Source organism: Schistocerca nitens, chromosome 5 (assembly GCF_023898315.1).
Source record: "Schistocerca nitens isolate TAMUIC-IGC-003100 chromosome 5, iqSchNite1.1, whole genome shotgun sequence".
NCBI lineage: Eukaryota > Metazoa > Arthropoda > Insecta > Orthoptera > Acrididae > Schistocerca > Schistocerca nitens.
Genome location: NC_064618.1, coordinates 541,430,372 through 542,007,087, shown reverse-complemented (window position 1 = coordinate 542,007,087; position 576,716 = coordinate 541,430,372). Strand labels below are relative to the sequence as shown.

At 42.7% G+C, this 576,716-nt stretch overlaps 1 protein-coding gene across 1 annotated transcript; it reads left to right on the top strand.

Moving 5' to 3' along the window:
- Positions 1-135,843: 135,843 nt before the first annotated feature.
- Positions 135,844-548,626, top strand: LOC126259553 (glutamate receptor 1-like). Its single transcript, XM_049956438.1, has 19 exons — positions 135,844-136,049; positions 349,370-349,519; positions 387,763-387,890; positions 397,167-397,296; positions 408,022-408,154; positions 426,671-426,791; positions 445,532-445,696; positions 456,012-456,218; positions 469,548-469,655; positions 476,423-476,536; positions 484,268-484,388; positions 492,879-492,973; positions 499,809-500,320; positions 515,985-516,183; positions 526,750-526,994; positions 534,918-535,026; positions 539,020-539,157; positions 540,898-540,972; positions 547,826-548,626. Exons 1-19 carry the CDS (start codon positions 135,953-135,955, stop codon positions 547,898-547,900), a joined length of 2,922 nt encoding a protein of 973 aa, XP_049812395.1. The 5' UTR covers positions 135,844-135,952; the 3' UTR covers positions 547,901-548,626.
- Positions 548,627-576,716: the final 28,090 nt, after the last annotated feature.

Below are 576,716 nucleotides of genomic sequence, written 5' to 3'. Positions count from 1 at the left end.
AAGCGAAATTAAAAAAATCATATGACCGAGTTTTTTGAACTCGATGTGAAAGCAAAAGTAGTCTACTATATGAGATCCGGGTTACTGAGATGCCTCCTCCGTCCAGTCCACGGTTTCGTCATGAGAGGTTATGTAGTTTTAAATCAGGAAACCCAACTTGGAAAGTAATATATGAATACGACATCACAAATGAAACTTCACACCAGACCAGAATTCGGACCCAGAATTTCTGCTAATCGAGAGCAGTCGCCTTAACCATTACGCTGTCGGAGCACGCCTTCAGACGAGGCTCAAGCTACCTGATATTTCACCGTGAAGTTGAAATAGTACGTTTCCATGAAAGTCATTCTGTAGAGCACGCCGCATCGCTTAGATAAGTCTCTTTACTGTGTGTGTGTTACCGAGCATTGCGCTCTCATTTAAAGATATGGCCGAAAGAGTCAGCCTACAGGAATTGTGAAACGAAGCCTGTCGTCCAGGACCGCGTGCCACAAAGGGCGCAGATTCACAACGAGATGGGGAAACTCACAGGCGCCTATTGTCTATTGAAGCCTAAGCGCTGTAGTATGCGAGTGAGACAGACGAGAGCCTACGTCATAGGGAAACCCAGTAGAAGGCATTTGCGGCTAGGGACACCTATCAGTGTTAAATATGGCGGACCTAAGTTCGGCCATAAAGGGAAACATTTGTGAAAAATATTTAATTCTGTAGTAATGCAAGGAATCAAGCCACAGTAATTTTAATCTACTGTCCTCCATAAATGTTCATGGTGATCCCAATAAAACATGAATATTGATAATATCTATAATAGTTTAGGATTTACTGTTAAAGTGAAATAACAAATTTTGTAACGAAGACCTTCATGCTAAAATCTGAAAGCTTTGGTCGATCTCAACGATCGACATTTCATATAGAAGTGCATCATTAAAACGACTGACGTTGTAAATGTCAACTCTGTAACTTTATTTGTTTAAAAGATATAGTAAATTTAAATTATCAGTATTTACAGTTAAGCATCAGATCATCATTTCCTCCACACAAAACACATTGAACGATGACAGCATGACACCTTATCGAATCATTAGGTAATTGAACATTTGTTGTTAAGTTAAGTGCATAATAGCTACTTTTGTTCTTTATTTATTTATCAGAAAGCACATTGGTGACCGTGACATTCAAAGTTAAGAACGAAAGTGTGGTAAGATCTTATGAGACCAAACTGCTTAGGTCATCGATCCCTAAGCGTATACACTAGTTAATCTAACTTAAACTAATTTACGCTATGGACAACACACACACCCATGCTCGAACCTCCGACGGGGTGAGCCGCGCGGACCGTGACAAGACGCCCCAAACCGCGCGTCTACCCTGCGCGGCGAGATTGCATTGGTTTTATGTGAAAGAATTTAACGTTTATTGTGTAATTGATATTATTGTCACTTTATTTACAACGTAAAAGTGGTCAAACTTTGATTATTTAAATATGTTAAAATGTAAAATAATGTAGAATAAGGAGTAGCCAGTCAGATGACTAGGGAACTGCCCTAGTCAGTTGAGCGAAGATGTTCGGCGCGCGGGAAATGCGATCGGAGATGGGCAGAGGGCAGTTCTGCTTGAGACACCAAAGGGGCAGTTCGGATTGAGAGGCGAAACAGGACAGTCGGTCTTAGGTAACTAGGAATTGAAACGACTTAGAAAATTTTGCGTTGTGTGGTATCCCGGGAACTAGACTCTGAGCGGTGAGCAGCTGCGCTCCTGTGGTGAACTCTAACATTGCGCCAAGTTAACGAGCTGAAAAAAAAATGGCTCTGAGCACTATGCGACTTAATTTCTGGGGTCATCAGTCGCCTAGAACTTAGAACTGCTTAAACCTAACTAACCCAAGGACATCACACACATCCATGCCCGAGGCAGGATTCGAAGCTGCGACCGTAGCAGTCGCTCTGTTCCAGACTGTAGTGCCTAGAACCGCAAGGCCACTCTGGCCGGCTAACGAGCTGAACTTGTAATTCGTGATGAGATTGTGAATGAGCGAACTGTGTCAAATGAATAAGCGCTCGAGTGTAACAGTAAATCTAAATACGACCACTTTCGCTATTATTATGCTTTCTGAATAAACATTATTCTAACCAAATCGCAACTGTCTGCCCTACATCATTTATCAGTCGTTAATTTAGTTCCCGATATTATTATTACTGTTATTATAATTATGTTACATTTGAAACGTCCCCTTAGAAAAATTACATGACTGTGCTTAAAGTGACACACAATATTTTTTTGCGCAACGCAATCTGACTTTCAATGATCCCTACAAGAGAATGGCCCTGACTAAATTAACTTATATGTTTCACAAATCACTTACCTCACAAAAATCTTCGTTACTCGAACTACTGCAATACAGCGAGCGCCACTACTGCCAGCTAAATAAAAGATTCTAACTACTGAAGGCACTAACTACTGATAGGCATAGTTAGCAAAAGAAAGAGTTTGATAGAGAACAAACAATGTATTTACCTTAATAGTGTTCAAAAGTCATAATATATATATATCAGTCCATGATATCCAATATTACAAATTTCCTCTTTCTGATGGACACACGTCCAGATCGTGCGCTCTTAAAATTCCGCCATCTCTCTCCCCACATCCACAACTGCTGGCGGCTCACCTCCAACTGCGCAACGCTACGCGCTGTTAACAGCCAACTGCCAAACACTACAATAGCAAATTCCAACAATGCCACGCAGCCACAGACTGCACACAGCACAGCCAGTGATTTTCATACAGAGCGCTACGTGGCGGTGGCGTTACCAATATAAGAACCTAAACAGCCTACTTACATATTAATTTTGTATTTCGCAAACTTGCCACCAGCCAGACAATTTAACCAAAGGGTCATAAGTATCTAATTTAGGGCGTGTAATGCGACACGTGCGGTTCAACCTCTAGACGATTTTGAGCCAAGAAATTTCGACGAAGAGGAACCGAATGTGAGCCCGAACATCTTTCGGATGTTAGTTCGCATGTGTTATCATTTCCGTTCTACAAAGCCATCATCAAGTCACAAAAAAGCTGACTCGAAGATACCTTCCTAAACGTGAGACAGAAGGGTCGTTATCGAAATCATGGTGAATTATTATCTGACAACATGCATATCAGTATTCAAAAACATTCCCTGAATCAGTTCCCTTACGCACATTAATTTTAGATCAAAGCAATGATTTTTAACACATTCTGACTGTATATCAAAAAAAGGAAAGGAATATGTTTAATGGGATTTAATGCTTACTTTGCAAAACGGAATGAATAACGACCATAAATGAATAAATAAATGTTATTTTCACCGTCACTTCTGGTATGTTCACAATTTTACTTCAAAAATGTGTTTATAACCCACCTTATAGGTGAGGAAAGTGCAGTGAGTATACGTTGCTCTGTTAACCTAATGCTTTCTATTACTTTCCACCTAGAAACCCGAAACCGAAAGATGAGCAGCAGTCACTTAGATCATATGTGCACAGTAATATGGAAACACGAAAAACACCCTTCTCTCCATATTAGATCACAAAGTCTCAGTAACATTGAGATATGGTGACCGTCGTGGCCAGGGCAGATGCGATAATTCATCCTCGTGGTCACAAAACCAGTCCTGGACGATGCAAGCTCTGTGAACAAGGACCTTGTCGTTTTGAAACACAGAATCACCACTGTGGAACAAACATTGTAAAGTGGGATATACCTGAGTAGCCAAAATGGTCACATAATTCTTGGCAGTAATGCAACTTCACTGAGTAACCTCGGGGTACATGGCATACTCTAATGTGGCTGCATAAATCATTACCGAGCCCCCGACATGTTTCACCCTTGAGGCTTACTCCTCGAAGTTGGAAAGAATGTGGAGCAAGACTCGTCTCACCAAATGACTTTCCACCATTGCTCCTCAGTTCACGTTCTATGACTTGGGCATGTGTTTTCCTGTTATGGGCATTTTAATAACCGACGAGTGGTTTTGAAATTCCAGCATGCCCTGTAATTGCATGATTTTTGCATGCTTCGTGTTGTTTTGGTTCTGACATGGTTCGCGGGTAAGACACTCAGTTCTGCAGTGACTTCTCTAGCTGCTGTCCTCATATTTTATTTCAAAATCCTCTTGAATACCGTCTCTCACGATCACTCAACACTAACTTTCGTCGGAGTTGTGACTTAGCGGATGATGTTTTTCCGCATTCCTCTATTCGGTATCCACTGATGAGCCAAAACTTTATGACCACTTTATGAACACCTGCTTAATAGCTTGTTCGTCTGTCTCTGGAACGAAGCACATCACTGATCCAGCAGCTTTTTGGTAGGTTTGTGGAGGTATATGGCGTTAGATGTCTCCGCACAGGGCATGTAATTCACGTAAATAACTGGCCGCTGATTTACTTATGCGGTGATGGCGCACGATAGCGATCCAGATGGATTCCATAGGATAACGTGAGGCGAATTTGGTCGCCGAAACATGAGTGTGAGTTCACTATAATGCATTCCAAACCACTCTAGCGAGGTTCTCGCTCCCAGATAGGGACAATTATGCTGCTGAAAGAAGGCGTCGCCGTCGGAGAAGACATCACGAAAGAAGGGATTGTAACTTTCTTTAATAAAATAAAAAAAAACTTTACGATTGCGTTGAATGAATGTCTGAACTGCGGAATGGGTACCAAACTCGAATTATCGTGTAGCGTGTTGTAAGTGCTAGTGGTGTGCTTACTCTGTATTATTGTTAGCAAAAACTTTATACGAACAGTTTGGGCAATGTAACTCCCAATACCTGAAAATAAATACAGTTACTGCAAACTACATTCAGCCCCTTAGGCACTGAACCCTCTGGCCCTGTCCAATACTGATAACTTTGGACCCTGTGCACATAACTAATAAATTAAACTGTCTTACCTCTAAAGCAGCAATGGTGGAACGCGATATCTTATGGTCCCTCTCAAAAAATATAAATATGCTAGATACAGGTTCAGCGGTGTGTAATGTTGGCTGTAGTATTTCGAAATGCACATGAAATTGTTTCGGCTGCTAAATGAAAACATTTTAAAAAAATCCAACTTCTTTGAAAACAATATGACCTAGACAGGGAGGTGGTAGTGATTGTCCGTCCTCTTTTAGAATACTGCTGCGCGGTGTGGTATCTTTACCAGATAGGGCTGACGGAGTACATCGAAAAAGTTCAAAAAAGGCAGCACGTTTTGTATTATCGCGAAATATGGGAGAGAGTGTCACAAATGAAACAGGATTGGGACTGGAAATCATTAAAAGAAAGGCGTTTTTCGTTGCGACGGAATCTTCTCACGAAATTCCAGTCACCAACTTTCTCCTACGAATGCGAAAATATTTTGTTGACGCCGACCTAGATAGGAAGGAACGATCACCACGATAAAATCAGGAAAATCAGAGCTCGTACGGAAAGACATAGGTGTTCATTCTTTCCGCGCGCTATACGAGAATGGAATAATAGAGATTTGTGAAGGTGGTTCGATGAACCCTCTACCAGGCACTTGAATGTGAATTGCAGAGTATCCATGTAGATGTAGAGGTAGATGTGATGGATTAGTAACAATGAGATTTTAGCAAAATTATATAGCAAGTTTAACTTGGCTTTTCAAAAACATTTGACAATTGAAGTTGGTCAGAGACATACATCATATTTACAAATTAATCCACAAACAATGATTTATACAGCAAGTTTATCTAACCTCATTAAACCAGTATAAATGCAAATCATCAAATTACATATATCTCTGTTAACAAATCTTAGAAACATTACAAAAGTGAGATTTCTAACTAGCCTTTATATCAAATCAGTTCACGTACAGTCATACACAAAAGTATCCGAACGACCTGAATTGCATTTCGCCTGATTCGCATGCAACCGGCATAACGCAGCTGTCTAGCAGGTCCTCTAATCGCCCATGGTACAGTCGTTTGACTATTGAAAATAGTCCCAACAAGACAGCACTAGAAAACACTGCTCTGTATCGCAGTAACTCAAGATGTAAAGTAATACCTCGATGCTACAAATATCAGGGAACACATTATCACACATAAGACTGTCCTTAAGGTTTGTAAGCTCACATTTATTACAATAAATGGCATACCTGAAATGTTACCACTCACATTATTACGTCAGGTAGGTAATGCACGTAGTAAGTTGGTCGTATTCATGATTTCCTCTTCAAAGTAACATACAGTGCTTATTTAACACAAAATGACATTAAAAATTTAAGTTATCCATGAACAGCTAGTTGAGAATATGTATGAACTACAAGTGACACGACGAACCGTCTCGTTCTGAGTATGGATTCAAACGCAGGTCAGACAAACTAAGCAAAGATTTCGAGACTGACGCCAACTAACAGTCATTCCTGATTAGGCATACAGAGAGTATTATACCTCGATTTTAAACAGTATCAGTTAGCAAATATCAACTTTAAATTACATAACGCAAACATTTTTAACGGACGCGAATTCCTCCCCAGCATACATTCGACTCTATTTTGTAAACACCGAAATAAAATCACGTAACTGCCACCTACACAGAACTGCCAACAGTGTAGGATGCAGAAATTTAAATAGGAAGTGTTCCTTTCCACTTGAGCTATTCTGTTGCGCTATCTGTTTGTAAAAAACGTCATGCAGCGCAACAGAAAAGCTGTAACTGTTTCTCTCAGAAGTCTAGACCCGGCCATTTGCATTATCTCGCAGCGCTGTGGTATGCAGACGTTCTGGAGGAATTGTTGTTCAGCTCTGGAGGTGTTTCAGCTATGTGTCAGCTAGCAGCGTAATGATAAGTGTGGTGCACCATGGACAAGATGACCCGAGTTCGAGTACATTTACTGCTAAAACAATTTAAAACGCAATTCTGCTGTCTACTGAAGTTCCCAATCTAATGGAACTTTGAACATAATTCCCTTCACTTCTCAACCCAAAATAGTCACATGTGGAAAAACGGCTAAATTCTGTGACATTTTGTTCTTTTCAGGTTTAATAGACAGCCAGGCAGCAGATGCATCTCGAAGCTTTTGTATTATGTATGGGGAGAGCGGATCGTGCCAAATACGTCAGAAAAGTATTTTCTACATTAGCTGTCGTATGGTAGTGGCATTTTTTTCTTCTTCAAACATTGTTTATCAGCTTTAACTCAGAACAAGTTTTCTACATGCATGTAATCGATAAACTGTATGTGCATTGTCAGACTGTTATAGATAACATCAGAGAATTCGCATATATCGTTGATGATTAATTTCGCTCTCATGTTTACTATTGTTTCAACAACACTAAAGGAAACCTTACGAAAATTGTGCACTGTATTATCAGAAAAGAAATAAAACTACCCACGATAACCTTCTGACGACAGTTTGTTTTAATAAAACTGAGTATCTGTACACAAACATGCCTCTATCGACACGAATTAGTAAAATACTACACACTTACATTTTGACTGGGTCTGTGTTTAATTGGTATGCTGTGTCATACTCAAGAGGTACGCAAATGTGGCATTTCATAAATATAGTTACGTATTTCTAGAAACCCAAAATTTGCTTGTCAGCAGCGGAAAGAGGCGTTACCTGTTGTGCAGCATTGTAAGTTTTTCACCATTGCACTATGAGCCGAAAGTATTTTCTTGCAATTTCCTTATCGATGTTTGATATGACTGCTTCTAGCTCTTTCACAGAAGGGGTATAAACGTTGAAGTCAGAGAGACTGGAACTGCGAACCACAACAGACAATCATAGGTCAGAACGTTACCACAGAGTTGGCGTAGAGGTATGTGTCTTACTTTCCTCTTACGAGGCCAATAGGCCTATAACTCATAAACCGCTATTTAAAGGACGAGATTAGTTGCGATTTCCACCTGCAACGACTTTCCTGGGCTGAAAACCGTCAGTTTTCAATCTTTTGTTACACCTCAAGCGATAATAACTGAGATTATTCAATGGAAATGACAGGTAAAATCAAGTGAACTTTGAGGCTTAATTCCGTGCACACAAGGAAGTAACTCGTCCATCACAGAGTTGCCAAACATACGTTGCCTTGTTGCCAAATCTCAGTTACAGTACCAGCAGGAAGAAGACGAACCGATGTGATCCTACAGCGGGCTGGGAAGTGACCATAGCTGGTGTCTCCAAGTCGCAGCTCCTACGGCCTGGAATACGTAATGCGTCTGATTGGCATTTCTGTAACTAGGTTTAGGGACTGGAGCGTAGTTACTAAAAGTACTCAGAATTGACTGTAAACTAAGCATCATAAATCAGTAACTCTCATAGTTGTTTTTATATTTCTTTCGTAAGTGTACTCAAAACTAAGAAACTTATTGACAGGCGTTTTCGTGCCTCACCGATAGTGGACCACAACAAACAAATAAAAATAAAAAAAGAATGTGTGTGTGTGTGTGTGTGTGTGTGTGTGTGTGTGTGTGTGTGTGTGGCAGAGAGTGAGACAGAGAGAGAGGGAGAGAAATAAAACAGAATGAGAGAGAGAGAGAGTGGGTAAAAATTTGTTGTAAAGAAATTGAATCATGGTATGTAAAGAAATCTTTCATCTAAAATGACACGTTCCACATCATTACGAAGTGTCGTATTCATGATCTATGGAACAAGAACTAACCTAATCTAATCTAATCACATCATATTGATGACTAGCCATGAAGAGTCATGAATTACCGAAATTTTTGCCAATACCGGTAACCAAATCTAAACTTGAAAATAAAAGACGACAATTTATGTTATAAACCTGGGCTCCTATCAAGACCCCTTCGTCCCTGTTAGCTAACCACGAAAGATGTCTGATATACCTCCATTCTGAAGTAACAAAGTGTGCATGCAATTAAAGATGAAGTGCATGATGTGAAGTTCTGTGACGGAGAAACGAACCCAACACGTAATCGACTTGTTAACTAAGAAAAATCAAATGTTACAAATCAGTTCTTCTTACTAGCTGCTAGGTGTTTGAATCTAAAATATGGATACAAACTTTTGTGCCTAAGCGACAATCGAACTGCACACCTACCGTGCATCCATGAATATAGCTTATGTTTCAGTTACTTATTCACCAACAGTAAGATGTGTGCGTGGTTGATCAGAAATAACGACAGCTATTGCGGTTGTTGTCAACACATCTACAGACATTAAAAACGCACGTTAATTTTCACTATCAGGTGGGTGTGCACTTGATAGGGCTTGAAATGAAATTATGAAGATTTTTGTACTGGATCCTTTGGAGGAGACCTAGAGAAGATTGCAGTCTTGGGAAAAGGAACGAAATGATTGAACTATACTGTTCTGAGAGATTCAGATCCTCGAAAGAGGAGATACGAATTCGAATCACAGTCCAGCACAAAATTTTTCAAATTCTCTTGTTCAATCAAGTACAAGTAAGATAAGAGACCTGTTCCTTTAAATGGCTATCGGTTCATCAAATAAAATAAAATTTTCTAATGTAATTAAGTTTACTGGTGACTGTATTTCTGTTTGCCATGACTTCCGCTATGTCATTTCACAATGTAAACCGGTTCTTCCCAGTTGGTAATGAAGGAACGTAATGTTTAATGCGGATTATGGATTATAACCTCTTTCTCTTGAGGCTACCAGAGGTAAAATAAATCTGTTTCTGCCTCTTAAAAGTAAATTCCTGAACCCACGCAGTGCACCTGTGATAATTCGTTCCACCAGACCATTATGGCCACATTTCCCAGCCTCAAGAGTGTGCTGAAACGGATGATGTGCTTAGCTTACAAAATTAGTCACGGTGGAAAAAAATGCCAGTCTATTAAATGGTTAAGTAGAAGCAAGCTTCTGACGCGGAGATTATGCTATCCTCATGTCATCAGGATGTAAAGACTCTTCTAGGCATCATAGGCTCGAAGTAAAGCCATTTTGAATTTTCACAAATTGAGCAAATTTCTTAGTTCGAGAAAATCCACTGTGAATTGTGAAGTTACTGGATAATTCGATTATTACCGTCATTATTACTATCATTTTATTCATGCCGCTCCAGGAACACACGTGCTTGAAGATCATTTAATGCCTCTTGGTCAATATAGAAGTAGTTTCCCAAGAACAGGTTCTTTCCCTGTCTACGGAATCCTTTTCATGTTAATACCAAACATCAACAATTACTCGTAGATTGCAATAAAACTAAAGTAATTGATGAAGACGTTACTTGATAACAAAAACGCGCTGCCGTTCTTCATTTACTTGCGCCTAGAAATGGCTATCGAGTACTGCTAAACCAAAAGGCAAGATATCTTACTGCCTCCCGATATACGTCGTTGTCAGTTCTTCCATACGGTTTGGTCGACATGATCTGTTTCAAGTTGTGTATGACAGACAATGTTTTAGAATTCAATTGTTTTCCTTTGAATGAAACAGAAAGATTTCCATTCTAAGCTATCCAAGTACAAAATTTTCGCAGTATTAATTCAAATTTAATATTCGCTTCTATAATGTAGGAAAGTATTTCACAGTTGCAAAACTCGCATCCGACTCATTGACCTTACACTTTGTCACTGACCTTAAGTTCTAGCTCAGAGTGACACCAGGTTAGGTTTTCAACCAATGATTCCCACATCAACAGGAACACTACTTGTGATACCTCTTAGACAAAATACTTAAGCAGTATTATCAGAAGAAAAGATCAACCTCCCACAAAGTGTGGGAAGTTTGTTTTACAATCTTCGTACCTGGATAATAAGCATTTTCAAACACCTAGCAGCTCGTAAGAAAAACCGATACGTAACATTTGATTTTTCTTAGTTAACAATCCGATTACGTGTTGGGTTCGTATCTCCGTCACAGAACTTCACATCATGCACTTCATCTTTAATTGCATGCACACTTTGTTACTTCAGAATGGAGGTATATCAGACATCTTTCGTGGTTAGCTAACAGGGACGAAGGGGTCTTGATAGGAGCCCAGGTTTATAACATAAATTGTCGTCTTTTATTTTCAAGTTTAGATTTGGTTACCGGTATTGGCAAAAATTTCGGTAATTCATGACTCTTCATGGCTAGTCATCAATATGATGTGATTAGATTAGATTAGGTTAGTTCTTGTTCCATAGATCATGAATACGACACTTCGTAATGATGTGGAACGTGTCATTTTAGATGAAAGATTTCTTTACATACCATGATTCAATTTCTTTACAACAAATTTTTACACACTCTCTCTCTCTCTCATTCTGTTTTATTTCTCTCTCTCTCTCTCTCTGTCTGACTCTCTGCCACACACACACACACACACACACACACACACACACACACTCACACACACACACACACATTCTTTTTTTATTTTTATTTGTTTGTTGTGGTCCACTATCGGTGAGGCACGAAAACGCCTGTCAATAAGTTTCTTAGTTTTGAGTACACTTACGAAAGAAATATAAAAACAACTACGAGAGTTACTGATTTATGATGTTTAGTTTGCAGTCATTTCTGAGTACTTTTAGTAACTACGCTCCAGTCCCTAAACCTAGTTACAGAAATGCCAATCAGACGCATTACGTATTCCAGGCCGTAGGAGCTGCGACTTGGAGACACCAGCTATGGTCACTTCCCAGCCCGCTGTAGGATCACATCGGTTCGTCTTCTTCCTGCTGGTACTGTAACTGAGGTTGGTTGGTTTTGGGGCAGGAGACCAGACAGCGAGGTCATCGGTCTCATCGGATTAGGGGCGGATGGGGAAGGAAGTCGGCCGTGCCCTTTGAAAGGAACCATCCCGGCATTTGCCTGGAGCGATTTAGGGAAATCACGGAAAACCTAAATCAGGATGGCCGCACGCGGGATTGAACCGTCGTCCTCCCGAATGCGAGTCCAGTGTGCTAACCACTGCGCCACCTCGCTCGGTGTACTGTAACTGAGATTTGGCAACAAGGCAACGTATGTTTGGCAACTCTGTGATAGACGAGTTACTTCCTTGTGTGCACGGAATTAAGCCTCAAAGTTCACTTGATTTTACCTGTCATTTCCATTGAATAATCTCAGTTATTATCGCTTGAGGTGTAACAAAAGATTGAAAACTGACGGTTTTCAGCCCAGGAAAGTCGTTGCAGGTGGAAATCGCAACTAATCTCGTCCTTTAAATAGCGGTTTATGAGTTATAGGCCTATTGGCCTCGTAAGAGGAAAGTAAGATACATACCTCTACGCCAACTCTGTGGTAACGTTCTGACCTATGATTGTCTGTTGTGGTTCGCAGTTCCAGTCTCTCTGACTTCAACGTTTATACCCCTTCTGTGAAAGAGCTAGAAGCAGTCATATCAAACATCGATAAGGAAATTGCAAGAAAATACTTTCGGCTCATAGTGCAATGGTGAAAAACTTACAATGCTGCACAACAGGTAACGCCTCTTTCCGCTGCTGACAAGCAAATTTTGGGTTTCTAGAAATACATAACTGTTGTTGTTGTTGTTGTGGTCTTCAGTCCTGAGACTGGTTTGATGCAGCTCTCCATGCTACTCTATCCTGTGCAAGCTTCTTCATCTCCCAGTACCCACTGCAACCTACATCCTTCTGAATCTGCTCAGTGTATTCATCTCTTGGTCTCCCCCTACGATTTTTACCTTCCACGCTGCCCTCCAATACTAAATTGGTGATCCCTTGATGCCTCAGAACATGTCCTACCAACCGATCCCTTCTTCTGGTCAAGTTGTGCCACAAACTCCTCTTCTCCCCAATCTTATTTCCATTGAATAATCTCAGTTATTATCGCTTGAGGTGTAACAAAAGATTGTAAACTGACGGTTTTCAGCCCAGGAAAGTCGTTGTAGGTGGAAATCGCAACTAATCTATACATACATAACTATATTTATGAAATGCCACATTTGCGTACCTCTTGAGTATGACACAGCATACCAATTAAACACAGACCCAGTCAAAATGTAAGTGTGTAGTATTTTACTAATTCGTGTCGATAGAGGCATGTTTGTGTACAGATACTCCGTTTCATTAAAACAAACTGTCGTCATAAGTTTATCGTGGGTAGTTTTATTTCATTTCTGATAATACAGTGCACAATTTTCGTAAGGTTTCCTTTAGTGTTGTTGAAACAATAGTAAACATGAGAGCGAAATTAATCATCAACGATATATGCGAATTCTCTGATGTTATCTATAACAGTCTGACAATGCACATACAGTTTATCGATTACATGCATGTAGAAAACTTGTTCTGAGTTAAAGCTGATAAACAATGTTTGAAGAAGAAAAAAATGCCACTACCATACGACAGCTAATGTAGAAAATACTTTTCTGACGTATTTGGCACGATCCGCTCTCCCCATACATAATACAAAAGCTTCGAGATGCATCTGCTGCCTGGCTGTCTATTAAACCTGAAAAGAACAAAATGTCACAGAAGTTAGCCGTTTTTCCACATGTGACTATTTTGGGTTGAGAAGTGAAGGGAATTATGTTCAAAGTTCCATTAGATTGGGAACTTCAGTAGACAGCAGAATTGCGTTTTAAATTATTTTAGCAGTAAATGTACTCGAACTCGGGTCATCTTGTCCATGGTGCACCACACTTATCATTACGCTGCTAGCTGACACATAGCTGAAACACCTCCAGAGCTGAACAACAATTCCTCCAGAACGTCTGCATACCACAGCGCTGCGAGATAATGCAAATGGCCGGGTCTAGACTTCTGAGAGAAACAGTTACAGCTTTTCTGTTGCGCTGCATGACGTTTTTTACAAACAGATAGCGCAACAGAATAGCTCAAGTGGAAAGGAACACTTCCTATTTAAATTTCTGCATCCTACACTGTTGGCAGTTCTGTGTAGGTGGCAGTTACGTGATTTTATTTCGGTGATTACAAAATAGAGTCGAATGTATGCACTGGGTAGCCAGGCATCTAGTTCCTGGTGATTCGGTCAACGAAGTAAATGAATTTACTGAACATGCTGCAATTTACTACAGAGAGCCTGTGTGTCAGAATTCTCATCCAGTGTGGCGCAACGGCGTTATGATGGAAAAATGAGTCACAGACAAGGGGGTTTGGTGGTCTGTTGGACTGATGGTAATTTCTTATACCTATGGTCTGGGTTTGATTCCCTTTTCTGTCAATTATTCTAGATAGGGAGAGAAAGATTGCATTCTCTTCTGACTACACGAAGTGAAGAAGATATAATGGCAGTGTGGCCTGAAATTCACATTAAAGATGATATTCCTTCTCTGCCAAGTAGACGTTAGGTTGAACCACAATAAAGTCTGGAGTGGCGACATGTAGAAACTCTATGACCAGCAACCTTTCTTATACTAATTATTTATTTCTAGTGACGAAACAAACGCTATGTAGGGTCACAGGACACTTATTCCATCTTTTATCTGAGCCTCTGTATGTCGATAAAATTGGTTCTGAACTGAGAATGCAACTCAGACCGCCCTTAACGCGGAATTTGATCTCTTCGTGACAATGCAGCTCGGCTACAATTTGTTGTTTGTTCAAAACTGCAGATTCCTCAACATCTCCACATATTACGCGTGAATGGGTTCGAATCCTGGCCCGGCACTAAAGATTTCATTATGTATTATCAAGCTCTAGCATGAGAACACCTATCTGCTGGTGGATAATAATTTTGATTTTTAATGTTTTGTCATTCGTTGTCAACACTAATGATATCTGACGTTTTTGACTCGCAGTGGGACACAGAACTATTTGCGAGATCACTGTAAGTTCAAGATGTTATTCTGAGCTGCTGGTGGAGAAAAATTCGGTAGCTGACGTCTCTTTGTGTGTAGTCAACAACGATATGTGCGGGGCTCTATTCCCAGTGAGCACTGAACTCTTCGACATATTATTTCTAGTTCAAACATCCTCACATGTCGCTGCTAGTGCAACAAACCCATATTTAACGTTCGTTTTCTCTAGAATATAACAGCGATAGGTGCTGGGTTGGAGTCCTGGAAAGGAAAAAATTAATGTTTCGTCTCGGCATTTCAGTTAAAACATCTAGCTACTGTTAAGGAAATCCAATATGTCACAGTTGATTGTGCTTCGATATCTATCCGATTAGGTTCTGGGTTCGAATCCCTGTCCAACACAAAGCTTTACCTCACTGCATTTCAAGTAAGTTTCCTGTTAAGAAGCAATATTTAACATCTCTCGTAGTTCGTTAACAGAGACAATAGGTGCTGGGTAGGAATTCGCGTCCGTTAAATATGTTTGCGTTATGTAATTTAAAGTTGATATTTGCTATCTGATACTGTCTAAAATCGAGGTATATCACTCTCTGTATGCCTAATCAGGAATGACTGTTAGCTTGCGTCTGTCTCGAGATCTTTGTTTAGTTTGCCTGACCTGGGTTTGAATCCATACTCAGAACGAGACGGTTCGTCGTGTCACTTGAAGTTCATACATATTCTCAACTAGCTGCTCGTGGATAACTTAAATTTTTAATGTCATTTTGTGTTAAATAAGCACTGTATGTTACTTTGAAGAGGAAATCATGAATACGACCAACTTACTACGTGCATTACCTACCTGACGTAATAATGAGAGTGGTAACATTTCAGGTATGCCATTTATTGTAATAAATGTGAGCTTACAAACCTTAAGGACAGTCTTATCTCTGATAAGGTGTTCCCTGATATTTGTAGCATCGTGGTATTACTTTATGTCCTGAGTTACTGCGATACAGAGCAGTGTTATCTAGTGGTGATATGTTGGAACCATTTTCAATAGTCAAACTACTGTACCAAGGAGCGATTAGAGGACCTGCTAGACAGCCGCGGTATGCCTGTTGCATGCGAATCAGGCGAAATGCAGTTCAGGTCGTTCGGATACTTTTGAGCACGACTGTACATTCTGTGGTTACTTAACAATTGACAATTATCAGCCAACTCATCCATACCAACGCGCTGGCAAAACCAAAATTCTAATTACTTAACATCTTTATCTTGCTTGCTTGAAGACTTCCGCTTACATGTTCTCGTAATTCCTACATTAATCTAACACTTGGTGACTTCACACAGCACACTCCAGAAACTTCCTACTCAATCTTCTTTCGCTCACAGACAGCTACCTACCACCGTGCGCCCATGCTCTCTTACTCCAACACTACAATCTCAGACCAGAAGCTGTATCTTCGTGCTCTGCGTTCGTGCACAGTCAGCGATCCGCATTATAAAGCCATTAAGAGGCATACATCGTTTATCATACAATAGTTTCATTTTAATTTACATTAATGACATATTAGGGTGCCACATACAAGTGTGCACCAGTAGACTCCTTTCAGGATGCAAGTGGTTCGCAGCTGTCAGCGCGTCCTCGATTACTACCATTGGTCCCATACAAGCTTAGGAGAATGTCTGCCGTAGCATGCTCACGACAGTACCAAGTGAACATTCGAGATGCTCGTTCACAGCCTCTGCGTAATTTTACTTGCGTAATAATAATCAGCCCTTTCTGAAGGTCACTTTTCTCGATAGTGTTCCCCATCTGCAGCCCATATCTTTGCTAGGGTGATCCCCCGTCCGCGTCTGTGCTGCTTACACGCTTTTGTTGCCACGTCACGTGCCCATTACGCCACCAGGCGGCATCCAACGTAGCGGTGGGCAGTGGTCATGATGTTTTGGCTGATCAGTGTAAATCTCCGATATGGTGCTTCTTAACGCACCAAACACTTGGGCTGCCTAGGCTGCGGAGCAACCCACCATACTAAACAAGTAATTTGCCAACATTCGACATCGGTTACGGCCATAATAATACACTCACAAAGAAACAGAAAACTGTTCCGAACACGACTGACGTTTGCAACCATATTGAGGACAATGCACAGGTGCCGTTAGTGGTCAAATACAACAGTGCTGCCTGCAGGCTGGACTAGCATCTGCCTTTACGTAAATGCAGTACTCCGTGTGTTGCCATATTTTAGTGCACCTCCTGCGATGTATTATGCGGCCAGATCTCTCGGAATACTCTCACTGTCCCTTACTTCTGACCTATAGGGCATGCAGGTACTGACAAAATTGAGTGCGGATTGCAATTCTTAAAATGTGTATACTGATTGCAGCAGTGTCTCATCTTGACTTGTGCTCCTGATGAACGCACAAAAGGTTGAATGATCTATGCTCTACTTGAGTGCTGATTACAATGTGCACGCAATACCACGTTGCAATAGAATCCTTAATCATGAATTTATCCGTTGGGCTAGAATATGAATAATCGAGGGAAGGTTTAGTTCAACTGGTAATTATTGCCTTAGAAGAGAGTCATACTTGAGCAAATCACAATTTTTATTTTTATTTCCCTGTTATGTTCCCACTAAATTTCAGCATTATCAGTGGGTTTCTTATTATCCTTCTATAAAAAAGGAAGAATGCTTTTTACTACTCTTGTACATATATAAATTTGAGTTCTTAAGACAATATTTACGTATCTGAGAAACAGACCAAGTTTTATATATATACCTCACCGCTGGCTTTTGATTTCCTGAAGTTTTATGCTATTTAATGCAGCTGTTTTCTTTCATTGTCTACTGCAATGATATAGAATATGTTATGGTTATGCCTACCATTAACTAATACTACGTGGAAGATTTTGTGTGTGTGTGTGTGTGTGTGTGTGTGTTGTACGCGTTTTTGCAATAGGTTTCACTTATTTTTTCGGTTTTCCCCATTATTTTCACTGAGAAGGCCTACCACTATATTTTGTCTGTTTACCAGATATGTAAATAACATACTAAAAACTCAAATTTATATGGTTAGAGCTAGAAAAAAGTGTTTTTGCTGTTTTGCAGAACGATAATAAAAAACCACTCATGATGCTGAAACTTCAGCGAAACATTTCTGAGAGATAAAAGTGAAAACTGTGTTTTGCTCAAGTTCAAACCTCTGTATATTTGTAAGCAAACACAGATAGAGGAGCTTCGAATTCAAGACGGCAATTACTGTGTCTAAAACAATAATTGATAGAGGAATTAATACAATCGTCTATACCTGAAACGTCTGGCAAAATGTACAGCCACAAAAGAAAAGCTTCTGGAATAAAAATTCCACATGCTTTGCAAAATGTTGGTAACAAGAAGGGTGATGATTTCAACAACACTATTATTGGAACTGACTAATGAAAACCTCACTTGATCACTGAATTAAGTAAACGAACATTAATGATCTGAAGCTGCTACAAACTTACGCCAAGCTGTGCGATCTGAGCCGAAATCTCGTCATGTATTTGTAACTCGTGGCCTGAGAATGACCAACAGAAAGCAGTTTCAAACCAAATTAACACATTAACCGTTCATAGCAGAGTCGCAGCACCCGGAACCGACGACAGGAAACCAAGACAAGGCTACACTGCTTCGTGCTGTTCAAAACAGCATATAGATAAACATGCGTCTGAGCTCGCTTTCCATTGGTAACCGCTACCACTCGCCGATGTGTGGCACTTTAGATATCTCTCCTCACCTCGTAAAAGACAATGACACCTTCCACAACAGATCGCTTTGTACATACCATGTTTGCAGTATGTTCGGGCTTAAGAATACGTGGCATAAAAATAATTCTGAAAGCTACCATTCGAACCTGGAGAGTGAAACTGGCAGCACAAGCAAGACATTCAATATCAGCTGTCACTGCGTTTTGTAACATGATTCTCATGAAATACGTTCCAGTTTTGTAAATATTTCGGCAGTAGTGCTAACAGCTTCTCAGCGTCAGACGGTTTCAATGGGTTTTCGAATGGTAACACACTGTGAAAGCTGGCAACCGAGTCACTCGCGAATCAGAGTTCGACATGCGTTGGCCCCATCTGGACGTGCGTGTGGAAGATGCTTTCCGTGAACAAAGTTATCCATCCAAATTGCGTGCATCAGATACCTGCTAAACTGTGAGTAAATCTGGCTTGAAACTGATACCAAAGACGTGCCCAGCTAATTCGTTACGATGTCTAAAGAAGCACGTGCAATCTCTTACCAAGCTACTGAGAGGGTACTCCAAACACAAAATTATTTAAGGTACAGTTAAGACTACACATTTATTATTTTCATCAGCATAAAGTTCAATTAAAAGAGATCACACAAAATCGATACTACGAGGAAGGATATTTAGCAGGGATATCGAATGTCACACGTACACATTGATACAACTGACATTTACGATATGTGGTTTACAGGACCATTATTTACATGGGTATAATTGATGGATACTAACAAGCTAATATACATTGTAAGAGTTAACGTCTATAATATGTGGCTGGCAAGAACATTCTCTAGATGGGTATAACTTATGGATGCTAAAATCCTAAATCGAGTGTCACACATACACATTGATACAATTAACCTTTATAATATGTGATTGTTAGGACTATTCTTTACATGGGTATAACTGATGGGCACATTGATACAATTAACATTTATAAGATGTGGCCGCTACGGTCGCAGGTTCGAATCCTACCTCGGGCATGGATGTGTGTGATGTCCTTAGGTTAGTTAGGTGTAAGTAGTTCTAAGTTCTAGGGGACTGATGACCTCAGAAGTTAAGTCTCATAGTGCTCAGAGCCATTTGAATAAGATGTGGTTGAGAGGACTATTCTTGACATTGATGGAATTAGCAGAACCATTCTTTAGATTGATATAACTGATTGATGCTAATATTATTTATAATATGTGGTTGGCAAGACAATTCTTCACACGAGTATAACTGGTGGATGCTATCTTGGTAAATACACTTGGCACAATAATACTCTATCATTAAATACTTTTAAGGAGCATGATTGTACAGTCTGACTGCGATTGTAGATCTGTCTCATGTACTATATCAATCCTTTGTTATACTTCAGCCTCATGAACAACTGCAAACAGAGAGAAGTGACACCTGGCGTATAACCTATGACCTAACCATTAACTTTAACTATAGTTTTGAGACCACATGCAACTGGTACATCTTACCATATGTGTGCTGGTACAGTGGTACTGCTGCCGCATAGTATGTGCTGCTGCCATCGGAAGTGCGTCAGACGCCCATGGTGCGATGGCATGTCGCCTAACCGTCCGGTTCAGCAGTCAGGCGGCACCGAAATCTTAGAAGTCCCTAACCACCACGAACTGGCATCCAGAAGAGCCAGATACTGAAGCGTTCTCACTTTTAAGAGAGCCTACGCAGGAATCCCAACTCAAGAGTCCTCTCATGCTCCACCGAAGTTCTGTTCCATACTTACTTTTTAAATCTTCACCTCCACCACTCAGAGAGACTGGCGCTCAAAATCACCAAACCTGCCATCCAGTATGACATACTATTAAAAGTCACCACTGCTGCCTACTAGGTATCCTCTGACTACCAATCACTGTCATTTCTGATATGGAGGAATCTTTCCTCTTCTCCACAGCACAAAAGCAATGGCACCTAGGGTAGCCAGGGTGGACCTGCAACTCAAACAGCTTTTCAAAAGACGTTATCACTAACTACCCTTGCAGCTTTATCTTCACTAAAGGCTTTCTTTCAGCGTAAGCGCCCCATGCTTTCGGCTGCACAGACCGATGCCCCTGAAAGACATTCACACATCAGTCAGAACATTATGACCACCCACTTAATCACCGGTATTCCACTCTGGCACGGATAACAGCTGCCATACATCGTGGCATGGAAGCAACGAGGCCTTGTTACGTCGCTGAATGGATGTGGCACCACATCTCCACACACAAGTAACCTAATATCCGTAAAGTCCGGGGACGGGGCCAGTGAGCTCTGACGCCACGTTCAATAGCACCACCAATGTGTTCGATCGTGTTCAGATCTGGTGAGCTGATTGGCCAGCACACCAATTGGAACTCACCACTGCTTTCCCTGAACGACTCCATCACACTTCTTGCCTAGTGACATGGCGCATTATTTTGTTGAAAAATTCCACCGCCATTGGGAAACATGATAGTCATGAAGGGGTGTGCGTGGTCCGCAACCAGTGCACGATACTTCTTGGCCGTCATGGCGGGTTGCACGAGCTACGCTGTACCCATGGATGCCTACACGAATGTTCCACAGAGCACAATTGAACCGCCGTCAGCTTGTCTCAGTCCCGCAGTAAAGGTATGAAACAGCTGTTCTCCTGGAAGACGACTGATTCGCGCCCTCCCATCGGTATGATGAAGTAGCTATCGGGATACGTCAGATCATGCAACGCTCTACCTCTACATGTCGTAGTTGCCGATGTCGTGATGGTAACATTGACATACGCATGGGATGCGGAGGCCCATCGTTAGGAGTGCTCGGTACACTGTGTGTTCAGACACACTTGTACTCTGCCAAGCATTAAAGTCTGATGTTAGTTCCGCCAAAGTTCACCGCCTGTCCTGCTTTATCAGTCTGTCCAGCCCACTTCGTCTGACATCTGTAATGAGGGGTGGGCAGCCAAGCCCACGACGTCTAGATCTGATTCCACCTTGACTTCTACGTGATTACTCTGCCGTTCACGATAAAGTGCCTCGCAGATGGTTCAATGAACCACCTTCAAGCTGTCTTTCTGCCGCTCCACACCCGGACGGCGCGCTTGAAAAACGAGCACTTAAATTTTTCTGTGCGAGACCTGACTTCTCTTATTTTATCGTGATGATCGTTTCTCCTTATGTAGGTGGGTACCAACAGATTGTTCTCGCAATCAGAGGAGAAAACTGTTGATTGAAATTTCATGAGAAGATTGCGTCACAACGAAAAACGTCTTTGTTTTAGTCATAGCCAGTCCACGTATCATGTATGTGGCACTATCTCCCCTACTTCGAGATAATACAAAATGAGCTGCCCTTCTTTGTACTTTTTCGATGTCATCCGTGAGTCCCATCTGATGTGGATCCCACACCGCACAGCAATACTCCAGAAGAGGGCGGACAAGCGTGGTGTAAGCAGTCTCTTTAGTATACCTGTTACACCTTCTAAGTGTTCTGCCAATGAATCGCAATCTTTGATTGGATCTACCCACAACACTATCTATGTGATCGTTCCAATTTAGGGTATGTGTAATTGTAATCCCTAAGTATTTAGTTAAATTTACAGCCTTCAGATTTGTGTGACTTAGCACGTAATCGAAACTTTGCGAATTTATTTTAGTACTCATGTGAAAAACTTCACACTTTTCTTTATTCAGGGTCAACTGCCACTTTTCTCACTATACAGATATCTTATCTAAATCATTTTGCAATTCGTTTTGGTCATCTGAAGTCTTTACAAGACGGTAAATGACAGCATCATCTGCAAACAATCTAAGACGGCTACCGTGATTGTCTGCTATCTCCTTAATATAGATCAGGAACAATAGAGGGCCTACAACACTTCCTTGGGGAACGTCGGATATTATTTCTGTTTTACTCGATGACTTTACGTGTATTACTACGAACTTTGACCTTTCTGACAGGAAATCATGAATCCAGTCGTACAACTGAGGCGATATTCCATAGGCACGCAGTTTGGTTAAAAGACACTTCGGAACATGTTGAAGACACTCGCCACAGCAGTCCTCCAACACGAGACAGTTCGTGCAGTTTGCAGAATGCTCGTGCCCAGCCTCAGGGCCATCACAACCTGCTCTCGTTCAAACTTACATAGCCGCGGACAGCTCGGTCACAGATACTACACGCACCGTGCTTGTGTCTCACTGGCAGTCATTCCCAGCCAGGTGACGCTGCTCTCGTCTGGACGGGTTTATACCGACAGTAGATCGGTGGCCATAATGTTCTGGCAGATCAGTATATAATGGCCGGCCAAGACACAAAGTATTGTACGGCTGTGCTTACTGTAGGGAGACATCCGAGGCGCGCGACAGAGAGGTGCCTTTCGGGTTGCACACTGGACTTTGCACCAGCGTAACAGAGGCTGCTTACGGGATCTGCCTTTCAGACGGGTAAACGCGCCTTCCCTTCCTACAACCAATGTTCTCCTTAGCTAAATCAGCATGCATTTGGTTTTATGAAAACATGCACAACAACAACGCAAGAGTGTATGAAAATAGGGAAGTGCAATGAAAGACAGCTGCTATACAATCATACAATCAGTCCTCGGTACTCGCGAATTAACTTTACCACATGAGCTTAAATGGATTAATTACTCCAATTATGATAAGTAAGCAAAAAGATGAATAAAACTGGGATGGGGCAGCAAGCCCGTGGCAGATACCTCGCAACTGTACATTCAGATATAGGACACACAGCTTTATCTTCATTACCTGTGTCAGACGGGAACAGTTTAAATGGCTGATGTTATCACGCTATTATATTTCGACTCACACGTAGCAGAAAAGAGAAAAACAAAACAATGTAATACGATACTGTTGCGAGACTGTACTTTTATCTCTAAAATTTGTAGTTCCGAATAATTACAACTGCAGTAGAGGATTTTTTCCATATCTGGCAACAGAAACAAATTTAAAAATTACGCTAACCTTGGTAGAAAAGTTTAAAACATCTGGCTGATCCATACCACTAACACTTCTATATGAGATAGAACTCTGAGTACGTGCATCACACATTTTATAAAAGTCACTACCAACACGTCATTCCATACTGTGTTTGCGAAGATTTAAATGATAGAAATTTCTTTGACTGTCTCCTACCAGGAATGATAAAGAAGAAAGAGTCGAATGGGTCACATCAGCTGGTCAAAAACATCTGGACACCTTTATGGTGGCTTGAAGTCTATTCGAAACACATTCAGTGAGATGTCTGAAGGTCTGCGGAGGAATGGCAGCCCTCTCTACCTTAAGAATCGATACTAGAGAGGCTACTGATGTTGCACGTTGGGTTCAGATCGGGCTCTGGGCAGGAATCTTATCATTCACAAGGCATTGCCGTACTCATACTGTTTTTATGACAGTGTGCATTATCATGGTGATAGAGTCATCGTCTCCGAACTATTTCCCTACTGTATGCAGTACACAGTGCTGTAACTTGAGTCTACATTTCCCTATTTAGTGTTTTCTTAGAAGCGGTACAGGGGCCATGTCCTAACTACGAAAATCTCGCCCATATCGTATCACTACCTCTAGCCGTACTTTTGCCACTAGGCATTATCCAGGCATTTTCCAATTCCAAACCCTTCCATCGGATTGTCAGATGCTATAGGATAAGTCATCACCCCAAATCAGTTGTTCCCCGTCGTTCATTGTACAGCGGTGACGCTCTTTACGCCACCTCAAGCGTCACTTAGCCTTAACTACATAAATGTGTGCTTTATAAGGAGCTGTTCGATTATAGTGCTCCATTGCCTTCAACTTGCTAGGTTTAGTGATTGAGCTAGGTGGACTACTGGTAGAACTTTGGCATGCTCGAATGATTTCACACGATTATCTACCACCACTCTCCGCAAGGCTCGATTCTTATTGTCCGTCAGTACATGTGGTCTGCCTTGTCTTCATTCAGCTCTGAGTTTTTCTTCGCGTTCTTCAATTTTAATCACATTTCAGAACCAATAAATTATGGTCAGAGTCGACATCTGCCCCAAGAAATGCCGTACAGTTCAAAAACTGGTTCAGAAATCTCTGTCTTCCAGTGTCTCCCAGTCTATTCCATATACACAACCTTCTTCCACGATTCTTAAACCAGATGTAGGTGATGATAACATTATCCCCTGTGCAAAATTCTACCAGGTTGCATCCTCTTTCATTCCTTTGGCCTAGTCCATATTATCCCACCATTATCCCTTCTCTTCCTCTTCTTACTACAGAATTACACACACACTCACCATGATTAAGTGTTCCTCTCCCTTACCTGACTGAATAATTTCCCTATATCATTGCAAATTTTTTCAATCTCTTCCTCATCTGCGGAGCTAGTTGGCGTATAAATTTGTATTAAGGTTGTGGATGTTGGCTTTGTGTCTATCTAGGTTACGATAATGCGCTGACTAGACTGCTCCTCGTAGCTTACCAGCATTCCCATTTTCTTATACATTACTAGACCTGCTTCTGCATTATCCCTATTTGCAACTCTACACTCACCAACCAGAGTTCTCGCTCGCCCTGCTGCGCACATCACAAAGTCACTATATAACTTCATCCTCTCCATTTTTCTTCATAATTTCTCTAACCTACCCACCTGATTAAAGGATCTAACTTTCTGCACTACGATGCGTCGAAAGTTATTTTTTGTTGTGTTGATAACATCATCCTCCTGAGTAGCTTTTTGCAGGGTGATCCGAATGGATGACCGTTTTACCTTCGAAATATTTTATTCAGATGGATGCCATAATCACCAAATCCATGCAGTTCAACTGCGTTCCATTGGGAATAATAAAATCTGTAGTTATCTCTTGCTTTTAGCCGTTCACAGCACAGCAAGGTCATGGTGACCAATGTTACAAGGCCAGATCGATCAATCATCCAGACCCATGCCCCTTCAACTACTGAAAAGGCTGCTGTCCCTCTTCAGGAACCACACATTGTCTGACCTCTCCACAGACAACCCTCCATTGTGTATGCACCTATTGTAAGGCTACCTGTATGGTTGAGGCACAATTCACTGATAGCCTAGGCATTGAGCACATGTAAGCTCACACACTCTCTCTCTCTCTCTCTCACTTTCACTCACACTCACACAAAGACACACACACACACACACACACACACACACGCACGCACACGCGCGCACACACACACACACACACACACACACACACACACACACACACACATATATATATATATATTCGTTGAGGAATGCAACTAAACATTTTAGTTGATGTTGCTTGTAGTCACCAACCACAAACACAAAAAAGCAAACTTTCACGAATTATCAAAAGTATACAGATATGTATTAGTGGACTTTAATATGAGAAGCGCCTACGCATTGCCTGTATGACAGTGAGAGCTCTGCTGAGGGCACTTTAGGTGAGGTGTCTTTTTTTTGGAATGGCAGCCCATTCTTCTTCAGGAGCCGACATTAGAGGAGGAAGAGATGTTGTACCCTGGGATCTGGAGCAGAGACACCGTTCTAATTCATCCCAAATGTGTTCCACAGGGTTAAGGTCCGGATCCTGGCCAGGACAGTCCAATTCAGGAATGTTACTGTCCACAAAACATTGTCTCCCAGATGCTGCTTCATTACTGGGTGCACTGTCACGCTGCTACAAGCAAACATGGTCTCCGAACTGTTCCCCTACTGTAAGCAGTGTACAGTGCTGTAAAATGTGTGCCGGCCGTAGTGGCCGTGCGGTTCTAGGCGTTACAGTCTGGAGCCGAGCGACAGCTACGGTCGCAGGTTCGCATCCTGCCTCGGGCATGGATGTGTGTGATGTCCTTAGGTTAGTTAGGTTTAATTAGTTCTAAGTTCTAGGCGACTGATGACCTCAGAATTTAAGTCGCATAGTGCTCAGAGCCGTTTCAACCACTGTTTTGTAAAATGTGTACATATCATTCCGCGATTAGCATTTTCTTAAGCGCTATAGGGGGACCACACCTTGCCACGAACAACACTTCGATGTCCATATCGCAACACAACTTCCTCCGTATTTCTCTGTTGGCACAATAGATGATGACAGGTAACGTTCATTGATCAAACCTAAACCCTTATACCGGATTGCCGCAGGGTATAGCGCGATTCGTCACTGCATATCATTTATTGCCAGTCATTCACAGCTCCGTGGCGACGCTGTTTACCCCAACGCAAGCATCCCATAGTACTGACAATACAAATGAGTGGCTTACGAGGAGTTGATCGGCCAATGTACCACATTATTTTTAAGTACCGACGCACAGTCACTGTGCTAAATGGATTCTGTGATCTCACGAGCGTTTCCTTCCGGTGATTTCATACAATTTTATAGAACCATCCTTCGCATTGCTCGAGGGTCCGTCAGTGCGTCAGGTCTGCCCTGTTCTGGTTTAGTTGTGGTCTTTTTCGCATTTCCACTTCACATTCACTACAGCAATTGTCGACTTGGAAGAAATTAGCTTTAAAATGTCCCTGACGTATCTGTTACTCACAAAGAGACAACGCCTACTCATGACCACCGATTTCGCTCTGCTACTACTGCTCCTGCCCACTTCCTTTTGTACTGGCCGGTCTGACTCTCGTTACATATGGCGGTGAATTCCGCGTTACGTAAGAGTGCTCTGGTACCCTTCATCAGACCAGTGTAAGTAGCAAAGAGTATTATGTTCCATATCATAAACATAAAATAATTCCAGTAGCCGCTGCCCGGGTTTACTGGAAAATATAATTCACAAGAAATAAAGAAACTAGGTAATGACAAGAGCGAGAGAGAGATCGTCAAACCATTATACAATAGCAGCAGAACATTTATCGTTACTTGAGCGGAAACATGGGTGACGTAGTGAGTTGGGTACTATCGTACTCACGAGCCGTCAATGCTAATATAGATAAACGCGTTATCATGACATGCGGTCAATAAGATGGTTAGGTGATTGCTCGTGACAGACTGATAACCTTGCATAAGCTTCAGAGGTTTCAGCACGCTGGTAAACTTCTACGACAGGTGCGTGTATTGCCGTATCATCATTTTAATAGGTCATGGTTGCAAAATACTAAGACGTAGTCGAAAAGTTTACAACAACTGTCAATTTACAAAGAAGTTTACGGCAATGTCGTCTGGAATTCATTCTTAAGAATTCTGTAGAATTGAGAGGTGAGAGGTTAATTGGGAGTTGTAGAGAAGGCAGTCTGTGTTATAAAATCGAAAGACATGAAAGGGCCATAGTTATGAAGAAGGGAGTGAGACGATGTTCTAGCCTAACCCCCTGAAACTCAGTCTGTAGTTCCCGCCACTAGCTGAGAAAACCAATGGGGAATTTTTAAAGGGGATAAAAGTTAGGGAAAAAGCAGTAAAATTTTGGGGTTTACTGATGTCACTATAATTCTGAGAGAGAGGGCAAAGAAGCTGCAAAATCATTTAAACGGAATTGGTAGCGCCTTGATAAAAGATTCTGAGATGAACATCAACGAAAATAAAGCAAGGCTAATGGAATGTCGTTGAATTAAATCACATGATGCAGAGGAACTTAGGCTAGGAAATAAGTCACTAAATGTAGTACGGTAGATGAGTTTCTTATTTCGGCAGCAACATAACTGATGATGTTTGAATAAAAAAGTTACAAATGCAGACTGTCAATAGCACGAAGCCTTTCCTGAAACACATGGATTTCTGAACGCATTTGACTGGAATGCAATGTTATATCGAGGTGAAATGTGGGCATAAACAGTACTGACCAGAAGACAATAGCATTTAAATTTTGTGCTACAGGTGAATTCTGATAATTAGATAGGCAACTTGAGTAACTAATAAAGAGGAGAAAAGAGCTCCATAGTTCAAGATGCTCAAAGAATTGTTAAGCTGATAAGACACATCTTGAAGCAAATCAGAATAGTTAATCTGATAGTGTAAAGAAGTGGTAGGGCATCAATGCATGACTATACAGGGTGTTTGGGATGGAAAGGTCAATAATTTACACAGTGATAGTATAAGTAATTCTGAACAAAAAATATTATATGAACATAGGTCTGCAAATGCTTCGTTAGGGAGGTATGGGTATTGAAAGGAACTTTAATTCTGCGAAGTTGATGTGTACAACGTGCAGGTATACGCAATACAACTGAACCGTAACGTGATTTTCTTGCAAACAATGCACTGGTACATGCCATGTTTTGAGCTAAGCAACCTACCACGTATTATAGTCACTTGACGTACGTAGTACAATCACCCGTTGTTTGCGCAGTTGTGCCGTGTAAGCCTCATTGTGTAGTGTACCGACGACGGATCAATGCCACACCTCTACAGTAATGAGGAATACGCAGATATCCGTCAAAGCGTGCACGTCCACAAACTTTGTAAGATCAGGAAGAAATTATCGCAAGTGCTGAGCCAAGTCCCGGTACGATCATACTAAGAATGCCCCTACGTATGAATGTCCCACAGACATGTGTATGGGAAACATTACAAGCGGAAAACCTGTATCCATTTCACATACAGCGTGTAAAAAATCTCCACGTTGGTGACAGTGCCCAACGACTTCAATTCTGTCAATGGGTAACTGAGAATAGTCATTTGCTTCCATACATACTATTCACTGACGAAGCCCAGTTTTCACGACATGGAAAACACAACACGTGCAATAATCATCGATGGTCACGGGAAAATACACACGCTTCAGTGGATACCAATTTCCAAGTTCGTTTTGCCACAAATGTTTGGTGCAGCATGTCGGTAACCTTTTGATAGGTCCATTTATTATCAATCAGCGATTGACTGGAGAGAGGTACCAGCATTTTTTGGAAAATTCATTTGTGGAACCATTGAAAGACGTTCCTTTAGCCAAGCGAATTGTAATGTACTTTCAACATGACGGTGCCCCTCCACATGTTACCTTACGTATGAAGAACCATCTCAACCGCACTACCCTAATCGTTGCTATTAACTGGCCTCCAAAATCACCTGACCTTACACCTTTAGATTTCTGTTAATGGGGTTGGATGAAATCAGAGGTGCACATAGTGAAGGTATATACACGATATGAACTGCTTCGTTGCATCATGTACGCTAATGAATTGATCAGAACAAACACAGGCAGTTGAGCAAGCAACACAACATGTTCTCAAATGTTCAAATGACGCGAAGCACTATGGGACTTAACATCTGAGGTCATCAGTCCCATAGAACTTAGAACTACTTAAACGTAACTAACGTAAGGACATCACACACATCCATGCCCGAGGCAGGATTCGAACCGGCGACCGTAGCAGCAGCGCAATTCCGAGCTGAAGCGCCTAGAACTACTCGGGTACAGCGGCCGGCCAACATGTTATCGCTAGAGCGCAAAAGAGCGTTGACGTCCATGGTGGGATATTCTAACCTGTTCTGTGAACTGTACAACATCTGTACGATAAGTGTTAAAGTCGTTTGTAAAAGACTTGGTACGTCCTCTTCAACTGATTACATGTGACATGCATGTTGTAAAGCGTTATGTACTAAATGCAAAGTAAATGAACATTAAGTAAAATGTGTAACATAACTGTACTGATCTGTAACATTGTTTTCAAGAAAACCACGTTACGGTCCAGTTGTGTTGCGTTTACGTTCACGTTGCGCACATCAGTTTTGTACGATTAAAGTTCCTATCAATACCCATACCTTCCAAACGAAGCATTTGCGGACTTACGTTCATGTAACATATTTTGTTCAGAATTACTTATATTATCACTGTGCAAATTGTTGACCTTTCCTCCCCAAACACACTGTATAGGAAGCACTTTCAGGCGGATGAAGGATGCAGTTGAATCAGCGATTGCAGAAATAAAGTAAGTTCGAAATTCTTGCTAACAGGTTTTGTTGCGTTAATTGGCTTGTCCAATTTCTGGCATAAAATATGAATATGTAGAAATGTAATTCAACGTGGTTCCTGATACAGGCGGTAGATGGCGTCTCAAGCCTGCGTTCTATTTGAACTGTCTTTGCGAAGTCCAAAGGAGCCAGTGACATTTGTTGCCCTTTGAAATATGTAAATGGATCTCTGCGTCCTACCGTAAAAAGACTTTACCTTTTCTTTGATTGTTATACTGGACAAAACCACGACCAAACAAGAATCGATTTTGTAAAGCTCCAATTGGGAGTGGGAGCTTCAATAAGAATAGTGCGTCTTACCCAGTTATGTTGCCCCCAGTCGTAAACCTCTTGTTCTGTGAATGTGAGCGCTAAATCTACCAATGACGTCCAGGAGTACATCACTGAACTCGCTTTCTGGAGGAACGGAGTTGAAACATCGTTCCGCCACGACATTTGCTTTTTCCGTGATGTTCCTAGTTAGATTCAGGTGAACAGCGGAATAGTTCATTCCCCATTCTCCAATCCTAACTTCCTCTCCATCTCCATGGAATTGGTTCGCACGTTCGCTGCCTTACCAGCAAGTTCCACAGTCAATGGATCACTGACATCTGAATACTGGATTCCTCGCAGTATCATCTTGAATTTGCGTTACTGTTTGTTTTCGTATTCGGTTACGAGTAACTTATAGTATGGGAAACTTTCACCTCCACTCAGATCTGTTATAGAAGTTTAATACATTTTCTTATTTCGTTCTCAATGACGGCACTCATTTTTTATATGCTGCAGTCGTATTCTGAAATTACAAAAATTACTACGTAACATCAAGGTTTTTCCTAATATGAAAACATGTTCCGACGCACAGTATGGTCATTCACCCAGTAACAAACACTGTACTGAAATTTAGAAACTTTGCAATCGAGAAAAACAAGTGAATATTGTACTTAATCGTCTATCTGTTACATTGTTACTCTATTACACACAAACAATCAGTAAGTGAAATCAAATCAAGCGGAAGTTATCATAAAACAGTTCATGATAAATGCAGTTGTGAAACAGAAGCTATTGGAAACTAAGGTTAATTTCCTTTTTCAAGATAGGTAAAATTATTAAGTCATTAAAGAAATTTAATTCATTTGCAAATATCACATGCTAATGTTAAGAGGCCTTCTTCTATTTCAAGACACAAGACAGTGCAAGACCGACGAAGTGTGGCTTAGCTGTCCAAATGATACATAAATAATTCAAAAAATATTCAGCATTTTGCTCAACGTAAAATTTTGTACCTGAAGAAATAACAGTTATAACAAATTGCTTTAATATATTACACAGCACTTACATGTGATGAACGCGAAATATTTATAAATACGACACAGAACACAGCCTCATGTATAATAACAAAAGTTGTAGAAAATAGCGGGAACAGCTTATGACGGTGTCTGAAGTGCATTCCATCATGTTGTTGTTGTGGTCTTCAGTCCTGAGACTGGTTTGATGCAGCTCTCCATGCTACTCTATCCTGTGCAAGCTTCTTCATCTCCCAGTACCTACTGCAACCTACATCCTTCTGAATCTGCTTATTGATCTCTTGGTCTCCCTCTACGATTTTTACCCTCCACGCTGCCCTCCAGTGCCAAATTTGTGATCCCTTGATGCCTCAAAACATGTCCTACCAACCGAACCCTTCTTCTAGTCAAGTTGTGCCACAAACTTCTCTTCTCCCCAATCCTATTCAATACTTCCTCATTAGTTATGTGATCTTCCCATCTAATCTTCAGCATTCTTCTGTAGCACCACATTTCAAAAGCTTCTATTCTCTTCTTGTCCAAACTATTTATCGTCCATGTTTCACTTCCATACATGGCTACACTCCATACAAATACTTTCAGAAACGACTTCCTGACACTTAAATCAATACTCGATGTTAACAAATTTCTCTTCTTCAGAAACGCTTTCCTTGCCATTGCCAGTCTACATTTTATATCCTCTCTACTTCGACCATCATCAGTTATTTTGCTCCCCAAATAGCAAAACTCATTTACTACTTTAAGTGTCTCATTTCCTAATCTAATACCCTCAGCATCACCCGATTTAATTCGACTACATTCCATTATCCTCGTTTTGCTTTTGATCATCTTATATCCTCCTTTCAAGACACTATCCATTCCGTTCAACTGCTCTTCCAAGACCTTTGCCGTCTCTGACAGAATTACGTCATCGGCGAACCTCAAAGTTTTTATTTCTTCTCCATGGATTTTAATACCTACTCCGAATTTTTCTTTTGTTTCCTTCACTGCTTGCTCAGTGTACAGATTGAATAACATCGGGGATAGGCTACAGCCCTGTCTCACTCCCTTCCCAACGACTGCTTCCCTTTCATGCCCCTCGATTCTTATAACTGCAATCTGGTTCCTGTACAAATTGTAAATAGCCTTTCGCTCCCTGTATTTTACCCCTGCCACCTTCAGAATTTGAAAGAGAATATTCCAGTCAACATTGTCAAAAGCTTTCTCTAAGTCTACAAATGCTAGATACGTAGGTTTGCCCTTCCCTAATCTAGCTTCTAAGATAAGTCGTAAGGTCAGTATTGCCTCACGTGTTCCAACATTTCTACGGAATCGAAACTGATCTTCCCCGAGGTCGGCTTCTACTAGTTTTTCCATTCTTCTGTAAAGAATTCGCGTTAGTATTTTGCAGCTGTGACTTATTAAACTGATAGTTCGGTAATTTTCACATTGTCAACACCCGCTTTCTCTGGGATGCGAATTATTATATTCTTCTTGAAGTCTGAGGGTATTTCGCCTGTTTCATACATCTTGCTCACCAGATGGTAGAGTTTTGTCAGGGACTGGCTCTCCCAAGGCCGTCAGTAGTTCCAATGGAATGTTGTCTACTCCGGGGGCCTTGTTTCGACTCAGGTCTTTCAGTGCTCTGTCAAACTCATCACGCAGTATCGTGTCTCCCATTTCATCTTCATCTACATCCTCTTCCATTTCCATAATATTATCCTCAAGTACATCGCCCTTGTATAGACCTTCTATATACTCCTTCCACCTTTCTGCTTTCCCTTCTTTGCTTAGAACTGGGTTTCCATCTGAGCTCTTGATGTTCATACAAGTGGTTCTCTTATCTCCAAAGGTCTCTTTAATCTTCCTGTAGGCAGTATATATCTTACCCCTAGTGAGATAAGCCTCTACATCCTTACATTTGTCCTCTAGCCATCCTTGCTTAGCCATTTTGCACTTCCTGTCGATCTCATTTGTGAGACGTTTGTATTCCTTTTTGCCTGCTTCATTTACTGCACTTTTATATTTTCTACTTTCATGAATTAAATTCAATATATCTTCTGTTACCCAAGGATTTTTACTAGCCCTCGTCTTTTTACCTACTTGGTCCTCTGCTGCCTTCACTACTTCATCCCTCAAAGCTACCCATTCTTCTTCTCCTGTATTTCTTTCCCACATTCCTGTCAATTGTTCCCTTATGCTCTCCCTGAAACTCTGTGCAACCTCTGGTTCTTTTAGTTTATCCAGGTCCCATCTCATTAAATTCCCACCTTTTTGCAGTTTCTTCAGTTTTAATCTACAGCTCATAACCAATAGATTGTGGTCAGAGTCCACATCTGCCCCTGGAAATGTCTTACAATTTAATACCTGGTTCCTAAATCTCTGTCTTACCATTAGATAATCTATCTGAAACCTGTCAGTATCTCCAGGCTTCTTCCATGTATACAGCCATTCCATCATGTGATTTTAAAATCAGTTAGTCGACTGAAGTACCCTTTTCCTTTACAGATATTGGCTGCTATGATTTCACGGTTTTGGGGACTCACATTCGTATGACTAGTGGTCATTTTCACTGTATGCAGTTACCTATGGAGCAACTTAATTGCTCCATCATTGGTAATGACTTGAAAACATCAAATATGATAAAGTGCTACGTTACGCTTATTGAAATGAATTTCTCATTTTATTTGGTTAGTTAACGAATGTGCACAGTCCCTTTCATAGTTGTTCTCTCTAATTTTATCTTATTTCTGTGACTAATTGAAGTAATAATAAAATCAAAATGTAAGCTTTTCTTTAAAAAAAGAATGGTCCTCATGGGAACAAATCCACACGTGTAAACCAAGGGTCACACATAATTTCAGTCTGTCAGCACCTCGCTCTTCTTTTCAAACTCCAGAACAGCTCTCTTGCGTTCCCTGTTGGTCTAGCACTTCTGAAATAAAGTGGCTGTTAGTCACTTACTCTGTGATGCATTGTATACTGTACTGAAACCTTCTGAATGCATAAAATTCTGTACTGCCTTAGGTTCAAATCTGGACCATTGCACCTGAACTGGAAGTTTAGTGAAATTTGTCATTAAAAATATATCACTTTTTCGAACCAACTGCTCAGTTCATTGAATCAATACTAGAAATAAGAAAAATCTTCAGAAGGGTTTAGAGTCACTTACTTTTGTAAAGAAAAGTTGATCATTCAGGAACACACATTTTCAATAACTTGCCAGCAGCCATAAAAAGCTTAACAACCAATGAAATTCAGCTTAAGAGAAGCCTGAAGCACTTATTGGTGGCCAACTCGTTATACTCCATCGATGAATTTCTCAGTATAACGAACTGATTTTGTGTGTGTGTGTGTGTGTGTGTGTGTGTGTGTGTGTGTGTGTGTGTGTGTGTAAAGATCAATCTAATTTCTGCACCATTTCAGTGCAGTAATTTGTTCATAGCAAATAGGTAATGAAGTCGTTCTGTTATATGTTTATTACCTTATAAATAATAAACATTTTTCAATTTTAAATTCAGTGCGTTAATGAGATCTTGGTAAATGAGTGTTGTAAAATGATCCTTTCATACAGTGTTCATAAAGAAAATGACGATCATTCCTCTTGGGACTTGTGAAAGGTACATTAACTTATTTGTTCTAGTTGTAAATATTTGTCATGCATTATTGTTTTCCTGACATGTTCTACGTCCTGAAGGATCTCCTCACTACGTATCAATTGAATGAAAGTAAATCTAATCTAATCTAAATTATTCTGCAGTCAACAAACATGCTCTCATTTAAGTACTTCCTACGACATCCTATTTGCAGGGTATGCTATTCCAGGGTGTTTGCGAGGAGCCTGTGTGAAACGCGAAACAGCGAAAGGATGGTAACGGCAGATCGAAACTCCGAATACTGCTCTGCGGCATGATTAGCTAGAGCCGTGATTGGGCACATAATTGTAGCTTAAACCGTTAAGACACTGTCCTCTCCACTGAAAAGAGTAGTTAATTTTGAAACATGAATTCCAGTACATATTTTATGCCAACCAAAGGAATTGCCTCAACGGTTACGTCACTAACCTCACTGCGTCACTGTAACGATGCAATCATAGACGCTGAGGAAAGATATGGTTTCCTTTGCAGGTATACATGAAGCCGGCACACTTCACGTACCGTTAATCACCTCTCCTCGCATTGCTTCTGAAGTGCCAACAGAGTCTTGAAAGTTGGCTACACTGCATCTTCTCGAAAGGTTGAGTGCAGCTGGGTGTTCGTGTATCAGTTGTTTTGAAAAGCTTGTATTATTGAGCTGTTACAGAAATGGGACAGTATGCAGTAAAACAGCGAATTAATACTGAGGGGTGTTACATAAAGACAGACTCAATCAAGAAATGTACAGAGATGTTTCAAGCGGTATATACTGGTAGGGAACTCCCCGCTACCAGTACTATTCAAGATCTGAACAACAAATGGAAGGCTGTATAATAAGTTCAGAATTTGCAGACGAATAAGCGACCGACAGTGGGGACCCCTGAAGCTATAGACAGAATTTCTATGGCCATTACGAGAAGTGTCCTCAAGTCGGTAAGGAGGTTATCGCAGCAGGTTGGTGTATCTCGTACATCGTGTAATTGTGCACTAAAAATGTTAAATTAAAAGCCTACCGTGTGAGTGCGGTACGAGAATTGAAATAATTGAATCAGGAAAAAAGCTTTCACTATTGCGACTGGCTGTTAACGTCAATTGCTAACTATCACTTGGACCCCTTCTTTTACTTCATGTCAGACGAGATCTGGTTTCATTTGTCGGGTAAATTAAACTGATAGCAGGAAAACCGCATATTCTGCATGAAGAACCTCTCCATTCAGAGAAGATAGGTGTTTGGTGTGCGTTGTTCGGCATGCGCATTACTGGCCCCACATTTTTCATTTACGCCTTAAGCAGTGCCAGATATCTAGAGTTATTTGACTCTTTTATGCACTATTAGCAAATGCAGAGAAGCTACAAACATTATTCCAGCAAGATGGAACAACTGCTCACACATCTAAGCAAAGTATGGCCCACATCACCATCGTTTTCCCTCTCGGCAGAAGCCTCTGGATTTAAAATCGTGTGATTTCTAGTTATGGGGCACACTAAAAAGCAAAGTGCATGGGGACAATCCTCGCACAGCTGACGCTCTTAGAGGGGACACTACTAGATAAATTAACAGCATCATGCCTGCAGAATTACACTGTGTTGCTGGTAGCGTTACGACACGAAGTCAGCGATCGCTGGACGCCCATGGCCACCGCTTTCAGCATCTCTTGTAAACAGGCAACTACATGTTTTTAACGTTATTATTATGTGTTCTTTTTTGGATAGTTCATTGTTACTTGAATCTCGAGCGTGAGGCGTACCGGTTTTATGTATGACAGTCTGTACTTCACGATAGTCGTTGTGTAACACAGATCACCAACAAATACAAATGATTACAATATATGTAATTAATATATGTGAATAAGCCTTTAAAACATACAAGTTAGTCTTCTACCATCCAGTATGCATCTTCGACTAAAACTTTCGTTGTTAAACTTTGGTACTAATATCAAGGACAGTACTGTTACAATAAACACCCATATTACATTACTCTACTGAGCTACAGACATCGGAATGTGACTTGTCACGCACATCGGCCTCAAACGCATCGGTTACTTTTATCCACTGTTAATATTCTTATATAACACTAACAGAAATTATGATTACATAATTCCCTTTCGCCTCATATCTCTCACAAGATCAATATTACATTTCTATGACAAACAGAACCAAAAATTCTTAACGTCTTCACTGTTACAATAGTAATCATTGTCCATTTGATCCTTGTGGCACAATAATGTTTTAAAGAACAAAAGAGATAAAATTTTCTGAAATACACAGTTCCTTTATTTCCTATCAGTGAACATATATGGAACTGGATCGTTGCCTGTTATGCATATACATCTTTACTTACCGTCACTGGTAAATAAAGTAAATATTCATGAATAATCCGGCTAACGCAACAGCTTTATAATTTCTCCATCTGTGCATAAGGGAAAAAAGCGGAAGTAACACCAAACACGTGAAACCATTTTCCTGCGTAAATGAGATTTCCGCGTCGAGCGCGAAAGAACATTCTTTCCAATCTGAAAAATAAACAGACGTTGCATACGCTGCAAGCAAAATACGTGAGAGAAATTTATTCACAGAATCAAATATTGCGCTGCGGAATAAATTAAGATATTAGAGCGAGTAATCTGTTTGTGTTTGCTTCGACATCAACTTATACCAAGTCGATGTGAATATTAATATCGTCTGTAAATAGTACGAATTTAATTTTTTTTTTCATTTTTATTTTCCAAAACTGAGGGCACATCTACGTCACGCTAAGGCTACGTCTCGGTTCGGAAAATTGAGAAGTTACAACGAAAGTACGAAACGTTCATTGATCTGTCTGCTGTTCCGCTGGAACAAGCTACATCACTTAAATCGTTTTTAATAGATATCATGGAGAGTGATTTCCGAGAAGTGGAAATGTAAGAAGATGAACATTTTATTTAAGTGCAGTAAAGTGAAATGATAAAGTATTAGCGAAAGATTACTGTATCACAATGCTAATTATCACTATGCAATAGTCTAATACATTTAAATAAGAGTTTCTGTACAGATACTCTTCATTGGAGCAGAGTGAGTTGCCCATGTTATACAGTGTACTGTGGAAGGTTGTTAAATATGTTTGCACCGATATACCTGTGGTATTTCTGTATTAATGATAGCCTTTGGAAGTTTTTATAAATGTGGGTTTTGGATATAAGACTGTACTCACAATTTTTACCGGTTTTTTAGAAGACGGAAATTTTAGTTTGAGACAAGCCATTGACTATGAGGGTGGTTTGGTAAGTCTAATAAATTTCCAAGAAAGAATGGAACATTTTTGTTGAACCTTAATGGTTGGTAAGCTTGATTATTACAAGGATCACATAGAGAATTTCAACAGTTGGTTGTTGGCAACGGTATCAATTGGTCAGTGTGAAAATGAAGATAATTGAGATTCGTGCTGTTACTAAACATTTTCGTTTGAAGGGTTGAACTGCGATGTGTAATCACAATTTGCAAGACTTTTTGCGCCGATTTGAGATTGTTGATGAAACCTGGCTGCATCATTACCCACCAGAATCGAAACGGCAGTCAGAACAATGGAAAAAGGCTGGTGAAAGTGCGCTGACAAAGGCAAAGACCATTTCTTCAGCTGGTAAGGTGAAGGCCACTGATTTTGGGAGTCCCATCGAATAATCCTGATAGATTACATGAAAAAAGGTAGAACCATAACTGGACCCCATTGTACTTCATTCTTAGAGGGCTTAAAACTTCGGTTGACTGGAAAGAGAGCAAGCTTGGCACTAAGTGACCTCTTCCTCTTACCAACTTGAAAGTTTGGCTTGCTGGGAAGAAATATTCGTCAAATGATAAAGTGATAGTTGCATTCAACGATTATTTTGCAGAATTTCACAGAACCTATTTTTTCCGATTCTAGTGAAACGGAGATAAGGAAGGATTGGCCTACCGGGACAGAACGGTATCGATGGTCTAATTTGGTTCAGAGGCTCGACAATATGCTTAGATTGCCAAGAGTTTACCAAACCAATGTCTGTTGTGGTTTAGTACGGTTCCAGCTGTTGTCGCGCGCCAGTCACATAGTCTGTCCTTATAGTCGTCGAATTCGCTGTTATAGATTTTTCTTCACGATTAACGTTTAGGCCCCCTAAATTTGTGTACAATGCAGTCGTAAAACAAATTGTTTACGGCGGTTACTGAATATTTTCTCAATAAATATGCGTTTGGGGCAGAATGGTCTACTGGTATAGTCCGTTCCTCTCCTGTTGCTTTTTATGCTTCATTTGACAAATTCTACAGCATTTTTGTCTTTCTCGTATGTAGACAGTACATCTTTATGTATGAAAAACGGAGTGAAAAAAGTGGTCCACCAATACCATGCATCCATCAACATTGCGCCAATCTTCCCTAATTTTAGTCCGGAAAATGTTACACCAATACTAAGAGTTACACCAGGGCAGAAACGTGTGACAACGAAAACCGCTATTCACGCATCAACTCTCTACGAGAATGAGCTACAAGAAGCGGCCAAAAAAATTCCTAGAAGCTAAGGAGAATAGAACAAATATCTCGTAGATAGCTCGAAAAAAGAAGAAGAAAAAAGAAAAAGAAATTGACTCTACAGAAAATGACGACGAAGATACGGGATATGTATGTTGCAAGGAATTATATTCTACTTCAACTGAGGATTGGACTGCATGTCAGAAGTGCACGCAGTGGGCTCATAACTCGTATGCTGGCAGGGACAGTGAGGACGATGCAGCCTAGCTTATATGTAAGATGTGTCATTGAAGAAATTGGAAAAAAATTAAATAAAAAGGCACTAAGTCCATTCCGCCCCGTGTATGGGGCGGAGCGTACTTAAAGACGCTTTCTTAGTTTGTTAGTAGAACAAACTAAATATATTACTTTACGTTATCTTCAGTTGCAGACTGTATTGAATAATGTTTGACTAAATGGATCCGAATTTTTCTAAAAATTCTTTTCATTACTGAGATCTCAAAAATTTGCTGCAAACTTTAGGCGGAACGACCTGTCCCAGTCTCCTGTAAGCAGGGTGTGCAAAAAATGTGTCAAGATCTTAAGGGATTTGTTCCTGATATCAAAATATTACAAAAGATTCAGACGAACATGAGAGTGAAAATCCTTCGTGACGGAGATATGAGAAGTTTTATCACTCATGCACAAATGTAATACATTAACCAAACACATTTACATTTACAAAGGCTGCTCTAAGTGACCACCTCCGGTTCCCGTGCATCAATTGAACCTGCGGTCCATACTTCGTTGTACGTTGAGGAATATTCCTAGTGTGTTTCGTATTTGGTCAAACACTTCTTGGATACGTTCCCTCGGAACATTGGCATTGGGCACGTGAGTCGAATACACCAAAGATTTTAAATGATCTAAAAGAAAAAAATCTGTTGTATTCAAATCGGACAGGACATGTAGTGGATGGCCTCGACCAGTCCACCTATTCGCAAACTGACTATCGAGATAGTGGGTAACTATCCAAGTATAGGGAGGTGGAGTGCCGTTGTACACAAACGTCGTCGTTGGATCACGTCTATAGATATATCAACAAGGAAATGAAGCAGCCCATGTCTAAAAAGCTGTAGATGTGTTTGTCCAGTAAGGTATTGCGGAAAGAAGTGGACGCCCTTCGTAATTATGAATTATTGCACCCCACACGCTGGACTGAAGCACTGGAGATGCCTATCTTGTCATACTCCGTCAAGATTTTCATGAGCCGAAACTTGATTGTTATTATAATTGAAGATCCCATCTTCATTCTTGCCCCCCTTTAAACGTGATACAGGTACAGAAGATTTTCATGCAAAATGTTCCAGGTCATCATGTGATTAAGGGCCGCGCGGGATTAGCGCTGCAGTTATGGACTGTGCGGCTGGTCTCGGCGGAGGTTCGAGTCCTCCTTCGGGCATGGGTGTGTGTTTGTCCTTAGGAGAACTTAGGTTAAGTAGTGTGTAAGCTTAGGGACTGATGACCTTAGAAGTTAAGTCCCATAAGATTTACCACACATTTGAATATATATATATATATATATATATATATATATATATATATATATATATATTGTGATTAATGCCTTCCTTTCTGGCTACTTTCCTTGTACTTATTGATGGAGTTTCTTCCGCAGTACGAAGAACGAGTTTTTCTTGGAGCTCAGACGTTCTTACATTTAATGGTCTCGCGCCATCTACAGTTTTCTTCTCAAATGTGCCTATCTGTCGCAAGCGTCGATGATGACGTACAAACTGCCTCCCAGGGTACCGACTGACGTGCTATGTCCGCATCCCCGTTTACTAGGTCATACACATACTGCACATCCGTCATTTCGCGTTGTTTTTTGATGGATGATACGTTAATACAGAACAAACTAAAATTACACAAAAAACTGTAAATACGAAAGAAAGTAAAAACGCACATTTGAGGTTAATTAAATTACAAGGGGTCACCACAGGGATTTGTTTTCATGACTCTCCGTAACGAAGCTCATACGAACAACACACAATGTCAAGAGTAAATCCATAAAGTTTCTGACACATGTTTTTACACTCCCAGTATTCTTTCCCCTGTTTCAGTCAATCGTTGCGTAACACTCAGTTGGAAGCTCTCAATTCTTGGTTCTATCAGTTTATCCAGTTTCCCCACCCTTAACTTCATAGCTTTCTCCAACTTCGTCAGTTTTAGTCTTCAATTTAAAGACAACAAATCATGTTCCAAGTCCACAACTGCTACTCGAAATATTTCCCACCTTAAAATCTGGTCTCTAAATCTCAGACATTCTGTTATACAGTCTGAAATCTTGGGGTGCCTCCAGGTCTCTTCTACCTATACACCCTTCTTTCAGTATTATTTAAACATGTATTACCACAAACCAACAACATTTATCTTTAGTTCTATGACTGGCATGAAAAAAGCTAATCTTTATGTTTCCGGGTGTGTTGATAACGAAAATGTTAATGGAGACGCAATATTAGCTCTTGTTTTGAAGTGGCCGGCCGTTGTGGCCGAGCGGTTCTAGGCACTTTAGTCCGGAACCGCGCTGCTGCTACGGTCGCCGGTTCGAATCCTGCCTCGGACATGGATGTGTGTGATGTCCTTAGGTTAGTTAGGTTTAAGTACTTCTAAGTATATGAGACTGATGACGTCAGATGTTAAGTCCCATAGTGCTCAAAGCCATTTTTTTGAAATGTTAACTTTATGTAATTGTAAATATAAGCTTACGCATGTATTTACCTTGATATTATCTCTCAGAGGTAGTTCAGTACAGGCGCAACAGCTTTGCCTGGCGTTCGTAGTTTTCTGCTGTTGATTCCGTGATTAGTGCCCAGCAGTAATCGGCTAACATTGGTGCACTCCGCTTTCTCTGGTATCTCGTTTTCATGTCCGAAATTTGCTGGTGGAAGAGTTCTCCATCCTCGTCGGGTAAAACACCACAGTTGTTGAGAAATAACTAGGAAATGTAACTTTAAGGACATGTCACTCCCCAGTCTGCGCTCTTATTTCCTATAGAGTTTGTTGACGCTAGAACAAAGATATCAAAAGCTAACTTTTTATCACCAGTCGGGATGGTGCTAAAATGTTCATCTTTTTACAGTTTTCGTATCTAAGGACCCACGAAACTCCCCTCTTTTATTTTCTCCTTACTAAGACGTGCAAATTTCTCGCGCTAACAGAGAAAGGCTTCCCCAGTCTTATCCATAGCCTCCATAGAATTGACGAATTTTTCTTTTTTTTTAGGCCCAAGTTTATACTAATGGAAGGGAGATTCCTGTTCATGGATTCCTCAAGTGCTTTTTGCATAACATTGTGAGATCCTGGTTCAAGCGATTGACGCTTAGGTCAATCTTTCTTTTTACAATGAAGTGCTTTGCCGCGGCTATCCCAGAGTCAGAGGAAGCAACATAACTGTGTGTAGCCTTGTTGTCGCCCAAGTAATAGGCCTATGACTTTCAGATCCTCAGAAATCTGCCACTTAAACTTGTTATAACTCAATGTAACAATTGTTTCATGATATAAGTTTCTTTCATGTAAAGTGCATACCCAATCGGAATCGAAGGTAACGCCTGGCTACTGTGCATCTGTGGAGCTGATAGGCATGTAAACTTGCACTACTTTGGTGGGCTTTGGCTCCTATCTCGGTTGGTATAATACTTTAACCGTGTTGTTGACATTAGCTTACCTGCATACTTGAGCTTTACTTTGGAGAAGTCGATGAACAACCTCTGTTGATCACTTTTGTAGTCAACACATATAGCTGCCATTAATCCCTATACATCATTACAAAATAAAGAGTTATTTTTAATTTCGAAAAATGGATAGAGTGCCATAAGGCGGTTGCGGAACGCAGTCACATTTACCGTCTCATCAAGACAATTACACTGTTATAGTCTTGACGTCAACAGTTCTGCTTTACCTCTCGGCAGTTTCAGATCTCCCACTAGGTCATTAAGTTCACACTGTGGTATTTTGTAAATCTCTGTATACTCATCATTGCACACAAAATCAGGATGTTTCGAAGACCTGGTTTTGAAGGTGACGGTGCAGCACTAGCTTCACTACCGCCATCGTCGCTACCGCAGGACATGAACAGGCAGTCCAGGCAGTAGGCCTCCGTGAAGCACTGGCGTCAATGGCCGACGGTATTTTGGGATACGCCAAGGAATACTTTTTGTTCTTAGAAACACTATGTGTTAATGGAGCTAGTACACAAAAAAACATATTTCACATGATTTTATGGTTCTCGCCAGATCATTGGTATAGCAAAGCCTATGGAAGATTTTCTACGAGTCTAACACGAATGGACTCAAAACACAAGGTATGCAACATACATAGGAACCCAGGGCTTTCCCTGGTTCCCGATTGTAAGGCCGAAGTACAGTCTGTACGCGTTGTTGGCCTCCTTCGAAATTTTGGTGTAACCTGTCCGCAAATGTAGCAAGAACTGTCAGCACTGTTTACGCATTCTCGTGGCATATTCAATCACGGGAATTATAATGACCACACGCACTGATTACACTTCAGTAACACGTTCTTCCAGATCACAAACAGAATACAGCTCTTAACAAACTGAAACTACGCTTAAATGAAACATTCTCCGTTCCTCCCTTCCTCCTCCCGTTCTCCCTGTCGCTAGGAACCCTGTCTAAGAATAGTGACAACATAAACGCAACTGTTGTTGCTTGAAACTTCATCACCCTATCATCAGTGGAATTTCGAAGACTCTACGGTAAGGGATTGACATGAAAGCTAATAATATATAATGATAATTAAACGTGATGACTGGGTGTTGTGTGCTGTCCTTAGGTTAGTTAGGTTTAAGTAGTTCTAAGTTCTAGGGGACTGATGACCATAGATGTTAAGTACCATAGTGCTCAGAGCCATTTGAACCATTTTTTGATAATTAAATGCACCCCCTTTAACTTGGAAACGAGAGTTAATTCGTGTTTCTCATTGTCGTTTTCGTTATCGGCGCTGTCGATATAGTTAACAAACATTTATTCCATCCCAGTTACATTTTCACTGTTGGTTTGTATGTTATGTGCGTAATTCTACCAGGCGGCTTCCTTTTCCCAGTCCATTTCCTTCTTTTCCTTGTCTTCCTTTTTCTACTACTGAATTCTACCACCCCATCACAATTAACGCCTTTTATCTCACCATACACTCTTTCAATCTCTTCACCATGTGCGGAGCAGACAGGCATGTAACTTGTACTACTTTGGTGGGTGTTGGCTTCTATCTTAGCAGCTATAATACATTCACTGTGCTGTTGATTGTAACTTAGATGTATCCCTATTTCCTTATTCACTGCCAGACCTACTCCTGCAGCATCCCTACTTTATTTTGTATTTATAACCCTCTAGTCAGCGACCAGAGGTCTTGTTCTTCCAGCTGTGAAATTCTCTAATTCCCTGCATAACTTCAACCTACCCCTCTTCCTTTGTAGTTTCTGTAATCTGCCTACCTGATTAACGGTTCTAACATTCCAAGCTCCGACCTGTAGAACGCTAATTTTGTTTCTCTTGGTAACATCCTCCTGAGTAGTCTCTGCACGGATATCTGAATGGAGGGCTCTCTTACCTCAGAAATTTTTGAGCCAAGTAGTAATCATCATTAAGCCATGCAATTCAACTGCATTCACTTGGGAAAAATAGTAGATATAGTTTACCGGTGATGCATGTGTACCAGAAAGAACAAAGGACAAAATATAGTGTCTTGTAGCACACCATATCTGATTATTTCAGATTCTGAATGTATATTATTTGCCTGAATGGAAATGAAAGGCTTCGTTATCTGACTGAAAAAAAATAATAATCTACTCTGCCTCCTGTTCCATGTCGCTTTGACTTTCTTACAAAGATATGGTACACAGAAACAAAAGTCTTCGCCAAGTTACAAAATAATCTGCGTAGAATCAAAAGTCTTGGGAAATCACAAAATGTTCTGAGTAGTATTTAAATCTGATTCATTGACTCTCCTGTATTATTTCACAAGGTAAATATAGCTTACGCAGCTGACAGCTCTGTTTGAAATCCTGCTGTTTCCTACTATGTTTTCTCGTACTAAGTGTTTATAAACGGCCTTAGCGCAGTGGTAACACCGGTTCCCGTTATATCGCCGAAGTTAAGCGCTGTCTGGCTGTGCTAGCACTTGCGCGCGTGACACTCCGGTCTGCCGAACGCCGTTGCCAAACGGTATGCACTCAGCCCTTGTGAGGCAAACTGAGAAGCCTACTGATTGAGAAGTAGCGGCTCCAGTCTGGTAAACTGACATACGGCTGGGAGAGCGGTGTGCTGACCACATGCCCCTCCGCACCCGCATCCAATGACGCCTCTGGGTAAGGAAGACAAGGCGGTCGGTCGATACCGTTGGGCCTTCATTTCTGTAAGTAACACTATTCACTCAAACCAAGTTGAAACTCGGCGTGATTTGTGAAGGGGGAGACAATTGGCTTGCGTGAACAGAACGTTATCTTCTCATATTTCTTTCTTTCTTTCTTAAAAAAGAAAATACTGTTAGTAACGACGTAGATCAGTACCAGTAATTCATTCCTAATCTTTGGTTCTTTTATGTGAAATAGCTTGACAATACGTTAAAATTTCTCCGGGAAAGTACCACTGCTAAATGATTCATTATGTAAGTAACTCAGTATATTACTAATTTTAGCTTAGCTTTACTTTATTATTTTACAAATTATTTCATCATAACTCCTTGGACAGTTATCAAGAGAGCAGACAACGTCAGAAAATTGTTATGGCGATCTAGGATAGCCGGCCAAAGTGGCCGTGCGGTTAAAGGCGCTGCAGTCTGGAACCGCGAGACCGCTACGGTCGCAGGTTCGAATCCTGCCTTGGGCATGGATGTTTGTGATGTCCTTAGGTTAGTTAGGTTTAACTAGTTCTAAGTTCTAGGGGACTAATGACTTCAGCAATTGAGTCCCATAGTGCTCAGAGCCATTTGAACCATTTTTTTTGATCTAGGATAAAGTGGAATTTGTCAAAATTAATTTGGATTGCTTTTCATACAGACTGTAAGCTATCTACGAAGGACATGTTCAAACCTACACTATCTACTACTGACAGAAGAAGGTTTTAAAACTTTTATGTTTACAGTTGTCTTTGATCGGTTTCCCATCTCTCTTTAAAGAAATCTCTTCGTTTTCCTTATTCATTTTTCTTGCTTCATTATTATACTATTTCCGAAACACTTCTTACATTGTTGATGGGGGAGTTTATTTTTTTTGAAAGTACATATGAAGACCTAGCATTGTAAACGTGCAAAGTACCAAAAATAATGCTCTGAGAGATAACAAAATAAAAGCAATATCGTATGGATTACGGTCCTAGCACGCACGTTTTTATAGTATTAAACATTTATTATCACCCAGGAAATGTAGACTATTGTTGATGGTGTTGAGATACCAACCAGCCAAAAATTTATTTTGAGTTCCTTTATTCAAAGGGTTCCATTACCGGGTTTAGAAATTTTATGATTCATCTTCAGACGGTTCATGCTTTCATTACAACTCTTTTTACAGATTGTCCTAAAATATAAATAATACATAATTATAAGTGCGCCACACAGATGGTTTCGTTACAGATTTTCATTGGATGCGACTTATGTGAAATGACGGTTTGTAGTGTTTGTTTTCATTATACGCGTCCAACAGATGTGAATACATTCCCACTGCATACTTCTGGTTGCACACATAGCAGGGAGGAAAAGAGCAGAATCCTTAACGAAACACCGTAAGTAACTTGCACACCAACTTTACAAACAAAACTCTGCTTTAACGTAAAACAAGCAAAAATGTACAAAAGTGTGCATCCAGTCTGCAGAATAACCTTAGCAACGGATCTTATTACCTGTATTGCTTTAATCGATAGGAAACGAATATTTTATTTTACAGATCACATTTAAGTATTCACTTAATATCCTTCTGTTCCACTAAACGCATTATTTCAGGCAAACGGATTCTCCCAAAAAATTGTTTTCCTAATTAAGAATGCTTTATGAACAATAACTGATGTCGTTCTTACTGGAAGCACCTGTGGCAGGTATTCACACTAATGTTGCAACTGCAAAAGTAACTCTGTCTATTAATCTTTCACGACTGAACTGATGAACCGATTTTGATGAAATTTGGTATGGAGATAGATTGAATGCCGAGAAAGAACATTAGCTGTTTTAGAGAGAGTGTAGCACGGCATATTCATTGATTTTAAGAATTTAACGCGAATTGAGGAAACACACTACTTACTCTATTGTTTATTTATTTATTCTTGAACATTTGAACTTACAATATTTCTGAAAAAGCTTTTGTTGGATGATACGTTCTACACACTCAGTACAATGCTTGTGAATTCCTCAACGTGTTTAATCCATACTTCCATACCAATATTATTAAATGCGAAAATAAATCTGTAACATTTTTACGATTAAGCTACTGAACCGTTTTCCCTGAAATTTAGTGTGGTGATAGCTTGAACGCAGAGGAGTAACATAGGCTAGAAAGTAGAAAACAATCAACCGCTAGGAAGGTGAAACAGGGATGGAACGTCAGTGAACATTAACCACATTCAAAAAGTATTAAGCTTGTTGTACAATGTAGATGTTGTGTAATGTATCTACTTCAGTACCTCATGCCCCCATGCGCCCATGCCCCACTGCCCCTATGCTCCACTGTACACACTGCTTGTGGTAGCGTCGTGCATTGGGGATGGGGCGAGCGCAGCCGCAGGCAACCTATATTTAATACTTTTCTGGCATACAGGCAAGCCGAGGAAGAGTTTGGGAGTTTTTCCCACCACCATTATTTTCGTCGCTCACATAGAATTCTTCTAAGTATCTACTGACTTCATCATCTAGGAGAGGCGAATCTTCTGCTCAGTCCTCAAATGTCGTCTTATTGTAATGTCCTGCACAAACGGCCTTGCCGCAGTGCTAACACAGGTTCCCGTCAGATCACCGAAGCTAAGCTCTGTCGGGCTCACTATCACTTGGATGAGTCACCATATGGGACGGCCGAGAGCTATTGTCAATAGTGGTGCACTCAGCCCATGTTAAACCAACTGAGTAGCTACTTGACTGAGAAGCAGCGGCTCCGGTAACGAAAACTGATAACGGCTGGGAGAACGACATGCTGACCACATGCCCCTCCATACCCCCATCATACCCCCATACGTGCCGGCCATTGCTACCGAGCGGTTCTAGGCGCTTCAGTCTGGAACCGTGCGACCGCTACGGTCGCAGGTTCGAATCCTGTCTCGGGCATGGATGTGTATGATATCCATAGGTTAGTTAGGTTTAAGTAGTTCTAAGTTCTAGGGGACTAATTACCTCCGATGTTAAGTCCCATAGTGCTCAGAGCCGTTTGAACCATTTGAAAAAAAATGGTTCTAATGGCTCTGAGCACTATGGGACTCAACTGCTGTGGTCATCAGTCCCCTAGAACTTAGAACTACTTAAACCTAACTAACCTAAGGACATCTCACACATCCATGCCCGAGGCAGGATTCGAACCTGCGACCATAGCAGTCGCACGGTTCCGGACTGCGCGCCTAGAACCGCGAGACCACCGCGGCCGGCATGAACCATTTGGACCAACATGCAGTGACGCCTATCGCTGAGAATGACAAGGCGGTCGGTCGGTGCCGTTGTGCCTTCGGATGGACTTTACTTTATAATGTCCTGCATTTGTTTCTTGGCTGCTGTGATTTGGGCACTCGCAGCGAAAATACATATTCTCAGTTTACTATTTTCAAAATAACGTTGGGATCCTACAATTATTTAACTCGCACACAACTAAAATAATTTCTAATGCCGTTAGAAACTTACATTCAGCACATTTCTGTCGAGCCGCTTGTCGAACACACATTTTTTTTCAACATAGGTTAGCTTCCTTAATATGTCTTATTTTAGCGCCACAAACGCTTCAATTTTATGCAACACACAGTTGTCCATTTTCTACACTGGGAATACACCGGAAGCTTGTTTCGGAGGTTTTAGGTACACAAAATACATTTATATCACCACTAAAAATTCAGACATACACTACTGGCCATTAAACTTTGCCACACCGAGAAGAAATGCAGATGATAAACTGGTATTCATTGGACAAATATATTATACTAGAAGTGACATGTGATTACATTTTCACGCAATTTTGGTGCATAGATCCTGAGAAATCAGTACCCAGAACAACTACCTCTGGCCGTAATAACGGCCTTCATACGCCTGGGCAATGAGTCAGACACAGCTTGGACAGGTACAGCTGCCCATCCAGCTTCAACACGATACCACAGTTCATGAAGAGTAGTGACTGGCGTATTGTGACGAGCCAGTTGCTCGACCACCATTGACCAGACGTTTTCAGTTGGTGAGAGATCTGGAGAATGAGCTGGCCAGGGCAGCAGCCGAACATTTTCTGTATCCAGAAAGTCCCGTACAGGACCTGCAACACGCGGTCGTGCATTATCCTGTTGAAATGTAGGGTTTCGCCAGGATAGAATGAGGGTTAGAGCCACGGGCCGTAACACATCTGAAATGTAACGTCCACTGTTCAGATTGCAGTCAATGCGAACAAGAGGTCACTGAGACGTGTAACCAATGGCACCCCATACCATCACGCCGTGTGATACGCCAGTATGGCGATGACGAATACACGCTTCCAATGTGCGTTCACCGCGATGTCGCCAAACTCGGATGCAACCATCATGATGCTGTAAACGGAATCTGGATTCATCCGAAAAAATGACGTTTTGCAATTCGTGCACCCAGGTTCTTCATTGAGTACACCACTGCAGCCGCTCCTGTCTGTGATGCGGCGTCAAGGGTAACAGCAGCCATGGTCTCCGAGCTGATAGTCCATGCTGCTGCAAACGTCGTCAAACTGTTCGTGCAGATGGTTGTTGTCTTGCAAACGTCCCCATCTGTTGACCCAGGGATCGAGACGCGGCTGCCCGATCCGTTACAGCCATGCGGATAAGATGCCTGTCATCTCGACTGCTAGTGATACAAGGTCGTTGGGATCCAGCATGGCGTTCCGTGTTACCCTCCTGAACCCACCGATTCCATATTCTGCTAACAGTCATTGGATCTCGACCAACGCGAGCAGCAATGTCGCGATACGATAAACCGCAATCGCGCGATAGGCTACAATCCGACTTTTATCAAAGTCTGAAACGTGATGGTACGCATTTCTCCTCCTTACACGAGGCATCACAACAACGTTTCACCAGGCAACGCCGGTCAGCTGCTATTTGTGTATGAGAAATCGTTTGGAAACTTTCCTCATGTCAGCATGTTGATAGTGTCGCCACCGGCGCCAACCTTGTGTGAATGTTCTGAAAAGGTTGTCATTTGCATATCACAGCATCTTCTACCTGTCGGTTAAATTTCGCGTCTGTATCACGTCATCCTCGTGGTGTACTATAACATTAAGATGAAATAAAAGTACATGCCTCTTCATTTTCATCCTGCAGAGAATCTAATGTTGGCCCATCGTCAATCTCTAGATCAACTATGGCTACGTTGAATGATTTAAGAAATGCTGAGAATCTGTCAATTGCGTCGTGGTCATAACCTAACATCAGGAAAGTGGGTGCACTGAGTGACCGTTATATAATTTATAAATGATAGAGCACAGCAATCAGTCGCCCTCTTTTTTTCTTTGTCTTTTTTTTTGCTAGTTTTCTTATGCAAATCCATATTTCGGCTAGTGGCTAGCCATTATCAATGCACAATTTTTTAAACTCGATGAATGTTAGTTGGGGCATCAGTCACAGTTTTTGAATACTCAGTGCTACAAGACACTAGCACCATTTGTATGTGGTATTTGTATATCGGTATTCTATGACTTTTGCTACTCACAGAGGTCCAGTGCGGCCTGTAATTATAATATGGCAACGAAACTATGTTAATGCGTTGATTTTTTTTTGCAGAACTTTACGCTGGAAAAAAAATTAGTTTCAGCTTTGGCCACCATGTACAAATCTGGCACTGTACGCTCCTCATCGACAATTGAACAAATTGTATAAGCATCAGTTAATACTAAAATCAACATAACGCTTTTCTCACTTGTTTGACCTGTTCTGCCCATGACCCATTCCTAAACCATTACATACCGAAACATTTCTATAACGTCTCTTTCGCATTCGCAGCGCCAGATTTCCACCTGCTGGCAAAATTGGAACTATTCCTTTCCAACGTAAATTTGTTTCGCATTAACCCATTAGAATGTGTACGAAGTTTTGTTGCCACACGATAATTACAGTCCACACTGGACGTCCGTGAGTAGCTGCATTTCAAATATAAGCATCTCTGGCCCATCTCACCAATACGAACAACGTCGTCCGCCATGCCTTTTCTTGGCCACGATAGGGCACTGCAGGCTTGTCTGCTGCTTCTAGCGCCGCAGCCGGGCAGGCCAGCAAGTGACGTCACTACCATTTAGTGCAGCTGCCTGGCTTCTACCGTATCGCGTCACGCCGTCTAAGCTTGCCCTTTGGCCAGACTATGAGTGCCAGAGTAAGGCTGCCACTGGAGGTATAGCAGGAAGGAAGGCAACCGTTCCCGAAGTTCAATTTCGCAGCACAACAGTAATTTAAATCTCTTAAGAATGCAATGAATAGGATATACAGGAAAGTTAAAGCGAAATGGCTGCTGGAAATATATGAAGAAATCGAAAAAGAAATGGTCGTCGGAAGGACAGATTCAGCGTATAGGAAAGTCAAAACAACCTTCGGTAGATAAAGAGCAAGAGCGCCAACATCAAGAGTACAATGTAAATTCCACCGTTAATCTTAAAGTTGAACAGAGCACATTGAAGGCTCCTACAAGGGAGATGGGTTGTCTGCTGGCGTGATTGAGGAGTAAGTGGGAATCAATAGTGGTGACACGGTGGATCCAGTATTAGAATTTAATAGCTCTTAGTAAGACTCGTAATCAAATAAGGTAAAAGGAATAGGCAACATTCCTTTGGAGAAAGTGGCAACCAAGCGACTGTTTAGGTTAATGTGCAGAATCTATGAGTCTATACATACCATCATGCTTTCCAAAAAGTATCAAACACCTAATCCCAATCACAGCAACAGCAGAGCGTGAAAACTATCATATAAAGAACTTAATGGCTAATGCATCGAAGTTGCTGACAAGAATAATGTGCTGAAGAATCGAAAATTGAGCTTCTGTTAGATGATAATCAGTTTGACTTTTGAAAAGGTAAGGCCGTTGTAGAGGCAGTTCTGATTTTGCGACTGGTATTGGAAGCTAGACTTACGAAAAATGAAGATGTTAAGAGGATTTGTCGCTCTGGAAAAAATGTTCGAAAAAAAGTAGGAATAACCAATAGCGAAGACGGAAAATAAACAAAATGTTGATAGTACTCTTGAAACTATTAATCGGAGAATCAATGACTGAAATAAAAGAAAGGTTCCACAATGGGATTATAATTCATGGTAAAAAGATATCATGGACTCGCCGATGACATTGCTACCCTGAATGAAGAGAGTTACAAGATGTGTTGGGGAACGATTGGGCATTTTAATGATTGCAGAATTTTGATGGAGAGTAAACCAAACAAAGACGAAAGTAATGAGGAGTATAAGAAATGGGATTAGTAACTCACTTAACATCAAAATTAGATACCACGACGTAGACAAAGTTAAGTAATTCTGCTGCCTTGAAAGTAATGCTTAATCACATGTGGCTAAAAAGCAAGACAGGTAAATTCTGAGTATAAAACATACGTGCAATGTAATTACTGAGTTAGAAATGTATACTGTTCTTAATCTGATTAGAAAGGGAATGCATTTTCTTTAAAAAACTTGGCAAACACACAACCGAATAATGATTATAATTAATTAGGTCCACTCTTTGAGTAAATCATAATGCGCCCTGAAATTCAATATTTCGAAGCTTGTAAGTTTTACAATGGCATCCAGATAAGTGAAGTCTACTGACATTTCAATTTGACGCTGCGTGTTTTTGAAAGTGTTTCACCACCAGCTTTGGGTTTTACTTATGAACTACAACAATATTTATCAGTCAGCATATTTACAGCCTGTACTTCCTAAAATCAACAACTAAACAGCATCAACATCAAAGAAAAGTATGCATTGTAAAACACCATATGTACACGTTCACGTACAGACACACACACACACACACACAAAACGAACATACAACAACAAAAACAAAAGAAAAAACACTTTCAGGAACGAAGAAAGACAGTGTTTTTATTGCTATGTTTCAGTGAAACTGGAGAATGTCAGCTTTATTTCGACACACAACACAACCAAAAATGGTTACAGAGAAGTAAAATTTCAAGAGAATATGACAGTCAACATCTCAAAAATAAAATGTTTGATAAAATTGTGTATCATTTATCAAGTACTAAAAACATATATTTGTTTTTTATAATACGCTAGTACAATTACAAATTTCGAAAATTCAGCTGTTGCATCAAAATATAATTGCAGAATTTACAGAACACACTTTGTAAAAATCTTCAAATTAAGTACTTCTACATATAAACTCTCTGTGTTATTTATTAAGATATACACAGCTCTCATCTTGGCATATCCAATTGTAATTACAATCTCTAAAGTTCAAACTCTGCACCAAAATAAAATGCACGGTACTACTGAAAAACACGAGGTCTGGCCCGTTGTTGATCTATTGAGTTGATTATGCGCTGAATATAGCGGCGATTGAGTTCTTCCACCTCAGTCACACTCAGTTTTCAGACTTTCAGTGGTGCTACATACGAATCTCTTTTCTTTCTTCCAACATCCTATCTACATCTTCATCTACATCTACAACTATACTCTTGAGGGAACTGTTAAGTGCATGGCAGTGCCACTTGTTAGGGCTTCTTCCTGTTCCACTCGCGTATAGAGTATATTCCGAGAGTTCTCACTTAAAGCTGGTTCCTGAAACTATGTAAGTAGGATTTCACGGGATAGTTTGCGTCCATCTTTACGAATATACACATACATATTTTTCAGTATCCCTGGGAAGGGTCAAACAAACCTATGACCGTCCATGCTTCCTTTTCTTTGTATGAGTTCAGTATCCCCTATTGCTCCTACTTAATATTTGTGTAGCATTTTTCAGACTAAAGGTCTCACGTTACTATTAATACTGCATGGCAGGTCACATGTACAGTTACAATATGACCTGTGAAGACCACAAAACACTTCCCTCAGGCAAATTTGTCGTTGCTTCTACATTTGTGAGTGACTCTGCCTCCAATATAACATGCTGCGTCCTACAAACCAAGAAAAAAGCAATCCAGAATCCCTCTGCATTGACCACTGCGACAGCACTCCCACTATTGACAAATAAATATTCCACAGTCTCACATATTCTGTGTTTAGCGACACCTGCTAAGAGCTCACCTTATGCTAAAAATATTGCGCTTGTGTTGCTGCTGATATTTCTTTTTCCAGTCACTGTCTGGATGTAATTAAACTGACTGTGTTCCAAATGTTTCAGTGCAGGCGGTATATATCGTAGACGCTGAAACATCGTATGTTCATTACTCAGTGCGCGTGTGAGCTAAGCTGCAAAAACATAAGAGTTCCACTTTCTGCCACCAGGTGTGAACACGGCGCTATAAGCAGTCATTATATGGTGTGGATGCTCGAAAAGAGCAGAAAATATCCAACGCATATAATGGTGGTTCTGCACTTTCATTAGGTTGTGGTCACATGTTACAACATGTGTTCCTGATCTATTCCCAACATGGGGTGTCCCGTTTCCCAAATATGCGTGGCTATAGCTGACTTTTCAAAATTATTAAGCCAGAAAGCATCGTTATGTTCTTTGTAACGTGCTTTAAAGGACCTACCAGTTTGGCCTACGTAGCTTGCCTGGTGCATGTTCCATTTTAGCGAGTTTTAACATGTTCTTTTACTTTATGTTATTCTGATGATGGAAGCTTGACTTCCGAAACGCGTCAATCTTAGTGTTTTACACTATAAACTAGTGGTTGAGCCGATATGTTTTCTAACATTGATTTTGCTTTCTATGCTTACTAGGACGTGCAGTATTGGTGACTGCTGCTATACACAGCTCAGAGTTCCCTGTGTCCATTTGTATCCTGTGCACTATTGAAAGGGAAATATTAATGAAAGTTACTTTAATAATTAATATTTAATTTTCCTAAGCATTTATTTCCCAATTCATGTGCCTAATTGGACTGGCGACCGTTCATTTTTTCATTTGTATTCGAAATTCACTATCTGCATTAAATCCCAAAGTTTAAAATTTGTTAAGTTTTTCTATTAATTGCACTATATTCAAAATTAGTCAGATACCTTCATTCATTAGGCACACACGCAGTCCGAATTTCCCAAATCCTCTCAGAGGGTAACATTAGCTTGTGTCATGGCAGGTTAGTGTTATACATGGCTTTTACCGTTACAGGGCTTAATGTTAGGTAGTTAGGGAAGAGTGACATTTAAGGAAGCTAGTGTTATAGCGTCCCTTTAGACCGTCGCCCCAGCCAAGGTTTCCACTGGCGCCACAGCAGGTAGTGCGACATTGTTCTGCTGGAGACCTGTCTGAAAGAGGTGCTGCCCTGTCTGCCCATTTCTATGAGCTAAGAATCATAAAAATCCCTCATGCTTTTAGCTCCCTACCAGGCTCCATCAATGTCTGCTCACGTCCTTAACTTTCTAGGGTCTCGCTCAAGGTGCGTCAGATTGTAACGAAATCTTTAATAATTTTCTGTATGCGAAAAATAGATGAGACAGTAACTTGTCCTCTCTCAAGCTGTCAGAAACAGTGCCAGGTGTCAGGGATTTCCTTAAACTGACTCGACCACAGAAGTGTCTTAGCAGTAAAGAATAAATGTTCTATCTTCATTCATGATGCGGCATTTCTTCACGCATCTCAGTGTATATGAAGTCACATCTCCTGAACCGTTTGTGGCACCATGATATAAGGTTGTGGGTGCGTGTATCTGCAGGTGTGGATAGTCTCTGTGAAATTTATTGAGACTGGAGATAGTAGCACTGAATTAATAAATTTTAACATCTTATATGTTATGTGGCAGTTTTTCACACATCTCAGTCTTTATGATTTCATATCTCTTGAACTATGGTTGGTAGGTTGTTCTTATCCAAACGGTGACAGTTGCCTGACAGTAAGTGATGAGTGTAACAGGTTTTGTTGAAATCGGTCCAGTGGTTTAGGTGGACATGCAGATACGAGATCGCGCGCGCACACACTCTCTCTCTCTCTCTCTCTCTCTCTCTCTCTCTCTCACACACACACACACACACACACACACACACACACACAGACACACACACACACATTTTTATAATATGTGTGGGTTGTATAAACATCAAGATATGTGCCTTTCTCATTTTTCGTAAGTGAACTCATTCTAGAAAATAATTTAAGGCTCAATGCCATTCGCCAAGCACTCATTTCCGTTTTTTTAATTTGCTCTTGCACATCTTCAAACAAGAGGTATGAAACTTTTTTTCACACTGCATTATCGCTTTTGGAAACGTAATACTAACGAGTGTGATAATTGCACGTATTTTTATTTTATATTGAAGAGAGGGGAACCTGATTTATTTCGTACATGACTTTTTCTATAAAATTTATATTGTATATGTGAATTTATTGTACGCAGAGAGTAGCAAATGATTCTAAAACACTATTCTAGGCATGATACGATATTGACAAGAAAATATTTCATTATCGTGAGATTTTGTTTAATACTACTCATTTGGTCAGTCAGTATGGTCATGTAATGAAAGGATGAATAACGTCAAAGAAGTGCATTTATAACGTTTCACAATGGACAGAAGAGATAAAAAGATATCTTTTATTGTATAACACATACAGTGGAATTCAGAGCTTCGGTTATTACAGTATCGTAGTCAATCCAATAACTGCGGAAAATATTATTGAGGTATTCGGTACCACGCACGTCAGCGTATGTAGCGACAGAGTTTTTTTCGAGCCATAATAATTCTGTTAATGTTGTAGAGGTTGTTGCTACGTAAAACGCCTAGTGTCTGAAGCTGTGAACACCACACTAGGCAACGTCCCATTGGAGGTCGTATGTTATAATGGGTCTACAGATTAATTCGGACTCCGATCCACGATGAAACTCTGTATTTTTCACATTGCTTGTTAGACCGCGTCATTGTAAAACACTAAAACAACTAATTGCCGACGTTTCGACCGACGTTGCAATGCTCCTCTTCGGGGCGATTAACTGCTGGATTCTGGACCATGATCCAGCAACTGATTGCCGACGTTTCAGTGCGGTTAGCTCCTGGATTCTGGTTCAGTATCAAGGAGTTAAACGTCCCGAATAGGACCGTTGCAAAGTCGCTCGAAACGCCAACAGTTAGTCCACTTACTGTTCTATAATGATGTAGCCTAGTACGAAACATTATTTTTGGTGCCAAGAATAGCGGTGTTATTCATAATGAATGAGATTTTCACTCTGCAGCGGAGTGTGCGCTGATATGAAACTTCCTGGCAGATTAAAACTGTGTGCCGGACCGAGACTCGAACTCGGGACCTTTGCCTTTCGTGGGCAAGGGCTCTACCAACTGAGCTACCCAAGCACGACTCACGCCCCGTCCTCACAGCTTTACTTCTGCCGGTATCTCGTCTCCTACCTTCCAAACTTTACAGAAGCTCTCCTGCGAACCTTGCAGAACTAGCACTCCTGAAAGAAAGGATATTGCGGAGACGTGGCTTAGCTACAGCCTGGGAGACGAGGTACTGGCAGAAGTAGAGCTGTGAGGACGGGGCGTGAGTCGTGCTTGGGTAGCTCAGTTGGTAGAGCACTTGCCCGCGAAAGGCAAAGGTCCCGAGTTCGAGTCTCGGTCCGGCACACAGTTTTAATCTGCCAGGAAGTTTCGGTGTTATTCATAGTTTAAATTGCTACTTAGCTATATTCACTTCACATCTGTTTGTTCCCATGTGAGCTATGTTTGCAACATATAATTTAATCAGGGGTTAATTAGCGGTCTTCATACACAATTCTACAGTAGCTTCTAATAAGAAGTTAGCAAATACAGTTTGAAATGTTAAAACCGTAAATTGCCCGAAACTGGATCTGATGTGATTAATTAGTGTACGAAATAGTTTGTAAAATATTTTTGTTCATCAAAATAGTAAACGATTTTACTGTTCCTTGTGTAAGTATCAGCGTAATATCCACCAACATCTTCATACTGCTGATATGTGAGGACGTCAAAACGTAAGTAGGAGTGGTTAGGGACTCGTGTTTCTGTCCCTTCTAATAGTAATGTTGTGTTTTGGAATATTTTATTAGGAAATTTTTACTTTTCTGTCAAATGAGAATATTGCACATTACGTTTTTGACACTATTTTAAATAGACGTATTCGTGTGCTCTAAATTTAATTCCGTGTAGACGTCAGTTCAACAAAGAAACAGTCGGCTCTCCCAAGTGGGCTCTGAAACAACACGAGAGGACTGGCGAATCTCGTCGACTAGCTGGAACCGCGCTCTTCGCCTGTCCGCGCCTGCCTGCTTGAGGCTCGGCCAGTTGGTGTAATTGAATTGAGGCAGAGCTCCAGCGCAGGAGTCGAGGGCGGCTGTTTGCCTGTCAGCCGCCAGACACGGAGCGGTGCAAAACAACACGCGGGGCCCCCACCTGCCAAATGAAAAGGGAAGGAAGGGCAGGGTTTGGAAGACTCGTATGCTCTTACACCCATCACTTTCAAACGTCTTATTACACTTCTATAGACTGAGGTAACAGAAGTCATGCAATAGAGATATGCGCAAATTTAAAATGGCGGTATTTTCGCGTACTTAGGGAATACAATTGTAGTGCAGATGTACTCAAGAGATTTATGTGTAAAGGTTTCTGACGTGATCATGGCTGCACGACGGGAATTAATAGACTTTGAACGCGGAGTGGCAGCTGAAGCTAGACGCATTGGGACACGTCATTTCGGAAATCGTTAGGGAATTCAATATTTCACGATCCACAGTGTCAAGAACGTGTGTAGAATACCAAATTTCAGCCATTAACACCCACGACAGAGAAGGCAGTGGCCGACGGCCTTCACTCAACCACCGAGAGCAGTGCCGTTTGGGTAGACTTGTCAGTGCTAACAGACAAGCAACACTGCGTGCAGTAAACGCAGAAATCAATGTTGGAGTACGATAAACGTATCCTTTAGGACAATATGGCGAAAGTTGGCGTTGATGGGCTGTGGAAGCAGTAGAACGACACTAGTGTCTTTGCTAACAGCACGATATCGCCTGCAGCACCTTTCCTGGGCTTGTGACCACATCGGTTGGACCACAGATGATGGGAAGACCGTGGCCTTTTAGATGAGTCCCCATATCAGTTGTTAATAGCTGATGGTAGGTAGGGCTCGACTGTGTCAAATGGTTCAAATGGCTCTGAGCACTATGGGACTTAACATCTGTGGTCATCAGTCCCCTAGAACTTAGAACTACTTAAACCTAACTAACCTAAGGACATCACACACATCCATGCCCGAGGCAGGATTCGAACCTTTGACCGTAGCGGTCACGCGGTTCCAGACTGAAACGCCTTTAACCGCACGGCCACACCGGCCGGCTCGACTGTGTCGCAGACCCCACTAAGTCATGGATCCAAGTCGTCAAGAAGGTACTGCATAAGCTGGTGGTTGCTCCATAGTGGTGTGGACTGTATTTACGTGGAATGTACTGGGTCTTCTGGTCCAAGAACAATTCGCACGAATAATTCGGTCACTAAGATCACCCGACACGAAACCAATCGAACCTTTTTGGGACATAAGCGTGAGGTCAGTTCGTGAAGAAAATCCTGCATTGGCAACCCTTTCGCAGTTATGGACGGCTGTAGAGGCAGCATGCCTCAATATTTCTGCAGGGGAGTTCCAACGACTTGTTGAATCCATGTAACGTCGAGTTGCTGCAATATGCCGGGCAAAATGAGGTGGGTGGTGGTAAGTTCCTATGTGTCCAAACTGCTGACGTTATCGGTCCCTAGGCTAAATCACTACTTAATATAAATTAAACTGACTTATTCTAAGGACAACACAGGCACCCATGCCCGGGGGAGGAGTCGAACCTCGGACGGGGGGCAGCCGCGCGAACCGTGGAAAGACGTCTGAGACTACGCGGCTACCCCGCGCGGCGCAAAAGGAGGTCCGACGCGATATTAGGAGTTATACCATTACTTTTGTTACCTCAGTATATATGGCTAACCTTGCATTTTTATGGTGTTACTGGATGGCTATAATTAAATTGACAATGTTCCACCGAGCGGTACTAGGCGCTACAGTCTCGAACCGCGCGACCGCTACGATCGCAGGTTCGAATCCCGTCTCATGTATGGATGTATGTGATGTCTTTAGGTTAGTCAGGTTTAAGTAGTTCTAAGTTCTATGGCACTGATGACCCCAGAAGTTAAGTCCCATAGTGCTCAGAGCCATTTGAACTTTTTTTTTTTTTTTTTTTTTTTTTTTTTTTTTTTTTTTTTTTTGAAAATGTTCCGATTGCTGCATTGCGAGATGTATACATCCCAGGATGCTGAGACATAGTAGGTCTGGTCACTAATCGGTGCGCTCGATGAATACGCTGAAAACAATTCCAGTTGCTGCCACCAAATGAAACTACGTCACTGTAAGCACTCAGGCTATGAAGTGTTACCCGTTTTGACGTCAGTGTGCTGTTCGTCGCTTAGTGACGCAAGTTGATTTCTTTTGGGATGTGACAGTTGATGTAAAGGGTTTAGAAGGTTGAAGTTTTCCGTATTAAATGCGGTGGCTATTGATAAGAAAGGCAGCAATAACAGCGCTGTATAGCGGGGATATAGTGACAGAAACTGCTGTTAGTAAATGGGGCAAAATAATACGACTAAAATATTTGAATAAATAGGTGAATAAGTTGGGCAGCAGGGAGCGGGAGGCGGCCCATTCCCATGGCAATTGTTGATGAAATTGCTGAAGTTATAGCCGGCAGTGCAGAACATGCCTCAAATTCAGGACTCCTCCGTCCTCTGGTCCAAGAACTATTTGCTCAAATAATTCGGCCACTCAGATCACACGACACGCCACCCATCGAACCTTTTTGGGACGTAAGTGTGTCGCGGGAATTCTCTCCCCTGGTCCACAGTTCAGAACATTTTGCGGAATATTTTGTACTGGTATCCCCACAAAATTCAAAACGTGCACAAATGAAGCCCCAAGTTAGGGCCGTGAATTTGCCCTTTGTTTTTTTCCACCCATGGCAGTGGATGATGTGTGAGTGGGGAATATCCTTTCGAATGACGAGACATGTTTTACTTTTCACTGTACCTTGAGTGCCACAGCTGTGGCATATTGGCTTCTATTCCGCCACATGTTGTGCAGGAACATCCACTGCACTCAACTTTAGTGGCTGTGTGGTGTGGTTTCACAAGCTCTTTATTTTCCGTCCGTTTTGCTTGGACAGGAAGGCAACTCGCGGGCCTGTAAGGTGTGCAGTGACGTCTGCACGTTATGAGGACGTCCTTGTGCAACACTTAATTCCAGCTTTGCAAGAACACAGCTATGTCCACACCATTATGTTCATGCGAGATGGGCGATATGACATGTCGCATGCCAGGTGAAAGGTTTTCTTCGAGAAGCCTTGGTGACGACCACATCATCACTAGGAAAGTTCAAGATGTGTGGGCTTACAGATCTTCCGACCTAAATGCATCTTATTTCTAATTGTGGAGTGATCTGAAAGGTCTTATCTATCAGGGTTGTATCAGGGCTCTTCCTGATCTGAAGGATTGCATACGACGACATAACGCTGTGGTTACAGCGGACATGCTGCGAGCTACTGTCAATTCCGTGGTGTATATGGAGCACCTCTTGTTTGAAGATGTGCAAGAGCAAATTAAAAAAACGGAAATGAGTGCTTGGCGAATGGCATTGAGCCTTAAATTATTTTCTAGAATGAGGTCACTTACGAAAAATGAGAAAGGCACATATCTTGATGTTTATACAATCCACACATATTATAAAAATGTGTGTGTGTGTGTGTGTGAGGGAGAGAGAGAGAGAGAGAGAGAGAGTGTGTGCGCGCGCGCGATCTCGTATCTGCATGTCCACCTAAACCACTGGACCGATTTCAACAAAACCTGGTACACTCATCACTTACTGTCAGGCAACTGTCGCTGTTGGGATAAGAACAACCTACCAACCATAGTTCAAGAGATATCATAAAGACTGAGATGTGTGAAAAACTGCCACATAACATATAAGATGTTAAAATTTATTAATTCAGTGCTACTATCTCCAGTCTCAAAAAATTTCACAGAGACTATCCACACCTGCAGATACACGCACCCACAACCTTATATCATGGTGCCACAAACGGTTCAGCAGATGTGACTTCATATACACTGAGATGCGTGAAGAAATGCCGCATCATGAATGAAGATTGAACATTTATTCTTTACTGCTAAGACATTTCTGTTGTCGAGTCAGCATAAGGAAATCCCTGACACCTGGCATTGTTTCTGACAGCTTGAGAGAGGACAAGTTACTGTCTCATCTATTTTTCGCATACAGAAAATTATTAAAGATTTCGTTACAATCTGACGCACCTTGAGCGAGACCCTAGAAAGTTAAGGACGTGAGCAGACATTGATGGAGCCTGGTAGGGCGCTAAAAGCATGAGGGAATTTTATGATTCTTAGCTCATAGAAATGGGCAGACAGGGCAGCACCTCTTTCAGACAGGTCTCCAGCAGAACAATGTCGCACTACCTGCTGTGGCGCCAGTGGAAACCTTGGCTGGGGCGACGGTCTAAAGGGACGCTATAACACTAGCTTCCTTAAATGTCACTCTTCCCTAACTAACTAACATTAAGCCCTGTAACGGGAAAAGCCATGTATAACACTAACCTGCCATGACACAAGCTCATGTTACCCTCTGAGAGGATTTGGGAAATTCGGACTGCGTGTGTGCCTAATGAATGAAGGTATCTAACTGTAATTTTGAATATAGTGCAATTAATAGAAAAACTTAACAAATTTTAAACTTTGGGATTTAATGTAGATAGTGAATTTCGAATACAAATGAAAAAATGAACGGTCGACAGTCCAATTAGGCACATGAATTGGGAAATATATGTTTAGGAAAATTAAATATTAATTATTAAAGTAACTTTCATTAATATTTCCCTTTCAATAGTGCACAGGATACAAATGGACACAGGGAACTCTGAGCTGTGTATAGCAGCAGTCCCCAATATTGCACGTCCTAGTAAGCATAGAAAGCAAAATCAATGTTAGAAAACATATCGGCTCAACCATTTGTTTATAGTGTAAAACACTAAGATTGACGCGTTTCGGAAGTCAAGCTTCCATCATCAGAATAACATAAAGTAAAAGAACATGTTAAAACTCGCTAAAACGGAACATGCACGAGGCAAGCTACGTAGGCCAAACTGGTAGGTCCTTTAAAGCACGTTACAAAGAACATAACGATGCTTTCTGGCTTAATAATTTTGAAAAGTCAGCTATAGCCACGCATATTTGGGAAACGGGACACCCCATGTTGGGAATAGATCAGGATCTCCTTATTTTACATAGACAGGACAAAGGCAAAAAGCTGGATCTACTAGAATAGCTGGAAATTGCGATACATAGCGTGGATAATCAGAACACATTGAATGAACAGCTAACTGGTGATATAAATAACTTTTTCAAACATTTCACTGGTTTCTTTTAGTAACTACATTTTTAGCAATTGGCAGGAGACCATCATTTCATGAGGTCCTTGGAACATGTATACGTTATCTGTTTGTATAGACATCGCTGTGACTTCCTTGTTTACTTGCGCGTGAGCTCACTCGCGTTTCAGTGTCGTGTTTGGCTATGTGGTGTATGGTATCAACGAAGACGCACGGGCGGCTTACGACGGTAGAGGAGAGAGACATGCGGTTAGGTGTTGAACACCATAGGCGACACCATTTTAGAGCTTTTTATATCTTGACGATTATGTGGAGATGCACCTTGGAAGACACGGCTGCAACAAGGGAAGTAGCCACGATGCTTTAATTTTATTATCAGTTTTATTGTGCCTGGTGCATGTTCCATTTTAGCGAGTTTTAACAGGTTCGTTTATTTTTTATTATTCTGATGATGGAAGTGTGACTTCCGAAACGCGTCAATCTTAGTGTTTTACACTATAAACAAGTGGTTGAGCAGATATATTTTCTAACATTGACATTCACAACCACGACCTCTCATCCAGTATGGATAAACTCAAAGCAATATCATACCAAATTCACACTAATAAGATCTACGCTTGAAATTGTTTCTTAGATCAGTACTGAACAGTTCCTGCAAGAGATGCAGAACTATAATTGGCCAGGAGGGGCTTCTGAATGGTTCATATGGCTCTGAGCACTATGGGACTCAACTGCTGTGGTCATAAGTCCCCTAGAACTTAGAACTACTTAAACCTAACTAACCTAAGGACATCACACACATCCATGCCCGAGGCAGGATTCGAACCTGCGACCGTAGCAGTCGCACGGTTCCGGACTGCGCGCCTAGAACCGCGAGACCACCGCGGCCGGCTGAGGGGCTTCTGACTTAACTGTCATACAAATACCACACTTAAAATATATAATACCACAATCACACTGTTTATACTTCCATTTATAGAAATATATTAGATTTCCTTAGTAGTAATAATAGTCCATTTATCTTTATAATATGAGAACAATATGGAGGGGACCAATAAACTGATACTGTATAACTGGTCAAACTCTATGATTATTTCAATAGCAAAATTCAATTCAACTAAATTTAATTCTTAGCTTCACTTGAAATAGTTTATTTTTACTTTTCAAGGCAAATTATCCAACACTGAGCTCAATTAACTTCAAAAAATCGTTAATGATAGTAATCAAGGCTAAATTATGTCTCAAAAACGTTTAACTTTTTAGGCAGTACATTTACACAGTCTTGCACTGAATTTTTGCAAAACGATACTTTGCAATAAACTGAGATCACTTTAGCAACATTCTAACTTCAACTCTTGCTAATCCTTGCACATTTGACAAACATAAATAAATCACTAGTTCATTTGAAAGTCCGCCCCCGGTAGCTGAGTGGTCAGCGTGACGAATTGCCCTCCTACGGGCCCGGGTTCGATTCCCGGCTGGGTCGGGGATTTTCTCCACTCAGGGACTGGGTGTTGTGTTGTCTTCATCATTTCATCCACATCCGGCACGCAGGTCGCCTAATGTGGTGTCGAATGTAATAAGACCTGCACCAAGGCGGCCGGACCTGCCCCGCAAGGGGCCTCCCGGCCAATGACGCCAAACGCTCATTTCGATTTCCATCCCCATCGACACGCTTATCGCCGAAGTGACGTCAACTCGAAAGACTTGAACCAGGCGAACGGTCTACCCGACGGGAGACCTTCGCCACACGACATTTCCATTTGAAACAGGATACTCGGTGTTTTGAACATTTAGGAGAGTATCCTGCATAGGTTCATGATCAGGATAAATGTTATGGTTCTAAACACAGGTTTGGATTATTATTAAAATCGCTCACACAAATCAGCTGGCCCATGCTCTGGTACATATCTGTATGCATGAAGTTGGTGGAGCAGTGGCGAAGTAGTGGTGGCAAGCGACGTGGCGGCTAACTGTACTGACGGCTCTTGATGTTTGAATGTTCTGTACAATTTCTTCTTGACGACAGGTTTTTAATGTATTAGAACCATTCCTTATCGCCGAGAGTACCATGCAACAGCCACATCCACATACAAGGTAAAATTCCTTGCAAAGCGGCTTCCAATTGTCTCCCTTGGCAGCGTCGATGTGTACCGTGGAGCGGCTAGCCGCTGACTGCCTCCTGTTCACACCAAGGAGCTGCCCAGTTCGACCACTAAAACCATATTTTACATCACGCCAAGCCACTTCTGTTGCGTAGGGACTTCCCTACAGATTTTACATTTTACAATACAAGTGCCCTAAGCATGAACCAGCTTCCAATATACAATATTTCTCTCCTAAATATACACATATCATAAAGTTTCATTATTTTAAACATCATTTAGCTTTTTCCATACATACATTACAATACTTTAAATTTCCAGTAACAAATCAATGACCTTAATCAACAAAGAATACACACTTCGTAATTACAGATACACAGTTACATAATATAAACCTACTTCTAATCGATATAAGTGTTACAACGCGTCTACACAGTGTAGTCGTAAACCGGGCATTGTGTGCAGAACCAAGCATAATAAAAATTCACAAGTTTTTGTGTGCGCCGATAGTGTAAATGGGCCAGTGAACCACTTTCCCCTCGGTTGTATAAGAAAAATTCGGTGTCTGAGAAACATTTGGAGACAGAATCTTTATCACGCCTCATAGCTAAGACTAACAAGCTCCAAGGCACAGAAGGTTTAGATAAAGATCTCTGAGATCGTATCTGTATTGTTGTTGCCGTGGGAAGAGACACGACTTCGGAAAAAATCATCTTCCCCCTCTGCGAAAACTTAAGAAAAAGCCAGTAATCGGCTGTTTCTTTTTCTCCAGAGGCGAAGGCTTCTTAACTCATGGCCTGGTTCGACATGAGTATGTGCTGTCTTGTGAGAGGGGAGATTCAGGGCCTCTAGAGGCCTGTGATTGGCTCAAGACGGCATGAAGGCGGTGTCGTTCGTGCACTTTGCGGGAATACGGAATTTTTTCCAGAGAGGTGCGAAGCACTCGGGTCCGGGACTTTGGTCTGGTAATCACTTCCGGTCAAAGCTCTGGCATGTGTGGTTATACTTGGGACTTGTCCTGAGACTGACTTCATTTGCGAGTATTTTAGACTGGGGAGCCTGTGGTGAAGTTTTTACTGTACCGACAGTGTGTCTTCAAACGTCTCGGACTACTCGTTTGCCGAGGGTACACTTATTCCTTTTTGGTTTACCAGCCTACCGTGATTTCAGAGCTCTGATAGAGAGTAAATTGCAATCCGTCTGCCTGATTGCTAGACCCTGAGATTTTTGCATTTCTTTCGTGGCCGCGATCGATTCACAGGTGCCGCTTCCACGTCTCACCTCCGCCGCACACATCTCGCCAGCTGCAAGTTACATCGCCGTACGAAGCAAACAGGGTAACTTACTGCCGCTCCGGCATTGTCAGAGCGTACAGATCTCAATCGCCACTTCTCTCAACTGCACCTATGTAGAGAAACTTCAGTAGATTTGATCAATCAAATTCTGCTCAGCACAGATTAGTTCAGAATGCGTTATCCACATTTTTAGGGCCAGAGTACTACACTCAGTCCACTAGTTAAACTCTCTCTGCTAGCCAGGATCCTTGTCCAGTGTAGTCTTAGATCACCTGTTAGCCCGCATCTCGTGGTCGTGCGGTAGCGTTCTCGCTTCCCACGCCCGGGTTCCCGGGTTCGATTCCCGGCGGAGTCAGGGATTTTCTCTGCCTCGTGATGGCTGGGTGTTGTGTGCTGTCCTTAGGTTAGTTAGGTTTAAGTAGTTCTAAGTTCTAGGGGACTGATGACCATAGATGTTAAGTCCCATAGTGCTCAGAGCCATTTGAACCATTTTTGAAGATCACCTGTTAGTTGTTTACGACATTCAATCAATAACTTGTTTAGCATAGTTCATGACTGGTTTTTCCGGGAAAATAAATGTTGTTTTACACTAACCCTTGCCTACATTCTCAACCATTTAAATAGTCCCACCAGGGTTACCTTTCATTGTGGCGTCCCATGCCAGGATCTCGGACTGATGGCACCTTCTGTGATCGTCAGTTCGCGTTGCCTATAGTAGTCATTCAATATGACGTGCCTTGCGCAGAATTTTGAATTGATGGCACCTTCTGTGACCGTCAGATCGTAGACAGTGTTGCCTAGTGAAGTTTCTGTTTCCCATGTTTAATGTGGTGGAGATGAATCACGTTGCTGGTGCCTAGACATGGTACTACTACTTAATTATTGTGTGTGTGTATTTTCAGATTGTGATTGTGACTTCTTTGACTCTTGATTGTTTGTTTCTGATGGTGAACGGCGTTGTGGTGTTTTGTTAGGGTGGACTCAGATTTTCGCTTGTGAGTATAGACAAGCGTGCTGTTATTTGAATTCGTTGTAAGGAACTAGGAATCAGGAGCTCACGGGAGCGTAATTAAGAGTAGAATCTGTGTGGCATAGGAATGTGTAGAGTTTAAATTCGTTTGGGTCAGAATTAGAGTGAATGCTTAAAGAAGCAAGGCACGTTTACTACAGAGTAGCGGAAGTAATTGTGTTTTCTTAACCATGGATCCACGTCAAATTATTAGCGGCGATCAGGCAGATATTAGACGGGATTCTCAGGTAAATGCAGTTGCAGAGCGGGCAGAAATGTGGAACGTAGAACCTGCAGAGTATGACGACATGCCTCAGTCATGTGAAGAAAGTAAACGGGAGAGCGCAGCAGAACGAAATGTAGGCGCTGCTAGTACGAGAGTCACCATCAGTGTGACTGTCAGAACAGAATCACGAACGAAACGTCACAGAGTGATGGAATCACGTTCATCTAGTCCTGGAGGTGTTAGCGGTAGATATCAGTTTAAGGCTTTCATGCAATTCATGCAAGAGGTACAAAGGAAGGGGCAAGAGGCAGAAAGGAAGAGACAAGAGGCAGATAAAAAGAGACGAGAGGAAGAGAAGACACAAATTCGTCATAAGAACGGTCACAGACGGTATAGATGCAGTCAAGAAAAAGATCGTTGGAAATCAAGAAGAACTAGAGAATGTCAAGAAAACGACAGCTGAAACGCGCGAGGTATCGGAACAGGCGAAGCGCGATGCCAAAACAGCGCGATTGGTAGCGCAAGTAGCACGAAAGGACGCATCGGTGGCCAAAGAACAAGTTAAACTGGCAAGAACTGAGGTGTGTAAGACAAAAAAGACACTTGCACATATCTCCAAAAGCAAGGCAAGAAAAAAAAATAGTTCAAGAAACACAAGAAAAAAGGAGTGAGGGGTCGAAGCTAATCGAACAGGCCGAAATCTCTGAAGTTAAAGATCAGCAACAAAACTAATTGGCTAAGGACGTTCGGCAGGCACATGAGCGGGTCGCGCAATTTCAAACACAATCTCGTCCGGTTGAACGTACACGTCTGCGGAGGTCAGAAACGTTATCACTTGAATCTGACAACACGAGGGGATACCATAACAGTGCAGGAGGATCCTTTGGGCACAGATACATGGAATCACATGCTGAAGGCCAGAGGAAAAATTTGTATAGCGGATATGTCGAACCTTTCGACCACAAACTTTTCTTGACCATACAGAATTTCCAAGTCTACAAGAAGGCAAACAACGCAATACATCTAGAGACCTGGATGGCAAAGTACGATCACGTGCTACCAGAGTCTTGACTACTGAAGTACAAGCTCCTGTTTATCTGCGGTTTCTTAGAAGGGTCGATTGTAGAACATACGCGGGGAGTTGCGGAGAGTTGACGCTCCTACCCAGAATTTAAGGACGCATTCCTTAGCACATACTGGTCGCAGGACACACAAAAAAGGATAAAACAGGGGATCATGTTAGGAAAGGACTTAAAAGCGTCAGGATTCCGCGGTCCTGTTAAATTCTTCTAATCCCTGGTCAAGAAGAACAGATTCTTGGATCAACCGTACGGTCCCAAGGAAATTATAAGGCACTGCTACATTAAATTACCTTTATGTTACCAGAAACTGTTCCTCGGTAGATGCAGCGATCCAATCGAAGCTTTCAAGAGTGTGCTGTGCGAACCCAACTATTTGAATGAAATTCACAAGTCACGGGAAAGAAGTAGAAATAATGACCGTAACTGGCCAGAATCAGGGATGACGATGAACGATACGGGGGAAAACATGGATCGAATCGAAACCAAAATTCAAACTTCAATGGGAATAACCAGCCATCATGGGAAAAACAAGAAAACGAGGAAATTATTATCATAACAACTACCGACGAAACGGAAACTGGGGAGAGCCACAGAACTCGAACCAGAGCCAAATTGATTCTAGAGACCAACCGCAAAGGAATAGCAGGAAATACAACGGTCAAGGTCAACAGAATGATCAACGTAGCGAATATGTGGAATTGAGGCCATCTAACCCATCGTGGGAGTCACGCAGAGAAAATTCAAACAGGCATTGACACACAGCCGCTGCGGACTCAGCCTAAAACAAGGCCGCAGAAACTATCGGAACGAGCGATATTAACCTGTTAGAGTGCGAAGATACAAGAGAAGGTGCAGTATGTAAATAGTCTCCATGGATGAATTGTTTAAAGTAATTTAATGTTGATACTGTGTTACTTAGCGTAATTTTCCATTTGTTCTATTTCGGTGTTATTTTGTTTGTTTGTCATTTCCATTAATTTTCAGCATGAGTCCTTGTTGAACGTGGTCAAATGAGTTGCGTGTTTGTGACATCTTCACGCCAACATTCACTGGCAGGTGACAAATTGAATTACAATTCTGTTGCAAGTTATATCTCATCAAACATCGGCACTTTTTGTGGCATACCAAACCAGGCACGTTGCAATACTGAGTACTCCAAACAACTAAGTACTGCTGTTATTTCTTTGGATCTCACAATTGCTGTCCGATTTCCGCTCCCAGGAGAGCAAGGAGATCTGTCGTAATTTGTCCGCAGTTGAGCATCGTACCCTGTAGTAGCATTCTCGTAGAAGATCCTCCACATGTATCACCATTGCCACTGAAATTGTTTCTGTTTACTTTCCGTGGTTTCTTGTACACTGCCCAAAGGACGGATGTTTTTCGTGGTGTCAAGACGGTAAATCGTGCCATAGAGCATGTGCGTCTCGATTTTCGGATGCGTTTCGTACAGTGTTAGCGGTCCACGCTTTGGGCGCTTGTCGATGGTAAGACTCGGTGTGTGTTACGAGCCATCGCCTGTCATGCGGTGTAGCCTATCTCGTGGTGGAATTTTGCCAGCACTACGTAGCGCCGTCGGCGAAATATTGTGTATGGGGAATTAGCACAGGCAAGCGCAAGTCACGGTAGAGTGGCAAATCCCAGATCTGGAGATGGATGAGACTTACATTAGAAAAAAATATATGTATATACATATATAATGCAGTATCCACGAACCTACTATGCTGTCATAGTAGGAAGAGAGGTGATACTCCTACGTGGCGCGTCCCAGGTGGCGGATATGGAAGTCCTCAGCGGTTTACCGGCGGACTTGAGTGAAATAAAATAGCTCTCGCGGACCAGACACACTCTCTGCGGCTAACAACCGAAGTTGTAAATCGGAGCTTGCTCCAACTAAGGTTGACAACCTTCGAAAGTCAAAAATGGAAAGGTCTTTTAGGAAATAAATTCCACCGTCCTGCTCAAAAAGGCAGGAAAAGGCTACATCGGATTCGGTGGGTAGTCAACTAGAAGACAGCAACGAATCGGAGCGTTCGCAACCATCAAAATACACAATAAAACACAAAAAGAAGATTAAACATGAGCAGATAAATTATATAGCAACACACAACATAAACTCACTACTTCAGACCGGAAAACTCAAGGAGCTCACAGATGAACTAAATAAACAAAAAATTTTATTAACAGGGATCCAAGAAATGAGAAACACCACAGAGGACCCATTCGAATCACAGGGATACAGAATTTATTATGGGAAACCAGAACCGAGGGCAGTGAAACAATGTCCCCAGTTTGGAACAGGGTTTTTAGTAAACATAAAAATAATAGATTCAGTAACGGATCTCCAAGCAGTATCACCAAGAATTGAGACTCTAAGCTTTAAAACAATGAATAAAACCTATACAATAATAAATGCTCATCTCCCAACAAATGAAAAAAATTGTCTTACAAAAACAAAGTAAGATATAGATAAATTTTGGGACCTTCTAGAACAAAGTGTGAACAGAGTAAATAAAAAGAATGTAAAAATCTTATTGCGAGATTTCAATGCTCAGTTGGGAAAAGAAAGGAAATGTAAAGATATAATTGGAAAATGGAGTCCACATAAATTTACGAACAGAAACGGTCAAAGACTTGTAGAACTCTGCAGAGAATACAGCCTTATATCTAAATCAACATACTTCAAGAGGAAGCCAAGTAAACTTAAAACATGGAAACATCCAGACTGGGGGAAGGGGAAGTGGCAGCTAGACCATGTCTGCATGGACAAAAATTTTCATAAGGAGATCCACAATGTTAAAGTACTGAGAGGCTCAGACCATTATATAGTTAAACTTAAAATCAAATTCACTCCGTTAAAGAAGAGGACCGGAAAAACTAATAAAATAAAAAGGAGATATGATCCACATCAGCTAATTAAAAATAATAAATACCAACAAATAACACAAACCATCAAATTAACAGATGATCTAGAACAATTAGTGCCTAATCTTAAAAAAGAAGCAGAGAATCTAGCTCTCTTGAACCCACGAAGGAAACATGCATGGTGGACATCAGAATGTGACAAATTCCATGAAGATAGACATTAAGTATGGTTAAAGTTTCAAACACATAAAACTGAAGAAAATGCCATCAACCTAAAAAATGAAAGAAAAAAATTCACACAAAATATTAGAAGAATCAAGAGAGGATTCCATAAAGATATTATAAACTCTATAGAAGGTAATTATCATGAAACCAACTCCAGGAACTACTATAAAATCTTTGGCTTTGGGAAACAACAACAACAATATGAGGCCCCTACACTATTACTGAAAGATGAAGATGGAAGAATGACACGCAGTAACAAGGAAAATGCAGAAATCATGGCAAAAGCATTTAACAAACTTCTGAACTGCGAGGAACCCAAAGAACCCTTACAAATCAACATAAATACCCCAATAAAAACCAAACCTAACAAACTAGACCCTCCATCTTTCCAAGAAGTAGAAAAAATTCTAAAAGAACAAAAAAATTATAAAGCATGTGGAGAAGATCAGGTTTTTGTTGAAATGTGGAAATATGCAAGTGACACAGTCAAGACCTCCTTACTCATGGCTCTAACAAAAATTTGGGTAACAGAACGATTACCTGAACTTTGGACCACAGCTATCATCCAACCACTACACAAAAAGAGAGATAAGAGCAACCCAGACAACTACAAAGGAATCTCTCTCCTAGATGGCACATACAAAATTCTATCCAAGATCCTATATGAAAGAATCAAGGAGCAATTAGAACAGGAGTTAGTGGAATATCAGGAAGGTTTCAGACCATGGAGAATCTGTGCAGAGCAGATAATTAGTTTAAAATTGATTATGGCATACTACAAGAAACGGAACAAACCTCTGGCAATAACATTTGTAGATTTTAAGAAGGCATATGACTGTCTCCACAGACCTTCAGTATTAAAAATTTTAAGAAATCTAGGACTCCATTCAAAACTAATTAAAATAATACAACTCACTCTAACCAACACCAAATCAAAAGTGAAGTTTAGAGGCGAAATTTCGGAACCATTCCTCATAAAAACAGGCTTAAGACAAGGTGACTGCCTATCACCATTACTGTTCAACTGAGAACTGGAATTCATAATGAGAGAATGGTACAAGGACAATCCAAAGATAATAAGAATTGGAAGTGCAGAAGGTGATATTAGCTTAAACTACTTGGGATTCGCTGATGATCTTGCTCTCCTAGCCAACACCGTTCAAGAAGCCACGCAACAAGTGAAATCACTACAAGAAATAGCAGAAAAAGTAGGCCTTAGAATATCATTTGAAAAAACGGAGATTATGCTAACTGATCCACCACTTGCAAACAAAATTACAATAGGAGAACAGGAAATCAAAACTGTTGATAAATTTAAATATTTAGGCGAAATAATAACATACAATCTAAGTGAGAAGCCATCATGGCAGATTAGAATAAAAAAACTGAACTACGCAAATTACATTACCAAAACTACATACAACAAAAGAAGCCTATCTATAGATGCAAAATTAAAACACTATAAAACAGTTACACCACCAGAAATAACGTATGCAGCTGAAACTATCTTCAAAACAACGAATACATCAGAAAATGACAGAATACTAAAAATAGAAAGAAGAATAATTAGGACAAGTATAAAAAACAGTATAAAATAAATGGACATTGGAGAATAGCATCAAATGAAACAGTATATAAGGAAATAGAACCAGTCATGAGCACGATCAGGAAGGAACGCATCTCATTCTTTGGACATCTGATGAGAACTCCAGGAAACAGTATTAGTAAAACAAATAATACAAAAATTGTGGAATAGCAAGAGCTACATTAAATGGATCACAGAAATTAAGGAAGATATAAAAGAACTCCAAATTACAGTAGATGACCTAAAAAACAAGACAGAGAAAACCAGAATACTGCAAGACCCGCAAATCAGACTACAAATGAAAATCAGTAAAAGGAGTACAGGAAGAGTGGTCTCAGATGAAGAAAGAAAGAAAATATCTGAAAGAATGAAGAAATATTGGGCAGACAGAACAGCAAAACATCTCCCATATAAGAATAGACTCTAATAATTATATTACCTAAATATCATATTAAGTTATTGTTGAGCCAAATTGTATCCCTCTGTAACAACTTGTTTACAACTTTGTATTTTTGACTAGAGTGGTCCAATGAAGGCCATAAAATAAATAATAATAATAATGCAGTATGCTTGTGCTTCATTCAAGCAGCATTAATCCTGACTGAGGAGACAGGAGGCATCCTTGTCTATGTAAAATTACGTGTACATAATCATAAATGCCACCACAAAGATTTCAGGCAAATCACCAGCACCTGAGTGAGTAGACGCACTTCCTGACCACTGCAGCATCAACAGTCAACACTGACAGACATCGAAAAACGAAAGATGAGTATACAGGGAATAAAATGCATGAAATTTCACTTTGGTAGAACTAGCAAAGGCATAGAGTAGTACAATAAGTTATTATTTAGTACTGGGAGAAGTCTGCACGTTTGGTGGAGGTATAGAGGTAGCGCCACCGTAAAATGAAGGTGCATGCCAGGAATAGAACTAACCAAAAACTAACAAAAACATGTGCACACACAAAGACACCTCACACCACTTAATATACGTCCATATAACATTAACAGGGCCCTGCAGTCACTAAATTTATTGGATTTACGTCCTTAGTAATAAAATAAATAAATAAATACATGAAGTAATTTTTTTTACTCATCATTATTTTCTTTTCTGTAAATTGATTGTATCAATGTAATGACATTTGTGAGAAAATATGGCACTTGACCACACTTGAGAGTTGGGCAGAGTTTGGAACCAACACGGCAGACTATACATCACAGCCAGCGAGGGGCGAATGGAGCGGCAACCGTAATGAGTCAGCTGTAGCAGCCCAGATGTGGGGGACCACCCGCTGCGGCAGAACTGGCCGCAGCCATCTTACACGCCTACGTCACTCAGCTCCATTGGAGGCTGCACGTCTCAAGCCAGTGTAGACGGTAGGATGCCACCTCCGCCGGAAACAACCTCCTAGTGGCCAACGACCCGCCAGGCCACTAATCGAGGGACAAGCGAGTTGTGTGGCACCTCAGTCGACGTGCGCGACAAGCCTAACCGACTCAGTGGGGTGCCGAGAGTAACGTGTCCCACTGACAAAAGGCGAGCTAATCCGATGTCCCGTGCCGGCAGGTGCACATTCCTGCGCAAAGGCGAATGGGTAGAGCAGGGCTGTCCCACGTCCTGCTAATACTGAACGGATTTCTACGCCAGGGGGCACGTTGCATGTCAAATGCAGCGCTGTCACAACAGTCGCCGACGGCTGACAGCTGCCCGACCAGGATGACGCCAAGGGTCCAGCTGCTGTCCAGAAGCTACCAAAGATTCCGGTTGCCGCCCAGTTGCCAGATGCTGCCAGAGATGAGGGGGAACACCAGAGATGTTCAAAATGGCTCTGAGCACTACGGGACTTAACACACCAGAGATGCCTGATTACCAGCAATTAAAATTGCGTCACCATGAAGGCGGTGTACAGCAAAAACTCAAAAGCGTATGAAGTTTTCTATACACTTAGATATGTAAATAATTAGATTTTCAGCGACACTGCAAAAAGCAGCTAAGGTTAATGTAGTATATATTCCATATATTTTAAGTAACGAGTTTTTCTTTCAGGAGAAAAGATCGTGTTACACCTCGCGTAAGAAGGAAAAACTCTTGCCCGCATAGTTCACGATTCGACAGCGAGGATCGTTACCCATCAAACCGCGGTCTATCTGTTATGACCAGACGCAACTACAATCGTTCAGCCATAATTGTGGTTTGTTTGATTGCTCTGTGAGAGGGCCCATTGGAACTACAAGAGACGAAATATTATTTCACTTTACTACATGAATAATAAAAATATTTACCTAACTTAACACAATTCTTTGCCAGAAGAGTGCTCTCATTGACTGTTAAAGCATCATCTGATGCATTAAGTAACCAACAGTTCTCTTAAAATACAATGATTTACAAAAGTACATTTTCATCTGAGATCTGAATACCTCTTTACTCCTACTCGATAATGTTGACTGCTTCCGTTTAGGCCACAAACTGCAGCACCGCGCTTCCATGCTCTACTCTAGATTGATATCTGTGAGAGGGCGCTGCTGTACTGAAGGAGAAGGCGTGTCTTCCTAAGCCTCTCCAATTAATCATTGCAGAGTGTACCGAGGCATCGCTAATGTTTCCGGTATCAAGGTGCGTTGCCGATTTTGGTGTGGCGCCGCGATCTTTGGATTGTAATACACTGTTGTGCCACTGTATTGCTGCTCGAGTTAGTCAGGTTCCCAAGAGTGTCTTCTGAACAGGTTCAGGAGGGCTATACTCAACGCCAAGCAAGCTCAATATGGCTCCCCAGCTACTAGCGCCGGGGAGGAGACACTTACTGTACTCACAGCTACAACACGTACCTACAGTCAGGCAATGGGCATTTTTCCAAAACGGCAAACATCTACACAGACAGAGCGATGACGACTTTAGCACCATGGATTGCCAGGACAGCTACCATTACCGCGACTTCCCTTGACTTGTGAGCAGAGAAAAGCGCGCCAACAGTGATTCGTCCAGCAACAACACGGCATATAGATATTAGGTCGTATTTTCAGATGAGTTTCAGTACAGCGGGCGTATTTGTGTTAGGAAACTCCGAGAAGAACAAACGTTACCAGATTACATTTGTCGTTGTCATACAGGCCTAGGACATAGCTTGATGGTATGAGGTACCATTGGGTACATATCTCTGGTAAGATCCGGTACTTTCCACAGCAGCCATTACATTTCTTACATGTGTTCTGTCTTCAAATTCTTCGTGAAACTAAATTTCAACAAGATAACGCAAGACCAAATGTTGCTCCCGGTTTTCTGATCTACCTCGCTACTGAGAGTGTTCGACTTTTGAGATTTCCAGAACTTCTCCAGGTCATTCACCACTGAAAACACTTGATTACGTCTTACCGGCAGACTGGCACTCCACGTCTCGCCAGCAAATGATATTGATCTCTGGCATAGAGTGCAAGCAAAGTGGACTTCTCCAACTTCAGTTCGACACGACAGGCAGCTTAGTGACGACAGCATTTCGGTTTCAATGCGCGTCTAGATTAAATAATGTAAGGTTCTGAAGTCAGTTTATAATTAAACTGATCGTTTCTTTGTACTGCAGTGAGGAATGTATACACCGCAGGATGCTGAAACATCGTAGGTATATTAATTGATCAGTGTACATGTGCGTGGAATATTCTGAAGAAATTTAAGTTCCACATTCTGTCACCGGATGAAAATATGGGGCGACAAGCGCCAGGATATGGTGTGGGAGCAGTAAAAGGGGAGAAACGATCAAAGAAACAATAATGGAGTTTCTGGCACGTTTACTGGGATATTGTCCAGCAAATGGTTCAAATGGCTCTGAGCACTATGGGACTTAACATCTGAGGTCATCAGTCCCCTTGAACGTAGAACTACTTAAACCTAACTAATCTAAGGACATCACACACATCCATGCTCGAGGCAGGATTCGAACCTGCGACCGTAGCGGTCACGCGGTTCTAGACTGAAGCGCCTAGAACCGATCGGCCACTGCCATGGTCCAGCAACATGCTGCATGTGTAACATGGCGTGGTCGATAGCTGATAGCTGCATATCCAGTGCAGTCAGAGCGATATCTCGTTGTAGGTTATCCTTCACATCAGGGAGAGTTTGAATGCAAACCATGATACACACAATCTTTTAGATGTCCCCACAACCAGAATTCACTTTGATTTAGATCGGGGGACCTGAAAGGCCATACATCTTGAAACTGTGGTCGTTATGGACGAAAAGCTTTCATCTGACAAGTGATATGTGGTGTCGCCCCATCTTGCATGAAACTAGTGGTATGGACACGGTTGCGCTCTCGCAAAACTGCAATCGCATGTTGCACGAGGAGGTACTTAAAAAGGGCAGATAACACTGTACATCTAACAGGACAGCGAGGCGTTCTCTCCTTAAAGAAAAACAGACCGAGAATGAAGGAGCTTGTGAAACTACACCACACAGTCACACAAGATGAGTGCAGCGGATGTTCCTGCACAATATGTGGCGGAGTGGAACCCCATATGCGACAGTACAGTCCGGCAGTGCATATTTTAACCTGGTGGCAGAAACTGGAACTGTTAATTTTTCAGTGTACTCCGCAAGCGCACAACGTAATGAACATACCTACGATGTTTCAGCGCCCTGTGATGTATACAGCCCGCACTGCAGCACTTGGAGTACCATCAGTTAGATTACAACCACCCAGCATTAATTATGACATTTGCTGTCTGTTGATATACTACCTATTCAAAAAAAGCCAACTGTGAAGAGCAGACTGAAACATTCAAACAAACGTTAAAAACGAGATATGACCAATAAGTCTAATTGGTGAGAGTTTGTAAAATTTTCTCTGGCGCATAACCAGGTAAATATTTCCTGAAAATCAGATATCATCATTTCAGATGATACATATACAGGGCGCCTGTAAAGTGTCACTACCATTTCCAAAAGTCATAACTTGTGGAGATAGAGAATCTTGTTTTGTTACAAAACGTTTGTGAGCTCTCAACATCCACCTCGATAGCTGAGTGGTCGCCGGCACGGTAGCTCAGTGTATTTGGTCAGATGGTCTGCTGCCCTGTTAACAAAAAACTGAGTGAATGGATCAATACTTGCACAAGCATCAGAAGAAAAAAAAGTGGTCAGCGTGAGGGAATGCCATGAAAAGGGGCCCAGGTTCGATTTCCGGCTGGGTTGGAGATTTTCTCCGCTCAGGGACTGGGTGTTGTGTTGTCTTAATCATCATCATATCATCCCATCGACACGCAAGTCGCCGAAGTGGCGTCAACTCAAAAGGCTTGTACCAGGCGACAGGTCTGCCTCGCGGGAGGCCCTAGACACACGACATTTCATTTCAGCTCTCAAAGATTTTCTCCTTGGCCCCATTTTGCAGATCTGTCTTGGAGGGCATCAAAATGGCGACTAGCCAAGAGAGAGTGCGATGTGTCATCTGGTGTGCAGAATTCAACTCTGTTAAAACGTATCTGCTTAATTATCGACATTAGTATGTGAAGACATCACTGGCAAAAACAAGTATAATTAGGTGGTTCAAAAACTTTAGAGAGACAGGCAGTGTCGAAAGATTTCCTCGCAGTGGACGTTCCCCTACAGCCAAACTCAAGTCCTCTGCGGTATGCATTCGTATGATCCGTGATAGTTCCATAGATGCTGAGAATGACTGACAGAAAAAGTGCCCGTTTTTAGATGAAGCAATGTTGCACATTTCTGGACATTTGAAACGCCACAGCATTAAGAAAACACACGTGGATATTTCCGTGACAGCCTGAAGATTAATGTTTGGTGACGCCTAACGTATGATAGTGATATAGCACCATTTTTCTTCACTGTGAAACAATAACCGTAAATGTTTACCTGGAGATGCCCGAATAGTTGCTGCTATCACAGACCAAAAAGCTGCAGTTGTGCGTCATATTCTAGCACGATGGTGCATTACACATTGGAGTTTAAACGTGATAAATATGTTTGATGACACATTTCCTGAGAGGTGGACGGATCGTGATGGTCGCATCGCATTGGGCCTCCGTGTTCCCCTGATGTCACGCCGTTAGACTTTTTGTGCAGTTACGTCAATGATTGCGTGTACACACCACCAATCAATGATATTGCTTCCCTTCATGTAAGAATCAGTTAAGGGGACATTGTACGTGAAATTCGTTGAATTTTGACACTCGCGAATATTGGAAAGCTGAATTTTCTGGCACCCTGCCTGAATTTACATATAAATATTTTCTTTCTTGGCAGTAATAGAGGCAATCAAACATATTGACAGAAATTTGACAAATCCTGAGCTATGGAAGAAGTGTTTACATGGGAAGACCCAGAATGTAAATGAGTTCTTCAATAATGTTGTGTGGTGTTGTGCAATTAAAAATGTATTTGTAGGCCTTATAAGACTTTAAAGTTAGCAGTGTCTGATGCTGTAATAACATTTAACGGTGGGACCTATGAAAGATTTAAGGTTCTGGAGAAGTTAGGGGTAAGATTTGGACAGAACAAAGCTAAAGGACTGCGGAAACTGGATGAGCTTCTTGTACATAAAGCGGAGTTAGCTGCTCAGCAAATGACAAAAGAAGCAAGAAAGAAAAGGAGGAGACAGGCTGTGGCTGTTGTGACACTGAAGAAGACACAGACTATGGGCCATGGCAATTCTAGTTCATAAAAGATGCATAAATGTAAGTCTGTATAAGGATTTGTAATAAAAAACATTTTAAACCTCAATATCTCGTAACTAAATTTTTTGTAATAAATGACCCGTTTTCTAAAAAAGTACTGATGGTAGAGACATGAAATTTTCACAGAATGCCAAGTGTGAGACTCAACACATATGGAACTAGAATAATTAAAATCTCCGAAGTATCCGTGTGGCTAGGGTCTCCCGTTGGGTTATACCGCTCGCCTGGTGCAAGTCTTTCGAGTTGACGCCACTTCGGTGACTTGTGTGTCAATGGGGATTTAATGATGATGATAAGGACAACACAACACCCAGTCCCTGAGTGGAGACAATCTCCGACCCAGCCGGGAATCGAACCCGGGCCGTTAGGTATGACATTCGGTCGCGCTGACCACCCAGCTACCAGGTGCGGACATATCTCCAGTTGTTTTCTTTTAATGTTCATTTATTCACAAAATTCTGTCAAAAAATTGAGTGTTTGAAAAAAAAGATAACATGTCCCACAATAAAATTTTAGTAATAATTCTACTTTAGTGTATCTAGAAAGGTGCATTCAATAACTACGGAAAATTGTAAGATGGTGTCTTAAAAAGTTTCAAAGATAATAGATGAGAAAATTCGATGATTTAACATTGGCGTCATAGGACATACAATGTCTCCTTAAGCAATGGGAAATGTTGATGCTGCAAAAGTGATTCCTACATGGACAGAAGTCGAATATCGACTTGATCTTCTGTCAGCGACGATTGGGAAAAAGAATGAAATTCTCGCATAAGAGAGAAAAATCTTTGAGAGGCGTTTTCCAACAAACCACGATGCTCCATCCTTAATAGTTCCAGTTTATGATTTTCTGAAATGATAGTAGGAATTCATGGACACCCTGTATTATTAATAGCAGTAGCAACCAGCACTGTTGCATGAAAGACTTTTGAATACAAGTTGAAACACGTAAAGAAAACAAACACATTTTTCTCAAAGTCGCAATGTTACCGGCTACACTGTATAATTGAAGAAGGGAAGAAAAGATATACAGAGAGAATTAAATGATGAACGGCAATGGAACGCAGAAATTTATATTAGCAAAAGAATTTTGTCCCCGTTCACTCTCTTTAACTACATACGGTACGAGGCTGGGTTCTTTTATATTCCTTCGTTGGGGCAGCAGTCAAGATATACGCGTTTCTCTGATGGAAGACATAATTTCCCTTGCTGAGTGCACTCCGTAGAGCGAGCTAAATGAAAACAGTTAATTGTTCTTTTCATGGGAGTGGACCCCAGCTATCGCCGCAGTATCCCATCAAGGTTAGTGCCTTAACCAGATAAAGTTAAGTGGGAAGCACCCATCTAATATGTCTCGTAAGTGCATTTCACCTTTCGCACAACATGCAGTTTATAGATGTAACAAAGTCTGTGTTACTATGTACAATATTTGCAGTATTTGTGTCGCCATCCCACACAGAAACATACTTTCAAGACAACCTCACCGCTGTGGCATTATCTGACGCTGATGAAGCATATTAATGTTAACACAACTGCACTATTCCTTAATGACGACCGTGTTCTTGTATAAGTTCCCCTTTACCTACACTGTGATTTACGTTACGTTACAGTAGCCAAAGGATCTTGCAGCCCAAACTTCCATCGATTTGTGAGCATTGTAAATACGTTCAGTACTATGCAGAACCAATATTACTGACGCAGGAACCCACTGCCATTTATGATTTACAGCGTTACTTTTTACACGTTGTCCTTGTTCAACGTCCAACCCTTTTCCCAGCCTTCTACTTTCACGTTACTCTTCTTCACAATTTACTTCTACATATCGAAATTCATAGTTCGCCGAAGTGTGTCAGTTCGCTTTGCTTTCCTCTGCCCACCTACACACGTACTTCAAGGTACCTTGGTAAACCTGATTTCATTTTCTACCAGCGTTAATAATGAGAGTTCAATTCTCTGGACCTACATGCATTTAAATGTTTCTCATTTTCTATCTTCAAACTTATTGTTGTTGACTATGGACAGATACATCGGCAGTTAGTATGTGGTAGTTTTGAGCAGAACCGTTGTAATGAAAACATATACAATAATGACCATGATAGCAGGTATTTACTGCTGATTACTATTTCTGTTATCTTTACCTAATGGCTTGGTTCAAATGGCTCTGAGCACTATGGGACTTAACATCTATGGTCATCAGTCCCCTAGAACTTAAAACTACTTAAACCTAACTAACCTAAGGACAGCACACAACACCCAGCCATCACGAGGCAGAGAAAATCCCTGACCCCGCCGGGAATCGAACCCGGGAACCGGGCGTGGGAATCGAGAACGCTACCGCACGACGACGAGATGCGGGCTTTACCTATGTTGGGAAACCAGTGCAACATGCTATGCTTCCAAGAAAACTCTTCAATTGTTAAAATAAGCTGATACCTGGCAGAATTAGGCCATTTCACATGGAGATCGTAAACTGTTTTGTAGAAATATAGTGTGCTGAAGAAGGATACTAATAATTCCCGTCACGTCATTAACTTTTCTACAGGTATATTTGTGCTAATATAGTTCTGGCAATTTATGAACCATTTAATTATCGTGAGTAGACATTGTAATGCAACTGATCAATGGCCCATTTTCGTTATGTTTTATATGTGTCAGTAAACGCAACCAACCAGAACATTCGATACGTAGAAATACTCAGAGTACCCTAAACACTAAAATAGAAAGATCATACAATACGGAGACACTTTTCTGAAAGCATATAAATTTGATCTTTTGAGTAAACAAATAGCAAAGTAATTCGTCAGACTTTCCCGGTAATCTGTTAACATCTTGTGGTGTTCGGCACTTTGCCGAATATCAACATCCTTCTTGCACATGATTTCGACAGTATGACTTGTTATCTTCATCAGGTGCCAGCTGAAACTCTCCGGTAGCACATGATGAAGATTACGAGTCATGTTGTCGAAATATGGTGCAAAAACGACACTGATATACAGAGAACACCCGATACCTCAGGATGTCAAATAGTAAAGTATTATTTTATTTATGTTAAATATAAAAATTTATAGACAGATATTGAGTACAAGATAAATATCATTACTTTAACAATTTTTAATATTTCACATTTAATTCAAACTCGTAATTACATTTGAAATTATTGTCATTATAGTTCTTTCTACAATTTATTCTGGGTAATCATTTGAAAACATCTGTAACAAAAATATTTAATAATATATATAATTTACCTGGATGTAAATATCGATATTCTGAAAGATCGCTGTGCTGCAAGTTTTTTTTTCTTTTTTTGCCTAAGATATTTTCGAGCCTCTTGAAAATAGACAGGAGTATGTTCTGCTCTAAGTTGGAGTATATATTTGGGGAGAGAGTGATGTGGTTGTTGTTGTCGCTCATTGTCATGTTGAACAGTCGTAATTTCATCGTTGTGGGAATATTAAAATATTGTATGCGAAATGAAGAAAATCAATCACTGGACATAATTTAATCACCTAGAATTCTTACCTGAAAGACAAAAACCTGGTTCATAGGTTCTAGCCGGGAATTATTCTTACAGCGAGACATGTTGTTCAGCGACCCATGTTTTCGGCGAGGAGTCACAAAAAACAGTTGAATGGAATCATTTAATAATACAAGATTTTCCACGTCATACATTTATTATCTGCATTATAATAGCTCTGCCATTGATAAAAAGGTGCACTTGCTTTGATGTTTTTCAAATTAGAAATCTTTAATGATTTTTCCCCTTAAGAGAGGATCGTCGCAACGTGAAGTATTACGTTAGAGCCGTGGCAATTCCATTGTTTCAGAGTCACTGCTGCTTAGCTCTGAACTTCTAGTGCCGTTTCTAACCAGAAGGGGATGGAACTACTGTAGTATGTTTTCTGCATGAATAATTTAACAGGACGGATGATACACCAAGTACTATAGAGATTGTTAAACAAGTTGAAACAGAAGAGGAACGTTGGAAGACCGTGTTTATGGTTTTTCCCATACAGTAGTGTGCTGTCTAGAACATTTTAACTCTAGAAAGGCGTTGAACTTTTCCCAGCCTGTAGGCACACGGCACCTACTTGACAGTGTCAAAGACAATCTCATGCGACTCAAGCGCGGAATATATCAAGCAGATTGCCAATGTTGAATAACGTATGTAGGGGAGACGATGGGCGCAGTTGCAGATTACCGCTGCAAGCACTAGTGAAGAGGTTAGCCATAAAGTTCCAGTTAACAGCTAGAAAAAATCTAGCTGACACATGGTACTTGGTCTTTGTCTTTCTCCACATGTAATAGTCATTTACCCCAACGACGGGTTCACGTTTTGCCCGAAACAAAGCCACTCCGCTTACACACCGACAACCAGCCCTAAGTATGGTTGCCAGATAGACCACGGAAGAAAGCCCCGTATGCTGCGCAAGTCTGCTCTCCGTTTCAACGTTAATCATATCACGGCTACGGATAACCGCGTGGCTAACGTTCTTATTCGACAGCTTCAACAAGAATCTGAGGAGGCGGGACACCAGGAAGGAGACGAAAGAGTGGCCTGTACGGGGAGATTCAGGGATTGTTCGAAGGAGTAGACAAGAAACAGGACACTGTGTCCCATATAAGAATTTATTTCTTTGAGATCACAAGGGTATGAAAGTCCTACACCTGTGTGATGGTGCGTTCTGGCTTTTAATATATCAACTGTTTGGTGCCAATAGTCTCGTAGTTCGGCGTCTAACGCACGAGATGTCGCTTAATTGTTTCAGTTGTGCATTGCGTGCCTTGTGTTTTGGAGGTTTTATACATTTTTTTTGTCTGCAATGCATAAGCTCGGTAAAGGCATTTATTGTTTTCCTTACATTATCTGCCATTGATAAAACATTTTTCAATTAGTTTAGTGATTCTGACTTAGAGCGAGTTTGTGTAGAGCATTTCTGTTTGTGTCTTTCGTACGTATTAGTGTCTAAATTTTTACATTTATATATTTTATTCGGTACTTTAATCTTTTCTTTATTTCCCTTGATTTGATATGAAATGGAAAACTTCACAGATTCCTGTTTATTTTTTGTGATGATTGCTTGCCTTCCACTTCTCTTTATATTTCTCCCAGTTGAAAGCTGCCCTACAAGAGCATGCTGAAAAGAAAGTTGGTCATATTTTCCTCCATTATTATAGTTCAACATAATGAATCTGTTTGCTACTGCAACGTCCAAAAGAAAAGAAAAAAGACGATGCCACCATTCGAGTGGCCTAAACCGATCATTCTCTCCGCCGGTAGAATCAATCTACAGCTCCCATTACAGCTGTGTCCTTCGCTACGTATGCTGCAAACATATAGCTGAGGTTGTAACATCTCTATTTTTTCTTGTGACGAATTTTATATTTTTTGGGTGGTGAGCAGTTGATAAAGCCGTAATTGGCTTATTATCTTGCCATTTTAGTGCAGATACCCATTTCTACGGATGATGATGTGCGCATGTATGCTTCTGGAAAGCCGGTCGGAGTGGCCGAGCGGTTCTAGGCGTTACAGTCTGGAACCGCGCACCCGCTACGGTCACAGGTTCGAATCCTGACTCGGGCATGGATGTGTGTACTGTCCTTAGGTTAGTTAGGTTTACGTAGTTCTAAGTTCTAGGGGACTGATGACCTCAGATGTTAAGTCCCATAGTGCTCAGAGCCATTTGAACCATTTTTTTGCTTCTGGAAAACATTTTTCCATCAAGCAGCACAAGTGGCTGGCTCTGAGCACTATGAGACTTAACATCTATGGTCATCAGTCCCCTAGAACTTAGAACTACTTAAACCTAACTAACCTAAGGACATCACACAACACCCAGTCATCACGAGGCAGAGAAAATCCCTGACCCCGCCGGGAATCGAACCCGGGAACCCGTTCGTGGGAAGCGAGACCGCACGACCACGAGCTGCGGACGCAGAACAAGTGAGCGATACAGAGAACGCAGTATGTGGAAGCAAGAGATTAGGACTAACTTCACATGTGGCTACTGGAAAGTACCACTATGTCTTCAGCCATATTTTGGAAAATTTCATAAAAATGTTAAGCTCTGAATAAACAAATTTGTGTGACTTACTACTGGTACTTACATTCTTCAATTTACGTATCCTAATTCCTAATCGAACAATTATTTTAAGTGGGGCGTATATGTACTGTTGGACTTGAGGAAGAATAAAGTTAGTGGATAATTAATTCCTCCTGGAGTCTAATGGGAGAAACAAGCCCCACCTAAAATAATTATAAAACTATAAACAAGAATAAAAATTTAGAAACTGGTCTGTTTCCAGTCTAAAGGCAAGAAACCAATTTTTACAGTTAATTCGCTCACGAAACGATTAAATGGCGACGTTCGTAAATCAGTGGGCCAGTGTGAGAAGTTCGTGAGTCTGAAACGCAACCACAGCCCCCTGGGGTACAAGCTTAGCTCTGATAGGGCGCAGCAAACTGTCGTCAAGGTGTTCACTGACTACGTAGGTCCCCTACCCCGCACACACAGGGCGCGCAAAATCTCGGACACCCTTGTGTTATGTCACTTGGCGGAAGCAGCGGCCAGTGCCCCTCGCGGCAGGTAGTGCCTAACAAAGGGACAAACCAGTCTGCCACCCTTCTTCAGGCTGCTCAGCGGAACGCGTCAGAGCTTTTAGCAGCTCACTGCAACATCCAGTCTTTACCTGCACATTACGAAGAACTTAGCCTCCTCTTCAACCAACTAAACTACCACGTAATCCTCTTATCCGAAACGTGGTTGAAACCACACATATCCTCTGCATCTATTCATCTCCCAGGGTACACATTTCTTAGGGCAGACAGATCAAAAAAGCGAGGTGGCGGCGTCGGCGCGTATATACGAACAGATCTCAAAGCGAAAGTCTTATGTACGTCAAATCCTGCTGAAGAAAAAGAGGCTGAATTCATGTTCATTGAAATAAATATACAAAGTCGGAAATTCTTGACTGGCGTCGTGTACAAGCCGCCAAAAATAAGCTCAATGAGTTCCTTCCAGTCGGAATTACATTCACTTCAGTGTCAATACGAACATGTCATCGTAATGGGTGACTTGAACATAGACCTGCTAAGAGACACTCCCTCCGCAATAAACCTAAGAAGACTGTTTAGTTGCAATAGCATGAACATTCTTCCATTACAACCTACACACCATACGGCGCACAGTCATACTCTTATAGACGTAATCGCAACGAAACAGACTGACAAAGTAAGAGATGTTGGTCAAACATCGGCCCCTGGCCTCTCAGCACATGATGTAATATTCCTGGCCTACTCTGTGCAGCCCCCAAGGATCAAATCGCGTTACATACCTTGTAGGAACATGAAACGTATTGACCTTGACGCTCTAACAGCCGATTGCTCAGAAATATCATGGCATCAAATAATCAGAAAACCCACAATCGACGGCAAAATTAATGAACTTGGTGATAAACTCACTGCCCTCTATGACAAACATGCACCTGTGCGCACAATCCGTGTAAGAAAATCTCCTGCTCCATGGCTGACAGCTGAATTACGTCAAATGATGACTAATAGGGATGCTGCCCACAGGCGTTTCAAGGCAGATCCGAAACCCAAGCGTTTCGAAGAATATAGAAACCTACAGAACAGAGTGAAACAATGCATTCGCAATGCTAAAATCAGGCACGCTCGCTCCCTTGTATGCAGCGATCTGACGCCCACGACTCTATGGAAGAATCTCCGTAGCTTGGGGGTCGGAAAGGCAAAATCGGAAACCACTTTTCATGTGTCAGCTAACGAATTAAATGAATTCTTCTCTGCACCTCTGAATACCAGCACAGCTGATAATTACCGTCCACAATAATCCCTAAACAGGATAACTAACAACGATACCTTCCATCAAAACATGTAACAACAAATACGGCAAGAAAAGCAATAATGAGAATCTCTTCTGATGCAATAGGCAACGACAGTATCGGTATAACCATGATTAAGAATGTTGCCGATATCTTAGTGCCTGTCTTAACTGACATATTTAATTTTTCCCTCGTGAACGGAATATATCCCACTGCATGGAAAAGAAGCCTAATTCGACCCATCCCTAAGATCAAAAACCCGCAACTGCCTAGTGATTACCGACCAATTAGCATACTGCCTGCTGTTTCCAAAGCACTTGAATATATTGTTCATGACCAAATCACTGAACACTTGCATGAATTCAGCCTATATGACAAATTTCAATCCGGTTTCCGTAAACATCACAGCACAAGCACTGCTCTAATTAAAGTAACTGATGACCTGAAATATGCCATCGACAATCGAAAGGCAACAATATTGACGCTACTGGACTTCAGCAAAGCTTTTGACACTGTTAACTTTGACATAATGCTCAGAAAAATGCAACAGCTTAATTTCTCTGAAAGTGCAATGAGATGGTTTGAAAGCTACTTAAAAGACAGACAGCAATGTGTTGTCTGCGTAAATGAAAAATCTTCCTGGAAACATGTTTCCTCGGGAGTGCCACAAGGATCAGTCTTAGGACCACTTTTGTTTTCTTTATATGTCAACGATATTTCATCGGTTCTGTCCTCCTGTAAATATCATTTCTATGCCGACGACCTCCAGCTCTACCTAAGCGTCAGACCTGAAGATGTAAACACTGCAATCGCTCAGATGAATGATGATCTGTCTTCAGTAGTGACATGGGCGAAAAACCTGGGGCTTAAACTAAATGCAAAAAAGACGCAAGTAATCTTAATAGCCCATCAGAAATTAATAAGTTCAGATTTCCGCGAACGGCTACCTCCTATTCTGCTCGACGGTACTCCAATACCATATCAGAAAACAGTGAAGAACTTGGGTGTAACTTTGGATGAGCATCTCAACTGGGCGGAGAATACAGTCGCTGTGTGCCGAAAGACGTCTGCTTGTCTCTATGCTCTCAAAAAGTTTCGGAACATATTTCCACAGGACTTGAAACGCCAGCTCGTGCAAGCACTCGTTCTACCGAACCTCCACTATTGTGATGTGATTCAACAAGGCATGAGCAGTGAAAACAAAAGACGGCTAGAGCTAACCATGAATGCCTGTGTGCGTTACACCTGCAACATTCGCCGATACGATCATGTTAGTGCTTCATACTCCCAGCTAGGGTGGCTGCGGCCGGACAAATTGCGCGACTACCACACTCTATGTCTACTCCACCGACTCCTCGAGGCGCAAACACCCCAGTACCTTGCTTCAGAGATTAAAAACCTGTCATGGCATCATAATCGAAACACGAGGTCACTCTTATTTGGTATCCTAGCTGTGCCCACTCACAAAACAAAAACTTTTGCAAACTCCTTCTCAGTTGCCGCTGTCCGCCTCTGGAACAAACTGCCCCTTACCTTGCGCAAAATTCAATCTCCTGCTGCTTTTAAGAAGAAGTTGAAGCATTTCCTACTATCATCCTCATAAAGTTCTCCACAAAATTAATGTACAAGGACAATCCCCTCATCTGTCAAATAGCAAAGCTAGCGTCTCCTATGTTGCTCCTGAGATGCCTTCCTCTTCATCTATCTCTATTAGCCACGCAATATTCTTTTCCTTTATATTTCCTTAATTATGTTTCATCATGTCTCTCTATTCTTCTCCTCCCTTCACCATGAGTCTCCATCATACTCCCTGCTGCCAGCACTCCTATCTCAAATCTGTCTGTTCAATAATGTCTAATTATAACAGTACTTGTGATCTAAGTATATAAACTTTATATGTATGTATTTTTCCAGGTGTACCTTTCAAATTGTTTATTTCACTTTTTGTACTAGATGTAGTTTAACATGCCTACTAAAACATATGAATGTAAAATAAGTAGAATGCCTGGTTAGATGTAAGAGAGGGCCTGATGGCCCTAATCTTGCCAGGTTAAATAAATCAAAATAAATAAAAAAAATAAATAAATTTTGAGTCCTGAGTCTTATGGTGGGTTTGATGCGGCCCATCACGGATTTCTCTCCTGTGCCTGTGCCGAGTCATGTCGTAACACATGTCCTGTTATCATGTCCCTTCTTCTTGTCTGTGTTTCCCACATATTCCCTACTTCACCGAATCTGCGGAGAACTTCCTCGTTTATTACCTTACCAGTCCGCCTAATCTTCATTATTCTTCTGTAGAAACACATCTCAAACGCTTCGATTCTTTTCTGTTCCAAGTTTCCAACAGCCCATATTTCACGATCATACAATGCTGTGCTCCAAATGTACATTCTCAGAAATTTCTTCCTCAAATTAAGGCCTATGTTCCATACTAGCCGACTACTCTCTGGCAGGAATGTCCTTTTTGACAGTGCTAGTCCACTTTTTATGTCATCCTCGCTCCGTCCGTCACAGGTTATTTTGCTTAACTTCATCTACTTCCAGTTTCCAAACTCTGATGTTAAGTTTCTTGCTGTTCTCATTTCTCTTTACTCTCATATTTCTTCGATTTTCTCTCAATCTATATTCTGTTCTCATTAGAATGTACATTCCATTCAACAGATCCTGTAATTCTTTTTCACTTTCATAGAGAACAGCCCTGTCATCGGCGATTCTTATCACTGATATACTTTCACCTTCAATTTGAATTCCACTCTTGATCCTTTCTTCTATTTCCACCATTGCTTCTTCGTATATAGGTTGTACGTAGGGGCGAAAGACTACATCCCTGTCTTACGCCCTTCTTAATCCTAACACTTCGTTCTTGTTTTCCAGTCTTATTGTTCCCCTTGCATGTTGTACATATTGTTTATTACTCAGCTTTCCCTACAGCTTTTTCCCTATTTTCTCAAAACATCGAACGTCTTGCACCATTACGTTGTACTAAAAAAGGTCATCGTGTCGGTGGTAGAGGACTCCTTCTCCAATTTTTCATGACTATAGCCGATTAGGGCAGATAGTACGATTAAAACAATTAAGCATCTTAGTCAAATCTTAGTCTCTATCTTTGGAACACTGAAACCTCTGATCAGCGACAATGCGCCAGCTTTTGTGACTATTGAATTTAAATAGTTCTCTGTTACCAGTGCTATTTCTTATGTAACCATCAGTCCCCACTAAGAACATCCCTCTTTGACGGAGCGTGGGACTTCATTCTTAAGTCAGCCTTGATCATCTCCCACGGAAATTCTCAGAGCAAGTGGGATGAGTCCATCGGATGGCCTAATTTTGCCTTTAACACGGCCGTGCATGAGACTCGAAACATCACCCGTCCAAACATACAATGTTCTCATTTAGTGTTAACTTGCCACTTTCCTGTCTGTGGCCTTTTGCACATCTGACGGAAGCTGGCTTATATAACAAGATGCGCCCACCCTCGCTATGGCCGCGAGACAGTATCTATTTGAAGAACTTTGGACGAAAAGCAAATGGGGACACAGATCTCTTTTAAGATACTGCCGCAGTTTGTGGGTACTTACGAAGTGATCCAAATCATGATCCCAGTGAGCTTCCCTACCCAGGACCTCTCCACTGGTAAATTAGACAGAGTTCATATCAACCAGCTGAAGGTCGCCACTGGGAATTACGTTGCTGCTCATGCCACACCGGTTCCAGCATAAAGGGGAGGGAGGAATACAATGAACTGTGTATGAAGCCCGACCAACGGGCTTTACAAGCATTGATCAAAAATGATAGTACATTGAGTTTCTAGCTGAAATCTAGATCTGCCAATAAAAAAAATCTCAAAAGGACGACTCATAGCTGAAATCTATTATTTACAAGTTAAATTCTTATCATCTCGTCGCTAAACCAACGCTTTCTGTTAGAGATTGCAAAATTTTCTTGATAGACAAACTTACTCTGTAATAATTGTAACATGAATTTAGAGGCAGGTTCAGTTGGGTTGCCAATACCCCTAATTATCGGACGTATCAGGTATCCAGGCATATGAGTCTTAATTTGGGCATTCTTAGTACAAGGCCAGGACATAAAACATAGGGGCAATCGCCTATACACCTTTCGAGCTCCTTCGCGTACATTCAGGTGGGATCATAATCTATTTGCTCAATGTTGTTCTCCTTAAAAAGTTGCTTTGTTTAGCGATATAATCTTTGCTGTAAACGATGTCCTATGTATTGCCCTCATCAGCCCGTACAATTAATGCTCCTTCTGACCTCAACTTCTTATTAACAGAATTTGGAACTACCTGATCTTGAGTGCTATATATTTTATTGGTAGCCTTTTCAATATTATTGTTGGCCTTAAACATAATTTTTAGGTTTTCTACCTTGTTGCATGTGGTCGCACCTAGCGCAATTTTTAAATCTGACACCAGAGACTTAATTGTCCTATCATGTAGCCGCGGTTGAATGTTATATTTAAACCCCTTATTTAATAAGTCCTGCTGTTGAGTATCGAAGTCTATTTCCGTCAGATTTACTACTCGCTCAGCAAAGGGAAAATGAGTATTCATGTCCTTGTCGCATCTGTAAACTGGACAACAGTAAACTTACCTTAATTTCTGCGATTTATTCCCATGTTTCTGAGCGATTAAGTGACTATTTTCCCAGACGACACCATTCGAAACTTTCAGCACATCATTAAACGATGCTCAGGAAAAGTTTTCACTACGGAGAAAATAAGCGTCAGATGGTAAAACATTGAGTCTATCTTTTTCTTTATAAATGGAACTAATTTCACTACTAATAAGAAAGAAAACTGAATTCGAGATTGAGAAGGCTTCTGTGAATATAAGTTCAATATAATATGTATCAATGAGAAACTCATCCCAGTGCATCTCCGTAAACATTTTAACGTACGAAGAAATCAGTACCCTAGTAAGGATGTACTGGAATTTGCAGGAACACTTCTTGTCAGTGAAATATTTTTGTATGCACACGCTGCACAAGCACTCTATAATTTAGTTATTTTTCTCCGCAAGACTGTTTCTAATGACATACGTTGACTTGCTTTTTTATGTCATCATTTTATCTAGTTATTTTGTATTATATAGGGGTAGCTTAAAGTACTTTTGGCTTCATGTGGTTGCTATGGTTTTCTTACATGTATCTGGGGACCTCTTGTTACACTAAACGCGATGTTTACAACTTGATCTGTCAATGTAGTATTTGTGTGCACGTAAAGGGTCATTGTGTTGCGTGCGGCTCACACCGCGTTTACTTTGTAAGCTTGGCCCTTTTTTGTACTACTGTGGCGATGCCAGCTGGTATGTTCAAAGTAGCAGGAGGTAGTGGGTGAAATTTTTCTGCCCCTTTTCTGTACCTTCCTGATGATATATCGGCGGTTTTCTTTTCTTTCAACTTCGTCCACCTTGCATTTAACTTATTTTTTAGGACGGATGAATTACATGTCCAGTTACTGTTGCGATAAATTCACATTTTATATAGCTATATGACGATTGGGTTGAATACCCAGCTACTTTTACGTAACTTTCTATGACTTTGAGTTCACTGTACCTGGAGACGCGCAAGATAGAACCATGTCCCTTACTCTGTTTGTTAAACTGGCTTCTTATTTTCGTAGACAATCTGATGATGTGCAAAAAGGGTGTAACGCTTCACTGACATTAAATAATTTCGCAATGAAGACTGTTTTTATTCAGTGAAGTCTTAAAATTTCGTTAAATTACTTATTTAATTTGATGCGGCATAGTCATTTCGATGAATAACGAAGTGAAATTCAGTCCTCTATCAACCGAAGATATCAGGGTGTAAGATGTGAAATAAATAAAAATTTTCTACCAAATAGTTCCTTAAAATCGGATGAGATGCATTTCTTAGCAGACTGCATATCCATTTCAGCTCTTTGCCAACAGTTCGCATAACACAGCTGGACGGCATACACAGGACAAAGTAACGACATCGCGTCAATCTGCATATTTTCGCGGTCCAAGGCATGCCACGTCCCCGTCAGATCGTTCACGAAGGACGGGATGCTAGGTGTGGATCATTCACGACTAAATGTGTCCAAAGGAACGGTACACTAAATTTAACAGTAGCACCGAGGAGCGACATGAATAGCCGTTGACTGTTTCCTTCAGGTCGGTCTTGCTCTTGCCTCGGGGGGCGTTTGGTTAGCCTCCTAATCTGTTTGGTCACTAATTCCTAGTTACTCGTTGTAGGTCTCCGGATCCTCGTGCCTGCCTCTATCTCGTTCAGTGAGTCTTGTCGTTTTTGGGGTTGTTACCCATTCCTCGTTCCATTCCCTCGAGTCCTCGTTTACACCACAGTTTCGCTCGATTGGTCTCGTTCTTTTCCTGGTAGTCACTCGCTCGTCGTTGGTGCCCCACCGTTGTTCGTTCTTTTAAATTCCTTTTTCTCTCTGCATGATCTTATTGAACAGAACTTTCTCGAAATCTAGATTGTTCTTTGCACACACCGTCGAGCGTTCATGACCAGCAATTTATAATTTTTTTTTCATTAGTATATAGTTAAATTAAAACAACAAATGCCGCTTCGTTGAATCTCTTCTTTATTTCTGATATTTCGTGTTCTTTTTGTTTTCGGATTTCAGCATCTGAGGCTCAACTGGTAATCCTTAGAAGAGCCTGAGGCAGGCGACAGGACGTCCATTGGAATATACGGGGTGAATCACCTAAAATATTCACTGCAAATATTGCGGAAATAAAAACTGATGTTGATGCCCGGTTTTCACAGAATGGATTGTTAGTCTATGGTTCGTATTTTTTGCGAATAAGCAGATTTTAATAATAATTATATAGTGTATTTTTAATAAACATACACTTTTTAAATGGAACAATACCCATTGACATTAATAGACTAAAAATGATGTAAATTAGAATGTCTGTGGTGTTTGTTCCAGGATTCCAGGATTGTAATGCACGTCGGTTACGAGAAATCATATTTTTTAAAGGTTTCTGCACTAACACTTGCTTGTGCAGTTCAGCCTGTGTAGTTGCTGGGTACACTGTTTGCTTATAGTGTGCTTGTGTGTTCCTTGAGTGCATTGCGTCTTGCTAGTCAGTTAGTGTGTGACAGTCCAAGGAGGAGGCCGTGAGTGGACGATGGGGTTTAGTAATGCAGAAATAGCAGACATACTCATCGTGTATCCACATCTAATCTACTTTGGTTCTCTGTAAATCACATTTAAGTGCCTGGCAGAGGGTTCATCGAACCACCTTCACAATTCTCTATTATTTCTATCGCGTATAGCGCGCGGAAAGAACGAACACCTATATCTCTCCGTGCGAGCTCTGATTTCCCTTATTTTATGGTGGTGATCGTTTCTCCCTATGTAGGTCAGTGTCACCAAAATATTTTTGCATTCGGAGGAGAAAGTTGGTGATTGGAATTTCGTGAGAAGATTCCGTCGCAACGAAAAACACCTTTCTTTTAACGATGTCCAGCCCAAATCCCGTGTCATTTCAGTAACACTCTCCCCCATATTTCTCGGTAATACAAAACGTGCTGTCCTTCTTTGAACTTTTTCAATGCACTCTGTCAGTCCTATCTGGTAGGGATCCCACACCGTGCAGAAATATTCCAAAAGGGGACGGACAAGCGTACTGTAGGCACTCTCCTAGGTAGGTGAGTTACAATTTCTAAGTTCCCTGGCAATAAAACGCAGTCTCTCGTTAGCCTCCCCCACAACATTTTCTATGTGTTCCTTCCAATTTAAGTTGTTTAAGTCTATTTAGTTGAATTTATGGCCTTTAGATTTGATTAATTTCTCGCGTAACCGAAGTTTAACGAATTCCTTTTAGCACTCATGTGGATGACCTCGCACTTTTCGTTATTTATGGTCAACTGCCAATTTTCGCACCATTCAGATATCTTTTCTAAATCGTTTTGCAATTTGTTTTGATCTTCTGATGACTTTATTAGTCGATTAACGACAGCGTCATCTGCAAACAACCCAAGACGGCCTCAGATTGTCTCCGAAATCGTTTACATAGATAAGGAAAAGCAAAGGGCCTATAACACTACCTTGGGGAACGCCAGAAATCATTTTTGTTTTACTCGATGACGTTCCGTCAATTAGTACGAACTGTGACCTCTCTGACAAGAAATCACAAATCCAGTCACATGACTGAGACGATATTCCATAAGCACGCAATTTCACTACAAACCGCTTGTGTGGTACAGTGTCAAAAGCCTTCCGGAAATCAAGAAATACGGAATCGATCTTAAATCCCATGTCAATAGCAGTCAACGCTTCATAGAATAAAGAGCTAGTTGTGTTTCACAAGAACAATGTTTTCTAAACCCATATGCACTGGGTGTGAATAGACTGTTCTTCTTTTCGAGGTAATTCATGATGTTGGAACACAATATGTGTTCCAGAATCCTGCTGCATATCGACGTTAATGATATGGGTCTGTAATTAAGTGGGTTACTCCTGATACTTTTCTTGAATATTGGTGTGTCCTGTGCAGCTTTACAGTCTTTGGGTACGGATCCTTCGTCAAGCGAACGGTTGTATATGATTGTTAAGAAGGAGTTAATGCATCAGCATACTCTGAAATGACCCTAATTGGTATACAGTCTGGACCAGAAGACTTGCTTTTATTTAGTGATTTAAGTTGCTTCACTACTTCGAGGATATTTACTTCTAGGTTACCCATTTTAGCAACTGTTCTCGATTAGAATTCTGGAATATTTACTTCGTCTTCTATTGTGAAGGCATTTCGGAAGGCTGTGTTTAGTAACTCTGCTTTGGGAGCACTGTCTTCGATAGTATCTCCATTGGTATCATTGATTGTTTCTTGCCGCTAATGTACTTCACATACGACCAGAATCTCCTTGGATTTTCTGCCAGTTTTCGAGACACCACCTCCAACAAATACTGCATGATCAGTGCTCTTATGTTCTACTGAGTCTACATTTTCTTTGAATGATTCTTCAGCCATTACTGTGACATCAGGTGCACGATAAAAATATCCGAAACTAGCAGAAGTTAAATTGAGTCCATGTAGGCTGCTTAGTCGCGTCCACATAACTTCACTATCAGACTCAATTCAATGTCGATTGCGCAACATATTTGTCGATTGCGATGAACACTTTCGGTTTCTAATCTGTCTTTCGATTTGCCTCATGAAATATTTCGGAGCTTTCCAATTTGGGTTTCCGGTTCCGAGTATAATTTGAACGTGACGTCTTTCCTGGAGAGTGGTAAATTTAAACCCCTTCTTTTAAGAAACCTTCATCAATTTAATGTTACAATTTTGAGATTCTAAGTATCTTTACTTTGGATGTGATCTGATTTTGTCCTCGGTGTATCGACCGGAGAGCACTCAATTAGCTAGCCTAAAAAAACGCCATGTACTCTCCATAAATACTCTAATACCTGAGTAGCTGCTCCCTGATCTATCGAGGTGTGCCCTACACTTCTTATCCCAACCGAAGGACGGTATGAATGACGGAAGGCAGGGAGGAGGATTAGGGTTTATCGCCATCGCCCCAGCCAAGACCGTCACAGAACTGACGGAGTCTCCGGTTGAGTTCCCCCACCATGCTCAGAACCGAAGGACCCAATCAATTTTGAGAATCATTTTAAAAACTGTGATCTCTGTTTACACGCTGCCAATGAGGCCAGAGGCCTTCATCACCTCCATACCGTACATTCGAATTCAGGATGGTCACATAACCTAAGCGACAGACATCATTGCTGCTGACATGAGCTACAACTTCAAGATGACTGCACCCGATTGCCACAAGGGGAGTCTACCTAAGGTAAGGAACGAAGAGAATGGCAGAATCGGCAAAGAAAGGACTAAGTGGAAACACTGACAAGAATAAGGGACAAGATGATAGGACATCTGTTAAGACTAAAAGGAATAATTCCATGGTATAAAGGGGAGCTAAAGAAGGGAAAGATCTGTAAACGGAGATTGGTGTACACTCCGCAAATAATTGAAGACTTAAGGCAAAAGTGCTGTTCTTAGATGAAACGGTTGGATCAGGAGACGAATTCGTGGCGGCGTGCAGAAATCCAGTCGAAGACTGATGACTCAAAAGAAGAACGTAGAGAAGGTTCAAATGGCTCTAAGCACTATGGGACTTAACATCTGAGGTCATCAGTCCCCTAGACTTAGAACTACTTAAACCTAACTAACCTAAGGACATCACACACATTCATGACCGAGGCAGGATTCGAAGCTGCGACCGTAGCAGCAGCATGGTTCCGGACTGAAGCGCTTAGAAACGCTCGGCCACAACGGCCGGCGCAGAGAAGGAACAACGAAAGTTTCACTATCGCAGCTGAATTTGAAGCATGCACATGCGATTTTAAAATACTGATCAGTGGCATTTTTAGGTTTTCTGAGTGCATCATATGTGTCCTTTACTGATTCATTGCTTGTAACTGATGTATACTTTCAGCTGCTTGTAAATTGCGAGTGACTGAAATTTGGTATCAAACAATAAAAATGTTTCCAGAATGAGATTTTCACTCTGCAGCGGAGTGTGCGCTGATATGAAACTTCCTGGCAGATTAAAACTGTGTGCCGGAACGAGACTCGAACTCGGGACCTTTGCCTTTCGCGGGCAAGTGTTCTACCAACTGAGCTACCCAAGTACGACTCTGTCGTGCTTGGGTAGCCAGGAAGTTTCATATCAGCGCACACTCCGCTGCAGAGTGAAATTCTCATTCTGGAAACATCCCCCAGGCTATGGCTAAGCCATGTCTCCACAATATCCCTTCTTTCAGGAGTGCTAGTTCTGCAAGGTTCGCAGGAGAACTTCTGTAAAGTTTGGAATGTAGGAGACGAGGTACTGACAGAAGTAAAGCTGTGAGGACGGGGCGTGAGTCGTGCTTGGGTAGCTCAGCTGGTAGAACACTTGCCCGCGAAAGGCAAATGTCTCGAGTTCGAGTCTCGGTCCGGCACACAGTTTTAAACTGCCAGGAAGTTTCAATAAAAATTTTGTTTGACACAAGCAGTAGTTAGTATGTTCAACATAGCAATCTGTTGTTTCCCTTGTTCGGTACACAGTTTTCCCAACCTGGTGTTTACTATCGTAATTGGAAAACCATGTTTCACCAGATTTGATTGGAATGGTGGTAAATTGCTTATCGGACACGATAATGCATTTGCATGTCAGGCTGGGGCCATTGAGACGGCAGCAATATGGTGCCCCCATCGATCCCCGCATTGTGGGGCGTCGCAGGAAACCACGCAGTAACGGCGAGGCCTGGCTATTAACGCGGCTGAGGCGGGGCTTGTGCGCCGTAATCGATAGCCACCTGCCTGCTGCGCTGCCGCTGCTGGTGGGCCACGCCGCCGCCGCCGCCGCTGCCTCTGCAGGAGTAAACAGCGCGCCGAGGACCACCTGCCGGCAAGGCGGGGCCGCCCGAGGCGAACCGGCACAGCACTGGGGAGGCTGGCCAGGCTGGTCTCCCTCAGTCAAGGGGGTTGCCAAGGCATGGCTCCGGTAAAGTACTCAAACAAAAAGAAAAAGCAGGTTTTGCATCATGCTCGTGTCTCTCAATGTACACTATGTGTTCAGAAGTATCCGGCCACCTGCCTGAAAATGACGTTGTCGCACTCCATCGGTAATGCTGGAATTCAGTATGGTGTTGGCCCACCCTCATCCTTGATGACAGCTTCCACTCTCACACGCATATGTTGGGCTGGAAGCTTTCTTGGGGTATGGCAGCCCATTCTTCATGTAGTGCTGCACTGAGGAGAGGTATCTATGTCGGTCGGTGAGGCCTGGCACGAATTCGGCGTCCCAAAATATCCCATAGCTGTTCTACAGGACTCAGGTCAGGTCTCTGTGCAGTCCAGTCAATTACAGGGCTGTTATTGTCGTGTAACCACCCCGCCACAGGCCGTGCTTTATGAACAGCTCCTCGATCGTGTTGAAAGATGCAATCGTCATCCCCGGATCGCTCTTCAACAGTGGGAAGCAAGATGTTGCTTAAAACATCAATTTAAGCCCGTACTGTGATAGCGCCACGCAAAACAACAAGGGGCGCAAACCCCCTCCTTGAAAAACACGACCACACCATAACACCACCGCCTCCGAATTTTACTCTTGGCCCTGCATACACTGGCAGATGACGTTCACCGGGCATTCGCCATACCCACACCCTGCAATCGGATCACCACGTTTGTACCATGATTCGTCACTAGACACAACTTGTTTCCACTGTTCAATCGTCCAATGTTTACGCTCGTTACACCAAGTGAGGCGTCGGTTGGCATTTTCCGGCGTGATGTGTGGCTTATGAGCAGCCGCTCGACCATGAAATCCACGTTTTCTCACTCCCGCCTGTCTTAGTACTTGCAGTGGATTCTGATGCAGTTTGGAATTCCTGTGTGATGGTCTGGATAGATGTCTGCCTATTACGTATTATGACCCTCCTCGGCTGTCGGCTTTCTTTGTAAGTCAACAGAAGAGGTCGGTCAGTACGCTTTTGTGCTGTACGTCTCCCTTCACTTTTCCACTTCACTATCACATCGGAAGCAGTGGACCTAGGGATATTTATGAGTGTGGAAATCTCGCGCACAGACGTATGACACCACTGACACCCAATCACCTGACCACGTTCGAAGTCTGTGAGTTCCGCAGAACGTCCCATTCTGGTCTCTCACGATGTCTAATGACTACTGAGGTCGCTGATATTGAGTACCTGGCGGCAGGTGGCACCATAATGCACCTTATATGAAAAACGTATATTTTTTGTGTTCAAATGGCTCTGAGCACTATGGGACTCAACTGCTGTGGTCATAAGTCCCCTAGAACTTAGAACTACTTAAACCTAACTAACCTAAGGACAGCACACAACACCCAGCCATCACGAGGCAGAGAAAATCCCTGACCCCGCCGGGAATCGAACCCGGGAACCCGGGCGTGGGAAGCGAGAACGCTACCGCACGACCACGAGAGGCGGGCTTTTTTTTTTGTTTTTTTTTTTTTTTTTGGTGTCTCCGGACGCTTTTGATCACATAATGTATGTGACCTTAGAATGCAGGAGACCAGGAAACATTAAACAAGCCTTATGGCACTAAAAAAACCAAGTGTAACAAATTATCGATTTAATAAAAAATTGGCCGGGTGCGAGTAGGTCTCTAACACTCAAGATCCCGTAGAAACTTAATTGTGTACTGAGACATTCATCCATTCCTGGAATCGAGTATCTCGACGATTTTTGCCTGTTACCAACAGTGATACTGGAAGATATCGGTCCCAAGGCTTTCGAGTATGTTTCGTTTCAAATTTTAAGTCCTATAAAAACTGACAAAACAAATGTTCTGATTATTTCCTGCATTTGTACTGTGAAATATTTCTTCTTGTTAAATTTCATGATCCTATATCAATAGCAAGTACCTTATAGGTTTTACTGAGTGAGATTATAAATATCAAAACATGTGGCATAAATATACACACATCAAAAAAAGTTTTGCATCACCTCGGTTCCAAGAGTTCCGGAACCTGTACAGAAATTTGGAATAAAAATCAACATAAACATCATTTCCGCCCTTTTTATTGCTCATGAAAACCACACATTGCATGTTCTATCACCATTCAGCGAGACCTTCTACATCTACATCTACATCTACATTTATACTCCGCAAGCCACCCAACGGTGTGTGGCGGAGGGCACGTTACGTGTCACTGTCATTACCTCCCTTTTCTGTTCCAGTCGCGTATGGTTCGCGGGAAGAACGACTGCCGGAAAGTCTCCGTGCGCGCTCGAATCTCTCTAATTTTACATTCGTGATCTCCTCGGGAGGTATAAGTAGGGGGAAGCAATATATTCGATACCTCATCCAGAAACGCACCCTCTCGAAACCTGGCGAGCAAGCTACACCGCGATGCAGAGCGCCTCTCTTGCAGAGTCTGCCACTTGAGTTTGCTAAACATCTCCGTAACGCTATCACGCTTACCAAATAACCCTGTGACCAAACGCGCCGCTCTTCTTTGGATCTACTCTATCTCTTCCGTCAACCCGACCTGGTACGGATCCAACACTGATGAGCAATACTCAAGTATAGGTGGAACGAGTGTTTTGTAAGCCACCTCCTTTGTTGATGGACTACATTTTCTAAGGACTCTCCCAATGAATCTCAACCTGGTACCCACCTTACCAACAATTAATTTTATATGATCATTCCACTTCAAATCGTTCCGCACGCATACTCCCAGATATTTTACAGAAGTAACTGCTACCAGTGTTTGTTCCGCTATCATATAATCATACAATAAAGGATCCTTCTTTCTATGTATTCGCAATACATTACATTTGTCTATGTTAAGCGTCAGTTGCCACTCCCTGCACCAGTGCCTATCCACTGCAGATCTTCCTGCATTTGGCTGCATTTTTCTAATGCTGCAACTTCTCTGTATACTACAGCATCATCCGCGAAAAGTTACGTTAAGTAGTGTGTAGGCTTAGGGACCGATGACCTCAGCAGTTTGGTCCTTTAAGAATTCACACACATTTGAACATTTTATTAGACGGAGGGGGTCCGACAGCCGATCAGTTCCAGTCATTCCACCAGGAAGGAGGTACACGGCTCGTGTTGTCTGTAGTTCAACCATACCTAGACGATCAATACTGCTGTTCGATCGCGTCCGCATTGTACTTTGTGCCAGGAAGGGCTCTCAACAAGGGAAGTGTCCAGGCGTCTCGGAGTGAACCAAAGCGATGTTGTTAGGAAATGGAGGAGATACAAAGACATAGGAACTGTCGATGACATGCTTCGCTCAGGCCGCCCAAGGGCTACTACTGTAGTGCATGACCGCTACCTACGGATTATGGCCCGGAGTCACCCTGACAGAAACGCCACCATGTAGAATAATGCTTTTCGTGCAGCCACAGGACATCGTGTTACGACTCAAACTGTGCGCCTGTGCGCAATAGACTGCATGATGCGCAGCTTCACTCCCTACGTCCATGCAGCGCGGTACAGATGGGCCCAATGACATGCCGAATGGACCGCTCAGGATTGGCATCACGTTCTCTTCACCGATGAGTGTCGCATATGTCTTCAACCAGACAATCGTCGGAGACGTGTTTGGAGCAACCGGTCAGGCTGAACGCCTTAGACACACTGTCCAGCGAGTGGTGTTTTGGGGTGACATTATGTGGGGCCGATGTTCGCCTCTGGTGTTCATGGAAGGCGCAGTAACAGCTATACGCTATATGAATGCCATCCTCCCTCCGATAGTGCAACCATATTGGCGAGTCATTCGTCTTCATGGACGACAGTTCGCCCCCACATCGTGTACATCTTGTGCAATCAAACTGTGCGCCTGTGCGCAATAGACTGTATGATGCGCAGCTTCACTCCTACGTCCATACAGCGCGGTTCCTTCAGGAAAACGATATCGCTCGACTAGAGTGGCCAGCATGTTCTCTGGACATGAGCCCTATCGAACATGCTTGGGATAGATTCAGAAAGGCTGTTTATGGACGATGTGACCTAGCAACCATTCTGTGGGACCTACGCCGAATCGCTCTTGAGGAGTGGGATAATCTAGACCAAGAGTGTCTTGATGAACTTTTGGGTAAGATGCCACGACGAATACAGGCATGCATCAATGCAAGAGAACGTGCTACTGGGTATAGGAGGTACCGGTGTGTACAGCAATCTGGAACACCACCTCTGAATCATTTATTCCGGAGTATAAATGTAGATGTAGAACTTCACTAACTTACGTTAGGGACAACACACCCATGTCCGAGGGCCCTCGGTCTAATAAGCGCTGCTCATGCATGGTTATTTAGATACTAGGTAGCGTTTAGTGACTTCTCTGAACAGTCAAAGGGACTGTGTCTGTGATACAATACCCACAGTCAACGTCTACCTTCAGGAGTTCTGGGAACCTGGGTGATGCAAAACCTTTTCTGATATGTGTAATATCTTTTAATTTCAGTCAAGTAGAAGCTTAATATTTATACAACACCAAATGGCTGTAGAGCTCAATATGTGACATAAATTTCAACTTGATATCTCTACTCATTCCTGAGAAAAGAAGGTCTCTACAGATGGCCATATGTTTCCACTGCATTGACTTGGTAACTGTGCCTAACAGTTACTGCTAGTGGAGTTGCTCTTCCGTACAGCAACCTACACGAGCAAACCAGCTGCGTCTTCACCTGCGGTTACGCATACTTCAGGTACTTCGTCTATGCACGGCTCCGTTTGAAAATAATGTGTAAGGGGGTTAGTCTGTATTGTTGCCCCGGATGATGATTACACGAATATTTTGTATGGATTTGTAAGCGGTGGGTCCTTGAGGTACGGCAATACGCGAACACGAGAAGTAAGTTTAAACAGTTTTATTAACCAAGGCGGATTATGAAACACGCACGCTACGCACACCCATCATCATTGTGTCTGACATCCTAACACTGGCTAATTACGGTCATATCGAAAGGCTCCATGGTGAGCTAAGAAAAGAGACATATTCGCGCCCGAGGCTGCGCTACTTAATACTGCCCGCTGCGGACGGCGGCCAGTCGCGTACTCCCTCTGCCTCGCACTGCGGCCGGACGCGCGTCTACTGACCAAGCAAATTGCAAGCACTCCAGATAGGACGGCTGGGGAGCGCGTGTCCGTACTGTACGGCTGCGTGCAACCCGTAGACCCTTACAAATGCTTTGATGTAGTCAGAGGGTCGAGACGCACACGTCTGCTTTCACGCCCCACAGCTAATCGCTCCAAGTGATAACCTGTAGCTCTGGTCCTGCAATCAAACAGTATGTGCATTGGCTAGGATTGCGAATTAACAAAACACACAGAAATATAAAATAAAAGATAAACGAATAACGTAATAAAACGGTTTTATCTAAGGTCTGTAACTGATGTAGTCGACAGAGTATTGAGGTAAAAAATGTTAATTCAAGAAAGGACACCTCAAATATATGTGAAGTGGTCCTACGGTAAACAAGTACAATACGGAAAGAAATATTCTTCTAAAGAGCAGTCACGTTATGTTGAGAGTACTACGTGAATGGTAGCAAAATCCCCAAACTAAGTAGTCATCAAAGACACATGAAAGCTGAGTCCATTTGGTATTCACATACATGAAAACGTATCATCATTCAATATGACGATTTACAAATTAACACACTCATTACAAACAATAGTAACTCATACTCTTTCTATCCTCAATTCCAGCATACCTATAGGAAAATCGTTAGAGTACGACTCTCGAGCATATTCAGACTTCTCGAAGTGTGCAGTTCCTTCATAAGTCAAAACACTGTAGCGGCCATTCACCACCCAGATTAAATAACCTGTATGACTGAGTCATGTACGCCACTTTAGGCAGTCCTCCTTTCTTCCAGCGCTCAGAATTGCTCTCTTGAGCTCTTCACTCGAAAACCCACTCTCCACTTGACACCCGTAGTGTTCTGCTGTCTACTTTTCTAAAACACATCATTCTTAAGCTCAAAATACATCATTTGACTTCAACATGACCACTTTACCACACTAAACTGATATATTACAAAAATATTCAAATAAAAGAAATTTTATAAACATTTGGTCATACTCATATCATTCATAATGACTGCAAATAAGGGTTTAATCATTTACATACAAGCCAGCATTCTCGAACAAGCGGGCTAATGCTAAACGTGAATAGATTGTCATTAAATATTGTTTAAGCAATTCTTTACACATGCTTGCCGGAAGAGTCTTTTGGCACTCTTATACAGAGGTGATAGCTAACATACACGACTGACCACTTCTTAAATTAGTATGATTTTGTATCATCAGTTGCCATTAACATGTAAATAATGTTACTAGAAAAATAGCAAACTGTCGCTTAAATAACTTATTAAGTACGACAAAATATGAGCTGTTCATGTTCTATTAATTTGCTGTGTAATTCTGGTGAATAAGATGTTCTTACTATATTTGCATGATAAGAAGGATATAAAAGATGTGATAAGTCAATATATAAAATGCCATCTTTCAGCTTGTCTGATACTTATCAATTTTTGGTGCATCTCCTGCACAAAAGTCATGCGAGCATCAGCCACCTACATTCCCACCTTTGGGATTTATCCATTCCCTTGTCTCTGCGTCTGAGCTCGCCTGGGGCGGCCGCATGCTTCCCTCGCCCAAGCGACTCGCACCCAGCCCAACGAGCAAATTCAGCGCTCCTCAGTCCCTGCTCTTGGTGGACGAATAACTAGCCAACATACTTGTAACGTTACAACTCAGAAATTTAAATTTTTACCACCACCAAGTGATTGTAGACCTTGATAGGTTTGTTTGCAAATAACTCATCTGCTACCAGTCACGATTTTCTTTATTTTATTTTTCTCACGACGCGTTTCGGGAAATGATTCCCATCTTCATGTGCGTTTTTTTGTGTTTGTTATGTGATTTTTAGTTGGTTGTCGATCTTCTTGTGAAGTTAGTGGCGAAACTTAGAAGAATTTGTACTTACAGTTTCCTTATGGTCCTATTGTACTGAGTCTCACTCACACTTAACAGCACACACAACTTGCTGTACTCTTTAAAACATTGTAAGTACCCTGTTTAGGTTTTCTTATTGGTAACGCCACGTAGCGCTCTGTATGAAAATCACTGGCTGTGCTGTGTGCAGTCTGTGGCTAGTTTGCATTGTCTGCCATTGTATTGTTGGGCAGTTGGATGTTAACAGCGCGTAGCGTTGCGCAGTTGGAGGTGAGCCGCTAGCAGTGGTGGATGTGGGGAGTGAAATGGCGGAGTTTTGAAAGCGGATGATCTGGACGTATGTCCGTCAGAGACAGTAAATGTGTAAGACTGGATGTCATGACCTGCTATATATATTATCACTTTTGAACACTATTGAGGTAAATACATTGTTTGTTCTCTATCAAAATCTTTCATTTGCTAACTATGCCTATCAGTAGTTAGTGCCTTCAGTAGTTTGAATCTTTTATTTAGCTGGCAGTAGTGGCGCTCGCTGTATTACAGTAGTTCGAGTAACGAAGATTTTTGTGAGGTGAGTGATTTGTGAAACGTATAGGTTAATGTTAGTCAGGGCCATTCTTTTGTAGGGATTTTTGAAAGTCAGATTGCGTTGCGCTAAAAATATTGTCTGTCAGTTTAGTGTTGATCAGAATAAGTAAAGAGAGTAATGTCTGAGTACGTTCAGTTTTGCTCAGCTGTTTGAAAAGCAAATAACGTAAGATGTTTATCAGCACAATCATTTATTAATTGTTCTATAGGGACGTTTAATATGTCGACCCTTAGCCGAGGATACCTCACTGGAATCTTCTGATTTTTTTTTGTAGTTTGTGTAATTAGTGTAGCTATTGTTTATTGCTAGCGCATAATTATAGAAATTTCCTTTGTAGTTGCAGTTTTTCATTGTTGTACAGTAAAACAGTTGTGGCATGCACGTAGATTTGCACCAAGTATTTCGCAGCTGCGCTTGCAATTAACTATATATTATTTTCAATGCTATATTAATGTGTTTTCTTATTTTGCTCTTCAAATTGTGCTTTTCTGTGTTATCGTGTGAAATATTGTGACAATAATAGCGGGTGAAAAACGTAATTCTAGGCTCCAAAGTAAACTGAGAAATGACAGTGAAGACGAAAGCAGTGCGTCAGCGCCACCGTGTAATGAATTAACTAATGTTCAAAGTAGTAATTTGGCCATTGTGCATAGGGAAATGAAGCGGGCTGCAAATAATGGTGTAGACAGGGAAACAATTAGTGAACAGGGAAGCATTATCGATCGATCGGTCGGCAACAGCTCGCCTCAGGAATCCGAAATGACAGGACACAATCTCGCAAATACTGTAGATTCAGGTTTCCGGTCCTCACCGTTTTCTCAAATAAGTCAAGACATATTTTCTGCTTTTCAAAATGTGAATATTTCCGGTTCAAATGCACTACAGAATAGCACTGAGGAACATCTTTCAGACAGCAGTGCATTGTTATCACAGTTAATGCAACAAATGGGACAAAGGCTACAAAAGTTAGAAACAACGCTTGAACAAAATCAGAAACAAATGGGATAAAATCATCAAAAGTTAGCCACAATGGAACAAAATCAGAGACAAACACAGCAAAAGCTTCAAACGTTAGACACAATGGAACAAAATCTTCGGAAGTTGGACACCACGCTTGAACAAACACGTGAAAATTTTACTACTGAGTTACATAACATTGAATTGAAATGTCAAAAAGTCTGTAATGACGTAAAAACACAAATTTGTGAGCACTTTCACCTTTTTTTATCGCGGCATAAAAATGCATTACAGAATCACGAAGCAGCCATAAAAGAACTGCAAACAATTGTTCATCAAAATCATGAGACCTTGCAAGCTAAAACTGACACAGTTGCATCTACCGATTCGGTTACGCAACTTGCAAAAACTCAGGAAAAATTAAAGGACACAGTAGATAAGATTTCAACACAAATGGACACTCTGAAACTTGGTTCAGAAAAACCCACAGAGGAAATAATTTCACTATCGGATAAAGTAGCCGAACTTTCAGATCAGTTCACTAACTTATCTACAAAGGTAGATGATGATCTGAATGACACAAGACCTGTAGCTTTCACTGACACTGAAGAGTATGAACAAATTAGAAAATTCAGACAAAATCAAAATCTAATCAATTCACAGTACAAAAACTCAGGAAAACTTAAAGGACACAGTAGATACTCTGAACATTGGTTCAGAAAGACACATGGAGGAAATTAGTTCATTATCAGAGAAAGTAGTTGAACTTTCGGATCAGCTAAATAATTTATCTACGAAGGTAGATGATAATCTGAATGACACAAAACCGGTAGTCTTTAATGACACAAAAGAGTGCGAACAAATTAGGAAATTCAAACAAAATCAGAATCAAATTAATACGCAACACCAAAGAGAAATCTGGGAAGTACAAGATCAACTGACACAGGTAATACAAGAATTACATATTTCAGAGGACACTCGCGCTCCAATACTGGAACAGGGACTTAGAAATACGGAACAGCCACAAAATAATAACACGGGGTACTTCGGAAATTATGAAAGAAATTGTCTAGGTACACCGAATTTTGAGATGGAACCGCCGAAACGAAGTAACAATGACCGATATGCGACTCGCCGACATGATGAATTTGACTATAAGTTGTTCGTTACTACACGTAAATTCAAAACATTTAAGAATTCTGGCAACGACATTCATCCACAAGCTTCATCAATTCATCAATTCTCTCATTGTTTTCCTCCCAACTGGTCATTAGAGCACAGATTAGAATTTATGTGTGGCTACTTAGAGAATGAACCAGCTGTAAGCGTGCGATCGGTCATTCACGATTGTCACAGTGAAGGAGAATTTTATCATGCCTTCCTCTCAGCATATTGGTCTCAAGCTACACAAGACCGAGTAAAACATAGCATCATAATGATGAAACATTTCGAACAATCTGAATTTTCCAGTCTTGTGAAATATTTTGAAGACATGTTGCACAAGAATCAATACCTGTCAAACCCTTACAGTCCCTCAGAACTCATCCGCGTTTGCTTAATCAAATTGCCTGAACATTTACGACACATTATTTTGGCTGGACGTTGCAAAGACGACATTGAAGCTTTTCAGGGACTCTTACAGGAATTATAAATTGACACTGACAATCGCAGAACGCGAAAACAGGAACACAACAATTACAGGTCACATCCGTCACAATTCCACGATGACAGAAATAATAAATGGACACGACAGGGCTATTCTCACAACACAAATCGTGACCAAAACAGACACCACCCATATGACAACCGTTGGCAGAGTAGTAATAATTACAGGGAAAGATCACCTCTCCGCAGTAGTGACTATCACAGAGACAATCAGAGAAACAGACAATATGGGAACCAAAATAATTATTATCAAGGTAGACAGAATAACTTTAGACGCAACGGTCCAGCGCGCAGTTACGATTCAGTGAGAAATTCTCCACCACGTGACCGACAAGAAAGAAACTATGGAATCTACCGACATGACGACAGACGATATGATCGTAACGACAGAGCTGAATTGCATCAGAACTGGTGGGATTCAAACAGGGCAGGGCCCTCTCGACAAGGTGAATTTGTAGCAGTTAGGTCTCCAAATCCCAATAACGACGCGCGCCGACAAAGAGACAATAGGCAATGACTCATACCGCTGGCAGCCACAAAACGTACTTATGAAACTGACGACGCAGCTGCCGTAACTAGTAATTACATAAAAATGGAAGACATTAGGGACATCTTACTCCAGGAACACGGCGTAAAACATAACAACATTGCATATCCTGTGATTCACATTACAGTAAATGACGTAAAATTTACGGCAGTACTTGACTCTGGCAGTCCCATTTCAGTAATTAGTGAAACAGCCTTTAGAAAATGCAACAAATCGAACGATTACCCCACACTTTCGTACGTAAGATTAAATTACAAGGTGCAATCTTTGGAAAAAGTGTAGATGTACGCCAACAAACCAACTTAGAATTCTTTTGTCAAAGCCACAGCTTCTCTATGAACTTTCTTATTGTTCCATTATTGTCGACGGAAATTATATTGGGAGTAGACTTTTTGAATGAATACAAAGCAATCTTAAACTTTCACGATGCTGAAATAAGTTTAGAGAAAGAAGGTAAGTCAATAGCTTTGAAATTTGAAGATTGGCTCTCAAACCATGACGAAGAAATTAATCGGCTTTACCTACTTGACACTAACAATCACTCTGCAAGTACTGACAGGGATGATATCGACGGCGCATTTGATACTAATGAGTTAATTCAGAATAAAATTCAAACAATTGAGAATTGTAATGACACTGATAGGCAGGACCTTTTTGAGATTTTACAAGCACATTCCACAGTTTTTACTCACAAAACAGGAACAATCAAGGGATTTCAATACCAATTTCGTGTTTGTGAGAATACTAAATTTTTTGTTAGACCCTACGTAATTTCCGGCACATTATAGTGACCGTGTTAGAACAGAAATACAATCTATGCTGGACGAGGGCATTATTGAGTCTGCAGTAAGCTCATACAACAATCTATTACATGTTGTTGAGAAGAAAAATGGATCGATCAGGCTTGTCTTAGATTCGAGACAAATCAATACTATCATAATTCCTGAAACAGACAGGCCGCAAACGATGGAAGAACTTCTTCAAAATTTTAATGCTGTAAAAGTGTTGTCTTCTATTGATCTCAAATATAGCTTTTATCAGATCGAACTTCATCCAGAATGTAGAAAATACACAGCTTTTCTTTGTTTCGGCGTTTGTTATCAATTTCGGAAACTTCCTTTTGGTTTGAACATTCCTTCGGCAGCAATCATTCGAGGGCTAAATTCCATATTACCTGAGTTCTTAAAATGTCACATCACCTTATATGTGGACGATATTCTAATAGCAGAAGCTTCATGGGAACAACATAATCGCATCCTCAACAGTTTGTTACGTATTTTTTGCAGAATCTGGAATTACAGTTAACTTGGAAAAGTCTGAATTCGGTAGGTCAAAGGTGAGTTTTTTGGGACATATTATTTCTTCTGAAGGCATTCAGCCGGATCCTGAAAAGTTAGAAGCAATATGAGCCATTCCAGTTCCATCCACAAAAAAACAAGTCCGCAGTTTTCTAGGTCTCGTAAATTTTTACCGACGTTTTCTGAATATGCAAATTTTAGTTACACCAAAACTTTGTTCTCTCACTGGAAAAATACTATTAGGAACTGGGACGAACAAGCACAGTCGGAATTCAATTCTTTGAAAGAATCGCTACTTAACGCGCCAATACTAGCTCATCCAGATCTGTCACAAGATTTCTGCCTTAGCACGGATTCTTCTAAAGTCGGTCTTGGTGCCCATTTATTTCAAGAAGCCACAGAAAATGACACTACTGTTCAGAAAACCATTGCTTTTGCTAGCCGAGTGCTAACAAAATCTGAAAAAAATTATTCCGTTACTGAATTAGAAGCTTTAGCTATCGTTTGGGCAGTTAACAAATGCCGTTTCTTTCTTTCTGGTAAGCACGTAAAAGTATACAGTGATCATCGTGCATTACAATTTCTTATGTCTTCAAAATTAAATCATGACAGGTTAAAACTTCGGGCATTGTTTCTGTAAGAATTCCACTTCACAATAGTCTACATTCCCGGCAAGGAGAACATTGTTGCGGACGCACTGTCATGCACACCAGCTGGGCTTGAGAAAAGTAACACAGAAGGCAACCTCGAGAAAAATTTCGGTATTCTTTACATTCAGAATGTCGCCTTTGAAAACTTCATCACCACATCTTTAAAGGACATTGCTCATGAACAAGATAAAGATCCAATTTGGAAAGACATCAAAAGTCAGTGGCATAAAATACACACACTCAGATTCGGCATTATTATCTGGTTAAAAACAAAATACTCTTCAAACGCTGCACTGTTGATGACAAGCTATGGGTATTTTGCATTCCAGACGATTTTGTTAATAAGCACATCTGGTACATTCATTTCAGCTACGCACATTTTGGTCCACGAAAATGTTATCATATTCTTCGAACGACTTGTTATTTCAACAATATGGAAAAGATAATTCGAAGAGTCTTGTCTATTTGTAAACTTTGTCAAAAGGCGAAACCATCTACTATCTCACATCGTGCTCCGTTGTTTCCTATCATTCCTTCTAAATTAAAAGAATTTGCTGCTGTTGATCTCTTGGGACCCCTTGTCAGACCATAGAATGGATTTTCGTACGTTCTAGTCACTGTTGAACTTACTTCAAAATTTGTTTCTTTCACTCCGTTACGTAAAGCCACTGGACGGTCTGTATCCAACGCCTTTGTTAAAAATTTCTTATGTGAAGTTGGCCACGTTGCTAAAGTCATTTCAGATAACGGACCGCAATTCAGATCTGCTGTTTGGTCACGCATGCTTCGGAGTCATTAAATCAAACTTGTTTTTATTTCATTGTACTCACCACATTGTAACCCGTCTGAACGGATTATGAAAGAAATCAATAAGCTTTGGAGACTTTATTGTCACAGAAAGCATCAGCATTGGGACAGATATTTACACTTATTTCAAAATGTGCTGAATGAAATGCCTCATGACTCCACTGCTTTACCACCTTCTCTTGTACTGAAGAATGAAGAACCACCGAACAGAATCAGAGAGCTTCTACCTTTCACGAATACACGTAAACTTCGACACAAAGACATAATTGATTTGGCTACTAAAGATATAAAATCAGCAACAGACAAAAGGAGAAAACTACATGGTAAAGCAAATGCAAAGAAATTATATATTGGTCAGAAAGTTCTCATTAAAGCTCACTCATTGTCACTTAAGAAGAAACACTTGAGTCACAAATTCTTTCTAGTTTACAGTGGACCTTACAGAATCCGACGCATACCACATGATAATTGCGTTGAAGTTGAAACTCTGCGTACTAGGAAGAGTAAAGGTTTACACCACATTTCACAAGTAAAACCGTTTATTGAAAGATAATCTGCTTTTTAACTTTGTCTTTGCCATAACACTTTTCACTTCACATTTTTAGTATGTTTTGTCAGACATAGAAACTGTTAATATGCAACAATGTTTGAAGTTAAATATCCAGTCAAGAACCAAGAGAACTTATTTAAACAGAAATTACGAATTCATTGTTATAGTGAACAGACGACACACTGTTGTTATTTTTACATTCTTGCTTGTTAGTTCCACGATTACGTAACGACTATCAGGCTTACATACTTAGAACATATAACAGTATTGCTAATGAGATTTTATTGCAACATTTTTGTTTACTTGAAAATCTATTATGGATTTAAAGTGCTTTCTGAGAGATACCAGATGACACAGTGGTTAGTTTATTTGACAGCTACATGACTATATCACGACGCTACTAATGTGTGACACAATTTACATTGTTGCTTTTGCACTGTATCTGTTTTACATCTGCACAGTTTTTATGTATTATTCTGAAAAGTAAAACATGTTTTAGTAGTAACTTTTGTGGTATAGCAACAATGAGACAGCTTTTTCCGTAGCACAACAATACGTTACAGTATAGTATTTTCTTGATCACGGTAATGTACGTAATAACTACGATATCTATACGCATAGCATTTCTCTTTTGTTTATAATGAGGTACGTACATTGACTTCTGCAGAACTTAGCTTTCGAAGGACGATAACCACGACATTTCCACAGAATTATCTTACAGCAAGACGCACATTTCGCGTTTAAGGACCCGTATTTGAGTGATTAAATTTGTACTTAAACCATTTATTTTTCAAGATTTTTGAATTACAAAGAAAGTTTTCCGTGATACATTTCATTCCATTGCTGTAATCTGTAACACCTGAGGGTATAATTACATTAATCCTCAGGGTGGTACACGCTTACTTTGTGTACCATGTGTTTGGCAAGCACAAGGAACCCTAGCTAATATGGTATTTGCTTATACATCGGTACCATATTTCTCTAACACAGAATTACACAGCTATCTGATTATTTAACAGAGAAACAAACATTTTTTTTACTATGCCAGTGACACATGTTTACGCAATTACACAGTTGGAACTTCACATTTATGAAATTGTATTTTGTCTGTACTTTGTGAACTGTTCATATTTTTTCGGAACCATTGTGATACTATGAGAGCTTTGAATGATATATTTGGTATGGGATCACGATTTTTAAAGTACGATTGAGGTAGATGACACTATTGAAATGAGCAGAGAATTTTTTTTAGGTTTTGAAATTATTGCAGAAAGCTACGACGTTTTTGAGATTTGGCTGAGTTTTTATGATGTTATTATTACGATGACAATGTGTATTATGCTGTTGAGGTATGTTTATGATCAATAAGCTGATGCTATATGAGCAATCTGATTATGCTACGTATTTATTATGATGAAATATTGAAGTGTCGACACAAGATTGACATATCGACGAATATGTATATGTGTAATAAGGTAAGGAATAATGAGTAGTGGTTAGGGACTCTGATTTGTGAAAAAGGATGTTGGAGACCAAGAATCGTACTTTAAGAGTTAAGAAATGTGTGTAAATGCGTGAATGTTTCACACTGCCGACGAATATTTTTTGGAAGATTATGTTTCTACACATTTGTAACGCAAATTCTCGACCTGTGAAATTTTTATATGAGACTGTCACTGTACTGCAAACTGGTGTCGTAAATATTTCGGTAATAAAGCCAAGTGACCTTGACGTAATGCGTCGTGAGCGGCCAGCTGTGCCAGCCGCCTGGAGAAACAGCCATTAGGTGGAGAAAAAACAGGCCATTAACCTCGCTATTGGCATTCCTTTGTAGAAAGCATCGCAAATACGACACGCTCAATACTTTGAAACATATGATTACTCGTATTTTGTGCTACTTACTGAAATGCTTATGAATTGATGGGAAATATTCGTACATCTGCACACCTGATTATGACAAGAGTCTTTGTACGAGAATTGAGAGAATTTCTACTAACTTATGAAATGCCTCATGAATACTGAATGATATTTTTATGCTTTACTTTGTACATAGTTGCTTATTTTATTTGATATCTGTTTTCCAGGTGTGTTGCATCATTGGTTTTACAAAATAAAATTAAATGCATTTGCTAATGTGAACACTTTTTGTCAACAGATCTGTTAGATAATAATTTTATGATCCACATTCTTCAAAAAAAAAGGAGCACTTGGAAAGGAAAGAACAATAAGAAGGGACTAGTAACAGTAACTGCATACATAATTTTCTTTTCAAGTACTTGGTAATTTTTATGGTAGAATAAGTTGTGGTACATCACTTTAATGACGTAGACATTAAAATGTGAATATACATTTTCCTTACCTGCATTGTTGTCTTTGGTGTACTATTTTTTCTGCTTGTGGGTTTGTCATGATTAGATATAAGTTATTGCATTTGCTGCTGGTGTTTGCCACACATAGTGCTACTGAATTTAACTTTGTATTACTCTTTTAAGCCAGTTTTGCTATCGATTTACTTTTTTCTTTTTGCTGCACATTGCCTTTTATTAGTTGTAATATTGCATTTGCTTTGCTAATTTATATATATTGCTGCTTGCTTTGCCAGTTTGCATTCATTGTCATTACTGTTTGTGTTAATTGTTTTGTGCTGCTGCATTGCCTCGTACCTTAGTTTATGCATCTGAGCTCAGTAGATTTAAGTTAGATTAAGAGGGGGTAGACTATAGAAGAGAATGAGTTGCGATGAATTGGAACAAATGCATTGAGAGGTCTTACGAAAAAAGTACAGAAAGCAGGTATAGATAGCACCTTTTGAAATAATGAAGAACGAAGGGAGATCCCCAAGAAGTAAAGAAAGCTTTGTTTACAAGATACTGCAGTACCAAATGTTACACTGAAAACAAACCCTGTCCTTTCCTCCTGTGTTATTCTGCTCTGTGTTTGTGTACTCTTGTGTATTTGTGTTTTTCCTGTCTTTATGTGTTTAGCTGATGAGAGTTATGTTGTAGAATCTTTCTAATACTATGTTATTTACTTTGTAAAGATGTTTAGACATTATTTATCTGTTCTGTTTTGTTACTCATGTCTGAAGTTGATGTTTCAAAAGTTATTCTGATCCTTTATGTATGTACTGATGTCATAATCCCTGTAACACTGATGTATATGTTATTTCGATTCTTTTGTAAAGCCCGTATTACTACAAATGTTATCTGTATTGTTATGTTCTTAATGATGTATTTTGTACCTTTGTTATTATATTCTCATGTTATACAATTGTAATTGACACCAGTTCATCAAGTTAAGTAACTTGTAAGCATTCATTTCACTGCGCATATTTCTGTTGCGCATAGTATATGCACAATATGTGGAAAAAAGAGGACTGTTAGTGTTTGGACGTGTGTTAATAATTCAGCAAGGGACTGGTTAACAGCATTGCTGGTTCTGACGACAATTCCAAAAACTTTGTGAGTTCACAAGTGGTGGTTTATGGACTTGCTATATTGTATGCAAGACTTCTAAGGACAATTCCAAAAACTTTGTGCGTGCACAAGTGGTGGTTTATGGACTTTCTATATTCTCCACAAGACTCTTCGATGGTGATTGTGCACCTGCACAGTCGCAACAGATGGCTGCTAACCGTCTCTACAAGGACTACAGTGGGTCTGCATCTTTGATGGCCCACCAATACCATTATTTCTACAAGGACTGCACTGGGTCTGCACCTCTGGTGGCCCACCAATACCGTAACCTCTACCAGGACTACAGTGGGTCTACTCTGTGATGACCTACCTACCAATATTCTTCGAAACTTCGACTGACTCTGCGGTGGGTTTGCTCTGTTGTGGCCCATTACCTGTCTGCATGTCAAGAGTCAGCACTGTCTTTCTGTTGGAAGGACAACACAACTTCTTCAAGACTGCAAGGAAATCCACTACTTCCATATGCATTTTCTTTTACTGCTCAGACTTTGAGAAAAACACTGCTATTTTACTGTGATGAACGATCAGGACTGTCTTTATGGACTGTGAGAAAATTTTATCTTTTGACCAACATTGTATCAATAAGTGTGTGCATCTGATGAACGATCAGAACTGTCTTTATGGACAGTGAGAAAATTTTATCTTTTGACCAACATTGTATCAATAAGTGTGTGCATTTGATTTCTTTGTTATTGTAATTGTGAAAAAATTTTAACAAATATGTATTGGCCAGTGCCCAAAACAATTTGTAAATTTTTTTTGTGGGGAGCAAGGGTGCTATTTAAGTAGGCTGTTTAGGTTTTCTTATTGGTAACGCCATGTAGCGCTCTGCATGAAAATCACTGGCTGTGCTGTGTGCAGTCTGTGGCTAGTTTGCATTATTGTCTGCCATTGTAGTGTTGGGCAGTTGGATGTTAACAGCGCGTAGCGTTGCGCAGTTGGAGGTGAGCCGCCAGCAGTGGTGGATGTGGGGACAGAAATGGCGGAGTTTTGAAAGTGCATGATCTAGACGTTTGTCCATCAGAGACAGTAAATGTGTAAGACTGGATGTCAGGAACTGCTATAAATATTATCACTTTTGAACACTATTGAGGTAAATACATTGTTTGTTCTCTATCAAAATCTTTCATTTGCTAACTATGCCTATCAGTGGTTAGTGCCTTCAGTAGTTTGAATATTTTATTTAGCTGGCAGTAGTGGCGCTCGCTGTATTACAGTAGTTCGAGAAACGAAGATTTTTGTGAGGTAAGTGGTTTGATAAAGGTATAGGTTAATGTTAGTCAGGGCCATTCTTTTGTAGGGATTTTTTGAAAGTCAGATTGCGTTGCGCTAAAAATATTGTGTGTCAGTTCAGTGTTGATCAGAATAAGTAAAGAGAGTAATGTCTGAGTACGTTCAGTTTTGCTCAGCTGTTTGAAAAGTAAATAACGTAAGATGTTTATCAGCACAATCATTCATTAATTTTTCTAAGGGGACGTTTCAACATCGAAAACATTTTACGTAAACAAAACAGTTGCACAGATGTTCCTACAAGTAGTCAACAGAGATGACGTTATAGGTCTTCCATAGAGTATGATATACTTTTGTGCAGAGGCTATTTACCTCTACAATTTCGATCGTAATTTACTTATATCTACTTTACAATTGTGGTTATTTCTATGTGTTACTATTTTTATTTAAACAAACTATCGGAACATCTGAAGAAATTCACTGATTCACTTTCCAGTTTATGGTTCAATATTTTATCTTCAAATTTTCTGTAATGTGAATATATCTCCAGTTCTTCTAGCAAATCCATTTTATGTCCTTTATTTAGTTGGTTGAGTACTTTGACATTTTGCTCTATTTTATTGTTCTGGTTATCAGTGACCTTTTCAAATCGTCGCTAAACAGGTGACCATTTATCTGCTCGTGCTTCGAAAGATTAACATCTTTTTATATCACTCGTTTATTTACGAGTTCATAACTTATTGTCTGATGCCAACCTGCATATCCAAACAATCGATGTTTAAAGTCATGAGACTGGCTCTGTTTAGGACCATATGGAACTGTTAGAGCTCTCGGAAATAAAATTACGAGTATTTATACTTATCAAACCCACAAGCAGCAATAAGTAATGCCCGAAATTTTTTTTAAAAAAGAAGACCTTAGTATACACAGACAAATGTCCTTATGGTGCTTCACATTTGATGTTTCCTCTGTGTGGAGTTTGAACCGTTCTGGCAGATGGCAGAGTCATAGTACAGCGTCAAAATGGTGCCTAAATACGACTCATGTTACAAGCAGCTTGCTGTTATTGAATTCGTGTGTGCAGAAAAAGAAACCGTGTTTAACATCCATAAACGTTTGTGTGCATGTATGGCGATGCGGCAGTTGATAGGAGTACACGTCCTGTCACAGACACTGCTCCAGATATGTTGAATCGTGTGGATGCCATTATTCGTGCCGACCGGCGCATCACAACTTGAAAATTGGATCTACAGTTGTCGGTCAGCATTGCAAGCGCATCTGCAATGATCTAGATCCTCGGATATTCAAAGAGGTGCTCACGATGGGGTCCACGAATGCTCACAGCAGATCACAAGACTCAAAGAAAGGCCATTTCATCTGAATTGTTGGAGCGTTTTGAGACCGACGGAGAGGCCTTTCTGTCACGGATCCGTACGGGGAACACACTTTGAAGATGACAAGAGTGTCACTGATGCAGTGAAAACATGGCTACGCCTACAGAACAAGAGCTTTTAGCATCAGGGAGTACATGCTCTTCTACAACGCTCGCGTACGGCCATGGAACGTGGTGGAGACTATGTAGAAAAATGGGACATGGACAAGACATGTTGATGTATATTGTCACCAAATTCTGACTCTTAACGATAAATATGTTCTGAGAAAAAAATGTGGGGCATTACTTACTGAGCGACCCTTGTAGATTTACTATAGGTAATATATTGTTATCTGGGGCGCTGGCCGTGTAATATATAGCCTTCGCCAACATGAAATATCCCGCGGTCAAAGGATCCACGGGCAAACTTGTAAATTTTGTTTAGTTTTCGACGATGGAATAAATCAATCTTGAGTTGGTGCATAAGGTCACAGCATTTTTCCATACGTTTAATAAACAGAAAACGTACACATAACAGCGACTTAAGTCATCAATAATATATTCTCCTTCAGTATTCAGAACCGTCTGACCACGCTAGGGTAACTTAACGATTCTGCGACTGTAGAAATCACGTAGTTTTGTGGCGAAGAACTCGTCGAGCCATATTCAAAGGGCATTTTTCTCCTGAAAGTAAGTTAGGCAGAGAGCTGAAAAGGTGGAATTCTGAGGCTGCACGATTGGATGAATAAGGTTGGTGCTGAATGACTTCCCAAATCAACTCCTGTATACTTTTTTTTTGTCAGTATAGCAGAATGTGTGCGGGAGTTATCGTGGAGCAGCATCACTTCATGCAGTCTTCCTAGTCGTTGTTCTCGGATTACGTCTGCAAGACGGCTCAGTTGTCGACAACAAATGTCAGCAGTGATGGTTACACCTCGGGGAAGCAGTTCGTCGCTGTTCCACCAGATGCACAATATAACCTTTCGTGGATGCCCGCAGATCTCTGTATGGGGAGTTGCTTCTTTGTTTGGGCTCAACCATTGCTTTCTTTTCCTTATTCAGTTACCACCAACGACACAGGATAGGAATGGTTGGTGTTGTTCTGCATACAGTTGCTGACGAGTAAGCAGAGATAAGCTGATTGTTTTGATTTTGACTTAGAGCACGCGGTACACATACACCAGATTTTTTAACCCGCCCCTTTGCATGCAGATGTCACACGATGGAGGAATGATCACAGTTCATCACATTTGCCAGTTCTCGAGTACAGTAACTTGGATTATTGTCTGTTAATGCATTAAAACGATCTTCATAAAACTCTGAAGGTCTTCCTCAACGTGAGGAGTCCCTAATGTCAAAATGATCCTCCTTAAAATGAGAAAACCATTTTCTTACTATGCTCTGACCAGTGCCATTATCCCCATACATAGCACAATTTTTTCAAGCTGCCACCGCTGCTGCCATCCCTCTACAGAACTCAAACAGAAGAAAATGTCAGAAATCAAATTACTCCACTTGGCACTCCAGTTTCTAGCTCCAATAGCTCCTCTCACTATCTTCAAATGACAAAATGATAATATGTGAACTCAAATAGTAACAGTGAACTACAAATAAAAGACGACAATCGATAAATAAACCCATAGGAACAGGAAAATCAACATACAAAACAAAAAACGCTCCGAACTTATGCACTAATTTAATTGTTTGAAGACGGCAATATACGTATAATTAGTGTACGTGCATACGAACACTGACAAGTGACTTGTTCTTGAGGTGGACCATAGAATAGGAACATCTAAAGAGTGGCCACAGTGTACTACTCATGTCGCAAACATCAAACCGAAATAGTCACGAGATGTTGATAAGACGCTGTTGCTTGCTTTAATGTTATATGTTTTTGACCTGTTTTCAGAGATTTATTTATTAATAACCTCAATATAGCTGAGTAATTCTTGTTATGGATGTCAAGTGGAATTCGTCGAGGGACAATAATTTACTTTTTCACAGATAAGTAAGACAAAGTTGTAGTAGTCATGTTAGTAAGAGGCTCTTTATTTGTTGAAAAATATCGTGACACAGTACAATAACGAGTTATTATCGTAGGGCTGTTTTATGGTCAGATACAGGGTGATTCAGCTGTCCTTACCAACGGGTTTCATGGAACCCACAACGCCTTGAAATACCAAACACAAGATTCTCAAATTGTGTCATGCGCTTCATAAAACTATTAGCCCTACTGAAGAAATGCACACGAATTTATGTAGGAAATTGAACGTAATTACATTTTGTACAGGGATACTTTTTCCTCTTTTCCGAATTATTCAAAAAAACATACTAAAGTAACCTTCAAACGCGTTTTTCGTGAAATATTCAAAACCATTGCCTCCACCGAAAACTTATACCAATATAAAATTTAATTGCATTAAATTCCCTACAGAAATGTCCTGTTCATTTTTTCGGTAGGACTAATAGTTTTGGCGCACCAAGTGTGAGCATATAAGAATATAGCGTGTGGATTTTGAAGGCATTGCGGGTTGCAGGTGAATCATTCTGTACTTATGAGGCAAGTGCGAGATAAATTTCGTAGTGTGTAGGTGCGCAGTTAGCTAATTCGTTGAATTTGTATTCTTTTCGACCAGTTTTCTCCTGCAGATTATATTTACGTACGATAATCAGAGGCATTACCTCTAGATTATACTCGTCTCCAAACGAATGTGCTTATTTTGAAGTATTCACAATAGGAAAGTGTAGCGCTAGTACCTGCGAGATGGCTAGTGGGTATGCAAGACAGATATAATTTTGCTTAGAGTGAAAGAAGATTAAACATATTGAATCAGAAAGTTAAAAACGGGAGAGTTTTATCGCTAAAAGTATTTCAGTGTTGAAAAATCACTAATTTAGTGCATGTCACAGCTAAAGTTTCGATCCTTTTCGAAATACTTACACTTCGTCATTCTAGCAAACTATTTCACACTGTTTAAGTTAAAGGGCTTTTTCTTTCTCTTGTTCAGCCAAAAGATTTGCAACCTTTTTTGTCACTGAAATCTATTACTGTACATGTTTTTTTGGGGCTTGGAAGGTACTGTATTTTTCTTCTGGGTTTTCATTAGCACAACAATCACCGTTCGAACCACAATTCATGGAATCGTCAGTTTTATTAACTAATGAATGACATATTTTATTAGGTCTTTAGGAGAAGTAGGTGATTTCGTTTGCATACGGTATTCTTCATATTTCATCTTTGCAAGGTTTAAAATTTTACTGAATTCCACATCACTGTGCAACTTTGGATCCTGCACAAAGACAGATGCCATTGGCAAGCATATACGAAGAAAACGCAAAGATAATTCAGTTCATCTCCACTGTAAACACTTAGCGATACCCCATAGGGAACTGCTAATTACTGTGGATATTAAATGAATGGCGAATTCTAGAGAATAGTAACTCTGAACGATCGTGACAGAGAAATCTCAAATTTTCTTTACAAATTAAGATCGCGTCGTGTCGTCTTGAGTGTTTACCGATGTGCCGACAACCAAGGAACCAAGGATATGCGCCTGCCGTGTTGGCATGCGTTGCCAGTTACAACTGCTATAGGGGTGAACATTCCTCCCATTGACTGGCGAGATAAGAATTTCCCAATTTTAAGCATTTTTTTTTACATACTTACATGTGTCTTAGCAGCTACAATTTTGACATTGTGTGTCTTTCGGTGTATTCTTCCTGTACAAAAAATTTCAGGGCAGGTTTTGACATGCCCGATGATTTCCTTGTGAGACCTCTGAAACTACACCATACATAAGAGAAACAACAAACAGGAGTTCACTACGTACAGGAAACCTACAATCACCAGCAAAATTATTCACAACCAAATCAATTGCCATGCAATCCATAAACAAGCCAGTTACAATTACTTATAACACAGACTATACACAACACGCATTAACATGACTAAATAGAACAACTAAACACAATAAAGGAAATTGCTCCGAAGAATGGCTATGTTGCAAAGACAATAGATAAAATACAGAACTAAATGCAAACACAACTAACACATTACCTGGAATCATGCCCACAAACAAATACAACATACAATAAATCAGAATACAGTAAGCAACAAATGGCATACGATGAAATATAACAACAACACACAGTTTGGGCGAGATATTAATGAGACAAGGATTCGACATAGCATACCAGACTAACAACAAAGTACAGAACTGGTACACAGAAGTCCACTTGTAATTGCTATCAATATACATAGGCCAAACATGTAGTAATTTTAGAACCCTATACGCAGAACATCTCAGAGCACTGAAAAGTAATAGCTCCTACTCAATATTTGCTGATCACCTAATAGCATCAGAACCACGACCAACGAATATAGAAACTGATTCAACAGTTCTTAAAACTAGTGACAGATTGTACTACAAATTAATAACAGAAAAAAACTATCATATTCAAAATTAAGAGCCTAAAGAAAGAGCATACGAAATGAATACACATCCCTGTACAACAAATTACTCTTTCCCACAACAGAAGAACCAAATAAAAACTCCACCTCCCAATAGAATACCATCATGTTTTAAATTGAATTCTCGTCCACTCCACTCACCCAGCCTGCCACCCCATACCCCCCGCCTCTCTCTCTCTCTCTCTCTCTCTCTCTCTCTCTCTCTCTCTTTCTCTCTCGCTCTCCCTCTCTCAAAAAAAAAAAAAAATGCACATAAAAGCTAAACAACAAACATCAAAAACATTTTGAAATCGCGTGCCACTATCCTAATACATACGCGAAAGGGAAAAATGAACACCGCATACCTTTAACAACACTTGACACGACGGCAGAAACCTTGCGCTTTGCTGACAGATTGTGCAAAATACACTCCTGGAAATGGAAAAAAGAACACATTGACACCGGTGTGTCAGACCCACCATACTTGCTCCGGACACTGCGAGAGGGCTGTACAAGCAATGATCACACGCACGGCACAGCGGACACACCAGGAACCGCGGTGTTGGCCGTCGAATGGCGCTAGCTGCGCAGCATTTGTGCACCGCCGCCGTCAGTGTCAGCCAGTTTGCCGTGGCATACGGAGCTTCATCGCAGTCTTTAACACTGGTAGCATGCCGCGACAGCGTGGACGTGAACCGTATGTGCAGTTGACGGACTTTGAGCGAGGGCGTATAGTGGGCATGCGGGAGGCCGGGTGGACGTACCGCCGAATTGCTCAACACGTGGGGCGTGAGGTCTCCGCAGTACATCGATGTTGTCGCCAGTGGTCGGCGGAAGGTGCACGTGCCCGTCGACCTGGGACCGGACCGCAGCGACGCACGGATGCACGCCAAGACCGTAGGATCCTACGCAGTGCCGTAGGGGACCGCACCGCCACTTCCCAGCAAATTAGGGACACTGTTGCTCCTGGGGTATCGGCGAGGACCATTCGCAACCGTCTCCATGAAGCTGGGCTACGGTCCCGCACACCGTTAGGCCGTCTTCCGCTCACGCCCCAACATCGTGCAGCCCGCCTCCAGTGGTGTCGCGACAGGCGTGAATGGAGGGACGAATGGAGACGTGTCGTCTTCAGCGATGAGAGTCGCTTCTGCCTTGGTGCCAATGATGGTCGTATGCGTGCAGGTGAGCGCCACAATCAGGACTGCATACGACCGAGGCACACAGGGCCAACACCCGGCATCATGGTGTGGGGAGCGATCTCCTACACTGGCCGTACACCACTGGTGATCGTCGAGGGGACACTGAATAGTGCACGGTACATCCAAACCGTCATCGAACCCATCGTTCTACCATTCCTAGACCGGCAAGGGAACTTGCTGTTCCAACAGGACAATGCACGTCCGCATGTATCCCGTGCCACCCAACGTGCTCTAGAAGGTGTAAGTCAACTACCCTGGCCAGCAAGATCTCCGAATCTGTCCCCCATTGAGCATGTTTGGGACTGGATGAAGCGTCGTCTCACGCGGTCTGCACGTCCAGCACGAACGCTGGTCCAACTGAGGCGCCAGGTGGAAATGGCATGGCAAGCCGTTCCACAGGACTACATCCAGCATCTCTACGATCGTCTCCGTGGGAGAATAGCAGCCTGCATTGCTGCGAAAGGTGGATGTACACTGTACTAGTGCCGACATTGTGCATGCTCTGTTGCCTGTGTCTATGTGCCTGTGGTTCTGTCAGTGTGATCATGTGGTGTATCTGACCCCAGGAATGTGTCAATAAAGTTTCCCCTTCCTGGGACAATGAATTCACGGTGTTCTTATTTCAATTTCTAGGAGTGTACATATGTAAAGGTTAGAGACGAAAAGAATGATAGAAATAAGTGCTGTAACACAACTCAAACAAGGGAAGCCAGATCGCAACAAGACTATCAAACGGCGTCCGGTATAAGGCGGAAATTTTTTCCAGTTTTCCCCCCCAACAGTTTTTGCACTTTATAGGTCCAATACCATAGAATTTATTACATAATGTCTGAATATTTCCTGTCATCCTGTGTTATCTTTCAGTCAACGTTTTGTGCATATTGTTGTCCTCATCTATTCCTTGGAGAACCTCATTCCTGTTCTTGTCCATTCAATTAATTTTGAACATCCTTCTATAATCCTACGTCTCAAATGTTTCGATTCTCTTCTTTTCTAGCTTTCTGAGGGTCCATGGCTCACCTCCATACAGTAAAAAACTGAAGTGGCAAAAGTCTGGGAATAATGATCTGCACATACATAGATGGCGGTAGCATAGCGTACATAACGTGTGGAAGGGCAGTGCATTGGCGGAGCTGTCATTCATACTCAGGTGATTCATGTGGGAAGGTATCCGACGTGATTAAGGCTGCACGACGTGAATTAATAGACTTTTAACGTGGAATGGCAGCCGTAGATAGACGCATGGGACATTTTATTTCAGAACTCGTTAAGGAATTCAATATTCCGAGATCCACAGTATCAAGAGTGTGCCGAGTATACCAAATTCTACGGACAACGGGTTGGCCGACGCCGTTCACTTAACGACCGAGAGCAGTGACGTTTGCATACAGTTGTCAGTGCTAACAGAAAAGAAACTTTGCGTGAAAAAACCACATGACGAATGTATTCGTTAAGGTAGTGCGGCGAAAATTGCCGTTAATGGGATTTGGCAGCAGGCGACTGACGTGAGTGCCATTGCTAACGGCACGACAGCGCCTCTCCTGGGCTCGTTGCCATATCATTTGGACCCTAATAGACGATTGGAAGACAGTAGTCTGGTCAGATGAGTCCCGATTTTAGCTGGTAAGGGCTGACGGTAGGGTCGGAGTGTGGCGCAGACGCACGAAGCCATGGACCCAAGTTGTCAAAAAGGCAGTGGTAGCACGAAATGGACTGGGCCCTGTGGTCCAATTGATCCGATCATTGACGGGAACCTGTTATGTTCGGCTAGTTGGAGACTATCTGCAACCATTCATGGACTTACTGTTTCAAAAGAACGATGGAACTTTTGTGGATAACAATGTTCCGTGTCACCGAGCCGCAACTGTTCGCGATTGGTCTGAAGAGCATTCTGGACAGTTCGAGGGAATTGTTTGGCCACCCAGATCTCGCGACATGAATGCCATCGAACATTTATGGGATTTAATCAAGAGGTCAGTTTGAGCACAAAATACTGCGCTGGCAATAGTTTCGCAACTATGGACGGCTTTAGAGGCAGAATGGCTCAATATTTATGCAGGAGACTTTCAACGACTTCTTGAGTCAAAGTCACGTCGAGTTGCTGCACCACGCCGGACAGAAGGATGTCTGACTCGATATTAGGAGGTATCCAATGACTTTCGTCACCTCAGTGTATGCTTCAGGACGAAATTTTTCAGAAATTCCTTCCTCAGACCAATGTTAGATACCAGTAGTCTTCTTTTAGTCAGGAATGCCCTCTTTGCCTGTGCTGGTCTGATTCTTATATCCCTCGTGCTTCGTCCGTTACGCATAATTTTTCTTCCAAGGTAGTAGAATTTCTCGACATCGCCTACTTTGTGTTCACTAATTTGGATCTCTTTTCTGCTACTGCTCTTTACTTTCATCTTTGTTTCATTTATTTTCAGTCCATATTCTATGCTAATTAGGTAGTTCAATTTATTCCAAAGTTTCTGAAATTCCTCATCACTTTCACTGAGGGTAGCAAATGCCATTAGTGATATCATTCATATCCTTTCACCCTGAATTTTAATCTAACTCCTTTCATTTCCTTCATTTCTTTGCTGATGTGTCGAATGAACAGTAGGGGGAAAGACTGCGTCCCTGAGATACACGATTTCTAATCCGTGCTCTTCATGGTTGGTCTTTCAATCCCGCGTGGTTTCCTTTTTCATTCTTCTGTATACTTCGATTAACAGTAAAACTGACAGTGCGATGGTTTTCTCTTTATCTGCTCTTGCTTCCTTCGGGGTTGTGTCAATGACACTATTCCAGTCGTTTGATGGTTTGTCTCCGTTCTCATAGATTTTAAACAGCAACTCGAATAGTCGTTTGCTTCCCACTTTCCACAACGATTTTAGTAATTCTGTACCTTCTGTCTTATTTGATAGCAAGTCAGTTTTTTTGCAGCTATTTAGCTTTAGTTTCTAGCACATTCTCCTGATTTCGTTTCTGTCTTACATTGCTATGTTCTTTTCTTTTCCTGGATATTTTTTGTATTTTTTACTTTCGTCCATCGGTTGAAGAATTTCTTCTGTTACCCAAGGTTTCTTAAAATGTAATGCCTACACTGGTATTAATTGTCACAAAATCTACAGCCTCTGAGAAATTCAAAAACGCACCTCATCAGTCCTCAATTCTTCATTGTCTCGCTTCCTTCAGCATCGATTCATCTGGATGATTCTCTTAAACTGAGCATACTCTTCGACATTACTAAATAAGCAGAGCAGAGAGGAATAGGAAAACATCATAGCGACATTATCGAACGCAGATACGAAACTTCTCTGAGATGAAAAAGGGTAGATTGTTATGGCTCTGAGGTTGGGAGCGAATATCTTGGAAACGGCTAAGCTACTCTGCTGTTCGTATGCCTCAGTCGTGAGCATCTATGGGAAGTAGGTAAAGGACGGTGAAACGACGATCAGGCGACAAATTGATGAACATCGACGCCACATTACAGAACGTTAAGGTAGGAGGCTTGTCTCCACTGTAAAGCAGAATATGCAGTGATCTATGTGTCGTATCCGACAGAGTATAATCTTGATGCTGGAACAAGTGTTTCGGAGCAAACCGTTCACTGGGCGTTGTAGAAAGATAGTCTTCGCAGCAGACTATGTGTTACACATTGACCAAGCAACATAGCCAATTATAACTGCAGTAGATACTAGATCAACTGTGTGGTTTTATTTTTTCGACGTGTTAAAAAACGTGTAACTGCATCCCGCACCTGTTACGTTACGTAAGGTAGAAAACAGATTTACGCGATTAGTAGCTTGAAACAAAGACAGCGCTACTTTTACTTCTTAGAGAGTCCTGTGGTCCACAACCTACAGTTATTCATAATTATTAAATTTCTCATACGCATTTTCACTCGCTCCCGTCATCTCTTTCCTTTTAATTAATTGTTACATAAATGTTTATTCAAATAGGTTGTAAGAGACGAGGAGCACCTTTTCATAACGTATGAATGAAACCAAGATAAAAATACAGCATGATTCGTTTCACCCCAGTTTTGGTGTGGTCTTTAACGCCGTTGAGTCAGATCGGGACATTTACTATTCGTTCCCATAGTAATTTAGTGCTGGAAAACATGAAACGGATCAAATCCTATTATGTGTAACGCTGCCGACAGTTCAAAACGTGTTATGTTCAGGACATATTTCCCAGGCTGAGTTATTAATCCGCTCTTTTGGTGGCTCTTCCCGCTATTTTCATTACGCAGCTCACAGTGTGGTGTTGACTGCATGACTCTACACTTCCGATCACCATGGATAGCTGTTTACCAGTGGGAGATAGATCGAAAAGAAGTAGAATGAAAATTAGAGCTGCTTAAACGGAAAGACAAAGTGAAGAAGTTGCTCGGTAAGTAATAACACCTAACGTATTTTACGAATGATTATTTTCAGAGAAATTTGTAAGACGGGAGCTTTGATGTGTTATTCGTGTGGAAAAGAATACATAAATGCATATTTTTATACTTTGATTGAACTTTATTATCTGTAGCTATGACGTGAGGCGACACATTTCACTTTAGGTACTTCAACCGAGATTCACGTTTAAGTAATTTTGAACCGCCATCTAATCACAAAAAAGGGAGACTAAAATGAGGAAACATCCCATTATTCTACCTCGTGAAAGTAAAAAATAAAGTTTACAGTGTTCCGTGAAAGTTGCGTCTCCAGAACTACAAAGAACTGAAAAGCATTTTACAGGAGACCGTAGAGAGACAGGTGATAAGGTACATTCGCTGCATTGCCTGTTCGCATGGCGTATTACATGTTCGTGATCGCCCTCCTATCTCTGCACCGCTTTCCACTTCAGCTAGACCGACCTCCTTATGTTACTGAGGCTTTCGCTGTTTTAGGATAATCTGAAAATGTGGCAATCGCAACAATGACTGTTTCTACTTTTGGAACATGTTAATAACTTTATTTTCTTACATGCCGGGCTGTGCCCAACATTAAAATCAACAAAAAAATCTACACCTACATCTACATCTACATTTATACTCCGCAAGCCACCCAACGGTGTGTGGCGCAGGGCGCTTTACGTGCCACTGTCATTACCTCCCTTTTCTGTTCCAGTCGCGTATGGTTCGCGCGAAGAACGACTGTCTGAAAGCCTCCGTGCGCGCTCGAATCTCTCTAATTTTACATTCGTGATCTCCTCGGGAGGTATAAGTAGGGGGAAGCAATATATTCGATACCTCATCCAGAAACGCACCCTCTCGAAACTACACCGCGATGCAGAGCGCCGCTCTTGCAGAGTCTGCCACTGGAGTTTGCTAAACATCTCCGTAACGCTATCACGGTTACCAAATAACCCTGTGATGAAACGCGCCGCTCTTTTTTGGATCTTCTCTATGTTTTGTAAGCCACCTCCTTTGTTGGTGGACTACATTTTATAAGCACTCTCCCAATGAATCTCAACCTGGTACCCGCCTTACTAACAATTAATTTTATATGATCATTCCACTTCAAATCGTTCCGCACGCATACTCTCAGGTATTTTACAGAAGTAACTGCTACCAGTGTTTGTTCCTCTATCATATAATCATACAATAAAAGATCCTTTTTTCTATGTATTCGCAATACATTACATTTGTCTATGTTAAGGGTTAGTTGCCACTCCCTGCACCAAGTTCCTATCCGCTGCAGATCTTCCCGCATTTCGCTACAATTTTCTAATGCTGCAACTTCTCTGTATACTACAGCATCATTCGCAAAAAGCCGCATGGAACTTCCGACACTATCTACTAGGTCATTTATATATATTGTGAAAAGCAATGGTCCCATAACACTCCCCTGTGGCACGCCAGAGGTTACTTTAACGTCTGTAGACGTCTCTCCATTGATAACAACATGCTGTGTTCTGTTTGCTAAAAACTCTTCAATCCAGCCACACAGCTGGTCTGATATTCCGTAGGTTCTTACTTTGTTTATCAGGCGACAGTGCGGAACTGCATCGAACGCCATCCGGAAGTCAAGGAAAATAGCATCTACCTTGGAGCCTGTACCTAATATTTTCTGGGTCTCATGAACAAATAAAGCGAGTTGGGTCTCACACGATCGCTGTTTCCGGAATCCATGTTGATTCCTACAGAGTAGATTCTGGGTTTCCAAAAACGACATGATACTCGAGCAAAAAACGTGTTCTAAAATTCTACAACAGATCGACGTCGGAGATATAGGTCTATAGTTTTGCGCATCTGCTCGACGACCTTTCTTGAAGACTGGGACTACATGTGCTCTTTTCCAATCATTTGGAACCTTCCGTTCCTCTAGAGATTTACGGTACACGGCTGTCAGAAGGGGGGCAAGTTCTTTCGCGTACTCTGTGTAGAAACGAATTGGTATCCCGTCAGGTCCAGTGGACTTTCCTCTGTTGAGTGATTCCAGTTGCTTTTCTATTCCTTGGACACTTATTTCGATGTCAGCCATTTTTTCGTTTGTGCGAGGATTTAGAGAAGGAACTGCAGTGCGGTCTGTGAAACAGCTTTGGAAAAAGGTGTTTAGTATTTCAGCTTTACGCGTGTCATCCTCTGTTTCAATGCCATCATCATCCCGGAGTGTCTGGATATGCTGTTTCGAGCCACTTACTGATTTAACGTAAGACCAGAACTTCCTAGGATTTTCTGTTAAGTCGGTACATAGAATTTTACTTTCGAATTCACTGAACGCTTCACGCATAGCCCTCCTTACGCTAACTTTAACATCGTTTAGTTTCTGTTTGTCTGAGAGGTTTTGGCTGCGTTTAAACTTGGAGTGAAGCTCTCTTTGCTTTCGCAGTAGCTTCCTAACTTTGTTGTTGAACCACGGTAGGTTTTTCCCGTCCCTCACAGTTTTACTCGGCACGTACCTGTCTAAAACGCATTTTACAATTGCCTTAAACTTTTTCCATAAACACTCAACATTGTCAGTGTCGGAACAGAAATTTTCGTTTTGATCTGTTAGGTAGTCTGAAATATGCCTTCTATTACTCTTGCTAAACAGATAAACCTTCCTCCCTTTTTTTATATTCCTATTAACTTCCATATTCATCGATGCTGCAACGGCCTTATGATCACCGATTCCCTGTTCTGCACTTACAGAATCGAAAAGTTCGGGTCTGTTTGTTATCAGTAGGTCCAAGATGTTATCTCCACGAGTCGGTTCTCTGTTTAATTGCTCGAGGTAATTTTCGGATAGTGCACTCAGTATAATGTCACTCGATGCTCTGTCCCTACCACCCGTCCTAAACATCTGAGTGTCCCAGTCTATATCTGGTAAATTGAAATCTCCACCTAAGACTATAATATGCTGAGAAAATTTATGTGCAATGTATTCCAAATTTTCTCTCAGTTGTTCTGCAACTAATGCTGCTGAGTCGGGAGGTCGGTAAAAGGAGCCAATTATTAACCTAGCTCGGTTTTTGAGTGTAACCTCCACCCATAATATTTCACAGGAACTATCCACTTCTACTACACTACAGGATAAACTACTACTAACAGCGACAAACACGCCACCACCGGTTGCATGCAATCTATCCTTTCTAAACACCGTCTGTGCCTTTGCAAAAATTTCGGCTGAATTTGTCTCTGGCTTCAGCCAGCTTTCTGTACCTATAACGATTTCAGCTTCGGTGCTTTCTATCAGCGCTTGAAGTTCCGGTACTTTACCAATGCAGCTTCGACAGTTTACAATTACAATACCGATTGCTGCTTGGTCCCCGCATGTCCGGACTTTGCCCCGCACCCTTTGAGGCTGTTGCCCTTTCTGTACTTGCCCGAGGCCATCTAATCTAAAAAACCGCTCAGTCCACGTCACACAACCCCTACTACCCGTGTAGCAGCTTGCTGCGTGTAGTGGACTCCTGACCTATCCAGCGGAACCCGAAACCCGACCACCCTACGGCGCAAGTCGAGGAATCTGCAGCCCACACGGTCGCAGAACCGTCTCAGCCTCGGACTCCCCCCGGTACGCACACGGAGTGCACATTTGTTTTCTTCCCCTCTCTTGCTGCCATATCCCTAATGGGCCCCATTACGCGCCTGACGTTGGAGCTCCCAACTACCAGTAAGCCCACCCTCTGCGACTGCCCGGATCTTGCAGACTGAGGGGCAACCTCTGGAACAGGACAAGCAGCCATCTCCGGCCGAACATCAGTATCAGCCGGAGGCAGAGCCTGAAACCGATTCGTCAGACAAACTGGAGAGGCCTTCCGTTCAGTCCTCCGGAATGTCTTTCGCCCCTGCCACACCTCGAGATGACCTCCCACTTTACCACAGGTGAGGGATCAACCTCAATGTTAGCAGTATCCCGGGCAGCCACAGTCGTAGTCCGATCGGGGGATGCGTGCGCGTGGTAGCCATGCGGTCTACGGGCACCTTGCCATGGTTCAGGCGGCTACCCCCGTCGGTGGTTCTAGTCCTCCCTCGGGCATGGGTGTGTGTGTTGTCCTTAGCTTAAAAAGTTCAAGTTAGATTAAGTAGTGTGTAAGCCTAGGGACCGATGACCTTAACCGTTTGGTCCCATAGGAACTTACAACAAATTTTTTCTACAAACAATTTGAAACGAAACTTTAAAATCATATTATATGAAAACATAATTGCAGCAAAATGTGTTTTGTTCAGTGAACTTGTCCAAAACGTATTAAGCGCAGTTTAAAAATTAATATGGCGGCTTCATGAGTTGGGAAACGATTTCAGTCATGAATAATTTTGGAACATAATCTAAAGATATACGTCCTGATGTCTAGAATTTTTGACTTGCTTCATTGGTTAGAAAAGGAAACTTTTTTCCGCTTCCTGTAAGATGTGATCTGTACGCTTCATACGATTTAAAACGAAGCTCCTCAGAAATAGCCTATATCTGTGACGGTAAATATCTGAATAAATGAATAGGGAAATAAAATCTCTGAATACGGAAACCCATGAGGATAATGGAAGAGAGAGTGTGGACAGCGAGATAAATCCTTCAAACGTTCGTATTTTATACCGCTCATTCAGATTTGCGATACGAATTAATCTGCTGTCGCACGGGAGCCACAAGAAACGACACTTTACGCACGTGCTGGCCTTGCTGTTGTCAGAACGATAACTCTCGTAAAGCGCAGGTGAAATCAAAATTATGGCTCTGTGCTCGAGATATCGTGCGTAGACGGCACCTGTCGCGTCCGCTCGGCCGCCCTCGGCTGCGCTCGGCTGCGAGCGGCCGGCCTCGCCGGCTGGTCCAGCGCCGGGCGCAGAGTGCTGCGGGCGCGTGGATGCTGCGCTCCCGGCCGTGACGTCACACGGCGCTGCGTTGCGAGCTCGGTGAGTGCTCCGGCCTGCACGTCCGCAACCTCGCTACGTACGCGGAAGCCCAGGGGGGTGCGCAGCCATGAGGGGCGTGCGGGTGAGGACTTCCAGCCTGGCGGCCACACTGGTGTGCGTGACGCTGCTCTCCGGACACGCCCCTGCCGAGAAGATACCCATTGGTGAGTGAAAGATTTACCGGCATGCAGGTGCAGTGCGATGACCTGCAGTGTCTCTTTGTTCTTGACGTGCGTGGTTGCCTGTGCGATTTGAACTCAAATTAGATTCCGATTTATTACAAAATTGAAAATTAATCAGTATGACCTTGAAATAGTCAAATTTTCTCGACCCATATAACAAGTAACTGAATTAATATGATTGTTAGTAAGTTTGTGTGTGTGTGTGTGTGTGTGTGTGTGTGTGATAGAGAGAGAGAGAGAGAGAGAGAGAGAGAGAGTTCGCGAGTGCCGTGTACTAAGTCAGCAATCTGATTCTGTGCGTCACATTTAAATTCTGAAATTGCAGCTGACACATCAAGAATGCAGCACTAAACCACGATATTCGAAATCTGATATTTTCCAAGAATTTTCTACTGCATCTTCAGTTTCTTAGCTGCTCTTCTGTTTTGTCACCATGTACGATGGAGTGCGCTTAATTGTATAATGTGTCAGTTAATTTACGAAACTAATTCACTTTCGTAGTAAATACATAGTGGCTACATGCGTACTATTTATATGGGTTGTTTTCAGTTGTACTCTTCTAATACTGAATTACATTTAACTTTGTAACTGAAATACACACACACACACGCGCGCGCACACACACACACACACACACACACACACACACACACACACACACACACAGTTTTTAATATACTACTGTGGTCTTGAAGGTAATGTGAGATATAAGAATTTTAATTTATTTTTAAGATTGATTTACGGTCTATAGCGGTCTTAATTGTCCTGAGAGGCGCTCCATCATAATTGTAGATAGACTAAAGAAACATAAGTCATGGTTAGTGGGTGTGATGTTAAATTCTGGCGCTAATATTTTCTAGAAGTCTGAAGATCTGTTAACCACAAAGCGAGTGTAAAAAGTACAGAAACGGAAAATAGAAAACCTTAATCCATCCTACGTGATTCGGTGTGTTTGAAGGGTTAAGGAAAAGTACTAAAATATTACGAAGAAAGTGCTGTGTCATTTACCGCCACTAGTTACAGTTTTAGAAAGTCGTTCACATAATAAACCTGACAACCGATAAAAAAAATTGCTTTTATCAGTAAATTCTGGCCGTAACGTACGCGACTGTATTTCGACCTTGAAATGTATCAGAAAGAGGTTTTAAAGATATAGAGAAGTAAATGTAATCATACGGGAATGCCAGTGGAAGAGTCTCCCCTATTCTCTAATTACCACACGATAACTGCCGAGATACCTGTAGCTATAAGCTAAGGAAAGCGTTTTCAGAATATGACTAATAAGGATTCAAAATAAACACATGTAAAATTAGAGTATATGATCGTAGGTAGCGACGAAAAACAACCACTCTGAGCCTGCGAATCTTAGCCTTATTTTTTTAACATCTACTTATAACTATACCTGGTAAAGGAAAAAATGCAAAACATTTTAAAATTAAAACATGTCAAGGTAGTAAACTTATTCGACAGTTAAACTCAATCATTTGGAATAATAAGATGACAAATAAAACTAAAATGGTCCTATACAAAATACTAGAAAGCATATCTATTAGAAGTTTGAAAATATAAAGAAGGGAGAGAGAGAGAGAGAGAGAGAGAGAGAGAGCAATTTGTATAAATGAAAATGGCAGTACTGGAGGCAAAACTGCTGGAGTTTCACGACTAAATCACATTGTAACCTCCCACTCACTTATCGACCTTAATGACAGTGAAAAATTAAACTGCATGTACCTAATGGAAATTTGGGAAAAGCAATCGTCACCGAAGTTTATCTGTCGGTAAAGAGGGAGGAAAGGGTTACATCTAAATGAAAGAAAAAATGCCAATGAAACTGGTGGAAATTAATTTTGAAAAGGGTAAAGTTAATAAAGAAAGTAAATGTGCGGCCGTTACGTTAACATTCAACTAGCGGTAATTAGATATTTGAGATTTGGGGGAAATTACGGTCGCCAGTCCTATGGACAATTACTATAGTAACTGAAAAAGAAAGGTTATTACACATATAATTAGCACTAGAAGCGTGGCAACTGAAGGTTGACACGTGTAGTGTGAAAACTGAAAGTTTGTCAGAAGTAATAAATTTCGCTACACTCTGACTTAATTTAGCAAAAGAATTAATAAAACCAGAAAATTGAAAGTTAATTTAGTGACTGAAATTAATAGTGAACTTTGTTTCTGAAGCATATCGAAATTCAGTAAGATACGGTTAGTCTTGGACTACCTCAACAATCATTTCAAAAGCTTCTTGAATCTACGCAATTTAGAAATAAGAGATTTAACTTTGAACTTGAATTAAATGATTCTGAACAATTAACAATAGTAAAATTTAGTACGTACCAAGCTGAGCTGCAGTCACAGGTAGCTAAAATATGGTAACAAAACTCACACTCATAATTTGTGCTTGTGTAATCTAAATATTGTAGCCAGCTATGAATACTTTAACTGAACTTTGAAATTAAAGCAGTGAAATAGAATAATATTGCTTTAATGCTGGCGTTTGAATTTCAACGACACTTGGGTTCATTCCGGAAAAGGAAGGGACCCTGCTTTGTAATGCAATTGGGACAATGAGCAACAAAGGTTCATGCTACGTTGTTGTAATTTTGTGATTTGAACAGTTTTAAAAGCTGAGGTCTGCCATACAGTTCTGAAACTTCACGTGCTTCCAGTCTTCCTTGTTGGTTGATTGAAGGTTTGAAGCCGTTGATCGAAGATATGGCGACAGTCACTCATTGTCGGTCGTCGCTGTTGCAGAAGCTGGATGTTGGCGCGCCTTCTTCTCGACACGGTCACCAGGCGAAACGGGCTCTAGATGTGCGCCAGCTAATGCTTCCCGTCCGCGACACCGTGTCAGAAACTAACATAGCAAGTCGAGCGCAATTACATGCTGCCAAACCCCGAACGCGCGGCAACTCGCGGGAGCTTCACACAACACACTTGTTCCACTGCACTACCCCAGCCAGACTCCCTCTCTGCTCAGCCCGCGCTCCACGCGGCAGAGTTAACACTACCAAAGATCCTAAACACTTTCGTTCTCCACACGACCTATCGATGTATTCGTTCGATAGTATAGTTTTCCCTAGGCAAGACCCAGCGTAAAATACAAATAATATTTACAAAACAAACCAATTATACATCGACATAAATGCATATATATACAAATAGTAAAACAATTACAATATACAAAGACACAGAAATGTTATATCTTCAGGTAACAAAATAAGGAAAAAAATTTGCAGTGCAATAGATGGAAATTGAAGGATATGTATTTCCGGCGTTACAACATCAGAACTGAAGATATCAGATAATTATGGAAACCGAAAGGAACATCGTGGAAGCTGCACGGCCATTTAGAACAAATACATGATAGAATCAAAGAAGTTATGCAGGTGGACCCCAGAGGAAAACAGGAGTCGTTGCCGCCTAAGAGACAGATGATAGAAGTAAAGGAAGATATGGGCTCTATAGCTCTGAAAAAAAACTCGAAAGACTATAAATTGGGGATCATGAGAAGTGATAAGTGAGCTTTAAGTAACCCGCATTTTATGTATATCATAATTAATAGCTGCAATTATGATTGGGGAATATACACTGAGGTAACAAAACTCTTGGGGTACCTTGTAATATTGTGTCGGACCTCCTTTTGCCCAGTGTAGTGTAGCAACTCGTCGTCGCATGGACTCAACAATTCGTTGGCAGTCCCGTGCAGAAATATTGAGCCATGCTGTCTCTATAGCCAACCTGCCTCTATAGCCTAGCTGCGAAACTGTTGCCTGTGCAAGATCTTGTGCACGAACCGACCTCTCAATCATGTCGCATAAATGTGCAATGGAATTTATGTCGGGCGATTTGGGTGACGAAACCGTACGCTCGAATCGCTGCATAGTCACATTCGTTCGAACTGTTCTCCAAACCAAGCACGAACAATTATGGCTCTGTGACATGGCACATTGTCGTCCATAAAAATTCCATCTTTCTTTGGAAGCACGAAGTCCATGAAGAACTGAACGCGGTCTCCAAGTAGCTGAACATAACCATTTCTAGTCAATGATCGGTTCAGTTGAACCAGAGGACCCAGTTAAACACAGCCAACACCATTGTGGAGTCACCAGAAGCCTATACAGTGCCTTATTGACAACTTAGATCCATGGCTTCGTGAGATCTGCGCCACACTCGAACCCTACCATCAGTCCTTAATAGCTGAAAACGAGACTCTCGTGACCAGGCCACGGTAATTGTCTAGGGTACAAATGTGGTCACGAGTACAGAAGAGGTGTTAAAGGTAACGTCGTGCTGTTAGCAAAGGCAATCGCGGCGATCGCCTGCTGCCACAGCTCATTAACGCCAAATTTCGACGCACTGTCCTAACGGATACGCTCATCGTCCGTCTCACGTTGATTTCTGCTGCTAATTCACGTGGTATTTATGATTTTGTTCCAAGCAATGTTACTTGTCTGTTAGCACTGACAGTTCTGTGCAGACACCGCTGCTCTCAGTCGTTAATTGAAAGCTTTCCGCCTCTGCGTTGTCCATGGTGAGTGGTAATGCCCCAAATTTGGTATTCCCGGCACATTCTTTACACTGTGGATTTCGGAATACTGAATTATCTGACGATTTCCAAATGGAATGTCCCATGCGTCTAGCACCAACTACATTTCGCATTCAAAATCAGTTAACTCCCGTGGCGCGGATATGGTTACGTATAAAACCTTTTCACATGAGTCACCTGAGTACAAATGACAGCTCAGTCAAATCACTGCCCTTTTATATCTTGTGTACGTAATACTACCGCCATCTGTATTTGTGCACATCGGTATCCCATGACTTCTGTCACAGCGTGAGGTGGCGCATTCGGGAGGAAGACTGTTCAAACCGGCATTCATCCATTCTGATTTACGTTTCCCGTGATTTCCCTAAATCGATTCGGGCAAATTCTCGGATGGTTCCTTCGACCGGGAAAGACCGATATCCTTCCCCATCCTTCCCTAATCCGATGGGACCGATGACCTCGCTGTTTGGCCCCTCCCCCTAATCAATCAACCAACCATGACTTCTGTCACTTTAGTGAATACGATAATGAACGTCAAAACATTCTCGTAAACACCGTACCGCAACGAGTAGTTTGAGATATAATTGCCAATCTGTGGCCGTAAGCTGCTAATGACTTCGATTTGAAATCAATGTATTTTAATTGTAAACTCTGCGAATAAGTCCCCATCTACCTCGGCTCAAATTTAAGCCATTGTACGGGGTTTGGGAATATGTTAGACGCATAATCCGGCACTGGCGGATTTTGCTGCTCAACAAAATGACATGTAAAGCCCCGAAGTGTTCCATTTCGAATAGGTACGGCATCAATAGGCCGAGTAGCGTTGGAATCTTGATCTGCAGGATCCTCTTGATCCTTTAGATTTTTTTCTGTCTGGGGTCATCTCAAAAATGAAATGTTCAGCACTCCCGTTAATACGAAGAAATGCAGCAGCAAGTCATTATTTACGAACCGTTACGAGGGTGTCTGACAAAATTCTTTTACTAGCAGCAGAGACGATTACAGTATTGTATCCATATGCGAGGGCGACACGTAGGATGACACTTAACAGAGCGTAGAGTAAATTGTAACACGTAACGTTCAGAGGTTGTATTGTATTTCATGTTAAGTTGGGCTGCGGGAGAAATTGGTGCCCAGTTACATGATGACTTAAGTTGAAAGTTTACATTTCAGATCATTTGTAGTAAATGGGACAATACTTTATAATGAAGTAAGTGGCAGATTGTGACCACAAGTTTGCAGTTAGCTCGCAAAAGGTTCGCTATGGGCCCATGTTTAATGAAAGGTTTCTGTTTCTACACTTCCTGACAAAAGAAAGACGCACATAGAAGTGGAGGCGGAAACGAGATGAAACTTCCAGGGTTCGGAGGGTATGTCATGTTGTTTCAGTGAGTACTAAATCGAGTCACGTTTACAATGAGTTTGTCGGCCGGGGTGGCCGAGCGGTTCTAGGCGATACAGTCTGGAACCGAGCGACCGCTATGGTCGCAGGTTCGAATCCTGCCTCGGGTATCTATGTGTGTGATGCCCTTAGGTTAGTTAGGTTTAAGTAGTTTTAAGTTCTATGGGACTGATGACCTCAGAAGTTAAGTCCTATAGTCCTCAGAGCAATTTGAACAAGGAGTTTGGCAGTATATGCCCACTTATCAGTACGGCGTTGCATGCCATATGTGGACGAACATTTTCGTGTTGAATAATGGCACCAGTATACTGTCGTGTGAGTGAAAGCACATGAGGACGCGGGCTGTCGGTGACGTGCCGTCGTGTTGTCAGAGATTCCTGAGTGACTACTAGCCGTGACCTTAAGTCATATCCGATGCATCGCCACGACAGGGTGCCAGAAGTAACAGCGTTGTGCCTTTCCAAACTATGGAAAGGATGGGATATCTTCCCAGGTTGCTGCAGTACTCGCCGCAATGATAATCCGGCGTAGAACAGGACGTCGATTCACCGCTGGACAAAATGCGACGCCTTTTATCAGCCATCCGTGCTTGCCAGTCCAAATTCAGCGTCTTTTTTTAGCGGCAGCGTACGTATGGAACAGTAGTTTGTTCTCCGGGTGTTGCTAGTCTCCGAACAATCGAGCAGGTAACATAGAATGTAGAAAGGAATCCGTTACCTCTTCTCGGACGAGAGTACGGTGGTAACTACACTGGACTCGCCTTCGGAAGGACGACAGTTAAAATCCTTGTCCGCCTATCCAGATTTAGGTTTTCCGTGATTTCCCTAAGTCGCTCCAGACAAAAGCCGGGATGGGTTCTCTGAAAAGGGCACGGCCGATCTCTCCCCATCCTTTCGCAATTCGGACTTGTGCTCCTTCACTAATTACCGCGCTGCCGATTGAACGCTTTACTCCATCTTCCTTACTCCTTCCTTCCAACTGCAGGAGCAGTTGTGAAAGGGTTACGACGTGACTGGAGCACAATACGGCGTTGCTTCCTATTAGTAGTCAAACGTGGCCGACTGGAACCTAGACGACAGTAATGTCTTCTCTCACGCTCCCATACATCCAATACTGGGCCACTATCACATCCTAAAGACCCACAAATCTAGATATTGTACGATTTGACAAGCCGGCCAAATGAAGACCCACAATGAGGCCACTTTGAAACCTCTGTCAAGTGCTGAAAAGACTGCCTCACACGAGCACGAGGCACATCAGTGTTCTTCGCAGTGAACACTCAACATCTGACACTGTTCGCGCCTATCACTTACCCAAGCAGCCGTGATAACAACACTAAACACGAGAAACCTAATGCACTCTCCTTGCCGTTCTACCTGTCACAGAGAACTTGAACTCTGATTATTTACGTAGCCACAGATGAAGTTTCGTTGGCATCTGATGATGTCTCCTGGGTGCTTCATCTTTCTTCTCATGAGCATAGTATCGTATGCTTCTACCGTAGTCAGTTTTCACTGTTAATTACCTGACACCTGGCATAAATTCCTGCCGGCCGCGGTGGCTGTGCGGTTCTGGCGCTGCAGTCCGGAACCGCGGGACTGCTACGGTCGCAGGTTCGAATCCTGCCTCGGGCATGGGTGTGTGTGATGTCCTTAGGTTAGTTAGGTTTAAGTAGTTCTAAGTTGTAGGGGACTTGTGATCTAAGATGTTGAGTCCCATAGTGCTCAGAGCCATTTGAACCATTTTTTGTTTTTAACCATAAATTCCTCCCTACCAGATGAAAAGTTCAGCTCGCTATGTCAGTGACAAATGGCGAGCATTTTACTACAAATTTGAATTTTCACTGGGTGTAAAACGTCACACACAAGTTTAGACACCAGAAAACGAGACTGTGCTGCGAGTTTGTTCATTCAACAAATATTTTGAGTTATCGGTGGTCGCCTTCTGCATAGGTCCCAACTGAATCTACACGAGACCGCAATCTTTTCTTCGACTCCTGGTAAAAATTTTGCACGTAGTTCCTCCTAGTGAGTATAGAATCTCCACCATTTTTGTCCTCCGTCCAAGCACGGAAAGAAACAGTTCGTTCTTTGGAACTTAAGTGAAGTGATCGAGTAAGTTGAAACTTGAAACCCGCAGGACACAGTTAAAGATTGAGAAATGTTCACCTGCTAATGTCCAGCTACAAATGTAATGTGTCAAGTTCCTCTTTGTCATTTTTAATTACATGCAGAGATTTGATAACTATAATGCGACATTAATGGCAGTGACTTGTGCTACGCTGAAGAAACGTGTGCCGTGTTTTGGATCGGCATGTGAGGTGGCGCGGTGGTTTAGGATTCGGGGTTCAATCCTTCGCCCAGCAATTCAGATTTTGTTCCTCTTTGATTCCCTAAAACACTTCAGGCCAGGGCCGCTGTGTGGAGCTGTTACGGAAAGCGTACTAGGCAGTGGGAAACAGAGAACGGCAGGATGAACAGTGGGCGACGCGTCCGCCGGTTTCAGATGCATGTGGTTTATGACACAGTGGAAGTAGCGAGTAACACTTTCGACAGGCCCTCTCTCTTAATGCTGGTTGACAAGGTAGCACCTTGATGGTTCTGTAAAATATTTGTGTCCTAAGATACTAAATTACATCAGCAAATCCAATTTTCTGAGGTATTAACTAGTAAGTCACGAGACGTAGCAGATCAATGCGTCGATGATTCCCGTAAGGCGGAATGCCTTGACCTAAATGTCAGTTCACACTTACATTCATTCCACTTTTTTCATTAAATGTTGAGCACGTTGGTCAGTATTTCCAGTATTTTCCTATGCGCTAACTTCTTGCCAAAACATCAACTGGTTCCGTAGAATACCCATACTAATATTATAAATATGGAAGTGTGTTTACCTGTTACCACTTCATGACTAAACAGCTGAACCGATTTTGATGAAATCTATGATGGATATAGCTTGAAGTGTATAGTACAAGATATTTACTTAGTTGAGGATATAACACAAATTATAAAAACACGTTTACTCATTGAAAGAGCTTTTTACTCTTTGACGTTTGAACTTTATTGTGCTTGTGAAAATTCTTTTGTTGATTGATATGTTCTACTGTACGTAACACGATGCAACGTAGTGAGTATAACGCTTACGCAATCCTCAAAGAGTTTAACCTATACTTCCATAATAACATCATGAATGCGAAAGTAAGTGTGTCTGTAACGTTTACGCGTCCAAGCCGGTGAAAAAATTTCAGTGGAATCTGGTATGTATGGAGATAAACTGGACCCTGAAGAAGAACGTAAGTTACCGCTCAGAGGGCGAAGTGAGGAATGAAACATCTTTTTAGTACATCAACGGGGGGAAAACATGTGAAAAATCGTTAAATTTCTTGCGTAATATACACGTTGTATAATGTACAGCTTACTTCAGTAGTATGATGCATAGATGCCCGCTCGTGCCCACTTCCTTACGCACGCACCGCTCGGCAGCAATACCGCATGTGCCTTCATAGCGTAACTTGCGGCAGTCACACCACGAACTCTGCTGAGCCAAACAGATAGATACATGAGTGCTGCTGACGTTATTGCATGTACAGCAGCGTAAGTTCTCACCATCACTCATCATAGCAAAACTACTGATATGCGAGCGCAGTGGTGTGTAACAGCTGTTTCATTAGTAATTAAACAGAAGCTGCTGTCTTCAATTTACGACACCACTTTCATGCATAAAGTGATAATGGAATCACTATGCGTCACAGTATACATCCTCGTAATTCTACGACCCAGCTGTCACAGCTTGATCCATCTTCTATCAGTAAACACTCCCGCTCTCATAGCCCAGATGGGCGGAGGTAGAGGAAATATTTGGCTACTCGCTTGGGCGGTACTGTGGAGAGATCTGTTTTACGAGTATGAAGACACGGCGCCTCAAATAAATCCTCGCCCGGTATCTTTCATCTCCGGCCTCTAACGACCACTTTTCATTCACTTTTATTCCTATTTCGAATCACCCTTGAGTCCAATATAAAACAGTCATTTGATGACGAGTGCCTTTTATAAAGTTTCTATTCACGAATGATAAATCTGGATAATGCCCTATGCGGGAACCCTAACAACGAACCGATAATTTTTATTTATTTTCTGGAATGGTAGTCTTCGTAGAATTATAAAGCTGACGTACAGCTACGGTATAAGAAAAACACATTGATCTGTACAGCCACGACTGATACTCTTCACATGTCCTATATGATAGCCGCGCGGGGTAGCCGCGCGGGGTAGCCGCGCGGTCTTAGGCGCCTTGTCACGGTCTCCCCGTCGGACGTTCGAGTCCTTCCTCAGGCATGGGTGTGGGTGTGTTGTCCACAGCGTAAGTTAGTTTAAGTTACATTAAGTAGTGTGTAGGCTTAGGGACCGATGACCTCAGCAGTTTGGTCCCATAAGAGCTTACCGCAACATTTTCCTAAATAATAAAACGACATCTACATATACAGGGCATTAAACAACTATGTATACAAAATTTTAGAGTTTTTAGAGACGATAAAAATGAATGTTTTGATGCCGGTGATATACAGACACAGTGTTCTAACTGCCGCGTGGCGAATACTGTTTTAGCGATGTTGGGTGCTGAGAATAACGTCCATTTATACTGTCAAACAGGCAAGCAGCTCTTTTGGATTGTCCAGTGGTGTCTCGAACACCATCGCTTCAGTTCCATGCGCGAAATTAAAGTCATGGGAGGCCTCACAACACATAGCCAGTGATATAAAGGAACATTTAGTCAATGTTTTCGCTAACTGTTCGACTGGGAGGACACCTGTCCTCAACGGTACGAACAGTTTGAGTGGTGTATGCAGCACCACAGTCAGATGAAGTTTCATAAACAGTGAGCTGGCGTAGCCACAGATCATCTTTAACAGAACTCAAAAGTGACAGGAGACACATTGCAGAGTATTTCAGTTATTATTATAAAATATTCTGCTCTGAAGAAGGAGATGCGGAGCACATAAGGGTGAAACTGAAAAGCGTAGTAAATTATGCCTTAGACAAATATGCGTCGAGCAAGGTTATGAGAGATGGGAAAGACCCACCGTGGTTCATCAGCTATGTTAGAACATTGCTGTGAAAGCAAAGAGAGCTTCATGTTCGATGTAACCGAAGTCAAAGCGCGGTCAGCTAACACAAGGTAAATGAAGCTAAAAGGTGCGTAAGGAGAGCGATTCAAGACGCATTCAATGAATTAAAAACAAGAGTTGTGCCGAAGGATCTAACTAAAAATCCTAAGAAGTATTGGTCTTCAGTAAAGTCAGTAAGCGGTCGAAATCATATATTCAATCACACAATGACTATAAGTAACTGAAACGGAGGACGACAAAGAGCAGACCAAAATTCTGAATTCGGTCTTCCGAAATTGTCACCTTGGGAGATCGCAATGCAACCCGCTTCTCAATCATCCTACGACTGCCGATATGCCAGATGTTTAGACAAACTACGCAGAATAGAAAATCAGCTGAATTGCTTAACACTGGAAAGGCAACTTGACCAGATGAAGTACGTGTGAGGTTCTACAGAGATTATTCTACAGAACTTCCTCCCCTTCTCGCAGAAGTTTCTCGTAATTCACTGGAGCTATGAAGGACACCTATGGACTGGAAAAAAGCACAGGTCATTGCCGATTTCAAGAGGGGTTGTACGTGAGATTCACGTAATTATAGCCCTATATTGCTGACATCAAGCTGTTGTAGAATTGTGGAATATGTTTCACGCTCAAGTGTTATGACGGTTTTGGAGAAAGAAAATCTCTTCTATAAAATTTACGATTAATTCCGCAAACAGAGATCTTGCCAAACTCGGGTTGCCCTGTTCTTCCATGACTTATCCACAGCGCCGTATACATCAGAGTTATTGTTGATGCTGTCTTCCTAGACTTCGGGAAGGCATTCGACACTCCTTAGGAGTGTCATTTAGTGAAAATAAAAGTACGAGCTTACCAATTTTGGACCAGATTTCACACTGAATTCAAAACTTCCTTGCATATAGAACTCAATACTTAACAACACATATTCGACAGGTTCAAAAATGTTCAAATGTGTGTGAAATCTTTTGGGACTTAACTGCTAAGGTCATCAGTCCCTAAGCTTACACACTGCTTAACCTAAATTATCCTACGGACAAACACATACACCCATGCCCGAGGGAGGACTCGAACCTCCGCGGGGACCAGCCGCATAGTCCATGACTGCAGCGCCTTAGACCGCTCGGCTAATCTCTCGCGGCTATTCGACAGGTGTAAAGGTAATTTCAGGAATGGCCCACACAACCATGGTAGGTCCATTACTTCTTAAAAATATAGAAGAAATCTAGTGGATGACAGAAGAATTTTATTAGTCACCATCTTGCATGAAAACAGTGGTTTCCACACAGTTGCGCTCAACCAATTCAGGAGCCACATGCTGTACTCTAGAAGGTCTTCATAATGTGAATAAGTCGCGGTATACCTAACAGGCTCTCTGGGGGTAATCTCTTCAAAGAAGAACGGACCGAGAATAAAGGTGCTTGTGAATCCACACCACAGAGTCACATATAGCGAATGCAGTGGCTCCTCGTGTGTAACACACAGTTTAACAGTACCCCAAATTGGGCAGTTCTATGTATTCCCTGCACCCTGTACAGTAAAACGTCCTTCGTCACTCTACAGAAAATTTCCCAACCACATGTCATTAACTTCGATCCGTGTCAGGAACCGAAGAGCAAATTCAGAACATTGCTGACAATCATGAGGTTTCAGTCGCTGTACCGTCCGAATCTTGTACGGATACTACTGCAATTTAGACATCAAAATTTTCCGTACTTTTTGCCATGGGGCGGAGAACTCTCGTGACACTACACGAGTACTAACACTAGCCTGGGCACGTGCTACACCGTCAGCTGCAACAATGCCAATTTCTCCAATAACTGCCAACGACATACAATGCCCTCCTCCTCCAGGTGCCACACCAAGTTCACCCGTATTTTCGAACTGCGTTATCATCTTCCTTAAACCATTTAATGACATCAGGCCTCTCCTCAGACTTTTCAGTCGACGATACTCTCAATGTAGCACTGTAATTGTTGTCTTTCACATAAAGCAGCTTCACCAACAGCGCGCGGTCTCTCTCCTCCAAAGCCATCCTGTTCACTCACCTTACGACTTGTCAAATGACAGCGTGTATGTCATATCGTCAAACAAAGAGCCAGATTTGCACCTGAAACCAGTTTTTTACCAGTGTAAATCAGTTCGGTGTTGGCATAGCTACCAATATTCGCTGCCATACGAGAATTGCAGCCCACACTCGACTTCAGACACTAGCTGCACTAGTAAAGATCACCATCTACGAATTTAAGAGACATCATTAATAGCGTACTTTAGTCGAATGACTACTTAAAACAAACTTTAAGAAAAGCACAGGCTAGAGTAAGATTCATTGAGAGAATCTTACTAAAATGTAATTTATCCACGAAAGAAGTGATTTACAAACTCCTTCGACCAATTCTCGAATATATCTCATCGGTCTGGGAGCCTTACCAAATAGTATTAATAGAAGTGACAGAGAAGATCTAACGAAGAGTAACGCTTTTCGTCACGGAATCGTTTACTCGACGAGGGACGTTATGGAGATGCTCAACGAACTCTAGTGGCAGACGCTAAAACAGAGGCGCAGTGCATCGCGGAAAGGTCTACTCTTGCCGCTTCCAGAACTTATGTTCAAAGAAGAGTTGAACGGCATGTTAATTTGTCCTACAAGCAACTCCGGAAAGAGTCACGACGAGAAAATAGAAAAACTTCACGTCACTCGGAGCTTTACCGACTCATGGAACAGAATAGGGAGGAATAGACAGTGGCCCATAAGTACCCTCTACACTCACCGTAAGATGACTTGCGAATTACAGATGTAGATGTAGAAAAGACTGGAGAAAGATGCTAATATTTCTTCTCCTTTTATTTCATACTTTCCAAGCAGGTAGTAGAAACGTAATTGATGCAGTGGCGACACTGTACTTCCGGTTATGGTCCGAAGCATGACGTATCTGCGTCTCACAGGTGTTCAGATTCCTGTTGTAAGCTTTCCACATCAGATGAGATACACAATCTTCAGACCAAAGCTCTAAGGATCCCAGTGCTTTGGGATCGTGGGTGACACTAAGTCGCATCCAAATGCCGGTCAGCGCTTAATGTTACGCCCCAAACTGCCGTCATTACATTTGTGGATGACAATATCCAAAAACGATAGCCTTCCACCAATCTCAGCTCCATTGTAAACTTTGTGCTGTAATGAATGTTACAGGAAAGGGCATTAACTCCAAGTGGCTCTCTACAATGGTGGTGCTGCTAGTAATATTCGCAGCTCTCTGAATACTCTCTGTTGCGTTACGTAGGGGCAGCAGCTCCAAAGTAATTATAGTTCGACAACACTTAGCAACATGCCTACGTGAATCTCGAAATATTGCGTCAACGTAATGTCATGGCTGCAAATCCAAGCAGAGTATCACACATACGGATCTTACTGGTGCCACATTGCTTATTAGTTGTCAACATTACAGCAAGCAACGTCCTGAAGGACAGTTCTACATGTGGGCGCCAAAACGGTTCTTCATTCATTGGGCCGTTCTGAAAGTAAGTCTGATGAATGCAATAATGTGTTTCAATAGCGGTGTTATTAGCAAGACTAAAGATAAATCATTTAGGCATCCACTCACGAGATAATGGCTGCCTAATAGTCCTAGCCGCTATCCACTGTCGGCGAGTAGCCAGCCACACTAGGAAGAGATGCAAAAGCAGCTGCCGAGGAGTCCAGAATGAAGAAGCGACTCTTCAGAGTGCGGAGACGTGACAGCTCTACTGAAGTATGTAACTGAAATGTACTGACAAACATATGCTGAGTTGAAGTTCCACCGAAATTTCGTCTTTGATTAACCAGAAACTAAATATTCCACATTTTGAGAGGTAGCAATGTGGACCAAAACAAAGAAAAAATTATCAATCACATGGACCCTGAAATGCATGTTCCCTGAAGAGAAAAAGAAACTGGTGCACCTGTCTAATAACGTGTAGGGCCCCCCGGGCACGCGGATGTGACGCAACACGACTAATGTCTGAAGTAGTGCTGACGGGAACTGGCACCATAAATCCCGCAGGACAGTCCATAAACCCGTAAGAGTACGAGGGAGTGGAGATCTCTTCTAAACAGTTTGTTGCAAGGCATCCCATATACACTCTATAATGTTCATGTGTCGGGAGCTTTTTGGCCATCGGAAGTGTTTAAACTCAGCAGAGTGTTCCTGGAGACACTCTGTAGAAATTCTGGACGTGTGGGGTGTCGCACTGACCTGCTGGAATTGCCCAAGCCCGTCGGAACGCCCAATGGACATAAATGGGAGCAGGTTGGTTCAAATGGCTCTGATCACTATGGGACTTAACAGAGGAGGTCATCAGTCCCCTAGAACTTAGAACTGCTTAAACCTAACTAACCCAAGGACATCACACACATCCATGCCCGAGGCAGGATTCGAACCTGCGACCGTAGCGGTCGCGCGGTTCCAGACTGAAGTGCCTAGAACCGCTAGGCCACTCAGGCCGGCAATGGAAGCAGGTGATGAGACAAAATGCTTACGTACGTCTCACCTGACAGAGTCGTATCTAGACGTATCAGGCGTCCCATATCACTCCAACAGCACACGCTCCTCACCATTACAAAGTCCCCATCAGCTTGAACATTCCCCTGCTGATATGCAGGGTCCATGGATTCGTGAGGTTGTCTCCATACCCGTACACGTCCATCTGCTCCTTACATTTTGAAACGAGAGTCGTCTTGATCAGAAAATGTGCTTCCAGTCAACAACAATGTCGGAGTTAACGGACCTAGGCGAGGCGTAAAGCTTTGTGTCGTCGAGTCATCAAGGGTGCACGAGTGGGACTTTGGCTCCAAAAACCCATATCGATGATGTTTCGTTGAATGATTCGCACTCTGACGCTTGTCGATAGCCCAGCATTGAAATCTGCATCAATTTGCGGAAGAGTTGCACTTCTGTCGCGTTGAACGACTCTTTTCAGTCGCCGTTGGTTCCGTTCACGCAGGATCTTTTTCCGGCCCCAGCGAAGTCGGAGATGTGATGTTTTACCGGATTCCTGATATTCACGATACATTCGTGAAATGGTCGTACGGTAAAATCCCCACTTCATCGCTATATCGGAGATGCTGTGTCCCATCGCTCGGGCGCCGACTATAGAAACCACGTTCAAACTCACTTAAACCTTGATAAGCTGCCATTGTAGCACCAGTAACCAACCAGCAACTGCACCAGACACTTGTTGCCTTATATAGGCGTTGCCGAACCCAGCGCCGTATTCTGGCTGTTTACATATATCTGTATTTGAGTATGCATGCCTGAATCGGTTTCTTTGGCGCTTTAACGTATATTAAGAACTTTCAGTGCTTTTTCATCTTCGCTGCAGTGAAGCACATCAATTCCACCGTAACACGTTGCTATTAAAAGCGCCCTACAGAATACAGTGAACAAATGAGACCACAATACTCTGTTATTATCCTGAATACGCTATGCAGTAAACACCTATTAGTGTTGTTACTGTAAAACGTATTCAAAGTTAAGGGTAAATACAGCACATACATTTATACTAATTCAACCAGTTCGTATTTTGATAAATTTGTGAGATGCTTTTGCATTTATTTTTATCTTGTAGTTACTAGCGTAATCAAAGTATATTATTCTACAAGGGAAATGGCAGAGATTATTTTGTGTTATGGTCTAGCAAGTGGAAGCAAGCGATACTTAAAAAATATCCAGAACGTGAGGTACCATCTGCACGGTTATCCAGGCGCCTTTTCCAACGACTAGCAAGCTCTGGCTCCATAGCCTCAACAGTGGTGGATCGTGGCAGACCTCGTACCATTCGTATTCCTGTTGTGGAGGAGCGGATTTTTCAAAGAGTGGAATGAGATCCTGGAACTAGTGTATGTAGGATTTCAGCAGAAGTCAGTCATCCTCTAGTCTGGGTGATCATGCGTGAACGGTTGCTCTACTCACATCATAAATAGCGTGTCCATACCCTTCGTCCACAAGATCAGTCTGCCAGAATCCAGTTGTCCAACGCACATTTCAAAGATGTGGTTGTTTGGCAACACAAATGCTGTTTACAGACGAGCCTGGTTTCACACCAGATGAAATTGTCAGTTCTCACGATCAGTTCGTGCGGACTGGTAAAATCCACAAGCAGTTGACAAACAAAGGCATCAGCGCCGATTTCCAAGTAATGTATGGGCAGGAATTATTGGCGATACCCCAATGCACTTCACATACTACCAAACGAATTGACTGGTGCACAGTATCGCCATTTTCTTTCAAACGGCTTGCTTGATATGCTGGAGGAGGCACCGTCCAACAACGGATGGACATGTGGTTCATGCGTGACGGAGTACAAGCTCATTTTCTCCGAAATATCCAGCAACACAGGCACTTGATGTAAATGGATTAGTCAAGGGGGTCCAGCCCCATTTATGATGTACAAACACCACAGGAACACACCGTCAATCCATGCCAGCCCATCAGTGATCAACCTGGAGTTTTTCAGAGACTGCGTGTTTCCCTAAGACGTCGGACAGAAGGATGCTTTACTATGCGTGGACACGACATTTGTCACCTCCGTTGCCTATGTCTTACAAGTGCGGACCGTATGTAATGAGAAGCAGATTACATTATAAGCTCTTCTGTTTAATACTAACAGAATAATATGCTCTCATTTGGTTAGTGCATTCTGTTCATCGTTCGTAATAGCAAAGAGCTTGCAGTACAACAAACTTCTTTCACAGTACCGAAGATCAGCAAGTGCTCTTAGCTCTTAAGGTTGCATCTTAGAACCCATGTTGACTGGACATCTCTTTCTTAGTTTATGAAGATGGTACCTGTTCTTTCGGACATGCCCGAAAGAACGGATACCATCTTCATATAGCTAAGGCTAACCGGCCATTGACCTTCTTCTTCTGTGCTGGATGCACATGCATTGTCCGAACTCTTACAGAACTCAGCAAGATTGTCTGCCGCGAGTAATGAGCGTAATGGGCTTGGGCACAACGAATGTAGTGTGTGGACATTAAGTTGGGAAGGTGAGTCTCACGGAGCATGCAAGGGATAAATCCCTGCACTCGCACTATCCTCTGTGTCCTCGGTGGCTCAGATGGATAGGGCGTCTGCCATGTAAGCAGCAGATCCTGGGTTCGAGTTCCGGTCGAGGCACACATTTTTAACTGTCCCGTTGATGTATATCAACACCTGTCGATAGCTTAGGGTCTTGATTTAACTATCATTCCTTTCGTGGTTTGGTCCGTACTACTACCTCTCACAACACGGGATACTTTTTTCAGTACCCTGTACATTATCACAATGGTTTCAGCTGTGTTCATGCATAACATTTTTTTGGAACATGCCAGTGCAGGTTCTGCATGTATACTACTTGATGGTACTTTTTAAACAAACAAGTGATTAGGTTAAACAGATTTTTGTGATTTCGTCCGATACGCTTCAAACTATAAAAAGGTATAACATACTTCGGTAAGCGTTGAGAACAAACTGTCTGTATGTCATTCCACGAAATATGATGTAACATCTCACACCTAACCCGTCTGTCACATGACTCAGTTTGTTTAGTTTCGTCGTTGTAATGTATGTATTTTTCTTATCATGTTTCAGTTCATATTTTGTTTTTCAGTCAATTAGGTGCTCAGTTGAGCAAACGTATCTTTACCGTTAACTAATAGAGAGGCGCTGAGGTGTGTTGTGTCTGACGTTGCTCAATGTATTGGTAATTTCATTAAAAAATTATGTTGCCATTATTTCAAGATCAGTCTTTCAATGTCATTTACGTTTCACGTTCGTCCAGATTGTATAAGCGAAGTCTGGAGAGCAAATTGCTGACCTGAAAAGGAATATGAGAAACAAGAAATAGATTTTTCTTAAGTATACTATAGTGCACGAGAAAACGGTACTGAAAACGGCCCTGCTTTGAAATTGTTGCAAAAATTAAACTATCCTATATAAAAATGTAATACTGCTTTAGATACTTTTTGGTACAAAATTCCAACTTTCTAAGAACTACATCTATATGACTACTATGCAATTCACTCTTAAATGTCTGGTAGAGGGATCATAGACCCACCTTAAGACCATTTCTCTACCGTTCCACTCTCGAACAGCACGCGGGAAAACGAATGTTTAAATATTTCCATGCGAAATCACTTCTCACTGTATAGATGGGTGTCAACAAAATACTTACGCTTCGGAGGACAAAATTGGTGATGAAATTTCGTGGAAAGATCTCGCCGCACCAAAAAAACGCTTTTGTTCTAACGACTTGCATCCCAACACTTGTATGATATGAATTCTCTACTCTTTTCGCAATAAGCACCCCATACCGCACAGCAGTACTCCAGAAGTGGACGAATAAGAGAAGTGTAGGGACTCTCTTTACTAGATCTGGCACCTTTTCTTAGTGTTCTGCCAATAAAACGCAGTCTTTGGTTCGCCTTCCCCACAACATCTTTTTATGTGATTGATCGAATTTAAGTTGTTCGTAATTGTAATCCGTTAGTATTTAGTTGAATTGACAGCCTTAGATTTGTGTGAGTTACACTGTAATCGAAGTATAGCAGATTTAGAGTCAGTGGCCTCACACTTCTTAATAATTAGAGTCAGCTGCTGCTTCTCACATCATACACACATATCTTGTCTAAATCATTTCGCAGTTGGTTTTGATCATCTGATGACTTTACTAAACGCTAAACGACAGCGTCATTTGCAAACATTCTAAGATAGTCGCTCAGATTCTCTCAGAAATCGTTTCTACAGATCAGGAAAAGCAGACGGCTTATGAAACTTCCTTAGGGAAGCGCTTGGTACCTGGTCGTGCGAATGTAGAGGGCGATTCTGATAAATGGGTACAAACAGCAGGAAAACATTCTTCAGAGTGTAAGGAGCGAAAAAGATCAAATGGCAGGTACACCCATTTGAAGCTAAAGATAACAGATACTTGACAGTGTAGGTTTCAGTGATGTAAAGTACACATGAGAACATACCAGGCAAGTGGAAATTTTGTGCCCGTATTATTGATTTTGTTCCACACTCAAGAGGGCATCGAACTGGAGCACCGTCACGTAGTATTCACATCAGCAGTCGTACAACCAAAGGCACGTCTTCCAGCAGGGAGGTGTAGTCACCCACAGGAAGTGTAAACGTGCCTCGCCTGTGAGGCATCATAGAAGCATGGCTGGATCCAACCGGTGGTGGCCAATAATACCCGACCACACACTGAGGGTGAACCGATGCTAACGATTAGCTGCCATCATGCAGTGGGGATTCTCCGTAGCTAACAGGTGGGAGTTGTGAAGGCTGACGATGCCGCCTGCGTAAAAGTACCCTCATCCGTAAATGGGATGGGTGACAGAAATCCCGGCACCGTGGTCGCCTGCGCGATGAACCAGTGACTGCAGAGTAACTTAGAAGTAGATATCCTCGTTGTGGTGAAGCAACTTAAATCAACAAAAGCGAGGCCTGTGGTCCACACTGTATAACAGTCGGGTTCCTTTCTGAATACGCTGGAACAATAACTCCCTCCTTAGATATCGTATACAAACACTCGCTCGTCGTAAGATTCATACCCAAAGATTGGAAAGTTGCACAAGTCATACCAGTGCCCAAGGAAGAAAACAGGAGTGATCCGATGAATTACAGACCCATGTCGCTAACGTCGATTTGCAATTTTATTTTGGAGGAATCACCAAGAAGAAAACGATCTATTGAAAAATAGTCAACACGTATTCAGAAAATATCCTTCTTGTGAAACACAACTAGCTCTTTACTCTCGCAATGAGTTCTATCGACATGAGAGGTCAAACAGAAGCTTTCGACACCGTTCCTCATGAGCGACGTCTAATTAAATTGCGTGTGTATGGAGTATCGTCTCAATTGTGCGAATGGACTCCTGATTTCTTGTCGGATACGTCAGAGTTCGTAATAACTGGCGGAAAGTTGTCGAATAAAACAGAAGTAATACGAGTACAAGGCGTTCCCCAAGTAAGTGTTATAAGTTTCCTGCTGTCCCTGATCTACATAAACGAGTTAGGAGATAATCTGCGCAGCCCTATTAGATCATTTGCGGATGGTGCTGTCATTTTCAGTCTTGTAAAGTCAGATCAACAAAACAAATTGTAAAATGATTTAGACAAGATATCTGTACGGCGCTAAAAGTGGAATTGAATCCAAATAATGAAAACTGTAAAGTCATCCACATGAGTACTAAAAGGAATCCGCTAAATGTCAGGCTGCATATTCAAATAAATGCTTAGGGATCGTGGTGACGAATAACTTAAGCCGAAACAATCACATGGATAATTTTGTGCGGAAAGAAAACCAAAGACCGATTTATTGGCGGAACACTTAGAAAATACGACACATATACTAAGAGACTGCTTAACACCAAGCTTGTCGGCACTCTTCTGAAGTATTGCTGTGGGCTGTGGGATCCACATCAAATAGAATTGACAGAAAAAGTTTATAGAAGGACAGCTCGTTTTGTGCATTATCGCGAAACAGAGGAAAGAGTTCTACGGATGTGATACACGAATTCGAGTGGCAATCATTAAATCAAAGACGTTTATCGTTGCGGCAGGACCTTCTCAAGAAATTTCTATCACCGAATTTCTCCTCAGAGTGTGAAAATATTTTGTTGGCATCCACCTACATAGGAACCAATGAGCATCATAATAAAATCAGAGAAATTGGTGCTCGCACGTAAGATTTAAGTTCTCGTTTTTCCCACGCTGTTCGAGAATTGGACGGTAGAGAAATAGCTGAATGTAGGAGCTGCCAGGAATTTAACTTCGAATTGCAGAGTAGTCATGTAGATGTATGTGTAGATATAGATGTAGATGTAGAGGCGAGGTAATAAGGTTTTCCTGCGCCTTAAGTGTTACGGATAGTGACATCTGTCGCTGAGAACATTCCACACGGTTGTCTTGCTTACCCCATCCTGCTGAGCCACCTGTATGAAGCTCATGCTGGAGTTATTGTCAAGTCTTTTACCTCCACCTTCAAGTTAGTGTATCTCTCTTTGAATTGATTTCCGCCCATACGTGCATTATGCCTTTTTGCACCTGAAACTGTAAGAAATTTTTCCTTAGAGAATGTCAACGCTCATCAAGATCACTATGTAGAGATTGTTATGCATCTGAACCTGGTACTTTCAGAATTTACAAAAAAAATGAAATTTAATTTTTCATTTACTGTTGTGTTTATCAGACAAAGGTTCCCCTGTACTCTATTTCCTGTCGCACACTAGATAACTCTGGTAGATTATATTTTTACCGTTGCCAATAATGCAGGAAAGGGCTAGAAACTGTAGTTTTGCCTCGATGTAAGTGCGTAGAATACCGCGTCATGACATACTGACCCAACACCACGAACTATCATAGATGTATCGTCTGCTTAGGACTCTTTCATGACTTTCAGAACTACACAGGAGAAAAAAATCACCATGTTGCATATAAATCAGAACAGACTGTTTAGAACAGTAGACTGATAAGCCAAAACATTATGACCACTGCCCACAGCGACGTTGGATGTCGCCTGGTGGCACTGCGGGTACGTTTCGCGTTAACAAAAGTATGTAAATGGAGAAGACAAAGACAAGCGATCACCCTAGCGAAAAATGGGCTGGAAATGGGAAATCCATTTAGATATACGACTTTGACAAAAGGCAGATTATTATTACGCAGAGCCTGTGAACGAGCATCCCGAAAACGGCGAAGCTGGTCGAATGCTCACACGCTACTGTCATGAGCGTCTACGAAAAGAGGTAGAAGGACAGTGAAACTAGCACTAGACGCTAAATGGTTGGACGTCCATGAGTCTTCACAGAGGGTGGGGTTCGGAGGCTTGTCTGCTCTGTAAAGTAGATTAGGTGGTGCTTTGTGCCATCTCTGGCAAAAGAACACAGTGCTGGTGTCTGCCCAAGTGTTTCGGAGCACACCGATCATCGTACAGTGTTGAACATGGAGCAGCAGACCACCGATAAGTGTTGACCAACGACATCGTCAATTACAATTGCAGTTCGCAGGGGACTATCCGGATTCGACCGTCGATCAATGGAAAGGTGTTGGCTCTTCGGATGAATCACGTTTTTGCTACACTAGGTCGCTGGTCGTCTTCGTAAACGTCATTGTCAAGGTGAATGGCCCCTCGAAATGTGCAATGCGCCACGGACGCACGCTGGTGGGAACAGTATTAGGCTATGGAAGACATTCTCCTGAGCTCGCATGCGACCTGTGCTAATAATCGAAGACAGGCTGACAGCTGTGAACCACCTCCACCCGTTCATGTTTGATTTCTTCCATGACGGCAATGTCATCTTTCAGCAGTATAATTGTCCTTGTCTCACAGCCAGAACCGTGCTACAGTGGTTTGAGGATCATTACAGTGAACTGATGATGATGTCTCGGCGACCAAATTCGCCTGACATTAAGACTATGAAACGCATCTGGGTCGCTATACGGTGCTATCATCGAGTACTCAAATCATCGGCCTGTTACTTACTGGAATTTCATTACCTGTGCCTACACATCTAATGCCACATACCTGCACAAACCCACCAACAAACTGCCGGAACCCTGATAAGCAGTATCAGTGACATTCCAAAGACGGACGACAAGCTATTAAGTAAGTGGTCATAATTTTTGGCTCTTCGGTGTCTACACATCCCAGTCTGCCAAAGCGCTTTAGTTAGTAGCTGTATCACAATATATCATTCTCTAGGAGACATTCAGATTCTATGCAGTTTTTCGACAGTCGGTAGGTGTCTACTTTGCTTTCTGTGGTTGTTATTATTACGATAGATACTCCTTAATATCGGATTACGGGTAAATGTGGCAGCCACATCCGTCAGAACCAAACTACAGCTTTCACTGAGCTCGATCAGTGAATCCAAATGTTAATTTTCGATTTACTTCTGTCCTTTATTTACACTAGGTAACTTCATATTTGGAAGTGAAACATGGACGATAAATAGTTTATACAAGAAGAGAATAGAAGCAATCGAAACGTGGTGCTACACAAGAGTGCTGAAGATTAGGTGGTTGGATCACGTGGCTAATGAAGAGATACTGAATATTATTGGGGAGAAGAGAAGTTTGTGGCACAACTTCACTAGGAGAAGGGATCTTTTGGTAGGACACGTTCTGAGGAATCAAGGGATCACCAATTTAGTATTTGTGGGAAGCGTGGAGGGTAAAAATCGTAGAGGGAGACCAAGAGATGAATACACTAAGCATATTCAGAAGGATGTAGATTGCAGTAGTTACACGGAGATGAAGAGGCTTGCACAGGATAGAGTAGCATAGAGAGCTGCATCAAACCAGTCTCTGGACTGAAGAGCACAACAACAACAATCTGTTATTAATCAAGACCAACTTAAATTGAAATGTGTACTATCAGACACCGAGAAACCAAAATAAATACTTCAAAGGTTTCCTTATTTCTTCGACCGAAAGTTGGTTACTGGAAGTACTGTAGGTGATGCAGCGAAGAGGTTCGTTGCGGTTAAAACGCCAGAACGCAGATTACATTATGACAGGTAATGCAATAAAAACAAACCAATCAATAATTAACAATGATTTTATTTAGCCAACGTTCTTATGGACTTGTACCTCATCTACGTTGGTGTAAATAGTTTATTTTACATTAATACAGACTTTGAGAAGCACAGTTGTAGAGCAACCTGCTTGGATAATGGAGCATACAGGGTTTACGAAGTATTGTTAAGATTAATTTTTGTCTACAGTGGACACTCAACAACAGACGTACACTCTATCCACAGAACAACATTAAGTTCTTTTTTTTTTAAATTATTTTTGATCAGTAATTGCTTCCTCCTATTATTGAACTACCTGTTACAAAAGTCCACCTATACGTTTAGTATACAATAACGACAGTGTAGTCGGTGTTCTGTAGCTCCTTTCTCCTCATTTACGTAGCGTGGACTACACATATTGAGGTTGGTCTTCTCTCCTAACATTGGAGCGCGTTTTGCTAAGGGCTTTCGAAGTCCCAGATTTTCTATTTATCCCAGCCACCACTGATTGATGTTCTAAGCCCTAGCTCACCAGTTTTCGACTCAACCTTGCTACGATGTTTTTGGTAATCTTCGAAAAATGATCCTGGCTCTGAGGTGATCAAATGCTGGCTGGTACCCCAACAGAGGATGGACCGGATATTTTGGTGTCTTGGTTGTTTCTCAATCGCCTACTATTTTCTCTACGGATATCAATATTTATTTGCCAAATGAGAAAAGCAGTTCCTTCTGTGTAGCAGGATGCAGGCGGCATGGATAACACAACACGCCGCGTTAAGAGCCACGTCCATTCACGGCAGAACGTCACCCACAATGGGCATGCATATTTAATGCAGATTAACACAGAACAAGGACAGACATCTTCACTGCGGAAAGTTGTGATCCCCGAGTTGTAACTTTAACATTCTCAGTGTGTTGTTTCTAGAACAGCGTAGACCTTAAAGTTTGTAAAGTACTTTCTGAAATTCACGGTGTTGTCGGCATTGTAGAATGTTACCCTTTCGTTAGTTTTCTAGCTTTCTTGTCATTATTGGCCTCCTATAAATTACCGGAAGTTTGCCAGAACGAGAGGCAAAGCACGTAGAATGCTATTCATACCTCTCTTCACATTAATAACTGGACTGCTACACCGTCGGCACACTAGCTGTGCTTTCTAGCGTCAACACTGAGCGTGCCGAGTTCAACGTGTTGTTGAAGGTTCTAAAACGATGCGACTTTTGTATACAATACGTGTGCCTCAACGTTGTATACGCGATCACAGGGCGCTCCAGTGGCAGTTATCGGCTGTATCTGGTTCTCAAATAACACATTCTACGAAATGGACTGGAGTAAAACTCGTACGTTGGCTCTTTTACAACGCACATTTTTTTCCCTCGGCCGGACACTAGTCACGTTATGTCTGTAATATACTGGCATAACAACTTCAATACACAGGAAAATGTTATAAGACAAACAGAAAAGTTCCATGCCCAGTCAGTGACATCGGCTTGTAAAAGTTCCATTACAAATAGAGCAACACAAATTTCTGTAGTTCTCCACACAAGATAAAAATTATCTCAGCATTCCCACTTTTTAGTAAAACTCTAGGGTCATTCTTACTTGATAATTTTCCCATTCGGTAGCAGAATTTTTACAACATGAGGAATACGAAACTTAAGAAAGTGAAAACATCTTACTGTAAGCAATACAAGCAGTCATAGATTAAAAGCCAGTCGAACAAACTCACCCCTCAGAAAAAGCGCACTTATATTTACATGACATCGAATATTATAGAATATACGTTCATGAAACTAGTAAAAAAGTAGCAGTACATATCAGAAATCGCAAAGGTTATTAATAATATGGTTAGAGCTAGTGAGACACGAACCAGCAAGCCATCACATGATAACGTCCAATTCTGCGACTCTGCTCGTTACCTTACAACGACCAGGATTGATTTACGACCATACTTTGCATCTTACCATCTCCTGAAAAGTTTAATCGGAGATATTTTGCTGACATTTAATTATCATAGCAAGAATAATGTATTTTTGATGGATCTGCAATGTGCCGTTGCCTTGAGACGGCATACATAATAACGCGCAACCTACAATAATTCTTTAACCACCAGTGTGACGTTTCCCGTCATTTACAACAAATTTTAAAATTAATGATGGGTCTTCGAGAGATCCTCAATTTGCCGATGCTTAGAAATGTCATATATGCGTATGGACTTCAACTGAAAGCCAGTATGGCGTCTCGCGACTCTGTACTGAAGAGAGATGGCATGTACAGTGTGTCCAGAAAAGGGCTCCCTGATTTCAAAATTAAATATCTCGAAAACAAAGATCGATAGAGGAATGCAGTAAACGGTATGTTTATTGTGAAAGCTGGAAGAAGTTTATACAGCAGTTTGAAATAATAGTTACAAAAGCTGTTAACAGATGGCGCTTATATAAGTGAAATAATCGTATGAAAATAATCTTTGCAAACAATCACATCACAATGTTTTCAAAATGTTCACCATTGGCACTACAGAGGTGGCGCAAACGAAGAATGAAATTCGCCATCACATTTCGTAGTGTCTCAACCGAAATGGATTCACATGCTACAGAGATCGCCGATTCAAGCTCGTCCAGCGTGGCGGGATGCTTCGGGTAGACCATGTCTTTCACTGTGCCCCACAAAAAAAAAGTCACAGGGAGTCAAATCCGGCGAATATGGGGGCCAATCCATGCCGGCACCAGTAAATTTGGGATATTCCAAACCAATGACTCGATTCCCGAAGTATTCCTCAAGAAAACGAAACACTTGTTCGGTCCGATGTGGTCGGGCTCCATCTTGCATAAACCATTCAGTACCTGGTCGATCCTCTAACGCTTGCTGTGTGGCGACAAATTGTTCCAAAATTGCAATGTAACATGCACCAGTGACCGTTTCTCGAATGAAAAAAGGGCCAATAATGCCTCTGCTGCGTACTGCAGCCCACACAGTAACTTTAGGAGAATACAGGGGTTTCGCTACACACCAATATGACTTTTCGGAACCCCAAAATCGCCAGTTCTGCTTATTCACGTATCCATTCAGGTGGAAGTGTGTTTCATCTGTAAACCAGATGCAGCCAACATCAAATCCTTCACTATCAATCATTGTGAGCATCTGATTAGCAAAGGCAACCCTTTCTTGCACAGATCGTAGGGGTATGGCCTGGTGCGTTTGAATTTTGAATGGAAACATGTGTAGGCTCTTTCTCAGTATTTTCTGCGTGCTGGAACGCTTCAAAGCAGTCTCAGATGCAATTCTACGGACGGGTGACATTGGATTTCGCTGAATAATTCCAGAAACTGTGGCGATATTTTCAGGCGTAACTGCGGTTTGCTTGCGGCCAACATGCCCCACTAGATCATCAGTTACGCTGCCTGTTCGTTGAAATTTTGCGAAGAGCGTACAAATGGTTTTCGCATCGGGTCCTTTTGGAACATTAAATCGTGCCTGAAATCTTCGCCTTGTTGCCGTAGGACTCTCTTCTAACCTGTGGTACTCTAGCACCAGAAAAACGCGTTGTTCAATGGAGTATATGGTTTTAATCTCTTCCTTCGGTACGCTAACCTCCTTTCACGTGTCAATAGTGGAACTGATCGCTCTGGGCATCGGATCACTTTTTATACTAGGCATTACGCATGGCGATTGCAGCGCCATATGTTAGCAGCTTTTGTAACTATTATTTCAAACTGCTGTATAAACTTCTTACAGCTTTCATAATAAACTTACCGTTTACTGCATTCCTCTATCGATCTTTGTTTTCGAGATATTTAATTTTGAAATCAGGGAACCCTTTTCTGGACACCCTGTATGTGACGTAGGTGCGGTTCTTCCATTTCATTGGTCTTTGCTCTAAGGCACGTTTGGAATATACAGCATGCTATACGTATATTGCTCTGCACCTTCGAAAAGATTCCCCAACATGCTTTTACAAGGCTATGACGTCAGGATCACGGTACGCTCAACGCTCAACGTCCGAATGCATGGTCCGTGTGCTGATGGCTTAAAGTTTGTGGACTTGAATTCCTAACGTAACTCCTTAGAGCCCAGAGAAAAAACAGAACCGTCGAAGGTAAATCTGTGGCATCGCGTATTGTAGCCCCAGTCAATGTTCGGAGTTGTGGAACACTTTGAAGCCTTTCAAGCGCATTCACAAGAGTTAATTGCACCGTGTTCTTTCTCAAAGTTACAATGAAAGGTGTTGGATGGGTCTGTCGTTCGGTTTCGTCACATATCGGATTTGTCTGGAGCACTTCATGTCAACTCCTCTGTTTTTCATTTCTGTCAACGCCAGCGACCTAGCAGCCGTAGTGTCGAAATTGCGTGGTGAAGCCAAACGTTGCAGTTTCTGTTGGTAGCGCTGAGCGCGAGGTCCACGAGAAAGACAGGCCACGGAGCGGATATGACGAAGGTAAGCCTGAACTAGCTGCCTCGCTCAGCTCAGCAGACAAACTGCGTTTCTACAAGTGTTAACGGGTAACTAGGTGTGAAAGTACAAACGAGAATCTACATCCGAAATTCAATATTACGAAGTCTTACGGTTTGTTATTCCTGCAACGATCGCAAGCCCATGGACCTACTAATCATTTGTTATGGCTGTACCGGGAATAATAAAATTAAACTCATACCAAAACCTTTATTGTTTGCAAGAGGCACCACGTCTTGTGTAGAATGAGGAGTATTAAGCGGGAAAGACCAAATGCAATAAACAAATCGCTATTCTGGCGCTACGAAAGACTGTTGACGAACTCTGTAAACAGCAGAGAGGAAATTAAACAAAAATTGCTTCGAGAGATTGCTAGAGAATTTCATGCATATTCACAACAATGAACATGCTTTCGCTCATGTTTCCTTCTTCTGACTCTCCGTGCTCGCGCGAGCGCTTCAGTATGTGTGTGTGTGTGTGTGTGTGTGTGTGTGTGTGTGTGTGTGGTTGAGTTGTTGCGGGTGGGTGAGAGGGCGGGTGAGAGTAGCTGCATGCAGCAAGCACCTAGAGAAGAGGAAGCCGAGGTCAGGCCGGCTCGTAGCGGCCGGCTATAGACAATTTCCGCCCCGAGTTTGCCTCACATGAACGCCACACAACAGGCTGCCGAGGCACACAATGGCTCGAGCTCAGCACAAAGGTGCCTTCATGCATCATAGGGCAGCGAGAACACGCAGCAGTGCTCGGCACTCTCACCGCCAGACGCAGCAGGCGAAATTTCATCTGCAAGACATCGTGCAGCGATATTTTGTGTCTTTTAAGGCCACAGAACTTCACTGACAATCTCATCGTACGAATTTCCCCCCACCGAGTGTGTGTGTGTTGGGGTTTATGGGCGCTCAACATCGAGGCCCCCCACCGATTTGATTCATATTGACAGGGTGTGTATTACGGCTGCTATTCGAACATTGATGTATCGATATATCTATATATCGGCGATGCTTTTTACGCCGATGTATCGTTATATCGATATCAGAGTGGAAACATTAAGTTGTTCTTTTGAAATTGTAGTAGAACATAATCCTACTTTCACTGGGTGAAGGAGTCTAACTTCTTTAGAGCTTTCATCACGTCCAGTCTGTATGAATTAAGTGGGTGTCACAAAAGAAGAAGTCTAATTGCACGGGGGGGGGGGGGGGGGATGTGAATGGAATAACAAGATTTCCGATGTGAAGAAATAGCACACCAGTTGCTTTAAAAAAAAATTAACGCAACTCGTGTGCTAGTTCTTCACATTGGCATTCTTCAAAAACAGTTGCTGAAGATCAGGAACAAAAATCTGAATAATAAGACTACTTTTTGCTGTAGGCGGAGGCGTGTGAGGGGAAATGCTGACGTACGGGCGCGAGGCGCACGAGAAATACAGGCCGAGGCGCGTACTTAACGAACGTAGGCCTGAGCTAGCTCGCTCGCTCAGCTCAGCAGACGAAATGCGTTTCTAAGCCATAAGTCGGTAGTGGGTGTTAACGTAATAACGAGAATTATACCTTCTACTGGAACTGCCATTGTGGAATCTTGCTGATTATTATTAGTACTGCAACAAAATAAACAACTTAGCAGTATGATGTAATTTAAGATCTATGCTCAACATAAATAGTTATAACGATTTGTTTATTGCATTTGGTCTTTCCCGCTTAATACTCCTCATTCTACACAAGACGTGGTGCCTCTTGCAAACGATAATGGTTTTGGTATGAGTTTAATGTTATTATTCCCGGTACAGCCATAACAAATGATTAGTAGGTCCATGGGCTTGCGATCGTTGCAGGAATAACAAACCGTAAGACTTGGTAATATTGAATTCCGGAAGTAGATTCTCGTTTGTACTTTCACGCCTAGTTACCCGTTAACAGTTGTAGAAACGCAGTTTGTCTGCTGAGCTCAGCTGAGCCAGCTAGTTCAGGCTTACCTTCGTCATATCCGCTCCGTGGCCTCTCTTTCTCGTGGACCTCGCGCTCAGCGCTACCAACAGAAACTGCAACGTTTGGCTTCATCACGCAATTTCGACACTACGGCTGCTAGGTCGCTGGCGTTGGCAGAAATGAAAGAAACAGAGAAGTTGACATGAAGTGCTCCAGACAAATCCGATATGTGACGAAACCGAACGACGGACCCATCCAACACCTTTTATTGTGCCACTTACATGCAGTGACCTTTGCTTGCAAAGAGGTTATCGCTAAGCGTGAATGTGCATCGTTTCCCATTTCAATTCCTGTTCTAAGGGAGACAGGCTGGCTGCTAGCTTGTTGATGTACAGCAGTGTTTTTCAACCTGTGGGTCGCGATCCCCTGGGGGTTCGCAAAGCCTTGCTCAGCGGGTCGCGGTCGCAGGGGAAAGCAGCTGCAGCATGGCTAGTAACGTGTGGTTCACGACGATCATCTGCTACGGTAGATTTCATACAGAAGTGGCAAGGTTTTTTGAAAGCACCTTGCAAATTCGCTCACGTTCAGATCTAGTACTTTTATGGTTCTACGGGTCGCCAGAAAATTTTTACTAGGAAAGGGATCGCATATTCAAAAAGGTTGAAAAACACTGATATACAGAATATCTAGAACATATAATAATAAGAATATATAACATAAATATACGGCTCTAAAACAGGCAGTATATTTACAATGTGCAGCCGATATTTTTATATGTATGTACGTCGTTATTTCTCCCGTCGATATATCGATATAGCTTCTCGATTAATCGAGAGCCGATGACGATACCTTTTTAAAATCGTTCTCTCGGATTCCCGATATTTTTAAAAAATATCAACTGTCCTAATTTGTAGGGCACGATATAACTTTTCCTTTAGGAGAATGGGGAAATAAAATTTTCTTTAAATGGCGTTTGTACTTCAGATATGGGAGAGCGGAAACGTCATAATTAACAGTCCCTTTACATAAGTTCAAAGTACCAAATTTGATTTCAGTTAGACACAGTACTGCTAAAATTTACAATAATTCCTCAACTGATAATTTTCATTGAAAACTCTGTATAATTTTTATTCAGCTATGTCTGCCCGAGCGTAAAAATACATCGTTAACAATACGTCAATAATTGACTACGCGTTGGAAGTTTAAGCAGACGTGCTGTATGAACATTAACTTAGAAAAGATCTATAAAAGAAAATGTAGTTTTAGAACAAGATTTATACTTTAAGTAGAGTTGATCTGTGACTGTTGGTGTCTGACCTAATATTGTAGTCAACGTAATGCTACCAAATACTGATGAGCTGCAAAGAGATATTTGTTAATATTTATCAGTAGGAGACAATGTCATATTCCCTGGAATAAAACAAGTTATTATTTCACTTAATTATTATTCAACCAATGAAATTACGCTTGTGGATTAAAGCAGATGCTTACATGCTTGGGTCAGGATACCGAAAGGAAGACAGCAATAGGCGGTAATCGCTTTTTATCGTTTATCAAAGGTAGTGCAGAGTTCACTGATACTAGATTAATCACATCCTTCCTTTGATTTTCATAGAATTAAAACTCAAATTTAGGAGAAATGATAAAACTAATAATTATCACTGTCCAAAGCGGTATTCATAAATCATTATTTTTGTTGAGAAATTTGTATATCGATTTGGAGGCATTAGAACGGCTAAGACTTCAACATATGTAGACAGGAAAACGCAACTCTCAACCATTTTCAAGGAGACCGAGTTTCAAAATGTAGGGCGTCTTCATATAGGGTGAACATTAATAAAACCGACAAATTCTAATGAATTACAATGAAATGAATACCCTTAGGTGCATACAGGCGTTGATATGAGTCAGCGGAGACAGCTGAAAATGGGATAGTGCGACTGCAGGGACTTATCTCTGGCACGCCTCCCGTGAGACCCACATTCGCAACGTATTGTCCCACACTATATTCATAGTGACCCTGCCCATGATACTCATTACTTGTTGCTCTACTGCCGATTCCCGTAAGAGTTCGGGCAATGTTTGTGCATCCGCACAGAAGAAGAAGAGGTCAAATGGCCGGTGAGCCTTTTATATATATATATATATATATATATATATATATATATATATATATATATATATATGAAGATACCATCTTCATATATAAACTATAAGAACATAATCCTGACTCAAAATGGGGGAAAATAGGTTCTATGAACATGTGTCCGGAAATGTACGGTGTGCTTGCGACGACAACAAATCGTCCCGGAACACAGTACAGAGCTGCTTCACATCCACGTCACAACAGATGTTCAAAATGGTCTCCATGGGATGCAATGCACGCTTTCACATATACCCGTCTTACAGGATACAAATAATCGTACTTTGGCCTACACCATGTTGGCGTGCCACTTTCCAAGAGCTTTTACCAAGGTTCGTCTCAATATCCCGTAGAACCCGGTCCTCCAAATTCGGTGTACTCACAGTCCGCCACCTTCCTGCACTTTCGTCTCTCCGAAGGGACCCATGATCACACAGACACCCAAAAGGGTTTGAAATGTTGTGCGATGTGGTAATTGTTTTGGTACAGGCGTACTGCCTCTCAACAGTTTCTGTCTGCTTGACGGTATACAAATATCATCTCAGCTTGTTCCCGAGATGAATATCGGACCATTCTTCTGTTTACATTACTCTTCGTCAATCAGACGGCCTGCAACACACAAGGAACACACAGCCCGTGGTCAGAGGAACTGTCATTCGTCAGCGCCATCTACTGTGGCAACCACTGATTTCCGGACACATGCTCATAGGACCTTTTTCCCTCCATTTCAGTCAGCAACGCGTTCCTGCACTTTGTCGGTATCATTAATGTTCACACTATATATTTTGTATGGCCGCAAATATTCAAGCAGTCCACACCCAAGCCTGTCAGCGAGAAGCTTCATGAGGGTGGGGCCTATGTATTGAACTTTACTGCTGGTAGCTTTATTTTTTTCATTCCCAAGTAATTCCTAAAATAGATTTATTGTGACTGTGCAGATTATCAGAAATTAATGATTCACTTAAAATATTTACACTGAATAAAGGAGAAAAAAATTTTTGTAAGGAGACTGGAAATAAAAAATTAGTACACGAGGACTTCCAATCAAATCAGTATAGTCATTTCATTAAAACTATTGAATATCCATTTTTGACAAGCATAATGCGTAACCTGTGGAGCACTGCAGGAGTCAGGATGACACAGACGATATAACTTGCAAAACAGTAATCATTACGACATACAGCACGTTTGAGGAATGCCGCGTTTTTGCATGTGCATGTTTTTCCCGTATGTCTATTGCAAACCAGTCTGGGTTTAATTCACAAATGGTTCTCATTGATCATACACATTAGCGGCTTACCATGGATGTCGAAGCATTTCACCGCATTCTGATAAAGACGACTGAAGGTGTACACTTAATTAAATTCTTGTGCAATCTTCTCTAAAAGTTATAATTCTGTTCGATGATGTGCGTGCGATTTCATATCCGTTTTATAAGGCTCTCCGCCACATGTAAAAATAAATCCGTGCCAACGGAATATATTTGGGAGGGATTTCGTTTATACTGCATGTTGACAAAATAACATGCGAATAAAATCAGAAAAAGTACCGGTAGCCAGATACGATCCAGGGACCTCACGCATATGAAACTAACTGCTTACGGCAGTATAGAAGACATTTTCCAACTCCTACTTTCCATTCATTTCTGGCTACGTCTTAATCCTCACAGAAGTTCTCTGACAGACTTTGTGAGACGAGCACTCACGGGAGAAAGCGTATTGTGGGGAAGTAAAGTTCGGAAAACAAGAGAAGTGTAGTTGCAGAACTGAAACTGTGACGGCAGGTCGTCAATCGCGTCTTTGTAGCTCAGTGGTCAAGAGGTGTTCTTCGCGAAAGGCGAGCTTTCTGCACCGGCACACAGTTTCAATGTGCCAGGAATCTACAAAACGTCGCGTACTCCGCTGCATAGGGAAATACCCGTTCTGGATACAGACAATTACTTCGAAATTTCAAAATACTTTTTGTCCATGTGCCTAAATATGAAAACATTGAGCTTGGGACAAAATTCAACTGAACAATGAAAAGATGTAAGGTGTGCCTGTGTATGTGGATGTTAGAAAACTGAATTACTCTATTGACTTAACTTAAGAACACTGCTCTTTTAACCGAAGTCGTTACCAGCAGCAAAATGTACTGAGTCCGCTTACAGTACAAATACAATATAGTTACTTACTTCTAGCTGACATGGAGTCTATTGTCGATGGCTAATTGTAAAAAGACAAATGAAAAATAGCGTACTGTGAGCTTCGATTCTATCGAACCCACCACTGTACTCTCGCAGACCACATCGTAGGCTAATTTCCCGTGTTAACTTATCGTTAGGAAAATCATTCAGGGCAGCCACGTCTGCGGAATATCACGCCCTCGTAGGAGACCCGCTTTCAGCGACACTCACATTGATTTTAGCGAAGAAAGCACTCGCTGCAATTGAACCTCTTCGATTTTAAACAGTTTAAAACAGCATATGACCAACACAAACTATTTTGCCAATGAAACAGTGTAACTCTCCTAATATATCCTCCTACGACCTGGCGGCAATTGTCATGAACTTTTTAAAGATATTTTAGATTTTCTTTAAAAATTCGTCATTTTTTAGGAGTATCTTCTACAATCGACACTGCGTCTTCGTGATGTATGAGTAAGCATTAGGAAGAAAGCGAAAAATGTAAAAAAGTATTTTATTGGTAGTTTACTTAACAAAATACAGCATTATTAGGCAGATATCACTTGTATCACACACTCATCACGAATTTTAAAAAGGAAAAAATATGAAAACTTTATTGTTGATGACACTCAGAGAAACAGAGATTCTGTGATGTTAGTTTTGTCAATCCTGTACTGAATCCAGCCGTTTGAAATCCCCACATCTAGGACGTGAAAACTATTTTTCACAGTCCCTTGTCCTTTTCCTCTTTACTGACTTCAAGTTCTCAAATGGTTCCACTGAAAAGAGGAACTAAAATTTTTTCCAAACTGAGCTTGATCTATATCCTTTAAGAAAATGCTCGTGTTAACATAGTATCTACTTTTATTACAAAAACATACTATTGTATTAGATAATGACATTTATCAACAATCACAAGAACAAATGTTTTGAAAATTAGGGAAGATAATCACCACTGATGCCTAGGAACCAGTGTTAGAAAATGTGGCACCAAATCCCAGCATCTACTACAGGAGAAATTTTTTGTGCGGATAATTGAACATGAAGGACTACCAAAACTTGACAGCCAGCAAATCCATAAAAATAACACTTATAGATATTGTCTACAATATATTCAGGAAATAAGCTCAGAAAATTACACAGTAATGAGGAAGTACTCATCTGCCAAGTTAAGACGTCTGAAACAAAGCTGCTACTTGACTCCAAGTGACTGCACTCGTCGTTTCTCCCCACAGATAGTTGCTACAAGCTGTCTATTCAACTGGACCGCAGCTATTACAACAGAAAATGCAGAATCTTTGACATAATTAATAAAATTTTCCGAGCTATTATACCGTGGTCGAATGGATTTCACCTTGAAACCCAACGTTCCGTGCCCATCTCAAGAGGATATTTCCAAGGGGCTCGTAGTTTCTTTGAATGTCCAATTCACACCCTGGTTCGCTACTGACTACAGTAAGTTTCCGCTTCCGTGTGCTTTCTCGCTGTGGAGTGACGTCACATGTTTTGAATGCGCGAGCAAAGTTGGCCTTTGCCGACTACCGTAGTTCGCTGTTGCCATCATCCCATGGTGGAAGACTGGTACACATCTTCTTCAGCTCCGGAATCCAAATGTTATTCAGTTTCACGCCCTCCTCCTTTCTATTGAAATTCCTGTGGTGTTATACAATCTCTGTGGCCTCTCTATACAATCTTGCATGGTATCCACTTGTCACTGCCGGTATTTGAGTCCTATCAGAATGAGTATCGTGGTCTCATAGCTGCAAAGCACGTTCCGCAAGAGCTGATCTGTCAATCTCTCCTCTTTCGTTTTTTGACCGTTCTTTTTCTAGTACCCACACAAACCTCCTCACAATTACATGGAATCCTATAAATTCTCTTGAGCAGTGAAAGTAAAGCCTTGAACAGCTATGCTATGCAGAAAATATCAATCTTTATGCCCAAGAAAGCAATTTGTAAACGCAGTCTTACCTCTTACATTTAACAGAGTAAATAGACACAGACACACACACACACACACGCATTCATTCTTACATAAGCTAACAGCAACGAAAATGGATTTGCAACAGATTCTATTCAAACATTAAGTGATGAATGATTCATCTACAAACTGATTAAGGATTGAATAAAGTGTTTGGCTTCGGCCTACAGGTTGCAGCAGTGCAGATGAGGAGTCTCCTCAGGTATGTGATCATTGACTCTAAGCATAAGGAAACAAATGAATAATTCAGAACAGCACACGAGATATGACTGTCATTCCCACCTAATATGTCAGTAAAGTACCAGATCACTCCACAGTATACGGAGAAGGCAGAGCTCATCCGTAACGGCAGACATCGACTTTCCTTTCTACAATTGGAACCTAACTTCATCAAAAGAGAAAATATTTATTACTGAAGTTTTTAAATTAAGTAGATTGGCTCTCATGCAGCAGAATATTCACGTGCCGTAGTTGGCATAAACTAATCAGCGCAATGATTCTTTTACAATTCAGAGCATGACAACTTTGAATATACAGCACCGCCAATTGAAAAGATACTATCTGCTCCCATAATCATCTCCCATTTAATAGAAATAGATCGTCCAATGAGGTTTCATTTTGCCATGCGGTTCGATTGCCCCAAGACCGAGCGCGGAATAATCGCGAAAAGACTGTGCAAAACTTTAGAATTCACTGCCGGAATACCCTAACCAGTCGCTTAACATTTACAACGGCAAAAAACGAGAATGACATCAAAATGGCTCTGAGCACTATGGGACTGAACTTCTAAGGTCATCAGTTCCCTAGAACTTAGAACTACTTAAACCTAACTAACCTAACGACATCACACAATCCATGCCCGAGGCAGGATTCGGACCTGCGACCGTAGAGGTCGCGCGGTTCCAGACTGTAGCGCCTAGAACCGCTCGGCCACCCCGGCCGGCGAGAATGACATCACCCGATACCATCGCTATCGCGGAAATTCTGATGCATTTCGCACCAACGGAAGCAGCTCTTCGTCCCAAATCAAGAAAAACCGGAACAGAACACGAAATGGTGCAATAACATTCAGACACGGAATACCACGTGACGAGAGCTTCCTGTTGTCTGAGAGCTAAAACGACCTGCTACATGTGTGTAAAACTTCAGTCGACATATAAAGAGTTTGCTCTATAAGCTGATTTCGATCAGTCAGACCAGAGTTTAGCAGCGACATAACAAAGATGATGCCATGAATTAAGAAAAACGAAAATATGATGACTAAAAACGAAACTGCCAAACGAACAGGTAACTTTCAAAAGGTGCAATTTTTTTAAACAACCTGTTGATAAAAAATGATGTTTTGAGTTGAAATTATTACGTGGCTATACCCTTTTCCCCGTGCCAGTTATCGTGGTGACATAATTACGGGTTAAACTACATCTTATGAACTACCAACTGCTTTTCATCTATGTCGTCTATGTCCCTTTATGAATTACCAGATTGCCTGTCTGGGTTTCTCTGCGGCTTCTGAAACAGACCCCAAGTTATCTCCGACAAGAGCGGGGAAGTCTCATTACGTAGCACATCACAATTTTATTTTTCTAACTGAATGTGACCTGCAGGCAGAAGTAGGATCACATCAGTATCTTCATAAAAGAACAAAACACATCCCTCAACAGCCTCGACGAGGGTAGCAAGCTTTATGCTCGTAATTATCAGAATTCTTCAGCGTAGTGCATTGCGATCGCGTCTTCATCACTTCAATATATACAAGTAAATGTATTGCGATTTTATTTAAAATGTAAGAAGCAAACTATTTTTTCCTGCTCTTCTTCCACGGATAGTTTATCACTGCCTACACAAAAGTGTTTAATCTCTAGAATTTTACTTCCCGCGACAATGTCTGTTACCTATTACAGAAATTATTACCTGTTGTTTCACACTATGTTGATCTTCTACTTTGGTTTCCACATTCATCAGTGAAAATCAGTAATGCCACCTGGGGAAAACTACATTGCCGTTACTGGCACCGCGGACCCCTGAATTAAATTGCTGGGTAACTAATCATCTAACACCGGGACTGTGATGAGTAATTACATAGTGTGGTTGTTTTTATGTAAGTAATCAACACGTGCAACGCTTCATGTCCTCCTTCCTCTCTGTCCGATTTGTGCTTTTCTGCTACATGCGGTATCGTCTCCCTTCTGGTTTGCGTATTTTCGTCAATGTCCTACCCCATCATTTTTCTTCAGTAATTTTATACAACGTTAACAAGTCCTGGACCCTATAACCCATGTCGACTTAACGCAAGGATCTCCTTAGCGTACTGTCCTCGTCTACTGTTTTAAATCTACTTCATTTCATTCTTTATGTGTTCACTTAGTTTGTACAAAAATGAGTTTCATATTTTTTCAGTTTCTTCTTCTACAGATTTCCATTTGTAGACGTTTCACTCCAACACGATTCTGTAAGTCGCACGCGAACTTTCAGGATATTCATTCTAAATTTCATGTTAGTATTTCACAGCAGGTGGGCTCCTTTCTGGTGTACAGCTTTCTAGTCGTGCACCCTCTGATCATTCGTTTATCCTGATAAGCTCAGTAAGACATTCATTTATCTCCTACTATTAAGTTTCATCACTACCTTCTCAGCGTGTTTTTCCTTATCCTAACCTTTACGCTAATTCAACCAAATCATCCTCAATTTGGTGAGGAGCGCCACGTCATATCCAAATTGTAATATTAGTACCTTTCTCTCTTCCAGTATTTATTCTTCATTGAAGAGTTCGTTTTCTTTCCTATTTCATTTCAGGTCAAACAATGGTGGCTATAAGATGTTTCCCTTTCCATAGATTTTATTAGTATTACGTACGTTTGGTATCTTTAGTAGGACCCTCGTCTCTCTCTGCACATATTTCTCATTCATTTGTTTTAAAGTACGATCTGAAAATCTATGCTGCGACATAGAAGTTTCTCCTTACATAGCACCATACATGACAAACATCACTGTGCTATTCCACGGATAGTTTATCGTTGCCTACACAAAAGTGTTTAATCTCTAGAATTTTACTTCCCGCGACGAGCCTCTTCATTTCCCCCTTCCCCAAGCTATAAACATCAAAAGTTTCGTTTTTTGAAAATGTGTGATAAAACTTCAGTGAGAAATAATGCTACTCGATTGTTGATACTGAAAACAACATCACGCCCCTGGCCATTGCATCACGACGGTCACCCATTGTCTACATTTACATCTACATTTATACACCGCAAGCCACCCAACGGTGTGTGGCGGAGGGCACTTTATGTGCCACTGTCATTACCTCCCTTTTCTGTTCCAGTCGCGTATGGTTCGCGGGAAGAACGACTGTCTGAAAGCCTCCGTGCACGCTCGAATCTCTCTAATTTTACATTCGTGATCTCCTCGGGAGGTATACGTAGGGGGAAGCAATATATTCGATACCTCATCCAGAAACGCACCCTCTCGAAACCTGGCGAGCAAGCTACACCGCGATGCAGAGCGCCTCTCTTGCAGAGTCTGCCACTTGAGTTTGCTAAACATCTCCGTAACGCTATCACGCTTACCAAATAACTCTGTGACGAAACGTGCCGCTCTTCTTTGGATCTTCTCTATCTCCTTCGTCAACCCGATCTGGTACGGATCCCACACTGTTGAGCAATACTCAAGTATAGGTCGAACGAGTGTTTTGTAAGCCACCTCCTTTGTTGATGCACTACATTTTCTAAGAACTCTCCCAATGATTCTCAACCTGGTACCCGCCTTACTAACAATTAATTTTATATGATCATTGCACTTCAAATCGTTCCGCACGCATACTCCCAGATATTTTACAGAAGTAACTGCTACCAGTGTTTGTTCCGCTATCATATAATCATACAATAAAGGATCCTTCTTTCTATGTATTCGCAATACATTACATTTGTCTATGTTAAGGTTCAGTTGCCACTCCCTGCACCAAGTGCCTATCCGCTGCAGATCTTCCTGCATTTCGCTACAATTTTCTAATGCTGCAACTTCTCTGTATACTACAGCATCATCCGCGAAAAGCCGCATGGAACTTCCGATACTATCTACTAGGTCATTTACATATATTGTGAAAAGCAATGGTCCCATAACACTCCCCTATGGCACGCCAGAGGTTACTTTAACGTCTGTAGACTTCTCTCCATTGATAACAACATGCTGTGTTCTGTTTGCTAAAAACTCTTCAATCCAGCCACACAGCTGGTCTGATATTCCGTAGGCTCTTACTTTGTTTATCAGGCGACAGTGCGGAACTGTATCGAACGCCTTCCGGAAGTCAAGGAAAATAGCATCTACCTGGGAGCCTGTATCTAATATGAACAAATAAAGCGAGTTGGGTCTCACACGATCGCTGTTTCCGGAATCCATGTTGATTCCTACATAGTAGATTCTGGGTTTCCAAAAACGACATGATACTCGAGCAAAAAACATGTTCTAAAATTCTACAACAGATCGACGTCAGAGATATAGGTCTATAGTTTTGCGCATCTTCTCGACGACCCTTCTTGAAGACTGGGACTACCTGTGCTCTTTTCCAATCATTTGGAAACCTCCGTTCCTCTACAGACTTGCGGTACACGGCTGTTAGAAGGGGGGCAAGTTCTTTCGCGTACTCTGTGTAGAATCTAATTGGTATCCCGTCAGGTCCAGTGGACTTTCCTCTGTTGAGTGATTCCAGTTGCTTTTCTGTTCCTTGGACACTTATTTCGATGTCAGCCATTTTTTTCGTTCACAGTCGCCTGCGCAGCGGCAAATTGGAGTCAGGTTGCATTTTAACACAGTTGTGCTATTTTAAAGCTCCGGTGCCGACTTATTTCAGTGAGTAAAGAAAGCTCCCGGGAGATGGTGGAAAGCCATTCGAAATAAAGCCCTACTTCACATTTTTTTCACTTCGTCAACATCGAGAACAAGTTGAAAACTGACAATTATTGTTTGTCCTCAGTAGATACTGTTGGGAGAGATCAGGGTTAACACATGATGTTGACGCACGTTTAGTCAGTTCGAAACCGCTGTTCACAAACCACTCATACCCTCGAGGTCCACTTTTGTTGATGATTTCACGAAGACTCAAATCCCTGTCTCGCAATCCAACGCAACTGTGCGATCTAGCCATCTGTGTTACTACAGAGAATGATGACGCATAAATTCAGCATGTTCGAACTCTTTTTCGTAATTCGAGGTGAACCTCTGATTACTAACTTTGATGGCACAATGAACAAGGTAAATCTGAAGTCAAAACTCAAGTGTGATCTAGTGCTGATTCCCGTTACAAATATCACGATGACGAAAATCGTAGGAATGATATTGATGGCGTAGACCTGAAATCAGCGTACTCCCTGTTGTCAACTGTTTCAGTTTATAACTCCCACGGGTGCAATCGAAAACTCGAGTTCAAATAAAATCCCGTTACAACGGAGCTCCGTCTCTTATTGCTACTGTCACCCTACCATTGAGGAACTATCGTTTCTGTGTTTGAAGCTAAAACTTTTTGGAAGGTTAATAATGAACAAAATAGGGGGATCTACTGACAGCTGTCTAGCTGAAGAACAGTCTGGCTTCCTCCCAGCCGCGCGGTCTAGGGCGTCTTGTCACGGTCCGCGCGGATCCCCCTGTAAGCTTACGGAGCGATGACCTCAGCAGTTTGGTCCCATACGACCTAACCACAAATTTCCAAATTTTGCCTTCGCCCAGGGAAATCTTGCACAAGTCAGGCTCTCAACCTGACTCTATTTACGCTTTTTGAGAGCGGGCTCCCAGTAGGAGTAGTGTTCATTCACCTAACTGCAGCATACGGCGCTGTAACATTGGGAACTTTCATTTCTAAAGTACATCGGATAGAAAACAATGTTTCGGAGAAATTCTTAGCAAACTGCAGTTTAAAATAAGATTCTTACTCAAAATCCAACAAAAGAGAAACACATATGTTCTTCACCATCTCCTCCCTGTAAAGGTGGAATTATCACAGCGTGATCCGGCGGCAAACCCGTGAAGACTATTTACAAAAGAGAAACAGATGGAGAAATCAAGAAATCAGATGAATGAGTTGCCACAAGGTAGTGTGCTGCCGGCACTGCTGTTTAACATACACTGATCGAAAGAAATCGCAATACTAAAAAATAAATTATGTACAATAATGAAATTTCGGGAATACGTTTGTCTAGGTAACTTATTTAAGTGATTAACATTTCAAGATCACAGGTTAATGTAAGCACGAGATAAGCCATTGCAAATGTGAAGTCTGGTACATTAATAATCGGCGCAACCGCCAGAATGTTGAAAGCGACCATGCAAATGTGCATGCCTTGTGTTGTACCGGTGTCGGATGTCAGTTTGTGCCATGGAGTTCCATGCCTGTTACACTTGATCGGTCAATACACGAACGATTAAAGCTGTCTGTGAATGACGTTGGAGTTGTCGTCCATTGATGTCTCATATCTGCTCGACACTCTGTTGAGCATGTTGGATTACAGCGCGGCATGAGGGCGAGCGTTATCCTGTTGGAAAACACCCATGGAATGCTTTTCATAAATGGCAACAAAACAGGTCGAACCACCAGAAAGACGTAAAATTTAGCAATCAGGGTGCGTAGAATAAACCCAGAGAGTGCTCCTACTGCCATATGAAATCGCACGTCAAACCATAACTCGAAGTGTAGGTCCGGTATGTCTAGCACGCAGAAAGGTTGATTGTAGGTCCTCACCTGGTCTCTTTCTACCAACACATGGCCATTGCAGGCACCGAGGCACAACCATATTTCATCAAAAAGCACAAAAACTTCCACCTGACCTCCAGTGAGCTCTCGCTTAGCACCACTGAAGTCGCAAATGATGGTGGTTTGGGATGGGATCAGTGGAATTCACGCTACAGGGTTCAAATGGTTCAAATGGCTCTGAGCCCTATGGGACTTCACTTCTGAGGTCATCAGTCCCCTAGAACTTAGAACCACTTAAACCTAACTAACCTAAGGACATCAAACACCCATGCCCGAGACAGGATTCGAACCTGCGACCGTAGAGGTCGCGTGGTTCCAGACTGTAGCGCCTAGAACCGCTCGGCCACCCTGGCCGGCCACGCTACAGGGCGTCTGGCTCGGAGCTGTCCTTGAAGTAAGCGGTTTCTAACAGTTCTGTGTGTCAGTGTGGTGCCGGTCTTCTTGCGATCGTACATTCTCCTGACGACCGCTGGCAGCCATCATGTAGAATGGTTACATTCGTGACATGCCTTTCTGCAGTATCGCAGAAGGAACATCCAGCTTCTCGTAGCCCTATTACACGACCTCGTACAAACTCAGTGAGATCTTGATAATAGCGTCTTTGCCGCCTTAAAGGTGTTTTTGACTAACATCACCACGTCCACTGCCAAACGTAACTATCGCTAACACGTTACGGCGTGTACTTAAAGCAAATCTGATTTGCATCATCATAGTGGCGCTACTGGTGAGACTCTCATGCGACTGGAGTGGAATTTCGATAGACATCATGTTTCAGATGTAGAAACACGCCTATTAACTTTCTTTTACGTCGCACAATTCGTTCTTGGTGTTGTGATTTTTACCGTCAGAGTCTATATTAATGACTGTCCTATCGGCGAAAAAACCAAATCTTTCATTTAGGCAGATGATAAGGGAACTGCATACCAAGAAAAATCTTATAATGAAGCTGAATATGGCCTCACAACTCTCAAAAAATACCATAGACGTAATCGTCTAAAATCAAAACGCAGTAAAACGCAGGTGTACCTTCTTCGTGTTAGCAACCGAGTTGCAGGAGAGGAGTTTCTGAAATGGTACGCGCTTGAACAACTGCCCAATCTATCCTTTGTGGGGATTTACTTTCGACAGAACCTTAACATATAAGAAACAAACCGAGACAAAAGGTAGAATACATACGGTTGTGGCATCCTGAACAAACTGGCATCTGCAAAGTGGGGAGCCAGTGCGAACGCACTCAGTTCCACAGCAGTCGCTATCGCCTTTTGAGCAGGTGAGTACAGATGCCAGTTTTGGGAAATATCTCACCACGCTAGAAAAATAGAAAAATAGACACGGTGCTAAACGACACCTGCAGGAAGATAGCTGACTGCCTGAGACCTACTAAGGTGGGCAATTTATATTCATTACCGGGGTATTGTCCCACCAAATATCAGATCACCAATCATGAGCTAGAAAGGAAGGAACAAACATTGAATGACCAGCGTCGTCCGCTACACAACCATCGTGCAGTGTTAAAAATGCTTACATCCAGACGAAGTTTCATATATTCAGTGCAACTAAATGTAACTTCCATGGCAAGAAGGATATTCAGAAGTCTTTACTGCGGATGAAGCTCTACCTCAGGGCTCCCACCTAGACCGGCGACACATAAAAACATTGAACCAACTTCAATAGCACGGGGCGATCAAAACAACTTATGAAAAGATGGGGCTCACAGGAACTGGGAAGTGTGAGTGTGATGAAACACAAACAATGGAACAGCTTTTAAAGTGGCTATTAAGGATAAGCGCAGAGAGTACACTCAAAAAGAGCTCCTGAATTTTATCGAGACTGCTGCAGGTTACAACGGATTCTGGATGAGCGGAATATTATACATCTTATCTTTTTGATTACGTATTTCTGTATTTAACTAGTATGTTTTTATACAAAAATACCTATTTTGCATTTTAAATTACGTACTTGGCCATTATTCAGTTGCTATATATATTATGATGTAGTTCGTACAAGAATAAAAGAATGATCAAATGTGTGTGAAATCTTATGGGACTTAACTGCTAAGGTCATCAGTTCCTAAGTTTACACACTACTTAACCAAAATTATCCTACGGACAAACACACACACCCATGCCCGAGGGAGGACTCGAACCTCCGCCGGGACCAGCCGTACAGTCCATGACTGCAGCGCCTAGAGCGCTCGGCTAATCCCGCGCGGCCAAGAATAAAAGAAACTGCGTCACCGAACATGGAGAAAACGACCTACATAGATCTGTAACAAGAGGAATTAACATTCGCTGGAAGAAGTTAATAAAATCTTTCGAAATGTTACTTTCACAGGAAAAAAACGATCAAATTTATATGAATGAAATACTATCGAGAACTGTACATAGTAATACAAACACACTGAAACGAAATTTACCTTAAAAGTGACTACATACAGTTCAGTGATGATCTGACGAAACTCGGTACAGACACAGGAACAGCCTCCTGACAATCACATAGTTGCCTACCAGGCGAAATGTACACGTCACAACTTTTGTTAATGATGAGGTTCTTCACCTGTCCCTCCATCTGTCCTTTCAGACGTTAAGTGGCTTCTCTTACCAGTAGTGTTCCACGTTTACTCAAGCGATATAGTCAGTTCTTGAAAATTTTATTAGAAAATACTTCGGACCTTCCCCCATCTTTAGCAGCGCATGTGTCCATTTATAAGAAGTAGCAGAATGCGACGTCGCTACTCTGTGTTGTCGTGCTGAGAAGTTTTTATAAAATCACTTGTTCGTCACATAATTATTTTCGTACTTTTTTTTGTTTAGTATCAGATATCTTTCTATGCAGGAAGTGTTTGTACCAACAATGTATGTCTCAGAAGTAAATGTGATACCGGCAGACACTAAACCTCTGCCGGCCGCGGTGGTCTTGCGGTTCTAGTCGCTGCAGTCCGGAACCGTGGGACTGCTACGGTCGCAGGTTCGAATCCTGCCTCGGGCATGGATGTGTGTGATGTCCTTAGGTTAGTTAGGTTTAAGTAGTTCTAAGTTCTAGGGGACTGATGACCTAAGATGTTAAGTCCCATAGTGCTCAGAGCCACTAAACCTCTCCGGCAGCCACTAAACCTGTCTACAAATTTCCTAAGATAGAAGGAAAATGAGTCGTTTGCTTACGGATAATATTCGTTAATAATCTACACCATATGTCATGTTATATTGCGCGTAAAACAAAACACAGATTGTGTCCGAACTCTAGCAGAACTCTTTCGAACGGTAAACGCAAATGTTACAGAGTGTTTCTGTATAAGGAACGCTTGGACCCAGTAGCTCATTGTAGAGTAATTCCATTTGTTAACCGAATTTCATTTTGTAACTGTGTTATGCAGAGAATATTTATTCCCACAAGAAATTTGAAGTATTGAATGCTTTTCTTGGCTCTGAGTACTGTGGGACTTAACTTCTGAGGTCATCAGTCCCCTAGAACTTAGAACTACTTAAACCTAACTAACCTAAGGACATCACACACATCCATGCCCGAGGCAGGATTCGAACCTGCGACCGTAGCGGTCGCGCGGTTCCCGACTGTAGCGCCTAGAACCGCTCGGCCACTCCGGCCGGCGAATGCTTTTCTTGTTTGTAAACGTTTCTAATGGCTTATACTATTAACTCTATCCGCAGAGGAAGTCCTCTTGCATCAATCCCTAAGGGTGAAATTTAACAACTAGACGGCATATTAAAACGTGAAGGAACAGAAGAAACGACATGCCATCACAGCTTCTGCCAGTCAAATGGAAACTACGAAACTTGTTCACTTCTGTTGAGTTGAGTGCAAAAGAAATTCACGAGCGCAATTCTATTATCGTAACAAGGCCAGTAATCTCATTCTAAAATGTAACAAAATCAAATGAGGATCAGAAGCGTGTAGCGTCAGAAGGAGGCTAGACTTAGGGAACCAGTTCTCGAGCGCAGTATGCAACATACAATTGCTTTGGTCATACCGCTTGCAGAGATCGTGAGAATACGGCAAGAGAGATTAGCGCTTAAACAGAGACATAAAAACGTTTTCCTCACCCTGCATGTTAATGGAATACGAAATGGAGTGGCTACTATTGATGTGAATATTTTCTTGCATGATAGTTCGCGGTATATATATGAAAATATCTACCGTGTAGATAAGGTAAGTGAGAAAGAACACCGTTACTTTTCAGAGACCCAAAGAGAATTTACCAAAACTACTCTTACGTTTACAAGTTTTCGGTTCTGATACTTGCAGATACAATTTAACAGAACTTCACAGCGTTTTTATTGCGGATAGATTTTTATTAGTGTTACTGAGAAAGACAATGAACCTAGAACTTTTCTTGTACTGATGTGGCTCATAATAATGCTGTTTGGTTATTTCCGCTATTCTGTAGCTCCACTGACACAAACCCAGTCTACGGAACAGATGACCAACCGAGCAACGCCACATGTAGATGTTAGACAGTAGACACATCTTCAAAACAAGATTCTGACTGTCTGAAAGCGCACAGTAAGTACAGATTGGTTTTATTCGTGTAGACAGACTGGAGTTCGGTCACTCGGCTATACAGCTAACTGATTAATAATGCAAGCGCCTCGGTTATCATTTCAATGAAAACATTAATCTGAGCTGTTTCGAAGTTTCACAATTTTGGTTTTCACCATCACACGTCCTTTCGAATCCTACAAATATGAAACGCACAGGCACATTACGGCACGATTGCCGGCCCGTGTGGCCGAGCGGTTCTAGGCGCTACAGTCTGGAGCCGAGCGACTGCTACGGTCGCAGGTTCGAATCCTGCCTCGGGCATGGATGTGTGTGATGTCCTTAGGTTAGTTAGGTTTAAGTAGTTCTAAGTTCTAGGAGACTGATGACCTCAGATGTTAAGTCCCATAGTGCTGAGAGCCATTTGAACCATTTTTTGAACGGCACGATTGAACCCCACAGCCAAACCCCTGTCAGGATCAGAACTCGCACCGACTACGGTCTAATTTTCATATTGTTGTGCCCAGGATTTCATACCCGATTGAGCGGCTTGTCTGTTAATATTTTCCTACAAAAATATCAGCTCCAGAGTTTCAGGTTGCAACATGACATCTCTAAAAATAATTTTTAAAGGAAAAAAAGAAGTATCACCGTGACAGTATACTGCGCCGTGCGTTTCATGTCTCCTTTCTTTATCATTGTGCTTCAGACAGTCGGCTGCTATCTGAACTGTTCTGTCAACGGGCTGGAAACGTACCGGACCATTACTTAAGTTAAAGGATTCAAGTTCCCATACTTATGGAATCGAAAGCAAATAAGAGTATTGACAGGTTTTTGGTAGCTCGACACAGTCCCGCGAAGAGAAAAAGTTTCAGTGCGCTAGTAGCGGGAGAGATTGACAGTTTTAATTTCCGATTATTTTGCGACCTGTCTACCCACGGACAGCTGTAGGTGGCATGGGACTTTATCCACGCAATGTTTATTTTGCGTCACATTTCGAGCTGTGCTGCTCTGTTTTCATTCAGGTTCGCAGATCTGAATCTAATATTCTGACGTTGTTTCACTACGTCTAATTACTTTTCAAATTGTTAAATTCCCTTATTTATTATTACTGTTGAATCATTACAAGTGCTGTGCACTGTGTATTTTTGTCTTAAAATCCAGAGTTCCTATCGGGTTTTATGAAATGCAACAGTCGTTCAGATGTTCTTACGGTGCGATGGCCATGCAAAATTGAATATTTCAAACATGAATATCTCCAGTAACGCAAAACTCAAATTTTATTTAGGTGTGATAGAGTACAGTGATGGAGAATCTATAAGTGTCGCATCTTTATGGCTCTGTTAAAAGAAAATGAAATCAGCTCGAAACATTTATATCCATAAAATTGCATGTTCAGTACTTGAGAGTTACATTACCCTCTGTGTCTCATACTCAAGAGTGGCACGGTCTCAACAACCTTCTGGCCACCCAAATTTTGGTTTTTCGAGGATAATCCACCGATTACACTGACTGATGCTATGGTTGCTATGAAACAGACAAGGCCGATTCCCTCCCTCCTCAGTAGAGCCTAATGGAGTCCTGCTGACCACATTTGGAGTACCACAAAAAGTAAACTAGACCCAGCATAAAAGCGCGAAAATAATATAGGAGAGAACTTAACAAACTTTGGTTTTACGTAAATACTGTTGTGGCTCTGCGATATGCATTAGTATTAGTTCTTTCTTTGAAAAGCAATCGTGTCACGGTGTATAGATTAGATAGTAACAGAAGCTTTAGAAATTTCCTAGTCTGAGAAAAATAAGTAGTCCGTACCAATGTATTATACAGTCAGCACAGATTTCGCACAGTGTACAACTACCGATGTGAGCATCTGTCATTTTGAACTGCATCACACCAAATAAAGGCACACACAACCACCCACCCATACACACACACAATTACAGTTGTGAATACCGCTTTAAGAACACTGATCAAATGGCTCTGAGCACTATGGGACTCAACTGCTGAGGTCATTAGTCCCCTAGAACTTAGAACTAGTTAAACCTAACTAACCTAAGGACATCACAAACATCCATGCCCGAGGCAGGATTCGAACCTGAGACCGTAGCGGTCTTGCGGTTCCAGACTGCAGCGCCTTTAACCGCACGGCCACTTCGGCAGGCAAGAACACTGTTTTAATAAGCCAACCATGTAACCCTCTACAGAAACTCAGGACTCGCAGTACTATTTTAAGTTGGTAATTTGGAATAACATTTATCTAGTAAATTATTTTTTACTGAATTTCGAGTACCATTGTACTTAGGTACTAAGTCCATTTATAATTAAGACAGGACGGAATTAATGACACTTAGCTGCTAGAGGATATCGATTTACATCAATGAGGAAGTTGAAAATTTGTGACAGACCGTGATTCGAACTCGGGTTACCTGCTTACTAGGCAGATTCTCTAACCACTAAACCATCCGGACAGAGTGGTCATCGCAACTTCACCGACTGCTCTAGCACGCCTCCCGTCAGACCCAAATTCTCAACCTGTGCCACACACCACCGACGTAGTGCCCCTGCCAGTTATTCTCATTACTAACCCCATTTCACCGGTTCAAAATGGTTCAAATGGCTCTGAGCACTATGGGACTCAACTGCTGAGGTCATTAGTCCCCTAGAACTTAGAACTAGTTAAACCTAACTAACCTAAGGACATCACAAACTTCCATGCCAGAGGCAGGATTCGAACCTGCGACCGTAGCGGTCTTGCGGTTCCAGACTGCAGCGCCTTTAACCGCACGGCCACTTCGGCCGGCCCATTTCACCGGTTCTCGTAAGAGTTCGAACGCAGTTTGTATGTGCACTGGAGAGATCATTAGCCAGCCTCGCCTTAATTGTACTATACGTGGCGTCTGTTTCTTCGGACACGCCCAAGAGAACAAAAAATGGTTCAAATGGTTCTGAGCACTATGGGACTTAACATCTGTGGTCATCAGTCTCCTAGAACTTAGAACTACTTAAACCTAACTAACCTAAGGACATCACACACATCCATGCCCGAGGCAGGATTCGAACCTGCGACCGTAGAAGTCCCGCGGTTCCGGACTGAGCGCCTAGAACCGCTAGACCACCGCGGCCGGCGTCCCAAGAGAACAGACACAACGTAAATACCAGTCATAATTATTAGAATATGAAATGATTTAACAGTTGTATCGTAATTATTATCAAAGTTACAACTTCTGTTGAATAAAAAATCATATACAGTAGAATAATCTCTAGTAAAACAAAATACAAAAATGCTGAATTAACTTCAGAACACCGCTCTTTTAACAGAAGTTGTTATTGGCAGCAAAATGTACTGAGTCCGCTTAAATACAACATAGCTACTTATCTGTAGTTTGCAAGGAGTCTATTACCGATAGCTAAATGTAAAAAGACAAATAAAAATTAACGTACTGTGAGCTTCGTTTCTTTCAAACCCACCAGTGTACTCTGGCAGACCACATCGTAGACTAAGTTCCCGCGTGAACTTATCATTAGGCAAATCATACAGGACAGCCGAGTCTGCGGTGTATCACGCCCTCACAACACACCCGGTCTCAGCGTCACTCACATCGATTCGAGCCACGAAGTCCTTGCTCCCATTCGTGCACTCGCTGCAATGGAACCTCTTGGCTCTCAAACAGCATACGACGAACACAAGCTGTTTTGTGAATAAAACCGTGCAATTCACTTAAAATATTCTCCTGAGACCTGGCGGCAATCGTCATGGACTTCTTTTTAAACAGCTTTTACGCACCAGCTAAATCATTTTAGTATTTTTTAGGAAAGTCGTGATTTTCAGGAGTGTCTTTTACAATCAGCACAGGCTTTTGGTGGTGTATAAGTAGACATCTGAAAGAAAGTAAAAAATATAAAAATACTTTATTGGTAGTTTACTTAACAAAATACAGTCTTATTAGGCAGATATAACTTGTTTCATAGACTCATTATGAATTTAAAAAAAATACATATATATGAAAATTTTACTTCTGATGTAACTCAGAGAAACGGTGGTTTTGTGACATTAGTTTTGTTAGTCCTGTACTGAATCAAGCTATTTGCGGTTCCCAGATCCAGAAAGTGAAATTTTTTTTACAGTCCACCATCCTTTATGTCTTCACTTACCTCAAGTTCCGAAATGGTTCCACGGAAAAGGAGACCTAAAATTTCTTAAAAACTGAGATTTCACCCGTATCCTTTAAGAAAGTTGGATTAACATAGCAGCTACTTTACTCACAAAAATAATAATACTGCATCAGATAATGACATTTAGCAACAATCACAAGAAGAAATGTCTTAAAAAATATCAAAAATAATCACCACTGCTGCCTAGGAATCAGTGTTACAAAATGTGGCCAAAAATATCAGCGTTCATTATAGTGGAAATCACCATTTTGTAATGATAATTAAACATGCCAAAATGTGTTGAGAAGGAAATCCATATAAACAACGCTTATAGATATTTTCTACAAAATATACATATTTTCATAAAAAACGTGTAGAAAAATAAACAATCGTGAAGGAGTACGCATCTGCCATAACACGTCGGAAACAAACTGCGCAAGTGATGGTACTGGTCGTTTTTCACGCCAGATAGTTGCTACAGGCTGTCCCTTCAAATGGACCACAGCTACTACAACAGAAAACGCACAATCTTTGATAGCAGAGAAGAAAACTCTGTATTTACTATAATGGACGTCAGGTCTCAGGAAAATATATCTATATTTACAGCTTCGTCTCGCTATTGCCATTACCACTTCGAAACTTTGAACAACCCAATTTCAACAAAACCTACGAGGGACTTAGACCTAGGTTTTACTGATACGGACATTGAACATTGTTCAAAATGTTCAGATGTGTGTGAAATCTTAAGGGCCTTAACTGCTAAGGTCCTCAGTCCCTAAGCTTACACACTACTTAACCTAAATCATCCAAAGGACAAACACACACACACCCATGCCCCAGGGAGGGCTCGAACCTCCGCCGTGACCAGCGTCCCAGGTATTGAACATTGATGTAAAAGTTCCAAGGGTGGGTGTGCTGATGGCAGAAGCCGAAACGACGCTGTAAATAAATGAATATATAAAGCAAACTAGACGATTTAATTCTCAAAATATCCACAACTATTACAGACTCACTCAGGAAATTTATTTGCTTCATTAATGAACACAACCGTTTCTCAAACCATTCTCCAATTTATTTTTTTTTTTTTTTTTACATTTAGCCTGTAAATTTTACTGGGAAAGTATGACAAAAACATAATAAAAATAAACATAATGAACAATAATATTAATAACATTTACAAATACATAAATATAGGCTCAACTGTGAATACTACGTACACAAACTTGTACTAACGTTGGCGCTGTACAGCTTTCTGAAACCACGCACTTCTTGCATTAAAAAATATTTTAGGTGATTCTTTTTACGTCAGTTGGAAAACGAAGAAGTTCCACAGAAACAGATACAGTAATACAATGCGTAGTTTCAAGTTTCCTATTTAAAATTACAATCAAACCACTACAACAAGCATAGCGTTATCTGTTCACACATTGCGAAAACGTACGACGATCACCACCGGAACACGGAGCGTAGGGGAAACAGGACCGAAAAAATCTGATTTGTAAAAAAAGTGTATTATTGATGGGCAGTGTAAGTTACGTGACAGGATTTATTACAAGACCAATATTTTCAAGAAATAATAAACTCTATGTAGAACTCTTATCAGTCAACTTCCCATTATGTTGAGTGGAAGACGTGAAAATTTGCATTCTAGACATAGATTGGCGAGGACGTTGAAGGCAGCATATATACGCCGACGCAATGATTAAGACATTGTGGCAAGGAACAGAGGATGCAGCGAAACCATCGGAATAATGAGGACTTTAAATGTAGCTGGAAGACAAAGCAAATTATTTGTGAGGGATAAATCCTTACGTAAAATTTTATTAGTCTTCTTCAACATACGGGTGATGCTACAAAGGGCTCATGTATACAAGCAACACAGTAAAGATTAGCAAGCGTTCTTATTTTCTGGATGAGATCAAGTTTAAATTTAACGAAAAGATCAGGCATAGTCGACTGCCACATTTCAAATATCAATAAAACGCAAACTATTAAAGACAGGAGAGACTTTTTATTTTTGTAAAGCACATTTTTAAAGGTTATGTGATCCATGTTCTACAAACGACATCGGCCAAATGATATGCATAATAGTTCTTGGTATGTCTCTGGAGGTATGTCACACCAGATATCTATGCACACATCAAGCAATTCCGGTAAATTACGGACTGGTTATTTGCGAGCGCGGAACTGGCGACTGGTAACCTCCCAGGTTTCACATTAGACGTATTTTGTGAAAATATCAATGTGAATTCACTATCAAGCTCTTCAGACCACTGTGACATAACTGTGGCCTTGTGATGCGAACAGTTATGCCGATGGAAAATACTATTGCCGCCGGGAAAAACATTAAACATAATGGGTCCATGAATGGGAATAATAAGAAACGCCACAAGTCAATTTCTTGACAAAATTGAGTTACCTATGAATTTGTACTTCAAGCAAAAGACAAATTGTTCAAATGGCTCTAAGCACTATGGGGCTTAACATCTGAGGTCATCAGGCCCCTAGATTTAGAACTACTTAAACCTAACTAACCTAAGAACATCACACACATCATGCCCGAGGCAGGATTCGAACCTACGAATGTAGCGGTCGCGCGGTTCCAGACTGAAGCGCCTAGAACCGCTCGGTCACAGCGGCCGGCAAACAAAAGACACAAAGGCCGCTCATGATATAGAGAAGCCCCACACGTTTTCGCAGTTTTTGTTTGCTACGCTGTCATTGTATCACATAAACAGGAAAGAACCTCTTCCCCCCTCCCCCCCCCCCCACACACACACACCACACATACAAAAGCTATGGGCTTCCCCAATATTTTACGTTATCAGTCAGGACTGTTTTAGACAGAGGGAACATATCGTATGGGCCTATAAATGACCAAAAAAAATGAATGCACAAAGGTGATTTCTACCAAAACAAGAAATCATCCAGGACTTCTACACGGACATGTAAAACTGGCCAACATGTTTTAAAGAATGGACCATGTGTAGATCATAATTCCAAAGAGAATGAAAAACAGGCATAATTTGTTTGATTTTTGTCCATGTTTTCAATAAAGTATGAGTTAAGTAATGATTTATTCTTAATTGTTACAAAATACCGAAAAAGCCCACGTCAAGAAAACGTATCCCTATGGTCTACAGTCAATTGACATTCATCCTTCTACATTCAATTTAAAGCTTGAGTTAAGTAATGATTTATTCTTATTTATTAAAAATTCCGAAGAAGCTCACATGTTCACTAAATAAATTTTAGCTTAACGTCAAGAAAACGTATCTCTATGATCTACAGTCCATTGACATTCGTCCTTCTACATTCAATTTAACGACAAATGAGAAGAACCCGGAATTTCAACATAATTTTAAGACCTGTAATGTTTTTTTTTTTCATCCCCTGGAAAGTATAGTATTTTGAAGGTATGCAGGGTTTCTCAGTATTCCCATTCATGTTGTTGTCAATAGTGCTCACGTAGTCCACAGCTGACATGGCGCCTTCGATTATTGCCCCATGTCCCACAGATGCACTAGTGAATGTTCCCCATAGCATTATACCGCTCCCTCCGAACTGCGTCTGTGGCGTGGTGCACGTTTCAAGCAGCCATTCACCCGGGTGCCGGCATATCTGAAAACGACCATCGACCTGGCGTAACAAGAGATTCATCCGACGAGGCATCACATTTCCGTTGTTCCACGACCCAAATTTCATGATTCCGAACCACCTGCAAATCGTAACGGATCGTGATGTTGGGTGAAAATGTGAACACGTAGAGGTCGTCTACTGCAAAGCCCTATTGTTCAAAAATATACGCTGACGGTGTGTTCCGAAGCACTTGGGCCTGCACCAGCATTATCTCTTGTTGTCAGATGTGTCACAGTCACCGATTACCTTGGATCTCAGAGCGGAGGCGTGGACGTCCAACTCCTTGTCGCCTACTCGTGTTTTCACTTCGACTATTTTCCGTAGTTGCTCACGACAGTAGCGTGCGAACAGCCGGCCAGCTTCGCCGTTTCCGAGATTCTCGTTCCCAGGTGCCGAGCAACTGTAATCTGCCCTTCGTCAGAGTCTTTTAGGTTAGAGGTTTTCCACAGTGGGCCGTGTCGTCGCCAGAATGATTCCTTATTCATCTCTGCTCCGCCTCACGCATCACGTGCCCGCAGCACCGCGACATTCAGTCTCGCAGTATCCAGTAGTCATAATTTTTTCCTCATCAGTGTTTATTTATCTGCAATTTTTCGCAGTATCCATTTTTCTTCAGTTGAACTACTTTCTGGGGTATTCTTTGTCGCAATATATAGTCTCAGAGCACTTCACGCGCACTTCATCATTCCTCAGTACTTCTGTTGTGGATTCCTGGTATCACAGGAAAATGACCTCTAAAGTCGAATCTTACTAGTTCAAGAGTAATAAATAATTGTCAAACTTTAATTAAAACTTACGGTCCAGGGGAAACCGTTGTTTTAATCTTCAACAGCTACACTTATTCGTTGGTGAATGGACGAGCTGCGGTAATGCCCAGAGGCACAAACTTGAAATACTGTTGTGTGCGATTAGTTGGGGAAGCGAACTGCCACACTGCCAGACCTGAGCTATTCCTGATCTCCGCACTGTTCCTTCACAGGCTTGGGGTCGACTGCCATTGCAGGGTGTTACTCACTTCAAAAAAAATCACTGAGCAAGGTCACGAAATGGTGAAAGACTGAGTAAGCATTCAGTACGTGAGGGTTCAAATCCCCGTCCAGCCAGCCAGATTTTTTTTGTGGTTTCCCAAAATTGCTTAAGGGGCTCCGGAAAGGCTCAAAATCATGAAAAGTTCAATTTTTACTTTTTTGCGTTTTCTGAATCTGCAGACTATTACCTTTTAATAGATATATAATTTATTCAATTCCGAAAACTCCAACTATTTTTAAATTTTTTTTGAAATGTGTTCTACATGGGCGTGACCCATTGTGGCGCTGTTAAACTGCTGTCAAATGGTGTTATTATTAACGTCCGTGTTCATCAGGTACATTTTAGTGATGTGAGATAAAGTATGTGTTGTGGCTAACCTGTCATGGTTCAATATATATCGCTGGTGTGATTGTCGATTGTTTCATGTTTATTTACTCTGTCGCTATCTCGAAAATATTCGTAATTAATTCTGTTTCTTGAGTCTCTGTTTTGTTGAAGTATAATAATGAGTAAAAGTAAAGTTATTAGAAATCCTCTGAAGGCTTTTAAGAAAAGGAGAAATGTTGGAAAGCCAAAGGTATGTGTTATTACTGTAAACAATAAAGACGATGAAAATCCCCAACATAGCTTGTGTCCCAAAGAAGAAGACAGTTGGTGTAAATATAACAAAGGATTGCTAACTGGTGAAGTGTACACTCATAAGCATAGTCTGCCTCATGCAATAATGGAGGTGATAAAACCTATTTTCAGAGACTTAGCAGCACCTGAACTGTTGAAAAAGTGTATTCACGGAAAAACTCAAAACCCCAATGAAAGTGTAAATAGTGTTATATGGTCAAGAATCCGCAAGACTGTATTTGTTGGAATAGAAATACTTTACTTTGGTGTGTATGATGCTGTTGCGACTATCAATGATGGCAACATTGTAAGGTGCAAGGTATTTAGAAAAATGGGAATGAAGATAGGTTCTAACATGGTACGAGCGTTGCTTGCTTTAGACAAGGAACGCCTTCGGGCTGCAGACAGGGCTGTAAAGAGTCTAGAAATACAAGCAAGAGTAAACAGGAGGAGGAACAAGAGGAAGCTGGAGGAGGAGTTTGCAGAGGATGAAGATAATCCATCCTATGGACCTGGAATGCACTAAAAAGTTAATCCAATCTTTGTCGCTCGATTCCCAAAACTTTTATTTTCTCATACTAATTACATGTTTTCTAAGGATCTTCCAAACATATTTGTTTCAAACTTTCAGTAAATGTTACACAGTACCTTCTGCATAATTTAACACAGCCTTTTTCCAAAAAACTGTATATTTTTGAATATATAAATAAAAAATTGCAAAAAAATGTTGTGAATTTTCATTACAATTGAAAAAAAATCATCTTTAATAACTGAACTAAAATTTTGTAAACTCCTTGTGTTAAGTTGTAGCCCATATTCCAATAAATAATCTGTAAAAAGTTCAACTTCCTACCTCAAATACTTTGTGAGGAAAGATGTAATTTATAAGCGTTATTTTAACATTGCAAGTATAGGGCGTTCCGGAGCCCCTTAAGGCAATTGCTCCGATGGTTTGTTGAAGACATGGCCAATTTCCGTCTGTATCCTTTCCCTAATCCGAGCTTGTGTACCTTCTGTGATGCCTACGTCGCCAACTGAACGTCTAACCGTTTTCATAAAAAGCATGACACGCAGCAATTATCCCCCAGCTAACTATTCCGATGAAATGATAGCCATTTTCCATTTTTTATCCTTTTTCAAGCATAGCATAGACAAGAAATCAGAGATAATATCCAGAAGAGACTAAAGTCGCTCTGATGTTTCGAGGGGACCAGCGAACTTTAAAACACAATGAACTGTAGAACTGACAGAATTGTCTGTTCGACACCTCTACGCTGTAGGTAGACGTCGTGCGAGGACGTGCAGTGTTTACGTCCTAGTAGTGCAGCGGTAGTCGGGCGAGAAAAACGCACCACTGGAGAGTAATGAGGCCTCGTGTTCCAACAGCAGCAGCTGCAACTAAGCGCAACTGTGGAATGTATATGCTGAAGACCCAAAGAAACTGGTACACCTCCCTAATATCATGTAGGGCCACCACGAGCACGTAGAAGTGCCGCAACACGACGTGACAGGGACTCGACTAATGTCCCAAGTAGTGCTGGAGGTAACTGATACCATCAATCCTGCAGGGCTGCCCATAAGTCCGTAAGAGGCTCAGGGGTGCAGATCTCTTCCGAACAGCATGTTGCAAGGCATCCCAGATATGCTCAATAATGTTCATGTTTGGGATGTTTGGTGGCCAGCAGAAGTGTTTCAACTCAGAAGAGTGTTCCTGGAGCCGCTCTGTAGCATTTCTGGACGTATGGGGCGTCGTATTGTCCTGCTGAAATTGCCCAAATCCGTCGGAATGCAAATGTACATGAATGGAAACAGGTAATTAGACAGGATGCTTACGTACCTGTCACCTGTCAAAGTCGTATCTAGACGTATCACAGCTCCCACATCATTCCAACCGCACACGCTGTAATTTTTCCTCCTATCTATGTAATTATGTAGTTATGTAGTTCTCGATTCATTCGAGCAATCAATCATTCATAATAGGAAACACAGTCATAACTCAGTCACTCAAAATGATTCAGAAATTTTACTTGTTAGAATGAAATCAGGCGATGATTCTTCTTCTCTGCAGGCTCGTGCTTTGCGGCAGTCTGATAATCTGTACAAATAAATGCCTCGCATTTTTGGAAGCGTTGTATAATCTGTCGGGAAACCTCAGATCAAGCGGATATTTGGGTTTGATAAAGTTTAACCTTCCGAAGAAGTAATGGAGCTCTTGGATTATTAAATGCAGGTTCGTATCCAGTCTTTCGGAAGTTCCCTTCTGATTAACAATTACGCAATATATCGATGAATATCATTAATTCTCAAATGTCATATAATGTAAATTGTTACACACCTTTTGTATGAAGGAACAATATATATATATATATATATATATATATATATATATATATATATATATATATATATTACTCCTGGAAATGGAAAAAAGAACACATTGACACCGGTGTGTCAGACCCACCATACTTGCTCCGGACACTGCGAGAGGGCTGTACAAGCAATGATCACACGCACAGCACAGCGGACACACCAGAAACCGCGGTGTTGGCCGTCGAATGGCGCTAGCTGCGCAGCATTTGTGCACCGCTGCCGTCAGTGTCAGCCAGTTTTCCGTGGCATACGGAGCTCCATCGCAGTCTTTAACACTGGTAGCATGCCGCGACAGCGTGGACGTGAACCGTATGTGCAGTTGACGGACTTTGAGCGAGGGCGTATAGTGGGCGTGCGAGAGGCCGGGTGGACGTACTGCCGAATTGCTCAACACGTGGGGCGTGAGGTCTCCACAGTACATCGATGTTGTCGCCAGTGGTCGGCGGAAGGTGCACGTGCCCGTCGACCTGGGACCGGACCGCAGCGACGCACGGATGCACGCCGAGACCGTAGGATCCTACGCAGTGCCGTAGGGGACCGCACCGCCACTTCCCAGAAAATTAGGGACACTGTTGCTCCTGGGGTATCGGCGAGGACCATTCCCTGGGCTACGGGCTACGGTCTCGCACACCGTTAGGCCGTCTTCCGCTCAAGCCCCAACATCGTGCAGCCCGCCTCCAGTGGTGTCGCGACAGGCGTGAATGGAGGGACGAATGGAGACGTGTCGTCTTCAGCGATGAGAGTCGCTTCTGCCTTGGTGCCAATGATGGTCATATGCGTGTTTGGCGCCGTGCAGGTGAGCGCCACAATCAGGACTGCATACGACCGAGGCACACAGGGCCAACACCCGGCATCATGGTGTGGGGAGTGATCTCTTACACTGGCCGTACACCACTGGTGATCGTCGTGGGGACACTGAATAGTGCACGGTACATCCAGACCGTCATCGAACCCATCGTTCTACCATTCCTAGACCGGCAAGGGAACTTGCTGTTCCAACAGGACAATGCACGTCCGCATGTATCCCGTGCCACCCAACGTGCTCTAGAAGGTGTAAGTCAACTACCCTGGCCAGCAAGATCTCCGGATCTGTCCCCCATTGCGCATGTTTGGGACTGGATGAAGCGTCGTCTCACGCGGTCTGCACGTCCAGCACGAACGCTGGTCCAACTGAGGCGCCAGGTGGAAATGGCATGGCAAGCCGTTCCACAGGACTACATCCAGCATCTCTACGATCGTCCCCATGGGAGAATAGCAGCCAGCATTGCTGCGAAAGGTGGATATACACTGTACTAGTGCCGACATTGTGCATGCTCTGTTGCCTGTGTCTATGTGCCTGTGGTTCTGTCAGTGTGATCATGTGATGTATCTGACCCCAGGAATGTGTCAATAAAGTTTCCCCTTCCTGGGACAATGAATTCACGGTGTTCTTATTTCAATTTCCAGGAGTGTGTATATATATATATATCCCTTTTAATCGTACAATTTCGTATCAATTATCTTTTCTCAATATTCAGATTACAGTTCTTTAAACAATGCTCAGGGTAATCGGCACGAAGACCATCTCGGAGGCTTTTTTCTAACAACCACCAGAGAGAGTACTACAAAGAATAATTATGCGCTCATGGCATAGCTATTGTATGAAACTACTTTGCGCATGGATTCTGCGAGAATCAAGATAGAAAATTAGTAAACGTCATTGAAGGATAGAATTGTATCAGAATAATTCATCGAATATAAAGAGATATTACAGCGCCCCACACCATTAGAGAGCCCCCACCAGCTTTAACAGTCCCCTGCTGACATGCAGGGTCCATGGATTCGTAAAGTTGTATCCATACCAATATGAGTCCACCCGCTCCATAAAATTTGAAACGAGACTCGCCAACACGTTTCCACTCATCAACAGTCCAATGTCTACGGGTCCACGGAAGCCGTAAAGCTTTGTGTCGTGCAGTCATCGAGGGTACACGAGTGGGCCTTCGGCTGCGAAAGCGCACATCGATGATGTTTCGTTGAATGATTCGCACTCTGACACTTGTTGATGGCCCAGCATTGAAATCTGCAGCAGTTTGCGGAAGGATTGCACTTCTGCCACGTTGAACGATTCTCTTCCGTCGTCGTTAGTCCCGTTCTTGCAGGATCTTTTACAGCCGCAGCAATGTCGCGGATTTGACGTTTTACCGGATTCCTGATATTCACGATACAGTCTTGAAATGATCTTACGTGAAAATCCCCACCTCGTCGCTACCTCGGAGACTCTGTGTCCCATCGCTCGTTCGCCGACTACATCACCATGTTCAAACTCGTTTAAATCTAGATAATCTGCTATTGTAGCAGCAGAAACCGATGTAACAAATGCGCCGGACGTTTGTTCTCTTGTATAGGTGTTCCTGACAGCGGTGCCGTGTTCTGCCTGTTTACATATCTCTGTGTTTGAATGCTCATGCCTACACCAGTTTCTTTGGAACTTAAGTGTAATTAACATGGAAGAAATTCGGAAGAAAGGAGTCAAATTTATCATTCCACACGGTTGCTCCAAACTGCGAATAGCCGACATTGATGACTAATATATTGTGAAACAAGGTTTACCTTTTATAGTATACAGGGCGAATCATCTAAAACTTACAATGCAAATGTTGCTGAAATAGAAAGTGCTATTGATCGGTTTTAACAGAACGGATTGATATCAGGGGCTCGTATTATTAGCCAAGAAACAGATTGTAATGATACCTAGAATGCATATGTTTTGAAAACATACACTTCTTTAAATGGAACAATGACTATTGTCATTAACAAACTAAACGTAGGCTGAATTAGAATGTCAGTGGTGTTTATTGCAGGATTCTAGTGCAAGTCATTCACGAGATATCGTATTCTACAAAGTTTCCACCCTGAAATTGGTTGTGCCATTCAACCTGTGTAGTTGGTAGGTACGATGTTATATTTGCTGATAGTGTGCTTGTGTGTTGCTAGACATTTAGCGTGTGACAGCCCAAGCAATAGATCGTGAGTGGACGATGGGGTATGCCAATGCAGAAAAAGCCTACATGCTCATGGTGTCTGTAGAGTATAGGCAGAATGCAGTTCGTTCTTGTACGGTGTATGCGGCAAGATACCCAATAGAAGTCAAGCATAACGGCTGTTATTTATCAACCTCTTCCACCACTGATGTTAAAGTGGTAGTGTAACACCTCGACAACGTAACGGAAGAATGCAAGTGACGACAGAAGTTATGTTATTGCTACTGTTCCAGCTGATCCGCACGTTAGCTGTCGCGCAATCGCACGAGGAAGTGGCATGATTCAGGTAAGTCTCCTACGAGTTCTCCATCGACATAGATTCCATTCCTATCCCATCTCTCTCTATCAAGAGCTGCATGGGAACGATTATGAGAATCATGTAATCTTCTGTACCTAGTCATCAAAGTAGGATACTCCAGATGTATCATGTATCTTGTTAAATGCTGCACGGTCAAGTAAACCGCCGAAACATGCACTATTAGTCTGCTGACAATCACCATTGGCTTCATCAGGTGGAACGTCAGCGTCCATGGAGTGTAAATGTGATGTGTGGGATAGTGAGCCATCGGCTCATAGGCCTGTGTTTCATAGGCGGGACAGTGAATGTGCACAAGTATCGCAGCCTCCACCAGACCATCTTCTTCGGACGCTTGGAGACTTTTTGCAGATTAGGAGGAACCTGTAGTACCAACATGATGGATGTTCAGCCATTAGTGCACGGAGTACTACAGCCTGTCTTCCCGAATTGTTTCCATATCGTTGGGCCAGAGGTAGACGACCTGTACTTGGGATGGCCCGCTTTCCCAGATTTGACTCCTGTAGACTTTTTTCTGTGGGGAAAGCTTGAAGAGCTTGGCTACAATGACATACCAACAACACACGAATCTATGCAACGATATACTACTGCAGCCTGCTCGGACATCTCCGCTGAAATGCTACCATATGCGCAGTAATAACCGTGTATTGCCGCTGGCCGGCCGCGGTGGTCTCGCGGTTATAGGCGCGCAGACCGGAGCCGTGCGACTGCTACGGTCGCAGTTTCGAATCCTGCCTCGGGCATGGATGTGTGTGATGTCCTTAGGTTAGTTAGGTTTAAGTAGTTCTAAGTTCTAGGGGACTGATAACCACAGCAGTTGAGTCCCATAGTGCTCAGAGCCATTTGAACCACTTTTGTATTGCCGCTGTCCATTTTTAATACAGCCTGTCATGGTCAGTTCCCTCGTCACTGGTCAGAATCCACATAGCTGGTGTATGAACTTGTTTAGTGTGTGCTACCACAGGAATTCTACAAGCGTTGGAGGGAAATATTCAAAATATCGTACCTCGTAAACGACTCGCACTAGAATCCTGCCACGAACACCACTGACATTCTAATCTACCCTACTTTAGTTTGTTAATGGCAATAGGCATTGCTCCATTTAAAAATGTACACTACTGGCCATTAAAATTACTACACCATGAAGATGACGTCCTACAGACGCGAAATTTAACCGACAGGAAGAAGATGCTGTGATATGCAAATGATTAGCTTTTCAGAGCATTCACACAAGGTTAGCCCCGGTGGCGACACCTACAACATGCTGACATTAGGAAAGTTTCCAACCGATTTCTCATACACAAACAGCAGTTGACCGGCGTTGCCTGGTGAAACGTTGTTGTGATACATCGTGTAAGGAGGAGAAATGCGTACCATCACGTTTCCGACTTTGATAAAGGTCGGATTGTAGCCAATAGCGATTGCGGTTTATCGTATCGCGACATTGCTGCTCGCGTTGGTCGAGATCCAATGACTGTTAGCAGAATATGAAATCGGTGGGTTCAGGGGGGTAGTACGGAACGCCGTGCTGGATCTAAACGGCCTCGTATCACTAGCAGTAGAGATGACAGGCATCTTACCCGCATGGCTGTAACGGATCGTGCAGCCACGCCTCGATCCCTGAGTCAGCAGATGGGGACGTTTGCAAGACACCAATCATCTGCACGAACAGTTCGACGACGTTTGCAGCAGCATGGACTATCAGCTCCGAGACCATGGCTGCTGTTACCCTTGACGCTGCATCACAGACAGGAGCGCCTGCGATGGTGTACTCAACGACGAACCTGGGTGCAACAATGGCAAAACGTTATTTTTTCGGATGAATACAGATTCTGGCCCGTATCTCGTGGTCGTGCGGTAGCGTTCTCGCTTCCCACGCCCGGGTTCCCGGGTTCGATTCCCGGCGGGGTCAGGGATTTTCTCTGCCTCGTGATGGCTGGGTGTTGTGTGATGTCCTTAGGTTAGTTAGGTTTAAGTAGTTCTAAGTTCTAGGGGACTGATGACCATAGCTGTTAAGTCCCATAGTGCTCAGAGCCATTTGAACCATTTGAATACAGATTCTGTTTACAGCATCATGATGGTCGCATCCGTGTTTGGTGACATCGCGGTGAACGCACATTGGAAGCGTGTATTCGTCACCGCCATACTGGCGTATCACCCGGCGTGATGGTATGGGGTGCCATTGGTTACACGTCTCGGTCACCTCTTGTTCGCATTGACGACACTTTGAACAGTAGACGTTACATTTCAGATCTGTTACGACCCGTGGCTCTACCCTTCATTCGATCCCTGCGAAACCCTACATTTCAGCAGGATAATGCACAATCGCATGTTGCAGGTTCTGTATCCGCCTTTCTGGATACAGAAAATGTTCGACTGCTGCCCTGGCCAACACATTCTCCAGATCTCTCACCAACTGAAAAGTCTGGTCAATGGTGGCCGAGCAACTGGCTCGTCACAATACGCCAGTCACTACTCTTGATGAACTGTGATATCGTGTTGAAGCTGGATGGGCAGCTGTACCTGTACACGCCATCCAAGCTCTGTTTGACTCAATGCCCAGGCGCATCAAGGCCGTTATTACGTCCAGAGGTGGTTGTTCTGGGTACTGATTTCTCAGGATCTACGCACCCAAATTGCGTGAAAATGTAATCACATGTCAGTTCCAGTATATTATCCTTGTCCAATGAATACCCGTTTATCATCTGCATTTCTTTTTGGTGTAGCAATTTTATTGCACAAAAAATAATTTTTCTACGTATTATTACATTCTGTTTATTAGCTAACAATAGGAGCCCCTGGCTACCAATCCAATCTGTGAACACTGCACATCAGCAGCACGTTCCGTTTCCGCAATAATTACAAGTTTTAGGTGACTCATCCTGTTAAAGGATTTCAGTTTTATTTACTCCAGAACGCAGTTTTTATTAAAGTCAACTCAGAACTAACATGCCTAAGTGTCATGGACAATACTAAAGAGGGGGCTCATTTTGTGACTACCTCAGGAGAAATCCTCAAGGTACGAGGGTAGTTCGAAACGTTCTTGGAATGGAATAGAAAGAAACTACTAACCTCATCGAAACTTTTCTATTTACCCCACTGTCTTCCCGTAAACTATGAAATTGCTCTAGCAATGTTCCAATGACTTGATCCCATCTCAGAAATTAGATTCCTCCAAGCCTGCAATTATGCGTCAACTTTGGCTGCAAGTACTTCATTTGAAGAGAATCTCCGTGCAGCGAGAAAAATTTTGAGTTTGAAGAAGAGGTAGAAATCTGATGGAACCAAATTACGTGTCTTTCCAATGGCTAAGACGCATGTGTGGGCACTCTTTGTATTGACAAAAGGACTTCTTTTCGCATATTTTGTTGTAGTTGGTCCAGGAGGTAGACGTTGCCTTTTTTCGTAACTGTGTGACCAGTGGGAAGATAATCTATCAGCAGAATTGTTTTCACATTCCAGAAAACGGACGCCATGAACTCTCCATCCGACACTACTGCACTTGGCTGCTAGGGCGGTGGTGGACCAACATGTTTCTGTTACTTTGACTGTTGTTTTATCTCTGGGGTATAGCAGTGGTATCAAACCGGCGCAAAAAGTCTTGTTGGTAGTTCTGCAAAATGTTTAAAAATTGGTCGGACATTCAATTTTTACGCGTTTCTGATCCCGCGTTAAGAGTGGCGGCACAAACCTTGCAGATAATTTTCTCATTGTAATTCCACTGTAAGAATGTAATATGCCCTTTCCGATGAAATCCCTGAAGCTTCAGTAATTTCTCGCACTTTCGGCCGCCTGTTCTTCATAACCCTTTTATGTACTTTCGCAATGATTTCTGGGGTAGTCGAACATCCTGGCTCATCGTTTCTTCATATAATCTGTCCCGGCCAAAATTAAACTAGTTTGTCCACTTGGCAACAGTTGAATGTGAAGGAGCAGTCTTTCAGTGCGTTCTCAAAATCGGCATTAATATATTTTGTTTTCATACCTTCCTTTATTAATTACTTAATCACTTTTCGAATCTCGAGCATGCAATTAGAGAATATAAGTTAGCCAAACAACAACCCATCGCCACCTTCGTGGATCCACAGGGCCAAGTTCATAATATAGAAAGGGAGCCGCGTAATCCTGTATTACCAATAACCCTACACAAGTGCAGTTGCCCATGCTACACAAGATCCAATGTGGCTTGCTCGAACCCCTGACCATATGCATAGGTCGTAGGACCCAAACTCCAAACTTTCTCAACCATTCGACCCGGAAGAACTAACGCAAATCTTACAACAGGCTCCAGCTAATAAGGCGTTTGGAGCACACAGCATTCCTACTACCTTTTATGAGAGGTTTTGGCACTTACTGGGATCACAACTCCTCCATTAAATTGTATACTATTACCGGAGATTTTCAATGACGGAATCACGACCTTCTAGCCTTGTTACATCATTATCGATGCATCACGTGTCTTAAAGCCGCTTTCATCTACATCTACATCTACGTGGTTACTCTGCTGGTCACAATAAAGTGCCTGGCAGAGGGTTCGATGAACTACCTCAAGCTGTCTCTCTGCCGTACCACTCTCGAACTGTGCATGGAAAAAATGAGCACTTAAATTTTTCTGTGCGAGCCCTGATTTCTCTTATTTTATCGTGATGATCATTTCTCCCTATGCGGATGAATTCCAACAGAATGTTTTCGCAATCGGAGGAGAAAACTGGTGTTTGAAATTTCATGAAAAGATCCCGTACCAACGACAAACGCCTTTGTTTTAAAAATTGCCACTCCAATTCACGTATAATGTAGTGGCACTATTTCCCCTATTTCGCGATACTACAAAACGAGCTGCTCTTCTTTGTACTTTTTCGATGACATCCGTCAGTACTACCTGATGCCGATTCAACACCGCACAGCAGTAATCGAGATAGGGCGGACAAGCGTAGTGTAAGCAGTCTCTTCAGTAGATCTGTTGTACCTTCTAAGTGTTCTGCCAATGAATCGCAGTCTTTAGTTTACTCTACCCACGACATTATCTATGTGATCGTTCCAGTTTAGCTTATTTGCAATTATAATCCCTAAGTATTTACTTGAATTTACAGCCTTAAGATTTCTGTGACTTATCGCGTAATCGAAATTTAGCGGATTTCTTTTAGTACTCATGTGAATAACTTCACACTTTTCTTTATTCAGGGTCACTTGCCACTTTTCGCACCACATAGATATCTTATCTAAATAATTTAGCAATTCGTTTCCAGCTGTGTGTCTGGGCACTCAGTGCACGGTCACCCCCCGCCCCTAAACTGGGGATGTATTAGTCTAGACCGGTACCAGGTCGATCCGCAGGAGACGTTCTTGCACTATACAGAGACGTAGTTTGAGCGGCGCAGTATGGCGAACACTACCTGTTCTTCGCGTTCTTAGACGTTAAAAATGCCAATGATTCTAACGAGTGACAGTTCCTACTGACTTAAGGCTTTGGGTCCCACTTCGTTCAGACTATAATGGGATGCACCCTGCACTCCAAAACCAGGTCAGTCTGTCTCACACATCTTACATAATCTCCCATCTGAGAGATGGATGGCCACTATCGGCGAGGTCAGTACGTTAGCTATTGAACCACTTCTGCGACGCGACCATTCGAATCCCGAGGGCTTCACGTTACCTGAAAATATATATGGAGTTCTGGCATATGGAAATGACGCGAGCGTCATTCTTGCTCACGAAGCAGATCTTGCTCCCAAGCAACAGTTTATAGAGGAATATGAAAGGATAGCGCCATTCTCACGAGGCAAAAATCAGCCCTGCTACAAGTGCGCCGTGAGCAAGCCATGCACCAAAAGCTGTTGCTCCCAAATGACACGCTCCGTAAGCAATGTGGTTTAATGATGATAAAATCTTCTCGGGTTGACAGTCGAGTCAATGCATTGTTCTCCGGCAACGTTTCAGCAAGTTTCTTACTTGCCATCATCATGTAAAGATAGTAACGCATTCACTCGGCTTGTCAACCCGAGAAGGTTTTATCATCAAGATTCGCCGAGAAAGCCTGAATTCTCTCAGAATTTGGTTTAACATTTAAGTCAGTTCCAAGTATATGTCGGACATGGATGAACAAAATGCAATCGTTTTACATAACCTAACGAGAGCATCGACTGCGACGTTTTGAAATACTGCAAATAGCCCATTTCGTTAATACCTATGTGTCATCGAAGCGAGTCAGTTTTCCCTGTCCCAGTCCAGTCTGCACTTACAAAATCAGGAAGTTACCCTTTCAACTATTTCAAATTCTACAGCTAAAATCTTTTCCATCGTATCTAGGCCAGTTGACTAGTCTCTGCCAATATTCGCGTCTGGAACAAAACGAAACTCTCCCCCCTTCCCCCCGTTGCGTTATTTACGGTCCTATTTTTCATTCTGGCTAGTTGCCCGCACCTCGTGGTCTAGTGGCTAGCGTTGCTGCCTCTGGATCACAGGGCCTCGGATTCGATTCCCGGAAAAGGTTGGGGATTTTCTCCGCTCGCGGATTGGGTGTTTGTGTTGTCCTCATCATTTCATCATCATCATCATCATCATTTGTGACTGTGGAAAAAAATTGGACTGTGTAAAAATTGGGACCTTGTAAAGGCGCTGATGACCGAGCAGTTGAGCCCCCCACGACCAAACATCACCATCTCCAGTCTCGCAAGTTACACAGTGAAGGAATTGCTCCATCCTTCAAGAGCTTTTTTATATCAAAAAGCGTTTTAGTACTCATCAGTACCCTCACCTTACAGGAGATACCCATCGACAGCCTGGAGCAAGGTTTGACGAAATGTTTATTAAATATTCCTACCGTGGATGACTTGGTTGGATGTTAGCTAAGGGAAGAGTCCAACTAGAGAGATGCCTAACAACAAATCATCTCTGCAGAAAGTGTCAGTAATAGGATACCCTATCACAGAGATTCATTTGCTGACATCAAAATGCAATTTGGTTGTGGACAACAAAGAAATTGGCGTTACTTAGCAGAACAAGCCCTACAATAATAAACCTGAATGTCTTTTTTCAACCAAACTGGTACATGTTCCCAGGGACAAAACACCTGTCGTATACTTGGTACAAGGGTCATTTCACTTACTGTTCGATAACTATACCTACCCCGCACATATTGGACTTTCAGTTCTATCTGCTACCGTATCATTGGATCGAGTGACAAAGGTGCAGCAGGAAACAAGTTCATCTCCCTTGGTTTGCAATGACGCGGAATACAAGTTGGGATTAAACGACGGGCGACAACGCTCTTGGAGTGCAAATGGTCTTTACTTGGCCAGAAAGAATATCGTAATTCCTAAGTAGGGACACTATTTTCTTTTTCCAGAAATTAAGATGATAAAAAGAAAAAGAACAGGAGAATAAATGGAAAAATGTGGTGCAGCGATAAAGCACGGGCTTGGATACTGAGAGGTCGCGTGATGGAATACCGGTCGGACCACGGAGATTTTCGGCCTGTATTTCATCTAGACTTCACTTACCAAGCAAGTGACGGGCCACCAGGAACGACATGCTGTTCGTATTCCACGTTAAACCGTAGGTCCCCGATCCCCGATTGGGTAACTAGGGTGAATTACGAGACACGCAAGTCGCTTACTTGGCGTCCAATTGAAACACTTGCACCCGACCGTTGAACCACACGAAATTATGTCCAAACTCATTCAAGACTTCATCTTAGTTTACTTTCAACATATAGAAATTTTAAAAGTTTGATGTTCATTTCTTTTCGAAATCATTTGTCTTTTTAGACAAGTTGAAGATTTTTATAACAGTATAACAACATGGTTCGATTCAAGTACGACCATTTCCGAGTGCAAAATTGCTATGATGTATAGGTACTATCAAAATCAACTGAAGATGGGAAAGTTTGACGCTTTAAGTCACTTTGCGTTCTGCGTCAGCAAAACGACTTTAATTTCTCTTCTAATGTCATATATCTTTCGATTCTTTTGCCACTATGATCCCTTTCATCCTGGCCTGCATCAATCCCATCGTCCTTGCACATCTGCTACAGGCAGCCTCCAAGGCGGAGTGTAGAACACATTGTAACATTAGTCTTCCGTCAAACTTTTCTGTTTCAAAACACATTTTACTGCCAGATCAAACAGTTCTTCGTGTGTTCTCAAATATCCTTCTAAAAATGCCTGTCATCGTGGCTGTTTCGCTAGAGCATATATTTCTGTAAAACATCTTTTTATTTACAGAATAAGTAAGACGCACGGAAGGACATTATTTAAGGCAATTAAACCGAAGAGGCTAGAGATTAACTGGAAAAAATATATGACAGTAGACTTAAAAAGCGTGAATAAGACATGACACAAATTCATACAGCCTTTTAAACCCGGCAACGAAATACTAAAATATCGAGAAACTTAAAAATAAAATTGGCCGAAGAACTCGCAAAAAGATATTGGCAGAATACGTCGATAATAATTGTAAGATCCAATTACAATTTTGAATGCATCCTTTAAACGAGTGAAGTAGAAAAATACAACACACCTAAAAATATTGAAGAGCATCCAAGTTAAATAGATACTTTGGTGTGACTATCAATGTAAGTACGTATGTACTCTGAAAGCTATGCTCTCCTGAAAAGTCATATCAAACATGTAACGTAGTGTTCATATAGTGAATGATACCAATTGTGGCGAGGATTCCGTAAAAAATGCCGTAAATATGCTTAATGAGCAGACAAAACTGACCGATTAATCCGTTTTAAAGATGTCCACACATTTGTCTCTCGTATTATAAAAAATGAGCACTATCACCAGCACGTATGTCTACAGACATATGGGTCACAAGTTCAACACCAATAAAAATTTTAAATTACAAGATAGAATATCTTATGATAAAATGTATATCATAAGCATTATTGGCTAAAACCTTCACTAAGTTATTCAAAACGTACCTTCAAGTAAATCATTAAAATCAGAATTAAACGGAAGTTTATGCATTCCGTAGTTTTACTCGTACAATAATTAAGTCACGCTGGTAAGAAGAATGTATACATTTATTATTAATTATTAATAAATTCCATCAGAATATACATGAATAGAATGGTCATGGTACGGAAATATATCTCAAAAACATTTATGTTTGTTTTTACTATTCAGTTGTAGTGTTGTGGTCACTGACAGTAACATGTCGATATTCTTGTCAGGCTGTGCCTAACAACATACGCAAAAACGGAATTCTCTATTTGGTAGCTTCACTTTGTTCCAAGAGTTGTGTTACAGCACCGATATTTCGTTTGAACATAGCTATGCGCATGAGCAATCTAAAGTTATAAAATTTAGCTGGCGATGACCGCCAGGCTGTCAGGGGAAATGTGGTACCAAGATGTCGATATCATCCGGATGATATGCCGGAGAAAAGTGTCGATATTGTCAATACATCGGCAGCATAATATCTACTTTATATCAGCAAAATATTGATATTTGCGAAATACTGACGTATCGCCATCTCTGCTTATGCATGTTAGAGTTCGTCCAGCTTTAGTCGGTCAGCACCCACTTGAATCACCGTTTGAATCTATAATGCAGATTCTGTTTTCGCATCAGGTTCCTAATATTATTACTGACCATGATGGGCCCTTGAAATCCATTACGATCAACCATGTCGTTCATGTCGTAAATACATAATGGACCACGGCCTATGCTCGACGTCAGTGTGAAATAACCACTCACAGAAGCAGGTGGCAGCACTAGCAGTCGTCGTAATACAGATACAGAGCGATTTTTCTACGTCCTAAAGGACATAATCATTGATTGGATTGCGGGTCAAAGGTGGAAGCGTTTCCGAAACTACTTGGCTTGTAGACTAGTCGCATGACACAGTGGTTAAAGAATACCGTGTGCTAAGAGCGGCGTCGAGGTAACTGTGGTCCACCACGGTCAACAGATGAAAAGGGTGAATGTTGGCTGCAGAGATGGCTATGGGCGAATAAACAAGTAACTGTTGAGTAATTGACGGCCCAGATGAACCTAGGCACTACCAAAATTGTATCCTCAACGATCGTTCAGCGAACGTTGCTGCGTGTGGGCCTCCATAGCAGGCGCCTTGTTCATGCACCAGTGCAGACTGTTGTTCAACAGAGATGGAGACTAGAATTTGCCGAAAACACCGGAGCTGGACGTCCACTGAGTGGCAACAGATGGTCTTTTCAGATCACGTTTTACGCTCCATTGGATAGTTGACCATTGGCGTGTACGGTCTGGAAGCAAAAGTCCTGCAACAGCCTTCGGAAGGGTCCAGGCTGGTGAAGGGAGCGCTATGGTCTGAGGAATGTTTCCACGGCATTCCCTGAGTAATCTCGTCATTCTGAAAGGCACAATTGATCTAGAGAGTTATCATTCTTCTTGGGAACAGCGTCCACCCCTACATGCCGTTTGTTTTTCCTCGGATCGGTAGCATGTACCACCTGGACAATGGTATGTGTCGCACTTCTCGCAATATACTTGCGTGGTTCGAAGAGAACGAGGATAAGTTTACCGTATTCCCCATGTTACCAAACTCCCCGGATTTAAACCCTACCGAGAATCTGTGGGACCATTGATCCTCAACCGAGGAACTTAATGCTGCTGGCTACGGTACTGGAGTCAGCATGGCTCCATAACCCTGCTGGTACACTTCCTGCAAGTGTCGCAGAGGTCTGCACTGTAGAATGTTTTTGGCAGGTGATCACATTAAATTGAAAGTATATTCTATAGTACATTCGTCTGATAATAACCATTTTGTCATCGACCTTTAAATGCAAATACAAGCAAATGATTTAAATACGTTAACGGTTTCGTGGCTGGAAAATGTTTCACAACTTATTCTGTCATACAGCCATGCTACCCTCCGCAATCTATTGATAAACCTGTTGTCGTATTCTTCAGCACGTGCTGTGGCCGAGCGGTTCTAGGCGCTTCAGTCTGTAGCCATGCGACCGCTACGGTCGCAGGTTCGTATCCTGCCTCAGGCATGGATGTGTGTGATGACCTTAGGTTAGTTCGGTTTAAGTATTTCTAAGTCTAGGGGTTGATGACCTCCGATGTTAAGTCCCATAGTGCTTAGAGCCATTTGAACCAATCTTCACCACGGCCACTTGTTTTATATAGCACTCCACGCTAGGGTACTGTGTGAGGTCCCTTCAGTCTCAATTCAGTTACTGCAATGTGCATCTGTTTGAATCTGCTTAATGTGTTCAAGCCTTAGTATTCCTTCAGAAATTTTTATTTTTCATATTTCCCTCAGTTTAAATACTCCTTAATGACATATTCACTCCGCAGCGGAGTATGCGCTGATATGAAACATCCTGGCAGATTAAAACTGTTTGCCGGACCGAGACTCGAACTGGAGACCTTTGCCTTTCGCGGGCAAGTGCTCTCATCTGACCTACTCCTTCATAACTCAGGATGTGTGCTGTGAATCACTTCCTTGTTTTAGTCAAAATGTGCCATAAAGCTCTCCCCTCTGCCCCCTATTCGAAACAGTACCTCTTCATTAGCTACTCGCTCTATCCATATAATTACAAAAAGGTTTTATTTCCTATCCTTGAACTTTAATCTCTTATCAAATTTCTTTTTGGTTTCGTTGCTGCTTACTCTGTAGACTGAATAACTCCAGGGATAGGCCATACACTTTCCTCATCCCCTTCTCGACTTCTACTTCCCTTTCCTGTCTGCCGACTACAATAACTGCAGTTTGACCTCCGTGCAAGTTGTAATAACCTTCCACTTCCTGTATTTTATGCCCGCTATTTCCAGAATTTCTAAGTATATTTTAGCCACCATTATCCAAAGCTGTATCTCATTCTGAAAACGCTACGAATGGCGTTCAATAAGTAATGTAACGTATTTTTTTTTTTTTTTTTGAAAGCTGTTTGGCCTTAGAACACAATACACCATTTTACTCATCACTTGGCTAAAGAACCCTTTTTCCAGTATAATCTCCGTTCAACGCGATGGCCTTACGCCACCTTTCTGGAAGGACCTGTATGCATCACGGTACCACTCTACAGGTCGAAGTCTGAGCCGACGTCTTGCTGCATCAATAACGTCCACATCATCCACCTACTGCAAAATCTTCAAATGTGTGTGAAATCTTATGGGAGTTAACTGATAAGTTCATCAGTCCCTAAGCTTACACATTACTTAACCTACATTACCCTAAGGACTAACACACACACCCATGCCCGAAGGAGGATTCGAACCTCCGCCGGGACCAGCCGCACAGTCCATGACTGCAGCGCCTGAGACCGCTCGGCTAATCCCGCGTGGCCCACCTACTGCTTCCCACAGAGTGCATCCCTCACTGGGCTAAACAGACGTAAGTCGGAAGATGTGAGAGCCGGGCTGTCGGGCTGATGAGAAAGAACAGCCCAATGAAGTTTTGTGAGCTTCTCTCGGGTGTGCTGACCTGTGTGGGGCAGTGGGTTGTCAAGGAGAAGGGGAAGTTAATTTTCATTTTTGTGACGACGAACACGGTAAGTCGTGTATTCAGTTTCCTTAGGGTAGCGCAATACACGTCAGAACTGATCTAACACCATGGGGGAGGACATTAAACAGCGAAACCCCTTCAGAGTCCCAGAAGACCGTCGCCGTGACTTTACCGGCTGACGGTGTGGCTTTGAACTTTTTCTTCGGAGGAGGAATGATGTGGCGCCACACCCTGGATTGCTGATTTGTTTCCGGTTCGAAGTGAGGAACCCATGTTTCAACGTCTTTGATGATTTTCGATAGAAATTGTTACTATCAGCCCCTTAACGCGCATGCAGTTCGGCGTAGATGGTCCTTCCTTGCTCTTTATGGTCTTGTGTTAGGCGACGAGGAACCTAGCAGCCGCAAACCATTCAGTACTCCAAATGGTGGCCGAGTGTGTCCTATCAACACTGACGTGCAGTTGCGCAGGGAGGTGTTTTATTGTGATTGGTAGATCACCTTGAAGGACAGTGTCTGCACGTTCCAACACCGCAGGAGTCACAACTGTGTGCGGCCGGCCAGCACGCGGGAGACGCGACATATGTGCGCAGGGAGGTGTTTTATTGTGATTGGTAGATCACCTTGAAGGAGAGTGTCTGCACGTTCCAACACCGCAGGAGTCACAACTGTGTGCGGCCGGCCAGCACGCGGGAGACGCGACATTTGTGCGCAGGGAGGTGTTTTATTGTGAGTGGTAGATCACCTTGAAGGAGAGTGTCTGCACGTTCCAACACCGCAGGAGTCACAACTGTGTGCGGCCGGCCAGCACGCGGGAGACGCGACATATGTGCGCAGGGAGGTGTTTTATTGTGAGTGGTAGATCACCTTGAAGGAGAGTGTCTGCACGTTCCAACACCGCAGGAGTCACAACTGTGTGCGGCCGGCCAGCACGCGGGAGACGCGACATATGTGCGCAGGGAGGTGTTTTATTGTGAGTGGTAGATCACCTTGAAGGACAGTGTCTGCACGTTCCAACACCGCAGGAGTCACAACTGTGTGCGGCCGGCCAGCACGCGGGAGACGCGACATATGTGCGCAGGGAGGTGTTTTATTGTGATTGGTAGATCACCTTGAAGGAGAGTGTCTGCACGTTCCAACACCGCAGGAGTCACAACTGTGTGCGGCCGGCCAGCACGCGGGAGACGCGACATTTGTGCGCAGGGAGGTGTTTTATTGTGAGTGGTAGATCACCTTGAAGGAGAGTGTCTGCACGTTCCAACACCGCAGGAGTCACAACTGTGTGCGGCCGGCCAGCACGCGGGAGACGCGACATATGTGCGCAGGGAGGTGTTTTATTGTGAGTGGTAGATCACCTTGAAGGACAGTGTCTGCACGTTCCAACACCGCAGGAGTCACAACTGTGTGCGGCCGGCCAGCACGCGGGAGACGCGACATATGTGCGCAACCTTTTTGCGATGATGACAGACACCTCGCCCAACGACTCGCGGTGCTTTCGTTCACTGCCTTGTCTCCGTAGACATTCAGCAAGCGTCTATGAATATCTGCGATTCTCTGGTTGTCCGCCAAAATAAACTCAGTGACAGCTCTCAGCTTCAAACGCACCTCCGTCACAGACGCCGTTTTGAAGGCTACGTATGGCACCACCACCTATCGGTACTTCAAGAAACAAATTCCGCATTTTTTCAACCAAAATTGGCTGATAAAATAAATATGTTGCATTTCTTATTAAAGACCTCTCATATTAAGTGCGCCTTACATCACACTATTCTCTGGTTCAGTGTCAGCGTTTCCTCGTGCGTTCCTGCATTTTCCAAGCTCAGCTTCTCCCCCGTCGGCGTGTACCATTCGTTGAAATTTTCGATAGATATTTAGTATTAGTACTTTACTAACTAAGCTGCTGTTTCGATAAAACACGTGACAGCGTCTGCGTTCTGTATATTTGATATTTTTCCATTATTTAAGTCTGAAGGCACTTCGCGTGTCTCATATAACCTGGATATCAGCTGCAGCAGTTTTTTCGTGTTCAGTTCTCACAAGGATCTTAATAATTCTGAGGGAGTATCTCTACTCCTCGTGCCTTGTTACGACTTACAACTCTACGTACTATGCAAAATTTTTCTCGCAGTATTCTGTTTCCCACCTCGTCTTCCTCTGTTTCCACTTCCCTTTCCCATATACAATGCAGAGCAAAACGCTATGACCACTGCCCTCCACGAGATTGAATAGCGCCTGCTGGCGCTGCAGGTAAGTGACCCGGTAAAAAAGTTATATTAATTTGAGTAGAGACGTAATCGACGACATCATGGCAGGTGAGGAGTACGTGAACATAATATTTGCCACCGGTATTCCTTCACGCTTAATATCTTTCTCGATGGCGACGGCGTCTTCCAGCAGGATCACCCGCCGTAACTTGAGACCAAGATAGAACTACAGTGCTCTGAGAAGTATAACAGTGAAATCGCATTGATCTCTTGGTCATCAGGGTTGCCTAATCTGAACTTGATGGAACGCATCTGGGGTACTATCGGACGCCAGCTCTGCACTCACAAATCACCGGCCAGTAATTTACGAGAACTACTTGACTTGTGCGTAGGCATCTGGTGCCACAGGTCTCCCAGAAAACTGTCAACGACTTGTCTAATCCATAACACACACAATCGCTGCTGTAAGGCGCTCCAGAGGTGGATCTAGACGATATCAAATAGATGGTCACAATATTTTGGTTCATAAGTGTCTAGTCTTAAGCCGCATCAATGGGACGAGACAGGGACGTTGATGTGGGCGCCGACGGGACATCTGACGTCACGAGAGACAGCGCCGTCGGCGCACGGGACAAGCTGGTGAACGTGATTTGCACACTCAGCGATCTCCAGCGGCCATTGTCTGCTTTGTTTTGCGCGCAAGCCACACAGTTTATTTACGAAAATATTCACGCAAAAAATAGCTGCATTGACAGCTTTAGCTACTGTCAGAGAAAAGCAGAGAAATTCGTGGGGAAGATTTAGCACTCGTCAATGGCTTGAACAGCGAATTGTTGGTAGAAAAACACTACATTTTGACGTAGACCAATCTGAGATACATACTAGCGTAAATTATTCTTTAACTAAACTGATTTTTATCCCATTTTCGAGTTTAAATTCAATATAGTTAAGGCATACAGTCTAATATCAGTTTGCACATGCATTATATCCGTATTCTGGGTCTTGGATTGAAAAAAAGGAAATCATCACACAATTTCAAGATCGAGATTCGTTTCGTGCTTTTACTCGAATGAAAGAGGGGATTTTTTCGAAGCTGCTCGCCATATTACCTGCAAGATAAGACATGAGCCAGTCCATAAACCCAAAGATAAGTGAATAGGGTGATTCAAAAAAGCATTTACAAGCAGACATGCCACATAGAGCGTGCAAGATCTGTAACCACATAGGAACCGGGGGTCGCAAACGTCACGAGATAGCGCAGCAGTCACGAGAGGCCGTTGCGTTTAATTGAGCAGTACATTCTCGCGGACCAACTTCATGGTCGCACGTATTTCGTATTCCTGCGAGAATTTCTGTCGGATATACTGAATGAACTTCCCACGCCTGTTCATCGCCGAATTCGATTTCAGCACAACGGAGCCCTCGCGCATTTCAGCAGGCAGGTGAGGTCACAGCTACAGGCAACCTTTCCCGACCGCTCGATTGGCCACGGTGGACCTGTCGGGTGGCCACCAAGACGACCCAATCTGCCACCGATCGACTTTTTCCTGTGGGGGTATCTGAAGGGCCTTGTTTTCAAAACACCCGCTACATCGCCGTAGGATCTAGCGGGCAGGACTGTTGTGGCAGCAGGTCTTCGAAATACACACGGTATCATTTACAGGATGTGCCATTCAATGCAGCATCGATGTCAGGCATGTGTCAATTCATCTGGGCAAAACTTGGAGCAACTCCTGCAGTGGGCTTCCATTTTTGTCATCTGACGAAACAGCTGCAACTCCGTTTAGTAGCAACCCCCGGTTCCCAAGGGGTTACTGATACTTGTTGTAAGCCCGATGTGCCATGTCAATTTGTAAACGCTTTTTCTTATCACACTGTGTATACTACAGAAAGCTACATAATACTAAAACCCTCTAGCGTAACTTGTGTTTAATTTCATACACAGACCGGGAGACAAAGATTTCTGGCCATTGGGGCAACATTCCACTCGTCGTACGTTGTAACAAGAATTACAGTAAATACATTATTTATAATAAATAACATAGACTTTTGAGACAATACGTCAGTTACAAGAATAGAAAGACCCAGAAGTTCTTAGAAAACAGAAGGTGTAAAAGTTTGGGTAAAGATGGACGTGAACCTAACTTTTTTTATATTTCCATACCTCAGTCAGTGAAAATGGAAACCTACTAGCATCAATTTGTTTGTTTGTCTATCTGTCTGTCCGAATGTTTAAAACCCTTTTCCTCAGGAACGGCTAGGCATATAAAGTTAAAATTTATGTCACATATTGAAGTCTACGGTACGTTGGTGTTGCAGAAATCTTAAGCTCCTAAGTCGACGCACTCGGGAGTTACAACAATTTATGTCATGTATTTTGATACTCGCAAACTCACTCATCACACCCTATAGGGAACTTCCCATTGGTCTAGAATCTAGAAAAGTGGCATTTGGTTAGAATCAAGGTTTCACGCGGTAGGCAAATGAAAAATTCAGAAAAATATTAATTAGTAATTATACAGGGTGAGTCACCTAACATTACCGCTGGATATATTTCGTAAACCACATCACATACTGACGAACCGATTCCACAGACCGAACGTGAGGAGAGGGGCTAGTGTAACTGTTTAACACAAACCATACAAAAATGCACGGAAGTATGTTTTTTAACACAAACCTACGTTTTTTTAAATGGAACTACGTTAGTTTTGTTAGCACATCTGAACATATAAACAAATACGTAATCAGTGCCGTTTGTTGCATTGTAAAATGTTAATTACATCCGGAGATATTGTAACCTAAAGTTGACAGTTGAGTACCACTCCTCCGCTGTTCGATCGTGTGTATCGGAGAGCACTGCAACATACATCGCTTTTCTACAGAATGATCTGCCAACGTTGCTCGAAAATGTTCCACTGGAAACGCGTCGACGTATGTGGTAGCAGCATGATGGTGCACCTGCACATTCCGCAATTAAAACTAGGCTGACCCTTGACAGGATGTTCGACGGGCGTTTCATAGGACGTGGAGGACGCATAAATTGGCCAGACCGTTCTCCTGATCTTACACCTCTGGACTTCTTTCTATGGGGTACGTTAAAGGCGAATGTGTACCGTGATGTGCCTACAACCCCAGAGGATATGAAACAACGTACTGTAGCAGCCTGCGGCGACATTACACCAGATGTACTGCGGCGTGTACGACATTCATTACGCCAGAGATTGAAATTCTGTGCAGCAAATGATGGCCACCACATTGAACGTCTATTGGCCTGACATGTCGTGACACACTCTATTCCACTCCGTAATTGAAAACGGAAACCACGTGTGTACGTGTACCTCACTCCTCATGGTAATGTACATGTGCGTCAGTGAAAAAGACCAATAAAAAGGTGTTAGCATGTGGACGTAATGTGCTGTTCCAGTCTCTTCTGTACCTAAGGTCCATCACCGTTCCCTTTGGATCCCTACGTAACTCGGAGCTCTCCGATACACACGATCGAACAGCGGAGTGGTACTCAAGCGAACTTTCGGTTACAATATATCCGGACGTAATTAACATTTTACAATGCAACAAACGTCCGCATCTCGTGGTCTTGCGGTAGCGTTCTCGCTTCCAGCGCACGGGGTCCCGGGTTCGATTCCCGGCGGGGCCAGGGATTTTCTCTGCCTCGTGATGACTGGGTGTTGTGTGTCTTTCATCATCATTTCATCCCCATCGACACGCAAGTCGCCGAAGTGGCGTCAACTCGAAAGACTTGCATCAGGCGAACGGTCTACCCGACGGGAGGCCCTAGCCACACGGCATTTCCAATGCAACAAACGGCACTGATTACGTATTTGTTTATATGTTCAGATGTGCTAACAAAACTAACGGGGTTCCATTTAAAAAAACGTAGGTTTGTGTTAGAAAACATACTTCCGTGCATTTTTTTATGGTTTGTATTAACCAATTACACTAGCCCCTCTCCTCACGTTCGGTCTGTGGAATCGGTTCGTCAGTATTTCATTTGGTTTACGAAATATATCCAGCGGTAACGTTAGGTGGCTCACCCTGTATAATACAACAAAACATTCCTTTTCATTTTTTATCTTATTTCAAACTTGAAACATTTCCCTGAAGTCTTGGAATTCCCAGAAGAGGTGTCTTGCGACTAACAACGTTGATAACGGGCCAAAATGTGCGATTCTCGATTCCTAGGATGGGTGAACTGACCATATACGTATTGTAATGAAGTTTGTACGGAACCTTCAGAGCTTGACACCTGGCCGATAACACTAGCGACAATTTTCAGCGAGTATGTGGCTTACACTACGTAAAGACCGTATCTACAAACGCCATTATTTGATACGTATGTAATATGCAAATTACACCAAAATGACGCGCTTTTAATATCATCATTGTGCCGTAGCACCGACGCGGTACGCGAGTATTTTCGTAGTACACAACTTATAACGCTAAAAACATCAACTAGAGGAAGCTTTTACCCACCGGTACGTAGTTTCCTGTCATTTTATTATAAAAAATAGCAGTTAAAACGACGGTTTTTCGAGAGATTCGAGAAATGCTCAATCTGCTGATGCTTTGCTTTGAAACAGGCTATTTTCGTATCACGTACTCTACGGGAAAGGAAAGCCACCAAGCACGATGTTTAACCAATACCAAAGCATTTTTCATAATGCGGAATGCTGGGGGAGGGGGGGTCTTTATGCCCACCACCAAAAAAGCTCTGCAAAAAATTTCGTTAAATGTCTTTCACTTTCATTGACAACATACTTTAAAATTACTACTGATGTGTAAATAGGATACAGAAATGGGAATACTTTTAGCACGATCTTAGCAACGCCAATGTATTTTCCGTAGTGTTTGCACCGAGTGGAGGAGAATATTACGATGACCACAAAAATTTTAAAAATACCGGTATATAAATTTCTTTAATTGTCTTTGATTTTCCGAAAATATGACTATGACATTTTTTGCTAAAAATAGCATTAACTACTAAGACTTAAATTTTTGGGTTACGTTTTACTGAAAAATTTAAAACAGTTACGGAATGTTATATAATATATCATTAAAAACAAGAAATACTTATGTTTTCATAATTTTAAAATATGGAGTACCAGACTAGGTTACAGTAATTTCAAAATGTGGGTAATACTCACCCGTCTCCTTGGTATTGCAAGGGTTAAGGCCATACAATATGGCGGCTCTGTGTTCTGCTTGTGACGTTAACGAATGTCGTGCCTCATTGGCCACGTTTCTCTCCACGAGGCAGAACTCAGACATGCCAGATTCTTTACTTCACTCTCTTCAATGTAGTGAAACGTGTAATTCCATGCTGTGACATCACCAGTTCCTCGCCCATGTGCATTTTGACGTCCCGTGATTGGATGTCCTTACAGATTGCTTACACCTTTCGAGCTTCCTTTCTTGGCCTAGTACCAGCTTTTCCATTTCAGCTCTTGCTGGTTATACACCTGCTTTTCTTTCTCAGAATGTTTCCTTCAGTTTTGTATGAGCAACATGCGCCCGCTCTTGAGCCGTGCTCACTTCGGTAGCGCCCGCGCTGCTCAGCTCGGTGTCGGGCGGCGCCACGTGGTGCCGCAGCTTCTGCCTGCCTGGCCGGCCGGCCGGCCGCCGCTGCCGCGCAATCCGCGCCGCTGGCCGCACAGTGGTCCCCACGCAGAGCGCACGCCGCGCATCGACCGTCCCGCTGTCATCTGTCCGCCGGCCGTGTCCACGTTTTGTTCCGCGTACCATTCTGTCCGTCCCGTCCACAATTCCGCCATCTGCCTGCCGCACAGACAGAGCAACTACGCGCCAACTGGAAGCATCCAGCGCTGCACCACACACACACACACGTGCGCTGTCGAGTCACGTTACTTTTACCATTACTCAACAACTATAAGTTTCTGTCGGAGTATGTACGACGGCGCTCGATTCGGAGATTCGCATTCTGGTGGTGGAAGAAATTTTCAGCGCCACTATCTGGCTAGCAAGAGGAGGAGAATTGACGTTGTAAAGTTCTTGACCATAATAGCCTGCACCAAATTCGTGGAGTAAATACCAAAACTCTCCGTATTGGCTCATGAACTGAGGGCACGTTGATGGTGATCCGTCCACAATATGTTGAACTCGGCAGTTTTCTTGGTGCTATTGTCCTGGCACCAGGTGCTGTGATCGGTTGCCACAAATTAATTGGCTTCTAAGCAGGTGGTAAACGGTATGATTATTTTACGCCTAAAATGTAATATCTGAAAGATATTTACAGTAAAATGAACAATTATCATTTTTACACGACGTCTTCTTTGCTATGACTATGAGTCAGAGTGTAGGTACATGTGTATACATCGACAGACTCAATATAACATTTGTGGTGAAATATACTCTTACGTCTGCCACAGACGGTCCCTGCCAGCCAGACTACACTCAAGACACCCCTGTGTACCATATAACATACACAAGCAGTTGCAGGCTCAACCAAGAGGAAAACAATTCTTCAAAATAAACAGAACTTACTAGAGACTAATGCGAACCTTTTTCTGCAGAGGTCGCCTCACAGACACAGTTAGAGTTGGAGTACTCCGCCGACCTCCGCCGGCTATATAAAGCCAGCGCAGCAGCAGTACAGCCAGTTCCTCGCCAAGCTAGGACCAGTTCCGACGGACCTCACCGGCGCTCTTAATGAATAGTCGCCTACTTGTTATTTGTTTTCTTTGTGTGTATATAGTGATTGTTCGAGGAGTGAAGTTCAGTTTCAATAAACGACGTTATACTGAGTGTTCTACAATACTGAGTATACTTCATATGCTGACGTTGGTAACACATCTCGAAGCACTGTTGAATAGAAACATTTTTTCGTGGCACTGTGCAAAGACAAAGGTCACAAAAAATATGCAAGGACTTGCAAATTAACAATTACAGTCTAAGTGATTAATTCTGTTCTTTCGAGACACGGTAATCATCTCATTGATTGCTGTGGACTAGGTGTTGATCGGAACATAGGTTGGCGTAGAACTGACCTCGTGTCCGAGTGTCGCTCTATTTTACGACAAGCAGCCAGCGTTGGCGCGGAGAACTTGCTGCTTCCGTTTCATTGGTGTGGCCTGCGGTGCTCCAGTAGCAAGAAGCATCTTTGTGGTATCGATAACAGGCGCCCTTGCGAAACCTATCGGCAGCACATCAGGTGTACAGTCTCCTTACTCTCATGACAGTAATATCGAACACTGTGAGAAAAATGCCCATTGGTCGCGGTTAAGGAAAAGCCGTTTTCAATTAGCCGGCTGAATTTACGTACGTACAAGAGTAATTCCAAATCTAAGGTCCGCTATATTTTTATATGCATCGACAGAAATGGTGATTACGTCGAAAAATAGCTAAATGTTCAAGTTGTAAACTGATGTAAACCATTGTAGAAATGAACAAGTCTACGTACTTATAAAAATATAGCAGACCTTACTTTTGGGATTGCCCTCGTAAAAACACTGCCTGATCAAAAGCATCCGGACCCTTATTAGTGAACACTGGTCACCATCCTTCGCCTTCTTGACGAACTGAACTCTGCCTGGAATACTCCAGTGGGGTCTCTGAATGTCTTTGGAGGAATGGCAGCCCATTCTTTCTCAAGAGCCGAAAGCAAAGAAAGTAGTGGCGTTGGACGGTGGGATCTGGAGCGAAATCGACGTTCTGACTCACGCCGAAGGTCTTTCATTGAGTTCAGGTCGGGACTCAGGACAAGCCAGTCCATCTCAGGAATTAACTCACAGATGTTGCTTTATTATAGGGCACATTGTCATGCTGACACAAGCAATCATCGTCAACGAACTGTTTTCTACGCAATACACAGTGCTGTAAAATTCCCTCGTATCCTTCCACATTTAGCGGTTTCTTACGCACAAGAAGAAGACTACATACTACTCACGAAAGACACCTTCTACCGCAATTTCTCAGTACTTCACTGTTGGCAGTACATGCGTAACAATGCCCAGTTATTCGCCAGCACGGGTTTGGGCCCATTGTCACAGATTGTGCGGCGCCTCTCGCCGGAGGTTCAAGTCCTCCCTCGGGCGTGTGTGTGTGTGTGTGTGTGTGTGTGTGTGTGTGTGTGTGTGTGTGTGTGTGTGTGTGTGTGTGTGTGTGTTGTTCTTAGCGTAAGTTAGGCTAAGTAGTATGTAAGTCTAGGGACCCATGACTTCAGCAGTTTGGCCCCTTAGGAATTCACACACGTTCGTATAGCGTGATTCATCACCCCAAATCACTCGTTTCCCGTCATTCCCTGTCCAGCGGGGTCGCTCTTTGCACGACTTAAAGTGTCGCTTATCACTGGGCAGAAATGTGTGTCGTATGACGACCTGCTCGGCAATTGCACCTCATTCTCTTCAACTCTCGACGTGCCTGCAGCGATGGTGTTAGCTGGACTGCTGGCAGCACTTGAAATGGGATGTGGAACATTGGCAAACATATTTATCAACCACATAGACAATGCAGTCTTGTACACAATAATCACAAAGAAAGGATACAAAATTGTTTAGTGGAACAGATTTATAGAAGATAAATCTCTATGATAAACGAGGCATTACAGAAAATAAATCAACTTCATGCAGATATAAACAGTATACATAAAAATATCCAGCTCATCACAAAAACCAACATTAAAAACAAATCCACTCCTTGGATATAACATTCAATAGAAATGGCAATGATCACAAATTTGATGTTTACAACAAGCCGACAGCAACAGATACAATCATACGTGCTACATCGAATCACCCAAAACACTACAGACTATCAGCTTTCCATTGTATGTTAGACAGACTGAACAAAATCCCACACAGCAATAAAACTATGAAGAAGTGTTGGACATAATACAACTTATAGCCCCAAACAATGGTAATAACACCCACATAAACAAAAACTCGATTCAAAAACTGAAACAAAACTGAAGAAAAATTGTAATAAACACAGGACACAAACTACACAGAACTTAACAAGCAATACAGACATTGTAGTACACACAAACACAAAGACGAGGAACACTCATGAAATGAGTAGCAAAACGAAATGGTGTAACGTAATATACAAATACAAATCAGCACACAGAATAGTAAATATACTGAAGAAACAAGAATTACGTATAGCACGTTGAAAGAGAAACACAATACAATAATATTTACAAACATCATCAGAAAAACCTGAGATATACCAAGATTTGGTGTACACTGATGTGAAACAGTCATAGGATACCTCCTAATAGCGTGTCAAACCTCGTAGTGCAGCAACTCGATGTGGAATGTGCTCAACAAGTCGTTTAAATTCTCCTGCACTGATACTGAGTCATTCTGCCTCCACAGCCGTCCATAATTCCGGAAGTGTTGCCGGTGCAGGATGTTGTGCTCGCACTGACCTCTTGATTATGTTTCATAAATATTGGATGGTATTCATGTCGGTTGATCTGGGTCGCAAAGTCATTCGCTACAATTGTTCTTCAACCCAACTGAGAACAATTGTGACCTGTGAAAAGCCGCATTGGCGTCTACAAAAATTCCGTCGTTGTTTGGGAACCGGGAGTCCATGAACGGCTGAAAATTTTCCAGAAGCAGCCGAACGTAACTTTTCCAGTCGATTATGAGTTCATTTGGAAAGGGCTCGTCCCGTTTCGTGTAAACACAGCCCACACCGTTACGGAGACACCACCAGCTTGCACAGTGCTCCCTTTACATCTTGGCTCCATGGGTTCCCTGGGTGTGCGTCACACTCGGACCCTACCATCAACTGGTATCAACTGAAATCAGGACTCATCTGATCGCCCACGGTTTTCCAGTCGTCTTGGGTCCAACCGAAATGGTTACGAGGTCAGAAGAGGCACTGTAGGCGTTGTTGTGCTGTTTTGAAAGACACTCACGCCGATCGTCTGCTACCATAACTTATTAACGGCAAGGACGCCGTCGGCCATTGTGTCGTCAGCGGCGAGAGGTAATGCCTGAAATTCGGTATTCTCGGCATACTCCTGACACTGTGTATCTCGGAATGTATTGTCTTAGCATTTCCGATACAGAGTGTCCCATGCCTCTAGCTCCAACTACCATTCTGCGTTCAAAGTATATTAACTCCCATCGAGCGGTCATAGTCACGTCGGATACATTTTTATATGGATCACCTGAGTGTGACAGCTCAGCGATTTCACTGCCATTTTATGTCTTGTGTACGCTATACTACTGCCAACTGTGTATGTGCATACTGCTATCCGATGATTTCTGTCACCTCAATGGTTCAAATGGCTCTGAGCACTATGGGACTTAACTTCTGAGGTCATCAGTCCCCTAGAATTTAGAACTACTTAAACCTAACTAACCTAAGGACATCACACACATCCATGCCCGAGGCAGGATTCGAACCTGCGACCGTATCGGTCGCGCGGTTCCAGACTGTAGCGCCTAGAACCGCTCGGCCACTTCGGGCGGCTCACCTCAGTGTGTACCAGTTACAAGGCAAGACTCCAAATCAGTATACCTAAGCATGAGAGACAGAAATTCAAAAACAAGATATAACGAAAACATAAGAAGCTGTAATCATGAAAATTGTCCTTCTGGACACACAAATTGCTAAGATGAATCATTGCAACAGAAAATTTCGAACATTACAGATAAACTTTCACACAAAAAAACCTTCCATTGAACAAGAAAGCAACAAATGATCCAATCAATACTAACAACAACTCGTTTAACATGTTGGCCACTAAAACAATAACAAACAGAGCTGTCATCTTGGGTTGTCGGGTGTTCTGCCAGATATCAGCGTCGTACTTGCACGATATTTCGGTCACGTAGCTCGTAACCTTCATCAGGTGCGACCTGAGACTGTCTCAGGTCGCACCTGATGAAGGTTACGAGCTACGTGACCGAAATATCGTGCAAGTACGACGCTGATATCCGGCAGAACACCCGACAACCCAAGATGACATTATATAGCCGGGAAAGCCTGAAGAGTTACAACCAACAGAGCTGTCTACCATTCCTAGACAAAAGAAAATGCGCATATACCCAGACACAAAGGCACGCTCGAGCGCGTACACCCGCACACCCACCCACCCACCCACACTCACACACACACACACACACACACACACACACACACACACACACCTCCTTCTCTCCCCCTCTTTTCCCAAGTCAACAAGCTCCCCTCTCTGCTTCTTATCCCTTCAGTGTCTTTTAAACATGTAACTAATATGTGTACCACATTTGACTCAAATCGTTCCACTGGTTTAGGATGAGCTTTTTACCCGTGTTTTACCCGCATACGAACATGTCAAATACATTTCACGTACATTTTACATATTTCAGACGTATTTGTACACAGATTTCAACTGTCTCTCTAGCAAATTTCGCCCAGCACATCTACACTCCTGGAAATGGAAAAAAGAACACATTGACACCGGTGTGTCAGACCCACCATACTTGCTCCGGACACTGCGAGAGGGCTGTACAAGCAATGATCACACGCACGGCACAGCGGACACACCAGGAACCGCGGTGTTGGCCGTCGAATGGCGCTAGCTGCGCAGCATTTGTGCACCGCCGCCGTCAGTGTCAGCCAGTTTGCCGTGGCATACGGAGCTCCATCGCAGTCTTTAACACTGGTAGCATGCCGCGACAGCGTGGACGTGAACCGTATGTGCAGTTGACGGACTTTGAGCGAGGGCGTATAGTGGGCATGCGGGAGGCCGGGTGGACGTACCGCCGAATTGCTCAACACGTGGGGCGTGAGGTCTCCACAGTACATCGATGTTGTCGCCAGTGGTCGGCGGAAGTTGCACGTGCCCGTCGACCTGGGACCGGACCGCAGCGACGCACGGATGCACGCCAAGACCGTAGGATCCTACGCAGTGCCGTAGGCGACCGCACCGCCACTTCCCAGCAAATTAGGGACACTGTTGCTCCTGGGGTATCGGCGAGGACCATTCGCAACCGTCTCCATGAAGCTGGGCTACGGTCCCGCACACCGTTAGGCCGTCTTCCGCTCACGCCCCAACATCGTGCAGCCCGCCTCCATTGGTGTCGCGACAGGCGTGAATGGAGGGACGAATGGAGACGTGTCGTCTTCAGCGATGAGAGTCGCTTCTGCCTTGGTGCCAATGATGGTCGTATGCGTGTTTGGCGCCGTGCAGGTGAGCGCCACAATCAGGACTGCATACGACCGAGGCACACAGGGCCAACACCCGGCATCATGGTGTGGGGAGCGATCTCCTACACTGGCCGTACACCACTGGTGATCGTCGAGGGGACACTGAATAGTGCACGGTACATCCAAACCGTCATCGAACCCATCGTTCTACCATTCCTAGACCGGCAAGGGAACTTGCTGTTCCAACAGGACAACGCACGTCCGCATGTATCCCGTGCCACCCAACGTGCTCTAGAAGGTGTAAGTCAACTACCCTGGCCAGCAAGATCTCCGGATCTGTCCCCCATTGAGCATGTTTGGGACTGGATGAAGCGTCGTCTCACGCGGTCTGCACGTCCAGCACGAACGCTGGTCCAACTGAGGCGCCAGGTGGAAATGGCACGGCAAGCCGTTCCACAGGACTACATCCAGCATCTCTACGATCGTCTCCATGGGAGAATAGCAGCCTGCATTGCTGCGAAAGGTGGATATACACTGTACTAGTGCCGACATTGTGCATGCTCTGTTGCCTGTGTCTATGTGCCTGTGGTTCTGTCAGTGTGATCATGTGATGTATCTGACCCCAGGAATGTGTCAATAAAGTTTCCCCTTCCTGGGACAATGAATTCACTGTGTTCTTATTTCAATTTCCAGGAGTGTATTTTGACGCAGCTCAATGTTTATGTCGTCATTTTCCCTGTACGATGCAATGTACAATGATATAGTTTTAGGTACATCCAGTGTTATACACTGATCAGCTAGAACATTATGACCATCTACCTGATAGCTGGTTTGTTCACCTTTGGTACGGGTAACAGCGGCGACGTGCCGTGGCACGAAAGCAATGAGGCCTTGGTAGGCCGCTGCAAAGGGTTAGCACCACATCCACTCACACAACTCACTTAATTCCCGTAAATTCTGGGAAGAGAGGCGACGAGCTCTGATTCCACGTTCAGTCACATCCCAGTTGTGTTCAATCGTGTTCACATTGGACGACTTCCGGGGACAGAACATCAGATGGTATTTGCCACTGCGTTCCTCGAACCACTTTATCATACTTCTGGCCTTCTGAAATGGAGCATTATCTTGTAGGAAAGGTCACTGACGTAGGGAAACATGATCGTCATGAAGTGGTGTACGTGGTCTGCAGCCAGTATTCGCTACTCCTTGGCCATCATGGTGCCTTGCACGAGCTACACTGCACCCGTGGAGACCCACGTGGATGTTCCCCAGAACATAATGGAGCGGCCGCCAGCTTGTCTCCGTCCTGCAGTTCAGGTGTCAAGGAGCTGTTCGCCTGGAAGACGACGGATTCGCGCCCTCCCATCGGCATTTTACCACTAATTTAACTGACCCTTAACATAGACAAATGTAATGTATTGCGAATACATAGAAAGAAGGATCTTTTATTGTATGATTATATGAAAGCGGAACAAACACTGATAGCAGTTACTTCTATAAAATATCTGGGAGTATGCGTACGGAACGATCTGAAGTGGAATGATCATATAAAATTATTGTTGGTAAGGCGGGTGCCAGGTTGAGATTCATTGGGAGAGTCCTTAGAGAATGTAGTCCATCAACAAAGGAAGTGGCTTACAAAACACTCGTTCGACCTATACTTGAGTATTGCTCATCAGTGTGGGATCCGTACCAGGTCAGGTTGACAGAGGAGATAGAGGAGACCCAAAGAAGAGCGGCGCGTTTCGTCACGGGGTTATTTGGTAAGCGTGATAGCTTTACGGAGATGTTTAGCAAACTCAAGTGGCAGACTCTGCCGAGAGGCGCTCTGCATCGCGGTGTAGCTTGCTGTCCACGTTTCGAGAGGGTGCGTTTCTGGACGAGGTATCGAATATATTGTTTCCCCTACTTATACCTCCCGAGGAGATCACGAATGTAAAATTAGAGAGATTCACGAGCGCATGGAGGCTTTCCGGCAGTCGTTCTTTCCGCGAACCATTCGCGACTGGAACAGGAAAGGTAGGTTAAGACAGTGGCACGTAAAGTGCCCTCCACCACACACCGTTCGGTGGCTTGCGGAGTATAAATGTAGATGTAGATGTAGAATTGTATTCACAACACAATACACTGACAGTTGCCGGCTGATTAGCCAGAATATTAAAACCACAGACCCACTCTCGATATAAACCCGTCCAAGCGACAGCCGTGTCACCTGGCGAGGATTGACTGTTAGTCAGACACATGCACGGTGTATGTAGTATCATTGAATGTGTTGTCCGTGTGCATAATGGGGAAGGCGAGCAATCTGTCTCAGTTTTTATCGGGGGCGAGTATTGATGGCCCGGACTCGGCACGGCCATTTCGGAAGCCGCATTACTTGTCGGGTTTTCGACGAGTGCTGTTGTGAGTGCCTTCAACACGCGGTGAAACCAAGGCGAAACCACGTCCAGACGTCGTGGAGTTCGGCTGCCACCACTCGTTACAACTGGCGAACATCGTAGGCTGGACAGACTGGTGAAACAGGACAGGCGGCGAACTGTGGCGGAAATGAAATCGGACTTCAATGCTGGGCAGAGTACAAGTGTGCACCCAGTGCACCCAGCACTCCTGACGATGGACCTCCGCAACAGACGACCCATGTGTGTGCCAATGTTAGCATCACGACGTCGGCAACTACTGAAATGGGCACGTGACCATCGGCAATGGACGTTGGCGTAGTGGCTGAGCGTTACATGCTATGATGTTGAATCCGGACACTTTCATCACGCAGATGGGAGGACGCGAACCCGTCTTATTGCAGGGGAACAGCTCCATGACACCTGTATTGCGGTACAAACCGGCGAAGGCTTCATTATGCTCCGGGGAACATTCACGTGGGAATCCATAGATCCAGTACCGATCGTGCGGGGCCATGGAGTATCGTACACTGGTTGCAGACCAACGTACACCCCTTCATCGTTATCGATTCAGAATAGGGACAGATAATAAACCGAAGATAGGCGAAAGTAATGGGAAATAGCAGAAATGAGAATATCCAGAAATTTAAAATCGAACCTGGTGATCACGAAGATCATTAAGTTAAGGAATCTGCTGCCGTGGAAGCAAAATTACCCGTGACAGCCGAAGCAAGTAGGACATAAAAAGCAGACTAGCACAGACAAAACGCGGATTCCTACCCAAGAAAAGTCTGCTGGTATCAAAAATTTGTCTTAATTTGACGAAGACATTTCTGAGACTACACATTCGGAGTACAACTTTGTATGGTAGTGAATCATGGATGGTGGGAAAACCGGAACGGAAGAAAATCGAAGCATTTGATACGTGGTGCTGCAGGAGAATGCTGAAAATTAGACTGACTGATTAGATTAGGAAATCTTCCACGTAGAATCGTCGTCGAAAGGAACGTAAGGGAAACACTGGAAACAAGAAGGGAAAGGATGCCAGTACATCTATTAAGAAAAAAATGGCTCTAAGCACTACGGGACTTCTGAGGTCATCAGTCCCCTAGACTTAGAACTACTTAAACCTAACTAACCTAAAGACATCACACACATCCATGCCCCAGGCAGGATTCGAACCTGCGATCGTAGCAGAAGCGCGGTTCCGGACTGAAGCGCCTAGAACTGTTCGTCCACAGCGGCCGGCATCTGTTAAGACTTCAGGGAATAACTTCGATGGTTCTGCAGGGAGCTGTAGAGGACAAAGACTTTAGGGAAAGACAGAGAGTGTAATGCATCCAAAAGTAACTGAGGACTTGAGGGCAAGTTGGTTGTGAAATGAAGATTTTGGCACAGGGGAAGAATTCGTGGCGGTCCGCACAAAACTAATCAGAAGACTAATGGCCCAAAAAGTAAAAGTTAAATGGCCTATGAAACAATAATTTTGTTGCTATAATGTTTCCTGTTAAGAATGGTCAGTTGACTCTCAGTATACATAAACGTAAAGTACTGTGCAAAAACATGCATAAATACCCACTAATGTATGATTACACGATTTCTGAATAATCATTTGAAGCATTCACATATAATATCTAAGATTCTGCGTACGGAGCGATTGAAGTTGCAACGACCAGGTAAAACGGATTGCAGGTAAGCCAAATGTCAGACATAGATTCATTGGAATAACTCTCAGGAAGTGTAGTCTATCCACGAAGTAGCTTACAGTACCCTCGTTTGATCAGCATTTGATCACACACATCCGTAACAGTTAGCATTGATAGAGGAAATAGAAAGATCATTTAGCAAGTGGAGCACGACAAAATTAGATACTTTGAAGGTCACGCTGATTCTAACCATCAATCCTGCTACCATACGCTCTCTGTTACTACACGTCATGTCTGGATATAACAATACGTGCACAGCACTACCGTAGGGCGAATGGACCAAGTTTCTAAGTGTACCACTGTCACTTCATCCTTTTACTGTTTCAATCATGAATGTTTATGCCATAAGGTGGCTTGCGAGTGCAGTTGTACATGTAAAAATAAAGTGTACATTATACTGAGCAGCTAAAGTCGGTTCACTTATATTAATATCGAACGTGTTCAGGCTTCATTGCGCCTCTTGTACAAAACATTGAAAACAAGATTTTCAGCAAGGCGTTAAAGAGAGGGTTGTTTCCCGCCTGCCTTTGCCCCGCGTACCACAGTGAGCTGCGCCATTAGGATGGGAGAATGACTGACAAGCGAAGGAATGACGAGCTCCATAATTCAATATCGTATTTCTCTCGCGATAAAACTAAATCCCTATAAATTTAACTTCACTGTTTTTTGAGAAGTGATTAATAAGTATGTCAGATGGACCGACTGCATTTTCGATGAGCCCCTGTTGCGCTACAGGCCCCGTGGGATAAAAAAAATTCCTCTCTTTCGCTCTCTCCCCGACACCCTGCCCCTCCACCCGCACCCAGCGAGGTAGCGCAGTGGTTAGCACACTGGATTCGCATTCGGGAGAACGACGGTTCAATCCCGCGTCCGGCTATACTGAGTTAGGATTTCCATGATTTCCCTAAATCGCTCCAGGCAAATGCCGGGATGGTTCCTTTGAAAGGGCACGGCCGATTTTCTTCCCCATCCTTCCCTAATCCGATGAGACCGATGACCTCGCTGTTTGGTCTCTTTCCCCAAAACAACGCCCACCCTCCCTCCACCCGCCATCCTCTCGTCGAGCCACCATACGAAGAGAAAAAACACTGTGTTTTTTCTTGCTTGCTAGGCAGAAATACTGACCATTACAGTGCCACAGCACGACGGCCAATATTACTGCATGAACTACCTAAGCTGAGTGCCCTCCCCAACACAAACTTCACTTCATTTTTCCCTTACATACTGTCACTACTGCCAGGGCTCTCCGATATTGGAAAACACCCCAGCATTGGACGTAATGAGTAGTTCGTGCAGTAATCTTAACCATCGTGCTGTGGCAGTGTAATGGTCAGCATTTCTGCCTAGCAAGCAAAAAAGACCCGGGTTCGAGTCCCGGCCGCAGCACAAATTTTAATTCATTTCATCTGCTTCGATCAACAATTTATTGTTTATAAAAGTATTGTACGAGCGACATCCAATGAGAAATGCAACATATATATTTATCTCGGCTAGTTTCTGTTGCAAAAATGTGGAATTAGTTTGGGACATAGAGGAATATTCCCCCTTCAGCCCCTATAGATTCGTAAGTTCAGATAGGTGGAGGCGCTATATGTAGCCTTCAAAATTGAGACTGTAAAGAAGGTGTATTCCAGGCAGAGAGTTTCTTTTGGTGGAAAACCGCATCATCGCAGGTATTCAACGTCTATGGAGACCTGACGGTTGACTCAAGCGCGGTGAGTCCCCCGGGCGAGGCGTTTGTTATCATCACAAGGTCGCGCTAACCTGTCCAATCTCCCACATGCTGGCCAGCCGCACATAGCTGTGACACCTGAAATGGAACGTGCGGACACTCTCATTTGAGGTGTTTCACGGTTCAAAATCAGACACCTTGCTGCACAACTGCACGCCTCTGTTGCTAGCGCTAACACACTGAAACGACTTCAGCGTGTTCGTCGCCATAAAAATGCAGACGAATTTCTCCTTCTCCATGACAAAACAAGGTGTCACACACGTCTCCTAGATGAGAGGAGCCGACAAAGTATCATTGGACCGTTACTCCTGACCCACCCTACTGTCCGAATCTCGCACCCCCAGCCCTCCATCTATTTGGCCCAACGATGGATGCACTCTGCGGGGATATTACTGGGGCAGCAAGATTCTGGATCCCACATCAACCAGTAGAGTGATATCTTGCGGGTATACAGGCCCTCCCAACTAAGGTGGAGTGAGGCTGTCGCACTGAAAGATTATGTTGAAAAATAGGGTTGTGCAGCCAAAAGAGTGGGGAATAATACGGTGTACTGGAATCCTGAATAAAAGTAACTTGATTTCATAAAAAAAGGTGTTGCTTTACTTAATGAACGTCCTTCGCACATAAACAAGCTTTTAAGTAAGCAAATATTACAAGCTTTTATTTTATAATATGTATACTGTGTTTATACTTTTAGAAACATACAAAACAACCAAGTTTGTTTTTACGCTGTAGATAAAATTTCACTCTTTTTACCATTAGCTCGCACTTGCAATAAATAAATAACTCCAAGCAATCAGCTAGTTATAGGTACACGCTGCTACAGTATCAGATATAACAGTTATCTCCTAATTCTCATGACGGAAAAAACCGTTGAAGGTTCTCAGTGAGGACCGACGTGGCAAAAAAAATCCCAAGAAACTTATCGAAAAATGTCATCGCGATAAAGTGTTCCCACATTTAACTGTATACGCTTCAACAAGCCAACTATGTCAAATTTTCTTCCTAAAATAAAGTAAACACGGAAAGAAAACTGAAACGTAAAAGCGATAACCACTGTCGAACTCTTCCGCGATACAGAGCGCTAGCTAGAGTGTTGACAAAGCGCATCGCCGCTTAGAGACGTTGGGACTACGTTTCACAGCAATCAGTGTATCAGAGATCTGCTGGAATCCACTGGATAAGCTGCATGGCCTTCCCCAGTGGCAGGTGAACACGATGCTGATTGCCGGCGCGCGCGCGCGTACACCAGAGAGACCGGCCGGTCGATAGCGACATACAGACACTACACCTGCTGTACGTGTATTCACTGCACGAGTGCAAATCGGCGATAAACGACAATTTGCCAGACTGTGGCAAATATCTCAAATCTCAGCCGAGCCACGTATCAGTGCGTCGGTCAGAACTGCAGGTTACCAACAATTTTCTGATTACCCCAAAAGGAATGCCTTTTAAGAATGGCTTCTACACGTGGTGTTCTGCACCCTGAAAACATTTCACATTAACATACTGACACCGACTTAAGTAGTAGCGTGTGCATACTGTTTTTTCATTTTATTTCTACATCTTTATCCACAGCCAAGCTCCACAACTCACCAAACGGTGTCTGGTGGAGGGTACTTTCTGTACCATTGTCACTTTCCCTTTTTTCTGTTCCACTCACGAATGGATCGCTGGAAGAACAAGCCTGCGTGTGAGCTCAAATTTCTCTAATATTGCGTTTATCTTGCTTCGAGTTTACTAAATGAACCTGTAACGAAACGCGCTACACTTCTTTGGATCGTCTCTATTTTCTCTATAACCCATATCCGGTAAGGGATACCACACTAGACGAACAGAGTCCAGTATTGGTCGAACAATGATTCCTTTGTGAGTGGACTAATCTTTCTGAGGATTCCTGGCAGATGCCTTCCTTGTGTTTGCTTTAAATCGTTGTGTACGCGTTTCCTAGAGGTTTTATGGATGTGACTGCTTTTAGTGCATGTTCTTCTATCGTGTGCCCGTACAGTAACGGGCCTTCCTCTATACGTTACATTTGTCTATACTGATGGTCAACTGCCAGTCCCTGCACCAAGCGTCGATCTCCTTCAGGTCTTCCTGCATTTCGCTACAATTTTCTATCGTTGCCCCTGTTCTGTATAAAACAGCAAAATCCGCTAGTCATTTACAGATTGTGAAAACTAAGGTCACTCACACTCGCTTGCGTACGCCCGAAGATACTTTCAAGGCTGAAGATTTCTCTTCGTTGAGAACGACAGCTTGTGTTCTGTTTGCAAGAACTTCTTCAGTTTCGTCACACAGCTGGTTTGATATTCCGCACGCTCGTACTTTGTTCATTAGGCGAAAGTGTCGATCAGCGTCGAACGACTTCAGGAAGTAGGGAACTCGGTATCAAGGTGGGCATAGGTATCTATTTCTTTCTGCGTCTCGTGGACGAACAGAGTAGGTCGGGTTTAACGCGATAATATTTCCAGAATCCCTGTTGATTGCTGTAGAGTTCAATCTAATATTAGGCACGTATCCTCATCCAGTGACAACTACGTTACAGATGACAAGACATAACGCATGGTGCAGTATATTTACTAATGTGCCTGCTGCCTTCTCATACGTCAAAAATTTGCTTAGATATGTATACATATTAGCAAAGCTGAAGTCATTTCCTAGATACATTCTCGCAACCTTTCACTCCTCTGTCTGTGATAATCAGCATATAAGTTTTTCATGTTGTGCAGTCGGTCAGGGAAATGGGCTTTACACCTAAAGATTATGATGTGTGGTATCATATGCTTTGTATTTTTCTTATTGACTTGTTTGTTACTCCATGTTAAGGGAATATGTAAGCGAGAGAAATGTATAAGGAGTGCTCAAATGTAAAGTTATGAAGTAATGTAACAACCAAATCGGTTGTCACAAAATGTATAATAGTCAAGTTAAAATGAGAGCAGCTTGAACATCGGCCCTATATCCCGGACAAGTCACCCTGCAACTTCACTGTGTTTGATCCGCTAAAAAGACATCTCACATGGAAACGCTTCAACTCGGACGACGACCACAGGAATTTTGGGAAGAGAGAAGCCTTCGGCTCGTGAAACAGTGGAACAGTGTAGTCAGGTCTCTTGTGATTACTTTTGAATAAAGACTTCTGTTATACCCACAGTGTTGATTCGTACCTTTTCTTTTGAACACCCCTCGTACTTAAAACATTCGCAAGAATATTGGTAGTTATAGAAAGACGCAGCCTGTGATATAGCACAATCTATCACCCTTACACACTGCTGATAAGAACAGCTTGCAAAATATTTTGGACGAAACAGAAATGTCCACACACTGTTATACTGCTAAACATCCTAACATTAGAATGAGGAGTGCTAGTTCTGCAAGGTTCGCAGGAGAGCTTCTGTAAAGTTTGGAAGGTAGGAGACGAGGTACTGGCAGAAGTAAAGCTGTGAGTACCGGGCGTGAGTCGTGCTTCGGTAGCTCAGGTGGTAGAGCACTTGCCCGCGAAAGGCAAAGGTCCCGAGTTCGAGTCTCGGTCGGGCACACAGTTTTAACCTGCCAGGAAGTTTTCATCCTAACATTATTTTGAACGAAGAGGCCGACCTAAGAAAGCAAACAAATTCATCAAAAAGTTCACCAGTATTATGAAATTATAATCAATACGTACAGTCCCTCGCTCGGTGCTCCGATAACATAAAAGAAACAAATCAAGAACGAAATTATATAATATACAGCATAAATTATTGATAAACTATGTATGTAAAGCCTATTTCCTTCGAAAGTTGCGCAACATGTACCATTCTAGTATAACTGAAAGATTACAACAATGTTATTACATAATGCCTTTGGCAGGCGCTGAAAGTATGTAAGTAAATAGAGCAATTAAAATTGTGACGCGTGAAAAGATAGCAGTCATTTTAGTTACCATACGAAACTATATGCTAGAGATTAACGTACTGTGCAATGTATTTTGTCTTCTCTACTGCAGATACAGTTGTTGACATGTGTGAAAATAGCCGAATTATCAGTTTAATAAGCGATAGTTGCAAAATACTAACACGAATTCTTTACAGAAGAATGGAAAAAGTGACAGAAGCCGACCTCGGGGAAGATCAGTTTGGGTATCAGGGAAATGTAGCGACAAGCCAGGAGATACTGACCCTGAGATTTATCTTAGAAAATAGGTTATGAAAAGGCAAACCTACGTTTGTAGCATTTGTAGACTTACAGAAAGCCTTTGACAATGTTGACTTGAAAAGCCTTTTTGAAATTCTCAAGGTTCGTTGGTTGGTTGGTTGGTTGATTTGGAGGGAGAGGACAACACAGAGAGGTCTTCGGTCCCATCGGATTAGGGAAGGATGGGGAAGGAAGTCGGCCGCGCCCTTTCGAAGGGACCATCCCGTCATTTGCCTAAAGCGATTTAGATAAATCGCGGGTAACCTAAATGAGGGCGGCCGGATCCGGGTTTGAACCGAATGCTAGTGCAGTATGATAATCACTGAACAACCTCGCTCGGTGAAATTCTCAACGTAGCAGGGGTAAAATACAGGAATCATAAGGCTGTTTACAACTTGTACAGCAACCAGAGTCGATGGGCATCAAAGGGAATCACTTGTAGAGAAAGGTGTAAGATAGAGTTGTAACCTATCCCCGATGTTATTCAGTCTGTATATTGAGTAAGCGGTAAAGTAAATAAAAGAAATATTTGGAGTAGGAATTAAAGTTCAGGAAGAAGAAATAAAAACCTTGAGGTTTACCAGTGACATCGTAGAACTGTCAGAGACGGCAAAGAACTTGAGAGAGCAATTGAACGGAATGGACAGTGTCTTGAAAGGAGGATATAATAAGAACACCATTAACATCAAAACAAGGATAATGGAATATAGTCTAATTAAATCAGGTGATGCTGAGGGAATTAGAATAGTAAATGAGACATTTAAAGTAGGAGATGAGTTTTGCTGTTTGGGCAGAAAAATATCTGATGATTGTCATAGTAGGGAGGATATAAAATGGGAGACTGGTAATGGCAAGAAAGACGTTTCTGTAGAAAACAAGTTTCTTAACATAGAGCCTAGATTTAAGTGTGAAGAAGTCTTTTCTGAAAGTATTTGTATGGAGTGTAGCCCTGTATGGATGTGAAAAGTGGACGATAAACAGTTTAGACAAGAAGAGACTAGAAGCTTTCGAAATGTGGTGCCCTATTGTGATAAGCCGACTGCATATCGAGTGGAATTTATTACAGAACTATGAAAAACGTAAGTGTTGCATCTCACACATCGTATGAATGCCACTTTCAAACAAGTACATTTGAATTTTTATAATGATAGCGGAAAACGCACTTTATTAACGTTTAAAAATGGCCTTCCAGATATAATTTCTGACGCAAACCATGCGTATTTAAACATATGTTGGTAATAGGTACGCATACAGGAGCGGTCAGCCGACGCGGTACCATGTCATCACGAGATCATATTTCCGACTGGCCCCGCAGCAGTGTTGACGCTTGTAGAAGAAGCTTCAAGAAACTCTTGAATTAGCTATAAAATCTGTTAATCGCAAGGCAGTCACAACGGGGTCACAACTTCTGATTATATATCGCCATAAATGTACCACTTCGATTATTATTACAATACTGCACATGTATCAAATGAGACTGCTATGATGGATTTCGCGTTCTATCACTAGTCGGACGCTTCTCGAGCATCTAGGACTCAGAGACTTACCAGCGTACAATTCGTGCAGATCCAAGGAAAGTGACCGTTTCTATTTGGCAGATGGATATTTTTTCAGTGATTTTCCAGCTACCTGCTGAGATCTTTGGCGCTCCTCCCAGTGTGTCAAGAACCAGTGGTATCACTGGTTTGCGCAAGAGTCGTTGTAGTTCGACTTTCAAGTTCACGTATTTGTAAGTTTTTTTTTTTTTTTTTTTTTTTTCAAACTGTTTCTCGTAAATTCAGCTACCACCTTTGTCAGTGATGCGCACTTTCTTTTTTACACTGTTGTGATGTATGGTGTACTGCGTTCTAACATTCGATTTGTCGGAAGTCTAAAGTCACACAATAACTGATATGTTCGTTTGCGACAACTTTTTCTGTCTTGTGATCCCACCAGTTCCGTGTCACCAGAAAATCGTAATTTCACGTATAAGTACAAGTGGATCGTTCGTGACACTACATAGTGCCCATGAGATCAGTCTGAGCTAATTTTTGCAATAGATCAAGATATCGTAAATGGTTCGTCAGCTTCTGAGACTTCTATTGATTTCTAGCCTCTGGCTTTAATGACGTTAGTTCAGGTGGCTCGTTCCTGTGCAGCAAAAATAAGTCGTTTTGGTTTCTTCCTTCGTATTTTTGCTAGATATACAAGGAAATATATCCTCCGTATTCATTTTGTCGTTGATATTCCCGATGGACTGCCCAAACAGCGCTTTTCTGCACAGGCTGACAGACCAGCATCTGAATGCTTGTTTTCTGGTTGGTTCAAATGGCTCTGAGCACTGTCTTCTGGAGTCATCAATCCCCTAGAACTTAGAAATACTTAAATCCAATTTACCTAAGGACATCACACACATCCATGCCCGAGACAGATTCGAACCTGCGACCGTAGAGATCGCGCGGTTCCAGACTGTAGTGCCTAGAACCGCTCAGCCATCGCGGCCGGCCTATTGATTTTTTGTTTGCTGTTGTTGACTTCAATCAGAGTTGTTTCTTGCTACCTCTCTCATCGTCTGGCATCTTCTCCATCTGCCAGACTTTCAAGAGTCGTCCGGCGCTATCTTTTTGGGGCAAGTATAGCCTATCGATGGCACTGCTCGTTCATAGATAATTGTCATCAGTTTCCTTACTTACCCGCCCAGGTATCCAGCTCTCCTTGGATCCATTTCAGAATGCCTGCAGTGTGTCTGATGGATATGGCTTGGAAACTGGTTGCTTCAGTAGCACTTTTGTCATTCAGTTTGCTGCTCAAACTTTTCTCGCCATTTGGGTGAACTCTTTCCTAACCTTACATGCCCATCTTTGATGTTGTAGCGATACAAGTGTTTCGTGGAAGCTTTAAAGGGGAAGAAAACGGTCCAGAGTGGAACATAATACCATACCAGCACACTCGTGTTGTGAAGCTTTACTCGGTTTTGTGGAAGCCGCTGCTCGATTATTGGTGCCCTCGTGAAGCATTCAAGAGCCTCGTTAAACATTGGTACTAGATTTCTCGAAAATGCTTGGGTATCGCGTAGTAAATTTAAGTATAAACCACAGTCGTGCGGAAGGCGAGAAAAATGGTTGATTCGTTAGGTGTATGCTTCTCCTGAAAGAAAAAAGAAATTGATCGAGGAGGATTGCTGCCCAACAGGGAAGCCGTGCTTGCGCGCCTACGGGGTTGCGCTACTCTGCGTCGGCCATCTGCGTGGAGGGTTGCCGCGACGGCAGGCGCTGGCTGTGGAGCGCAGCGGCGGGGTGGCTGGCGTGCCCGGCATCGACCCGGCGTGCCCGCCGCGCCCGCCCGACCCAGAATCTCGCCTCCTAAGCTCTACGGCAGACTTCCGCGATTCTTGCACCCAGCCCTCGTTAACTTTTCGCCCCAATCAGCAAGTCGTAAAGGAAACTAAGGAGAAATTGGGAAAAGGTAATTAACGTTCAGGCTGAAGAGATAAATCAAACATTCTGTTGGCACCCATCTACATAGGGAGAAATGATCATCACGATAAAATAAGAGAAATCAGTGCTCGCACAGAAAAAATTTAAGTGCTCCTTTTTCCCGCTTGCCATTCGAGAGTGAAACGGCAGGGAGCCAGCTTGAAGGTGGTTCATTGAACTCTCTGCCAGGCACTTTATTGTGAATAGAACAGTAATCACGTAGATGTAGATGCTGATCTAGATGAAACATTGAGGTTCTTATGTCAACCCCTGAGTGCTGGTGTACATACGGCCTATGTATGAGTGACTGCCTAATGTTGCGTCCGCAATGGAAATATGACGCCTATAAACGAATTAAAAAAGCCCTGCCATTGACAACCTACACCTAGAGGTATACATTAGTTGAGGTATCTAACCATTACGATATTTTACTCTAGCTTAATTAGGAAACCGATGATGTTGAATAGCTATCCTACTGGAACGAACACAACTAGACACTGTAATTTTTTTTGTTTTCAAACAACAGGAAAATGCAAAATGTATATAGTCAATACGGAATGTTAAATCCTACTCTTAACCTAGCTTTGAGCTTCAGAGAACATCTGTGGCTTTCCTCAAAATCGCGCTCCCATTTATTAGATGGGCACATTAAGTTGGCTGATACTGATTAGTCCTGAGAAACAGAAGACCTACACCCTGACTGGCACGGACAGTAAAGAGCTCAGAGAGCAAGCAAATGGGTCTCAACACATTTACTGTGATTGTTTCCCTATCTGCCGATAACAATATTGCGAAACGTGGTACTGCAGCGTCAATCTGCTCTGTGTCATTGGTCGCCGTACAGAGGATGTACAGTCGTGGACAAAATGAGCGAGACCCCTCGCCTTTTCGTTATGCTGATCCGCACGGCTTTAAAATCTTCTACACAGCATAACAGGCAAGGCGACGAAGTGCTACCAACATACTATGCACAGGCGTGAAACTGACAAACTATCTGAACTTTTTTAGGCTGTTTTCAATCAGTTGTAAGTATATTAATGCTGATTAGTGTGTTAAATACAACACGTAAATGTAAGACAGAACTGAAAGAAGAAACGCTAATTGGTATGAACTGTACCAAAAAAAATGCATTTCAACTTATCGAGATAACATAACTGTTTTAGTAAGACAAAGAACCCCAGATCGTTACGAATTAGCAAAATATTATCCGCATTCGGCCGCGAAACGGTCTGTGTCAACGTTCAGACCAGTCATACTGGATTACCGTTGCTGACCTACCATGAAACTGTGCAAATTTAGCAATGTTATGAGAGAGTAAATTTAGTAGGATAATTCTGCACCACCCCAGGAAATAAACGGCTACATAGCTGCCAACGGTATTATACACTGTTTCGAATTCTCCACTAGACTCGCCACAGCCAGAAAACGTTCATTATCCGAACTGTTTCTTAAGCTAGCTAGCAATGGGAATGTTCGCACTTCTAAAACGCTGTGGCATTAATACTGGGATGTGAATTACCACATGTATAGGCAAATGGATTCTATTCGCTTTCCTGTAAACGTGATTTGGATCGAAAGCGTAGCTACGATTAATATGCTGATGTATCGACTGCAACTAGCACATTTCGGATAAAGAGTAGGGGGTGTTATTTATGCGGCCTTCATCTTCAGTAGCTGTCGTAGCTGTTTTCGTTGTTAGGGTTTCGTCACCTAAACCGATAAAAACGGAACCCTACTAGTCTCACTTTCTTGACCGTCTATCGGTCTACCCAACCCTTAAAACCCGTTTACCTCCAGAACGGGTAGACATAATAAGCGGAAATGTAACGCACTTCTTGCGGTACCCGGTCCCTTGGTGGTGTAAAAAAGTGAGCTTCTATGTCAACGCAATCTAAAGATACGGCCGTTTATGTAAAGAAAATTTACGCGAAAGGTTAAAAAATGGCTTCAAGAACTATGCAGCCAAACTGCTTATGTCATCAGCCCCTAGACCTAGAACTATTTAAACCTAGCTAGCCTAAGGACATCACAGACATCTATGCCCGAGGTAGGATTCCAACCTGCGACTGAAACAGCCGTGCGGTTCGGGACCGAAGCGCCTGGAACCGCTCGGCCACCGCACCCGGCGAAACCCTATTCATCTCATGTGTAATGATAATATATACTGTCTAGTGAGGATAAACTGTATTCGCCAGCAACTCAGATCGTTTGATCACGGAACATTTACGAAGCTACATTCAAACTTTGTTCTAAGTCGTCTGCAACATCCATTTATAAACACCCTAGGAACGTCGTATGCGATATCCACTTCTGAAGGCGCTGGTAGATACTGCAGTACCATAACAAGTAGGCAAGAATTTATTGTTATTGGTCCATGCATGACACTTTATTTCAATATCAATTTAACGCGCCTAGGTGTTCGTATATGGCTGAAACTAATGAACAAAAAGTAAATAAACAGCAAACAACTTCGATGTTCAAATCAAATGAAAGTCACATGTCGCAATTACAACATAATTTCGTTTCCAGAATGAGATAACATAATTTCGTTGTTACATCTACATGACTACATCAACAGGACTTCTTTGCAATCCAGACTTACATGGTTGGTTCAGAAATGGCTATGAGCACTATGCGACTTATCTTCTGAGGTCATCAGTCGCCTAGAACTTAGAACTAATTAAACCTAACTAACCTAAGAACATCACACACATCCATGCCCGAGGCAGGATTCGAACCCGTGACCGTAGCGGTCGCTCGGGTCCAGACTGTAGCGTCTACAAGCGCACGGCCGTGCTTGGCAGAAGGTTCGGACTATTTCTCTACCGTCCCACTCATTAACAGTGTGCGGGAAAAAGGACCACTTAAATCTTTTCTTGTGAGCCTTGAATTACATTATTACTATGGTTTCTTCCTGCGTAAGGTCCCGAGGAAATAATGTTTTGGCATTCAGAACAGATGTTGGTGATTGAAATTTCGTATAAAGATCTCGTGGCAACGAAAAACGCTTTTGTTTTCATGAATGTTACCCCAACTCGATTATTAAACCTGGGACCCTCTCTCCCCTATTTCGTGAAATTACAAATCGTGCTACCGTTCCTTGGACGTTTTTGCGTGCACAGTCAATCACGTCTGTCAAGGATATTATAGCAGTGGACGGACAAACGTAGTGTAGGCAGTGTTTTCAGTTGGCATGTTGCGTATTCTTAGTGTGCGGCCAATAAAACGCAGTCATTCGTTTGCCTTCCCCACAAAAGTATGTTTTCTATCGTTCCAGTTTAAGTTTTACTGGGTACTGAGATGAACTGACAGTGCTTCGACTTGTGTTTTGTCATGTAACCGAAAGTTAATTATTGTTATTGGACGCAGCTTTCGTGTTTAATGTATTCCTCATTCAACAGAATACACTCTTCGTGCACCACATATAACTGTTTCAAAGTATTAAATTGTTACAGATGTTACCAAGTTGCAGTGGTCATCTTTACTTGCCGTTTTGAAACAAAGGAAAATATTATAGCGAAATGTAGCAACTAAGAAGCGGATTATTCAAATAAACAAACATTTCCGGTTTAAGTAGTTGCAGTAGATCTACTACACAGTAACGTAAATTAGGAGCAAAATCCATTAGTAGATCGTTATCAGGAAAACCAGCCCTCATAATGCAATGTGCCACTGCAAGAAAGAAAGTTTCCCAACATGTCAATGAGTAGTCGAGGAAAGTGAACACATTCTGTCTACTGAATCCCAACGCACGCCACTTACGAGGGGACACGCCAAGTGTCATACCCCGATCTTGCTGAAACGTCGCTCAGTGAAAGAGGGGACAAAATAAGCGAACACGTGTCTCGGCTTATCTGCTTACACTCTACCGCTTCTGAGAAAACGACGGTCAAAGTTTTCAATGCGCTGTTGCTACAGTGTAGATACCTCTTAGCGGGTAAGGATTCAACTGGAGCCGTGGCTCTGCGGCTACCATAGCGACTTCGGAACTTTGCGCTGCGAGTTTGAAACCCGGTTTTTCCTTCCCCCCCCCCCTCCCCCCCCTCCCCGCCCTCTCACTCTCTGAATTATCTACGAATGTCTATTCCAATTTATGTTGAAACAATGTTGTCGTTATTCGTCAGTTAATTTACTGTGTACAGAAATAAGTTAAAAAGGGAACACTTAGTGCGCAGTGGGGCGATCACTCTGTTGTAGAAATAATTCAGAAGCCAAGATCGCTTAAATACTGTTTACTGGATAACCGGTTTCAACGTATGCCATCATCGAATCTGAAGGGAGATTAACATTTATAAACCATTTGGATATAACAATACATGAGGCAGACCAGATGATTTTAGATCAGCTTGTCTCATTCGTTTATTATTTTTTTAATTCATTAATTACACATAAAGTTAATTGGCGAATAATGACAACATTATTTCAACATAAATTAGAAAAAAACATTCGTAGATAAATCTGATAGAGAGGCAGGAAAAAATAATAATAAAAATACCCAATATGGTCTCGAACACGGGAATCAAAGTTAAGCAGGAACGACGGTAGCCACTGAGCCACCGCTTCAATTGCGTTCTCGGCTGCAGAAGGTATCTACACTACAGCAACAGCGCGTTGATAACTTTGACCGTCGTTTTCTCGGAAACGGTCGAGTGTCTGCAGATAAGTCGAAACACATGTTCTCTTATTTTGTCCTCTCCTTCACTGAGCAAAGTTTCCGGACAATCAGCCTATGACACCTGGCGAGTTCCCCTCGTTAGTCGAGTCGCTTCTTACGCCCGGCGAGAATTATGTAGGCCTCAGAGTAAACTGCGCCACTTGGAAACACGGCGAGCGGGGATAAACACGTTTTCCTTCTTATAAGGCAATCTTCTACAGCTAAAATTCACGAAGTGTCCTTCAGGTTGCCTAAGATATTTCAGAAATGTTTCTTGCGTTACGCCTGCCGGATATGCAAAACGTAAAACTTTCATTTTATGTAATATTTATCAGGATAAGACATGACAAGAGTGGACCAGTCCCTTCTGAGCAAATTACAGATTCTAAGTTGCTCCACTATGTAATGACACGGGTAGGGGCTTGCGATGTCTCGTTTATGCCATCGATTTCCGTGTTATACATACTTGGCCACTGCGTTGTGGCTGCCATCGTGGAGGAGGCAGTCTGTTTCCTGCTAGCGCCGTTTCCGCAGCAGATATTAACCGCGACGAATCATTCAGTCAACGCTAAATTGCCCATCTGGCTGAGGCAGACAAGGGCGCTATAATAGCACTCCATGCAGAGGGATCTTCAAATGGCTGTATAGCAAGAACTATGGGTCTTCACAAGTCGACGGTAGCCAGGTGGATCAGACGAAAGGAAGAGAGTGGTAACCTGAATGGGAGGCCTCATGGCCGTCGCCGCAAAACAACAGCAGCTCAGGATGTGCAGATACGCCGTTTCAGTGAGAACCACCTATTTGTCAACGCACGACAAATTCAGCAAACTTTGGGTCTCAATGTTAGCAGTAAGACCGTCACTCGTCGTCTAAGGGAAGGTGGACTGAGGGCAAGAAGCGCTGCTGTGAAAGAGACATTGACTGTTTCCCACAGAGGAGCTCGCCTTTCTTTTGCTGCTGAAAATGTCTACAAACCTCTCCAATTTTGGAGGCGAGTGATTTTCACGGACGAATAAGTTTTCTCTATGGCATCAACCGGAAAAGTACTTGTTTACCGGCCTAAAGGTGCTAGGTATAATCGAAAATATATTTACAGTTGCCGAAGGAGTGGCAGGGAGTCGGTAACGGTATGGGTATGGATATCGGCCGAAGGGTGTGCGCTCCTGTGGGAAGTGGAAGGAAGATTCGATGCGCGCAATTACATCTCAATTCTGGAGAACGTGATGTTGCCTTCTGTGACAGCAAGATTTGGCGATGATCAGATCATGTTCCAACAAGATCGCTCGCCTATTCATATGGCACTTGTGGTTAAAAGGTCGTTCGACGACCATAGTAATATTGCTGTAATGGAATGGCCACCTAAAGGAGCTGACATGAATCCCGTTGAGAATATTTGGGCAGAAATGGTCAGAGTAATACGAGAAAAGGGGCAGTCACCGTCGACTCGCCGACAGCTTTCTGATGTGATTCATGACGCTTGGAATGAGTTACTTGAATATCCTAGTTATGTGGCTGGAGTTGTGGGCTCAATGCCCGACAGACTTCGAGCTGTTGTGGAAGCCGAAGGAGGCCATACGCGATACTAAGCAGCATCAGCAGAGGTGTTTTTTTTTTTTCAGCTCTTCACCAATCAGCTGCAACAGCTGTTTCAAGTTTTTTTTTCAGACGTGTATTTTATATAATTTCAAGGAAACGCAGTAAGTGGAATGTGGACAAACAAATTAATTCACAGCAAGATATGTAATATTTAATTTGATAAGAGAAGAAATACTCACCTTATATATTCATGCAGTCTCTAAAAAATACATGACACACGTGTATATGCAAGAAGGGTACAAAACAATTCAGCACAAATGAAAAATATTGAGGAGAAGCTCGCCGATGAAGGTGTAATTGGAGAACAAAGGTTGGGCTAGAAGAAGAGGTAAGGAGGCCCGAAAAAGCAGAGAAAAATCAGATACCCAATAGACTTTGAGTCGTTGTCGCAGCAGAGGGCGCTTGGTATATGCGATTCGGAGCAACAGTAGAAGAATTATTCACTGATTTTTGAGGCTTTATTTTGTGACGGCTAAATAGTGCTGCATCATGAGCCCTACTATTTGTCCACATGTGGCTAAACATCAGAGGTGTAAAAAATTTTGAGAGGTGCCGAAGTTCTCTGGAAGAGTAACGTGTTTTAGACAAGAAGATGATTTTTAGTTCATTTCATTTTAACCATTCACACTATGCTTTGACATTGTAATCTTTGATTTCATTTTATTATTATGTATCTTTTCTTCGGTGAATGTCAACGGTAGTAAGTTTCAAGATATGAAGAATAACTGGAAGTTTTTAATTTGTGGAATAGCGTATTTAACAGTTAATATTTTCAACAAATCTGTAGTTATAGGACATATTAAGAAGCAAGTCAAAAATGGCATTGTGGAAAGATCAGGTTGGTCTCTAAAGGGTAACGACGGTAAAATAGCAAATACGAAACTATGGGTAACAACTATTGTTGATGGTGAGGAGCCATAATCGATATGCCACTATTCTGTAATTGTATTTCTGAAGTTTATCGTCAATCCTAGGACTGAAACCGATACTCTATTTTACGTAAAGAATATAACCTTCAAAATTTATTTAGCAGCGCAGAATATTAAATCATAGTTTATAGATCAGGAACCTAATCCAACTGCCTTTAATTTTATTCTCACGGATGACATTGAGACAGTAAATAACAAGAGAAATAACAAAACTCTCAGAATCAATATAGAGAATTCAAGTATCCAGTGGATTCAAAAGTTTGCTATAATAGTGAGAAATTGCTTTTACTGACTCCTTAATGCCTACGTTTTCTGTCAGGCAATGTTTGAAACTAGGTAAACAATTTTTCCACAAATTGTCAAATTGGAAGTCGGAGAGCCAGTTAAATAAATTATGATGACAACAAACGTTTTTCAAGTAAACTGATCACAGGAGGCATCCAACGCATTTATTGTGTGTTACACGCACAGTATCTAAACTGGCAACGCCACCAACACACAATACCACTAACAAGGGAACATTCCCATCGCACCCCCCTCAGATTTAGATATAAGTTGGCACAGTGGATAGGCCTTGAAAATCCGAACACAGATCAATCGAGAAAACAGGAAGAAGTTGTGTGGAACTATGAAAAAAATAAGCAAAATATACAAACTGATTAGTCCATGCGCAAGACAGGCGACACAAGGATAAAGTGAGCTCAGGAGCGCCGTGATCCCGTGGTTAGCGTGAGCAGCTGCGGAACGAGAGGTCCTTAGTTCAAGTCTTCCGTCGAGTGAAAAGTTTAATTTTTTATTTTCAGGCAATTATTATCTGCCCGTCCGTCCGTTCGATGCGAGGTAACTGCGCTATAGTATGATGACGCTACACCTAAACAAACATCGAAACACATGACGTCAGTCAACTACAGCGCACGGAAGAGAGAGTATTCCTGCTAACGAGGCTCCCTGGCTGGCAGTTGACTGTTCGATACTTTGGACGAGAGTGCATTAAATACGTGAGATGCATTCCGTGGGCAATATGAATCCAGCAACTATAGCTCGCGACTTCAATAACAATGTCAATGAATATTTTCCGAACTGTAAGGCATCGGAAAGTTCCTTAAGGGATCGAATGATTGTCGAACATTTGTATGATTACTTCCTACATTTGTTGATAAACAGTACGTTTGGTGATGATTGTCTGAAAATAAAAAATTTAACGACTCACTCGAGGGAAGATCTGAAACAATGACCTCTAGTTCGGCAGCTGCTCACGCTAACCAGGCGACCACGGCGCCCCCGAGCTCACACCCTCCTTGATGTTGCTTATCTTGTGCATGGACTACTCAGTTTGTATATTTTGCTTATTTTTTTCATAGTTCAACACAACTTCTTCCTGTTTTCTCGATTGATCTGTGTTCAGTTTTTTAAGGCCTATCCACTGTGCCAACTTATAAATAAATCTGAGGAGGGTGCGATGGGGAGGTTCCCTTATTAGCTATGAAACAACTGTAGCAAAACGGAGCATCCCCGATATCCATGTGATGGATAAGACGACTAATTCGAAACATAAATGTCAATATAAGCATCAATTTCTGTTGGAACGTGTTTCCTGGACCAAATTACATACATTCCCTACGTCTTCAATGCGAATCATGCAGCAAATGTAATTTAAAGGACATAAAAATATCGAGTGAATTTACTAACATAATTATGAATCACTCACGAAGATAAATCGATGGTCACATTGTTGTCAAAAGTATTCTACAGTATTGCCATTGTCCATTAGACGGGCAGCAGGAAGAAAACGTTCGCTCAGCTGTGCTGAGATATCTTGCACTGACAAAGCTCGTGATTCGAAGACGCCACAGCATCGTCTGCCACCATTTCATGGGAAACGAAATATCTCAAGTGTACGGTCTTAGACATAAAAACTGCCCGCCGGCCGGCCGCCACAGAGACGAAGTCCTAGTCATTCACTTAACGTGGCCAATAAAACTGACCGCCCCGGCCATCTGCACAATCTGGCAACACTGTTATATGCGGAAGTGTTAGGAGGAAGTGATGTCCACTTCCGAGATGTTCTCGGATTGTGTGAGCCTGTGCTCTAGTAGCCGGCACGGTAACTCAGCGTGTTCGGTCACAGGGTTAGATACCCTCTGTAATAAAAAAATTGAGTTAATGGATCAACGACGAACTGAAACGGGTGTCTCGCGACGTCCGCACCGAGCAGATTCAACGAACAAAAACGAGACAAAAAAATGGAAGTGGTAATCTTCGTGCATTCTAAACTTATGGTCGCCTGTTCGCGTCCAACTGTTTTCTTTTCTTTTTTTTAACCACATTTCGGTCTAAAGTTATGAGTCTGATTGAGCATCGAAGATAATTCGCTTAACATTCTACCCAGCAGCAATAACAAGTATTCCAGAAACAACTCCGCAGGACAGCTCGTGGCTGCGTCGCGATCATAACAGCTTACGTTCGAGCGTTTCCTCGCGCTGCAGCGGCTACCGGCCACCGGCCAGACGCCACCCGCCGCCTGAAATTCGGCGCCGCCCATGTGAACGCGGCGCCACGCTGTCAGTGTATGTATCAACTGTCATTTTCGAATTTGAAGTTCTAGTTATCATCTTGCAGTTAAGCATTGGATTTTGCATACTTGAAAATCATGAACTACAGTTAAGCATTGCAAAATTGAGTCGCAAGTGGAAAAAGGTGTAACATCTGCAACACAGTGTTTACTTTTGGTATAACAGAGGGGTGAATGCAGAGGAGGCAGCTAGAAAGATTTGAATTGTGTTTGGAGCGAGTGCTTTTGGGAAAAATACGCCAGAAAAAGATATTCGTGTTTCAACAAAGATCGTTCTGCCATGAATGATTTTCCACATTAAGGAAGTTTCGCCTACTGATATATGTGATAGATTACCATTTTACCATCATGCGACATTTGCATCCAACAGGCAAAGTTCAGAAGTCTGGTGTAGGAGTACTGCATGCTCTAATTCGAAACAACAAAAATCAACGGAGTGACTATTATTGAACGTCATCAGATAACTCATCGAGCATTCCTATGCAGTACTATTACTGGTGACGCGTTATGATGCCTTTATCGATAACTTCCTAAGAAGAAATGAAAGGCTGAGCCCCACCAAAAGTCGTAAACTCGAGGAAAGAGTAGTGTGAACATAATATTTTACATCTGATAGCTCCAAAAGTGTGTTTTGGGCTACGAATTCTGCCCCCAGGGTGTGTGCAACACAGCTGGAATTTGTTGCCAACAACTAAGACACCTTTTGGTCGCAGTGTAAGGAAATCGAACAACAAAACTACATCACCTGTGCTACTGCATAACAACGCACTATATTGCTTTGAGAAACAAAACTATCCAGGAGATTGATAGGAAAGTCGTCTCTCAGGAAATTGTATTGATAGGGAAGACCTCTCTCACTCAAGCACTTGTCCCTCTCGTCATATATTTGTAAAATTTTACCTTTCCCGCTCTTGATCGATTAACCGTCAAGGCAATTCATTTCTAGACGAAAATGCTCTTAAAACTACTCTGGTTTAATGACATCGTTAGAACCAGTAGGTTTCAACAGGCGTAGAATTTGTAAACAACTTTAGCATTGTCAGATCGTTTTAGATATCGTGAAAGAAAATTCTGCTGATGATTAATTTCTCTTCGATAATTACTGTTGCGTTTAGTAAACTAATGGAAAATGCAATTAAAATATTCACTGTACTAATATAAATTAAATTCAGCTTACTACAGAAACATCACGACGGCAGTCTACCTTATTAAAGCAATAAGTGTCTGTGAGACGAGTGAGCCTATTTTAACACGAATTAGTAGTATATTACCGACTTTTGACATCGAAAAGATCTGTATTTATTTCATTTCCTGTTCCATTCGTAAGTATGAAAATGTGACATTTCATAGATAAAATCATGTATTCATAACAACAAAAAATACGTCGGCAGAAAACAAAAGTGGCATTATGAATTTGGAAGTACCGTAAGGTTTTCGCTCTGACACTAAGGTTTACTGAAAGTAGCAAGACGAATTTTGCTCGAGCGTTGTCTTACGATTCCCTTATTGAGTTTTTATCTGCCTGCTTGTAGCTGTGCAACAAAGGAATTAAAAATCTGGCTTTCAGCGAGTCTCGAAAGGCGAACGAAAGCAGCTTGCACCTGGTAGCTAAGCATGTTACCTGGGAACTGGTTATTTCCTAAAGTGGGAAGACATCCTTTTGTGGTTGAATTGTTGGCAAATGTCAGTCAGACGCGTGCCTTTGGTCTAAGCGTTTCGGTGTGTTGAATTTGTACGAATGATTTTTCTACAGGCTTTTTCTGTCCCAAATAGAGAGTTGAAGTCTCCGATTAGTATTTTCACGTCATCTTGGTGAGTTTTGCTCATAGTATTTTCTAGTGTGTTCCAGAATTTTTCGACGTTTTCGGTGTTTTTCTTATTTTCGATGTTGGTGGGGACACGTGCATTGATGAGTGTATATTTTTTACTGGGGCTCTGAATGAGCATAGTCATAAGTCGCTTGTTGATGGGCCGGCCGCGGTGGCCGAGCGGTTCTAGGCGCTTCAGCCGAAACCTCGCGACTGCTACGGTCGCAGGTTCGAATCCAGCCTCGGGCATGGATGTGTGCGATGTCCTTACGTTAGTTAGGTTTAAGTAGTTCTAAGTTCTAGGGGACTGATGACCTCCGCTGTTAAGTCCCATAGTGCTCAGAGCCATTTGAACCTTTTGATTGTTGATGGGTGTGATTTCTTTGACAGAGTTGATGATACATCTGTGTTCGAGAAATGCAATGCCGAAGATTGGTACGCCTTTCGCTACCTTTTGTTGTATTTTACCCTTGAAGATGCAATGGTTTCCATAATGCAAGATTTCATTGTCAGTTAGTCGTGGTTCTTGAAGAGCATGGATGAGAATTTTTTGCCGGTCGATTTCTTTTGTGGGATTGTTTAGTTTTCGTGTTTGGATCAATGTATTGATGTTTACTTTTAAATGCATGTTAATTGCTTGTAGGGAAATTTACCAGAGATCTTCGATATTCTCTGCCGTGCTAACCTGGACTCCCCAGAATCCGAAAATCCAACTGCCGCCTGTCGACAGCCGGGTTGTGTACCACCTGGAGTAAAGTTGACTTTGCTTGCATAGGTCATGTTTGCTTGTGTTTCATTGGTTTTGCTTGGGTGATACCAGGACCGGACAGGACCAGAGTGTGTTGAAGCCTTTGAAAGCAAATATTTTCAGCCAAGCTCATTGAGCTAACAGACGGTGATCAGAGTAGCGGTGATTTTCACTCAGGCGTGTCTGGATTTTGGTTCAATGGATTGAGTAGCCGTTCAGCATAGTGTTAGTATTTGGTTCACCCCTAGTATTTGATTTCCTCGGTACCACCCATATGGGGGAGGGTTTCCCCTATCCACCACACGCGATTATTATTATTACTATTATTATTATTATTGTCATTATATCATCAGCAAATCCGATATGGTGTATCTTCCCACCACTGAAATAGATGTGTATTGTTCGATTCAGCATTTCCATCACATAAATGTGGTTTATAATTACGTTACATTGCTGCTAGTAGACATATTTCTCACTTTTTCTTAGACAGTTGCTACCTGTTACTCCATCATAGGAATTTATGTGCGCAGCATTGTTGCAATACAGACGTTCAAATTATCCGATTTCTGTAATTCCATTTCGATACCAGATCGGTCTAATCGGATTCAGCCAGGCAGTCTTAATGTGGATATCTGACTGCGACTCTCATCATATGATAGACTGGGTAAACCACATTCTTAATCGGACTGTTGAATATAGATCACTTATACATGACAGGGCCTGAATTCTTAAACACTGTGGAAAATAATAATCCAATGTGCTTATTACAAATACGTTATTTAAATATAAATACATGAACTAACGAGATAACAGTTTATTTACAGGAGCGGAGCACCATCCATCATAGCAGAGCAGTGCGAGATTGGTTTCAGGGCAAGAGAGGATAAAGCTGTTGCCGTTTGTTCCACGATCACCAAACATCAACCAGATACAGAATATGTGGGCAGAGGTAACAAGGCCATTGCCACGTGGATATACTAAAGGTTGGTTGGTTTGTGGGATTAAAGGGACCAGTATCTACAAAAGCAAGCGACCTTTGGACATATATAGTAAACATATGTTGGGAAGTAAACCATCACGCTACACTGTCTACGACTTAATGAAATCAATTCCCCTACGCATTCGAGAAATCTTAAGTAATGATCGTGGGTGGGTTGGTTACTAAAAGCATAAAAATATGTTCAAATATGTGTAAAATCTTATGGGACTTAACTGCTAAGGTCATCAGTACCTGAGCTTACACACTACTTAACCTAAATTATCCTAAGGACAAACACACACACTCATGCCCGAGGGAGGACTCGAACCTCCGCCGGGATCAGCCACGCAGCCCATGACTGCAGCGCGCCAGACCGCTCGGCTAATACCCCGCGGTTACTAGAAGTATACTCGTCCACAAAACCCATGTGGACAATTATCTGATAATCGGTCAAGCTTTGTTTGTCTCAGCTTTTAGCATACATTCACTTTCAGTCTCCTCCTTACAATTATTGCAATGCAAGGTAATTGAAAAAACTCATCCACTCGACGCCAACTGGGCAACTGACGGGTGCATGTGTTGTTCAACAAACCGTAGTTGTCACCCTCACTGGATTCAATGACTGTGTGTGTGTGTGTGTGTGTGTGTGTGTGTGTGTATTCGTGTGCATGCGCAATCTGAATCAATACTATTAACATCAGAGAGACAACCAACAATAAATATTGCATCAAATATGACTGTAAAGTATTTTAATGCTATGGGAAGTTACAGACTGAATTTTCACCCAACCCGCGTCCTGCATATTACGTTAAGTAAGATGTATTAACTCCATAGTATCGTTATCAGAGACAGTGCGCTCTTGTTGTCGAGACTCGCGACAAGCGCAGCGATCAGCAGTGCCCAATGCCGCCGCGATTTGTTTATGTTGGCTGATTGTGGACACTGCAGCAGACGCTTCGTCATAAACAGAAAGAAATCACCTTGGCTCTGACTGCAGTGAGCGGATATCACTGCCTGCGTGTTCTTATAGTAACCAACGTGGGACTTTACTCACAGGTGCCATGGAGCAATTGCAACGGGTATCATGTCATTAGTCATCAGAATATTAACCAGTGATGAAATGTCCACTCTATTTGAATCCCAAGAAAATAGGAACCTTCTCACAAAGGTATGTGAGGTGATGTCAAAATTTATCCAACATACAAAAATTAACTGCAGGGCTTTCATGTATGCAGTAGTAGCACACAAGGAAATATTATGTCTTGGAAGCGCATATTTCATGTCCTCTTACAATTAACGACCTTGTTTTAGTATGAAGTGGGAAAATAATCACGAAAAACTTAAGTTCCTGAGAAGCATATAAGTTATTTCCTCTTCTCACATCATAACTTTTGTTTCAGTATGAGGTAAAAAAATAAACAGTTTAGGGTTCTGAAACATAATATGACACCAGATTCTTATCGTAGGCGCTATCGGAAACGCAAAAATCAGGGAGCTATCCATTCATTTGTCCAAAAGTCTGTTTCTTTCATGCATTACTCACGCTAGGAGATTCTTATTTAAGGACTTGTGGGCATCAATTTCTTCAGCAGAACACGCCTTATGTTATTGTGCTAATTACGGCATGGAAAAAATGCAACAAAGACGAGTTCCCCTAGAGCAGTGAGGATATTTGCAAATGTCTGTATTCATCAATGACTGCCAGCCGCCACAACACTCCACAGAATCCATGCGGCAGGCAACACAACTGTGCGTGCACTTCAGACTTCATTCAGTAAGACGTCAGGAGATGGATGGAAACGTCAAATTAACGTTGCTTTCCGAGTCGTATTCAATCCAGAATGAGGTGTTATTAAGGTAGTTGAACGTTCTAGCAATTACACTTCTATAATTCCCATATGAGTATTCCGACAGCCAAAAGAACCCGTTAGTGTGAAACCATCTGGAACTGCATTAACACCAAAGTGCGAGAACTTGAGACAATACGTGGACTATTCTCTTCGCTAGGTGGCCTATTATTGATATTTAGGATTCTCTCCGTCCTAGGCGTAATGGAAATGGAACTTCAGAGGCGCTTTCCGCTATTCTTGACAAACATGAGAAACTTGCAATCACTGCGAGTTACAACTGCGTGATGATAATGGTTCATGTTGTCAGTAGTTGTGGTGGTGTTATGCTGTAAAACTGCTTACAGCAACGTTAATGGTGGCGCACATAATTTAGCGCTGACTACCTACTTAAGTAAAGATAGTGTTGTGGCGTCGTCGCTTGTCTTTATTTGGCCTCAGCTTGAGTAATCCGATGTAACGAACAGAGTACTACTTTCGCGGGCATCTAATGATACAGTATGACTACAGAGATCATCGTGTGGGTATTACATTAATTCTGCAATGAATTGTTTAAAAAATGTTACCCTCAGCTATGCAGCGGGAATGACTCATTACACAGGTACTCTATGTTGCATTTGGTTAAGCGCTCAGTTCGCTGCAATCCTGTTTCTACTGTTTGTAAATACTTGCATACTTCAAAAATGGTTCAAATGGCTGTGAGCGCTATAGGACTTAACGTATGAGGTCATCAGTCCGCTAGAAGTTAGAACTACTTAAACCTAACTAACCTAAGGACATCATACACATCAATGCCCGAGATTGGAGTCGAACCTGAGACAGAAGCTGTCGCGCGGTTCCAGACTGTAGCGCCTAGAACCGGCGACTTTGCAGAGGCAAAACAGAGGACTTGGAATTAAAGACGTGCCTTTAAACTAATACATGCTACTTCTAGCGGAGTGATGACCTCACACGTTAAGTAACATAGCGCTCACAGCCATTTGAACCATTTTTGAAGTATGCAAGTATTTACAAACAGTAGAAACAGGATTGCAGCGAACTGAGCGCTTAACCAAATGCAACATAGAGTACCTGTGTAATGAGTCATTCCCGCTGCATAGCTGAGGGTAACATTTTTTAAACAATTCATTGCAGAATTAATGTAATACCCACACGATGATCTCTGTAGTCATACTGTATCATTAGATGCCCGCGAAAGTAGTACTCTGTTCGTTACATCGGATTACTCAAGCTGAGGCCAAATAAAGACAAGCGACGACGCCACAACACTATCTTTACTTAAGTAGGTAGTCAGCGCTAAATTATGTGCGCCACCATTAACGTTGCTGTAAGCAGTTTTACAGCATAACACCACCACAACTACTGACAACATGAACCATTATCATCACGCAGTTGTAACTCGCAGTGATTGCAAGTTTCTCATGTTTGTCAAGAATATCGGAAAGCGCCTCTGAAGTTCCATTTCCATTACGCCTAGGACGGAGAGAATCCTAAATATCAATAATAGGCCACCTAGCGAAGAGAATAGTCCACGTATTGTCTCAAGTTCTCGCACTTTGGTGTTAATGCAGTTCCAGATGGTTTCACACTAACGGGTTCTTTTGGCTGTCGGAATACTCATATGGGAATTATAGAAGTGTAATTGCTAGAACGTTCAACTACCTTAATAACACCTCATTCTGGATTGAATACGACTCGGAAAGCAACGTTAATTTGACGTTTCCATCCATCTCCTGACGTCTTACTGAATGAAGTCTGAAGTGCACGCACAGTTGTGTTGCCTGCCGCATGGATTCTGTGAAGTGTTGTGGCGGCTGGCAGTCATTGATGAATACAGACATTTGCAAATATCCTCACTGCTCTAGGGGAACTCGTCTTTGTTGCATTTTTTCCATGCCGTAATTAGCACAATAACATAAGGCGTGTTCTGCTGAAGAACTTGATGCCCACAAGTCCTTAAATAAGAATCTCCTAGCGTGAGTAATGCATGAAAGAAACAGACTTTTGGACAAATGAATGGATAGCTCCCTGATTTTTGCGTTTCCGATAGCGCCTACGATAAGAATCTGGTGTCATATTATGTTTCAGAACCCTAAACTGTTTATTTTTTTACCTCATACTGAAACAAAAGTTATGATGTGAGAAGAGGAAATAACTTATATGCTTCTCAGGAACTTAAGTTTTTCGTGATTATTTTCCCACTTCATACTAAAACAAGGTCGTTAATTGTAAGAGGACATGAAATATGCGCTTCCAAGACATAATATTTCCTTGTGTGCTACTACTGCATACATGAAAGCCCTGCAGTTAATTTTTGTATGTTGGATAAATTTTGACATCACCTCACATACCTTTGTGAGAAGGTTCCTATTTTCTTGGGATTCAAATAGAGTGGACATTTCATCACTGGTTAATATTCTGATGACTAATGACATGATACCCGTTGCAATTGCTCCATGGCACCTGTGAGTAAAGTCCCACGTTGGTTACTATAAGAACACGCAGGCAGTGATATCCGCTCACTGCAGTCAGAGCCAAGGTGATTTCTTTCTGTTTATGACGAAGCGTCTGCTGCAGTGTCCACAATCAGCCAACATAAACAAATCGCGGCGGCATTGGGCACTGCTGATCGCTGCGCTTGTCGCGAGTCTCGACAACAAGAGCGCACTGTCTCTGATAACGATACTATGGAGTTAATACATCTTACTTAACGTAATATGCAGGACGCGGGTTGGGTGAAAATTCAGTCTGTAACTTCCCATAGCATTAAAATACTTTACAGTCATATTTGATGCAATATTTATTGTTGGTTGTCTCTCTGATGTTAATAGTATTGATTCAGATTGCGCATGCACACGAATACACACACACACACACACACACACACACACACACAGTCATTGAATCCAGTGAGGGTGACAACTACGGTTTGTTGAACAACACATGCACCCGTCAGTTGCCCAGTTGGCGTCGAGTGGATGAGTTTTTTCAATTACCTTGCATTGCAATAATTGTAAGGAGGAGACTGAAAGTGAATGTATGCTAAAAGCTGAGACAAACAAAGCTTGACCGATTATCAGATAATTGTCCACATGGGTTTTGTGGACGAGTATACTTCTAGTAACCGCGGGGTATTAGCCGAGCGGTCTGGCGCGCTGCAGTCATGGGCTGCGTGGCTGATCCCGGCGGAGGTTCGAGTCCTCCCTCGGGCATGAGTGTGTGTGTTTGTCCTTAGGATAATTTAGGTTAAGTAGTGTGTAAGCTCAGGTACTGATGACCTTAGCAGTTAAGTCCCATAAGATTTTACACATATTTGAACATATTTTTATGCTTTTAGTAACCAACCCACCCACGATCATTACTTAAGATTTCTCGAATGCGTAGGGGAATTGATTTCATTAAGTCGTAGACAGTGTAGCGTGATGGTTTACTTCCCAACATATGTTTACTATATATGTCCAAAGGTCGCTTGCTTTTGTAGATACTGGTCCCTTTAATCCCACAAACCAACCAACCTTTAGTATATCCACGTGGCAATGGCCTTGTTACCTCTGCCCACATATTCTGTATCTGGTTGATGTTTGGTGATCGTGGAACAAACGGCAACAGCTTTATCCTCTCTTGCCCTGAAACCAATCTCGCACTGCTCTGCTATGATGGATGGTGCTCCGCTCCTGTAAATAAACTGTTATCTCGTTAGTTCATGTATTTATATTTAAATAACGTATTTGTAATAAGCACATTGGATTATTATTTTCCACAGTGTTTAAGAATTCAGGCCCTGTCATGTATAAGTGATCTATATTCAACAGTCCGATTAAGAATGTGGTTTACCCAGTCTATCATATGATGAGAGTCGCAGTCAGATATCCACATTAAGACTGCCTGGCTGAATCCGATTAGACCGATCTGGTATCGAAATGGAATTACAGAAATCGGATAATTTGAACGTCTGTATTGCAACAATGCTGCGCACATAAATTCCTATGATGGAGTAACAGGTAGCAACTGTCTAAGAAAAAGTGAGAAATATGTCTACTAGCAGCAATGTAACGTAATTATAAACCACATTTATGTGATGGAAATGCTGAATCGAACAATACACATCTATTTCAGTGGTGGGAAGATACACCATATCGGATTTGCTGATGATATAATGACAATAATAATAATAATAGTAATAATAATAATCGCGTGTGGTGGATAGGGGAAACCCTCCCCCATATGGGTGTACCGAGGAAATCAAATACTAGGGGTGAACCAAATACTAACACTATGCTGAACGGCTACTCAATCCATTGAACCAAAATCCAGACACGCCTGAGTGAAAATCACCGCTACTCTGATCACCGTCTGTTAGCTCAATGAGCTTGGCTGAAAATATTTGCTTTCAAAGGCTTCAACACACTCTGGTCCTGTCTGGTCCTGGTATCACCCAAGCAAAACCAATGAAACACAAGCAAACATGACCTATGCAAGCAAAGTCAACTTTACTCCAGGTGGTACACAACCCGGCTGTCGACAGGCGGCAGTTGGATTTTAGGATTCTGGGGAGTCCAGGTTAGCACGGCAGAGAATATCGAAGATCTCTGGTAAATTTCCCTACAAGCAATTAACATGCATTTAAAAGTAAACATCAATACATTGATCCAAACACGAAAACTAAACAATCCCACAAAAGAAATCGACCGGCAAAAAATTCTCATCCATGCTCTTCAAGAACCACGACTAACTGACAATGAAATCTTGCATTATGGAAACCATTGCATCTTCAAGGGTAAAATACAACAAAAGGTAGCGAAAGGCGTACCAATCTTCGGCATTGCATTTCTCGAACACAGATGTATCATCAACTCTGTCAAAGAAATCACACCCATCAACAATCAAAAGGTTCAAATGGCTCTGAGCACTATGGGACTTAACAGCGGAGGTCATCAGTCCCCTAGAACTTAGAACTACTTAAACCTAACTAACGTAAGGACATCGCACACATCCATGCCCGAGGCTGGATTCGAACCTGCGACCGTAGCAGTCGCGAGGTTTCGGCTGAAGCGCCTAGAACCGCTCGGCCACCGCGGCCGGCCCATCAACAAGCGACTTATGACTATGCTCATTCAGAGCCCCAGTAAAAAATATACACTCATCAATGCACGTGTCCCCACCAACATCGAAAATAAGAAAAACACCGAAAACGTCGAAAAATTCTGGAACACACTAGAAAATACTATGAGCAAAACTCACCAAGATGACGTGAAAATACTAATCGGAGACTTCAACTCTCTATTTGGGACAGAAAAAGCCTGTAGAAAAATCATTCGTACAAATTCAACACACCGAAACGCTTAGACCAAAGGCACGCGTCTGACTGACATTTGCCAACAATTCAACCACAAAAGGATGTCTTCCCACTTTAGGAAATAACCAGTTCCCAGGTAACATGCTTAGCTACCAGGTGCAAGCTGCTTTCGTTCGCTTATCGAGACTCGCTGAAAGCCAGATTTTTAATTCCTTTGTTGCACAGCTACAAGCAGGCAGATAAAAACTCAATAAGGGAATCGTAAGACAACGCTCGAGCAAAATTCGTCTTGCTACTTTCAGTAACCCTTAGTGTCAGAGCGAAAACCTTACGGTACTTCCAAATTCATAATGCCACTTTTGTTTCCTGCCGACGCATTTTTTGTTGTTGTGAATACATGATTTTATCTATGAAATGTCACATTTTCATAATACTTACGAATGGAACAGGAAATGAAATAAATACAGATCTTTTCGATGTCAAAAGTCGGTAATATACTACTAATTCGTGTTAAAATAGGCTCACTCGTCTCACAGACACTTAATGCTTTATTAAGATAGACTGCCGTCGTGATGTTTCTGTAGTAAGCTGAATTTAATTTATATTAGTGCAGTGAATATTTTAATTGCATTTTCCATTAGTTTACTAAACGCAACAGTAATTATCGAAGAGAAATTAATCATCAGCAGAATTTTCTTTCACGATATCTAAAACGATCTGACAATGCTAAAGTTGTTTACAAATTCTACGCCTGTTGAAACCTACTGGTTCTAACGATGTCATTAAACCAGAGTAGTTTTAAGAGCATTTTCGTCTAGAAATGAATTGCCTTGATGGTTAATCGATCAAGAGCGGGAAAGTTAAAATTTTACAAATATATGACGAATTATCTTCAATGCTCAATCAGTCTCGTAACTTTAGACCCAAATGTGGTTAAGAAAAAGAAAAGAAAACAGTTGGACGCGAACAGGCGACCATAAGTTTAGAATGCACGAAGATTACCACTTCCATTTTTTTGTCTCGTTTTTGTTCGTTGAATCTGCTCGGTGCGGACGTCGCAAGACACCCGTTTCAGTTCGTCGTTGATCCATTAACTCAATTTTTTTATTACAGAGGGTATTTAACCCTCTGACCGAACACGCTGAGTTACTGTGCCGGCTACTAGACCACAGGCTCACACAATCCGAGAACATCTCGGAAGTGGACAACACTTCCTCCTAACACTTCTGCATCTAACAATGTTGCCAGATTGCCGGGGCGGTCAGTTTTATTGGCCACGTTAAGTGAACGATTCGGACTTAGTCTCTGTGGCGGCCGGCCGGCGGTCAGTTTTTATGTCTAAAACTGTACGCCAGTGTGGCGCTAAAGTGTGGTTATGGATAATACGTATGCACAGATTGCGAATCTAACATCAGCAATAAGGAGAGAGAAATGAATTAGGCTTCCTTCGTCTTCAGTAACATCAAATATATTTTAGTTATTGTATCTTAAATGAACTGCGCAAAAAGTCATTCACCAGAATTAAATAACTTGTTAGCAACATCAGATGATATTAACAGCTTGCCGGCGCGGGTTAGCCGTGCTTTCAACGGCGTCATACCGCAGATCGCAGGGCTGCTTGCGCCGTCCGTTCGAATCCTTCCCCGGGCATCTGTGTGTGTTAGGTTACGTTGGTTTAAGTAGTTTGAGGTCTAGGGGCTGATGACATAAGCAGTTTGGTCGCATAGTTCTTGGAGCCATTTTTTGACCTTTCACGTAAATTTTCTTTACATAAACGGCCATATCTTTAGATTGCGTTGACATAGAAGCTCACTTTTTTACACCACCAAGGGAGCGGGTACCGCAAGAAGTGCGTTACATTTCCGCTTATTATGTCTACGCGTTCTGGAGGTTAACGGGTTTTAAGGGTTGGTTAAACCGATAGACGGTCAAGAAAGTGAGACTAGTAGGGTTCCGTTTTTACCGGTTTAGGTGACGAAATCCTATCAACGAAAACAGCTACGACAGCTACTGAAGATGAAGGCCGCATAAATAACACCCCCTACCCTTTATCCGAAATGTGCTAGTTGCAGTCGATACATCAGCATATTAATCGTAGCTACGCTTTCGATCCAAATCATGTTTACAGGAATGCAAATAGTATCCATTTGCCTATATACGTGGTAATTCACATCCCAGTATTAATGCCACCGCGTTTTAGAAGTGCGAACATTCCCATTACTAGCTAACTTATGAAACAGTTCGGCTAATGAACGTGTTCTGGCTGTGGCGAGTCTAGTGGAGAATTCGAAACAGTGTATAATACCGTTTGCAGCTATGTAGCCATTTATTTCCTGGGGTGGTGCAGAATTATCCTACTAAATTTACTCTCTCATAACAGTATTTTGTTATTTCGAAAAACATCCCGAATGATTGTCACATAAGCGGTGACATAAAGGAAGAAAATTCATGTTTTGGAGTCCAGAAAGGTCTATGCAACAGAAACTGCAGATGATTTTGCCATTTTCATTGCGAAATTGCCGGCTTATTCATGTCTGGGTTAATAATAGAGGGCTGTTTGCCTTGGTTGTCTGCTGGCGTAGTTGAAGGAAGGTCTGGTTTGTTTCAGGTTCTAATCTCGATGGCAGCGTATAGAATATCAGTAAAGCAATTTTAAGAAATTCTCGCGCCCCCAATACCTTTTATCGCTACCTTTATTCTGTACTGGCGCCCTGTAGATGTCAATATGACACTCTTGTAAAATTTCATACATGTTACTGCCTACCTTTTCCGCTTCTGTCAATAATGGAATTGACTTAATTGTGGCACTTAATGATTTTTAACTGAATTTCGTTATGAATCTTCACGCATTGCTAAATTTGCACAGTTCCATGGTAGGTCAGCAATGGTAATCCAGTATGACTGGTCTGAACGTTGACACAGACCGTTTCGCGGCCGAATGCGGATAATATTTTGCTAATTCGTAACGATTTGGGGTTCTTTGTCTTACTAAAACAGTTATGTTATCTCGATAAGTTGAAATGCATTTTTTTTGGTACAGTTCATACCAATTAGCGTTTCTTCCTTCAGTTCTGTCTTATATTTACGTGTTGTATTTAACACACTAATCAGCATTAATATAGTCTTACAAATGATTGAAAACAGCCTAAAAAAGTTCAGATAGTTTTTCAATTTCACGCCTGTGCATAGTATGTTGGTAGCACTTCGTCGCCTTGCGTGTTATGCTGTGTAGCAGACTTTAAAGCCGTGCGGATCAGCATAACGAAAAGGCGAGGGGTCTCGCTCGTTTTGTCCACGACTATACATTGCGTACCTACAAATTCTGTCTACACAGTGGACGTAATAGGCCATCCGCAAACTTCTAGAGATAAAACTGCTTCTCTACAATACAGTACACGAGTCGACAATTCTATGTGCTCGTAAGTCAGTAACAGAAACTCAACTCAAGTATTTGTTTGCAAAGAAGCACTTCAGTATGCTTCAGCCTTCACAGAGAAGCAAAGAATCGTCACTCTGCTTACAGAGAAACGACTTAACTCGCTCCCAGTGACGAATTCGACACTTTGCGAATTCTAACAGTGAGACTTTTCACTGACACTCTTGTCGGTAAAGTCTCTAAGTTGCCCATCGGAGGGTATGTCCTCTTTTGACACCCGCGGGGAATCCCCATTACACGCCGTATGTCGATTTCAGCAAGCCTCGAGGTGTCTGCGTGTGCATTTCCTGCAGTAAATCCCTGCCCCTATTACAAAAACAGTGCCTCCCACTCGTTGTGTCACGAAGCTGTCAGCCGATAGCCTGCAGTTTCCAATCGCATGCAGTCCATACTTTGTCTAGAAGACTAACATTCTACAACTCCTCGTACAACTAAGGACTCCTTCAATTAAATTCACGTCTCTGCTTTTTAGTGGAAAAAGTGGCCCGCTGTCTCCCATGAGGAGATCTGGCAAAGGGGAACTGGCGTCTGCCGTTCATGAGCCCGCATAGTAGTCGACCCTAGCACATTAGTCGAAATAATTCATATGATGCTGAGGGAATTAAAGTAGGAAATGAGACGCTAATAGTAGTAGATAAACTTCGCTATTCGGGCAAGAAAAAAGCTGAAGATTACAGTTGAAGATAACATAAGTTTTAGAAATGATATGCTACAGAAGAATGCTGAAGATCAAATACGTAGATCGAATAGCTAATGAGGAAGCACTGAAGTGACTGAAGGAAAAGGGGGGGGGGGGGAGAGAAAGTGCATTTGTGGCACAGCTGGACTAAATGAAAGAAGCGATTGACAGAACACGTCCTGAACCATCAAGAAATAGTCATTTCACCAAAGGAAAGAAGATTGGAGGGTAAAAACTATAGAGGGAGACCAATGCTTAAATATAATAAGCAGTTTCATGCGCATATAGGTTGCGGTAGGTATGCAGAGATGAAGAGGCTCACACAGAATAGACTAGCGAGGAGAACTGCATGAAACCGGTCTCAGAACTTCAGACTACAACATCAACATCATCCACTATCGATAAGAAGTATGGGAGAAAAAAGAGTTAGGCAGACGAAGAAAGATTAAAAGCGGCTTAAGGCTGCAATCTTTGAGAGTGGAGACACAGCACTGGACTGTCGGAAGAGTATCGACCACACAATCTTCGAGAGAGCATGGGCATGTAAATGCAAAATCTTCCGTATAATCAGCTTAATAACTCATATATCAAAGCTCTACATCTACACCTACACTCCGCAAGCCACCTTGCAGTTTGAGACGGAAGGTACTTTGTTACTGACACAGGTCTTATTTCCTGTTCCAGTAAGAAGTGATGCGCAGGAATAAAGATTGCTGGTAAGCTCGAATCTCTCCAATTTAAACTTCATGGTCTTTTCGTGACTTATATATCGGAGGAAGCAATATATTGGTTGACTCACCTAGGAAAGTATCCTTCACAAGTTTTTGTGTTCGACGATACTGCAAATAGGCCTGTGAACCACTTCCATCGGCCACCTCAGTTGGATAAGAAACTCTTGCAGCTGATAAACGTTTACAGATAGAATCTTTATGATACCTCATAGCTAGGACTAACATGCTCCAAGCCACAGGCGATTTAGATAAAGATCTTTAAGATTGTATCTGTTCGCTTGTTGCTACGGGAAGCGATGTGACTTCAGAGAAAAATATTTTCTCCCTCTGCAAAAACTTAATAAGGTCAATAATAGGCTGCTTTTCTTTTTCCAGAGATGCGGGTTTCTTAACTCTTGCGTTGGTTTGTCATGAGTTTGTGCTGACTTGTAGGATGGAAGATTTAGCGTCTCTGAAGCCCTGTGATTAACTCAAGATGGGTTGAAAGCGGTGTTGTTCATGCACTTTGTGGGAAAACGGATTTTTTATCTGGAGAAGTGCAAGGCTCTCAGGTTCTAGACTTCGGTCTGGAAGCATCTTCTGGTCTAAGCTCTGGCATGTGTGGTTGGTACTTGGGACCTGTCCTAAGACTGACTTCACTTGTTAGTAGTTAGACTGGGAAGCCTGTGGTGAAGTTCTTACTGTATCTACAGTGTGACGTCAAACATCTCGTCTGGCGAAGGCACACTTATTCGTTTTTAGTTTACCAGTCTTGACTTTTGGTATCCTTGTGCGTTCCGTCATATAAGTGAGCCAAACTGGTCCTCGGTATGACCAGCGAACGGGTGTGTCACACACTGAAAGCTACTATGATTTCATGGGTCTGGTAGAGAGTAAATTGCGATCCGTCTGCCTGATCGCTAGACTGAGATTTTGTATTTATTTCGTGGCCGCGATCGATTCACAGGTGCCACGTTACGCCTCGCCTCCGCCGCACATATCTCGCCAGCTACAAGTTACATTGCTGCACGAAGCAAACGGGGTAACGTACTGCTGCTCTGGCCTTGTCACCTTGTACAAATCTCAATCGCCATTTGCTTTCAGCCACACCAATATATAGACTTCTGTAGATTACCCATCAAACTCTGCTCAGCGTCAGATCAATTCAGATTGCGTTATCCACATTTTTAGGGCAAGAGTACTTGACTCACTTCTGCCACCCAATAGACTTGTCCAGTGTGGTCTCAAACCACCTGTTAGTTGTTGACGATATTCAACCATAACTTGTTTAGCATAAACTATGTTTATCTTTGTTTTTGGGAAAGTAAATGTTGTCAGTAAACTAGATTTTGCAAACATTCTCAATTTTTATACAGTTAACTTTCATAGTTACTTATGGGTACCCAACTGAACAGGAATGATGTTCAGACTGTGGGCTGCAGGATTTGCTTTGTTAGTAGAGTTGTGTCATAACTTGCCGTTAGGAGCCTCTATTGGTACGATGATGTAGGTCTGAAACTTCCGGGTAGCTCAGTGTGCATTACAATTGCAGACAGTCAACAGTTTTATCAAAATAACAGCAGTAGTGCTGCTGCTTTTAGCAAGTACCGACGCATTGAAGCAATATAGAGACGTCCACTTTCTACACCGGGGTTAAAGAACATGATCGAAAGTTTGAGAGACAGACGGCCAATTGTGCCACTAACAGTTGAAGAAGTTACTATTGAACGTGGCTGAGACTGCTAGAAGCGATGTGCCATCTTCAAGCAGTCCACAACCTGTGTCACGACAGCTGAACATTTCATGGTCCACCGTTGGAAAAGTGTTGCGAAGAATTGTGAAACGGTATTCATAAAGTCTTCAAGGATGATGTAGATACAACTACGATTGTAAGCTGGAACGAAAATATACTACGCAATTAATAAATGTTAACCTCTCATATGGAAATTGATATGTGTATCTTTCAAAGGATTTTTCGTTGTTTCTCTTTCGCATATCCTTACAAATGCTTCCACAAATTTTCGTTGTTCTATAATTACTCGTTTTTCATTGGGAACATCACAGGCAGCGAAAGTTTAATTGTAACCACCTAGCATATCTTTCATTCCTGGGGACCTCACATCTTTGAATGACTTTAAAAAAAAAAAAATAGTTACTAATGCTGCTGATACTTTAGGTCCTCCGCACTTTAATAATTCCATTACTGTACCTCCAGGACCGGCAGCCTTTCCATATTTTGATTTTAAAGGGCCTGAAAACCTCTTTGTCAGCCAACTTTTCCACAGGACAAATCTATATTTCATTCTGCTGTTCTCGATACTCTTCGCTATCGTCTGTTACTCGTAGTAGAACTGCAAAATGTTTGTTTAATTCAGAAATGACTTTCATTCTAGTTCCTCTTCTAATTTTAGCAGGAGTTCTCACTTGACGTACAAACCGCTAGGCTTCCACTGCCCTGTTGTATCCAACTAAATATTCTACGTTGGCACATTTCTTCAGTACATTTCTTCTGCATTTTCTTCTCCAACGGCTCCTCTTGAGCTCGGATAACTGCCCTTTTACTTCTCTCATAACAGTTTTGTAGTGGTCTGTATCTTCTTGCCTTTTAGAGCTTAATCATTGTTGGGAGACAATCTTCTTTTCTTCACTCCTTTCTCTTAAGATCTGAGTCATCCACTCGGCACCCCACCACCTTCTCTTCCAAGAGCCTCCTCAGCAGCTCCCATGAAACATGTAGCAACGTAGTAGTTCCGTCCTCACCCAGTGTCAGTATCTGCTCAACTTGTCTCACACCCTGCAGAAACCCTTCATTTAGTCGTGGCGTTTCAAAACAGAATTCATCTTCCGGTTCCCTCTCTAAATCTTTCGATCTTAGAGGGATTATGACTCTTCCCAGACCATATGGTGATCCGTACCACATTCTGGCCCTCGAAACGCTCTCATATCTTGAACTATCTTCTATCCTGCTTGACAATTCCTAAATATATAACTGACCTTACATTCCTAGTTAACTGAATGCGTGTATTCTTATGGATATTTTTATGTTGGAAAAACCCACTCATAATTTCACATTGCGTCTGGTCGCAAACATCATTTAATCTTCTCCTAATGTTGTTCATCGTTTCGTTACCAAATTTCTCAACTACGCTATCATTTAAACGAGACCCAGCTCTACTGTTTAAGTCCAACGATACAGTTCTTGATCTGGAAAAGTTGTCTCAATAATATCCTGAGGCAATCTAAATGCTCCCGCAGTAGCTCAAAAAAACGCGACTCGCATGCTACTCTTTAAGACTTTTTTTATTTCACTTGTGCACCTACAGGCGTTTCGTCTTATTAGCAGGATATCTTCAGTGAGTGTCTCATCAACATCTAATTCATTATCTGTGAGTCAGACAGCTTTCTCTCATGCGACAAACTGGCTGAAAGATTGCAGCTTTCCTTGTGGTCACTGTTTTTGAAATACAGCAAAGACACTGCCATTAGACTCAAGTCATTTTCCAGGAGGTATATTGTTTCACACTGGTTCGAATTTTTGGCCTAATTTACGTCCCAAGAGTGAAACATGACGGGATGTCGTTGATGTTTTGGGCAGCCTTACCGTGTTATTCTAAGGGCCCCACAGTTACTCTGCGAGATCGTATTACTGCGAAGGATTATGTGACCATTTTGGTAAATCATGTCCATCCCATGGTACAAAATCTGCTCCCTAGTGGTGATGTTGTTTTCCAAGACGACTGGTCCCCTACCTACTCGGCTCGCGTCCAAGACTGGATTTGTGAGGACGAAGATGAGCTTTCGCATATCCCTTGCCCATCACAGTCACTGTATCTCAATATTATTGAACCTTTGTGGTCTACTTTGGAGAGAAGTATGCGTAATCACTAACCAACTCCATAAGCGTTACCTGAACTTGTCGTTTTGAGTGGTATAATTTGCCCTTGTAAACATTCAGGGTAAAGATAACGTTCCGAGACGACTGGAAGCATTTTTGAATGCCAACAGTTTCCCCCTACCGTGTTATGCATTGTAATATGTTGTGTTTTCGGTGCTTCCATATTTTTGTTCATCTCCTGTATAGTGCAACAGATTATAACGGTGAAAGACGTTTGCTACTCAGAAACTTATGTTGCGGCGTCAACTTCAGGCAGACCTTGACAACCAGCCAACGAATATTCTGTCCAGCCACCAACGTAATTATGCAGTTGGACGGCGAAACAGTCCTGGCTCGAACCCTGCGAAGCACCGTTCAACTGTCAGCGACGGACTGTATTGCTACATGCTGCAGCGAAACACGGGGTTTCCACAGCCGACAACGTGAAGGGAGGCTACCTCCTGCGACGAGACACAGTGCCGTTGCGAGTATAAAAGATCCCAGCTCAGCCGGTAGCGAGATTCCTTCAATGATGTGTATACCACTGGCACAGGTTCCCAACCAGTCTTCGATAGAATGTGCGACCGAGCTGCTACAGCTACATCGAGCAGCGTCACCAACCATGTGAAGCCGCTATCTGCGAGAGGCGTTCAACACTTTCTTTATTCAGGATTCTAGTACACCATATTACTCCCCACTATTTTTGCTACAATACCGCCAATATAATCTCCTTCAATGCGACGGCCTTACGACATCTTTCTGGGAGGTCCTGTATGCCCGCATGCTACCACGCTGCTGGTCGACGTCGGAGCCAACGTCTCGCTGCATCAGTAGCCTCCTCATCATCCACTGATTCTTCTCACGGAGAGCATCTTCATTGTGCCAGACTGGAGGAAATCAGAAGGTGCGAGATCCGCGTTGTAGAGGGAGAAAAGTCCAATACAGTACTGTGAGCTCTTCGCAGGTGGCCAGACTTGAGCGAGGCCTTGCGTTGTCATGGAAAAGAAGAAGTTCGTTTGCAGTTTTGTGGCGACCGACACACTGAAGTCGATTCTTCAGTTTCTTGAGGGTAGGACGATACACTTCAGAGTTAATCGTTGCACTGTGAGGAAGGACATCAAGCAGAATAACCCCTTCAGAATCCCACTAGACCATCCTCATGACTTTACCAGCTGAGGGTGTGGCGTTTTGAACTTTTTCTTCCGAGGAGAGGTGGTCTAGCACCACTCCATGAATCGTCGTTTAGTTTCCCGTTCGAATTGATGTACCTATGTTTCATCTCCCGCGGCGATGTTCGACAAAAATTTGTCACGATCAGCTTCGTAACAGCAAGTAATTCCGTACAGACTGTCCTTTGTTGCTCTTTATGGTCTCCTGTTAGGCAGCGAGGAACCCAACGAAAACACAGTTTTAGTGCCCCAGCTGCTAGACGACTGCGTCAGCAGCACCAACAAGGACGTCCTGTTGAGCAGCGAAGTATTTGATTGTGATTCGTCGACCGTGAGAGTGTCCGCACGTTCCAACATCACAGGAGTCAGAGCTGTGTGCGGCTCGCCGGCACGCGAGAGATCTGACAGATTTGTGCATCCTTGTTGCGATGAAGACAAACGCCTCCCCGAACGACTCCAGCTGCTTTTGTTCACTGTCAGGTCTCAGTGCCTTTGAGTATCTGCACTGCTCTGGTTTTGCGCAAAAAGAAACTCAATGACAGCTCTCTGCTTGGAATGCACGTCCGTTGCAGATGCCATTTTGAAGTCTATGTAATCGCCGCCATCTGTCAGAACTTCATGAAACTAAAGAGGTTGACGCGGGAATATTCCACGATGGCTCACAACAAATCCCGTATTGTTTCGACCAAAATTAGCCTAGGTAACAGGATGTGTTGCATTAATTATTGAACACCCCTCGTACAAATGGTCAGCTAGTCCTCACGTTTCTGGGCTTCAAACTAGATCCACCGACGGGAGGTCTCCTCGTGGGTGCCAACACCTGACACTCTAGTCAGTTTCCGAGGGTTCTGGGTTCAACTCGGCGCGTCCGCACGTTGCTACCGGCCGCCTGAGCCAAACTAGGGAAAACATCAAATCAGATTAGCACAAAGGAAGAAAGCCTTCTGCAAGAAACTGTCTTAACTGGAACTCGACATGAAGCTGATTGATACATTTGAAGAATAACGTGCCCGTATGGCATCTTTCTGCAGCGTAAATGTTGAGCATGGAAAGAGAGCTTTAGAGATACCTGGAAGAAAGATTTGGCTGTGTAGAAGAAAATAAAATTCTGAGTGGTGAGCATCCTGTAGAAAAAAAAGCCAAAAAAGGCACGAGTTACTGAGTCATCTCCTAATGCGTCGCGAATCAGTAACGGCACTACAACGTTCAACGACTACGCCAAATTATAGACACAGAAAGAGATTAGCATTTGTAAAGAGATTAAAAAGGACATTTGCGCGTGATTTGTGCATAGGGAAATCTTAGCACAACACAGGAGCAGGTGAAGTAAAGGATCAAAGCAGGCGAAAAACTGATGGCTGAAATAAAAATTAAAACTACTTTTAAAAAGTTTCTTTTCAAACGAAGCAATATTAGCGTTTTTCTCCATTCAGTTAAAACTATTCACTTTTTTATAGAAACCGAAGTTTTGTCAAAAGAAGACGGGGGAAGGAAAGAGTTTTGGACACTCTCTTGCCTCTCTGGGGAAGATCTGAACCTAAAGAGAGAAGAATAAACGACTATCGTGAGCATGAGGACACAGAAGAGAACGGATAGCACTGCATTAGAGACGCAAAAAGTGTATATACATGTTACAAAGTTTCTGAAATACCCTCTTAAATTACTTTCTCCATAATAAAAATTCAAGATATAAATAAGTCTAATATTGATCATGAAAAGAAAGCTTACAGCCAACGTTCTATAGACTAAGACAGCTGTACGAAAACTGGGGAGCCTGGGAAGAGAATTGTTAAGGGTACAGTTGGACTTAGCAAGCTCAGTCAGAGTGAAATAGAAAAAATATCTGAGGCTTCTGGTCAGATGCTTGCAGGATAATCACAGTAGGATCATTGAATAGTGTCATCAGCAAACAGTTTTTATTTCTTCTCCATCAGCCTTAATACCCTTTTAGGATTTCTCCCTGATTTCCTTCTCAGCTTGGCCGATATACAGACAATTGCTACAAACCTGTTCACGCCTTCTGAACTACTGTACTCAGATTCTTACAGCTCCAACAGGGTTTCTATATAAGTTGTAAATTACCTTTCATACAACGAAAGTATCATCTACGTAACGCCTAAAAAACCGTTGTATGGCATCATGGCAGACAAGAACTGGAAAAATTCCTTTGTCATTTAAACTCTTAACATAAAAAAATCAAGTGTATTTTGGAGATTGAGAAAGATGGGACTTTACCCTTTTTAGACGTGTCAGTACGCCGTAAGAATGATGGATCTTTGGGACATTCTGTGTACAGAAAACCCAGACATACAGATCTACATCTTCAGGCGTCCAGCTGCCATCACCTCGAGCAAACCGCCGGTGTTCTCGGTACTTTAATTCATCGGGGGCATGCAATATCGGATTCTGATAGCCTTCACGAAGAATTAATGCATCTGGAGAAGGTTTTTAAAGAGAATGGCTATACTTCGCTTCAAATACGGAAGGCCACGCACAATTATAGTAACATGAAGCAAAGCTCTGAGGAGACTGATGACTATAAGTCAACTGCGTTCCTTCCGTATGCCGGGACGTATCTTCTAAAATAGGCAGATTGCTTAGGAAGAATAACATCACTGTCATTTTACGTCCACCAGCAAAGAGCAAGGCCTTAATCGGATCCGTTAAAGACGATTTACAATTGAGGAAGGAGTGTGTTTATAAAATTCCCTGTGAGTGTGGCGCTGCATATACAGGTCAGACGACACAAACGGTCCAGGAACGCTGTGTAGAACACGAAAGACACACCCGTCTTCGGCAAACCTTAAAATCAGCAGTGGCAGAAGATTGCATTTCCGTGGGACATTCAATGGAATAGAATAACACCAAAATTTTAGCACCGGTTTCCAGCTTCTGGGAGTCTGTAATTAAAGAATCCGTGGAAATACGTCTTGCTGACCATTTAATGAATCGTCATAATGGCTTTCAGCTGGATAATAATTGGACTCCAGTTATTAAAATTATGAGGCCCCGGCGAAATCGACATATTCAGTCGATAATCAGCGATTAGACTGTTCTTACATCACCACTGAGGGCAGCACACACTACTTGGCTGCCTCGCGCACGTCAACTCCTAACGCATGCGTCGTAACCCGCCAGTACGATTCGCATGCGCATAATTCGCTATAAACACCATGACTGCATCAGGTCTCTTCAGTACTTCGTCTACTCACCTGAGAATGGCCGGACGTTTCTGGGTTGAAATACCGTGGCAGAATGTTGATGGAATCCGGCTGCAAACCCGAGAATTACTGGAAGAAGATTAACCATATCTTCGGGGAAATTCTTCCTCTGGGGTCTGATAGACGCATACCTTGGTTAAAAATGTGTAGGGACTCAGAACTCGTTGGATAAGTTACACAGGATCACAGTGGAAATCGCCGCACCGAGAGGTGCGATTAATAAACATTGTGGTTGAAACGGATTTAAATACTTTTCCATACGACTGTGGTGCTTCAACATTTAGTAATAAGGCAACCTGATTTACTGTAGTGTTGATGCAATGCCAAGTCACTCCTGTTGACATACGACGGCTATTCGGAAAGTAAGGTACGGTAGGTCGCGAAATGGAAACGACATTGGAAATCCGACGAAGCCTTTCACAGATGTGTTGAGTAGTGCCTTTTGTATGCCTATGTATAGCGTCACGTTGCTCTTTTCAGAAATGAGCATACAGTGAGCACATGAAGAAGCCTAGAACAACAGTGTCTCCCGCCAAGTATAGGTACCCGCTGCAAGGTTTCGCCTGATTTCGTGCAAACCTCACGTAACGTACCTGTCATGCATTTCCATCTTCATGGCAATTCTCGAGCGCACACTGCAGGGGCAGTGAGGAGGGCCCTGGAGCGTTTCCGATGGGAAGTGTTTGATGACTCTCCTTACAGCCCGGACTTGGCTCTCTCTCATGTTCGTCTCTGTTCACATGAACCGCTGTCTATGACGTCAACGTTTTGGCACAGACAAGAACTGCATACCAGCGTAGAGAAGTGGCGGAAAGCACTGGCGGCTGCCTTCTATGACGATGGTGTTGGAAAGTTGGTACAATGCTACGACAGATCTCTAATTCCGAGCGACGATTATGTAGAGAAGTAGATGGAATGTATAGCGAACTGTCGCAAATAAAACGTTTTTGATTTTCACTGTGGTTTCCATTTCGCGACCGATCGGGTCTTTCTTTCCAAATAGGCCTATTACATTATTATTGAGGTCTTTTCTGTGATACACACACACCTCAGAACGATTTTGTAAGGAACAATTACCTTATTCCAGATTACCAAACGCTGCTGCTAATGACTGTTTTTCGTTTTTGTTGTGTCAGGATTTCCATTATCTAATTTGATCCTGCTTGTGAATGTAAGTTTGTATTTGTCGTGAGCAAAATACGGACTGTAAGTGAGTTACTTCAATAACATCAGTATTTTATATTATGACGCAAAAGTACGCCCGGCAGATTTTTAATGGAACTGACACCGTCCGGCAGTATACGTTTCTTTGATTTCGGTTCTGGTGTTTTACTCGTTACGAACTCAGTCATTCTTCGCCCGAAACTACGGAACTTTTAGCAACTTCCTCTTGCCATGAATGCGAATATTGCTATTAATTATTTTAGATTTTATACGTTCTAGAACTCTCTCTAGCTGATTTATGGCGCATTTACTTTCAGAATCCAATAGATTAAAACTGTCTCATTCCTGGATCTAGACATGATTCGTAACGCAGTGTTACAATATATTTCACTTCAGTGCAAGAGATATCATTAACAAACTACCATAATACGAAGTGGAAAGTTCCTTCAGCTTTGTGGCAGGGGTGGCGAACTCAGCTGTGGAAGCCTCCCTCGCTTACGGATGATTATTTAATTTGTCCCCGGGTTTCCTCGCTGTTGCTTCCTCGTTACCGCTGGTAATTTAATTCCAGAGCGTTAAATAATAATTCCGTCACCCTCGTAATAGCACCTCGGTAGAAAATTGTTACTGTCCTCATAAAGATGAGAAGGGAACCATTAGCGGTTGCCATAAGTTTCGTTCGTGAGACAAAATATATGCCCCGTTTGCAGCTTGACTGTTGCTAGCTTCAAGAACGAAAGACGGTCTTTAGCTTACAGACAGAACAACTGTATAGGCTTTTCTCGAATAAGTTATCAAATAAGATATTCTCAATGATGCTACCAGATCTATACTTCAATACGTCGTTTTATCTCACCAGTGAAATTTACATTCCTTCTAGCTTTTTTCAGTTGATTGTTCCTTTTATTTTTGACAACGTGCCTTAGAATCGCCCTTTCTAGTATTTTCTAACCTTATAACACGATTATTCAATTTGAAGAGGTCATTAATTCATTTACACCTTTAGTTTCACTCCCTCTATTCTGCCGTGAATAGGTATCGATCTTTAGCTGTATCATATTTCATATCTTGTATAGCTTCAGTCTTACAGAATTTTTAACTTATTGTAATTTTGTTTCAAAGTAAACATTCGGTGTATTAAGCGACCCGCGAATTACAAAGGAGGCTGTGTACCTATGAAAGATATTGTTATGACAAAATATCTTAATATTCTCTTTCGTACCATGATTTACCGCACTCGACATTTTAATACATTTTTTTAAATTTTTCTCATGACTTTCCTCAAGAGCAAATGCTGGCAATCGTTTCACAGTCACGAGTACATTTTCGTTCGTACATCGTGTACAGAATGAAGGATTAAAATTGAGTCATAACCTAATACACCATGATTACACTGTTAAACTATTTCAGAGTTTTTCATGCCTTTATGATAATTGTAGAAGGTAATATGTTGCGTCCTGTTTACCATATTATCACCCCATGGTTTCAAACTTTATGGTACAGATGCAATTCAGTAGGATCTGTTTTCATATAATGAGGTCACAGCGGACCCTATCCTCTACATCTGCAGCCAGCAAAGAAGGCGCCGAATCCAACCGACTGTGCAACTATGTACTTTCAATCGGTTTCGCACCCTGACTTACATCCAGTTGGTACAGGAAATCAGATCTGTTCTAAATTACAGTCTCAGATAAATTCAGTTGATATCCTTAAGTCCAACCAGGAGAAAGAACAGCCACTATTACACAACCTATGCACAATGCACGTTCTGCAGTTAAGAGTACGGAACGAAGCACCGACCTCTATACGGATCGCACAGCCTACTGATGCCAGTCAATCACGATCTGAGGCGTAATTCAGGTGAGAGCAGACTACATACAAAAGCTAGAATTATCCTTAAACCCGTAGAGAATATGACCTAACCCCCTCTAAAATCCAGCTACGGATCTCGAGATAAAAAGATTTTACGCAAAACAAATCTGTGAAACCAGCAGATGTAACAACAAAACTATGGCAGTAACTCATGAAAGCACAGAAACAAGCCGGGTATTTACCAACCGCAGTAGACGGCATACTAACAAGGAACCAGCATAGAGATCAGCTGTTAATAAAAAGAAGACAGCGCCTAAAACTGTTTGAGCTCATTGGAGAAAATTTCACAGTGCCTCTGCAGATGTGCTGTTGCACACCTTTGCAATATTTGTTTGGCCTAGCCTAGAATATGCTGCCAAAACATAACGTACAGGCAGAAGGCAAAATATTGAGGGTAGCCATCAGGAAATTAACCATACGTGGAAATGGCTCCTCTATTAATTACCACACACAAAATCACTTCTTCAGTGTTCACTGTATCGTGGGCTAACGCCTACTCTGCCAGCAACACACATTACATCCAAGTTACGTAGGGAGCCAGCATCCCAGCAGACGATGCTCGAGGGCTGCCATACTACCTGTGGCCACCAGACGGCAACCTCAGAGCTGGCAGAGATCGCTGGCTTATATACCTCTTTCTTACACTGGCCATGTAATAAGAAGCAAGACAGACTTTATCCTCGAACCGAGAGCTGTACTTAGGCTGGCACATGGGCTCTGAGACGCCAGTTCACTCCTAAGAAGCTTCCTGGGTAGGCGCCGAATGCATTCGCTTTTCATCTGTCAGGATCTCACCTGGAGACAGCGCAACGCCGTCAGCGCTGACGATGCCAGTCTCTGCACCATGGAACCTCCGATGTAGCCTTTCCGGCAGAAGACGTGGACACCACTGCCATGACCGGCCGTTGGGCTCCATAATATTTTCTCTTGCTAGCTACTGACATCACGCCGGACTTCGGCTTTTGCCATACCCTCTGAACATTAACTGTGACTAATACTAACAAGCTCTTAACCAAGGATACTTTTGCTACAGACTGCGACTGTGTGATATTCGTATGTAACAATACGTGATGTGACTCTGCAGTTGTTGGAAGTTACACTGATCAGTCAGAACATTATAGCCGGAATGTCCACCAATCCCGTGTTGCAGCTTTTATAATGTTGCGTGGAAGATTAGTCCAGAACCCGTAACATTTAAATACAGTTTTCCATTACTTTTACAGTTCACAATGCACTGAAAACTGTCCATATGTCCACAGTTAAACACACGCCATCCTTTTCCATGCACCAGTCTACAACCAACTTCCCTAGCTGCCGTCTTCTCGTATAGATAGCAAAACTCCCTGTCTGTCGATACAACTCTAAACTATTACTCTCGCAGAGTATTATTAGAAATAAGTCTTATCACATGGTGTCAGTTTAAATGAGAAAGAAGTGCTACTTGCTGTAGCATGTAAAACTCACAACTGTGATCTCTTACTAATCCAAGAGACCCACATTGGCCCCACAAATAGAAGACCAAAGATCCACGGAATGAAATTAGTAATTGAAAGACCACACGAGCAATATGGCAGCGCAGTCTTCGCCAAAATGGGCTTAGGTATTATATCTGCAGAACTGACATCTCAAGAAGACATCGAAATCTTGACTGTAGAGTCACAGTCCTGCACTGTGACGTCTATATATAAGCCACCGAGCAGGGAGTTCAGATTCAGTGAGCCAACCAACTTCAACTCACAACCAACGAAAATAGTAATGGGCGACTTCAACTGTCATGGATCAGCCTGGGGGTACAGGCACACAGACAAAAGTGGGGACGACCTAGAAACCTGGGCAGACTCAACTGGCCTTAAATTAATACACGACCCCAAACTTCCATATTCCTTCAACAGCAGCAGGTGGAACCGTGGATATAATCCAGATAACATCTTTGTCAGCGAAAACGTAGCACATCAAACCAGGCAGGATGTGGGAGAACCCTTCCCACCGAGCAATATTATGTCTGGTTGAAGCAGTTGTTAAACCAGCAACCACCCATTTCCAAAGACGTTTTAATTTTAAACGTGCCCTATGGGACAAATTCTCTGAAGAACTTGTCAAAGAGGTGCAGAACCTTGATGCTAGCCCGGAAAAATATGACACTTTCATTGAATTAGTTAAAACTGTCTCCCGAAGAAATATCCCCCGAGGCTGCAGAACTAGTTATATCCCTGGACTTGACGGAAACTCAAAGGTTCTTCTGGAACATTACCAACAGCTCTTCGAGGAAAACCCTTTTTCAGAGGAAACAACTATGGCGGGAGAAGAACTCCTCCAGGCCATATCAGCCTCAAGAACAATGAAATGGTGTAGTCTAATCACAAACCTAGACATGAAACAGAATAGCCGAAAGGCCTGGAAACTTCTTAAAAACATCAATAATGACCCCTCATCTAATACACAAAATTTGTATAAGGTCACACCAAATCAAATAGCAAATGAACTTCTACTTAATGGTAAAACCAACAGGAAGCACCCAAGAAAGAAACTACAGAGAGGCACTCAAGAAAGAGACCACCTAGGCACGCCCTTTACTCTGAAAGAATTAGAAGATTCCATCTCCATAGTCAAAATTAATAAAGCCGCTGGCCTAGATTATCTACGCCCAGAACAAATAAAAATGTTCGGACCTGTTACCAGACGGTGGTTACTAGATATTATGAACAAATGTGTTCTTGAAATGAAAATCCCCAAGACTTGGCAGAAGGCCAATATAGTAGCTATACCAAAACCTGGAAAAAACCCCACAGACCCTAAAAATTTTCGGCCTATCTCCCTGCTTTGTAAGCTCTATAAAGTCTTAAAAAGAATGATCCTTAACCGCATCTCAGAACATGTAGACAAGAATATAATTAAAGAGCAAGCAGGATTCCGCCCAGGAAGGTCATGCTGTGGACAAATCCTCAACCTTACACAGTACATAGAAGATGGATACGAGCGGAAACAAATTACAGGTGCAGCCTTTATCGACCTTACAGCAGCTTACGACACCATAAACCACAGTAAGTTAATATCAAAAATATATAACACCACAAAAGACTACCGACTGGCGCAATTCATCCAGTGCCTGTTGCAGAATAGACGGTATTTTGTCACGCTGCAGTCGAAGAAGAGCCGATGGCGGACCCAGAAAAACGGCCTACCCCAAGGTAGCGTCCTCGCCCCATTGCTGTATAATATTTATACCAATGACCAACCGATCAGCATGGACGCTCGCTCCTTCATCTATGCAGACGATACAGTCGTTGCCACCCAGGGAAAAACCTTTGAAGAGGTAGAAAGTAAATTAACTTTAGCGATTGGAAAGCTAGGTGACTATTATGATAATAACCACCTCAAGCCAAACCCAGCAAAAACCCAGGTCTGTGCTTTTCACCTACGTAATAAGGAAGCAAGGAGGAAACTCAACTTAAGCTGGAAGGGACAACATCTATCTCACTGCGACACACCAAAATATCTTGGGATTAAACTTGACCGTGCTCTCACCTACAAGGAACACTGTTTGGCCACAAAGATGAAAGTGAGTGCCAGGAACAACATTATCCGCAAGCTAACAAATAGCAGATGGGGAGCGCAACCTACAGTTCTCCGCACGTCAGCTTTAGCTTTATGTTTCTCCACTGCGGAGTACTCGGCACCCGTTTGGCAAAATTCCACCCACGCTGAACAAGTAAATATAGCACTGAATGAGATTGGACGCATCGTGACAGGATGCCTACGCCCGACTCCCACAAAGCAGCTGTACCACCTCATGGGCATAGCCCCGCCAGACATCAGAAGAAGGACTGCCGCAGAAATCGAGAAACATAAACAGGAGACAGATCCCAGGCATCCAATGTTCGGATACAATCTTCAACCTCGCCGACTTAAATCAAGGAAGAGTTTCCTACAAACAACTGAAGCAACTCTTTTATCACCTAGAGCACGACGAGAAGAGCTGTGGTACAATGTGGACCCAGGAAGACCAGGGAATAGCCCCAGGGAAGAACCCACAGCTGGCTCTGAACTCTCATATACGACCTGGAAAGCCCTGAATAGACTACGGACAGGCGTATCAAGATGCAGAGCAAACTTGGAAAAATGGGGCTACATCAGTGCAGACGAGCCCTGCGAGTGTGGAGAACAGCAAGACCCACAACACTTACTGGTGTGCAGGAAACTAAACAACCCGTGTTCGACTCAAGACATATTTGAAGGAAATGACAAGGCTATTCAAGCTGCAGTGTATTGGGCTTCACGTGGGTTATGAAAATCGCTCTGTTTCGCATCCTTAGCGCTTATCATTATATGTTACATACTTTTCTATATTATTGTAGTTAATTTACCTTATAACGATGCATTATTGTATTATAACTGCTTCTCTTGCATTGTAATATAATTTTTTTTTTTGTAAAATGGTGATGTCTTGGATACGATAAAAAAAGTTTAAATGTATGCAAATGATTTTAAGGGTAAAAAAATTGTTAAATAAAAAACAGTAAATACAGCAAAATAAAGTTTCTCACAGTAAGAGAGGATACACCAACTGTGATACATTACATTATATAAAGACATTAGTATGCGAATTAAATATATATAGACATTTGGATTTATTGTGCTGTCTTAAAACTTAACTAGGTATAGTGGATACATTTCAGTTACTTAACTTGATGATTATCGAAGGTATAACTACACTACGTATCTTAGTTTTAATCCAGTTCCTTCAATTAAAATATCGTCTGGGTTCAGTTTTATGTTCAAATGGTTCAAATGGCTCTGAGCACTATGGGAGTTAACTTCTTAGATCATCAGTCCCCTAGAACTTAGAACTACTTAAACCTAACTAACCTAAGGATATCACACACATCCATGCCCGAGGCAGGATTCGAACCTGTGACCGTAGCGGTCACACGGTTCCAGACTGTAGCGCCTAGAACCGCTCGGCCACCCCGGCCGGCTCAATTTTATGTAATGACAGGAAATCTGTAATGAGGTCACTAAAAAACAAGGTAGTCGAAACGCACAAAACGCTTTTAATATATGTTTATTGCATCATAACCCAGATAAAGACTGACGGTAAAACTGAGGCAATGACAACTATATACTGATTCCTGCGTTACTAACGCAATTCTAACTCCAGTCGGCGACTGCCGTTGCTGCTTATATACGCTGATCAGTGAGAACATTATGACCGCCGTCCAAGCGATAGCAGCGTCACGTCAAGGAACGACTGCTAGTCAGACACACGCACGGTGCATGTAGTATCGATGAGCATTCTGTCCGTGTGTAGAATGAGGAAGGCGCGCGATCTATCCTAGTTTGGCCGAGGGCAGACTGTGATGACCCGGAGGCTCGGCACGAGCGTTTCGGAAACTGCACGTCTTGTCGGGTGTTCGAGGAATGCCGTGGTGAGTGTCTTCAATGTGTGGCGAAACCGAGGTGAAACTACGTCCAAAAGTCGTGGGGTTGGACGGCCATCACTCATTACAGATGTCGGACGTCGCAGGCTGGCAGACTGCTACAACAGGAAAACCTGTGAATTGTAGTGAAACTAACATCAGACTTCAATGTGGGCAGAGTACAGGTGTGTCTGAACACGAATACTCCTAAAGATGGGCCTCAGCAGCCGACGGCCCATACATGTGTCAATTTTAACACCACGACATCAACAAATACGAATGTAACGAACGCGTGACCATCGGCACTGGACATTGGTGCATTGGCAGAGCGTTGGGTGGGGTGATGAATCCCGTCACCTTCTCTATCATGACGACGAGAGGGCGCGAATCCGTCATCTTCCAGGTGAACAGCTCCATGAGACGTGTACTGCGGGACGGAGAAAAGGTGGCGGCGCCTCCATTATGTTCTCGGGAACATTGACGTAGGTACCCATGAATCCACTGGAGTTCGTGCACGGCACCATGACGGCCAAGGAGTTTCGTACAATGGTTGCTTACCACGTACACCCCTTCATGACGATCATGTTTCACGACGGCAGCGACATTTTTCTACAAGACGCTACGCCCTGTCACAGGCAGAGTAATAAAGGGGTTCGAGGAATGCAGTGGCGAGTACCAGTTGATGTGCTGGCCTCTCTAATTGGCCAGATCTGAAAGCGATCGAACACATCTGGGACGCGACTAAACGTGGCGTCAGAGCTCATTGCGGCCCTCTCCTCTTAACGGAATTCAGTGGAATTAGGTAATTTGAGTGTGCAGATATTGTACCAACGCCCTCTAGCGACCTACCAAGACCTCATTGCTTCCATACCACCTGGTGTCGTAGCTGTTATCTGTGCCAAAGGAGGACATACCGGCTATAATGTTCTGACTGATCAGTGTGTGTTCCAACAACTGCAAAGTCACGTCACGTATTGTTTAAGCTGAACATATTTGAATTTACAACTAATACTTGGTGTTATTGTTGTTATGCTCTTCAGTTAGAAGCCTGATTTCGTGCACCTCTGCATGCTACTCTATCCTTGCAAGCCTCTTCGTCTCTGAATAACTATCATAACTTACATCCTACTGAATTTGCTTACTGCACTCATCTCTCGGTCTCTCTCTACAATTTCTACCCCCTCCCCCTCCCCACACTCACACACACGCACTCACACACTTCCCTCCATTACTAAATTGATGATGCCTTTGATGTCCCAGCTTGTGTCCTATAAACCGATCCCTTCTTCTAGTTAGTTTGTACCACAAATTTCTTTTCTCCCCAATTCTATTCAGTACCTCCTCATTAGTTACATGGTCTACCCACTTAATCTTCAGCATTCCTCTGAAGCACCACATTTCAAAAGCCCCTGTTCTGTTCTTGTCCAAACGTTTATCGTGCAATATTTGTATGATTCCATGAAGCTGGTTGTGGATTTTAGCCTTACAAATCGTGACAATAATTTGGAAACAGAGTACACTTCGAAATATGACAGTTTTAATATTAGAATATCACGTAACATACGTCAATAACTATGAACTAATAATTTCTGTTAATTGCTTTGCAATTGCAGTATAACTTTTCTTCCTGACATGAATCCTGTGTCTTTACAGTAGGCTACATCGTAATTATTATTCTTCTTCTATGTATCTATTCCACAAATGAAAATTTGGTTTATGTTTACATTATGTCTGATATAATTTTGATTTCTAATACAATATCTCCATAAACTTATCGGAATTATTTTAATTTCATCTTAAGTCAACTAGTTTTCAATAATACGGTAAACTAGCAAGTTACAGTCTAAACTTCTGCAAGTAAATAACTTCTCATAAACATCGCGTTATAGTATCGTAATCTCCTATATGTGTGGAATCCAACTCTTCGCTTAGTACTGTCACATTCTGCTACATTACAATATTCGCATCATGCAGTAGAGGTTTTTGGGAGCAGCGTGATGGACATGTTGGATAGTTTTTATAAAAGGAATTTCAATACATTGGTAGTTACACTTAAAATAATATGCTTTTACGGCTGGAAGAATTAAAACACCTTTTCCATCAAGTTCTGTAGGCATATTATGAAGAGGCAATGATGAAATACATAAACTGATTTGCTGTACAAACAATGAACATTTAGGTCTCCGTCTCTAACAGTTCACTTGAAAATATTCCGTATATGACAAAGAAACTCAATTCGAAGATTCAGCAACAGTTTAATCATGTCCTGGACAATAGTAATGCGTGTGATTCCTCTTGATCGCACTGTTGATGAGTGACGTATTACATTACGTATTTTCCAAAGCACACGACAATAGGATTGCCTTTGTTTCGTGTGGCAACAGCATTACTGAATGCAAAGAGTAGGCTATAATGTGCTGTGTCTACAGATATTGAATTGTTAAATGGGCTATGCATAAAGGAATCAGAACTTGGTGCAAATACTATAGAAGTCAAAGATCGGAATGTATTTACACCCATAAACACTGTCTGCCAACGCCTGTTACGGAAATTATAAAGTCAGTTTCCAGGGATATGACTGGTACTCAGCTAAGAAATGTATTCATGGTCGTCCACAGAGAGTGCGAACAATGTGGTAAGAACCAGGATTCTGGACCAAAGATCCCCGAAGCTTCTATTCATTCGAGGTTGGAACTGAAGTCTCCTCAAACCGTTACTAATGCTAGTAGCCGGCCGAAGTGGCCGTGCGGTTAAAGGCGCTGCAGTCTGGAACCGCAAGACCGCTACGGTCGCAGGTTCGAATCCTGCCTCGGGCATGGATGTTTGTGATGTCCTTAGGTTAGTTAGGTTTAACTAGTTCTAAGTTCTAGGGGACTAATGACCTCAGCAGTTGAGACCCATAGTGCTCAGAGCCATTTGAACCATTTGAACTAATGCTAGTAGCATCGTCATAAGGAAGTGTCGTTAGTGTTACTAGCGTTACGGCAAGTTGAAAAAGATAGAGAGAGAGAGAGAGAGCGGGATGTATATACGCGTATGATAAACCCCTTCCCTCGAAAATTTCTTTCTTTCATATCTCCTCTGTGTTAACACAGATGACATGTCACTGATCTCATTTGTACTAAGACTGCACTATACGCGATGTGCCTATTTGATTCCACCGCCCTGGGTAGAATGCATAATTTCTAATCAATGTTCATCAATCTGCGGTCCCTGCTGTTGTCCCTGCGCAAAAAATAGCATGTAGATCGTGCATTCGTTACCTTGAGGCTGTAAGAAACTCTTAGCGAGGAACTGATATTTTAAAAATAATTAAATTTCCAATTAGTTTGTTTATACGGGATGCCACTCGCTTTTTACTAGCACAACACGAGAAACTGCACAATTATATTCCACTTTAGAGTCACAAATAATTTCGATTCTTCAATAAAATAATGAACTGCGTATTTCGTTATTTACTATCATACTGTTCTCAGCTATATGTCCGTCCTCCGAGGCTACCCAACCACCTCTGATCTTATAGCCGTATCACTTCGACCGCCATGCAATTTAGCCGCGATCCGATGATCTCCAAAGTACTTCGTCTGCCTTTTCGTTAAGCAGTTGTATATTATTCTGCTGGTTAATAATACTTGTGAAATAATGGAATGATAGCACGCTACATCCTTAATTTGAAATGCAAGTAAATACGCTGTTTAGTTTGTCTAATATTAATAACAGAAGATTATCATTTTTGCGCGCAGCTTCCGAACGCAGCACCCAATCGCGTAGGACCACAATTTAGGCGGTGTTTCTCATCATACCTTTACCGAACAAACCATATGTCATCAGTACCTCGCACCACATTACGTAATCTTGCTACATCTCTCTTTTCAACTGCTCTAAGAAGAGGATCTTGTACCTGAAATGATGGCTGAAAAGCCAGAAATATTACAGTGTATTAGTTGTGTACCTTCCTGGGGTTTTTAAATACTTGATAGCTAAACTGGGCCACGTTTGAGCTGGCCTAACAAATATTTCACAAAGCAAGAACAAAGATATACTTTTTTTATTAATTCAGTTTTGGCTGCTAACAAACATACATCACAAATTAGGTTACTATTAGGACTCACCATCTAAAACTGAAACAGCTGACTGCAGTACCATGTTAGAAACTACAGGAACATGTTCTACGGGTAAATTATCTATGGCATTACTGATAATTTGAGTGCCAGTGGTTTTCTTTTTTTTTTTCAGATAACATATCGTGACACATCTTTGTCGCAAATAAAAGTATGTAGAATTAAGCTAAAAACAAAATGTACGTGTCATTGTATAGTGCAGGGGTTCCCAAACTTTTCCTCTGGTGGAACAGTTTGACAAACTTCGATAAACACCTTGTTTACTTCTAAAGTTAATTTTTTTTTAAATAAAATAAGGTTTTCTTCAGTGATTACTTCAGTTCTAAAACATAACTAACAAGACATAAATCGTAATAAAATTTTAAAAGCTAATTAGTATCGTCAAAATGTCGTAAAAAACGTCGTGTTATTAATTGTTTCTCGCGAAGCACTTATTCACTTCCTACGGAACACAGTTTGAGAAATCCTGTTATAGAGGGATTTCTCTACTATTTTGGCAAACAAAAAAAAACATGGAACACTGTTTCCGTTATTTTCTGGCTCCAGCTCGCTCGAAGCACCTTCATGTTGACAACCAAATATGTCATAAGAGAATACGTACTGTACATTACCGAGTGAGTATCAGATATTCAGGACTGTTAAACAGACATCTACATGAATTACGAGGCACAGAACGGTTCGTTACTGACCTAAATTTATTCTTCATGACTGAGGTGTTCCACCATCAGCGATACTCTAAGCACCCGTTGCAATATACTCCTAATACAATGTTTACCGACAAAATCAACAGTAAAGAACACGGCAATAACCTCGAGGCGTAATAAACGATTTGTGCGCACCGACACATTTGCATTTATTCACAAACTTCGGCGGAGAGACAGCCCTGCAGTAGCTGAATGAAGGAGTCCCGAGCGCTAATGGAGAATTTTTTGCCGGCGCAGCTCTTTGAATTAATTACAGATTTTGCCCGCAGGGGCTCGCAGAAACAATTGGGCGCGGGACTGGTGAGCGATCCGCAGCGCAGGCTGCCGGGCTGCTAACTAACTGTGGCCCAGCGAGCCGCCTATTGTGCCAGCAGCCAGCAACGAACTGCAATTAGGCAAATGGCGCCGTCTCAGTCGCTCGCATCTCCCGGCTCTGACTGTTAATGAGGCCCTTCGAGGACCGCCTGACTCCGCACCTGTGCTAGAGGGGCCGCAGTCAGCACACACGCGCGCCGCAGATGCGTACTCTCTGACGGCATAACAAGTCAGTTTGTTTTGCAGAAAGAAAATTCTCTGCCTCCAATGAATAAAAACTGTGCCACGTCACTTTCACTGACCTACCACTGTAACCGTACTCTCGCCCGACCATATCTATTTTAATGTGTTTTTATTATGTCGCATGTCTGTCTGTTCGGTATCAATTTTGCAACTGATTTTAAAGCAAGTCGCCAATGAGCTTGAGACTTGAAATTCTAAATGTAGGTCAGAACTGGATGACAATGCAATATTAATTCCGTTCCTTGTCGGACTGTTCGATAAGGGAAGGGGTGGGAGTGAAAAAAAAGTGGTAATGCCTCATATCTAGGCTGCTCTGCATGGCTGGCATTTTGTGTGAGTACTAATGGAAATGCGGTTCAGGGGTTACAAGTTCGGACAGGTATGGCTCAGGAGAGAGATTCGGGAGGAGGAGATCGATAGTGAGATAGGGAGGGGGAAATGGACAGAGAGGTGGGGGATGAAGAGATGGACAGAGAGAGGGTGGGGAAGGAGACGAGAAGAGGAGATGGACAGAGAGAGGGAAGAGGGGGAGATGGTCAAACAGAGGGCTAGAGGTGGCGATGGACAGAGAAAGAGAGAGAGAGATAGAGGTGAGGAGCTGATGGGCAAAGAGGAGAAAATTGACAGAGAATGAGACTCGGTGAGTAGTCGATGGGCAAAGATAAGAGGAAAAAACGGACAGAGAGTGAGGGAGAAGAAGATGGACAGAGGGGGTAGAAGAAGATGTACAGAGAGAGAGGGGGAGGGGGGAGATGTGTGGAATATATAGTGTGGAATATATAGTGAGATAGGGTGTACAAGGGAGGAGCTATGCGTATAAAGCTAGTACCGAAATAAAAATCACAAAAAATGATATAAACTCAATCTTGCTTGCTCCTTGGAAGATTTAAATGTGTGGTGCATGTTACGCATAACTGAGACATGAATAGTTCACCACCTAACTATTATCTATTTTATGTGCCCCTGTTTCTCGTTTTAAATCTTACAAGTATTTTCATAGCTAGTAAAAATTCACAATCATAAATTTTCAGAACAATCTGTATGAGGTTAGTAATACCTATGGGGCTAGGAACGTCGATTGAAACCTGAAAAGAGTTTGAAGCAGAATATCATATAGATGTCTCTTACATGTCAACGACATATGACCCTGGAGTGACTGTGATTACCACTCCGATGTTTTGTGTTGGTCACATGCAGCATCCTACAACTACTTTTGTGTGATACATTTAGCCAAATGTAATTCTTGTGTGTTTAGCTATATTGATTACTGATATATTTCTTGCATATTCCGATCAGCTGCAACTTTTTTGCTGTTTACATGTGGAATGTGTTACCGATTTCAGAGCTCTACAGGGTGAGTCAGAAGGAAAGGTACATGCTTTGAGGGGTGATAGTATTAATGATTCTGAACAAAGAACTTCATATGGACGAATGCCCTATTCCAAATGGTTTCCGAGATAAAACACATTTAATATCACTTTAGTACGTTTTTCTTGAATAACTCGAAAACCGGACCCACCAGCAAAAACGTGTCGCAGTACAAAATTAAACTATATTAAATTTCCTATAAAAAAAGTCCTATTCATTTTTTCTCTACAACTGTTTGTGCGAAGAGAGAGCGAGAATGTTGAAAAACTCGCTCGACGCGCATTCGCTTACGCAGTTATTGTAGGTCAATTTGAGGTAGTTTCCGGACCTGATAGACCACAAGTGTCCCGTATCAAACTGTTTATCTCAACTTGCTACCTCAAAATGCTGCCTCAAATTGGCCTACAAAAACTATGTAAGCTACAGATCATGCGCGTCGAGCGAGGTTTTCAAAATTCTCGCTCTCTCTTCGCACAAATTATTAGTTCTAGAGAAAGAAATGAATAGGACCTTTTTTGTAGGAAATTTAGAATAGTTTAATTTTGTACTGCGACACGTTTTCCTTGGATGGTGCGGTTTCCGAGTTACTCAAGAAAAACGTACAAAAATGATATTAAATATGTGCTATCTCGGAAACCATTCGGAACAGGGCATATGTCCATATGCAGTTTTTTGTTCAGAATCACTAATACTATCACCCCTCAAAGCATGTACCGTTCCTCCTGACTCACACTGTATAACTCCATCTTTGTCATCTAAATGACTGTTCTATCAGTCGACTATGAAATACAGCGATCAATGCAGTCTGCACGTAGAAGATGTAATGAAGATGTGCTGTGGAAGCCTACTTGAGCACCCAAGCAGATGTCCTACGGTAAGGTTGGTATGAAAGAATACATCGTCCCATCGCCTGTGACAAATTCTCTGCGTGTGCTAATCAATGGACTAATAGGCCATTCAGGGATCCCTGAATTCATCAAGGCGATTGTGGTGTAATCTGCAGAGTGTGTTCTTGCATTATCCTGAATGAATGTCATATGGTACCGTAACCACGAAGGATGTGACAACAGGGATTACGACTCTTGCCGCATACTGGCGAGCGTTCAGCCTCATTTCTACAATTACCAAACCACTTATGTTATCACTTTTGTAGTGCATATGTCCTACGTTACGTACTGCTCATACTGAAAGATCTGTGCATCGAGTAAGACAATGCTGGACGAGTCCTTAACCAGGAATAATTCCTTAAATCTTTGTTTACCCCGTAAACCCTTCTTACGTTTCACCATCCGTGTGATATTCTTGATCTAACGGCGGTTCCTCTATTTTCGAAAAATCGTTTATAAAACTGAGTTTTAAACAAAATATCAAAACAGATTCTAGCCTGAGCTAACCACCGTCTGGGATAGTTCGCCTTCCTAGTGCTAATGTTTCTATGGAACGCTATGTCGGCGACCTACGCCACGAGAAGATGAAATAACAATACGAGGAGAACACAAATGCACAATCCTCGAGCGGAGAAAATATCCGACCAGGCCGGGAACTGAAAGCGGAAACCCAGGCTCTAGAATCAGCAACGCTAATCACCATACCACGAGTTGCGTATCACTGCACGATAGTTCAGATACATGAAAAATCTCGTTGTGGGACCCACATAACGTAAGCTATTCTCCAGCTCTGGTCACTGTCGTAACATCCACAAACTGGGCCTTCATATTTTTGTTTGGGACATTTGCCGTTACAAATAATTCCCACCCTCCGGTTCAGACCAAGTTTTTCGGAACATTTTCCTTGGTTGTTACCTTCCCAAAATATTGTCACCACCAAGTTGATTGGGATTTGACGAAACATTACTGAGCTCTTCAGTGAGCCAGATCAGAAACGATCCACCCTGTGATTCAGAGTAGTGAATGAAATGTACGAGGGCTATTCCGAAAGTAAGGTCCGATAGGTCGCGAAATGGAAACCACGGTAAAAATCAAAAATGTTTTATTTGCAACAGTTAGATACACCTTGCAGCTACTTATCTCCATAGTCGCCGACCCGACTTAGACGTGTATCGTAGCGTTGTACCAACTTTCCCATACCCTCGCTATAGAAGGCAGCCGCCAGTGCTCTCCGCCAATTCTCTACGCTGGCCTACGGCTCGTTGTCTTGTGCCGAAATGTTGTCTTCATAACCAGCGGTTCATGTGACCTGAGCTGAAACTCAGAGGGAGACAATTACGGGCTGTATTGTGGGTAATCTCACATTTCCATTTGAAAACGATGCAGGAGCATCTTCATTGCCCCTGCAGAATGCGGCTGAGAATTGTCTTGAAGACGAAACAGCACGACAGTTATGTAATGTTAGCTGCATAGCTTCAGGGGAAATTTCTCACCAGGCCCCCGTACTTGGCGGCAGACACTATTTTCTAGACATCTTTACGCACTCACTGCGAGCTCAGAAATGAGAAGAGCGACGTGATGCTAACTGGGGTTATACTAGAGACACTACCCAACACATCTGTGCAAAGCTTTATCGGATTTTCATAGTCGTTTCCATTTCGTGACCGATCGGACCTTACTTTCGGAATAGCCCTCGTATTTTAAGAAATCGTAATTGAAGTCATTGTGGTTTGTAGCAACATATAATGTGGACACAGCGATCGCGCTTGTGGTTATTAAGCCGGCCGCAGTGGTCTAGCGGTTCTAGGCGCTCAGTCCGGAACTGCGCGACTGCTACGGTCGCAGGTTCGAATCCTGCCTCGGGCATGGATGTGTGTGATGTCCTTAGGTTAGTTAGGTTTAAGTAGTTCTAAGTTCTAGGGGACTGATGACCACAGATGTTAAGTCCCATAGTGCTCAGAGCCATTTGAACCATTTTGTGGTTATTAACAGCCGCTTTTTATTAAGCCACTTTATGCTGCATTCAGGTTGCTACAGCTCATCCGGTAATTCACAGAGGAATCCTAATGACTGTAAACTACTGCAGGAATGTATAACTCGCTTTCTCCTGTGTTGAGGTTTATACATAACACGCGGTAATTCACAGACAAGTTCGAATGGCTGTAATTACTGCAGGCACGTAATCAGAAAATCAGAAATGTTCGAACGCGGTTTTCTTCATAGGGACTCAATGGCCCACTAAATGTATAGACCCATGTCGATGAAGTAGACTTCAAATAGCTAATAATTCGAACCTACTCCGCCAGAAATGTCTCACAAATAAGAGACAAGGAAAAATAACAGCCTCAGGTATTCACCGGAAACAAAACCCTCTTACTCGTGACACTACCGGCTTTCTTAAACGTATGAAGGCGTGGAAAGTATTTTTGCCTGCTCTGTTTTCCACTTTTATTGTTTCATTTAAGTTACAACGGTCGCTGTCATTGTTTTTATACTATGATTCAGTCCTCTAATAAGAATAAAAACACAAAAGTGTGGCTTAGGTCTCTCTAAAGAATTTTGTATACTTTCCTTTTAGGGCTGCAGGTTAGAAGGCATGTTGTTGCTGTTGTCTAACTCAGACAGAATAAATTTAGTGAAAGAAACTAATCGTTAACAATAGTTTTATGTGTACAATTGTTTCACAGAAGTTCTGTCTTCCGTTAGGCATGACTACCCGTTAAACATTTCACTTTTCTGATTCTCTTCTGGTCCTTGAAGAACAGTAGTTGAGACATTAGTTCCTTATTGTGCTCGGTTTGCTAGTAGTTGGAACGTGGGCTAGCCACCTTTTTATATTTCGCCTTTTGTACACTGCAATGCAGATTCCAATGACTTCTTAGTAAGTGGCAATTACACATTACCTCTTCACAACCCTCTTTCGAAATTTCAGCAAACTCTAGATTTCCGTCCTTTGAATATCACTTCTTCTTGAATGTTTGCGCTTTAATGAAAATAAATAAATAAAACAAATAATAAATAAAACATTAATTTTCGTGTCAAGTTTTCTTTTCTTGGTTTAATGCAAACGCTACTAACAAATGCACTTCAACACATTGCACTTTCTCACTTTTCAAATTTTCACAGTATACACAGAGCCTCTTCCTTTTATTCTTCATTCGTTTGACGGACCTCCGTGGACAACTGTCAATGATGGATTAGAGGAAAATCACAAGTCTGTCATCGTTTCGTTTTATAACATGAAACTGCCCACGTCACACAACTTACGGAAATGCAGCCAGATGACATCTTCGACAACCGCCTATATTTCAACAGGTGCATCGCTGTCTTTTTTATGGCACAAATGCAACGATAGACCGCTGTACAAGGATATTTAAAACATTGGTATCCAAAGTATGTGCAGGATATATGCCGACAGGCAGCTCCCGCACACCATAACACTAACGCCAGCACAAAACCAAAGACCAAAAACGACCACCGTCAGACGTTATGCGAATATTAATTACCAACCGGTGAGGTAGTATTACCCCTGCTCCCCCCCCTCCCCCCGGCCCTTGTTATTTGTCCAGGGAAAGAGCAGGATTCCAAGGAGAATTCAGGCAGAAACATCACTCTCTGTTTTTAAAGTCACTTCCTAATTTAATCTCAATTGCTTCCCAATAATACTATCCCAAAGCAGAAAGTATATGCAACATCCTCCATGATATTATGTTCTAAAGTATGACCGCTGCCAAAGCAAAGTTCTGCAATAGCAAAGTTGCTCAGCTGTTGTAAGTGTGTATGACGCTTTGCTCAGTACACCAGTGCACAACGGTCTTGATGTTGTGACCAAAGTAGGACATGCCACAACAGCAAGGGATAGTGTAGACATCAGCCGTACGCTCACCACGATCGTTCTTCATAGATCCTAAAAGGGATAGTCGAAAACAAATTCCACTTCATGTTTCCGCAGAATACGACCATTGTTGGAAATGTTACAAGTGTAAGGAAAGAAGGGCGTATTTTCATCACTTACTCGACTCAGAGTTGCTCGATAGCGTAACGCATCTGATTTGTCTTTCACTACAAGGTCTCTTCGAGGTGGCATAACTCAAATGACAAACTTGCAGGGCCTGAGATGACGTGGGCCCCATAAATCAAGGACAGAAGTACCCCTTCACGCTGAGCCGGGTTCTGACAACTATCAGCCAGAAGATGCAAATCAGTGTGAGTTGGCTTCCTATAAACGACATGTCCCAAAGTACCACGAATTTTCCTCCTGACCAAAACATCAAGGAACGGAAGCCGGCCATGCTTTCTCAAGTCCATCATGTAGCGAATATTCGAGCAGGTGGATTCAGATTTAGAACGTCTTACTTCCATGAGACCAAACTACAAATGTATCATCTAAGAATCTGAAAAAAGTGCTGTTTTCAATGTTGCTGATTTCAGGGGACGTTGCTCGAAATTTCCCATAAACAGATTGACACTAAAAACTGCGTGTTTTCTCAGATGTATGCTTTTTGCAGGTATACAATGCATGTGGCAGTGACGTAAAGTTCCTAATCAGCAGACTTTGTGCCAATGTTGTAGATTAAATACGAAAACCTCTTCGCATGTTTCACGTAGTGGGTGTATGTGAAATTGTTGATTCTGATCCATCCTTCTGAATGATACGTTAAGTTCGTCGGCGCCCTTCATGCTTTTTAAAAGCGATATGCTGTGAGCCGGCATTCTTCTTTCTTCATCACACAACACACACATGACGGCACATTATGCGCACGCCAGTCAGTCACATACTCTAAACAGATATACACAAGACACGACTACCACTCACCGCCGGGAAAGTCGTAACTGTGCGTGGAGGAAGGAAAATGGATTGATGAGAACGGAAATTTATGCCGGACCGGGCCTCGAACCCGGATTTCCCGCTTCCGCTAACCGTGCACGAATCACGGCCAGAACCGAACTTCCATATTTTGTCGTCCACGAGTCACATCCTGCACTCGTACGTTACGTATCTTCCCGTTCAGAAAGGACATATTTATTGGCAGCCGAGAGCCTGCTATTGGCGAGTGAATACGAAATATCAATGCCTGTATTAGTAAAAAGTAGGAGCATCTCCGAAAGAATATTGCATCGTCACTTAAAATTTCTGGGCTAATAGGCCGTGGTCGATGTGTGAAGGTCCGGTCACACATGTGCGGGCCACGTCCATGCAGAAACACGTCCGAGTGTAGTCCGTCACCCAGAGGATGAAATACACCATTAAAATATATGTAGCGGTCCAGATAACACGGGGGCCGTACTTGAAGAACTTCAGCTAGCCGAGAGCGTGCCGAGCGGAATTTGTTGTTCTGTTTCATTTTTCACTTGACGGACTGTGTATGCTTTGGGTACCAAAAAATGGATGTGGGAAGACTAATAGAAGAAGTTCGTACGTATTTCGTTACTTTATATTTGGTTACATTCTGTTTACTGTTTTTTGAACGCACCTTAAAAAACAGCCAGGAGGTCTCTGGGTGAAACTGATAGCCTCCGGGAAGTGACGCATTTTCTCATTTATGGTTCCTGTTTGTTTCAATGTACTGCAATATCTTAAAATATTCATATTGTTTTGTCTCATCAGGAAGAAATAATATTCGAAACTCTCCCTGTACTGATCTGGTTTTTCAGGCAGTGTGGATCCACATATATCTTCTTTTTTTTTAACTTTGCTTCTCTTTCTTCCTCCTCTAAAGCAAGTGCTGTAAATCCTGGTTCACTCTCACGAAAATTAGCGAACATAGTTACAACTTTCACAAATAGAAACACTGACCATCACTTCCTATGGTTCAAATGGCTCTGAGCACTGTGGGACTTAACTTCTGAGGGCATCAGTCGCCTAGAACTTAGAACTACTTAAACCTAACTAACCTAAGGACATCACACACATCCATGCCCGAGGCAGGATTCGAACCTGCGACCGTACCGGTCGCTCGGTTCCAGACTGTAGCGACTAGAACCGCACGGCCACTCCGGCCGGCATCACTTCCTAGTCTCTACGAAGAACAACTGGAACGCGGACGAGCCTCGGTTATGTGTGGTTCCTAGAGGAACGGGCCGGAGCATGGACGTCACTCGACCGAGTCTCAGGCCTGACACGGGCAGGATATGTATGACCGGACCTTAAAACTCTCTCCTAACGTATCCTCTCCGACAGCGGGAAACGTCTTTAGAGGTAAGCGGTGAACTGAAACCAGAACTCTTTCTTTTTTTTTTTATTGTATTTCAATTCCCCATCGGGGCGGGATGGCAGCAGCATATGCGCTGCTCCTCAGCCGAAAGACATAGAACAAAAACAAGAGAAGACATTTAAAAACAGCAAATGAGAGAATAAGGTGAACATAGATATAAAAAAGGCGGAACATCATGGAAGGCAATAGACAAAAAACGGGGTGACTGTAAAATGGAGATAAAAAAGTGTTTAAAAGTAGCACACACAAAAAGCCACACACTGCGACGATTAAAAGAACACAAGGCACAGTATGACTGGAGCATAAAGGTATCGACGGATGGCATAGCACATAACGTAACACCGACGGCGAACCTCAAGGCAGGACACAATTAAAAGCACACCTCTTGACGCACAGGAGAAACAGCACTAAACACAACACTGATGTGGCACACTGATGATGATCAATACAGAGGATCTGCCAGGCGCTAGGAGATGAGGGAGACCTGAAGAAGGGAGGGAGGGGAAGAGATGGGGGAGATGAGCGGGGAGCGCGCTGAAGAGGGCCAGGTAGGGAGGGATGTAGGAAGGAAAGAGGCAAGTATGGGGTGCAGGGTCTCATGGGAGGGGGGGATGGAGGAAAATCCGCTCTGGGAGAAGGAGGGAAGAGGAAAAAGGGGGCCCTGGGGAGGGGGGGGGGGAACAAGGCCAGGTTATAGTTGGAAGGAATGGTAGATGTCACGACGAAGTTCATCATTCGGGAGGGGGAGGCGTTGGAAATTGCCCTGATGAAGGAGATGGAGGGTGTGGAGGTGGAGAGAGGGAAGGATACAGCGATAGAGGCGCGGCAACGGGCAGGGGGTGGAGAGGAAGGAGGAAACCAGAGGGGGGGGGGGATCAAGCCTGCGGACAATGTAAAGGATGTGGAGATGTTGGAGGAACAGGAGGAGGTGGGGGAAGGGGATCAGTTCATACAGGAGTCATGTGGGGGAAGGAAGGCGGATACGGAAGGCAAGGTGGAGCGCATGGCGTTCAAGGATTTGGAGGGCCTTGTAAAAGCGGGTGGGGGCAGAGATCCAGGCAACGCTGGCGTAACAGAGGATAGGACGGATGAGGGATTTGTAGGTGTGGAGGATGATAGAAGGATGCAATCCCCATGTCCGGCCAGACAGGAGTTTCAGAAGGCGGGAATGGGCTTTCTGCTGGATGGTCTGGAGATGAGGGGTCCAGGTGAGGTGTCGGTCAAGGGTGAGGCCAAGGTATTTTAGGGTGGGGGTGTGCTGGATAGGACGACCATAAAGGGTGAGGTAGAAATCATGGAGGCGAAAGGAGCGAGTGGTGCGGCCTATGATGATTGCCTGGGTTTTGGAGGGGTTGAGACGGAGGAACCACTGGTTACACCAAGTGGTGAACTGGTTAAGGTGGGTTTGGAGGGTATGTTGAGACCGTTGAAAGGTAGGATAGAGAGCCAGGAAGGCGGTGTCATCAGCATACTGGAGAAGGTGGACTGGTGGGGGTGGCTTGGGCATATCAGCTGTACACAAGAGATAAAGGAGAGGGGAGAGGACAGAACCCTGTGGGACGCCAGCCGTGGGATAAAAGATATGGGAGTTGGTGTTGTGGAGGGTGACATAGGAAGGACGGTGCGAGAGGAAGGAAGCGACCAGACGGACAAAATTGATAGGCAGGGCGTAGGTTTGGAGTTTAAAGAGGAGACCGGGATGCCGTACACGGTCATAGGCATTTTGGAGGTCAAGGGAAACAAAAATGGCGGAGCGACGGGAGTTGAGCTGGAGGGACAGTAGGTGAACAAGGTTGAGGAATAAGAGGATGCGGGAGGTCTTCCACAGGTCAGGGTAGAAGCCAGTAGAGAGGACTACATTATAGAGATGGGCGAGGACAGTCAGGAAGGAATAGGGGCTTTCTCGAAGGTGACGGTAGGTGACACAGTCGTGACCAGGGGCCGTGTTGCATTTGGACTGGAGGATAAGTTTAATGTCTTGTGCTGTGATGGGAGTGTTTACGTCGGAGGGGGGCAACTGCCCCAAGTAGTGGAGACTATGAGCAAGTGGAGCGACCGAGGTATCGGCATGTTCCATGACGGTGGGGAAAAGAGAATAATCAAAGTGGGGATCATCGGAGACGGAGAAGACCTCGGAAAGGTGGGAAGCGAAGTGGTTGGCCTTACTGAGGTTGTCAGGAAGAGGGCGATCGTTATGGAGAAGGGGGTAGTGGGGAGCGGAAAGGGAACCAGTAAGACGATGGAAGGCGGACCAGTACTTGGAGGAGTTGATAGGGAGGGTGGCGTTGAGACGTGTGCAGGTCTGGCGCCAGTCTCGGCGTTTCGTTGCTGTAATAAGGTTCCGTACATGTCGCTGTATTTGCTGGTGGCGTTGGAGTGTATCCCTGTCACGAGTGCGCAGGAAGGAGCGATAGAGGCGGCGGGATTCACGGAGGAGGAGGACAGCCCGTGGAGGGAGAATGGGACGGTGTGGGTGGATGGTTTTAGTAGGAACATGGGCCTCCACGGCGTCAGTAATTACCTTCTGAAGAAAGGACGAGGCGTGGATGATGTCGTCAGGATGGCGATACGTAAGAGGGTGGCTTTCGACCTGAGTGGAGATGGAGTCCCGGTAAGCATCCCAGTTGGCACGGCGATAGTCATGGACGACCTTGGGAGGGGTGCTGGGTGCGGAGCCGGGGTGGGGGGGGGGGGCGGTGAGCAGACGTTATGGTGAGAAGGACAGGGAGGTGATCGCTACCTGTGGGGTCAAGGACGGCGACAGTGATATGCCCAAAGAGGTTGGCAGAGGCAATGACAACATCGGGGGTGGTGTCACTTTCAGGTCGGGTGTGCTAGGGAAGGGGAATAAGGTCACCTTGGATTGTGGAGAGGAACTGATGCCACCGCCAAAGGGCAGCAGGAGTGCGGCTATGGATGTTGAGGTCAGCGGCAATCACATAGGTGGAGAAGGTGTGGTCAATGTGTGAGATGAAGTCATAAGGAAGAGGAGCAGTGGAGCGGACATAGATGGTAGCACAGGTAGTGGTGAGGGAGGGGAAGAAGACACTAAGGATAAGGTGTTCAGTGGGGTCATTGAGGAGATGTTGTGGCTGGACGGGGATATGCTTAAGGTTGCCAATCGCGACTCCACCCTGCGCACGAGGCCCAGGAGCGTCAGTGCGGTGGAGGATATAGGGGGAGGTGCGGATAGAATGGTGGGGCTGGAGAAAGGTTTCGTTCAAGAGGAAGGTGTCGACCTGGTGGGGGGAGAGGATGTGCATGAGGAGGTATTCGTTGGAGCGGAAGGAGCGAATGTTCTGGAAGAGGATGCAAGACTCATGCCGCGCCATGACAGGAAGGAGGGGGGGAAGAGAGGGAAGGGAAGAGACTTAAACTAGGGTGTCGAGGCGGGTGAAGGTGAAGTGGGCTTGGTTGTGGGAGTAAGTGGCGAAGGAGTTCAGGTGGAAAACAGAGCGTGCAGCAAGGGAGATTTGTTGGAAGGTGTGCGGGCGCTGAAAAGGGTGAATGTTTTGGAGTACAACGGTCATGAACCGGGTGATGTCCTCGGCTGTGGGGCATGGACAGAGGGAATTGTTGGGATGGACAGGGGGATCGACGGGATGAACTGGGACTGTAAGTTGAGGGGTGGCTGGAGGGGGTTTAGCTTTACACTTGTGGAAGTATGTGGGATGGGGGCCATTGCAGGTATTACAGGAAGGAGGAGCAGCGAGGTTGGGGCAGTTCTTAAGAAAGTGGGAGGCCTTGCAATGGGGACAGGTGGGGGGGGGGGGGAGGGTTGCAGTTGGGAGTCAGGTGGTCATTGTACATCAGGCACCGCTGGCAACGGTAGGATTGGAGAGGGGATTTGTAGGATTCAACAGGGTGGCGACGGTTGTATATCAGGGCACCCTGGGTGAGGAGATGGTCTATGGGTGGGACGGATTCAGAGAATACCCGCATGAGGTAGGTGGGACCAGAGGCATTGTGGATACGGCGGGCAGAGCGGATTTCCAAGTCCGGGTGGGAGTTCAGTTCTACCAACACTTCATCCTCTGTGATCACCGGGCTGAGCTTGGTGATCACAGCGGTGTGGGTGGGGGGGGGGGGGGGCGACGGGGAGGCTGGGGTTGACGAGGAGTGGAAGTGGAAAGGAAGGGTGTCAGAGAGGCGTGGGGGCAAAACATAACTCGTGGGAGTTTTCGCAGGAGGTCTGTGTGAAAGGAAGGGGACGGGGACTTGATAAGGACTGAGTCCCTGCGGGCAATGAGTTGGGAGATGGGAGCACCAGGTAAGTACTTTCGTATTTCCTTGGTGAGGGTACGAGCGTCGAGGAACTGAGAATCGAGAGTTGACAGGACAAAGGTTTGGAGGGTGGGGGCCAAGGTATGGGTGGCAGGAAGAGAGGTGGTTTCCATGGTGACGGCAGGGGGAGGGGGAGGTGGTGTCGATTTTTTGTGGGAAGTGGCGGGAGCAGAGTCGGTAAGGACGCGCTTTTGGGGTTTTTTGGAGACTGGAGGCTGTGAGGAGGGGAGAGGTACGGGGAGGAGAGGAAGGTGGCAGGTGGCAGATCCCTGTGGCGTAGTGGAGGCACCGGGAGAAGCAGCTGGTTCAGTGGTGGCGATGGTGGCTCGGCGCGACGTGATGCGTGCGGGAGATGCAGATGACGAAGCAACGGGGTCGGTGAGAGAGGGGAAGCCAACCACCTGAGGGGCGGCAGCAGAGGCGGCAACAGAGGCGTACGTGAGGGTGGGGGTAGTAGTGGGAGCTGTTGAGGGTGTGGAGGCTGGAGGAAGGGTCTAGAGGTGCAGGTATACAGCAGGGGAGGAGATAGGGGGATGGGTAAGTGGGGGAAGGGAAGGGGAGATGGAAGGAGGGAGGCCAGGGGCGGCACTCCAGGAAGTGACTGTGGGAGAGGGGGAGGGGGAGGTGTAGATGACGGTGGAGGTGGGAGTACTCATTTCAGACGAACGGCGACGGACAGACGGACGTGCAGCAGCAGGCGGCGGCGGCGGCGGCGGCGGCGGCGGTGGCGTCGGCGATGGTCGGCGGCGAACAGACGGACGAACAGCAGGCGGCGGCAGCAACAGCGGCGGCGGCGGCGGCAGCGGTTACGACGACGGCGATGGACAGCGAGCAGGCAGGCGGACGGACGAACAGCGACAGCAGCAAGCGGCGGGCAGACAGACAGACAGTCACACAGACAAACACAATCTTCGAAGACGGAGATTCCACCCTGAGAGTAGCCCAGGCTTTGCAATCTGACGCTTTCGAAGGAGGGGATCCAACCCTCGAGATGAACCAGAACTCGACGGAGCGCCGAATATATGGGCAGTGCAAAGGTCATCACAGTCAATTATGTGAAATTGGCTACGAGATTATCTCTGGTAATGCCAACACTCTCGACTGAAAGTAATCGATCGTCATTCTTACAGTGCAACATTGACATCCAGTGTCAAGTGGATGGAGTATGGTGCCGTGTGCACTGATCATACAGTGTCAACATTAATAAAACCGAAAAACTGAAGGGACGGATTCCTGGAAATGGAGGTAAAAAGTTCCTTTGAACGTGTGTTCGGAAATGCATCATTGCCACCAAAGATGGCACTGACGAATGAAAATTCCGGTGACCACGAGCCGTGTCTGCAGCCCACACATGACGATTATGCATATTGGTAATACCAATTCTGCTAAAAGTTGCGTCGTTAAAGAGGACTGATAACAGAAATTCCGTTATTGTGATGGCCTGGTGCAAAAACAATCGACAAAATCCTTCCCGTAGAGGGAAATCGGCTGCTGATAATCCTTGCAGATGACAGGAATAATAGCGGTTGTTCGCACAAACGACCAAAGGAGCTAGAAATAATGTGTAACGGGGGTGGAGTATGTGAGGATACTTGTTTGGGTACAGTCTCTAACATTCTGCGTGGTGTCTGTTTGTTCTAGGTCGTGTCTCCCTACCAATTTTGCGCAACGACGCTCTGAGCGTGTTTTTTAGGGAACTGACTAGTTTGAACCTGGGACCTGTTGCTGGTAAGGAGACGCCAGACCACACATGACATGCAGAGCTCAGATGAGTTCAGTGAGACTAGCGATGAAATAACCAAATACTTAATGATTTCAGCGTCAGCTCCACTGCACTCCCTGTAAAAGAATCTTAATACCAACTAAATTTAGTGGAAGGGGTTCAAGGCTTTCCTATTTTTAGTTAGCTGGTAAAATAACGTCGAATAAGCAGTTAACTTTACCATTGGAAATTTTATTCTACTCATAAAACATTGTTTATAAATTGCACTATTGATAAAAGGAAATGTTTTAATACAGGATGATAAAAACCAACTGCGTTCAACAAAAATTTGAACGAATATTCCCTGAATGAGTTTCCAAGTTCTACAATGGATCGAAGGATGACCTATGCCATATCACATCTATAATCTAGGTTTAAATTAAGTTTCACAAAAGAGAAAACTATCAAAATGGTCTACAGTGACCCTCAATTATCTTTAATTACTTATCTAACTTTTCGTAAATTACAGTGGCTGATGTGGCTTCTCAATAACTATATAACAGAAAAATCATCGCGTTTCAGATTTTTACTTCAAGTGGCAAATGTGAACACCATGAGCTTTAATTGACGATTGACACTAGTATTACGCAAAAAGGGGTGTAACAGATGAGACTTCTGCAGTTCTGAGTGAAGCTTTATGCGCTGTTATGTGGCATCGCGTGCGTTCATTACCTTGTCGGTGTTCGTCAGGGGGCGGCGGACAGCACAGCTCCGCTCACCTCGCCGTCTCGGAAGCAACTCTGTTGACCTAACTTCTCCTTACTACAATCTACCAAAGTTGGTTTAAAAAAACTATCTGGCTGTGTTTTCACCTGACCAATCAGGGTCTCAATCTTAACCTTAAGCTCCGCCTACAAAAATTCTGTCTATACAATGAGAAACGTTATACTTTTCGTGGTGGGGCAATGCTTTTAACGTTTGCGACGTAAGAGACACGAAAAAGTCTCACGCTACAACTTGCAGCTGGTGTGGCCCTTTTAGTGTTATCGTAAGATCTATACTGTTCTTCTGGAGGGCTCTATCTTTTAACATGGGCTGGGGGGGAGCGGTGGTCCTGGCGGTCGGTTGGCGACGTGGGTGTCCGTCCCTTATCGTAAGGCCTTCTAGCTTAACACGGTTCTGCTCTCGGCTTCTGTTCTCGTTTCTCCCCTCGGAACTGCGTCTGTTTCACGGTGGGAAGGTATGATATGCATTTAGGTATTCTTGTGTTAGTCTGTGGTATTCCATTTGCTCACTCGTTAATCGTATTACTTTGGTTAATTTAATGTCACGAATTATTCGGAGCTATGTGACATACTGCTGGATTTGCTTATCATGTCAGGGATTTCATGGAAGGTGTTGGATTTGCCTGACACCTTACAAATCGTGCTACCTGTCGACCATTTCCATCAGCACACAAATACCGTCTCGACTTGTTCCCGACATGAATACCGGACAAATCTGCTGCTTACATTACGCTGCGTCAATCACACAGCCTGCAACACGCAAGGAACACATGGTACTTGGTCGGAGGAACTTTCATTCGTCAGCAACATCTTCCGTGGCAACTATGCTTTTCCTGACACATATTCGTAGGACCTTTTCTCCCCCATTTCCAGTCAAAAATCCGTCCCTGCACTTCAAGGGTTTTATTAATGTTCACTCTTTATAACTGTGCCCTTCTTCGAGTATTGGTTGCAGTTCGCCGTTCTACCTCTGGAGATGTCTCCTGCAGTCGGAGAGGAAACATTAGGAGAAACTTTTATACATCAATCACAGCCTATTAGCCCGGAAGATTTAAGTGATGTCAGCACTGGCAGTGAAAGCTTACGTTGTATGTTCGAACTTCTTAATACCAACGGCACTGCCACTTCGTACTTTCCGATTAGACGGCTCAATCTATCCTTTCCCAGACAACAACGACATAGCAACTTCTTCTTTCTTATAGATAAAGCTGCACGCACAGAGGGGGAGCCGTTGCGGCTCGCGTCTCTTGTCACAACCTCTTAATCTCACAGTAGCACTTGCAATCTACGGCCGGCCGAAGTGGCCGTGCGGTTAAAGGCGCTGCAGTCTGGAACCGCAAGGCCGCTACGGTCGCAGGTTCGAATCCTGCCTCGGGCATGGATGTTTGTGATGTCCTTAGGTTAGTTAGGTTTAACTAGTTCTAAGTTCTAGGGGACTAATGACCTCAGCAGTTGACTCCCATAGTGCTCAGAGCCATTTGAACCATTTGCAATCTACGCCCTCAATTATTTGATGGATGTATTTCAATCTCTGTCTTCCTTTACATTTTTTGCCCTCTACTGCTCCCTCCAGTACCATAAGAAGTCATTCCCTGATGTCTTAACGGATGTCCTATCTACCCTACCGCAAAATAAATAGCCGTAAACATTGAAAGTATTTAATCCTTTAAATACAACCATATATTTTGAACCAGATCCTTGAATGAAAATGAACACACGGAAATCACACATCAAAATGCTCGAAGGCGACACATTTATGTTTTCGGGACAGCTGAACCAAACATACCTTGAGATCGTAGTGAAATGCGTCACCCAACATTTGGGCGGACTCGTTTCGTTGGATGAATTATTAATCCTCAAACTTTTTCTGAAATAGTTTGTATAGACATAAGAAAGAACCGATACATGCTATTAGATGGCATGTTTATCCTGTCCTTTTCTGTCCTTAAGAAGTAGCAGTTGCATGACAATCACGTAACAGCCTCCAAGATCCTGCCACTTTGCGCCGGCCTTAAGGAAAAATGGAGATGTTTGGTTCTGTTGGTGGAAAGATAGATCGATGGCTAGAGAAGTCAAACGTACTATGCTGAACAGCAAAGGTTCTTAGGATTAAGAATGATATTTGAGAGTTTTGGAGAGCTGTTGAAGTGGGTTCGCCGGACGTTACGAAAAAACACAGACACTCTCCCTTGAGGTCCAGTTCGAGACAGACGTACGTTAATAAGATTCAGCAGCGCTGTGAATTCAGGATGTGAGCCTAAACAGGTGCAGTTAATGTTATCCTAGTCTCCTCCGAGTGAGGATTGTTCAAGCAGTGTAATTTGGTTTTTTTTCCACTTTGCGATTTTAATTTGTTGAATTATACAATTACTCTTCGCTATAGTAACCATGTGCGGTTAGGTGGGTTTTTTCGATACCTCGCAGTATCATTCAGACTCGTACGGTGTTTTTCTTTCAGTATATTTATTTGAGTAATATGGTTCCCGATCTTGATTACTGCATTTTTCACCAACCTTCTTTTGTTGATTGTTTCCACATTGTGCATCTCGTGACTTGAAACAACCCACCGTACTTCCTGTTTCCTATAAATAATTGCACAGAAATTCTTTAACGTAACGATGAGTCGCTAACATAATTTTTTATAATTAACTGATTCTTCCTTGTGACTAAAATCACGTGCCATCACACAGTGTCTCATGTCGCTCGCATGGTACCCAGTAGATTCTCCACAATCTTCTCTGATTAATTAAATTGGTTCAAGCCGCGGTCTAGATTGCTTCCCACTCTTGTTATACGTTATTTCTAAACCTCTATGGAGTTTATGCTGTTAACCTACCCAAGTTGAGGAGGGTAGTCTGTTGCATGCAGCGTAGCGTGTGGATAGTGGCTTATGGTGTTCACTTTAGTTATTAATTTTGTAGCGATTGGAAATACATATAATTTGCTGTTTTTCTCGTGGAGTTCCTTTTGGGTGGCAAACCACGTGAGGATGTACGCAAGCTGTTCGGTTACCTGTAGCGAATCATGGTTTCTCCTGCACTTCACCTTTTTCCACTCAGTACGTTCAGAGCAGTCTTTTTTTTTTTTTTTTTAATTCGTCAAACGATTGAGTCATGCAACTATCATGCCATACTTTCCTCTCCCACACGTAAGTGTTTAATCGAAGCAATGTAATAAATGGAAAGTTTCACTGTATAGTAATTATAGATTCTATGAACTGTAATATTGTTAACAAGTTTAGTATTCATGCCAATCCTTCGAATACATATGACATTAATTTCATCTCCAATGTTTCATTGAGAAACTGAGCAGATTGATGAATACCGATGAACATAGTGAGTATACATAGTTTATATTTCACATTAACGGTATTTTATTAGTTCCGCGGACCGCTTGCAGCTATATTCAAGCCCAAAATATTCGCAGTTCGATACGTGGAACACGCCTTAATGTAACATATGTGTATTCTTAGTAGCCGGCCGTTGTGGCCCAGCGGTTCTATGCGCTCCAGTCGGAACCACACTGCTGCTACGGTCGCAGGTTCGAATTCTGCCTCGGGCATGGATGTGTGCCATGTCCTTAGGTTAGTTAGGTTTAAGTAGTTCTATGTCTAGGAGACTGATGACCTCAGATGTTAAGCCCCTTTGTGCTTAGAGCCATTTGAACCATTTTTATTCTTAGTAAAAAGAATAATAGGGAGGAAGTCACCACAAGTACACTGCCGGAAAAGAAAATTAGTACACCTGCAAAGACGACGTCGATTTTGATCCGATGTCGGCATATGCCACCTGGGAGACAGTACATGTACTGACACTTGTTTCAGCGTCAAACGACAACAGATAGCGTGGTAGCATAGCTACCAGGGCGCCATCTGTGTCTATCCCATTAACAGGGTATGCTTACAGCCAGAAGGCTCACTGTGGTGCAAACGTGTGAAGCAAATATGTAACCATGCCATGGAGACGCACTCGTGCTTCCTACAGCCAACTGAGCGAGTTTGAAAGGGGTCAAGTAGTGCCCTTTCGAGTGGCGGGAGAATTTACACCCAGGTTGGGCGTGCTGCTTCAATGGGCAACGATGCTGCTGTCAGTGGTCATGAGCGCATTCTCGCACCCATAGACGAGGTTCTGAACGTCCGCGCAGCACAGACCCCCACCAGGAGCATCATACTGTACGGGCAGCAGTGATAAATTGTACAGTTACCACAGCATAAATAAAAGGACTTGCGAGCCCAGACGTATCAACACTAACTGTTGGGAACCGGTTATTAGCAGTGGGGCTGTGGGCAGGCACGCCTCTAGGCCTTCTTCCACTCACACTACTGCATCGACGTGCCGTCAGAAGATCATTTGGAAGATGGAATGGCACGCCATGGTCTTCAAAGATGAAAGCAAATTATGCCTGCACGCAAGTAATGGTATTTTGTATTTCCGACGTAGATATGGTGAGCGCTGTCTCCTAGAGCGCATTCGTCCAGGACACACTGGTCCCATCCTAGGCCTCGTGGTATAGCGTGCGATAGCTACAAATCTCGCTCACTTTCCGTGTGTCTTATTGGAGGCGACTGTAACCAGTGCTCGGTACGTACAGAATGTTGTCAGACTCGTTCTTTTGCCGTTCTTGCAGTAGGAAGATGATGTGTTGCTCGAACAGAATAATGCTCGCCCACACACTGCCCGTGAAACTCAACCTGCTCTGCAAGACGTGTAGGAACTTCCCTGGCCAGCACGATCTTCCTACTTGTCTCCAATCGAGCACGTGTGGGCTGTGACTTGGCCAGAAGGGCCTCGTTCGTCTCGTCAACCACCAGTCTTACAGAACTACGTGAAAAGGTCGAGCAGGTGTAGCATAACGTATTCCAGGACAGTATTCCCCACCAGCATGATCGACCAGATGCCAGAGTCAGCACCTGCGTTGCTGTCCGTGGAGACTACACCAAGTACTAACATCGGTGTTCAAGCATAGATCGATACCTGGTACCTCAGAACCGGTTGTATTATTAATCTGTAAATATAATCATTTCATTTACTCCATATGCACTGTTGAAACAATAAATCTTGAGTGACTGGAAACCTCTCAAAGGGTGTACTAATTTTTTTTTTCGACAGTGTACCTCTGTCTCTAAATGCAGAAAAATTATTGATACACCACTTCTCTATGCAATTTCAACTCAGGCATAACGTTTGTATTAATCATTTTTTGTGCAACGTAGTGTCAAAGTGAGCCGGCCGTTGTGGCAGAGCGGTTCTAGGCGCTTCAGTCCGGAACTTCGATGCTACTACTGTCGCAGGTTCGAATCCTGCCTCGGGTATGTATTTGTGTGATGTCCTTACGTTAGTTAGGTTTAAGTAGTTCTAAGTCTAGGGGAATGATGACCTCAGATGTTAAGTCCCATAGAGCTTAGAGCCATTTTTTCTCAAAGAGAAATCCTATAACCATCCTACAGCAGCATTCGCCACGTTGGAACATGTTATCCGGGTAATCTACAAGTCGTTAAATCATGTATTTATTTAAGTCATCATACAGCTCACCACTGATTCCAGTCCTCTGCTATCCTCTTCATCTCACACTAGCTGTTGCAGCATGCGTCCTCAATTATTTGCTGATGCACTCCAATCTCTGTCTTGCTCTACAGTTTCTCTGCCCCTCCAGCTCTCTCTAGCACGACGAGAGTCATTCCCCGATACCTTAACACATGTCCCACCAGCCTGTAACTCCTTATTGTCAGTTTTTTCAATGTGTCCCTTTCGTCTCCGAATCTGCGGAGTACCTCCTCATTCCTTGCCAAACAGTTCATCTAATTTTCAACATTCCTCTGTTGCACTACATCTGAAACGTTTCGATTCTCTTCTGTTCCGGCTTTCCCACAGTCCACGATTCACTACCGTACAATACTGACGCCACCGTACATTCTCAGAAATTTCTTCCTCAAATTACAACCTATGTGTGATACTTCTCTTGCCCAGGAACGCCTTCTTTTCCCGTGCGTGTCTCCTTTTTATGTCCTTCTAGCTTCGTTCGTTATGGGTTATTTTGCTTCCACGGTAGCAGGATTCTTTAACTTAATTTACTTCATGATCACCAATTTTGATTTTAAGTTTCGTGCTATTCTCATTTCTGCTACTTCTCAAGACTTTCGTCTTTTTTGGATTAGTCTCAGTCCACATTCTGTTCTCATTTGACTGTTCATACCATTCAACATATTTTGTAATTCTTATTCATTTTCACTGAAGATAGTAATGGCATTGTCAAATCTTATCGTTAGTATTCTTTTAGTAATGTGTCATGAAATGTAGCTACATGTTATCTGACATTCTTTAATACTGGAGAAATAAGTATCACCGCTTTTCTGTCGGCCGGCTTATGAAAATCAGAATTAACGCGGAGTTGTCAGAGTTACAGGCATCACACTCTGAATTATAGCCCAACAGCAGAACTCAGACCTAATTAACGGGGATCCGTGAGAAATACCATCCATTACTGCGTCAAGAGGCAGAGCGAAGCGACATAATGACAGCTCTGGATAACGAGCTCTTGTGTAAGAACCTGACCGCTGGAAGCTTTTGCTTCTCTGCGTCTTCTTCAGCCTGTGACAGACCTCTTCGGAACAGCTGGAAGTACATCCCTCGATAGTTTCTTTCTGCTCTCCAAAGTCAAGAAATGTTGGCCTTTGTTCAAGATTCTTTCTGATCTTATTAATGGCGCGCCAGTGTTGGTAGCGTATCAAATGTTGTTTTTACAGGAAAATTAAATATTAAATGTAAAACTCTATTGACGGACTCCTTTGTACGTCTATCTGTCTAATCCGTCGCCCTACGATTGATCTCTTGAGATTTCCGAACGCTGTACGATTTTTTGCACGCCAGTGTTAATAAAGTTTAATAAGGCAAAGAGAGTAAGAGTTCATGAGCTCCGTAACGCTAAATCCAGAACAACATTTAGATCGAAAGTAACTTTCCGGATTTATCCATGCAAACATTTTCCCCAAAATTGATATTTTATGCAGGCAAGGGTATGTGTGAATCTCTCAATCAAAAACGCAAAATTATTGCTCGCTTCAGGAATTCAAAAAGTCCCATGATTGGGATGATTGGTTTTCTTTAACTTGTGATAAAACGCAGTCAACAGTTTGAATGTCTATTATTAACATCACTGTGTGTATACCAACAAAAGCGTAAATCAGTTATTTAGATAGAAATTTGTGGAAGTGATTGTACCAGCGATTCATTCTACTAGTAACTTAATTACGTATCCGGTGAGAGATTTTTCTTGAGAAATGTTGCGTTGTAGACTCAGATAGAATATGTACATACGTCCGATAAAATTATACATAAAATTCTGCTCACTTACTTTTTGTCAAGAGCTTATTGACGAATTAGTGTCGCAGAAGCACAAATGGCACGGTATCAGATATATTTATGACATGTATCGAAAATGGTTCAAATGGCTCTGAGCACTATGGGACTCAACTGCTGTGGTCATAAGTCCCCTAGAACTTAGAACTACTTAAACCTAACTAACCTAAGGACAGCACACAACACCCAGCCATCACGAGGCAGAGAAAATCCCTGACCCCGCCGAGAATCGAACCCGGGAACCCGGGCGTGGGAAGCGAGAACACTACCGCACGACCACGAGATGCGGGCTGACATGTATCGTGTACCCACAGCATAAAGCGGTGTCGGAATGTGTATTATGTCATCGTCGCTTGTCTAGTAGAAAGCTACGCCACTTAAAATTGATGAATTTACGGACTGCGATAGCGGTTGGTAAGATAGATAAACGTGTTTCCAGAAACTCCCGTTGGCGTCAGCCAGATGTCAGAGAAGAGAGAACGAACTTAGAAGAGATCATGATCTGAAATTAAGTAAGCCAACATTGCGTTCTGTCGCCTTTACTTCTCAGTATTTAGATGAGACGTTTTAGGTCGTCCTCAGACAACGTTGTCTAACGGACTTGATTTCTTCTGTTAGCTACCCATGAAGGGGTAATTTCGTTCCATAACAGCTTAAGTTTTCATTAACTGAATTAACTGAGTGGATATTCCATACTCACGATGGCAAACGCTTCTTCAAATTTTAGTGAAGCAAATATACATTTAACTTTGGCACCTTTTGCAACTGTTGTCACACCTACTCTGTCGCTTATCTTTCGTAGCTGCTTCTTTCCCTGCGTTGTACGATTTTGTTATTCTGCTCATTAACAATTACGGATTTTGGAGCGCTAATGAGCTGCTTCCTGGACTCCGATAGGCGCGCCGGCCCCGGATCGAATACACCAGGCGGATTAACGACGAGGGCCGGTATGCCGGGCAGCCTGGATGTGGTTTTTATGTGCTTTTCCACATCCTGCTAGGTGAATAACGGGCTGGTCCCCACGTCCAGCCTCAGTTGCACGACTCGCAGACGTCTGAACACCTTCGCGCTATTTCATGGCTTACACTAGACGCAGGCAGTTGGGGTACACTGATTGCATCCTGGGGGTTCTGGATGGCGACAGGAAGGGCATCCGGCCACCATCTGCAACTAACACCACCAAATCCGTAGTAACAAGGCCGACCCCGCGTTGAAGTGGGACAAAGGTCCAAAGAAAATGATGATGAGTTGTTTCTTGTGTTAATTTCTGTTTCCTTTCGTTTAAATATCTATTGTAGCTACCTTCTTATTCATTGGTAAACATTTTCATTACTAGGATGACCTCATGGACAAAATTTCGGAAGTTATTTGTTTAGTATTTTCATATCGAGAACCTGTGGTCCCCAGCAGCTCTTTACAGAATAATTGTTTTTGTTTCGTTACTTGTCCTCTTTTTTTTCGTATCTGTATTATACTGAAAATACCTGCCAAAAAATGCAAATGTCTGCGATAGGTGCTGTGCATCTTGGAATTATTCCATTCACACACGTTACTTGCCGTTGACAACAGTGATTCCCACTTCATAGAACAGAGCAGTACTGAGGCTTGAGGATAAACAGAACATTTAAGTGGGCATTTCTGTTGTCAGTATGAAGTATCGTGAATAAAGGTATACATTTGTTTCCAAGCATGACACATACCGCATACTGTCGACACTTGCACTGTTCTGCAGTTATTTTCAATACAAATTACGAGCATGTAGATAAATAGAGTGTGAGAAATCTCACGAATCGCAGCTTCTCAGCAACGCAGTACGGATCAGCAGAATCTGCGGGTCCCTTGTACCAAAATATTCAGAAAATATCCCTGAACAATCTATGTAACTTTTTCTGTTGAATTCGGTCGACTTGAGAGATTCAGCAACTGTTTAGAAAATCTAATTAAAACGTGCAACTGACACGGAAAAATAAATGAGAATTTTCTTAACCTCCGGATTCACGCTGTATATATTTTTGAGTATTGTTCCCATGATTGCTTTGTTTTATCTCGATTTCAGGGGGCGGAAATTCTGCTAGAGTAATAAATTATTGCTGAGCGACGCCGTGACGCGGGCACAGTGATGAAAGAGTCAGCGAGGGGAAGGAAGCAGCAGTGATTTGACGCACAAACCCTCCTAGCACTCGTGTGATTAATGAGAGGCCACGAAAAACTGAGACATTTTCCTGGCGCTGGAGTCGAACATTTATAACGTCACCACAGCGGTTCTTACCACTAGTCCTCAAGCAACATTCTTGTTACTTTCCTTCTGGATCTACGACTTAATAACAGCGAACTTCAACCGCGAATGATTTTCGTTACCAGTTAACAAACATCCTCCAAATTGATCAACCGTCATAAGAAATCTTAGTAGATAAGGTTTCGAGTACATAATTTTATTGTAAGCTAATGGACCTGAACGCGACGTTTCAATTTTGCGACTCATCCATCAAGTTAATAATTTATCGCCACAAATGTTTTTCACAGGTTTTGCTAATAAATACTTCCTTTTCTAATTAATTTATGCTTTTGATTATCTGATTTCTTTATGTACGGCAGCCAAATTTCAGCGCTTTCGTCCTCTCTTCAAGCCTCGGGCATGATGTGTGTGACGTCCTTCGGTTGGTTAGGTTTAAGTAATTCTAAGTTCTAGGGGACTGATGACCTCAGATGTTAAGTCCCATAGTGCTCAGAGCCATTTGATCCATTTTTTCCTCTCTTCAAAACCAACTTCCATGGCACTCAATGATGGAGGAATTCGCATGGTTTCTGGGAGAAACGGAGATACATTTAAGACGTCATAAGGGAATATACGGAAAAATGTGTTCTCCTACAGCAATGAAGATTACACTCTTATCCGTGTTAAATACTTAAAAATGTATATGTCACAGAAAGGAGCACGACACTTGTAGGTAAGGATTATTACGCCGATATTACTGTTTTCGCTTTTCTGGATGTAAATAAAACTCCGTCCGAACAGCCCTCAAAAGACCCTAACGGTACTGACCGACCGCCGCGCCATCCTCAGGCTAGTGGCATCAGTGTATGCGGATATGGAGTGGCGTGTGGTCAGCACACCGCTCTCTCGGCCGTTGTCAGTTTTCGTGACCGGAGCCGCTACTTCTCAATGAAGTAGCTTCTCAATTTGCCTCAGAAATTGTGCGTGCACCCTGCTTGCTAACAGCGCTCGGCAGACCGAACGGTCGCCCATCCAGGTGCTAGCCAAACCAAACAGCGTGCAGCTTCGGTGGGCTGACGTGAACCGGTGTTACCACTGCGGTAAGGCCGTTGACCTGGAGGTAAATGGTTGGAGCAATTTACCTGTCTAACTGGTGTTCCTTTTATGATGTAGCGAGTATTTATACGTATAATGAACTATCTGGTCAAAAGTACTGGTGGACATTAGTAAGTGATAAGCCGGCTGCGGTGGCCGAGTGGTTCTAGGCGCTTCAGTCTGGAACCGCGCGACTGCTACGGTCGCAGCTTCGAATCCTGCCTCGGGCATGGATGTGTGTGATGTCCTTAGGTTAGTTAGGTTTAAGTAGTTCTAAGTTCTAGGGGACTGATGACCTCAGATGTTAAATCCCATAGTACTCAGAGCCATTTGAACCAATAAGTGATGTGTCCTCCCTGCGCCTTTATAACAGCTTGAATGTTAATGAGATTTTCAATAAGGTGTCTGAAAGTTTGTGGTGGAATGGCAACCCATTCTTCCGCACGAGCCGAAACCAGACAAGGTAGTGACAGTGGACGCTAGGGTCTGGAGCAAAAAGTCGACGTTTCCAACATTCTCAAGGTGTTCGATTGGGTTAAGTTCTGGACTCTAGGCAGGGCGGTACATTTCAGTAATCATAATTGTCCACAGTCTATTGCCTCACAGATGCTACTTTATGACAGAGTCCTTCTCACAGTGATACAGTCATCGTCTCCGAACTGTTCCTCTACTGTGCGCAGTTCACAATGCTGATAAATGTATTTATATCTTTCCGCATTTAGCTTTTTCCTCAGCGCAATTAGGAGGATCATATTCTAACAACAAAAAAGCACTATGACACCATAACACTACAAATGACGGCAGGTAACGTTTTACAGGCACCAACCAAACCCATACCCTTCGATCGGATTTCGAGAGGGTATAGCGTAATTCATCACTCCAGATCACTCGTTTCCAGACATCCAGTGTCCAGTGTCGTCGTTCTTTATGTCACATCAAGCGTCACTTAGCACTGACTACATAAAGGTATGGTTTTTGAGGAGCTGCTCGACCGTTGTAAACAATTTCTTTTAATTGCCTTTGCTCACTCACTGTGCTAGCTGGACCGCTGGTAGCACCTTGGAACCCACCACCAACTCCAGCTGCCGATTTCATTCTGTTTTATACAACGACCATCAGCAATGCTCGATGGTCCCCGTCCTTCAGGACAAGAGGTCTGCCTGGTCTTATTTTAGCTGCGATTTTTCCTTTTTGTTTCCACTTGACAGTCACATCACTAACAATCATCTTGGCTGCTTCAGAGTGGTTGAAACGTCCCTGATGGATATGTTAATCAGGTGACATCCAATCACTAGACCACGTTCCAAGTCACTGAACTCTCCTCACCAACCCATTCTGCCGTTGCTGGTTCGCTTCTGACAACACAGTAATTCCCACCTCCTTATTCTGGCGGGATCGACACTCCTGACATCAGGTGGTCGATTCAGCATTACGTAGGGGTACACATCTACTTTTGATCAGGAAGTGTATAAGTCGAAAACATGTCAATGCGAAAAGTGAGGCACTTTGTTCGACAGTTCGTGACAGTTTCTTGAATGAGAAATACTTTGTAGAATACTGGTTCCGAAGATGTTCGACACCCTGTGTAGATGTGGCCCTAGGCTTAGTGTCGAAACGATAGCATGATATACACTGAAACTGCAATGAAACTGGTACAGACATGCGAATTCAAATATAGAGATATGTAAACAGCCAGAATACGGCGGTCGGCAACGCCTGTATAAGACAACAAATGTCTGGCGCAGTTTTTAGATTGGTTACTGCTGCTTCAATCGCAGAGTTTGAAGGCAGTGTTAAAGTCGGCACACGAGCGGTGGGATACAGCATCTCCGAGATACCGATGAAATGGGTATTTTCCCGTACAAACATTTCACGAGTGTACCGTGAATTTCAGGAATCCGATAAAAGATCAAATCTCCGACATCGCTGCGACCGGAAAAAGATACTGCAAGAACGGGTCCAACGACGACTGAAGACAATCGTACAATGTGACAGAAGTGCAACACCTCCCCATATTTCTGCAGATTTCAGTGTTGGGCCATCAACAAGAGTCAGTGTGCGAACGATTCAGCGATAGATAATCGATATGGGTTTTCTGAGACGAAGTGCCACTCGTGTACCCTTGATGACCGCACCGCACAAAGCTTTTCGCCTCGCCTGGGCCAGTGTCCAGTGTCGTCGTTCTTTATGTCACATCAAGCGTCACTTAGCACTGACTACATAAAAGTATAGTTTTTGAGGAGCTGCTCGACCGTTTTAATCAATTTCTTTTAATTGCCTTTGCTCACTCACTGTGCTAGCTGGACCGCTGGTAGCACCTTGGAACCCACCACCAACTCCAGCTGCCGATTTCATTGGGCTGTTGATGACTGGAAACATGCTGCCTGGTCGGACGAGTCTCGTTTCAAACTCTATCGAGTGGATGGACGTGTATGGGTATGGAGACATCCTCATGAATCGATGGACCTTGCATGTCAGCAGGGGACTGTTTAAGGTAATGGAGGCTCTGTAATTTGGTGGGGTGTGAGCAGCTGGAGTGATATGGGACCCCTGATACGTCTAGATACAACTCTGACAGGTGACACGTACATAAGCATCCTGTCTGATCACCTGCAACCATTCATGTAAATTGTGCATTTCAACGAATTTGGCCAATTCCAGCAGGACAATGCGACACGCCACACAACCCGAATTGCTACACACTGGCTCCAGGAACAATCTTCTGAGCTTCCGCCAGCCACCAAACCCCCCAGAAATGAACATTATTGAGCATATCTTGGATGCCTTGAAACGTGCTGTTCAGAAGAGATCTCCAACTCCTCGTACTCTTACGAATTTATGGAATGCCCTGCACGATTCACGGTGTCAGTTCCCTCCAGCACTACTTCAGACGGTAGTCGAGCCCATGTCACGTCGTGGTGCTGCACTTCTGCGAGCTCATGGGGGCCCTACACGATATTAAGCAGGTGTACCAGTTTCTTTGGGTCTTCAGTGTAGTACAAATGTGTGTACAATGTTCCTCGTGCATCTGTAAAGAACCCAGTGACTTACTGCAGAAGAATTCAAGTAGAAGTGAGATTGACTGTCGCAGATTCGTCAACCACGAAATCTTCAAGACTCGTTATCCCGGTAAGTGTCAAACGCGACACAAGTATGTGGCGTTTGTGCGGTTTTATCATTAAATATTTCAATCATTCCGTGTAAGTGTGACGGAGATGTTCATTAAACGCCAATTACAAGTGATACAATAGACATTGTCTGTCACAGAGACATTTGTTGTTAAAAGTACGAGAACGAGAGTTACAAGAAGATCTAAACAGTATAACTCTTCCCCCTTCCAGATGTATCGCGGAATACCATGACGAAAAACTCGGAGAATGTCCACTTCATGCGGACACTTGCTGATACCTACTCACACCCCGCACCATTCGCCAATGCAATAGGAAAGGGCGAAGAAGTACTCTCTGTTACGCATTGCAAATTAGATTGTGGAGGTGTAACTATAGAAGTAATGGAGGAGAGTATCTGCAATTATTACAGAACTTGTTGCCAGAATGCTTTGAGGATCGTTCTTTGACATCAGGTACGGAATATGCTTACGACAGGGTAAGGCCCCTCCCATTACTAGGGCCTGTAACCTGACTCCCCATTTGTTGTTTGCTCATGCTTCACTTTAGTAGTTTACTTTGCGGTCATACGGCTTAGGTGAACGATGGTTAACACAAATAGCAGATTTTGTTGCAAAATCTTACAGTGTTGCTAAATAATTACCAAAAAGCGTCAGTTTCATTTTACTGGTATTAACATGGCTGAAATTTATGTGGTGAAATGTTGCTTTGAAATGATAACGGTACATACTATTTATACTTCGTTTATTGATTTCGTCAGCAGCACACATCCTAACAATGCCTAGACCCAACCATGGTCACGTTAACAACTAAATTTACTCCACTTCCACACTGTGGAGTTTCTCTTTTTGAATAAGGTTAAGTGGAAACTTGCATCTCTCTGACAGCTGCCCCAGCCTCTCGTTCCTGAACGTTTGAATAAATATAAAGTTCCGACTCTTGTGAAACGTCCATCAAATATGGGCCTCGTATTCAACCTCCTCGCTTATGTGCAACGGATGTTTGACTAAACTGTCTTTAATACAAAGCTTTTCGACAAGCAAAAATATTAAAGTTCCGTGATCTATATTAACCTCTGACAACAAAAATCCTTCTCAGTTCACGTAACATTTTTCATTTCAATATAAATCGTGCATTGCATCTAATAAATTGAGAATCCACACGATCATTCATATTTTCTCAAAATATCAATTACTGGAATAACACACTCCACTCTTTAAAATAAACATTGCAGCACTGGCACTGTGCCTTGTAAATCTGTGGCGAATTCTTAAACATTTCCGTCAATATTCACAACAAGTCAATTCAGTTATACTGGCCTGCCTCAAACAAGTGTCATTAAATCAGTCCAATGCAAACTCTGACTCATACATAGCTAAAATCACATCTTCATTAAATGGTATTGGCCTCTGGACACTCTTTGCCTTAGACCAGAGATGGGCAAGATTTCTGCACATGTGTAGCGCTCTTGCATGCGTGGGGAGTCCTCTCGCATGTCACCACACTTTCCCTATGGACACGCCGCGCTATCTGAGGGGAAATGTAATCGTGACTTATTTAGGTTCACAATCCAGAAATGTCTTTCAGATACACACACACACACATGTGTTGATCGAAATATTATATCACGTTAGCTACCTCTATATCGTGACGAGGCAGCTCTCTACCTGAGGAAATAACGTAGAACTCCTGGACAGTTTTAAAGTAAAAAATGTGTTTTAAACGGGAATTAAACTGCAGATCAACCAGTTGGACTGCTCATGCACAGGTGCACCTTCATCTGAAACGATAAAGTGTAAAAAAACAGCTCAAAACGAGTTGTAAATTGTCAGTCCTCAAAACGTTTTGAAAACTGCCTTTCTAATTCTTTCAAGATCACCATGAATTCTTCACAACTCCCGTTTTCTGAACACCAGTAAACTTATGGAAATTGCCAATGATTTTTTTTCAGAATCTGTCCGTTCCACAAAGCGATTTTTTTTTAAATAAATGCGTGTCAAATCAGAAATAAGTTATTCCTCACCTTGCAATGTCTTACAATGGACAGTGTGCAGTCTAGTGCACTCAAAATGTGCGATCTGCATTCCACTCCGGATGTTCTAATTGTAGTTCCTGCTTTCCTTTTTCCTTCAGAAATTCAACAACAGCGGGTTTTACACCGAACAGTCGTTCCAGCCATCCCTCTTCCCTCAACCAACGTACTCTGAAAAAATATATAAACATTTCACACTCCTCGTTCCACTCCATCGAATACCGTTGCAGCTGACAGAGTAATAATGCATGCGACTTCAGAAAACTTACTATTCATACCATCAATTCTTCATGTGCTCCGTGCCTGCAAATTTAACACAAAGTGCTTCCTGATGTACAGAACAATGAATCTTGCAAAAATCGTTATCCGATCGGTGCTATTTTTTGCTCTTTCAACGTCAGTTAAATCTTTAAAATCTCTCTGCCTGCTGGTGTAACGGTGTTTCAGAGCAAAATTGCGGTACCTGTGGATTTTGTGACTGCATAATAGATACTGAGAATCCTCATCCTTGTCTTCTGTGATTCCAGTTCATTTTTAAGGGCTTATGACGATGTAGCGCCAGATTGTCACTTTTTGCATAAACAGCCACTGCTCCTGTGGACTTCCATTTTACCACGAACAGACAGAGAAGGTTAAACAGCACTGGCGCCACAATTCTGCCGAATTGTCGTGCCTACCAGAAAACCAGCACTTCCGAGAAGGACAGAGCAAAGCCGAGACAGGCCGAGACACGGACCGCACGAGACCAGCATCTCCTGGATGCGTGCAGTTTATACGACGTGGCCGATCGTGCACTAGACTCACTGTCAAGCTGTCACTACGTGCATCGTTACAGTCAGGCTATTGTTTCTGCAGCGAATCTAATTACCGCGTTGTAGCAAGATACTCTTTTCAAAAATATTGCCGCGCGTGATTAGCCGAGCGGTCCGGGGCGCTGCAGTCATGGACTGTGCGGCTGGTCCCGGCGGAGGTTCGAGTCCTCCCTCGGGCATGGGTGTGTGTGTTTGTCCTTAGGATAATTTAGGTTAAGTAGTGTGTAACCTTAGGGAACTTAGCAGTTAAGCCCCATAAGATTTCACATACATTTACAGTTTTTTTTTTATGCAAAAATATTAATACAAGGTTTATCTACCACTTAATACTGTCTTTCATTGACATGTGTTTTTCACATCGGACAAGCCATATTATGTACCAGGAGGAAATACCGCCAACGTATCTGGGCCGTTACAAAGCTGAACTGTGATACTCCTGTATTGTTTTTCCAAATTAATCTTTCATTCTATGACAGTCTATGGTAGTCTTATAACTGTCTAAATAATAATAAAGAGTGTATCAAAAAGAATCATCTGATTTTAAGAAAATCATAAGTATAATGAAATTTGATAATGTGGTGAACAACGTACTGTGAAAATAGCAAACTCAAGTTTTACATGGTTCCCGCTAGGAAGCAGCAGTGTGCGCCCACTTAAGTTCTAGTAAAAATGGTGTCGGGACAACAGAAACCGTTTTGTGTTCTACGTTTTGCGCACTGGGGTCAGTTATAACTGTTCAGTGTGACTTTCGTATTAGGTATTTATGGTGTGGATCCTCCTACAGCACAGAGCGTTAGATGATGGCATGAACAGTTCCGAGAAATAGGTTATTTGTGTAGGGGAAATCGCCGGGCCGTGGCCGAGTGTCTGAGACAGTCGTCGAAGGTGTCCGCCATAGTTTCACAAGGAGTCTCCACAAATCCGTTCGCCGTGCAGCTCGACAGCTCAACCTGCCCCCGATGTCCGTCTGGCATGTGTTGCGTCGACGTTTACACATGAAACCGTACAAAATCCAACTACTGCAAACACTTCGTTAAGGTGACAAACAACAACGTAATTCTGTTCTTACAAGGTTCTTGAGTTCTGTAATTTCGTTCTTGGCAAGATGGGGGATGACAGTTTTCTTCCACGCTTAGTGTTTAGTGACGAGGCAACATTGCATTTAAATGGAAAGGTGAACCGTCATAATTTGGGAATGTGGGGTAAGGAACAGCAACATGAAGTCGTGCAACATAAGAGGGACTCTCCAAAAGTTAATGTGTTTTGTGCAGTTTTTTTTACGGGAAAAGGTTAGGGCCCATTTTTCTCTGCCGAGAACAATGTTGCAGGAAGCATGTATCTCGAGATGCTTGAGAACTTTCATTTCCCGCGGTTGGAAATTGATTCGAAAGACTTCATTTACCAACATAATGGGCACCACCACACTGGCATCTGGAAGTGCGGGAATTTTTAAATCAAAATATTACTGAAAAATGAATTGGTCGCACTGGACTAAATGATTCAGCCTTACATTACTGGCCTCCAGGATCAGCAGACCTGACTGTATGTGATTATTTCTTGTGAGGGTTTATAAAAGACTCTGCTCATGTGCCTCCGTAACCAACAACAATGAATGAACTGAGACATCGCATAAGAGCAGCTGTGGAAGCTGTACCTCAGGCCATGCTCGCTGCAGTTTGGGAACAATCTGAATATCGCATTGACATATGCCGTGCATCTCAAGAGGGGCGTACTGAACACCTGTGAAAAGGAATGAAAAAAACTTTTTGAGTTTTCTGTTCATCAAAAAACAAAGTTCAATATATTTGTTTATTATTTTCAGTAATATAGACGTGCCAAATCTCATATCGGATGATTCTTTTTAATACACCCTGTATATCGCGCCAAGTGAGGCTACCGTCTAAGAATAGCGATTCAAACTTCTCCACTGATTTGGTTTGAAATTAAGCTCAATCCCAGGGAATAAATCGAATAATCAGTCACAGTTGGCTAACCAATCGACGAAACAACTTACAATCCATATTTCATCACATATGCAAATTTTTCGTACAATTTCGGTGCGACTCAGCTGCAGTCTACCGTTCCGCCCGAAAACCTCCTCGCATTCTGGCGAATGACTGCTAGCGTCTTGGTAACGTAGAACAAAAACAGAAAATTCGGAAATTTGTGGTAAGGTCTTATGGGACCAAACTGCTGAGGTCATCGGTCCCTAAGTTTACACACCACTTAATCTTACTTAAACTTACGCTAAGGACAACACACACACACCCATGTCCGAGGGAGGACTCTTACCTGCGACGGAAGAAGCAGTGCGGACCGTGACAAGACGCCCTAGACCGCTCGGCTACCCCGTGCGGCGGAACAAAAACAGAAAGACAGAACCCGTTCAGGAAAGAAACGTGCTCAGCTCAGAAAGTTCCAGGGAACCGGCGATGGGTAATGGGTACGATTCACTGCGTAATACCACTATCGATGTTAGTACCTCTTACAAACCCAATTGTACAATACCTCAACGAAATTTATTCGGTTTCTTGGTAACAGTGTTGTTTCTTGATAAGGAACATCAGACAAATTTTTAAACGTGACTTTTGGTAGGGTAAGACAAATACTGCAACTAAGAATTGAATTGTTCATCCACGTTATAAAAGTACTCTCGGACTCGTTAAGACATGTGACCTGCAGCTTAACAATATCGCATCTTTCTATATGATCTGTGTAATCAATTACAATTGATTGCGAAACTTTTGAATGCGTGTTGTATAGAAACTTCACAATGTCAACGAGTCATAATTTGTTGTCGCGTCCGTTACACCCACTCCTGACAGAATTATCTCCAAAAGTTTTGAGAACAGAACTTACATAACAACTATGTTTCCACATAATCTTTTAAATTGCATCTCTTTCCTCCTGAAGCACCCTACGGTCCACTTCAGAGACACTCCATCTCTGAGAATTTTCCGTAGTTGCACAACAGCGCGTTGCTCTCGTAATTTCCTCCGGACAAAGATCAACAAAGGAATTTTGATAACCCATTTTCAAAGTTGACAGGTAGTTGAGTATTATGTACATTAATACACGTAATCGCTGCTTCAAGCTAGTGTGTTAATCAGATCATGTTGCTGTTGCGCAAAACAACGTACATATTTATTTGACGTAATTCAATGAAAGTTACGAATTTATGCTGTAATGCAATAATATGCGACTCCAAAAATAAAACAGATTCTATAGTTAGCTAGGTTTTCTCAAATTCTCACAAGATTGTTATGTCTATAAATACAATATCCATCACAGGTTTAATGCGTTCCTTTTGAAATCCTGCTTCTGTCATATCACATCAGTTTATTTTATTACCATACACAGTTTTTATCACATTATACCACTAGCGCGTATTTGTTTCCTTTCATAACATGGCACCTCATATCATTTTGACAACTGACACGAAAAGAAACGATAGTTAAACTTTTTGGACATTGCAACAAATATAATATTTACATGTACATCTATGCAAACACCCTGACAGTGTGTGGCAGAAAATAAGCAACACCTATTTTCAGTATATAGGAAACCCACAGCAAGAGTCCTAACCACATCACAGCACATAAACAGCTAAGTCTGAAACATCTGCTGCACTGATTGAACACCCCTAATATATAAAGAACTGATAACAGCAAATTAAAGCAGGAAATTGCTGAAAGCCCGAAATAAAAGACAAAGTAGGCTGCCGGACGAAGTGGCCGAGCAGTTCTAGGCGCTACAGTCTGGCACCGCGAGACCGCTACGGTCGCAGGTTCGAATCCTGCCTCGGGCATGGATGTGTGTGTTGTCCTTAGGTTAGTTAGGTTTAAGTAGTTCTAAGTTCTGGGGGACTTATGACCTCAGAAGTTAAGTCCCATAGTGCTCAGAACCATTTTTTTAACCAAAGTAAGCTGTGAAATAAGAACACAGCAAAGACGATAAACTCAAATTTGGGGACAAGACTTTTTTGCGTCTTGATTTTATAAGGAGAGAATATTTTTCGCTTTTTCAAGCATCTTGAGGCTCCCTTGACTTCAACAGAGGCACTGGGGCACAAATATGTGAGCAGAAAAATGTATTATTTGTCGGTAGATGAGAAAGAGAGCATACACACATTGTGTACAGAATTTTCTGATTTGTTGATAGATGGACAGGAGCTCTTTCACAGATACAGGACGAGGAGTGATGCACGCCTCAAAGTGACCCTGTACTGCCGCCGATATTTTTGGTGCCGACGGTGTCTGGATGATCGAGACCAGTCGTCGATTATGGGAAGTTCGATGAACAGATTATCCTCAGATCAGTTCCCTTGTCCAACTTACATTCGTGTTTGTTTGGTTCAGTGGTGCAAGAATTTTCACCACTTTATATTTATATTTATACCAAAATCGACTCGCAGAGGAATTGAAACCTCTCACAGCTTTCATGAGAGACTGAAAACTTAATAGGGTGCCGTTCGAGCTGGTTACATGAGCAGCTGCTATAAATTGTTCGATTTTATTTCCTCTCACATGAAGCTCAGAGACCTCTATCTGTATCTCAACGACTCAGTAAATTTCAGTCAGGACTCTGAAGAGCACATTTTACGTCTTAAGAAATTATTTACAAGGCTGAGGAAGGTACGATTGGCAGTAAAACACGCCAAGGTTAAAACTAGCTTTCCCCTGTGGCACTTATGGTCATGTCGTATCCACAGCAGAAATCAGCGTGGATCCCGGTCATATTCAAGTGACAGCAGATTGCTCTCCCACCCAAGAATGCTAAGGAGGCGGCCAATATTTTTAGGGAGTTTATCTAAGATGTTGTTCAAGATGCAACGTCAGTGAACAACCTGCCTAAAAAGGGACAGAAATTTGAATGAGGACTCTCTCAGCCCGCAGCTCGTGGTTGTGCGGTAGCGTTCTCGCTTCCCGCGCCCGGGTTCCCGGGTTCGATTCCCGGCGGGGTCAGGGATTTTCTCTGCCTCGTGAAGACTGGGTGTTGTGTGATGTCCTTAGGTTTAAGTAGTTCTAAGTTCTAGGGGACTGATGACCATAGATGTTAAGTCCCATAGTGCTCAGAGCCATTTGGACTCTCTCAGGAATCATCCTTTGGGGGCTTAAACAGATACTGATTAGCTTCCTGTCCTTGACAGTCGTCATTTCAATAAGGAATTTATTGTGCAAACTGATGCCTCAAACATAATAATAGAACAGCTGTCCCATTTCCAGTATCTAGGATCTGACCTAACGTTTGAAGAACAGAAAGACAATAAACAAGAAAAATGATGTATATCAATCAACATATATGCGGAACGATAAGGAGAACATTGAAAGGTAAAACGAGAAGAGAAACCCAAATGAAATTTTATAAAATCATGGCACTAACCTCAGTTTTACATGGAGCAGAAAGTTGGGCATTAAGATCCAAATACCTAAGCCAACTTGAATGATAAGAAATGAAATTCCATAGGTAAGTGAAACGTTCCGCAGGAGAAGACGAAATAAGAAATACGAAAAGCTCTAGGGATACAGGCGCCACCTGAAAATGTAATGGACTCTGAACACTATGGGACTTAACATCTGTGGTCATCAGTCCCCTAGAACTTAGAACTACTTAAACCTAACTAGCCTAAGGACATCACACACATCCATGCCCGAGGCAGGATTCGAACCTGCGACCGTAGCAGTCGCGCGGTTCCGGACTGCGCGCCTAGAACCGCTAGACACCGCGGCCGGCCTGAAAATGTAATGTAATCCAATGAAATGAAAACATACGCTATAATAGCGTATGTCACCTCAGAGAATCCCTCGACAAGTGATTAAATACGATCCTACTGGGAGAAGAAGAATGGAAAGGCCGAGGAAGGGAGGGAAAGGTCTGAACAGGGCAAATGGTCTAATCCTGGATTAGTAGCAGAAGAAGACTAATTACCCATTGTAGGCATTAACCATGTATTCGGTCTAGAAAGTTCGAATTTTAACTCGAGCCTACGCCATTCCTATTTGAAACCGATGACTAAGCCCTCATTTTAGATTTGGGGCGTCTTAGGTGGACGTTGTGTATAACCCGTTGTGAAATGCACATATCTGTATTTCACTCTACCGTAGTTTATTAATTTATTTATTTCTCAAGTAAAGACCTAGTGCCTGTTGTTATAGAGCAAGTCGTACATTGCGTGATTTTTACATATTATATCACAAAAATTCAGATTTATTACTGGTACTTTTTGAGAATTTTAAAATAGGATAAAATAAAAAATTTTGCGTAACACGTATTACAGGTACCGAAAATGTTGATGCCAGTGGACTTATCAGAAAGTTTAGGTGAAGAAGAACGTACTGATGGCAGTGAAGGAGAGAGAGACGTCAAACTGATTAGATCAACCCTGTTTTGGAGGATTTTCCCTCGTTTTTAAAGATATATAAATCTAACAAGAGGAAGATGAGAATCTTAAAGCTCTAACAGATAAATGAAAAAGAAGGGGAACAAATTAAGCCTTATTCCTTGAACGGAGAGATCCTGTAGTGTACTGTTAAAGGGGACATTAAAACGAAACCACGCTTCCAACTGTTAAGACATATAGGTGACTGAAATAGGGAAACTAATGGATGTCAAAAGACGAACCATGGGCAGCGCGTGTAAGATGTGGGCAGTCAGTAAATACCCTCAGAATACTAAATAGGGTTTCGATCTCCTGCCCGGTGGGACGATATACGCAACGAGGGCCCATGCGCCTACCGGCTACCGGCGAAGCTGGTGCTGCTAGCATACAGGTGCTACATCAGCGGGGGGGGGGGGGGGGGGGGGGGGCGAGTGGGCGAGTGACAACATGATAGCCTGCTACGTTTGCTGTGTGGTCTCTGTAGGCTTCCAAGAGATGGAGTTCCTCGCGGTGCGAAAGCACCACGGAGTTTCACTGACGGAGAACAGCAAGCACAGATATAATTTGTAGGTACATTGTAAGTCAGCATGAACACAAGTTATCTCCTACTGTTAACTGTGCTGCTAGTTAGTTCAGCCTTTGTTCGGAGAAGTGAAATGTGAAATCACAGGTTAAATTCATTATTGTTCCCTTAAGGTAGGCGAGATATCTAAAACTGAATTATTTGTTTTATTTGTAGATGTATACAGGCACTTCTGACACCAATTGTAAACGTTTAGGATCCCTGACACCAATATTAATGTTTATGTCTCACTTCTGGTCACCAATTGTAAATTTATACAGTTTTGGGAAAGGGAAGAGGCGGTTGTTACATATACCTCGCGACGACAGGGTGCAGGAGGTCGAGCGGTCAGGATTAGAGAGTGGGCATCCAGGGCTGCCGTTGAATGTCAAAACAGGGAATTAAGTACAATAAATATGATATATTTCAATATACGGCAAAAGGCGCGCCTAGGGTCGGAAGTTAGCAGGTTTAGACCAGTCTAGGAGGTCGAAAAATGAAATGAATTGGGCAACGGAAGGGGAAGCGATTCATGTTGACTTACGTTGGTGGTCGGTCGTGATGAGTAGAGCCAGAGGCTCTGTCTTCCAAGAAGACGTCTGTTCTGCTAGAAGTCTGGATTACAAGAGAAAGAAGCAACTGTGTTCTGCACCGCAGAAGACTCCAGTGTCCACATGCGTGATCGGTATCCCGCGCACAGTATTGGCTAAAACCAATGGCGTGAATTCGCTAGCAGGTTCAGCAGAGGGTGCAAGGCGTCTCTTGTCAGCAGCTTTAACTAGACAGAATTGCCTCGTTTTTGAAAGGCAAGCAACTTGTGTCACGTAGGCACGGCTTAAGTTACTCGGGGAGAACACTTGCAAAGATTTGACTGGGCCTTTGAAGTAAATCTTCTAAACCAATTCCCCAAAATATTCCTTGACTGGCTGCTGTCCTGTAAATTCCTTCCCCCTTCCAGAGAAGTGGTGACAAACATTGTTTACAAAAAGGCGTCGGTCACTCCCCCGAAAGACGGTTTGCCATAGTCCTTAATACTATGGGGGATGTGTTACAATTGTTTTCACCAGTGTTAACCCTTTCCCCCTTTTTATCTGTGCATCGCCCCTTCCGGAAGCCCCCGCTTACACACTCCGGCGAAAGTTGCAGTGCCTCACAGCGCGCCGCTGCCCGCCGCGGTCAGCGACCTCCGCCACTGCCACCGCCAACAGCTGATCGCCTCAACCCGCGCTGCCACTCGCAGCGTCCCACACCACTGCCACACCATCCGCCATCGTCCAAATTTTGTCAAGCAAGCATCCATCACCCAGTTATTGTCATTTTTAATACAAATCTAACACGAAAGCACAAATAATCAAAATGTATTGTTAAAGTTATGTAAGGCCGTCCTTCGCAGGAGCCCCTCTAGTAACTGTCAATTTACCACCACCCCATGCTTCGATCCTGCGGAGGGGAGGAGGGTGTACAGTGGGGGCCGTTACTGAATGGATTTATTAGTATAAAAATTTGATTTTTATTTTTCACTTGATGTTCGTCAGAGCCTTCTGCCTGGCGGCTAGGTGCAACGTCTCAGTCTCGTTGCCCATAACCGGATAGAACCACTCTGAAACTCACATGTTGAACCATCAGCAGCTAAATCCACGTGTTGCTGACGAGGTAACGCTATCGAACTGTGCGTCTTACGATCTGGCCGACCAATAGGGAGGCTTGGAGGTGTTCAAGTTGCGGTGGAACCACGGCCAGCTGCTGGGAGCGGACTCGCTGTTCTCTCTTTTCTGTTGGCAGCTTCCGAGATTAGATTAGATTAGATTAGATTAATACTTGTTCCATAGATCATGAATACGACACTTCGTAATGATGTGGAACGTGTCAGGTTAATAAAAGATGTCTGTACAAGATATTACATAACACAAAATATTGCATGAGACTAATGTTTAAGTTGGTTTTTTTTTTCAGATAAGACGCCCTCCTTCCTGCTCTCTTGGGCGGTAGCCCATTCAGTCTCGGCGGCTTCTCTAGGCCTGCCTTTCCATTTTAAGGCACTAAAACTTCATACAGTTAAAACTATGTTTGATTTTTCACCTCAGCGGGTGCCTACTGCTTTCCCCTCCTGGCCAATCCTGACGCATTAACATATTGCTCTTAACTGAGAGGGCTTACAGCAGAACTTTGTCTTTATTTTATAGTGTAGCATTTCTGTGCGTAGCCTGCACGCAAACTAGTTTCTGCTCAGCTTTGGTAAAAGTTATGGCAAATGATATTTCTTAAATTATACACATTGTATTATGGAACCAGTTGGTATCTAAGTATTTCTACTGATTACAAGTGCAAGTCAGTTTTTTCTTAAAGAGAAAGTTGTAAATTTTTCTGGGTTTTGTATCTTGAAGTTTTTCCGGGTGGATCGAATATTCTATCGTTCTTCGCGAGTGCATCAGCGATATTATAAACTCTTCTATCGGTATTTCGGTTAACAATCTTTCAGCCGTTACCTGACTCTGCACTTCCTTTTTTTACTCTTAGAGAAGTACAGTTTTATCTATGACTGACGCTCTTGTTATCAACAGTGTTATCTTCGAAGTATGAGCGTTTACTACATAGTATAAAGTGCTATAACAGTCTTGCAAGCGACTCACTTTAAGAATGGCTGAATGGTTGTCGGCAGAAGTATCTGTACAAGGGTTATTAATATCCAGGATGCACTCCAGAAAAATGATCGAATAATGTATATAGTTTTCTCATAATTTCTGTACTACTAGTACAGTTTGCCAGTAACACAATAAAAGTAGTTTTTTATCTTAGTTATAAGGGCCAGTAAACACACATCGAGACGCACCAGTCATTCCACTCCACAGTGACACCACTGTCCATCTATTATATTGGCAGCAAAGTATGATTTAATTTTTATGTATGATTGCTAATTTTGTTAGATGTTTCAGTTAACACCTCACAAACGTAACAGTCATGAAGTAGAAATAAACAACCCACACCGCGCGACCGCTACGGTCGCAGGCTCCAATCCTGCCTCGGGCATGGATGTGTGTGATGTCCTTAGGTTAGTTAGGTTTAAGTAGTTCTAAGTTCTAGGGGACTGATGACCTGAGAAGTTAAGTCCCATAGTGCTCAGAGCCATTTGAACCAAACAACCCACATGATAAGAAAACTAATACTAATAGAAAAATATCCCACTCTCTCGTATTTACCATCCAGTCAACCAACAGAATTGAAACTAAAAATAAATGAAAAATGCCAGTAGCTTACAGAACATAACGTTGTATTAAAGGGATTAAAACACATAATACAGACAGCAGTAAATCACGAAAACATGTCTGTAATGACTAATCCGCACTCATCCTAAATCACTGTACGTGCGGCAAACGCGTGGACCTAAAATTTACAGAATGTCTGATTGTAAATTATCACCACCAAAGCGAACACACACACACACACACATATATATATATATATATATATATATATATATATATATATATATATATATATATATATATACAAGCAATCTCCCCTCCCTCCTAGACTGCAAACCTCAAAGTAGTCACAGAAATTTCAGTGTATTGGTCTTGGAAACCGTGTTGTCAAATGAGTAGCGCATGCAAAAGGTGAACAAGGATGATGAGAATGTAACTGCACAGCTTTACAATAATATTCAAAAATAACAAATTACGTAGAACTGTTTCTCTCAATGAGCTAAAAGTAGGTAATTTACTGGATTGAACTGATAACCTACTAAAATGCAAAAGCTACAATAAACCATTGGAAGGGGATATAATAAGCAATATTTACGAACACAGAGCACGTACGCTGCAGTTTATTGCATCAATATATGCCTTTTTCTGATTTTAATCGTTAGACCTAATTTTTCCGACAAAGGTTTATTCTGGAGGGTCCAGTGTTGCAGATGTCACGTTTATTGTAGATCTGTGCTGAAATAGACAAGCAACGGTAAAGTACATAAAATGTGTTATAAATTTATATGCACTCTGAGAAGAAGAAAGAAACACGCACTATGAAGGAATTATCAGAATGGGACGGAAATAGGTAGATGTGATGTACATCTGCAGACAAACAAAGTACAAATTATTACCCTTTCTGAAAAAGTGGATGATTTATTCGAGAGAAAGATATTCACAAATTGAGCGAATCAGTAACGCGTTCGTCCACCTCTGGCCTGGAATCTCATTGACTGCAGTAGAACTGTCATCAGTGATGAGGCCGCTTCTAATTGAGCTCCTATCACCAACTAACGTTAAGACTTGTCTGCAGACGCCGCCGAAAGTAGTGTTACTTAAACAAAGATAGTTGACACATTCGATATTATTGATAGTATTTTTAAAAACCAAATATATGTCGATTAACTGTTTTGGACAGGTATTTCAAATGAAAAATATATTTTTAAGATTTTTTTTTTGCTTAAAATACAACGATACAAGATACGCAAATTTTGTTTAATAACAAGTAAGGTAAATTCACCTTGTCTGTTATTTAAAATACAACATTAAAACATACACGTAAAGTGTTTAAATTCTTCTACTTTAGTCTGTTGCCTTTTTAAGTAATTATTTATACTGACTTGGAGAAAACCGTCTCCGCAGGAACTGAAGTCGCTGGACACCAAACAAATTTAATAGCCATTGCACGCAACATGCTATTAGATTTTGAACAATTATCTAACACAGAAGCATGCTTGTCTGTTACAGGTTTTTCAAAATGCTGATGTAGGTCAATTACGGAATCACCGACTGGTGTAACGACATCGACGTTACTCTGCTCTTAGATGGGCAAGAAAACTACATCATCTTATTTCAAACTATTAGACGTATCATTAGACGTATTAGCAGTGCTCATGGATGGTTCCGTTTCAGGGAATATTCTTGTAGTCGATACGATGATGGCAGCATACTCTTCCTAAAGTACTTGTGCAGCGTTCTCTGCCTCTTGAAATACCTTGAAAAAAGTTTTTTAAACCTAGGAGCTAATAAAGTCACACGCATATTAACAGTTTATGTGTTAAATAGTTTCATTATTTCATTGACTGATTTAATCAAGAAATCCAGAACACTTGGTTCTTCATTAGTTGTTAAGGTGCTTTACAAGTCTGAAGACTTCGCAGCAGTACCTCGCATAAAAGGTATAATTAAGAAAAAAGTGATGTATGACTCCCCTGTGATTGTTGTTCTTGCTCCTCCAAAAGGCTCAAGAAGATCTATTATCTCTTGAATAGCTAAGTAATTTTCTGCTGTGAGAGTAGGCAGTGCTTTTGAACTTTCATCGATTGCAGTCTCAAGCTCACTTCGCACTTCCAAAATTCTTTTAAGCGTGTGTCATGAACTGTTACATCGGGTCTGCACCTCTTGTATCAGTCCCAGTTCTTTTTTGTTTGCTCCTTTTTGTCACTGGTTAGTGTAGAGTTGTGAAGGAAAGTCGCAGCAGTCTTTGTTTGCAATAAAATTTTGGAAAATGTTTCTGTTTTGAAACAATCTTGTACTGTTAAGTTGATGCAGCGAGCAAAACAGGATGCATGTCGAATCCTTAAGATTTCGGCAGCTTTTTTGTAACCGCAGCGTTGTCCGTAACCACTACTCATGTCTTATCATTGATATTGTATTCTAGTAAGATTTTACTGATTACCTGAAAAAATGTAATGTTAATGTAACCTGCTAATGTGTCCGAAATTTTAATAATATTGTCAAACAATTTCTTTCTTTCAACGTCTTTTTATTTGAAAAAATACTTTCATATATAAAAAAATAATTATCGCAAAAATATATTACTTGTCGATGATGCGTTGAGCTTTAGCGTCTTAGGAAGAGGAAGAAGAAGAAGAGGAACGTCACCATAAGGAATAGCTATGCTAGAGAGGAAGTGGTTACTGCTCTGCCACGCAATGTGCACCTTAGGTGTGCATGCAGCAAATGCAGTATAAACTGCACATGGCAGTAACAATATTAAAACTGCTATGAAGCGATCAAGGGTGGCTTCTTTACTCATTATACTTTTCCTCAGTTGAGTTGACACTCAGTACAAAACAGAAGCGTCATCACTCTAATGCAGCGCTACAGCTGCTACATCTCTGAGATCGGCAGCACTTGTGATCTTAGTGCAGTCGACCCAAAGTGTGTAGCTTACAGTAGTTTTGTTGGGTGTTTCGCAATACGGAATTAATTAAGGACAAGAAAAGGTGCAGCGAGAGAGAGCTGTGCAGGCGCCTTCACCCATCATACCCATGTATTCCTACAATCTACATCCACGCCGCTCAAAGTCTGCACTTGACAGAATCTGATGGATAGCGTTTCGTCGGCTTCACTGTAGTGTTAATACACAATAGCTGAGAGTTTTCCATTAGCAATGGAAAGTTCCGAGTCAGTTAGTAAGGCCTATATTTACAACTTCCTATGGTTAATTCTTTTTGGCAAATATATGCATTAATATTGGCGCTTTTTATAAGCACCGAAAGTTTTAATTCTGTTCCTGATTCGGTAACACAATGGAAGCACTTCCGCATAAATCGCCACAAATGCAAATTGTTTATGAACTCGGAAGACAGCAAGACAGTAATTGTAACGCGACTGCCACCTGATTTTGCTGTGCTGTATTAATTTTGGTTGGGACGGTGTTGGGATTCGCGTTAGTCTGCTATCGCACAAACTCTCAAGTGAAGACTGTGGTCGCGGAAGTAAAAATGTTTTGAGAAACCGCATTATAGAGACATATATGTTCAAATGCGTTGCTTACTTGTAGTAATGAATAAGAAAATATATTAAGCCTAGAATGAAATTTTCACTCTACAGTGGAATATGCGCTGTTATGAAACTTCCTGGTAGATTAAAACTGTGTTCCGGACCGAGACTCGAACTCGGGACCTTTGTCTTTCGCAGGCAAATGCTCTACCAACCGAGTTACCCAAGCACGACTAACGCCCCGTCCTCGCAGGAGAGCTTCTCTGAAGTTTGGAAGATAGGAGACGAGGTACTGGCGGAACTAAAGCTGTGAGAACGGGTCGTCAGTCGTGCTTGGTAGCTCAGTTGGTAGAGCACTTGCCCGCGAAAGACAGAGGTCCCGAGTTCGCTTCGGTCCGGCACACAGTTTTAATCTGCCAGGAAGTTTTGTATTAAGCCTGTTGTAACGCAATTATTCAATGATTTGTTATGCCTGGCAGTGTCCGTAAACAGAACACAAATGACACAACGGCTACAGATTTTTACCAACAAGAGGGGTGAGGGGGAGTGGGGGCGGGGAGGAGAGGGATGAAACAGCTAAGAAATATCTTACAAGTTACGCCGACTTGACTAACATGTACGGATCACAAGAATGAAACGAAACTCAGCATGGCATTGACGAGTTAAAAAAAATAATCATTTTAAAAAATGTTAGTTACATGTGCATGGATTCTGCGTTGTGATGTTATGCCGTTTTGTCACTTTTAATGTGGGTGAAAATAATGTTTCGTCTATAATAAAGTAGCAAGTCAATGGCAGGACGGCTCCATTCGTGTTGCTTTTCCACATGTCCGTTGTAACACTAAAAAAAATTACGTTTTGTAAGGGCTTTCTCTAATTTATTTTTTATCTCTTGCTATAGTTCTGAGGTCAATAAACATTTAAGTGTGGTTTTATCTGGCAACTAATGTCTGCTGTCTAAGGCGTAAACAATTTTTTTTCAAATCTTGATGGTCGAATATTCTGTAAGGCAGCATATCGATAGCAATAATTTGCACATAAAGAGAATCAAGTTCTTATTTTACTTTTAAATTGTGATCGTGCAAGGGACTTCTGCTAAAATAATTTTTTATAGACCTGCTCGATTCTCTAGGTTACCCCTCTTGCACTCGATCGAGCTCACAAGTTGATCCCTCACCTTTCAATTCTATTACTAATTCGTGGTTCCTAGTTTGTCACAATATTTTCTTTTTAGTAGTTTCTTAAATTAGTCTTACTAGTCTTATTCCCCGATCGTGTTTATAGTATTTAATGCAGATGGTACACTTTATCCACTGACTATTATCCCCCATTTTCTTGGAACAATTCCACACAGATGATTGATTTTTGGGGTTCATTTTCAAAACAATAATAAAGAACTCTATTTACGCACCTCTTACATAAACAAAATAACAATGGAAGCGCGAAATTTCCTCAGCAAACAGAGATTATCGGTATCGTGCGAAAAGTACCGATCGTTTCACGTCGGCACCATTCGGAACACTTCTTCGCTACTGTGCTCTTTGACTCACTGCTGCCAACGACAGCCATTCAACACTTGAGGCACTATAGTTGCGAGATGAAGAATAGTACTCTTGAAGTGTAGCGTTTAAATAACGAAATGAGAGACGAACAAGCAACTGTTGGCACATTGAGGTCACCTCCTACGACACCCCGTAGAGCTAGAAGCTTTAGAGTCAGAATTCTTCCTCGTGACACTCGAAAAAATATTACTCAGGTTGCAGAATGATGTAAACTAGAAAAAATGAAAAAAATAATAATGGTGAGTTTATTAAACCACTGCACAAGTTTCAAACAAGGGGTTTCAGCACTAATGAGCAAGAGATTATTAAATGTCTACAGGATTTGGAGTTTTGTTAAAACATTCTTGGACATTCACAGTCAACTCATGGCAAGAAGAGATTAGTTTTGTCTCACATCCACTGAAACTTTCACATTTCGCCCGAATTACTTATGAACATGCACTGCAATACTGTGAAAGCAGATAGAATGTAAATACAGTTGTATATTTTAATGATTATGTCCAGCCACCATACAAATAAAAAAAATCTTGACACTCGACGGGTTGTGCTTTTATTATATTCAGTTTTGCGGGAGCTGGTGTGTCCTTGAAGGAACAAGTTCCGCTAATCAACCAACATATGAATGACATCTGTACTTCTGCAAAAGCAGAAGTGACGCAGGCGCATTACGATTGCGTCAATGTTTTGTCTTTTCGAATCACTTTACGCATTAAGATGTACAACTGAAAACATTTGTATGTACAATGAGGACTCAGAAACGGAAGAGGACAGTAGCAAATATGTATAATTAATAATGACAATAATTGTACTCTTTTTAAAATGCATTATACAGTACAATCACAAGCACTTAACAAATCTTTACAATGTCATTTTTTCCTCTACTAACGGCGTTGTATTACAACAGCCTTATTTACATTTGTGTTCCTTGACACAAGTAAGTAAACTCACACATTTGAAGATGAAAATCAGTATAACGCACATTCACGAATCCATGATATTTACGTGTGCAGTTTGTACCATAAGCATCTGATTGGTACGAGATGCGCACGACTGTGAGTTGTCATCACTGAAACACAAACAAGAAAATTCCCTCTTTCAGGACCCCTTCCCACAGCGACCAATCTATTAACAACATAGTTTATAAACAACTTAGACCGGCTAAGGCGCCACTATATTTGTTTTTGATTACATACCTCTACACAGTCTACTTTCCCTCTCATCTCCCAAAGCCTTGGAGCTAACAGGAGCCGCGCGGGATTAGCCGAGCGGTCTCAGGCGCTGCACTCGTGGACTGTGCGGCTGATCCCGGTGGAGGTTCGAGTCCTCCCTCGGGCATGGGTGTGTGTGTCTGTCCTTACGATAATTTAGGTTAAGTAGTGTGTAAGCTTAGGGACTGATGACCTTAGCAGTTAAGTCCTATAAGATTTCAAACACACACACACACACAGCTAACAGGAACCAACAATTTTTCAGGCGCAAATTCTAAACGAATCACATTAAAACGATAGGTCTATCGATAGTTAAACCAGACTACCGATAGTGTCGATAGTGCAGATACTATCGACTAATCGATAGTTTATCCAAGTTTAAGTAACACTATCCGACAACGGTGGGATATCGACCTGACTGTCACCTGCCATACGACCCGACAACTAGGAGTTGTAGTCTGTAGTGCCATTTCCTTTCATAGCAGGACCGCTTTGGTTGGCACCCTTATAGCACATACGTCGACGATATTCTACGCCCCGTTTTGTTCTTCTTTATGGCAAGCCATCCTGGGCTCACATTTCAGCAAGCTAATGCCCACCTGCACTCAGCGAGAGTTTCTACTGCTTGTCTTTGTACTTGCCAAACCCTACCTTACCGAGCGAGGTGCCGCCAAGGTCAGCACACTGAACTCGCATTCGGAAGTACGTCGGTTCAAACCCGCGTCCAGCTATCCTGATTTCCCTAAATTGCTTTAGGCAAATGTCGAGATGGTTCCTCTAGTATTGCAAGACCGACTTCGCTCCCCATCCTTCCCTAATCCGGTGGGACCGATGACGTCGCTGTTTGCTCCCCTCCCCGAAATCCACTAGCCAACCAAAACAACCTATCTTGGCCAGCAAGGTCGCCGATCGCTCCCGAATTAGCAACACCTGTTGTCTTATGGGCAGGGCTCTCCAAACAGCTCGGGATTTTGACGATCTAACGCGCCAATTGGATATAACTTGGCACGAGGTCCTACAACAGAACACCCAACAAATCTAAAAATCAATGCCAAGCCAAATAATTGCTCGCGTAAAGCCGTTATTGACTTGTTCAATTTGTGAAGCTCTTTCTCTTGAATAAATCATTCCGAGCGAGGTGGCGGAGTGGTTAGCACACTGGACCCGCATTCCGCAGGACTACTGTCCAAACCCGCGTCCGGCCGTCTTACGTGATTTCCCTAAATGTCGGGATGGTTCCATTGAAAGGGCCCGGTAGATTTCCTTCCCCATCCTTCCCTAATCCAGCCTTATTCTCCGTCTCTAATGACCTCGTTGTCGACGGCACGTTTAACACTAATCTCCTCCTCCTTGAATGAATCATCCAATTTTTCTGAAAATGTAATCAGTTGTTTGCGTGTACAGGTACGTGACATCTACCGATTTCCATCCCATTCGGATAATTCCTTCTTGGTGCATTGTTTTCCTCTTTTTAGAGTGTACCAGAGACATAAGCATAATGTAAAGAATAGTGGTAACAATAGATTTCAAATTAACGAACATATCGTAGCAAGGTGGACAATGTTAATAATACTTTCTGAACGCTAAGTAACTTAGCTTACATTCCTGGTTGACAATAGTACTCTGCGTAATCATAGACTTTCCTACCGAAGGCGTCAGAACACAATACTCAAAATATAATTTATCTGGCCATTCAAAGTAAAGAGTTTCACAGAATGAGATTTTCACTCTGCAGCGGAGTGTGCGCTGAAATGAAACTTCCTGGCAGATTAAAACTGTGTGCCCGACCGAGACTCGAACTCGGGACCTTTGCCTTTCGCGGGCAAGTGCTCTACCATCTGAGTTACCGAAGCACGACTCACGTCCGGTACTCACAGCTTTACTTCTGCCAGTATCTCGTGTCCTACCTTCCAAACTTTACAGAAGCTCTCCTGCGAAACTTGCAGAACTTCATAAAGAGTTTCAGTTGAAACCAATACCGTAAAGCAGTTAAATCAATTTTAGTGTACTACAATACGTACAACACGGAAATCGTGTTACGTCAAGATCATTGGAGAAGATTAGCCAATTGACACAGAGTTACTGGGGAAAAACTAAGATGTAATCTGATTATATGCGATAATCTGCATTACCTTTTTCCGTCACTAGTGTCAATAACACTATTGGAACGGAGAGTATTTGTTCCCGCTCGTGGAGGTTGGAGAAAGACGTCCTGAAAAGAGTCGTGAGATGGCGGGCTGGTGTCATCAGAGTTTGCACCACCGTTGTTGGCTGAATTCCAGAGCGCTTCGCAGTGGTCTACGAACTGAGGGACTACAACTGTTGATAGTGATCCGACCCCTGGACGGGAACGTGAAGTTCGGTGAACTCCTCATCGCTTTCCGATACGATCTGGCGCTGTGCCCGCAACGAATTACAACTTCCAGCCACCGTCCATTCCATTCTGTGACACACACCCCCATTTACAGCTAAACTTACAACTGTAACAGTACTATTAACGCTAGGACACTAAAGGGGCGGATGTCACATTGTTCCTAAACCATCGTAAATTTTACTACTCCATATTTCATTCAAAGGAAGTAACAGTTTACAGTTTATCCCCTAGTTAATTGTAACGTCTCCAATGGTACGTCACATAAAAAGTAAGTACAAATGGCCCTGTTTTACACCCTACACTAACAGTACTATACTGATGGGGACTGTGAATTGGTATCAATTGCATTCGTAAATTTTACGTGGTGCAGTCATGTACAATTGATTAAAAAAATAATTTTAGCGCTTAAGGATACGACAGGAGGAGTCTGTACATTTGATTAAATGTTTAGCTGTTGTAGTTGGCACTTCGTCTTGGGTGTGCGAGAGATTGGGGTTGTCATGCAAACTATGGAACTAAACGCGGACTGACGTGTCACTCACACACACACACACACAAATATTCTGAACGAAGGTCTGTGGTCCACAGTTCCGCCTCGATGGTCGTAGCCGTCGGTCACGCGGTATCTACTTGTGTGCGCTGCAGCCAGCGTTTACCGGTTACGCGCATTTTACGCTGTCTCGCCTAGCATCCATAACACAATCCGTTACGCAAAAATGAGACAGTCATTACATTTTCCTAACCGTGTCAAAAGGTATTAACAACGCTGGAAACCGTGAAGAATACTGTGAAAGTGGCATTTGCCACGGACAACAAGCGGCCATCATCTCCCGAGATTCAGAAGTGGGTAACTACCCACATTAAAGCCGGCCCGGTTAGCAGTGCAGTCCAATGCATTGCTTCCGGGTGGGAAGGCGTGCCGGTCTCCGGCACGAATCCGCCCGGCGGAATAGTGTCGAGGTCCGGTGTGCCGGCCAGTCTGTGGATGGTTTTTAAGGCGGTTTTCCATCTGCCTCGGCGAATGCGGGCTGGCTCCCCTTATTCCGCCTCAGTTACACAATCTCGGCTATTGCTGCGCAAACACTGTCTCCACGTACGCTTATGCCATAATTACTCTACCATGGAAACATTTGCGGTTACTCGCCTGGTCCTGGTGTGAGACGTTCCCGGGGGGAGGGGGGGGGGGTGATCCACTGGGGGCCGAACCGAACCGCACAATAACCATGGGTTCGGTGTGGGGCGGCGGTGGGATCAGTGGACTGCTGTAGCCTGTTGTGGGGTTGTGAACCACTGAGGGCTACGGCGGGGGCGAAGCCTCTCCGTCGTTTCTAGGTCCCCAGTTCCATGCAATACAATACCCACATGAAACTAGCAACAGATCAGGTAAACAGTGTGTAGCCTAGTATTTACGAGTCAATCTACTATTTTAAACTTTGCTGTAACTTAGCAGACGAACGAGTAATTCGTGAGTGTACTGATAACATTATTAGCAGGATCTATCTATAAGTTTACCGTTGGTTCAGTCTAAGGCAACTTGACGAATGTGCATGTCTTTAACATCTCCATGGAAGTTCAAACGAAGCAGTAAAACTAAAATTGCAGACTTATGAAAATTTCGTGCAATTCGGAACGAGGTTTTGGCCGATTCCGTATTGAGGGCTATCAAGTATACATTATATATATGGGGCAACCACAAAGATGTTTCATACGTAATAAAACAGATCGTGTTAAACAAGACTATCCCAGACATGTATGTTTCTTTTCTGTGTTCGTAGCACGAATAGGTAGAGTACCAGTAACAGATAGTGCCACATGAGCTGAAATGAATTTTGTTGCAGAGGCTGTGGACAGTACGTCTGAACACAGTAGTGAAATTCAAAATGTTTGAAACGAACGCACTTTTCAGCCTTTATGCGTAAATTAGGAGATTGGGAGTGATTTAGGAACGAGTAATATTGACCCATTACCTGACACTCAATTCTAGACTACTCTTGGTAGTACCGGGAGCTCGTGATGACTGGGTGTTGTGTGCTGTCCTTAGGTTAGTTAGGTTTAAATACTTCTAAGTTCTAGGGAACTGATGACCATAGATGTTAAGTCCCATAGTGCTCAGAGCCAGTACCGGGATGATATACTTAAAGTACAACAGAGGTCCAGTGTGGGTTCTAATAATCGTTAGGCAGCGGGGCTTAGTAGATATGCTGATGTGTTCAAAGCGGAACGGATTTGCGCTGGAAAAAATAGTTCCAATTTTGGCCACCAGGTGCACATCTGGCGCTGTGAATGCAAAAAAGAAGTATAAAAAGCCCGCATCTCGTGGTCGTGGGGTAGCGTTCTCGCTTCCCACGCCCGGGTTCCCGGGTTCGATTCCCGGCGGGGTCAGGGATTTTCTCTGCCTCGTGATGGCTGGGTGTTGTGTGCTGTCCTTAGGTTAGTTAGGTTTAAGTAGTTCTAAGTTCTAGGGGACTGATGACCTCCGATGTTAAGTCCCATAGTGCTCAGAGCCATTTGAACCATTTTGAAGTATAAAATGTTTCCAGATGGAATGGATTAAGAACTGGACATGGGCAGAAAAGGCGAAACAAGTGGTAAAGGCATCATATTGATTTTATTGTTAACAGTAATGGCTTGTCAAATGACAGTGCGGATATCACAACGTCATACAAACAGTGTAGAACGCGAGGTTTGCACCTGGTGGTCAAAATTGGAACTAATTTTTTCCCAGTATAAATAGGTTCTGCATTAACGCATTAGCAAATTTAGCAAGTTTCACTGTCATAACATAATTACAGCACACAATGGATGATCGTGAGGAGCTGCACTTTAATTATATACACGAGGTATAACTATAGATGATGGGACAGCTAATACAAGCAATGTACAGGCAACAAACCCTAATCAATACGAATATCACAGAGACATTGCAACCGCGATCGCGCAGTTTACAACAGACAAGTCATAAATGTGCGCGATGGAGGTCATTCAGGGTGACGTGGCGATCGGAACTCCGGAGCCAAGTGTTGGAGCTCCATCGATGGTACATCTGTGGATTCACCATCTGAAGCAGTAGGACAACATCAGACGGACGCAACTGAATCTGCTGGATCACGAAACCCAAGTCAAGGTTCGACTGAAAAGACTAAGAGGAAAATTTTTGCAGATAGTAACGAAGGGGGAGAAAACGATGTAAAAAAAAGAGCCCTCAATAACTTCCAAAAGTGATCTACGGGGAACCCAGACTGATGCTACAACAGCTTCTGATTCGGAAGTGATCTCCCACGAGGACAACCGTAAAGCAGGAAAAAGTACAGAAGCTGGAGACTGTAGGGTCATGTAGTGTCAGAAGGAAATAGAGGAAAAGAGAGGCGAAGCCTAATCTCAAACCAAAATTATAAAACCTGTTCTTTAAATATCAACAGAATATCAACTAAGCTAAGACGGACGTGTCCACGCCGATTCTTATATGCTGAGGAAACTAGTACATAATTAGTGCAGGCCCGGCCGATGTGGCCGTTCCGTTCTAGGCGCTTCAGTCTGGAACCGCGTGACCGCTAAAGTCGCAGGTTCGAATCCTGCCTCGGGCATGGATGTGTGTGATGTCCTTAGGTTAGTTAGGTTTAAGTAGTTCTAAGTTCTAGGGTACTGATGACCACAGATGTTAAGTCCCATAGTGCTCAGAGCCATTTGAACTATTTAATTAGTGCAGGCAGTCCAAACTAACAGTCTAAATGAAACTGCAGGATACAACGTAGTTGTCAATAGCCCTGAAAGTGCAGATACGGTGATATTAACAAAAAATAGTATTCAACAGCAGTTAGTGGGACAATCATAAGCGTTAAGGAATGTCTGCAAAAACAGAGGATTCAACACTTGTAAATGTGTATGTTCCGCCTGGAAGCAGTCATAGAGAGGTGAATACCGAGTTTTTCATACAGGAAATTATGTATGTTTCACTACCGACTTGGAACAAATCGTATAAGGTAGTGATTTTAACTCTATTATTAACAAAAAAAGACCAAGAGTCAAATTTTATGTGGGAGGCAACAAACGCAGACTCATTAATGAACAGCTACGCCACTGGTCATTCAGCGAGCAGAGTAGACCGGATGTACATCTCTATAGACTTAGTGCGTAACGTCATTATATCAGAAATCTGGCATGTAAATTTTTCTCATAATTGTGCAAATATTGCCAGAATCAATTTAAAGAATCAAGCGACTTTCCATGAAAGAATACTGGAGATTAAATAATACCCATAGTAATAGATGAAGAATTAATAAATATGGTGCTGGAAACTCGGAAGATATTCCTTATTAACGGAAAGAAATACGACAGCAGACCAAATTGGGGGTGGAGCACGCGAAACACAAACTAAGGAGGCTGCTTCGATTATGTCGCTGCAACAAAAGGGAATGAAAGAAACGTAGAGAAGAATTCTATTAAATACCGATGAAAGAGTGGTTCGGTTGAAAAAGTACACTGAAACTCTCTACGAGTGGGGAGAAAAATCATGACGACATGTCAGAAGAAGAATCTATAGGGGATTTAGTATAAGAGACAGAATTTAATAGAGATTTGGAAGACTTGAGATAAAGTAAGGCGAGAAGTAGCGAAAGCATTCGTTCGAAATTTCTAAAAACGTTGGGAGAAACGTCAAGTTTGTGTGAAGAATATATGAAACTGGAAATATACCATGAGACATTCCGATAAATGTCATAAAAACAATGCTGGTGTATCAAGGGTAGATAAGAGCGAAAAGTGTTGTATAATTAGCAGACAATAATAACATACAGGAGAATGGAAAAGAAAACCGAAGATCTGTAAGATGAAAATCAGTTTGATTTTATGGAAGTTAAAGGCACCAGAGTGGCAGTTCTGATGTTTGATTGATATAGAGGCATACTAAAAGAAAAATCAGAAGGCGTTCGTAGGATTTGTCGACCTAGCAAAGACGTTTAACGATATAAAATGGTGCAAGTTATTCGAAATTCTGAGGAAAATTAGTAGGGAAACAGGATTAATATATTGTTTCCACAAGGCCCAATATGGAACGCTAATAATGGAAAACAGAACGAAGTGCTCGGATTTCGTGGCAACTGTTCAATTTCAACGTCGAAGAAGCAATGACGGAAGTAAAAGAAAGGTTCAAGAGTGGAATTAAAATTCAGGATGACAGGAGATGAGTGGCAAAATTCGCTGATGAACTTGCTACCCTCAATATAGGGGAAAAGAATCACAGGACCTGTTGACTGGGACGAACACTCTACTGAGCACAGAACAGTGGTTGAGAGTAAGCAGAAAAAAGACGAAAGTATTGAGGAGTAGAAGAAATGAGGTTAGTGAGAAACTTAACATCCAAATAGGGGACAACAAAGTAGATTAAGTGAAGGACTTATGCTTCCACGGGAGCAAATATATATGAGAGGTGAAGCAACGAGGGCATAAAAAACAGATTAGCAGAGGCGAAAAATCCTGGAAAAAAGAACTCTACTAGTGTCATACACCAATTTTAATTTGAGGACAAAATTTCTGAGAATGTAAGCACAACATTGTATGGAAGTGAATCATGGACTGTGTGAAATCCAGAAAAGAAAAGAATCGAAGTGTTTGAGATGTGGCAGACTAGAAGAATGTTGCAAATTAGGTGGACTGATAAAATATGAAATAAGGGGATACCCCACAGAATCATCAAGAAAAGGAACATATGGAGAAAAATGACAAGAAGAAAAGACACGATGATAGAGCCCCTGTTAACACATCAGTGATTAACTTCCATTATCGTAGAAAGAGTTGTAGAGGGTAAAAAATAATGTATATATGACAAGACAACGATTGAAATACACTCCTGGAAATGGAAAAAAGAACACATTGACACCGGTGTGTCAGACCCACCATACTTGCTCCGGACACTGCGAGAGGGCTGTACAAGCAATGATCACACGCACGGCACAGCGGACACACCAGGAACCGCGGTGTTGGCCGTCGAATGGCGCTAGCTGCGCAGCATTTGTGCACCGCCGCCGTCAGTGTCAGCCAGTTTGCCGTGGCATACGGAGCTCCATCGCAGTCTTTAACACTGGTAGCATGCCGCGACAGCGTGGACGTGAACCGTATGTGCAGTTGACGGACTTTGAGCGAGGGCGTATAGTGGGCATGCGGGAGGCCGGGTGGACGTACCGCCGAATTGCTCAACACGTGGGGCGTGAGGTCTCCACAGTACATCGATGTTGTCGCCAGTGATCGGCTAAGGTGCACGTGCCCGTCGACCTGGGACCGGACCGCAGCGACGCACGGATGCACGCCAAGACCGTAGGATCCTACGCAGTGCCGTAGGGGACCGCACCGCCACTTCCCAGCAAATTAGGGACACTGTTGCTCCTGGGGTATCGGCGAGGACCATTCGCAACCGTCTCCATGAAGCTGGCCTACGGTCCCGCACACCGTTAGGCCGTCTTCCGCTCACGCCCCAACATCGTGCAGCCCGCCTCCAGTGGTGTCGCGACAGGCGTGAATGGAGGGACGAATGGAGACGTGTCGTCTTCAGCGATGAGAGTCGCTTCTGCCTTGGTGCCAATGATGGTCGTATGCGTGTTTGGCGCCGTGCAGGTGAGCGCCACAATCAGGACTGCATACGACCGAGGCACACAGGGCCAACACCCGGCATCATGGTGTGGGGAGCGATCTCCTACACTGGCCGTACACCACTGGTGATCGTCGAGGGGACACTGAATAGTGCACGGTACATCCAAACCGTCATCGAACCCATCGTTCTACCATTCCTAGACCGGCAAGGGAACTTGCTGTTCCAACAGGACAATGCACGTCCGCATGTATCCCGTGCCACCCAACGTGCTCTAGAAGGTGTAAGTCAACTACCCTGGCCAGCAAGATCTCCGGATCTGTCCCCCATTGAGCATGTTTGGGACTGGATGAAGCGTCGTCTCACGCGGTCTGCACGTCCAGCACGAACGCTGGTCCAACTGAGGCGCCAGGTGGAAATGGCATGGCAAGCCGTTCCACAGGACTACATCCAGCATCTCTACGATCGTCTCCATGGGAGAATAGCAGCCTGCATTGCTGCGAAAGGTGGATATACACTGTACTAGTGCCGACATTGTGCATGCTCTGTTACCTGTGTCTATGTGCCTGTGGTTCTGTCAGTGTGATCATGTGATGTATCTGACCCCAGGAATGTGTCAATAAAGTTTCCCCTTCCTGGGACAATGAATTCACGGTGTTCTTATTTCAATTTCCAGGAGTGTACATCCAACATGATGTGCTACTCTCAAATCAAAAGGATTGTACAGGGCAGGAATCGTGGCGGGCTGCATCAAACCAGTCACAAGAGTGATTACTGCAAAAGCAAAAAATATTTTTCCCAAAAACATAACAGGCACTGCTTCTAATCTGCTACAAAATCTGATTCAGACTGATACAAATTTGCATCACAAGTGTATTTTTTCATATGGGGTGCCACAAAAGTCAATTTTCTAACTTCATTGTATTCAGGTTGTTTCCTTCGAGTCTACTACGACATACTTTGTGTACACACGTACATGTTGATTGTGTAAAATTATGAGGACATGAGTAAGCACTTGAAAATGGCATTCCACCGAATTCAGTTGAGCGCGTAAAATAAATTGTTGTTGTCATAACAAACGCAGTCAACGTGGAAAATGGAATTTTATCTCACAGCTGCTTCGCACTGCCATACATCTGATGCACAAAATGATCCGGCACTGGCCCTTACATAACCGAATAAACGAATAACAATCAAGCGTATTACATTCATTATTGCTATTAATAAATTTACATATTTATAATAAAAAATTAAATATTCATGAAGTTATAAGTGCATCAACAAGTTCCAGATAAACAGAGGAAACATGTGAAATAACTTGTTTTGTTGGATATTGAGCCATTGCATTCAATAATTCGTGAAATTTTGTTTTCGAGCAACTGCCTTTGAAATACGCAAATCGTAACTAAACTATTTATGTATTTCAGTTCTCTTCTTTTCAAACATTTCGTTGCTGGAATATTATTAATTAAAATATTAAGATGTTTTAGAAATCACGCTAAAGGTGAAAAGGTTAGAAATGTTTACATTTTGAATGATCGCTACTGTTGTTTTGCTTGATTTTATGGAGATTTCTGTAGTGTAGAGTTGCCAGTTTTTTTTTCAAAAACTGTGTTACGAACACGAATATATTTCTTCCTAGACTTGAAATTACTAACTGGACTGAAATATGCACATAGGAAATTTCCATCCATATAACATCGTAATTTTGCGTATGAAATGCGATGGTGAACTTTGCCGTCTGCAGGTCATTAAATTACTTTAAAGATATTAATTAACGATTAATCTGTATGACAAGAAGGAACATAATACTGAATGTAGGCCAGTATAATAAAAATGCACCGTATCAAATACACTAGTAAACATAGGTATCAAATAATTCAATTGAGAGTTGTATCGTCTAATCTTATATGAATCTGGTATCAGGTCTTTCATTAGGTAGCACTTTTAAAATGTCAATTATATCTCAGTACTTACGCTTTAGGACCTAGGGCAACACTTAACATTTATATTGTAATGTACAGTGTGACACAACAGATCAGCGGGACAAGAGTAAAAATCATTTCCATTAAAATCACATCAAGAAAGCAACGCGAGTTATCTGCATTGGTCCCTAAGCCCGTTCTAAAGTATGGGATTTTTCATTTGTTTCATGAACGTGTAGTGGGCAATATAGATAGTGGAGGAGCAGCACATCGCGCTGTCGACCAAAGATAAACGACGAAATTAGTTAATTCTTTTGGGATGGTCTACACTAGATTTATTCTGTCGAGATGTCCTACGGGTCACAGAATGCCTAAATTAATTAAACTAAATGACGATTCTGATTCTGAACTTTGCGATTACTCAGTCTACCATTTGCCACAGTTATATACTGTTCTTTACATTTGTATTCATGTTATTTGAGAAACTAATCATTAATATGGCATTTCAGTGCTTTAGGCTACAGGTTCACATTATTGCCCTTCTTAGATGTTGGTCAGGAAGAAAATTTCGTTCTCCAACTGTAATCGTGTGTAAGCTAGTCCACAGTTCTCAGTCAGAGTACAAATGTCGTGCACAACCAAATGAAGGTATCCCACTGGCAGAGAAGCGTTACTAAATATACCTTACGTCATAAAAGTTTTCTTGATAGCTTGTGACATTACTTTAACGTACAGCTAAGCGATGTTGTTTTAATTGTTCTGCCGTTTTTTGTGCTGGACATATTTGCTATGGAGGAAAGCATTGTGATTTTCTCGCTGTGAGTGTGCGATCCCGGTGTGGTCTCAGGTTCCTGTTTGTTGGCAGAAGGCCGTGAGTAAATCTCATTAGAAGAGGAGAGCCACCCCAGGGAGATGGGCAGTGTTCACAGAAGTCGAGTTGTTGACCACTCCGAGCTTTTGTGGGTGGAGCTGGTGCCTGTTCTCGCTGAGGGCAGAGGACGCCGTGTCCGCCATCGTACAACCGAGCATGATGTTTTTACCTTTTCTGTGCGAACGTCAAAGGATGAGATGCCGCGGCGTAGCCAGGCCTCTGCGAGAAAGTCGGTTGCTTTTGCTCCAAAAATTCTGTAGTATCCAACCAAACGAGTCACCCTCACCACCTTACGTGGCACACAGAAGCCGATCAACTAGAGAGACACTGCTCCAGGGCGGTGCCAACCTAGTGTTTGTAAATGGGCGTCTCGTACGCCAAAAGTGGGAAGTTTGTGTGTATTCGTGTGTAAGCGATATTCTCGTCTGACACATTGGCAGAAGCCCTGATTCGTCACTTCCATCTAAAGTTTTTTTGGAAATTAGAGACTTGAGGAGAGAGAACTAAGTGTCATGGCTATTCGTCTTCTGGCTTCTGTCTGGACTGATCGGCAAACACTTAACTGATTTTGGGAAAATATAAGGGTGTCAACTTGCAGAAACTACTTGCTTCTTCTGGTATCCAACTTGAGTTGCTGATTTGACTTTTAATTTGTGGTTTTGTCTCATTAAGTCTAAATTTGAAAGCTTCCCAGAACAGGATACATTTTTGCGTTTTCTCCATTTAGTCTTCCACACGATTTGGTACCTCCCACAGCATTAACGTCATTTGGTGTTAATTCACTCTAGATTTTAGAGGAAATTGCTCTCTGTCAACCTCCTTTGAATTGTGTTCATCAATCAGAGCAAATAAAAAGCTTTTATGCACATACTTTGACTTAAATTTCAAAATCGCTTTACTGTGCTACATATTTTTCACCGTTAGCAGACCCACTAATAAACAGAATCTGTTGTACACCTAGCTTTGTAAGTCTGACTGTGATGGTTTTATCGTTGTGCACAGTGATCAAAGTCAGCGGTGAGCTACTTACAATTCAGTGAGCGTAACGACCATTGAACTCGCTCATCTTGTACGATATTAGATTTGTTTACTGACTGTAGAGAGTTGTGTTGACTTTCCCTGGTGTTATAACTTTGCTGTGTGTTGTTTCATGATAATTTTGCAAAGACGTCGTAGTATGCAGATGTAAAAAGAACCAATATACTTACAGCAATGTCATATCATAACGTCAGTCGAGAGCACACTGCGCTTCGAGCAGAGACGACAGTCAACTTTCTAACTATAACAACAGGAGACAAGGAAGATCACCCGTATTTGATACAATTAGATAGCTAAAGTTACATTTTTTGCCTGTTTTGAGGCTCCTCTTTGCCGCTTCTGGAGAACACCGCCTCATTTGAGAACCCGTATTGATACAGATGTCGAACACAACATGACAGCTCTCTTATGTCCTAGGGTCAGGAAACTAGTCTCTGCACCGGTTATATGATAAGCGTGCTACTGTTGTCGTGCAATGAGAAGATCAAAGCAACTTTTTTTATGGTTCACCTCACATGTTCCTACAGCGTTGAGCACACAATGGCTGTAAACTAACATCATTATGCTGTAGAGAACTGCAAAGGTGTAAATAGAGCATCAGCTGAAAATATGTTTCCTTATATTGTTGGTTTTATCGTGTCGAACCGGGGTCTGCATGGTAACACAAGCTTCTATAATACAAAAAGTATCCAGAACGGAAGCGTGTACTCCTCCCTGTTGTGCCACTGCGACTGACCTAGAATTATCGGCATCGGTTGACTAAAAAAACGTAGATGTTACTAGTTGTCAGTGTTACACTTGTAAACAATGATTAAATGAAGTTCCCGTGGCAAAGACAGATAACGGAAAAGCTTCTTTCCTTTTTTCGCATAAGCTCGTTTCGCGTTAATGTAGATTATTTGTTTCTTTTGTGAAGGACTGAATGCGGTTCCTAGCGCTCGGCGAAACAAACAACGTCCTTCCAGGTGTAGCCTTATCGCGTATGTCTTTTCTTCTGTGTTTCAGGAGCCATTTTCGAGCAGGGCACAGACGAGGTCCAGGCGGCTTTCAAGTTCGCCATGCTGAACCACAACCAGAAGGATGGCAAGCGTTTCGAGCTGCAGGCTTTTGTCGACGTCATCAACACTGCAGACGCCTTCAAACTGTCCAGGCTCAGTGAGTAAAGGATGAGAGTCGCAGTTGTATATGACACATACGGTGTCCAACACATTTAACGCTTAATTTCACCTTATTCATAGGCGATGTCTCAGGACGAGTTACGCATAATTTAAGATGTGATAGGCAAAGAAAACATCACGTAAGATGTGTTCTCAACGATTTGTGAAATGCAACAATACAAAATTTTCAGAAATAAGAATACGGATGATTAATAGATTCTTAATTTTTGTGTTTTATTTAAATTTTCCCTTTAGAACTTTCGTTAAAAAATGACACTGGGATCTTCATTCACAACTGGGACTCATGTAGGCGCATGTTGTACTTCTGATAATAGCAACTGTATTTCGCAACTTTTCACGATTTGTGTGTGCTAAATTTTTCCAACCAGAAATGTCGACATTAAATTATGAAACTGGTGTTTATAAGACATGACTGTTACAAATGGACATCTGTTTTAAGGATTGAACATTTTAAGAATTTCATTAGGTATTGCTATTGTGCAGTGAAAAGCTGACTAGCTTTCCGTGGCCTGAGGATGTTCAGATTCATGGCCAAAATCAATCGTCTTTAATAAAAATAAAGAAGTTATACGATGCAATTTTTAAATTATGACACTGGTTACTTTACATAGGAAACACAACAATAGCAGAACAACGACGCCTACATTGAAATACGATCAACCAAGGCATGGAAAACATGGCACGGAATGTGAAAACGTATTTTTCGAAGTAACATAATTACTTTTTGGGTAACATCTGTAAAATTGCCGCATTACACAAGTTTTATAAAATTACCTTCATGGAACTACTAATGTACAGTGTCGCCATTGTTGGGTAACATGTTGTTTCACGTGAGTACTACAACTAATTCTTGGCAAGAACTTTCAATCATATTTTCTTGTTTTTTAGAACTTATTTCAAAAATATATACTTTCCAATAACAAGAAACAGGACTTTGATTTTGTAAATGATGTATCAGATAAACGACTTATTCGAACTGACCAATATCTGTTATTCAACGCACTTTGAGAAGTAAACTCTGAAAACACCTGTTATGAAACTCTTCAATAGTTTGGGTAGGATTTTTGTGAGTCTGTGGCGACCGACGGAGTCGGCTACAGCATACGGCGATTTTGACATACGCGACCAAGAGGCACTGAACCCGTTAAGAGAATTGTCTCTCTAGCTCTTTGTTGCATATCGCAAGACATCTGGCTCGAGTACATAATCTGCCATTACACACGCTACCAATACACAGACTATAGTCAAAAGCTGGCAAAAAAAAATCTAAAAGACTGAATAGGGACTCACTTCCTTCTCGAGCTCGTTGCAAAAATGTTCTGTATCTACATCTATATCTACATCTAAGTGGATACTCTGCAAATCACATTTAAGTGCCTGGCAGTGGGTTCTAAAAACCACCTCCACAATTCTCGTATAGCGCGCGGAAAGAACGAACACCTGTACCTTTCCGTACGATCTCTGATTTCCCTTATTTTATCGTGGTAATCGTTTTCCCTATGTAGGTCGGTGTCAACCAAATATTTTCGCATTCGGGGGAGAAAGTTGGTGATTGGAATTTCGTGAGAAGATTCCGTCGCAACGAAAAGCGCCTTTCTTTTAATGATGTCCAGCCCAAATTCTGTATGATTTCTCTCCCATACAATACAAAACGTGCTGCCTTCTTTGAACGCTTTCAATGTACTCCGTCAGTCCTATCTGTTAAGGATCCCACACCGTGCAGCAGTATTCTAAAAGAGGAGGGACAAGCTTAGTGTAGGCAGTCTCCTTAGTAAATCTGTTACGTTTTCTAAGTGTTCTGCCAGTAAAACGCAGTCTTTGGTTAGCCTTCACCACAACATTTTCTGTGTGTACCTTCCAATTTAAGTTGTTCCTAATAGTAATTCCTAGGTATGTAGTTCAATTTACGGCCTTTAGATTTGACTGATTTATCGTGTAACCGAACGATGGTCTAAAATACAGTGCCTAGGAAAAAAAATGCTCGGCCACATATGGCAGGTGCTTCTGTGAACTGCGTGGCCACTAAGATCGCCAGACCTGTCCCCAATAGTACATGTGTGGGACCAACACGGACAACCCCATCCAAGTGCCAGAATATAATGTTGGACCTTTTACAACAGTTGTGGTCCAGCCTGCCACAGCAGAGAATACAATGGCTTTATGACACCCTGCCTGCGGAATAAGTTCATGTATCTGGGCCAGATGAGTGATGAAGTATCAAGACACAGACGCAAAGAAGTTTAGGCAAACGATCTACGTACGTATTAATAAACGAAGGCATATCCTTTAGGTTGGAATTTTATTTAAAATTTGCCTTCTTTGTCCTAAGAAAGCAAAGGCAGAAAAACTGTGACATAACGATAGTGAACTTTGATGAATCATTTCCCAGCGAAATGAGGTTGTAGTACACAAAGCCCTATCACTTAAAATCGGCCAAAATGTGTGAATACTTCTTTTAAAATCCCTAGGAAGAGATTCTGTAAAGGCAATCTGTGTTGACTCAGTAGTGATTCGTTTCCCTGAAAGATGCCTCATCTAACTGTAAGATGCCTTACCTTGTTGTTGCACAAGCGTGTTTCATTTTTGTCAGTTTGTGAACTGATTTTGTCACTTGAAGTGCTACTGAAGAATTAATGAGATTGTTGTATGAAAACCTGTTTACGTGTTTTTGAATTCAAATGTGGTAATTTATAGAGGACAGATGGACATACTCGAAGTACATTGCTCGATCAAAGAGTTTAATCTTGTGATGTCCAGTGTAGGAATTTAAATGTTTTATCTATTCATTTGGAGCTCTGTCACAGTTCTGTCTTAGACCATTACCGCACTTCCCTCCTCCCCTCCCCCACCGTCCAACAAACTCCCCTCCCCCACATTATTACCAACATTAGCACCTAATTAAACTATAGGATGAAATACTTTTCTTGGAACACTTTTATTTTTAAAATGGTGAAAGATAAATGTTATTTAGTTTGGTTGTGTGTGAGTGTGTGTGTGTGTGTGTGTTTTTGTGTGTGTGTGTGTCTGTGAGTGAGTGTTAAAATGCATGGCGAAGGAGTTCGGGATGTATCTCAAGTGTTACTCACAGCTGCTTCTCAGATAAGGAAGCTAACTATCCACAGTTAGGGAACACACTTGTTACAAAACATACTCCCCTTGCATAACTCCTCTCCATTGCGGCACGTGCTTGCCCTACACACTGCAGCCCCATTTACAATCAACCAAGATAAAATGCGCTATAATTACTGTTCGTAAATCACTTGACTGCTGCAATCGCTACTTATGAACTGGCGGAAATTGGAAGACTTCAGGCTGTTATTGCTTTGTGTCTGACCATAGCCACCAATAGTAATAATAATAATAATAATAATAATAATAATAATAATAGCAGTAAAATACTATGTACGGCGCTATAGTAACTGTTCTGTACTTACTGCAGTGTCGTGTTGTCAATTCATTCATCTGCTTCGAAGCGAGTAACGAAACAATTCCTGGAATAGAGCAGGGACTATCTACAACGTGGATAAGAAATTTTCTTGAGTTATTTAGTATTTGTTACGTACATGTCTCACTTTTATCATCAGCAATGTACAGGACAAAGCACAATATATGTGTGTATGGGTTATCTATACAAGGAACCTGTAACCTCCATCGCATTAATGCTACTAACTGAGGAAAAATATTTGTTGGTTACTTATGTTATAATTTATACCGAATCGCCAAAGGGACTGGTATAGGTATGCGTATTCAAATACAGAGGTATGTAAACAGGCAGAATACGGCGCTACGGTCGGAGACGCCAATATACGATGACATGCGTCCGGCGCAGTTGTTACATCGGGTTGGCCGGTGTGGCCGTGCGGTTCTAGGCGCTGTAGTCTGGAACCGCGTGACCGCTACGGTCGCAGGTTCGAACGTTGCCTCGGGCATGGATGTGTGTGATGTCCTTAGGATAGTTAGGTTTAAGTAGTTCTAAGTTCTAGGGGACTGATGACCTCAGATGTTAAGTCCCATAGTGCTCAGAGCCATTTGAACCATTTTGTTAGATCGGTTACTGCTGATACAGTGCCAGGTATCAAGATTTAAGTGAGCTTGAACGTGGTGTTATAGTCGGCACACAAGTGATGGGAGACAGCATCTCCGAGATAAAGATGGGGATTATCCCGTACGACCATATGACAAGTGTACTGTGAATATCAGGAAATGTCCGACATCGCTGCCACCGGAAAAAGATCCTGCAAGAACGTGACCAACGGCGACTGAAGAGAATCGTTCAACGCGACAGAAGTGCAACCCTTCCGCAAATTGCTACAGATTTCAATGCTGGACTATCAACAAGTGTCAGCGTGCGAACCACTCAACGAAACATCCTCGATATGGGCTTTCGGAAACGAAGGCCCAATCGTGTATCTCTGACGACTGCACGACCCAAAGTTTTACGCCTCGCCTAGGACCGTAAACATCGACATTGGAATGCTGATGATTAGAAACATGTTGCCTGGTCGGACGAGTCTCGTTTCAAATTGTATTGAGTGGATGGACGTGTACGGGTATGGAGACAACGTCATGAATTCATGGACTCTGCATGTCAGCAGGGAACTGTTCAAGCTGGTGGAGGCTCTGTAATGGTGTGGGGCGTATGCAGTCGGAGTGATATGGAACCCCTGATACATCTAGATACGACTCTGACAGGTGAAACGTATGTAAGCATCCTGTCTCATCACGTACTTCCATTCATGTCCATTCTGCATTCCGATGGACTTGGGCAATTCCTGCAGGAAACCCACACGTCCAGCGACACACCACACTGCAATAATTGCTACACAGTGGCTCCAGGAATACTCTTCTGAGTTTAAACACTTCCGCTGCCCATCAGACTCCCCGGACATGAAAATTACTGAACACATCTGGAATGCCTTGCAACGTGCTGTTCAGAGAAGATCTCCACCCCCTTTTACTCTTACCGATTTATGAACAACCCTGTAGGATTCGTTGTGTCAGTTCCTCCAGCACTACTTCAGACATTAGTCGAGTGCACGCCACATCGTGTTGCGGCTCTAGTGCGTGCTCGCTGGGGCCCTACACGATATTAGGCAGGTTTACCAGCTTCTTTGACTATTCAGTGTATATTGTGATAATAGTAATGATATGTCGGAAAAAGTTTAGTTTCGTGACCGAAACAGAATCGAACCATTAGTTTTCCCCCCTCAGGGAATTTCATTTTACGCCCAAGGGTGTAATTACCCGCAGGTTTGGAACCACTTGTGTAGGGGAATACGATCGTGTACGAAGCGTTTGTTGTAGGTTGCATACATTACAAATCTAGGCGCCACTGTCACGTCAGTGCTATACTGGCTTGCTTCCTTCCCGCTGTAGTTTTGCGGGTATCGAGTCGGAGAACAGGGAGTACTGTGGTCACTTCCTGCTCGTCGGCTAGTTTGTTCTTATTGAAGACTGCAGGAGCGCAAAGCAGTCATGCAGAGAAGTGAGTGCCCTGTCTTGCTGCTGTAGTGTGGCACTGCAGAGCTGTCGTTAACGTTACTAAACTAACCTTTCCTGTGACGGTTAGGAGAGGAAAAATCTTTTTAACACGTTACGCAAAAGCTAATTACACTTCTAATTCTTTCTAAACTTAGTCTTTACGAGCGCACTAGCCTCATCGCAAGAATTCCTGAAAAATCAAACTTTTCAATTGCTAATTTTACGCTGTTAAAATTCACAAAATTGTGAGGTAAAATTACCACAAACGTCAATTTTACAATATGTAAATGTACCACGAAGCCGGTGGAGTAACAGAGTGAGAACATATTACAAATGTTGTGCGGCGCACGTGTGCTTTATCTTCGGTACCTTTTGTAGGCCATTTTGAGGTTCTTTCCTGGCTTAATTGGCCACAAGTATCTGATGAGGCGCGATCAGAAAGTTACGGTTCGAAGCCGTAATGTCCAAAAGCTGTACGCCATCAGGCAAAATCTTCGTGAGCATTGTGACATCTCACTGACGCACCAAGTTGAAGATATCCGTTTGGTGAAACACCGTGTCTTCCAACGTCAATTAGTCCGTAACTGCCTGCTAAACATTTTCGTCTGACAGGAATCAACCGCCCCTCAACGCCTTTTCTGGGTACCGAAGGGGTGGTAATACCATGAGAAGAAATTACGACTGCAGGGCATGTGCTCGATTGTCTCCCTCTTGAGTTGGAGTGACTTCTGCGTTTCACGTTTGCGATGTGGAGACGTGCATTATCACGAAACAGCATCGTCCCTTGTGGTGCACCATTCGACTACGGTGGTTTCCGACAGACATACTACCCCATACACACTTCTCTATTACCCGATGGATGCCTACCGGTGTTTGCCTTCGGGAGCCAAGAATAATAGGACGTTGGTACTGGTTGGATGCGTTTAGTAATAACGTCGGAATATGTATGTGGGATGATTATAATTAAAGTTCCAGTTTCTAAACGCTGTAATAAAACGTTACGGAAACAAGAAGAAAATTTTACCACTGGATGCAGCTGTAAGTGGCAGAACATGTAAAATAAAAGAAGCAGTGCACGCGGCTGTTCCTCAGTTTGTGCCTGACACTCTCGAAACGACTGTCTCAATGCAGAAGCGAGCGGTGCTGGTAAAGCTATTTTACAAGAATAGTGACTTTGCACCACTAGCTCTGCAGAAATTTGGAAATTTGTGGTAAGTTCCTATGGGACCAAACTGCTGAGGCCATCGGTCTCTAGGCTTACACACTACTTAATCTAACTTGTGCGTCGGCCTGGCGCCGAGCTAAGTCGGGCGGGTTGCGTCACCGACTCGCTAGGCGCTAAGCGGGCAGTGCGGCACTATGTTTTCGAATTTTTTCAAACTGTTGCATCCTTGAGCCCCCGGTTCGCGATGTACGATCCCCGGTTACTAGGGTCACTGATCACACTATATTAATAATTATAGTACAACATAATGTCTCCAGTTACAGTTACATTTTCTGCAACTACACCAAGTCCTTTCATCCATACATGTATTTTTTCTTCATTACTAACTTTTCTACAAGAGCGTGTATACAATGTAAATGGAATATGAGAAAAACTCCCGCCTGCCGGTGCCTACGGAGGCTAAGTCCGTTATCAGCGCGTTACGTAACCAAGGTCGCGCTTTGCCTATATAAGCGGGGAGTGCACGCCAGCGGAACCATTCCGCTGTGAGGTCTATCTCCAACAGCATTGAAGCACTATGCCTCGTCGACGTGTGTATCCTCAACGGCGCCACCGCTTACCTGTCTACAAACACATTATCAGCCTCTTACGCTAAGGCCAACACATACACCAATGCCCGGAGGAGGACTCGAACGTCCGACGGGGAGCGGTGCGGGGGGGGGGGGGGGGGGGGGGTGCTCTGCAGAATGCAGAATCTCCAGGCACCAAATGGTACGAAAACAGGCGATGGTCCGAAGTCTTCAAGAATCTGGAGCAAATGAGTACTAAATTCAAAAAGGCGAGTTCTCTTGAAGTGCACTGTGGCAGAGGGAGAAAAACATGAACCGACGTCAATTTAAGATGTGGCCACAGCACTGCAGAAGGGATCGAGCGGTGGTGTGCCAATATGCAGTGCTTTTGGAATTGCCCGAACTCTGAACATGCTTGTGAGCATGGTACATAAAATTCTACGAAATATACTGCACTGCTATTCGTACAAAATTACCCATGTTCAGGAGTTGCTTCAGACTGACCTCTTAGTAAGACAAATCTTTGCTCTCATATTTCTTGCCCGCATTGAAGTGCACAGTGAATGATCACGGAACGTTCTGTGGAAAGATTAAGCCCATTTGCATCTCCAAGGTCATGTCAACACGCAGAACTGCAGAATATAGGCAACGGAAAATCAGCACGCACATCAACCGTTACCGCTTCATTCTACATAGTGCAGGTTGATGACAGTCTTTACTGTAGGGCCGTATTTTTTCGAGGAGAGGGGACCTGCGGGTAATGTTACCTGAACCGCCACTGCAGAACGCTGTGGGAGTCTTTTGTACGTCAGCATCGTTTCAACCCTTTGTGTGTATTACCATTTTTATACAAGAAGATGTTCGTCTGCACAGCCAGAGAAGCTACTGCTGCTGCATAGCCTCTTGGAACAGCTAGATTCATCAGCCGTCTCACGACAAGCAGAAATCGATTTCATTGTTACTTTTAATGCTCTTTTTGACCCCCGATCAATTAAAAACTGATGCAATTGTTGCTTTTTATAGGGATTTTGGGAATCGCGAAAATTAAAAACCGATGTCGTTGTTGCTTTTTATGCAGTTTTTGGCCTCAACACAATTAAAGCCAATGTCATTGTTGCTTTGTGTACGGTTTATAGTTTCAGGACAAACACCGACTCTTCCCATCCGATTTGGTATGACCTTGCAATGGTGGATAAGATTAATTAGCGAACAGTGCCACAACTGTTGAATAGCAAATATGTGCAGTAACGTAAGTTGCACATTTACGAGTTAATTAGTCTTGAACTTAGCCAGTCAAGCCGTTGCGAGCGCAAAGAGAGGGCGACGTCAAATCTGTTCTTAGTTTGGTTTCCTAAACAGAATAAGAGAGCACTACAAAATTTGGACATGGGACGGTAGAAGGACCGAACCTGAGCAAAAGGCTCAGCAGTCTCATGCGCTATCATCTACTTTATGAGGAAACTGGCACCAATTGTATCTGCCGGGCCACTTGAATTAGCGCGAGCAATGGCTTGATTTCTAACTTCAGTACCATTTAAATCGGAAATAGCACACGTATCGATGATTTTTCTGAACATACTGAGCACAGCCTACCCTGCAACACCGTCACACGGTTTTCAGACTGTATCTGACCGAGAGCTTGTTCTTACACACACACACACACACACACACAGCGTGTTAGCAGTGTAGGTACAGATTCTGTAATGATTGGTACCTTAACATGTACTCACTTCAGTCAGTTAGTTGTTCCTTCTCTGCATCTAACTGTCTTCCCGCAAACATGTCGCATAATCTACTGCCTGATGTTTTCTGCTCGGTCGACTATCAGTATAGACTACCTGTTTTGCGACCATATGTCCTCACTGCAATACCTGACCTGCTGCCCTGGTTCGCGCCGGTGGCGACCGTACAACGTGCTGACATGAGGAAAATTTCCAACCGATTTCTCATACACAAACAGCAGTGGAGCGGCGTTGCCTGGTGAAACGTTGTTGTGATGCCTCGTGTAAGGAGGAGAAATGCGTATCATCACGTTTGCGACTTTGATAATGGTCGCATTGTAGCCTATCGCGATAGCGGTTTATCGTATCACCACACTGCTGCTCGAGTTGGTCGAGATCCAATGACTGTTAGCAGAATATGGAAACGGTGGGTTCAGGAGGGTAATACGGAACGACGTGCTGGATCCCAACGGCCTCGCATCACTAGCAGTCGAGATGACAGGCATCTTATCTGCATAGCTGTAACGGATCATGCAGCCACGTCTCGATCCCCGAGTCAACAGATGGGACGTTTGCAAGACAACAACCATCTGCACGAACAGTTCGACGACGTTTGCACCAGCATGGACTATCGGCTCGGAGACCATGTCTGCGGTTACCCTTGACGCTTCACGACAGACAGGAGCGCCTGCGATGGTGTACTCAGCGACGAACCTGCGTGGACGAATGGCAAAACATTATTTTTTCTAACACATCCAGGTTATGTGTACAGCATCATGATGGTCGCATCAGTATTTGGCGACATCGCGGTGAACGCACATTGGAAGCGTGTATTCGTCATCGCTATACTGGCGTATCATCCGGCGTGATGGTATGGGATGCCATTGGTTACATGTCTCGGTCATCTCTTGTTTGCATTGAAGGCACTTTGAACAGTGGACGTTACATTTCAGATGTGTTACGACCCGTGACTCTACCCTTCATTCGATCCCTGCAAAACCCTAGATTTCAGCACGATAATGCACGACCTCATGTTGCAGGTCCTGTACGGGCCTTTCTGGATACAGAAAATGTCCGACTGCTGCCCTGGCCAGCACATTCTCCAGATCTCTCACCAATTGAAAACATCTGGTCAATGGGGGCCGAGTAACTGACTCGTCACAATACGCCAGTCACTATTCTTGATGAATTGTGGTATCGTGTTGTAGCTGCATGGGTAGCTGTACCTGTGCATGCCATCCAAGCTCTGTTTGACTCAGTGCCCAGGCGTATCAAGGTCGTTATTGCGGCCAGAGGTGGTTCTTCTGGGTACTGATTTCTCAGGATCTATGCACCCAAATTGCGTGGAAATGTAATCACATGTCAGTTCTAGTATAATATATTTGTCGAATGAATACCCGTTTATCATCTGTATTTCTTCTTGGTGTAGCAATTTTAATGGCCAGTAGTGAATATTGCCGGTTTGGCAGTGAAGTCGGTAAGGAGGTAGTTGCATAGTCTGTATCTGCAACGACTGAAATAATTAGTAGTCGTTGGTAAAACATAATATATATTGTACTTAACTTGTGTTACAGGCTTCTTCATATGCTGCACACATATATTTAAAAACATATCTAGATAGGCATTACTTATGCCATATTTGACTACGCGCCTTGTTAGAGGTTGTTTCCTATCAGTTGAAGGCTATGCTACATTCCTAGTTGACATCCCGAGCAAGAGTGGACGAGAACTCGCTAGATACTTGTCACAAGCCGCGGAGCGGGGCTAGTCGCGACTCGCGGGTCCAGCGATATCTATTACGGACCGCGGTCGATATCTGCAACCCCTAACAAGTGCGGTATCGAACGTTGATACAACAACTAACACCGAACAAAATCTCCAGGAACGCTTTCCTGCATGTAACAACACAATACAATGGCGCTCTATAGAAAACGTGGGCTGCCAAGGTCAGTCAAAAGCCTGTCCTCTAGTTCCAATGTTCATTGCATGATGGCACCACCTACTTGACAGAAATACATGACTTACCTAAGCTGAGGAACCTCCCAAGGTAAGGGACTTTCCCCTACCTGGTGAAATGGGTGAAACCGCCTCTCCTGCAGTTCGAAGTACCTTCCGTCATGCACGTTACAGTATGCAGAGGTAATTAAGTGGAACACTGAAATGAGTAGGCGACACATTCCACGAGGTTTTTGAGAAATTGCGGCCCATTAGCTGTGTGAGGTTGCAGCAGCTGGTGTGTGGCAGCGGGATGTGCGGACTAAGCAGGGCGGCGGCGGAGAGGCCGTCACGTCGCGTAGCGACTGCGAGGGGCCGCTGGAGGCAAGTGGCGCCGCGCTGGAGGGCCCTCCAGCCCGTCAGCGGCGCGTCTCTGCCTAATGAGCCATCCTGCTGTGCTGCTGCCGCTTCTCCTCCTCCTCCTCCTCCTTCTCGCTGTCCTCGCCCTTGCGTCGTAACGGTTTTTACGCTGAACGTGCTGCTTTAGAGTGTTACAGCTTTAAAGCATACGAGGAAAGAAATTACGCGGTGATCGCTCACTACTGTATTTGTCCATCTTTCGCTGATCACTGGGTTCAGAAGCACTCGAAGACTGTAGTAGGCGGATCTAGTTCTTTGAGCTACTGTCAACGGTACAGATATGACATTATTGACAATGTATGTAGAATTACAGTAGTTACTGTAGGTAGCGAAACGCCTGTTGCACTCCGTGGATTTACCTGCAATGTAAATATTGATAAATCGAAACAAGTCTTCACATCTCACGATTTGTTTCGCAATCAACTTGTAGCGCTTGGGTTGGTTCAAATGGCTCTGAGCACTATGCGACTTAACTTCTGAGGTCATCAGTCGCCTAGAACTTAGAACTAATTAAACCTAACTAACCTAAGGACATCACACATATCCATGACCGAGGCAGGATTCGAACATGCGACCGTAGCAATCGCGCGGTTCCTGGCTGAAGCGCCTAGAACCGCACTGCCACGCCGGTCGGCTGTAGCGCTTGGGATTTTGGTGGGAGTAACTGTAGCATATTAGCGATGGAGCTGAGGCTGGTAATGCACATTAATTAAACGAGGAATGCTAAAATTATCTTGCCCCCTCTAACCGATGGTCTTCTACGTAGACAATAACTCAGTAGTGTCTGTGGACTTGGGAAAATTAATTTAGTGGTATTAACTGGTGAATTGTTAATTAATTATTCGGTTGGTCGGAGTTGGTACGAGTTTACTCGAAATTTTATATGGAGTTCGAATCTGTGTTCAGAATTAAAGAAATAATTTTATTTCTCTCTCTTCTTTCGTGGAGAGGACTTCTCTGGTAGATGCTGTGATCTTGTCACGTGCTTGTCAAAGTCATTGCGTGACAAACTCATAAAAGACGCTCATAGCTGACACTAGACATGTTTATGCATTGTTGCCATTCAACGTTCGGCTAGCTTTGACAACGACTTGAAAATATTGCAGTTCTTTGGGACCTTCCACAATGTCAACTCACGCTTAACTGACGCTTGGGGTCTCTCAAAAACGTATTTAAAGACATCCTTGCCCACACCAGTGTAAGTGATGAAATCTCATTAACCAAAGAATAAAAATAAAATAATAGAATTCAAATGCTCGAAGACTAGCACAAATTTAATTTACACAAAGCATCCAGGAGTTGATGAAACGAACTGAATATTCACGGCTTCAGAGGAAATGTATGTTGATGCAGTGATTACATCAAGTTAAATTTACGAAGAAATTATCAGTATGAGGCCACCTATCAGTATGACGTATTGAAAGATTACTTTATCGGGAAGTAATCCATATAAGGTCATTAACGTTGTATCAGTTTTTTATTGGCTTACTTTCTTCAGAGCAATAAGATACATATGAGTTTAATGGATGCGTGTATACTGTGGTTTTACGTTTGTGTTGTGTGATAAAAATGAGAGAAGAAAGAGGATGAAACAATGCACTGCACATAGTCTACTCTTATCGAACAGCACCAAGGAGGCCGCCGAGTTTGAAATCCTCATCCGATGGACGGATCACTATCAGCAGTGTCACATGCCCTCAATTCGTGAGACATGGCGAAGGTTTGGAACTGAATAGAGGACATCGGTGCAAAGACTGGCGATCAGAAACTTTACGTCACTGTCTCTCCTCCCCTTACCGACTAAACGCTGGCAGAGAAAATTTCATCTGTCACCATAATTCGTACCGTCTTACCTCCGAGTCTAGCGCTAAGGCACAGAAAAGCGTTTGTGACCTCAGCTACTTTTTTATTTTTTTGTGGGCCTCCCATCTCCCTTATAGCCCATCCTATCTCTCTCCAAAATGTTTTCCTTGCTTAGCCTCTCACGCTATATTCTTTTCCCTTTTCCTCCTCTTCTTTCCCTTTCTCCAACCTTAATTCTCGAAATTAAAGTTCTTCATGTTGAAGTGGAAAAAAGAAAAAAATACGCCTTCTCGGGATTACGATATTCTTTATGGTGAACGAAAGCCCATAAAGAGCGTCGTCGGTCCTCGTTGAATTCCAACTTGTATCTCTAGTCAATGCAATCCGAGAGAGATGATTAAAAACTTTGAGGACCACTCAACGTATTTTCTGCCGTACCTTCGTCACATTATCTACTGTTGCTGTTGGAGATAAGATGGGAAGATCAATAAGTCCGGAATAGCTGTGGTTTTGAGTAATGAGTGAAATCAGCCATATACCAAGTATATGACCGATGTTTTGTCCCCTGGCAACATATGCCAGGTCGGAAAATGACAATCAAGTCGATGCTGGTAGTTCTTGTTCTGATAATTACACCCAATCTCTTTCTTGCGGAGGCGGGCATAAATCAAATACACGAAGATTGTCGATGGCATTCGATTTCTAGGGGCGAGATGATAATTCAGCATATGTATTGATGCGCAGAAGACGGAGAAAATTAAGAGTGGATAAAGCTTAAGGGGGGAATAGTAACTTAAAAGGATCACAGAAAGGAGGCATTAGTAAGTGGGAAAAGCGGCAGAAGAATAAGTGAAATATACAGTCTTAACAAAAAAAAAAAAAAAAGATGAATCATCCGAAATCCTAAATCGCTAAATATAATGTACAGACAAACAGATTATTACATTTTTAGAAAAACTGGGTGCTTTATTCGACAGAAATAGCGACACAAAATGAGGGAGTCAGTAACGCGTTGGTACACCTCTGGCCCTTGTGCAAGCAGTTGTTTGGTTTGGCATTGATTGACAGAGTTTTTAGAGGTGCTCGTGCCAAATTCTGTCCAGTTTGAGCATTAGATCGTCAAAATGCCGACATGGTTGGAGGTCCCCGCCGATAATGCCCCAAACTTCTCATTTCTGGAGAGATCCGGCGACCTTTCTGGCCAAGATAGGGTTTGACAAGCACGAAGACAAGCAGTAGAAAGTCTAGCCCTGTGTGGGTAGGTGTTATCTTCCTGAAAAATATGCCCAGAATGGCTTTCCATGAAGTACAACAAAACGGGGCGTAGAATGTCGTTAACGTAACGCTGTGCTGTAGGGCTTCCGCGGGTGGCAATCAAAGGGATCCTGCTTTGAAATGACATGGAACCTCAAACCATCAGTCCTGGTTGTCGGGCGGTATGACGGGCGACTGTCAGGCTACTACCCAGGGAGTCTCCAGGCACTTCTTCACTGGTGATCAAGGCTCAGTTCAGAGCGAGACTCGTTACTGAAGACAGTTCTACTCCGTTCAATGAGATTTTAGGACGAACGTGTTCGACACGTGTGCAAACGGGCATGTTGATGTACAGAGGTCAATAGCAGTCGGCGCAGCGAGTGCCCTGAGCTCAGGCCCCTTTCTGTGAGCCGCCTGTTAACAGTCCTTGTGGTTTCTGAGGCACCAGTTGCCTGTCGGATCGATGATAACGATGAATCCAAGGCCCTGAGTGCTAGTTCGACGATTGCTCGGTCCTCTCGTTCCGTCGTCTCTCTAGGTCGACCGCTTCCTTCTAGACGCCGTGTTCGGCCACGGTTTACCAGTTCCTACCAACATCTTCGAATAGTAGCATCGCACCTATTCAAACACAGATCAATTTGCTGATGACTTCCACCGGCTTCTTTGCGCCCAACTACGAGTCGTCTGACATCTGGGTATACTGCTTACTCAGCTATCTGCGAGGCATAGTTACTGTACACCTGAGTACACGGAATGAAACTCGCTAAGACTTTGTAACCTGATAACGGCAAGTCCTCTGTTTACAATCCTTGCCAGCTGCGCGGTGAATCTGCGCTGCACGTCACACATTCGTCCATCGGCCAGCAATGTTATAATTTTGTATTTTCCGTCGACAACCGTCTGAATATCATTTTTTGACCAATTTTCATAGCTCCTTCGTGATGCGTCGTTCTTTTTTCTTTTCATTTTTCTTTTCCTTATTTTTCTTTTCTTAGAGGGTATTTCATTTCCTGAAGTAAAAAAAGGGGCCCAGGTACTAAACTGAAAAACGTATACGCTGAAAGAAAGATAAATGACGCTATTAGTATCGCAATTGGAAAGCTCAAGTTATTTTCAGTTTATGTAAGAGCAGCCACATGAAATGAACGAATAGCTCAGACTGCCACAACCCCGTTATAGAATAAGTTTCCTTTAATTTACGTCCATGATCACAAACTTTTTGCCGGCCGCGGTGGTCTCGCGGTTCTAGGCGCGCAGTCCGGAACCGTGCGACTGGTACGGTCGCAGGTTCGAATCCTGCCTCGGGCATGGATGTGTGTAATGTCCTTAGGTTAGTTAGGTTTAAGTAGTTCTAAGTTCTAGGGGACTGATGACCACAGCAGTTGAGTCCCATAGTGCTCAGAGCCATTAGAACCATTTTTTAACAAACTTTTTGTTAACAGATTACCGGTTTCGGTCTATAATGACCATCAGATCTGCAGCAAAAATGGGAAAAACAAAAATACACTCGCAGATTGTCTACAGCTGCCGACCGGGTTGGTCGAGCGGTTGTAGGCGCTCTACTCTGGAACCGCGCGACCGCTACGGTCGCAGATTCGAATCCTGCCTCGGGCATGGTTGTGTGTCATGTCCTTAGGTTAGTTAGGTTTAAGTCGTTCTAAGTTCTAGGGGACTGATGACCTCAGTGCTCAGAGCCATCTGAACCAATTTGTCTACAGCTTAAAAACAGTGATTATACCATAATGAAAAGTACTACTGAGATATATATATCTGTGCGCTTTAAGTATGAAGAGGCATACCTGTTTTATACAAACCAAGTCCTAATGTACTGCAGCCATAGTGGCGTCGTCACGTATTAAATGCAAAATCAGCATCAGCTTCGTCAAATATATATATAAATAACAGCATATGCAGAGTCATGTTGTCAGTAGCACTACTGTTCAAAACAAGCTGCCATACAGTAGCCACAAGAGGTTTGTGTTGTAAGTTCACCAGATGTCGCTAATGTAGGCATACACTGATTTCAATGATTAATTGAACAGCATAAAATGAAGGGGGAAAGTCTGTAATGAGCTTATTATGTACAAAAGTTATTACAGAACTTTCTGCAAGCCTTCTTTGAACACTGATTTGCAGCAGTTTACCAGGTATTTAAATGTTGTTATTGTGGTCTTTAGTCCGCAGCCTGCTTTGATGCAGTTCTTCACACCACTTATCCTGAGCAAACGTCTTAATCTCTGTTTGTAGCTACTGCATCCTACATCTATCTGAACCTGCTTACTGCATATCATGCTTAGGTCACCTTCCACAATTTTAACCCCCCCCCCCCCCCCCCTGGCCTCTAACACTTCTATCTATTACCAAACTGAGTATTTCTCGAGGTCGCAGAATTTTTCCTGTCAACCGATGATGTTGTGCCATAAACTTCGTTCTCCTCTTATTTGATTCAGTACGTCAACATTAGTTATTAGCTCATATCGATATACCCACAAATATATTCTTAGAACATCGGAGTGTACACTGTCAGTTCTGTACGCCACAATCGTTCTTTAAAAGAAAAAGCTCTTTATTATCAGAGAAACTGCTCTGAGAGATTCTCTTTGAGTTCGGGTAAACAGACCTGGCCAGCGCTGGTGCTCGGTGCCGGTGGGACGGCGCTGCTCGCTTTATTCTCCACAGCAGAGAGGCGCCGTCATCTTTCTCCCCGTGGAGTTGGCACTGCTCTTTCACCGCGTACATCTCCCATGTGTCTGACCTCCCTCTGCCAGACACTTTTTCATTTTCAGCTGTTGATTCCCGCAACGCACCGACAGCGCAATTTCTAACGAACGCCTCGCGAGAGTGCAAAGTAATTTGCTGGAGGAACGCAAATTTATTTCGTAGACGGCGTCGTTCCGTCGCTGCTTGGTAAACAGCTTTATGTTTATCTACGAAGTGTTTAATTCCTACAGTACTTTTTGATTTTGTGACTATTTACGGCTAACGAGACCTTAGCCAATATAATTGACCGTTTTGATCGCCATTCGTGTATGAAAACTGACAATTACATTGACCAGTGATAATGATCGCGTACTCGTACAATAATTTTATGTCATTTATAGACATAACAGAGTCTTAGTCAGAAAACTGCTGTCGTCGTCAAAGGCATTCGCAAGTTGGTGAATAACGTTGCAAAACATATTACGTACCGTATGCATGAGTTCTCAAAGACGCTAAAATTCGTCATTGACAGAAGAGTAAAAACGTAACAGGAAAACTAATCATTGGATACTTAAAGCGTTGTAAACGCTTTCAACAGCATGAGGCAGATCATAGACTGACGCAAAAAATCCCAACACCAAGAAATAGTAAACGTAGAGTAATGACATTTCAGGAATATATTTTTCTAAGTAACATTTTTAAGTGAATAATGTCGCAAGTGGATAGCTTAATCTAAGAGCGAGAAAAGCCACTGCAAAATGGCTCTGAGTACTATGGGACTTAACTGCTGACGTCATCAGTCCCCTAGAACTGAGAACTACTTAAACCTAACAAACCTAAGGACATCGCACACATCCATGCCCGAGGCAGGTTTCGAACCTGCGACCATAGCGATCCCGCGGTTCCAGACTGTAGCGCCCACAACCGCACGGCCACACCGGCCGGCAAAACCACTGCAAATCGGTAATTCTGGTACATCAATAATCGGTGTAGGAGCCACAATGCCATACGCAATCGTACAAACATGCTTGCATTGTGTCATATATGTGTCGGATGTCAGTTTGTGGCACCGAGTTCTGTGCCTGTTGCGTGTGGTCGGTCAATACAGAGACGGTTAATGTTGATTGCTGATGACGCTGGAGTTGTCTTCCGATGATACGCCTTTTGTTCTCGACAGAGACAGATCAGGTGCCGGGATGGTTCCTTTCAAAGGGCACGGCCGACTTCCTTCCCCGTCCTTCTCAAATCCGATGAGACCGATGACCTCGCTGTCTGGTCTCCTTCCCCAAAACAACCAATCAACAGATCAGGTGATCGAGTAGGTCAACGCTATATGTTGAGTCACAGCAGCGGCATGCGCGCGAGTGTTATCCTACTGGAAATCATCCTTATAATGCTGCTCATGAACGGCAGCACAACGGGTCGAATCACCAGATCGACGTATAACTTTGCAGTCAGGGTGCGTGGGACAACCACGAGACTCCTCCTGCTGTGATACGAAATCGCACCCCAGACCTCATCCCCAGATGTACGTCCAGTGTGTCTAGGCCGCAGACAGGTTGGTTGCAGGCCCTGACCTAGCCATCCTGTACCCAACACACGGCCATCGCTGACACAGAGATAGAACCGACTTTTTTCATCAGAGACAACATATCTCCACCATACCCTTCCAATGGGCTATCGCTTGATCACCACTGAGGTCGCCAACGGCGCTGGTGTGGGATCAGTGAAATACACGCTACAGGGCGCCTGGCTTAGATCCGTCCTTGAAGTAAGCGATTAGTAACAGTTTGTTGTGTCACTGTAGTGTCAACCGCTGCTCGAATTGCTGCTACAGGCGCAGTACGATGACTCATAAGCCATACGCCGAACATGACGGTCTTCCCTCTCGGTAGTGCCACGTGTCCATCCGGAGATTGGGTTTCTTGCAACAGATCTTCCTGTGACCACTGCTATTAACGGTCAGTTACAGTGGCTACATTCCTGCCAAGATGAAGGAACATCTAGCTTCTCGTAGTCCTATAACACCACCACCTTCGAACTCAGTAAGCTGTTGATAATGGCATATTCGTCGTCTTAAAGAGATTCTCGACCAACATCAACTCACTGGCTCCAATCTCAAAGGCAACTAACGTTCACGACTGTTACAGCGCGTATTTAAAGCAAAAGCATCGTCATTGTGGCACTACTAGCGCCACTTGTAAGCTGACGTGTATAGAAACATGCCTATCAACTTTCGTTTATCTCGCACAGGTCCTTCTTGGAGAGAGACTTTTTTCCCTCAGTGTAAATTAGGTTCAAATAATATTACAACTGAATCGACAATTTCCAACTCTTTGGCTAAAAAATCCTATTTTTCAACATAATCTCCGTTCAATGCGACGGTCCTATGGCACCTTACTGAGAGGGCCTATATACCCGCATGGTACCACCCTACTGATGACGTCGAAATTAACGTGTTGCTGCGTCAATAACCTTCCTATCACCCACGTACTGCTTCCTGCGGAGTGGACGCTTTATTGGACCAAAAAGGTCGAAGTCGAAAGATGCGAGATCCGGGCTGTAGAGACGATGAGGAAGAAAAGTCCATTGACGTTTAGTGAGGTCGTCTTGGGTGCGAAGGCTTGTGTGAGGTCTTGAGTGAGGCGGACTTGTGTGAGGCCTTGAGCTGGCGTAGTTTGATGGCACAGCAGTGCCATTGGAGGCAGGATGGAAAGGTGGGCGTGGATTAATGCACTGCACAGAAGGCGGAAAATTCATAGGAAGTAAACTAAGGCCCATTGTTAGTGACAATAAATTCAGGGAAGCCCCCAGGGACGAAAATTTGGGTAGACCCAAATGCTGTGGGAATAGGAAGCAGAGGACACACGGGCCATGAACGGAAAACCAGAGCCAGTGTCCACCATGATAAGCCACATAGAGCCAAGGAAGGGGCTGGCAAAGTTCAGATGGAGGTGGGACCAACGAACTGAGGTGGATGGCCAGTAGGCAGTCTAGCAACTCTAGCAGGTGGTGCAGATAGCGACCAAATCTGTGACAGCAGAATCCATGTCCCACCAGTAGACATGAAGGCGAGCCAGCTGTTTGGTGAGAAGGCTCCCTCATCATCCTTCACAGAGCAACTGGAGGATGTAGTTGCAGAGAGCCATTGGATTGGCTTGAGTGCGGTGTTCTTGCCCTGGATCACGATGATGCTATCCCACGAAGAGAGGTCCTGGCAAAGAACCCCAGACTACCTGAAGTTCCGGCCAAAGCCTTCAGGTTGGGCAGCCAGACATGCCAGATGTGCTGGAGGACGACGCGGATAGTCAGGTTGTCTGTAGTGTGGTGTTGGACATCCATGACAGCCATGCAATGGCATCAGCAGAGGAGGAGGTGAGATGGCAGCACACTTCCGGGTCAGCATCAAATGCTGGATCCTGTTCTAGTGGAAGCTTGGAAAGGAGATCAGCAGCGGTATGGTGAATGGTGACGCGAGAAACTATCTTCTAGGAATAGGTGGAGAGGAACAGGGCGCAGTACTGACAGCAGTACGCTTTTTTTGTGTGTGGACAGGTGACAAAGTCCAGTAGAGGGGCAGCAGCGGCTTGTGATCTGTATAGGACGTAAAAATGTGCCCATGGATCTAATTGTGAAATATTTTAGCCAAAAAACTATGGAAAAAGTTCCTTTTTCAATTTGTCTGTAGTTGCAATGCGCAGAATTAAGAGTTTTAGACTCAAAGATAATCGGCTGCTCAACTCCACCCAACTCATGTGAGAGAACAACTCCCACACCATAATCGGAGAAGCAATAAGGACGTGGCCTACATATTCCACTTGTCGCACAACCAGTTCATACTTAGGTTACAACAGAGGCCCACATGATCAAAGACTACCAACAAAATGTCCGGAATGTGGGCAAGGTCTTCAACAGAAGTACCAGCAACCAGACTATTGTGCAAGTAGTTGGTAGAATGGGGAACATCCTGCAACAATTGTTCAAGATACCACTGGAAAATTGCTGGTGCACTGGCATGCAGATTGGGAGCCACCTGTATTGAAAAAGACCAAACAGAATACAGATAACCAAAACGTCCCCATATGCTGTGTGTAAAGAGAATTAGAGACATGCATCACAAAGATCAATTTTTGCGAAAATATTTCAGTCACACAATTTAGACAAAATCTCCTCAAATTTGGGGATAGGGTAAGAGTCTACCACATACTGGACTTTGAACATGGCACTGACATCACCACAGATGCTTAAGACACCATTGGACTTCTCGACAATAGTAACTGGTGCAGCCCAGTAACTGTTGGAGGTGGGAGTGAAGACACCAGTTTCCTGTAAACGATATCGTTCTGCCATAGACAGCCTCAGAGTGAAAATGGAATGTGCTTTGTGAAACATAGGAAGGGCCATCAGGAGAAGTGTGATGTTGGCCTCTAAGTCCTTGACAACGGAAGAAGGTGCAGAAAATACTGTGGGGTATTGGGAAACAATTCCGAGGCATGGAACTGGCCACCACCCAACTGACAGGAGTAGTGGCAACGTGAATCTTCAGCTCTATTCTACTGAAATGTTCCAAGCTGAGAAGATTATAGATGCCTAGGAAACCAACAACTAGGACAGGTGTGCACCCGGGATGACATGTGTGACCCCATACTGAATACAGGCAAGGAGGGTGCCCTTGATGGCGATAAAGAGGTTGTTGCTAAAACTGCATAGCTCGGTGTGGAGGGGCTGAAGAGCGAGATCCCAGGGCCTTATATGTCGACCAGTCGATGATGGTGGCAGAGGACCTGGTACTGATTGGGAGAGAAATGGGCATACCTTCAAGCAGGACAGGGAGAGATATGGATTTGCCGGAGGAAGGGAGCATTGTGCAGATAAAAACGACAGACAGTGGAGCATTTCAGTACCCAGAGACGTCCAGTAGATTGACATTGCCGAGGAACAACAGTCGAAGTGACGCTGCCGGGCCGGGCTCTGCTGCGTGCAGGGAGTACGCAGTGCTGGGTGTGGCGGCGGGCCGAGAGCGAGAGAGGCTGCCGCCATTTAGGCCTCCTTCTCTGTCTTCTTTGATTGTAGGGTGGTGACCCCCGACAGCAGCTTGTTGAGCTTCTCGTTGTAGAGGATTGCGAGCTGCTAGTGGCGCGGGATGATGCGCGTCTTCTTGCTGTTACGGGCCGCAGTTTCCGTAAATTTGAGCACCTCAGCTGCCAGGTACTCCACGACGGCGCCGAAATAGATTGGCGCTCCAGCGCCGACGTGCTCGGAACAGATTCCGCTGCGCAGAAGGCGGTGGATTCTGCCGAACGGGAGCGGGGTCCAGCCCCGCTTGAGCGGGACTTTGATTTTCCCTTGACTTTGCCTTCCTTTTCGCGACCGGACATTTCGACTGGCGGAGTGTGAGTGACATAGACGAGCGAGCGACGAAGTGACATGGAGCGAGTCGAGCACCAGACTGTTGACCTGACTTTCCACAAAAACACAGCAGAAACGACGTCGCTGTCACTGATGGCTAATAAATAAAACATTGACCATGTGTGAGGAGCACAGGTGATGCTCACTCTGCTAGCGTGTATCGTGGTGGAGGGGGGGGGGGGGTAGGGAAAGGGGGGAACGCTTCAAGGTTGCTTATAGGCAATGACCAAGCTGCTGTATCCTGCAGGAACCCTGAGGAACAATGAAGCTGATTGTACACCCGAATAATGGGGAGGCAAAATTCAAGGGAAGGATCCTTAAGCTTGAGCAAATCATGACAGAGAGCCTCAACTGGGGAGCGCACTAAAACCATGTGATGCACCTGGGAGGAAGTATACGAATGTTTACATTGCTCAGTAGCACACTGGAAGCGACAGAGAATCCCTAGGGTCGCATAATCCACTCCTGATTGGATTCACGAGAAAGTCTGTGACAACTAAAAATACGATGGTGAGTCACGCCGACATGAACGTTGGAATCAAAGCTGTTAGTGTGGCTGGATTCAGCAGTTCATAGGAAACAGAGTCCATATCAAGCCTCATGGTGCAGCTGTTGGATGAGGTGGTCCTCAAAGGAGTCTGCCTTGTCTCGAAGGTAAGCGCGCCACTGGGTGCCATCTGTCCACTGATGGACCAGAAAATGTTACTCCATCTGCGCTATGTTGCACGATAACGATTCCACTTTGCGGTCGAGCGAACAGAAGGGAGGCAGCGGCTGTTGGAGCCCCAGGCAGCGGTGGGAGTTGATTTCCCACGATCCGAAACCTTCGGGGCTCAGTGCGCCAGATCCATGGGCTTCACCAGACGAGTCGCATTGGCCCGCTGCATCTGTTGTAGCATAAGAATGATCGGATGAGTAAGGTCCACAGGAACGCCGGCCGACGCCATGGCGACACTAACACAGGAGCACTATCTGTAACAGTCAAACGAAACTTTTGAAACACCTTGTCACCAACTGAAATGACCTAAATTTGGACATTTTCACACCAAGTCAGTTGATTACACTCAGAAATCAATTTATTGACACAATAAGTTTATGCTCACAAGTATAAGTTCTGCAATCCGTTAGCAGTTGAAAACAAATAAGAAAAGTCCTTCTTGAAAATAAAGGAATGACTTCTCTGACAACTTGGAAAGCAACGCACGTAAATCCCTGCGTGGGACTACCTTCTGAAAAAGTTCTCTTGCGAAAGAAACAGACTATCGTCTTAGACATCAACAGTAGGCATCTCACTGTTTATGACATCAATCTCCTGAACTATGTGTCTTACGATGGTATAATATTGTAAGTACTTTCAACGGCATATGTTATGAGGCAATTTTTCACACATATCATTGTTTGTGTTGTTGTATCTCCTGACCTATGTGTCATATAATGATACAATTGTACAGTTATATTGAATACTGTACATACATGCTGTCTGCAAAATGTGTGCCCGCATCTCGTGGTCGTGCGGTAGCGTTCTCGCTTCCCACGCCCGGGTTCCCGGGTTCGATTACCGGCGGGGTCAGGGATTTTCTCTGCCTCGTGATGGCTGGGTGTTGTGTGATGTCCTTAGGTTAGTTAGGTTTAAGTAGTTCTAAGTTCTAGGGGACTGATGACCATAGCTGTTAAGTCCCATAGTGCTCAGAGCCATTTGAACCTTTTTTGCAAAACGTGTCGTGAATGCAGATAGTAATGAAGAAGTAATAAATTATGACGTCGTACAGTACTTGTACTGCAAGAACAGCATGAAAAGCAGAAAGTAGTAAGCGATGAACTTTTTTCCTGTCCTCATTTTGTAGGAGTTGTCAGCGAGAAAAAAATCCGTAAAGGTTTGAAATTATGTGTAAAGTCTGTCGTAAGTCGCTAGTGCTCTCATTGTCAAATACTGACTGAATAAAATCTGAAAATTCACAGGCCTTGCCATCCATTCACAGGTAGGTGATTCTTATCCACCGGCCACTGTGGTCGAGCGGTTCTAGGCGCTTCAGTCCGGAACCATGCTGCTGCTACGGTCGCAGGTTCGAATCCTGCCTCAGACATGGCTGTGTGTGATATCCTTAGGGTAGTTAGGTTTAAGTAGCTTTAAGTCTAGGGTACTGATGCCCTCAGACGTTAAGTCCCATGGTGCTTAGAGCCATTTGAACCATTTTTTTTATTCTTATCCCACGCCGATTGTTGCCAGACAGTAAGGTTCAAGTGTACCATGTTTGGTTGAAATTGGTCCATTGGTTTGGGAGGAGATGTGAAACATACACACACACAAATTTTTATAGTATGGGTGGATCTTGTTGCTACCCAGTACAGGATGGCACCCAGTTGACTGAGGACTTCCGCTGTTATGGGTATTGTTAATGCCTAGGATTGCTGACGGAGTGCAGCATGGGCCAGCCATCACCGTGAAGCAAACTCCTCTGCCAGTCGCGCTTCTCCGTACTAATGTCTTCTACAACGCTTCCATGCTGGGGCGGCAGCTGCTCTTCCCGCTCCCCACATTGTTGGAAGGCAGCGGACCAGTGACATAGCAGGCAGTGATCCACTGCCTACGTGCTGGTGGTCAGCGAGCTGCTACACTGAGCCAGAGTTGGCCTGGTATAGTGGCGGCTCCAGGACATAACAACTTCAGTGAGGGCTGCCCCAGCATACATGCGAACTGCAGTCCTCGATCAGCACCCCATATGGTGGCCAGGCGACACAGCCATGATGATGATAAAGCTGTCATTGAAAGTCTCTTCGGGTTTGCTGCCGGGTCCTAAAATCAACTTGACCCGATATTTCGGCGATCCAACTGGTCGCCATCTTCAGGAAAATGCTGCTTCTGCTGATGAGTCCCGCTGAGAACTGCGGGGGAGGGAGGGGGGATCTGGCAGCAAACCCGAAGAGACTTTCAAGACTTACTACGCCGGGAAAGCCTACGTAATCATAAAGCTGTCATGCTCACAGAAGTGATTTTAGTATAAATGACTTGGGTGTATATAGTCTCCCGAACTGCACGATTGGCCAGCGGAGAGCATTTTGGCATGTGCACTAGCTGCTGCTGGCGTTGCAAGGGTTGTGACGCCTTGCTGCTTGAGTACTTCTACATTAACTATTTCCACATAGTAACAGGCTGGTCCACCTCACAACATTGCGACTGTTATTTTACTTATCAGAGAACACAATATCCGTGCTCTCTTTTGGCTGGTGCTATGAGGACAGGTCATGAATTCTGCTTGGGTAGCTCAGTTGGTAGAACACATACCGGTGAAAGGCAAAGGTCCCGAGTTCGAGTCTCGGTCTGGTACACACCTTTAATCTTCCAGGAAGCTTCATATCAGTGCACACTCCGCTGCAGAGTAAAAACTCCCACAAAATTCCGAGTAAATCCTGTACTTCATCTGGCGACAAATTTCCTATTTCAGATTCACCAGAGACGACATCTGCCCCATACACGACTGAGCACCTGGAATGCTTGCATAACATAAACCTGAGTGACGGTCGAATCCCAAAATAAAACTTCCACCCAGAATAATCTAAAATTAACCGTGTCGTTTTTACGAAAACACACCCCACCAAAAGATCTGTGCTCAAACCCTCCGCCACGAACCCATCAATAGGCCTAGAAAATCCTTTAATCTTACAAAACACTCTCAACAATCCCAGCAAGGAAAGCACTTGACCGTTCATTGTTCGACAGGTCTTAGACACAGGTTTGATATTGCGGAATTTATGGGTATGTCGGTGCCGAGAATACCACTCGCAGCTTAACAAGAAAGCTACTGCCAGAATCCAACAGGACGCCTAGGATCTCATGACTGATGCTTACATAGACGTGGGGGTGCGAATCACCGGTCATCACCCTCACCCTATTGTACATATATGGCAAGACGAACACTAGGCGCCCAGCCTTCCTTCTCTGGCGTCAAATGTCCGAACGTTTCTTCCGGGAAGAACGGTACTGAAGGGCTAAATGACCTGGCAACCCACAACAACAACGACTTGTCTTAGCGGTACCAATGTTTCTGACGGAACACTTACTTTCGTTGGACCGGTCCAGTGCTTGCACCTCGCGCTCTCGCCTTTGATCAGCCTGTTCGACCCCTTCCCCCTGCTGACCAACTGCTCTAAATCCCTATAATTACGAGGCTTCTCTGAGAACAAAACACGGCAACGATCGGCCGGCTTTATCCCTTGTAAGATGTTGGAAACCGTCTCAGATTCGGGCAAATTCAAGTCAAATGCAATTGTCGCCTTACATATGTCGCTGACATACTCAATGAACGACTCTTGTGCATGTTGTGGGCATCGCTGCTCCACCAGAGTGACTCTCACCACCTCGGCCGAGGAATAGCGACACGACGGATATAAAAGTCGCAAAATCCTGAGGCATCTCAAACACTGTGACCTGCCTTTCCACGTCTAACAGTAAACCGAATAAATTTCGTTAGCTGTTGCAAAGTGTCAATAACAAGGAACTCTGCTCTGTCAAATACAGTGAAAAGAGGGTTAGATAATTTAGCAAAGTAGGACAACACATTATCCGAATAGCTACTAATATTTTCTGTCCAGAAAGCTTCCCTCCCCACTCAACCCTGGCCTATCACCCCACTCTGAGACAAATAACCTAAGCTGCATCTGCATCACAAGCACTCGCAGTTCACTTACAGTCGACTTCACTTTCCAATCAGACACTATGAAATCCATATCCTCGATACGGGCAAACCAGTGAGCAGGTGAACTTGAGCTCGATAGACCTGCATGGGGTGGACTACTATCTTCCAGGAAGCCTACATTTTTCTCTAAATTGGAGAGGGAAGTGACACCAAATTCAACAGCAGCTCTCACCTGGACAATTTGGGCCGCTGTCATCTGTACCGGACTTAACGCTGCTCTGCACATTTGCGAGGAGAATTCGGCGACATCCCCCTCCTCGGACTGCCCACGAATACAAATTTCGTAGCGTAGCTGTTCCATCTTGATGCAACGCACTACCAATATCCCTCGAACCCCCATAATATGAGAGAGCACACCTGAAAGTATACAACAAAGATATATTCTGGCAAAATACAAAAATAAAAAACACTGTTATAACTGTTCTGGGAGAAAATTTATTATCGACCTTCAAGTCGCAAATGATGCTCAATTCAAAAGTTAATAGATCCCACCTCCAAAGGCAACCACGCTCTGCCTTCCATTTTGGTACACGGCTTCCGTGCCTGGTTGCCTATAGATCAGAAGGTCTGGCACAATAGAGTCTTGAACATCATTCGTGATCCAACCAGTTTTTAATTGCTTTTATTAACCACTGTATTCAGACAAGTTAATACAAAACATTGATCTTTCTTTTGATACAACTAACTCTATTTGTGATCAAATATCAAAGAGTCACACAAATGGCTGCTTTACGGTAAATTACAACAATATTTACCCTTGATTTAAAATAAATTATTTAAAGACGTTACTTGTCTGAGCAGATTATAAAATTTCAATGCTTGCTTTAAGATATGTTACTAGAAAGTATTAATTCTGGTTTTAGAACAAATTGTTCAGAGACATCAGGACTTATCTAAACGAAATATTAAATACCAGGACTTGGATTAGAGAAAATTAGCAGTAAAGGGACATATTAACAGGAGGGAAAACATTCACACATACAATAAACTCTGCTTATGAACAGGCCACTCAGTGGGTGATAACATGCTACCAAGCCTCCAGAAAATTCGGGACGTCACACAGACAGCCCCCCCCCCCCCCCCCTAGTACACACACTCCGCCTCCCCAGAACATAGACACAAACAGATCTTCACACACGAACATTTACTGACACTGCGGGTCCCGTCGAAAGATCCAGTCACCTTTAAGTGATTAAAGAGTTTCCTTTAAATTTCAGGTCAGAACAAACAGTTAACCTGGTGCTCATCCAAAGCTATGCAGAACCACGCAATAAGCCCACTGGTGTAACAGCTCCCGAAAGTGCAGAGCAAGTGGGAATTACTTCACTGACCAAACGAAAAGTGCTAAGTTATTTTACGACAAGGGAGCTACTTCGGTAAATCACTACAGCAGTCCGTAATTCCAGAGTTAGCGCCACATCCTTTCACACAACAAGGCAACACATTGTTATAATTACCTTAAAACAGCAGGAAGGTTCAGTAAACTTTTCTAAACTTAACAAAGCGAAACGTAGTAAATAAATGGCAGGTATTAAACATGGATGAATACCCCTCTCATAAAAAAATTGGAACAACATGCAGCCAAATAACAAGATCATACAGAGGTGATTGCTTTAAACGAAGGGGAAGCTCAGTGGTGTTGGTAAACTTAAACACGCCGATAAACACTCTAGAGAAAGAAACGATTGTTAATTCCTAATAGAATTTAAAAACACGGATGCTGGCATAATAGCTGATTAACCGATAAGACAACACAGTGGACTGGTTCACTCAAGCACCTTCGAAGAGCCCAATATATACTCCGTATAGAACAGGTGAAGACAATATTTAGGGCCTCCAGCGTGATTAAATAGAACTGGTGCAGCCACACGCAGCGCACAGTCAGGATATAAACGCGTTTACGTATCTGATCATCGCCAAAACAATAAACTAGCAGCAAAATTTCTTCAGGAGCTAAAGCATTAAGGAAACACATTTTAAAATACTTGCGCAGAAAAATACACAATCCGCACAGCAGTGGTGCTGAAAAAAAAGGAACACTAAAATTAAACACACGATATAAATGTACACATTAATGGCAGTCCGAGAGAGGAAGGCAGAACAGTAGTCGATATTCGACCGTTAAATATTTTACTATCAAATCCTCGAAATAATACGGGCTTGGAAGTAGGAATGACAGATAAGACTAACTGAGTTATGGAATAAATTTCAATCAGTAACAGCAAATACACTGTTAAAATGTCCCATGAGGAGGAGGTACACTTGAAAACGGCCTGGAGACATGGGAAGATCCCAGCTGGAATACATCACAGTCAGACAATGATTCCAAACTCAGTATTAGTTTGTTAGGCGCATTGAGGAGCAAGGATAGACTCGGAGCACAACGCTGAGCACAGACTTAAGTTCAAGAGAATCTTCCGAAACAGTCAACGTGGAGTGGAGTGAGGTACTACAGTACGTGGGAATGATGAGGTTCGTTCGAAATTCTCTGAGGTTGTAGGTACTACAACAATGAATACCAGAAGAGGCCATTGAGTTTAAGAGGAATGCAAATCTCTAAAAGGGGCACACACAGAAGTTGGTCAGATAAACATAGATACAATGGAGATACCAGCAAAGAAACCTTCGGTAACAGAAGAAATACATCAATCGATCGACACCCACATGTTGCGAAGTTTGGTTCAACTACGATGCAGTTGCTTCTTTCCCACAGAATTTCCATATTTTTGTGCCCTGAAAAAGGAAATTCGTGGCTGTCGATTTGTTTCAGACGAAGACGTGCACCCCTGGGTATAATTTTTTGATCCGTAGGCAACCACAAACATGTTTCCATGAAAGCATTCATCCTATTGTTTTCCAGTGGAGAAAAATATTACCAGTTACGGCGATTACTCTTGAAGAAATAAACAGTTCACTTTTTCCCATCTCTCTGTCTTTCATTTGACTGCCCCTTATATATTTCTTTAAATTTTCGTGTTTCCAGGACCAACAAAAATCTGAGACTCCCTTTCACCCCCGTAGATGCTTCATTCCGTAAAATCGTTTGTAAGTTACAGTCTACCTTAATACGCCTTTTACTAACGGTTAAGCTTAACAGAATTATTTCTCTATGGCAGACGACAATAAATAATGAACATTACCATCAATTTTCATGTACACTTTGTGATCAAAAGTATACGTACACCTGGCTGAAAATGACTTACAAGTTCGTGGCGCCCTCCTTCGGTAATGCTGGAATTCAGTATGGTGTTGGCCCACCCTTCACCTTGATCACAGCTTCCACTCTCGTAGGCGTACGTTCAGTCAGGTGCTGGAAGGTTTCTTGAGGAATGTCAGCCCATTCTTCACGGAGTGCTGCACTGAGGAGAGGTATCGAAGTCGGTCGGTGAGGCCTGGCACGAAGTCGGCGTTCCAAAACATCCCAAAGGTGTTCTATACGATTGAGGTCAGGATTCTGTGCAGGCCAGTCCCTTACAGGGACGTCATTGTCGTGTAATCACTCCGCCATAGGCCGTGCATTATGAACAGGTGCTCCATCGTGCTGAAAAATGCAATCGCCATCCTCGAATTGCTCTTCAACAGTGAGAAGCAAGAACGTGCTTAAAACATTAATGTCGGCCTGTGCTGTCATAGTGCTAAGGAAAACAACGAGGGATGCATGCCCCCTCCACGAAAAACACAACCTCACCATAACACCACCGCCTCCGAAGTTTACTGTTGGCCCTACACACGCTGACATATGAAGTTCACCCTGTATTCGCCACACCCACACCCTGCCTTTGGATCGCCACATTGTGTAGCGTGATTCGTCACTCCACACAACGTTTTTCCACTGTTCAATCGTCCAATGTTTACGCTCCTAACACCAAGCAAGGTGTCGTTTGCCCTTTACCAGCGTGATGTGCGACTTATGAGCAGCCGCTCGACCATGAAATCGAAGTTTTCTCACCTGCTCCCTAAATGGCATAGTACTTGCAGTAGATCCTGATGCAATTTGGAATGCCTGTGTGATGATCTCGATAGATGTCTGCCTACTACATTATGGCTCTCTTCAACTGCCGGCGGTCTCTGTCAGTCAACAGACGAGGTCGGCCTGTACGCGTTTGTGCTGTACGTGTCCCTTCACGTTTCCACTTCACTATCACATCGGTAACAGTGGACCTAGGGATGTTTAGGAGTGTGGAAATCTCGCGTACGGACATATGACACAAGTAACACCTAATCACCTGACTACTTTCGAAGTCCGTGAGTTCCGCGGAGCGCCCCATTCTACTCTCTCACGATATCTAATGACTACTAAGGTCGCTGATATGGAGTACCTGGCAGTAGGCGGCAGCACAATGCACCTAATATGAAAAAAGTGTGGTTTTGGGGGTGTCCGGATATTTCTGATCGCATAGTGTAGGTAGACCCGTGGCACAGGCTGGGCGTCGACTTGGCAAAAATCTTTGAACAATTTAACTGCTCTCCTCCTACGCCGTCTCCATTTCCTCCCTCCTCAGAGGCTGAATTTTGAAAAATCATTTCTTAGTGGACACCCACGTAAGACAACAGTTGTTTCCTCCAAACGTCATTTCTCTAGGATTAGTGGCTTAGGCTGTGCATTGTTTTATCAATCAATTAGTTTTTCCTTTAGCATACATTGGTAACCATAAGTAAGGACTAAGTATGTACGATGGTAAACCAATTAACAACACACACATCAAATATCGAATTTTTTAAAGTAATCCATGTTCAGTTTATAGAGCAAAGGAAAGACCAAATGTTTTCCGGGAGAAACCGATTACAGACAAAATTTTACGAACTTTCATAGCTGTAACTATTATTGAAGGTGCAATCAGTCGATACTTAGACCTCGATTCCGTAGACCCATAATCGCTTATGCTAGTAAAGTGTAATAGTTTTTCTGTAGCTGCTAACTTTTATGTACAAACAATTGGAAATAGCTTCTTAGTGGCAACATAGATAACAATAAACTCATGTAATGTGAAGTGCATTTGCATCTGAAGTGAAATCTGCCACGTTGAAAATGGGTGGACATTGTTCCTGTAAATATATTCACTAGTTGTTACCGACTTAGTCATAGTCAAGCTTTAAATTGTGGTATGCCACCGGCGCACCCTCTGTTTGCAGGCGGATGTAACACAGTGGGTGCTGGAAGGGCCCTGCAATGCAATTTGCTTCTTATTTTGTTTCTTGTCCGTCATTTTTTTGTACTTACGCATTTTATAATGTGTGTGGACAACTGTGAGACTTTGATTGACCTGTTACGCTAGTGTCTCACAGTTTATTTGAAGAGATTTACCGGTATTTGCTTTTAAAATTCTGGTATAACGTTCTAACGTCATAATTAGGTGTTTCCGAAAACTAGAATGATTTACCCACTGAAAGAAGATAACAAAAAGAATCAGGCGAGTTAAACAAGTCTCCTGGCGTTGGCTGTGGGATTCTAACTTACAGTTCGTTTTTTTTCGTTTTGATTTCTACAAACTATGTACAGTGTGAGTGATTGGTACGCTTCTGCTTGTGGTTCAATGAAGATAACCACGCGACACATCCCAGAGGACATATCCGACTAACCCTGCAGTCCAGAACTGCAGCATTATCCGTCGTCCCTCGCAGAAGACTGGCTCACTCCTAGCAAGTGCGGCCACTCGTTGATCTTCTTGTGATCTTGCCTGAGGGAGGAGTAACACCTCGTGATCTGAAGAGTCCCTAATTTAAGGGTTATCTTACAATTATACTTCAGTTTGGAGCAGATGAGATTATAGGTCCTATCTGACAGTTTCTCAGTCCACAACATTTCCCATCTGTCACTTAAGCCTCCAAGAGTGCAAGCAAAAATCCTAGGTTCACCGCAATGTGCCACCTTCACTGAAGAACTAGTTGAAGCGGAAAAGCCACACTTTGTCAACTGTACTTCAGTACTGGCGTTCAAGTGCCCATTGCAGACTTAAGATTTCTGGACAAAGGTAGCCGATCAAACGGTATCTGTGCTAGAAGTCCAGGGTTCAGTAGACGGCGTCATACCACTGACGCACAAAGGAGCCGAACCGTTTATTTGTCCAGCTTTTCGGCCGTCACATTATCAAAGTGGCGCTTGTCCCACTTTGTAACCAAAGAGCGTGATTCGGTAATCGCTTGCTGCAGAGTACAGCCAACTTGGACTTGCTGATGTTGCAATGGCAACACTGTAGTAGCAGCTTGCCCTTGATCAGCCCACAGAGCGGGATGATGCTGTGACTGCATTACGCCTATACTGTTTATCATGGGCATAGTACTTTCAACAAACATTACTTAACTTTTCTACCATTTAGAAAATTTCAAACTAAAAATTGTTGAACACTTCGAATCAATGGAAAGATGTAGGAGCTACTCCGAATCAGCGTGTATCTAGATGATTAGGATTTCTACTATCTGCAACTTCTGTAATAGCCACCACTGTGCATTCGTGTTGTTACCATGTGATCTCGTTATTTGGTCTTACAAGGTATATAACGTGAGTGCAGTTACTAAACACTACACTGAGGTCACAAAAAGCCATGGCATACCTCCTAATATCGTGTCGCACTTCTTTTTCCCGACGTTGTGCAGCAACTGGACGTGGCACGGACTCAACAAGGCGTTGGAAGTTCCCTGATGAAATAATGAGCCATGCTGCCTCTGTATCCAACCATAAATTTGAAAGGGTTGCCGGTGCTGGATTTTGTGCACAAACTGAGCTCTAGAACACATGTTCGATGGGATTCATGTCGAGCAATCTGGATGGCCATATTCTTCCCTCGAATTGTCCAGAATGTTTTTCAGCAGCCTGGAATAGCCGCGTGGTCTAGGGGCCTCTTGTCACGGTTCGCGCGGCTCCCCCGTCGGAGGTTCGAGTCCTCCTTTGGGCATAGTTGTGTGTGTTGTCCTTAGCGTAAGTTACATTAAGTAATGTGTAAACCTAGTGCAAGCCTAGGGTCCCATTGGACCTTACCACAAATTTCCAATTTTCCAAATGTTCTTCAAAACAATGGGGAACAGTTGCGGCCCGGTGACATAACGCATCGTTTTTTGGGATCGTTAAGACCATGAATGGTTAAAAATTGTCTACAGTAGTCTGCTGCCATAGCCCATTAATGCCAAATGTCACCGCACTGTCGGAGCGGATACAGTCATTATACGTCCCACATGGATTTCCGCGGTTATTTCACGCAGCGTTGCTTGTCTGTTAGCACTGACCACTCTACGCAAACGTAGCAGCTTTCGATACTTAAGTGAAGGCCGTCGGCCACTGTGTCGTTCGTGGTGAGAGGTGCCTGAAATATGGTATTCTCGGTACACTGTGGATCTCGGGATATTGATTTCCGAAACGGAATGCCCCATGCGCCTAGCTTCAGTTACCATTTCGCGTACAAATTCTGTTGACTCTCTTACTGCGGCCATAGTCACGTCGGAAACCTTTTCACATGAAGCATCCGAGTATAAATGACAGCCCTTTATACCTTATGTACGTGATACTACCGCCATCTGTATATGTGCATATCGCTATCCCATTACGTAATCTCAGAGTCTGTAGGACCATGCTGAATGTCGAGTGTTTGCGTGCTTCGCTTGACAAACACTGAAACATGGTCAGGTGTATCTGCACGGTTGACTGAACTGTGCAACATCCAGGCAAGAGGTGAATTTGATTGTAACATTCGCCCAATTTTGCACAATTGGACTATGAGGGAAATCATAATCGCCGTAAAGGTTCTGGTCGAGCTTATCTGACCACAACAAGGAAAGACTGCACTAGCGGACACCAAGAACGTCGTGACCTTTTCACATCTGCACTTGTCGTCCGGGCATAGGTACTGGACTCATTACAACAACCTGCGCCATCGGTTGGACACTGACAGACGCCGCGATTGTTAATTGAATAACTTAACGTAACATTACAACACAAACGGCTGCCTTTGGAGTGGTGTTAGACTAGGAAAGCATGGACTGCTGATGACTAGAGCCACATCGTTTTTAGAAAGGGATCTCGGTTCGGCAGTAACGCAAATGAACGTCATCCGCAATTATGACTGTACCGAGAAGAAAGGACACATTCTGTTAGTGTTTGGAGAGACATACTGTCCAGTGTTATCAGTAGACCCATCGAATTTGACTTCATGTTACGTCCGATAGCTATACAGACATCCTCACAGCATAGCATTACGTCAAAGAAGTGCTGTGTCTCCATTTGTTGTCTCTCATGATGCAGTATGCTAGTACCATTTTTCAACAAGACAACACTCGTTCTCACATGGTGATTGTCTGAACTTATTTCGTGGCGATTAGTTAGTGCACTGGCCAGCAAGATTCCTCAGTCTGTCGCCAATACAGCTTGCACGAGAGACACTCGGTCGTCAACGCCATCACAGTGCCAGTATCGACAGCCAGTTACAACTGTTGTGAGCCAATTTATGCTAGACGAGGAGCAAATGTCTGCATGCTGTCTTCTCAGATCAAAAAATTTGCGCACACATTCAGGCAAGGTACCAACAGTGTGCCTATAGAACCCATTTCGTCATTTAATTTAGTTTTGTAGTCACATAACTTCTCAATACGCAAAGTTTCGTTTCAGTTGCTCCCTGCACGTGATAAAACAATTGGTGACGAACAGTTTTGTCAAAATGCTGATTATTCAAGGGTTTCGTGCCTCGAACGGCAAAAACGGAACCGTTTTAAGATGACTTCGTTGTCTGTCTCTCCGTCTGTCTGTCTGTCCAAGTGTTCAGAACCCTTTTTCTGAAGAATGGGTAGACATAAGAAGTTGAAAATTATGTCACGTATTGCGGTCTACAGTCCTCGGCAATGGAAAAAAGATATGCTTCTCCGTCAATGCAATCAAGAGATACGGCCATTTATGTCACATATTTTGATACTCGCAAACTCATCATCAAAACCTACAAGGTACTTCCTGTTGACCTAGGATCATGAAATTTTGCAATAAGCAACTTTTTACAACTACAAACAAAAGGGCAAATCTAAAAGTATTAATTTCTAACTGTATCAAACAAAAAAATAATTTTTCGTCATTTGTTATCAGACTACCTGTCTGTCCGTCCGTGAGTCAAGACCCGTTTTTCTCAGGAACTATTTGTTATATCAAGTTGAAATTTGTGTCACCTGCTGAGGTCTATAATCCTTTGGCGGTGTGAAAATATTAAGCTTCTAACACAATGCAATCAAAAGATACAGCCGCGTATGACGTACGCTTTCATACTCGCAAACTCACTCATCAAACCTTCAGTATGACGAAATAACATGTAGTTCCGGGAGAAGAAAGGTTTCATTGTACAAATAGGGAAGAAAAATCAGAAAATCGTTAATTAGAAATTATATCACACACAAAAATATTTCTTTTGTCTTTTGTTATCCGACTTGAAATTGAAACGTTCTCGAATCGCCGGGACCGATATTTTGCCAGCATTAGTGTCGATAAAAGGAAAGAGTAGTCGACATTCCCAATTCCTGTAATTCATGAACTGCTTGTATGCAAAATTAAGTTGGTACGGAAGCCTCAGTGCGTGAGTCCTACACTCTCCTGGCCAGTTTGCTTTTTCTAAAGAACGATAGGCAGTGTTTTTGTCTTTTCCTTTCTGTTGGCGTAAAGCACCCCTCAGTATAAGAACAAAATGAGACGTGTGGTGGCTTTTGGCTAAATCCGGATATGGCCTCCACAACGAAGGGTGGCTGGCAAGAGACTGACCCAGTGACGTGTGTGACGGGCTGGCCTGCCTCTCCGTTAGAAACTCGGAGTGCCCCACAGTGGCTCTTGTCTGCTGCTGCCTCCGGCGGGTGATTGGCGGCGTCCAGTGGAGGCGGATGGGAAGGGACCACCCACTCTTGATGCTCCACCCTCTGCATTCGTGCGTCACTGCTTGTCCCCTGTACACCGTCTCGAAATAATTCCTCGAAAAATAAACCGATGAGGTCGATGGCAGCGCGAGACATTAAAAATGATGGCGAAGAAAGACTACACTCTATCCACTCAGGCCAACAGCGCAGTCACGAGCTTGCGACACAGACTTTCCCTTTTTCTTACAGTAAAAGACATATACAAGGTGTTTTTTCCACGGTGTACAAACTCTAGGCGTTGATAGATGAGAGGATACGAAACAAAAAGGTCTAATGAATTTACGTCCGGAAATGCATGGTTTCGATGCTAAAACCACTTATTCAATCATGCTTTTTTACAAAGACTGCCCTCAGTACAATGCAGTCACAGTTACAGTACGCGCATTGTTTCCTAGTAGAGGGTGGCACTGTTCCTCATACGTTCTCATACGGAATGTGTGGGCCGGGATTATTGGCGACTGTATTTTGGGACCAGTTTTCTTCCCACGTTGCCTAACAGTCCGGAACTAGCGGCGTTTCTTGCAGGTGATTTTGCCTCCGCTGCTGGAAGAGGCGCCAGTGATTATTAGAAGGGTTTTATGGCTTCTATATGACCGTGCTCAAACTCACTTCGCCGTTAACCTCCAGGCGCATCTCAATCGTATCTTCCCTAGTCAATGGATCGTACGAGGGGTCCAGTTGCATGGCCTGATTTTCCGCCGGATGGCCGTGAAATTTCTTGTTATGAAGCCAACTCAAAAGTATCGAGTATGGCGGAGCCCATTCCAGATGTGGAGACACTGGAGCAGCGTATTCGTCCTGCCTTTGAACTGTTCGGATGCAGTCTGACCGATGTGAACGTGTCAGACAGAACATGCTACGGCGCGTACACGCATGCCTTCAGGCACATGGAAACCATATTCAGCACATGCTGTAACTGTAGCTGCATGGTACAGCGCGTATTAGACCGTAGTCTCTGTAACAACGTATGATTGAATAAATGGTCTCTAGCATGGAAAACATGCATTTCCGGATATTAGACCTTTTTTGTTCTGCATCGTTTCATCGATCGATCCCTAGAGTTTGTACACGATCGAGAAAATCATCCTGTAATTTATGACTGATGCAGAATTACGTATTTTCATTCTAATTCGTAGTCGCAGCCCTCAAAATAGAATCCTTAATAAGCATAACATGTAAATATTCTCGTGTTGCAGTCTGCAGCCAGTTCTCGAGGGGAGTGTTCGCGCTGCTGGGAGCCGTCAGCCCGGACTCCTTCGACACGCTGCACTCCTACAGCAACACCTTCCAGATGCCTTTCGTCACTCCGTGGTTTCCTGAGAACGTAAGTTTAAGATATTCCACCTTTAAAAAGTACCAAGCATCGGCTTTACCTTCTGTTTCCAAGCTCTAAAAGACCTTTAATTTAATGCTAAAATCATAATAGTAATTTACACTGCTCAAAAGAATGAGGGGTACATGGTTTTGAGTGTCTGCCATACTTCAGTGAGCAATAACTGAAGAGTGGTCATGTTACCAAATAAAACCTTTATCTTTCACAAATGAAGTACGCAACAACACATCATTACAACCTCGTTTACATAAAAAGAGCTGAAAAGTCCGACAGGTGCCGAAAACGAAGTGGAAATAATCATTCATCCCGTCATCCTGGGTACTTTTCATTGGATTTTGAGAGCTGCAATAACGTGCAGCCCCTCTGTGACCGTTTATCACTCCCTAAAAGTCTACACACGTTACGTAGTGGCATCCGTTCCCATTCTCCAATGAGATCCCATGTAAGTTTTTGGACAATCTGTGGTGGAACAGAGCGACCACGAACAAGTGTGTCAAGCATCTCCCACTTACGCGCAAACGGGTTTAGGCCGAGACTCACAGCCGGCCATTCCATTACTTCAATGTCCAGGCTTCGCAAGATACCGCTGTTGACGCCCGCCACACAGGCCCTGGTATTAGAAGGAATTCAGAGCCACTGCCTTACGCAGCAGCCACCACATGGTCCAACACGATCTGTTCGATGTACTGCGTGGCGGAAAGGCGAATGTGGACAACGACAAAGGTGTTATGGCCGTCAACACTGAAGCCTCCCCACTACGTCACACAACCTTGGAAAGCTGTCGATTTCCTGGACAGAATTTGGCAGACACCACTCATCACGGGTCTCTGCACACGAACATGGCCATTACCTTGCGTCAGAGGACATCTGGACTCGTCTGTGAATTGTACGTTTCGACAGTGACGAAGTTGTCGGTTGACATGGGAATGCAGAACTGAAGGCGAGCTGTAAAATGGTGATGTGTCAAGCGGCGCACTCGAACAGGACGTCTAGGTCATAAAGTCCTTTCTCTTACTTGTTCAATGCAATCTGATCAAACACAGCGGCTCCAGTGGCCCGTCTGAGGTCGTCCTACAGTGCTCTGACGGTACCCGTACGACGCAGCAAGGCAGAGATTGTCAGATATTGATCTTCAAGTAGGGTTGTAATGCGTCTGCGACCTTGTCCATCTCGCCTTCTGTATTGATCTGTCTCCCTGTAAGGTGTCCATAACGCATGGATGACACATGACAGGCACTGGAATCTGCAGCAACATGACCGAAAGCCCATCCTTCTTAGATCAAACAGTCCCCCCTTGTAACTATCATTGCATTAATATCTCGCATTGCTTGTGCTTGGTTGCGTACAACGTCCACAATAGGCAACTGCCATCTGGTCATCTCACTAGAAAACACCGGGACACCGGTACTCACTTCCTTCTGAAGGTTCAGCTCACGCCGTAATGGACAACATTTCCCGATGAATGGCGAATGATTTTAATTGTTGCCTATATTCACAGAGAACATCTCATGTAATGTAGTAGAACCTTAGGTACGGCACCTATCAAAATAGATTTAACGTACCGAATTTGCCGGTCGTTGTGGCCGAGCGGTTCTAGGCGCTTCAGTCTGGAACCGCGTGACCACTACGATCGCAGGTTCGAATCATGCCTCGGGCATGGATGTGTATGATGTCCTTAGGTTAGTTAGGTTTAAGTAGTACTAACTTCTAGGGGACTGGTGACCTCAGATGTTAACTCCCATAGTGCTCAGAGCCGTTAGAACCATTTTGTACCGAATTTCGATACACATGTTCCCCTAATTCTTTCAGCAGTGTACATAAACCGTGGGCTACAATGAATACAAATAATACCCAAAAGAAGGGTAAACTTACATCATCTTACCTTGTATAGAATGCCACACGAACCGAAGTCGACTCACTGACTCATTTTTTAGCCTCTTTCAGTGTTTGCTGTCTCTGGTCATGTTCTCATAAGGTCCCAGTGAGTCCAGATCGTTTCTGACTCCATCCTGCCACCTCAGCTTTGGTCTATCAAAGAGTCTCCTTCCTCCCTTGTGCATTTACTTCTTTGAAACACTGACGCTACTTTTCCTCGTTTCATTGCTTAGGATAAATTGCTATTTTGTGATGAAGCGCAAGATTATCTGCGTCTGACAACCAATAGCACAGAATTCGCGTCCACCTGCGCGGTGATATGGGGAGGGCGACAGCAACTCCTCTCGGCTATTCTTTGGAGCGGTGGTCAACCACGTCCCTCCCGGCGACACTTTGAAAACTGCCAATTTCGCCTTAACATTTGTCTTGAATCTTTGCTGCTGGGAGGTCGCAGATTTAGATGGAGCCGCGTGCTGCTTTCGTTGGTGAGATCGCACAATACTCTTGCCTAGGAAGCGCTTTGCTGTTATAAATTTCTGCTTTACCCTCATTCTGTTTCCGATACTTCTTTACAAACGGTAAAACAGCGCAGTCAGCTGTAGAAGATAAAAACTGTATGGGAAGACAAAAGATGCAATACAGGCAGTAGATATTTGACAACGTTGGGAGCAAGTGCTGTTCTGAAATGAAGAGGTTGACACAGGATATGAGGTCGTGGCGGGCCGCACGAAATTAGTCAGAAGACTCGTCAAAAAAACCACGCGTTTCACTTACGTCTCGTGTAAACCAGAGTTAGGTTTTTTGCGAATGTGTTTGAAACTCTTGCCAAAGCTCACAAGAATATTCATATTTTATAATTCGACCTCACATAACCCTTTCGTAAATACAGTGAAACTAAAACAGATCTCGTCCCTTCTTGAATAATTTTCCTGAGGTTTATTTCCATTTTTCTCGCTTGCTTTTCACCCAGACTTCCATATCTATATCAACCAGAGTTATGCATATGGACCTTTTTACTGTAATTTACTTTGGAAAACCACTACTGGCCATTAAAATTGCTACACCACGAAGATGACGTGCTACAGATGCGAAATTTAACCGACAGGGAGAAGATGCTGTGATATGCAAATGATTAGCTTTTCAGAGCATTCACACAAGGTTGGCGCCGGTGGCGACAACTGCAACGTGCTGACATGAGGAAAGTTTACAACCGATTTCGCATACACAAACAGGAGTTGATCGGCGTTGCCTGGTGAAATGTTGTTGTGATGCCTCGCGTAAGGAGGAGAAATTCTTACCATCACGTTTCCAACGTTGATAAAAGTCGGATTGTAGCCTATCGCGATTGCGGTTTATCGTATCGCGATTGCGGTTTATCGTATCGCGACATTGCTGCTCGCGTTGGTCGAGAACCAATGACTGTTAGCACATTATGGAATCGGTGGGTTCAGGAGGGTAATACGGAACGCCGTACTGGATCCCAACGGCCTCGTATCACTAGCAGTCGAGATGACAGGCATCTTATCCGCATGGCTGTAACGGATCGTGCGGCCACGTCTCGATCCCTGAGTCAGCAGATGGGGACGTTTGGAAGACAACAACCATCTGCACGAACAGATCGACGACGTTTGCAGCAGCATGGTCTACCAGCTCGGAGACCATGGCTGCAGTTACCCTTGACGCTGCATCACAGACAGGAGCGCCTGCGATGGTGTACTCAACGACGAACCTGGGTGAACGAATGGCAAAACGTCATTTCTTCGGATGAATCCAGGTTCTGTTTACAGCATCATAATGGTCGCATCCGTGTTTGGCGACATCGCGGTGAACGCACATTGGAAGCGTGTATTCGTCATGGCCATACTGGCATATCACCCGGCTTGATGGTATGGGGTGCCATTGGTTACACGTCTCGATCACCTCTTGTTCGCATTGACGGCACTTTGAACAGTGGACGTTACATCCCAAATGTGTTACGACCCGTGGCTCTACCCTTCATTCGATCGCTGCGAAACCCTACATTTCAGCAGGATAATGCACGACCTCATGTTGCAGTCCTCTCCGGGCCTTTCTGGATACAGAAAATGCTCGACTGCTGCTCTGACCAGCACATTCTCCAGATCTCTCAGCAACTGAAAACGTCTGATCAATGGTGGCCGAGCAACTGGCTCGTCACATTACGCCAGTCACTACTCTTGATGAACTGTGGTATCGTGTTGAAGCTGCATGGGCAGCTGTACCTGTACACGCCATTCAAGCTCTGTTTAACTCACTGCCCAGGAGTATCAAGCCCGTTATTACGGCCAGAGGTGGTTGTTCTGGTTACTGATTTCTCAGGCTCTATGCACCAAAATTACTCGAAAATGTAATCACATGTCAGTTCTAGTATAATATATTTGTCCAATGAATACCCATTTATCATCTGCATTTCTTCTTGGTGTCGCAATTTTAATGGCCAGTAGTGTATTTAAAAAAATTTTTTAAAATTTTTAATCGGACATAGATACATGTTTTATGTTATATTGAGGAGTCATAACGATACATAATAATGTGGATGGCTTACAGTTACCTCCACACAAGGTAAAACCAAAATATAAGAGTTGCGGAAATTCATTGTCTCACAACAAAAGAGGAACAATGACCAATTACGTATAAGGAATTGAGCAGCGTATAAACTAAAAACACAGTAGTTAAAAAAGGTGACCGAACAAATGGAGAAGTGTAATAATCAGTTACAGACATGACGCAGAAAGTATGACAGTAAAGTTTCAAAAATGGCTCTGAGCACTATGGGACTCAACTGTTGAGGTCATAAGTCCCCTAGAACTTAGAACTACTTAAACCTAACTAACCTAAGGACAGCACACAACACCCAGCCATCACGAGGCAGAGAAAATCCCTGACCCCGCCGGGAATCGAACCCCGGAACCCGGGCGTGGGAAGCGAGAACGCTACCGCACGACCACGAGATGCGGGCGACAGTAAAGTTTCACTTTGGATGAGGCATCATTCATGGAACCAGTTTGAATGAGGCACCATTCATGGAACGTTGAAGGTGAAACTGTTCATCGTTCTAGTAGATTTGCAGCTAATTTTTGTTCATAGTGAGTTTGTTAAAATATACAGTCGAATTATTTTCGATTTTTAGTTAATGGCATCTAAGTGGGTACTTATAAACTGAATATACATGAGGGAATTAAGAATAGTTCACATGAACGTATGAAACACGTGGTTGTCATGCAGGAAGTTTAGGACGTTAAACAAGATTGATAAAATCTTCTTGGGTGATCAGCCGAGACGTGGTGTCGTTTTGTTTCGATGAGTTTCGTACTTATCATCTTCAGGCGAAGTTTCGCCGTGCCATGTTCTGCCTATCTACCTAGGCAATGGACCACTTACCACTTCCATGGGCGGGCCGATGACGTACCTCCGTATATGGTGCAGCGCCAGTGGTAGGGGAGTGTGGTGCGGGGGAAGGGGAAAGCTTAGAGTTCCGGTATCAGTCCATTCTGTCCGCGGACGCTGCCGCCATCAGAACAAAGTGTTTCTGTCCCACGCTCTGATGAGTTGAAATCCGCTGTGCCGATTTATTAAACTATTGTGCAAACGCGTTAGCACAGCGTGGAAGACGGTCTTTGTTGGGTGCTTGTCCATTGTTCTTGTGATCTTGAATGTCAGCGGCCCTGCTTACGGCAGGAACGCCACACGTTTGGTTTCCTCTTCTTCTGACTTGTCCTCCCTCCTCTTACCAGTCTGTAATGCGCGTCTTATTTGCGTCTCGTTGCAACCGTTTTTGCGTAACGTGTTCTTCAGGTGCTGTAACTCATTCGGCAAGCTCTTCCTGTCGCAGATGGACATGGCTCTATATACTAATGTGGTTAGCACCGAGTTGCGGTGCGTTGGATGATGGCAGTTCCAGGCGTTAAGGTACAGGTCCGTACTCGTCTTCTTTCTGTAGGTCGAGTGTCCCAACGGCTCGTCCGGATTTCTCTGGATTAAAATGTCCAAGAAGGGTAGGCTCACGTTCTCTTCTACCTCCACGATACACTTGATGCTGTCATGTCTGCGGCTGCGATGGCGTGGAAGCCCCTGCACATTTTCTCTGCCATGTGGCCACACCACAAAAGTGTCATCTGCGTACCTGTAGAACGCGTTTGATTTTAAGTGGGAATCGCTCCACGTATAGATCAGCAATAGCCGGCGCTAAGGTACAACCCACGGCAACCCCATCTACTTGCTCATAGAATTTCCCATCAAATTTGAAATAGATCATGGATGGTACGTGTGGAAAGAGTTGTACTGTGTCGTCATTGAAGTATCCCTTGAGTGGTCACATCATAACTGAAAAATACGTTCATCTCGTCTAAGTGAAACCCAAGGAGTACCTTCACAAATTCTGTCTAGTTCTTAACGTGGCGTGGACAGTGTGCCACGAGAGGTTTTAGCAGTTGAGCTAAATGTTTGGCTAACCTGTACATCGGCGAGTTTCCAGTGTTCAAAAGAAGTCACTTAAGCTGTCGAGTAGAGCGGCGGTCTTGCGTATCACAGATGTTGTCGCGTCTTTCCCTAGTTGTTTGTATGCTTCCAGTAAAGTGTCGATCTTCTACCAGTAATCTTCTGACTTCAGTAGCACTTCAATATTGCCTTTAGCTGCATCTTAGGCCACTATATCCTTTGTCGAGATTCCAAGGCTCTCATGCAAATATGGGGCCTATTGCTTCATAAGTGCCACATTCAGCACTATGGAGGACCTCAACAGGCTCAAGCGACTAGCGCCTGTGAGGACAGCCATACTGTGCACTTGACCGTTCAGGATCGTACAGCACGTTACGTATTTTGAGTCAGGTACAGTTAGCCACAGGAGAACTACCCACACGGGTAACGTCGGGGGCACCACGGACTGCCAGTATTGCAACGATTTTTGCAGGTTCCCTCGATACGACAGCAAGGAGATACGAGCCGATACTGATGGAACCAACGACAACATCAGACACAGGTGAGGCAGCACGTCGTCTTTTCGGACGTCTTGGAGGCTGTGAGGGGGTTGTCAAATTACATTCATTGTTTGGGCCCAGGCATGATCACTTCTGGTTCTCATAGCGAGTAATTTGGACAGCTACCTTTATATGGTGTGGCCGGTGGCTGTGCCCTATCGTAGAGGTGTCCATGATGCTACCTTTCAACAAGGTAACATAAGACCGCATGTTTCTCAATCTACATCTACATCTACATACATACTCCGCAAGCCACCTGACGGTGTGTGGCGGAGGGTACCCTGAGTACCTCTATCGGTTCTCCCTTCTATTCCAGTCTCGTATTGTTCGTGGAAAGAAGGATTGTCGGTATGCTTCTGTGTGGGCTCTAATCTCTCTGAATTTATCCTCATGGTCTCTTCGCGAGATATACGTAGGAGGGAGCAATATACTGCTTGACTCTTCGGTGAAGGTATGTTCTCGAAACTTCAACAAAAGCCCATACCGAGCTACTGAGCGTCTCTCCTGCAGAGTCTTCCACTGGAGTTTATCTATCATCTCCGTAACGCTTTCGCGATTACTAAATGATCCTGTAACGAAGCGCGCTGCTCTCCGTTGGATCTTCTCTATCTCTTCTATCAACCCTATCTGGTACGGATCCCACATTGCTGAGCAGTATTCAAGCAGTGGGTGAACAAGCGTACTGTAACCTACTTCCTTTGTTTTCGGATTGCATTTCCTTAGGATTCTTCCAATGAATCTCAGTCTGGCATCTGCTTTACCGATGATCAACTTTATATGATCATTCCATTTTAAATCACACCTAATGCGTACTCCCAGATAATTTATGGAATTAACTGCTTCCAGTTGCTGACCTGCTATTTTGTAGCTAAATGATAAGGGATCTATCTTTCTATGTATTCGCAGCACATTACACTTGTCCACACTGAGATTCAATTGCCATTCCCTGCACCATGCGTCAATTCGCTGCAGATCCTCCTGCATTTCAGTACAATTTTCCATTGTTACAACCTCTCGATACACCACAGCATCATCTGCAAAAAGCCTAAGTGAACTTCCGATGTCATCCACAAGGTCATTTATGTATATTGTGAATAGCAACGGTCCTACGACACTCCCCTGCGGCACACCTGAAATCACTCTTACTTCGGAAGACTTCTCTCCATTGAGAATGACATGCTGCGTTCTGTTATCTAGGAACTCTTCAATCCAATCACACAATTGGTCTGATAGTCCATATGCTCTTTCTTACTTTGTTCATTAAACGACTGTGGGGAACTGTATCGAACGCCTTGCGGAAGTCAAGAAACACGGCATCTACCTGTGAACCCGTGTCTATGGCCCTCTGAGTCTCGTGGACGAATAGCGCGAGCTGGGTTTCACACGACCATCTTTTTCGAAACCCATGCTGATTCCTACAGAGTAGATTGCTAGTCTCCAGAAAAGTCATTATACTCGAACATAATACGTGTTCCAAAATTCTACAACTGATCGACGTTAGAGATATAGGTCTATAGTTCTGCACATCTGTTCGACGTCCCTTCTTGTAAACGGGGATGACCTGTGCCCTTTTCCAATCCTTTGGAACGCTACGCTCTTCTAGAGTCCTACGGTACACCGCTGCAAGAAGGGGGGCAAGTTCCTTCGCGTACTCTGTGTAAAATCGAACTGGTATCCCATCAGGTCTGCGGCCTTTCCTCTTTTGAGCGATTTTAATTGTTTCTCTATCCCTCTGTCGTCTATTTCGATATCTACCATTTTGTCATCTGTGCGACAATCTAGAGAAGGAACTACAGTGCAGTCTTCCTCTGTGAAACAGAGTGCTTTCCCAACCTACCTCGATAAAGAGAGTGTGCGAGTGTTGCCCTAAGCAGCACTTTCTGCAAGTGTTTCCCTCATTTAAAACATCTGTTCGTAGACTGATGAGAGTCTGGTACAACACTACTGTGCTAGCCACTATGTGTGATGAACTCTGGTGTAAAGATGAAGTAGCATCCTAGCTCAAATAAACCTGATACCTAATAGGGTAATAGCTGTTGCTGCCAGATGTGTTAGCTCTGTGTGTTGAATTTCACACCCCGTGCATACGTCCAAATCACCTGACAATATAACCAAATACTCTTTCTGCAATATTGTATACGAAATGTAGATAAATTTTTGTTATTTACTTTGCTTACTCGTTTTGCAATTCAAATATCCACAGCGTAGGTATTTATCATCAGTGAAGTATACAGAGTTACCTCAGTAGCATTTTCAGTATGCGAGGCTCTTCTGCACACTAATTTTGTACCGTAGAAGTGACGCAACGCAGCAATGAAATCTCGCTTTGGGCGCTGGTGCGTCTCGCCACCTGCAGCGGCAGCTTAACACACTGGGCCCTCTGCTCTTTGCGCAACAGGTCCTGGCACCCTCGTCGGGGCTGCTGGACTACGCCATCAGTATGCGCCCCGACTACCACAAGGCCATTATCGACGTGGTGCGACACTACGGCTGGAAGAGCGTCATCTACATGTACGACTCCAACGACGGTGAGTAGACGCCTCCGCAACCATGTCGAGTGATAGAATGCCGTATCACACCTGTTAAGTACTCCCCGACTATTGCGATTTTTTCATAGCTTTCAGGCAAAGCCCATGTCACCGGACAGAACAACGTCGCATAGTGATACAAACCGGACATTCCTCTGACTTCATTACAAAATACACGAGGGTAAGTCAATTATTATCCGCAAAGTAGTCATTACATTTTATTGTAATCAAATAGGAAACTTACAAGAACAAAATTTTTCGACATAGTCTCCTTTCGTTTCAACGCACTTGTTCCATCACTGTATAAGCTTCCTGATGCCCTCATAAAAGAAGGTTCTCGGTTGAGCTGCGAGCCAGGAATGCACCGCTTCTTTCACTGCTTCGTCGAAGACAAATCGACAGCCACTTAATGCTTGTTTGAATGGACCAAACAAGTAATAATCAGAATGGGCAACATCATAACTATATGGAGGATGATCCAGTACTTCAAATTTGAGTTTCTGGAGCGTTTCAGCAGTGTGGGCAGCAGTATGCGAACGGCAATCCTAGGCGTTTCCTCCGCATCACAGGCTTTAGCCTGTCAGTAAGCATCTCACTGTAACGTACACTGTTTATTGTTGTGCCGCTTTCCCCATAATGTCCCAGTGCTGGACCTTGTGCGTCCCAAAAAACCGTAATCATCAGTTTTCCTGCGGACGGTTGGGTCTTGAACTTTTTCTTGCACGGCGAATTTTGATGTTTCCATTCCATACTTTGCCGTTCACTCTCCGGCTCATAACGATGGATCCATGTTCCGTCACCAGTAATGATCCTGACTAAGAAGTTGTCCCCTTCGTTACCATAGCTATCCAAATGTTCTTTGCAGATGTCCCAGCGCGTTTGTTTATGCAACTATGTGATTTGTTTTGGGACCCATCTTTCACAGCCTTTATGAAAGACAAATCTGTTGTGGATGATTTCGTAGGCAGAAACGTGACTAATTTGCAGACGATGTGCCACTTCGTCAATAGTTAATCGTCTGTCTAAGAGAATCATTTCACGTGAACACTCAATGGTTTCTTCATTTGTGGCGGTAAACGGTCGTCCGGCTCCTTCATCATACGTAACACTTGTGCAACCATTTCGGAATTTTTCAATCCATTAGTAGACACTCTGTTGTGGCAAACCACTGCTCCCGTACTTTACCGAAAGTATTCGATAAATTTCGGCCCTTGATACACCTTCCGACCAAAAAAAACTGATCACTGAACATTGCTCTTCTTTAGTGCTAAAAGACAGCAGAGCAGCCGTGATTAACAGCCCGACAGCGATAACGAAACTAACCGAGCAGCTGGAAAATTGCAAAGATATAACAACAAACAAACAAAGCATGCGTCATCAACGTAAAACGACAGGATTACCAAATTAAACAAAAATATAACTAAATTGCGGATAATAATTGACTTACCCTCGTAAAACAATGTGTTACTTAGATCAGATTATAAAAGAATAAGTGAATAATTATATGAGATAATTTGACTAAAAGTACGATATTCTGACTACAAAATTACAATAAAAGGCACAATTTTAATACAAAAATTATTTTTATATATACTAGAAAGAGACAGAGAGAGAGAGAGAGAGAGAGAGAGAGAGAGAGAGAGAGAGAGAGATGAATAGATAATGACACTTATGAAACTCTCATCAAATTTAGCGTTACCGTTCACAAGTAGTGTTGAAATAGAAAATATATTTGGTACCGGACTCTAGGGTCGCAACGAGGAGGAGCTGATGCTGGAACAAGCGATCAAAGTTAGAAGCTCTCAGGGTTGCACGACCGGTGTAATTTTGGAAAAAGTAATTTTTGGTACTGGGCTGCGTCATTGTAGCTACTAAGCAGCTAAACTGCCGACGTTTCGATCAACATGCTGCGGTCCTCTTCTGAGCGGTTCATTGCTGCAGTGAGCTGCCCTGAAGAGGACCGCAAGAAGTCGGTGGAAAAGTCGGCAATTTAGCTGTTTAGTAGCTACAATTACGCGGCCCAGGACCCAAAATTATTTTATCCGAAAGTATGCGAAGAATTGGAACTGCTGAAGGCATACACCACGTACTTCCGTGATCAATTCTTCACCAGCAATTATTTCACCCATATCACGTACAGCATGTGCAAGCTGTCAGGCTGCGAGTTCACCATACCAGATTATAATTCTTCCAAAGAATTCCGAAATGGAGCGTTGGAGATCCTCAGTTCACAAATTGCATTTTACTTACGAATCAGGTGCGATTCACACAAAGATCCATAGTAAATCACTACATTTACCACCTGCACGCAGATTTCAATCCTCGAACGATCTTGGAAGCGAGGAATGTTGTTCGCTTTAATGTCGTTTTGTGGGCTGAGACTGTAGATGACAGAATCATAGAGCCGTTCATTTTAAAGGAGTGATTGCATTATAGGCAGTGCTCCATTCTCCATACCTCGAATGACTGTACCGAACACGAAGTTTAATGAATGGTTCGAATGGCTCTGAGCACTATGGGACTCAACATCTGAGGTCATCAGTCCCCTAGAACTTAGAACTACATAAACCCAACTAACCTAAGGACATAACACACATCCATGCCCGAGGCAGGATTCGAACCTGCAACCGTAGCAGTCGCGCGGTTCGAGACTGAAGCGCCTAGAACTACTCGGCCACCCCGGCCGGCAAGTTTAATGAGTGATAGGTTCCAGTAGCATCAGCTCCTCATTAAACAGACCTTAATCCTTAGATTTGCTGGGAAATTTAATAGCACTGGAAAATAGAGCACCCATTGACAACGTCCATAAATTACTCGAGCCTGTCCTCTAAGCAAGTGAAGATACCCGAGACAGGTGTGCTCGCACATGTTAGTTCTTTGAGGAGGCCTGAAGTATGTGCATCACATTGAACACTACTGCAGAATTGACAAAAGAATGACTGCCATATTTCAGAATGGACCATGTCTCAACAAATATTCCCTCGTGAATGGCCAGAATGAACATTTAGGGGCTTACGACGTCTTCAATCAGTAACCTGAATGGAGCACGCACAATAAACTGCTTATGTCTCTGCACTGACACTAGTGGTGCTAACTTTAAAAACAGTACACTATCAGATGTGCCGTGTCCACTTCAGGTATCTTCCTATGGGGTTTCATGAAGCTGTAGTTGTATAAAGGCCTAGTAGAAACTTAAGGAGGCTCGCCGTACATCATACAATAGCAATGTGCATCATATTCTTTTGGGTTGTAGAGGGCGGCACACTGTAAAATAATACACAGCTCGCGCACAATTACGTGTCATCGGCATAAAATTATGTTCTCGCTGCACTAGGCCATCCGGTTGTTCTGCAGGGTTCAAATGGTTCAAATGGCTCTGAGCACTATGGGACTTAACAGTGGAGGTCATCAGTCCTCTAGAACTTAGAACTACTTAAACCTAACTAACCTATGGACATCACACATTTCCATGCCCGAGGCAGGATTCGAACCTGCGACCGTAGCAGTCGCACGGTTCCGGACTGTAGCGCCTAGAACCGCTCGGCCACGGCGGCAGGTGTTCTACAGGGGCGGCGGCCTCAGTTGACTGCCGCCTGCCAGTCTACGCACTTCACCATTCTCGTAACTATCTTTACTAGGTAGTAGAGCACCGCAGTTTTCACGCATCACGAGTTCAGGGAAAGTTCTGTATAATCATTAACGTGCGATAATGTGCAGTATCTTAATCTTTTGTTGGTAGACGCAAACGAGGAAGCAAATATGTCATTAAAAACTGTGCTTAAGAGGGCTCTAGAAGCTGCTAGCTGTTCCAGTCGCTCAGTAACGAGAGTAAAGGCATTTTGGGCCTTCATTAGTTTTGAAAGATGTGGAAGAAAGAGAAGAAAATTTTATCTTTATGTAATATTGGCGAATTGGTCGTCAGGGGTCTGACACTTGAGTTCCACATGACGCAAGTGCTTTATTTCAAATGTCGGTAGTACAGTAAGCAATGTTGTTCGCTATGCAAGATTTTTCCTGCCTTTTTGTTTTATAAGATTTCTTTCTGGAAGCGCACGATCGATGTGCTTTTGTTTTGGTTGATCCTTAGGTCGATCCCCTCCCCAGCTGTTCTGATGCGCAGCTATGGTGCAAAGTTATTTTGTGGGCACTCTACAAAATCTTCGGCCAAAATATAACGTGGTCCACAACTCAGGGCTACTTTCATGAAATTTGGCTTCAAAATCCTTCGAACTAACAAACAGCAGCGATATTGGAGATAACGCGGCATTTTTTAGGCGGTATTATAATGCAATTATTTTGAATGCTTTTAGTTCTTGTTGCTATAAGATGTGGTGTTTGTGGCATTAATAATTTGAATGTTCCTTACTGACTGCATGTTCAGTGTTACAGCACTGCCATCTGTATAAATTTAATCCAAGGGTTTGGAAAACCCGGCTTATCTCAGCATACGCCCAGCACAGCAACTTTGTATTGAGGGCTGGCCAGAGTGGCCGAGCGGTTCTAGGCGCTCCAGTCTCGAACCGCGCGACCGTTACGGTCGCTGGTTCTAATCCTGCCTCGGGCATGGATGTGTGTGACGTCCTTAGGTTAGTTAGGTTTCAGTAGTACTACGTTCTAGGGGATTGATGACCTCCGCTGTTAAGTCCCATAGTGCTCAGAGCCACTTGAACCATTTTTTGTATTGAGGACTCAGCTACTTATGCGATGCCGATAACAGCTATTTTACATCAGTTAAATAGTTTGATTTCTGTCCCATTAGCTGATTCTACTGACTCAGGGTTATTCAAGAAAAAGCAACGACTCGACCTGAAATCAGATTCGCTGATCAAAACGCTCGTGTTTCTGTAGAGTCTGATGAGAAAATCTGTCGCCTCTTTTTGCAGTTTTGTATTTCTTTCTTGACGGCGCCCTCTTTGGCTTGTGAGGTGTCCCAACTCTAACAGTGTCGTTTAGGTGACTATGGGGAGCGCGTTTATTATTTAGTGTTTCAATTGTTGTTGATGATGAAGGGGATGTAGTGGAACCTGGTGCCAGTAGATAAGCTACCCTTTTTGTTTAGCATCAATGGACCACCGAGCTGACCGTCCCAGTGCTACGAATGAATCACCATTGACCGTATCAAATGGCCTTACTCAAAGAGGCTCTATGGATAGTTTTAAAATGGAACCCATGACTTTGTTGCAACATACAGATATGTCCATCAGAAACTTTACACGACCACCAAGTCTCCCAACCACATACAACGAAGTGTGTAAGAAGTATAATACGTATCAACGCCTTTACCATCTCTTGTAGACGGTTCTTGAAACAGGTAGGTACATTGACAACACCTTACAGTACATTCAGCTCCTTGCGATATTAGTTGTAACCAGTCACAGTTCGAAAACAACAGAAACATTCATGAACACATTACCCCACAGGTGTGCAAAGTACTATGTTACTTGACAATGACACACATCATGCAAAAGTTACTTCCGTCGTTAAGTTTCGCACATCAGCGTGTTAACGGAAGAGATTAACGCTTTTCCTCATTCGCCCTTATTAGCGTGATGCAGAGTGGAGTGAGGTCATAAGAAACTTTTACCGCTTATGCAGTGATGTGAAGAACGGATAGTAAAATTAGTTTCATACACAAACTGAAATCAGAACTGCTTGACATCCACCTCTACTCCACAGAATTCCTGAACGCGTAATTCTTTTATTCCGCTGATGTTCGCATAGTTCGATAGTTTCCTTAAACAACATGAGGCGCATACTCTTATACAAGTACATACGGCTATCTGCACTACATGTCATAAAGACTTGTCATGTGATTCAGAGGAATTTACACATGTACCTCTGAAGTTGGGCATGTGGCAGTTTTGTACGAGTTTCAGAGCAACTTTTGCATGACACAGTAACTCTATTGTATATATATATATATATATATATATATATATATATATATATATATATATGTGTGTGTGTGTGTGTGTGTGTGTGTGTGTGTGTGTGTGTCTGTCTGTCTGTCTGTCTGTCTGTGTGTCTGTGTGCGTGTCCGTGTCAGATGCAAGACACAATGTGAAGCGAGTGAAACAGGTTTGCAGCCTATCGCCGATGTTTTCAATCTGTACATTGAGCAAGCAATAAAGGAAACGAAAGAAACATCTTAAGTGTGAATTAAAGTGCAGGGAGACGAAATAAAATCTTTGAGGTTTGTCGATGACATTTTAATTCTGTCAGAAACTTGAACGGAATAGACAGTATCATGAAAGGAGGTTATACGATGAACATCAATAAAAGAAAACCAAGGATACTGGAATATACTCGAATTAAATCAGGTAATTCTGAGGGAATTAGGTTAAGAAACGAGACTCTTAAAACAGAAGATGAGTTTTGTTCTTTGGGCGACCAAATAAATGATGATGGGCGAAGTAGGGAGCACACAAGATGTAGACTGGCAGTGACAAAGAGAAGCATTTCTGAAGAAAAGAAGTGCGTTAAAATAGAATATAGATTGAAGTGTTAGCAAGTTTTTTTATGAAAGTATTTGTATGGAATATAACCATATTTACAAGTGAAATATGGACGGTAAACAGTTTAGACAAGAAGAGAATAGAGGCTTTTGAAATGTCGTGCTACAGAAGAATGCTGAAGATTAGATAGATAGAACTCGTAACTGATGAGGAGGTGCTGATCAGAATTGGGGAGACCGATTGATAGGATACATTTCAGACATACAAGGGATCACCAGTTTTTATATTAGAGCGAAGTGTAGGGGTAAAAATTGTAGAAGGAGGCCAAGAGATGATTACAGTAAGCAGGTAAGGACGTAAGTTGCAATAGTTACTCGGAGATGGAGAGGCTTGCCCAGGATGGAGTAGCATGGAGAGCTGGTCAAACCAGTCTTCGGACTGAAGACCTCACCACCTCCATGACCAACAACAACAACAACAATGAAATGGTGTTCGAGGGAATCTTATACCAATCTTCCTGCAAAAGAGTGGCAAGTTCGAACAACGATGATGGAGGTGGATAACGGTCACGAACCCTTCCCTCCAAAGTAGACCACAGAGACTCAATAATATTGAGAGCTGGTGACCATTGTGGCCAGAGGAGGCACACCATTTCATCCACGTGCTCACAGAAGTGGCCAAAATGGGCACATAATCCTTGACAGTAATGTAATCTTGTAGAGTAATCATGGAGTCCATGGAACACCATAATAAGGCTGCCCAAAGCATCCCTAAATTCTCCTTATGTTTCACTCTTGGGATATAAACTTGGTCAGAATTTGTTAACAGTGTGCAATAAGACTTACCCGATCGAATTACTTCCTTCCATTGCTCCACACTCCAGGTTTTATTGTTTCGGCAACTCGTTTTTTTGTTATGGGCATTTGCATCGCTGATGGGTGGTTTTGGAATTCCAGATCGCCCTGCAGTTCTCTGGTTCTGGCTCACCCTTCGTGTTGCTTTGGTACTGATGGGTTCGCGATGCGACATTCAGTTCCGTAGTACCTTTTGCAGCTGTCATCCTGTTACTTTTCGTCACGATCCTCTTCAATGACCGTCCGTCACTATCACTCAACACACACTTTCTTATGCGTTGCTATATGGCGGATGATGTCTCTCCGCTTTCCCTGTAAGCTGTATAAATCTTCGATACGGTGTTTCTTGAAACACCATACACCTCGGCTTTCATTGATACGGAATCATCCACCATACAAGCAGCAACAGCTTGCTCACGTTCGGACTCACTTACCTCCGATACAATGCACTGATAACTACACAGAACGCTGTCCTCACCACGATTGAAACTTGCAACGAATTGCGGACACTGCATAAGTGCTGTTCCCGGTCAAAAATAACAGTGCAGTCTGCAGGCTTGGTTACCAACTGCATTAATGTTCAAGCACACATTTCTCGTGGTTTTTCCACATTTTTGCCAAACCCCTATATTTCACAAAGAGCAACTCTATGATAGTGTCGTTTGATTATTGGCGTCTATGAATATTCTGCTAACTGCGTATTTTCAGATACCCGTCGAAGGACATTGTGAACAGGATAACTACTAATATTTTGTCCATGTGGTGCACCTGAGCTGTTAAATACTTGGAAAGAAACAAATTTCAGAAACCCCAAGAGCTCCTGATTAAATAACTTTTATTAACTACCCGTCTCGATCAACCTATCATCATGTAGTGTAGTAAAGTTGTTCAGGTCAGCCTGTATGCAACATAATTGTCTTTTGTAGTCCGCCTGCTTAGCTAGGTGGTAACGTGCTCGCCTCCCACGTAAGCCGGCCCGGGTTCGATTCCCAGTCGGGTTGCAGATTTTCTCCGCTCGGGGACTGGGTGTTGTTATTGTCATCATCATTTCATCCTCATCACTGGCGCGCAAGTCACCCAATGTGACGTCGAATGAAATGAGACTTGCACTTGGCGGCCAAATTTCCCCGAATAGGGGCCTCCCGGCGAACGATGTCATACGTTCATTTCAAAGTTTTGTATGCTTTTACTTTCATAAGTATTGAAAAAAATGGGGAAAGCGCACACGCGTCGTCTCACACACGCATACAAACATGCACACACGCATAAAAACATGCACACACGAGTTAAACATCTCATATATCAACTGCACTTTGAAAACATGCAAGACTCTTCGAACAAACGAAACAAATAGCTACAGTAACAAGCGAAATGGTGGCAGAAACACCTTGTTCTTCTGTGTAACAGTTAATAAAGGCACTACCAAAGGAAATAAGTGTATTAACCAGTCTAAAACGAGGGAAGCAAGACCGTGGCATCACGAGCTGTATGTAACATGCAAAAAAGGCAATATAATATAGCGATATTCAGTCTGAATTCGACGAAAAACAAAAGAAAAATAATTTTTTTGTTGTCTGCCGATAATAAGATGTAGAATGCTTTGCAGATATAAAAATACCAACATAAATAACTTATAGCGTCATGTGAGGTAAAATATATGACTATATTATTTCCAAATAAGGGATTTAGGTACAATTTTCAGCATACGACAAGCGTACAACATTTCATGTCTCAACACTGCCACAATGTAAAATCGAGCGCCCGCTTGTCTCTCTTTTGGTATATGTAAAAACTTTTTTTTTGTATAACATCCACAAGATGTTAATATGTCTTAATAATTTTCAGAAAGAATGAGAAATAAAACCCAATGAAAGATATTATTCGCAGCTGCGAATATGTACATCAGCAGTTGTATAATGGAAAGACGACAGTGAAAATTTGTACGATTCTAGAGTGCCTATGCAATTCCGAATTACGATACAATGTTCCTTTGGACATGCATGCATGTCCGAAGGAACAGGCACTGCGGGGACTACAGATGTTATGAAATTCATTAAATATATTCGCAGTTGCGAATATGGACAACCATCAGCTGTATAATCAAATGACGACAATGAAAACTTGTCCTGGACCTGGACTCGAACTCGGATTTCACGCTCACCGAGAGCACGCTTCACTGCCAGACCCAAACTCCCATATGCCGTCAACATGGTTAACGACCCAAACTTCCATACGTTTCCAACATGCTTTATCAAGGTTTGGTCTTGCCGTGAAGCGTGCTCGGATAGCCAAATTCTAAGACGACCGCTCCAGATAAACGGGAAATCTTGATTCGAGGCCCGGTTCGGTACAAATTTTCATTGTCGTCGTTCCATTATACAGCTGATGGTTGTCCATATTCGCAGCTGTGTATACATTTCATGTTTTTCATATCGGCTGAGGTCGCCGTTGTGCCTGATTCATGTATGTTCGAAGGAACATTGCACTGTGTTTCTGAGCAACACAGGCACTGCAATAACGTATCGTATCGTGAAAAGCAATGAAGACAGGACAGTAAGTGATGAACAACGTTTCAGTAGAACAAAATTAGTCAAACAATGTTTAGCAGAAGGCGAAAGTTCTCTCCAGTCCGTATGTCTGTGCCGGCCGGAGTGGCCGAGCGGTTCTAGGCGCTACAGTCTGGAGCTGCGCGACCGCTACGGTCGCAGGTTCGAGTCATGCCTCGGGCATGGATGTGTGTGATGTCCTTAGGTTAGTTAGGTTTAAGTAGTTCTAAGTTCTAGGGAACTGATGACCTCGGAAGTTAAGTCACATAGTGCTCAGAGCCATTTGAACCATTTGAACCGTACGTCAGTGTTCTCACTGTGGTTCAAAATGGCTCTGAGCACTATGAGACTTAACTTCTGAGGTCATCAGTTTCCTAGAACTTAGAACTACTTAAACCTAACTAACCCAAGGACATCACACACATCCATGCCCGACGCAGGATTCGAACCTGCGTCCGTAGCGATCGCGCGGTTCCAGACTGTAGCTCCTAGAACCGCGTTCTTACTGTGGCACCAAAAATAAATTAAATATTTATGTTTGCGTCATTACAGTTGCCGGCATTAGACTCTCGGGTCTCCAGCCGGGTGGTAGCATTGATATCTCGCGAGATATGAATGCTACCACCCGGCTGGAGGCCCGAGAAACCTTCATGAATAGTTTACGCCGGGAAAGCCTACAGCCTTATATTGTTTGATTTATATTACACTAAGACTATTTCCGTACTGCTTGATGTAGATGATTATATGGTGATGATCGATTGACTGAAATCTGAATGTTTGCACGGAGTACATGAGCTTGAGCACACTGGTGTAGGACAGTGGCGAGCTTTACAAAGCAACTGCAGCAGTGGCTGGTGGCTGCGTGCGCAGGTCTGCTGCGGCTGCAGAGCATCTACCAGAGCCTGCGGCCCGGCGGCGACTCCCTGCAGGTGGCGGCCGTCAAGCGCGTCCACAACGCCTCGGAGGCCATCGACTACCTGCACAGCCTGGAAGAGGTCAGCAGGTAAGACAAGCCACCAGGCCAACACTGCCGACCTGTCTTTGTGGACTTCAGTCAGAAAGCTGTACGATGCAGCTCTACATGCTAGTCTGTCTTGTGCAGGTTTCTTTATCTCTGTATAACAGTTGTAATCTGCATCCACTTCAACCTGCTCATAGCAGTCAAGACTTGGCCTCCCTCTACAATTTTTACCCTCGAAACGTCCCTCCATTACTTAACTGACAATTCCTTGATGCTTCAGAATAGATCCTATCAAATGATCCCTTCTTTTAGGCAAGTTCTACCAATTTTTACTTTCTCCCCAATTGGATTCAGCACCTCTTCATCAGTTACTCTACCAATCTACTCTTCGACATTTTTCTGTGGCGTCACAAAAGTTTCTATTTTATTCTTGTATGGGCTTTTCATTCTCCATGTTTCACTTCCGACCAGGGCTCCACTCCCGACAAATACCTTCAGAAAAGTTTTTCTAACAATTAAAGTCATGTTCCGCACCAACATTCTTTTCTTCTTTTTCAGAAAATATTTTCTTCCTATCACAAGTCCACGTTTCCTGTCCTCTCTACTTATCCCATCATCAGTTATTTTGCTGCCCAAATACCTTCAGTTCATCATTTCGTAATCAAACTCTTTCATCGTCACCTGATTTTATTCGACTACATACCATCATCCTCGTTTTAATTTGCTTGATGGTCACCTTTATCAAGTCACTAACCATTTTGTTTTACTGATATTACAAGTCCTTTGTCGTCTCAGATGGAACAGAATGTGATCGGTAAACTTCAAAACGTTCATATCTTCCCCCTGGAATTTAATTCCTTTTGTAAACTTTCTAGGAAATTTAACCGTATTTTTTATTTATTCATTCTATTTTATGGTCTACATTGGACCACTTTAGTCAATATTATCAGTTAGGTTCTTCTGTTTTTCGTTGCCCCAATACTTTTTCATTCTTTCCGATCGTGTCCTTCTCCCCTCATCCTAAATCACCCTTCCCAGTCTCTGTTTCTTGGTAGTGTGATATTTTTGTCCTGAAGCATCTTGAGCGCGTCTGTCTTGCCTTTCAAATCCTCCGTCGTAATATGTTATTTTATCATGTCCTCCTTGATCTCTGCTATCCATCTAATACCGCTCGTACTATTCCATAACTTCTCAATTATTCTCCTGCTAATTCTGTTTTCTGTTGTCCTAAGAAAGAGATCCGTTTGTTTTTCGTTATACTTGTCCATGGTTCAATTTCTTTACAGACTGTTTCATTTGAAGCTATTCTCCACACTCCGTCTTTTTCGTACTTTTTATTGATACATGTTCTGACTATACTTCTTTCTGTTTTGAGTAATCTGTCTACTGCTACAGTGTTGATTGTTTTAAATACAGTTATATGCATATGTTATTTGCGACTGTGCGACTTTTTTGTAGTGTTTCATTTTTGTGGCTATTGTGAGGCATTTTTGTAATTGTGTTCTTGGTAACACGATGATTTGTAATCAATTTGTTTATTCTACTCTGCTATGAAGATTCTCATTCAGGTTGTGTGTTATTATTTCTTCCAAATATTTAAACTTTTCAGCAACTTTGATGTCGTGTTCTTCAATTCTAATTTTGTTAGCCAGTGGCGGTTCTGTTAGCATTATATCTATTTTTTAATATACAGAATGGTTCCTTAAAAACAAATTCTTCTCTTATAACGTATGCTTTGGATATCGTATAATGGAAAGGGATTTTCTGTCCACTCTGTACATCTCTCAATATTTTATTTTGCATATTTTTATGAAACCTAACTGAAGCAGCTAATCTTGGCAGATTAGCTACTTAATCAGAGCACTAAAAGGGGGGAAATATTACACAGTTACTAAACCATGGTAAATTTTATCACTACAAATTCTATCCAAAGGAAGTCAGAGTTTATATGTTGTGCGGTAGTTGATTACAATTATTAAATCTCCAATGACATATTATGCACAAAAACAAGTAGAAAATGTTCTATTTTGTACCCTACATGACATTTAACTGCTCAAAAACTTGTCGGAAAAGAAGTCATAATTTATGTTATGCACTAATTACAAATGTATAGAGAGTCTTCTGCTGTCATGTACGGTTACTTAGGCGTTCTTCTTCCGTTTCCTCGTTTTCCCCATTTGGCGCTTCAAAACCTGTTCTACATCAGTCATCCGTAAACACAGCATCTTCATCAAGAAAATTTTCCTCTTCAATAAATTCTCGATCGTCTTTGCCTTTATTAACTTCTTCAAGCAAATCACCCAGCATCTTAGTGTCAAACTCAGTACCAGCTAATTTCAGTAGCAAAAGACGATATTAGCACTGAATAGGGCCAGTGTGACATAAACTAACATTGCTTGGTGTTTCTCCTATCATGCCACACTAAGACGGAAGAAATAGGCCGATTATTAGAAAACAGGGTACACCAATACTAAACATTCGTTACATTTACGACAAATGTACCAGTGTTAGCAAACCGCTAGATTTAGGTAATAAAGAATTCAGCCATTGTTAACAACAACCTTTACCATAAAGATACTCAAGAGCACGTGTCGCTGATTGTCCAGTTTGGCGGCAACGGCAAAGACGTACCAACTAAAATCGAAAGTAGATGAGAGTTCTGTAATTTAGGGTTAAAATTGCATTGAACCAATTTTATTACATAAAATCTTCTCTTCTCCAAGGAACTATTATTTAAATTTTCACCGTCACATGCTGCATATAATTCCCTCACGTATTAAATAAGAACCTGATAACTTCCGAGCATTTTGTTAAGGGCGGTGATTAACGAAACAAATTGGCACATGCAGTCTGTGCTGTTTTGCAACATAGAACTCGGGAATTTCGGTCTGAATCGCGCCCCCACGATTTACAGCCCGTGGGGCAGAGGAGACGGGAACCGCTGCCGCAGTCTCGCCCCCTCGGTGTCCTCTTGTCGGCTGGTTTAGTACCGCGGACGGCAGGGACACTCCAGGCCTGTACCTGCCGTCGCAGAGCTACGCAGCCACCACTGTGCCGTCTTCGCCGCCTGCCTTACTGCGGCCGTAACTCAGCAGCACACTACAGTTAATGTCGAACGTGGCGTCGTGGCTGGGCCCGAGGCACTAACGCGCAGTAATCAACTGCCGTGTGCTGGAGGCCGGCTTCCGTTGTCTCGGAGTAGCGTCGCTGCCTCGCAAGCGGGAATGGCGGGCTCGAGGTCCGCCTCGTGCATTTCGGTATTAGGCTCAAATATACCATAGCTGTTAATTATAGAATTCTCTCTACCGAGGACGCATCGTTAGTCACCCACGACATTTCTGCAAATAGACTCGTTACCAAACTTCCTGGCAGATTAAAACTGTGTGCCGGACCGAGATTCGAACTCGAGACCTTTGCCTTTCGCAGGCAAGTGCTCTACCAACTGGGCTACCCAAGCACGACTCACGACCCGTCTTCACAGTTTTGCTTCCGCCAGTACCTCATTTCCTACCTTCCAAACTTCACAGAAGTTCTCCTGCGAAACTTGCAGGACTAGCACTACTGGAAGAAAGGATATTGCGGAGACATGACTCAGCCACAGCCGGGGCATGTTTCCAGACACATTACCGTCTTCAGGAGGGTCCCGACGTCTGCTGCTCTTCTGGGATCGGTGTCCCGTGTTAACTGTCCGTTATCTCCTCCATTCCTCCGCTCCTGTCGCTGTCCGTGCAGGTGACGGCGATTGGGGTGGGGGGGGGGGGGTGTTGAGACGTCCGGTTGCCAACTGTCGTATTTTGTGTCCGAGCTGTCGCCGCCGAGTACGGACGTCAGTGCACCAGAACGCTTTGCTCTTTATGAGCTCTGTGCAGGTTCCACGCCTGACTCAGTTGTAGGCCACTAACTTATTTAATTACACCGTCCTGGATCCAAAGTACCTGATGTCTTTAATCAAACAATCCCATAAGGTAGAATACTGCCTAATTGTCTTAGTTTTGTTGTAATCTATGTTATGGCAGGCTGATTCGGTTGTCTTGCGTAATACAGTGTGGAATCTCTCTTTTACAGTCTACACAGTTTCCCTAAAGTGTATCTTCCCGCATTGGAAGAGTATTCGGTAGAACTCGGTTTGCGAAGGGCTAAGTCATGGTTTACTGAACCTGGTAGTATCAACTCCTTAGGGGATGGACGGAAAACACATTTGACATTGTGTCGCTCCAAGATTGTGAGGCCAAGACTGCGTTACAACTGAGCTGGAACACTTGGAGACAACATTCCTAAGCAATTGTTACAGCATTAAGAACATTAGGCGTGCTTTTAAACTGGTTGTACCTAGACAACATCAGGAAGCAAAACAGGAACACAAATCACTGCAATGTCTCCAGAAAATCCACTATACCACAGTTCGCCGCTCCCACCAAGGCCACCACACGCAACGATGCATGCACAGGTAGGGACTAGATCGGTGTGATGGGTGGGAAGGGGGGGGGGGTGGAGGGAGGGGGTGTAACGGCCGACTCCAACTACAGCACAGCTCATCAGGAGCCACCCGAAGATGGCAACACGTCTGTTGGTGGAAATATCGTGGAGAACGAATGACGTGACCCGGTCGGGGACCCGAAAATTCTAGAAGCTACAAAAACACCGGGAAAGCATCACATCACGTAGCATTAACATTTTTATGTCTCTTCAACACTGATGGGATCGTCTATACGATTGGAGTTCACCCCTCGGCGTCACTTAATGCCTGAAGATGGAGTACTGATTGTGAGTCACCGAAAGTCGTTGCTATATAATAAATAACATCTGAAGGACGGTTGCAGGTGTTTCATTTTATTACAAAATTAATTATGTACGTAGATAGTTCATACAACCCGTAAATCGAGAATTATGGCGGTTTTTCCCTGTCTTCGGTATCGATACTGGCAAGGTATCAAAATATTTGACATAAACAGCCGTATCCTTTATTGCGTTGACGTAGAAATTTACAGCACGAATGCCGTAGATCTTAGTGCATGACAAAGTACAGCTTCATACGTCTACCTACTCCTGTGAAAAGGGATCTTGGCACACGGACAGACAGACGGACGGACAACAAATCACAAATAGATATTGTTTCCGCATCATATAATTACAAATTAACAATTTTTGGATATTTTTCCCCTTACTTGCACTGTCGATCCTTTCCTTCTCGCCAGCATTCATGATTCTAGATCAACCATAACATTTTAAGTTTTGGTGAGTAACTTCGCGAGTATCAAAATATGTGGCGTAACTGGCCGTATCTTTCGATTGCATTGACATAGATGCTTAAACTTTGTACACAGCGAATAGACCGTAGTATCTGACATAAATCTGAATCTGATACGTCTACCGATTACTGAGAAAAATGGGGCTTAACAACCGGACAAACAAACAGACAGACGGATAAAAAAATGACAAAAAAATTTTTCGTGTTATGTTATTTCTAGTTAACAATTTTCTGATTTTTTTTCCTTTTTTTGTACTGTGAAACCTTACTTCTTATCAAATTTAATGATTCTACGTCAACGGAAAGGACACTGTAGGCTTTGATGGGTTAGTTTTCGAGTATGAAAATATGTGAAATAATTGGCCGTATCTTTTGATAGCACTAGCTTACAAACTTACCATTTTTACACCACCAAGGGAGTAGATATTTTAGTAAGTGACATAAATTTGAACTTGATACGCCAAACTGTTCCCAAGACAAATGGTCTTAACAGCCCGACAGATAAACAGACAGATGGATAAAAAAATGACAAATCCTTTTTCTGTGTTATAAAATTACTACTTAACAATTTTCTGATTTTTTTTTTCCTTTACTTGTACTGCGAAACCTAGCCTCTTGCCAAATTTCATAAATCTATGTCACAGGGAAGCGCCCTAAAGGTTTTGTTGAGAATGTTTTCGAGTATCAAAATATGTGACATAAATGGCCGTGTCTTTTAACTGAAGTGACTTAGTGGCGTAAAACGTATGCACTTCCACCGAATCAAGGACCTCAATACGCGACGTAAATCTGAACTTGATACGTCTATCCGTTCCTGAGAAAGGTGGCTTTTAACAGTCGGACAGACAGACGGACAACAAAGTGTACATACAAGAGCTCTATTTTACAAATTAAGGCATGGAACCCTAAAAAGAATGACAGTTGCGATGTTGCTACCCATAAAGAAGGTAACACATGTGATAAAGCTTTATAAAATATTTTAGAAGTCTTAAGAAACTATGAAGAATAAAATTATGACTCACTGCTGTACAGCTTCTACTTCGAGGATAGCAGCAAGAATGACCAATTTCACTTTTTTTTGTGTTATTTTCTGTGTTCAAAGACTCTGGTCGTAGATGTACACACCGCGTTTATGGAATTCATGGTTGTCTAGTTTGTCCCCTTTTACATTCCAGTAGCGAACAAACAAATACAGTCTTCTACTTACAACTTCGGAACTGAAGCGAAACAATATTGTTTTACAGCTCGATTACTTGACGTGGAACTGCAGTGTAGTCGGCGTGAGGAAGAGGAAGCACAGCTGAGAGTGAGGGGAATACGTTTGGACACAAGGACAGAGATAGACATGCCCTGCAATACGGCAACGCCACGGCAATACCTCGGCAGCTACCTGCAACTGCCTGATCTCTCAGCAGTATTGCCCGGTCGTCCTGCAACTTTACCGTGTACTGAAGCCACATTGTAGTAATGTTGGAAGACAACATAATTGCAGCCACACATTCACATAAAATAAGGCCCATGTAAACACACCATCAATCGGCTACATAGTCAAAACGATAACCTAAGTGGCTTCGTAACCATTCTATACAGGATGTACCAGAACTCCACATCAAATTTTCAAAGTTTTTTCGGGGTTACTTTCTGAGTATTTTGGTGTAAGGGACCCACGATCTCGGGAGACTTGTTACAGACTAATAATGTTTGTCACCGCAGTCAGCCTTGTTTCCGCGAAAGTACCTTGAGGGCAGTGTACAAGCCTGTAACATGCAATAACCAAAAAGTGCAAGACACAATACAAAGTAATGCAAAAATTGTCAGGCATATACAAAAGTACTGTGAAGTGGTTGCCGTCACGGGAACACGTCATCATAGCACGATTTGCAGTGTCTTGTTGAGAACAACAATGCAATGTTCCTTCGGACTTTCATGCATTTCGGAAAGAAACAGGAGCTGCGGTGATTGCAGTCGTTATAAAATACATGAAATGTGTTCGCAGTTGAGAATACGAACAACCATCAGTTGTATGAGGCAACGACGACAATGAAAATTTGCGCCGCACAGGGACACGAACCCAGATTTCCCGCTTCATGGGAGCGGTCGCCTGAACCGCTTTGGATATCCGTGCACAACCCACGGCCAGACCCAGACTTCCTTACGTCGTCGTTCTAGCGTCACAACCTGTACACGTACACACATTATGTATGAGGTTCATTCAAATGAAACCTGGTCAAGGCGTCTACCATTGCCTTACACGTAAGGTGGCACCACGTAACAGCGGGTATGATGGCGCCAACTATTGGTAGAGAGACTGACGCGCGCGAACCGTTTGATGTTACATAGCGCCAGTGCTGTTTCACGCCGAAGAGAAGGTGGTCACATAAGTTATCGTCCACTACCGAACGTGCAGGCGTGTAAGCAGGAACAACGAGGAGTGATTCGATTTTTGGCGGCGGAGGGAGTTGGAGGCTGTGAAATGTATCGACGGATGAAGGCTGTGTACGGTGAGTACAGTGTGAGTCGTTCAAGTGTTGTGGAATGGCGCAAACGCTTCCTTGAGGGACGCGAGTCACTGGAAGACGACGCTCGTTCTGGACAGGTTCATCGTGTCATCACACCGGAAATAGTTGCGGAAGTCAATACTTTAGTCTTGGACAGCCGCAGAGTCACCGTGGACGAGATCCATAGGTTACTGGATATTAACGTCGGCACCACCTACACAGCCGGCTGGTGTGGCCGTGCGGTCTGGGCGCTTCAGTCTGGAACCGCGTGACCGCTCCGGTCGCAGGTTCGAATCCTGCCTCGGGCATGGATGTGTGTGATGTCCTTAGGTTAGTTACGTTTAAGTAGTTCTAAGTTCTAGGGGACTGATGACCACAGAAGTTAAGTCGCATAGTGCTCAGAGCCATTTGAACCACCTACACAATAATGCATCAACACTTGAACTTTGGGAAGATCTGTGCACAGTGGGTTCCCCAGCAATTGACCACCAAACAGCGCAGTACTCGAATGGTGCTGTCTTTGAGTCATCTGCAACGTTATTATGAGGAGGAATACGGCTTCCTGTCGCTTATTGTCATAGGTGACGAAACATGGTGCCACCATTTTGAACCGGAAAGCAAGCGTCAAAGCAAGAAATGGAAACATGCGACTTCACCACCTCCAAAGAAATCAAAGGCCGTGCACACCAATTCTGGTAAGCTCATGATGTCCTTCCTTTTTTACCACAAGGGCCCGCTATTGTCGAGTTCGTGGAACGGGGAACCACCATCAATACCTAGCTTTATCAAGCCACTTTGTGGAACTTTAGACGAGCCATCAAGTCGAGACGCCGTGGCATGTTGTCCAACGCCGTTACTCTCCTGCATGGTAATGCCCGCCCACCCACGGCCAACGCGGTGAAGATGACTTTGCAGCTGTTTCGGTGGGGAACGCTGAAACATCCACCGCACAGTCCCGACCTTTCACCGTGAGACTTTCATGTGATTTGTCCTGTAAAAGAAGCTATTCGCGGACACCGATTGGCAACGGATGACAACGTGTGTGACTGGGTCCAGGTCAGGATCCGACAGCAGCCTACTAGCTTCTTCAAGGATGAAATCGACCGGCAACGGGATAAATCTGCGAACAGTTTGAGTACTTGTACTGTATATAACTACATTCTTGAGTTAATAAAATTTTTACTGTTACTTTACACTAGTGACCGGGTCTCATTTGAATGCCCCTTCTAGCTCTACAAGGGAGAAAAGCGATGTAAGGATGCATGTCCAAAGGAACATTGCGTCATTCTTCTTAACAACACGGGCACTGCAGTATCGTATTTATCCGCCAAAACCAAGTAGCGACTTTCAATTAAAATGTCCACTCCTGTGCAGGAATTTCATAATGTGTGTAAGAGTACAACCCTGGTTCGTGTTCCGGTCCGGCACAAAATTTTCACTGTCGCCAATCTCCTATACAGCTGATGATCCTTTGTATTAGCAACTTCGAATTCGTTTCATGTACCTCAGCAAAGCGTTGTTGTGCCGCTCTTCCACGGCATCCGGTGAACCAATACACGAGTTGCATACCGGCTGACTCTTCATCAGTAGATCTATCCGTAGAACTTCTGTGCGTCGCTGTTAACGCAGGACGAACATTACCAGAAAACAAAATTTTACCCAGAATCGAGGAGTACCGAACGCAAACTTGAGGGTAATGTGGTAAGGAGGACATTACGGTTCCCAGCAGCATATATTGTGAGCAAGTGGAAACAAGACACACCGTCGACATCTGTACACTGTTTTCAGTGCGAGACAGATACAAAGCTAATTGGTGAAAGAAACCAACCGAAATGCAATAACTCTGTAACGCGCCACGGGACACCGTCCGTTACAAGTATCCGTAATGTATCCCTGAACAACCTGTGACAATTTATCAGTGGAGTTGTGGTTCGACCTGTAGAGGTAGCATTCGTGCAAATTACGGGTAGTTCTGAGCTGTCTAGATTTAAACATAAGAAAACTTCCCTTTCCTTCCTAGTACTTCTCTTTCTTATTGCTCTCATCACTTAATACAACGTTTACACCATTCAGGACCCGGCTCGCATCTTTCGCAACACCATCTGTTCACCCTTGCTCGTTACCCAGCTACCAGCATACATTCTCTTGCTGGGTTGTAAAATTACTTGCAAAAATTGTAATATTACTTGTAAAGATGCTACCCAACTTGCTCTGACACTTTATGATTCTGTTACTATGTCAGCTTTCGCTTCATACGTTCTTACGTGCATGCGCCCATTTTCCTTATTGGCTTCTACAAATGCACAGAGGTGCTTTCAACTAAGTGGTCTGAAAAACTGCTCTAAAACAGATATAAGATTGAAAGTGACCTCAAAACCTTTATAAAAATATCCAAGTAATTCTTACAAGACCACAATAAATTCTTCAGACTTCAGATTTTTTTAACGCCATTGAGCTTAGGGAACTGGACTGTCTTTGTCAGCTTGTGTCCCTTCTACAACAAGATTTTTTTTTAAACGCATCTCCATCAAATCAGAAAGAAGTGACTTTGCAATGTCTTACTGTGAGCAGTTTGGAGTCAAGTCCACTTAAATGTGAAGTCTTAAAATCCACTCCGGATGCTCTAATTTTCGTTACTCCTCTCCTTTTTCCGTCGTAAATTCAACAACAGCTAGTTTTAAAGTGAAAAATTGATCCATGCATACCCCTTGACGTAACCAACATACTTTCCAGTAATATTTGAAGCCGCCATATTCTTCATTCAGTTGCATTTAAAATTGCTGCAACTGACAATAGGATAAAGCGTGGGACTTCAGGAATTTTACTGTTCGTTCCACCAATTTGTTCACGTGCCCCCAGCCTCCAAATTTAGTACAGAGGGCTTCTTCATGTACAGAACAACGAATCCCGCCAGTCGATTTTCCAGTTTTTTGCTATTTCACTGTCAACTTAATCTTTAAATTCTTTCTGCGTGGGAATGTAATGACGTTTAATGGCAAATAATCAGTACCCGTCACTTACGCGAATTGAGAATTCTCATCCCTCTCTTCTGTCGCTCCCATTCGTTTTAAAGGATTGTAATGACAGATCGCTAGACTACCACTTTTTGTGCAAACAGCCACTGGACCTTTGAATTACGAACAAATAGTAAAGAATGTACAGCGTTGACACCACGATTCTGCCTAACTGAAGGAATTGTCACGACCGAAAAATTCCATATCGCATTGCTAAATGAAATTTCGCGCTGTATCGGGTACTTCCGCGAAAGACCAAACAAAGCCGAGTGACAGAGACAGTGGTCTAGTCATATGAGTCCGGAGTCAGTTGGTACGAGCTGATAGAGTGCGGCGCATAACCCACGAAGCCATGGACCCAAGTAGTCAACAAGGCACTGAAAAAGTTCCTCGCATTGTCATTACGATGATACGCCTTTGGTATATGTATATAATATTTTAGTTTTCCCACTACCCAGTCCTTTTATCTGGATGATGTTCAATTTTGTAAGCAGCATTTTCTCTAGACTTGACCTTCGTTACCTATAATAAATCATACATGCTCTGCTTTATAAGATTTCTTTTCTCTTACCAGTGTGAACGTAGCTTTCATCGCCTACACACATAATTTCTTCAATTTGGTTTACCACTTTATAATTATTATACATTTCCTATATCAGGATGATGTACCATGCACTCTACCATATTTGAAATTGGACTACCGACATCTCGACGTTGAATATTTTCATCACAATTGGACAAAGAATGTTGGGTCATCTATAAGCTATCGCTTAAATTATGAAATAAATGTAAGTATATAATTTTCATGTACTGTTCCATGTACACTGAGGTCATGGGATAGCGATACGCCAATATACAGATAAATGTAGTATGACGTAAACGATATATAAAAGGACATTGGCGGAGCTGTCGTTCGTACTAAGGTGCTTCATGAGAAAAGGTTCCCGACGTGTTTATGGCCGCACGATGGGAATTGAAGACTTTGAACGCGGAATATTAGTTCTAGTTAGACACATGGGACATTCCATTTCGGAAATAATTACGGAATTCCGTATTCCGAGATCCACAATGTCAATAGTGTGCCTAGAATACCAAATTTCAGGCACTGCCTCTCACCATGGGCAACACAGTGGCCGACGGCCTTCACTTAACGACCGAGAGCAGGAGCATTTGCGTAGAGCTGTCAGTGCTAACAGGCGAGGAACATTGCGCGAAATAACCGCAGAAATCAATGTGGGACGTACGACTAACGTATCTGCTACGGCAGTGCGGCGACATTTGGCGTTAGTAGACTGTGGCAGCAGACGACTGAAGCAAGTGCTTTTGCTAACAGCACGGCATCGCCTGCAGCACTTCTCCTGGGTTCGTGACCCTAGACGACCGGAAAACCGTGGCTTGGCCATATGAAAAAAATGTTTGGGAAATGTTATGGGACTTAACTGCTAATGTCATCAGTCCCTAAGCTTACACACTACTTAACCTAAATTATCCTGAGGACAAACACACACACACACATGCCCGAGGGAGGACTCGAATCTCCGCCAGGACCCGCCGCACAGTCCATGACTGCAGCTTGGCCATATGAGTCATGAATCAGTTGGTATGAGCTGATCTTAGGCTTCGAGTGCGACAGAGAATCCACGAAGCCATGGACCCAAGTAGTCAACAAGACGGTGTGAAAGCTGGTGGTGGCTCCTTAATGGGCTGGGTTGTGTTTACATGGAGTGGAATGGATCATCTGGTCCAATTGAACCGATCATTGACTGTAAATAGTTATGTTCGGCTACTTGAAGACCATTTGCAACGATTTCCGATGTAATTTTCAAGGATGACAACGCGCCATGTCACCGGGCCGTTCGTGATTGTTTGAAGAACTTTCTGGACAATTCAAGCGAATAGACTGGCCACCCAGATCGCCCGACATGAATCCCTTCGAACGTTTATGGGATGTAATTCAGAGGTCAGTTCGTGCACAAAATCCTGCACCGGCAACATTTCGCGATAATGAAAGACTACAGATGCAGCATGGCTCAATATTTCTGCAGTGGACTTCCAACGATTTGTTGAGTCCATTCCACGTCGAGCTGCTACACTAAGCCAGGCAAAAGGGGATCCGGCACGATACTATGAGGTATCTCATGACTTCTGGCACTTCAGTGTATAGTTCAACTTCGTTTGACCGAAACTGGATCTTTATACGTTTTGTTCTTGTTCATATATATATATATATATATATATATATATATATATATATATATATATATATATATATATATATATATATATCCCTGGAGGTGTGGCTCTAACGCCGCGAAACTAACTGGATCATCATACAGCTGAAGCGGTCTATTTCATCGTGATAAAAATCTACATCTGTGATAGCACACAATACAAAGTTTTCTCGTATATTACTATGATATATTATGTTTTTGGTATCATTTCCTTTTATTTTAATTAACATGTTCCTGATGAAGTTACACAGCTCTTGTTCTTGATATTTTCTCAATTTTTCCAGAATTATCTTTTTTTACATTTATAGTGTGAAAGAATTTATTTGATGTTAATCAATTCAGTTCAAGAACAGAAGCTTCCTGCACAATCCCATTTTGTCTAATGTACTCGTGAAGTTTTGGATACTGATGCTCGAAAGGCTACAGCATCAGACTATAAATTAAATTTTACGACATTATTGAATGGGTGAAGTTCAACGTGGATCAGTCACATTGGCGTTCATTGGTGCGTTTTTACATAGACAATGAATGCTGTACCCTAAGTATAACTGTTCAACATACATGTCCCGTCAACATCGAGGTCATTAGAGAAGGTTCATAAGCTCACGTTGCAAAAGTACAATGAAGAATCATATCCCTAATCTATTTGGAGAAACCACTCCGTCATATGTGTTTACTCCCGGAAATGTTTTCTGGAGTACTAGAAGCCGCGTATATGACTTTTTAACACCTGTGTTGCTACCATCGCTCAAGATCAACATATACAGTCTGATCAAAAGTATCTGGACACCTGTAAGTGGACCCTTCGAGTTTACGAGGGCTTTAACTCTACCGGAGACAGTAAGGTTACTGAATGTCTGTGAAGGAATGGCAGCCCATTCTTCCTCAAGAATCCAACCAGAGAAGGTACCGATGTAGGACGCTGGGGTCTAGATCTAATCGATGATGTAATTCATCCCAGAGGTGTTCCATTGGGTTCATGCCACGACTTTGGACAATCAGTCCGTATCAGGAGCGCCATTGTCCACAAACCATTGTCTCAGAGATGCTGCTTTATGACAGCTTGCGTTGTCATACTGATACAATCATCTCCTCCGAGCTGTTCCTCTACAGTACTGTAAAATGTGTTCATATCCTTCCGCATTTACCGTTTTCTTAAGCACTAAAATGAGGGACCATACGCTCTACACGAAAAACAACTCCATACCGTAGCACCACTGCCTCTGCATTTCTTCACTATTGGCACTACACATGATGGCAGGTAGCTTTCTTCAGGCATTTTTCAAACGCAAATCCGTTCACTGGTTTGCCATAGGGCGTAGCGTGATTTACCGCCGCAAATCACTCTTTTTCCAGTGGCGTCGCACTTTATTCCACCTCGAGTGTCGCTTATCACTGACTACAGAAATGTGCGGCTTATTTGAAGCTGCTCGACGATTGTACCCCATTATTTTTAACTCCCTATGCACAGTCATTTTGTTAGCTGTACTGCTGATAGTACTGTGTAACTCACGAGTTATTTCTTCCGCTGATTTCATGCGCTCTTTGACAACCACGCTGCATAATGCTGGAGGGTTGCTGTCCGTCAGTACACGCTGTCCGCTTGGTCTTGGTTTCGCTATGATTGTTCCTTGTCGTTTCTGCTTCACAGTCACATCACTAACAGTCGATTTGGTCAGCTTCAGGAGGGTTTAAATGTCCCTTTCGGACTTTTTACTCAGGTGGCATTCAGTGACTAGTCCACGTGTTCGAAGTCACTGATCTCTCCTGACGGCTCCATTCTGCTGTTACTGCTCCTCCACTGACAACACAACACTCCCCGCCATCTTTAACACTGGCGCGGATCCGCCTGTCGGGACATTTAATGGTTAATCCGCATTACATAGAGGTGTCTGCATACTTCTGATCAGTTAGCATATAATTATTCATTTTGTAGAAATAGAGATGCCAATAGGTATTAAGAAAAGGACGCGGTTACGAGGGAAGCAGAACGAAATTTTTACCGCCTTTCATATTTGCTTTTACCTTTTTCACCTTTACACAGTAGTGACACTACTAGAATTACTTTGCGTGGATGGACGTTTGTAAGTGCTTCCCATGCAGTGAGGATTCATAAGTGAACATATTTTAATGATCAAGGCGTTTATCTTCGAACCTCTATAAATTAGTGCTTCCGCACTATGTGTGGCTGTGTCTACATTTCAGCTTGCGAGTTTAATACAGCCACGACATCACATCGAAACATTAATAAATTCAAAAATTTTCCATGGTTTGGCACTGCATCTGTTCCGTGTGGATCGAGTGCCAGGAGATACCTACCACGAGTGACTTTGATCGAGGGGGCTAACAGTTATTTTTTTTAATAAGGATAAGAAAATTAGATGAGTAGATCACTTAACTAGCGAGGATGTACTGAACAAAATTGGGGAGAAATGAAGTAGCACAATTTGAGTAGAAGAAGGGATCGGTTGATAGGACACATTCTGACACGTCAGAGGAGCACCAGCTTAGTATTAAAGGGAAGTGCGGGGACTAAAAATCGTAGATAGAGACCAAGAGATGAATAAAGTAAGCAGATTCAGAAGGATGTAGGTTGCAGTAGTTATTCATAGACAAAGAGGCTTCCACAGGATAGAGTAGCGTGCAGAGCATCAAACCAGTCTACAAACTGGTGACCACAACAATAGCAACAAATGGCTCTGAGCACTATGGGACTCAACTGCTGTGGTCATTAGTCCCCTAGAACTTAGAACTTCTTAAACCTAACTAATTCTTTCAGCTGTTAATGAAATCGTGTACATGTGCCCGGTTTCTGTGGAGATAAACCCAGTATAGAACCCCGGGAGCTAATAGGAATGTTAGCAACAGCAGGAACAAGAAAGATAATCAGTACCTTTCACAAGCCATGAATCAGAAGACGCTTAACATTCTTTGTTTCAAAAAAGATTAATATTTTATTGTTGGTTTAAAAACGGTTGTCTGTAAGCATGTCAAATAGTTTAAATAGCGTATTATTAAAGAAATAATATCTTTTAATTATTGTGTAGAAGAGGTTGGTAATTGTACTTGCGTAATATTTTGAGGCATTTTAGAATTGTGTTTCTACTTTAATAGAGCTTTTAAAATGTTTTGCGATCAGAAGCGACCCACAAAGTTTAAAAATATCTCACGGTAACCAGATTAGCTTTTTCCTAATCCAGTTGTCTAATATTCAGTGCTTTTAAAATTCTAGAATTTTAAATTAGCCATAAAACTCATGTATGTACGATAATATACCAATGAAAACCAGATTTAGTTTCGATATAAGCTTCCAATAGCATCACGTTGCTATATACTAGCTGGATCTATTATTGTCCTCCAGTTCTGTTTTTAAAATAACTAAACAGACATTTCGTACGCAAGGACAAAACTCTATTCTGATAGCCGAAGCATCAGAGCTCTTGCAGTATAACGTTTCATCCTGTACATCGTCGGTAGGAAATATTTTTTCTGAAGAATAATAGGCTTTTTGAGAGCTACACTGTTTTGACTGACGACAAAATTAAGAGAGGGTACTCAACGAAGTGAACGCTGCATACTTTCGAAGAGTTGAAAATATTCAGCACAGTCTCCTCTTATCTCCCACTACCCCTTTCATCTTCTCCCTAACCCGCCCCCCCCCCCCTCTCTCCGCCTCCTCACCTCGTCTGCCACAGTCCCATACACATTTCTGTGTATCTATCAACAATTTTGTGGCAAAAAAAGTTTGTCGTCTGCAGTGGTTCGAAGTTTACACGGGCATTGGGGATTCCGGTCCGCCTAACTTTTTTCGCTTCCGGTTACTGTAATTTAATGTAATACAGGAAATAAAATCGGCTTAATTAAATTCCGAATCAAACATTTAATTAGCGGAATAATATGTGGCCATACGTGAACAGTTCGAGGTGAAGGTTTGCGGAATACATTTTCCTGTCGGCTGGTAACATTTTACTCGCGACTGAATTTTTTTCTGGTTAAGTGACAGAGCAAAATATTAATGGAATAACTGTGAAGCAGCGCGTTGGGCAAATACCACATCGTGCAAATATGTAGAAAATCCAGATAATATGAAGCCAATGAATTCTGCTGCGAATTCGTTCCAACTGAATTATTGACAAACGCAGGTAGGATTTGTCCAACATTCAAATGCAGACAATCATTGGAACTCTTCCTCTCAAAATATTCATTTTCGCACCTCATGTTTACAAACCCACTTCCTACAGTTACTCTCAAGTACTGAAAATTTTTAACACAACCACGTCCCTTCCAAATTTATATGCAGTGGAATCTTCAGGCACTTTCATAATAATTTTTTAATGTGATACATTACATCAGCTATCTTCTCGAGAGTAACTAAAGAGAAAAAATATCTGGGAAAAAGCGTTTTGTTTCGTACTTTTGCCATACGCGACTTTTAAGCTCCCATCTGCTTTTATCCTCTGTCGGCTATCTGACACTTTCCCATGCTTTTTAGACCATTACTTTTCAATGGCATCGATCGAGACGACGCTGTGTTTAAATCAATCGGGAGAAGCGGGATTCAAGACCGGCCGATCAGCCAAGTTTGTGTTTTCCACGATTTCCCTAAATCGGTTAGTGTAAGGCCAATCCGTGCTTGTGCTCCTCCGTCTCTAATAACCTCGTTATCGACGGAAGGTTATACTTTGACATCTCTTCTTGTTCCAGTTTGTGACCTCAAACTACGAACGCACAGTAACGCCTCCATGTTCTTCAGATATAATAAGTATTCGTGTACTAGCAAACGTCACATTCAGTTAAACACGGACCTAGAAACTTCATTCTTTCAGCTGTTAATGAAATCGTGTACATGTGCCCGGTTTCTGTGGAGATAAACCCAGTATAGAACCCCGGGAGCTAACAGGAATGTTTCTCCCCGTCTTTGTAATCAATCCTTGCTGTGAAACTATTCATATACTGGCCATTTCAAACACACAGATCTTTACGGATCTCACATCCCAGAGAATCGAACTCATTACATCACTTCAGAAGTTCTGTAAGCAGTTCTCTTTAAGCAGCTCTCTTTACAGTTAGCTCTACTTTCGCAATGAAAAGTACTTTGACGACTCTCAGTATCATTGGATTCACAGGACAATGCCAAATTTTCACAGTTGGTTGATGTGAGTGTCGTTCTGCACATGCTACTTTTAAGCATTATGACTTGTTCTCATATGTTCATATATATTATTTTGTATTTCGGTTTTGAAATAACGATAACGTACTGTCCCAGTCGTTGTCACTCCACTAGTCCTTCATTGATGTCTTACTGGCGTTTTCGGACATAGCAAGCGACAGTCAGACAATAATTAGTGAAAATAATTCTAGTTTATTGATGCAAGCTTCCAAAAAAAATCTGCAGATATAGGTTTCATACAGACACAGATTCTTGGAGGACTACAGAGAAAAACTCACGTTACACAAAAAAATTCTTTTCATTTAAATTTTGCCAGTAGTTTCAGTGGAAGATAAATATTCGTCAAACAGTCCCACATGTCATCATTAACGAGCTGACCAAATGATAATTGTTCCAGGTGGAGCAACAAATATCTGGTGTTGGACTGCCCGACAGAGATGGCGAAGGAGATTGTGGTGACGCACGTGCGGGACATTACACTCGGCAAGAGGACCTACCACTACCTCCTGAGCGGGCTGGTGAGTTACCGGATTTAAACCGCTTTGGGATGCGTTAGTTAGTTCCACGATGAAGCTTTGAGTTGGCTGGTGAGACGTGGGCAGGCAGTTAATCTGGAAGAACATCTCTCAGGAAATTCTAGCCTCAGGGTCAAGCAATGATCCAGCACACGTCTTTGCCCCATGACATATGTATAACGAAACACATGCTCTGATCAACAAACTTCATCTGCGTCAGTTAGCACTTCTAACCGTAAAGTACGACCAACACCCAAACCTCCAGACGTCAATACACTCAGATCGGTAACAAATGTTATAGGTCGATAGGGCTTCAACCACAACTCTTATCTGGTTCGTACTATGTGCTGTCATCGAGCAGAACGGGCGTAAAGGTTAATTAAAAGTAACACCAGAACTACAGAGCACAGAAAAAGCATAGCTGTGAGTGTGTAATATGGATGGATTCAGTGAGAAAGTTGGTAGAGCACTAGATGGTCGTACCAAGAGCCCTACGTGCATACTCCAATGACGCCATTTTTTTTTTTACTGTATTACGCGTGAAAGTGTTTTATGGGACTATTAATACTTCAGCACGTATGATGCAACTGCTTCTTTATTCTACTGTTCCGATCGTATATGTTTATACTGTCACACTACAAAAAGCACTAGCTGCTTCATGATTAGATTAGATTAGATTAGTTTTTCGTTCCATAGATCCGTGCTGAGGAGATCCTCGTGGATGTGGAACATGTCGATTTTTTTTTGAAATAACAATACTAATAGTATGAATATATACAATACATCATTTGTTTCTATTAAAAAATTCGTCAATGGAGTAGAAGGAGTTGGCCACTAGTAAGTCTTTCAGGCTTCTTTTAAACTGATCTTTATTTGTAACTAAATTTTTTATGTTTACTAGCAAATTATTGAAGATGAGTGTTCCTGAGTAGTGGACCCCTTTTTGAACTAAAGTAAGTGCTTTTAAGTCCTTGTGCATATCATTTTCGTTCCTGGTATTGCATGTATGAACTGAGCTGTTTGTTGGAAAAAGAGATATATTATTTAGGACAAATTTCATTAATGAGTAAATATACTGAGAGGCAGTAGTTAGTATACCCAGTTCTTTGAAGAGGTTTCTACAGGACGTCCGTGAATTTACTCCACAAATAATATGTATTACACGCTTTTGGACTCTGAAAACTTTTGTTTTACTTGAAGAGTTACCCCAAAATATTATACCATATGACATTATGGAGTGAAAGTAGGCAAAGTATGCAAGTTTTTTCATTTTTATGTCGCCTATGTCTGCTAACACTCGAATTGCAAATACAGATTTGTTAAGGCGTTTCTGCAGTTCTGTGGTGTGCTCTTCCCAACTGAATTTATTATCAAGTTGTAATCCAGGAATTTAAGACTGTTAACCTCTTCTATCTGCTCTTCTTCGTATTTTATGCATATGCTGGGTGGAAACCTCTTACAGGTTCTTAATTGCATATAGTGAGTCTTTTCGAAGTTTAATGTCAGTGAGTTGGCTTTAAACCATTTATTAATATCCATGAAAATATCATTAGCAGATCTTTCTAGAACTACACTTGACATACTATTTATTGCAATACTTGTGTCATCTGCAAACAAAACGAACTCTGCTTCTGGCAGTGTAACTGATGAGAGATCATTAATGTACACAAGAAAAAGCAATGGCCCTAAGATGGATCCTTGTGGGACACCACATGTAATTTCTTCCCATTCTGATGATGACTGATGACTTAATTCACTAGTCCCTTGCACTGACACCCTTTGTTTCCTGTTAGTGAGGTATGACTTGAACCATTTTGCAGCACTGCCTGTGACACCATAGAATTCTAATTTACTTAAAAGGATGTTGTGGTTCACACAATCAAATGCCTTTGACAAATCACAGAAAATACCTGCTGCTTGTAATTTGTTATTTAATGAATTAAGTACATTTTCACTGTAGGTGTAAATAGCCTTCTCGATATTAGAACCCTTCAGAAATCCAAACTGTGATCTTGATAATAGTGGTGTCTGTTCTGTCGTCCATGACCGACAGAACACCACACCTATCTATACAGATGTACTTTATAGTTTTGCTACTTCCAATTAACGAAGCGAAAGCACACTGCCTAAAGTACATTGCTACAAATTCCAAAAGATTCTTTTACATGCCAGGAAAATGTTCTCCCATATATCAGTTTGACACGTAAACAGTTAAAACAAAGTGCCACTAGTGGGGTTTCAACGCGGAACGTTTAGCACTACAACCTCACGCTCTACCAATTCACGCACGCGTTATCAACAAAACTATCACTCATAGATGCGCGTTTCCTGTGCTCCGTAATTCTGGTGTTACTTTTAACTACCGTTTACACATGTTCTATTGGACAACAGAAAATGTCACCAACGAAATCGTTGTTTTGGTTGATACTCTTACAACGTTTGTTACGGATCTGAGTGTCGCACATCTGGAGGTTTGGGTGTAAGAATATACGGAGGGCGAAGCATCTAAGATGCGCCACCCAAAGCATATCCAGAACGTGTAAATACGCTGCCTAATAAAAAAGTAAAGCACACAGAAGACATTGCTGATGTCAAAGTAATGTTGCACACGTAAATACCATCAGCATGCTTGTAAATGACTTGGGCTGCAATTCTGGGTGACTAGAGTTGTGTTTCTGATAGGTAGAATGGCCACCAGAGAGCATTAGTGCTGCTTGGTTACATATTGTTACTTGGCCTGGTTGGTATATAATGGATGAGAACACAATCATGTACACCTACCCTTCCCCTTCCCCCACCGTTTCCTCCTGGAGTGGCTCCTCTGGGCTTCCCCCATCTGCTCCATCTCCCCTCCTCACAATCTCCTCCCCTTCATTTCCTCCTGCCCCTCTGTGAGACACACTTGTGTGCTGCACCTGCTCCTGCTTCTCCCCCTGTTCCTGCTCATGCTCCTGCGCTCACTCCTGCCACTACTGCCCGTTGGGATGACTTTGTCCCCACTTGCCCTGCTACGGACGCCTCTGCTTCCCCTGCCCATGTCACTGCCTGCCGCGCCACAGTCGCCACCATGGAACATGCAACTACATCATACGAGGAGCCTGCCTACCATACCTCCCACTCTGACCCATCCCTCACCCCTCCCAGGCCACCCCATCAAAAAGGAACCAAACATCCAACTGCCGATCTCGCCTCCACTCCCTTCTCCAAGAAACCACTGGCCACCCCTCTTCCTTCTGATCCAACCATGGACACCAACCCTCCTCGCGCATCCCCAGCTCCCACCCTGCATACATTTGTCCTTTCCAACCCTGATACTGAATTCTTTGATGCCCACACCCTCACCCTCGAAATCTGCAAGTATATCCCCAGTGCTCCCATAGCTCAGCACATCCCCCACTGAGACTCTCTCCTTATCAGATCCATCTCTCCCTCTTTCCACACTGACCTCCTCCAGAAACTTCTATGTATCTCCTTTGGCCCCAATGCATATCTCACACCTTTCCTTACCTCCTCCTATACCCATCAGCCCCAGCCCCCTTGTTGCGCTGCTAACCCTCACCACCATTATCACCAGACTCACCTCAGGTTTTGCTAGAACTGAATGCCAATGCCACCCTGGAAATCCACTCAGCCTGATATTTCTATCAGAACTCTGGTCCTACCTACCTGATGCATGTGTTCACGGAGTCCACCTCCTCCACGTATCACCTCCTCACCCACAGAGCACTGATTTTCAACTGTCACCACCCTGTTGACCTCTCCCATTCCTCTCCTCAATCCTACTGTTGCCAAAGCTGTCTCCCCTACAATGACCACCTCATCAGAAACTACAAAAACACCCCCACCTGCTCCCCTTTAAAGCCTCCCACTTACTTAGACAGTGACCTAACCTCGCCTCTCCTCCTTCCTGCAACACCTGCAATGAACCCTACCCACCTACTCCTTCAAATGCAAGGCCAAACCTCCTCCCATCAACCCCATTCGCCCCCCTTGATCAGCACATCTACCTGAACAACATGCTCTACCCACCCCCTACAGCTGGAGACATCATCCAACTCCCAACCATCATTCTCCTGAATATCCAGCCCTTCTGATGCTCCTACATCCTCCAGCAGATCTCTCTTGCCACCTGCTCTGTCTTCCATTTGAATATCTACGCCACATACTTCCTCAACCGGGCCAACGTCACCTTCATCTGCCTAGACACCCTTGTTTAAGCTTCTCTCCTCCTCCCTCTGCTCCCTTCCACCTTCCCCCTCTGGCAAGCCAATGGTATCATCTCCTATACCTAAACATTCGCTTCCTCCCTGCCAACAAATACCTTTCCCTACCACCAAGTCGACTCCTTCGTCCTTAATTAAACCTTCCTCTAACCCCACCATGTTGTCCACATCTCTCCCTACCTCCTTCACTGCATGGACAATCCCTTTCCCCTAGCCCAAGGTGGGGTCAATATTGGCCACTTCAAGCATACCTTTGGCCTCAACCCCTGTCCAATGATCCAACTGATCACCTCGTCATCGGTGTCTTTTTTCCCTCCCTCACAATCGCCTGTTCCACTACCTATGTCCAAGCCACAGCTCTTCTCCCTTACAACTTCATCACCCATGTTAACTGGATCTTCTCCACCTATGCTATTGCTGCACACATCAACTTACACAGCTGTGACCCTGCCACCATCTGGCAGTGGCATCATTTCCTCATTACCCTACATGGTGGCCTTGTCCCCGCCTCAGTACACCCATCCTGAAAGTAACTCCACCCCTGATGTCATCCTCAGTAACCCCAACCATCTTGGTTATATTGCCACAGATGTCATCAACCCTATTGGTAGTGACCATCTCCCAGTCCTTCTCACCATCTCCTCAGCCCATTGGCCACCTCCTGTCCCCACCCTGCTGCCCCTAAAAGTCCATCCATGCCTACTGCCAAGCCAACTGGGATGTCTACAGGAAATCCATTGCCTCACATGTCTAAAGCCACCCACTTACCTCTCACCATCACACTGATTTCACCGATGTCTCGTCCTTCCTCCAGAAGACCATCACTGATTACGTGGAAACCCACATTCCTGCCAAATTTATCCACCCCAACTGCCCTGCTCTACCACCACAGGCCTTCCTTCATCTCTGCGAATCGCACAGGCTCTACCACTTCTTCCTCTGCACCTGTGATCACGATACACTCCTCCACAACCAACAATTACAACAACACACTCGCAACCTCTTCACACCAAGAAACGCTGGGACTGGTGCCAGACCTGTACATGACTCAACTCAACCCTTCCTGTCAACTTCCCCAAATACTGGCCTGCCTTCCACCACCTTAGAGGTAGCCATCCCGTCCCACAATACCCCCTTCTCCACAACAACTTCCCCTGCCCTGATAACGTCAGTAAGACTAACCATTTTGTTTCACACGTCTCTGAGGTCTTCTCCATTCCTGACGATCCTCAATTTAATTGTTGCCTCTTTCCCACAGTCCTTGAATGCTCCAACACCTCCATCCCACCACTCGCCCACAGTTTCCAGTACTTGTATCAGTTACCCCCTCAGAATAAACACTCCTATTACCACACATGTCAAACTAATACACCCCACCAAATGGAATACTGCCCCTGGTCACGACAGTGTCACCTACCACCTCTTCAAGGAATCCCCCAACCTCTTTCCTAGCTGTCCTTGTTACCTTGTAAAATGACACCCTTTCCACCATCGTTGATCCTGACCTGTGGAAGAATTCCAACATCCTGCTGTTTCCCCCTCCAAAAAAAGAAAAAAAAAAAGAAAAGAAAGACTGTCTTCTGACACCTCTTCCTTCCTATCTGCCTCACCTCCATGCTCAGTAAGATCTTCCAGTACATCATCTCTTGATGTATTCATCAACACCTCCTTCACCTTAACCAGTGTGGCTTCCAGCTGTCCTTCTCAACCAACAACCAGCTCCCTAACCTCACCAATCTTCTTTCTCTCCAACTGAACTCCTATCATTCCACTATCTTTGTTTCCCCTGACCTCCAGAACGTCTAGGACCATGTCTGGCATCCCGGGCTCCTCTTTAAACTCACTACCTTCACCCTACCTATCAATTTCGTCTGTATCATTGCCTCCTTCCTCTCCCATCGTCCCTCCTATATCAATATCCACAATACCAACTCCCATACATTCTATCCCACAAATCTGTTCGCCTCCTCCAATTTCCTGATGACACCGCCTTCTGGCTCTCTATTCTACCCTTCAACGGTCCCAAAATACCATTCAAACCATTGACCAGTTCACCACTTGGTGCAAATAGTGCCTCCTTTGCATCAACCCTTCCAAGGCCAAGGAAATGGAATAGAACTTCATGGGTTGAGGAGGCATGTGGAGTTATTTCAACACATGCACAGGTTCAGTTAGGAATGGTGTCATAAATCCATTATATCCTCTCTTGAGGCACACTGGCTCTCAACTGTTGTAAGTGGATGTCCTGGATACTGGCTGTTGGACAGGGTTGACTGAGACCATCACCTCACCTTGACTCCCCATCTCCTTACAATCCAACATAGAGCCCACAATAGACTCCACCTCCTGAAACTCCTGTCTGGCCAGACTTGGAGACTGCATCCTTCCACCATCCTTCACACCTACAAATTCTTGATCCATCCCATCTTTTGTTATGGCAGCATCACCTGGATTTCCGCCCCAGCCAGATACTATAAAGCCCTACAAATCCTCGAACACCATGCACTACACCTCGCTTTCCGTATCCGCCTCTCCATCTCCCACATGGATCCTCTATGACCTCATCTCCTTCCCACACTTTCTCCTTTTCCTTGAACACATCCACACCCTGTACATCATCTGCAGACTCCATCCTCCGCACCCCCTGGTGGTTCCTTTCCTCTCTACCCCAAGCCAGTTGCTGCACCTTTACCATTGTATCCTGCCATCCACCTCCGTTACCAATAAACCTTCTTTCACCTGCCCCTTCTGGATGATGAGCTTTTCCCTGATATCTAGCCCTCCTACCAACTCACCCTACGGTCCACAACATCTTCAGGGCTCCCACTCTCCTCCTTTTACCTTCCACTGAGCGGTTTTTCCTCCCTCCTGCGCCCCCTTCCTTTCCAGTGCCCCCTCTCATGGCTTTGAGCTCCCTCCTGACATGCCTTCCCTCTCCCTCTCTCCTGCCCCACCTGTCTCCTGCCCCTTGGTACGCCCCCTGACATCCTTGCCTTTCATCCCCCACTCTTCATCCTCCCTCCCCCACTGCACCCTCCTCTCCCCTATTTTCCCTCCTCTCAGGCCATCTCTCCCAGCAGCTTTCACTCTTTGTCATGTGTGCTCCATCTTGTGCAGTGGTTTTTTTTAAACTGTCTTCGTTCTGGTGTGGTTTAATACTGTGTCCAACTTTTAACTTGTGCATGTGAATTCAGTGTAGTTTTAAGTGCTCCATACACAGCCAACTGTGTTTTTTATGTAGACCTTTTTTAACTGTCCTACAATGAATGCGTCTGAGTAAGTATATGGTTTAACCCCCATTGTCTCCACTTGCTTATGTTTTTATGTTCCCCTCTTTATTGCCTTTTAGGTGTATCATTTTATCTTTTTATTTGTACTGTCACTCAGGTGAAGAGTGGCGGACTATGCTGCTGACAGCCCTCCCCGCTCCATATGGAGCCAGGGAATGATATGACAGTAAAGGGAAAAAAAATGGCCAGGTGTTGAGCAATCACTGTCAAGGACACGGGGATGCCGCACACTCATGTGAGACAGCGCTATCAACACCTGACAGCGTTTGACAGGGGCCTTACTGTGTTCTCCATTTGGCTGGTTAGTCAGATAATGCAGTATTCAGATTTCTGGGGCATTTTTGTATGACAATGGTCTGGTGTTGGACTACATGCCAACATGATGGCAGGCATCATGTTTGTCAATGTTCCAGATGATTACGTGTGACCACCACAAGGGAGGTTCGCCATACTGTGTGCCAAGCACATGTTACCCCATCAAATCTGCATCTGCCATTCGAGGCTACTCACAGAGTAGCAGCAACTGGGCTAGGGTATTATGTCCCATGTGTAGGCTGCCCTCAACAACAGAAAGCATTTAAAGTGGTACTGTGACCAAGAAGAGTGGAATGCTGATGAACTGCATCACATTGTGTTCAGCGATGGATTGTGGTTATGCACTACCTAGGAAGATCATCATTGGCGAGTATGGCGGCAACTTGACGAGAGGCCCCATCCTACCAATGTTTTGGATAGCCAGAGCGATGACTCCTGGCAACACAGTGTGGGCAGCCATTGTGTATGACATCAGATCACAGCTGGTAGTGACTGAGAGAATTGTGACAGTATAATGGTACACCACAGATATCCTGAATCCTCATGTTTTACCTTTCATGGGTCAGTATCATGGTGCCATCTTTCAGCAGGACAATGCTTGATAACACGTGACACCTGTCTCTATCAACTATCTGGATGGTGTTGAGGTACTCCTGCAGCCAGCAAGATCGCAGACCTATCCAGGATAGAACATGTCTGGTGCCATCTCGGACGTTAACCCTGCCCCGGGGCCAGTATCCAGGATGTCAAGAACCAATTACAGCAGTTGAGAGCCAGCTTGCCTCAAGGGAGGCTACAACGGCTTTATGACACCGTTCCTAACTGAATCAGTGCATGTATCCTGTAGATGGTTGCATCGTCATAGTCATAAGTGGTACCATAGTGCCAAATTGACTCGATTTTGTAATCACTGAAATAAATCCACACACCCTCTAAATCCATGAAGTTAACTTAATATCTGCACAACGACGATACTGACTTTGTCTTCAGCGACTTTACAGCAAGGCACTTGATCAAGTGCTAACAAGGTAACGGCGCCACAAACCACTGTACTGCGTTAGGAGTAGTGGTCTCACACGTGCCAGCCCTGCAGCAGCAAATGTGAGCAAGCAAATAACACAGATACAGTTCGTGTGTTTTCGCACCTGTGATTGTTTCAAAGCCCACAGTAATGCAGCCTCTAATGATGCGATTCTTGAAAAACTGGCGCCGCACCTTGACAGGTGAGGGTCATTCACTACTAATCCTCTTCTTTCACCCAGTGAGGATTTTCACCTGCCCAGTAGTGCATATTGAAATGACTGATTTGCTTTTGGTCTGCATTGTGCATTGAAAACTTTGCAAATTCCGTATTCACTACTGAAAAACTCTAACCGATTTTAAATGTCATTGCCATGGAGCTGCTGATGGATTCAAATTTGGGAAAGACGAAATACGTTGGAATATATTAGTGGCTGATCCCACTTCCACAGTTAAGCTGCCTGTGGTTTCCATAGTATCGCTGCTAACATGTTATTTGCATTTTTTTTTCGTCAATTACTTTTGCTCTTGATTAACATGTTACATTGTCCGTCACATAATTTGGCAGCTATTAAATTTAAAAATTACTTCTGTACGTCAGAAAATTCTCCACATTATCCACTATATCTGGGTGAAAACCGAAGCTCAATACATATCCTCTTTCTTGAAGTGTCTTAACTGCCTCTCCGTGTATAGAGAGCACTTATCACGAGTAGCACACCCCCATTAAAGGCAGCCCTTAATCACTATGCAAAGAAAATGCCTGAGGAATAGCTACAATGGACAAAACGAGTAGAAAGGTGTAATCGACACTCATGCCCAGTTCACAACCAGTAGTATATGGCTCTGAGCACTATGGGACTCAACTGCTGAGGTTATTAGTCCCCTAGAACTTAGAACTAGTTAAACCTAACTAACCTAAGGACATCACAAACATCCATGCCCGAGGCAGGATTCGAACCTGCGACCGTAGCGGTCTTGCGGTTCCAGACTGCAGCGCCTTTAACCGCACGGCCACTTCGGCCGGCAACCAGTAGTATATGAAATAAACTTAGCGTCTTATCTTCCGCTTGGAATGAGGTGACATAGGAGGGAATCTGCTTCTCCTGATGCATTCGTACTCATTACATCACGCTGTAGTTTAACTACTACACACACAAACGAAATTCACACTTCTGCAGTATGATTTAAACTACAATACGTGTATCTTGTACATGTGTATATCCATACGCAAGACTTGTGTCATAGACAACTGCTGAAAATATTTTTCCGTAACTGATGACAGTAGTTCAGTACAAATAATATCAACAGGAACTCCTGAGATGGGGCAGTCGCTGCTAGCATTCAAGTTATTTGCCAATAACGAGACTTCCGTGTTATTGGTGTGTCATGTGACGACCAACAAGTCGTCTGATTGGTTTTTGATGAAAGTATGCAGGAATGCTGCTCTATTAGCTGTCGATCGAGACTCAGAAAGCCACCTTACGTGCACGACGAATTTTTCCGACGTTGGAACAGTCCTTTACATTGAATTTTGGATTGATTTCGGAAGTCGTTAATACAGAAGAACTTCTGCTTTTTTTCGTAAAATACGAATAACTCCCGCAATGAATCAGTATGTATGGGCATATCGACGACATGAAATAAAAAAGCGTACATGACATAAAACAATCACTGCAATGATATGCAATATTTATTAAATATGCCCTCCTCCTGGATGCTACATCTTTTAAAACAACATTAGCGTGAGACATTAATGCCGTTTTACTGTAACTGCAACCGAATTCTTAAGCTGTAGTAATCTGTTCGTGAAGCTGTTGATCCCGTGTCATCGCATCGCAGAACAGCTTTTCGGAACCACAGTTCGTTTAGAATGAACGCACTGTAATAGTCAGATGCACAGCTTCCACAGTTTCACGTCGAGCAAAAAAGTATTGCAAAAGTGAGATAGTTAGGAATGAAACTTCATCGGAGATTAAAAATGTATGCAGGATCAGGATTGTGGCCAGAGGTTTGCTTTTTGCGGACGATCTTGTCACCCATCGCGCTATCTTCGCAAGGCCACTTGCCTCCTGTTTCCAGTTAGTTCGAAAAGTTGTAGCAGGTAGGTACTGGTAAAACTAAAGGCCAGTGATCGGGCTACATTCATACCCGGGTAGTGAGAACATTACCATCATTACATTCAGAGTTCTAGGTTCGAGTATCAGTAAAGCACAGGCTGTTAATTTGCTACGAAGCTTCACAATAGCGTGTATGGCGCACAGAGTAAAAGCTACATAACTGCGTAGGTGGAGAAGGAATAAATTAGGGCTTGTTTACAACAAGATCACTTGAATTTTAAGAGGGTCTATTCCTGCTGAAATACCTGTAGAAGATAGAGAAGTGCCCTAAATCTGTTTACCAATGCTGCTCTAGTAAGAAACCTTTAGACCAAAACCGGTTCGTTTCGGTTCTGCCTCTGACGTAGTCCACACACCCAGTAACCTAACAGCAACAGTTTCAGTTGTTATGAAAAATAAGCTGCTCTGAGTCCATTCACCTTGCTGCAAAACGTCTAATATTCATTCTAATTATCACCGAGAGTAATTACGCTAATAGATATTGTATTTTACGATTTATGGCAGAAAACCACGAACGTAATAGCTGTTAGCATTGCACTACAATTCCTGCGCCACGAGAGCGACGATGACGACGCTCTAACCTAAATGCTGAGTCCTAACTCTCTCTTGGTCGCGCAGGTTAAGTACTTAGCACTGTTCCTGTGTTTTTTAACTTGGTGTTTTTCATTGACCTAACGTCTTGTGTTGGTTCATATGAAACGTATTTAGCGTAGTTTTGCTACGTCAGTAGATTACTGCCGAATCAGGTCGGACTAGGAAGTGGTCCGCGCCGCGAGAACGCGCAGCGAAGTGTAGGCCCGCAAGATGGCGTCGACGCTACTAGCCCAGTCAAAGAAGACCAAAAAATGTCGTCTGGGAAAAAATTTCCTGTCGGCGTAAATTTTTGTACAACGTTAGAGGGGAGTGTCATCAACAACATACTAAAAATCGAGACCGGTGGGGTGTGAATATGGAGTGTGGGAACCTGTAGAAGTCACATTTTTGGGTTTTTCTAAAGCATCTAGAAAATCACGTTATCTCTAGAATTAATAGTTCCGCGTTGCAGAGTGCAGAGGACTGTAAAATTGCAAATTATTAAAAATACTGTTTAAATGGTATAAAAATGACGTCTACTGTTACATGAAATGGGTTAAGAACAAATATTAAATGCGTGTACCACATTTAAGTGCAGTAAAACCATATTGAGGGATAAATTTTTTTCTGGGTTCGTAACAGGGTGGGGAGTGAAGGTTAGAAGCGTAAGGAAAAGTAGGTTGTCGGATTGTGGTCATGCATGTCTCTCCTTCATACGTCTGCAAAATTAAGAGTGAGCTAGCAGTTCCCCAGTCGTTCTACCGCACTACGTCACAGAAAGCAATTACAGGATATTTCAGAAAGTTATATCAATCATTCCTCAGCTCGCCTTATGATTCGCTGCCGACACAGTGCGCAGACTCGCCAGGGTGTGTTTTTTCTAAAAACGTTTATTAACAGTACATCGAATACAGATATGAACTACCGATAATACAAACGCAAGTGACTCATGTTGACATAATCTATATAAATTTCTACACTATGTGAAATACGGTTTTATAATCAGTGGCTGCGAGCTGCTTAATTTGTAAGTATGATGTTGGCGCTGACCTATGTACTGTTGATGGGAAAGGGACTGGTTTGGCAAATGGGATATCTTGTTGCTGTCTATCGTTGACAGCATGTTGTAGGACCATGTAGCCTAGTTGTAGTCACGCGGTGGTGAGTTAATGAATGACCAGGAAGTTACTGTGCACCTTTCACCATTAATTGTGTTACTGGTGGGCTGATTGAGCCTCTTCCATTCGGGAACGAATGGCAGTGGTACAGGGGGGCTGCACTGAGTGAAGCCACTTACCAAATTGGTTAATATGGCTCTGAGCACTATGGGACTTAACTTCTGAGGTCATCAGTCCCCTAGAACTTAGAACTACTTAAACCTAACTAACCTAAGGACATCACACACATCCATGACCGAGGCAGGATTCGAACCTGCGGTCGCGCGATTCCAGGCTGTAGCTCCTAGAACCGCTCGGCCACCCCGGCCGGCAGCCACTTACCGAACACCCACAGTGTATGTTTGTTTTGTTTTGTTATTGTTTTAGGAAGCAAAAACAACTACGGTCAAACACGCACATGTCAGAACCGTAGAACACTAAGAAGAAAAAAAATGGGCGTCAATATGTCTGACGGAATGGGCCTGATCATATTTAAATCTAGAACATTAATCTACTGTGATGCATTGCCTGACTTGAGTTGAAATATCTTAAGTTGCGTAACACCTAGGTGACCTACGTCAGTTGAAGCCTCTGGGCATCTTCAGATGTTGGGAGAGTTTTGGCTGGGGTGATGTGTTTGATACTCTCAAGCTGTGAAAAGTGTTCCACCCACTGATAATGGAGACAATGAAGTCGGTACTGTCGGCTACATACGAGGTGCATTCAAGTTCTAAGGCCTCCGATTTGCTTTCTCCGGACTGGAAAGAGATAGAAACATGCGCATTGTTTTAAATTGAGGCCGCGTTCATTGTCAATACGTCCCAGAGATGGCAGCACCGTACGGCAGATGGAATTTTACCGCCAGCGGCGAGAATGAGAACTGTTTTAAATACTTAAAATGGCGACGTTTTCCTTACTTGAATAGCGTGCAATCATTCGTTTTCTGAATTTGCGTGGTATGAAACCAATTGAAATTCATCGACAGTTGAAGGAGACATGTGGTGATGGAGTTATGGATGTGTCGAAAGTGCGTTCGTGGGTGCGACAGTTTAATGAAGGCAGAACATCGTGTGACAACAAACCGAAACAACCTCGGGCTTGCACAAGCCGGTCTGACGACATGATCGAGAAAGTGGAGAGAATTGTTTTGGGGGATCGCCGAATGACTGTTGAACAGATCGCCTCCAGAGTTGGCATTTCTGTCGGTTCTGTGCACACAATCCTGCATGACGACCTGAAAATGCGAAAAGTGTCATCCAGGTGGGTGCCACGAATGCTGACGGACGACCACATGGCTGCCCGTGTGGCATGTTGCCGAGCAATGTTGACGCGCAACGACAGCACGAATGGGACTTTCTTTTCATCGGTTGTGACAATGGATGAGACGTGGATGCCATTTTTCAATCCAGAAAAAAAGCGCCAGTCAGCTCAATGGAAGCACACAGATTCACCGCCACCAAAAAAATTTACAGTAACCGCCAGTGCTGAAAAAATCATGGTGTCCGTGTTCTGGGACAGCGAGGGCGTAATCCTTACCCATTGCGTTCCAAAGGGCACTATGGTAACAGGTGCATCCTACGAAAATGTTTTGAAGAACCAATTCCTTCCTGCACTGCAACAAAAACGTCCGGGAAGGGCTGCGCGTGTGCTGTTTCACCAAGACAACGCACCCGCACATCGAGCTAATGTTACGCAACAGTTTCTCCGTGATAACAACTTTGAAGTGATTCCTCATGCTCCCTACTCACCTGAACTGGCTCCTAGTGACTTTTGGGTTTTTCCAACAATGAAAGTCACTCTCCGTGGCCGCACATTCACCAGCCGTGCTGCTATTGCCTCAGCAATTTTCCAGTGGTCAAAACAGACTCCTAAAGAAGCCTTCGCCGCTGCCATGGAATCATGGCGTCAGCGTTGTGAAAAATGTGTACGTCTGCAGGGCGATTACGTCGAGAAGTAACGCCAGTTTCATCGATTTCGGGTGAGTAGTTAATTATAAAAAAAATCGGAGGCCTTAGAACTTCAATGCACCTCGTATTGACAGCATGTTACTCTTGGGGCAGGCTCTTCAGTGCGGTACGCAGCGACAGCCCCAAACGTTGAGCTTTTTACTTAATAGCCCTTGTACCAACTGCAAACCAATAAACTGAAAATATCTCCATTATACAAACACGAGCTCAGTGAAGGTATTTTGTTTGCTCATGTGAGACAACTGGACAGGAAATTCTGGGGAAATCTGTAAACTCAAAAGCGAGGTGCACTCGTTGTAGGGGAAATTGCCTTTTCTGGAAGAAAACTACAACTACCGTACAGAACTACCAACGAGGGGAACACGTCAACTACCATAACCCGATTTCTCAGAAACTTCACTCAGTGGAGGATGGGTCAAAATAAGCGAACAGGTGTCTCGGCTTACCTGTAGATACTTGACTGTTTCTGAGCAAACGACTGTCCGAGTTGCCGATGCAATTTAAATGCCTCTTAGCGCAACCGGTTACTGTTTTTTTTTTATTTTTTTACTTATCTACCGATGTCCGAACGTTCCTTATCGAATTAGCGGATATAAGGGTGTTGTATTAATTGTGAAATTAGAATAAGTGCAATACATTTATTATATAATTGTGGTGTGCGTACTGTATGACCTTCGGTACACACACCATCAGATTATTTGACTTGTCGCTCTAACAAAGTAGGCGAGTGTCAGCAATATGTCTCGTGGTCTTATTGTGGTATGTTTATCTTCTGCAGTCAGGTCAGACGATAGAAATGCCACTTGCACGCTTAGAGTAGCAGATTGACGGTGACCAATTTTAAACAGAACTTGAATAATTCTCACACACATTTATTAAAATAATAAAAATCATAAACCTTACTTAACTTGATTCTGGATGCTATTTACAATTGACAATCTGAAGTTCCTTTGGTCTTGGTACGTTAATCTTATTCTCACATATCTCTAATACTTGACAAAGTGTCTATTCATTTCTCTTCATGGCTATGTACAGGAATATGATAATCTTATTAGGCACAGACTGAAACTTGATTATAGACTAATGCAGACTAATGCAGACTGATGCAGACTGATGCTGACTGACTAATCGGAGGTCTGTACACTGGTTAGAATACCTCGATCGTTCAGGTATCACTGCGCGAGTGTGATCCGCGAGGAGAAAAGGTTCTACATTAGCAGCAATTTTACTGGCTGCGTTACATATTAATACGCGGATCGGCGGAAGCAGATTTTGGTCCGTCTCTAAGACAGCGCCATCTCGTAGTGCGGAGACAGACGAGAGCTGCACCTACGCTGTTGTGCTTAGCGTGGCGCGCTCTATTGTGAAAGTTGTGTATGCGCTGACTATGCGGAACTATGTACACAACAATAATATATATATGTATATGTATTGTATTTTCAAGAGTTTCAGTTTTTTTAAATTCTCATACTCTCATTATCTTTCATTCTAATATCAATCTTCAGGTTAATATTTATATTTTATTCTGATGTTTATTGTTCAGGAAGATTTGGTGCATTCCCTACGATTACACCCATCGCAGAAACATTAGAAACATAGAAGTTTGGAGCACCATGAGCATCGCGTGAAGGCAGGTTTGCCACAGTGATATTTCTTCATATGAATCTCACTCGGGAAAGAAACGTCGTTAACATTACTGAAAATGTTAGGCGCGTCCAATAATTTCGCGGTAAACCTCACATAACCGATCACTTTACCGAAAACTGTCACTTGAAATTCATTATGAATCGAGATATACTACAGTAATTTCACCGAAAACAATCTCAATATCTTTTTCTCATTCATTCTTTGTTTCTTTTATTTATTCACCAGACATACAATTAGTAAACGAATAATAACAAAGTAATTTCAATATAAATTACAAAAAATTCGTGTAATAATCTTCTACGGATATGGGTAGATAAATGGAAAGCTAAAATAAATATAAAAATCGCCTCTCGAACATGGAGTGCAAAAGTATGAAGCCGCGACATTGCCAACACTGCGGCTGAACTTCTTGTTCGCTATGAGTCACATAAAGTACGTCGAAAACTTTGTCGGTCGTTTTCTCAGAGACAGTTGAATATCTGCGGATAAGCCGAGACGTGTTCGCTTATTTTGACCCCACTTCTACTGAGCGACGTTTCTGGGAAATCCAGTTATGGCACTTGCCATGTTCTCCTCGTAAGAATTTCCCCAGAAGCAGTGTAGAACAGTACGCAGAGACTTATACATATTTTGTTCACACGCGTTTCTTGCTTTAGTACTATCAGTAATTCATATCTGTACTCCGTGGAACGTTAACACACTTTGTAGGAAACCCCAACCCCAAGGCATGCCGGCACACTCCGTCGTCAATGATTCATAAGGCGAGATGCGGAAGGGTTGGTATAATTTGTGAAACACCCTGTATTTGCATTTGGTGATGTAGTGCGGTGGAGAGAATGGGGAATGGCCTGTTTGCACTTCATTTTGCATTTTCTGAAAGAGGGAAGTGTATAACCACTATCTGGTGAGCTACCTTCCCTCGTGCTTCTACCGTCCATCCCCCGGCTTGCAACTATTTTAAACCCCCAGAACACAATTTGTCCATTAATACGGCTCTACTGTATTTATATTTGGTACAAACATTTATTATTTGTTCTTGATCCACCTTATTTAACTATGCACATTAATTTGATACCATTAAAACACTACTTTTAAAAATATACGGTTTTCTATCCCCTGCAACGTGGAAACTATTAGTCCTAGAGAAGACAATAATAGAACCTTATTTGTAGGAAATTTAGTGTAATTTAATTTTACACTGGGAAACATTTTCACTAGAGGTCGCGGTTTTCAAATTATTCACGGAAAACGTAAACTTTTACTTTTATACGCCTCTACTCCTCCACGGTCACATCCCACCGATCAGGATTTTTATTATGCCAGTCCCCCTCCTACCACTGTATAGAAATTAGCGACTACTCGTATTTTTCCTCTAATTTTCCTTCGCTGACTGGGCTATACTGTATGAAGTGCCATCACCCACTTACTACACTAACAGTGAGACGGCTTATGCTCGCCGCACGGACTTGTGTGCACAGGTCACTTTCCTCTTTCACGTGGATCTCGCCCCTCTGACAGCAGATGTCTCGTGGCCCAACCATAATACCAGGCAGAGTGAAGCAGTCTGCAAGGTGAAAACGTACCATGTGTTTGCTATAGAAGTACCACTTGATTTTATGACATTTATGTGTATTACTATTTGTAATGCCGCTGCGTAATTATGCAGTTATTTACTCCATATGACGAAGAATAACAAGAAATTGGGACACAGGTTTAATGCAAACTGGAGGAAAAGTCTTCACACTTGGTTGCAACGCTGTTTCGTCCATTACATGATACGCAACAATTTATTGTACTTCACCTGTGTCACTCCTGAGGTGAAAAGAAAACTCAGACACACCCCTCCAAGAGCGATGTTGCTATAAGTAAACGAGAAATCGATTTCCTAGACAACCGATCACGAAATTTGGGGACCTAAACACACGTCTGAAAAGCGACAATCAACGGAAAGGAGCTACAAGCACCACAGAATATTTCTTGGTTTCTTGGTCAAGAGAGAACCATTTGCCGTACTTGACGCCACATTTTCCGTGCTGATTGCTGTCTCCGTTTGTTGAAAACAAACGGAAATTAATGTTAATCTGCACAATAAGCGTTAATCATACCAACTATAAAAATCCTACCGTCTGGAAGTTTCGATGCAAGCCAACTCATATAATATCATTTACCTGTATGCCAATAGAAGGAATATATAGGTTGGAAGGACTTCAGGGGTAACAATGACAATCAGGATGTGGTACAAAGTGGATGAGAGATGAGAGACAGCAAGAAAATTTGGTAACTATGGGGATGCCTATTGTATTACTCGTCATCCTATCTTACGGCGTGTGCTAGCTGTTTCTATGTTCTAAAGCAAGTGGATGACAGCTGGTATAGGATTACTCAAAACAAAGCAGCGTACTTCAGTATCACCTCTTCGGCTGTTTCGCAGATTATGGACGACCGGTGGGAGACCGAAGTGACGGAGTACGGCGCGATAAACATTACGGGTTTCCGGATCGTGGACAACACCAGGCAGAACGTGCGCGACTTCCTGGACAGCTGGAGGAAGGTGGACCTCGGCACGGCTGCAAGAACAAGTCGTGACTCTATATCGGTGAGTACTTCACAGCGGTCTTGAGTTGTCAACACTGTCTACAATCAGTGAAGTGGCTGTAGATATATCATAGTGAAACTGTGGCTGTCAATAGACATTTGTGTATTCAATAACGATGTTCGTTACCAGACAGACGAAACTCTTGACAGGAGTACATTCATATGCAGTTGGATAATATATTGGGCAGATGGTGCTGCTGTCGCCTGTAGAGTAGTTTACTGCGGTTTTTAACTAGTAAGTGGTCTAAAAAACACACAAACAAAACAAGTTTGTCACGCCAAGGGGGCATCAAGTTAATACGAAGTACACAGCGTCCAATCTTGCTAATTGCATCATTTCGGAGAGGAAGAGAATCACAAGTTTCTTCGGATGTGTTATACACCTAGCTACAGTCACTGATTAATAATTAGATACGGAAAAACAACAAAATTGCGGAGGTGTTCATTGCTGATTTTCACTAGCTGCTACAAATAATGCCAGATACTTTATATCGAACTTAGACCGTACGATTTAGCGACCACTTCCAGATGTGATTTTGTGTATACGTTATACGTGTTCGTCAAGGAATGTATCTCTATTTCTGCAGCCCTGTGAAAATGGCTGTTGTCGTTTTGGAAGACGACACAGTGTCCTCACCATGAAAATGTAGAAGAAAGGGAAATACTTGGTCACCGAGAAGGTTGAAATAAACATCCTGTTTCGTGTTCCAGATAACTTGAATGAGTGTCCCCAAGTAGCGGTAGGAAAATCACTCCAAAACATCACAGAACCACCCACTGGGGAGGGGGAAGCGGGCTGGAAGGGTTTGTGACAGGATGGGCATCCAGCCATATCCAAAAATTAACTTGTCGACCCCATAAAGATACAAGAAGAAAAGACGACTTGTAAGTAACAATGCGATTCAGAACTACCTCATCGCTTTGGGATGCAGAATTTACCGACCCCTCATCAATTCGCGCCAGAAGATACAAGTATTAACACAGCTGCAGAAATACAGTGCAAGCTTAAGTGACGAAAAATGGCGCCAGGATTTATTATTCATTATATACTGACGTGACAAAAAGTATGTTATAGCGATATGCACATACAGATGGCGGTAGTGTCGCGTACACGAGGTATAAAAGAGCAGTGCATTGGCAGAACCATATTTGACCTCACGTGATTCATGTGAAAAGTTTCCGACGTGATTATGACCGTACGTCGGGAACTGACAGATTTTGAACGCCGGAATCCGCAGAGTCAAGAGTGTGCCGAGAATACCAAGTTTCAGACATCACCTCTCACCACGGACAACGCATTCGGCGGCGGCCATCAGTTAATGACGGAGAGCAGCGCCGTTTGCGTAGAGTTGTCAGTGCTACCAGACAATAACATTGCGTGAAATAGCCGCGGATATCAATCTGAGACGCATGACGAACGTATCGATTAGGACAGTGTAGCGAAATTTGATGTTAATGGGATATGGCAGTAGAAGATCGACGAGAGTCCCTTTTGCTAACAGCACGAGATCGACTGCAGCGCCTCTTCTTGTTTCGCGACCCTACACGACTAGAAAACCGTAGCCTACTCAGATGAGTCCCGATTTCAATTAGTAAGAGCTTATGGTAGAGAGTGTGGCGCACACCCCACGAAGACGTGAACCCGAATCATCAACAAGCACTGTGCAAACTGGTGGTGGCTCGACAGTGGTGTGGTCTGTCTTTGCGCGGAATGGATCCTCTAGACCAACTGGAGCCATCATTGGCTGTAAATGGCTATGTTCGACTGCTTGGAGACCATTTGTAGCCTTTCATGGACTTCATCGTGCCAAACAATGATGGAATTTTTATGGGTGACAATGCACCATATCACCGGGCCACATTTCTTCGCGACTGATTTGAAGAACATTTTGGACAGTTGGAGCAAAGTACTTGACTACCCATATCGTCCGACATGGATCCTGCCGATCATGTAAGGGACATAATCAAGAGGTAGTTTGTGCACAAAATTCCCCACCTGCAACACTTTCGCAGCTACGGACGGCCATAGAGGCAGCATCGATCATTATTTCTGCAGCGAACTTCCAACATCTTGTTGAATCCATGCCATGTCGAGGTGCTGCACTGCTTTGGGGAAAAGGTCTGACAAAATTTTAGGGGGTGTCCCATGGCATTTGTCATCTCAGTGTAGGTGGCGCACCTTAAAGAAAGGGTAATGAGGCGATGAATCTGCGTGTACACATAACCAAAAAGTTCACTAGCAACTGTGTAGAATGTGGCAGAGATTCCTTCATAGTATTATTTCATCTCCAGTATCATGTTCCACTCCCGAATGAAAACCTTGAAAATTGACAATATAATTCTTCGAACGCATCGTAATCGCTTTTATTTTGTTCACTGTAAGCGCGGTGTCGGGCGTTGCGCGGGAACTAATATCGGCGTAATTGAGTTTTACCTTCCAGCCCGTTTCTGGGATCCTGGAGAGTGGCGTATCAACTTTAGCCGAATTAGACGTGTTATAAACACAACTAATTGCAACCGATCGCTATTCACTTCCCAGAATCAGGCAATTTTCCTGTTGAACATGTATCGGTTTGGCGAGTCATAGTGGACTGGCATTGGCTTCCGAACGCTGATGGGAGCTTCTTAACTAGATCTTCGCCAACCACAGTGAAGGCTTCCCATGCTTCATTGAAAATTGGTTTGCATTATGACTATTCAAGTTGCTTTTTAGGATTCATCAGTCAGGAGGCGTATCATCAATCTTTAGGAAACATTTCATCGACGCAATTCTGAAGATAGCAAGGGCACATCGGTGCGAATACTTTTGAAATCAGGTTCAAAACGGCCACGCAAACAAACGTGTTATTATGCAACCTAGATGCTAATGAACATTAAATACATAAGAATGGAAAAGAAAATTGAGACTCTATTACATGAACAGAGCTTGATTTTAGGAAAAATGGCAACTTTGAAGTTGCGCTTCATAATGGACCAAACCTTAAGAAAAATCAAGATATGATAAGATTTGTTCAGTTATAAAAAGCGTCCGACAATGTAAAGTGGTGCAAGATGTTCGAAATTCTCAGACAAATATGTGTAAGCTACGGAAACACGGGTACTGTAAAATATGTACAAGAAACAAGAGGGTCAACTCAAGGTGTGTGTGTTTGAGGTTTACGGGCGCTAAACAGCGGAGTCATCAGCGCCCAAACGCATAAAAACAGGAACACATGCAGTGAAGGGACTAAGACGGACAGCGAACAAGGAGTACGGCTAAAAGAGACAGACCTGACGCAGTTTCAAATCCTCACATACAGAAGCAAAACAAGAGAAGGAACACACGAAAAAGGAAGGGAAACAAGGAAAAGAGAACAGAAACCGAAGGGAAACAAGGAGGTAAACGTGACTGGCCGACCTCTTACCTAAAACCTGGGTGAGCCAGTCACCCAGCAGCACATTAAAACCCTCCCCCTAAAATCCGAGGCAACAAATTGGACAGGACACAAAACCGTAAGACCTTAACTACAGAAGTTGCGTCATCTTGTAAAATAGAGGGCAAATCCGGTGGCAAAGAAACCACCGCCCTCTGGTCAGAGAATAAAAGACAGTCAAGTAAAATGTGGCGGACAGTAATCTGGACGCCACAAGCGCTGCAGATTGGGGGGTCCTCCCGCCGGAGTAAAAAGCCATGCGTGAAGGGACTGTGCCCGATGCGGAGGCGAGTGAGGAGAACCTCATCCCGCCTGCATGACTGGTAGGACGTACGCCATGGCCGCGCGGTGGCCTTGACCAGACGCAGCTTATTTTCACCGACTGCCAGCCACTCCTCTTCCCACTGACGCAGAACGCGAAAACGCAGGAGGGAGGTAACAGCATGGAGGGGGACGGCACATGCAACAACGTGAGGGAGGGAACACGCATCTTTGGCAGCCACATCCGCCAGTTCGTTTCCCCTAATACCCACGTGCCCCGGCACCCAGCAGAAGGAAACCTCCTTCCCCTGCCGTTGCAGGTGGAGTAGGGCATCATGGATGTTCTGGACGACCGTATCCGCTGGGTACAAGTGTTGCATGGTCTGAAGGGCACTCAGGGAGTCAGAACAGATGAGGAACTTACGACTGGGAACACATCTCATCTGCTCCAATGCCCGCAGGATCGCAAACAATTCGGCATCAAAGATGGTAAACGCCGCAGGAAGCCGTAACTTGACGACTCGATCAGGGAAAACAACAGCACAACCAACAGAGTCCCCCTGTTTAGAGCCATCCGTAAATACTAGTACATGGTCGGGATGCTGGTTTAAAATATCATAAAATAAGGAGGTAAAAACAAACGCAGGAGTGCAGCTCCTCCGGTACTCCGACAAGTCTAAAAGGACGCTGGGCCTCTGGAGCAACCAGGGAGGCAGGCGAGTAAAACCTTGTCGTTGGGGGGCCACACGCTCGACACCAAGGGACTCAAGCAAATGCTTGGCACGAATCCCAAATGGTCTCGTTGCCCTGGGACGACTGGAAAAGAGACGTTCCATAGGCGGTCGGGCAACGGTAGGGTACGCAGGGGAGGTAGGACAGGCAAGGAATTGACACACCCGTCGCACCATGAGGAGTTTCCGCCGGATGGCGAGCGGCGGTTCCCCTGCCTCAGCACACAGGCTGGGGATGGGACTGGTACGGAAGGCACCAGTGGCCAGCCTGATACCCTCATGGTGTACTGCGTCAAGGATCTTCAGAATGCAATGCTCGGATTAGAAAGGATATAAGACGTGTGTGTAGTCTTTCGCTCCTGTTGTTCAATCTATAGTCAAGGAAGCAAAAAGGAAAATAAAGGAAAGGTTCTTGAGTGGAATTAAAATTCAGGGTGAAAGGATATCAATGATAAGATTTGCTGATGACATTGCTAGCCTCATTGAAAGTGAGTAAGGAACTATTGAATGGAATGGACAGACTACTGGGGACACATTATGGATTGGCAGTAAACCGAAGAAAGACGAAAGTAATGAAGAGTAGCAGAAATGAGATTAACGAAGTATACCATCAAAATTGGGGACCGCGAAGTAGATGAAGTGAAGGCATACTGCCCCCTTCAAAGGAAAATAACACATGACGGACGAAGCAAAGAGAACATAAAAAGCAGACTGGCACAGCCAACGAGGGCATTAATGGCATGCTCAAGATAACTGTACTAGTATCTAGCATTGGCCTTAATTTGAGGAAGCATTTTTCGTGAATGCACGTTCGAATAAGAGCAATGTATGAAACTCAATTATGGACTGTGGGAATACCAGAAAGGAAGAGAATGTTTGTGTTTGAGCTCTGTAGTGAGCAAAAACTCTAAACAAAGACAGAGATTGGAGTATATCCAATAAATAACGAAGGACGGTGAGTTCAAGTGCTACTCCTAGGAGAACAGTCTGATGCAGGAGAGGAGTTCTTTACTTACGCGAAGGCTAGCGATTACTCTGATAGTGTAATTAAAGAACCTATAGAGATCGAAATATCTGATAACGCTTAAACAAGGACGGCGGTTAGCAAATGAGCACAGTATGAAACCCATGCATCTAGTGGATACAGAAAGCGTGGCAGACACGGGGCGGAACGACTGCTTCATACGGCGATGGATCGAGCACTGGTGTCGTCGTAGCCAGTACCAAGGTTATACGAGGGTTGTCCAGAAAGTAAGTTCCGATCGGTCGCGAAATGGAAACCACTCGGAAAATCCGGTAAAGCTTTGCAAAGATGTGTTGGGCAGTATCTATAGTATGCCCGTCGATCGTGTCGCGTCGCTCTTTTCAGTTTTGAGTAAACAATGAGCACGAAAAGATGTGTACGGAATATCGTCTCCCGCCAAGTACGAGGGCCTGGTTAGAGATTTCGCCCGTGTCATGCAGCCCACATGTGGTTTCCATTTCGCGACCGATCGGAACCTACTTTCTAGACAACCCTCGTATAGGGATGAAGGCAGCAACGAAACGACTTACCAACTCATCCAACTGGCATACTCTTCTTCTTGGAGTATCTTCAGACCCAACACATTAAGCGGAAGACCTAGTTCCAGCATGCAACATCCTGCCCACCAGCTACCTGTCGACGTACCCAGCGCCAATGCATTCGTATCCTACCTTCCGTGTATCTCCATGCCTTACACACCCTTCGTCATTGGAATTTCAACCAACTCGTTCCACCCTACGATGAAATCCGACCCGAGGTATACCTTCCTAGTCATCAACGCTTCACATCACACCATCATTCTGTTTGTCTCACTCCTCCATCCTTCCCATCGAAAACTGTTAAGTTGCATCCAGCAGTTCAACAAATACCCATCAACCTTCATCATGCAATGTTATCGGAAATTCGGGGTCAGCACCGACACGAGTGCTTGTAGGCGACCACTTCTTCCCAAGAAAGGCGTGTGTGAGATCTGTAGCGTGGGACCGTCCAGTACAATGTCGACTGCCGAATTTCTTTTTTAATCATTGCAGCAGGGCAGGCGATCAATGACTGCACCCAGGAGTCACACGTGGCTGGGAAGGGGGCAGCAGGTAGGCCAAAGTTGGAAAGTGCTGCATTGCAGCGTGCTATGCCATAATTATTTTAGTACCAGAATGTAGAATTTCGTTGGTTCTGGGCCTGCATACATCGTGGCTAGCTGCGAAGCTCTGCTTGAGACCGATGCCATAACAATTACGAACACGATCATTTTCATACACCCCCACCACATGTCACCGTAACTGATTATATTTTAACTAATGTACGAAATCATCTAAAACATTTTAAAAATCATATAAGATGTTCAGCCATGCATGACTTTAACGAAAAAAATTACTTTTTGATCCACTGCCACTTCGCCCCCTAGTGGGAAACTGAAATAACAATGAAGTAAAGGAACACGAGCCTGTTAGTCATCACCTGACAATGGAAGAGTAGTACTTGGCCGAAAACTCGTGGACGAACAGGATGCGGCAGAAAGGTAGTTACAATGAAACAAAGATACAGAAAAAATACTTTTATTTGTGAAAACAAATACGATGCCATTTCAGATTAGTTCGTTTTAAAAATTATCTTCGGTAAAATGGCATCCTCCATTGCTGACACAATGACGAACCATTTTCCGGAAGTTGTCCATACTTCTTCAAGTTACTTCCGGTGGAATGGCAGCCACTTCCTGGGTGATTGCTTCCTTAGTTGCTTGCGGGGTTGTTGGACGATGTTTGTAGACTTGAGCTTTGAAGTGTCCCCAAAGAAAAAAAGAAATCACAAAGTGATAAATCGCTCGACTTTCTGGGCAAGGCGATGTCTCCTCACGAGGACAGAAGTAGTCCAGGAAAAAACGTTCTCGAAATTTGTAAAGAACGCCGAGAGATGTGAGCTGTGACTCCATATTGTGGGAACTAGACTTTTCCCAAATGGTGTCCGACAAACTAGTTTAATTTAGGTTTCCGTCATACGACAGCAGCAATATGAATTAATCGTTACCGTTAAGATAGCTTCTTCAAAAAAAGCCCGAATCCAGACACCCAGTTCATCACCTGCACATCAAACTGTTGGTTGGTTGGTTAGTTGATTCGTAGATTAAAGGGGCTAAACTGCAAGGTTGTCACTAAACTGTCACACAATGGCTGTGAAGTGGTCGCTGGTGAAGTTACTGAGTCTCTTCTGCTGCCCAGTAGCGGAAATTTTGTTTATTTACAGTATGTAACAAGTTGAAATCGATCTCATCATAATAGAGCCTGGGGAAAATTTCTGAAGAATTTCCTCGCTCACAGCTTTGCCAGTTTCAAACTCTCTTTCACTTCATTCTTTGGCAGGCATCATTTTGTAGAAGTAAATGTGAAGATCTCTGTTGCAGGTGGTTCTATAAGTCCCAGGGCAGCTGCATGTTTAAGTTCTGAACACTTTGGAGAGTGCTGTCACACGCGCCACATTTTATGGTGTTGTTACACTCCGAGGTCGGCCAGTAGATGTTCTTTCAGCTGAAAGGGGTGATGATATTTGTTCACTATCAGCTTCCGTTATAATTAGGATACAAACACTGCAGTCACACTCAGACAGTGAGCAATATCGTCTGCAGCACTGCGCGTCTGCAATAATACCTCTGCGTCGGCCGCTCCTCACGGATGCTGGGCTCAGAGACAGTCAGTCCGCATCGGTAATCGCGAAGTGAGCCGCGGCCGAGAAAGCGGAATGTCAATAATGATGAAAATTTACTTGTGCTGAAGAAACTGATTTTATAATACGGTTTTTTTTTATCTTTACTGCGACAGACAAAGATTTTTTTGATTCGTTCTGTGAAAACTTCATAATAACGTAATAATTAATTTTGCTTGTTTTAACTGCGCGAGCTGTTGCCTGCACACCATTATAATAATTTAGTATCCAACACAGAGCTTTGTAGTCCGCAGCTCGTTGTCGTGCGGTAGCGTTCTCGCTTCCCGCGCCCGGGTTCCCGAATTCGATTCCCGGCGGGGTCAGGGATTTTCTCTGCCTCCTGATGACTGGGTGTTGTGTGATGTCCTTAGGTTAGTTAGGTTTAAGTAGTTCTAAGTTCTAGGGGACTGATGACCACAGATGTTAAGTCCCATAGTGCTCAGAGCCATTTGAACCATTTTGAACAGAGCTTTGTCTCACTTCTTAATTAGGTAACGTTAGCAACAATTCAGCAAAGATTAACTCAATTATTGTAACCTTTTGTAATCTACGATGAACATATACATTATTTTGTAACAATTCTTTGAAAATGAAGCGCTTGAACAAACAGCTTTAAATATTTTCGGAGTAGGTTATTGCTTTGTAATTCTTGATTATAATGAAGAATATTTTTGGAAAGTGGCTTCTCTAAATTAGCCAATACACCTTTTGAAGGAATCAGCATCAACGTAATTTACCACATCATCATCTATTTCCCAATCTTTTTCATTCACTAGATAATGTTTCACGACTGCAGTTTGAAATGCAGACAGACCACGTGGAAACATTGCACATGGAGTTCACTTGTAATTAGTTTGCGCCCTTTTAGTAGCTTTCAATAGCAGCAGCGGTTTCCGGAGAGCAATTTCCCGAGCGTTATTGATAGCCTCAGATAAGCCAAAAGAGAAAGAGAAAAAAAAATTCAGAATTCAAGGGACCTTCTTATTTTCTTTCTTCTGTCGCTTGTGCCTTTTTCCCGCACTGACGCAAGGTCGGCATGGTTAATCGGATTTGGCAATGTTAATGGAAGGGGTGGCCAGATGCCATTCCTGCCGCCACCCCGTACCCCCCAGGACAGAATTAGTGTACCCCAACTATCTGTGTCAAGTGTAATCCATGGAATAGTGTAAATGTGTTCAGATGTCTGCGAGCCGTGTAACTGAGGCGGAACGTGGGGACCACCCAGTATTCACCTAGCGGGAGGTGAAAAACCGCCTAAAAACCACATCCAGGGTGGCCGGCACACCGGCTTCCATCGTTAAGCCGCCGGGCGGATGCGATCTGGGGGCGGCGCACCTACCCGAGTCCAGGAAGCAGCGCATTAGCGCCCTCGGCTAACCTGGCGGGTCTCAAGTGACCTTCTTACATTCGACCAGAAATCAGTTACTCAGAGAAGTGAAGATGTATGAAACAGTGTTATGATTTTTGAAGGCAACTTGGGTAGAATCTGGTTTTCTTTAATAGGCGATCAATACACTTTCTTAGAAATCATGCAGTCACATTAACTTCTGTTTCGATTCATTGTTTAGCAACAGACGCAACTTCTCAAACAACCTTTCGTACAATTCAAACAAAACAATAGCCTATGCAAAACCAATAAATATAATAATAATCTTATCAGTAGAAAGAATAATAATTTTTTAAAGAAACTTTCACGGTGGAGAACCCAAGGGTTTGATACCCAAACTCAAATATTTTTCCTATCGGGAACAGAATCATGTCGGCTAAGTTAAAACCGAACGCAAAATCCTCGCATAGTAGTAATCAGAAACCACCATTAGGAATGTACTCCTCCACAACAAACGCATTATGTTCACCTAGCCAAGCAAATGTGCCTGCTGAAAACGGCACGTACAGCGCTGTCGATCGATACCTCCCCTACATCTGTAAGAACACCACCGCGCGGGATTTGCCGAGCGGTCTCAGGCGCTGCAGTCATGGACTGTGGGGCTGGTCCCGGCGGAGGTTCGACAACACCACAACTCACGCAGTGGCCTCTCCAAATTCGGGAGGTATTTTTGCGGGACCCTGTATAACCACTTGACGCGGCCCGGAATCAAGATAATATTTTATTTGCCTAACTTTAGTCATAATCCCCCTGGTGCCTTTAGCGGTGTGGCACACCTAAGCAGCTTACTCGGCCGTCCGCAGGCGGCCGCGGCGCTGATGCACGACGCGGTCCTGGTGCTGGTGGAGGCGTTCAACAAGCTGCTGCGCAAGAAACCGGACCTGTTCCGCGCCAGCCAGAGGCGCGGCCAGGTATTCAACACCACGAGCCGCGGCGTCGAGTGCAGCATCAACAAGGGCTGGGTCACGCCCTGGGAGCACGGCGACAAGATCTCGCGCTTCCTCAGGAAGGTACGGCAACGTCCGCCCTTAAACCTCTAAACTACACTACTGGCCATAAAAATTGCTACACCACGAAGATGACGTGCAACAGAGGTGAAATTTAACCTACAGGAGAAGATCCTGTGATATGCAAATGATAAGCTTTTCAGAGCATTCACACGAGTTTCGCGCCGGTGGTGACACCTACAACGTGTTGACATGAGGAAAGTTTCCAACCGATTTCTCATACACAAACAGCAGTTGATCGGCGTTGCCTGGTGAAACGTTGTTGTGATGCCTCGTGTAAGGAGAAGAAATGCGTACCATCACGTTTCCGAATTTGATATAGGTCGGACTGTAGCCTATCGCGACTGCGGTTTATCGTATTGCGACACTGCTGCTCGCGTTGGTCGAGATCCAATGACTGTTAGCAGAACATGGAATCGGTGGGTTCAGCAGGGTAATACGGAACGTGCTGGATCCTAACGGCCTCGTATCACTAGCAGTCGAGATGACAGGCATCTTATCCACATGGCTCTAACGGATCGTGCAGCCACGTCTCGATCCCTGAGTCAACAGATGGGGACGTTTGCAAGACAACAACCATCTGCACGAACAGTTCGACGACGATTGCACCACTATGGACTATCAGCTCGGAGACCATGGCTGCGGTTACTCGTGACGCAGCATCACAGACAGGAGCGCCTCCGATGGTATACTCAACGACGAACCTGGGTGCACGAATGGCAAAACGTCATTTTTGCGGATGAATCCAGGTTCTGTTTACAGCATCATGATGGTCGCATCCGTGTTTGGCGACATCGCGGTGAACGCACATTGGAAGCGTGTATTCGTCATCCCCATACTGGCGTATCACCCGGCGTGATGGTATAGGGTGCCATTGGTTACACGTCTCGGTCACCTCTGTTCGTATTGACGGCATTTTGAACAGTGGACGTAACATTTCAGATGTGTTACGACCCGTGGCTCTACCCTTAATTCGATCCCTGCGAAACCCCTACATTTCAGCAGGATAATGCACGACCTCATGTTGCAGGTTCTGTACGGGCCTTTCTGGATACAGAAAATGTTCGATTGCTGCCCTGGCCAGCACTTTCTCCAGATATCTCACCAAATGGAAAACGTCTGGTCTATGGTAGCCGAGCAACTGGCTCGTCACAGTACGCCAGTCAGTACTCTTGATGAACTGTGGTATCGTGTTGAAGCTGCATGGGCAGGTGTACCTGTACACGCCATCCGAGCTCTGTTGGACTCAATGCCCAGCCGTATTATGGCCGTTATTACGGCCACAGGCGGTTGTTCGGGGTACTGACTTCTCAGGATCTTTGCACCCAAATTTCGTGAAAATGTAATCACCTGTCAGTTCTAGTATAATATATTTGTGCAATGAATACCCGTTTATCATCTACATTTCTTCTTGGTGTCGCAATTTTAATGGCCAGTAGTGTACAATGATTCTTTTTAACTCTGTGTACAAGAGTGATGGTTCTGTCAGCTCCTTTATCACGTCTTCTTGAATCTACTCCTCGGATGCAAAATTACTCTCACTCAGGTATTACTTCGAATATGGAACAATTGAAAGCCGCTTTGGTGTGTGATGCGAATACGATGGACGATCCAAAACTTTCCAACAAAGGAAGAGTAATATTTCCTGCATGCAGTATTCCGTGTGTGGATAGGAATTGTCACGAAATAAACAAAGACAGCATTTCTCACTGTTGCACAGTGTGTTTCAAAATGAACGTCCGTGTTTTAAAGCTTTGTAGCATTTACTGCAGTCAACTTAAAATTGTAAATAAAACATAAAACGAAAGAGCAACTCATACAGTATCCCTTACAAGTGTTCAATGTGAGCACCATTCGTCACACGGCACACATGGAGTCGACAAGCGAACTCTTCCCAAACCCTGGACGACATGTTAGGAGTAATTATTGCACCACTGCTTCAGTCTTGTTTCTTAATTCGGGTAGATCAGCTGGCAGCGGAGGTACCGCGTGATCAAAAAGTAAGTATAAATTTGAAAACTTAATAAACCACGGAATAATGTAGATAGAGAGGTAAAAATTGACACACATGCTTGGAATGACATGGAGTTTTATTAGAACCACCCCATATTGCTAGACGCGTGAAAGATATCTTGCGCGCGACGTTTGGTGATGATCGTGTGCTCAGCCGCCGCTTTCGTCATGCTTGGCCTCCCAGGTCCCCAGACCTCAGTCCGTGCGATTATTGGCTTTGGGGTTACCTGAAGTCGCAAGTGTATCGTGATCGACCGACATCTCTAGGGATGCTGAAAGACAACACCCGAAGCCAATGCCTCACCATAACTCCGGACATGCTTTACAGTGCTGTTCACAACATTATTCCTCGACTACAGCTATTGTTAAGGAATGATAGTGGACATACTGAGCATTTCCTGTAAAGAACATCATCTTTGCTTTGTCTTACTTTGTTTTGCTAATTATTGCTATTCTGATCAGATGAAGCGCCATCTGTTGGACATTTTTTGAACTTTTGTATTTTTTTGGTTCTAATAAAACCCCATATCATTCGAAGTATGTGTGTCAATTTGTACCTCTCTATCTACATTATTCCGTGATGTATTCAGTTTTCAAATTTGTACTGACTTTTTGATCACCCGGTATATACGCATGATCCTCTATGAAAGCCCAAAGGTAAAGCCGCATGGCGTCAGACCGTGTAAAGGTGGAGGCCACGGATACCAGAATACACGGTGGGGCCAACAAGCGCAGACGGGCTGTGAGCTGTGATGTCATCGTGAACTCTTCCACCGCGCTACACTGCATAGAAGCTTATAGGCACATGGCCCGACTTCTACACAGGTATAAATGTAATCGAGATAGTCCAGATTTCAGTGTATTATTATTATCATTATTGGTATTATTATTAAGCTTTATATTATACTTTTTTCTGCAGTTGGTGAAATGCCAGTGTAAAACCTGCGAGCTACCGATTTTTTAAATTTTTTAACTAAGTTTGAGTTTTCAAAACATTAAAGCTTAAATCAGTAAAATCTGGTGGAAAACTAAATCGCCTGACTCTTCCTCTTTACGAGGGCTGTTGGGAAAGTAAGGTCCGATGGGGAGCGAAATGGAAACCACAGTGAAAATACGATGAAGCTTTGCACAGATATGTTGGGTAGTGCCTCTAGTGTGCCCGTCGATCGCGTCATGTCGCTGTTCTCAGTTCTGAGCGCACAGTCAGCACATAAAGATGCTTAGAACAATAGTGTCTCCCGCCAAGTACGAGGGCCCGGTGTGAGATTTCGCCTATGCCATGCAGCCCACATAACGTAGCTGTCATGCATTTCGTTCTGCATGACAATTCTCGTCCGCACTCTGAAGGGGCACTGAAGATGCTCCTGCAGCGTTTCGGATGGGAAGTGTTTGGTTACCCACAATAGAGCCCGTAACTGATTTTCCCTGAGTTTCATCTCTGCTCACATGAACCGCTAGCTATGAAGAAAACGTTCTGGCACAGATAACGAGATGTAGACCAGCGTAGAGAATTGGCATGAAGCACAGGCGGCTTGCTTCAACGACGATGGTATTGGAAAGTTGGTACAGCGCTACAACAAATGTATAAATTGAAGCGGAGACTATGTAGAGAAGTAGCTGGAAGGTGTACCTAACTGTTTCAAATAAAACATTTTTGATTTTCACAGTGGTTTCCATTTTGCGACCGATTGGACCTTACTTTTCGAATAGGCCTCGTAATAGTGACTTCTCTAGGAAGACGTTATTTCAACACGCCTATCGAAAGAGATAAAGCCTTATAAGAAAGGCAACGTGAAGTCGCGGTCTTTGTAATATCTTCAGATGATCAGTTAGTACACTGTCCTTTCATGAACACTTGTTGTTGACAACCACAAAAAGAGCCCTGAATCAATGTTTGAACTTGTGTTAATTTCATGTAAGTGAGCCTACATCGAGACAGACAATCCGGTAATCTGCGTGCTTTTGTCTAAGATCTTTTATTTCTGTTTCCATAATTTCTCATTTTTGGCGTAAGAGTGCATTGTCATTTACGGCAGCATGTGTTTTCACGGTTAATGTTTTGTCTAGTAGTAAGTTCTTCATTAGTTGGTTACATATTTACCTATAAAATACCTTCTACTTCTTTGTGGTAGCTTCATTTTTGTGCCCTAATACTTCTCACATTATTAAGTTCATTAGTACGCCATAAATCAGCAGTGGAGGATGGCAGATTTAAAGTTGAAGCAGCATCAGTCTTCAGTTTACGTTTCGAAGGTATATTCAACAGTTCACTTTTCATACCACGCTTATAATCCAAATCAGTGAAATGTCTTGAGCAGACTTGAGCATTTTCAGCTGAAACAGAATTTCCATATTTACAAGAATTTAATGAATCCATTTTCGTTCCCTCTCTTTGTATTTACGAAATATAGAAAACTTCATTCTCATCTTGCTAAGTTGTCTGCTGTGATTAGTACAACTTGCGATAGCACAGAAAACCACAATTATTCACTTAAAACTTACTCCAAAAATCCCACAATATACTAACAATTACGGCATAACTATGAACTCACTCTCCAGTCACTAACAGAAATTCGCACTGTTTTAAAAAACCTTGTTTTCGCTCGTACACGCAATTGCAACACAATACATAATGGCAACTGCGAGCTACTGAGCGCTAGTTGGGTTCACTTTGACGTCAACGGCGCGGCTAGCTACTGGTGTCCTCGTGATCCCTACCTTGTATTCTGGTATCCATGGTGGAGGCTGTGGAAAACACGGTCACGCGGTCCCTGTAGGGCAATCGAGTGATCTCGTACAACGTCATTTAACCAATCACTTACTGAGTTATACTAGTGGCGGCAGTATACCACCTAGCTGACAAATAAAAATCTGTGGATCAGCTTCTTCCAGCTGGGGAAAGAGCCACACGTCTATCACATAAAGATAACAAACACCCGTTACACATTCTTCACTGAAAAAGAAAGGCCCATAAACTTATTTCCGGGATATGGCACAAAAAAAAATTCGATTTAGGAGAGTGTCGTTCCAACTGTATCATATCGTAGGGATTTGATGACCTCCAGAAGAGCTCATTATATGTGTTTACATATCCGCTTAGATGAAGCGTCGATTCGTCACTGTAGACTACACAACCCAGAAAATCTCCATCATCATGCAGTAACATTTCGTTTACGAAGTTATCATATATCGACTCGTGTCCGAGCGGCGAACAGTGCACGAATCGAACACTTATAAAAAGACTGTTTAAGCTGCTCTTTCATTTGTTATTTTATTTGAAATTGTAAGTTGAATGTAATAAATGATTCAAAACCTTAAAAGTGGGACAATCATTTTGAAACACCCTGTATTTTGTACTGGAGACAGTGACGATGATAAAGTGTCAATGAGGCAAATTTCGGAGAGTTGTGGTATTTTTCCATCCAAGAATGTTATCAACATGAACTGGAAATTTTGAACTTTTTCCTTGTTGATCCTCCACAGTTCGCTGGTTATTCTTAGTAGTGTGCTAAGACACACAGTTTTATTTCCTGTCACAACGCGATCCAAGAAAACGTTCGTTTTGGGTGTCACAATTGTAGCTTTGCAGCTTGTGAAGTTCAGAATTAGTACACTAATTCAGAACTTACTGTTTACGCACAACAGTGCCATAACTGAGTATCGCGGGTTGTGACACGTGTTATATACAACAGAGGAAAACGGAAATAAGTAATTGTTTTCTCAGTCTTTACTATCGGATAATTTCCATGTAAGAAATAATAAATAAACGCTCGCTCATTATCTTACTTGATAAATAAGCGGCCCAGCATTTCATTTTTAGGTGCGTGAAGGTGAGTCATTTCTGTTTTCTTTTCAATTTGCGCCTGAGTAGCGCTCAGCCTTGTACCGTTTCGGCTGTGCTCCATTTATGTGTAAAACCTGTGATCAAGAGATGATCCTAAATACGAAATATTAAGCTAGTGATAGGGCATTTACATCATTCCCTACGAATTACACACGTATGAACTAATCAAGGGGGGATTAAAGCAAATGGAAATTTCCATATTGATTATCGCAGTATATTGCTCCGTTAGAGGCATTCTTTTTACAGATTTCTGCAACAAACTGCATTTAATTTTAAGTGCCATTTTAAATTTTCTGCTACAGATATAAATCACTGATGCTACTGGGGACTGTCACGGTAATAGGACGAAAATAATTACTCGTTTAACTCCGCTGTTCCATTCGATTTTACTTCACGGAAATAATGTTTGGGTCAGAGTGACGTGATCCGTTAAAATTGGACGCAATTACTGAATGAATAGGTGAATTAGTAGTATCTGTGCACACTACATACTGATTTTTAATGTTGCATTTCGTACTGTAACGCAGGAAAGTATGGAATATAAATAAAAATAATACGGTATTGTTATTCATTGTTCATAGTTTGGACACAAGTATGTGGCATGCGATTTACAAACTGTTACAGTTTCCACAAAACTTTGTCCTGCTGCCATTGTTTAGAGGACAAAATTTTCAGCGCGCAACTTTTTACTATTTTTCCTGTCTTTTGCACTCCAAGACTACAACAGCATTTTCAGGTTTCATAATATTTGTTAAACTTCTCAGTGATTCTTCTGATCTTCGAAAATGTGATCTTGATGTTAGATTTTATAGCTTTTCTGTTATTTCGTTCTCCAAGACTGCGATAGTATTTCCAAGTGTCAGTATTATTTGTGACAAACCTCAGTGATTCATCTTACCTTGGAAGATGTGGCCTTGATGCTATGTAATGCTTTATGGGCGATTTTCCAAATTATTCTAAGAACTTCTTGACAATTTGACTGTGTTCCAACAGGGATCTGCTGAAGTTCAGAAAACGTAAGCCTTGTATCCTGAAACATCAAAAATGTCGTACAAAAAAAAAATCATTGGTCCTCGATTTGCCTCTCGTTTACAGGTAAAGTACTTGTCAGCCAAGCTAGTATATCAACAGCCCCTTTAAGTTCTGTTGTAATTCCGGATTACTTCTGACTTTTTCTCGCCTCGGTTGCTAATATGGCATCTTGATGTATCTTACTCATTACCTAATACGATCACTTTACTTTTTAGCAGCTGTTGTCCCAAATCGTAAAAAAAAAAAAAAAAAAAAAAAAAACAGGAAAATTGTTACAGTTTACATTCATAGTTCTATAGTTCACTGGGGAAATCAAACACAACCTTCAAATTTTGTTTCCCCCTAGTGTTTGTCCTATTTCTCTGGATGCAAAGTATTATGTTTTTAGCACATATTATACTTAACTTTCGAAAAGCTTCCCTATTTTTATCCATTTTGTTTCGGATTTACTTGGAAGAAATAGCCTGAAGAGGCATATTTACAGTCCATTTTACCTCAGCGTCAGTTAGTAATTTGTTTGTTGTGGTTGGTGTTCACGAACTGAGTTACAACACTACAGCAAGCAAGTAAGCTACAGTGCCAGTGAGATTTCCTCTAGACAGTAATGCGGAATAAGTCGATTTTTGACAGTACGCATTATCAAACGACATCAAAATCCTTGACAACATGCGAGTGCAACAACACAGTAAATTCCACAAAATCTAGCAAAATCAGATGATAAAATAAAGATTTATTTTGGCTAATATTGACCAGAACACTAGATACAACAGCATTTCGATCTGTGACAAATCTCTGAAAATAATAAAACTTTTTTCAGGCATAAACAGCTCTTGCAATACTGCACACAGTCAATGAGTTTCACTATCCTATTTGGTAAAAGAGATAATCACAAAAGATTGTTTTCGCGTCATACAGACACACATAGAACAGCAGGGTTAAAGACTGTTAATGATTACCTTTGAGTTGTGATATAAAGAATGAAGGCTTATACTATAAAATAATCTCATCTGAGAATTAAATACAAGAAGTAGAAATTTAGGTAATACAGACAGGTCTCAAACTTAGTCCGGAAACCCGTGTCGTAAAATTACGAAGTGCCTTAATTCAGCTATGACTGGCATAAGCATGATTACTACCTTCAGTGATTTTAAAATGAACAAAGTACTGTATTTTGCCTATTTCCATTCATTAATGTGTTATGAAATCACTACTGAGGAAAATCAAGTTACAGTGATAATATTTTCAAAATACAGGATCATGGTACAAGAATTATATCTGGTGTTAGTTCTAGAACAACCGCCTCTGTATTCTGACAATTGCTTCACAATGCATACATTCGTTACATTTCTTCTCGATACCAAAATGTTTCCTCAAGTATTCTCGAAAATCATGAATATTACTATGTATCTACATCCACATATACTTCAAGGGGTCAACATTAGTAAAGAAAGGAGTTATATACGAGATGTGTTCTAAAATTAAAGTGACTTTATATTTTTATGAAAAAATATTTATTTAGTCATCAATATTCATGTTGTCCCCTTCAAAGTAATCCCCCTCAGATGCAATACACTTGTGCGAACACTTCTTCCAATCCTCGAAACACTTCTAATAAGTACTTTTTGGTACAGCCTTGAGTACTTCCAGCGATGCAGTATTTATTTCCTCAATTGTTGAAAATGTTCGTCCTTTCATAGGGCTCTTCAGTTTTGGGAACAGGAAAAAGTCGCACGGGAGCCAAATCCTGTAAATACGGTGGCTAAGGCATGATTGTCGTGTTGTTTCTGGCGAAAAATACTCTCACAAGCAACGATGAATCAGCAGGTGCATTGTCGTGATGCAAAAGCCATGAATTGTTTTTCCACTATTCCGAACGTTTTTTGGGTATTGCTTCTTTCAAACGGCGCTTAACGCCAAGGTAATACTCCTTATTGAACGTACGACCTTGAGGCATAAGTTCATGATGCACTACGCCACGGTATTTGAAAAAAAAACAGTGAACAAAAATTTAACATTTGATCAAATCTTTGCATGCTGTATTCGGCCTTGGCTCTTCGGGATGCTACCATTGGAGCGACTGGGCTTTGGTTTCGATGTCATAACAGTAAACCCATGTTTCCTCACCAATTATGACCCTTTCGAGCAAATCAGAATCATGATTGACGTCATTCAAGAGCTCCTGAGCGATGCTTATGCGACGGTTCTTCTGATCAAAATAAGGAAGTTTTGGATCAAACTTCGCTGACACACGTCTCATGCCCAAAACATCAAAAAAATTTCGAGACACGAGCCGACCGATATGCCAACATCCTCAGCAACGTCTATTACGGTAATTCGACGATTTACCAAAACTATTTTCTTAACAAATTTGACGTTATCATCTGTTGTTGATTTGCTGGGGCGTGCAGAGCGAGTTTCGTCATTGGCATCTTCTCGGCCATCTTGTAAGAGCTTGTACCACCTGTAAACATTTTTTCCTACTTAGAGTAGTCTCACCGTACGCCGTTGTCAACATTTCAAATGCTTTAGAACACTTGATTCCATTTTTCACACAAAATTTGATCGAAATTATTTGCTCCGTTCCTAGTAATAATAGAAAATCGCCGAGCACACACTAAAACATGTCTAATCTTTCTATCTGTCAAAAACAAACGAAATATGCTGGACACTTGAGGATGTGAACATACCTACACTTGAGACTGTGAACATATGTTCGGAACATGTGTGTTGTTGTTGTGGTCTTCAGTCCTGAGACTGGTTTGATGCAGCTCCCCATGCGACCCTATCCTGTGCAAGCTTCTTCATCTCCCAGTACCTACTGCAACCCACGCTGCCCTCCAATGCTAAATTTATGATCCCTTGATGCCTCAGAGCATGTCCTACTAACCGGTCCCTTCTTCTTGTCAAGTTGTGCCACATACTCCTCTTCTCCCCAATTCTATTCAGTGCTTCATCATTAGTTATGTGATCTACCCATCTAATCTTCAGCATTCTTCTGTAGCACCACATTTCGAAAGCTTCTATTCTCTTCTTGTCCAAACTAGTTATCGTCCATTTTCACTTCCATACATGGCTAAACTCCATACAAATATTTTCAGAAACGACTTCCTGACACTTAAATCTATACTCGATGTTAACAAATTTCTCTTCTTCAGAAACGCTTTCCTTGCCATTGCCAGTCTACATTTTATATCTTCTCTACTTCGACCATCATCAGTTATTTTCCTCCCCAAATAGCGAAACTCCTTTACTACTTTAAGTGTCTCATTTCCTAATCTAATTCCCTCAGCATCACCCGACTTAATTCGACTACAGTCCATTATCCTCGTTTTGCTTTTGTTGATGTTCATCTAATATCCTCCTTTCAAGACACTGTCCATTCCGTTCAACTGCTCTTCCAAGTCCTTTGCTGACTCTGATAGAATGACAATGTTATCGGCGAACCTCAGACTTTTTATTTCTTCTCCATGGATTTTAATACCTACTCCGAATTTTTCTTTTGTTTCCTTTACTGCTTGCTCAATATAAAGATTGAATAACATCAGGGCGAGGCTACAACCCTGTCTCACTGCCTTCCCAACCACTGCTTCCCTTTCATGTCCCCCGACTCTTATAACTGCCATCTGGTTTCTGTACAAATTGTAAATAGCCTTTCGCTTCCTGTATTTTACCCCTGCTACCTTCAGAATTTGAAAGAGAGTATTCCAGTCAACATTGTCAAAAGCTTTCTCTAAGTCTACAAATGCTAGAAACGTAGATTTGCCTTTCCTTAATCTTTCTTCTAAGATAAGTCGTAAGGTCTGTATTGCCTCACGTGTTCCAATATTTCTACGGAATCGAAACTGATCTTCCCCGAGATCGGCTTCTACCAGTTTTTCCATTCGTCTGTAAAGAATTCGCGTTAGTATTTTGCAGCCATGACTTATTAAACTGATAGTTCGATAATTTTCACATCTGTCAACACCTGCTTTCTTTGGGTTTGGAATTATTATATTCTTCTTGAAGTCTGAGGGTATTTCGCCTGTCTCATACATCTTGCTCACCAGATGGTAGAGTTCTGTCAGGACTGGCTCTCCCAAGGCCGTCAGTAACTCTAATGGAATGTTGTCTACTCCCGGGGCCTTGTTTCGACTCAGGACTTTCAGTGCTCTGTCAAACTCTTCACGCAGTGTCGTATCTCCCATTTCATCTTCATCTATATCCTCTTCCATTTCCATAATATTGTCTTCAAGTACATCGCCCTTGTATAGACCCTCTATATACTCCTTCCACCTTTCTGCTTTCCCTTCTTTGCTTAGAACTGGGTTTCCATCTGAGCTCTTGATATTCATACAAGTGGTTCTCTTTTCTCCAAAGGTCTCTTTAATTTTCCTGTAGGCAGTATCTATCTTACCCCTAGTAAGAAAAGCCTCTACATCCTTACATTTGTCCTCTAGCCATCCCTGCTTAGCCATTTTGCACTTCCTGTCGATCTCATTTTTGAGACGTCTGTATTCCTTTTTGCGTGCTTCATTTACTGCATTTTTATATTTCCTCCTTTCGTCAATTAAGTTCAATATTTCTTCTGTTACCCAAGGAGTTCTACTAGCCCTCGTCTTTTTACCTACTTGATAATCTGCTGCCTTCACTACTTCATCCCTCAGAGCTACCCAGTCTTCTTCTACTGTACTTCTTTCCCCCATTCCTGTCAATTGTTCCCTTATGCTCTCCCTGAATCTCTGTACAACCTCTGGTTTAGTCAGTTTATCCAGGTCCCATATCCTTAAATTCCCACCTTTTTGCAATTACTTCAGTTTCAATCTACAATTCATAACCAATAGATTGTGGTCAGAGTCCACATCTGCCCCTGGAACAATTTAAAATCTGGTTCCTAAATCTATGTCTTACCATTATATAATCTATCTGGTACCTTCTAGTATCTCCAGGATTCTTCCATGTATACAACCTTCTTTCATGATTCTTGAACCAAGTGTTAGCTATGATTAAGTTATGATCCGTGCAAAACTCTACCAGGCGGCTTCCTCTTTCATTTCTTAGCCCCAGTCCATATTCACCTACTATGTATCCTTCTCTCCCTTTTCCTACTCTCGAATTCCAGTCACCCATGACTATTAAATTTTCGTCTCCCGTCTCTACCTGAATAATTTCTTTTGTCTCATCATAAATTTCTTCAATTTCTTCATCATCTGCAGAGCTAGTTGGCATATAAACTTGTACTACTGTAGTAGGCGTGGGCTTCGTGTCTATCTTGGCCACAATAATGCGTTCACTATGCTGTTTGTAGTAGCTTACCCGCACTCCTATTTTTTTATTCATTATTAAACCTACTCCTGCATTACCCCTATTTGATTTTGTGTTTATAACCCTGTATTCATCTGACCAAAAGTCTTGTTCCACCTGCCACCGAACTTCACTAATTCCCACTATATCTAACTTTAACCTATCCATTTCCCTTTTTAAATTTTCTAATCTACCTGCCCGATTAAGGAATCTGACATTCCACGCCAGTTTTCTTTCTCCTGATAATGACGTCCTCTTGAGTAGTCCCCGCCCGGAGATCCGAATGGGGGACTATTTTACCTCCGGAATATTTTACCCAAGAGGACGCCATCATCATTTAACCATACAGTAAAGCTGAATGCCCTTGGGAAAAATTACGGCCGTAGTTTCCCCTTGCTTTCAGCCGTTCGCAGTACCAGCACAGCAAGGACGTTTTGGTTAATGTTGCAAGGCCAGGTCAGTCAATCATACAGACTGTTGCCCCTGCAACTACTGAAAGGGCTGCTGCCCCTCTTCAGGAACCACACGTTTGGCTGGTCTCTCAACAGATACCCCTCCGTTGTGGTTGCACCTACGGTACGGCCATCTGTATCGCTGAGGCACGCAAGCCTCCCCACCAACGGCAAGGTCCATGGTTCATGGGGAAGCGGAACATGTGTACCAACATAAATAAGATCGATAATCGAATGTACGTTGCCCGGCAATTTGAAAAGTCACCTTTCTTTTTGAACAGCCCTTGTATATGGGTCTACATGCATTTAAGAACCTACCAGAGCATATTAAATGTCTCGTAGGTAGTGTAGTGGAGTTTATTAGTAACTCAAATACCATTCCGTTGGCAACTCTTTCTACTCCTCTGAAGAGTAGCTTCAGAAAAACTCCCACATTTTGTATTTTAGGTTATTTTATAATTAGTTTTACCATTGTAATACAATAATATTTCTTAATGTAAAGTCATTTCGTTCTGCTGTGCTCAATTAAAATGAGCATTCTTGACGTCTTTCTACTGGTCTGTGGAATCTATGGAATATGACGTAATGTATGAGGAAAATTGTGAAAACTATACAACTTTTTTGGCGTTAATTAACTATGAAAAGTGTTCTACAATAAACATTAATGTATAACTTTTACCGCTGTTTTACAATGTGTGAATCTGATATCAGGTTGAACTCGAGGGCCTAACAGGAGATCTGAGCTTTGGCGAGGACGGTCGGCGGCGTAATTACACCCTGCACGTCGTGGAGATGACAGTCAACAGTGCCATGGTCAAGGTGAGAACATTGAAATACATACTAAGAAACGAGACGTAGGCTAATATATAAATTTCATGTTTGCCATTCTCCACTTCTTGTTACTAAGATACGAGGGTGAAGGAAGAAATTAGTCGAAAACTGGGACAGAGACATCACTTATCCCACCGCTCGACAAAGCTTGAAAAGCCTGCAGCATAGAAATCTTGCGTCAGAGTTGGCATCTAACGAATGACCTCTATTTTTCGCGGAAATAAGCCGCACAATGATCAAGAGGAGAAAAATCGCCAAATATATATTTGTATTTATATTCAACGTACCGTAAACATTGATTTTAACATTTGCTGCAACACGTTGGTAATATATTTTTCTTTTCCCATTTACTCTCATTACCGTCGGTACTGGCATTCACTTCGTCACTCTCACTCTCACACCTATCATTTTCTCCAGTCTCTTCCCACAGAACATCCTAACTGCTATCCGGCGCATTCGATATGCAGCATTTCTTGAATTCCTTGATGACAGACTCTGATGATACTGAGTACCGTGAAGCAAGAATCCACTCGCACACAAGAGTGACCGGTGGCTTCTTAATGTTTACAAATAGTGTAAAGACATAGTCTTCTTCCAGGAGACAATAAGATTGCATATTTCATGGATTTTCTTGAACGGTTTGTTTGTGTCTGCATCTAATCCTGTAGTTCTGAAGTTATTCCTTCAGGTTTTACGGCAAGAACTGTCTTTTGTGCAGCAAGGCTACCTTTTACTTCAGCAGTTAGATGTCCCTTAGAAGCACCCAAAACTAGCATGGCTCTCTTAGCAAGCACTGCCCCAGAACTGCGATTCCAAACAATAGACAAACACTCAACCTTATGCTGCGTTTTCATCCAGCACTTTGCTTCGTGGGGAATCACCAAGCGCATAGGAAAGTTTTCTTTGGGCAAGGTTTTTCTGTTTAGAAGACGGTAACTTCACCCCCATCGACTACAACAGGTTACAACACAGTTGCCGGCTGGCGTGGCCGAGCGGTTCTAGGCGCTACAGTTTGGAACCGCGCGACCGCTACGGTCGCAGGTTCGAATTCTGCCTGGGGCATGAATGTGTGTGATGTCCTTAGGTTAGTGAGGTTTAAGTAGTTCTAAGTCCTAGGGGACTGATGACCATAGATGTTAAGTCCCATAGTGCTCAGAGCCATTTTTTGAACAACATAGTTATTCTATTTTTATTTTTCAGTCCTGATTCCTCTTAAAGAGACTTTTTGCCTCTTCCATGTCTACTTTCTTATTGCACGGTATGTCAAAAAATACTGGCATTTCGTCAGCATTACCAATCTCAAGAAAAGTGTACGAATGACGCATTCGCAGCTGGATGACGTAACGCTAGAAGTTAATCAGCTTCTCCTCGAAATCTTCTGGCGTTCTCTTTGACAGTGTAGAACTTCGTCGGAAATCATGACCTTTTCTCCGCATAAACCGATGAACCAAGCAATACCCGCACGAAATTCTCGTTGTGGCACGTTTAAGACTTTTGCGATTTCCGAGGCCTTCCAATGGATAATATCTCGTGAGACAGGCATCCCATCTTTCCTCTTATCTCGTACATAGGAAAGAGCCTTAGCTTCAAATTGCGGATGCTTGCCACATTTCGGTCCCCTGAACGATTTTCTCTTTGAAACTGCCTTTCTCCATTTTTCATCTGAAGCAGCCCAACGTTGCACATTAGGGTCCTCTATTCCATACTTTCTTCCGGTCTCCTTGTCACTTGTGATGTTGGCATAACGCACAACAGTAAGTGTGAAGCTTGCATCGTAAGTACGTCGAAATCCATGGTCTTATGATACTTTTCGCTGTAAATGGTTGTCCACACCGTCATAAATCAGACTTTCTTACCAGTATCCAACTGAAACTGAATTATAAACAAACAAAACAACAACTGGTACCTACACAATGTTAACGCCAATAAAACACCGGTAAAAGTTTGCAATGTTGTGTAATAAAATGTCTTGTCGCATTTTCGGCTACAGACGCTGGTTGTATTGTTGCAAGTGAGCTTAATTTTTGTACAGCTATTGTTTGTAAAAAAGACAAGGTAGCGGATATAAGCAGCACCCTAACTTTTCGAGGGTGAAATTTGGATAAGAAGTGCTGCTTAACGCGGTAATAAGTTTATTTAGTTCCTTAAACTGCTGCACTTCTCAAGATGGGAAACAATATGCCATCACAGGATAACCAGGGCAGCCAAGACGCTTCTTGTTCGTGCTTTTTTCTTTGTCCTTTTCTACATTCCTGTGTAGAAATGAACAAAAATTTCCATGAAATACCGTTCTAACCACATACGGGACGAATTTCGCTATGGACGTGCTACGCGAATAGTCCCTCAGTTCAAAAAATCGCGATGTTCTAGTCGGGTACACATTCGTAGCACGCCTGCCATCTTGATCTGACTGCAAATCCTTAACAATCGGCTGCAGAATACTGTGCATCGGCTACCTTCCACGTGGCATTTGCTGCCACCTTCTAGAAGCGTATGGGAGCGAAATTTAAAACGACACTCCGTATTCTAGTGTTTGCGACTCATTTATTGACTGGTACTGAGTGCCCATTTTATTGTCTTGTTAACAAAGAAAAATATCCTCCTCGACGAAGCGACCCCTGAAATGTGTCTAGTCTATGGTTCATCTGACTTGAGAATAATTCTGTAACGGTAACAGGCTTAATTTTCTGAAAGTTCAAGCCTGCTGATCATGAGCCTATTAAAGGCTCTAGTCGCCGAACGTCAGCTTATAGTGCAAACTCCACACAGCTAGCACAGTAGCAACGCGAAACTAGGGCAGAGAACGGCTTACCGTAGCGCTGATATAATCAAAATGAAAAGCAAACTAGGGATTTGTAGAAGAAAGAGAGTCAACGTCACGGACGAACATCAAACTTGAAAGCACAATTCACCAAATTCACCACATTTCGTAAATACAGTATTTGATTCGTCCTGAACAGAATAACTTGAGGCAACATCAGACACCTGCCAACACAGTCCGCGGCTACGTCAGCTTTGGCTGTATAGATTATAAATGAAGCTCAGAAACATACAATTAAAGGTGTCAGATAAAAAAATAACTCACAAAATTTAAGTCACATATTGGCAAAGACGAAGTCAGATAAATAGCGTTTACTCTTACCGCTATAAATTAAATAGTACGTCAGAATGGTTATAATTTACGAAAAAATACAGGTTTACTCAGAAGCACCTCTGGGTTTTTTAGAAGCTTTAACTCAGAGTAAAGGGGCAAAATTTAGGCACCGTTTGTGATGCAGAGAACGTCAATGTGTGCCTGCAGTTCGTTGAAGTCGCTGGCATGAGTTTCCTGGGAAGGCCCACTGTGGACATCCGTTCACTGGGTTGCCTGTCTGCAGGCACGAACTAATTTGATGTGACAATGCGGACTGGGTGATGCGTGTACATGTCAAGACATGCCTCATCACTAGCGAAACTACGGCATTGTGTGTACTACGAATCGAAACTTCAAGAGATGCTCCATTCACTGTCATTTTACCGTATGTCTTGCGGTTTTCGCACAGTCGTTTCTGGAACTCCGGAGGTATTTTATCAATAACGTCTGATGCGACCGGTGCTAGGTGGCATGGATTTTGGGTTCTGACATGGAAAGGGATACATAGGCAGAAGACAATAATTGTCGAGTACAAACATTTTATTTCATCAAAACTTAGGGTGGTTTACTGTTCAAATAATAAATTCTTCAACAGATAAATTATTGGTTAGAAAGTAATACCGTAACAAGAATAAATTCTGTACCAAGTTCGGCATGCGGATCCAGGCCCCCTGCTCACCTCTTCATCCACACTACAGCCCGGATCTCACATCTTCCGACTTCAATCAGTTTGGCGCAATGAAGGATGCACTCCGAGGGAAGAACTACGTGAATGATGTTACTGAAGCAGCAAGACGTTGGCTCCTCTACAATCTCAGAGGCCTCCTGATCAGCTCCTGGATATCATGTAAATGACTTTGTTTCATAGAGCACTATACCCGCCAATACTTTTAGAAACCGACGGTAATTAGGTTCGCGTGTCCACCATGGTCAAAAAGGAACAAAAAAAAAGATTCAATTGACTACAAATAAAGTACAGTTGTGCAGAAAATGAACCCACCTCCTTCCCCCAAAAAAAAAAAAAAAAAAAAAAAAAAGGAGCGCCTATTCCCATATTCCTGAATGATTTAAAACATTCAGAGCTACTGCTATATGAATAACTAGGGCTGGCTATAACAAAAAGCTAAATTTACTTTTCCTGAAGAATTCATTGTCTGCTCATAGACTATGTGATCAAAAGTATCCGGACATCCCCAAAAACATACGTTTTTCATATTAGGTGCGTTGTGCTGCCACCTACTGCCAGGTATTCCATATCAGCGACCTCAGTAGTCACTAGACATCGTGAGAGAGCAGAATGGGGCGATCCGAGGAACTCACAGACTTCGAACGTGTTCAGGTGATTGGATGTCACTTGTGTCAAACGTCAAACGTCCTTACGCGAGATTTCCACAGTCCTCAACATCTCTAGGTCCACTGTTTCCGATGTGATAGTGAAGTGGAAACGCGAAGGGACACTTACAGCACAAAAGCGTGCAGGCCGACTTCGTCTGTTGACTGACAGATACCGCTGACGGTTGAAGAGCGTCGTAATGTGTAATAGGCAGACATCTATCCAGACCATCACACATGAATTACAAACTGCATCAGGATCCACTGTAAGTACTATGACAGTTAGGCGGGAGGTGAGAAAACTTGGATTTCATGGTCGAGCGGCTGCTCGCTCATAAGCCACACATCACGCCGGCAAATGCCAAACGACGTCCCGCTTGGTGTAAGGAGTGTAAACATTGGACGACTGAACAGTGGAAAAACGTTGTGTGGAGGGGTGAATCACGGTACACAATGTGGTGATCCGATAGCAGGGTGTGGGTATGGCGAATGCCCGGTGAACGTCATCTGCCTGCGTGTGTAGGGCCGACAGAAGAATTCGGAGGCGGTGATGTTATGGTGTGGTCGTGTTTTTCATGTAGCGGGCTTCCATTCCTTGTTGCTTTGCGTGTCAGGCCTACATTGATGTTTTAAGCGCCTTCTTGGTTCCCACCGTTGAAGAGTAATTCGGGGATGGCGATTGCATCTTTCAACACGATCGAGTATCTGTTCATAATGCACGGCCTGTGGCGGAGTGGTTACACGACAGTAACATCCCTGTAATGGACTGGCCTGCACAGAGTCCTGACCTGAATCCTGTAGAAGACCTTTGGGATGTTTTGGAACTCCGACTTCGTGGCAGGCCTCTCCGACCGACATCAATACCTCTCCTCAGTGCAGCACCCCGTGAAGAATGGGCTGCCATCCCCCAAAGGAACTTACCAGCACCTGATTGAACGTATGCCTGCGAGAGTGGAAGCTGTCATCAAGGCTAAGGGTGCGCCAACACCATATTGAATTCCAGCATTACCGATTGAGGGCGCCACGACCTTGTAAGTCATTTTCAGCCAGGTGTCCGGATACTTTTGATCACATAGTGTAGCTCTGAACATTCTCCATAAGTTGCTGACTGTGTTTGAGAGGTCAGGGATCAGGATGTCTGTCCTTTGGTATGCCTCGGGACCTCCAACACTTCCTATGTATTCTGTCCAGGACACGACGCGTTGCAGCCTCTATCAGTGCGAAATGGAATGACACACGCTAGTAGGAAGTCACGTCTAATTAAATTGCTCATGAGTATACACACGATCGTTAACATGAAATTTTATCTATTTCTGCTCAGTTCAGCACTGACTTATTTGCAATTCTATCTAACAAGCGTACGATTTATTTAGTATTTCACCTACATAAACAGTGGGACTAATAAAACACAAAATTTGAAAACTGTGCCATAATTGATTGTAATCTTACAATCTCCTGGAGGCAACCTAAGTGCATTTTCGCTTTTGTATATGCTTCTATTGATCCGCTAATACTTTTTAAGTATTATAAAACGTATATTTTAGTGCTGGTAAATAGCTGTATAGGAGATCTAATTTAATGCCCTCTACAGCTGTAAACAATTTAATGCTCTATATAGCTGTAAACATTCACACAGAACATAGCTCATAATGCACATTCTTGACATTTTGTTGGTTGGAACAGCGACCAGTACACTTTGGAAATAATATACAGGGTGTAACGGGTACAAGTGTAGATATTTTTATATGTTATATCTTAACATGTACACACGTGAGTGTGTTGATTATTTTTTCTCTTCGTCGAACAGTCTTACCACAAAAACGTCGCTAACTTTATGACATAAAGTTTTCTGCATTCTCATAGCTGCACCACTAAGTGGACTACACCTGACAGTACAGACTAATGGTCTTGCATACACGTGTCCACATGTCAACATCCGACCTGCTGCCCGGGGGGAAAATAAGCATTAATGGCTTGTCTTTTCCACATATACTTGGCGCCACTAATCAACATAAAAACACACGCCCTTAATAGCTATAATTATCAGTAAATACTGATATAATGTAGCTATAATTATCAGTAAATACTGATGTAATGTTGCTTGGTACACCGTCCTCAGTCAACAGTGTGTTAAATCTTTAACACATTACACCCTGCATGTTTTAGTCTATTGTCGCAATTTCTTATTTTGCTTAAAAAGTAAAACCCTGCGACTATATATTTAAACATACATTATTTCGTAACTCATAGAACTTGTAGTCATGTATGCTAAGCTGTGTACTGTTTACAGGTGGCTGAGTGGTCAGACGAGACGGGACTCACCCCAGTTGCCGCCAAGTACGTAAGGCTTCGCACGAGTACCGACATCCAGAAGAACAGAACATACGTCGTGACGACCATAGTTGTAAGTACACCAAAACAGGCAGCGCCTTCATTGGAAACTTACTTACCTGGTCATGTACAGCATTATTCCAATCACCAAATTAGGAGCTCTGTAGATGGTGCAGCACTAGTTGGTTGGTTGGTTTGTGGGAATGAAGGGACCAGACTGCTAGGGCCATCGGTCCCGCAGCACTTGTATCAGGCAGTCGTGTGAAATCATCATCGCTGATGTAGAAAATGGTGGTGAAGTGATGTGTGTGTGTTTGTCGCTTATATGGAGTCAGCGCAATAAGATGCGCCGACTTGCTGGGGTGACAGAATGGCAGAAAGGCGCTACTGGGCTTCGAAGTGCCTATGAGCACAACGTGAATGAAGCTGCTTCATTTGTCGGTGTATCAAGACGGATTTTACAACGTGTCTACAGGGAATGGTGTACCACTTCCAGCTGTGTGACAACACTGCGTAAGAACAGCTGTCGTAAAACGGCCGCATGCGAGTGTCACAGCTTGTCAGTGACAATCGGTAGTAAACTCAACAGCAATTGCTGCTGTCTGTGTACGTAGATTTGCCACAGTGACTTTCCCAGCGAACATTACGAAGGGAAGTGCTTGCGACGGATATTTGGAATCTGGAACCTCGTAAAAGACCACTTGAGCTGGGTCTACTAACTGAAGTTACCAGGAACATTAATAAGGATGCTTATTTCAACATTCTCGGTGATCAAGAGTTACACTTACTTCTACATCTTCATAACGAGTTTGCTGTGGACACTCCTGAAGATGACAAAAAGTGTGTTCGTTGGGCTGCACTTGCATGCTCCAGATCTGACAAACCATCGTACCTCGCCTGTCCCGCAAAATCGCCCGATCTCTGTCGTGTAGAAAATGCTTGGGACTATTTGGGACAGTGAACGAAACGTAACAAATCAACATCGCCGCAGTTTAGTAGCTCTACAGTATTTGTTCATCAATGAGTGGCTTTACCTGGATATAGTACACGTGAAAGAAAATGTGTCTTGCTCCCCAAATCGAGACCATTATCAACGCTAGATCCTGTATAACACGGTATCAACCTGATGTCCCAAGTCCGGTGTGCTTACGACATTAAGGAAACATTTTGTTCAGCCTGACAATGAATTAAATTTCAGGTAAAAAATCTTTTTCCAATGCTGCCTCCTTTTAGGTCAGTCCATTCTGTCCAACGTTCTTGCAGAAAGCAATCCCGAATGGTCCGTCAAATATCCGTCCATGGCTGCTGTAGTGTCTGCATCAGTCTTGAAAAGTTCTTGCCCGCATCTCGTGGTCGTGCGGTAGCGTTCTCGCTTCCCACGCCCGGGTTCCCGGGTTCGTTTCCCGGCGGGGTCAGGGATTTTCTCTGCCTCGTGATGGCTGGGTGTTGTGTGCTGTCCTTAGGTTAGTTAGGTTTAAGTATTTCTAAGTTCTAGGGGACTTATGACCACAGCAGTTGAGTCCCATAGTGCTCAGAGCCATTTGAACCATTTTGAAAAGTTCTTCAGGCAGGAATCTCTCTACATGTGAGAATACTCGGAAGTCATAGAGCACTAAATCTGGTGAACAGAATAGATGTTCCAACAATCAATGCCGCAAAATACTCAGCTTTTCACTAAAAAACGACCTTTCAATTCTGTCCATTAAAGAAGACATTCCTTTTTTTTTAGTCCACGCCTCTGCTCGCTTTATTTTTTGAATCGTTGGGCCAGAAGATTTATGTACTGGCCACTTATTTTGCTCTTTATGTAGAAATCATTAAGAAGAACCTCACTTTCTTCTCAGGAAACTTTGCAACGATAAATTACATATCGCCTTTTTGTGCAGGTTCGTCGATTTGCACCCAGTGTTCTGTTTGATATTCCTTTCCTTGCGTGAGTTGGTAGATTTGCGTCTCAGGCAAAGTAACCAATCGTCGCATAAAATTATTTGATTTTAATTCGGCTACACATAGCATGTAAGAGCCGAAATAACAAATTTTTCTGCTTTGAAGTTCCTTGTTGGCATCCCCTTTTTGGAATAGTGATTTCTGTAATTACTCTTCGAGCCCTATTAAAGTTTTAAGTACCTCCGCTACGTTATTTGAGTTTAACAGATGGACGAAAATGACGTCGCAAGCAACTGACAAGACCGTCTCTTTTTAGTGGTTCAGGAGAACTCTATGTATTAAGCATGAACGTAGAAACTTCTTAAAATTTTTCAGTATCCAACAGACATAGTACGTTGGAACCCCGTATCTTGTGTTCCCATTAATGGGTGAAAAAAAAAAAACAGTTGACTGCAACGAACTATTCTTTCACTATCTCTGCCCTCACGACAGGTGACAAACATGTTAATCTCTCGTATCTGAGAATATCTAAGGAGAGAGAAGAAATAAATGTAAGAAACGTAGGTATAAGCATCGGCATTCGATTCGCAAGGGTGGCTTGGGGACGGGGGGGGGGGGGGGGGGGCGGTGAGAGCAACAGGGAGCACTTGCCCCTCTTGGAATGTTTCTCACAGACTCGTTATTCATTACAGAGTTCTCGTCCTTTTCTTGAAATTATTGTTATGCCGTCTAACACATGGTTTAGCATTGCAGAGCATAATAGGAAACACTGCGATTTTAGGAAGCGCTACATAACTTGAGTGTGTTCGGTTGTCAGGTTGTTCACTGTACATTATACCGTTTCCTTGGCACGGCGGAGGTTTCTAAGTTATGTTTCAGTCAAGGCCAATGCGGACTTCTGGAAAACATTGCCGAAACAGTACAACAACGTATTAAACTGAGGATACGAGGGTTATTGTGGAACATTTCTCACATTTATCTCGTCGAATTCTGGCACACGGTTACATTTGAGCTAAACAATAAAAAAATATAGCTTTCAAAACACGTTTTCTGAACTTTTGTTACGACGCTCGGCATTTAAGATAGAGGTCATGAAAGTAACGAAATAAATCCACTGGTATGACCAGTTGTGAAGTTTTGTCAGCAAAAAAAGAAAATGATATCGAAGGCGAATCGACGTTTTTTATAACATGATAATGAAATATGTTTACGTTTTAGGTATGAAAGTAATCTTATCTTCAAAATCGTGTTGAGTGAATAACTGTGAAACGTTTGAGATAAAACAAGATTTGATTGCTTCCTGTCATATTAAGTTCTTAGGATACAGCTCCTTCATAAACTCACCAATCTGTTATATTAAAAACGGTAACTTTAGAATCATACCTTCGTTTGGACAAATTTATACTAACACCTATCGGCATAGTGTTCCTCCTAAGAGACGACAGGCCATTCTCTGATGTTTCGGCAGATGTTTGGAATTTCGTTTTTGTTATCTGTAGCTGTCGTCAGCCCAAACAAATACTGTTCATCACGACTTTCACATGAAGCCTAGTGTCGACAGAGAGCGTCGATTTGTTTCCCGTGACAGACAAAATGATTTTTTGCGATATCTGTTTTATCATTATATATTGACAGGGACGGTAAAACTTGAAGACTAACCAGTACTCCAACAACGACTGAGTAGCGCTGATGCATGACGGTAGCAGCCGGCCGCGGTGGTCTCGCGGTTCTAGGCGCGCAGTCCGGAACCGTGCGACTGCTACGGTCGCAGGTTCGAATCCTGCCTCGGGCATGGATGTTTGTGATGTCCTTAGGTTAGTTAGGTTTAAGTAGTTCTAAGTTCTAGGGGACTTATGACCACAGCAGTTGGGTCCCATAGTGCTCAGAGCCATTTGAACCATGACGGTAGCAGTCAGTGCGGGCCAGGGTGAGGTGCTGTCGCTGCTCGAGTAGTGGTTATTCTTCAAGTTTTACCGTCCCTATCAATACCTATCGATAATACAAATGTCGCATGAAAGACGTGATGAGGAGTATTCGTTTGGGCGACTCCACTACAGATGGAAAAACAACAAAATTGCAAATATCTGCCGAAACACCAGAGGATCTGAGCCTGACGAGTCTTAGGATGGACGTCCAGTATACTCCAGAAGACAGAGGGACAGGTTATTAAACACCGTGTGGCCCAGTGTCACCGGAAAATATATGGACACGAGTCGGTCGTCGGGTGCTAAAGTCTATGCGATGCGTCTGCCTTCATAGGCTCCTGGTAGAAATGGATTCCTCACGCCCCACATTCATATAGTCGGCAATCTGACTCACAGTAGACCATCGATCGTTCCGTATGGCTCTGCGGAAGCGATATGACTTCTGTTCGCCAGACACGTTGGTCGTCTTACTCAACCGTTTATGTACGTGGAAACATTGTACCAGCGATACCGGAGAACCTCTCTATACACTGTTGACCTCAGAAACCAAGATTCTTACGTAATCTCTTACATGCTATGACTCATGCGTCTTGCATCTCACGTTCAAAATTGGTTAACTAGGTACGTACAGCCATGTTCAGTACACGCCCGCCTGTAACAGACTAGTTGGATACTACGTCACGCCACACGACGCATCTAGCCGCCATAAAATTCACATCTTCGTATAGGACAACGCTTTCCTTGAGTTTTGGTCACACAGTTTACCTTTGTCGGTAAGTACACTATTAAGACAAAAAAAAGCGCACCGCGAAGGAATTATCCTAATGGGACGGATATCGGTAGAAGTGATGTACAGAAAAACAAATCATAACATTTCAGAAAAAGATGGATGATTTAATGAAGAGGAGAGATTCACATACTGAGTAAGTCAATAACGCGTTGGTTCCCCCACTGGTCCTTATAGAAGCAGTTATTCGGCTTGGCATTGACTGACAGAATTTTTTGTCCCCATGAGGGACGTCGTGCCAAATTCTGTCCAACTGCCAAGTTAAATAGTCGAAATCCCGAGCTGTTTGGAAGGCCCTGCCCATAATCCTCCAAACGTTCTCAATTCGGGAGAAATCTGGCGACCTTCCTAGCCAATGTAGGTTTAGGCAAGCATGATGATGATGATGGTGTTTGGTTTGTGGGGCACTCAACAGCGCGGTCATCAGCTACTTACTAAGTCTCAATTTCTACACAGTCCAATTTTTTCCACAGTCCAATCGAGCCACTATCACGAATGATGACAATGATGAAATGATGAGGACAACACAAACACGCTAAACCGGCCGGGAATCGAACCCGGGACCGCGCGATCCAGAGGCAGCAACGCTAGTCACTAGACCACGAGCTGCGGACAGCCAAGCACGAAAACAAGCAGTAGAAACTCTCACTGTGTGCGAGCGGGCATTATCTTGCTGAAATGAAAGCTCAGGATGGCTTGCCATGAAGGGTAACAAAACGGGCGTAGAATATCGTCGACATACGGCTTTACTGTAAGGCTACCACAGATGAAAGCCACATGGGTCCTTCTATGAAATGAAATGGCATCCAACACCATCACTCCTGGTTGTCGTGTGGCGGTTGACCTCAGGTTGGTTTTCCGTCGCTGTGCGGGGCGTCTCCAGACACGTCTTCAGTGGTTATCCTCGCTCAGTCCGAAGCGGAACTCACTACTGAAGGCAATTCTGCTCCAAAAAATAACGTTCCAGGCCGCAGACGTATCTGGAGACGCCACGGAAAGCAGTGGGATACCAACTCCAGTGCCGCCCTCCAAACAGCCCGACAGCCAGGAGTGATGGCCAACGATGCCATTTCATTTCAGCACAGGACCCCTTGGTTGCCATTCTCGGCACTCTTACAGCACTGCGGCACGTCGACGATATTCTACTCCACATTTGTTGCCCTCCATCGCAAGCCCTTCTGGGCCTACATTTCAGCAAGATGACGCCCGCCAGCCAGGCAGGAGTTTCTACTGGTTTTCTTCGTACTTACCAAACCCTGCCTTGGTCAGCAGCGTTGCCAGATCTCGTCCCAATTGAGAGCATTTGGAGCATCATGAGCAGGGTTCTCCAACAGCTCGGAATTTTGACGATCTAACGCGCCAATTGAATAGAATTTGGCACGGTATCCCTCAGCAGGACATCCGAAAGCGCTGTAACCAATGCCAAGCGTTATAACTGATGAGTGAGGTGCACAGATTCACCAACGCGTTGTTGACTTTCTGAATTTGTGAACTTCTTTCTCATGAGTAAATAATCCATTTTTTTCTGGAACTATAATCATTTGTTTGTCTGTACATCTACATCATATCTGTCGATTTCCATCCCATTAGGATGATTTTTTCATGGCACGTAGCTCCTTTGTTTGTCTTAGAGTGTATTTGAAAGTGATCCTAACGGGTAAAATAATATAATTTTTGTTATTATAACGATAATGGATACTTAGGGATACCTAGAACAGCGCGGCGATGGAAGAAAGGTCGTAACGTCGACAGAGTCGTTATTACAAACTTGTTTAATTGGGCTAGGCTGCAGAAACAACGTATCGTGGCAGAAATTATAAGTATGTAGCGAAACCACTTAAATATCGGAAGATTAGACGGTTCTGTGAAGCATGTTTCCCTCAAATACAGAATGTCCATAAAATAATTATTTCGTGTTTGCAGTGCCTTACGAATGTCTTTCTGTTACAGATTGCTCAATGGTCAGTTTGTTGACGATTCCTGAACATATTGCCATTGTCACATGGCCTCTACAGGGTGTTCCGTACGATGAGCTGCGATGACGATTTCAACGGAAATTTAGGAACGAATAAAAGCGTATAGAAAATGTTGAATAACTTTCAACGAACATGCACTGCTGCTGACGAGTCTCGTCCATATCGGCCTCCCACAAGCGTAGCTAACACTGACGCCACATGGGAGTCAGTTTGGAGTCCTTAATCTGTACGGTGTCTTTCACGTCAATTGCAAATTCCGAAATCAACATTGTTCAAAGTCCTCCAATTCGCCTTGAAGAAGCGTATATATCATTGCAAGTATTACACTAACTCCATGACGAGGACTTGGCAGAACGTATGGCGATGTGCATAGATTTGTTGGAGTGTATTGAGACTGATGATTTAAAGTCACACATTTTGTTTAGTGAGAAGGCAACCTTCCATGTGAGTAGACAAGTCAACCGGAATAACTGTCGCATATGGGCCCACACACCTCCAACTGCATTTATTGAGCGTATCATGGGCAGTTCAAGGATCAGTGTGTGGTAGGGAACCATGCGGACAAGCATCTATGGACCATTCTTTTTCAGAGAGAAAGCCATTAATTGTGCCCATTACTTGGATATGCTGACGGAATTTCTGCAGCTACAATTGAAATAAGACACTGTTGTTTACGAACATGATGGTGCCCCATGCCAGTAGGCGATAATGGTCAGGATCGATCTGAATTAAGTGTTTACCAACCGGTGGATAGGACGAGGGGCCATAGACCATTTAACATTGGTTCAAATGATTAGGCTCAGAAAAAGGGCACAATCTCTCAACTTTTAATTGTGCATGATATCGGAGGTGAGTCTCAAACAGTATGAACAGAATGAGCTACGCAACCGTTCAATATCTTTGAGTAGATCGTCTTCGATTACATTTATTTATAGATGCAAAGCAAACGTAATACCTGTTCATTAACGAAGATATCTCCTAAGAAAGCTAAAAACTGAAGGCCTTTCGTAATTTAAAGTAGGTGATGTTGAGTTTATTCTGCAATATGGTTGCCTGTGTATTGATTGCAGCACGAAACACATAACTAACTCTACACTCAGAATGATACTGCATTGGTTTTCATTTAATATCTTATATCGTCACTTTCTGTCTCACTGCTGCACTTTGTTTCTCTATATTGGTTTTTTTAATGCACAACACAACAAAATAAAATGGACTGTTGTTGGCAGGAGGAGCCGTATATAATGCTTCGTAAACCAGAGCCAGGAGAAATCTTGCTGGGCAACGACCGTTTCGAGGGCTACTGCAAGGACCTCGCCGACCTCATCGCCAACAAGATTGGCATTAACTGTAAGTAAACGACATACTTTGATAACCACTCACACTTCTCTGGAGACAAAGATTAGGACAGCAAGGAAACGCCTTCCTAGCCGCAGGAAGGACTATGAATTTTTTTATTGCACTGACCGAAATGGAAACTCTTACATCATTAACATCTTGATCGAGTCCCACAACACCGATTCGCCAGTATTCCCACGACTGTGGTCCATGATGATCAAAAGTTCATGTGTATGAGAGCTTATTTTCAGTCTTGCCAGTACAGAAAAAGAGAATCCCACAGCGGAAGACAGGTGTCAGTACTTGATGGCTATTCGGTGTGTTTAATATTACAAGAACTTTTTATGTGGAGATTGCAACAAAGTATTCCCAGAGGATGTGCACTTGCAGTTTATCGCCATTATTCCGACTCTTGGACTAGTCGAATCAATGGCATGAGGGACACGAGAGAATCACACGAACGGATATCATTGGCAGTTGACTGCAGTGCAACGACTCCACAACGAGTGGTAAGGAGATGGACTCTGAACAACAGTGTGCCAAGAAAAGTATGCACTGGTCGTTCCAGAAGGCCTACACCACTGCAAGATCGTAGGACTGTTCGGCTGGTTCTGCAGAACAGACAGATGGCTACAGATGAAATCCAGGCGGACATTATAGGCACTTGTTATCTGGAATCTCTAAATAGGTCGTACATATTAAATAACTCTGATGATAAACATTGCTTTTAAATTATGCAGGGTCTTCCAGAAACCGACAGCAAAATTTGAGGGACAGATTCCTCATCTGACAAAAAATTAAGTCTGGTAGCCATCGGCTCTAAAATGCATACCTTGAGAGTTATGAGCGTTTGTTTCTGTTCATACTGAGAAATAAGTCTCTTTTTAATGACTCTTTACTTTTCATATTTTGGGAGGAGGTAGCATGGACCAAAAGAAGCAAAATGTCCAGTAGACATGGGCTCTATAATGTATGTCTTAAAAGCTATGAGCACCTGTTCAGTAGAAGAGTTGAGTTTCATAGTAGCTATGAAGGTAAGCATATTAGAGCCCATTTCTACCTGACCTTTCTCCCTTGCTTTTGGTCTATACTACCTACACTAAAAATATGAAAAGCAAAGAGCTTTCAATAAAAGAGATTTGTTTCAGAGTATCGAATATGAAGTGCTCTTAGCTATTCAGGCCATAGTTACGAGACTTTTTTCTTCTTGTTAGATGAAGAGTCCATTCCCGAAGTTTTGGCTTCAAATGGCTCTGAGCACTATGGGACTTAACTGCTGAGATCATCAGTCCCCTAGAACTTAGAACTACTTAAACCTAACTAACCTAAGGACATCACACACATCCATGCCCGAGGTAAGATTCGAACCTGCGACCGTAGCGGTCGCGCGGTTCCAGACTGTAGCGCCTAGAACCGCTCAGCCACTCCGGCCGGCCCCGAAGTTTTGCCACAGTTTTGGAACACGAAGTATGTACATAAAGCATATTACCGTCAACTATTATTAATACGTAATGTAGTAATAAAACAGAATGTTGAAAATGTAATTAAATAAAAGATCATAAAATAAAAGAAATTCAATTAAAGTTCTGAAAGAATAAATTTCAGCTTATGTTACTGCATCTGTTACTAGTTACCTTGGAAAAGCTCAAAGTCCCTCGCCTAACAACACTACATCTACATCTAGACGTATTGTTTCTAAACTATTCTACATTGCATCCAACTGGATTTTGTATCCCTCAGTAATTGGTGAGTTTATGCATACCCATGAGCACGGCCCTTGCATTTTTTATTTTTTTATTTTCTAATATTTTCTACTTTTTACTTTATAGGTTATATTACTTAGTCATGCCCATTATTCCCTCTTATGGAGATAACTCTTGCTGTTAGTCTTCCACTTTGCTCTTCAGAGCTGTCAACGTTATTTTGATATTCAGTGCCCACTTGATCTTAAAACCCTCCTACTTCTTTTTTTAACAAAACTAAGTACCTAACTGACATAGTTTGAGTGAAAATGCCCTGAAAATATGCCCCTTTTATGCAAAATTATTACTCAATAGTGAATATTAATGCGACCTGACTTGAGTGTCATTTATATGTTGAGAAGTAGGGACAACTTTCAAGGTGGGACGAAAAATATAAGGCGGCTTGAAATACACTCGGTGATTCAGTTAACCCTACTTACTGGTTGTATGTAACCCGCAATGTCTTCATAAACCATGTGCGAGAGTTTCATATACTCTCTCTCTCTCTACGTGCAAAGTGTTTGTCCTACAGAATAAATTAACAAAACGTGTTTGTAATAAATGTAACGTAGCTAAATTTTGTATTGGGACTTGTTGTCGCTGGAGGCCACACTTCTCCAGTTGTTCAAGAAAAACTCATTTGATGGTCGCTTTCGTACGTTTTTCTTGCATAATTCGAGAACTACTGCCTCCAGCGAAAAATAAAATAAATTTTCCGCAAAACCGTTCTGTTCGTTTTTCTCTGGGACTAATAGTTTGAACTTAGCGAGCGAGAGTATGAAAATTTGCACATAGTATTTGAAGGAGTTGCAGGTTACATAAAACCCATAGGTAAGGGCAACTGAAACACCCTGCATTTTAAATGAATGCAACATTACACCTAATTTCCTGGCAAAATCTGTAAGTATCTTTCTGTCTCTCCCTATAGAAACAACGTGTGCTGTGAGATGTAAGACCTCACTTTGTAGATCCTAACACCTATCGAAAAAGTACCTGAAATATAGCAGTCAATTCAAACATATTCAGGATCAGCATCAAGTCTCGGAGTTCTCGGAAACACGAAGCTACCCTATACTGCCTGTACGATACACAGAAATAATTGAGAAATGTAGCTGCTGATGGTAGCGTCTTTGAATAAAGATTCTTCTGAAAACAAAATTCATTTAATAGCTTGTGTTCACATCAACGGTAGATTTATGTAAGTCTATGAGGGCGCGTGATAAGAAACTGCAATATCAAGATTGTTGTAGTTCTTCAACGGACCACGTGGAGACAATTCCACAGAGCATGAAATTCAAAACAGAAAAGAAACCCCTATACAATCAATAATTCTCATAATAGTGTTAAGTGGAAGGTAACGTGCGCCGGTCGCCTGTACACGTGGATGAATAAGTGAAATACCTAGGTCGACCTTTGAACATGAAACGAAGACTCTCTGTTTCAGGAACGGGTATTAACACTAGATGCAAAAAACGGCATAGCTATGAAACTGAAAAATCTGGGACGAAATGTTACGCCAAGCTGTGCTTGCTAGCAACGATAAATTCCAATGCCATGCAGTATGGAAATAATAATCGAAATGGAACATCATACAAATCATTCTATAATTACAGGCAACGTTCCCGCTATGCATGTAGTTCCAACGACTCTACAAAGAAGTCAGCATAGAAGCAGAAAATGCAGAATACAGAATGCCTTTTGTCCTTGTAATATACACTACAGGCCATTAAAATTGCTACACCACGAAGATGACGTGCTACAGACGCGAAATTTAACCGACAGGAAGAAGATGCTGTGATATGCGAATGATTAGTTTTTCAGAGCATTTACACAAGGTTGGCGCCGTTGGCGACACCTACAACGTGCTGACATGAGGAAAGTTTCCAACCGATTTCTCATACACAAACATCAGTTGACCGGTGTTGCCTCGTGTAAGGAGGAGAAATGCGTACCAACACGTTTTCGGCTTTGATGAAGGTGGGATTGTGGCTTCTCGCGATTGCGGTTTATCGTATCGCGACACTGCTGCTCGCGTTGGTCGAGATCCAATGACTGTTAGCAGAATATGGAATCGGTGGGTTCAGCAGGGTAATACTGAACGCCGTTCTGGATCCCAACCGCCTCGTATCACTAGCAGTCGAGATGACAGGCATCTTATCGGCATGGCTGTAACGGATCGTGCAGCCACGTCTCGATCCCTGAGTCAACAGATGGGGACGTTTGCAAGACAACAACCATCAGCACGAACAGTTCGACGACGTTTGCAGCAGCACGGACTATCAGCTCGGAGACCATGGCTGCGGTTACCCTTGACGCCGCATCACAGACAGGAGCGCCTGCTATGGTGTACTCAACGACGAACCTGGGTGCACAAATGGCAAAACGTCATTTTTTCGGATGAATCCAGGTTCTGTTTACAGCATCATGATGGATCCGTGTTTGGCGACATCGCGGTGAACGCACATTGGAAGCGTGTATTCGTCATCTCCATACAGGCGTATCACCCGGCTTGATGGTATGGAGTGCCATTGGTTACACGTCTCGGTCACCTCTAGTTCGCACTGACGGCACTTTGAACAGTGGACGTTACATTTCAGATGTGTTACGACCCGTGGCTCTACCCTTCATTCGATCCCTGCGAAACCCTACATTTCAGCAAGATAATGCACTACCGCATGTTGCAGGTCCTGTACTGGCCTTTCTGGTTACAGAAAATGTTCGACTGCTGCCCTGGCCAGCACATTCTCCAGATCTCTAATCAACTGAAAACGTCTGGTCAATGGTGGCCGAGCAACTGGCTCGTCACAATACGCCAGTCACTACTCTTGATGAACTGTGGTATCGTGTTGAAGCTGCATCGACAGCTGTACCTGTACACACCATCCAAGCTCTGTTTGACTCAATGCCCAGGCGTATCAAGGCCGTTATTACGGCCAGAGGTGGTTGTTCGGGGTACTGATTTCTCAGGATCTATGCACCCAAATTGCGTGAAAATGTAATCACATGTCAGTTCTAGTATAATATATTTGTCCAATGAATACCCGTTTATCATCTGCATTTCTTCTTGGTGTAGCAATTTTAATGGCCAGTAGTGTAGGAGGAGAGGGAAACCGTGGCCTTGTCTGATGAATCCAGATATCAGTTGGTAAGAGCGAACAGTAGGGGTCGGGTTTGGCACAGACCCCAAGAAACCATGGACCCAAGTTGTCAACAAATCACTGTGCAAGCTGGTGTTGGCCACAGTAGTTCGCAGTTGGTTCGAAGAACATTCTGAATAATTCGAGTGAACTCTTTGGTCATCCACATCATACGACATGAATCACATCGAACATTTATTGGACATAACCGATAGCTCAGTTTGTGCATAAACTCCTGCACCAGCATGGCTTTTGCAATTATGGTTGTCTATAGACACAGCATGACTCATTGTTTCTCCAGGGGCTTCCAACGACTTGTAGAGTCCATGCCACTTCGAACTGCTACACTGCGCCGGGAAAAAGGAGATCCGACACGATATTGGGAGATATCCCATAACTTTTGTCACCTTACAGTATTGTCGGCAGTGCCAGCACGGGCTTTCTTTTGCATAGTTTTTGCCACTTTCTGACTAATAAATTTTACAGTTTCTAGAAATTTCCTTTTCTCATCTAGAAAAATGCCAAGGTATCTATAAGCAGTGTTACGTTTAATACGGACTCCGTAATGCCTCTGGGAAGAACTGCTGGTGAGAAAGTCTTCGCTCCAGAAGTGTGTAATTCGTTTTACAATCAGCTGTAGTCAGTTTGTTATCTATGCACCACCGCTGTATTTGAAAGACCACATCGATTGTCTTATCCTCAAGCCTCACTCTAGAGCCCTTAGTCACAACTACTAGGACGTAATCCAGATACGCAACGAGACCTTCAACGGAATCAGCCCAGTCTAGCAAATATAAGAGAAATTCAATACTAAAATACCAGAAAAATGAACCAACTATGGATTCTTTGGTATAGTCCTCAGAAATCTTTCCCATAACCTTGTTTTGCCTCGCAAACCAGTGGACAGTACGTCCACTACAGTAATCGACAAAACTCTCGATATATGTGGAAGTGAAGACCTCGGAGGCATGTGAACAGTTCTCTGGAACCCAGGTTGACATCTCAGAAGGTGAAAATTCCGGGCTGTAGGATGGGTGAGGAAGAACAGTCCAATGAACCATTTGTGCTCCTTTCTGGTGCTCAGACTTGTGTGAGGCCTTGACATCTCTAGTTCCATACGTCGTTTGTCACTGACTCCACACCACAAATAACAGAGACTTGCAGGGTGTAAAGCCAGAGTCAACTGGGACATTTTATGGAATTCTGTGGTGTTCAGCAATGAGTATTGTTTCTTTCTGTGGCAATTAGAACACCTCCAACGCGTCCACGGAGGACTTGGTGAAAGGTCACAGGAAACAGTGACTCTCGAGACCCATACCTCCTCAACTCCTGGAATCATGGTGTAGGGAACTGTTGGATCGGACAACAGAAAATGTTGCAGGAAAGCTAAATTCTTGGCTGCAAATAGCAAGAATGGTAATGTCGTTGTCATGGAGAAGGAGAAGTTAGTTAGAATTTTTGTGACGACGAACACGCTGAAGTCGTTTCTTCAATTTCCTGAAGGTGTGTGTGGCCGGCCGCACGCAGGAGATCGGACGAGTTTGCGCGATCTTGTTGGGATGGCGACAGAAGCCTCTCCCAACGACTCAACGTTCTTTTATTCACCGCCAGGTTTCCGTAGACATTCTGCAAGCGCCTCTGAATATCTGCGATGCTCTGGTTTTCTGTCAAAATAAACTCAATGAAAGTTCTCTGCTTGGAATGAACCTGTGTTACAGACGACATTTTGAAGGCTATGTATAGCGCCGCCACCTATCGGAACTTAATGGAACCATAAACTCTAGCAGTCCCACCACATATTCCGAATTTTTTTCCTACCGAAATTAGCCCATAAAAAACTGTTGCATTACTTACTGAACGGCGCTCGTATACATGTAGAGCGTGTTTCAAAAGTCTGGAAAGTTAAAGAAAATTGCTATATACGTATGAGTAGTATTACAAAATAACGAAATACATAATTTGAAAAGGTGAACTAGTAATTCTTTTTCTCATTGAAGATGTGTCATGTAGTTCCACACATGGTCTCTAGTTGGTATCAAAATGAAGATGGCGCTTTCTGGAGCTGAGAAAGCTTTCTCCGTGCTAGAATTTGACAAAACAAAGAGTGCTACGAATGTCCAACGAAAATTTAGGATGAAGTACGGAAAAGCAGCACCAACCAGAGAGGCACTCTACAGCCGCCATGCGAAGTTCGTTAAAATTGGGTGTTTGTGTGACGAGAAAAGTGGTCGGCCAGGTGTGAATGCAAATGACATGGAACTATTGAGAGAAGCTTTCGCAAGAAGTCCGCCAAAATCTCTACGCAGAGCTTCACGTGAGTTGGAAATACCAACAACGCCTCTATGGCGTGTTTTGCGTAAAAAATTAAACATGAAACCATGCAAACTACAGTTAGTACAAAAGTTATTTCCTAAAGGCAAAGACCAGCGACTCGAGCTTTGCTGTGCATTGCAGGTCGAAGATGATTGTTTTTGAATTCGATAATTCTTACGGACGAGACAACATGTCATACAAATGGGAAAGGAAATAGGCACAATTGTAGAATTTGGGGAACAGAAAACCCACATAACGGACACAAGCGAGATTCTCTGAAGATCATTGGTTTTTGTACCATTTCTCACAATAAACTTTATGGACCTCTTTCTTCTTCTAAGAACTATCTGTTACTGGAGAGTCCTTCCTTCAGATGTTACTGGTTAATGCCACTAATGCCAACAGAATCATAGAACCTTGCCTTTCAGTTACATGGTACACCCCCCCCCCCCCCCCCCCCCACGTGTTCGCCGTGGTATTAGGGCGCATCTCTGAACACAGCGCTACCCAGTCATTGGACTGGTGGTTGTGGAGTAGCAGACCAATGTGTGCTAAAATGGCCTCTTAACTCTCCGGATATTACTCCTTATGACTCCTTTTTATAGAGTTATGTAAGGGACTTTTTGTACGTCCCCCCTCTTACAACTGATGTGGAATTGAAAAGGAGAACTGAACAAGCAACAGCCACAGTCTCGGAAGACATGTTGCACTTGCGTGGCAAGAGTCCGATTATTGCGTCAGCTTTGGAGGATCACATATGGTTTCCACACGGAGTGTTTGTGAAGTGCGTGTCTTTGAAAAATACTTACGAGTTTATTATTTCAAATTATGTACATTGATGCTTTGTAATACAACTCTTCCGGCTACAATAAAGTTTTTAAAGAGTTCCCGGACTTCTGAAACACTCTGTATATATATTCTAACAGAATTGACCAAATGGTCCAATCCTTGACTACATGATGATGATGATGATGATGATGATGATGATGATGATGATGTATTGTAACCGTAATTCTTGTCTTACTGTTTTAAACTTTTAACAGGAGATTAGACTTCTTAATGTGCAGATTATGGCAGCATTTTGAATTTTTAAAGTCGGTCAACAATTATATGAAATATTGTAAATCAAATTTCTGCTGCTCCAGGAAGCCGTTAGACAGGCAATCTGCAATTGGCACTATGTGACAGTGCAACGGTTTTAGTTGTTTAGTTATAAAGGTTGTTGTCATTTGTTACTCCAAAGACACCACTCCAAGTACTGCCCGTGCTTGCCAGGATCATGCCGTTGATTGTGGGCCGTATTGTTGCAGATGAGCTCCGGATCGTGAAGGACGGCCAATACGGCGCTGAAAACCCGGACGTTGAAGGCGGCTGGGACGGAATGGTGGGGGAGCTGGTTCGCAGGGTAAGACACTGCCGTAGCAACTCAGTAAGCCTGTCACACGCACAGCTTCTCATCTGCCATTTACAATTATTTCAGCCAAGTTGTGCTTCCGTAGTGGGCAAGTCTCGCACACATCCTATTTGACAACTGTTAACAAAGAGTCATATGCACCTACTGCTACTCCCACAGTCTGCAAACAGTTGTGAATTGTATTGCAAAGATTACTGCCGACTGCACCTCTTATCAGATTTTCTTCCTGTTCCATTCCCGTATGACCATGGCGAAGAATAACTCCTTAAAAATACTTGTGAGAACGTTAATTTTTGTAATCTTGTCTGCGCAGTCACTACTGGAGCAATACGTTCGGAGCGTCAGTATATTTCTAGATCTCTCATTAATATTGCTCTTGAGAGTTTGTAAGTAGCCTCGCGCGAGGCATGGCGATGTGTGTCTCAAAGCGTCTGTCACTTCAGGATTTTCAGCATTTCCACCATTATCTTCTTTGAGTCAAACCTACGTCCTTTTTAAAACAGTTTACTGTCTGACACAACCATATAAAATTTCAAACTGAAATTACCGATTTCAGTCGTTCCCAGTTATCTTCAGAACATGAGAGGGAGCACAAGCTCACTTACAAGCACATTGAGCAAACAGCTTTTTGAAATACACTTACGAGTGAACGCTTCTTCCTATGATCGTAAGAATGGTGAGGGCGCGAGACAAGCAATTTGAAGTGAATTTGAAGGTCACAGACGCCTCAACGACTGAAATGGTGTACTTCCCAAGCCCGTGACAATTTGTGCTGTAAGTTTTCTTGTGCGTTCAGTACTCCTCTTAGTCCTGTTTGGTATCACTTCCCCACACTTCAGCAATATTCCGTGGTAGGTCGCACAGTTTTCTAATCCTTATCCTCTGAACACTGACTACGTTCTCTGCGACGTAGCCAATGTGATCAGTCAGTTTCATACCTCTACAAATAATTACACCCATGTATTTTGTAAGAGTTGACTGAGTCCAACTGTGACTCGTTGATATCATAATCATAATGTACTAACCTCTTTTAGCGTTTTGTGAAGTCTACACTTTTGGATATCACTTTGAAATCTCATCAAGCTATGACTCGATATTTGTGCAACTTAACCAGATAGTATTACATTATAGATAGTTACTTCACCGGCAAAAGTCTGAGATTACTATTAATAATACCTTTCAGGTCATTCATGTGCAGTAAAGTTATTTCTTATCTGCCGTTGGTTCTCCATTCAAATTAACATGAGGAAAACCTCAGCCGAGTCATAAATTTTGTTGGATACACCATATGTTCGTACTTCAGTTACTAGGAGTTGGTGTGGCACTGAGTCACACGCTTTCCAAAAGTCAAGAAGTAATGCATCCACCTGACTTCCTTGATCCATGGTTTTCAGGAGCTTATGTGAAATAAGCGACAGTTTGGTCTCTCAAGACTGATCGTTCTGGAATCCATGCTGTTCTAGGTACCTCACTACGTTTGAGCTCGGAATATGTTTCTATAATTCCACAATACGTAGATATCAATGATACTGAATATTTTGTGAATATTTTCTGGTCTCTTGATTGTAGATGGGTATGGTGTGTGATCTGTGTTCTCTTACAACCACAGAGTACAATGTTTTATTCATGGAATCTATGGAATCTTTTCTGGTGTCTTGATTGTAGATGGGTATGGTGTGTGATCTGTGTTCTCTTCCAACCACAGAGTACAATTTTTTATTCAAGGAATCTATGGTATACTACGGTTAAGAGAGGAGCTATCTCAGCTGTAGATTTTCAAGGAATGTGACAGAGATTCCAACGTGTCCAGAGGCCTGTTTAATTTTAGTTTCTCAACGATACTTGAACTGATGTCTATTTCAGTTATTTTTGCTCAGCTGAAAGAATTTAATTTGAGCAGTATCCTTTCATCTTCAGTTGTAAATGAATTTTTACAACAATCCTCAGTTTCAGTTCCTGTGTCATTCACTATCTGTACATTAACTTCGGTGCCATCTACATGAATTTTCAAAAGTGATCTTGGCAGCAGCCCCACGTTTCTTCAAAAACCCTTATTTCCGTCAATATATCACATGCTGCGCTGCAACATTGTGAATTTCATATCGTCAGTAGCTTCTGAGGGATCATTCAGCCTAATCTGTTTTATAAAGACACCACCCACAGCAGGTTTTCGCACCTAAACTTTCTGTGCAACTTGTCGAAATGGATACCTTGAATAGCAATAATTTCTAATGAATTTCCTTGATCTGTCCAGTAGAAATCGTCTGCTTCCATGCGTTTCACGCACGTTTCCAGTGTACCAAAGTTGTATGTATCATGCACAATTGTGAGACACATGATGAAACTTGGTTTGGGTTATAATCCTCTTCCGAAACAGGGCTGACAATGTCACGGTCCTAGTTAAAATAATGAGAAAATTTGAAAACCTTATTGTCCAGCAGCTATGTGTATTTGTTCTGATTCAACACAGCTAGCACTTTAACGAAAGGAACCATTATTTCATAATTTTAGAAAATAAAATAAGATTACAAATCCTCTTCCAGTTATCAAGCCCCTTTAAAAACAGTTCCTCAGAAAAGCCTTTCGACCACCACAACACCATGAATCATCCACATAATGGTAGAAACCTGATTCGTCCGACTAGATAACAGGAGTGCAACTCCCTTCGCCCATTATTGCTGGGCACGGGCGAACCATGTCGCTTACGTACAGCTCTGTTCCAAATTTCCATAACAGAGAATTTCTGGTCAGCAATGCGATTTGTAGATAAGAACCGTGACTTTCCACTAACTGTGGTAGTTTTACACTTGAATTCAGGGCATTCTCAAAAAACCTCCATTGGTCGAGTCACTGTCAAGCTTCACAAACCATCACTAGGATTTAAGTCAGAAAAACCAAAATTTTAAAGAAGGGTCACACTCTCCGATGACAAAAATCTTTATCACCCGTTCAGCGTCTTTTGCAACCCATTGAAAAGGACCCATTGTAAAGTACATGGCAGAGTCACCGATATGGTGGTCCCCTATTTAAATGAACGCATTCATACAATGAGTTCAGCAAGTAGCGCATAAGACAAACTACATTAAGCAGGTTGTGAAAGGACGAAGTCTGCAGTTGGTCAGACATAACCATTGACCACTGCAGTTCCCACCATACCAAGCATACCAAGCATGAGACCTAGGCTCTCATCTCCAAGATCCAAATCGGCACCAGGCACAGGAACTTTTCTGTTTCTGATCCTATCAGGCATGCCCAGCTCCTGAAATGTTCAGAGACATAGAAGGTGGACTAAGTTGCTATCACCACCCTTCCTGGTAGTTTTGTCTCTATGCCCATAATTGGCCGATCAGGATGATACGTCCAAACTATCTTCCCCACACATTTCGGTCAAAGAAAGGGTATCAGTCCCTTTTGCAGCTGGGAGGTATGGAGCTAATGAGAGGTCAAAATCACTGAATGTTAAGCCTCCATTAATTTCTCTGGTGCCTTTTGATCCGGAGCCATTTTTTCAGGCATCATGAGCCAACAAGTACCTGAACACCTAAACCCAAATATGTATCCAGGTGTTCACAAGGCTTGGGCCAGAATCTTGCACCAAAGACTCAGAGACACAGCCATGAGCTTGGACTCATGGCAGCGGTTCTAAATCCTTCACAAATAGCCTTTTGCAAGTTTGTATGTGAATCACTTCTAGATTTGAATGTCTACCACAAAAGACAGAAACTGTTCACCAGTACACTGTGATAAATTCGAGTAACCTGCCATATTCTTCGCAACATGCTCTCTAGAACACCAGCTAGTAACGGCCCCTTTTCCTTATTATGGCCTTGGTTCTTTTCTTGCATGGGTGTGGAAGACACTCGGTTCGCTGTGACACCTTCGTGAATAATCTAAAGACTGTTCTACACCTGTAATCGTTTGGAATTATCAGCAGGTGTCTATAGTTGCTACTAGTATCGGCACATAGAATTACTATTTTTTGGCCGGTAAGCTTATTTACTTACTGAAACTCGCTGTTCTTTCGTTTACCGGAGTGTACTAACAGTGGAATCTATGCTATTTAAGATGTGTAGCGACAAGTCTCTCCGGGTTTGCTGCTGGATCCTAAAATCAACTTGACTCGATATTTCGGCGATCCAAGTGGCCGCCATCTTCATGGAGAATGCTGCTTCTGCTGATGAGTCCCGCTGAGAACTGATGCCAGGCTTTTTTTCCTTTATTGTATTTCAATTCCCCATCGGGGCGGGCTGGCAGCAGCATAGGCGCTGCTCTTCAGCCGAAAGACATAGAACAAAACAATAGAAGACATTTAAAAACAGCAAAGGAGAGAATAAGGTGAACATAGATATAAAAAAGGGGAACATCATGGAAGGCAATAGACAAAAAAAAAAAAAACGGGGTGACTGTAAAATGGAGATAAAAAACTGTTTAAAAGTAGCACACACAAAAAGCCACACACTGCGACGGTTAAAAGAACACGAGGCACAGTATGACTGGAGCATAAAGGTAGCGACGTATGGCATAGCACATAATGTAACACTGACGGCGAACCTCAAGGCAGGACACAATTAAAATCACACCTCTTGACGCACACGAGAAACAGCACTAAACAACACTGATGTGGCACACTGATGAAGAGCAACACAGAGGATCTGCCAGGCGCTAGGAGATGAGGGAGACCTGAAGAAGGGAGGGAGGGGAAGAGATGGGGGAGGTGACCGGGGGGCGCGTGGAGGAGGGCCAGGGAGGGAGGGATGTGGGAAGGAGAGAGGCAAGTATGGGGTGCAGGGTCGCAGGGGAGGGGGGGACTGAGGAAAATCCGCTCTGGGAGAAGGAGGAAAGAGGGAAAGGGGCCCTGGGGAGTGGGGGGGGGGAACAAGGCCAGGTTATAGTTGGAAGGAAGGGTAGATGTCACGGCGAAGTTCGTCATCCGGGAGGGGGAGGCGTTGGAAATTGCCCTGACGAAGGAGATGGAGGGTGTGGAGGTGGAGAGAGGGAGGGATACAGCGATAGAGGCGCGGCAACGGGCGGGGGGTGGAGAGGAAGGAGGAAACCAGAGGGTGGGGGGGGATCAAGCCTGCGAACAATGTAAAGGATGCGGAGATGTTGGAGGAACAGGAGGAGGTGGGGGAAGGGGATCAGTTCATACAGGAGCCGTGTGGGGGAAGGAAGGCGGATACGGAAGGCAAGGCGGAGCGCATGGCGTTCAAGGATTTGGAGGGCCTTGTAAAAGCGGGTGGGGGCGGAGATCCAGGCAACGCTGGCATAACAGAGGATAGGACGGATGAGGGATTTGTAGGTGTGGAGGATGGTAGAAGGATGCAAGCCCCATGTCCGGCCAGACAGGAGTTTCAGAAGGCGGAGGCGGGAATGGGCTTTCTGCTGGATGGTCAGGAGATGAGGGGTCCAGGTGAGGTGGCGGTCAAGGGTGAGGCCAAGGTATTTCAGGGTGGGGGTGAGTTGGATAGGACGACCATAAAGGGTGAGGTAGAAATCATGGAGGCGGAAGGAGCGAGTGGTGCGGCCTATGATGATTGCCTGGGTTTTGGGGGGGTTTAGACGGAGGAACCACTGGTTACACCAAGTGGTGAACTGGTTAAGGTGGGTTTGGAGGGTACGTTGAGACCGTTGAAGGGTAGGATAGAGAGCCAGGAAGGCGGTGTCATCAGCATACTGGAGAAGGTGGACTGGTGGGGGTGGCTTGGGCATATCAGCTGTATACAAGAGATAGAGGAGAGGGGAGAGGACAGAACCCTGGGGGACGCCAGCCGTGGGATAAAAGATACGGGAGTTGGTGTTGTGGCTGATGCCAGGCTGCAGATCGACGTCCTATATAGGCTACCGTTCAGTACACGGCGCATGCGCCGCCCATCACGGTTGCAGCCCTCCAAGACAGGGAGGTGGCGCCGCCCTTAGTAGAACACTGGTGGCAACGATGTATCGCACTCAGGGTCGCACCAAAGAGCGTTCAATTTTGATGCGAGATAGCACAGGATTCTACGTCCTGCTAAGAGGAAACCCATTGTCTCTGTTGATTGAAGAGGCGACCGAAATTAGGTTGGCGGATATTTAATGAACAGAGACAACGGGTTTCCTCTTAGCAGGGCGTGGAATACTGTGCTATCTCGCATCAAAATTGAACGCTCTTTGGTGCGACCCTGAGTGCGATACATCGTTGTCACCAGTGTTCTACTAAGGGGGGCGCCACCTCCCTTTCTTGGAGGGCAGCATCTGTGATGGGCGGCGCATGCGCCGTGTACTGAACCGTGGCCTATAGAGGACGTCGACTTGCATCCTGGCGTCAGTTCTCAGCGGGACTCATCAGCAGAAGCAGCATTCTCCATGAAGATGGGCCGGCCGCGATGACCAAGCGGTTCTAGGCGCTTCAGTCCGGAACCGCGGGACTGCTACGGTCGCAGGTTCGAATCCTGCCTCTGGCATGGATGTATGTGATGTCCTTAGGTTAGTTAGGTTTAAGTAGTTCTAAGTTCTAGGAGACTGATGACCTCAGAAGTTAAGTCTCATAGTGCTCAGAGCCATTTGAACCATTTTGAACCTTAAGATGGCGACCATCTGGATCGCCGAAATATCGAGTCAAGTTGATTTTAGGATCCGGCAGCAAACCCGAAGAGACTTTCAAGACTTATTACGCCGGAAAGCCTACGAAGGCACATGTGTCACGACAGTTTCCAAATAGTATTTTTTGCGATGCACACTGAGCTTTTCCAAATGTTTGAAGTATGAATACTAAAATGACTATGCTTGCGAACTGAGACATTTCTCATCTCTCTGCCAGTACTAATTACGATGAAATTTTATTCCCAAGGAAGCAGATATCGCCATCGCGTCGATGACGATCACATCCGAACGGGAACGAGTGATCGACTTCAGTAAGCCGTTCATGTCTCTGGGCATCAGCATCATGATCAAGAAGCCGATGAAGCAGAAACCGGGAGTGTTCAGCTTCCTGAACCCGCTCAGCAAGGAGATCTGGGTGTGCGTCATCTTCTCGTACGTGGGCGTCAGCATCGTGCTGTTCATCGTGTCGCGCTTCTCGCCGTACGAGTGGCGCCTGCCGCAGCCGCCGTTCGACGAGACGGCCGGGCTGGCCATCGTGGGCGTCGGGACGCCCGGAGGCGGCGTCGCTGCCCTGGGCATCGGCCCGCTAGGCAGCGGGGGCGGCGGGGGTGGCGGCGGGGGCGGCGGTGGTGGCGGCGGTGGAGGCGGCAGTGGCAAGACGACCGACTGCAGCGCGCTCACCAACGACTTCAGCATTCTCAACAGCCTGTGGTTCGCCCTAGGAGCGTTCATGCAGCAGGGCTGTGACATCACGCCCAGGTGAATTGTCCAACGGCAAGTATGGAGACACATTCTGCCCCGTCAGACAGTGTGCTTGCCTGCCCACTTATGTTTCGACTCATTCATTCGCTCATTAATTTCCTAGAGGTTTCATCTTCTGAAAGTAACCATTCTACTCAGCCACTGCCTACTCTGTGTATCCCCACAATTTTTTAAGCTTTTCTTGTTTTGGTGTTCACAAACTATACTTTTACTGGGCATCCCTTCGTTTTTTTTTTTTTCCTTGAAACCTTTCCGTCTCCTCTAAATCTCTTTTGTTACGCAACCTTCCCTTCTACAATAACCTATGAAACCTTCCCTTAGGATTTCTATCTCTTGCTTAATAATAACAAATGAAATCTTCCCTTTTGAAATTCTCTTTCTCAATCTTCGCATACAAATTTAAATGCTGCTTATTAAAAGTTATTTTCCGATTATTTCGACGAAACATAGAATGTGTCGTCGTCGTGGCCCTTAGTAGTTACCTGTAATAACCAAAAACTGTTCCTTACCTGAAACTTACCTTTTTTACTGTTACTGGATCGCCATCTGACTGCTACATCGAACTGCGACATTAATATACTTACTCTGTTTTACTATACTCTATTAGCTGCTGGTGGGCTTTCATAATAAGTGGCTGTATTTATTACCAAAGCTGATGTTATTCTTTAACAGCAAAGCTGACGTTATTCTTTAATTAATTTGACTGAAGTTACGTAATTCATAGTTAAACTTTTTCTTGGCAACAATAAAATTTTGCAAAGTTTTACGTTGATGGTTTTTTGAGATGGATTATAATCAGTAATGCAATATTGCTGGCGCCGGCCTTTAGTGACCGAGCGGTTCTAGGCTCTACAGTCTGGAACCGCGCGGCCGCTATGGTCGCAGGTTCGAATCCTGCCTCGGGCATGGATGTGTGTGATGTCCTTAGGTTAGTTAGGTTTGATTAGTTCTAAGTTCTAGGGGACTGATGACCTCAGAAGTTAAGTCCCATAGTGCTCAGAGCCATTTGAACCAGTATTGCTGGCAAAAATTAATTATATTCTGAATGAAATAATTTTACAAACGTTCAAATAGGACATAGTTTTACAATAATCTTGCAACTAGCATTGCGCAAACATACCTTCAGTAGTCTTGAGTTTCTCAAAAAAATAATTCAATAATATTAATTCCTCTTATGATAATAGTCAGCTGATGTCTCTGTACATCTGTTAATAACCTCTTCTAAGTCATAGCTGGTGGCTGGCAGGCACACCGCTCCTCTCAACCTCTCGCTTCAGTCCTGCTACCGACTCGCTTCACTTCTCGCTTACTACTGACTTCCTACGAACGCTAAAGTGCTGTCTCCCCCGCCAACAATGCTTTCTTGTGCAGACAATCCCTGCTACCATTACAAAATGTATCAATGCACAGTCTTTCCCTCTCTTTTCTTAAAATGTATCCATACGCGGTCTCTCCCGCTCTTTTTAAAATTATATCAATGTGCGGTCTCTCCTGCCAACAATACTTTGGTGCAGACATTCCCTCCAACCTCAGTTATTTCCAACATAACAAGTATTAATTATTCCTACTTAATCCTATTAATAAAATATAAACATCTTTCATAAATTGTGGTTTGACAATAGAAATATACACGTCTTACACCCTCATACTTTCAAATACATTTATTAGAAAGGTGTTGTATGTAAAACTTTGAGCTACACATTTCCAACTCCTTCTCTCTCTAATCAGACTTCTGCTCCCCTTTATGTTCTGTAATATTTTTTGGTTTGTTTCTCTCTCCATCCACTTTCTTTCCGGCCGTTTCTCGCCATACTATCAATGCTCTCTATCAGACTTCTGCTCCCCTTTATTTTCTGTAATACTTTTTGGTTTGTTTCCCTCTCCATTTTCTTTCTGGCCGTTTCTCGCCATAGTATCAATAGAGGGTTATTCTAAATGATGGACCCATTTTCAAACATTCGTATGTATTCAAGTACAGATGCAAAATGAACAAATTTTATATCAATGAAAAGAGGAAGTTTCAAAGTTTTTGGCGGGCAGCGGCGGGCAGGCGGTAATGGTTTCAGAAGCGGCCGGTAAGATTCACGCGGCAATAGGGCCGTCATTCCGTTTCACTGTCAGTTGTGAATGAGATGGCGGCAGTGGAGCACATGGTTTTCTGCGTTCTTGAGGCCACGAAAAGTGAGTCATAAACTGCAGCAAATTCCGTATCAACCACCAACTCGCAAAAGCATTAGCCGTTGGTTTAAGCAATTTGAACAGACTGGGAGTGTGTGCATAGGAAAACGCACATGCCGACTGCGTGTGTCAGAGGATAATGTCCGACGGATTCAAGAAAGTTTTGTGCGCAGTCCCAGTAAGTCTACCAATAGAGCCAATCGAGATCTTGGAATACACACAACCAACTGTATGGAAAGTTCTGAGACGGCGTTTGCTGTACAAGCCCTACCGATTACAGCTTGTGCAAGCTCCCAACTCCAGTGAAAAAGAGAAGCGTCCCGAATTTTGTGATTATTTGATAGCAAAGATGGCGGATAACACCATTTCTATAGCGTATAATTTTTAGCGATGAAGAGACGTTCCACCTTAGTGGAAAAGCCGACAGACACAGTGTTCGCATATGGGGTTTGGAAAATCCACATTCACCATTCCAACATGAAAGAGACTCACCGAAGATCAACGTGTTTAGATTAGATTAGATTAGTTTTTCGTTCCATAGATCCGTGCTGAGGAGATCCTCGTGGATGTGGAACATGTCAATTTATTTATTTATTTATTTTAATTTTTTTAAGCTGAAATAACAATACTAATAGTATGAATATATACAATACATCATTTGTGTCTATTAAAAAATTCGTCAATGGAGTAGGAGTTGGCCACTAGTAAGTCTTTCAGGCTCCTTTTAAACTGATCTTTATTTGTAACTAAATTTTTTATGTTTACTGGCAAATTATTGAAGATGAGTGTTCCTGAGTAGTGGACCCCTTTTTTGAACTAAAGTAAGTGCTTTTAAGTCCTTGTGCAGATCATTTTTGTTCCTGGTATTGTATATATGAACTGAGCTGTTTGCTGGAAAAAGAGATATATTATTTAGGACAAATTTCATTAATGAGTAAATATAGTGAGAGGCAGTAGTTAGTATACCCAGTTCTTTGAAGAGGTTTCTACAGGACGTCCGTGAATTTACTCCACAAATAATACGTATTACACGCTTTTGGACTCTGAAAACTTTTGTTTGACTCGAAGAGTTACCCCAAAATATTATACCATATGACATTATGGAATGAAAGTAGGCAAAGTATGCAAGCTTTTTCATTTTTATGTCGCCTATGTCTGCTAACACTCGAATTGCAAATACAGATTTGTTAAGGCGTTTCTGCAGTTCTGTGGTGTGCTCTTCCCAACCGAATTTATTATCAAGTTGTAATCCCAGGAATTTAAGACTGTCAACCTCTTCTATCTGCTCTTCTTCGTATTTTATGCATATGCTGGGTGGAAACCTCTTACAGGTTCTGAATTGCATATAGTGAGTCTTTTCGAAGTTTAATGTCAGTGAGTTGGCTTTAAACCATTTATTAATATCCATGAAAATATCATTAGCAGATCTTTCTAGAACTACACTTGACATACTATTTATTGCAATACTTGTGTCATCTGCAAACAAAACGAACTCTGCTTCTGGCAGTGTAACTGATGAGAGATCATTAATGTACACAAGTGTGTACAAATGTTCTATGCCGTATCCCGTACAAGGTTCTTTGCGGAAAGAACTGTAACGGGAATCGTGTACCTGGACATGTTGGAACAATAACTGTTCCCTCAAGTTATGGAAGATTGCCAGGACTTCATTTTCCAACAGGATGGAGCTCCGCCCCCATTGGCACCGTGAAGTATGGGACTTTATGAATGACTTCTTTCCTCAGCGCTGAATCGGTCGCAGGGGACTTGAGGACCTGGCTCTGCACTTCTGGCCACAGAAATCTGATTTCGCACCCTGCAACTATTTCTTATGGGGTTATGTGAAGGAAGCTGCTTACGTCCCGCGTCTACCAGCCACTCTGAATGATCTGCGGAACCCGATCACTGCTCCCGCGCACTCAGCAACAGCAAATACACTTTCGCATGTGTGGGACGAGTTTCGCTACCGCGTCGATGTTTGCCGTGCAGCCAACGGTGGCCACAGGGAACATTCATCACATTTCTAATTATTGAGTAATTATTAAGAACTAATTAATTACAAATTATTAAATTGATTGAATTGGTATCAAACGTTATGAAAAAAAGGTTTGAAATTTCCTCTTTCCATTGATATAAAGAATTTTAATTTTGGATTTGTACTTGAATAAATACGAAGTTTTGAAAATGGGTCTATTATTTAGAATAACATTGTATTTATGTTGCCTCCAATAGCTCTCCTGTTTCACCAATGTCCAACTTTTTGTTCCGGTTTTATTAATAGTGTAATTGTAATAATTACTTTTTGTTTCGGTTTTATTAATAGTGTAATTGTAATAATAGTACTATACATCTACTTTGCTTCATTACTTTTAACATCATGAATCAATTTCATGTTTACTTTTTTTCTAACTTGCCTTTTTTTAGCTTTCTTCTTGTTTAAAACCGATTTTTTGTTTTGGTATATCTGATAGTACCCGCGAAACTATTTGGGTTTGAACATATGCTGTTACTTTTTACGCGGTATAAATTTATGTCTTCAGCGAACCAAAAATAATTAAATAACAGTCAAAACTGGTTTTGTTTGCGATCTATGTTTTTGAAAAGTACAAAACCAATCTATATGAAACCTGTTCAATATTCCTTGAGCGTCTGCATTGCCATCTAACGCGACGCGTTCGCAGTTTTCCCCTCTTTCCCCTCGTCCCGCTCAGGCAGCGAGATGTGGTAGTGAGAGGAGCGTGCCCTCAAGCGAGAGAGAACTGCACGCGAACGAATGCTATACATGCATGGCGACTTCTCGGCCGTCTCTGGTATAACGGCAGACAGCTTGTAGCTCGATAAGAATCAGCCAAAAGCTTTTGGGGGCCGTGTTTTCCTGGGGGTAGTGGCGGCAAGACAGCGCCAGTTGTGCATAGGCTGTCTGGTCGTTCTCGGCAGTGTCCAGTGAGATCACACACGACCCATCATACCACAACGACGGGAGCCTGTAGCCGTCTTCCTGTTGATGCTGTCTGGTTGTTTCAAGATTTCGACAGCTTCTCTTATTTTTCGCGTGCGCAACCACGGCTGTCTTGCCAGTGCTCGTGTTTCTTGAAAGTTATAGCCTGCCCACAACCGCGTTGGTGCTCCGCTGTTGCTGATATGTTATTTTGCATCGACCAAACAAATCGCTCATGGGACGTGGTCTAGCTTGCACATAGTAGCAGAGAGAAAACTAGTCAAAGATAATATATAACTATCGATAATAGTCCGTCATAGATAAAAATCACTTATCGATTCTGTAACGCCACTGTCCATATCTCGCTTAATTTCAAGGCCTCTTCTTTTCTATTAAAATTATCTTCATGTTTATAAATTTCAATAGCCTCCCTATACAGTCGTGGATAATAGTTCGTGGTAGCACTTAAATCTGTAGTTTCAGAAAACTTTACATGGTCACCGGACTGAAGTGCATGTTCCGCAACGGCCGATTTATCTATTTTACCCAGCCGGCAAAGACTTTTATGCTCCTTTGCCCTCGTATTCACACTTCTTTTCGTAGTACCAATATAGACCTTGCCACAGGTACACGGAATTTTATACACACCACTAGATGATAATGGTGGCCTTCTATCTGTAACAGAACTAAGTATTTGTCCTATTTTTCTGGTAGGTTTGAATACCGGTTTCACTTTATGTTTCAGCAAAATTTTGCCGATTCGATCTGTAATCCTACTAATGAAAGCTAAAGACACCGTGTTCTTCCATTGCTGTGTACCATCCTTGTCCTTTGGCCTGCTGTAATTAGATCTTAAAACTCTATTAATTTCTTTGTTTGAGTACCCATTCTTTTCGAAAGCCTGTTTCAGGTGAATCAGTTCCGTATCCAGATATTCCGGCGTACAAATCCGCTTTGCCCTGTCCACTAAACTTTTGATTACACCTCTTTTTTGTTGTGGGTGATGATTGGTGTTCTTAAGTAAGTATCTATCAGTATGTGTGCTCTTCCGAAACACTTTGTTTTAGACTGCCATCGGTCTGTCTCATGACTAACACATCGAGAAACGAAATAGCCTGGTCTTTTTCCACTTCAATGGTAAACTGAATTTTAGGGTTTATGCTACTCTTCTACAACCACACATTGGTAATACTGATTCTTATGTGAGGGATTCACGTCATTTTATTGAGAAAATTGAAGGTCTGACCTTGGCTCCTGAAAACATTTTGGTCAGTTTTGATATTGTATCTCTGTTTACTATGATTCGGGTTAATGAAGTTATGGTTTACATAACGGAAGTTTTCCCTATAGATTTGACCGCTCTGTTTAGACACTGTCTCACATCTAGTCAGTTTCAGTGGGATGAGGAGTTTTATGAGCAAGTGGACGGTGTTGGCATGGGTAACCCGTTGAGCCCTGCGATTGACAATTTTTACATGGAAAAATTTTACCATTAGCATTGAATAAAGAAAATAAGAAACCATGTTGTAGGTATCGTTATGTAGACGACACATTCGTGGTTTGGACACACGGTAAAAAATCCTTAGACGAATTTTTGATTATCTTAATAGCATATACCCTAAAATTCAGTTTACCATTGAAGTGGAAAAAGACCAGGCTATTTCGTTTCTCGATGTGTTAGTCATGAGACAGACCGATGGCAGTCTAAAACAAAGTGTTTCGGGAGAGCACACATACTGATAGATACTTACTTAAGAACTCCAATCATCACCCACAACAAAAAAGAGGTGTAATCAAAAGTTTAGTGGACAGGGCAAAACGGATTTGTACGCCGGAATATCTGGATACGGAACTGATTCACCTGAAACAGGCTTTCGAAAAGAATGGGTACTCAAACAAAGAAATTAATAGAGTTTTAAGATCTAATTACAGCAGGCCAAAGGACAAGGATGGTACACAGCAATGGAAGAACACGGTGTCTTTAGCTTTCATTAGTAGGATTACAGATCGAATCGGCAAAATTTTGCTGAAACATAAAGTGAAACCGGTATTCAAACCTACCAGAAAAATAGGACAAATACTTAGTTCTGTTACAGATAGAAGGCCACCATTATCATCTAGTGGTGTGTATAAAATTCCGTGTACCTGTGGCAAGGTCTATATTGGTACTACGAAAAGAAGTGTGAATACGAGGGCAAAGGAGCATAAAAGTCTTTGCCGGCTGGGTAAAATAGATAAATCGGCCGTTGCGGAACATGCACTTCAGTCCGGTGACCATGTAAAGTTTTCTGAAACTACAGATTTAAGTGCTACCACGAACTATTATCCACGACTGTATAGGGAGGCTATTGAAATTTATAAACATGAAGATAATTTTAATAGAAAAGAAGAGGCCTTGAAATTAAGCGAGATATGGACAGTGGCATTACAGAATCGATAAGTGATTTTTATCTATGACGGACTATTATCGATAGTTACATATTATCTTTGACTAGTTTTCTCTCTGCTACTATGTGCAAGCTAGACCACGCCCACTTTCCTCAGTATTTAGGCTGCTCTCTGACGCCCGACTCGTCAGTCGGCAGGACTCAACAGGACCAGCCATACCTCTGAGGATGTCCAACGTAGTATTGGACGAAACGTTAGGAATAGAAGTATTCCATGGACCACGGCCATATAACCCGGAAGAATTATCAACAACAGTACCATCCGGTCGTGAAAGCCTTAATTGTATGATTAAAATCGCTCATGTTCTACTACGCAGGAGCTAGGGTGCTAAAGGACTTACAGTTGCCCCAGTTACGGATATATGGTACTTATAAATGGTGGAAAAATCGAATTTTTTTTAATTTAAAAAATTCTATAGTCTGTCCTGATTACATTGATAGTTACATTATAGGGTTTCAAACGAAAAATTACCTATATGTAGCAAATTTTAAAGCTACAGTCATTTATGCCGCAACGCCCCCTTTATTTCTGTTACAGAAGCTAGTATTATTTCGAAAAGAACCGCGAACTTTCTGTTTCCAGCAATTATACATATGAAACATTGTTTATGTTGGTAACAGCCAACTTTTCTAGTGTCTGTAAATGGTTATCTTTGCTAGCATTTACCTTTGTTTCGCTGAAGCAGTTTGTTCGCGTGTTACTGAATGTTTGTGGCCCAAGTGCAACATGTATTTGTGGAAGTACATATCCTTTAGTGTGCGCGAAATACGAACTATGCCACGCATCAAGAAATTCAATAAAAGGAAATTTCGTGGTAACCAGTTCACAAACAAAGCAAGCCACACTCTTGAAAGTAACCTATGTATCAGTTCTTCAAGAAGGGAGCTCCCAGATGGCACGCCTCCTGGTGATTCAAATTTTTATATTAACAATGACGCTGTTTGTAGTGGATTTGTTGTTGATGATGTGGGCATCGTGCCTTATTTGATAAAGGAAGTGGCTAAATGTAAACAATATGATGGTGTAGGCTGTCTGGAAATAACTGAACAACGAAGTAGCAGGAAGGGTTTAGAGCCAAAATTAGTTGTTCTGTGTAGATCCTGCAATAAATCTACCTCGAAAATGACTTCGAACATTGTGCATAGTTCATATGATGTGAATTTGAAGTTAGTGTATGCTATGCGTGCAATAGGAAAAGGATAAAAGGCTGCTCAGACGTTTTGTGGTTTGATGGACCTTCCTCCTCCTCCCAGTAGGTTAGCCAAGTACATAAAAATACTTTTAGGTGCCTTGACGGTTGTGTCTAAATCATCTATGAAAGATACAGTAGAAGAAACTATAAATACTAGTGGAATCAGAGACATTGCTGTTGCACTTGCTGGGAAATGGCAACGTCGAGGACATCGTTCCTTGAGTGGTGTTGTAAGTGCTACTTCTCTCGAGAATGGAAAAGTTGTTGATGTTGAGTGCTTGTCTAAGTACTGCCACACCTGCTTTGGTAACACTGAAGGACATATTGAACATCAGTGTTCTACCAATTATGATGGTCACAGTGGAGGTATGGAGTGTGATGGAGCTCTAAAAAATATTTCAGAGGTCGGTGCCCGTTTATGTTGTTAGATATAAGAAGTACTTAGGCGATAAGGACTCTAAAGCTTTCAATACAATTAATGACTTCAATGTTTACAGTGATACCTTGGTAACAAAACTGGAGTGTTCAGGACATGTGCAAAAGAGGATGGGTGCTAGATTGAAGAGGCTACGATGAGAACTGAAAGGAAAGTTTCTATCTGATGGAAAATCTCTGTCTGGCCGAGGCAGATTGACATAAACTGAAATAGACCTTCTTCAGAGTTATTATGGACTTTCCATTAGATGAAGTGCACCTCTGAATGATGTTACAGCAATGAGAAAAGCTGTATGGGCCATCTACTTTCATAAGTTGTCTACAAATGACCAGCCTGTTCACGGACTTTCCCCTACAGGAGCACATCGTGGTGTGGTTTCCAAAAAGCAAAAGAAAGTGGTCAAATATACCAACATAAGCATTCTCTTCCTGAGCCTGTTATGAATAAAATAAAAGCAATTTTCAGAGACCTGAGTGACCCTGTTTTGCTTAGTAAATGTCTTCATGATGGCACTCAGAATACGAATTGCATGTGGGAAATATTACCCAAGGATGTTTTTGTAGGACTAAGTACCTTAAAAGTTGGTGTACTAGATGCAGTGATACGTTTCAATGATGGAGTGATAGGAAGGATGGAAGTCCTGAGAAATTTAGGCATAAAATGTGGCTCTAATATGGAAGATCAACTGCTTTCGTGTGACAGACTACAGGTGCATGGAGCTGAATGATTCGCTCTTCAAGTTACCAAAGTGTCAAGAAGTGCTAAAAGGAATTACAAGAGGAAGCTTGAAGATAAAGAAATGCTGCAGGATGAAGACTATGCTTCAGGAATGTTCTGAGGCACAGTATAATTGAGCTCATACGTCTTCATCTACATGTACATTTACATCTACATAGATACTCCGTAAGCTTCCGTACGGTGCGTGACGGTGGGTATCAAGTACCACTATTAGTCATTCCCTCCCCTGTTCCACTCGCAAATAGAGCGAGGGAAAAACGACTATCTACACTCCGTATGAGCCCTACTTTCTCGTGTCTTACCTTCGCGATCCTATGCGTAATGTATGTTGGCGGCAGTAGAACCGTTCGGCAGTCAGCTTCAAATGCCGATTCTCAGTAGTGTTCCCCGAAAAGGAAGTCGCCTTCCCTCCAGGGATTCCCATTTGAGTCTCGAAGCATGTGCGAAACACTCACGTGTTGTTCGAACCTACCACTAAAAAATCTAGCAGCCCGCCTCTGAATTGCGTTGCTGTGTTTCTTCAGTCCCACTCTAGCTGTACTCAAGAACACGTCTCACCAGCGTCCTACATGTAGTCTCCTATACATTTGACCCACTCTTTCCTAAAATTCTCCCAAAAACCGAAGTCGACCATTCGCCTTCCCTACCACAGTTCTCACACGTTCGTTCCATTTCGTATCGCTTTGCAACGTTACGCCCAGATATTTAAATGATTTCACTGCGGCAGGCAGGACACTACTGATACTGTATCCGAATTTTACAGGTTTGTTCTTCCTACCCTTCCGCATTAACTTACATTTAGAGCTAGCCGCCATTCATCACACAAACTAGAAAATCTGTCTAGCTCGTATCTTTCTACAGTCACTCAACTGTGACGTCTTACCGTACACCACAGCATCATCGGCAAACAACCGCAGATTGCTGCCTACCCTATCCACCAAGTCATTTATGTGTATAGAGAACAGCAGCTGTCCCGTCACACTTCCCTGGGGCACTCCTGACGATAACCTTGTTATGTTTGATGCCTCCACAGCGAAATACCTTGCTTACTCGATCACTGATGCCCTTGACCTAAGGTAAGCGATCACCACGAGGTGTTCTTTTTTTTAATTTCATTTCCTTTATCTGGCTTCCTACTGAATTTGGAACCTCTTCATATCGTTTTATTGTGGTATCCAATGGTTCGGGTGGTCTTCGCGGCTCTTTCAGTTATTGTCTGATATTGCTTTCATTACTGCACAGCCACTCATCACAGGTCAGCACGTTGGGATTTCCTGGTCTCCAACGTTCACTGCTTGTGTTTCAGACTGACTTCGCCCTTCAGTGGTGGAACGGGTAATATTGAGCGTTCGCTGCAAAATACAATTGCTAATCTGAAGTCATATTGGATGAATGGATAAATAGAAAGAAATATCATTTACAAGGAGTATTTTTAAGCAGCTAGTAATATGAATTACTAGCTCCCATAAAACAAATTCAAGTTGTTTCGTTTCCGTCATTAAAATGTTCTTCTTGGATTGCTTTCCCTGACCTATAGATACGGTCTCGCTTTTTGCGTTGCCCTGTTTCTTGCTGACACTCAATACCGTGATTTTTCGTCGACAAAACCTCCATTTGAAAGTAATTCTGGTAATAAGAATGTCGTTAGAATTACACAAATAATCTGACGAAACTCAACTACCATTCCGTGATTTCTGTCGCACCTTATTGTTAATAGTAGGTCAACCCATAATCTTCCTTCCCTAAAGAAACTTTTGCACACAATACGTGAAATATTAACTACCTTCTACGAATATCCAACGATGCTTCAGCCCCTTTTTCTTATCCTTCCATTAATCCAGTATCTGGTCATCGAGCTTATATTCAAACAGCAAATAACATAATTTTCCTCTTTGGAAAATTATCTATTCGGAGTTAGCACATTCCATAAACGAAAACTGAAATAATTAAGGGCTGTTCAGGTCATTATTGGTCAGGCCAGAAGTATTTTATAGCAATATACTTGAAGGCATATACAAGTAATTTAATGCAGGATGCACATTTACAGAGATGTTTGGACGCACGTAAATTTTAAAATACACTACTGGCACTAAAATTGCTACACAACAAAGATGACGTGCTACAGACGCGAAATTTAACTGACAGGAAGAAGATGCTGTCATATGCAAATGATTAGCTTTTCAGAGCATTCACACAAGGTTGGCGCAGGTGGCGACACCTACAACGTGCTGACATGAGGAAAGTTTCCAACCGATTTCTCATAGACAAACAGAAGTTAACCGGCGTTGCCTGGTGAAACATTGTTGTGACGCCTCGTGTAAGGAGAAGAAATACGTCCCATCACGTTTCCGACATTGATAAAGGTCGTATTGTAGCCTATCGCGATTGCGGTTTATCGTATCGCGACATTGCTGCTCACATTGGTCGAGATCCAATGACTCTTAGCAGATTATGGAATCGGTGGGTTTAGGAGGGTAATACGGAAAGCCGTGCTGGATCCCAACGGCCTCGATCACTAGCAGTCGAGATGACAGGCATCTTATCCGCATGGCTGAAACGGATCGTGCAGCCACGTCTCGATCCCTGAGTCAACAAATGGGGACGTCTGCAAGACAACAACCATCTGCACGAACAGTTCGACGACGTTTGCAGCAGCATGGTCTGTCAGCTCGGAGGCCATGGCTGCGGTTACCCTTGACGCTGCATCACAGACAGAAGCGCCTGCGATGGTGTACTCAACGACGAACCTGGGTGCACGAATGGCAAAACGTCAATTTTTCGGATGAATCCAGGTTCTGTTTACAGCATCATGATGGTCGCATCCGTGTTTGGCGACATCTCGGTGACCGCACATTGGAAGCGTGTATTCGTCATCGTCATACTGGCGTATCACCCGGCGTGATGGTATGGGATGCCATTGGTTACACGTCTCGGTCGCCTCTTGTTCGCATTGACGGCACTTTGAACAGTGGATGTGTTACGACCCGTGCCTCTATCCTTCATTCGATCCCTACGAAACCCTCCATTTCAGTAGGATAATGCACGACCGCATGTTGCAGGTCCTGTACGGGCCCTTCTGGATACAGAAAATGTTCGACTGCTGTCCTGGCCAGCACATTCTCCAGATCTCTCACCAATTGAAAACGTCTGGTCAATGGTGGCCGAGCAACTGGCTCGTCACAATACGCCAGTCACTACTCTTGATGAACTGTGGTATCGTGTTGAAGCTGCATGGGCAGCTGTACCTCTACACACCATCCAAACTCTGTTTGACTCAATGCCCAAGCGTATCAAAGCCGTTATTACGGCCAGAGGTGATCGTTCTGGGTACTGATGTCTCGGGATCTATGCACCAAAATTGCGTGAAAATGTAATCACATGTCAGTTCTAGTATAATATATTTGTCCAATGAATACCCGTTTATCATCTGCATTTCTTCTTGGTGTAGCCATTTTAATGGCTAGTTGTGTGCTTAAGCGGCGCGCTCGGAGCAAATACGAACAAATAACAAACTTTGTATATGGCTGCTCGGCTAAACAGCCAGCACTGCGATGCAGTAATCTTAAGCACCTTTATATGTACTCACCACACATTTTATTTTCCTATTTCACTCGATTTCTTGCTGTCAGTTCTTGACAGTATATATGACACACATAGACGAGGCACATTTAGAGCTTACTCCGACATCCAAAGTGGTAGTTGATCCATGACCTCTAAGCCACAGAGGTCGGCCTATTAAAGTTTTATTACAGTTCTTGAATCTATACACTATATCACCTTTTATTATTTGACTCACTTGTTCGGAAAGACCACCGTGATGACAATTCTGGATCAGCGACAACAATTCGAGTCATGAGATACGGTTCGGAACATACCGTTATACTGAAACAAGTACTTTCAAACGATCTCAAAGTAAAATAAAGTTGATTTATATAAATGCTAAAGCAAAGAACTCTGAAAGAAAATAACCTTGGAAACCCATCCAGGTGACAGCAGCGTTATCTGGCAAGGAATGACTGCTAATCAGACACACGCACGGTGCATGTAGTATCAGTGAGCGTGCTGTCCACAGGGTAAGCTGCGTGATCTGTCTGAGTTTGAGCTAAATGCTAAAGCAAATAACTCTGAAAGAAAATAACCCTGGAAACCCATCCAGGTGACAGCAGTGTTACCTGGCGAGGAATGACTGCTAGTCAGACACACGCATGGTGCGTGTAGTTTCAGTGAGAGTGCTGGTCACGTGTAGAATGAATAAGATGCGCGATCTATCTGAGTTTGAGCGAGGACAGATTGTGATGGCCCGGAGGCTCAGCACGAGCTTTTCGAAAACAGCGCGACTTGTCGGGTGCTCGAGTGTCTTCAGCACGTGGAGAAACCTTGGTGAAACCACAGCCAGAGGCCATGGGGTTGGGCGGCCAACCCTCATTACAGATGTCGGACGTCGTAGGCTGGACAAATTGGTAAAAAAGGACAGGCTACGAACTGAGGCGGACCTAAACATCAGATTTTAATACTGGGCAGAGTAAAAGTGTGTCTGAACACACAATGCACCGACCACTCCTAACGATGCCCCCTGCAGCCGATGGCCCATGCATGAGCCAATGTTGGGTCCACCAGAGCTCGTGCAAGGCACTATGACGGCCGAGGAGTATCGTACATTGGTTGCAGACCACGTACAATCTTTGATGACGATCGTGTTTCTCAACGGGAGTGACATTTTTTCATTAAGATAATGCGCCATGTCACAAGACCAAGAGTGTTAGGTAGCGGTTCGAAGAACACAGTGGCGAGTTCCAACTGATGTGCTGGCCCGCCAACTCGCCAGATGTGAACCCGATAGAAAACATTTGGGATGTGATTGAAAGTGTAGTCAGAGGCTATCGCCCCCTCCTCGGAATTTACGGGCATTAGATGACTTGTGTGTGTGTGTAGATGTGATACCAACGTCCTCTGAAGATCTACCAAGGCCTCACTACTTCCATGCCGCGTCGTGTCGCTGCTATTATCCGTGCCAAAAGTGGACATTCCGGCTAATAGGTAGGTGGTCACAATGTTCTGGTGACGCTAATGAAAGAGTGACAGGGCGAACAGTACTAGGCATTCTACATGTACAGCTGCATCTTACCTCTACACTGTAGTTGCACAGCTCTTTCAACGTTTTGGTAAAACACTGCAACTACTGCCTTAAGCAATCATCATCTATGTTTTCAGTAGGGAAAGAAGCTCTTGTTTGAAGCTATCTGAGAATCTTCGAGTTATCTTGAGATCCAAACAAATCAATAGATCACAATCGATCACTGACAATGAGATAGGTTTTTATCAATAATACATGACACTAATATAGGCAAGACAGTTAGTTGACCTACAGTCCTAAACTCTACATGTAGCATGGTCTTTCGGCAATTAATGACAAAATCTTCAGAATTAGAAACTAAAGTGAATGTAGAAGTTACCACAGAGTTCCTTAATAGCAACCAATTTTACATTGCAATTTATCGAACAGTTCTGCTTTTTTTAAATGTGATGTAAATGACCAAACGAAGGATGGAATTTTTCTTTGTTCTAATGTTACGGTTGTGAATTTCTCCTTGCGAACATATTCAGCAACGGCACAGAGTGCAGAAAGATGGACGTACAGATATGAAGTCGTAGCACTGTAGGCCTCGTAAAGACGGGTCAACGCCCCACACGTGTGTCCGCGGCTTTTGTGACGGACCCTGGCACTCGACAGGTCTATCTCTGGCCGCATCGTCGGCAGCGTGTGGTGGTTCTTCACGCTGATACTCATCTCATCCTACACGGCCAACCTGGCGGCCTTCCTCACGGTGGAGCGCATGGTGGCGCCCATCAACAGCCCTGAGGACCTGGCCTCACAGACGGAGGTCGAGTACGGGACGCTCTACCACGGATCCACTTGGGACTTCTTCAGGGTAAGCTGGATGATGGTTCTCTGCTATCATTACTTTTATTATTCGTGTGTAAATCTGTATCTTTTAATCTACACCTTTGAAGGTAGAGCAGGCTGGTAAATTTATTGTCCACTGTAAAGTCCGGTTAAGCCAGATACGAAGTGATCTGGTGGTGGGGCAGAGGGAGTTCCAATTGAAATATGTAATGCGGAATTGAATGCTACATTTCACGAGGGACGGACCAGCCATTTTATAAGGAAAGGGGGGGGGGGGGGTGGAGATGTTTTCAGTAGAGAAGTAACAACAGTGACGGTGAGGAAAGCTCAGTGAACTAGTCATTCGAAATCACCTGTGTTACAAATTCGTCAGGGACATTTCAACGTTTCTATAGCAGCCAAAGTCGACGGTTAGTGATGTAAATATGAAGTGGAAACGTGAAGGAGCAAACACAGCTAAAGCAAGACCGGGCAGACCTTATGTAGTGATGGACAAGGACTGTCGAGCATTGCCGAAGGTTGTTATAAAAATGGCATGAAATCAGGCCAGCACAGTGACTATAAGTAGTGAGTGCTCAAAAATGGGGTCAACGTTAAGCGAAGCTTGAAGAGGTGTTAAGAGCGACGCCCCACAGTAGGCGATTGGAAACGAGTGATTTGGGGTGGTGAGTCACGTTATATCCTGTGACGGTCCAATGGAACGGTTTGGGTTCGGCGAATGCCTGGAAGACGTTACCTTCCAGCATTTGCAGTGTCTGCAGTGAAGTGCGGCGGAGGTGGCTGGGGGTGTTTTCGTGACATTTCCACCGCGTTGTTCTTACAAAAACGTTAAAGCATATGAACACCTTTTACAGTACTGTGTTTTTTTGCGAAGTGGAGAACATTTTGGGGGCGATGTGTGTACCAGCATGACACGCAACCTCGTCATAAAGCAGCATCGTGAGACAATTGTTTGTGGACAATAACATTCCTAAAATAGACTGACCTGCCCGCAGTCCGGACCTGAATGGAGTGGAACATCTTTTGGATGAGTTACAACATAGCATTCGCTCCAGACTCTAGAGTCCAACATCATTACCTTCTCTGGTTTTGGCTCTTGAGGAGGAATAGGTTGTCATTCCTCGACAGACATTTAGTCTCCTCACTGAAAGTGGCCCAAGCGTTCAAGACGTCATAAAGGCGAAGAGTGGAAGCGCCCCATATTAATGTCTACTAATAAGTGTCCGGATATTTTTGATCATATAGTGTATTTGGAAAGGGATTTCCAGTTTCGGCATTTGCCGTCTATCCAAGGGAAATCAGCCTAAAAACTCGGCCAGAATTGGGGGAGGGGAACTATTTTTAATTTACATTATGTGAAAATGTATCGTTTACGTGTATACAGAGAATAATCTATGACTTGCTCCACATGTTTAGTGTACCTACGCCGTTGTAAACGGTGACGACGGGATCGACGGCAACAGTTGCACGAACTTCCACCGTTACCTCTGTCAAACACATCTAGTATGTTGGTCAATTACTTATTTAGATGTTCGCTTGCTGTATGGATCACGTCAGTGACATCTTTTTCCGATACAAGAATATTAATGATTGTTACAGGTTGAACAGTGTTTATAGTAGTACATACTGATCATTTACATGAGAGTTATCATTCAAACTATCTCATATTTCATTTACGAATAAGGAAAGAAAAATATGTACGAAAAGTAATGCCTGCACCTTCGTTAGTTGGGTTTGGATGGGAATATTTTAATAAATCAAACGCAGAAATAATCCTTAGAATCTGACCTTTAATTACCAATATTCACTTTTCCACATAATCCCCAGCCAATTGGATACATGTCTGCCAACGATGAACAAGTTTTCTCAAGCCGTCAAGGAAGAAGTCGACACTCTGTTTCAGCAAACACAATCTCACAGTTCTCTCAACGTCTTCATCAGAAGCATAATGATGTCCCCGCAGATCGCGTTTAATTATCGGGAACAAATGGAAGTCAGACGGTGTTAAATTTCAAGTCTGTGCGCTTTCATTTCAGGAGTCAGCATCCGGGGTTCCCAACGTACACAGATAATCCGACGGCTGCTGTGGTCGAACTATTCTAGCCGCTTCAGTCCGGAACAACGTGGCTGCTACGGTTCCAAGTTCGAGTCCTGTCTCGGGCATGAATGTGTAGCTCTACGTCTAGGGGACTGATGACCTCAGATGTTAAGTCCCATAGTGCTTAGAGCCATTTGAACCATTTGAACAGATCTTCCAATAGCCAAACAAAGCAATAATGTGACCCACACGTTCTTGTGAAACGCTGATTGTACTTGCAGTTTCTCTCTGAGTGGTACGACGATCGTCCTGAATCAATCTGTCAAGATTTTGCTTGTGAAACTCGGTGGTTGCTGTCACAGGACGTCCAACTCTTTGTTTGTCACGCAGGTCAGATGCTCCCACCTCAACATCTTTGAACTTACTCGCCCAACGACGCACAGTACTCACATCCACACAACCACCATAAACTGCTTTCATTCTCCGATGAATCTCCTTTGAGGTGACACCTTCTGGTGTCAGGAATTCAATGACTGCACTTTGCTTAAATCGCATTGACCGACCGTCTGCGCAGGGTTCCATACTTAACACTGTAACAACACAACCGTTCAATGTTAAGGCTTCCCGCCAACTGGAGCTGTAGAGAAGAAGCTACGAAACAAGCCAGTACCTGCCGCATACCAATTCGAAGGTGAAGGCATTACTTTTCAGTCAACCCTCGTAATTCATACTGATTTCATACACTGTTTCACAGACACTATAACATACTGTAATGTACTGGGTAGGTATCTACTGATTCTTGTGTATATGATGAAAATTCTAATAGGAAAAAATTTAGCAGCTCTTGAATACCTTAGTAATGACCTATGGCAATGTGTGATTTAGTGAGCTGACAAGATACTGCAATAAAAACTGTATGCACTATAGATGCGGTTGAAACCGATAGCCATATACAGGGTGGGCAATTAAAAGTGGACCGGACGAGTGGGTACGATTGTATGTGAATGTATGCGGATAACCACATCCCATGAAGCGCGCACCACGTGCACACCCGCCACATGATCCACATCGCTCAGAGCTTAGTACGGTATCTCTATCTGTCTGTGTGTGTGTGTGGAGCAGTGCAAAGGGGTCGACGGTGCTCACAGTGGAGCAACCAGTGTTCGTTGTGGAAAGGTACGTGACAAAAAAGTCGTGGAAACGGATGATCATTTGTTTTCTGAGAAGTTTAATAGTGTCAAGAGCCAGCAAAAAGTGAAATTCAATGCTTAGTACGAAAGTGACATCAGACAGAATCTGTTTCCAACAAGCCAAAAAAAAAAAAAAATGAGAAACGTGCCCGCATACCAGAAAATGTGGCTTCAGTTAACTAAAAAAAGCTTCAGAGTTCTACCAAATCAACCCGACACCTGTCGCAAGAGACTGGCACATCACGTAGATCCTGCGGACGAATACTCCACCTGGACCTGCACCTGCTTCCCTACCGAGCATCTGTTGTTCGAGCACTGAAACCAGTAGACGCTCCTCAGCGCCTCCAGTTCCGTGAGTCGCTGCTCACTGAGATGACAATGAATGATTTGGACATGGATCTGTTCTTTACGTCTGATGAAGCCGGGTTTCACCTGAGTGGTTATATCAACTCACAGAATCACAGGTTCTGGGCAGCGGAGAATCCGCTTAACTTCCGTGAAACATCATTGCATGATCAGAAGGTTGGGGTTCGGTGTGGAATTTATGCGCGCCGCATTGCTGGTCCTTCTTCTTTCATTGGACGCTGACTTCTGCTTGTTACGTTGCTGCCGGCCGCGGTGGTCTAGCGGTTCTAGGAGCGCAGTCCGGAGCCGCGTGACTGCTACGGTCGCAGGTTCGAATCCTGCCTCGGGCATGGATGTGTGTGATGTCCTTAGGTTAGTTAGGTTTAGGTAGTTCTAAGTTCTAGGGGACTGATGACCACAGATGTTAAGTCCCATAGTGCTCAGAACCATTTTTTTTTGTTACGTTGCTAACATTTTGAAACCATGTATGTCAGCATTAACGGAGGAGGAAAATAGATACAGTTACTTCCAACATGGAGGAGCAACTGCCCATACAGCCGGCCGAACTTTGGAGCCAATCTTCACGCCTGACAGAGTTGTCAGTAAAGGTGAGTATGGTCGCGACCCTAGGTGGCCACCCACGCCACCTGATCTGTCGGTGTGCGATTACTTTGTGTAGGGAGCCCTCAAGTCTAAGGCCTATCGCAGCAACCCTCACAGTCCAAGAACTGAAGCAGAACATGTCGGATGAGACTGCAGTAATTGCTGCGGTCCAGCTTCGATTTGCCTTCTTCAACTTGCTGACCAGGGACCAAAAGTGCCAAGAAAAGAATGGTAGTCACTTTTAACATTTGCAGTAGTCGGGTTAGTACTGTATTTCCTTTCCTCTGTTGTTTTTCTTTCTATCAAAAATGGTTCAAATGGCTCTGAGCACTATGGGACTCAACTGCTGAGGTCATTAGTCCCCTAGAACTTAGAACTAGTTAAACCTAACTAACCTAAGGACATCACACACATCCATGCCCGAGGCAGGATTCGAACCTGCGACCGTAGCGGTCTCGCGGTTCCAGACTGCAGCGCCAGAACCGCGCGGCCACTTCGGCCGGCTTCTTTCTATCATGGAACTCTGTTCTGCAGGTCCCGTTTGTTTGCCCCACCCTATATAAAGAAAATTTAGTTATTTAGAAATTAAAATAAAAAGTTTTATGGTGTACAAGACCGTAAAGCAACCGCAATCATGTAGGTTGATTCTTACAAAGAAGAAGACAGCAACCAGCCACTATTAATAATGCCATTTATTTAAGTAACCGGTTTCCAACTGACAAGTTGATCATCAGACGGCCGTTCACAAGATTCACAAGATGCAATTTACATAATCGTCAGTTTTCGATTTTTATTCTCCCACTGTAGGGAGAAAACTGACGATTATGTTAAGTGCAAATTATGAATCTTGTTAACAGCCGTCTGATTATGAACTTGTCAGTTCGAAACCAGTTACGGCGCTATTTACTTAAACAAATAGCATTATTAATAGTGGCTGGTTGTTGCCTTCTTCTTTGTAAGAATCAACCTACATTAAATGTACACAGCCACGGTCTCTCCATGTCAGTATTAGACAAAGTAGCAACCGCAATCATGATTGTTCATTACTGTGCGTTGTCAGCGCCAATGGCCACCTCTACTTCACGCCTCTGAAGTGCTGTAAAATGACAGTGTAGCTGATTTTCTGTAGGACTGTTTCTACTTGCAAAACGAAGACGTATTCAAATTTCTGGTAGTGGTCTGAGATGTCGGCTTGCAACACGTAAGAATTTTTAACATGGATCTGAGATGTGGTGCAACAAGCAAACCACTAACATTGTCTGAGTAAATTATAAACGTCCGGCTTTCTGACCCCCATCTGGCAAAGTTTTATATTGTCTTTGCCTAAAAGCTTCATTCCAGAAGCCTACAAGATTGCAAGGTTTTACATCTGCTTAGCCTGCTGGTCACACCATTGGAATGACAGCCTTACAGCACGATGTCCGGTAACTAAGAACTGTGGGGAAACGCGCTGCAATCCGTAGAAAGGATGAATCGCTAGTGGGCCAGCACGTGCAGGAGAAGGTAAGAAGACATTTCCCTCTATCTTTCATGTGAATAACATTTCAGCATGACGCAGACACCGTACTCCTACGTCATCGATTCGTGTGCAAGCTGTCAGTCTGCCACCACAGATAAACGTGATGTTAATCCAAGCTCTCTTAAAACGTAAGCTCCTCGACTATCCGGGACCATACTAAGGCTCTCTTTAATCCCGTTCCTTATGACTCAGTCCCGACGTTTATTCGGCTGATTTTGGGCGTACATAAAGGTCACATTCATGAATACTGTTGCGGAAAGTGTTTCTGTTACTATTGTCTCGGTGTGGGTGTCTTGCATTGTGCTTCCTGTTGTAGCAGGCAGTGAGCGAGAGTTAAGTTGTTGACTGAAGGTGCTTCTCAGTTGCCTTGCCTTGCCTTTTTAGTACGGCTATTGTGCGGGAGCTACAGAAGAATAGTTAAATTGCACCCTGCAACATTCCACCATAGACCGACGAGTTTTCGTTCTACAAAGGATTCGCAGATTAACGTTTTAGTGCTTCTCAGCTGCCTTGCCATGCCTTTTAAGTACGGCTATTGTGCGGGAGCTACAGAAGAATAGTTAAATTGCACCCTGCAACATTCCACCATAGACCGACGAGTTTTCGTTCTACAAAGGATTCGCAGATTAACGTTTTAGTATCTCGACTGAATCCTAAAGGTTTAAATTAGCCGCTTACTGAAAAGGTGGAAATATTTACCATCCAGAGCGTGTCCAGGTAGAGAAGACAGCGACAGAACCCATTAGGCACACTCTAACAATCATTTAGATTAGACACAGGTGTTGAAGAGAGAGCGCTCTTCTAGACACGGAGAAATGGTACAGTACAGCGTGCCATTTCGTAAAAGCATGCCAGAGTTCGCAAGATGTGCAGTAGCAGTGAATTAGATAACGGCCTGACCGTGCTTGTCTGATGCAACGGACACTCCATCTTCGACCTAGTAGAGGCTCTGTGCTTTTCACGGGCCACCTTCTCAAAGGCTACAATGGTACCCCGATTAGGAGAAAACTGCCGCCACCAGACTTTACTGCTGTGGCCAACAACGTGTTGGTAACTGGGGTCGGCATCGGCTACGGTGGATTGTAACATCGGATATACGCGCCACAGTACAGTAAATTACTCGCCCATTCAATGCTGGAGAACAGCATCAGGTGAGAATTTGTGCCATCCACAGCCACTTCCTCTCCATAAGTTGCAGGAGCCTCTGCTCACCGCAAGTCCCAGAACATATCCATACGAAAACCACAATTACGATCGAAGCACGGTAAATATTCACCTGAAGTGATGAGTCGCGGCACGCGTTCTTATTCTCCTATAGCATACGTGTACCTCAAAATCCATCACACGTGATTTAATCCGCTTGCCAACAGGGCAGCGTTCAGGCACATATCTTCATGTGGAGGATGTTGACACGGTATGAAACGACGTCTTTGGTGGGTCTGCCACTGTCTCTTACATGTTAACAATACAGGAACAGCCTGCCCGATGATGTGCAGCATCATACTCGTCAGCAAAACAGTGACACCAACCCGCGTTTCCGAATTCTAGAATGGTCTGAGGAGCACTCAACGGACCTCCTTAGGTTCACTAATGTAATTTCTATCAAGTAACCTTGAGACGCAGTTGAGCGAGATGTTCGACACTTGGTCTGAGCTCCAATTAATCCCCATGAGCTGTGGGCGACGGTCGAATGAGTCCCCAGCTCTTGCCGTGACTTGTGAAGTTGATGCGACGACGAGTCGCTGCCGCCATCTTGGCGTAAGAGGGTGTTATTCACTTTTAGGTTGGTGTCCCTGATCTAACCCTTCCTGAAACAGAAGAGAATCGAGACGTTTGAGATGTTGCGCAACACAATAATGGTGATAATTACGTGGAAAATAAGACAAGGAATGAAGGAGTTCTCCGCAGAATCAGCGCAGCAAGGAACGTATGTGAAACAGTGGCAAGAAGAAGGAACAGGACGACAGGTAATGTGTTAAGACATCAGGGAATAACGTCCATGCCACTAGAGGGAGCTGTAGGGGTGAGAACTATAGGAGAAGACAAGACTGGAATACATCCGACAAATAATGGAGGACGTAGGGTGCAAGCGCTACTCTAAGATGAAGAGGATAGCGCAGGAGAGAGATTCGTGGCGGCGGCCGCATTAAACCAGTCAGAAGATTGAAGGCTCGAAAAATAAATAAATAAAAATAAGAATAAAAACCAAGAGTGTTACACTAAAGCTCAGGCCACGGATCACTTTCACTCTCCTCCTCTCTCGTTGAGTTCTGGCTTGCATTACTTTGGTGTTTTGCGATTACGCTAACTTACTAGCTGTGGTCCAGGACTTCAGCCTGGACAATGTTGTGATTTTGGAACTTGTGCTTACAAATACTATTTCGCTATGTTCATGGATTTGCTCTCTGGACTTCACTGTGATTGTTCCAGACGTATTCGGCGTTGCCTGGCCGCTTTGTCAGTCTCTTATTCTGAGACAAGTTCATAACAAGTAACGTCGATTATATTTATATTGCATTTGTTGTTTATTAACGCTTTCTATAGACTGAAAATGTGATAACACATTTTTATAACCGTGTAAGGGTCACATTAAGATTTATCCATTAACAGTGCTATGTTTATGAGTACAATTTGCGGCGGTTGTTCGGCACAAACTTCATAAGGGAAATAATTTATTTTCATGCTTTTGGAACTAAATTTAACTGCTTGAATTGTTGTTTGTAAAGGTTTTGAGGCGAACTGCACGTATTAACCTATTGTTTACACTGAGATGACAACACTCATGCGATAGCGATATGAATATATACAGATGGCTCTAGTATCGCGTACACAAGGTGTAAAAGAGCAGTGCATTGGCGTACTGGCATTTGTACTCAGATGATTCACTGAAACGTTTTCGACGTGATTATGGCCGAGACTTTGAACGCGGAACAGTAGTTCGAGACAGATGCATGGGGCATTCCATTTCGGAAATCGTTAGGGAATACAACATTCCGAGATCCGTAGTGTGATGAGTGTGCCGGGAATACCAGATTTGATGCATTACCTCTCATCACGGAAAACGCAATAGCCGATGCCCATTACTTAACGATCGAGAACAGCGGCGTTTGCATAGAGTCGTCAGTGGTAACAGACGAGCAACATTACGCGAAATAACCGCAGAAATCAGTGGGACGTGCGACGAACGTATCCTTTAGGAGAGAGTGGCGAAATTTAGCGTTAATGGGTTACGGCAGCAGACGAACGACGCAAGTGCCTTTTCTAACACCATGACGTCACCTTCAGCGCCTCTCCTTGGCTCGCAACCATAAGGGTTGGACCCTAGACGACTGGACAACCGTGGCCTGGTCAGATGAGCCCCGATTTCAGTTGACAGGAGCTGATGGAAGGTTTCGAGTGTGACGCAGACCCCACGAAGCCATTGGCCCAAGCTATCAACAAGAAACTGCAGAAGCTGGTGGTGGCTCCATTATAGTGTGGACTATGTTTACATGGAATGAACTGGGTCCTCTTGTCCAACTAAACCGACCATTGACTGGAAATAGTTATATTTGGCTACTTGGAGATCAGATGCAGTCATTCATGGACTTCATGTTACCTAACAAAGATGCAATTTGTAAGCGTGACAGTACTCCATTGTTTGGGCCACAGTTCTACGCGATTGGTTCCAAGAACATTCTGGACAATTCGAGCGAATGATTTGGCCGCCCAGAGCGCCCGACATGAATAGTATCAAACATTTATGGGTCATAATCTAGAGGTATTTACGTCCACAGGTGCGTGTACCAGAAACACTTGTAAGAAGGCTGTTTAGGTTTTCATGTTGGTAACGCCACGTAGCGCTCTATTTGAAAATCACTGACTGTGCTGTGTGCAGTCTGTGGCTGGTTTGCATTGTTGAAATATTCGCTATTGTAGTGTTGGGCAGTTGGATGTGAACAGCGCATAGCGTTGCGCAGTTGGAGGTGAGCCGCCAGCAGTGGTGGATGTGGGGAGAGAGATGGCAGAATTTTAAGAGCGGACGATCTGGACGTATGTCCGCCAGAAAGAGTAACTTTGTAATACTGGATATCATGCACTGATATATATATTATGACTTTTGAACATTATTAAGGTAAATACATTGTTTGTTCTCTATCAAAATCTTCCATTTGCTGACTATGCCTATCAGTAGTTAGTGCCTTCAGGAGGTAGAATCTTTTATTTAGCTGGCTCGCTGTATTGCAGTAGTTCGAGTAATGAAGATTTTTGTGAGGTAAGTGATTCATGAAAGGTATAGGTTATTGTTAGTCAGGGCCATTCTTTTGTAGGGATTTTTGAAACTCAGATTGCGTTGCGCTAAAAATATTGTGTGTCAGTTTAGTGTTGATCAGAACAGATAAAGAGAGTGATGTCTGAGTACGTTCAGTTTTGCTCAGCTGTTTGAAAATCAAACAACGTAGAGGTTTATCAGCACAGTAATTCATTTTTTTAAGGAGAGGTTTCCCGCTAACACAGTTATGGACGGATATACAGGCAGCACGGGTGAATATTTCTGCGGGGGACTTCCGACGATTTGTTGACTGCATGTCACGTCGAGCTGTTGCTCTGCTCTGGGACAAGGAGGTCTGACACGATATTAGGAGGTATCCCATGACTCTTGCCACCTCAGTGTATATCTGCATAACTAATATTTTATGTTTACGTATACCACGAAGTACAACACAATGCTTTGATAACTCAAAACGCTCACTGCCAAATACGACAATTAAATTAAGAGCAAAAGCTACTGAACTTTAACGTTTAACCAGATGTGTAATCGGTACCTTTCAGTGCAATAGCAGTATCTTTTCTCCTTCACTGTTCACACTGCGCTTCAATTACTTGTATTAATAAACTCCTTTATTATTCTGACAGAGGTCGCAGATCACGCTGTACAGCAAAATGTGGGAGTTCATGAACTCCCGTAAGCACGTGTTCGTGCCCACGTACGACGAGGGCATCAGACGCGTCCGCAACTCGAAAGGGAAGTACGCTCTTCTGATCGAGTCCCCTAAGAACGACTACATCAACGAGAGGGAGCCCTGCGACACCATGAAGGTCGGCCGCAACCTGGACGCCAAGGGCTTCGGCGTAGCGACTCCACTGGGTTCACCTCTCAGGTACGCACTTCTCACTGCAGTGGGATCCGCAGGGATGGGAGTGGGGCAGCCGCTCCTAGTGAGAATTCATTTAGTTTACGAACATGAAAAAGACCTGTAACCACAGGGATTCAATTTTTATAATTTTAATTACCTAGAAAATTGTCACCGAAATGACCTGAAAATATCGATGTTGTTGTTGTTGTGGTCTTCAGAACTGAGACTGGTTTGATGCAGCTCTCCATGCTACTTTGTCCTGTGCAAGCTTCTTCATCTCCCAGTACCTACTGCAATCTGCATCCTTCTGAATCTGCTTGGTGTATTCATCTCTTGGTCTCCCTCTACGATTTTTACCCTCCACGCTGCCCTCCAATACTAAATTGGTGAATCCTTGATGCCTCAGAACATGTCCTACCAACCGATCCCTTCTCCCAGTCAAGTTGTGCCACAAACTTCTCCCCAATCCTATTCAATACCTCCTCATTAGTTATATGATCTAACCATCTAATCTTCAGCATTCTTCTATAGCACCACATTTCGAAAACTTCTATTTTCTTCTTGTCCAAACTAGTTATCGTCCACGTTTCACTTCCATACATGGCTACACTCCATACAAATACTTTCAGAAACGACTTCTTGACACTTAAATCTATACTCGATGTTAACAAATTTCTCTTCTTCAGAAACGCTTTCCTTTCCATTGCCACTCTACATTTTATACCCTCTCTACTTCGATAAAAGTATATAAAATTTACTCAAAACATTAGTAAAGTGAGTTATAAAATGATATAGGGTAATGATAAACTTTGGAGAAGGCTGGAACAATTTAAATCGCTACGGCTTTCTTTCAGAAATCTCACGCTTCGAAGGTGTGCCCAAAACGGAAGAACCACCTCAGAGCAAATGCAGGTATAAACAGCACGCAGAGGTTCTCTAAAGTAAGGGAACATGCACGGAAAAGATGTGCTTGTAGTTAAAAAATCTTCCAACATTTTCTGAAATAACTGAAGCGTATACTTAAGATATTTTCCTTTAGTTTCAAAGCTAATCTAAAATATCGACATGTAGGTATCGATATTTCAGTAACAGACGTTATGTTTGGTACAATATCGATACAAAATGTCGATATTTTTGTTACAATATTCATTCCTTGTACAAGTTAACGTTAGTAAATGATGTGACAATGACAATAAACAGATGATCCATTAATTTATTTTCGACATGTACTAATATATCTTGAAAAACAATGTTGCTTTTATCTGGAAGGATGTGAATTGTTCGTTTTGGCCACTATTAAAGGAATGAATTGATCTGACGTTAAATACAAACTTAAAAAAACAAAGTAAAATCTAGAAAATGACATATCCTTTAAAAATTAAATACTATACAGAATGTACATGATGAAAAATAAAACATACATATACATGTCTACAGTCAGAAAAGTCAAGATTTTTAGTATTTTTGAATAATGCGTAGCTCTAAGGAAAGGAAGATCACATGGCAACAAAGTCCAGGCCTTAGTAATAAGCTATAACAAAATGAAATGAAGCTGCCGATAGACTGAATGACGAAACTGTTATACGTGTACGCGGTCATATTAAGAAGGATATCCATGGTGTGCGTTCTGTCTCGGAAATGTTGCCTGCCTAGGGAATGAAAAAGTTACCCTTTCAGTTCCCACGTCATTCAGTACACACATCTTCACAAACCTAAAATGACTATTGGTGTAACAAAACATTTCCACGAGAAAACACACTTGACAAAGGCTTCGTCCTTCAAAATTCAAATAATCGTCAGGTGCTATATTGAAGTAGCATATTGTGCTATATTTCTTTTCATTTTTATTGTGAGACTGTTGATTGGTACTTGTCGGCATAAATAGATACTCGTCGTCATTGGAACGTCTGCCAACCTGTGCGATCTAATTATGAGTGGCACTCTTTGAGTAATTATTGTATAACAGTCTTCAGTTAATTTAATGTTCACAACTGCAAGTAAGCAACACATCGAACATGAAAGTCTCTTTAATGCCCTTTCACAAATTGCTGTGACTTCCGTGTGTCATTTGTACCAAAGCTACTAACTGATGCGATACACGTGCTCGCCTCATTTGTCAGTAGTGTTAGACAAAAAAAAAAAAAAAAAACAAAGCATTCCTCCTCTCACGTCTCCCACCCCGTGGAGTCTTCTTCTTCCTCTTTTCCCCAGGCTCCATTGGCAAACTAATCTGAAATAAACTGTATAGTTTTATATTTTGCACTATCCTGCAGGTTGTGCGCAAACAGGAACACGGGGAAGTTTCCAAACAAATCGATTCGAAATTCAATGATGAAGCTTGTGGTACCGATCCAAAAGTGTAACATGTGGGAAATATTATCCACACGAATTTTTTAATGACAGAAAAACAAGTAATTGAAAGAATAGGATCTATGACTGGACCTACAGGAAATAACGTAAATAGCTAGAAAACTAAAAATCTGGGAACATAAAAGTAGGCTTTGCTTAATTGTACTGTTTATAACACTGACCAGGTATTAAGAGCACTAAAGAAACTAATAGGAGAAAAATGCCCTCATATTTTCTGAATCATGTCTATGGGGAAAATGTTTTACCTCTATTAACATGAGAACCTGCAGCGCCCCTGCTTAATTGTAGTCCAATCACTTAGTGTTGTTGATCGAACAACACATGGAAAGATTGAACGTTTTTAATTGTATTTGAAGTTTTGTGTGCCGGGAGGGGGGGGGGGGGGGGGAGTGGAGGAGTCACTAGTGTTCCGATTTAATGCAGCCTTTAACAACTTCCCAACTTCCTCCGCCGTGCCAAATTCTAAGGGTAGCATTTACACCCAAAGACCTCCGTTATTTGTTAGGTATATTACAGTCCCTACCTTCCATTACAGTTTTTCCCTCCACGGATTTCTAGCTAAGCATATGTACAATAATCTAGCCAGTATTTTCTAGACATTCCTTTCCTTGCACTCTTTGCAGGGACATGCTCATCTCTTATCATGCCAGCCTACTTAATTTTCAGCGCCCATTTATTCTACTACGTCTCTAAGAATTCAATTCAGTTCTTTTCCGGTTTACCCAGAGTCCATAATCCACTTTCATGCACTGGTATGCTCCAGATGTACATTCCCAAAAATGTCTTCCTCAAGATATATGTTTGACACTAGTGGCTTTCTTTTAGTGAGGAATGCTCTCTTCCTAGTAGATTAAACTGTGCACTACTGGGACTCGAGCGTAGAATCTTCGTCTTGCGTGGGCAAGTGCTCTTCTGATGGACTCTTCAGACACAACTCAAGACCCGCCTTCACAGCTTTACTCCCGTCAGTACCTCTCTCATACATTCCAAACTTCTCTCTACATCAGTGACTGAACAGTTTCTGAGCACTATCCTTTCTTCCAGGAGTCCTACTCCAGAAAGATGTGCACCAGAAATTGTGTGGAGTTTGAAAGGTTGGAAGCTATAAGATAAGTAGTGGAATTAAACTGTGACGGCGGGTTGTGAATCACTCTTGGACAGCTTAGTCGGTAGAGAACTTTCCCGCGAAAGGCAAAGGTTCCGATTTCGAATCCCAATCCAGCACATAGTTTCAATCTGCTAGAAAGATTCAAATCAGCGCAGACTCTTTAGCAGAGTCAGAACCTATTCTGAATGCGCTCAGTGACTGTGCCAGTTTGATTCTTTTAGCGTCCTTGCCTCTTCTGTCTTTTTTTATTTCGCTTCCAAGGTAGGGTAATTCTGGCATATTTACTACGGGGCCCCAATTTTATGATGTTTATCGCTAATCTCATTTGTGAATAATACATTTTCTATTCCCACGATCAGATACTATCTGTTATATACATTTCTTCTATACGTTTCCTTCTTTGATAAACACGTTATCCTAGAAATAATGCGAAAGACAGTTTTTATCTTACATGTAGTCTTCTGCTTCATTCTTCGCTTTCGAAACAACACATTAATATCAAAAGTATCTAACTAATAATATGCTAAGACCTGCGGTACCGCTCTATCTTATACATTTAACCCTTTCGCTACGGTGAAATTCTGTAGAAGTCGGGAGCGAATGTGTCGCTCAGCAGGTGGACTGCTGCAGCAGTCGAGTGCGGCCCGTGCTCCCCAGCCGGTGGAATGCTGTGGCAGTTCCGCCTCGCGTCGTATTTCTCCGCTTTACTGCGCTCGACTCGTATGGAAGTTTGACCTATGCACCATCGAGCGGCTATATTCAAAATCTTTTGTCAACAACAGTCACTATATGGCAGTTACATTCAGTTTCAAAGCGTTGGTTTGCCTGAGTTGCACTGCTCATTTCCCGCCTTGTTTCTGACCTGAAGTGACGTGTTGTTAACCTCAGTAAGTTTGTGCTAGAAGTGATATGGCAGATAGCGATATACTGTGGAGGAAGCTCCTTCTCTCATACTGAGTGGTGGCTTTGAAGATGAAGGCGAATCATCGGCCGAATCTGACGACGAACATAAAATACCTATAGCAGCTGCTTTTACACTCCTGGAAATGGAAAAAAGAACACATTGACACCGATGTGTCAGACCCACCATACTTGCTCCGGACACTGCGAGAGGGCTGTACAAGCAATGATCACACGCACGGCACAGCGGACACACCAGGAACCGCGGTGTTGGCCGTCGAATGGCGCTAGCTGCGCAGCATTTGTGCACCGCCGCCGTCAGTGTCAGCCAGTTTGCCGTGGCATACGGAGCTCCATCGCAGTCTTTAACACTGGTAGCATGCCGCGACAGCGTGGACGTGAACCGTATGTGCAGCTGACGGACTTTGAGCGAGGGCGTATAGTGGGCATGCGGGAGGCCGGGTGGACGTACCGCCGAATTGCTCAACACGTGGGGCGTGAGGTCTCCACAGTACATCGATGTTGTCGCCAGTGGTCGGCGGAAGGTGCACGTGCCCGTCGACCTGGGACCGGACCGCAGCGACGCACGGATGCACGCCAAGACCGTAGGATCCTACGCAGTGCCGTAGGGGACCGCACCGCCACTTCCCAGCAAATTAGGGACACTGTTGCTCCTGGGGTGTCGGCGAGGACCATTCGCAACCGTCTCCATGAAGCTGGGCTACGGTCCCGCACACCGTTAGGCCGTCTTCCGCTCACGCCCCAACATCGTGCAGCCCGCCTCCAGTGCTGTCGCGGCAGGCGTGAATGGAGGGACGAATGGAGACGTGTCGTCTTCAGCGATGAGAGTCGCTTCTGCCTTGGTGCCAATGATGGTCGTATGCGTGTTTGGCGCCGTGCAGGTGAGCGCCACAATCAGGACTGCATACGACCGAGGCACACAGGGCCAACACCCGGCATCATGGTGTGGGGAGCGATCTCCTACACTGGCCGTACACCACTGGTGATCGTCGAGGGGACACTGAATAGTGCACGGTACATCCAAACCGTCATCGAACCCATCGTTCTACCATTCCTAGACCGGCAAGGGAACTTGCTGTTCCAACAGGACAATGCACGTCCGCATGTATCCCGTGCCACCCAACGTGCTCTAGAAGGTGTAAGTCAACTACCCTGGCCAGCAAGATCTCCGGATCTGTCCCCCATTGAGCATGTTTGGGACTGGATGAAGCGTCGTCTCACGCGGTCTGCACGTCCAGCACGAACGCTGTTCCAACTGAGGCGCCAGGTGGAAATGGCATGGCAAGCCGTTCCACAGGACTACATCCAGCATCTCTACCATCGTCTCCATGGGAGAATAGCAGCCTGCATTGCTGCGAAAGGTGGATATACACTGTACTAGAGCCGACATTGTGCATGCTCTGTTGCCTGTGTCTATGTGCCTGTGGTTCTGTCAGTGTGATCATGTGATGTATCTGACCCCAGGAATGTGTCAATAAAGTTTCCCCTTCCTGGGACAATGAATTCACGGTGTTCTTATTTCAATTTCCAGGAGTGTATATCAGGTACACGTGCTACTCCAGCTGTTCCATTGACATCCCCACACTTGGATTTGTGCACAGACACGACACACAATATCAAAAACGTGTTTGATCTGTATAAATATTTTCCCGAATAAATGGTTCAAAATGGTTCAAATGGCTCTGAGCACTATGGGACTCAACTGCTGAGGTCATTAGTCCCCTAGAACTTAGAACTAGTTAAACCTAACTAACCTAAGGACATCACAAACATCCATGCCCGAGGCAGGATTCGAACCTGCGACCGTAGCGGTCTTGCGGTTCCAGACCCCGAATAAATATATAGTATAATGTCCAATGTCCAATGAATGCGATAACACTGCGACTGTGAAAGCAGGACACAGTAGCGCCGAGGAGAGCGCGAAAAATGGGCTGTACAGCGGGCACGGCCGGGCGGGACTACCGCTCGTGCACAGCGCACAACGTAACAATCGCGTCGCCGGCGAGAAAGGGATAATTAGACAACAATACCTTTACTGGAACTTTAATTACAAGTGTATTGCTGTCCGTATATGATTAAGACAATATGTTCCGTCCCTGTATTTAGGAGAAGAACATAGTTTACGTTATCTACTCTTAAAAATAGAAACAATAAAATAGACACAATAAAACTGTACTTCAGTGTGTTCTATAAACGCACCTACAACAACACCTAAATATACAAAAAGGAACATAGTATATCTTTCTATGTGTGGTGTCTGTGACCGAAAGAACAGACAGCATACTAATAAATATATAAGCCTTGATCGCAAATAATGATAACTTCTGTGCGGATGCACTCTTGATTTACCTCTTGCGGGAATCAGGTGAGGCTGCGAGTAATTAGGATACTTGACTGGGAGACACTACATATGCAGAGTGTTAATAATGGAATATCTGGGTTGGACGGGAAGCGTGCTCAGATAGTCGAAGTTGTTAAAGCAACCGCTCGCGAAAATCTGGAAATCCGGCTTTGAGTGCCGGTCTGACACAAGTTTTCACTTGTCGCCGTTGGATTTATTTCAATGTCCAATTGCAACTGACGTCGGAATTTCTCATTCGCCATAGTATATTTGTTTCAAAAGAATTATGTCTAAGCACTGACTACTTTGTCTCGTCCAAGGGCTGCTTTTACTTTAAAAAAGTTACTCTATTTTTTGACGTACCTCGAGACAGAATGCTACGCTGTAATATTTCCGAGGGATCGGGCGTTATAGTTCGGTACCTGTATGTAAGGTTTACGGCTGTTAATAACAAGTATGTATAGCATCTGAATAGTTTCTGATATACAGATCATGAATTTAATGAAAATCTAATGGTAAATATAAGAAAATGACTCGTACCGTCAGTGAATTTCGCAGTTGGTGCATGTCTACTTCTGAAAAAACATATCCCAGATCCACTGGTTTGCTGGCCAGGGTGGCCGAGCGGTTCTAGGCGCTACAGTCTGGAACCGCGCGACCGCTACGGTCGCAGGTCCGAATCCTGCCTCGGGCATGGATGTGTGTGATGTCCTTAGGTTAGTTAGGTTCAAGTAGTTCTAAGTTCCAGGGGACTGATGATCTTAGAAATTAAGTCCCATAGTGGTCAGAGACATTTGACCTGTATTGGTTTCTTCATTAGGCTGCCTTCATTACTGTTTTACTAACATCATTCACAAGTTGATCGAAGAAAAGGACGTAACAGCATAATAATGTATTTCCTTGAAGAGCAGTCTCTTGATTAAAATCGATTACCAGCTTCCTTACTACACAACTTCACATACAATTCTCTCAAGTTAATTATTGTGTCTTTCAGTGACATGAAAGTCAAGACTAAAATAGATCGTCGTAGTTAAATCAGAACAACGAACAGATGCTAATTTTCTCATTTTATGGCTACTGCAAAATGATTCTGGTGGAATTCTTCCACTTTTACCAGACTATAAGCACTGTTATTTATTTCTGGCAATTAGCTAACTAATTTGAAGACCCATTACAGTTAACAACTCATTTGATGCTCGTATTGCAGGGACGAAATAAATCTTGCTGTGCTGTCTCTTACTGAAAATGGTGACCTCACTAAACTGAAGAATAGGTGGTGGTACGACCGTACGGAATGCAAGCACAGCGACAAACAGGTAATGAGCGCTGCTTGAGATCATTACATGCTACTGATGTTTAACGTAGTAAATAACTTATCTTTAAAATAATACTAAAGATACAATGTCATATCCTTTAAGTGTCCTCTATAACATGCTGCTGTTGACATTCTATTTGTCTTATCAGCATTAGCCTTTTTATCACAACAGTTTCTTGAAAGTTTGTTGATTAACTTCTTTTTAATTCTAGTCTCATGTTAAATTTCACAAAACTGCAAATGTGTTGGACGTCTGATCTCTTTAATCGTACCTTCTACTCTCGCAGCCAATACAGCTTCAATATCTGAGGAGTAAATACACTGACATACCAAAACGTTATGACCACTGCCCATCGCAACGTCAAATGCCACCTGGTGGCGTTCAGGGCACATGACGCTGTAACAAAGTACGTAATCGGAGCAGACACGGACGGACGATCACCCTAGCGAAGATATGGGCTGCAAATTGGGAAATTCATTGGGATAAGCGACTTCGACAAAGGACACATTATTATTAAGCAGAGCCTGTGAACGAATATCTCGAAAACGCCGAAGCTGATAGAATGTTCACGTGCTACTGTCGTGAGCATCTACGTAAAGAGATAGAAGGGTAGTGAAACTACCACTAGGTGCTAAATGGTCAGACGTCCACGATTTTTCACAGAAGGTGGGGTTCAGAGGCTTCTCTGCTCTGCAAAATAGGATGGATCTGCGGCATTTCTGGCGAATGAGCACAATGTTAGTGCACCCACAAGCGTTTCGGAGCACACGTTCATCGTGCATTGTTGAACATGCAGCTCCGCAGCACACCATCCCTATGTATTTACATGTTGTCCCAACGACATCATCAATTATGATTGCAGTGGGGCACGAGACCATAGGAATCAGACCTTCAATCAATGGCTACATGTTTGATCTTCGAGTGAATCACGTTTTTGCTACACTAGGTCACAAGTCGTCTCCACAAACGCCGTCATCGAGGTGAAAGACGGCTCGAAAGTGCAGAGCACGACGGACGCATGCTGGTGGGAGCAGTACTGTGCTATGGGAGGCAGTCTTCTGCCCTTGCAATGGGCCTGTGGCAGTAATCGAAGACACGCTGACAGCTGCGAACCACCTGCTTCCCTTCATGCTTAATGTCTTCCCCGACGGCGATGTCATCCTTCAGCAGTGTAATTGTCTGTGCCTCGCAACCAGAACCGTGCTACAGAGGTTTGAGGAACGTTATAGTGAACTCATGTTGATGTCTCGGCTATCAAATTCGGCTTATGTAAACTCTATGGAACCCGTCTGGGTCTCTGTCTGGCGCCATCTAAGCTTAGGCAAACTAAGACCCGTTATTTACGTGAATTACATGACCTGTGTATAGAATCTAAAGTCCGCTCCCGGTAGCTGAGTGGTCAGCGCGACAGGCGGTCAGTTCTAAGGGCCCGGGTTCGATTCCCGGCTGGGCCGGAGATTTTCTCTGCTCAGGGACTGGGTGTTGTGTTGTCCTAATCATCATCATTTCATCTCCATCGACGCGCAAGTCGCCGAAGTGGCGTCAAATCGAAAGACTTGCACCAGTCGAACGGTCTACCCGACGGGAAGTCCTCGTCACACGACATTATTGTTATAGAATCTAAAGCTACATACCTCCACAAACCTATCAGCAAACAATAGGACCCTGATACAATCAGCGATGTTATTCGTTGCAAAGATGTACAATCCAGCTGTTACGCAGGTGGTCAAACTGCTTTTGTTCATCAGTGTCTGACCACAATGCTCATACACATATTTTAATTCGGCGGCAAAAAACACAAAGATGTTCGAATGTAAATGAGATACTGGATAAGCTTATGCGTAATATTTACTCCAACCTGAGCTCATTAGACAATCAGTCCCCGAATGTCAATAGTGTGGAATAGCCGTGAAGTTAGAGTATTGAATATTTTATGGAAGTTACTGAAATATTATAAAGAAAACACTTGAACACGTACTTCTAAGTAGTCAGGTTGTGGAAAAGTGAACAAACGAAATTTAATGTTTAATGGCGAATGTGAAACATATAGTAACCTCATCTTCGAAATAGACTGACGGAAAAGGAACTTGCAAGGTGAGTATATCGAAGGATATCTATCTAAGTATCTGTGATGTATCCTCCATAGTTACGTGACTTTGCCGTCACTGCAGTAGACTGAACTACTAGATATGTTCATTTTTCACACGCTGTCGCGACGAATCAAACTGAGCTTTCTATAAGGGGCAGCCAATGAAAACGGGACAGATGGCAAAAAGGCAAATAAACTATTTGTTGTTTCAAAAGTAATCGCCACAACTATTAATACATCTATCCTAATGTGAAACACGACGCCGGCTGGTGTGGCCGTGCGGTTCTTGGCGCTTCAGTCTGGAACCGCGTGACCGCTACGGTCGCAGGTTCGAATCCTGCCTCGGGCATGGATGTGTGTGATGTCCTTAGGTTAGTTAGGTTTAATTAGTTCTAAGTTCTAGGCGACTGATGACCTCAGAAGTTAAGTCGCATAGTGCTCAGAGCCATTTGAACCATTTTTGAAACAAGACGGTCAATGGCTTTAAGGATAAATGTTTGCGATGGCCCACGAAACCATAATTGTATCGAGACGTCCGAATCAAATCGATTATCACGAATGTCTTGCTTCAGGTATTCAAAACTATGGCAATCGCATCGGCGGAGGGGGGGGGGGGGGGGGGGCGGATCGGGACTGTGTGGAGGATGTGTAAGGGCTTCCCAGCGACCTGCAGTGTAGTCGAAACGTTCTTGGCAACATTTTGTGGGCCCACCACTTGAGATTTTCGTATTCCTGCAGCCCTGGAGATAGACATTCCTGGTGGTTGATTTGCTTCAGCAGAAGAGGTACATTTCCGGGTACAGTTATGGTTCAGTAGACAACTGCAAACATGTTTCCATGAAGGCACTGACCTTCTTCACCAACACTGGGATAAACATATTAACAGTTATGGAGATTCCTTATGAAATAATAAACAGCTTACTTACTTTTTCCATTTTTCTCGTTTTCAGTTGACCGCCTCTTATACGACGGGATATCAGAAAAACGGAACTATTTTTTAAAAGCTATATATTTTCAAATTGTTTATAAAACAGCCCCATCCCCTTCAAAGTACCCTCCACTACAATTAATACATTTGTCCCACCGGTGCTTCCACTGTTCTAAACATTTTTCGTAGTCATCTTCAGGAATTGGTGACAGCACCTACCTCGTTTTTTGCTTGACTTCTTTAATGTTGTCAAATCGTTGTCCCTTCATGCTCCTTTTCATGCATGAAAAGTCGTACGGAGCCAGGTCAGGCGACTAAGGTGCATGGGGCAGCAGAACCATGCCACTTTTAGCCAAAAACTAGCAGAAATGGCTGTGTGTGCAGGTGCGTTGTCGTGGTGGAAGAACCAGCCTCCTGTCTGCCACAAATCGGGCTAAACCGAGCTCCAAGATAACCCGCTAATCTCTGAAAGTTGATCAATTGTCTGTCGACAGTCTGTGAGCACAAACTCTAGATTTTTTACAATATTTTCGTCGATTCGGGCAGTTGATGTGCTTCCAGAACGAGTTTTGTTATCAATCGACATGTCACTATTTTTAAATCGAGCAAACCACTCGTATACTTGATTTTTTCAAGAAGTGTCATCGTGGTCAGCCGTTTCAACACAAAAACAGTTCCAGCAACATTACTACCGAGTAGAAAACAAAATTTCACAGCTGCACGCTGTTCACTTACTTGTCATCATAAAAAAAAGAAACAAGAACAAAAACAATCACTGCAGATGAACAGAACAAGCCAACTCAACAACACACGCGGCACTGAACTGGCAATGAGTTGCGATATACACGCCCAGCGGCAGACGTTTACGAATTCCACCAACCCACATAACAGCATGGGCATATATCTTATCATGAACACGCTTTCCAGAAAGCTCAAAAAAATTTGATTTGATTTGTGACCCTTGGTTTCTTCACAGGATGCATCCCGAAACGAACTTTCGCTGAGCAACGTCGCAGGCATTTTCTACATACTTATAGGCGGCCTCTTACTGGCGATGGCGGTAGCCTTGCTGGAATTTTGTTACAAGTCTCACATGGAAGCAAGCAAAACAAAGGTATGTTGGCATATGAACAAAAACGATGTGTGTGCTGGCATAACTATATTCTCCTTGCGGTCTGCACGAACAAACCTTCTGTAAGAATAATTACTGTTTATTCAATAAAACTGTGGGACACAACGCATATATCCGTTGTGGGCACCTGTCATGAATTTGCTTGTTTACCGATCTCTGTTGTAGTTGCAGGCTTTATAAGAAATCACGTGTTAGAATCAGCAAAAATGAACTGAACGCCGTTCTGCTCCTCAATTTGTTGTTGTGCTTGTAAATCTCAGCACCTCGAGGACTGCAAAAAAACTGTACTGTATAAATAAAAATAGCAGCAAGAGCGTTTTGTGTCGAATAATTAGCGAATTTTTACTTTCAATTAGGAGTTCCTAAAGGCGCCTGTAATCTAGGAAATAACGTGAAGAATGAAGCATAGTAAATATCGAAATTTTACGTACATTTCACATTCAGCCCAGTGGGAAGAACACACGATTGAATTTCAAGGTGATGCCTATATCACCTACAAAAGTAATCGCGTATTCTTTAAACTATATTGAAATGCGAAATTTAGTATTTAGAGACCTGTGGCAGCAACAGTGGCTCTAAACCGAACTGAGCTTAGGTGGTTGATATGGGTACATCATGCCATGCTACTTCAATAGTACCAGCGCTCATCAATCGTAGGGGCGAGTTCCTGCCTCGTAAAACAATTCATTTGGCAATATTTAGCGTTGTCCGGAGCCGAAGTCAATCTTTTTCACTTACGTTCTTTTCCTTCAAGAACAGCAAGCTCCACGGCAGTATTAATGAGATGCAAGACAGGAGAAAGGGCTGCAGTGATAGTAAATTTTTTATCTGGTTATTGCAGGTCGATTTCAGCTGCTGTCAACCTTTGTTCAGTCCAACTATATTCAAGTCATGATGGCTCATGGTAAATTAAATCGCACATGATTCTTCACTCCCATTACAAATAACAAATAGTTAAACTGTCAACTGTTTCTTATTTGTAATGGCAGTTTGGTACCATGAGCTATTTTATTGACGAGTCCTCATAACCTGAATATAACTGCACTGAAGATAGCCAACCCGTATCTGAAATCGATCTGTAGTATACAGATTAAAAATTTACCACCGATGCTGCCCCTCCTCCTATCTTGGGTCTTTTTCACTTAGTTAAATCCATTTAATTAATCTATTTTTTTGCATCTCTGCAACTACTTACAGTGTGTCAAGTAGGAGCATGGTCAACATTACACACAGATGGTAAAAGGTGTCGCCTTAGTTCTTTCACAGGCCATAAAAAGGAACGTTTGTCCTTGGTTTCAAACATGTCTCGGAGGTGTGAAGCAATTATCGACGCTGTGGGTGACAGAATGTGTTATTAATTATAATAGCATTCAAAAATGCTGTTCATATACGATGTATGTACATTTTTTAGTTTGTTATCAAATTCATTTTCCTGCTGATTGACCCCACCACGATCTTACTGAACAAACTGTAAGTCTGTGGAGGAATTAGATATGAGCACTGAAATTTTGTGTACAGCTTAAACTTTTTGGTCCAGAAATGATCCTGTGGAGCAGCAATTATTCACAGTGTCATTTTATTTAAGTCGATTAAGAGTGGCCCTTTTTAATAAAGTTTGTTGTTAAAGTGTTAAATTAGTAAACTGACCTAATTTCCCGTTCATCTCTTTTTAACATCATGTCTTCTCGTTTGTAGCTAATGCGGTTTCCGTTCCGTTTACAGATGTCACTCTCTGATGCCATAAAGGCAAAAGCTCGGTTAACTATAGGCGGAGGAATGGATTTCGACGGAGGAAGGGTAAGTTATTCTAAATACTAAAAAAAGCCCCTCTTGAAGCTTTACGGTAGACTTTAATACAAAAGAAATCTCAAGAGTAATGTAAAAACGAATATTTCACATTGTGCAAACGGATCGTGCTAAGGGGGCAAGTCAATAAGTAAAGGTGGTTTATTTCTACATCATAGGATGACAGCGCTAAAATAACTCTGACATGCTCTAACCTCACTGTCGCTCTTGTGCGTTAACTGTGTTGGTTCAGTGAATAGTTCTATTTCGAAGTGATTTCGAAGTATTTTACTGTGAGTAGCTCATTTTCCGTACGCATCAAGGGAGAAATTAGGCAAGTGACTCCATTTTTGCACTCTGTAGGGACGAAAACTGATGAGAATATTCGCAGAGTGTAGAAGAAGTACAAACATAGCTCTCCTAGATAAAAAAAATTGCGAGCATATCAATCACTTTAAAAGTGAAAGCGCGTCTTTCTGCGTGAAGAGCGTTTGGATAGGCCGTCCACTTCGAAAACAGACAGTTACATCATGATGATCGTCGTAGCAGAATTAATGATACTGCGCATGAGTGGAACATTAGTCGGGGCTCAGTATTTTCAGATGTCCATGTATAAATTACCTCAAAGTTTATGCCTATTGGGCACCACGTCAACTTACAAAAGAGAAATACGAACACCAGCATTTGGAAATGTTGAAATCACATTTAATTCGTTTTGAAGAGGAAGAAGAAAACATTCTCAATCGCATAGTAGCCACTGATTGGTTGTGGATCCGTTATTATGAACCACAGAGTAAGCAACAGAGCATGGCGTGGAAACATCAATCTTTGCCTACAGTGAATAAGCTCGAAAGCCAAGCTTCTGCAGGAAAGTTGATAACAGTGTTTCAGGATGTGAAATGTCCACTGCTGATTCATTATATTCCTAAAGCTCAAACACCGAATAGTGACAGCTACTGTTAGGTATGCGAGATCAGAAACCCAAAATCTAAAAAAAAAGAAAAAAAGGGTAATGCCCACCTTCAAAGAGCATGGAAAACAATCTCGTGCATTCAGAATATTGGCTTTGAGCTGCTAGTTTACACCATGTACAGTCCTGACCTAACTCAAAGTGACTGTCACCTTTTGCGGACGCCACTGAAACCACAAAGCTTCTTCCACGAGGAAATTAGGAAGTTTGCTATGACATGGACCGAGTGTATAAAGGCTGAAAGAATTTGTTAAGAGAACTGATATTTCCTGCAATTTTGGTTTCCAATGAAATGTTTCTTTTTTAAAAAAATTACTTTTACTTTTTGATTTGCCCTCGTAGAACGAACTTTGTCACAAAAGCGTATGCTAAATAGAGTCTTGAGCTCACTTTTACAATGGCTCTGAGCACTATGGGACTAAACTTCTGAGGTCATCAGTCCCCTAGAACTTAGAACTACCTAAACCTAACTAACCTAAAGACATCACACACATCCATGCCCGAGGCAGGATTCGAACCTGCGACCGTTGCGGTCGCGCGGCTCCAGACTGTAGCACCTAGAACCGCTCACTTTTACATTCGCTCTACTAACTTATCCAATATTTCCATTGACCCCCCGACGTTAAGCCTTATCTCCTACCCTACTTCTGCCTTCACAGACACTACTGAGGCACACGATACAATAGATCCTGATGTCCTGAGCTCTGCTTGTACATTCATTTTTTTTCATAATGCCTGGGTCTGTTTTCGAACGTGTGCCTGGTAGAGTTTCCCTATTACGTAGCTTAAGAAAATGCGTTTATGCACATCGAAAAGTCGCTTACTATTTTTCAAGTCTTGTGCTCTACACATGCTGTGTGTTTATGATCAGCGTATGCGTTTCAATAAAAAGTCGACTTCCCACAACATTTCGATTGTACATTCCTGTTATTATATATTCCGAACTGGATGTACACGCTCAGGGAAAGTTAACTGCTAGTACTGTCACAGAATCTTATCCGACACCTGGAAGTGGTGCATGTCATTGCACGAAATCACAAGATTTTTTCCCCACTATTCCAAGCAAGTTGACTGAATTTGCACAAATCGTCAAATATCATAATTCATTTTACTCAGACTAAATGCCCAGCTCAGTGCCTTGGTTCAGTATTAAAGTGCTTAGTGTTCTCCCTAGTTTCACACACTAACATTTGATTAACTATCAAGTATTAGTAAGTTCATTGAAATTTTGAATGACATTCTGTGAAATTTTGAACCCTATTCAGAAATTGCTAGCAACTTCTTTGAAATTTTGAAACATATTATTTGAAATTTTGAACCATCACGCTGAAATGTGATTTTAGTTTTCGCGTTAAAGGATCCTGCTACTCGAACCTGGCTGTAACTGGATATGAAATCAAACTGCTCTTTATTTCATTTCTCTGAAAGCACTACAGTGACCTTATTGCAGAAATGTTTTCGTTTGGAATGTCACACATGAGGAACACCGAGTCTATAGTCGCTTCAAAGCGGTTTTGTTTCTTCGCAAAGAAATTTTTGACAGACCAAAGGTCACGCTTAAGTATTTTCATTAATCCTTGAAGTGACAAAATGTTCTATCCCGCTTAACAATTAAGTACACGTCATTACATACTTTTTGCACAATTTATTATGTGTTTCTAAGTCCACCATGAATTCTGGGATGGTGCTGAAAAAGTATGAAAAACTGCAGGAAATTAGCAATCGCAATCGGAGGAGGATATCCCTAAGGACAGGGTTCACAACCAACTTTAGGAAAGCATATAAATCTACCTTTGCAGCCGCTTCAGTATCTGAGTCAGTTCCAAAACTTTTATGAAACGTTTTTTCAAACACAGAATAAGTCTACCTTACCTGTTTCATCTCTTAATAGACATTTCACCCACTGTTCCGTATGACGCATTGTTACCCAGACTACCATCAATTTCTGTAGTAGGATTTGAAACTGTAGAAATAGTAATTACATCATCTGCATCAGTCTCCTCCAGCCTGTAAACTTTCTGTGTGCTTTTCTGTAACCTATTCCCATCAGTTCATTACACGATCGCGCAGAACTTCATCTGACATGGAACTGTACCACCTGGATGAAGTCATTCTTATAGATCTAAAAGAAATATTCACGAATGTAGGTATGAGCCCTACGACTGTAAAAACGAACCAAAAGAGCCTAAAAAATTCAAGTATGTGTATAAGCTCTTTGCATCATGTTGCATATTTTCAACAATGATCCTATACGGGGCAGTCATACGAGACAGATTAACTGTTACTACATTTATCCCACTGTGAGATAAGACTGTCATTCATGGAAAAATGTTTGCGGTTGCCTAGGTAACCATGTTTGTACCCAGGCGTGCACCACTCCGTCCGAAGGAAATCGATGGTCACGAGCTTCTTTCTTCAGGACTCCAAAAATATGGAAATCGCTTGGGGAGAGATCTGACCTACATGAAGGAAGTGCAAGATCTTACCAACGAAAATTTTGCAGCGTAGTCGAAACAATCTTGGCAAATTATGTACCCGCCCTGCGCAATTTCTAAGTTTTGGAACAGTGGAGAAAGATATTCATGGCCGTCGATTTTCTTCGGTTTGTTGTTGTTGTGGTCTTCAGTCCTGAGACTGGTTTGATGCAGCTCTCCATGCTACTCTATCCTGTGCAAGCTTCTTCATCTCCCAGTACCTACTGCAACCTACATCCTTCTGAATCTGCTTAGTGTATTCATCTCTTGGTCTCCCTCTACGATTTTTACCCTCCACGCTGCCCTCCAATGCTAAATTTGTGATCCCTTGATGCCTCAAAACATGTCCTACCAACCGATCCCTTCTTCTGGTCAAGTTGTGCCACAAACTTCTCTTCTCCCCAATCCTATTCAATACCTTCTCATTAGTTACGTGATCTACCCACCTTATCTTCAGCATTCTTCTGTAGCACCACATTTCGAAAGCTTCTATTCTCTTCTTGTCCAAACTGGTTATCGTCCATGTTTCACTTCCATACATGGCTACACTCCATACAAATACTTTCAGAAACGACTTCCTGACACTTAAATCTATACTCGATGTTAACAAATTTATCTTCTTCAGAAACGATTTCCTTGCCATTGCCAGTCTACATTTTATATCCTCTCTACTTCGACCATCATCAGTTATTTTACTCCCTAAATAGCAAAACTCCTTTACTACTTCAAGTGTCTCATTTCCTAATCTAATTCCCTCACCATCACCCGATTTAATTTGACTACATTCCATTATCCTCGTTTTGCTTTTGTTGATGTTCATCTTATATCCTCCTTTCAAGACACTGTCCATTCCGTTCAACTGCTCTTCCAAGTCCTTTGCTGTCTCGGACAGAATTACAATGTCATCGGCGAACCTCAAAGTTTTTACTTCTTCTCCATGAATTTTAATACCTACTCCGAATTTTTCTTTTGTTTCCTTTACTGCTTGCTCAATATACAGATTGAATAACATCGGAGAGAGGCTACAACCCTGTCTCACTCCTTTCCCAACCACTGCTTCCCTTTCATGCCCCTCGACTCTTATAACTGCCATCTGGTTTCTGTACAAATTGAAAATAGCCTTTCGCCCCTGTATTTTACCCCTGCCACCTTCAGAATTTGAAAGAGAGTATTCCAGTTAACGTTGTCAAAAGCTTTCTCTAAATCTACAAATGCTAGAAACGTAGGTTTGCCTTTTCTTAATCTTTCTTCTAAGATAAGTCGTAAGGTTAGTATTGCCTCACGTGTTCCAACATTTCTACGGAATCCAAACTGATCTTCCCCGACGTCCGCTTCTACCAGTTTTTCCATTCGTCTGTAAAGAATTCGCGTTAGTATTTTGCAGCTGTGACTTATTAAACTGATAGTTCGGTAATTTTCACATCTGTCAACACCTGCTTTCTTTGGTATTGGAATTATTATATTCTTCTTGAAGTCTGTGGGTATTTCGCCTGTCTCATACATCTTGCTCACCAGATGGTAGAGTTTTGTCATGACTGGCTCTCCCAAGGCCATCAGTAGTTCTAATGGAATGCTATCTACTCCCGGGGCCTTGTTTCGACTCAGGTCTTTCAGTGCTCTGTCAAACTCTTCACGCAGTATCTTATCTCCCATTTCATCTTCATCTACATCCTCTTCCATTTCCATAATACTGTCCTCAAGTACATCGCCCTTGTATAAACCCTCTATATACTCCTTCCACCTTTCTGCCTTCCCTTCTTTGCTTAGAACTGGGTTGCCATCTGAGCTCTTGATATTCATACATGTGGTTCTCTTCTCTCCAAAGGTCTCTTTAATTTTCCTGTAGGCAGTATCTATCTTACCCCTAGTGAGACAAGCCTCTACATCCTTACATTTGTCCTCTAGCCATCCCTGCTTAGCCATTTTGCACTTTCTGTCGATCTCATTTTTGAGACGTTTGTATTCCCTTTTGCCTGCTTCATTTACTGCATTTTTATATTTTCTCCTTTCATCAATTAAATTCAATATTTCTTCTGTTACCCAAGGATTTCTATTAGCCCTCGTCTTTTTACCTACTTGATCCTCTGCTGCCTTCACTACTTCATCCCTCAGAGCTACCCATTCTTCTTCTACTGTATTTCTTTCCCCCATTCCTGTCAATTGTTCCCTTATGCTCTCCCTGAAACTCTCTACAACCTCTGGTTCTTTCAGTTTATCCAGGTCCCATCTCCTTAAATTCCCACCTTTTTGCAGTTTCTTCAGTTTCAATCTGCAGTTCATAACCAATAGATTGTGGTCAGAATCCACATCTGCCCCTGGAAATGTCTTACAATTTAAAACCTGGTTCCTAAATCTCTGTCTTACCATTATATAATCTATCTGATACCTATTAGTATATTTCTTCGGTAGGAGAAGTATATGCCTAGCACAGTCATGGTTTCGTAGGCAACCGCAAAACATTTTTCCATGTGGGCTCTGACTGTCATGTCTCTCAGTGGAAAAAATGTATTAACAGTTACGGCGATTGCTTTTGAAATAATAATTTACTTACTTTTCTCCGTTTGCTTCATTTTCATTTGACTACCACATAAACATGTGCACTGTCAGCGGTAACAATTTTTCGTATCTCAGTGGCCAAAATAGTTGAGATAATTTGTGAAACAATATTATCTGCAACGTTCATTCTTCATTAGAAGAAGTATTTCACTGCATATAATCAGTATAATTGGATGTAACTAGGAACTGAATTCACCAATTTATTTGCTTACTTGTACGGCTCGGAAGAAAACTAGTTGTAAATATGGTTCACAAATAACTCCCGTAGAGATTTCATACTTCATGATGCAGGATATGTTACTGAACCGAACTAACCTACGTTTATATCAAAAGCTATCAGACGAGTGAATCCACTGGTGACATAATACGCTAGCTGAACATGAAACCAGATCTGAAGTATAGTGCTTCAAAGGCCGTTGATAAACATTCATACCATTGTTCTTTGATAGCTCAAGGCTACCGACTTAGAAACGCAAAAATGGTAATCACACTTGTCAGAGAAACTATTGTGAATATATTAATACAATACATTTTTTGTAATACATAAAGTCGTATATTGCATTTAAGACCATTAATATCTATATTTACTAGTATCACTTAAAGAGGTAAGTGCAGAGGTTATCAGTTGGACTGGCTTAGATCACAATAAGGAAAAAGACTTTACAGATCAAAGCCAGTTCAGTTGTAATGATTGTTTGAGCATTGAACTTCTGAAAAATCATTGATTGCCCATAAAAGTCTTGTAAATCCCAGACCCCATTAAATGGCTTGTTACCTTTTGCGTTAAATGTTTATGAAAAAACTATTTAAAGTACTGAGCTGTGACTGTGGATTCGTGTAGTGACATGTTCTCTTATGTTTACAGTACTATGCCCCAGCTCACCGAATCAACAACACAAAGATGGACCAACCTCACTGCAACACGCACACTCAAGTCTGAAGAGAGCGTAATCGAGAAGTGTTATAGGGTACATAACGTGACGTCTAGGCGTGCAATAATGCACGAAGATAATTCGTGCGTTGACGAAGTTTCCCGTAAAGTGAATGTGAAGGAGGAAACTTCAAACAAGCAGTACAAATGTTAATGCAGTAATTTTCATAAGATTTTATACGTAAGAAGAACTATTTGTTACATACAGCGGGATTATATTTTTCTTCAGTTACACATAATTTCCTTTTCTCATTCCCGTGATTTGAACAGTGAAACTGCCTGGAAGATTAAAACTGTATGCCGGACCGAGACTCGAACTCGGGACCTTTGCCTTTCGTGGGCAAGTGCTCGGTCCAGCACACAGTTTTAATCTGCCAGGAAGTTTCATATCAGCGCACACTCCGTTGCAGAATGAAAATCTCATTCTGGATTTGAACAGTCTTCATAAATCGAGTACTATGAAGGACTATAATTTCTGTTGATGAATGATGTTAATATTAATAATAAACTATTAAAGATGGAAGACGGTAACTTAAATTCTAAAAGAAATTGATAGTGCTTTGTCACGGGTAAAGATATGTCTTTGGGATAAAGACGCTCTCTTTTCACAGATTGCAGATCCAATGCTAAATTTTTTATCAAACTTCAGAGAAACACACAGTAATAATATGCAATGTATATACACTAAATATATATAATTATTTCATTTGTATAAACATCGTTGATAAATCTGCACTATGTTCATCTGGCACAAATATCACCTTTTACCCACTGAAATACCCGTACTTGTTCTTTAAACGCAATAAAAAACATTCAGAAATACATGTTTGCTTACAGTTAATAGTAGCAAAAGGAAAGGTTTTTGAAACTCGTCACAGAGTGTATTGTGTATTTTGAATAAATGGAATTGTTTGTGTACAGTTTCTTTCTTTCCTGCAATAGTCTTAAAAACGTATTATTCAGCCCAGTTACATATTTATTAAACATTTACAGATGACTTAATGTGTCTACGACCTGATTCTAATTCTCATTACAGCAGCTATTTTCATAACAGAACATCGTAATGTCTCCCTTGTACTATTAAACAGCCTACTATTTTCAGTATAAACCAAAATACTATCCACACAGGGGAGCATACTCTTTTAGTCTATCTATATCCGGATCCCGCTCCAAGCTACTGCCGGGTCTGGGTGCTGACGAGTCCTCTCCATTTGGGTCGGTCCTCCCATCACTTTTCTTCCTCCACTTGCTGCCAGGTCACACCTCTCCTTTCATCAGATATTCTCACTCCCATTTTCCACCGTGTTCTTGGGCGCCCTCTACGTCTTTTCCCATCCATCTTTAGTTCTTCCATAATTTTGGGGAGTCTCTGTCCATGCATCCTCTTAACATGCCCATACCATCTTAATCTCTTTTTTTCAATTTCTTCTCTCATACTTTCTTGGTTAAGGTCCTTTCTAATCTCTACATTCCTTACTCTGTCCATTCTTGTTTTTCCCTTAACCGCTCTCAGAAATCTCATTTCTCCTGCTTGCAATCTGCTCCAGTCCCTTTCTGTCATTGTCCATGTTTCTCCACCATAGGTGACAATAGGGAAGTAATAATTCTCATACATAAGGAGTTTTGCTTTTTCTGAAACTTCCTTATTCCAAATCAGGTGTTTTATTGTTTGGTAGAAATTGCCTCCCTTCTGTAACCTTCTATTAATTTCGTTGGTTATTCTTCCATTCCTAGATATTTCACTCCCTAAATAAGTGAAACTTTCTGCCACTTTGAGGGGTTCTCCATTCAAGGTAATATTTCTGTTGATCCCTTTCTCGCTTCCAAATACTCTTTTGATGATGCTAGTAATTATTATATGAACCGAAACAGCCTCAAGGAAATGAAATCACAAAAAACGCCAATTGTTTACAAGAATATGTTGATTCGGCTACGAATTTATGATAGCTGTTCGCTCATATTCATTTTTCACCTAAAGTGAAAGGCGTTGCTGCCAACTAAATGTTTCTTTCTCTTTTTTTATTTTTCATTAGATGTCTTAGAAAACATTTCGCGCCATACAATAACCATTTAGATAAGAGTCTCCTATCACGAAATTGGCTGTATACAGGGTGACTCTTATTAACGTATATAAACTCAAAACGCTACATATATGATGCTGAGACAAGTAATTTAATATGAGACACATGGGGTCGCAAATTTCGGGAAATCCCCAAAAGTGGATGACAAATGTTGAACATATGACGTCAACAGATGACGTACCTCGCCGAGCGTGGAGCGTTGGAACCTACAGGTTTGTCGCACCTGTTCATCTCAACCCAAGTCGTTGTGGCTCCTGGTCTACGTACGTCACTTCAGCGCATGGGGCACAGGGATTGAGTCTTACGTCTGCGTTAGACAGTTACGTTTTTACATTGCGGTAATATTCATTACTTTATTTACGGGTCTCGCGGTCTGCGCTGGTTAGTTGCAAAGTACAGTACAACAAATTCCTACCATATTTCGTCACAAGTAAATAAGTATAAGCCTCCGAATAACATCGCTACTAGTAAATGAGCTACGTGTTCTTTACTAAATAAAGTCAGTAACCAAAAAGGGGACAAAAGGAAAGAAACAATAAGAACAACTTCTGCTTGGTTATAGTGATAACAATGATTTTGTAGCTTTCGCGTTTACAGCGTATCATATTTACAAAACGCCTTCAAAAACAAAGTAACCTGGCAGAACGATGTGTGACACTGCTCCTTATCGGCGAAGTTAGAATCGGCAAACCCAATATCTGCAGGTGCGGCGAGATACTTCATGTGGTGACGTAACAAGTTCAACATTCCCATTTTGGGGTTATTTCCCGACATTTGCGGCTCAGTGTGTCTGACATTAAAATACTTGTCTCAGCGTCGTCTACGTCGTTTCGGGGTTTTTTTAATCTTATTAAAAATCACCCTGCATTGGCAATCAGCTACAATTTATTTTTTGTACTCTTACAATAAGAGACTTTTGAGTTTCGAGCGAACTGCCGGTTTTTACTGCAGTTCGGTGACTCCGTGGGTAAATTCAGACTTCAAATCCTAGAAGTCCAGCCTCCAGTCTGTCCTAGAATTCTATCTGTTGCTTTTCTCTTTTTCATCTCTATAAAAGATTTGCTAATCTGAAAAATACTTCGGAGTCAATACTGTAACGTATAACTGGCTTGGAAAATCACTCCAACAAGTGTAAGATAATGGGACCCCATGTCTAGTGGGACCATTTGTAGTAGTGCGCTGTTATGGCCAAATCAAACTTCGAGTTAAGAACAACTTTACTGTTTTTTTTTTTTATTTTCCTAATACGGTAGAATATAGAAGTTAGTTGCAACGGTTCAGTGGTAGAGGCACGAAAAGCAGTGCCATGTAACCTAAACGTATTAGTTGTCAACCACTGAAAGCTTATTCGATTTATTAAAGATATAATACTTTTTATACCTAATTTGTCCCATTTGCGCTAACTTTAATTTAATCATTAAATGTTTTACATCTGTGAAAAATGCCAAGTTGTAATTTAGTTCGGATGTACCGTTAAAAAGAACAATAAGCTAGCCAAGCTGGTCTGAATGCGAGGACACGACCATCCAAGTATACGGGAGAGATGCTGCACTTTGTGAAATACAACCTTTGTCATAGGTTTCCTGGAATTATGGCATTACTCGTGAGTGCGGCAACAGTTAACAGTGATCAGCTTACACATCCACTGTTGTCCGCCTCCGTAGCGTAGCGCTAGCTTTACCACCTACCAAGCAGGGGGCCCGGGTTCGATTTCCGGTAGGGGACTGGGTGTTGTGTGTCCTTCATCATCATTGACTCGCAAGTCGCCGACGTGGCGTCACCTAAAAAGGACTTGCAATACGGCGGCCGAACACCCCGAATGGGGCCTCCTGGCCAACAATGTCATACGAATATTTCCACGTGCATTGTTAGAACGAAAACACTGACGTTCAGTAAATACGGGGATCTGATCAAATCAACTTTTGTCCAGCACAGCTGCACAAGTTTGCATAATATTGTCGTGGGACTAGGGCCTGGTGCAAGTCTTTAGATGTGACGCCACTTCGGCGACTTGCGCGTCGATGGGCATGAAATGATGGTGATAGGACAACACAACACCCAGTCCCTGAGCGCATAAAATCTCCGTCCCAACCGGGTATCGAACCCTGGCCCTGTCGCGCTGACCACTCAGCTTCCGGGCCCAGACAGCATAATATTATGTTCATTGAGATAAAATTCTCGTTATAGCGATCTACTAGGATTCTTTACGATCAAAGAAGTAACAGACGTCAGATTGAGCAACAATTTTAACTGTGACAGCGGCTATACAGCAGTAAACAAAAAAATGGTTCAAATGGCTCTGAGCACTATGCGACTCAACTTCTGAGGTCATCAGTCGCCTAGAACTTAGAACTAATTAAACCTAACTAACCTAAGGACATCACACACATCCATGCCCGAGGCAGGATTCGAACCTGCGACCGTAGCGGTCACGCGGTTCCAGACTGAAGCGCCTAGAACCGCACGGGCACACCGGCCGGCTACAGCAGTAAACCATGACGACTACAGTGACATACCTATTATGCACAGCATCATTCGTTCGCTAATGTTGGCAGCGAGATGAATCAACATGCTAGCAGCTCGAATTTCAGCGACTTCTACCGATCCAGTACAAGGGAGACGAGAAGCTAAAGAAATGTGGTCGCACTGTGCTACGATTGAGTATACGAACTGCACTGGCACAACAATAAAAGCTGACCTATTTTGTCTAGTTATATATATTGGGAAACAAAAATTTCAAGTCGCATTTCACTCCGTTTGTAAGAGACCTATCATTATTAAAAGGCAACTAATTTTCTAACAAAAGTACAGGTTCTTCTGAATATTCTTCTATAATCATTAGAAACTCTTAAAAAAATGTACTACTTCTTATGAAAAGTGCATGGGAAACATGTGGGCTCTAGAGGAATATTCGATAGTAGCGTCAGTTTGGACCTGTCACGTAATGGCTGCTGTGACGTCACGTTTCGGTGCGTATTTTGAATTGAATTTCCGTGTAACCTTACATTCTATCCATGGGAGTAAAAAAAGAAGGTAGGTGGTACTACAGACTTACGCTGTGCGTTGTTTTAAAGCCAGAGTGGGCGGGGCCTGCCGGCATTTTAAGTAGCCCAAAACATTAGTAAACTAATGTTTACGAGTGCTTCTTGTTTATTACTTCTGTCGTATGCACGTAAAAATTGTTTTAAATACTAAGAATTATACAGCTGACATGAATAACATAGAGTCAAGAAGGAAATTTCTAACGTTTTTCTGTTCTTGAATGCGTATTTATTCTAGTAACACCACACAGTCAGAGAGATGTCACCGCGGTGAACTAAGGCGTATGAATGTGGTAGAGGTAATGTTTTGAGCTAGTTAAGATGGCTGACTTCGGCTTCAAGTTCGTGACTTAATGCTACCTCCTTTCTTTTTTTACCTCCAAGGTCCTATCGATCGTTATCTCTTTGGCTTATACAGAAATTAATTTGTTAATCTTTGGCGGGATTTGAAATTGCTTTTCAAATATTAATAACATCGCGAAATATGAGGCAAGTGTGGGGCCAAATTCTGTTCCTGATTTTGAAGATGCGGAAAACAGTTGGAATAGGGATCAACATACTCCTCCCTTTCGTTTCACTATTGTGAAATTGGCTGATGACTTGAGGGAACCAATGCATCTCATCAGTTTTGCCAGACAGTACAATTTAATTGCTTGGTACTGAAAGTGAAGTGTTTGTGGCAACGACATGACGTTTTCCAAGGTTATGAAGAAATGTACAAGAGATTTGTTTACGTGGCGCTGTGCAAAAGATGGCATGTGGCTTGCTGCTCTTGAGACAGTAAGACTGTTACAAATCGATATTCGTTTTGCCGGGAATTTTCTGCGAATTTTGTCATGAAAAGGGGCAAAACTGGTGGGTGGACCGGGGTTATTATAGAAACTGATGAATAGAAATTTGAAAAAAAAGGGCAACTGGTACAATGTTTCAGTTGGTAAAAAGTTATATGGCAAGTGGGTCAATCATAATACCAGACGGGTGGCCTAGTTTTAAGGTTAGAAGAAATTGGGTGCATGCTTTTGGCTGTGAATCATTCATTTGAATTTAGGGACAAAAAAAAAACAGTGGCATGTATGAACACAATAGAAGGGTATTGGGGGAGGGGGGGGGGTGGAATAGAAAGTATTTTTGGGTAAAGGAAGAAAGGAGAATTTGAGTACTATGTAGTTATTTAAATGAGTTTGTCTCGAAGAAATATGTTCCACAAAATCGGTGCTTGTTTTAAGTTTTTTTGGAAGGTATGGGAAGGATGCATGTGCCAAATAAAGAGAGTTAACTTTCTGATTTTGAATGGTGGAGCATTTTTCGTTTTTTATTTCAATTTTTGCCAATTACTTTTGCTTCGTTAATTTTGTTTCACTTTTGCTTTTGAAGTATTAGGTTGGTTTTTTAACTGTTCATAGATAACATTGGTTTCTTGGACATCAACCGGTTGGCAATACTAATCTGCTGTTGGTAAATACAGGTGTGTGCCATATTGCCGTAATTTTCATTTCTATTCTATTTTTGTCTAACTGTGATTTGCTGTGTGATGGTTCTTGCATTTTGCTGACGCTAGCAATCCCCTCCATGAACCATGGACCTTGCCGTTGGTGGGGAGGCTTGCGTGCCTCAGCGATACACATGGCCGTACTGTAGGTGCAACCACAACGGAGCGGTATCTGTTGAGAGGCCAGACAAACATGTGGTTCCTGAAGAGGGGCAGCAGCCTTTTCAGTAGTTGCAGGGGCAACAGTCTGGATGACTGACTGATCTGGCCTTGTAACATTAACCAAAACGGCCTTGCTGTGCTGGTACTGCGAACGGCTGAAAGCAAGGGGAAACTACAGCCGTAATTTTTCCCGAGGACATGCAGCTTTGCTGTATGATTCAATGATGATGGATTCCTCTTGGGTAAAATATACCGGAGGTAAAATAGTCCCCCATTCGGGTCTCCGGGCGGGGACTACTCAAGAGGACGTCGTTATCAGGAGAAAGAAAACTGGCGTTCTACGGATCGGAGCGTGGAATGTCAGATCCCTTAATCGGGCAGGTAGGTTAGAAAATTTAAAAAGGTAAATGGATAGGTTAAAGTTAGATATAGTGGGAATTAGTGAAGTTCGGTGGCAGGAGGAACAAGACTTTTGGTCAGGTGAATACAGGGTTATAAATACAAAATCAAATAGTGGTAATGCAGGAGTAGGTTTAATAATGAATAAAAAAATAGTAGTGCGGGTTAGCTACTACAAACAGCATAGTGAACGCATTATTGTGGCCAAGATAGACACAAAGCCCATGCCTACTACAGTAGTACAAGTTTATATACCAACTAGCTCTGCAGATGATGAAGAAATAGATGAAATGTATGACCAGATAAAAGAAATTATTCAGGTAGTGAAGGGAGACGAAAATTTAATAGTCATGGGTGACTGGAATTCGTCAGTAGGAAAAGGGAGAGAAGGAAACATAGTAGGTGAATATGGATTGTGGGGAAGAAATGAAAGAGGAAGCCGCCTTGTAGAATTTCGCACCGAGCATGACTTAATCATAGCTAACACTTGGTTCAAGAATCATAAAAGAAGGTTGTATACCTGGAAGAATCCTGGAGATACTAAAAGGTATCAGATAGATTATATAATGGTAAGACAGAGATTTAGGAACCAGGTTTTAAATTGTAAGACATTTCCAGGGGAAGATGTGGGCTCTGACCACAATCTATTGGCTATGAACTGCAGATTGAAACTGAAGAAACTGCAAAAATGTGGGAATTTAAGGAGATGGGACGTGGATAAACTGAAAGAAACAGAGGTTGTACAGAGTTTCAGAGAGAGCATAAGGGAACAACTGATAGGAATGGATGAAAGAAATACTATAGAAGAAGAATGGGTAGCTCTGAGGGATGAAGTAGTGAAGGCAGCAGAGGATCAAGTAGGTAAAAAGACGAGGGCTAATAGAAATCCTTGGATAACAGAAGAAATACTGAATTTAATTGATGAAAGGAGAAAATATAAAAATGCAGTAAATGAAGCAGGCAAAAAGGAATACAAACGTCTCAAAAATGAGATTGACAGGAAGTGCAAAATGGCTAAGCAGGGATGGCTAGAGGACAAATGTAAGGATGTAGAGGCTTGTCTCACTAGGGGTAAGATAGATACTGCCTACAGGAAAATTAAAGAGACCTTTGGAGAGAAGAGAACCACTTGTATGAATATCAAGAGCTCAGATGGCAACCCAGTTCTAAGCAAAGAAGGGAAGGCAGAAAGGTGGAAGGAGTATATAGAGGGTTTATACAAGGGCGATGTACTTGAGGACAATATTATGGAAATGGAAGAGGATGTAGATGAAGACGAAATGGGAGATAAGATACTGCGTGAAGAGTTTGACAGAGCACTGAAAGCCCTGAGTCGAAACAAGGCCCCGGGAGTAGACAACATTCCATTAGAACTACTGATGGCCTTGGGAGAGCCAGTCATGACAAAACTCTACCATCTGGTGAGCAAGATGTATGAGACAGGTGAAATACCCGCAGACTTCAAGAAGAATATAATAATTCCAATCCCAAAGAAAGCAGGTGTTGACATATGTGAAAATTACCGAACTATCAGTTTAATAAGTCATGGCTGCAAAATACTAACGCGAATTCTTTACAGACGAATGGAAAAACTGGTAGAAGCGGACCTCGGGGAAAATCAGTTTGAATTCTGTAGAAATGTTGGAACACGTTAGGCAATACTAACCTTACGACTTAACTTAGAAGAAAGATTAAGAAAAGGCAAACCTACGTTTCTAGCATTTGTAGACTTAGAGAAAGCTTTTGACAACGTTAACTGGAATACTCTCTTTCAAATTCTGAAGGTGGCAGGGGTAAAATACAGGGAGCGAAAGGCTATTTACAATTTGTACAGAAACCAGGTGGCAGTTATAAGAGTCGAGGGGCATGAAAGGGAGGCAGTGGTTGGGAAAGGAGTGAGACAGGGTTGTAGCGTCTCCCCGATGTTATTCAATCTGTATATTGAGCAAACAGTAAAGGAAACAAAAGAAAAATTTGGAGTAGGTATTAAAATTCATGGAGAAGAAGTAAAAACTTTGAGGTTCGCCGATGACATTGTAATTCTGTCCGAGACAGCAAAGGACTTGGAAGAGCAGTTGAACGGAATGGACAGTGTCTTGAAAGGAGGATATAAGATGAACATCAACAAAAGCAAAACGAGGATAATGGAATGTAGTCAAATTAAATCGGGTGATGGTGAGGGAATTAAATTAGGAAATGAGACACTTAAAGTAGTAAAGGAGTTTTGCTATTTAGGGAGTAAAATAACTGATGATGGTCGAAGTAGAGAGGATATAAAATGTAGACTGGCAATGGCCAGGAAATCGTTTCTGAAGAAGAGAAATTTGTTAACGTCGAGTATAGATTTAAGTGTCAGGAAGTCGTTTCTGAAAGTATTTGTATGGAGTGTAGCCATGTATGGAAGTGAAACATGGACGATAACTAGTTTGGACAAGAAGAGAATAGAAGCTCTCGGAATGTGGTGCTACAGAAGAATGCTGAAGATAAGGTGGGTAGATCACGTAACTAATGAGGAGGTATTGAATAGGATTGGGGAGAAGAGAAGTTTGTGGCACAACTTGACTAGAAGAAGGGATCGGTTGGTAGGACATCTGCTGAGACATCGAGGGATCACCAATTTAGTATTGGAGGGCAGCGTGGAGGGTAAAAATCGTAGAGGGAGACCAAGAGATGAATACACTAACCAGGTTCAGAAGTTGCAGTAGGTACTGGGAGATGAAGAAGCTTGCACAGTATAGAGGAGCATGGAGAGCTGCATTAAACCAATCTCAGGACTGAAGACCACAACAACAACAACAGCAATCGTTTGACGTCTGTGTTGGTGAATTTGTAGATAGCAATTGAGTACATGTCAAGGAGGAAGTGGTGTGAAGAGATTGATGTATTTTTTAGAGTTACTGAATAAGTTTCGAATTTCCGAGAGAGTGGTTGCATTGTGTGTTAATAGACCAGCTCAATGTCATGAAAATGGACTAGTTTCACCGGAGGTCAAAATTAGGATCAAATGTGACGATTTGGGTGCAAGTGGGCAAAGGCAACGAATCCTCCTGTAAAATATATGTCTATGGTGATACACTGATCTGTAGCGTAACCTGAGGTCTAGTCTATGTTGTAATGTAACAGTTGGTTTTTATGTTGGGGAAACCAACGAACCTGCCAGCTGAAAAGCTTCATGTGGTGACACACTGATCTGTAACGTAGCCCAAGGCATTGGATTGATTGGAAAGCAACAGTTAGTTTGTGGGTTGTCGAAGCCAACGAATCTGACAACGGAAAGATTTCTGTCATTACAGACGGATCTGTAGCGTAGCTCATGGTCTAGGTTAGCGTGGAACGCAACAGTTTGATTGTGAGTTGGCGAAGCCAATGAATATCACAGCGGAAAAGCTTTCTGTGGTGACAGAATGATCTGTAGCCTAGCCTGAGGTCTATGTTAGATTATAATTCAACAGTTTTCTCGTTAATGCCAAGAAAACTACATGCGGTAACTCACCTGTAGTGTAGCAAGAGATCTACGTTAGGTGTTACGTGCAAATTTCGTTGAGGTGACAAAGGAAATGAATGCCAACCCAAGTATACGGTGCCTGGTTGATCTATATCATACGTCGTGATATGTGATGCTGTTTGCAATATCCCACTTGTATTTACGACTTTGCCGAGTATTTGGACTATGTGGTTTAATTACAAGTTGTTAGTAGAAAACTGCAGCTGATATTATCTGTGAATGAGTACTATTGTCATTGGCTGACGACGCACTAACGCTGTAACGTTATCAATTTGTTCGTTGTGACGATTGTTTCGCTGTTTCCAAACATAATAAGAGCTACGGTCACCCGGGAAGCCATTATTATTTCCGAAAATCTTGGCAGCCATTATCAGCAGTAGTAAACTGTTGAAAAGTATCTGAGCCTGTAGGTGTGTTTAAAGTTTACTTTTTGTATGATAGTTTTGACTCTTTAGTTTAGTAGCACTGTTTTAAACAGTTGCTTAGATTGTATTATGAGTAAATTAAAGTGTATTTCTTACTTTGGCAGTTTCTGGCGTTTTTATCAGATACTGGTATTACAGTTCACGGTTGTGATTCGATTTAGTGTCCAACAGCTCATCTACTGTATTTGTGAATTCGTAATGAAATTATGATTCGAACAGTTTCCATTGTTACCAGAATTATTTCTTTCCACTTCATATTTTACGTTCTAACTTCCATTACATCCGTAAAGTGTGTTTTTACGACAGAGTGCACTCAATTCCTTTTTCGTTTTAAAAACTATTTCTTTCATTACAGTATTCGTAATCCGAAATGTTTGTTTTGCGACGTTGTTAATTTTTTTATTCACTGCTTCTGTCTATTAAGTTGAACACATCCACACTGATAAGTCGTCACATTGGGCGCAATATTTATGAGGTTAGTCGCATGGTTTTACATCATCCGCCAAAGCCAACGACTCCTAAAGAAGACTGCTCTTTATCCAACATGTGTCTCAAGACAGCACGGCGACCCACTCTACTCGACGAATAGTGTCTATAAGAGCTTATGCAGAGGTTACACGGCACAAAAAATTAGTAGGAGGACAATTTGTAGTACTCCGATTTTCATGTATTTAAACTGCCTCGGCCAAACCTTGATAAACAGGCCCGATGCCTGCTTTGCAAAATCAAATTACTCTGAAGGTAGCTGCAGTGTCGACGATCTCCATATTCATTAAATGTACGTACCTGTAAGAATCTGTGTTACGCTTCCACAGAAAGCTGAAAACTACTTGAGGCCTGTGATTTAGGTGCCACGGAACTCCGATGTTTGTTTATGGCTTACCTTTTGACTGCTATTGCTGCTAGGACTTCTTACTGCATTTCACAGTTTTCTTTAGACACTGATGACTGACAGTGGATACATTCATGTTGCTCGCCAGTCGCCTCGTCTTAAACTGTTTCTAAACAACGGCGTGGGCAGCTGTAATAACTTCCATATTGTTTTGAACTGCTTCATGTCATGGAATGTTGTTTATTCTTAGAGGGCATCCGGAAAATAATCACTCACAATTACGGAAACCATCCAGCGATAGTAGTAGGGGCGTGACTAAGTTAAGACCATTGACTATATAATTCTCTATGGTTCGGACAACACGGGAATGCCGCAACCGACTTTTCAGAAGTCGGTGTCATGAGAAGTGGCGACGCTGTGAACACAGTCTACAACCAAAAGGGAAAAACAAATTGTTAACATTTTGGTCTGAGTTGTTGCAAGACGCTCAACGCCTGGTAAAAAGTTGCCTCTATACGTCCAAGGGCCACTAATCTGTTTGTAAAGCCAGTTTTCTTTCTGACTTAATATAGGAAGGATATATAATTTAATGATAGCGTGCAATAAAACAATAAACAGCATAGTAGTGATACGTTAGTAAAAAGTGGCTCGTTACATGTTGTTGTTGTTGTTGTTGTTGTTGTGGTCTTCAGTCCTGAGACTGGTTTAATGCAGCTCTCCATGCTACTCAATCCTGTGCACAAGCTTCTTTATCTCGCAGTACCTACTGCAACCTGCATCCTTCTGAATCTGTTTAGTGTATTCATCTCTTGGTCTCCCTCTACGATTTTTACCCTCCGTGCTGCCCTTCAATACTAAATTGGTGATCCCTTTATGCCATAGAATATGTCCTACCAATCGGTCCCTTCTTCTAGTCAAGTTGTGGCACAAATTTCTCTTCTCCCAAATTCTATTCAATACCTCCTCATTAGTTATGTGATCTACCCATCTAATCATCAGCATTCTTCTGTAGCACCACATTTCGAAAGTTTCTATTGTCTTTTTGTCTAAACTATTTATCGTCCACGTTTCACTTCCATACATGGCTACACTCCATACAAATACTTTCAGAAAAGACTTCCTGACATTTAAATCTATACTCGATGTTAACAAATTTCTCTTCTTCAGAAACGCTTTCCTTCCAATTGCCAGTCTACATTTTATGTCCTCTCTACTTCGACCATCATCAGTTATATTGCTCCCCAAATAGCAAAACTCATTTACTACTTGAAGTGTCTCATTTCCTAATCTAATTCCCGCAGCATCACCCGACTTAATTCGACTACATTCCATTATCCTCGTTTTACTTTTGTTGATGTTCATCTTATATCCTCCTTTCAAGACACTGTCCATTCCGTTCAGCTGCTCTTTCAGGCCCTTTGCTGTCTCGGACAGAATTACAATGTCATCGGCGAACCTCAAAGTTTTTATTTCTTCTCCATGGATTTTAATAAATACTCCGAATTTTTCTTTTGTTTCCTTTAGTGCTTACTCAATATACAGATTGAATAACATCGGGGAGAGGCTACAACCCTGTCTCACTCCCTTCCCAACCACTGCTTCCCTTTCATGGCCCTCGACTCTTATAACTGCCATTTGGTTTCTATACAAATTGTAAATAGCCTTTCGCTCCCTATATTTTACCCCTATATTTTACACCTTTAGAATTTGAAAGAGAGTATTCCAGTCAACATTGTCAAAAGCTTTCTCTAAGTCTACAAATGCTAAAAACGTAGGTTTGCCTTTCCTTAATCTAGCTTCTAAGAGAAGTCGTAGGGTCAGTATTGCCTCACGTGTTCCAACATTTCTACGGAATCCAAACTGATCTTCCCCAAGGTCAGCTTCTACTAGTTTCTCCATTCGTCTGTAAAGAATTCGCGTTAGTATTTTGCAGCCGTGGGTTATTAAACTGATAGTTCGGTAATTTTCACATCTGTCAACACCTGCTTTCTTTGGGATTGGAATTATTATATTCTTCTTGAAGTCTGCGGGTATTTCGCCTGTCTCATACATCTTGCTTACCAGATGGTAGAGTTTTGTCAGGACTGGCTCTCCCAAGGCCGTCAGTAGCTCTAATGGAATGTTGTCTACTCCCGGGGCCTTGTTTCGACTCAGGTCTTTCAGTGCTCTGTCAAACTCTTCACGCAGTATCGTATCTCCCATTTCATCTTCATCTACATCCTCTTCCATTTCCATAATATTGTCCTCAAGTACATCGCCCTTGTATAGACCCTCTGTATACTCATTCCACCTTCCTGCTTTCCCTTCTTTGCTTAGAACTGGGTTGCCATCTGAGCTCTTGATATTCATACAAGTGGTTCTCTTTTCTCCAAAGGTCTCTTTAATTTTCCTGTAGGCAGTATCTATCTTACCCCTAGTGAGATAAGCCTCTACATCCTTACATTTATCCTCTAGCCATCCCTGCTTAGCCATTTTGCACTTCCTGTCTATCTCATTTTTGAGACGTCTGTATTCCTTTTTGCCTGCTTCATTTACTGCATTTTTATATTTTCTCCTTTCATCAATTAAATTCAATATTTATTTTGTTACACTATGAGTTTTACTAGCCTTCGTCTTTTTACCTACTTGATCCTTTGCTGCCTTCACTACTTCATCCCTCAGAGCTACCCATTCTTCTTCTATAGTATTTCTTTCATCCATTCCTATCAGTTGTTCCCTTATGCTCTCCCTGATACTCTGTACAACTTCAGTTTCTTTCAGTTTATCCATGTCCCATCTCCTTAAATTCCCACCTTTTTGCAGTTTGTTCAGTTTTAATCTACAGTTCTTAACCAATAGATTGTGGTCAGAGCCCACATCTGCCCCTGGAAATGTCTTACAATTTAAAACCTGGTTCCTAAATCTCTGTCTTACCATTATCTAATCTATCTGAAATCTGTCAGTATCTCCAGGCTTCTTCCATGTATACAACCTTCTTACATGATTCTTGAACCAAGTGTTAGCTATGATTAAGTTGTGCTCTGTGCAAAATTCTACCAGGCGGCTTCCTCTTTCATTTCTTACCCACAATCCATATTTACCTACTACGTTTCCTTCTCTCCCTTTTCCTATTACCGAAATCCAGTCACCCATGACAATTAAATTTTCGTCTCCCTTCACTATCTGAATAATTTTTTTATTTCTTCATACATTTCTTCAATTTCTTCATCATTTGCAGAGCTAGTTGGCATATAAACTTCTACTACTGTAGTAGGTGTGGGCTTCGTGTCTATCTTGGCCACAATAATGCGTTCACTATGCTGTTTGTAGTAGCTTACCCGCATTCCTATTTTTTTATTCATTATTAAACCTACTCCTTCATTACCCCAATTTGACTTTTTCTTTATAACCCTGTATTCGCCCGACCAAAAGTCTTGTTCCTCCTGCCACCGAACTTCACTAATTCCCACTATATCTAACTTTAACCTATCCATTTACCTTTTTAAATTTTCTAACCTACCTGCCCGATTAAGGGCTCTGACATTCCACGCCAGTTTTCTTTCTCCTGATAACGACGTCCTCATGAGTAGTCCACGCCCGGAGATCCGAATGGGGGACTATTTTACCTCCAGAATATTTTACCCAAGAGGACGCCATCATCATTAACCATACAGTAAAGCTGCATGCCCTCGGGAAAAAAAATAAGGCCGTAATTTCCCCTGGCTTTCAGCCGTTCGCAGTACCAGCACAGCAAGGCCGTTTTGGTTAGTGTTACAAGGCCAGATCAGTCAATCATCCAGACTGTTGCCCCTGCAACTACTGAAAAGGCTGCTGCCCCTCTTCAGGAACCACGCGTTTGTCTGGCCTCTCATCAGATAACCCTCCGTTGTGGTTGCACCTACGGTACGGACATCTGTATCGCTGAGGCACGCAAGCCTCCCCACCAACGGCAAGGTCCATGGTTTATATATATATATATATATATATATATATATATATATATATATATATATATATATATTCATTTGTGTGTGTGTGTGTGTGTGTGTGTGTGTGTGTATACAATATGCGAGGTGCTCTATCGACGTATGATTATAAGTGCCCAATGACTGTAATGCAGAAGACGAAGCGTTTCGTAGCCTTGAGGTTAAACTGACGTCCTAACCCGAAAAAAAAAAAGGCCGCCAGCAATCCGCGGGAGAGTTGCAGTCACGGTCGCTTTGTTCACGGCGACTAAAGCTTAATTCTGCTGACAAACTCAAGAGAGAAAAATTTCTGTTTCAGCACTAAAAGCAAATTATAATTTCTCGCTGTCATTGGTTTCCTAAAACTACCATCACACTGGCTACACGAGCTGGCACCTTACCGACCGATGAGCACTCCTGGCTAGCACTTGGCTACTAATTATAGGCGACACAGGCAGATTCCAAAGGGGAAAAAAAGAAAGGAAGAAAAGTAGAGCAAATTGAAAGATCAATACGACCATGTAAATGGCAAGGTAAAGTTTCAGAATTTTTTTTTAATGTATTTAAACCAATTAATTGAATAAAAATATTGGTCGAAATGTTTCGAAGAGATTTATAAATAAAAAAAATTGTTGCATGTGACGGATGCCTCGCCACTCCGTCCCCGACGGCAGACTGCGCTACTTCACTACAATAGCTTGACGTTGTTATATTCATGACTTTCGTGTCTAGTCGCAACGATGAATTGCTGCCTTCGGAAAGTTCGACTACACACAGTATCACGCAAAGTTTATCTCATGTAAGGCGATCTTTGTTATTATAATAACTCCACATGTTATGTTGGATCGCATCTTGTGCAGAAGGATCCAATAGTGTTTGGTTAGTGCTATGTATGAAACGTGTGTGTTTCCGTTAGCATTGTTGTGTATGTGTGTGTGTGTTGCTTTTGATGTGGTTATCATGTGTGATGACACATGAAATAAAAGGGCCAGACCCAAGATTCGTGGTCCAAACACATCAAGAAAGAAACCCAGACAAGGAATTGGAAGTCAAATGACCAATTATTGTGGCAGTTTGGCAACGCCGAACGATTCGGGCGTATCGTTTAGCGTTCTGATTGGAGGAAACCAGCTGCCACTCATTAATTGTCAATTATCAACTAATTATAATCGGACTGTTTTACAGTTCGTTGTAGTGCATATTGTGATTATGTATGTGCATACACCGTTATGCAGTGAGGGACTATGGAGGTAACTACAGAGGCGCAACCCACAAAATGGTTCAAATGGCTCTGAGCACTATGGGACTTAACATCTGAGGTCATCATTCCGCTAGAACTTAGAACTACTTAAACCTAACTAACCTAAGGACATCATACACATCCATGCCCAAGGCAGGATTCGAACCTGCGACTGTAGCGGTTGACAGGGGGCGTAGGGGGTCAGTGGAGGGGTGGGGGGAGGGAGGGCACAATTTCAAAGTTATTGTATTGTTTTTCTCCCAGAAAACAAGACTTGGGAGGCGCAAAAGTTAAATCTTGCCAGGGGCTCTCACGACCCTAGGACGCTGTGGGTATTACACATACTGCTATATACTTGATTTAGGCATAATGATCCATTCTGTGTTTAATAATTTATCACAGTTATTAAAATTTGTTTTGTAGCCATTTAAATGCAGAAATAGCAGTGATACTTTCTGGTGTGGATGTGTTAAACGTACAGCTGCATGTACCACAAAGTAAAACAATTTTGTTTTTAATGTGCTGGAAGTCCAGCCATCTATTTGACAGTAGCACAACGCTGTCACACAGTCTAGTGTTGGTTGCGACAATGCTCCTCAGAACTAGATGAATCATGATTCTTTTTAAAAAAGTAGGGAAAAGTAAAATGGAAATGAAAACTGGAAATTCAGTGAACTGGATAAATCATGAAAACTCTATGTCAAAAAATGAAAGATTACTTTGGGAATCATTCTGATGGAAGGATATGGAAATCACTTACCTCCTCTACCCATGTCAAAGAGCGCTCTGCATTGAATACGAACATCAGCCATTTTTTTGCTTTCATTCAACTTTTTCGTGTTAAGTTCCCGAGTGGTGACTGCCAGTTACGGTTGCTGGACTAATGAAATCTGGAATGACAGTTTTCTTTAGATAGTAACTGGGTGACAGGACTGCACACTTCATTATGCGTGGACAAATGTGTGTCAGTGACAAGAAAACGGGCTGCTCATTGCATCACAGGGGTGCACGGCGTTTTCACCTTTTGTAGCGATGTGAGCTGAGTGTCTGGGGCGTGGGGAGCGTTGGTGCTGGCGCCTCGCCTATCGTTTTAGTGCGCTGGGGCCTACCACTTGCCAACCGGACGACGTCGGTGTGCGTCCACCGGGGATTCACAGTACGGCACCCATGTAGATCACTGCCGTCCAACAGCCAGAAGTACTTTCAGGCCTATGCTTTCGCATAGACGCTGACGCTAAAGAGCGCTCTCCAGATTTGGTGGGACAACCGACGATGGGAGGAAAATTTGTAGAGGAAGGAAGCGGCAGAATGTAAGAGTATGATTGGCAGCTGTTTCTGTGTCCTTCCACGATTGGAGATTATTCTGCGCATTGTGGACAAGGCTCTAATCTTTTGGTGTGAAGGTGAAGTGAGGAGTTGACGGGATTCGCTTCTGGAATGCCGGAGAGATGGGTCGTGTTTCGCTTCTGTATCACCAGAGCCAATGTTAGAGTTCTTCACTTCTGATCCGCCAGAGTGAAGATGATCGAAAGAGTCAGAAGTATTACTTTCACGGTAGTCCGGATAGAGCTATCTGTTACCACTTGGTGGCAACAGTCGTTATTGTTTGTTTAGCGCTCGTACTGTTTTGGTCTGGCCTTTACCCACAAGCGTAACTGCAACATCATACCTGGGCTCCGAGCTGTCGGCGCGTGGCCAGTCTTGCAGGTAGTAATGTATTCGCAGCACCGGCAGAGTAATCTAGCTGATTTCATCCCTCCCAGCTTACGCTGTCGCGTTGTCACTATAAACAGCCACAATTTGCATGTGTGATCTGTATCAACAGTTCTCATTCCTGATCGATATTGATCGTAATAGTCAGGGGTAACTTGTTATGGCATACATAACATTTGTAGGCCTCTACAACCTGATAGTTGATCCCACTCCAGCCAACATCTCATTACCCAAGTTACAATGTTCTTATTTATATTCCATTATAATTTGTGTCTTGTAGTACTTTAGCAATTCTCACAATAAATCACTGTGTGATACCAAAATCTTTGTATTACTTAGTAGCTGAATTTCACCTTTATTATGAGGGCTCTTTATCAGATATGAATGATCAGCTACTAAATTGTCATAAACAGTACTATGTCAAAGGCGTAACTCTTAAACTGACCATAAACAGGGCCATACCATATTTTTCTCCATAGATTCTCTGTTGCATGAGCAAAACTGGTGTGGTTAAAGAGACATCTGAAGTCCACAACGTCTTGGTGACCAACATCAGTTACAGAGGGAGCCATTTAAGCCTTCGGGCCTCTTCAGATGTTGGGAGAGCTGAAGCAAGAGTAGATGATGCATTGGAAGCCCTCAAGCTCCAAAAAGTATTCCAACCATTGACAGCAAGGCAAAGAAATCAACATTGTCGAATACATAGTGACACCATGTTACAGTTGGGGAGGCTCATCTGTGTGGTAGACAGTTGACAGCTCCAGTTGTTGAGCTTTTTTACATAACAGCTTATTTAACAATTGCAATTCACCACTCATTTAATAAACTGAATATAATTCAACTTTATAAACGTAACCTTAACAAAGTTATTTTGTCTATTGACTTGAGAGAAATAGCCAGGAAATGCTGGGGTGTATATGCTATCTGTGAACTTAAAAATTAACAGCACGTATTGCGGGGGAAGCTGCCTTTCCTGGAAGAACACTACAGCTGCTTTACAGGATGACTAAGAACCAATTTCCCTTTGGCTTTGCAGAACAGCATGCAGAGATTTATGCAGATTCTCTCCATGTGTTTCTTGCTTTAGTATTGTTTTTAATTCATATATGTATTCGATTTAGTGTGAACAAGCCTTGTGGAAAATAAACATCCCCCCTCAGGAAAGTCTGCACATTGCATCACCATGATTCATAATGTGAACTAAGGAAGGGTCAGTATAACTTTGTGAAATACTCTGTTGTAGCTTTTTGTGACATAGTTTGGTAAAAGAATGGTGGATTGCCTGCTCACTCTTCAGTTTACAGAATTGTGAAGGAGGGGTTTACAGAATTGTGAAGGAAGTGCATGACCACAATCCAGCAAAATACCGTCTGTCATGCTGCTAATGTCCACCCCCACCTTCCCACCCCACCCTGTTGCACTGTCATGGCACCATTTATGCCTTAATACAGTACTACGGCACTTAGATGTGGTACCAACATTTAATAATCATTCTTAACCCATGTTACATAACACTACACGTTAATTCCATACAATTAAAACACTACTTTTGGTAACCTGTGGTTTTACGGTGCCCTGCAACGCATAAATTATTTCTCCTAGAGAATAAATGAACAAGACCTTTTCTGTAGTAAATTTAGTGTAGTTTAATTTTGTTCTGGGAAACATTTTTGCTAGAAGATGTAGTTTTTAAGGGAGTCAAGAAAAATTTTTAAAAGTGACCTAAACGCACCCAGCCTCCATGCTCATCCCACTGCAGATAGTATTTTCAGTATGTTATTCATTACATCCCCCACTGCCACTGTGCAAAAACTGTGAATACACAAATTTTTCCCCTGATTTTCCTTCATTGGCTGGAGTAGCAGAGATCATACAGATAACATTACAAAAATAACAACCCACACAAAAGTAGAAAAGCATTAATTTTTTCCATGGCATGGATAAATTGGGAAAAAATTTTAAATTTATATTGTGCTTCACTTATATTTTTAAAATACACTGTTTAAGTTCTAATTTCTTATTTCATTATTTGTCTAAAGTGGGAAGAGAGTGGCAGGAGCAGTTTATTTTTATTTATTTATTCATCCATAGACCATTTAGTACAATAGTAACAGACATTTCAGAAACCTACAGAGATAATATATACATATAAAACACTGACAAAATATAATAGGATAAGGTGAGAATATGGCACGAAAATGCCAAGGTCTAATGAAAGTTCCATTCCAGCATTCACCTTAGTGACAAGGGGAAACCATGGAAAACCCAAGTCAGAATGGCCGGACAGGGAATAAACCTTAGTCCTCCTGAATATAAGTCCAGTACATTAGCAGTGGAGTAGCCACCTCACTTGGTACAGGACTGGAAGGGGTATCACAAAACACATCATCTACATTGTGAGTGACTTCTTTGGTAACAATACTCAGTAAATGTCTGAAGACGGCATTGGAAGCCAAATACCAGTAAACAAAAATAAAAGTAATATTGTAGAACAAAATCAAACTGGTGCTTTTCATTTATAACAAGTGAATAAATGAAAAAGAAATTTTAAAAATAAAAACACTACTGAGAAAGTGAAAACACATGAACAAATTGCATAACACTGAAGAAAAATACAAAATGCCCAATTAGTCAAAGATGGTTCAAATGGCTCTGAGCACTGTGGAACTTAACATCTATGGTCATCAGTCCCCTAGAACTTAGAACTACTTAAACCTAACTAACCTAAGGACAGCACACAACACCCAGCCATCACAAGGCAGAGAAAATCCCTGACCCCGCCGGGAATCGAACCCGGGAACCCGGGCGTGGGAAGCGAGAACGCTACCGCACGACCACGAGATGCGGGCTGCCCAATTAGTCAATCAATGATGTAGGTAAAATATGAATCTTTGATTTAAAACACATCTTTTAAAAATGAAAAGCAAGAGCACATTATATAGCACTGCCAAAAGGTGGAAAGTGTGAACACACAAAAATCTGCTTACACTACAAACATCACAATTAGGTTAGTATCAGAGCATTTCCGACCAGAGGTATGTTGCACTGCATCTGTAACACAGGAAACAGAAAACCAACAACAGAAATATTCTTTACAAAAACAAACACAACACCAATGGTACATCAGTTAACAGAATCAAAAGAATCCAAGAATGAATGAGATCCTAGTGATTGTATAAACTAATATATTAATTTACATTGCAGAAACACTCCTCAACAAGAAATGATTTTAACTCTAATCTAAAAGTCACTTCCATCTCCAACTACTTTATGTTTGTTGACAGTGCATTGTAAAGAATGGCACCAAAGTGGCTCACGTATCTTTGAGTGTGGATTGTTCTAACTTTTCTGTATTGAGGGACCTGTGAATTTCAAATATTATAACTGTGGAAATGGGGGATGGTTGTATATGGACAAGGAGAGAACAGTTAGCAAGTAATACTTCTTAAATAGTGGCTTGTGAGAGCCCCAGCCAAGCTGTGTGACAAGGTCCAAATCAGCCTTTTATGTAAAGTAAAAGTTTCATTTTATTAACTATTAATTTTACCACAGAAAACTATTCCATAAGCCACAATGGACTGGAAATAACCAAAGTAAATCATTCTAGTGCCACTTGGGGGACAAACTTTAAAAATAATTCTTAGAACAAAATGTGCACAACTAGGTTTCTGGGAAGGATTAGTTACACGGTCTCTCCAGTTTATGTCTTGGTCAAAATACAATCCTAATTCTACTAGGCAAATGAAAATGGTACAGTGCGCATGTGAGTATGTGTGCACGAGAGAAAGGTGGAGGGCGGTGGGACGGGGGGAGAGGGGGGGGGGGGGATGTGCTGGCTGTGAAAGACGTTGTCTGGGCAACATTTTTTTTTTATTTGGGAATGAAGTGGAGTGGGGCTCGGCTTGTAGGAAAGGGAAGAGAGCCCATGTGACTGTACTTACACTCCTTGTTGTGATGTTTTGTCAAATAAGAATCAACACCTATGATATAAATCATAAAATTCTACTAGGGAAACAAAAATGTTCATTGATGGGATCAAATCATAATATCATAACATATGTTGGTCAGTTTATCAAATGATATGGCAGGGATAAAACTAAATTCAAAGTGGACAAACAATAAATATGGCGAACTGCAAGATTCAGTGCTAGACCTGCCCCTTTTCTTTCCTCACATAAATGATTACCAGGGTTACTGGAGCACTCTTCAGAAATTGTGTTACTTGCTGATGACTGAAGTGTACTGACGAAGCTTTCATGCATGTCCGTGCCAGATACTGTCAGGAAAATACTGGAAAAGGCTTGCAGCTCGTTCACAGCAATTTGCTTGAGCCTTTAATCTTACAAAGACTTGTGTAATACAGTTACAAACAAGTAGAAATAAAGTACAGGTACAATAGTGGAGATCAATGGGCACAGACTAAATAAAACTGCATGTAAGAAGTTCCTGGCATTCAGATGGAAAATAAAATAAGGTAGCACCGTAACTTGAAAATGTTATTGCTTTGAACTTGCAAAGCTTCTTATTTTGTTAATCTGCAGCTGTCATTCTTTACTGTTCTAATCTTCTTGGAAAAAGCAGCTAATGTCAAGGAGATATTTATTCTGCATTAAGTGCAGATATTGAGTAAAGTTGATCGGGATTCTGACGCTCAGATGTATTCACCTCTTAAAGATATATGTGGTTAATTATAAGAGTGCATTTAGGAAGAACTGTGAAGTTCACTACCATGATACTGGAAGTAAATATTTTTTTTCTTATAGACTCAATCCTTCTCTAAGGTTCATAATGGAGTATTATATCCTAGTGTGAAAGTCTACAACAGGTTGCTGGTAAACATTAAGCATAAAATTGGAAAACAAAGTAAAAGAGTAGCTTATTGGTCACTCCCTTCAATGTATTAAAAAATACACATTCAGAGAAATGAATTACATTTATGGTAGTACTCAGGTTCATATTAAACAGACTTTCAGAAACTGAGTAGTGTAAGAGCAAGAGCACTGCCCTTTTTAAAAGTATATTTCTTTGTAATAGTATTTAATTTACAAAGAATTACTACAAAAATTTGTGTAAGTAGATTAGGACTAATTGTAATTTGTTGTTAGCATAGTTCTCAGAAGTTCCTCACAATGACTGCCTTTATCTATTAATACACTCATGTTCAGAAGAAACAGAACACCTTGAACAATTAGAGATGGAATGTTCATATTCACATGATATGTACATTAGTATGTTCTACAAAAATGATTAGCATTTGAACCATGCACAAACTGTACCATCAAATCAGTGAGTTTGGAAGAGGGTGCATTATTGCCATGAGATAATGTGGTGCATCCATGTTTGAAACTGCTGCTCATGTGGGACAAAATGTTTCAGCAGTGCAATGGATGTGTGCAGAATGGTTCACAGAAGGCCATACAACATACAGAGTGAAAACTTCATTCTGGAAACCTTCCCCAGGTTGTAGCTAAGGCATGTCCCTGCTTTCTTCCAGGAGTGTAAGTCCCACAAGTTTTGCAGGAAAATGTCCATGAAGTTTGGAATGTAGATGACGAGGTACTGGTGACAATAGGTTGTGGATCATGCTTGGGTAACTCAGTTGGTAGAGCACTTGCCTGCAAAAGGCAAAGTTCCCAAGTCTAAGTCTTGGTCTGGCATACAGTTTAATCTACCAGGAAGTCACATATTTTGTTGCCCAAATAGCAAAAGCTCATCTTCTACTTTAAAGTTTTTCATTTCCTAATCTAATTCTCTCAGGTTGCCTGATCTAATTTGAATGATTTCAGGCCACCTTCTCAGATAAGGCTTAGGGTCAGCATTGCCTCATATGTTGCTACTTTCCTCAAAAACTCAAACTGGTCTTCCTAAGATCTCCTTCTATAGTTTTTCCATTCTTCCATAAGTAATTGTATTAGTATTTTGCAAGTATAACTTATTAGACTAATAGCTTGGTAATATTTAGACCTGATCAAATCTGCCTTTTCTATTCTGATTTTGTATATTCTTCTGTAAGTGGTAGGTGCTGTTCCTCCGAAGCATCTCAATAAATCTGATGGAATGTCACCAACTACAGGGGCCTTGTTTCAGCTTAAGTCTTTCAGTGCTCTGTCAGATTCCTCTATTAGTAGCATATCTCTCAGTCCATCTTTTCTATTTCCTCTACTTTTCAATTGCACTGTCTCTAATTTCAGTTTCCCTGAATAGTCCTTCGGAATTGCCTTCCACCATTCAAGTTTCCTGCCTTTACTTAGTACTGGATTATACATTCATACAACTGTTTCTCTTTTCTTCAAAGGTCTCTTTTAATTATCCAAAAGGTGGCATCTAGTCATATATGCTTCTACAGCCTTTCATTGGCCCACTAACCATTCTTGCTTTACCATTTTCCACTTTCTGTCAATGTGCCACATTTGCCACATTCCTTTTTTCATCAATTAAATTCAACATCACCTGTGTTATACTGGGATTTCTGATGGTCTTTGCCTTTTTGCCTATTTTAAATATTACATTTGCTGTCTTTTCAGTAAAAACATTTGTATTACTTATTACTCTCAAGCTTACATTATCATCAAAAGAAAAAAAAAATTACATTTTCTGCCAGTGTAAGTGGAAGATCATTTGCCCACATCATTAGCAAACAAAGACCCAGATCTAGCTTAGAAATCTAATCTTTTATTAATAAATCTTTCACGAATGTGGTATTTCCCCAGGAAAATGAGCACATTTGTAGTCTTTACTTCACATCTGCTACGACTGTTGTTCTGTGGGCATTCCAGTAGTTTTTTGTTTGTCTCATGGACTATCTTGTTATTTTATGAAAGATAAGATTGTTATTTGCTGGTAATAATAGTACACTGGTAGTAAGTTGACAACAGCTTACCAATTATTAGAAAAAGAAGTTTAAAAAATGTTATTAAGAGAATTCATCTTCATAAAATATTGTCATTGCTCCCAGTTTTATGCAGTCATATTTCTTGTAAGAAGTGTGAACTTACTAAATACAGAAAAAAACAATGTTAAGTTAGGAAATGCATTAAGTGCTCAAATAAAAATAAAAATTTGTTGCACTAAAATATTGTACTACAAAATTAGTCAGAAAGTATCACTAAATTTATCAGGTGATATGATCTACAAGAGAGGAGTGAAATGTGGAAAAATTTGTATGAACTCTCTAATACATTTAAATGGGGTGGATAAAAGAGTTTTCCAAGAAATAATGACAATAATAATACTAATTTTAGTAATAACAAGTAGATCCAGTAATTGCAAACAACTCCCAGCCTCTTTTGAGTTCACAAATTGTGAGATTTTAGAAATACTTCTGATTATATTATGTGATCAGTGTCAATTGCCAGTCCCACATCCTAAGTCCATATCATCCAAGCTCTTAGAGTGAAGATTCAAGATTCTCAATATTCCTACCAGTGGTAGCTTATCAAAATTTTCAGTGTGGTACCATATTCTCACTTATTTTTGTAATCCAACAGTTAAAAATTGAAGTATTTACTACAAATTCCAGTAACTTAAAGAGTGTTGGAACAGTCTGTAAGTTTTGATTTGTATTTCTCTGTAGTTCCTTGCTTCTTTAACGTAAGGTGTTTTACTGGAGTGCAGTCAGCACCTATTAGAAAATAGCTGTATGTAAGTTTTGTCAAACTCTAATGAATATTTCTATAGAATTTTCCTCTGCCTGCCTTACTTTAATAATGTACATGTTTCTAATTTACCATTTTTTACAGTAAATATTATTTTTGTGACTATATCTACTATGTAATAAATTGTTATTTATTACACACATATAAGTACAATGCAAAATGAAACAAAAGCCAATAAGTTTAGACTAGAATAAAATAATTGTCCTGACAAATAAAAAATTTAAGAATTTGTACCACTAATTTACTGTGAATATGATATATAGACTATTTGCTGTGAGGTAACACAGATACAGCAATATTGATAGACAATGGTGGAAACTGCAATAACAGTTAGTTAGCTCATTTGGCTAAATCAGTATTGTTGTTGTTGTTGTGATCTTCAGTCCAGAGACTGGTTTGATGCAGCTCTCCACGCTACTCTATCCTGTGCAAGCTTCTTCATCTCCAAGTAACTACTGCACCCTACATCCTTCTGTATCTGCTTAGTGTATTCATGTCTTGGTCTCCCTCTACAATTTTTACCCTCCACGCTGCCCTCCAGCACTAAATTGGTGATCCCTCAATGCCTCAGAACATGTCCTACCAACTGATCCCTTCTTCTAGTCAAGCTGTGCCACGAATTCCTCTTCTCCCCAGTTCTATTCAGAACCTCCTCATCAGTTACGTTATCTATCCATCTAATCCTCAGAATTCTTCTGTAGCACCACATTTTTAAAGCTTCTATTCTTTTCTTGTTGAAACTATTTATTGTCCATGTTTCACATCCATACATGGCTAAACTCCATACAAATACTTTTAGGAAAGACTTCCTGAGACTTAAATCTATACTTGGTGCTAACAAATTTCTCTTCTTTAGAAACGCTTTTGTGGCCATTGCCAGTCTACAATTTATATCCTCTCAACTTCAACCATCATCAGTTATTTTGCTGTCCAAATAGCAAAACTCATCTACTACTTGAAGTGTCTCATTTCCTAATCTAATTCTCTCAGCATCACCTGATTTAATTAGACTACATTCCATTATCCTTGTTCTGTTTTTGTTGCTGTTCATCTTATATCCTCCTTTGAAGACACTGTCCGTTCCATCCAACTGCTCTTCCAGGTCCTTTTCTGTCTCTGACAGAATTAAAATGTCATCAGCAGATCTCAAAGTTTGTATTTCATCTCCATGGATTTTAATTTGTTGCTGTTCATCTTATATCCTCCTTTGAAGACACTGTCCATTCCATTCAACTGCTCTTCCAGGTCCTTTTCTGTCTCTGACAGAATTAAAATGTCATCAGCAGATCTCAAAGTTTGTATTTCATCTCCATGGATTTTAATTTGTTGCTGTTCATCTTATATCCTCCTTTGAAGACACTGTCCATTCCATTCAACTGCTCTTCCAGGTCCTTTTCTGTCTCTGACAGAATTAAAATGTCATCAGCAGATCTCAAAGTTTGTATTTCATCTCCATGGATTTTAATTCCACTCCAAATTTTTCTTTTGTTTCCTTTACTGCTTGCTCAATATACACATTGAATAACATCAGGGATAGGCAACTACCCTGTCTCACTCCCTTCCCAACGACTGCTTCTCTTTTTGCCCCTTGAATCAGTATAGCATAAGTAATCTTACACACAGGCATGGTTAACTTGCATATATTAAGGTCACTGCACAAACTGCCAGAGTTCATGAATATAGAGTCACCATTTAGAGAAGCACTGGTTAGATCAGAATATGGCATCAGCTGAGTAGCAGAAAGTGTGAACGAGCTCATGACTGCATAGTCTTAAACTGATATGATAGCTGATCTCATGTGATGTATTAGCCAGAGCTGCTGTGTTTTCCTTACTAGCAGCACCTTCACTGGATGTATACCTAATGACATTTGTTGGTATTTCTGTCTCTTCCATATGTCTAATAGGGTTACAAGGATCACCATCGGCTCTCAGCCTACAAGGTAACTGAAACTTGTATGTAACTTCATTCTCTTTGGTGGTAGTACAGATAACTGTGAAACAAATTTAAAAGGAATATTAGTGATCAAAGAGCTAATTTTCTTGCAGTTCCTATGATATTCAGCTCTCATGATGGCTTGTGTAAATGAGACAAACAAGTTTCATTATCATTACAATTCCTTATTAAACTGCAGGACAGGCGCCTTAAAACGGTGTTGGTGAGTACTACTGAGATCAGAGAAAGGCAAGGATTTATAACACCTCTGTATCTGATAATTATTTACTGTAAACTCATGGAATGTATGGCAGCAGAAATGGTGATTAGGTGATGCCAAAGGTTCCGATGGAGACGGCATGGTCATGTCAATATGTGCCGTCCAACAGGAGAAGATCTGATGC

Excerpts from the sequence above, each read along its gene's own strand:
- LOC126259553 (XM_049956438.1), top strand. The coding sequence starts at position 135,953 with ATGAGGGGCGTGCGGGTGAGGACTTCCAGCCTGGCGGCCACACTGGTG. Across the intron at positions 349,520-387,762 it reads CTTCAAACTGTCCAGGCTCA|TCTGCAGCCAGTTCTCGAGG; the intron begins GTGAGTAAAGGA and ends CTCGTGTTGCAG. Across the intron at positions 539,158-540,897 it reads TGGAAGCAAGCAAAACAAAG|ATGTCACTCTCTGATGCCAT; the intron begins GTATGTTGGCAT and ends TTCCGTTTACAG.